This window comes from Canis lupus, chromosome 15, assembly GCF_003254725.2.
Source record: "Canis lupus dingo isolate Sandy chromosome 15, ASM325472v2, whole genome shotgun sequence".
NCBI lineage: Eukaryota > Metazoa > Chordata > Mammalia > Carnivora > Canidae > Canis > Canis lupus.
Window position 1 is genome coordinate 474,252 of NC_064257.1, and position 512,001 is coordinate 986,252.

General features: G+C 45.3%; 14 protein-coding genes and 4 long non-coding RNA genes across 45 annotated transcripts; 9 read left to right on the forward strand and 9 right to left on the reverse strand.

Annotated features, from left to right (window-relative positions):
- The first annotated feature begins 37,575 nt into the window (after nt 1-37,575).
- SLC2A1 (solute carrier family 2 member 1) lies at nt 37,576-66,589 on the forward strand. The gene is given in 11 exon segments (XM_025419672.3): nt 37,576-37,862; nt 50,195-50,290; nt 61,475-61,564; nt 61,566-61,636; nt 61,774-62,014; nt 62,663-62,825; nt 62,916-63,103; nt 63,301-63,405; nt 63,845-63,946; nt 64,911-65,114; nt 65,502-66,589. Coding segments are annotated over 11 exon segments (1,479 nt in total). The 5' UTR covers nt 37,576-37,844; the 3' UTR covers nt 65,703-66,589.
- A 25,911-nt stretch (nt 66,590-92,500) lies between these two features.
- Nucleotides 92,501-98,166, reverse strand: ZNF691 (zinc finger protein 691). The gene is given in 3 exon segments (XM_025419676.3): nt 92,501-93,838; nt 93,840-93,989; nt 98,044-98,166. Coding segments are annotated over 2 exon segments (855 nt in total). The 5' UTR covers nt 93,981-93,989; nt 98,044-98,166; the 3' UTR covers nt 92,501-93,124.
- A 1,285-nt stretch (nt 98,167-99,451) lies between these two features.
- Nucleotides 99,452-116,705, reverse strand: LOC112642248 (erythroblast membrane associated protein (Scianna blood group)). Its single transcript, XM_025419674.3, has 12 exons — nt 116,508-116,705; nt 111,206-111,295; nt 110,645-110,983; nt 110,109-110,387; nt 108,474-108,590; nt 107,899-107,931; nt 106,781-106,813; nt 104,993-105,013; nt 104,143-104,163; nt 104,019-104,045; nt 103,898-103,924; nt 99,452-102,298 (listed from the first exon to the last, which is right to left on the reverse strand). Exons 2-12 carry the CDS (start codon nt 111,288-111,290, stop codon nt 101,574-101,576), a joined length of 1,707 nt encoding a protein of 568 aa, XP_025275459.3. The 5' UTR covers nt 111,291-111,295; nt 116,508-116,705; the 3' UTR covers nt 99,452-101,573.
- An 8,637-nt stretch (nt 116,706-125,342) lies between these two features.
- Nucleotides 125,343-131,926, forward strand: LOC112642252 (small vasohibin binding protein). The gene is made up of 3 exons (XM_049093950.1): nt 125,343-125,668; nt 125,968-126,113; nt 131,498-131,926. Exons 2-3 carry the CDS (start codon nt 126,000-126,002, stop codon nt 131,582-131,584), a joined length of 201 nt encoding a protein of 66 aa, XP_048949907.1. The 5' UTR covers nt 125,343-125,668; nt 125,968-125,999; the 3' UTR covers nt 131,585-131,926.
- Nucleotides 131,927-144,356: 12,430 nt separating this feature from the next.
- On the forward strand, nt 144,357-156,058 carry LOC112642253 (uncharacterized). Its single transcript, XR_003125110.3, has 3 exons — nt 144,357-144,831; nt 146,257-146,362; nt 154,887-156,058. It is a non-coding gene; the product is annotated as an uncharacterized LOC112642253 (long non-coding RNA).
- Nucleotides 146,114-160,773, reverse strand: TMEM269 (transmembrane protein 269). 3 transcript variants are annotated; one of them, XM_025419678.3, is made up of 7 exons: nt 160,627-160,773; nt 159,308-159,413; nt 156,433-156,571; nt 151,870-151,967; nt 151,030-151,173; nt 150,252-150,452; nt 146,114-146,345 (listed from the first exon to the last, which is right to left on the reverse strand). In XM_025419678.3, the coding sequence occupies exons 1-7, from the start codon at nt 160,639-160,641 to the stop codon at nt 146,209-146,211; spliced, it is 840 nt and encodes a 279-aa protein (XP_025275463.1). In that variant the 5' UTR covers nt 160,642-160,773; the 3' UTR covers nt 146,114-146,208. The 3 variants fall into 3 exon arrangements, with proteins under 3 accessions (XP_025275463.1, XP_048949906.1, XP_025275462.1); XM_049093949.1 differs by having other exon boundaries at nt 146,114-146,261; nt 156,433-156,577; XM_025419677.3 differs by having other exon boundaries at nt 156,433-156,577.
- Nucleotides 160,681-167,917, forward strand: LOC112642254 (uncharacterized). The gene is made up of 3 exons (XR_007402213.1): nt 160,681-161,717; nt 166,132-166,233; nt 166,822-167,917. It is a non-coding gene; the product is annotated as an uncharacterized LOC112642254 (long non-coding RNA).
- Nucleotides 167,918-169,774: 1,857 nt separating this feature from the next.
- Nucleotides 169,775-177,872, reverse strand: C15H1orf50 (chromosome 15 C1orf50 homolog). The gene is made up of 5 exons (XM_025419682.3): nt 177,731-177,872; nt 177,498-177,622; nt 171,473-171,559; nt 170,647-170,778; nt 169,775-170,298 (listed from the first exon to the last, which is right to left on the reverse strand). The coding sequence occupies exons 1-5, from the start codon at nt 177,855-177,857 to the stop codon at nt 170,101-170,103; spliced, it is 669 nt and encodes a 222-aa protein (XP_025275467.3). The 5' UTR covers nt 177,858-177,872; the 3' UTR covers nt 169,775-170,100.
- Nucleotides 177,873-178,123: 251 nt separating this feature from the next.
- P3H1 (prolyl 3-hydroxylase 1) lies at nt 178,124-195,873 on the forward strand. 4 transcript variants are annotated; one of them, XM_049093951.1, is made up of 16 exons: nt 178,124-178,627; nt 181,069-181,221; nt 183,161-183,350; nt 183,840-183,971; nt 184,805-184,944; nt 188,868-189,062; nt 189,317-189,406; nt 189,738-189,790; nt 189,948-190,069; nt 191,663-191,790; nt 191,920-192,015; nt 192,396-192,546; nt 194,146-194,263; nt 194,591-194,666; nt 194,856-194,996; nt 195,397-195,873. In XM_049093951.1, exons 1-16 carry the CDS (start codon nt 178,139-178,141, stop codon nt 195,550-195,552), a joined length of 2,430 nt encoding a protein of 809 aa, XP_048949908.1. In that variant the 5' UTR covers nt 178,124-178,138; the 3' UTR covers nt 195,553-195,873. The 4 variants fall into 4 exon arrangements, with proteins under 4 accessions (XP_048949908.1, XP_048949909.1, XP_025275470.3 ...); XM_049093952.1 differs by having other exon boundaries at nt 178,124-178,612; XM_025419685.3 differs by lacking the exon at nt 188,868-189,062.
- A 4,823-nt stretch (nt 195,874-200,696) lies between these two features.
- On the forward strand, nt 200,697-205,440 carry CLDN19 (claudin 19). Of its 4 annotated transcripts, none has more exons than XM_025419687.3 (5): nt 200,697-201,278; nt 202,423-202,587; nt 202,703-202,787; nt 204,431-204,583; nt 205,300-205,440. In XM_025419687.3, the coding sequence occupies exons 1-5, from the start codon at nt 201,056-201,058 to the stop codon at nt 205,346-205,348; spliced, it is 675 nt and encodes a 224-aa protein (XP_025275472.1). In that variant the 5' UTR covers nt 200,697-201,055; the 3' UTR covers nt 205,349-205,440. The 4 variants fall into 4 exon arrangements, with proteins under 4 accessions (XP_025275472.1, XP_048949911.1, XP_025275471.1 ...); XM_035699182.2 differs by lacking the exon at nt 200,697-201,278 and adding an exon at nt 201,318-201,880; XM_049093954.1 differs by lacking the exon at nt 204,431-204,583 and having other exon boundaries at nt 202,317-202,587.
- A 15,828-nt stretch (nt 205,441-221,268) lies between these two features.
- YBX1 (Y-box binding protein 1) lies at nt 221,269-240,147 on the reverse strand. The gene is given in 8 exon segments (XM_049093955.1): nt 221,269-221,534; nt 224,527-224,609; nt 224,807-225,109; nt 225,410-225,499; nt 228,258-228,291; nt 239,071-239,134; nt 239,854-239,982; nt 239,985-240,147. Coding segments are annotated over 8 exon segments (966 nt in total). The 5' UTR covers nt 240,013-240,147; the 3' UTR covers nt 221,269-221,299.
- Nucleotides 240,148-245,353: 5,206 nt separating this feature from the next.
- On the reverse strand, nt 245,354-263,623 carry PPIH (peptidylprolyl isomerase H). Of its 4 annotated transcripts, none has more exons than XR_007402214.1 (10): nt 263,466-263,613; nt 262,897-262,920; nt 262,575-262,705; nt 261,637-261,679; nt 257,945-258,037; nt 254,165-254,252; nt 253,640-253,680; nt 252,779-252,870; nt 246,203-246,400; nt 245,354-245,549 (listed from the first exon to the last, which is right to left on the reverse strand). XR_007402214.1 is itself a non-coding variant. In XM_025419692.3 (10 exons), exons 1-9 carry the CDS (start codon nt 263,529-263,531, stop codon nt 252,802-252,804), a joined length of 534 nt encoding a protein of 177 aa, XP_025275477.1. In that variant the 5' UTR covers nt 263,532-263,623; the 3' UTR covers nt 245,354-245,549; nt 252,779-252,801. The 4 variants fall into 4 exon arrangements, 3 of the variants coding, with proteins under 3 accessions (XP_025275477.1, XP_048949913.1, XP_048949914.1); XM_025419692.3 differs by lacking the exon at nt 246,203-246,400 and adding an exon at nt 263,172-263,236 and having other exon boundaries at nt 262,575-262,619; nt 263,466-263,623; XM_049093956.1 differs by lacking the exon at nt 246,203-246,400 and having other exon boundaries at nt 263,466-263,607.
- Nucleotides 263,624-265,780: 2,157 nt separating this feature from the next.
- Nucleotides 265,781-384,632, reverse strand: CCDC30 (coiled-coil domain containing 30). Of its 2 annotated transcripts, XM_049093958.1 has the most exons (18): nt 384,244-384,632; nt 375,524-375,707; nt 369,191-369,384; nt 365,340-365,429; nt 363,880-364,033; nt 355,411-355,482; nt 350,036-350,151; nt 347,536-347,634; nt 309,297-309,476; nt 301,199-301,402; nt 298,322-298,476; nt 289,676-289,838; nt 289,053-289,165; nt 278,558-278,699; nt 275,116-275,252; nt 273,029-273,143; nt 266,496-266,560; nt 265,781-266,141 (listed from the first exon to the last, which is right to left on the reverse strand). In XM_049093958.1, exons 1-18 carry the CDS (start codon nt 384,394-384,396, stop codon nt 266,018-266,020), a joined length of 2,460 nt encoding a protein of 819 aa, XP_048949915.1. In that variant the 5' UTR covers nt 384,397-384,632; the 3' UTR covers nt 265,781-266,017. The 2 variants fall into 2 exon arrangements, with proteins under 2 accessions (XP_048949915.1, XP_025275478.3); XM_025419693.3 differs by lacking the exons at nt 347,536-347,634; nt 350,036-350,151; nt 355,411-355,482; ... (3 more) ...; nt 375,524-375,707; nt 384,244-384,632 and adding exons at nt 314,689-314,929; nt 327,790-327,944; nt 329,912-330,049; ... (2 more) ...; nt 332,994-333,143; nt 333,622-333,768.
- Nucleotides 333,762-335,670, forward strand: LOC112642263 (uncharacterized). Its single transcript, XR_003125113.3, has 2 exons — nt 333,762-333,943; nt 335,257-335,670. It is a non-coding gene; the product is annotated as an uncharacterized LOC112642263 (long non-coding RNA).
- A 3,092-nt stretch (nt 384,633-387,724) lies between the features above and the next one.
- On the reverse strand, nt 387,725-391,146 carry PPCS (phosphopantothenoylcysteine synthetase). 3 transcript variants are annotated; one of them, XM_025419702.3, is made up of 3 exons: nt 390,587-391,146; nt 390,315-390,418; nt 387,725-388,578 (listed from the first exon to the last, which is right to left on the reverse strand). In XM_025419702.3, the coding sequence occupies exons 1-3, from the start codon at nt 391,092-391,094 to the stop codon at nt 388,255-388,257; spliced, it is 936 nt and encodes a 311-aa protein (XP_025275487.1). In that variant the 5' UTR covers nt 391,095-391,146; the 3' UTR covers nt 387,725-388,254. The 3 variants fall into 3 exon arrangements, with proteins under 3 accessions (XP_025275487.1, XP_025275489.1, XP_025275490.1); XM_025419704.3 differs by lacking the exon at nt 390,315-390,418 and having other exon boundaries at nt 390,587-391,132; XM_025419705.3 differs by lacking the exons at nt 390,315-390,418; nt 390,587-391,146 and adding an exon at nt 390,097-390,289.
- A 52-nt stretch (nt 391,147-391,198) lies between these two features.
- On the forward strand, nt 391,199-416,401 carry ZMYND12 (zinc finger MYND-type containing 12). Of its 12 annotated transcripts, XM_049093961.1 has the most exons (10): nt 391,674-391,801; nt 394,572-394,628; nt 401,396-401,537; nt 402,757-402,928; nt 409,861-410,030; nt 412,354-412,476; nt 412,710-412,821; nt 413,833-414,024; nt 414,129-414,274; nt 416,064-416,401. In XM_049093961.1, the coding sequence occupies exons 2-10, from the start codon at nt 394,597-394,599 to the stop codon at nt 416,187-416,189; spliced, it is 1,215 nt and encodes a 404-aa protein (XP_048949918.1). In that variant the 5' UTR covers nt 391,674-391,801; nt 394,572-394,596; the 3' UTR covers nt 416,190-416,401. The 12 variants fall into 12 exon arrangements, with proteins under 12 accessions (XP_048949923.1, XP_048949916.1, XP_025275485.1 ...); XM_049093959.1 differs by lacking the exon at nt 394,572-394,628 and having other exon boundaries at nt 391,645-391,801; XM_049093960.1 differs by lacking the exon at nt 394,572-394,628 and having other exon boundaries at nt 391,668-391,747.
- Nucleotides 416,402-428,015: 11,614 nt separating this feature from the next.
- Nucleotides 428,016-463,373, reverse strand: RIMKLA (ribosomal modification protein rimK like family member A). Of its 2 annotated transcripts, none has more exons than XM_025419706.3 (5): nt 463,082-463,373; nt 445,536-445,766; nt 441,058-441,144; nt 433,911-434,114; nt 428,016-431,517 (listed from the first exon to the last, which is right to left on the reverse strand). In XM_025419706.3, exons 1-5 carry the CDS (start codon nt 463,242-463,244, stop codon nt 431,027-431,029), a joined length of 1,176 nt encoding a protein of 391 aa, XP_025275491.1. In that variant the 5' UTR covers nt 463,245-463,373; the 3' UTR covers nt 428,016-431,026. The 2 variants fall into 2 exon arrangements, with proteins under 2 accessions (XP_025275491.1, XP_048949927.1); XM_049093970.1 differs by lacking the exon at nt 463,082-463,373 and adding an exon at nt 462,560-462,996.
- A 363-nt stretch (nt 463,374-463,736) lies between these two features.
- LOC112642268 (uncharacterized) lies at nt 463,737-468,271 on the forward strand. Of its 2 annotated transcripts, none has more exons than XR_004804934.2 (3): nt 463,737-463,823; nt 464,471-464,538; nt 467,526-468,271. It is a non-coding gene; the product is annotated as an uncharacterized LOC112642268 (long non-coding RNA). The 2 variants fall into 2 exon arrangements; XR_003125115.3 differs by lacking the exon at nt 463,737-463,823 and adding an exon at nt 463,924-464,197.
- Nucleotides 468,272-512,001: the final 43,730 nt, after the last annotated feature.

A 512,001-nucleotide genomic window follows, 5' to 3' on the forward strand; every position in this document is an offset into this window, starting at 1 on the left:
GTCTTCTCCACCTGAAAAAGGGGGTGTGAGGCTCCCACCTACTCAGAAAATTATTGCGAAATGGGGATGAAACCAGGAAATGTGTGCTAAAGCTCAGCACACCCTGACACGTGACAAGCGCTCAGTGGATGGGAGCTATCATTTCTTTTTTCTTTTCTTTTCTTTTTTTATTTTTTTGAGAGGGGGAGAGAGGAAGAGAGGGGAGGGGCAGGGGGAGAGGGAGAGAGAGAATCTTAAGCAGGCCCCATGTCCAGTGTGGGGCCTGACACAGAGCTCAAGTCTCATGACCCTGAGATCATGACCTGAGCCGAAATCAAGAATTGGATGCTTAACTGACTGAGCCTCCCAGGCTCCCCAAGAGCCGTCACTTCTGATGACTCAAAATAATTATAACAAGTGCCTGCCATGGGGCATCAGCCTAGGTGGGGAACATTCAGGAACACAGCCCAGGTGATGATGGAGTGAAGTCTCTCTACCTCACAGGATGTTTCATTCTCACAGGGATCCCTCCTGGAGTAAGAATTAGGAACGACTTCCTGGGGGAAGGACATTCTGAGCAGAAGCCTGAAGAGGTAGAAAGGTTTGGGGCAAGGCTGTTGTGAACCAAAGGATGAAAGAAAACACAGGCTTTTGGGGCCAATTGGAGAAAGAAAGTAGCTCAGGCAACCCCACAAATATATTCACCCATTCTCCCACTCCATCATTCACCGCCCCCCACAGCCTCACCTTGCACCCTGCCGACAACTGCAATGGCTCCAGCTCTAAAATCACAACTAGAACATCCACCAAGTGACCACAACCTCCATGCATCACCACACGTACCACCTCGGTCCCCTGCAACTCCGTCACACTGACTTCTCCAGCCACTGGCCCTCTATGTTCTTCTAGTCCATCACCTCTCCTTCTTCATGTCCTTCCCCCCACCCTCGGGCCCCAGTAACCCCTCTCTACTCTCTGTTTCTATGAGTTTAACTGTTTTATTTTGTTTTCAGGTTCCACATGTAAGTGATACCGTTAGTATTTGTCTTTCTCTGACTTGTTTCACTCAGCACAATGCCCTCACAGTTCATCTGTGTCATCACGAATGGCAGGACTTCCTTCTTTGTCACTGCTGAAGAGTATCGCATTGTATACACACCAAATCTTCTTTATCCATTCATCGATAGATGGACACTTAGGTTGTTTCCATATCTTTTTTTTTTTTTAAGATTTTATTTATTTACTCATGAGAGACACACAGAGAGAGAGGCGGAGACATAGGCAGAGGGAGAAGCAGGCTCTCTGCAAGGAGCTGGATGTGGGACTCGATCCCAGATCCCGGAATCATGCCCCGGGCCAAAGGCAGATAGATGCTCAACCGCTGAGCCACCCAGGCGTCCCTGTTTCCGTATCTTGGCTATTGTGCATAATGCTTCAGTGAACGTGGGAGTGTACTTATCTTTTCAAGATTCTGGTTTCGTTTCTTTTGGATATATATCCCAGACTGGGATTGCTGAATCAGGTGGTAGTTCTATTTTCAATTTTCTGAGGACCCTCCATACTGTTTTCCATACTGCTTACACCAATTTACATTCCTCCCAACAGCGGACAAGGGTTCCCTGTTCTTCACATCTTCACCAATACTTGTTACGTGTTGTCTTTTGGATCGTGGTCATTCTACCAGGTGTGGGCCATGTCCTCCTTTAATACAGTTCAGAGTAAAGATCCAACATTTCCTTTTTTAAGATTTTATTTATTTATTCATGAGAGACATAGAGAGAAGCAGAGACACAAGTGGAGGGAGAAGCAGGCTCCCTTTGGGGAGACCAATGAGGGACTCGATCCCAGAACCCTGGGATCATGACCTGAGCCAAAGGCAGACACTCAACCACTGAGCCACCCTGGTGCCCAAGGTCCAACATTTCAATGACAGTCTTGCCAATGCCATGAGTTCTCTTGCCCCTGTCTTTCAATTGACTGGTTGAGCAAACCTCTCCCCATCTGCTTCCTGTGACTTCCTGTGCCTGGAAGCCAAACACTGCTGAGAGGTACACACCACAAGGCAGAGGGCTTTACCCAAGAATCTAGAACCCTCACCTCAAACGGGCCTTGCACACACACTGCCCAGTAATCAATCACTCTCCAGTGGCCTTGTTGCACCTTCATCACACTCCTCAAATCAGCTTCCTCAGCTCTCATTCTCAGTGGTGATCCTACCTTCTACTTGAAAAAGACAACTCCAATCCTTATATTCTCTCTCTCTCTCTCTTTCACACACACACACACACACCTCTACACCCAACCTCTTCTCTTTTTCTTCTATTTCAACATGGAAGCTGACTTTCTAATTAAAGATTGATTTTTTCCACCTGGATTTTAGTGTCCTCCCTTCACTCTTTCCTAGAAACTTTGTGTTTCTTATTATCTCTTATTTCTCTTGGATTTCCTATCTTTACTTCAGGGCCTGTGAGATCTGGCCTCCTTGCCCTTCTCTTCTCCATCCCCACTGCACCCTACACTCCCTCCATTCCCAGGCTCTCACCACACCGGCCTCTTTTGAGTCCCTTACTGGGATCCACCCTTCACAGGGCTTTGTACATGTTGTTTCTTATCTGGAATGTTCTTCCCACTCATGCTGCAGACCTTGGCTCAAGTGTCACTTCCTCAGGGAAGCCCTCCTTGACTTCCCCAAGTTGGTCAAATTATCTTGTCGCATCTTCACTCAGCACTCTATTGCCCTCTTTGTAGTATTGCCATGGTTGTGACTGGATTATCTGTATGCTTATCTGTTTCCCTTACAATATCATTTCCCTCACTGAATTCCTAGAGTGGATCTTTGCTCACTATTGTATCCTCAGTGCCTGATCTAGCGGGCCTAGTCTCCAAGATCACTAATAATACTAAGTGTTCAATTAATGAGCATATAGTGAGCATCTACTGTGTGCCATGCTCTTCTGTATATTTGGTTGCATTTAATCCTCACAACAACTTTGCAAGTAGGTATTTTGCTCTTAATAGATGAAATCATCAAGGCTCAGAGACGCTAAGAAACTTACCCATGGTCACATGCTGGAGATGACTGAGCCTGAGCAAGAACTTGTCCATCTGACTGCAAGCCAGAGTTCTTATCTGTTTCTCCAGCTGCCAGAAAAGGAAAGGAAACATTCTCTTATCCACTCCCATACTCTGAGGGCCCGTGCATACTAGGTGCTTTATAGCATTATCTCAGTTCATCCTCAGAATCAGCCTATTAGGTGATCTCCTTTTCCAGATGTGGTCATTGAAATATAGAAAGGTTTTGTGAACAGCCCCCAAGTTACTCAGCAAAATAGCAGAATTGAGCTTCTAACCCAGGGCATCAGGGCTCTTTTCACTGCACCAGGCACGATAGAACAGGTAAGTGAAAGCACAGCCAGGGTGGAGGATCTTTAAACCTCATTAAAACACTAAACTGGCTTCTGGGCCTCTTCTTTGGCCCACACTTGACAACCTGAGTCATCTTGGCTTTGAGGAATACTCGTGCCTGGAACTGCTCTGTTGACCCAAGACCCTGGATCAGAGTTTCCAGCCAAGGCAGGTAAGCAAGGGTAGGAGTCATGCCACATCCCTGGTGCCAACCCAAGGATTCATTGTCAAGATGGGAGGTGGCTGCACGATCCTAGAGCTGACCTTCCACCTCCACTTAAAAATAAACCATCTGGTCTTTGGGTAGCTTTTCAAGGACAGCTCTTGTCAGCCATCACCCTCCCTCACATTGTGGAAGCATGGGACAGGTGGGGCCCCGGTGGAAAGTGCTAGGTGCCCCAGCCACAGGCTCTGGGCAGAATCAGCCAGTTTCTAGCTGGAATAGAACTAAGAGCCCTTGGGCACTGGAGCTGCTTGGGCCTGACTCTCACTGCCTGCCCTTATGGTAGGAGAGACACATCGCCTACAGTGACCTATGCTAAGAGTGAGGTTCCTAGGAAGGCTTCCCTTGGCTGGCAGTGACAAAACCACCATCTGAGTGGTAGGATGGACATTCTGCCCACCTGGGCTTCCCTGCAGAGGACCCACTAGTGCCACCATGGTTTTCTTTGCTCCTGCCTGTATTCAAGAAATAACCGAATAGAGCAATGTTTCTCAAATTATTGACAACACAACTCAGACCCACCTTTTCGTATTTCACACTTAGATGTCAAAGCAATGTCAAATTGCTGCAAAATGTTTCTAGACACTTGCTCAGAATTTTGGTATTTAACTCACTGTGGCCTGGTAACGAAGAGTGGCTGGTTTCTGTCCAAAGGCTTTCTGTAGCAGCAGGATCGGAGGACTGATAGATTGGGTGGACAAACATTCCAGCTTCCTCGTTCCTCTGTGGGACACTTCTGCAGTGTGTTCTACACAGTTTCTCAGAGGTGTCCTGTGGGACAAAGACCCAGTTACTCAAGAGGCAACTTGCTCATCTTTTATTGACTTTCCTCCCTTCTCTCTCTTCCCCACTCCTTGGCTATGCTTCCTGGGGATGCCCTCTTAGATAAAGTACCTGCACCTGAATCTTTGAGTCAGCATCTGCTTTGCAGGGTCCCCAAATTAGGACACTTTCAAAGTTCAAGTCCCATCATTTCCTTTCATGTACCCTTAACTAGAGCCAACTTCAACTATAAACTAGATACTCCACGTGTTGGCCTTCTGTGTCTCCGTGCTCTCTGTGCCTGTTACCTAAAAGTCCTTCTGGTTTTTATGTTCGTAATCTCCTATCTGTTTTTCAAGAACCAGCTCAGGTTCCATTTGTTTCACGATAAGAACAAAGAGTGATGGCTCAACCCTTTGAACTCCCAGAGCAGTCTATCAGTTATGGTATGATCTTTGTCTCCCAAGTTTCTTGACCCCGTGGAGTCAACTGCCCCTGTCAACCCCACCACCACTCCTGCTGCCCCACTTGTGTTCGATCACTTACTCTCATGGCCACAACTAGACCTGACCATTGCTCAGAATGACGCAGGCTCTGGGATCTTAAATGCCAGGGTCCTCAGGGTGGCCACAGACACCTCTCTCCCTCTGTCACTAAGGGCTTATGTTGTCTGAGGTTACCAAGATCTCCATCTCCTCCTCCTTCAGCTGGACCCGCTCTTCCAGTCCCATAGTCTTTCCCCTGCACTCACCAGCCCCTTGACCCATTCCAGCCCTGCAGTTGTACAAAATCCAGCCCTGGGTCAGTCTGCCTATCAGCCTCTTGGGTTTGCTTTTTGCTAGTAGCCTGAAAAGAAATGCAAAGTGGCTATGGGCACCCACAGGAGTTACCAAGGTTGGAATCCTGGCTCTACTACATACTTATTGTGTAACCTTGGACAATTACGTAAGTTTTGGGTCTGCGGGCTCCTCATTTATAAAAGAGAAAAAGAAAACATACCGCTCAGGTAGAGGTTCAATTTTTAAATGCCAAAGACAGGGTAAACTCTCCATAACTGCTTTTGTTGACATTGATTTTATTACTGCATGTCCACTTCATTGCGTTGGTGGTGGAAATTCAATGAAAAAATGCGTGTAAAGCATTTAGAACGGTGCCAGGCACAGGGTAGACACTCCATAAATGTTAGCTGCTAGTATTATTACTGAATTAGTTTCTTTTTTTTTTTTTAAGATTATTTATTTATTTATTTATTTATTCATGAGAGACAGAGAGAGAAAGGCAGAGACAACAGGCAGAGGGAGAAGCAGGCTCCACTCAGGGAGCCCAACGTGGGACTTGATCCTGGGACTCCATGATCATGCCCTGGGCCAGAGGCAGGCTCTAAACAGCTGAGCCATGCAGGTGTCCCACTGAATTTGTTTCTTGGAAACCGTAATAAATCATGGCAAACTGGGTGGCCTAAATCAACAGAAATGTATTGTCTCACAGTTGTGGAGGCCCAGAAGTCTGAAATGAAGGTATCATCAGGTTAGAACCTTCTGAGCCTCTGAGGAAGACTTGATCCATGCCTCTCCTTGCTTTAGGTGGATGTCAGCAATCCTTGGTGTTTCTTGGCTGCAGCTGCATAACTATGACCACTGCCTCAGCCATCCTCTCTGTGCCTGAGTCCCAGATCTCCCTGACTTTCTCTTGCAAACATGCCTGCCACCCCTCTAAACCCAGGCTTATCTCCTTTTGAGATCCTTAACTTAATTACATTTCCAAAGACCCCTTTTCCAAATAAATTCACCCTCAGGGGTTCCAGGGGTTAAGATTTGGATGTACCCTGCAGGGGCTAGCATTTAATTCACTCCAGTGATCCTTACAAAAGGTTTCAGTGGACGTGGGAGGGGAGCCGAAGCCTGACCACAAAGAATTAAGAGACAAAGAGGGAAAACAAAGAGAGAAAGAAAAAAAAAAAGAGAGAGAGGACAAAGGGATGATGAAGATATGTTGATAATTACCAGAGAGTCCTAGTTAGGAAGGAATGTGAATGCAGAGGGAGCTGGAAGAGGGAACAGTTAGAAGTGGAATTTTCTTTCCTCTTTGAAATTATAGGAGAAACTTGGGTTTCTTGGGGGGAAAGATGGTGGAGAAGAAGGAACACCTCCAAGATGCACGAGAGTGAGGGGAGGAGCAGCGGAGTGAGAAGCAGGCCCCAAAGTCGCCCTAGGTAAATCAGGGCTGAATGGCTGACAGCAAATCCCAGGATGGGCCAGCCACTGAACAACAGCAGGCCATGGAGCAAGTCAGAACAGAGATATCATCGGAGGGGAAGAGGGTGAGCCAAGCAGCCACCAAAGACAAGAGAAAACAGAACCAACCAGCCTCAGAAGAGCCTGAGATGTAGGAAGACTGAGTCAGAGATCATACATTGGACAGTTTATAAAGTGCTGTCTCCCGTCTCTCATCTGAAGCTCCAAATACTGCTGGAGGGCAGGCGGAATGATGACAGCCCTCAGGTGGGGGAGGGAGGGTCTTGGGGTTACCCCAGGATACACAGAGCCCCCAGGTGAGGAAGCAGGAAGCCCAGGGAGGGCCTGAGCTCTCCCAGGTAGGACCCTACCCCCCACCCTTGGTGTCCTATTGCTCACATTCCCTTTTGCACTCTCCTCCCTGGTCTTCTTTGAGATGGGTCGTCCTGGTGTCCTGGTTGTCTACCCCCTGGACCTTTCTCTCAAGACCCTTTCCAGAGCACCTCTTCTTCCTCCAGTCCTTGACAGACCCAAGACCAGATTTACCTTATTCTCCCCCCAGACTGGCTCCTCCTCTTCTGTTGGTTGGCACCACCAGCCCCAAACCTGCCTCTGTCTCTCCCAACATCCTGTCAATCACCCCCCCAGGGCTGTGTGTCCTCCACCTCCTGAATACCTGGTGAGGTTGCCCTCCACGCCCATCCCGTTCTCTCCATCCGCAGGCCTCGTTGCCCTGTCTCACCCTGCAATAGGCTTCCACCAGGTCTCCACTACCTCTTGGCTTCTCCAGGTCCATCATCCAAATGGCTACACCATGGTCTTCCAAAACCACGTAGATGATGTTTTTGCTCATCTGTTGTTGCTCACCTGCCTAAAGTTCTCTGCGGCCTTCCCACCTCTGTTGGGGAAAGCAGGGAACAAACTAGCATTCAAAATCCTTCACAATCGGGGTTAATTTCCTCACAGGTTCTCCCCCACCCCACCCCACCCCACCCCACCCCACCCCCATGCAGTTAGCACAATCTCTCTTTGTGAGGCTGCTGAGATGCTTGCAGGAGCGACTGTTAAGTTCCTAGCACATAGTAGAGCACCGGGCCACGCACTATCCATGGCAGCTGTTATGCATATTTATATAGACATTGTATAAAATTGGAGTCATGCTGTTTCATAACTTCCCCTTTTCACTCACTAGCATATCTTGAGCGTTTCCTCATCTCTTTAATATTCTCTGAGAGTGTGAGATTTAATTCCCCTGCAGCCCTCCTTCTACTCATGTGGCATCGCCTCTTTACTCAGGCCTCTTGCCGTTGAGAATTTAGGAAACTTCCTAATTTACCCCAGCTATGAATAAGGCTGGGATAAATAACCTTTGATTTTTTTTAGGGCGCATCGTGGAAGTAGAATTGCTAAATCAAAGTATAACTCTTTCAAAAGCTTTCGTACAGGCTGTCAAACGGTCGTGCAAGAAACGTACAATTTTACCTCCTCGGCGGAGGAAAAGGCTCTGGCTTCCCCCACATCTTACCAACATCTGGTGTTTTCATTATTTTTATCTTGACCAATTCTACAGATAAGAAAAGCCGGAATCTCCTTTTCATTTGTACTTTGAGATTTCTGACATTTTCATAAGGTTTTTGTATTTCCTCGGTGAATTACGTTAATCATCCTTTGCCCCTGGTGTCCACAGGTCAGTTCCTCTCATTGTTATGGGTTTAGCAGGACTTGAAAGGGCCGCTGCAGATGGGAGCCCTTGGGCAGCTTCCTCCCCGCCCTTCTGACCCTCCTCCTCCCACATTCCCACCCTCCAGAGCCTTCCTCTGCTCCCCAGGGAACCTTTGTCATTCAAAGTAGCCCTAGCTTCCCAGGGCCTTTTCCCAGGATAGCCCATTCGAACCGCCCTCTCCACCTTTTGCTAGCCTCCCCTCTGGGAGCCCCACATTCTTGCAGCTCCCACCTCACCTCTCTACACGCCCTGCACACTCACCCCTGAAATTCCTCAAGGAGGCCCAAAGCCACAGAGGACCCAGACTGACCTAGCCCTAGACCAGGAATCTCGGCCCTGCCCTGTCCTGGCCTGAAAGGGGGAGGCCTGAGGAGAGAGGGGGCAGTTCAGAGGAACAGTTGTCCCCAGAGGAAGGCCTGGGGGAGGTAGGCCCCATTATGCGGTGGGGGAGAGAGCTCATCTTTGATGTCTTTTTGATCTTTGAGGTCTTTAGCACAGAGCTCAAACCCCAGGTCGGTCCCTTGAAGGCTGTCCTTTCACTATCTGGTCAGGGTCACGAAGAGGGGGAAATGTAACATTCTGTGTAAAGCACGTGCCGCGGATCAGCGCAAGGCCCCAGGGAGCAGGCATGCTGTGGCTTCTACTGCGGCTGAAGAAGGCGACTCGGGCAGAGGGACAGCTTGAGCCGGGACCGGGGGGCAGAGGTTGGGCTGAGGAGGTCCCGGGCACCCAGGGAGTCCCTGGGGTCTGTGCCAGGGCGGACGGGGAAGCCCCCACATCAGCTCGGGCTGCCAGCCGCCCCCTCTGCCCCCTGCAACCGCACTCGCTCCCCACCTCCCCAGGACACGAGGGTGGCGGTGGCGCCCCGAAGGCAGTGACTAAAACCGCGAGTCCGAGGCGGCTTCCCAGAAGCAGGCTTCGAGCTGGGCCGCGGGGTGCAAGGTGCTCGGGCCGCGGGGGCGGGGCGGGCGGGCGGTGTCGGCGGCGGAGGCTCGGCGGCAGAGGCTCGGCGGCGGAGGCTCGGCGGCGGGGGCGCGAGGGGGCGCGGGGGGAGGGGCAGGACCCAGTGGGGGGAGGGCCCCGCCCCGCCCCGCCCCCGCCGCCGCCCGCCCCGCCGCCGCCCGCGCACGTAGCGCTCGTCCGCTCTGCGCGCCCGGGCAGGTGACACGGGCCCCCCCGCGGGCGGGGCGGCGCCTGCCCGCTACCTGCGCTGCCGCCCGCGCCTCCCGGGCCCCGCCGGCCGAGAGGGGCGGGGCTGCCTGGCGCACCCGGGAAGGCGGCGGGCTCCCAGTGGGCCCCCATCCCCCCTCCCGGCGGGACCCAGGCCGATGGGGCGCTGCCCGCAGGGGCGAGGCCGGCGGCCGGGCGGGGGCGAACGGGTGGTGACGTGCTCAGTCCGGGGTTTTGCACGCGCCCCCCCCCCCCCCCCCCGTCGTCACGCTTGGCCCGGCCGCCCCCCACCCCCGGCGGGAGGACGGGGACTCCGCCCCAGACCTCCAAGAACGTCCAGGTCCACAAGCCTGCGCTGCGGAATGCCTTATCTGGGCGCCGACCTTGATGGACCGGTCTCCGAGCGGCTCTAGAAGCAGGATTGTCCTGTCCTGTCCTCATCAAAGGGAGGGAGGGTGGCGCCACGGATGCGGGCGCTCACCCCCTCCCTCGTGTGGCCCACGGTCCCGCGTGCACGTGCGTGTAGCCCCATAGCCCCGTGCCCAGCCCTGGGCCCCACCAGCCGCTCAGGAGATCCCCACTGTCCAAAAGGTTAGAGAATGAATCCCAGGACGATCCTTTGCATCATCCCCCCCCCCTCGCTGGCCTCCGCTCCCCCTTCACTTTGTCCTCCGTGCCCGGCGATCTCGGGGCAGATGGGGGAGAAGAATGGGGCCTGGCTCTTTGGAGATCAGAAGCACTTGGAGAGGGAATGTTTTCGGGACGGGAGCGGCCGCTCACCCCCGCCGCACCCACCGGCCATCCCCCATCAAAGCGGCTGAAGGCAAAGCCTGAGGACCACCCAGGATAGATTTGCAGGCCACGGGACTACAGGAGAACTGCAGGCCGGAAGGCTGGGCCCCTACCATTTGGGGGGAGGTGTGGTAGTTGCCTCCGCCTTATCAGTAGGGTGGCTCACAGGGCTGAGCCCCGTGATCTGGCCCCTCCACTCTGCCCTTCTGCTCTGGACCTAATCTGCAGGCCCAGGGAGTGGGGCCCTGGTGTTTACAAATATCTCCCGCTTGCAACCTGGCGTAGCATCCCCAGTCCTTGGAGAGGGAGCTCTGGGAGCAGCAGAGAGAAGCTTCAGAGAGGTCAGCTGGCCTGGTCCATCTCCCTTAGATCAACCAGAAAGGCAGGAGACCAGGCCCCTGCCCTGCCGGCTCCAGGCACTGAGCAACAATTACAGACACAAAGGCCCACACAGGAATGCAGGGGCAGAGGCCTGGGGATTGGTGACCCAAGAGGGAGGGAAGACTCCCAAACAGACGCAGGGCTAGATACACAGGTGGCTCTCAATACCATGTGGTGACAGAATGAAAGAACAAAGGAGTGGATGAAAATGGGGATGACTGAATGAATGTCCGAGGCCATGGGTGTATTTGGGTCGAAAACCCTCAGCAGGTGGAGACTTTTCGTGGGTTGTCACTACCCTGACCCTGGTGGGTGTCATCACCCCAGCAGGCTACAGCTCCTGGGAAACACTTGGATTCTCCCTTCCACTCCTGGGGCCATGGCCTGACATCCACAGGTGGCCAAGTTGTGCTCTCTGAATATCTGGAGCTGGATGTGTTGGCTGTCCGTTGCCCCAGTCAGAACTTTTCACAGGCATCTGCAGTGCCTGGGTCAGATTCCTTCCTGTCCTCATCCCAGTGTCCCCAGCAGTGTTAGAGCAAACTGCCAGAAGACAAGGATCTGACGTGAAGGCGGGCCTGGCCACTTCCCAGCTGTGTGGCCTTAGCAGTCATTTCTTTCTCTCTCTCTCTCTGAGCCTTAGTTTCCTTAACTGTAAAATGGAGACAAAAATGCCGTCTTTGCTTTACTGAATGTGGGGTCACAGGCAGCTCTTCTTCTCCCTCTGAGTCCCTCCCCCTCAGCAACCTCCCCTCAGGGGCTTTGTTCACACTACATACCTTCCTACCTGACTTTTTACCTGCACTAGCCATCCTCGGAGGGCAGGAATTGGGTCTCTGCTACCTCCCCATGCCCTCTATTACACATCACTGCCTGACACACAGGCAAGCCCATGGCGGTGGGAGTAAATGTTCACCGAAGGGGAAGTGATGAGTGTAAGCATTTTGTTAACCAGATGGCTTTGATAGTGACAATAGTATTTTAAGTCGCAGAGCTTCAGGACTCAGATCTCATGAATGAACTGAATCCTCCATTGGACAGATGAAGAAATTGAGGCCCAGAATGTGAAAGAAACTGCCAGAGATCCTCAAGGGAGGTTGTGGTGCTTGGACCTCAACAGAAGGCTCCCCTCCCCAGGTCATTCTCATCAGACCCTCCCCCCTCCCACCTCCACATGGGGCTCCAGCAAGTGCAGACCCAGGGAAGCCCAGCACGTGCACCCCCTGACTACCTTCTTCAAGACGCCTGAGAGCTATAAGTGTATCTGGGTTCTTGAGGGCTGAATGGGGGGATGCTGCTCGGAAAGAGACAGTGAACTCTTGAGTTTGTGCTGCAGGTGGAAGCAGAAGCAGCGCTGCAGTGTGTGCATGGCCCAGTGGGGCCTTAAACTGGAGTTGCAGCAGAGCCTGGGGCAGTGGAAGCAGTGTGGGTTCAGAGTCAGGCCAACCTGGCTTTGAATCTCGACTCTGACACTCATTAGCTGGGTGAGTTAATAGGACAAGTTATTTGATCTATGAGCCTCAGTATCCTCACCTGTCATATAATTCATCCCTACTTGAGATGATTTGCTAAAAACATGGGCATAACCGTCTGTTGTGGTCTGACTGTATCACACACACACACACACACACACACACACACACACACACCTCCCTGCAATTTCATATGTTGAAGCCTGAACCCCTAGTATGCTGGAATTTAGGGATGGAGATGGAGCCTTGAAAGAAGTAATTAAGATTAGATAAGGTCATGAGGGTGGGATCCTGATTTGACAGAATTAGTGTCCTTGTAAGAAGAGACACCAGAGAGGTTGAGCTCTGGCTTGCTCCCTCGCTCTCTCCCCCCTCTCTCCTCCCCCTATGTGTACATGGAAGACAGACTATATGGTGACACAGGGAGAAGGCAGCCGTCTACAAGCCGGGGAGAGAGCTCTCACCCAAAACCCAGCTACACTGGCACCCTGGCCTCAGACTCCCAGCCTCCCAAACTGGGAGAAAATAAAGTTCTGTTGTTTAAGCTACCTGGTCTGTGGTATTTTGTTATGGCGGCCCAAGCTAATGTAGTGTCTAATGAGTAGGAGGGCCATAACTGTTCCCCCTCTTGGCTATCTCCAGGTTTTCCTCTATTCCCAGGAGGAATAAGGGAAGAACCCTGGCCTGCCACTCCATCCTCCAGCTCAGAGGCCTTTGGAAGACGATTGTGAGGCCTGTGGTGAGCTGAAAGCAGTGCCGCAAATGATACCCACGTCAAATCCCTGGAACTTATGAATGTTACTTTATATGGCAAAAGATGTGATTAAGCTAAGGATTTTTTTTTTCTTTAAAGAAGTGGAGGACAGAGGGAAAGAGAGAGAGAGAAAATCTTAGGCTCTATACCCAGGGCAGAGCCCTACACAAGGCTCAATCTCACAACCCAGGTCATGACCTGAGCTGAAATCAAGAGTTCCAACTTAACAGACTGAGCCACCCAGGCACCCCGAAGCTAAGGATTTTGAGAAGATGAGCTTCTCCTGAATTACCAGGGGCCTTAAATGTCATCATGAGTGACCTTATAAGAGAGAATCAGAGGGACAGAAAGAGGAGAAGACATACATACAGAGAGGAGAAGGAAGCATGAAGTTGGAGGCAGAGACTGGAGTGATGTGGCCACAAGCCAAGGAATACCCTGCAGCCACCAGAAGCTGGAAGAGACAGGGAATAGTCTCAGAGGGGACTGAAGCCCTGTTGGTGCCTTGCTTTCAGGTTTCTGGCCTCTGGAACTATGAATAAATGCATTCTATTGTTTCAAGCTCTCTAGTTTATGGTAATTTGTTATGGTAGCAGCAGGAAACCAATATAGGTCTCTTGGTTCTAGCTCCAACTCAGCCAGTCCCCTGCCTCTGGACTTGTCATCTCCCGGCCAATATCTGACCTAGAGACCCAGGCATTCACTAAGCCCCAAAGCCTAATCCTGGGTGGGGTGGGACACCTGCCACCCACAAGGTAGACTGAGTCCTAGCTGCCACCTGCTCCCTGGCCCTATCTGCCTCTGTTGCACTGTACTGATAGTTTCTGGCCCCATCAAGACCCCAGTGGGAGTGGGAGGTGGGCATGCCTGCAGGGGTCAAATACTGGTTAGTTGGCGGGGGGGGGGAGGAACTTGGGAAAATCAGGAGGCCCATACTATAATTTTGCCCCTATATGAACTTGGGCAACTTCACTTTAGCTCGCTGGGCCACAGTTTGTTCAGCTGCCAGATTCATAGATTGGAGCACATGCTTTTCCTGAGCCTTTTAGTTCTGACTGTGAATGAACAAGGAAAGGGGTGGGAGGACTTGAGAGGAAGGATGAAGATAATGAATGCTGAGCATAAAAATTCTATAAATGAGGTTTGGATTTCTCTCATGTATTGGATGAGCAGTGTTCAGATCACAGAGTGACTCAAGTTTTATGAGGAGGTAGGGCCTAGGGTTGGAGGTCTATATGAGAGGTGTCCATTGCATCACAGGACCCACCATACCACACTCCTTTTCTTTTTTCTTTTCTTTTCCAGATTTTATTTATTTATTTATTTATTTATTTATTTAACAGAAAGAGAGAGCACACACACGTACAAGCAGGCAGAGGAAGAGGGAGAAGCAGGCTCCCTGTTGAGCAGAGAGCCCACCACAGGGCTCAATCTAGGACCTGAACTGAAGGCAAACATTTAACCAACTGAGCCACCCAGACATCCCACCACACTCCTTTCAAGGCCATCACTCAGTCCCCAATCTTAGAGCCCAAGCGGATACACTTAGACTGTGGAACTTTGACCCTATAAATGGAACCAACCAGAAGGAAGAAGGGGGACCTACCAGAGGGCTGCCTGGCAACCAATGACATGGAGGGAAAAGATGAGATAGGCCAAATCAGATGGTCACACTTGGGAATTTGAAGTAGGAAACACTGGGAAACATCGTAGGAAGATGGAGGCAAAGGAGTCACAGTTGGGAGAAGTCCAGAAATTCCAACCTGTTCAAGCTAGTGGCTGAAAAAAGAAATGAAAGCAAGTGGGTTAGAAGTGAGCAAAATGAAGTGAAACAAAGTTGGATGGTAGTTGAGTTGTTGAGTTAGTGTTGAGATGTGAAAGTTAAAGCCTGTGCACACTCCTGGTGCTGGTGGTCCTAGAGGTTCTTAGTATTGGAAGGAGAGACCACAGAGGCGTCTGAGTGGCTCTGTCGGTTAAACAAACGTCTGCCTTCAGCTCAGGTCATAATCTCAGGGTCCTGGGATGGAGCCCAGCATTGGGCTCTATGCTCAGCGGGGAGCCTGCTTCTCCCTCTCCCTCTGCCGCTCCCCTTGCTTGTGCTTTCTCTCTCTGTTAAATAAATAATAATAATTAAAAAACGGTATCGTTATAGGGGCATCTGGATAGCTTAGTCTGTTATAAGTCCGACTCTGGATCTCAGCTCAGGTCTTTTTTTTTTTTTTTAAAGATTTATTTATTTAATTTATTTATTTATGAGAGAGAGAGAGAGAGAGAGAGGCAGAGACACAGGCAGAGAAAGAATCAGGCTCCATGCCGGGAGCCCGACACGGGACTCCACCCCGGGACTCCAGGATCGCGCCCCGGGCCAAAGGCAGGCACGAAACGGCTGAGCCACCCAGGGATCCCCTCAGCTCAGGTCTTGATCTCAGGGTTGTGAGTTCTAGCTCCATGTTAGGCTCCATGCTGGGAGTGGAGCCTACTTAAAAAAAAAAAAAAAAAAAAAAAAAGACATCATTAAAAAAGCAAAGGGCAAGGTACAGATGGGTGAAAGCATCTCCAAAACATGCATCAGATAATGGACTTTTAGCCAGAATATAGAGAGTTCTGACAACTCAAAGTAGAAAGGCAATCAATTATTTTAATGGACAAAATATTTGATCAGACACCTCAACAAAGAAGATACATAGATGGCCAATAAGCACACAAATGGATACTCAACATCATTAGTCATTAGAGAAACCACAGCGAAATGCCATTACACATCCATATGGATGACCAATAATAAAAAATTTGACCACATGAGGACAGCTAGACGCCCCCACCCCGCCTCCACTGCTGGTGGAAATGTAAATTGGTACAACTTTGAAAAACAGTTTGGAAATTATAAAGATAAGTATACACTTACATTACACCCACACCATCCCATTCTTAAGTCTTTACACAAGGGATATTTCCTAAGAGATATTTCCCGAAAGACTTGTAAGTGAATGTTCATAGTGAACATTTATTCACAATAGCCAAAAGCTGAAAGGAACCCGAATGCCAATTAACTGGTAAATAGGTTAAAAGTCTGTAGTATACCCACATAATAGAATTTACTCACCAATAAAAAAAAAAACCACTACAATTGTAATATGTACATAAGAATATGGATGAATTTTTTTTATTTTTTTTTATTATTTATTCATGATGTCATAGAGAGAGGAGAGAGAGGCAGAGACACAGGCAGAGGGAGAAGCGGGCTCCACAGGAGCCCGACGTGGGACTCGATCCCTGGACTCCGGGATCGTGCCCCGGGCCAAAGGCAGGCGCCAAACCGCTGAGCCACCCAGGGATCCCCAAGAATATGGATGAATTTAAAAGTCATTATGCCAGGTCGAAGAAGTTAGACACAAAATGATGCATATTGTATGATTCCATTTATAAGAAACTCCAGGAAATTCAAAATTATAGTGACAGAAAGTAGATCAGTAGTTGCCAGACACTAGGAATTGGGGGAAAGGACTGACTTCAAAGGGGCACAGGGAACTTTCAGGGTGATAGAAATGCTCTCTACCTCAATATATCAAGGTATAGATATATGAATAATCTAATAATATAATATTAATAATAATATTAAATATTATATATAATATAATAAGTAGGGATATACAGATACATGTATGCAGATGTAGGGATTATAAGATAATAAGATAATAAATCTTTATTTATTATAAATAAATTAATATTTTTATATATTATAATATATGGGTTATATGTGTACATTTGTCAAGATTATGTATTTTTTTAAGATTTATTTATTCATTTGAGAGAGAGCACGAGTGGAAGGGAAAGGCAGAGGGAGAGGGAGGAGCAGACTCATGATGATGTCTTTTTTTTTTAAGTAGGCTCCACTCCCAGCATGGAGCCTAATATGGAGCTAGAACTCACAACCCTGAGATCAAGACCTGAGCTGAGGGGATCCCTGGGTAGCTCAGCCGTTTCGCGCCTGCCTTTGGCCCGGGGCGCGATCCTGGAGTCCCGGGGTGGAGTCCCGTGTCGGGCTCCCGGCATGGAGCCTGTTTCTTCCTCTGCCTGTGTCTCTGCCTCTCTCTCTCTCTCTCTCTCTCTCATAAATAAATAAATTAAATAAATAAATCTTTAAAAAAAAAAAAAAAGACCTGAGCTGAGATCCAGAGTCGGACTTATAACAGACTAAGCTATCCAGATGCCCCTATAACGATACCGTTTTATAATTATTATTATTTATTTAACAGAGAGAGAAAGCACAAGCAAGGGGAGCGGCAGAGGGAGAGGGAGAAGCAGGCTCCCCGCTGAGCATAGAGCCCAATGCTGGGCTCCATCCCAGGACCCTGAGATTATGACCTGAGCTGAAGGCAGACGTTTGTTTAACCGACAGAGCCACTCAGACGCCTCTGTGGTCTCTCCTTCCAATACTAAGAACCTCTAGGACCACCAGCACCAGGAGTGTGCACAGGCTTTAACTTTCACATCTCAACACTAACTCAACAACTCAACTACCATCCAACTTTGTTTCACTTCATTTTGCTCACTTCTAACCCACTTGCTTTCATTTCTTTTTTCAGCCACTGGCTTGAACAGGTTAGGATTTCTCATTAAAAAAGCAAAAGGCAAGGTACAGATGGGTGAGCAGGGAGCTCCAACATGGGGCTTGATCCCAGGACCCTGAGATCACAACCAGGGCCAAAGGCAGATGCTTACCCATTTGAGCCATCCAGGCACCCCAAGATTGATATTTTGCACTTGAAATTGGAGAAATTTATTGTGTGTAAATGATGTTCAAATAAAACCTTTTTTTTTTCTTTTTAAAAGATTTTATGTATCCATTCATGAGAGACACAGAGAGAGAGGCAGAGACACAGGCAGAGGGAGAAGCAGGCTCCATGCAGGGAGCCAGATGCGGAACTCGATCCCGGGTCCCCAGGGTCAGGCCCTGGGCTGAAGGCGGCGCTAAACCACTGAGCCACCAGGCTGCCCATAAAACCTATTTTTTAGAAATACAGGCTTCTTTATATACATAAGGCCACCTCCAAGACTGACCTTGTGGTCAACAGTGGAGCAGGGGCCTCATAGCACTGGGGTCGGAAAATGAGACCTTCGGAAGGTTAGCCAAGAAGGGGCAAGGGACTTAAAACGTTCATTAGCAAAACTTTTAAATTTGAAAGTTCTAATACTATACACTTGAAAGAGTTTACTGTTTTTGTCCAGTATAATATATATGAGTTATCACATTTGTCCAGTGCAGATTGTTATTAAAGATCTATAAAGGAATCACATTTTGTCCAGAGAATAAATCATTTCAGGATCTCTTTGTTGTGATTGTCGACATTTAGCCACTGTCCCCTATCTTTAGGGGCCTGCCTGTATCTGGACCTCCTGAGGCCCAGTGCGGTAGGATCTTCTTAAGAATATTCTTGGGGGGGGGGGGGGGTAGAATATTCCTGGGATTTCACTTAGTGCACCATACATATTCTCACACTAATGCCTCTTCATCCTTTGCTTCTTGCCACTGAAAGCTCCTCATCAGAAAGAGATCAGGGTCGTAGTTTATAACTAAGGATTAGGTTAAGATTAAATTTAGGATTATGGTCACGGAAAACCTAATTGATGCTTCTCCTACATGTGTGTCTGACGCATAGTGAGCGGTGAGTATGTATTGTTCATTTAAATGAATGAATGAAAACTGATTTAAGCAGAAGGAAGCTGTTAGTTGGTTTCAGGTGGTTCAAACAACATCATGAAGGATGGGGAGGGGGTTGCTTGCTCTCTCTCTCTCTGCCCTGACCTCTACAGCATCCTTCAAACCACCAACCACCATTCTGCTAAAAGACTCCCTGTGCTTCCCTCTACTGTCCCATAAAGGAGAGTCTCCCTAGTAGCACCCATGGAGAAGAGAAGCCACTTCTCAGGAATGCCAGAGAAGTCTCCTGATTTTCACTGGCTCTGATTTGGTTTGGGGCCAAGCTGGGACAACAGCTGTCGATATATGGACTGGCTAAAACCAACCAGAACCTATTCAGGGGGGTGCCTGGGTGGCTCAGTTGGTTAAGGGTCTGCCTTCGGCTCAGCTCATGATCCTGGGGTCCTGGGATGGAGCCCCTCATCGGGCTCCCTGTTCAGCAGAGAGCCTGCTTCTCCCTCTCCCTCTGCTGCTCCCCCTGCTTCTGCTCTCTGTCAAGTAAATAAATAAAATCTTAAAAAAAAAAAAAGGAACCTATTCTTAGTGCTGGGGAGGGAGCTATTTCCTGCAGATGTAGGGAGTAACGGGTGTGTGGCGATCAAAAATGACAACTGTCACCAGGATGTCAGGGTCTGGATTCGAGCTCCCAAAAGGCTCCAGCTCAGACTGAGCAGTGAAAAGGTTGAGTCGTGGGTTTTGGGGGCAGGATAAGGAGGAGAAGTGTAACACATAGTGCCTTGCATTCCACTTTTCAGGCCTTTGCCTGAAAACAAAAAATCACCTACCTAAAAGCTATTCTTCGTGGTGTTCTTTACACAGGAGAGAGTATGACCTCGTAAATACATAAGGTTAGGGGAGAGGGAACACATTTTTATACACGTTATTGAATGATGGTAGTAACAATATCGTCTTCCTACGGACAAAATTATGGAAAAATAAATATCACTGGATGTGCTAGAATGTTTATGATATGCAGGGATTGATTGAAAGCAATTTAAAAGTTTCAGTTTAGTTTTCCACCAACATCACAATGTTTGCATAACCATAAGAACACATCAGAACACTTTGGATTAGGTTAGGAATAAATGCTGGTGGGGTGGGGGGCGTCAGAAGGCCTTTCCTGGCAGGGTGGGAGGAGTGATTTAACCTCTGCAGGATTCAGTTTCGCCAGAGACTATAGTGACAGCGCCACCTCGCCACCTCACCACCTCGTGAGGCTACGGTGAGGGTTAAATGAACGCTTCACCTATGTAGTACAAGTACTGAGCACACAGTGTTTGGTGCACACTGACCTTTCGATGTGCCCTGGCTGTTAGGAGGAGGACAAGGGGAGGGATGCCTTGTAAAGGCCAGAGTGGCTGTGACTGTACATAACTGGCATTGGATTTGTAAAACAGTTTATTGAGGTATAATCGACATACAATAAATGGCACATGTTTAAATTATACAATCTGACAAGTTTTGACAAATGTACACACACTTGAAATCATCACCACCACCACCACCAAGATAATGCACATATCTATCACCACCAAAAGGTCCTTATTCCCCTTGGTGATCCTCCTACTCATCCCTCCACCACCCTCCATCACAGATTACCATGTGGCTGCCTCCTTTCTGTCAACATAGATTAGTTTGCTTTCCTAGAATTTCATGTAAATGGAATCATATACATCATGTACTCTCTCTCTCTCTCTTTTTTCTGGCTTCTTTCATTCAACTTGTTTTGAGATTTGTCCATGTTGTTGCATGTATTAAAAGCTAGCTCATGCTTTTTCATACCCATTGTATGGATAGATCACAATTAGTTTCTCCAGTGAACATGTGGATTGTTTCCAGTCTTTGGCTACTACCTAGAGTTGTTACACGAGCTTTTAGATACAAGACTTTGGGTACACATAAATACTTTTGTATGTCTTGGGTAAATACCTACCAGTGGGATTGATGGATTATAATATAAGTGTGTATCTTTACAAGAAACTTCCTGGCAGTAAATGTGACATTCCAAGTGCACTTGGCAGGTGGAGCCATGCCAGAGTTCATCCTTGCAAGAGCTCGGAGCCAGGGGCAGGACAAACCCGGTGTAGACTTTGGGTGTCCAGATTAGGGGCAGATGGTAATTAGTCAATATGAGAAGTCTGAGGGGAGCCTCATCTGAAGGGGTCCCAGCATAAGAAAATAGCCCCAGGTGCCCCTACAGCCCATCTTTATAGGTGGCTATAGAAGGGAGGTGGTTCATGACATAAAGGTACTAGAGCCAGGAGTCTCTGCTCTTTGCCTTGTGGCCTCTCCCTTCAGGATCAGGGAGTGATCCCCAGGTGACACCTTGCCTGGTTCATGGGAACTCTTTCCCAGGGCTGGACCTTGCCCTGATTCCGGCATGTACACCGGAGTCCTGCTGTGGACCTCCCAAGTCTCTAGACGCAGACCCAGTTGCATATGTTGACCTTGAGCCCAAAGCCCAAGAGTTCCTAGAGTTCCTGCATGCCTCAACCTATCTTGGCCCTCAAGCCCTGGACATGCCCAGCTGCCCTGAGTGGGGCCAGCTCTGCAGCCTGTCTGTCCCATGCTCACCTTGGTTCTTATGCCCAGAGGAGCGCACACCTGTTGACCCACCTACCTGTCCCTGCTCTGGTTAGGTCTTGGCTTCTCCCACCTGGACCATATATCTGGTCCTCTTCTGGCTGCTTGTCTGGGCCTCTCCTTCTCCAGCCCATCCCCTCAAACCAGCTTCCACATGTCGTCATTCTGAGATGCAAATCTGACCACGTCCCTCCTCTGCTCACAAACCTACAATGGCTTCCCATTTCCTAGGATAGAAAGTTCTAGTTCTGGGCAGCCCCTGTGGCCCAGCGGTTTAGCGCCGCCTTCAGCCCAGGACGTGATCCTGGAGACCGGGATCGAGTCCCACGTCAGGTTCCCTGCATGGAGCCTGCTTCTCCCTCTGCCTGTGTCTCTGCTCCCCCCCCCCCCCCCCCGTGTGTGTCTGCCATGAATAAATAAATAAAAAATCTTAAAAAAAAAAAAAAAAAAGAAAGTTCTAGTTCCTTAGCCTAGCATTCAAGGCCCTTCGTGGACTGTGCCTCTCACCTCTCCAGCCTCCACTCCCTCTGTCCCTTGAGCCTTCCCTGTGCTCTAGCCATTGCAAACCATCTTTCACTGCCTTCAGACTTGCTGTTCTCACTGCTTGGTAGGCTCTTTTCAAGTTCCTATTTCTTCATTAAGAATCAGCCTTCTCTTGGTTCCTCCCTGGGTTCTTGGCACCCTGTGCAAAACCTCACAGGGGCAGGGTGCCTGGCAGGCTCAGTCTGTAAGAGCATATGACTCTTGATCTTGCGGTTGTGAGTTCAAGCCCCACGTTGAGGGTAGAGATTACTTAAAAATAAAGTCTTACAAAAAAAAAAGAAAGAAAGAAAGAAAGAAAGAAAGAAAGAAAGAAAGAAAGAAAGAAAGAAAGAAAGAATAAAGAAACCCTTCACAGTGGCAACAGTCACATTGTATTAGAGTTCAACCGTTGGTTGTTTACCCACCAGCTGGGAGTTACATGAGGCCATATTTTGCAGATCGCTTCATCCTCAGAGTCCAGTATATGGTATGTACATGTTGAATGAATGAAGGAAGAAATGAATGAATGACCGAGTGAGTGAGCGGGACAGTGACCTGGCAGCAGCCACAGTGGTGACGGCGTGGGTGGGGTTGGAGCGGGCAAGGGATGGTGAGGAACCAAAAGAACAGAATAGAAGCATGAAGATAGAGGAGATGGCTGCACGGGGGAGGGGAGGAAGTTGCTGCAGCAAGGTTTTAACCCCATCTCTCCGCATGGGGCCATCCTGTACCCAGGCTGCGTGCTCTGAAATCCCCAGAATCCCTGTCATTTCCTCGTGTTTGTTATTTCTGCTACCCCTGTGAGGAAATGCTCCTTGACCCAGCCCTTGAGGGGAGTTGCTCAGGCCTTTACCCAAGGCTGTTGGTTTCTTCGTGAGCTGGGGGTGCACAGAGCACCCTTCCCCCGGGCACCACAACCGTCCCAGCAGGGGCACCATGAGGAGGACCCCAATTGCTGGACAGGCAAGGTCTGAGCCATAGTGGGGAGGAGGTTGGGCCTATGGGACAGGGGGAACCAGGAAACCCTGGGGTCTGGAGGCTGGGCCTCTAGGCTCTGCTGCTGTCTCTGTCTGAGCCCCCCAGGTGGTTTTCCTGTCCTAGTTCTCTTGTACTTAGCCACATTCCTGATGACAAAGCGCTCCGCTCTGTGCTCAGCCAGCTTAGGGAGGCTGAACTGATGGAAAGTTTTGTAGGCAGGCGTGGAGTGTCTTCTATATTCACCACCGTGCCCAATACCAGGCCAGGCACATGGTGAAGGAGCTCAAAATCTGTCAGATGGATGGATGGATGGATGGATGGATGGATGGATGGATGGAAAGAAGGTTGTCCTGTCTGGGGCCAGAGGGCTATAGGGGAGTAGTGTCTATGGGGTCCATGCCTGGTGGTAAATGTGGCCATCAGAGTGTGAGACTGTGTTGGAGAGGGTAAGAGGCTGGGGGGTCTGAGTCAGGGATCTCTTGTACTACCTCCCCACCTTCTCAAGCTCTCTGCTCTAATCTTAGAGACCTGAGACTGGTATCTCAATGAGGCCTATCCTTGCTGAGAGGTACCCCTTCTCCATAGCAGGGGTTCCCATACCTGGTCAGGCATCAGAATTTCCTGAATCAGAGAGATTCCTGGGTCCCACCTGAGACCTACTGCTCAGAATATCGCCGGGTGGGACCACAAAATCTGTGTCTTTTCAAGTATCCTGAGTGATTCTGCTGACAGGCATAGAAACTCCCCCACCTACTGGATCAAGTTTAAAACCTCCAGGCAAGGCGTCCTGAGTCCTTTGCCATGTGGATCCAGCGGCCCCGTGCAGCCTCATGTCTTGCCCTTCGTCCCAAACACATCGCCTAACAAAACAGCTCCGTGGTCCCCAGCCAGGCCCAGGCTCTCTCACCACCCAGAGCCTTCACTCAAACTCATCTCTTGACCTGCCCCCGCTCCTCTACCCGGGAACTTCCATACATCCTTTGAAGCCCAGAAAATGCCACTTCCTTCCTCAGGAAGCCTTTCACACCCTTCTTCTTCCCCAGCCGGGCCAAACTTTCATCTCCTTCCTATAAATTTCATAGCACCTCCTAAGACCTGTCACCCTGCTCAGTCACTATCTGATAATGCCTGCACCAGACCGTGTGCACCAGCAGCCCTGGTCCTTTGAGGTAAATGGTGATGATGATGATGATGATGATGATGATGATGATGATGATGGTGGCAAAGACCGATTAGGTGAAAAGCCTGTGTGAAGCTCTCTACATAGGCCGGTAGGCCCTCAAATCCTCACAGGAGCCAGGTGAGGTTAAGTCCTGTTATTATCAAGCCCATCATACAGATGAGGCAACTGACGCCCAGAGAGGCAAACGCCCTTGCCCTGAGTCACACTGGAAATGGTAGAGCCGGGATCTAACCCAGGCAGTGCTCCAGGTACCACAGTCTTACCCACCACACTTCAGCCCTTGTACATCCGAGGCTCAGGGAAATATTTGCCCAAACTCGCCATTGTCCTAAGTAGCACAGACACCTGATTCCTAAACTCCATACTCCCACGTGGCCCCCCTGTCAAGCTTTTGGTCTGTAGTGGCAAGCCAAGCCCCATTCCGGCCTCCCTTCCACATCCCAGGAACCCCAGAGACCGGCCCTCTCCTCTTCCTGGACTGGCCTGGCCTCTAAGCTCACTCCTACTCATCCTGCCCCACCTCAGAGTTCCATGGGAGGAACGTCCAGCCCTTGCTGGGGCCATTTGAAGTCCTACATCGCTGGCAAGCTTTCTCCGTTCCTTCCCCATCCAGCATTCTGGACTGAGCAGTCTGGGGCAGTGGAGGAAGTAAGCCTCAGTTTCCCCATCTGGAAGGCAGACAGCAGCCTTGCTTCAGTTGTCCTCCAGGGCTGAGAAGAGGCTGTGGTGATGGCAGGATGAGAGGCTTCGTAATTGCTGGTGGTCCAGCCCTGAGCACTGCACTCCTGGGCCTGGTTAGGAGGGCAGGATTCCCAGTCAGCCTGAAACCTGCCCCCAGCACCCCATCCAGGGAATGGGATCCCAGGGGGAAGTGACTGCAGAGCGGCCCTAGGAGGTGCATGTAAAGGGCATAGCCCAGGGCCAGACCTCCCTGTGGAAAGGGGAGTGGTCACTAAGTGAAGGGCCCTGCCTCCTCCGGAGGGGAGAGCAGACCAAAGTAGAATCAGAGCTGTGAAGTCAGGTACCTTCTTGGACCAAAAAGCGGTAATGTACCTCCAGTGGTAAACTTGGCTCTCCAAGGCGGGTCCCCAGCCCAGCCAGCCCACCCACTGAGAAGGCTGTTCCAGTCCAGCCGGGCGGCAGCAGGGTTTCTAAATTGCACTGCAATTGCAGATGTTCTTCACCGTGTGGCAGAGCTCTGGCGCCCGGCCTTTTCTCACCCGATCCTTTACGGAACCTGTAAAAACGAGATTGCTTGGGCTTTGGCTCCAGGCTGGCCTGAGCTCACGTTTCCAGATCTGCTACTTATTAGCTGTCTGATCTCAGGCAAGTTATTTCCCTTCCCTGGGCCTCACTTTGCCTCATCTGTAAAATGGGTAGGGTACTTCCAACCTTTGAGGCTTCTGTGAGAGTTACAGGTATTAGGCTTAGAGAAAGTCCCTAATCCTGAAAGCTCTATTACCCCCATGTTCTGGTGAAGAAACTGAGGCTCAGAAAGCCTCCAAAGCTTGCTCCACGACTAGGAAAAAGCAGGCTGGCTCTAGTCTGGGACCTCTGCTACCATCCAGGAAGCTGTCCTCCAGATCACGAGTTATTGAGGCCATGAGGGATGGGTCTGACTGTTTAAGGCCAAGGACACAGGGTCCTGGAGCTTTATGTGCCTCTCCTCATAACTCTCAGTTAGTCATAGCCAACCAGGTCCAGATCAGCAGGCCCTCCAGAGTGGGTCAGAGGGGAAAGGGCCAGACCCAAGATGGGTGTGGCAGGTGTGCCAGGTGTGGCAGATGTGGCAGGTGTACCCTGTCACTACCGGAAGACCTGCAGACACTGGGACTGGAAAGCAGAGGACTTGTCCCAATCAACTGCCCGGTGAGGACGCAGTGACCTCATCTCCACTGCCAGGAGTTCAGCTGTCAGCACTGTGTTCCCTATAACAGCCTGAGTCAGTGGACTCAGAAACACATTGCATCGCACTGGTTTGTGTCTACTGACTTTATTAGGGCCACTTCTGATTTTATTAGGGCCACTTGTAGACAAAGCAAGTTATATTCAGGATGATTTGCACTGATTCGAGCAGGCTTCATAAGTTTTTCCACGTTGGGTTTGTCCTGTTGGAACACACTCTATTATTGGCCCCAGCCCTGGTGTTGTAAGGAAGCCCAGGCTCAGGACACCTGGGTGGCTCAGCGGTTGAGCATCTGCCTTCAGCCCAGGGCTTGATCCTGGGGTTCTGGGATCGAGTCCCACATCAGGCTCCCTGCATGGAGAGCCTGCTTCTCCCTCTGCCTGTGTCTCTGCTTCTCTCTGTGTGTCTCTTATGAATAAATAACTAATATCTTTTTAAAAAAATTATAAAAAGGAAGCCCAGGCTCCAAGGCTTGAGACAGAGGAGGATGTGACACCATGTGCAGAGGATGGCCCCGGCCGGCCATCCCGCTGAATGCCACTACATGAGTAAATTCAGCTTCACTCTGGGGAACAGAATTGCCAAATCTACAAAATCATGAGAAATAATACATCATTGCTGTTGAAAGCCACTAAATTTGGAGTAGTTATTCCATTCCACGGCAATAGATAGTTGAAACACCCCAGTGTTCTCATTTCCCAGATTTTCAGAATGTATGTAGAGCACTAAAGCAGAGGCACCTGTGTCTGAGCACCCAGAGCCCTGTGAGCCACCTGAAGGCAGAGCCTCGCCTGCTCCTGATTATCGAGCCTCTACTGTTGGCCAGTCATTGTGTGGCTTACACAAACACCATCCCGTGCTAGGTGCTTAATACTCATTGAATAAGCTGATACATGTCTTAGCACACCACACTGCAGCCCTGTAAGAGTTGTTTTATCATTACTCAACCGATACTCATTCTTTTTTTTTTTTAAAGATTTATTCACAAGACACACAGAGAGAGAGAGAGAGAGAGAGAGAGGCAGAGACACAGGCAGAGGGAGAAGCAGGCTCCACGCAGGGAGCCCAACATGGGACTTGATCCTGGGTCTCCAGGATCACGTCCTGGGCTGATGGCGGCGCTAAACCGCTGAGCCACCCGGGCTGCCCCGATACTCATTCTTTAGAAAGAAATCAGAAAGATGCAGACATTACAAAAGATGAAAAAAAAAATTACCCCTAACTCTGCTACCCATAATTTCGATTAACATTTAGCATGTATGTACAGAGATTCAATTACATTACATATGCATCTTTACTTTGAAAAATGTGATGGGGCGCCTGAATGGCTCTCTCTCTCTCTCTCTCTCTCTCAAATGAATAAATACAATCTTTAGAAAAAAAGAGGGGCACCTGGGTGGCTCAATGGTTGAGTGTCTGTCTGCCTTTGGCTCAGGTCATGACCCTGGGGTCCTGGGATTGAGTTCTGCCTTGGGCTCCCTGCAGGGAGCCTGCTTCTCCCTCTGCCTGTGTCTCTGCCTCTCTCTCTGTCTCTCATGAATAAATAAATACAATCTTTTTAAAAAATCAAAATTAAAAAATTAAAAAAATTTTTTTTTCAAAAAAAGAAAAATATAAACATGCTGTTCTGTAACCTGTTTTTTCATTCGAAACTATCTGGGCTTTCTATCCATGCCCATGAATGTATATATCTCCATTCAACAACATTTGTAATGCATGCATGCGTCAGCCTTCATGCCTCCATTGGGATCACACACCTTCCTCTGCCCCACCCCCATGCAGAGGTGAGCCCTGCCAACCTGGTATGTGCTCTATGACCCAATCACCTGACCACAGCCAGTTGGTCCCAAGATGAACATCGCACACACACTGGGCTGATCTCTCATCTACAAACTTAGAATCAGGACCCAGAGATAGTCAAGTCAGCCTGAGGGTCACCAAGATGGTCCTATGTATGTCCTGGCATCGTGCGATGGCATAATCTGCCAAGTGGAGACATGCCTGTCTGGGCAGAGAAAGAGGAATAAAGCAAGGATGAGTGACACCGAAGGTCCTGGTGGCAGCCTCCTCGCTGAGTGCAGAGCTTTGTCAGCACCCAGTGGCCTTTCTGTCCCTGGTTTGGGAGGCACCTCTGTAGCCTTTCATAAATTCTCCTTTGCTGGCTGAAGTTGGCTTTAATATATTTATACTTGCACCCCAAAATTCCTAACAATTATTACTCTAAGGGTGTAAGAAAGAAGGGACTCTCCCCCACAAGACTGGGCCTCTGGGAACCAGTAAAAAGAACCACCCAAGATAGAAGAATATTGCTCCAGTCCCTTCTGTATGCAGAGGCTTTATCAGCCAGGCACTTTACAAAACTGGGTACACAGGGGCACCCGGGTGGCTCAGTTGGTTAAGCATCTGCCTTTGGCTCAGGTCATGACCTCAGGGTCCCGGGATTGAGCCCTCCTTCTACCTCTCCCTCTACCCCTCCCCTTGCTTGTGCTCTCTCTCTCTCCCCCCCAAATAAATAAATAAAATCTTTTAAAAAACAAAACAACCCAGGTACACAGGATGGAATGCAAGCTGCCCTAGAGGAGGGCTCCGTAGCCGAGCAGTCAAGGCCCCCTCTCTATGCCATGGTCTCTGCCTTCCAGCCTCAGCAGCAAACATCTGTTAGGCACCTGCCTTATGCAGAGCACTGTGCCCAGGGCATAGATGCACACAGATGCATAGTGTTCCATGTGCGACTTTGGACAAGTCATTTCTACCTCTCTGGCCCTCAGTCTTCCCATCTGTAAATAGGTTGAAATGTACAATCTGAGTATCTTTCCAGCTCTTTCACCTATAAATCTAGGCCAGGGTCCCCGTCCCAGCATTCCAGGAAGAAAGTACACATGACAAGCTCTGGAGTGGTGTTGGACTTGCCAAACGCCTTCATCCATTGTCTCCTGTGATTCTCCCAACAGCCCCACAACGTAGGGCTCATTAGGCCAATTTTAGGGGAGTGGAAATGGGAGTCAGCAGAGAGGTTAAGCAACGTGCCTGGGAGCTCAAGCGGTTGAATGAAAAAACCGGAATTTACATCCAAGTCAGAGCCAACTGCCCTACTGAGAGAAGCATCAAGTAACTCTGGACTCTTATTATCATAGTTTTAAAGATGAGGAAAGTTTCTGTGAGGTACCTAGAGCAGTCAAATTCATTAAAATTAATTAAATGTAATTCATTAAATTAATTAAAGTAAAAAGGTGGTCGCCCTGGGGGGTGGGGATGGGGAGTTCTATTCAATGGGTATGGCATTTTACCTGCAAAAGGTGAAAAAATTCCAAAGATGGAGGGTGGTAATGGTTGCTCAACAGTGTGAATGGACTAAATGCCATTGAACTATACACTTACAAATGGTTAAAATGGCAAATTTTAGGTTATGTATACTTTACCGCATTTTTTTTTAAATGAGAAAAATGAGGTCTAGCGAGATAAATGGAGTAGACGTAGAGCAGTTTATGAGAGTTCTAGGGACAGACTGGGTTCAGTTCTCAGACCTGCCACTTTGCTTACTTGCAGGTCAACTGGGATATGACCCTCTGGAACTATGCCTCAGTTGCCCTCCTTGGAAAAGGGGCTGGCATCTGTACATCTGGGATTGGTTAGAAGAATTAAAGAAGATAATTCCCTGCCAACCACTTAGCCATGTGCCTGGCACACAGCAAGCTGTCCATACGCATGACTTCTGATGACAAAGGTATGTGTTAACAACCCCTTCATTACAAAAGGGAGAGGCCGAGGCTTCGAAAGGGACAGTGACTTTTCTGAAGTCACCCAGCAGACCTGCCTGCAGCAGAGCCACCACCCGCCTCTGAGTGCAGAGATCCCCATCTCCAGCCAGCCCACAGCACTTTTCCCTTCTTTAGAGCTAAACTGCCACGGATTGGGGCATTAATCTCAAGCCTCAAGGCAGAAGGGAGGGCTTCTCTGGGCTCTCGACTGGTTTTCACTCTCCCTCTTCTAAAATGTGAGTCAGCTCTGGTATAAATGGTGTGAGTCAGCCAGCAGCTCCGTGATGAATGTGCGTGTGACTGCCAGGTGGCATCCAGGTGGGGGCTGGGGGAGGGGGGTGAGCACAGCGTGACACCTGCTGGGTCTCAAGGCCCCTCGTTTGGGGCATGAGCTATGTGCTACTTCTGGATCCAGACTGCTGCTTGGTGGCATCCAGCAGTTAAGAGGTCTGGGTTTCCTACCTTCCATTTGCTACCAAACTCCTCCTTCGGTGTGACCTCAAGCAAGTGGCTTTAACTTCTGCATGCTTGGGTCTCGTCAACCGCCCCATGGCCGTGTGAATAAATCTAGTCTTGCCCTCAGCACAAGGTGTGAGGAGCAAAGGAATGAGGAGTGGGAAGGCATTTGGCATACTTAAAAGTTGCATCAGCATAAAGGACATTGTTATTTCACTTCTCAGGAGAAATAAGTTTCTATGAACATAACAGAGACCAGTCAAGCTATTTATTTATTTTTCCCATTAGCCCTTGGGACTTCTCAGGGTCGCTGAGACCCTCCGGGCTCCTTGCTGTTCCTACCTTAGGGTGTCAGATGAATTCCTCAGTTTCAACCTTAATGGAGATTCTACTGGGCCCCAGGCCCAGGGTCAAGCCACTGAACCCTCCCCAGAGCCCCACAGGGTCAAGATTGTTCTGAGCTCTATCTTACAGAGAGAAAATAGAAGCTCCCAGGAAGAGGGCAACTTGGCAAAGACAGCACCACCAGCAGGGTGGAGCTGGGCCATAAAGCCAACTTCTGGACTATTCCAGCACCCTCCCTCTCTGTAGTCTTGAGGAAGAAAGCCCTGGGGGCTGCATCAGGTCCCCTCCTTCCAACTCCAGAGACACCCCCTCAACCCCTAACCCCCAGAAAGCAACACATGAAACTGAAACAGGTTGATTCCACCCACCGTGGAATGAAATAAATCAGGTTTTGCGAATATAAAATGCAGGTTATAATAATCATATTTACCATTTTTGAGTATCTATTTTCTTTTTTTTTTTAAGATTTTATTTATTTATTAGAGAGAGAGAGAGAGAGAGCGCACAAGCAGGGTGAGCGGCAGACAAAGGGAGGAGAAGCAGGTGCCCTGCCAAGCAAGGAGCTCGACTTGGGGCTTGATCCCAGGACCCCAGGATCATGAAAGGCAAACCTTAACTAACTGAGCCACCCAGGCATCCCTCAGGTATTTAAAATATGCCAGTCACCTGACAACCACGTCCTCACTTCCTATTCTCAATAAATTTTTGAGGTAAGTACTGATATTCTTATTTTACAGTTGGGGAAATCGAGACTCAGAAAGCCTTAGTAATATGTCCAGAGCCACACAGCTAGCAGATCTCTCTCCAATGCCTGTGCTCTACACCACATATTACGACAGACCCCTCAGTCGCTCATTCTTTGCTTCATTTGTTTGTTAAACATTTTTTAAAGATTTTTATTTATTTATTTATTCATGAGAGACACACAGAGAGAGAGGCAGAGACACAGGCAGAGGTAGAAGCAGGCTCCATGCAGGGAGCCCGACGTGGGACTCGATCCCAGTACCTGGGATCATGCTCTGAGCCGAAAGCAGACACTCAACCGCTGAGCCACTCAGGTGCCCTGTTTGTTAAAAACATGTAGAACCTTTTCCTTGTGCTAAGTAACCAGCTGGTCAGAGGGAAGACAGGAGTGCCAGAGCCCCTGCCCCAAAGAGGTTATTATCTGGGGAAAGATAAGGCACAAATAATTGTAATCTAAGAGATAAGAGCCAGACCCAGGTCCGATGCTTGAGCTGGTGCTGGGCCAGGTATCTCAACAAGTAGTGCTTGTCAAGGTTTTGGCTCGTTTATTTTTTTCATCGAGGTGCTATAACTGACACTTACTACCTGTTCACTACCTACCACCCACTCTCTGATCCTGGGCAAATTACTTCACTTCCTGAATCTCTGTTGTCCATTTAAGAACATGGGAGAGAAAAACATTCATCTCATCAAGTTCTTATGGGAATTAAATTAACTGGGACGATACTGTATTCATTCATCCAACAAATATGTACGGAGTCCCAGTTTGTGCCAGGTACTCTTCTTGGTGCTGCAGATGCTAGAGGAAGTGGATGGCAGACATTCCCTTGGAACCATGGAAAGAGTTGGATTTTTTAAATTAAAAAAAAGGAATCGTAATTGAGGCACAATGTGCATACAGAAAAAAGTGCAAAAATTGGATGCGTACAGCTCGATGATTTTTCACAAACTGAACATACCATGTAACCAATACCCCGACGACAAAACATCACCAGCAGAGCAAGGAGGAGGCTATGGCAAATGAGGCACTCACCTCCACAGTAAAATTTTAAAGGGGTGTTTCCAATGCTCAGTCATCAAGATAATGAGTCAGTGTGATATTTTTTTAAAAATCAAAATTAATTAAAAAAACCCACAATGACATGAGACGCCTGGGTGGCTCCGCGGTTGTAACCACCTCTGCCTTCGGCCCAGGGCGTGATCCTGGGGTCCTGGGATGCAGTCCCGCACAGGGCTCCCTGCACGGGGCCTACTTCTCCCTCTGCCTGTATCTCTGCCTCTGTGTCGCTCATGAAAAAATAAATAAAATCTTAAAAAAAAAATAACCCACCGTGTCAAAACATCAAAATTTTAAATAAAGGATTAGTCGTAGCGCCACAATGAGTCGAATGAAAGCTCAGGGCAAAAGGAAAACATCAGTAACGTTGATCCTGCCTTTCCCTCATCCCAGCCTTGGTATCAGCCCCGCTCATGGTCACTGCCTTCACTCCAAGGGTAACTATTATCCAGACTTCTAATCCCAGAGGTAAGTTTTACCCGGTTTGACCTTTGTACACATGAAATCACAGTCTTTTGCATACAGCTTTACTCCCCATGACGTCTGTGAGATATAACCACGTTGTGCCCGGAAAGATGGTTAAAGAAAGGATGAGGTGGCTGGGTGTTTTAGAGAGACCGGTGTGGTGGCAGGTAGGAACAGGATACACAGGGGTCCTAGATTGTGCTGGCTCGGGACCAGTGGGGATGAAGAAGAGGGTCAAGCCCAGTGCTATTTTGTAAGAATAGAGTCTGCAGGACTGACTGGATATAGGGGATGAGGGGAGGAGAAGAGCCAAGGAAGATGCTAGGTCTCTGGCTGGGCCAATTTGGTGGATGAAGGAGCCATCTCTGGGGTGGGGACTAGGAGGGAGGGAAAGATGCATTTTTTAAACTTTTTAAATTTATTTTATTTATTTATTCATGAGAGACACAGACTGAGAGAGAGAGGCAGAGACACAGGCAGAGGGAAAAGCAGGCTTCATGCAGGGAGCCAACGTGGGACTTGATCCCGGGACTCCAGGATCACACCCTGGACCGAAGGCAGGCACTAAACTGCTGAGCCACCCAGGGATTCCCAACTTTTTTTTTTTAAGATTTTATTTATTTATTCATGAGAGACTCAGAGAGAGAGGCAGAGACATAAGCAGAGGGAGAAACAGGCTCCCTGCAGGACTCGATCTCAGGACGGGGGGATCAGGACCTGAGCCAAAGGCAGACGCTCAAACCACTGAGCCACCCGGGCGATCAGCGTTTAGATTTAAATAAGGTGAGTGTCAGGTACCTGTGGGCCGTTCAAAGGGCTGACCTGGAGGCAGCTGTACAAGAAGCCTGGTGCTCAGGAGAGAATGGGGCAGGGGCATGTTCCCCGTGTGCCCCCAGTATCAGCGAGCTGGTGGCAGCCCCGACGAGCACGCTTGCAGAGCCCTGGGGAAGGGCACAGAAAGGATGAAGTTCTGAAAAGTTCTTTGAGAGCAGGTGGTTTGAACAGGTGTGCGAATCAGAATGAAAATATTAAAACACACACCACCGTCCAGCTTGGCCCGTCGGGCCCTCCTGGAGTCCAGCATCGCGTTTATCTGCAGCCTGGGAGGATCTGAGTTGCACAACAGCCAGAGGTTTAGGGGCTCCCCAGTCCCATCCCAGGCCAGCCCCCACCTTGCATCAGAGGCAGCAGCGGCGGCTGACTCAGCAAAGCTTTTTTCTCTGGGACGCTTGCCTTTAAAGGCAAAATGAAAAGGAAAAAAAAAAAAAAAGAAAGAAAGAAAGAAAACCCTCTTCCCGGGTGCCTTCCGCCCTCCGCCCCGCGCAGGCCGCCCGAGCCCACGTGCGTGCTCCCAGGCACGCACCCCAGCACCCAGCGCCGCCGGCCACCTGGCACCGCCCCTCAGTCCCAGAGCCCTTCCTCCGGCTGGCTGGCTGGCTGGCGAGGCCTGGAACTGCTTGGAATGGGACCCAGAAAAAGTGCGAGTTCCTTCCAGGGCTAAAGGCAGCCTCCAGGGAACAAAGCTGCCAGTGTGAGCACAGCTTGGGGTGGAGGGGGAGTGGGGGGGCCCTCGGTCCTTGCAAGCTGAGCCCCAGGACTCCCACAAACTCTGCAGCCTTCTTCAGAGCTTCAGAGCAGGGGAGGCTCAAGGGGAGGCTTCGATTTCCTCAGGCCCCTCCCCTGCTCAGAAACCCTCCATGGCTTCCCACTTACCCCTGAAAGAAGTCCTAACTCCTATAAACTGGCAATTGAGGGCCTTTAGGACCTCACCTCTTCAGCTTCTTTTGCCCAGATTCCCCCTAACTTCATCCCCTGTCTCTGCCACCTCCCTGCACAGCCTCCCCTGGGGCTGCTTAGTGGGGCTCTGCGGTTCTGTGGCTCAGCTGCACCTTCCTGCCAGGCTCCAGGCATTACCTCATGCGCTCTGCTCCCCTCAGCTTCCAGCCTTCCAGGCTCAGATGCCATTTAGGCTTTCTCGGGTGTTCCCTCTCTGGTTGGACTTACATTCTGTTTCCCAGGACTCAGCCACCCAAAAAATAAACTAGCCCGCCTGCGAATCTAACCTCGGATCCAGTGTTAATAATAGCTTCTCATGAATTTACCTCAAAACTATAGCCTCTAGCAGGTCATGAAATTTTTATAGAGAGAGAAGAAATGGAATTTCAAGCAGATAATGGGGGTCTGTTTGGGCGGGTAGGGTGAGGTTCGGCAAGAGCAACGCTGTGTTTCTAGCCACTCTGCTTTGTCTTCTAGTGCTACCCTCGCTACCCTCGCCAGGGGAAGGGGATTGGATGGGACATCATGTATTAGTACTGTTGGGGCACCTGGGTGGCTCAGAGATTAAGCTTCTGCCTTTGGCTTGGGCCATGATCTCGGGGGTCCTGGGATGGAGTCCCACATCGGGCTCCCCTCTGGGAGCCTGCCTCTGCCTCTGCCTGTGTCTCTGGCTCTCTCTGTGTGTCTCATGAATAAATAAATACAATTAAAAAAATGAATTAGCACTGTTTATTGGGATAAACTTCTATACACATCCATTTTTCCTCAGGCCTGCCCAAGAGGGAATCATTAAACCCATTTTACAGATATGAGTCTTGAGGCTCAGAGAGAAGGGATTTGCTCAGTGATGTTTGTTGTTGTTGTTGTTGTTTTTTAAAGATTTTATTTATTTCTTCATGAGAGACAGAGAGAGAGAGAGAGAGAGAGGCAGAGACACAAGCAGGCTCCATGCCCTGGGCCAAAGGCAGGGGTTAAGCCGCTGAGCTACCCAGGGATCCCCTGTCTGCTGCTTTTGTGCATGTTCTTCCCTCTGCCGAAAATGGCCTTCCCTATGGTCGGCCTGGTATTCAGCCTTCCACACCCTGCTCTGCATGTCCCCTATCTTCTCTGAAGCTCTCTCTACCCCCTCGCCTTCCTCTATGGCACAAGTTCTTCTCCTGTACACATGCTCATCCCTGCACACTCCACTTGGTATTATTGCTGCCCATTTCCCCTCTGGCATCCTTTCCAGTTCGGGGGCTCCCCAGGCTAGCAACAGACTCACATGCCTCTGACCCTGGGGAAGTGACCCACACAGGGCTGGCCTAGAGAAGGAAAGGGAGCCTGGTGGTGAGTGTGACCCGTGGGCTGAATGAGACATACCCCCAGCTGAGAGGAGGCCTACACAATATGCCTGGAAACAGGGAGCTATGGAGACTCTGAGCAGGAAAGTGGCAAAACCAGAAAGGTACTTAGGGAAAGACTTCAAGTGTTGGCAGAAACAGGCAGGCTAGCTCCTCATAGGATCATTCATTACTGCCTGCGTTCACTCCTTCCACCCATGTGTCTCCCCCACAGAAGCCATCCTTGGGGGGCTCCATCTGGGGGAAGACAGGACCAGGAGCTCACTGAGAAACACCAAAGGGTAAAGAAGATAAAGCTTCTTTCCTGGGGGACTCTGGGACCCTTTCCAGAAGCCCCATTCCAGAGGTCCTCTGTGCCATCAGAAGCACTGTGGCACACTGAGGGTGGCTCAGAAACAATCCGAGCAAAGGTAGAAACAAGAAAATGCTCAACGGGAGAGGTCAGGCAGGAGAGCTCGTGAACTAAGCCAGGGCCTGCTCCCTCTCAAGCAGCATCAGACATATGAGCCTGATAGTGCTGGTTAGGACTAGAGGAGGTGAGAGCAGAGGAGTGGAGGCCCTGCAAACAGCAGGGAGGGAGGGAGGATGGGGGGGAGGGGTACGTGGAGTGAAAGCAGCAGGACTTTGTGGTACTGGGGTACTGGTACTGGTACTGGGGTGGAGGCTTGTGGTGGCAAGAGGAACCCCCACACTTTGCAGGCTGAGCAGCTGGGAGACCAGAGAAATAGAAGCTGTGGGCAGCGGTGTGCCTGGAAGGCTCTTGCTCCCTGTCCTTGGGCTGCTCCATGCCCAGCCCGGGTGCCCCCTTGGCAGCACTGGACACCCAGTCTGGACAGATGAGTCCAGCAGTCATGTGGTCAGCTCAGCCTCCTCCTTTCCAACCAGAAGTAACCCCTCCCTGTCCGTCTCCACAGGGAAAGGGGGACACTCAGCCTGACCTCAGGACTTTGGACAGGGGGGTCTTTCCCTTTGCCCTGTCTCAAGTAAGACTTGGGTTTAGGAGAGGAAATAAGGTGAAATGTTACCACCACCATTAAAAAAAAAAAAAAAAAAAAAAGGACTTCCTGTGTGTCAGCAAGTGCTGAGAACTGCATCAACTTTCTAGAAATTCTCTCATGACAGCACATGAAGCTTGGAGGTGGTATTGATTCCGTTTTACCTTTAATGAAACCGGCTCAAAGGCCAGCAGGTTGCCTAGGATGGTGCTAGGACCCGGTGTACTCTATAGAACTGGCTCAGACCCAAGGACCCATGTGTTCTCAGCACTCACCTGTCGCCACGGGTTCGCATGTACTGTCAGGGCTAGAGAAGATTTCACCAAGGCGGTGGTGACAGGAGAGCCCAGGGAGGAGGTGGGTATGATTTTCCGGCAGAGGGCCCAGCCCGTGCTAAAGCAAGGCTTGGCTTGCAAACAGGAATGTCGGGGGTGGAGAGGGCTTAGGAGAAAGTCGCGGAGCGAGACCTCCTGTCGCTGGTCCGACAGATCCGGACCTACTGCTTACAACGAAACAGATGCCGCCCCACGCACTTCAGAAACGTTAACTCGCTTAAGCTTCCTGAGGAGCCTGGCGGCGGTCCGAGGACGGTCCTGCGCTTCCCCGAGGTCCTCCGGCGGCGGAGGGGGGACTCCAGAGCCCTCCCTACGGCTCCACCATTTTGCAGGAGGTCGCCGAGGCTCAGAGAGGTGCGCTCCCCGGCGCCGCGTCACCCAGCGGGCGCGCCTCCCCGCCCCGGGGCGCCCCAGGGTCCCCGGCGCCCGCCCCGCCGCGCCCCGCCGCGCCGCGCAGCCCCCGCCCCGCCGCGCCCCGCCCCGGACGTGCCCCGGGCCCCGCCCCCGGCCCGGCCCCCACGCCCCCCACTCGCCGCCCGCCAGCCAATGGCCGGGGGCCTATAAACTCCCTCGCGGCGCTGCGGGCGAGGAGCTGGAGGCAGCCCCGGCTGGCGCGCAGGTCGCGGGCCCCGGGTCTCGGGAGCGAGCTCGCCAGGGAGCGGGAGGCCGAGCGACCGCGTCCGGTTCGCGGCGGGAGCCCCGGGGAGCGGAGCCGGAGCCGGAGCCGGAGCGCGCAGCCCGCCCGCCCGCCCGTCGCCGCCCGCGCACCCGGCGCTCGCGGAGCCTCCGGCGCAGCGCGGCCATGGAGCCCGGCAGCAAGGTGAGTGGCGCGCCCGGCCCGCCCCGCCCCGCCCCGCCCGCACACCGGCGCCGACCCGCCGCCCCCGGCCGCCGGCCTCCGAGCGCCCCCGCCCCCCGCCCCCGCCCCCGGCGCCGGCCTGGAGCGCCGCGCTCTGCCGGGCGGGGGGCGCGGGTGCGGGGCGCGGGGCTCCGCGTGCGTCCTCGGCGCCCGCACTGCCTCTCCGGCTTCCTTCCGGGGCGCCGCGCGGTCCACGCGGCCGGGGCAGGCCGGGGGAGGCCGGGGCAGGCCGGGGCACCGGGGGCCCGGGCGCGGCACGTCGCTCACGACCGCCCCGGCCGAGGCCCCGCGCCGGCTCCTCCCGGGGCGGGGGAGGGGGCGCGAGCGCGGCGCCCATTGGCTGAGCCGGCCGAGCCCCCGGCCCGGCCCCGGCCCCGGCCCCGGCCCCGGCGCGCGGAGGCGGCAGGACCCGCCCCCACCCGCTCCGCGCGCGGCCTGCAGCTGGGCGGGGGACCGGCCTCGCGCGCTCCGGGCGCCCGCCCCGCGAGGGCCCGAAGCGCGGGGGGCTCCTGCGGCCGGGATGCCGGGGCCGCCGGGGCCGCCGGGGCCCCCTTTGCGTGGCGCAGGCCCCAGAGCGGGGAGAGGTGCTCGGAGGTGGCCGGGCCGAGAGCGCACCCACCGGCCCCGGGGGCCCGGCCGGGGGCCCAGCAGGAGCCCCAGCGGGAGGTGCGCGCGCCGGGGGTCGGCGGCCCGGGGTTCCGACGCGGTCTCGTCCCCTGGGGGCAAGCAGCTGCCCGGATAGGATCTCTTTCTTCCTCTTAGACACGCGTGTCGCGCTGGCGAGCTTTGTGACTCTCAGAACGGTTCCTTTTCAGCAAATACTTACGGATCCCCTCAAATGCGTGCGGGGCATTGTCTCTTACCCTCTCGAACCCCTTGCATACAATCTTTTAAATGACTTTTTTTTTTTTTTTGAAGCGCCCCCTCCTGAATTTTCTCAGGTCCTTTGGCAGGGGAGGCACAAGGATGTCCCCTCCCCACCCCCACCGCCACCTTTTTTAAACCCGGGGTGCGGGTTAGAACTGCGCTCCCGCGGGCTGCCCAGGGGTCCAGCGGGACTGCGAGGGGTCCCTGGGGTCTCGCCTGGGCCGAGCGCGCCTGCCTGAGGCCCGGCTGCCCTCTCCGCCGGGAAAGGCTCCTTCGTACCTGTTGAATTCACACAACTTGTTTCACCCCACCCTGGCCCTTGGCCTTGAAATGAGACCCCGAGGGATCCCTGGGCGGCGCAGCGGTTTGGCGCCTGCCTTTGGCCCAGGGCGCGATCCTGGAGACCCGGGATCGAATCCCACGTCGGGCTCCCGGTGCATGGAGCCTGCTTCTCCCTCTGCCTGTGTCTCTGCCTCTCTCTCTCTCTCTCTGTGACTATCATAAAATAAATAAAAATAAAAAAAATAAAATAAAAAAAAGAAATGAGACCCCGAGCATCCCCCCTCCCCCGCCCCCAACCCCAACAGTCCTGGGTGAACCTTTATCCTGGCATATGGATATAACGAAATAAAAATCAAACAAGTGACTCCAGCTACTGATAAGGGCTTGAGACCCTGGAGTCCACATATTTACTGTTTTATCTCGGGGCTCTCGCAGGCCACTTAACTTCTCTGGGCCTCAGTTTCTTTATGAAAGAGAAGGACTTTTCTCTTTTACTTCCTCAAGAGTCAGAACTGTCTTGCTCCGCAGGACCTGGTTTGTTTTTTTTTTTTTGTGGAGTGGATAAGAATATTCTGAGCAGAGACAGAAAAGTGTAGGAGAAAAATCAGTAACCACTTAACAGTTTACTAGACTTCTGGCTAAAATGCCACTGTGTCACACTGACCCTCTGTAAGGAGCCCTACTGGCTCACACGCCTGGAGCTCAGAGAAGAGAGGTGACTTTCCTGAAGTCCCACAGCTCTAAGCAGGGCTGGATTTGAACCCAGGCCGATGAAAAAGGGCTCTCAGTCTCCGCTGGCCCGTCTCACCACACCCTTTCTTGAATTTTGGGCTGATCAGAGAATTTGCCTAAATTCTAAGGCTGCTCTTGTATGAGTTGGTTCTAAATGCCTGTAGCCGGTAGGTGTTTTCAAGCAATACTCCAAGCTTGGACCGCCTGCCCATCAGTAAATAACTTTGGAGCACATCCTGCTTTAGTGGTTTATCTGTATTAATAAATTCACATATATACACTGTTATACTAGTAGATTATATGCCTACTTAAGATAGAAATGGGGCAGCCCGGGTAGCTCAGTGGTTTAGCACCGCCTTCAGCCCAGGGCGTGATCCTAGAAACCTGGGACCGACGTCCCTCCCTGCGTGGAGCCTGCTTCTCCCTCTACTTGTGTCTCTGCCTCTCTCTCTGCATCTCCCTATGTCTGTCATGGATAAATAAATAAAATCTTATAAAAAAAAAAGAAACGTAAAAAGACGCAGATAACAGTTATGGTTTTAAAAAAACACTTTTTTTTTTCTTTTTTTTTTAATGGCTAAACCCTCTCTGGGTCACTAGTATATATTCTGGAATAAAGCCTCTCTCTTTGGAGGCTGCCGGTTTGATCAGCAAGTACAGCCCTTTTGTACAGGATGTAGACCCAGGCCTGGAGAGGTTACCTCCCTTACCCGGGTCTTTCAAGCAGGTGTCTGACAATGAAGTTCTTTCCCTCTCTTTTAAAGTGGGTTTTGTTTTTGTTTTTAATTTTTAAGTAGTCTCTATGCCTACCTTGGGGCTCAGACTCGCAACCCTGAGACCAACAGCCGCATGCTTTACCAACTGAGCCAGCAGGGCGCCCTGAAGTTCTTTCTGCTGTGCTCCCCTTCACCTCCTAGCCCTGAGAATAGACTCCACTGACTTCCCTGCGTTCTGTCCTTTTCTCTGCACATCACACTAAGTTTAACTGAATAGGAAATGGGGGACAGGTTGCATGCCTCCTCTCCCAGCCAGAAGTTCACGCATGCCCCCTCCTGGGCAGCAGGCGAGGACATCTCCCCAGCCCTTTGTGTAGAGTTCCTTGCTGGTCCCTTGTGGTGCCCTGGGCCTCTGTGGGGCCTCTGCCTTCCAGATAAAAGAGAAATCAGAAATCTGCAGAGCTCCTCAGCCCCTCAGTGGTATGAAGAGCATACACTTTTAAAAAATATTTTATTTATTTATTTATTTGACATAGGGATGCAGTTGGGGGGGGGGGGGATTGCGCAGAAAGAAGCAGGAAGAAATGGCAGAGTGAGAAGGAGAGGCTCCCAGGGGAGCAGGGAGCTGATGGGGGGCTGGATCCCAGGACCCCAGGATCATGACCTGAGCTGAAGGCAGACGCCTCACCGACTGAGCCTCCTACACGCTCCAAAACATAGACTTTTGAAGTCCTGTGGATGTGGTTTTGAATTCCAGTTTACTTTAGTTGCCTCATCTGCAGAGTGATGTCATTTTCATTATTAGAGTGTAAGGATTCAGACAAAAATGTGTCTGTCCCCACAGACGCTCCATAAATATTCCTTTCTTCTTTGGACTCCCACGACTCACTGCACTTACCTGGGTCCCACCTGGGTTGTGGCCTCTATCCAGAAGTCTGGCATTCTGACAATGTGAGCTTTTGGGGAGCCCCGGGATGCCCAGGCCTTGAGGCGTGGTTGCTAAAGATCCCACTGGCTAACTCCTCTGCAGCAGAAGTTTGTTGGGAGGCTTGTTTGCAGAGGTAGCACCTGGGTGGGAGTCCGGGCCCAGAGATGGGTCAGCTAATGTGGCTGCCCTGCCTCCCCTGTGAGGGAGATACAAGCCGTGGTGACATCACTGTCTGGTGAAAAATGACTTTCCCAAGGTCACACACTGAGCCTCCTACTGCAAAACGTGCTGCCAGCCTTTCTAGGATGACATAAGAGGGTAAAGGAAAGTGGGAGCAGGAAAAGACTTTCTTTTTTTTTTTTTTTTTAATTTTTATTTATTTATGATAGTCACAGAGAGAGAGAGAGAGGCGCAGAGACACAGGCAGAGGGAGAAGCAGGCTCCATGCACCGGGAGCCCGATGTGGGATTCGATCCCAGGTCTCCAGGATCGCGCCCTGGGCCAAAGGCAGGCGCCAAACCGCTTCCGCCACCCAGGGATCCCCAGGAAAAGAGTTTCTAGTGCATGGCCTAGCCTTCCATTGGACAGATGGAGCAACTGAGGCCCACGAAGGAAAGAAACTTGTCCAAGATAAGGCTGTTACAAAGAATTTGAGGTGTTCCAGAGTGTTTTAAAAAGACACTGTTTTCCAAATCCTTGTCCAGTGTGCCACCCTCCACTCACCCCAAATGAGCAGGAATTCCTGCACTCTAGGACTTTCCAAGCTCCTGGGTGCAGTAGGAATTTAAAGGTTGGATTAGACATAACTTGACAACTGAAATCCTTTGTGAATGGAAACAAAACATGACCTTGGGCAAGTGGCTTTCCTCAGAGCTGTAGAGCTGGACGCCTGCTCCCCCGTGGCAAGGTATGGTGAGACCCGCCAAGTTCCCCAACTCAAAGTGGTGGCTATTTATGTGGGAAGACCCTTTCTATGGCTGGTTTGGGTGCACAGGCAGTGTAAACATCTCCATTACGATCCTTGTCCCATGCTGAGCCATTCGGGGACCCAAGCCTACTTGCCCCGCTGCTGGGTCAGTCCCAAATCCCCCGTAATCAGCTTGTGACTTCAGGGAGCTCAGCTATACCCAGCGCCTGCTGGTCACGGGGTGGCAGGGCCTAGAGCTCTCCTCTGGCTCTGAGGGTACAGGCATCCAGTTCCCCCTCCCCCAGAGTTGGCAGAGCCGGGGAAGCCCGGAACAAAGGGGGAAGTGTACAGCATTGGGTTGGGACCTGCAGCCTCACCCTTCTCCTGCCCCGCTCCTGGGCACGCAGGTCACAAAGCCACTCAGTTCGGTAACGGGCAGCCCCAGGATGGTGGAGGCTGAGAGTGCTGCTCCTCATTGGCCTCCTGGGCCCAGAGAGGCTGTGACCAGGCTGGCAGGTCAAGCCTGGCCTCCAAAACAAACCTCTGATTGTTACCTCCCTCCGTGGGAGGGGTGCAGTGAGGCTGAAGCTCTGTCCCCAGCCACCAAGCCAGGGAGGCAGTAGCCAATGCATAAACGTTGGGATTTTGTAGTTAACTGAGCAGGGCTCCTCGTCCTGTACTCAGGGTAGAACAAGGGCAGAGTTTTGTGTGTGTGTGTGTGTGTGTGTGTGTGTGTGTTTTTAAGATTTTATTTATTTATGAGACACACACACACAGGCAGAGACACGGGCAGAGGGAGAAGAAGCAGGCTCCATGCCAGGAGCCTGACGTGGGACTCAATCTCAGGACTCCAGGATCACGCCCTGGGCCAAAGGCAGGGGCCAAACCACTGAGCCACCCAGGGATCCCCGAGGGCAGAGTTCACCCTCTCTAAGACCTCAGCACCAACCCTTTGCTGGCTTTGGCCTCCCAGGGGCCTTGGCATCCCGGAAGGGGAGAGACCTCTTGCCAGAGCCAGCTTATGGAAGCTTTGGCCACCGAGGCCTCTGCTGGACAGGATGTGTCCCCCAGGTTGCCTAGCCCAGAGCCGGCCTCAGGCCTCAGAAACAGCTCTACCATTTGACCTCAGGGAAGCCACACATCCTGTTGAAGCTTGTTTCCACTGCCGTGGGGGTGATAATCTTATCTCTCTGGTCAGGTCGTAGATGTTTGGAAGTGATAGAGTCAACTATAGAGAAGCATACCAAGTAAGAGTAAACGTCTTCTCCCAGTTGTAATGGTTTGGCATTTCTCCTGAACAGACCTCTTTTTGGGCAGGTGAATGTGGGTGCCTATAACTGGATCGCGCTTTCTACATGGTTCTTTGTGCCCCACACACCCTATCCTGTTCACCCACCCCTAGGTGGGTGACAGGTCAGTGTTTACAGTTGTATCTACTCTGCACATACAAGCCAAGTGCCATTATACAAGTTCATTTTCTCCTCCTTCCTTACACAAAATGTACATCCTACACATTGTTTTTCACCTTGCTTTTCCCCTTAGCAATCTACCCTGGCACTCGCTTCATATCGGAGACATACAGATGTGCTGCATTCTTTCCAACAGCTGCATAATATTCCGTTACAGGCATGTCCCACTGTGATTAAGATACAGCACTTTCTTTCTTCATACCACTCGCCACCTGATGTCTTTTAGGTTTTTATTTTCTGTCTTCCCACCCCCAACTAAAATATCAAGTTTCATGAAGGCAGGGTTTGGTTTGGTTTATTGCCGAATGCTCGTTGACTAGAATAGTGTAGGGAACAAGCATTCAGGTATTATCTTTCCTTAGTAATGTTTTTTTTTTTTTTTTTTTTTTTTCCTTAGTAATGTATTATTAGGAAACTTCTCTTGTGGAGAAAAAGAAGTCTGGAGGGATTGGGCTTTTTGAAGGTCACACAAGTGAGGGGAGCTGGGACTTGTCCACCAACAGGGACCTCTGCATATTCCCATGTTCTGACCAAATTAACTCATCAGGTCGATTTGGTGCCCATCTCACCATTGGGATGGGTACCTATCAGGGGTGTCCACCTTTTCAGATGTCGGGACCTGCCCAAGGCCCATGCACACAGTCCCCCAGGGAACCACTTTGTTGCTTTTAACATCCTGTTTTTTTTGTTTTTTGTTTTTTAAGATTTTATTTATTCGTAAGAGACACACACAGAGAGGCAGAGACACAGGTAGAGGGAGGAGCAGGCTCCATGCAGGGAGCCAGGATGTTGATCCTGGGACTTCAGGATCACACCCTGGGCTGAAGGCAGGCGCTAAACCACTGAGCCACCCAGGGATCCCCTAACATCCCGTTTTAGGACAAACACCTTTTTGGTTACTTAGAGAAGATGCTCTGGTATGACGTGGAAGGCTCGGAAAATCCTGTGCGGTTCTTGTGCTAGGTTTGCACATAGCAGTTCCAAGGACCTACGGCTTCAAGTAGAAGCTGACAAACCTTTTCTGCTCCGTGGCCCATGCAGTCCCTGTGCCATTGTAGCACAAAAGCAGCTATAAACAATATATAAATCAGTGAGTGTGACTGTGTTCCAATAATATGTTATTAGTGGTCACTGAAAGAGTTTAATATCCTTTTCACATCACACAAAATATTAGTCTTTTTTTTTCCCCCTTTTTCCAGCCACTTAAACATGTTAACCCATTCTTAGCTGGCAGGCTGGATTTGGCCAACAGGCCATAGTTTGCCAACTGAGGCTTAGAGCAAAATCCACCCAAGTGACCAGAGGTTTCTGAGCTTTGGCCTGGGCTATCCTGGCTCGGACAGGGCAAGGCCCCAAAGGTTGCTAGGATAGAATTTGACCTACATAGAAAGCACAGGGTAGAAGCCTTGTTTCCTTCAGGGGCCAGTGCCCAGAAGCAAGGGGGAGGACGGGCAGGAAGGGCATAGGACTTGGTGTCAGAGACCTCCTACCGGAAGCGTCACAGAAGCCAAGGACCTTCTGGTTATCCACCTTTTCCTCTCCAGCCTCCCGTTTTCTCGTCTGTGAAGTGGGAGCAGTGTCTCCCCCAGCACCTGTTCATGGTGGTTAAACCAAGATGTGGAAGCAGACCCTGGCATGGTGCCTGGTGCCTCACTGGTGCTGCAGGTACTGATAAATGCAGCAGCTCCCTCCTCTCCTCTCTGCTTTTAAGATTGATGAGTACCTTCTGCCCCCAGGGCCACCGTGGGGTGCAGGGGAGGCTCAGCCATGCAGAAGTCCTGACATCATGGGGAGAGCTCTGAGGAGATGGCCTCCAGAGAAGCCAGTGCCTGAGGTCACCTGAAGGTTAGGCTTTGGAGGGGTAACCCATCACTCTTCTTTTTGAAAAGACTTGGCAGGATGGAAGAGGTCGGAGGGTAAACTGTCAGTCAAGCAATCGAAAGGACTCAAGTTCCAGCCCTGGCTTTTGTTTGCTGACTATTCTGGGAGTTTGCCCTCTGACCTGAGGTCCCCATCTGTCACACGAGACTGTTACAGCAATTCTGCAATTCCTTAGGCTTCTTTTCTTTTCTTTTCTTTGTCCAGAATTTTGTTCCAATGAGATCCTAAGAAAAACGTACACAAAAGAAATGAAAAGAGAGCTGTTATGGATTCTACTCCCCTGCCTCACCCCCTCCTGTCCTCCTTAGAACTGGGGACCAGGCAGTTAGGAAGGCCATGTCGTGTGCCTCTGTGCACATCAGGAAACCATGAGGGAAGCTGTGGGAAGCGGATAGGATGGGAGCAACATCTGGATTGTGCCAACACCTGGGCCTTCCTCTAGCAAGGAATGCCCTGCCTCTGAATGGCAGTAGCCACATGCCCTCCTTCTGCCAATATTGACCAAGGGCCTACTGTAGGCCAAGCCCAGGGCTGGAGCACTGTGCTGGGAAGGGCACATGGGCATGGGTCAAAAGGCCACAGTGCTTAGCAAGTTATGTGACACGGCCGGTGCCATCTGGCATCCCGGTGTGTGGGAGGAGAGGTCCTGAGGCTGACACCTCATCAGTGGCTTCCCGGGAAGGGGAGGCCCCTCGCCTTGGGATAGGGCTGATGGGGGTGGGGGTGTGACGTCCTCCTCTGTGCCACACCCTGAGCCTGGGCGTTTGCTGAACTCAGCTCTGTGGCACTCCTAAGAGAGTCAGGATTTGAACTTGGGTCTGCCTCATTTCACCCAGGAGTTGGGAGTTCCTGTTAGCCTGTGTCTGCCTTCAGAGATGATGTTCTAGTACCCACCAGGGGTTCGATAAATGGCCAAGGTAAAATCTCTTAGGATGAGCACGGCTCTGGCAAAATGGATACACATGGAGCCTGTTTTGCCTGAAAGCGAAATCCAGAAGTGGTTTGTTTTACAAATGTTCTGTACTATGCCCCCTACCCTGGGCACTCTGGCCGCAGGGCTGGGTAGGACCCAGGTCCCACTCTTGGCGGGAATTCCCCAACTGGTGGGTGAACAGCAGGTGGGTATTCTCAACTGCTAGAAGCCCGAGCTGGAGACTGCAGAGGACACCACAAGAAAACCCCGGAAGAGGGTAGGATGTTCTAGAAGGTAGCCTCAGCCCTAGGGTGGTCACAGATGGGTGACCGGGGCGGCATCCTGGGAGTCACAGATTCCAGACTCCACAATTGTTCCCCTTCTCTAGGTCGCCACCAAGTAGTCCATCAGCTTGGCCCCGAAGGAAACCTGTGAAATGAATGGATTTCATCAGGGCCCTTCAGTTGCAGGCAGAGAGCTGGTGGGGGCAGATGCGCTGAGGTGGCCCTGGGGAGAGTGGCTTCCCATCCTTCCCTGATTCATCTTGTCAGGGGAACCCTGCCAGGCTCTATCATGTCTTGACAGCAAGTCTTTAGGGAGAAGGAATTCTGATCCCCCATTTCCTACATCAGAAAACTGAGCCCAGAGACCTCCAGGTATCCCAGCTCCCAAGTGAAGGGCATCGGTTCTCTCCGGCTTTCTTCCCACATCAAGCTGGGTGTGGTGGGGGGCGTGCCTGCCCAGGGGCTGCGGTGGGCTCCCCCCCTGCCCTGACACCCAGCCACACTGAACGCTCCCTGTTTGAGCCAGCGGAGTCAGGCCCCTCTTCCTTCCCCTGCACGTACTGTTCTGTCTACCTGGAATGCAGTCTTGCCACTGCTTCCCCACTTGGCCGACTCTCTGCACGTCCTTCACGCCCCAAGTCCAATGTCACCTCCTGGAAACCTATCTTTGATTGTCCTCAGGCAAAATTAGAAGTCTCTCCCTCCAGGGCTCCCACCACACCTTCTCCCACCTTGGTGTTGGAACTCCGACCACGGGGGAGGCCCCCACCCCATCCTGATGAAGGGTCAGGATGCAGGCCTGCTTCATCCAGGGCCTGGAACCCGGGTCACTGAGTCTTCGTGAGTCCTGGTGCAGCAGCCAGCCCAGGTGGCTCTGGATGTAACCAGGGCGTGGGTAGGCGGGTTTTCTAAAGCACAGTGTGACCTTGACCTGCACCAGCCCAAGGGTCTGTCCTTGGCTTCCGGGAGCCCCCACTGCCAGAGGCCGCAGCTGCTCAGCGGAGCCCCGAGAGCAACTTCGGAGGCCCAGACACCCCGGGAACATCAGAGCCACACTGGAAACAGTTCCTGTGCCACCGGCATGGCTCTTAGAGATCCACGCGTCATCTGTATTACTTTTCACTTATATTTTTATCTAAATGCTTTGTTCTAAGTAATATGAAACCAAGGGGCTCATAAAGAAAATGTTTTGAGTACACGACCCACTCACATGGTTCAAAATTCAAAAACATGCGGAAGGGTGTAAAAGTAAAGTCTCTTCATCCAGCTTCTGCCATCCAGATCCCCCAAGGGGCCACGTTACCCTTCTTGGGCGTCATTTTAAGCAGGTAGATAGGTATGGTCGGCCTCACCCCCCACCCTCAGCCTTTTCTTCTTCTTCCTTTTTTTTTTTTTAAGCAGGCAATGCACCCTACTGTGAAGCTAGCTTTTTACTTAATGTATCTTGGGAAGTGTCCCAAATCAATAGGTAAAGAGCTTTCTTTTTTCTGTATCCTATCATAAAGCCATGCCACACTTTATGAAATCCTATTTATATTTATTCTAATGTGAACTAGAGAAATCTGTCTGGCTCTCCACTGATCCCACACTTTGGACAACCCCGTGGGAGCGAAGACGTGTGCCTCACCTTGGGGGCCTTCAATGCCACTCTTCAGCCCTCCTCCCTTGACCCTCTGCGCCTTGTGACAGCCTCTCCCTTCATCTCAGTGGTCACCCTGTGAGTTTGCTGGGCTGGGGCCCACAGAGGACATCTGTCCCGTGCTCCCCACCCACACAGGGCCGACAGCCTGGGTCTGGAGGCTGCCTGGAGAGCTAAGAGAAGGGAGATGGGAAGGATGGGAACCAAAGGGAGTGCAGCCCACCACGAGGAAAGCCCTGGCCTAGGATGAATGTCCACAGTTGGGCCAGGAAGGGGCCAGGTGGCCCGGTGGGGAGAGACCGTCCCAGCACACACCTGGTGAAGAACAGACTCTGCTCGTGCACTCAGGCTAGCCGGAGCCTCTTCCTCTTTCTCAGTCTCTGATGGGAGAACCTTGGCTTTCACAATCATTGGCCTGACAGCTTCTAGAAAATGAAAAGACGGTACTAGGAACCTGTCTGATTCGCCATAAACGCGGTGCTATCTATGAGGATCTTGAAGTCAGGGCTGCTTCTGGGTTCTGTGGGGAAACTGAGGCCAAAGCCTGTGGCTTGGTGCTCCTGACCGTCCCCTCTAGCACCCAGCCCGGTGTGGCGCACACGATCAATGGTGAGCACCAGTCCTGCTTTGGCGCTCACCCCCTCTCTGCCTCCCCAGTTTGATTCTCTCACAATCAGTTAGGGACCTCATGTCACATCTCTTGGCTTCTTCATGTTGAAAGGCAGAAAAGTCCTCTCCCTTTCTCCAGCAAGGCACCCTACTCACCCAGGGCTCTCCTACCTGCCGGCCTCTTCCCTGCCTGCGATCTTCTTGTCCCAGGCTGCCAGGGGCCAGAGCGCCACCACCTTTCTTCTTCCCCAGCCCTTTGCCCATCGTAGCACGTTGGCCCAGCACTCTTACTTGCCCGGTGTCATGTACTTTTCCAAAGCGCATTCCTGCCTGTTATGTCATCTGTGTCCAAATAACCCTGGGAAGCTCATGGTCTGTGGATGGTTGCCACAAGAGGCACGAGTTGGGGACCCAGGAGCCCTGAGCTCCAGCCTGGCTTTTTGCAGAGCCCTGAGTAATCTGGGGCTTGTCTCCTCTCAGGACTCAGTTTCCTGCCCTGTGAATGGAGGGAGGAGAGGGCAAGACCACATCTCCAATGGGGATCCAAGCAGGATTGAGGAAGGGTAGCCTGCTGGAATTCACAGAACTAGTAGCAGGTTGGCTGGAATCAGAAGCCAGCACTTTCCAATCCAAATCCAGGGTGCTCCCCCCTACCTATGCTGCTCCTCCATAATTTATCGTCCCTCCCCACCCCCCCACCCCCAGCATAGGGGAGTTGATTCCTGGGCCTCCCAAACAGAGTCTGGAGCCACCTGGACCCTGGGCATAGCTCCACCAGAGGAATGAGACTCCACAGAGGGTCAAGACCTGGCTGCAGAGAATTCTAGAGAAGACCCTAATTCCCCTCTCTTCCCAGGAATGAGTCCGGCCAGCCCAGTGTCTAGAAGTCACTGGGGCTGGTGTGGGGCATCTGAGGTCAGGAAGTGGCCGAGTTTCCTGGGAAAAGGACTGGTATGGTGCCAGGAGTCAGGCAAGATATCTGACCGAGGGAACCTGCCAGCCCATGCCCTGCCTTGCCACCTGCGCCCAGACATACCTGTAACAGTGTGGTGTTTTTCCTCTGCAGAAGCTGACAGGCCGCCTCATGCTGGCTGTGGGAGGGGCAGTACTCGGCTCCCTGCAGTTTGGCTACAACACTGGAGTCATCAATGCCCCCCAGAAGGTGAGTGCTGTGCCCTCCTTGGCTTGTCAACACCAGCTTACTCTGCTGTGCGCTGCACACCCCACATGCTCACCCTGCCTCTTGGGTGTCCGTCATTTACATCAATTCACCATCTGTTCCCACCAGCCAATTTTCTGGCTCTGAACAGGTCAAAAACTCTTGGTTTTAGCCTCGGAATGTTGGGCCTGCAAAATGGTGGGGTCTTTCGAAGTCCTCTTGACCAACCTCCACCCCAACAGAGACATTTGTAATCATCAAAGCTATGCTTGCTATGGTGATGCTTCATTTATGTGACCCTCAAGGGTTACAGAGGGCTTCGTGGGGCTTACCTCACTTGCTACTCACAATGTTCTCCAAGGTAGGCGGGCGGGCAGGCAACAGTCACTGTTCCCATCCCGCAGGTCGGGAGAGTGGCCAGAGAAAGGAGACCTGCCCGGCATCACCCAGCTAGGCAGGGACGAAGCTGGTATCCAACCCCAGGCTGCATTGGAGCCCTCCCAGCGGGGAGGTCCCCAAGCCTGTGCTCACACCCATCCATAAGCAGCATCCCCCCTTGTACGGCATCCCGTTCCACTTGGAAACAGCCTCCTTTCCCCAGAGACCCTGTGCCAGGCCCAAGTACAAGTGGCGTCTCACCGTGGGGAAACACAGGTAGTAGGGATCTGTACTCACTTCCTTCTCCCCATGGCACCTCCCACTTGTTCCCTCGAGGGTGGGAGGGACCCCCGTGATCACCCCCAGCTCAGCCCACCTGCTTTAGGGAGGAGAGGAGAGGAGAGGAAAGGAGGTCAAAGGGCAGGGAAGGATACCATAAGGAGTCCCTTCCCTATACCTGCCTTTCACATATGTCTATGAGGTTGGGTGGTGAGTTCCATTTTATGGACCCAGAGACTGAGGCCCTGGGCAGATGAAATAACCAACGGGTTCAAGGTCACATAACTAGTGAAGGGTGGATTCAGAAGTCAGACTGTACAACCTCAGGCTGTCTTCCTGACCAGCTGCTTATCAGTTTGAGAATCTGTACCTTCTTGGGGAGGACGAAAGGAGAGTGGACAGTCTGGTCAGGAGGGTTGTCCTCCTGACCAGACTGTCAGGAGGACAGTTGACAGTTCTGTTGTCCAGAGGGTGAGGCCAGAAGGTGAGTGGGGCTGGCCCCCGAGAACCGACAGCCTGTCCAGGGGAACTGGGCAGTGTCAGGATTCAGAGCTGGTCCTCCTCCAAACAGGCGGAGGGTGGCTGTGGGGGGCCACGCCTGATGCCCGGGAGCAGGTCACCAGGAAGGCCTGGCCTGCTGAGTCATGCTCAGCTGCAGCGGAGGTGACGGGACTTTTCCAGACTTGTGTGAGATGGCGCCCGCACTGGGAACAGCCCCAAGCCCTGCTTTAGCTGAGTATTTTGAACAGCTCCTGCCAAGGTGTGTGCCTCGGAGCTGGCTCCTTTTGGGAATCATACAGATGGAAATTCTGCACGGCCTGAGAGGGAAGTTGGGTTCTGCGCTTGAGTGCACCCCCCTGGATGCTCCCGAGTCTGATGTGTTTGATCTGGGATGCTGTTTGGGCATCGGATGTTTAACACGCCCCAGTCAATTCTAGAGTGTGGCCAAAGTCAAGAGCTCCTGGATTAAGTGAGGTCTCAACTGTGATCGCCTAGTGAGTTAATGACAGAATGAGGACTCCAAGATCTGGGTAGAAGTGTTTTCCAGAAACAGAACGGAGTTGGGTAGGCAGAGGAGAGAGACTGGTGTGTCCAGGGTAGGATGGGCGGGAGGAGGAAGAGGTCTGGGGCCGCCAACAAGGTAAACCCAAGGCTGACTTACAAAGGGACTTGTTGGGTAGATTTCATCTACAAAATACCAGCCACTGGCGCGGCAAGGCCCCGTGAGGACAGGCGCGTGGGCACTGGGTGGGCCCAGCTGGGAGGATGGACTTCAGACCGAGGACAATAGGGACTCATTGAAGAGGACAGATATAATCAGATTTGCATTTTAGGGAAAGGACCTGGGCATCTGGGCAGTGGGAGGGATCTGAGGATGGGGAATGAGAGATAGGGAAATAGTGAGAAAGCTGCTTTGGAATCGGGATGGGAAAACAAACACCAAGCAGGAAGAGTGGGCAGGATTTGGTCATGAGTTTAGTGTGAGGCCGAGAGTGGGGTTTAAATGTGGCTTCTAGGTTTCTGGCCTGGGTGGTGCGGGGCCTGGAGGGGGAGCAGGTATAGGAGGAGCTGACAGGCGCAGTTGGGACACTCCAGAACTGATGGGCCACAGTTGGAGATTGCAGGGAACACCTGGACATGGGGCCTTGTTTCTTGGGTGGGTGGTCAGCTGAGTCAGCTGGGGGGAAACCGGGAGTTGGTCACTGGTACCAAATAGCAGGAGAGGGGGGTGTCCTAGAGAGACTGGGATAAAAGGAGAAGAGTCAAGCAGTAGGGTGAGGAGTGCTCTCAAGTTTCCCAGAAGGTGACCTGGACAAGTCAGCCCCGTGTTGCCCAATGCCAGACACCGGATGGTGCCCCGTTGGTGACCAAAGTTTGAGTGGGAGGAGCCACGTGGGTAGAAACCTCCTTGCAGCCCCTGGAGGATGGAGGGGGGGATGGGAAAGAGCCGGGACGACCCTTCCAAGAGCCTTGGTGGAGAAGAAAAGAGGGTGGTGGTGGGAGGGGTGGTACACCCGGGATGCTTTTTCATATGTGATTTTGTGTTTTAAATGTGCTGTAAGGAATCTGCGGGGGAGTGGGGGGGAGATGGAGAGGGGTCCCAGGAGGCAGGGGCTGGGGGAGCAGAGGCACGGGGTGAGGGTGGGGGGCTGCATTTGGCTGGGAGCCACTGAGAAACTTCTTAAGTTGCCGATGTAGACAAATGCACCGGGAGGTTCCTGCATCCTGGGGCCTCTGGCCCTAATCAGAGGCCATTGGAGGCCAGCGGAGGGGGAACAGCTTAGGAGGACAGGGGTGGGGGGGTGTCACTGAGGGCCCCACGTCTACGGGTGCATTTGGGGGCAGCTGTCTCGGGCTCAGGTCGGGAGCCCGCCGGCAGAGCCCGTAGCGCACACTCCCCGTGTTGACACCTGCACCTTGCACTCTCGCACCGCACGCCCGGCCCCAGCCCTGCCCCAGCCCTGCCCCAGCCCTGCCCCAGCCTGCCCCAGCCCTGCCCACTGGAGCAAGCGGAGTGGATTCGAGGACCTGATAAACCTAACCTGTGAGAGGGGATCAGGTGATGCAATAGTAGGAGGCGGCAGCAGGGCCTGCCGGGGCCGCCCTCGGTGACTCAGGCCTGCTGACACTTTCACTCGACAAGGACAAGGGCTGCGCCAGGCTCTGTCCCAGACAGTCAGGAGGGGTAGAGGGTGACACACGGTCTGAGCTGGGCCCCACCCGGCCCGGCCCTAACCTCCAGCCTCCGAAGACTCGAGGGGGCGGGGACCCCCCCCACCACCACCACCGGAAGAGCCAGAGTGCAGTTAATTAATGCAGGGTTTCCGGGTGCCTCCAGAGCCCAGAGGACGGCAGGCTGCCACGGGCCTGGGGGGCGGGACATGGCCCTTCAAGGAGGAGTTGGCAGCCGGGTAGCCCCTGAAGGGGACTCGCCCATCAGGAGAGGAGAGGCAGGTGGCCCAGGCAGTGGGGACCACCGTGCTGCCGTGTGGTGGCAGGGAGCGTTGCCCGACTGCCCCTGGGGGCCTAAGAGGGGCCCTGGGCTGCTCCAGTCGGCCTGCTCCCAGCCTGCTCCCTGAAGGAGCCTGTGCGGCACCAATGGGGAGGATGCCAGAGGCTGGGGCTCCTCCATAAAACAAGCCCCAAAGGGCTTCCTCCTGGAAGTGGTTAATTAATCATAACATTATCTTAAATGTTTACAAAGCACCTTCCCATAAATTCCGTCCTCACGGCAGCCCCACACGGTGGGTGGGGCTGGGTTATCTTGCCTTCTCAAGAGGAAGCTCAGGCTGGTGAGGTTACCTGGAAAGTGAGAGGTTGAGCTCCAGGTGGCCTCCAGGCCTCCCCCTGGAGTGATGACCACATCCCTGTGACGCCCTTGCCAGGCCTCCTGTCTCCTGGGGAGGAGGGAAGCCCAGCCACAGAGCATCCTGACCACCATACTGGGTGGAGAGAACTGCCTCTCCCTTCCTCAAATGGCTGAGTTGCCGACAGAGATGACTAAAGGCCATTTAGAAACCATGAGATCCTGGCCAAGGGACAGTGTCAGGCATGTCTCAGAATAAGGCATCCTCAGAAACCGGGGCTGGGGCTGGAAGGGGCCTGATGGTGCACTGGCTCAGCCCTCCTTGTTTGACAAAGAAGGAACTTGGCCTGGAGAGCAGACGAGATCTGCCCTGGGTGACCCAGCCTGTAAGTCAAAGGACTAGAGGCAAGACCTCCCATCACAGCGCTCTCTGCCCATTAGGGTGGCTCCGTCCTCCAGGTCCTCCAGGCTCTGGGCTCCAGGCAGTCTCTCCCTTTCCTTATCTCTGTCAAGATCCAGAAAGTTCTGGGTCCCTCCCCTCTCCCGTTCCCTCACTTCCACTAATACAAATCCTTAGAGCTTACTGTGTGAGCCAGGCCTTGTTCTCAGTGCTTCAGAAATCAATTCAGTTGTTTCTTTTTTACTAACCTCATTAGGGAGGCACTATAATCCCTGTTTTTTAAGGAAGTGGGGCACAGAGAGGTTAAACAAGTAAAGCAAGGACACACAGCTGGTAAGCAGCAGGTCTGGGATGTGAGTCCAGGGAGTCTGGACCACCATAGCAGGAATGGAGGTTTTATACTAGGGCCGGATGGGTCCCCAAACACCTTTCACACACCTACAACTGCTACCCAGCTGGTCGCTCTTGCTCTGACTTCCAGGCCAAGTCAAGCTCAGTCATGTACAGACCTCTCAACGGTTTCCCACACACAGTTGCACAATCTCTTACACCATCACAGCTTGTCACAGCTATATCATCGCTTCAGCCCCTCAGATTCATGGTTTTCTACCCCCAGCCCTGTGCTGGGACCCAGTGACACAGATGAATCAGACGCCCCCAATGTTGAAATTTAGTCCCGAGGGAGCACATGTTCCTTTGAAATAAGCTGTCCAACATGGATGGAAGCATGGACGGGGTGTGGATAGGCCCTGCAGGAGCAGAAAACAGGGAGGGAGAAGGTACCTGGCCCACAGAGTGGGGGTTTTCTCCACATTGACGTTTGGGGCCAGATAGTTCTTTGGTGTTGTGGGAGGCTGTCCCACGTGGTAGGATGTTCAGCAGCATTCCCGCCAGTGTGACCAGCAAAAACATCCCCCCACACAGCCTGGTGTCCCCTGCAGGGCCAGATGGCCCCGGGTTGAGCACCACTGCAGGAGAGAAGGGGGAGGGTGGGTTCAGAGGGGTATGGGTGTGCTCTCTGCAAGGTGAGGAACAGCCAGCTCGTCGGGGAGAAGGCAGAGAAGCAGCCCAAGCGGAGGTGTGGGGTGCCTGGGTGGTACGGGGGGGGGGGGGGTCGGTGGGAGTGCGAGGAGGGCAGTGGGGAGCCAGGAAAGGCTGTGAGGGGACCACACAGGGACTCGAAGATCCGTCTGCCGGCAGGGGAGGCTCTGGAGGTCAGGGACCAGGGAGGAGGCCAGAGCGAAGGCCTGGCCTGGGTTTAGAGAGAGGCCGTGTCGGGGCCCTTCCAGAGCAGCAGTGTGGGTGGTCAGAACCTCTGCTGTGGGGTCGGGGCCCAGCTCCTGGCTCCAGCCCGCTGCCTGGGCCTCTTCCAGGCCCCAGAGAGGGGCCCCAGGGGACCTAGCAGGTGGGGCTATCTGTCCAGCCCCACCTGTAGCATCTGCTCTCGACTCCCAGCTGACCCTGGGGTGTGACCGAGGGTTGCTGTGGAGACAGAAACTCTGGACTGAGGGAGGCTAGCTGCGGGGGAGGGGAACACAGGGCCTAGGAAGCCAGGGCCAGGCTGAGGCACCCAGCTGGGCATGCTGGCCCTTTCCTCTTCCTAACTGGGGCTCAGAGCTGAGGTGGCTCTAACCCTCTCACCCCCCAGTAACATCCTAGATGAGAGCGCAGGGGCTGGAGAGCGAGCTCTAACTCTCCGGCTCACAGGATGATCTAGAAGACTGTGGGGTGGAGAGGGGAATCTACGGGGAAGGATGTTGCGACCAGCCAGAGGTTCCAAAGCATACCCCTTCTCTTGGCAGTAATCTAGAATTCTAGATCAAGAATTTGGCAGGGAGGCCAAATCCAGCCAGCAGCTGTTTTTGTACAGCCCATGCGCTAAGAATGGTTTTTACATTTTTAAAGGGTTGAGGGGGGATCCCTGGGTGGCACAGCGGTTTAGCGCCTGCCTTTGGCTCAGGGCGCGATCCTGGAGACCCGGGATCAAATCCCACGTCGGGCTCCCGGTGCATGGAGCCTGCTTCTCCCTCTGCCTGTGTCTCTGCCTCTCTCTCTCTCTCTCTCTCTGTGTGACTATCATAAATAAATAAAAATTTTAAAAAATTAAAAAAAAATAAAGGGTTGGGGGGACAGGTGGAGAAAAGTCTGCACCTGTGGCCGTACGTAGTTAGCAGACCCTACCTGATGCTTTCCATCTAGCCCTTTATTTATTTATTTATAAACAATTCAATTTTTTAAAAAAGATTTTATTTATTTATTCATGAGAGACACAGAGAGGCAGAGACACAGGCAGAGGGAGAAGCAGGCTCCATGCAGGGAGCCCGACGCGGGACTCGATCCCGGGTCTCCAGGATCACACCCTGGGCCGAAGGCAGCTCTAAACCGCTGAGCCACCCGGGCTGCCCGTCTGTCTAGCCTTTTACATACAATGCTTGGCAATCTCTGCTCTAAACTTTGGCTTGTATGCTTCCTGCTGACAGGGAACTCACTACCTGTGAGGTGGGCAATCTCATCCTCAAACCTAGAAGGGTTTTCTTCCCTGAGCTGAAGTCTGCGCCCTGGGGCTCTGTAGGCTGCTGGGGTTTCTGTGCCAGGCAGGGTCTGAGGACACACTCCTGGAGGTGGGCCCCTAGTTCTTGAGGTTCTTTCTGGCACTGTGAATCCCTCAGGATAATTTGTCTCTGGGCACTTTAAAAATGGGGACCCTTGGGATCCCTGGGTGGCACAGAGGTTTAGCGCCTGCCTTTGGCCCAGGGCGCAATCCTGGAGACCCAGGATCGAATCCCACGTTGGGCTCCCGGTGCATGGAGCCTGCTTCTCCCTCTGCCTGTGTCTCTGCCTCTCTCTCTCTCTCTTCTGTGACTATCATAAATAAATTAATTAATTAATTTAAAAAAAAACTAAAAAAAAAATGGGGACCCTTGTCTGTGCCTCGTGCTCCCCTGAAGATGGCACTTCTCTGCTGGAGAGAACAGGGGTAGCGTGCGGAACAGCTTATTCCATGTGCGGGCCGCGGACTCTGGCTCATGCCCAGGGCTGACTGCAGACACTGCCCAGACACAGAGGAAGTCCGAACTTCCTCTGCAGACACGCATGCATGTGGTCCTTCTACAGTTACGGGGCAGGAAGTGAGGGGATTCCCAGGGAGTCAGATGTGATGCAAGCTTGCCACCCCCAGGAGAGCCCCAGGCTGAGGAGGAGCTGTTCACTGGGAGCGCCTGTGCAAGGGCCTCAGCTGCCCAGAGCAGCTCACTTCGCCATGCCACCCCCCACGGGGTCTCCAAGTGGGCATCTGGGGTTAACGAGGGGAGACTGGGCAGCTTGCACCCTGGCTGCTGTTTGAGGATTGCCTTTGTGAGCTGGCAGGGGTAGGATGCTTGGGCAGACCTGTCTGGTTTTAAGGCCATAGAAGGATCTACCCCCTAATTTTTCTGAGACTGTCATAGGCAGGGTTGGGATGGCCTCTCCTTATGTGTCCCCAGTAGAAATCTTTGATGTGGCCTAGTGCATTTTTAAACTAATATTTGTTCCCAAAAAAGTCCTTGAGCCCCTGTGTTTTTTGGTTGGTCCAGATATTAGTGAATTAAAAATTGCCATCATTGCTGGGGAGATGGGGGGTAGGGAGCAGAGATGGCAGGTGGATGGCCAAGCCTGGCGCCTGTGCGTGCAGGCCTTTGGTGCCCTGATGGGGAGTAATTGAGTCCTGGGAAGCAGATGGGAGGCGTCAGGGGCAGAATCCAGGTGAGGCCTAGGGCAGGTGTTGCGTGGGTAGAGACTAGGACAGATCCAGAGGGAGAATTGGCGGGACCTGGTGATTGACTGCGTGGGGGTGGCGGCAGGAGCGAGCGTGTCTCCCAGGCTTGTGAGGAGCAGGTGAGGAGCGAGCTTTCGGGAGCACAAGCCAGGCTCATGGAGGCTGCCGGTGACCCTGTGGTGGGACTGGGTCTGTGGGCTCCTTTTGAGGGAATAGGCTCTTTTTCAGGTAAGGGCACTCAGCTGCGGCTGGGATGGATGGGGAGGTCAGCCAGTGGTGGAAGGTGACCCCAGAACTCCTCCCCATGGAGGATTCTTCTGATTGTTCAGGGACTTGCCGCCTTTCCCGGGCCAAGGGCCAGCTCAGCCCCATGTGGGGCATAGACCCCCGGCAGTGAGAGGACACAATGTTCCCACACCAGCAGCAGAAATGGAAAACCAAGCCTAGCTTCTTCCCAGAAATGTCAGGTGTCAGATCAAAAGGCAGGAAGCCCCAGCACAGCCTCAGCCTGGCCAGGAAGGGCTGCTGCGGGGTGGAAAGGACGAGCCTGAGGCCACAGGGAAGGCAAAAGGGGCTGGCTCCCTACCCTCACCCACCCCCATAAAGTGGTCTGAGTAGCAGGGTTGCTCATGAGCCCCTGAGCTAGCTCTGGACAAGGCTTGGTCCTTCTGACTTGTTACCACCAGCGCACCCTTAACCGGGGCTGGAGAGCCCCCGGGAATGTGGTCCTCTTGTTGGCTGCCTCAACATCTCCAGCCAGCCTCAAGAAGAGGGTTAAAGACCTGAAAGCTCAGCCTCACATGTTGTAGCTCACTTAGGTAGTAAGGCCTTACTCAGCACTTGTTGACTCTTTGCACGCAGTTCAGGCAATTCCATTAGCAGACGACTTGGCAAAAATCAGAATGATACGTGGAGAGTTCTCTTGAGATAGCATCTGAACCACGGGGGCGCACAGGGAGACCCTGAGAACTACAGGAGGCAAAAATTAAAGACTATCTGGGACAAATACCTCTCCCTGCCCCTGTAGAGAGCCCCAAGGGCAGCAGAGTGAGATCGGCAGAAGGGAGAGAGATTTCCACCCCGATGATGGGTCCTCAGTGGGGCGAGTGTCATTTATCTGGACCGTCCCCTTGTCCAGGACAGCTTGTTCTCTGCAGATCCTGATAAATGGAGCATTACTTCTCCCAACCAGTCCTTCTCTGAGGTTGGTTCTATCCCTTGAAGAACAGAAGCACTTTGTTTTGTTTTGTTAAAATCTGCCTTTCTGCCCCCAGCGGAAGCAGGGGCTCCCAGGAGGAGAGCCTAAGTAAGGCCCTCTCCTCATTGACCCTTCCATCCACTCATCAGGATAGGCCCCCGTGTGAATCCAGTAGGCTCCCTGCCCTCAGACTTCTGGGACCCTTTGAGCTGGATCTCAAAAGGTTTCAGCATGGTAAGGTGGCCGGTTGGGCGCTCTGGGCCAAGTAACCATGGATAGTGTGGAAACGAGCCCTAGAGCTGGGGTAGAGATGGGGGCAGGTGGGGACATGGGGGCTGATCTCTGGCCCAAGCCTTGATTTTTAATTAGGGGCTGCAGGGTTGGTAGGGCTTGGTCAGTGGTCTGCACTGCCCTTGGGTTGGTTCCAGAACCGTCCCTTGACTCGGTGACGATGCTGGGCACTGTGCAAGCACTCTCTGTCTCATTAATCCCTTACAGCACTATGACATGCATCCTGCTACTGTCGCCGTCCCAGATGACATGATTTGCCCTCAGTCGCAGTGGCAGAGTTGTCTAGGTTCCTCACCCCTGCGCTGTCTGGCTTCTCGGGACCCATAAGTAGATCATTAGGGCCACCTCCCTCCCCTCCCCACACCCATGTCAACCCATCCTAACCCCTGGAGCCTGGCCTCCTGTCGGGTGTCTGCAGACCTGGGATAGACCGTGGCAGCAGGGCAGGAAACAGAGGCCAAGGACCCATCACAACCGTGAGCATTTCTGGGACTGAGGGCCTCGGTTTCCCCCTTGGCAATTGTGGCTACCCACCGCCTTCCGTCAGACCCCTGGAGCTTGGGACGATTGGGGGTTCCAGAAGCAGTGGAGGAGGTCATGTAAGGGGTGCTGGCGGTGGGCTGGGGGCACAAGGAGCCGAGGTGGAGCTGTCAGTGGTTGAAGGGAAGAGGGCCAGTCAGGTTTGTGACCGGCGGGAGCCAGAGCATTCAGACTGAGCACGAGTATGTGTATGACGGTGCGTGTACACAGGAAGCTGTTTCTGGGCATGTTGGGCCCATGCCCAGCGCTGCGGGCAGCTGGGTGGGTCAGTCCAGTCCTGTGGCCCTGGGTGTGTGTCGGTGTCGCCTGAGAGTAGGGTGAGTGTTCTCGGGCAGAACCGGTGGATCAGGCCCAGCCCCCCTTGTGTGGGGCAGGGCTGGTGGGCAGGCGCCTGGGGCAGGTGCTTCCAGTTCCTGGAACTGCTTCCTTGTCCTTAGCCTTCCCCATCCCTCCCAGCTGGGCACCTGGCAGCGGGGAGGAGGCCATGGGTCCTTCAGGGTGAACCCCCACGAGCAGCTGGGCCTGGCGCTCAGGGAGCAGTTAGGAGAGGCTGGGGAGCCCGGCTGGAGCGCAAGGTGGTCACACCGGGCCGAGGGTGAGGGTGAAGTCAGCGAGCCTGCCTTTCCCTTTGTCCCCAAGCATCTGGAGCCAGCTGGCCAGCTGTATTTCCTCCCCAGCAGGGGGGGTTGGGGAGAGTGCCCAGGTGGCAGGAGCCTAGGGCCTCAGGCATCTTGAAGAGAAAGGGGCCAAGTGGGGGGAAGCACTTTCTCCTGAACATCTTCCTGCCCTGGGCCTGACCGTCCACCGTTGGCCATTTGCTGGCCTCCCCAGCAAGTTCTGTGGGACATGTGACACCACAGGGCCCCGGGAGCCACACCTGGGGAAGCATGACAGCCCGCACCACTCCTCGAGATGGAGCCCAGCCCCTGGTTTCTCACCTGGGGAAACTGAGGCCCACAACAGGCAGGGGCTTGGCTCAAGGACATGCAGTGAGTGGGGGGCCCGACACCTCGCTCAGCGGGCTGCTTCTCCCCCTGTAGGTGATTGAGGAGTTCTACAACCAGACATGGATCCACCGCTATCAGGAGAGCATCTCCCCCACCACGCTCACCACGCTGTGGTCCCTCTCCTGTAGCCATCTTCTCTGTAGGAGGCATGATCGGCTCCTTCTCTGTGGGCCTTTTTGTGAACCGCTTTGGCCGGTGAGCAGAAGGGGTCCTGGCCCTGGCCAGGGAGGGGGGAGAGACTTCCCTGCCCGTTCGGGGTGTTGCCTGTGACCTAGCCCCTGGGAATCTGGGGAGATCCAGGCACCCACCTGACCTGTGACCCCCACCCCCAGGCGGAACTCCATGCTGATGATGAACCTGCTGGCCTTCGTGTCCTCTGTGCTCATGGGCTTCTCGAAACTGGCCAAGTCCTTTGAGATGCTGATCCTGGGCCGCTTCATCATTGGTGTGTACTGTGGCTTGACCACAGGCTTCGTGCCCATGTACGTGGGGGAGGTGTCCCCTACGGCCCTTCGCGGGGCCCTGGGCACCCTGCACCAGCTGGGCATCGTTGTTGGCATCCTCATTGCCCAGGTGAGCTGGGGTGGGGTCTCTTTGCTCGGCACTGCCCGCACCCCACCGCTTCAGTGGCTCTCGTGTCTGTGTCCAGATGATGCCCTGACTAGAATTCTCACCCAGCCCTCCACAGCCCAGCGAGGGGCAGCCTCATGGCACACACGCTAGGAGGCCCGGGTCCCGGAGAGCACTGTGCCGCTCAGTGCCCCTGGGGCCTCCCTGGTGGAAGAGCCAAGTCCAGATGACTTGACCCCTCTCGTCCCACCGCCTCATCCCTGTGTCTTGTCCTTTCCCTGGGATCCAGCCCCAGGGGAGCCCACAGGTGCCTCACATGCCAGGCTCTCCTGCCTCCAGCCTCGATGCCTTGACCTGGACACTGCGTTCTCTCCAGGAGGCTGTCCCCCCCCATCCCCAGAGCTCCCATGCCCTGTGACTGCTGCCACATCTGTAGCCGTGCCACTTGTCCTCCCGCTGGTGCTTTCCCCGGGTGGCAGATGAGGGACCCAAGGCACAGAGAAGCGAAGCTTCCCGGCAGCGCCCCAACAGTTGGGTGCCTGCTCTAAAGCAGCAGCCCACGGCACAGCAGGCGGAGGCCAGAGGGGGAGCCAGCGGCGGGGGCCAGGGCAGGGGTGCTCGGGCCACCTCCCACACCCCTGCTTCCCCCAGGTGTTCGGCCTGGACTCCATCATGGGCAACGAGGACCTGTGGCCCTTGCTGCTGAGCGTCATCTTCATCCCAGCCCTGCTGCAGTGCGTCCTGCTGCCCTTGTGCCCCGAGAGCCCCCGCTTCCTGCTCATCAACCGCAATGAGGAGAACCGGGCCAAGAGTGGTACGGGCAGGGCCCTGCCCTCCTCCCCATCCCCGGCCCCGGCCTCCTTCTGGCTCTGAGCCACCCCCACCTTCCCTCCGGTCCCCCCAGTGCTGAAGAAGCTGCGCGGGACGGCGGACGTGACCCGCGACCTGCAGGAGATGAAGGAGGAGAGTCGGCAGATGATGCGGGAGAAGAAGGTCACCATCCTGGAGCTGTTCCGCTCGCCCGCCTACCGCCAGCCCATCCTCATCGCCGTGGTGCTGCAGCTGTCCCAGCAGCTGTCGGGCATCAATGCTGTGAGTGCCCCTCAGCCGCCCCTTCCGGCCCCGCGGCCCAGGTCCTGGCCGAGACAGACCAGCCCTGCCCGAGGACAGCCATCCCTGGCCCGGTGCGGCGGGCCCTGTGTCTGTGACCCACCCCGTGTCCTGTGGGGACAGAGGCAGGACAAGGGCCGCGGCCCTGGCCGAGCCCCAACAGCCTCTCCGTGCCCTAGGTCTTCTATTACTCCACAAGCATCTTCGAGAAGGCGGGGGTGCAGCAGCCCGTGTATGCCACCATCGGCTCCGGCATCGTGAACACGGCCTTCACCGTGGTGTCGGTGAGTCTGCCCGGGCCCCACCTCCGGTCCGCTGCGGCGCAGGGAGCCCAGGGCCTCGCGACCCAGTGGACCCAGTGGCAGCGTGTGCTGTGAGCCAGGCGGGTGTCGGGTTTCTCCTAAGTGCCGGCTCCTCTCATCCTCGGGTCACGCTCCTTACTCAGTGAAACCGCGTGGGGCGCTGACGCTCACGGAAGCGCAGCGGCTCACCCGGAGTGGCAGCCGGGATGCGCCCTGTCCGGCTCTGGGTGGGCCCCGCCGTCACCCCGTCCTGCTGCTTGGAGCCAGCTCTTTGCCCCTCGGGTCCCACGTGGTCCCTCGGCCGAGCCCCGGGGGGAGGCAGTACCGTCTTCCTGGGTGTCTGCAGCGCCGTGTGGCTTTGCCAACACCTGGGGCGAGCCTCTGGGTGCGGCGGGGTCACCAACACGGTCTCTGCCCACAGCTGTTCGTGGTGGAACGCGCCGGCCGGCGGACCCTGCACCTCATAGGCCTGGCTGGCATGGCGGGCTGTGCCGTGCTCATGACCATTGCGCTGGCGCTGCTGGTGGGTTACGGCGCCGGACGGGGGCGGGCAGCGGGGCTGGGGGGCGCCCACGAGAGTTCCCGGTCCCACACTGACTGTGTCTGCCCCAGCGCGGCTGGTGGCATCCAGAGCCCGGGGTGGGGGTGGGGGGGGCTGCCCTCTCCTCCTCCCCTCTCCGGGCTCAGGGCTCACCTTCCAGCCCCCGAGGCCATCCCCTTCCACCCACTCCCCTCTGGTCTCCCACGGGCTCCTCCCCGGTGGGTGCTTTCTCACCACAGCACCTCTGGCCCAGGACCCAAGTCCCTCTCCCCAGGAATTGCTCTGCCGGGAAAGCCTTTCAGGGTCTTCCTCCCGGGCCTTCGTTCATCTTCCGAACAGCCCTAGAAAGTAGGACCCACTTCCCCAAGTCATGGAAGCATGCCATCTCTCGGCACCCACCACTGCCCCGTGTAGTCCAGTTAGTATCCCATTATGCAAGTGAGGAAACGTAGGCCCAGTGAGGTTAGGAACGCAGCAGATAGAGGACAGAGCCAGGAGCCGACCTCAAGCCTGTGGCTCTAACCTCTGTGGGAACCGTGTGCCACCCACTTTCCAGGCACGAACGCTCATTTTTCCATCCTCTGGTCAAGGAAGCCAACAGTATGGTCATTTTTAACACCTGCCCCCAGCAAAGCTCTTCCACATGATTCGGCTTCAGGCAGACAGCTCTGCATCCAGAGCCGGGGACCGCAGGGACCTTAGCACCTTCCACATGCACAGCAGGTTACCATTCCCAGAGGGAATGCTTGAGCTCACACTTAGTCCTACAGGACTTAGAGCTTCGTTCAGGTGAGGAAAGCAGGACCCAGTGGAGGGTACCTGAGTCACGTGGCCGATCAGGATCAGCCCCAGGCCTCCTGCTCCCAGCCCAGAGCTCTCAGCCCTGTTCCTTGGTGCATCTATCACAGCCTAATCTAACTTTCCACCCCTCTCTTGTCCTCAACAGGAACAACTGCCCTGGATGTCGTATCTCAGCATCGTGGCCATCTTTGGCTTTGTGGCCTTCTTTGAAGTGGGCCCTGGCCCCATCCCATGGTTCATTGTGGCTGAACTCTTCAGCCAGGGTCCTCGCCCAGCTGCCATTGCTGTTGCTGGCTTCTCCAACTGGACCTCAAATTTCATTGTGGGCATGTGCTTCCAGTATGTAGAGGTGAGAACCCCCAGTCTCCATGCTTACGGTTCTTCCACGCAGGACCCCGCACTGTTGTGCAAAGTGCTCTCCTAGCTCTTCTCATTAGAGTCCTGTGGAGGAGGAAACTGAGGTTCAGGAGCCCAGACCACAGCTAAAAATGCTGACCACAATTCCAGGGTTCTTTCCTTAGCTTTGAATGGTCTCCCTTCTGTTCTGCAGGGGGACCCTGCTCCCAGGAGCCCATTACAGGCCAGGTGCAGGCAGGCTCATTGAGTCATCCTAGCATTCCTGGGTTGTGGGTAGCTGTTCCCTTTTTCAGATCAAAGGCCCCAAGTCCTACAGGCCAACGTTCTACAGCCAGGCTGTAGGGTCAGTACTCCAACCAAGTGTATGTGTGTCTTTCAGCAACTGTGTGGTCCGTACGTCTTCATCATCTTCACCGTGCTCCTGGTTCTGTTCTTCATCTTCACCTACTTCAAAGTTCCTGAGACCAAAGGCCGGACCTTTGATGAGATTGCTTCCGGTTTCCGGCAGGGGGGAGCCAGTCAAAGTGACAAGACACCCGAGGAGCTCTTCCACCCCCTGGGGGCCGATTCCCAAGTGTGAGGCGCCCCACACCACCAGCCTGGCCTGCTCCCAGCAGCTCCAAGGATCTCTCGGAGCACAGGCAGCTGGATGCGATTTCCAAACTGACAGATTTCAGCAGAGCTGGGCCTGGGGCTCCTTTGTTCAGCCAACAATGATGTCCAGAAGAGTATTCAGGACTTCTATGGCTCCAGGATTTTAACAAAAACAAGACTGTTGCTCAGATCTATGCAGACAAGCAACAAGTTTTATAATTTTTTATTACTGATTTTGTTATTATTTTTTTATCAGCCAGAGTCCCCTGTATCTACACCCCAGACTTCACCCCGAATGGCTCAGTACCTGAAGGTGGGGACCAAGTCCTGCCTAGACACTTGCCTTCTTCACCACGCTAATCTGTAGGGCTGGACCTATGACCAAGGACACACTAATCGAACTATGAACTATGCTGCTTCTACCCCAAGAGGTAGCTGTGGCCACTCTCTTCTGAGGCCTGGATCTTCCTACCCTGAGGGTTAGGCTCCATTAGGGTTCGCCCTTATCCATCTCTTCCTGCCCAACCACTCAAAGTAATTTTGCCTTGCCTGAGACCAGTTGAGAGCACTGGAGTGCAGGGAGGAAAGGGGAAGGGCCAGATTGGGCTACCAGCTTCTAGTCTCCTTTGCACTGAGGGCCAGACGATCACCATGAGAGGAGGGCCATGGGAGGCTGAGAATTCACTGCTCAAGAAGACATGGACACTCCTGCCCTGCTGTGTATAGATGGAAGATATTTATATATATTTTTGGTTGTCAATATTAAATACAGACACTAAGTTATAGTATATCTGGACAAACCAACTTGTAAATACACCACCTTACTCCTTCTGTAACTTACCTAAACAGATATAAATGGCTGGTTTTTAGAAACACGGTTTTGAAATGCTTGTGCTTTAAGGGTAGGGAGATTTGGATGGGAGAGGAGCACCTGCTACAGTGACTCTGGGTTTTGTGACTTGAGCTTCCAAGCACTTCTGATCAGCACCCTCTGCTGCTTAGTCCAGGGCCACACCACCCTGAATGCACCTGACCTCATCTGATCTCCAAAAGCTAAGCAGGGTCCGGCCTGCTTAGTACTTGGATGGGAGACCCTTATTGCTTAAAAATCTGTATGGTCCCCCTTATTCAGAGAAAATCAAAATATCCTGGCACTCGAGGCATTTCTATTTCACATGATAACTGGTATTCAAAAATGAAGTTAAGTGCCAACCTTCGTGCTCAGGCCTTGATATGCATTATCTTGAATGTGTGGTCTGTGCTCTATCTGCATTTGACAGGCGCGGAGAGGCCTGAAATCTCCCAGCAAGCCATGCTAGAACCCCTATTTTAACAACACTACACAACCCGTACCCCATACCTGACCCCTCCTACCAGCACCCCCTCCCCCCAGTGGGCCCAGTGAACAGGGTCAAGCGGCCTTCCCCCATCCATTTCACTTGGCATGCCCCCTCCAGCTGATAGGCCCCTGTGGCCTCTTCTAAGACTTCTGACCCCCTTTCCCACCCGAGAACCTCAAGGGGTTCACCTGTTCCTTTCCTCGGGCACTGTGCCCTTCCACCCTGTACCGACAACTCCTCGGTTCTCCCTCTAACCAACTTCATGGAAAGAAGTCCATTGGGTTCATCTGCGTCTCTGGCATGAAAGGCGGGATTGGCACACAGCAGGCACTCGGCAAACAGTTGATGGAATGATGGGACCAGGGCGATTTGTCCCTAGAGGTTCAGCTGAGAGAATCCGGGCCGGGGGTTTGCCTGGAGAAGCCCTCATACCTGCCCTCAGGCAAAGCTGTAAAATTTCCTTGGCACGAAGCGTGGTCGTGGGAGGGAGACGGCGCAACGGGCACCTGGTAAACGAAGTGCCTCTGCCTCTTGCCATCAGTACAAAGGTCTCAGTCCTCCATCCCCGTCTCACGAACGCGGGCGCGTGGCTCAGAAAGGGGTTCTTCGGCTTTGCCTGAGGGCCGGAGGCGGGCCGGGTTCGGGGAGGCGGAGGAAGCTTCCCCCGGACGCATCCTTTTTGTCAGCTTCGAGGGGCCCTGGAGGGGCAATGCAGAGAGGAGAGCCCGGAGCCGTTCCCGCGGGGCGCACGGAGGCCGGAGCTCCAGGATGCGGCGGCGCCCGCGCCCACGAGCCCCCGCCCCGCGCGGCCCCGGGTCCCTCCCGCCCCGGCCTCGCCCCTCCTCGCCCGGTGCGCGGCGCGCGCGGCCGCCGGGAGCCCGGGTCCGCCCCGGCCGCGGCCCACAATGCTCCGGGAGGCGCAGCTTCCGAGTCCCGCTCCGCCGCGCCGCCCCGCAGGCCCCAGCGGCGGGGCTCCCGGACCGGCTCCCGGACCCGCCCGCCTTGCAGGAAGGGGGCGGGACTCCGCGGCGGCTCCGCCAATCAGCCGCGCTGCTGGCTGGCGAGGGGGCGGGGCCCGGGCCTCCACCAATCAGAGCCTGGCCGCCGGGGCCGCACGCGGGAGGCGCGCGGGCGCTGGGTCGGCGCCGGGGGTCGCGGTCGCCCTGGGGGTGAGCGTACGGCTCCCGACGGAAAGGGGCAAGGAGGCAACGAGGCTGCCCCCGGCCGCCGTCCTCTCCCGGGCTTCGCTAAGCTCGCCGGCGCTCTGAGAGATGCTCCATCTGCTGCCCCTGGGCCCGGGTGGGGCGCCCGCCGCGGCCTCCCTGTGCTCCGCCAACTGCGCAGGCGCAGCCCGCCCTCCCCGCGGGCCCGGTCCCCCCGCAGACTCTGGGCGGGGGCTGCGGAGGGACCCCGTGGAAGTCCACGATCTCGAGTTCCTCCCGTGCAGTTCTGGGCGGAAAATCCAACAATTCGGCATGTGCACGTAATAAGAGGGAACGAACATGCATTCCCTTCTGTTAAAACAGCATTTTTAACGATCTGACCCGTTCCCCCCACGGCGCTTGCTGGCCCTCATCCTCTCCCGGCATCACGGCAGCACGTCCTCGCTGTTCCCTCTCCTCTCTGTCTCCCCTTACTCTCCACACTGCAAATCTTTTTTTTTTTTTTTAAGGTTTATTTTTAAGGAATCTCTATAACCAGTGTGGGGCTTGAACCCACAACCCCACGATCACCGAGTCAGCCACGCACCCCTGCACATCTCTCCAAAATGCACCTCTGGTCATGTCTCTCTCCTACTTAACACCTTGCCTGGGTCCGCATTTCCCCTGGGATAAGGTCTAGCTTCCTTAGGCCAGAAATTCAAGGCCGTTCAGGATCAGTGTCTCGCGCCCAGAAGCAGCCTCGTCGCTGCTCATCACCACTGCCCCCACCTCACCCCAACCATCCTCTAGGCACTGATCACGCTGTCCTCTGACCTCCGCATACTCCTTCCCCTGTGGGCCTTTGGGTCTCGTCCGCTCAGATCACCCCCTGGCATCTATACTCTTGTTTTCCACCAGGTGATCTATGCCATCGTTGCCCTGGGGGAAGCTGCTCCTTGGGACGCTGCTGCCAACTAGTGGCTGTTGTGCTGATAACCTCAGCCTCTCAGGGGTTCAGAGAGAGTAGATTGCTTCGGAGAGAACTCTTCACTGGGGCCATTCCAACACTCCATTTGGTGACCCTGTCCCTGGCATCCCAGAATGACCTTCCACATTTCAACACAGATAGTTTTCTATAATAAAATACAGTTGTAAGGTTACAACAACCCATGAAAGATAATTATGAAAAAAACCTCTGACTGTTCCAAGAATTTCATTGCCTTTCCTAGTCAGGGGTCTTCAGAATTCAATTGCTCTCTATGATAGAAATAAGTATAAAGAATAAGGATAGATTTAACCTAAACTGTATAAAAACTGGCAGGTAAATATTCTCTCACCACTTTCCTTTCTAAGCAGAGGATAGATTGTTTTAGTGTTTTATATTTCAAAAGAGCTTGTGCCAACAGGCTGCACTCAAAGTTTCTCATGAAGTGTCACTGATACTTGAGATACTTCAAGTTATTAGAAGTATCATCAAGAGTAGATTTATTATTTTTTTAAGATTTAATTTATTCATGAGAGACACAGAGAGAGAGGCAGAGACACAGACAGAGGGAGAAGTAGGCTCCATGCAGGGAGCCCAATGCGGGACTAGATCCCGGGTCTCCAGGATCACGTCCTGGGCCAAAGACAGACACTCAAGCACTGAGCCACTCAGGCGTCCCAAGATTAGATTTAAAATCAAATTTTAAACAAGGCATATCAAAGTATTTGGGGCTTATCATTTATTTCCATACACCTTAGGGCAGATTGTGATATAACTTAGTATGTCTCAGTCCCCCCCACGCACCGAGGATAGGGGTTAGAAGTACAGGCTCTGGGGGCATATTGCCCAGACACAAAGTCCCATCACTTTTTATTATCTTTTTACAGAGGTGGGAGTGAGAGCTAAGACAAGGGACACAGGTAAGAATATTTACCCCAGAGATCTTCGAGGATTAGGCAAGGCCAAGTGGTATACTCTTCATGTACTGCTTGACCAGATACATAATAAAAAATAAGAACTTTTATTTCCCAACCCTTTTTTTCTCCACCCGGGTCATCTCTTTGAGTTCTGCTTTCTGTTGGTTAACTAATCCTCCAAACTGAATGCCAGCTGAGAGGAAGCCAAAGTGAGCGTGGGCTTCTCTCCTCTCTCTGCTTGGAGGTTACATATATTTATGGCCACAATGATCCCTGGTGGCCTACTTTCTATCTTTAATACCAATAGCAGCTGGTGTTTAGATAATGAGTACTATTTGTCAACCACTGTTCTAAATCTATGACATCGATTAATACGTTGGATCTTTAGAAACACCCGAGGGGGTAGATACTATTATTATTATGCCCCTTGTCAAGATGAGGCAACTGTCCTTGGGCTGCTAACAGAACTATGCTCTCTACACTCTCTTAACCAGCCTCCCATTCTGTCATGGTTGAGCTGCCTCCTTTGAAATCTAATCAAGAGGAAAAACTGGTCTTATCTCCCATCCCTCTGCTCAACAAAGAGGCAGTTTTTATTTCTATTTATTGCTGAACAAATTGAGACATAAAGGGGTCAAGCAGTTCTTTTCTTGTCAGCCCATCATTGGAGTGGGGAGGGCGGTGCTCTATGGTCTCCACCAAGTGCAACTGCTTGTGTATGTGAAATGTGGGGCTGAGAACAGGCCTTGGAAATAGGAAGCATAGAACTTTAATTGAAGTAATGCTGCATATGACTCTGTGACTCGGTTTTTCTTTTTTTAATCTATGAAAATAGGATAATAACTGAACATGTACCATCACAGTGTTGTGAATGTTGGATGAGAAGAGACTAATGGTACCTGGCTCACAGCAAGTGCTCACTAAATGGTTACATGATGATGATGATGATGATGATGATGATGATGATGATTATATAGCCAACTTATGCTGGCTTTCTTAAAAACCACTTAGATCAAAAGCAACCAGGTCAAAAATCTATAAGGTTGTTCTTTTATTCGTTGGGCAATAGGTGCTGGAGCTTAGGCAAGCTTTAGCCTTTCATTTTATACTTTCAAAAATCACATCTAACTCTTTGAGATATATCTTCAGAGGCACCTCTATAGGGTATATTTCAAGTCAAGTCATTTATGGGAAAAGATTTATTGTTCTCTGAGTAAACTGAAATACCTCTTCAACCAAGTCCACTTCCTCCAGAGTCTTCCCATTTCAGTTCTTGTCACTCAGATCTGAGATTACCAGTCCTCCCTGCTGGATAGCCTTGGAGACTACACATTGCAGAAGGAATACTTAACCTGCCATTTAAGGTTTTGTACTTGCTGGCTTGCTTTTTCTTACACCCTTCCCTCTTGCTAATATCCCCTAGTAATCTGTAAATTTTTTTGCTTTAAAGTCTATTTTGTCTGATACTAGGAGAGTAATATTTACTCACCTTTGGTTACTATTTGTGTGGAATATCTTTTTCTGTCTTTCACTTTCAATCTATTTGTGTCTTTGGATCTAAAGTGAGTCTTTGGTAGAAGCATCTAATTGGATCAAATGTTTTTATTCATTCTGCCAGTCTGTCTTTTAATTGGAGAATTTAACCCATTGACATGTAAAGTAATTATCAAGAAGGAGGGACTTACTTCTATTGTTTTGCTATTTGTTTTCTTTTTTTAACATATTTTATTTTTTTAATTTTTATTTATTTATGACAGTCACAGAGAGAGAGAGAGAGACAGAGACCCAGGCAGAGGGAGAAGCAGGCTCCATGCACCGGGAGCCCGACGTGGGATTCGATCCCGGGTCTCCAGGATCGTGCCCTGGGCCAAAGGCAGGCGCCAAACCGCTGCACCACCCAGGGATCCCTGCTATTTGTTTTCTATATGCCCCATAGCTTTTTTTTTTTTTTTTTTGGTTCTTGTTTCCTGCTTTACTGTCTTCTTTTGTGTTTAGTTGATTTCATTTGTAGTAAAATGTTTAAATTCCTTTCTCTTTTCCTTTTGTTTATATTCTGTAGCTATTTTCTTTGTGGTTACCATGGGGATTGCATTTAACATCCTAAAGTTTAGGATGTTAAATTCTAATTTGAATTTATAACAGTCTAACTTTAATAAGATACAGAAACTCTGTTCCTTTGTAATTCTCTCCCCACCGCTTTTGGTTGTTGATGGCAGAAAATTACATCTTTATACATTGTGTGCCCCAAAACATAAACTATAAACTAATAATTTTTCAAGATTCTTCAGCATCTTAAATTATGTTAAAAACAAAATTTGGAGTAATAAACCAAAGTTATAATAACACCAGCTTTTAAACCAATGATTAGTTTTTTTCTTTAAATTTATTATTATTGGGCAGCCCGGGTGGCTCAGTGGTTTAGCACCACCTTCAGCCCAGGGCCTGATCCTGGAGACCCGGGATCAAGTCCCATGTCAGGCTCCCTGCATGGAGCCTGCTTCTCCCTCTGCCTGTGTCTCTGCCTCTCTCTCTCTCTGTGTGTCTCTCACGAATAAATAAATAAAATCCTTTACAAAATTTATTATTATTTATTTAGCCTTATGAATACACTTCTAGGCACATGCACGTTCTTAAAAAATTTTTTTAATTTAAATTCAGTTAACATATACCGTATTATTAGTTCCAGGGGTAGAATTTAGCGATTTATCAATTGTGTATAACACCCAGTGCTCATTACATCGAGTGCCCTCCTTAATGCAGTCACAAACCACTGTTACAATAACGCTAGCTTTTGTAATTACCATGTATTTACTTTTATTGAGTTTTCTTTTTTAAACCTTTTATTTGTGATTCATGAGAGACACAGAGATAATAGGCAGAGGGAGAAGCAGGCTCCCTGTGGGCAGCCCAATGCGGGACTTGATCCCAGGACCCCAGAATCAGGACCTGAGCCCAAGGTAGACACTTAACCACTGAACCACCCAGGTGCTCCTTTATTGAGTTTTCTATTTCTGCATATGGCTTCAGTTACTGTTTGGTGTCAATTCCACCTCGCAGGACTCCCTTGAGCATTTCTTGCAGATCAGATCTAGTGGTCACAAATTCCTTCAGCTTTTGTTTATCAGAGAATATCTTAATTTCTCCTTCCCCTTTGAAAGACATTTTTGTCACATGTAGATCCTGGTTGGCAGTTTTTTTTTTCTTTGAACACTTTGAATATGTTGGCCTACTGACTCCTGGCCTCCAAAGTTTCAGATGAGAAATCTGGTTATGATCTTATTGAGGATTCCTTGTATTTGATTATTTGTTTCTCTCCTGCTGCTTTTAAGATTCTCTCTTTGTAAAAAAAAAAAAAATTCTCTGTCTTTGCCTTTTGAAAGTTTGATCTTATGTGTCTCAGTGTGGTTCTCTTTGAATTCATCTTACTTGGAGTTCATGGAGCTTCCTAGATGTTCATATTCATTTCTTTCATCAAATGTGGGAAGTTTTCAGCCATTATTTCTTCAGATATTCCATCTGTCCCTTTCAGCCATTATTTCTTCAGATATTCCCTCTGTCCCTTTCTTTTTCTCTTCCCCTTCTGGGACACCCACATGCGTGTGTTGGTCCACTTGATGGTGTCCTACATACACTGCACAATCCTTACCCTAAGCCCAAGTGTATGTGGTGGAGTTGACTCTACCTCAAACTTGGTGTCAATCCCAGGCATGGACAATTAAGGCATCACATATACGCAGACACAATGATTAGTTCCATAATACACCCTTAATTAAGCTAGTCAGAGTTAATGAGATGCAATGACTCTTCAGGGGGAATCATTTGGGAGAGAGGCAGCCACAATTTTTTTAGCAGTGCTTGAGTCCAGAGGAATAGTCCAATCATCTTGCACCAGAAGGGAAAGGAGACCCTGTCTCTAAATGGAGTTACCATAGACAGAGGGCAGAAAGAAGCAGGGTTTTAGTTTGTAGCAACACTGCCTGCAGCCGGAATTTTCAGTTATATAAGCCAATAAATTCTCTTTCCTTGACCTGAAATTGACTGCTTAGCTATAAAGCCAATCTATAATGCATATTAGCAAACATTAATCAAGTCACTTAAAGAAATTGTATTTAATTGTTCCAAAGTCACCTGACTTTTTAGAGGGTTGGTCAGTCAGGAAAGCCACATGGACACTGGTTAAGAGCACAGGCTTTAGAGCCAGACATGCATGGAGTTGACTGCTGTCTGGACTTTTCTGAACTTCAGTTCTTCATTGGTTAAATATAGATAATAATAACATCAGGTTTTTTTTTCATATCTGAGGGCAGATTTTGTGAACAGAAAAGACTATAATATCTTGGGCTTTTAGTTAAAATTACATTTATTCATCCACAAACTCAAAACTTTGGTTTTATTTAAGCCTTAAGAATTTAATTTATAATTATACTATTCTATGTATAAATTTATAATATTTATATAAAAATATTAATTAGGTCGGGGCACCTGGACGGTACACTCAGTTAAACATCTGACTCTTGGTTTCAGGGTCATGGGATCTGCCCTGAGTTGGGCTCCATGCCCAGTAAGGCATCTGCTTGAGCCCCTCCCCACAACCCCACACTGGTGTGCTCTCTCTCTCTCTTAAATCAATCAATCAATCTTTAAAATATATGCATTAATTAGGTTGGGGCATCTAGATGGCTCAGTCAGTTAAGCATCCGACTCTGTTTTGGCTCAGTTCATGATCTCAGGGTCATGGTTGTGGGCCCCTGCCCCTGCCCCTGCCCCTGCCCCTCCTTCTGCTCTCTCTCAAATATATAAATAAAACTTTAAAAAATATGTTAGATTTAAAGGGATTTTTTTAAAGTTTTTATTTATTTATTCATGAGAGACACAGAGAGAGAGACAGACACAGGCAGAAGGAGAAGCAGGCTCCCTGCAGGGAGCCTGATCTAGGATTCGATCCCGTGACTCCAGAATCACACCCTGGGCCGAAGGCAGGAGCTCAACCACTAAGCCACCCAGGCATCCCTCTACCAGATTCTTCAATAGGCCATATTATTTCAAAATTATAACACATACACATCTTTTAAACACAAAAGTATAAATATGATAAGTTTGATATATTTATCATCTGTATGTTTAATTTTAAGCCTTTTCAGGTTTGAAAGTCACTTAATCACTGAGAATAAAGATCTAGCATCTCCGCAAAGTTCAGATTACTGGGTGAACAATTCACAACCATGATAGAGTTACCATTGGAGAGGGTCACCTTGAGGTGACCAGCTCAACAGTTCATGGTTGTGATATAGTTACCTTCTCAGGAAGGCTGAGGCTGACATCTTACACAAGCAGAGGCTATTGGGTTGACAATTTATTAACACAGTAAGGTCATTATCAGTCAGAGTTTCAACACTGGATAGCAGACCCGAGCTTTGCAGGCTACCAAGATGATTCTATTTGAGCCACCCTTATAGTTGCCACAACAGGGACTTCTTGTCCATAGCCTTCTCCTGGATTCAAATCATGTCCTGTAATTCATCTGATTGAAATTTGCAACCTCACCCAGGTTGCAAGAAAGGAAACTTCTAGTACAGTTTGAGTGAATTCTTGAGTGTTCTTAAGAATTTTTAACTCTGGGACACCTGGGTGGCTCAGAGGTTGGTTGAGCATCTGCCTTTGGCTCAGGGTGTGATCCTGGGGTCCTGGGATCAAGTCCCACATTGGGCTTCCTGCACGGAGCCTGCTTTTCCCTCTGTCTCTCTCTGTGTCTCTCGTGAATAGATAAATAAAATCTTTCTTTTTTTTTTTTAAGAATTTTAATTCTGTTTTTCTTTAGAAACTGAGGCCCTTCCAGTCTTCTTCCACGATTCTGTATTACAGAATTGGTCTGCGTACAGCCAGAGCATTCGGGTTTTTCAAAGCTCCTTCAAAGGTTCTAATATGCAACCAAAGTTGAGAACCACTGTTATATCCTCTTCTGTAGCTCCAAAGACATGTTAATTTTATTGCATTGAATCATCTCACCCTTTCTTTGTCTGCCACAAGTTGTATTGATGGCAGTGAAGTTATAATATAGAATGTGGTTAAAACTTAAGCCCCCCTCCCAAAATAAAAAAACAAACAAACTTAAGGCCCCAGGATTAGACTGCTTCGTCTTTAGTGAATTTCTTAACTTCTCTGCCCTAGGTCATCAGCTGTAAGATGGGGACAGTAATTGTACCTATGTCCTAGGGTTTTGTAAGAAGTAGGTGACATTATACATGTAATGTTTACTGAACAGAACCTATACATATTAAATGCTCAGTAAATGTTAGCTCTTCTTAATTTTTTTATGCAAATAGTGATATAATCTGCAAATTAATCTCTTCCTTTCCAATCCTTATACTTCTGCCTTCATTTTCTGGTCTTATTATATTGGTCAGCACCTCCAATGTCATGCTGAGCATTAATGGTGATAGAAGTACCCCCATCTTATTGGCCTGCTTAGTTCCCAATGTTAAAGGAAATGCTTCTAAGATTTAGAAGATTACTCATAAAGTCTGAGGGTATTTATTTATTTATTTATTTATGATAGACATAGAGAGAGAGAGAGGCAGAGACATAGGAGGAGGGAAAAGCAGGCTCCGTGCCAGGAGCACGACGTGGGACTCGATTCCGGGACTCCAGGATCGCGCCCTGGGCCAAAGGCAGGCGCTAAACCGCAGAGCCACCCAGGGATCCCCAAAGTCTGAGTCTTGATAGAGATATTGCTATAGCTACTCTTTTATTTTGAGGAAGTTTTCTTATTTTTTAAGGGGCACTGAATTTTATTGCATGTTTTCCTGGCATCAGGGAAGATGATCCTATGGTTTTCTTCCTTTAATCTATTAAAGTGAATTCCATTTTTGAAAGGACAGCACTGATCAAAGCGGGGGTGGAATTTTGAAGAGAAATAGTTACAAGATGGAGGAGGGTCAGTAAAGGATTCTCCAAACTGAGAAGGCCCTTTGAAACTGAAAAACAATACAAAGCACTCCCAACTGTTTATAGTTTTAGCCAGAGTAACTTGCTGACAAGAGGACCAGGCAAGCAGACAATCAGCACCACACAGCTATTTTTCACCCACTCTGGACCTTAACCTACAGCTTTTATAGAATGAGAGGTGTTGTGGTGAGGTCAAAGGGTAATGCTATCTTAAGTGGTGCCATCTGTGCGCCTGAAGACCTCGACTAGTTATCTCAAGTGGGGCCTTCTGTGCACCAGTCATCACTACGAGTTCTCTAACATGGCGCCTTCTGGTCGACCACTTTAGGACAATCAAGGCATATGTTAACTTCCACGGGCCTGGAACATGTAGGTCCTAGGAGGTAATGGGAGAGAGGGCACATGAACAAGATGGAGGGCCAAAGATAGAGTCAGTGTTGTCAGCACTCCTGCAGAAATTTAATCGTACAGGAGGAGACACCAAGGTTAACTAAGAAAAAAAATAAAACTAAATTCAGGAGAAACTATTCAGATTAATTAGAGAAGAGAAACATGCAAAAATTATGGAATGTTCCCTTTTTTTTGTGACCACAAAAGTGAGGATTTCTTCTTTTTTAATTTTTTAAAAAAGATTTTATTTATTTATTCATGAGAGACACACAGAGAGAGAGGCAGAGACACAGGCAGAGGGAGAAGCAGGCTCCATGCAGGGAGCCTGATGTGGGACTCGATCCTGGGACTCCAGGATCATGCCCTGGGCCAAAGGGGCAGGCACTAAACTGCTGAGCCACCCAGGGATCCCCAAAAGTGAGTATTTCAAGAACACAGCAGGTGATTAGCCAATTAAGATTAAAGCCTTAGTAATGGCTGCACTGGATTCCATCCATCCCTTGCTGTCCTTGCCTCTTTCCAATTGCATTAGGTGCATTTTTCAGTTTTTTGGTTTTGCTTTTCCCCAAAATTTTTGTTTTGAAAAGTAATCCCCAGAAAAGGTAAAATTATAGTATAATGAGTTAATAGTTTACCCAACACCTAGATTCACCAATTATTACCACTTGGTCACATTTTGTTTATCTAAGTATCCATCTATGTACGTTTTATTTATTTTTTCTATGTACGTTTTAAAAAATATTTTATTTATTTATTTATTTGAGAGAAAGAACAAATGGGGGAGGGACAGAGGGAGAAGCAGACTCCCCACTGAGCGGGGAGCCCAATGTGGGGCTTGATCCCAAGACCCTGAGACCATGATCTGAGCCAAAGGCAAATGCTTAAACCACTGAGCCACCCAGGCACCCTTACTTTTTTCTTTTTTGCCAAACCATTTGAAAGTTCCAGACATCATGACATTTTATGTGTGGATATTTCAGCATGAACTTTTTTTTTTTTAAGTAGTTTCCATACCCAGCATGGAGCCCAGTACAGGGCTTAAACTCACAACCCTCAGATCAAGACTTGAGCTGAGGGACTCCTGGGTGGCTCAGTGGTTTAGCACCTGCCTTTGGCCCAGGGTGTGATCCTGGAGACCCAGGATCGAATCCCGCATTGGGCTCCCTACATGGAGCCTGCTTCTTCCTCTGCCTGTCTCTCTGCCTCTCTCTGTTTCTGTGTCTCTCATGAATAAATAAATAAAATCCTTTAAAAAAGAAAAAAAAAGACCAGAGCTGAGATCAAGATTCGGATGCTTAATTGACCGAGCCACCCAGGCACCCCACGATGTAACTCTTTAAGGACATGAACATTCTCCCACATATCTGCAACATCATTATCACATCCAAGAAATGTAACACTGATATAATGATAGCTAATATACAATAACATATTAAAATGTCATCAGTTGCCTTCCCTGTTTTCTTTATAGCTTTTTTCTTATTTGATCTAGGCTTCATTTAAGAATCCCACCCACACTGCATTGGGTTGTGAAGCCTTTCTTAGGATCCTTTAATCATTATCTTTAATCACACACACACACATGCTGTGTACACACACTTATACATATAGATAAGCTTTCATGATTCTAATATTTTTGAGGAGTCCAGGGAAGTTGTCTTTTAGAATGTCCCACAATCTGGATTTGGTCGCTTTCCCTCCCACAATTAGATTCTGGTTAATCATTTTTGGCAAAAATACTATATACATGATGTTTACTTCCCATCACATCGGTCAGGAGGCACATGACGTCAGTTTGTCTCTTCTTGGTGATGGTTTTTTTTTTTTTTTTTGACATTTTATTTATTTGAGAGAGAGAAAGAGAGCACAAGCAGGGGTGAGAGGCATAGGGAAAGGGAGAAGCAGATTCCTCACTGAGCAGAGAGCCCCATGTGGGGTTCGATCCCAGGACCCTAGGGTCATGACCTGAACAGAAGGCAGGTGCTTAACCCCACTGAGCCGCCCAGGCGCCCCCCGTGATGGTAAGTTTGATCCCGTGGTTCAGGGGATGTCCCATCAGCCTCCATCTCAAGGGTACCTTTTCCTCTTTGTGATTATCAAGTAACCTACACAGTGATACTTTGAAACTATGTAAGTATCCTATCCTGCAACAATCTCATCCAGTGGTTTTAACATCCACTGGATGACCCTCACCTGAACCCATCCATTACACTGATGGCTGTAAAAGAGTTATCTTCTAAGGTAATAATACCACATGCAAATGAAATAAATAAATGGAAATTAGAAATTAGCTCTGCCTAGGGAGAAGTTCTGGGGAGGCAGAAGGGATTTGTGCAGAAGGCATGTGATGTCATGAAAGAAAATATTACCTTGAGCCTTTTTACTCAAAGGAGTTTCTGGGTCCTGGATCCATAAAACAGCTATTTCTCCTGGTGACCTCAGTCTGGCCAGTTTAAGTTAATAAATCATGCAGTTGCAACTCTGTTTTCTCTCTGTGTTGAAATCATTAGCGTTTCTGTATGAATAAGCCCAGACATTCACTCCCTGGTGCTCTCTACAATGTGGCCTCAGCAGAGTAATTGTAGGGGCTGACTGGCCAGATGGTGCTCCTTGCCTGTGTTACTGCCTTGGAAGAAGTAGAGGGAGTGGGGTAGGAAGCCAAAAGCGGAGATGGTTTCTGATTTTCAAAAAATCCTTACATTCCTGGAATAAGCCGTATTTTGGTTGTAATACCTTATTTTAAAATTTACTGTTGGGGGACGCCTGAGTGGCTCAGTGGTTGAGCGTCTGCCTTTGGCTCAGGTCGTGGTCCTGGGGTCCTGGATTCGAGTCCCACATCAGGCTCCCCACAGGGAACCTGCTTCTCCCTCTGCCTATGTCTCTGCCTCTCTCTCTGTGTCTCTCATGAATGAATAAATAAATAAAATCTTAAAAACAAATAAATAAACATAATTTACTGTTGGGTTAGAATTTTTGCCTCCAGTGTTCATAAATGAGATTGTCCATTCTACTGCCCTTAAATGGTCTTGGCATCAATATGACATTAACCTCTTAAAAATGAGTTAGATAATTTCTCCCCTTGGGGATAATATGCATAATATAAGAATTAATCTGTACCCTTGAACATTTAGTAAAAGTCTGGCTTTAGTGCTTATAGAGAGGAAATTAGATAGGTAGGTTGTGGCATTTCCCTAATACATTAGTACTTACACGATAGAGCAGAAAAAAAAATACACCTTCATGTAATAACATAGGTAAATCTCAAAACCATAAAACCAGTCACTTTTATTATTTTTGCTTGTTTTGTTATTATGGACAGTGCCACTATAAACACTCTTGCACATGTCTTGGTGTGTACGTGCAAGTGTCTCTAGGATACATACCTAGTAGAATCACTAGCTTGTAGAGTACAGGCCTGTTCAACTTTTTAAGGTAGGGCGATACCATTTTTCTAGAGGACTTTTCCAATTAATACTACTGTCAGCAAGATATGAACACTCCCATTGCTCTGCATAGTCTAGCTAACACTTGGTATTATCCAACTTTTACATTTGGCAGTTGTGAAATTGAATTTATTTTTTTTTTAAGATTTTATTTATTCATGAGAGACACACAGAGAGGCAGAGACACAGGCAGAGGGAGAAGCAGGCTCCCTGCAGGGAGCCTGATACAGGACTCGATCCCAGGACCCCAGGATCACGACCTGAGCCCAAGGCAGGTGCTCAACCTCTGAGCCACCCAGGTGCCCCTTCTTTGTGGTTTCAACTTACATATCCCTGATTTCCAATGAACCTGAGATATTTTCATGTGTTTATGGATTTCTTATGCTTCCTCTTGAGTGAAAGCACTGTTTCTTTCTTTGTCCATTTTGTTAATGGAGTTGTCTTTTCTTGTTGATCTGTAGACAATGTGTACTCTAGGTATTAAATTATACTACTTTTATGTGTTGCAATCATTCTCAGTTTGTAGCTTTCCACTCTTTTTTTTTTTTGTAGCTTTTCACTCTTTATGTGACTAGAAATGTTTAATGTTCATGTAGTCAAGTTTGTTGATTTTCTTCCTTTTCTTCCTTGACCAGATTAAGAAATATTTTCCTATCTTGCAGTCACAAAGACAGTCCTCTCTGTTATTTTCTTTAATAATTTTGTTAGTATCAATGTCTTTAAAACTCTAGGAATTGACTTTATGTATATTGTGAGATAGAGATCCAATTTTATTTTCTCTCTAATAGGTCTGGGGCTTATCCAAACACCATTTATTTTAGAAGTTTCTGTTTGTCTTTTTAGTTTTTTGTTTTGAAATAATTGTAGATTCACAGGTATTTTCAAAATAGTGCAGAGAGGCCATACGTCTCCTTCACCCAGTTTCCCTCGATGGTTACTGAGTTGGAAACCTGTGTTCCCTTGTTAATCTCACACCACTACTATACCCACAATGCTTCTGACACTGGATACGTGAAGGGCTTTCCCCACAACAAGCAATCCTCCATGACACCAGCTATGTGACCTACAATTTACCCCAATTCTGACACTATCTACCTGGGGATAGCACCAGATCCCATAGGTTAGGGACTCATTCCCGCAAGACTGCCCCCTATTTTAGATGCTAATTGCAAGTAATAGGTCCCCAGATTTTCCCACAACTTTTGTCCAACTTGGCTGTAAATCAGAACTTTCCATCACCTCTTCTCTCTCAGATTCAATTATTTACCAGAACAGAACTCAGGGAAACATTTAATGTTTACTGGCTTATTAAAGGATATGATAAAGGATACAGATGAACACCAAGAAAAGATATATAGAGCAAGGGCTGGGAGACTCCTGAGCACAGGATCTTCTATCTTTGTGGAGTTAGAGTACATCACTCCCCTGGTATATGGATATGTTCACCAACCTGCATGCTCCCTGAACCCCATACTATTGGGCTTCCTCACAAAGGCATGCTCAATTATTAAGTCCATTTCTAGCCCCTCTCCCTTCTCTAGAAAATGTAGGGGAAGGCTGAAAATTCCAAGCTTCTTCTAGTCATGGCTTGGTCTTTCTGGTGACCAGCCCCCATCCAAGGGCCGTTAAGAGAACAAAAGAAATCCCCAGAGACCTAGGAACTCTGTTCCTCAGAAACCAGGGTCAAAGAACAAATATTAGAACAAAAGATGTTCCTAGTGCTCTTATCACTTAGGGAATTACACGAGTTTCAGGAGTTAGATGCCAGGAACTGGGGGCAGAGACTAGTACATATATATTCTATTATCTCGGTTATATCTTACATAATTAGTATACACTGTCAAGCCCAGGATATGACATTAGTATGATGTACATGTGCAGACCTGTGTTACGTTATCACATGTGCATATTTGTGTAACCACCACCACAATCAAGACACGGAACTATTCTTTCACCACAAAGGTCTCCTTGTGCTACTCTTTATAATCATATTCCAGCCCATCCTCGGCTCATCTTTTCATTAACAATAAGTTATCTTATTAACAGTATCTTTCAAAGACTATGAGTTCTCAATTGAAAAAAAAAACACTGTAAAAAATTGGGAAATATTTGGGGGCACCTGGGTGGGTTAAGAATCTGCCTTCAGCTCGGGTTGTAATTCTGGGGTCCTGGGATCTCACCCTGGGCTGATGGCAGACACTTAGCTGCTGAGGCACTCAGGCATCTCTTCTGCCTTTCTTTTTATGATTTCCTTCCTTCTGTTAACTTTGGGTTTAGTTTGTTCTTCTTTTTCTAGTTTCTTGAAGCATAAAGTCAAGTCATTGGCTTGAGAGCTTGCTTTTTTTCTTTCTTTCTCAGTGTGGTCATGTTTTGCTATCAATTTCCCTCTTAATACTATTTTTCAGCATCCCACAAATTTTGGTATGTTGTATTTTCCTTTTCATTTGTCTCAAGATAGTTTCTGATTTCCCTTGTCTTCTCTGACCTTTTGGTTGTTCATGACTGTGTTGTTTAATTTCCACATACTTGTAAACTTTCCAGTTTTCCTTCTGTTACTGATTTCTAGTTTCACTCAAGTGTAGTCAGAAAAGATATTTGGTATGATTTCCATCTTCTTAAATTTGGTAAGACTTCTTTTGTGGCCTAACATGTGACCTACTCTGGGGAATATTCCATGTACACTTGAGAATAACGTGTAATCTGCTGATGTTGGGTGGAATGTTCTGTATATACACGTTAGGTCCACTTGCCTTATTGTGTTGTTCAGACCCTTTGTTTCCTTATTGATCTGCTATCTGGTTGTTCTATCCATTATTAAAAGTGGGGTATCGAAATATCCTACTATAATTGTGTTATGGTCTATTTTTCTCTTCAGTTCTGACAATGTTTGTTTCATATATTTGGATGCGGTAATGTTCAGTCAGTGTATATTTGTAATGTTTATATTCTCTCTGGTGAACTGGGCCTTTTATCATTATATAATGTCTGTCTTTTTCTCTTTTGACAGTTTTTAACTTAAAGTCGGTTTTATCTGATATAAATATGGCCATTTCTATGCTCTTTTGGTTACTAGTGGCATGGAATCTTTTTCCTTCTTTTCATTTTCACCCTATGTGTATCTTTATAAGCAAAGTGGATCTCCTGTAGACAGCATATAGTTGGCTCTGGTTGTTGTTACTGTTTTTTAATCCATTCAGCCACTCTGTCTTTTGATTGAGGAACTTATCCACTTACATTTAAATTAATTAACTCAAAGGGAAATACTTAAAACCGGCAGTTTGTTCATTGCTTTGTCTATCTTGCAGATATTTTGTCCCTGGTTTCCTCTTTCTGCCTTCCTTGTATGTTGTAGATTTTTTTTTTTTTTTGTATTCACATGCTTTGATTCCTTTCTCATTTTTTTTGTATCTTCTATAGGTATTTTTTAAAAAGCCTTTTATTTATTCATTTGAGAGAAAGACAGAGACAGCAAGAGCACAAGCAAAGGGAGCAGCTGGCAGAGGGAGAGGGAGAAGCAGACTCCCCTCTGAGTTAGGAGCCCAATTCCAGGAGTAGGACATCATGATCTGAGCTGAAGGCAGATGCTTAACCAACTGACCCACCCAGGATCTCTATCTTCTATAGGTATTTGTGTGTGCGTGTGGTTACCATAGGGCTTACACAAAACATCTTAGAGTTGTAATAATCTATTTTAAGCTGATAACAACTTTAACCATATGCAAAACCCAACTCTTTTGCATCTTTCCACCTCCAACTTTGTTATTGATGTCACAAATTACATCTTTATATAATTTATTGTATCAATTAAAATAGTTTTATAGTCAGTTGTTTTTATGCTTTTTTCTTTTAAAATTCTATACCAGAATTAAAAGTGTTTTTTGCAGGCCGCTGGGTGACTCAGTCAGTTGAGTGTCTACCTTTGGCTCAGGTCATGATCCCAGGGTCCCGGGACTGAGCCCTGTGTCAGGGTCCCTGCTCAGTGGGGAGCCTGTTCTCTCACTACCCCCTGCTTGTGCTGTCTTCTCAAATAAATTATTAAAATATTTTTAAGTGTTTTTTGCAATACCATTACAGTATTAAAGTATTCTCTATTTGTCTTTTTTTACATTTACTAACAATCTGTATATTTTTATATGCTTTCATTTTTCTGTCTAGCATTCTTTTTTTTTTTTTTTTTTTGTCTAGCATTCTTTTGTTTCAACTTGTGAACTCCCTTTAGCATTTTTTGGAGGGCAGGTCTAGTGGATAAATCTTTCAACTTTTGTTTATCTGGAAAGTGTTTATTTTTCCTTCATTTTTGAAGGATGGTTTTTCTAGATATGATATTCTTGGCTGGCAGGTTTTCCTCTCAGCACCTTGAATATATTATCTTGCTCACTTCTGGCCTAAGGATACAGTGATGATCTTATGGGAGTTCCCTTGTCTGTAGTCTTTTCAAGTCTTTTCCCTTCTCTTGCTGCTTTTCAAGACTCTCTGTCTTTGATTTTTGACAGTTTGATTATAATTTGTCCTGCTGTGACCCTCTTTGGATTCATCATACTTAGAGTCTATTGAGTGTCTTGAAATTGTATGTCCTTGATCATTATTTCTTTAATTAAGCACTCTGCCCCTTCTCTCTCTTTTCTCCTTGTGGAACTTTGATAATGCATACATTAGGTGGCTTTATGATATCCTATAAATCCCTTAGGCTTTCTTCACTTTTCTTCATTCTTTTCTGTTTTTGTTCCTTTGACTCAACAATCTCAAATAACCGGTCTTTGAGTTCACTGATTCTTTCTTGTTTGATCAAGTATGTTGTCGAACCACTCTAATGAAGTTTTCAGCTCAGCTATTGTATTCTTCAGCTCTGGAATTTCCACTTGGTTCTTTCTTTATTGTTTATTTTTTTAAAAGATTTTATTTATTTATTCATGAGAGACACGGAGGGGAGGGGCAAAGACACAGACAGAGGGAGAACCAGGCTCCATACAGGGAGCCTGAGGTGGGACTTGATCCCTGGTCTCCAGGATCAGGCCCTGGGCTGAAGGCAGCACTAAACTGCTGAGCTACCCGGGCTGCCCTAGGTTCTTCTTCTTTTTTTTTTTTTTTTAAATCAATTTATTTGTGAGAGAGTGAGCAAGCAGAAGCAGGAGGGTCGGGTGCGAAGAGGAGCAGAGAGAGAGAAAAAATCCCAAGCAGACTCCATGTTCAGCACAAAGCCCAATACAGGGCTAGATCTCACAACCCTGAGATCAAGATCAGAGCCGAAAACGAGAGTCAGACGCTTAACTGACTGAGCCACCTAGGTGTCCCTGTTTGGTTCTTTTTTATAGTATCTCTTTCTTGATATTCTCATTTTGTTCATGTATTATTTTCCTGATTTTTTTACAGACTGGCTTCAGGCAGGGAAAATCCTTTAATAATCAGCCTGGCTAGAGATTCTGGGACTTCTGAAAACCTTTTGGGTGGATGCAATTTCTCTGAACTTATTATGCTCTAATTTCCCAATTAGAGAAGTTGGCTAGTTTTTTTTTGTTTTGTTTTTTTCAGGAGCTCATATATCTCTTCCTCCCTCTGGTGTCTATCTGTGGTACTGCAGGTTCTCTGGTGTTCCAGCACAAAGTCACCCCACATCCAGAAGTTTATGTTGTGCTCAATGATATCCAAAGTACTTTACACTCAATGGCACCCAAAGTATTTTGGTTCCCCATCAGTACCCCAAATCAGGTAAGACAGAAACCAGTTCCTTGGGCAGCCCTCTAAAAATCCAGAACGTTGGGTACTTGTTCCACTCTTCCCCCTGCCTTTCTTACCACCGCCCTTGCTCTCTCTGGAAGAACTATCTGAGCTAAGCTGTGCTAGCTGTCAGTTTCTGGAGTTCTCACAAAAGCATTTTGGTCCATGTTTTGTTGTTGTCACTGTCTCTGTTGGGCAGGGAAGGCTGGGACTTCCTACTCCACCATCTTGGTGACATCACTGCTTTGTCTCTTTCTTATAATGTAATATTTCATTGAATCTAAACTCTCATCAATTATTGAACATATTCCAATTTTGGAAATGTTAAAATGTGGGAGCAGGGAGGATGACCAATGGCATTAGTAAGATACCATCTGTAGTAAGATGTGCCAGTCTTGTTATGGTAGAAACTCACCTCTAAGTATTAGTTAGGGTGAAAGGTTAAGATGCTGTAAAAAAAAGAAAAAGAAAAGAAAAGAGACCCAACAAAGCAATGGTTTGGAATACAAGAAAATCTGTTTCTCTCTCATTAATAGTTGTGAAGCATTCAGGCAGGTGAGTGGGATAGCGCTGCTACATGCTAAGTTCAAGAACCCACTTCCTTTGATCCCATTGCCCTGCCACCCACTAGGATGCAACATCTAGGACACAATTATACTAAAAATTATTTGTCATTTACCTGAAATTCAAGTTTAATTGGGTGCCCTATGTTTTATCTGGCAAATTGTCACTAGGGCACTAGATAGTCTGCAACTATGAAAGCTGGGTTCCCACAGGTTTCAACTAGTGAAAGGGGGGAAGAAAATGAGGTGAAGACATGCCTGCTTTCCTGAGGTCTAGGCCCTGAAATGTCATATACCATTTCTGCTCATTTTCCAATGACAAGAACTTAAGTTATGCGACTATACCTAACTGCAAAGGAGGCTAGGAAATGTTGGCTAGTTCAGTGCTCCAACAAAATGAGCAAACAGATTTTGGAGGATGACCAGCAGTCTTCATCATAAGAAGCTCTTGGGTTGATCTTCTATGTGCTTTATATCTTCTTTCCTTACCTGTATTTTTGCTCTACATTGTAGGGGCTTTTCTTGATATTTCTCTGCCAACTGGTCTCTTGAATTATCTGATTTGAGCTGTCATATGTTTAATTTCCAAAAGCTATTTCCTATTTTCCAATCGTTTCTTTTCGCTAGCAACCTTTCTTGTTTTATGGAGGTAGTATCTTCCCAGATCTTCCAGAGGATATAATTGGAATTTTTAAAGATTCTGCTGCTCCATTACAACTTTCTATTGTCTGGAGTCACTTAATCCATTTACCTTGTCTCTCCCTTTCATGCTTCTAGCTGTCTTAACTTTGGTGCTCCTCATTGCTTGTTTGTGGCATAACAGAGAGCAAGTTGATTAATCCCAGTAATTGAGTTGATTCTCTCTGTTGCTGTGTGTTTCCCCTGTTGCTGTATATTTCCCCGAGAGGCCATCCTCTTGAATAGGAAAGATGGGTAGGGTCTTCTGGAAGGCTTTTCTGTAGTGTGAGTGGATGGGTCATTGCTGAAGGATGAGGTGGGGAGAGGGTTTGTAAAAGTCACAATGACAAAAGTTTTATTCTGGGATATTAGTACTATATTAAACACACCAGATTTCTCCTAGAGATTTATTGGATTTCTATAGAATGAGCCTTCTGGGGTCCAGCTGTGTGTGGTTCATTTTTGTCTGGAGGGAAGTGTCAGTTACTCTCTACTCTGGAGGCAACAGGGAGGTGATGGGTGCAGCTGCACAGACCTTCTACAAACTCTATAGCTTTTAGACCTGCTTTTCATGTCTGTCATCAATGCCTGCCATGATGCCTGTCTGTCACCTGCCAACCATGAACTCGGAGTCTTTCTGTGGTTTTGCCATGAAGACAGGCTCTCACTTCCATGGCCTGAATTCTGGGCTGTGGCTTACTACACTCTGCTGAGTCATCAATGTGTGTCATCTACTTTTAGAAGTAAATGACTTTTTGTTGAAGTCTCTGCACCTGCCACCCTTCTTCCCTGCCATTCTCTTTGCTGTTATGTTTTGATTCCTTTTAATGTTATCTTAGTGGAGTCTCAGAAGGAAGGGGAAACAATCACTTTTTGCTCAGATTAGAGTTCTTGAACCTTTAATATGCTTACAAACTTCGTGAATCTCCAAGGGTATTTATTGGTTTATTTTTGCAACTGCTTTATGGGGTAGGTGTATGTTGTTAAATGGTGAGGCCTTTGTTCTGCTGAGCTCCTTGATGTGTTTGTATATGCAAATTGGCAACAAGGGCTGAGGAAAACTTTTTATTTTTTTTTAATTTTTTTTAAGTTTTTATTTATTTATGATAGTCACACAGAGAGAAAGAGAGGCAGAGACACAGGCAGAGGGAGAAGCAGGCTCCATGCACCAGGAGCCTGATGTGGGATTCGATCCCGGGTCTCCAGGATCGCGCCCTGGGCCAAAGGCAGGCGCCCAACCGCTGCGCCACCCAGGGATCCCTGGGGAAAGCTTTTTATAATAGAGCAAAAGATGGGGCGCCTGGGTGGCTCAGTAGAGTAAGCATCTACCTCTTGGTTTCTGCTCAGGTCATGATCTCAGGGTCCTGAGATCAAGCTCCATGTCAGTTTAAAGCACCAAGGCTGCTTGAGATTTTTCCCCCTCCTCCCCCTCTGTTTCTTCCCCTGCTCAAGCTCTCTCTCTCATAAATAAATAAACAAATAAATAAATAAAATCTTTATAATAGAGTCAAAGAATCTGCAATTTCCAGAGCATCTGGGAGAGGATAAGGGTAGCAATGGGAGGGAAGAGAGAAAGCTAGGGACACGCCATGATGGGAGCCCCTCCCCAAGACTGCCAATCTCTCAAAGGGATTCTAAACTTACAGAAGGCTTGGAGTGGCAAAATTTCTTGGGGAAGCCAATGAAGGTGCTTAGTTCTGTGACAGGGCTGACAGGGACAAAACAGAGGCTTGTACAGTCCGTGGGAACGTCAGACAAGAGGAGACCATGAGAGCATGAATCTCAGGAATCACAGAAATTGTGTGGAGGGTCTGAGCTTTCCCATTCTGTGGAACTGGTAAGGCTCTGAGGCAATCATACAGAACTCTCTGTAGATCAAAAGGGCCCCAACCCTCTTTAGTTCACCCTCCACACTAGCCTGAATGATCATGCCATTTCCCCGCTTGAAAATTCTGTCCCTACAGTCCCAAATTCTTTATCCTGGCATCCAACACCCTTCAGAACCTGGTCCCTGACTGCCTTACTGGCTTCATCTCCTCACACAGGACACTCTGATTTTTTTTTTTTTTTTTTTTTTTTAGGACACTGATTATGTCAAACGTTTCACTATTCCTTAAAACACCAAGCTTTCCTTTCCATCTGAAATGACCTTCCTCTTCTTTGCCTAGTAAACACCTACTCACTCAAGACCAGACTTGATCATCATTTCACCTTCTCTCCCTTCAAAGAGTTACCCATTCCCATCTCATTCTCCCAACACCTTGTTCTGAGGAATTCCCCTTCCTCTGAGTTCCCAGCAGGGAGGGCTGTCTTATTCCATTTTGGACCTCAATGTCCAGTACAGGCCAGTTTAAGGCCCTCCCTGGGCTCCTAGAGCTCCGTAGGTATAACCATAATGATATCCATCACCCTACACTGTAACTCTGGGTTTATGTGCCAATATCCTGCACTCAGGGAATGAAAGAGCAAATAGGGAAGTTAACAAAAAAGGAAGTCAGAGAGTAATAAATAAGTGGACTAGTCAGGACTCAAGTCTGGACCAAAACAAACCCTAGCCTATGAACTTAGTCAAGAAGGGGCAAATAAGATTGGCCAGCAAGTCATGTCCCAAGATCAAAGCAAGTGCTGAGTACATTGGTTCTGGGTCTTACTGGCAACAGAGACTCCCAGAAAGCCACAGCAATTGTCGCTAAGGCTCTAGGTCTGGAAAGATGATATCAAGCTCCCCAGGCAGGGGACCAGTAGACCTAACTTGGTAGTGGATAAAATGAAGAGCTTGGTCTCGGAATCCCACATACCGGATTTGAATCCCAGCTTAGCCATTAGATCAGGTCATTTAACCTCTCAGATTTGTCTTATCTCAAAAATGGGGATACTACTACCTTACAGGACACTTAGGGAGATCAGAGATAAGAGGTCCAGGAGAACTGATGCTTGGTGGTGTTTGAGGGCAACTTTAATTATTAGGGAGGATGCCAATTCACACACACAAGTTTGGGTGGCTGTATGTTTAAGATATCTTGTATGCAGATTTTCAAGGAGCAGGAATGTATATGTAATAAAAGTGCTTTGTAGACTACAAAACATTAATTCAAAGGGGTACACGCACCCCTATGTTTATAGCAGCATTATTTATTTACAACAGCCAAATTATGGAAACAGCCATGTGTCCTTCAATTGATGAATGGATGATATGGTATATATTCTAAGTGGAATATTACTCAGCCATAAAAAGAATGAAATCTTGCCACATGCAACAACATGGATAGAGCTAGAAAGTCTTATGTGTAATAAGTCAGTTGGAGAAAAACAAATACTATATGATTTCACTCATATGTGGAATTTAAGAAACAAAACAAATGAGCAAAAGGGAGAGACAAGAGAGAAAGCAAGAAACAGACTCTTAACTATAGACAACAAACTGATGGTTACCAGAAGGGAGATGGGTGAAACAGGTGATGGGGATCAAGGAGTGGACTTGTGATGAGTGCTGGGTGATTAAAATAAAAACTTTTAAAAATCCTTTGTAAACTATAGTGTCCTACAAATGTCGGGGAGTCGTCTGGGAAGTATTTTATAGTTGGAAAAAATACAGGCTTTGGGTTTAGGCAGAAATAGGTTCAGTCCTTGCCGTTTACTTGCCATGTAATCTCGGGCAAATCACTTTCTGTCAGCCTGTCTCTCCAGCTGTCATGGGCGGGTAACTCTTACTTCCCAGGGTTACATGAGAATTCAACAAGATAATGAGTATAAAGATCCTAGCACAGTCCCTTCCTGGGTGGGTAGCAGGATCCCATGTGACAGGTCAGGTTATGTATGGGTGGTGCCAGAATCAGATTCCAGCTATTAGCTCCAATGAAGAGGACCCCCCACTCTGGAAGAGCAGGACCTGATTGGCAAGAGATGTAGAGAGGGGTCTTCTGTATTTGTTGGGAGGAAATCTGGGGGAACATTAAACTGCCATGGAGAAAACAGTTGATATCTGCCACGTGGAGCCAGGCCTACACCAGAACGGCAGGAAGCTGGCAGGGTCCCTGCCAGGCTTCCCAGGCCTGGGAACTAAACTACTGCCACTAAAGACAAAGACTCCCATTATGAGTTCCCAGCCCTCACCCCCTACTCCCTGACACTGTCATTTTTCCTAAGCATAAGTAAGCATCAATCAAGAATCTAAAGGAGAAACGGTTCTAATACGTGGCAGTGACTTCCCACAGAGCAAACGGTCCAGGGCTGCATCAAGAGGCCACCCTAGCTCCCACTTCCAGGGATTCGCATGGTCCCAGGCCAGCCACACGTGGCCCCTCCTTCTGAAGCCACTAAGTGCAAGCAATGGAAAGAGCATCAGCTCAGAATCAAGGGAGGCCCAAGTGTGAACTCTGGCTGCCCCACACCCCTGCTGCGGGACTCCACTTCTCCTCCCTTGTGTCCTCGTCTTACTCCCGTGACAGCTGCTGTGTCAGCTCATGGACACAAATGTGTGCTGTACAATCTACAGCAGAGGTGGATGCTCAGTTACTGTGACCTCCTCAAAGGCCCCAGAGCCACAGCCTGCTGTCCTCCGCTTTCCAGAGCAGTCACCCTGGGATCCAGCCCCCTTCCAGAGGCTGCAGTGCCACCAGCTCCCCAGCACCCACTTCCCTGATGCCCCAAATAAGTACACAGGTCCTTTTCATTGAAGGGTTTTACTGCTAATCACTCTGGAACAGATGCAGGTTGCAGGGGGTGTAAGTCACAAACATGGCAGACTGTGAAGGTCCCTGGATCATGGCTCCCTGAGGGCTTCCCTTTCATTCCTAAGGCAGGACCAGACCTCTTCTCCAGGCCCAGGAGGCCCCTTGCATTGGGAAGGCTGCTCCTCCCAGCGCAGGTGGGGCCCAGCAGATGGGAGCCAACAGCCACCGCGATACTCCCTAAGCGGTTCATATTCGATCTGGAGGATCTTCAGACTGTGATGCCCACCCCACAGGTGCTTCCTCAAAGGCCAGGGGAGGGTTGCCCTAACGATAGGAACATGTGCTAAGCCTACCCTACTTCTCTTTCATCCCGAGGAGATGAAGCCACGACTGGATCCTCCAAACTTTCCAAGACAAGACACTGGCCTGGAAAGAGGCAAGGATCTTTACTCGAGAGTCCCTTCTCAAGACTTCCTGGAGATCCTGGCTTCAGAGGCAACAGGAATCCATTCTCCAAAGTGAGATGAGGAGCTAGAGGTCAAGGGGGGCAGCAGCAGATCCTACAGATCTTCCGACACTAGGCTGGGCTCTCTCCCTCTCCTCTCCCTCATTGTCCTTCAGCTGGAGTCTTTCCCGGCCTGCTCTCCCAGGTGCGTTTTCTGGTGGCGGATGAGGTTTGAGCTCCGGGAGAAATGTTTCCCACACAGAGTGCACCAGTAGGGCTTCTCCCCTCTGTGGGTCCTCTGGTGCGCTCCAAAGTTGGAGATGTCGCTGAAGGTCCGCCCACACTCGGCGCACTCATAGGGCCTCTCGCCTGTGTGCGTGCGGTGGTGCACGCCGAAGCTGGAGCTGTTGCTGAAGCTCTTCCCGCACTCACAGCAGATGTAGGGCGCTGGCTCCAGGTGGGTCCGATGGTGCACCGCCAGCGTGGCGCTCTGGCTGAAGCTCTTGCCACAGATGTCACAGCGGTACGGCCGCTTGCCCAGGTGGTCTTGCTGGTGGGTGGTGAGGTCCGAGCGTCGCCGAAAGCTCTCCTGACACTTGGGACATTTGTAGTGCTTCTCTTCCAGGTGGATCCGCTCGTGCCGGATGCGGTTGGAGCTTCTCGAGAAGCTCTTGCCACATTCAGAACACTTGTAAGGTTTCTCGCCGGTGTGGATCCGCTGGTGTGTTCTCAGGTTGGAGGTATTATTGAAGGTCTTGCCACACTGGGCACATATAAAGGGCTTCTCGTCGGTCTCGGGCCTCGGGTGAGCCCTGGGGCCCCCAGGCTCTCCAGCGGGGACAGTGACTTTCCGCCAGGGCTTTTTTGGATGGATCTCTTGCAGGACCCTCCGACAGGCTCTCTTGCCCACGCTCTTTCTCCCCATCTGGGATCCGAAAACCCTCAGAGTCATCCACTCTCCAGGGCTTACCCCATTCCCCTTCGTCAGGCAGGTGCTGTTCTGGATCCTGCTCCTTCTCACTGCCCATTTCTGAACCCTGAAAAGGAACACAAATGGCCAACACCTTTATTCCTGGGGTCAGGCTAGGCCACAGGGAATCTGTTCTGGCTGAAGGCGTGTACACCTTCCCCACGGAACCATCCATCAGAAATAGCCTCAATGAACTGGAGCACCTGGAGAGAATGCCTTGCATACAGTCACACCTACACAGGCACACACAGCACACACTCGCACACGCTTATAGCCACAGACAGCCACACTCACCACATATAGAGACACAGCCCTCCCAAACACGGCCACAGCTACACACCCACACAAAATCACACACACACACACGCCACGTACAAAGACACACAGACAAACCACGTTCTCCCACACACACAGCTACACATACACAGTCCCAACCTAGGTAAACATCAACAGATGCCAGCTGAGTTCCTACAGCCCAGGACAGGGAGAGGGGACGAAGTGCTGCCGCTGAGTGTGGTGTTTCCTCTGGGCCCTAGAGCAATGATGGCACCTCGGAAGGCACAGAGGGCCGGTGCAGATCCGCTGGGGTGACAGGACCAAGGGATGAGGGGTGGAGGCACAGACTGTGACAGCTGATGGTAGAAACCAACAGACTTCCTTCAAGTCAGCAAGTATTTCTGGAACACGCAACAGCAGTAATGGAAGGAGCACTGGCTACATTCAGGGCTGGATCCCGATGGTGACACGCACGACAGAACCGTGCAAGCTATTCACAGCCCTCCTGAGCCCCAACTCCTGTTGCTCACACCGTGATACCCGCCTACGCTGCAGGGCTCTGTGTGCGTAGGAAATGCCTACAGTGTGTTGTGGCAGGTACGAGTAATTCAGCAAACGACAGCTGCTGTGACCACTGTGGAGGCCACTCTGTCCTCGCCCTGCAGAGATTACAAGAATGAAGAAGAGCCTTTACGTGATCTTGTTAGGAAAGAAAAAACTTTTAAAATTAAAAAATGGTGTAAGACTCTATATAATCTCAAATGTGAAATACAGACAGAGCCTCAAATCTCTCAGTGGAGGCCAGCAAATTTTTCCAGAAAGGGCCAGATAGTAAATATTTAGTAAATATTTGAGACCCTAGGATCTCTGCTGAAACTAGTCAGCTCTGTTGTCGTCTCAGAAGCAGCCGCAGGTAACATAGGAATAAAGGAATGAGTGTGGCTGTGTTCCAATAAAACTTTGAGACAAAGGGAGGTGAACTGTAGCCTACCCAACCCTGTTATTGAGTGTTTCTTGAAGAACCTAAATAAGGAGAACCTGCCTCCTCCTCCTAAAACATAAGTCCCACGAGGGACAGGATCTTTGTTTTCTAATGTAACCCAAATTCCTCAAGCAATGATGGTCACATATTGTAGATCTTCACTAAATATTTGTTGAACAAGTGAAGGCCAGGCCTGTCTCTAGCACCCACTTCATTCTTCCTTGTGTCTGTCTCACCCACTGTTTCTCAGGAATCATCTACCCACTTCCACCTTTATGACCCCGCAGAATCTTGGACTTGCCCTTAACAGTGATTTGCAATCAACTTTTAACATATCTGTTTCCAGGGGATCCCTGGGTGGCTCAGCGGTTTGGCACCTGCCTTCAGCCCGGAGCCTGATCCTGGAGTCCTGGGATCGAGTCCCACATCGGGCTCCCTGCATGGAGCCGGCTTCTCCCTCTGCCTGTGTCTCTCATGAATAAATAAATAAAATATTTAAAAAATAACATATCTGTTTCCACTAGCAGTTTATAAGCAATTTGAGGGGAGAGACTGGGTCATTTTGGCCACCTCTCCCCAGCATGAGGCCCGGATATGATCTGAATTTGGGCCCCAGCCCCCTCTCTGCAGGGGGCTATAGGGTCCCCACCCACTCCGAATCCTGCTATTCTAAGAACCTACAATCTATACCAAGCTCTGGCTCTACTCAGGTCCGCATGCTGGATCAAAATAAGAGCAAGAAGATTTAGGATTATGGTTACTACCCGCAGTTTATGGCCCAGTGCGGGGAAACAGGACACAAACTCCAGGAACTGGCATACAGTGTAGAAAATGCTGGGGGCGGGGGAGGGAGGGTGTCAGGAACTGTGCCTTAGTCATCTTTGTACCCACTCATCAATGCTTCCCTCATTACCTGGCACGTTATACAGGAACCAATAATAATAACAATAAATATTTTTGAAGCTCATACTAGGTGCTAGGCCTGGGACTGAACACTGTATGCACATCAGATCATTTCATTTTCATGACTTATTTTGGAGATGAGGAGACTGAGGCTCAGAGAAATTGTGACTTGCCCCAGGGCACATAGCACATGAGTGTCAGAACTAGGACCTGCGCCCCTCATGCCAAAGCCAGCGCCTTTAAGCAAGACACCAGTGATGGAGAGAGGAGGGAGGGAGACAGGAAGGGGGGGGGAGGGGGAGAGGGAGTGGGGAGCCCCAGGCGGGGAGAAAAGGGAAGGAGGAAGGAGTAAGAACAGTGCCAAGGGAGTTCAGAGGACAGCTGCCTCCCTCAAGAGATCAGGGATGAGCAGCTACATGGCAAAGGTGGTATCTTTGGTATCTGAGCTGGGACTTGCAGGACGAGTGAGCAAGACTGGGGCTCGCAGGGATGGGGAGCCCCCTATCTACTGAGAGCACAGTGGCAGGTAAAGTACAGATGCACTTTCATGCCACATTTCAAAGCTTTGGGGAGAGAAGGCCCCATGGGGCTTGTCGTCCCCGGAGGCTCTAGGTTCCGGGGTACAGGGAGGATCGAGGGTGGAAGGGATTGGGAAGTGGAGAAGGGGCCAGGGCTAAGAAGTAAGAGCCAAGACCGACCTGATGGTTACAGGTGCGGGGGGCAAGGGCCTGGGTTACCATGTGGGCTGATGCTCACAGGTGTGGGGGGCAAGGGCCTGGGTTACGGAGAAGGGGCCGCGCGGGCTGATGCTCACAGGTGCGGGGGGCAAGGGCCTGGGTTACGGAGAAGGGGCCGCGCGGGCTGATGCTCACAGGTGCGGGGGGCAAGGGCCTGGGTTACGGAGAAGGGGCCGCGCGGGCTGATGCTCACAGGTGCGGGGGGCAAGGGCCTGGGTTACCATGTGGGCTGATGCTCACAGGTGCGGGGGGCAAGGGCCTGGGTTACGGAGAAGGGGCCACGCGGGCTGATGCTCACAGGTGCGGGGGGCAAGGGCCTGGGTTACCATGTGGGCTGATGCTCACAGGTGCGGGGGGCAAGGGCCTGGGTTAAGGAGAAGGGGCCGCGCGGGCTGATGCTCACAGGTGTGGGGGGGCAAGGGCCTGGGTTACCATGTGGGCTGATGCTCACAGGTGCGGGGGGCAAGGGCCTGGGTTACGGAGAAGGGGCCACGCGGGCTGATGCTCACAGGTGCGGGGGGCAAGGGCCTGGGTTACGGAGAAGGGGCCACGCGGGCTGATGCTCACAGGTGCGGGGGGCAAGGGCCTGGGTTACGGAGAAGGGGCCGCGCGGGCTGATGCTCACAGGTGCGGGGGGCAAGGGCCTGGGTTACGGAGAAGGGGCCGCGCGGGCTGATGCTCACAGGTGCGGGGGGCAAGGGCCTGGGTTACGGAGAAGGGGCCGCGCGGGCTGATGCTCACAGGTGCGGGGGGCAAGGGCCTGGGTTACGGAGAAGGGGCCGCGCGGGAAAGTGGGTGAAGCGTGTTTAGGGTCAAGCACGGGGCAGCGGACGGGGCCCTGCGGAGGGCAGCTTGGTGCGGTGTGGGGGAGCCGCGCAGGGGTCAGAGCGCCCGAGGGGCGGGCGGGGCAGGCGCAGGCTGCGGTCAGAGGGTCAGGGCCCCGCCCGAGGGGTGGGCGGCGAAGAGCGGGGCGGGGCCGGCGCCCCAGGCCGGGGCAGGGCGGCGGGGCCTGCGGAAGGGGCTGGGGCAGGCGCCGGGCCGCGCGGCGGGGGCGGGGGTCGGGGCGACCGGACCGCCGAGCCCACCTGCCCCCGCCCGGCCCAGGGAGCAAAGCCACAGCCTCTGACTCCCCGGGAGGAGGGAGGGGACGGTGCTCAGAGTTCCCCGCGAAGCCGTGTCCGCCTCCCCCGCTCCCCGCGACCGCGGCCCCAACCCGGACCCACCTCGCTCCCGCCGCTCGGTCAGGGACAGCGCCGCCTCGGTGGGCCGGGGGAGGAGCCGGAGCCGGAACCCGGCGAAGGCCCGCCCTGCCCCTCCGGGATTGGGTCCCGAGGAGGATCCTTCCCTCCCATTGGCTGTACCGGCTGCCACCGCGCGAGAAACCCAGGCGGGACCGCCAATAAGCTTTGGTCTCGGGCAAGGCCTGCTGGGAGTTGTAGTCCTGAGGCAGAGCGTAGACTCGGGGAAGGAATTTGCGAAGTTTAGAACCGAGCGGCGGAGGCTGAGTTCCCGTCCGGGGATTTGGGTCTCCTTCTACGCGTTGGAAGCCCGACGTGCGGGGCCTGCGGTTCTGGGAAGTAGCAGAATCCGCAGAGCTAAGCTGCGTGACCTCCAAGGGCTCATGAACTGTTTCTTCTCTACTTGGAGCTGGTGACGCTTGACGGTCCGGTAGACAGACGTCCCGGGAAGCCTGGAGTCCCGCGCTTTGCTCGAGGTTTAGAATGCAAAGTCAAAGGATTGCAGACCTAGAAGGGAGATTAAGGATCAGCTAACCCTCCCCCCCCCCCCAAAAAAAATCAGCTAACCCAAGCTGCTTGTCGGAGAAGCCCAACGTCCCCTGTCCGAGGAGCTGCCTCTGGGTCTCCCAAACACTCCTGCACAGGGACTTTTCCTGGTCCTACGTCCATAAACCTCATTGCCACGCATCACACCGGCACTATAAGGCTTCTAAGGTGTAGCCAGAAGTCTAATAGCATATTCTCCTATATGCATGGTATTTCAGTGCAAAGAGCAAAGATTACTGTCTTCAGAGCTAGCTAAACTAGATTTATAATCCCAGTTCTACTGCCCGTTTGGAGCACGATTTTGCTCCCCCATAAAATCCCCCATAAAAAAAGGGTAGAATTGTTGTAAGGATTAAATGAGTTAAAGCTTCTGCTTCCACAAATATCCGTTCTCTTTCCTGCTGGTGCAGCCAGTGTGAACGATGGGAATTGGTTTTTAAGATTCGGCAATTCGAGAAAGTATGTTTGAAACTGTGAATGAGTGAAATATAAATCCCCCACGTATGCTATTGCTTATAAATTGATATAAGTAAAAATACTGAGAAGGCCAGAAATAAAACTGTCGCTTTGTTTCTAACTGTGGTCAAAGCTTGCTTGGGTGGATTCAAGGCTGTTCAAAAACCAATCCCATATTGAGTCCCGCATTGGGACTCAATGGAGCCCATGGAGCCGGCTTCTTCTTCTGCCTCTGTCTCTGCATCTCTCTCTCTCTCTCTCTGTGTCCCTCATGAATAAATAAATAAAATCTTAAAAAAAAAACCAATCCCATAATGTGTTTTTCTATTACCAATGCAAAGCCTTTCCCCACAACTCCTCATTCATGATGAAAATGACATCATGCCAAACAACAAATACCAAACTTTTATTTAAGAGCTGTACAAAAGCACACAAAAAATTTTACCCGCGCATTGTGATAGTTAAAGCTATATATCAGCTTGACCAGGCTACAGGGAGCCCAGACATTTGGTCAGATGTTATTCTGACTTTCTGTAAGGGTGTTTGGGGATGAGACTGACTTTTGAATTGGTAGAATGAGTAAAGCAGATTGCTCTCCCTAATGTGGGTGGGCTCCAACCAACCAGCAGAAGGCCTGAATAGACCCAAAAAGCAACCCTTCCCTCTAGTATGAAAGAATTCTTCTTTCCTGACAGTCTTTAGCCTGGACATCGACTTTTTTTTTCCTACCTTCAGACTCAAATGGAACTATTGATTCTTCCTGGGTCTCAAGCCTGTCAGCCTTCAAACTGGAACTACACTATTGGCTCCTCTGCATCTCCAACTTGCTGACTAACCCTGCAGATCTTGGGACATGCTAGCCTCCATAATTGTGTGAGCCAATTCCTTATAATAAATCTCTTTGTACCTATAAATATAACAAATATATATTGCTCAGGAGGACTCTAACTATTATTACACGCATTAACAGAAACCCCCCCCCAAAAAAATAAAGGGGATCCCTGGGTGGCGCAGAGGTTTAGCGCCTGCCTTTGGCCCAGGGCGTGATCCTGTAGACCCGGGATCGAATCCCACGTCGGGCTCCCGGTGCATGGAGCCTGCTTCTCCCTCTGCCTGTGTCTCTGCCTCTCTCTCTCTCTCTCTGTGACTATCATAAAAAACAAAACAAAACAAAACAAAAAAAAAAACCCTAACTTCTGACAGAAAGATCCAGTTTCCATTGGGTAGAACTGCATACTCATCAGCAAACTGATAGCTAGTACCTCCACAAAGAGGCCAGATTGCATACATGGAGTGACCTGAAAGTGAGCAGGCTTCAGGACGCCTGGGTGGTTCAGTGGTTCAGCGTCTGCCTTCGGCTCAGGTTGTGATTCTGGGGTCCTGGGATTGAGTCCCGCATCGGGTTCCCCGCAGGGAGCCTGCTTCTCCCTCTGCCTGTGTCTCTGCCTCTCTCTCTTTCTGTGTGTCTCTCATGAATAAATAAAATATTTTTTTTTAAAAAAGTGAGTAGGCTTCTTTCTGCAATCCACACCAAAGAATTAAGGTTTCACTTTATCCTCACATGTGGGCTACCAACTTCCTATGTGAAATCAATACTTTCTGACCTAAGAGGCTGTTTGCCCCACAAGTAGTCAAGTCTTCCTGGATAATAAGTCTTATGGAAAAAAAAACCCTCTACATTGCTGGTTAAACTGGACTTCTCTAAATCCCAGGAGGAGAGTCAAAAGGGACAGACAGACAGACAGACTCATCCATGGCTGTCTTTTCAAGGCCACACACAGCTGGGTTGCTATGTTTAAAGCTGTGTGCCCCAGCTCCCTGATGGTGCTCTTGAGGCCTGTCAGGATTGTGGCTATCACATTTAAAATCCGTGAACCTGGTAATTATCCATAGGTAAGTTAACTTTGAAAACATGTACTTTAGCTCTAGATGTCAGGAAACTTCATTGTAAACGAGCATCAGGGAAGTAGACCCAATTGGCATGTTTTACCCCTCCAGCCTCCCCACCCCCATTATTCCAGAAGAAAGAAGGAAGAGCATGTGACCCCAAACATGTTTACTTTATAAAGCTGGATTTAGGAGCTAGAAGCCTGCACTGAGAAGAGGGCAAAAAAGCCATTCTGGAGGGATAGGAGAGAAGTGGGGGACTGGGCACCATAACTTCATGACTAAAAGGTTAAGTGCAGGATGAGGCACTTGAAGGTGAAGTTCTTCTAAACAGCTCCTCGAGTGCAGAACCCCTGTATCTTGGGGACACTCATTCATCATCACCACCTAAACCTAATCTGATTGTTCATTTGGCTTTCAAAAATTCTTCCAGGGCAATGGGAACTTTAGGTCCCTTGAAAGACGGCAGAGCTTAGAACTGAGTCCTGGGTGAAAGGTGGTTTGAATCAAAATCACAAAGTCCAGGTTTGGGGAGAGGACCTGAGATGTTTCAGGTATTGGGCCAGCAGACTGAAATCCAGGGCAGGGCACCGGACCATCAGGGGAGCAGGTAATGAGGTACAACCCTAAAAGGAAGGCACCTTGAGTCCCCGAAGGGCTGAGCCAAGGTCAGAGGGCCAGGGCAGGATCATATCCTCGGGTGGGAAAGGCTCCGGTGCCCGAGGGGGCAGTAAGGAAGGGTCCACCGTCATGGCCACATCTCCATTAGCGTGGACTTTTTCTTCTGGCTTGGGGCCAGTCGGTGGCTCTGACTTCTGGAGTTCTGAGCAGATGATTAGAGGCGCTGTATTTTTCCCTCCATCGTGAAGGCAGGGCTCGAAGAAAGGGCGAAGGGGGCCAGAGAAAGTGTGGGTGAAAGTAAAGATGTGAGATCTGTTGGTCACATCGTAGAAGGAAATGACACCTGCTTCATAGTCCAGGAAGATCCCCACACACCTCGGGGGCTCCTTCAGGCGCAGGGGGGTCTGTGGGGATGTGAGAGCTTCGTACGTGTTCTCACTACTCTGGCGGACTAGCCAGTGTCCATTGGCGGGGGTGGCAGTGACCTTCCCCTTCCTGCTCACGGACTCACTACACACCCCCAGGGCCCATTTGGTCTTGTTTCCCACGTCCACCTCCCAGTAGTGACAGCCCGCCGTGAAGTATTCAGCGCCCAGGACGCTGACGACAAAGTCAAATCTCTGGGGGCCGTCGGGAACAGGTTGCCTTTTATCTCCAAGCTTCACCCCTCTCTGGTCCTCAGATAGGATGAGTTTGGGATGTGCTGTGTCCGGGTCCAGGGTCACTGCCACTGCAGAGAGTCACTGACAGGTGAGGCTGGGGGAGGCAAGGTCTTAGGGGATCTTTGGGTAGCTCTGGAGGGAAAGATAATCTCTAGGTCTGTGACCACTATCATTGGCCTGTTGGAGTTCATGGCTCCCCTCTCCTACATGTACAGAGAAGACTGTCTGCCAGTCTCCCAGATCCACTGGCAGTCTATTAAGTTGAAAGAGGAACAAAGTATTTCATCTGCCTCAATCCTGTCTCTGTCTTCGATGGTCCTAAGGAATCTAACATGATAACAGACATAGGCTTTGACGTGAGACCCAGCAGCCAGCTAGGGTGTGTGAGTCCCAGCTCTGCCAACTTGCTGATTATGTGGACTTGGCCTTGTTATATAGCTCCCACCTTCAGTTCCTTCCCATGTAAAATGGGAGTAGGGCTGTTATTCAGATTTGATGAGCTAATGCATGACATAGTGCCTAGTTCACACAGTGAGTGTGCGATGCTCACTTTGGTTGTGAAAATCACTGCTTATAATTAAATTTTAAATGATAATATAGAGAGAAGGATTCTTCTTTAAAACTGTGGATTATGAGGGTCACAGTGAGTCTTCCCCCTTCCCCCAAGTACAGAACACAGGCTCTTTTTGGAGAGTAAACCCGTGATGTCTGTACTCAGGGCAGTGGGAGGAAGCCAGACCATGAGTGTCGGAAAGGTTTGTGAGCTCCTTGAATGCTAACCAAAGTGACTTGGTGTTCTCTCAACTGCTGGCTCATTGATTCTATTGTACCTGCTTAAAGGAGGCCATGTGAACAGAAGGGGAATGAGCACCGGGGAAATTGATACAAAGCAGTGAAAATAGCAGGTCTCGTAAAAATAGCAGCCAAAATTTGCCGACTATTTAGGAATAAAACAAAAAGAGATGTGCAAATCTTTTAGAGTAAAACTACGAAACCTTTTTGTAGTCTGTGCTGTTGGAGCATCTGCCTCACCCATTCTCTTCTCGGAGAATCTTAATCACCACCAAGTCGCCCCCCTCCCCAAGAAAACTGATCTTCGGAGACAGAAGGACATGGCAGGTGTGTAGAGAGGGATAAGAGCACTGGCTGTGGGTTCAACTGTGGAATAGGAAAGACTTCCCAAACTTGAAAGCATGGGAGACACTACACAAGAAAAGATGAATAAACTTGACTACATAAAAATATAACACCTGTGCATCCAAAAATACCATAAGGAAAGTAAAATGCAAATGCAAACCTTGGAAAAATAATTCATGAAAAACATGACAAAGAACTAGTATACTTTATATAGAAAGAATCCTCACAAGTCAAAAAGTAGCCAGGACAGGACAGGAACAGACAAGTCACAAAGATGAAGTCCATATAAGCAGTAAACTTGAGATAAATCTCAAAGATCATAGAGAACCCATAAGAAGATCAAAAGTGTTCTAAAAGAGGGGAGATTTTCTAAATCTAAATGTGGCCCCCCCACATCAGAAAGATTTTTAAAATTTTTGATAAGAGATAGATATATTTGATTTTAAAAAGCTTTCAAGGATAGTCTGCATTCCACAGGACCAGAGCAATGGGCTCTCAGACATGTGGATGACCTGACTGGTATAACTCACCGAAGTGCAGCCGAGCCCTCCTCCAGCCTGGAAGATGTAAAGGAGATGCTTGAATTAAAGGATAGAAAAATGGAGAACTCCTGGGATGTGGGGGCCCAGGTGTGGGACAAGTGTACCTCACCTGAGTTGGCCGCAGATCTTTTCAACTCTATAAAAGAAGAAACAAGGGGATGAGCTATCACTGGAAATACAGAATCGACAGGAGATAATGTGATAGAGGAGTTAGAAGAGCATGGGACACTTACTCAGTTCACTCCGGAGTTTCTCTAAAGAATAAAAACAGTTGGACCAATCAGAACAAGGGCTTCTACGTGCCCAGAGCATTGCAGTCCCATCCCAACCACATCCCCACATCAGATCCTCAGTACCAGTACCCTGAGCTTCCTTCCCCATGACAGGGTTGGCAAGAGTAGTGGCTCCCAGTGGGGGGCCAGGGCTCCCCAGAGACCCGACAGTCAACAGATTCCTCTGTCCCGCCATAACTTCCCCACAGATGGGGTCAATATCGCATCTTCTGCATATAGGGCATGACAACATAAATATTTGTAGGATATCGTGCAAGAAGAATAAAGTATAAGTTCATTTAAAACTATCACCTAAAAAATATTTTTAAAAAAACTTCACCCAATTTCCACTTGATTTTCTTAAGTAATATTTTCTCAATGTAAAATAAATAGACATGTCACATTTTTGAAGATTTCTGGGTTATAAAGAGGTTCCCATATGTGAAGTGGTGGGGAAACACTGCTCCACATATTCACTTTAATGAGGATTCATATGTTTCAGGTCCCATCTAAGGGAATGTCATGCCTCGGGAACTAATAGGGTCTTCCAGGAGGCTCCACCTAAGGGAGGTAAGCTCTTCCTGGTGGAACGTTTCCCATGTAGGGACCAGATAACAGTTGCATGGGAAAGAGGAACAGGGAATATCTGAGAAGAGAGGACTCTGGGGACCAATACACCCCCAACCTCCATGGCCTCAAGTACACTTGTTCCCTCCCCCCACCCCCACCCCAAGAAGTGAAACCAAGGCACTCATCCTAAAGCAAAGATGTCAGCAGAAGGTTTGTGCCATGGATGAGGAGCAGAACTTACTGAGGGCTTTATGGAGCCTTCCTAAAAAACACAACAGAAAAGGGCACGAGTGAATAGATGGGGCTGCTTTATCCCTGGGATACAGGAAGGCTCATCACTCCATCCCCCCATGGTGGAAGGGGAGCGATGACCATCCTGTGGGCCCCGAAACCAGTCACATCTCTCAAAGCTCACACTGGAGAACCCCATGGCACTTGTGCCACCTTCCCAATGACCCAGGCTGCCCAGAACTTTGGTTTCTCCTTTCTCTTCCACCACCTTTCTGTCTGGCTCCTTTTCTATTGTCCATATAAGTGTTTCTGTATGTTTGTGACTGTGTGCACACGCATGTGTGCCCTGCTGCCCTTTGACAACCTACTGTTTATAGTAGCGATGGTGTAAAACTAGCTGAAGGCGGAGTATTGGCTTGTTGACACAGCTCTGTTATTCTCAACAGTAACTCCCCTGAAGTCCTGCAGAGATATTGATACATTTGGAGGTCTCAGTTTTGGGGACACAAGCAGCAGGCTTCCAGGGAGTGCTGTGCTTGTGGCTTTTCTGGAGGGACCATTGGTCTATATTTTCTCCTAGCGCAGGCCCTGCCAGAAGAATTAAAGTTATGAATGAGTTATGAGTCCACTGGCAGGCCCTGTGCTAAGGGCTGGGCATGTGTTAGGCATTGTGCACTCAGGCAGTGAAACCGAATATGATATGGCCCCTAAGGAGCTTATGGTTTATTTTCACTATTCTCATTACTAGCAGCCTCCAGTTATTATGTCCCGTTCTTATAATGAGGTGGCCACTGAATCCCCTTAACAAAGTGAGGTGCATATAATTAGTATTGCCATTTTGTAGAGTGGTGGGCTGAGGCCCAGAGGGATATGGAAATTTGCCTGGGTCGTCCAGCTAGTAAGTGGCCTGGGAGGCAGGATTTCAACCCACGTCTGTCCGACTCGCAGCCAGATCCCAGCCCCACTACACCACACTGTTCCTTCTGCTCTTGGACAGAATGGCCATAGTGGCCCTGAGTTGTGCATGCCCATGCTCTCACCACTTTGGAGGAGATGTAAGCGAGGAGGAGAGGGAATGTGGAAATCAGGGTGTCCAGAGCCATTTCTGAGTCGGTGACCTGGCTTCCCAGCAAGACCTTCCAAGGGCAGAGCCCCTGTTATTTTTGTATCCTGGGTGTGTCTAACTTTTACCCTCAGTGGCCCAGGGCAAACACTCAATTAATGAAGGTGAAAAATGGGAGGGGGAAAGGGGTACCAGGCTTTGCAATAAGAACTTTGTTTTTTAAGTTGTCTATTTTAATCCTGAAAACAATTAGGTGAGGGGACCATCCTCATTTCTCGGACAAGTAAAGTGCCAGTAAGTGGCAGACCCGTGATCTGAGCCAGGTGTCGCCGAACCAGTCACTTTCTCAAGAGCCTGTGATCCTCCCATCGTATCACACTGCCTCTCTTAAATGCAAAAATTGTGTGGATTTTTGAGATTCTCATATACCCTATATGACCATAATAATATCTTTTTAAATAGTAAATAGACCTTCTATTTAAGTGATTGGTAGAAAGGCTGATGAAGGGAACTCAGGACAATCCAGATCTATGAATGCTGGCCAAGGGCATCTGCTCACCCCAGCAACCACCCTATAGCCCCTTGATGTTGGAAAGTAAATTCTAATATTAATGGAAGGTGTGTGTGTGTGTGTGTGTAAAGTATGTATGAGAAACTGTCAGCATTCATGTAGAAATAGAAAGAATATATTCTTTGTTATTTGTTCCCTACTCTTTATTCTATACATATAATTACCTTTTTCTTTTGCGTGGTCTGAGAGAAGATTTTCTAGAGAAAGAAAAGTAAATGAGATTCTGTGCCATTATTATGGGGGGTCCCCAACTCCTATTGAGTTCATCAGCTCTTGAAGCTCCCTAACTCCACCTCCACCTCTCTGACACAGGCCTTCACATGACCAAAGAAAGACCAAAATCCTTCATATGATCTACAAGGCCTCACCTGGCCTGACCCCTGCTATGTCCACAGACTCATCCTCTGTCACCTTTCCCCTCACTTCTGCATTGTGTTTCTCTTGCATTCTGTTCTTTCTGCCATGGAAGGTTTTCGGGTCCCTCTTTCTCCAAGCCTGCCCATCCTCCAGATCAAACATCACTTCCTCTGGGGACTCCTTTCCTGTCCCTCAAGTTTGGTTGGTTGGTTCCTCTTGGTTCTAGTCTTTTTTTTTTTTAAGATTTTAAAAATTTATTTGACAAAGAGAGAGACAGAGATAGTGAGAGACAGCATGAGTGGGGAGGAGAGGGAGAAGCAGGCTCCCCGCCAAGCAGGGAGCCCCACATGGGGCTCGATCCCAGAACCCTGGGATCATGACCTGAGCTGAAGGCAGATGCTTATCTGACTGAGCCACCCAGGTGGCCCCTCCTGGTTCCAGTCTTTACGACCCTTAGAACTTCCTCTGGTGGCATTTGTGCACATTTATTTATGCACTTTCTTCACCCACGTATACTTCCCTGACTAGACTGAAAGCTCCCAGAAGGCAGTCTGTGTCTACTTTGATTCGTCATTGTGACCCCAGCATCTAATATAGTCTGGGAAGCTTAGGAGACAATTACTCATTGTTTGCCGAATGACTAAAAGCTTCGCCCGCCTCAGGTCTACATGACTCCAACAGAATAAGATCAAGCAATGAGTTCACATACAAAAATCACCAAATGTACTGGAAGGCAAGCTATGACATGCAAGAGTGTGAAAACTGGAAAGAACAAGTATAGATTCCCCTACCCCCACCCCTACCCCCACCCCCACGGACAGCAGGTGTTGGAATTTTTAGGTATACAACTTAGATTAGTGGGTACTGGGAGCACAAAACAGCAAACACAGAAGCATCCCCCCTTCCCCCAGCTCAGGACACTTACCTACCTCCATCACCTGTTCATAGAGAAGTTTCTCTAGAAGACAGACAGAGAAAAGGATGTCAGCTCAGTTTAAGGAAGGGCTTTTCCTAATAGGCAGGACTGTCCAAAGATGGTTCAAGCTGCCTGAGTAGGACTGTGCTCCTTGTTGTTGTGGGAATGTGACTATTTGAAAGGATCAGAGGGTCTTTGAACCATTGGATGGGGGAAGGAGTGTTGGATTCTGTTACTTTCAGGGTCCTTTGCAACCCTGTGAGCCTGTGAAATTCTACCAAATTTATGGGGTTTTATCTAATGTATAAAATTGCATTTCTTAATTAATTATAAGGCTGGCATGATCAGTTATTTTCTAACTTATCAAAAGATAAGGATCCACAGCTCTGCCCAGGAGTTTTCTGCAGTTTCTCTGGTCCTTTCTGCATTGTGAGTCCCCAAGCATGGCTCTTACCAGTTTTCTCTCAGCCATTTTGCAGGGTCTCCAACCTACGGATAATGCATGTCCATGTCTACTTTCTCCTGGCCCATTTCCATCTCAGTCCCACTTCCAGGCAGCTGGGACTTCCTTACCACTTAGTTACCTTTCGATCTTCTTTGCTTCCAGATGAGGTAAATGCCCATCATGATGAGAAGCCCCAGGACAGGCAGGATCACAGCAAGAGCCACTGCTGAGGAGGAGATCCTCCCTGGAGATGGGGCTAAAACAGAAATCACCAATGACCACCCTCAAAGAGACATCTGACAGCTTCTTCCATACCAAGGACCCCACTTCTGATGGTAGATGGCTCAAGCACATCCCAACTGTCTCCATCGAGTCTAGGGAAAAACCTCTAGCCAAGACTGGTGAGGGTCTTTGCTTCTCTCAATAACCCCAACCCTGGATGACCTTAAAGTGAGAAGTTCATTTCTTAGGAGTGTATTTGATGGTCCTGCCTGAAGACAATGGATTAAACTCAGTTTTTTCATCCACAACCTTGTCCTACCCTATATGGAACCCTTATCTGGGGAGTCTGGAGGATAGGCCATGCTTCCTCAGGGGTCATCTCAAGTCTTCTCATGAGCACCCACCAGCCTCTCCATCAAGTCCTCACGCTGCTGTGAAACAATAGTCATGACATCTTGGCCCTGAGCCCTACCAGCAGGGGCAGCACAATTTCTGTGGTGCTACAGCAGCAGACCTAAAGCCTAGGCAGGAAGAAAGGAGAAAGGAAGAAAAAAAAAAGAGCAGAAGAGGCTCTGTGACAAGTGGGGAAGGGTGTCAGCTGGATGCGAGACCTCACTCAACATGGTGTGACCCTGGGTAAGAGACTGAGCCTCCCCACAACTGGTTTATCATCTATAAAATAGAGATGATATAATCTCTGTCCCACTGGATTGTTGGGAGATTTAAAGAGATCAGGCATGTAAAGCACTTAGCACTTAGTGACAGGCAGTGGCAGTAGTAAGAGAAGGAAGGGAGACAGAGAGAGAAAACAGAAGGAATTCGCAGAAGTCATGACTCCTTCTCACCTGGGACCCCAGGCCACAGTCTGTCTTTCTTGGCTCTAAAACCACTCTGCTCTGCCACCTGGCTCCATGTTTCGAGGGTCTTTAAAAGATTCATACCCCTTTGACCCTTAATTCTACCTCCAGAAACACATTCTAAGAGAAAAATTAGAATCACATCCCAAAATAGGTGCAAAGATGTGTACTGCACCGCTCATTATAATAGGAGGAAAAATTGGAAACCATCCAGATGTCCAGAAATAGGGCTTTGATTAATTTTATTATGCTATAACCACACAACGAAGTACTGTGAAGCCCTTAAAAATCATGTTGCAGAGAACTCTCTAAGGACATGGGCAGAAAATGCTCATGACATTGTAATTGAAGGGAGACAGACCCAGCTGAAGAACAAACATGCAAACAAACATGCAAACACATATGCAAATACACGTGCTCTCAGAGATGCACACATCTGAGAAAGTCTTGACAGAAATGTCCCAAAATGTTAGTGGTGGTTCTCTCTAATTTATGACATTATAGGCCAATTTTTGGTTTCTTTAAAATGTTCATTTTTTTCTTTTATTTTTTTTGTTCCTTTTTTTCAAGTTTTCTATCACAAACACGTGTTACTCTTAGAATTTAAAAGAAAATTGAAAATTCTTTATAAAGTTCCCATTAAAGGAGGTCTTTTCACCAGGGGCTTTCAGCCCATTTACTGCTGGGGCTTTTACCTGCTATGACCATGGCTGTGGTCTTCTCTTGGCCAAGGGCCACGTTGCGGAGGGAGCAGGACACATTCCCGACCGTGCTGTCCCTGACTCTGCTGGACACCGCTATCCGGAAGAGCCCGGCTTCCTGGGAATCAGCATCCCACACGAGTTGAAGCGCCTTGCCTTGAGGGTCTCTCCACTGGGCCAAAGGCTTCGGGAACCATCCCTCCGACCTGCACACCAGCTGGATCCAGCCAGCATCGTAGCCCTTCACGTGGATGTAGGGGTCAGAGCCTAGAACTGGAGGGGGACGGGAAGCAGAGATGCCTGGCAGTGGGGAGCTGTCCCTGCCGGAGCCCCATCCCCCTTCCTGCAGCTTGGGGGGGGCTGTTGGTGGCACTTGCACTCCCACCCTCTCCCCACCCCCAAGCTCCTCCCAACCAGGTGGGACAGTCTCTGGCTTCATCCTCAGGCCTTTGCAAATCCGCCATAAGGCTAACTGCACCCCACGATTCAGACCTTGGGGGCACCTCGGTCCCCCTTTGGAAATGACAAACCTGCCACCTGCAGGGTCACGCTGCCATCTCGAGTCACATTTCCGACCTGGACTTGGCATCGGTAGGGCCCTCGGTCCTCCAGCCGGACGTGACGGATCTCCAGGGTGATGCTCCCCTCCTGGGGGTCCCTGAGCAGCGCCGTCCGCCCCTTGAATTCGGGGGTCACGCCTTCCTCCTGGTCTCTCCCGTCCCGGAACACGTGCACGAGCTGGGAGCCGTCAGGGTGTGGGGACCGCAGCCACCTCACCATGGTGGGCACGGTGACCGGCCACAGGGCCAGCGGGCAGAGCAGCTTGGCCGTGCCCCCTAGCGGGGCCAGGTGCAGGTCACCGGTGAGCCCTGTGCAGTGTGGACAAAAGAGGGACAAAGGTGTCTGCAAGGGAGGGACGGGCACAGGAGCTGGGGACAGATGACCGGGCTGTCCCTGCTCAGGGCAGGGCTGGGAAGGGCATTGGAAAGGACTGAGGGGAGAACAGGACTTGGCAAGAAATAAGGCCCCCTTGTTCTTGAGACTCCTTGGGTAGGTGTCCCAGGTCGGGAAAGAGGGCCACCATCTCCCACCTGACACGGTCGCCGGCAGCAGGAGGAACGCGAGGGCCAGGAGGCAGCTGGGCAGCCAGGAGCCAGAGGAACTTGCCATCTCCATCCGAGCTAGGAGGACAGACGCAGGGAGACACCAGAGAGGGCTGGTGAGCTTGATGTGGGAAGGGGGACAATGTAAGGAGGTGGGGTGCCCATGCAGGCTGCACAGCCGGGGCTTGGACATCACGCAGTTTGCAGTGGGAATCCCAGCTCTGCTACTCACCTCCACCTAAACTTAAGACTCAACTTCTCCAGGTAGCCTGGTGACTGAGGCTCTGTTCCCCATATTTATTATTTATTTATTTATTTATTTATTATTTATTTATTTTTAATTATTTATTTATGATAGTCACACACACACACACACAGAGGCAGAGACACAGGCAGAGGGAGAAGTAGGCTCCATGCACCGGGAGCCCGATGTGGGATTCGATCCCGGGTCTCCAGGATCACGCCCTGGGCCAAAGGCAGGTGCCAAACCACTGCGCCACCCAGGGATCCCTGTTCCCCCATATTTAAAATAGGTATAAGAACTGTGCCTCCTAGTAGGGTGACTGTGAGGATTGAAGGAGGTAAGTGCCCAACACAGAGGCTGGTGTCATGGTTGTGTATCTATAAGTGCCAAGAGTGAGGACATGGTGACATGGAGGGGGAGGCGCTGAGTAGTGTGATTTGGAAGGCATAGGGACGAATCTGGAAGAACGAGAACTTTCCCCTTGCACACTGGCTTCCTAGAGCATTCAGTGTCCTAAGCCAGGCTCGAAAAGGGCCTGTTGGGGGCCAATCTTCCACCTACAGTGGATTCAAGTCTTGGCTCCACTCAGGTACCAGCTCTGTGTCCCTGGGAACACTGGTTACTGTCCGTGGGCCTCCAGTGCTTGATCTGTAAAGCTGGAACCTTCTTCCCAGGTTCAAGGAGATAATGCATCGAGAGCACTCACCACAAATGCCCGGTAGAGCAAGCACTCGATAAATGTGCTATAGTCATTATTATGAAGTCACCGAGCGCATAAACCACAAGCACACCCTAGAGGATTCCCTAGTATAAAACTCTCTCCCCACCTACTTGCTACTGCCTGAAATTCCTTTAGCAGGAAACAAATCTTTCATACTACAACTGGGGATGAAGTTTAAATGTAAAACCCCTCGAAGTGGGATAGCTGGGTTGCTCAATCAGTTAAACAGCAGATTCTTGGTTTCAGCTCAGGCCATGATCTCAGGGTTGTGAGATGGAGCCTCTCGCTGAGCCCAGGACATGGAGCCTGCTTGAGATTCTCTCTCTACCTCTTCCTCTGTCCAGCCTGCCAACCCTAGTTGTGCGCACGCTCTCTCTCCAGGAAAAGATAATGTCTCTTGAGTTCTCCCCAAGATTTCAAATCCTTTTCAAGGAGGAGGGTTTTTGTAGAAATCATCAGGCCAGGCCCCTGAAGGTCTTGGAATAGAGCAAAATGGGATTTGGAGGAGGTGGGACTGTCAAAGGAAGGTTGGGAAACTGAAGTTGGACTTAAGCTTTGAGCAAAATTCCAATTCTGTTTCTCTCATGGCAAACAGCACACTGCCTTAGGGTTGTTTTTGTTTTTCCATCATGATGCATGTAACAGCCATCTCTAACCCCCTGGGGTTGCAAATGGCCACAAAGAGCACTGGAACACAGTGTGGTCAGGATTACAGTTAGGACTTTGTTTTTTCCTCTGTCCCACCCACTTTTCCACAGGTTAACAGCTAGCTACTCAGAAATTGAACAAGAGGGGCTTCTGCCTTTGGCTCAGGTCATGATCCCAGAGTCCCAGAGTCTCAGGATCGAGCTTGCATGGAGCCCCGCATGGGGCCCTTGGCTCAGCGGGAGTCTGCTTCTCCTTCTAACCCTCCCCCATTCTCATGCACTCTCTCTTGTCTCTCTCTCAAATAAATAAAATATTAAAAAAAGAAAAGAAATTGAACGAGAGAAGTTTAGGCAAAGGAGAAAAGCTCTCTGCCTTATCAATTATCATCGGAGATGGAAGTAGGCAGGGCCCAGGATCCCAGGGAATTATCCCAATCCCCAAAACCCTCACCTAGAAGGTCTTTTGTAACACAAGAGTGACACAGAACTCCACGATGAATCAGGGCTGCTTGAAATCATGTAGGAGGAAACCCCCCCCACAGCCCCACCTTCCGAGATTCAGAGAGATTATTAAGTGATTAAGAGGATGGGCTCTCATACTGTGGAAGGAGCCTCCGTGTCCATTGAAAGATGAATGGATAAAGAAGATGTGGTCTATGTGTACAATAGAATATTCCTCAGCCATTAGAAACGACAAATACCCACCATTTGCTTCAACGTGGATGGAACTGGAGGGTATTATGCTGAGTGAAGTAAGTCAATCGGAGAAGGACAAACATTAATGGTCTCATTCATTTGGGGAATATAAAAAATAGTGAAAGGGAATAAAGGAGAAAGGAGAAAAAATGAGTGGGAAATATCAGAAAGGGAGACAGAACATGAGAGACTGGTAACTCTGGGAAACGAACAAAGGGTGGTGGAGGGGTAGGAAGGTGGGGTGTGGGGGTGGCTGGGTGACGGGCACTGAGGCGGGCACTTGATGGGATGAGCACTGGATGTTATGCTATATGTTGGCAAATTGAACGCCAATAAAAAAATAAATTAAAATAAATAAATAAAAACTAAAAGAAAAAAAAAGAGGATGGGCTCTAGAATCGGTTTGGGTTCCAGCCCTGGCTCTGCCATTACCTGGCTATGTGACCTTAGACAGGTTAGTTACTTAGTTGGTCAGTTTCTCCAAGTCTCCTCTCCATTCACACATGAAATGAAGCTAATAATAGAAGAGTACCTATCTCATAGCTAGGGCTATAGACAGGATTCATAGAAAATACATGTGAAATAATTTGCACCAGATTCCAAGAATAAAAAGCAAATGAAATCCTTCCATCATACTGTCACTCTGTAATGAGGGCAGCTGAGGTGGCTTGAGGAGGGGAGTCTCCCCAAAGCACATTACAAGTTATTAAAGAACAGATAAAGCCACTGTGGGAGCAGACTAACCCAGGGGAGGATGATACCAGAAGTAGGGCATCCACTCTCTAGTCAAAGAAGAGAACCACAAAGTAAGATCACTGTTAGATGTGTTGCATCTTCCTTTCAAATTATCTAATACCAAAAAAAATAATAACCCCCAAAGTTATCACACACGGGCAAACCAACTCTCTTGTTCAATGCTAAGCAACTGTCACAAGTATAATTTAGCCATAAGTATCAAACGGTTTGTAAAGATGCAGAAGTTTTAACCCAGTAGTTTCACTTCCAGAAAAGAATCCTACAGGCATTAGTAAGGATGTGCATAAGGATTTGCTGGTGAGGTTGCTCATCACAAAGTTATTTTTGAAAAGGAAAAACTGAAACTGAAAAGTCTAAAGTGAGAATAGTGAACTATTTATGATACATTCCTACAACGAAATTCTATGCAGCATTTCATACACGTCATAGGACAATCTTTAACAGTACTGGGAAGTTTTTACTATAATCCAAACAATAACTTTAAATACAATATGTCTTTGGGGGGGCAGAGCAGGGATGAAGGAAAACCATGGTATTCAATGTGCATTTCCAAGTCCGATGGGGAGAAGAAACCTAAGAACAGGGGAGGAAACTAAAAGATGGTAGAGGGGAGACAGGATAGAAGAAAAATACTGAAAATATAAAAGGGTGAACATAGAGGCTGTTGGAGTCCTCCATCACTGGCTGTCTAGATGCTACCTCTGTTATTGTAAGTCCCCCCAGTACAGCACGTCCCCCCAATACACTGCTGTATGTAAACATGCTTTTTTTATTGCTATATCAAAATTCTAATTCTTTTCTTTATACTCATCCAACTTCAAGGAACCAAAAGCCCTCTTTCCTCACTATGTTCCCTGGTTGTAGCCTCAAATTCCCTGATCTGTGAGCCCTTCACATTGCCCTCTGGGACAGGTGTTTCCTGCCCTGACAGGCACCCACCAGTCAGCCAGCTCCAACTAACTTCCAGGATAACCCCATAGAATTTCAGCTATTTTTTAAAAAGTTTTTATTAAATAAAATGTATTGCTTTTTCTATCCTACTTAATGTAGAGAATCTGGAAAGTACCCAAAAGAATGGCTAAAAAAATTTTAAATTATCTGTAATCCTTTCACCCCAGAGATATGTTTCTTCAAGTATTTTTTCTGTGCATGTGTATAACATTTTTTAAAAAAATTGGACCACACTGTGGATACTGTTGATATCTGATATTTTCCCTAAGCACTGCATTATGTCCATTTTCCCATACCATCAAATATTCTTTTAATGACTTAGGTGTTCCATCATGGATATCAGGGATTTTTAAAAATAATTCTATATTATAGGATATTTAGGTTTTCCTATCCATTGCTATTAGAAGCTTGGCTACAGCTGATAATGCACTGAGGGCCAGAGTTAGAAGTCTTAGCCCTAATTTTGGTTTAGTCCCTAACTGTTGACTCTGTAACTTTAATCATTTCCCATCCTTAAAACAGACTTTTAATTCGCACTGCCAAATTGCCTTCTAGAAAGGTCATATCAATTTACCAAAGTTATGAAATTGCTTGTTTCCCACAGCCTTGTCATCACAGGGCTTTATATTTTAATATAAAGATTTAAACAAAATCTTTGTCATTTTAATGAGTGACAAAATGGTATCTTTCTTTAAAAAATTAATGGTGTTTTGTTTTAAATTATGTTTTTTTTATTTGTTATTCGAACTTTGTCAATCACCTGTCTAAATACTTTGTTCACTTTTTTAATGTGGGCATTTGTCTCCTTAATGGTTTGCAAAATTCTTCATATAGCAACTTTTTTTTTTTTCCAACTACACATGCTGGAAACATTTTGTCCTCAGGTGCTCATTTACATTTAAGTTTTAAAGAGTTTAATTTCAAAAGCTTCTAAGTCAGAAAAGACATGCAATAGAAGTTTCCTTGACAACTCCAAGCAGGCTAAGAAGACCCTGAAAATCTACAATTGATCAATCCAAATGCACACATCACAGGACCTGGCTAATAATAAGGGTTAAGCAAATAGCTGGAATAATGATAACAATAATACTTAAACGAGAGATGAGAGTGTCTCATCAAAACCTATCCAGCCCCTTTGTCACTCATGCTCTTGTGCTCATTTCCCCTTCCCCCATTTCATCCTCTAAAATGTGAGTTTCTCCAACAAACCTGAGGATCCTGAGAAAGTCAAGGGACTACGAAGAATGAAGAGAAGAGAGAGGGAGAGGGACTCACCACCTTTGGAATCGGGGGCCCTTTGTCCCTCAACTGCAGAGCTGGCGTCTCCAAGCTGGGAACACTCCCTCCGTCCATTCAGGGAAATCAGGCGTCAGCCAGAAACGTCAGGAAGGGCTAGGGAGGTGAGCATGGGAAGAGTTCACCTTCTTATTCTAAGCCCCAAACCTCAAGCCAGGGGCTCCCCTGTCCCACACACTTCCCTCTAGCTGTCTGCTATACACCAACAAGCCGCACCCTGCCTGCCTGCCCCTGATAAAGGAACAGAGCAGAGAGGAGGCTCCCTAAAAGCGAGGGAACCTCCCAGGGCTACCCAGTGTGAGGGATCTTTGCCCCTCAGCATCTCTTTCCCTCCCAAGCTGTGTAGTGATTTCCTTCAATATGTTTCATCCTATCACACTCTTTCTGACAAGCTTGCACCCCTTTACTTTCCATATGAGAATAAAATCAAAGATCAGGTTCAAAGACACCCACCAATTAGCTACCCTCTATTACCCACTGCTTTTATCTCTAGCTGCACCCTGATGTGTGCCTTCTGACAAACGACTTGCTTACTGTCTCCCAACATGTGATAAACCCTTTCCTGCCTGTCTTGCTTTCATAATATCCCAAACTGGGGCGCCTGGGTGGCTCAGTCGGTTGAGCATCTGCCTTTGGCTCAGGTCAGCATCCCAGGGTCCTGGGATTGATGGGGCTCCCTGCTCAGCGGGGAGCCTGCTTGTCCCTCTCCCTCTGCCCCTTCCCCCCACTCATGGTCTGCCTCTTTATCTCAAATAAAATAAATAAAATCTTAAAAAATACCCAAAACTCTATAATCGTAATATCCATAATTGTACCTTTAATAATGTGTTATGTATTTTTGAACTTTACCCAAAAAAATGGAGCACTATGGACATAATTCCCTGTGATTTTCTTTCACTCAGTCTTAGTTACTGAGTCTAGCAGACACTTTTGGTGGCCCCCAGCCATCCCCTTGACCCCCCCCCCCCCCGCCCCATGCCCAACCTGGTTCTGGGGTAGTTGAAACTTGTAGGCAAGCTGCCAGGAAACCACCTCAAAGTCCATAGTGTCTCTTTGCTTATCTGAATCTGGGCTCTACAAAGGCTGGAAGGCTGTTCAACCTGTACACAGCCCCAGGGGTTCAAGAACCTTAATGCCCTAGGGGATCAACTGGGCAGTGACAGGCCTCAGTGGAAAATGCTCCAGCCTCACACCTTTGGAGGGACAGTTCTGAGCTGTGTTCCACATGATACCTCAGAGAGTTCCCAGAGGGGATGAGCACAGTAGCCCACAGACATCAGTAGCTCAACAAAGCACATGTTCTTGGTTTCTTCCTTTTCTCCTCACTCACCATTTCTGATTCCTGGGATCATCTCCTAAGTAAACTCCTGCCCAGAAGGACTCAGTTCATGTTCTGTTTTTTGGTGGAGTACAGCTTAAGATACTGAAAGTCATCCAGACTGATTCACTGATTCACATTCACTCACAACTGCGTGGTGGAATAGACCTTGCACAAATATACCAACATTTCGTCCATTCCCTCATTGATAAAAATGTGTCTGGGCATTTGTTTTTGTAAACAGTGCTGCTAGGAACATTCTTTCATGGTCCAAGTGTGCAAGAGTTTCTTTAGGACAGCAGTGTGTGGGGTCTGTGGGATCCATGAACTTCAAGAGCCCCTGAGACCCTTTCACGAGGTCCCCCAGTATTCTTATATTCATAATAAAACTAAGTTGTTATTTACTTTTTTTTTTTACCCCGTTTTGGCATTTCATCATCTGCTCCTGTGGGCTTGAGAGCTTCCCAATTAAAAAAATATCATTCTCATGAGATTGGCAGTGACATTAATGATTAGTGATTTTTTTGATGTTGTGTAATGAAATGTGTCAACATTTGAAAGACCTGCACAGCTCAATGGACCAATAGCTTCCAAATGATTAGTGCATGTCTTGACAAAATCATGCACAGGTAAAAGATCTATATAATAAGCAAGATAAACCGGTAGGTTTAACTATAAGAGTATGAAAAGTTCAAGTTGTTAAGAAGTACATCCTGAATGTCCCCACCACAACAAAGAAATGGTAATTATGTGACATGATGGAGAGGTATCAGCTAACTTTATGGGGGTAACTGTTTTTGCAATATATAAATCTATCAAATCTACAAGTTGCATACCTGTCAATTATATCTCGATAAAGCTAAGGGGAAAAAAAAAAAAGACAAGAAGTTTATGGGTATGATTTTAGATCCTACCCTGCAGTAACCTTTCAGAAACTATCACTCACCATGTTTGGCTATAGTATCAAAGAAAATATCCATAATTACTTAAGAAGGCAATTGAAATGCAATTACAATTACATCCACTTCAAGCACACAGCCTACTGCAACAGATCAAAGGCAAGAGCTGAAATGAGAACTCAGCTGTCCTCTATCAAGCCAGACACTTAAGAGATGTATAGATACGTAAAACAGTGCCATCCTGCTCACTAATTTTTTTGTTTCAGAAAATAGTTGGGGTTTTTCTAAAAGATTTTATTTATTTATTCATGAGAGGCAGAGAGAGAGAGGCAGAGAGAGACACAGGCAGAGGGAGAAGCAGGCTCCCCACGGAGAGGTTGATGTGGGACTCGATCCCAGGACCCCAGGATCATGACACAAGCTAAAGGCAGACGCTCAACTCCTGAGCCACCCAGGTGCCCCAGAAAATAGTTTTCATAAAACATATGTTGTTTGTGTTAACATGTAATATGTGTATTATTTTTCTCTTTAAATGAAGTAATAATTATATTTAACAATTATATTTAAAACTTCTTACTTTAATTTCTACTATGGCAAATCACAAAAAAATACAACCCATATAAACTGAAGCTCCTTAGAGTCCTCAATTTTTAAGGTACACACACATACACACTCAACCACATACATCATGCTATCACATATGACAATAATCCCTTGATACTATTTGATATGCAGCCTACATTCACACATATGCAAATGTATCAAACGTGTCTTTTACAGGTGGTTGTCCAAATCTGGTTCCAAGCAAGACACACATATTACAGTTTGTGGTTAAGTTTCTAAAGTGTCTTTATTCTATAAGGATCCTTCTGCCCCTCTTTTAAAATTTTTCTCTATACTCTTGATTATTGGTAAAACTTAGAAATTTGTCTGTACAATGTCTCACATTCTGGAATTGGCTGATTGCTTCCTAGTGGTGTCATTTAATTTTTTTTCTCTATCCCTCATATTTCCTGTGCATTGGAAAGCTAGAGGTTTGATTAGGTTCCACTTCTACGCTCTGTGACCTGGATGAGAGCCTAACCTTTCTGTGTTTCAGTTTCCTTATCGGTAAATGAGGATAAGAATGGTAACCACCTCATTGGTATGGTGTAAGAATTAAATAGTCAAAGCATGTAAAATACCCCGGACAGTGCTTAACACCCAAGATGTGGTAGCTATTATCAATATTTGAGAAAAGCCTCCAACTTCAAAGCCAGAGACCAAAATAAACAACAAAGACAATCTAGGAAGTGAAAGAAAATTACAACTAATGTCCTCAAAAATATGAAATAAGAGAAGATCCTGAATCCACAACACAAAGCAAGAGGTTACCAAAAGGAAAGTCAGGGAACCAAGAAAAACTCGTGGAAATCAAAATTTTATAGCAGAAAATAAACATTGAACAGAAGATGAGAGGATAAAGTTCAGGAAAATCTCTTATAAAGTAGAATAAGCAAAACCAAGAGATGCAAAATGATACAGAAAAGATTTTAAAAATAAGGGAACCTGGCACAGAGAAATTCTCCCCAAATTGGAGCCTACACATTTCCTGAGTGCCTAGCACAATGAATGAAAAAGACAAACCGTGGGGGGTGCCTGGGTGGTTCAGTCAGTTAAGCATCTGCCTTCAGTTCAATTCATGATCCCAGGGTCCTGGGATCCAGTCCTGCATCAGGCTCCCTAATCAGTGGAGCACCCACTTCTCCCTCTCCTACTCCCCCTGCATGTGCTCTTTCTTTCTCTTTCCCTCTCAAATAAATAAATAAAAATCTTAAAAAAAAAAAAAAAGAAAGAAAGAAAAAGAAAAAGACTTACCATAAAGACACATCATTATGAAGGTTGGGAGCACCAAGGGTGAAGGAAAAATATATACCCTAAAAAATTCCAGAAAACAAACTCACAAACAAAAATAACATAGGAAAGGATGGAAATCAGAATAAATCAGACTTCTCCAGAGTCTAGCCACATGAGAGGCTAAGTGACAATGGATCAAGGCCTTTAAAATGCTGCAAGAATATGATTCCCAATTTGGAAATCTGTACCCTTCGAAACTGTCAGGTGTGAGAGTAAAATAAAGCCATCTTTAGACAAGCAAGGTTTCAAAAATTTACCTCCCATGAACACCTTCTTGGGAGGCTAGTGGAGACCGTGCTCTTCTAAAGTGAGAGGATAAATCAGAAATGGAAGACCAGGGGATTTGGCACTGGAGAATAGAGATGGGAATCCCCAGAATGTGGTTAGGGGAAGTCCTAGAACAATAGTTGGACAATGAAGCCAAGACAAAAATTTGGAGAGAGGAGGATGGGCCCAAGGAAGGATGTCTCCAAGAAAGAAAAGAAAAAAAAAAAAAAGACCCAGAAAGATCACCAGATTCATGTGACCAGATCAAGAGATGTTTTCTGGTCCAGATGAAGATTTTGAAGTGAGAATCAATAATAGATGCATAATTAAGTTAATTTTTAAAAAGGCAATTTTTGACTCAGGGAGAGAAAGGTTGTTCAATAAAGTGAAAGTAATCTTAGTCCGATATATAGCTCAACTGTAAAAATATTCCATAGTTATATTAATTTAAACTCTGGCTCAGCCAACTAGGGAATTGTGCATACTGGCCAAATCTGTTGATGGTCGAAAGAAAGAAAGAAAGAAAGAAAGAAAGAAAGAAAGAAAGAAAGAAAGAAAGAAAGAAAGAAAGAAAGAAAGAAAGAAAGAAAGAAAGAAGAAAAGAAAAGAGAGAAAAGAAGAAAGAGATCATAAACTCATAGAAGAGGAAGGAGACTTTCACTCCCTCCAGACTCCAGCCTCATTTTCCTTTTTTTTTAAAGATTTTATTTATTTATTCATGATAGACACAGAGAGAGAGGGAGAGACACAGGCAGAGGGAGAAGCAGGCTCCATGCAGGGAGCCCGATGTGGGACTCGAGCTCAGGTCTCCAGGATCAGGCCCTGGGCAGGAGGCGGCGCTAAACCGCTGAGCCACCCAGGCTGCCCCAGCCTCACTTTCCTGATGAAGAATCCCAAACCGATGTCTCCACGCCTGTACCAGTCTGGAGCTAGACAACTCTTCCTGCCACCTCTAAGTGTAAACTAACTGTCTCTTACATGCACGCATGCACCCACACCCCTCTAACTCCTCCTCAGCCTTTCCCAAACCAACTCAGCATACCTTCACTTTTATCGGTGCGTCCACTGTTTTTCCAGTATCTTGCTTTGGCTTTTCCGCTCCTTCATCCCCTATATCCAGTCTGTTTTAGTCGGCTTTCTAAAGCTTTCCAAAGATCTCTGCCCATTTCCAGCTGTAATATAATCCAGTCTAGTCTGGCCACTTTTATTATTAATAATAATCCAATCAACATTTATAGAGAATTTTAAAATAACATTTGTTAGACTTTCTTCTGATTAAAAGAGAGTATACCCTTGTACCCTGTTGGTAGGAATGCAAGCTGGTGCAGCCACTCTGGAAAACAGTATGGAGGCTCCTCAAAAAGTTGAAAATAGAGCTACCCTAAGACTCAGCAATTGCACTACTAGGTATTTACCCCTAAACATAGAAATGCAGTGATCTGAAGGGGCACCTGCACCCCAATGTTTATGACAGCAATGTCCACAATAGTCAGACTGTGGAAAAGAGCCCAGATGTCCATTGACAGATGAATGGATTTAGAAGATGTGTGTGTGTGTGTGTGTGTGTGTATACACACACGTACAATGGACTACTACTTAGCCATCAAAAAAGTGAAATCTTGCCATTTGCAACGAAGTGGATGGAACTACAAAATATTTTGCTAAGCGAAATAAATCAATCAGAGAAAGACAATTATTATATGATCTCACTCATATGTGGAATTTAAGAAACAAAACAGAGGATCATAGGGGAAGAGAGAAAAAAAGTAAAACAAGATGAAATCAGAGAGGGAGACAAACCACGAGACTCTTAATCATAGGAAACAAACTGAAGGTCACTGGAGGGAAGGGGGTAGAGGGATGGGGTGACTGGATGGATATTAAGGAGGGCAGGTGATGGAATGAGCACTGGGTGTTATATAAGACTGATGAATCACTGACCTCTGCCTCTGAAACCAGTAATACATTATATGTCAATTAACTGAATTTAAATAAAGTATAATTCTTGTTTAAGTGTTGATTGTAGAAATTTGCAAAACACACAAAAGCACAAAGAAGAAAGAAAATCCCCTGTATTCTTGGGACACCTGCATGGCTCAGTCAGTAAGACATCAGACTCTTGAGTTTGGCTCAGGTCATGATCTCAGGGTCGTGAGATCTGAGCCCTGCTTTGGACTCCACCCTGGGTGTGGAGCTGCTTAAGATTCTCTTTCTCCTTTTCCCTCTGTGCCTGCCCCTGCTTGTGTGCGCACTCTCTCTCTCTCTCTTAAAAAAAAAAAAAAAAAATCCCCTCTATTCTTAAAACAATCTGGATTTACATTTTGGTGTGTTTTCATACATTGTCTTCTCCGTCTGTATAGAATAATCTTTTTTTTTTTTTTTTTTTTTTTTTTTTTTTTTTTTAGAATAATCTTTTTGAAACAATGAAACACATACTCTGATTATGTTGTTGTTCCCCCTTGTAACTCTTTCATTTAATAAAAATGTTTTATTATATCAATAAATATCATTCTACCTCATTTTAATGGCTGCATAGAATCCCATGCCAGTTATCCTACCGTTTATTTAATCAACCCCGTTACAATGATTTTTATTGTTTGCATTTTGTTGCTTTTAAGAATAGTTCTATCTCGGGCATCCCTGGGTGGCTCAGTGGTTTAGCTCCTGCCTTCGGCCCAGGGCCTGATCCTGGGGCTCCGAATCGAGTCCCACATCGGGCTCCCTGCATGGAGCCTGCTTCTCCCTCTGCATCTCTGTCTCTCATGAATAAATAAATAAAATCTTAAAAAAAAAAAATAGTGCTATCTCTGATTATTTAGTTAGGATAACAGAACTGGAATTGCTGTGTCAAAGGTTGTGGGTTTTTTTTATTATCGTGGTTAAAAAAATCATAAAATTTCCCACCTTATTTACAGTATAGTAGTATTAAATATATGCACATTCTTATGTAAAAAGACTTTTAGGACTTTTCATCTTACAAAACGGAAACTCTATACCCATTGAACAACTTCCTGCTTAGCATCCTCAATTGTTTCAATTCTTGCCTAATTCTAAGAGGGACAGAAGCAGAAGATCTGGGCAGCCCGGGTGGCTCAGCGGTTTAGCGCCGCCTTCAGCCCAGGGCGTGACCCTGGAGACCGGGATCGAGTCCCACGTCCGGCTCCCGGCATGGAGCCTGCTTCTCCCTCTGCCTGTGCCTCTGCCTCTTTCTTTCTCTGTCTCTCTCTCTCTCCTGAATAAATAAATAAGAATCTTAAAAAAAGAAGCAGCAGCAGCAGCAGCAGCAGCAGCAGCAGATCTGGACATATCTCCCTCTGGATAGGCCCGTGTCCTGTCCTGAATCCTGGCTCAAGCGCTTGCTGGGGTCCCTACTAGGACATGTGACTTAACTTCTCCGTGCCTCTGTTCCCTTACCTGTAAAATGGGGATGGTAATATGTTATTACACGTGTACATTATTGTACATAGTTATCAACAGGAATAAAGGAGTTAATAAATATGAAGCTCTAAGAACTGTGTGTGGAATATCATAAACCCCGATGAGAGGCAGCTGTTATTTGTTATTATTATTATTATGACTGAACGAGATTTCTGTTGTCAAACCGTTTACCTACCATTTTCTTCAATCCTAAATCTAACAAATGAAAAACGACCGCCCGCTATTTTAATGCGTAACATTATTTCGCGTCACTGTGAAATTGTAATCGTAAAACCACCGCGATTGTAAGACCGCGCGTCAGCGGAGAGCTTGAACGTTTCTGCCCTTCGGGGGGTTGTTTCCAACCAGCTCCAGGACCAAGGGGGCGACAAACATCCCGCCCGCTTTTCGGGTTAAGGAGCGGAGAGCCCGCTGTCTGCGCACGCGCGGCCACGCCCAGGAGGGCGGGGCCTCCCCGCCCCGGCCCCGCCCCCGGCCCCGCCCCGGCCCCGGCCCCGCCCCCGGCCCCGGCCCCGGCCCCGGCCCCGGCCCCGCCCAGTCCGAGGCGCGGCGGGCTCGCGACGCCAGGCCGGGAGGTAGGGCAAGGCCGGGCTGTCCCACGTGGACGCGGCGGAGTCCCGGAGTCCCGAGGCGGGGCGGGCCGGCGCCCCCTCCGCCCTCCGCCCGCCGCCCGCCGCCCGCCGCCATCTTGCACCCGGAGCGGGCAGCGGCGGGGGGGAGCGTCCCCGGGGCCGCGCTTGGGCCCGGGGCGGTGGCGGGGGGCGGGGGCGGGGCGGGGCGGGCCCGGGCGGGCGCCGTCGGTGAGGAGGCCGCGGGGGGCGCGAGGCCGGGCCGGGCCTGTCCTCGCAGGGCAGCGCGGCGCTGGGGGGACGCGTCGCAGGCCCTCTCGCCCCGGGTTGCGGACACGGACCGAAGGCTCAGAGCGGAGGCTGGATCGCGGGGGTTGACCTGTCTCCGTATTTACCGTCGGGAGAAAGGGACGCCGGGCGGCGGGCGCGTGACCCCGGGCCCCGGGCCCCGGGCCCCGGGATGGAGCCCCTCGGGGAGCCTGCCGCTCCCCCGCCCGCCTCTGCCCCTCTCGCTGTGTCTCGGGAACAAATAAGTGGCACCTTTAGGAAATAATGATAGGATCAGGAGAAAGTTTGCTGCCCTGTCTTCCCTCTTTCTGTTGGTTTTATTCATTTCTTGCTCTTTTTTTTTTCCTTAGGAATTTAAAAATGCTGAAAAGCAGATACTGTGATATGTTCCCAGGGACCCCCGGCAAGGTGATGGCGGGGGGAGTCCGTCCCGTCAGTCCTGTCCACCGAACCCTTTAACACCGGGTCAGTCGGCCTCAGCTGTCAAAACGGGGCCGACCTGAGGGGCGTCGTCAAGGAAGTGGCCGGAAGTCCTTTTTTTCCCCTTTCTCTCTTTTTTTTTAATTTAAATTTAATTTAATTTATTTATTCATGAGAGACACAGGCAGAGGGAGAAGCAGGCCCCCTGCAGGGAGCCCGGCGTGGGGCTCGATCCCGGGACCCCGGGGTCACGCCCTGGGCAGCGGGCAGACACCCAACCGCAGAGCCGCCCAGGCGTCCCTCTTTTCTTTCTTTGGTTAATCAGCCTCTTCTGCGCCATCCAGGTGAGAGCTAAGAAGTATTCCGAGGCCAAGTCATGGATCCACCAGCGCGTAAAGAAAAATCCAAAGTTAAAGAACCTGCCAGCAGAGTTGAGAAGGCCAAGCAGAAATCAGCCCAGCAGGAGCTGAAGCAGAGGCAAAGAGCAGAGGTGAGATTAAGGAGGAGGCGGGTGTACCTGGTGTACCTGTAGTCGGCTGGAGGTGGTGCTGGAGCAGAGACTAGTAGAGAGGAGAGCTGTGAGGGGAGCACGACCAGCCTCCAGGCGAAACAGCTGTTCTCCTAGGAGGTCACTAAGGTCCGGGATGATGCCAGAACCCATCACCACATGACTCCTGTGCAGAGGGGTTTTTTTTTGTTTTTGTTTTTAAGGATTTTATTTATTCATGAGAGAGAGAGAGGCAGAGACACAGGCAGAGGGAGAAGCAGGCTCCATGCAGGGAGCCCGATGCGGGACTCGATCCCCAGTCTCCAGGATCACACCCTGGGCTGAAGGCAGCGCTAACCGCTTGAGCCACCCGGGCTGCCCCAGTGTGCAGATCTTTTGTGGGAGAAAGAAAGGGAAAAGAGAAGGGACGTGGAAGGGAGGGGTCAGCAGGAGACAAGTGTTGGACACTCCTGAGTACAGATATTTAGGCTTTGGCCTGGAGAGTAGCTGCTCATAAGTAGAAGTAGAGACCCAAGCTCTACACCCACCAAACGTATTTCTTTGTTCATTCGACACTTAGAATCACCTTGAAAATGAAAAACTAAATTGTTCACACTACCACATCCAGACATGTATTTTCTTTCTTTTTTTTAAAGATTGTATTTATTTATTCATGAGACAGAGGCAGAGACCCAGGCAGGGGGAGAAGCAGGCTCCCCATGGAGAGCCGGATGCGGGACCCGATCCCAGGCCCCCGGGATCTGAGCTGAAGGGAGCCGCTCAACCACTGAGCCACCCGGGTGCCATGTGTTTTTATTTTAGTTTGTAATATCAGAAGAAAGCTTGCTGCACAATCTTCCCTCTTTCTAGCCTTTTTTTTTTTTTTTTGAGAAATTTTAAAATATGGAAAAGCAAAATATTATAACAAACACCTGGGTACTCAGCCTGCCAGATTGGTAGTAGCTAATATTTTGTCCTAATTGCCTGTAGCTTTTTAGATAAATAAAAAATATGTGTGAATTTAAAGTCCTCTTTGTTCATTTCCTGTCTTATATACCCTTTTACCCTCTCTGGGCATCCACTATAATTTTTTTATGCTTTTACGCTCACATATATTAATAGATATCCTTGAGCAATATACAATGTTCTTTTGTGTTTTAAAATTTTACATTAATAAAATCTTGTGTTTTATTTTACATTTTGCTTACATTATGTTTTTTAGAACTATTCATGTTAATATAATAATCTAGTTTATTCCTCATCATTGCTTACAGTAGTCTATTTTATTTTTATTTATTTATTTTTAAAGATTTTGTTTATTTGAGAGAGAAAGCATAAGTGGGAGGAGGGGCAGAGAAAGAGAAGAAGCAGGCTCAAGGCAGGGAGCCTGATGTGCGAATTGATCCTGGGATTCCAGGATCAGGCCCTGGGCCAAAGGCAGGCGCTAAACGGCTGAGCCACCCAGGGATCCCTGATTCAGTATTTCCTTATAACACCCAGTGCTCATCACCCATCACACCCCATCCCCCTACCTACCCTCTGGGGTAGGTACCTAACCATCAGTTTTTTCTCTGTAGTTAAGACTCTATTTCTTGGTTTTAGAAACAAAGCAAATGAGCATCGGGGAGAAAGAGGAATACAGTAGTCTATTTTATAAATACACTTTAGTATATATACCCATTCCTCCAGTGATGAAAATCTAAATTATTTGGGGGTTTTTTTTGCTGCTGAAAACATTGCTGTATTGAAAAACTTAGATGTCTCCTTTGGGACCTGTGTTAGAATTTCTGTAGATCATATATAACTAGAAGTAGAATTACCGTGTGTATTTATTTCAATTTTACTAGGCATTGCCAGATTGCTGTCAAAGAGATTGTACACGTGTGCACTCCCATCAGCAGTGTAAGAGAGTTCTCATTTCTCACTTCTTTTCCTACTTGATAGTGGCACACTTTAAATTTGTGTTGATTTGATTCATCTGTTAAATACTGAGCTGCTACTATGTGCCCAACATTGTTGCAGGAGCCTGAGGGGCATGACTGGCCGAGGCAGAGAAGAATCCCTCCCTTGGTGAATGCCTTGGTGAACTCAATCCCTGCTTGGGTTCTGTGGGAGAGGCAGTCAATATACTAAATAAATTGAATAACATGTTTGAAATGAATCCGTAAACTGAAGTCCACCTGTGGATTGAAACAGACCATCTGAGAGCTACGGATGTGCATTCTAACAAATTAGAATGCATGTCCTCCCCTTTCCTTCACCTCTCTGCCCCCACCTGGATGCAGGCCCCCAGATGATTTGACTGCGTTGTACTTTGGGGAACAGTTTGAGGACTGCTGTAAGAAACAGCCTGAGGAAACTGTCCTTTGTGCATGCTGTAGGGATAGATGTTGACATTCTTCACATCCTTACTGACACCCTTTGGGTGAGGTTCCACAGGTTAGATTTCTTAGTCCAGCTCCAAATTCCAGCTCCTTAAGAGCTCCAGTTCTCCCCATAGGGCCTTGGACAAGATGCTTCACCTCTCTGAACCTCAGTTCCTCGGTTCCCCCTTGAAAAATGAGAATGATGAGATCTACCTCACAAGATTGTTACAAGGAACAGAAATGTGTGTAAAGTACTTCACACACAGTGCATGGCACAGAGAAAGCCCTCAGTGGACGGCAGCAGTTGTTAGGGACCACGTGCTTCCAAGCAGTTGGCGGCTTTTACCACGCAGACCCTGGGTGGAAGGAATGATTGCATTGATGGTGACGTGCTGAAATGAAATATCAGAATTCAATAATGGGATATCAGAACATTGAAATGTAATATTGCCAGGTACAGGGCCAGCCTGTACACGCATGACCATGCGTATGCTCACACCAGGGCTTACTATTGCTACTCCCATTCTGACCTTTGTAAGTCCTGCCTGGCATAAGGAAGGGAGATGGAAAATCTGTGACTTTGTGAAGTAGAAGATACTATTCTCACTTGAAAGTACAGAACCCCTAGTTACTGAGGGACTGAGGGGCAGGACTGCAAGCGCACCACATCTGACCTTGGCTCCTTTTCGCTTTGCCCTGCAAGGGCCTTGCTGTTTGCTTTATCTGTGCTGCCTGGAATGTAATCTCCTAAGATAGGAATGTGACAAGACCCTTGGGGGCAGGAAGAGACATAGTTTCCGTTCAATTCAACAAAGATGCCTCATTCCAGAAAGTTAGATGTGAAGGAGCTATGTGACCAGTAAATGGGAACAGAGGGCACGTGTGGCCTGAAGCCGCATTTGAAACCGTTGGTGACCCTTTCCCTCTTGAAAGTCCTTCTTTTCTTGGCTCGGACCTGCTGACCCATTTCAAGTCTCTTCTTTCTCTGCTTATTTTATTTTCCCTTCCACCAGCCTGCCTTTTGGATCTGGAGCTCTCTAAGAAGCTACTTAATATCCCTCTCTGTCCCCAGCTCAGTCATGCAGATTAAAATGCTCATTAAAGCACAAATGGGTGAAGCACAGGTTTGAATAAATGTATGTATATTCATATATATATATTCATATATATATAGCGTGTACAGCTTAAAGAAGATGAATGAAACAGGCACCCTGTGACTACCATCCAACTTAAGAATTAGAACATGAGCAGTAATTTGAAGCTCCTGGGGCCTCACTCTGGTCCCATCCCCAGCCCTTCCCACTAGCAGTGCCCTCGTTCCCTGACTTTATGCCGATCATGCTGTTGCTGTTGTGCACTATTTTAGTATTTCTCTGTGAACTCCCAAATAAAATTTTGTAGCCTAACAATGTACTGTCTAGTTGGCATGTTGCTGAATTTTATAAATGTTACATTCCGTAACTGACTCTCTTGGCTCAGCTTCTTTTCTTTTTTTTAAACTATTTGCATCTATTCATTTCTTTGTTTTCATTGTGGTAAAATATACATAACATAAACGTTAGCCATTTTAGCCATCAATATTACGCTTTTTGAAAATCATTTGTTTGTTGTTTGTACTTGTTTTCATCACTGTGTGGAATTCTCCATTTCCTTAAAGATTATAGGATCTTGGGGCCTCTGGGTGGCTCAGTGGTTGAGCGTCTGCCTTTGGCTCAGGGCATGATCCCGGGGTCCTGGGATCGAGTCCCGCATCAGGCTACCCACAGTGAGTCTGCATCTCCCTCTGCCTGTGTCTCTGCCTCTCTCTCTCTCTCTCTCTCTGTGTCTCTCAAGAATAAATAAATAAAATATTTTTTAAAAAGTGGAGGGAAAGATCATAGGATCATTCAAAGTTTGTATTTAGTCAGCTTTGATCATGTTATGTTCCTAGGGATTTATTTCATTTGGGTTTTCAAACTTACACAAGTTCATAATATTTTGATTTAATTTCCATTACATCAGTAATTATGTTTTCTTTTTGATTCTAATAATGTTTATGACTGCCTATTTTTATCTTGATAATTCATGTCAGAGATTTACAGGATTTTCTCTAGTACTTTCAAAGAACCATCTTGCGGAGTTGATGATCCTCTCTTGCACATTTGGTTGCCTTTTCTGCTCTTTATTTTGTGTTTTCTATTTGTCTCACTTTCCAGTTTCTTTTTTTCCCCTTCTTGTCTTTTCTTAAACGAATCAAATTATATCACCTGCACATAAACACACTCCTTCATTTTTCTCTTCTACACATTGAAAAGTTTTATGTTTCTGTTCTTTAGAGGACAGATTGATACCACAAGGATAAAGAAAGGTGAGGAATGAGGTAGATGCCTCACCTTTCACCTGAGAATGTCTCTTGCTGTTTTCCTGCCATCCCCACTCCCTGCCCTACGTCATATTCTTGCTGCCTCCTCCCTGGACTATTGTAATGATGCCTTATAAGTGGCCTATAATCTCTTCTTCCCCCACTTTCTCCCTCACATGGTCTCCAGTTATCTTTCCCAAAGCAGAGATATAATCAGGTTGTTCCCCTGCACGCTAATCTCGCTGGCTCTTCAGAGTCTGGCCAAAGTCCAGAGGCCTTGGCAAGGCATTGAAGGCTCCAACATACTTGTCACTTTCTCAAGCTCCCCAAACTCTACTTTATAATATCCTTCATATTAGCATAGTTGAAGTTTCCAGAACTAATCCTGTACTTTTCCATTCTGTTTAGTTCATACTACCCCCAGCCATCACCTGTCACGTCCTTTCTCCAGTCTCTGCTTGTTCAAATCCTCCTGATTCTGTAAAAGCCAGATCAAGCACCTGCCTCACTGCATCTTTCCTGATTCTCCAAATGGAATTAGTACCTGCCTTTCTGTTCCCTTCTCACTGTGCCTGCATTACCACTGCAGTCCTGGCATTTTCAAATGCCACAGCCTGTGGCGTCTGAAGACAGGTGGAGCAGCTGCCTTCTCTGCTAACATATCTTTTTCTCCCAATCAGATCTATGCCCTCAACAGAGTCATGACAGAGCTGGAGCAACAGCAGTTCGATGAGTTCTGTAAACAGATGCAGCCTCCTGGAGAGTGAGCCACCCTATGCTCAAACTAGGTGGGACCCTGGAGGCTCTGTTTGTCAGCTTGGTACCAGTTTTACTGAGATGATGATCCACTTGGAACCTTACAGATTTAGACAAGAAGACATTTGCATTATTCCTAAAACTGGATAAATCTGAACTTCCTGTATGTACCTTCTGCTTCATTGGTTCCTTCAGTCTGAATTGGCCCAATGCTTGCTGAAGAGACTTGTTTTGTTCTCCTAAGACAATAGATTCTTTTTTTTAAACCTTTTTTCTATTGTTTGAGAAAAATCAGTGTTTCTTGTGAAACTGTAGATCTTCTCCAAAAATACAAATAAAATACTAATAAAACATTCGTCTGCTCATACTTTAGCTTGGGATGCCTGGCCACAGAAAGTAGAGTCAGAAAAAATGTAAGAGGTAAGACAAGTTGAGGGGAGAAGGAAGGAGTAGAAGGGAGACAAGAAAATGTCTTTCCAGTTATCGTTCTTCCTAGGGCTAAAGCTCAGCAAACCCAACGACTCCTAAGTGTTCAGCCACTTGGGTATAATAAATATGTGACGCTTTATTCCCAGCTGAGCCACTACTCAGAGCAGAGGCCTGCAGCTAGGATTCCTCTCACCTTGTGATGGACAGCTAGCAGCAGGCTTGGACCAGCAGGGAGACGTGTGCAGGTGCTTTTCGCTTTTCATTGTAGGAGCTACTTTATCAGGCCTAGACGTGGGTTTGTGACGGAAATGTCCAGAACTGGTTCCTCAAGAACCATTCACCTATCCATCATCTACCTGCCGTCTTTCCATATCAAAAGTGTAAAGTTTCTGCTTCAGACACTTGTATCAGGAATGGTGGTTCATACTTCAGCTTTTATGATAATAGAGTTATTTTAATGCTGAGCAAAAGGAGAGCTTGTTCTTTCAGGGTATCTCATTTCCAGATATTACTGGGGAATAGGGAGAAGGATGTTAGAAAGCAGAATATGTATGGAAATGAGGTGGGCCACTCAGGACAGAGGATCTGGACACCACTACCTCCTTTTGTCTCCACCCTAGAAATGCCTATATTTTCTCTACTGGTGTTGGGAATCTCAAGCAATCCTCATCTCCTCTTTGTCTCTCTGCTACCTCTGAAGTCACCGAGAATTCCATTCTTGCTGTGGCTGATTTTGGAAGTCTGGGGTTATTAATGGGATGTGAGAAACTTGCTACCACTGTGAAGAATGTGTTCTGGAGAGCCTAAGTTATAACTAAGGATAATCTCTACAAAGATTATCCCCATAAATGGTAATTAGGTTCTATAGTGTCCTACCAAATCTGGATTGAATGAGGATTGTTTGGTTTTGTTTTTTTGAGGGGTTGGGTTTGGAGTGAACTATTATAAACCTATAAAATGCTGTAGTATACTACAAAGAGCAGTTTTTGGTCTCCAATGGCCTTGGGTCAAGTAGCAATTCTACATTAAGTTATTAGCCTCTGAGCCTCACTTTTCCCATCTATGTAGTGGAATATTTTTTTCCTATCAGGATCATTTGTTGGAGTAATAAATGAGATGATGCACATAATAGGTCTTCAGTAAATGTTCCTCCCCTTCCCAACCTTATTTCATGGGAAATGTTTCAAATTTCAAATAACCAAGTCATACATGAGCATCAGTTGGAAAGATTCTGATCCTTAGTTGAGGACTGCCTGTATTAACATGTCTCAGCCCTAAATCTGTTCCATCCTAGAGAAGTCCTCTAGGGTGGCAGTTTTTCAAACTGCTGGTGGTTGTAAAATCAGTTTAATAAATTATGATTGGTTTTTCTTTTTTTTTTTTTAAGATTTTATTTATTTATTCATGAGAGACACACGGGGAGGGGGGGGGGCAGGCTCCATGCAGGAAGCCTGACGTGGGACTCGATCCCGGGTCGCCAGGATCATGCCCGGGGCTGAAAGGCAGCGCTAAACTGCTGAGCCACCGGGGCTGCCCAGTTTTTCTTTTTAATGAAACAACAGATTAAAAAATATCACATGTGGTAAAAAAAATATTATTTCATGAAGCTTTTGTTTATATGTACTTACGAAAGCATGGGTTGTGGAAGAAAAAAAAAAGAAAAGTTCAAGATATGAGGGATGCCTGAACAAGACAGAACTGGGTCATCTTACTCACAGTTTAGGGGGACAGAAGTTTTATCTTCTGCCTCAGGGAAGGGCTCCAGAGGCCTTTATGTACATAAATGAAATAGCATTGAATGCTAAGGCTCTTGCAAGCAAAATCAGTGAAAATGAGGAGCACCTGCTTTCTGCTTCCCTACCTGGAACTCCCTACCCCTGATGTGATCTAGTCCCGGTTTCTCAGAGGTAAGAGATGTTTTTGGAGCTCTGCATCAAAAAATTCATGTTGAGAACAATGACATCAGGAAGTCAGGATGCCTGAGTTTGACTCTTGGGTCCACCACTTAACTAACTGTATGAACGTTGGGCAACTTTAAATCTCCCTAAGTCACCTCCGGCTCGGGTCATGATCCCAGGGTCCTGGGATTGAGTCCTGGGTTGGGCTCCCTGCATGGAGTCTGCTTCTCCCTCTGCTTGTGTCTCTGCCTTTCTGTGTCTTTCATGAATAAATAAATAACATCTTTTTTAAAAAAAATCTCCTTAAGTCAGTGAGTCTCAGACATTTTAGACTTCTTGATACTCTAAAACTGGAGGACCCCAAAGAGCTTTTGTTTTTGTTATTTATGTTAACCTGTAGTAGATTTTTATTATTTTAAATAAATAAATATTTTCAAACATTTTTTGTGAAAAATTAAAAAAATATTTTTAAATTTAAATTCAATTAGTTAACATATAATCTATTATTGATTTCAGAGGTAGAGATCAATGATTCATCATACTTACATAACACCCAGTGGTTATTACATCACATGCCCTCCTTAATGTCTGTCACCCAATTACCCCATCTCCCCACCCCCCTCAGTGACCTTCAGCTTGTTTCCTATGATTAAGAGTCTCTTATGGTTTGTCTCCTTCTCTGATTTTGTCTTGTTTTATTTTTCCCTCCTTTCCCTTATAGTCCTCTGTTTTGTTTCCTAAATTCCACATGAGTGAGATCGTATAATTGTCTTTCTATGATTGACTTATTTCACTTAGCATAATACCCTCTAGTTCCATCTGTGTCATCACAAATGGCAAGATTGCATTTTTAATGGCTGAATAGTATTCCATTGTGTATGTATATCACATCTTCTATCCATTCATCTGTCAATGGACATCTGGGATCCTTCCATAGTTTGGTTACTATGGACATTGCTGCTATAAAACATTGGGGTGCAGATGCCCCTTCAGATCACTGCATTTGTATCTCTGGCGTAAATACCCAGTAGTGCAATTGCTGGGTCATAGGGTGGCTCTATTTTCAACTTTTTGAGGAACCTCCATACTGTTTCCCAGAGTGGCTGCATCAACTTGCACTCCCACCAACAATGTAAGAGTTCCCCTTTCTCTGCATCCTCACCAACATCTGTCATTTCCTGACTTGTTAATTTTAGCCATTCTGACTGGTGTAAGGTGGTATCTCATCATTGTTTCAATTTGTATTTCCCCAATGCCAAGTGATGTTGAACATTTTTTCATGTGTCTGTTGGCCATTTTGATGTCTTCTTTGAAGAAATATCTGTTCATGTCTTCTGCCCATTTCTTGGTTGGGTTGTTTGTTTTTTTAGTGTTGAGTTTGATAAGTTCTTTATGGATTTTGGATACTAGCCCTTTATCTGATGTGTCATTTGTAAATATTTTCTCCCATTCTGTCAGGTGTTTTTTGGTTTTGTCAACTATTTCCTTTGCTGTGCAAAACCTTTTTATCTTGATAAAGTATTTTCTGAATTAATTCAGTTTTGCTTTTGTTTCTTTTGCCTTTGGAGGTGTGTCTAGCAGGAAATTGCTGCTACTGAGATCACAGAGGTTGCTGCCTCTGTCCTCCTCTAGGATTTTGATTGATTCCTGTCTTACATCAGGTCTTTAATCCATTTTGTTTACCTTTGTGTGTGGTGTAAGAAAATGGTCCAGTTTTATTCTTCTGCATGTGACTGACCAGTTTTCCCAACACCATTTGTTGAAGAGACTTTTTACCATCAGATATTCTTTCCTGCTTTGTCAAAGATGAGTTGACCATAGAGTTGAGGGTCCATTTCTGGGTTCTCTATTCTGTTCCATTGATCTGTGTGTCTGTTTTTGTGCCAGTACCATAATGTCGTGATGATTACAGCTTTGTAATACAGCTTGAAGTCCAGAATTGTGATGCCTCCAGCTTTGATTTTCTTTTTCAACATTCCTTTGGCTATGTGGGTTCTTTTCTGGTTCCATACAGATTTTGGGATTATTTATTCCAGCTCTGTGAAAAAAGTTGATGGTATTTTGATAGGGTTTGCATGGAATGTATAGATTGCTCTCAGTAGCATAGACCTTTTTAACAATATTTGTTCTTCCAATCCATGAGCTGGACAGTTTTTCCGTTTCTTTGTGTCTTCCTCAATTTCTTTTATGAGTATTCTGGTTTTCTGAATACAGATCCTTTGCCTCTTTGGTACATTTATTCCTAGTTATCTTAAGGTTTTGGGTGCAATTGTAAATGGGCTTGGCTCCTAATTTCTCTTTCTTCTGTCTCATTGTTAGTTAGAAGTACGACTGATTTCTGTGCATTGATTTTATCTCCTGCCACTTTGCTGAATTCTTGTATGAACTCTGACAATTTTGGGGTGGAGTCTTTTGGGTGTTTCACATAGAGTATCATGTCATCTGCAGAGAGTGAGAGTTTGACTTCTTCCTTGCCAATTCAGATGCCTTTTATTTCTTTTTGTTATCTGATTCCTGAGGCTAGGAATTCCAGTACTGTATTGAACAACAGTGATGATAGTGGACATCCCTGTCATGCTCCTGACCTTAGAGGAAAAGCTCTCAGTTTTTCCCCGCTGAGAATGATATTCGCTGTGAACTTTTCATATATGGCTTTTATGATATTGAGGTATATTCCTTCTATCCCAACACTGTGAAGAGTTTTACTCAAGAAAGGATGCTATACTTGGTCAGATGCTTTTTCTGCATCTATTGAGAGGATCATATGGTTCTTGTCCCTTCCTTTATTAAGGTAATGTATCACATTGATTGATTTGCAGATGTTGAACTACACTTGCAGCCCAGGAATAAATTCCACTTGGTTGTGATGGATAATCCTTTTAATTTACTGTTGGATCCTATTGGCTAGTATTTTGGTGAGAATTTTGGCATTCATATTCATTAGGGATATTGGTCTGTAATTTTCCTTTTTGGTGGGGTCTTTGGTTTTGAAATCAAGGCAATGCTGGTCTCATAAAAAGAGTTTGGGATTTTCCCTTCCAATTCTATTTTTAAAAACAGTTTCAGAAGAATAGGTATTAATTCTTCTTTAAATGTTTCGTAGAATTCCCTTGAGAAGCCATCGGCCCTGGGACTCGTTTTTTAGGAGATTTTCGATTACTGCTTCAATTTCCTTGCTGGTTACTGGTCTCTTCAGGTTTCCTTTCTTCCTGTTTCAGTTTTGGTAGCTTATATGTTTCTAGGAATGAAGAATGCATCCATTTCTTCCAGATTGCCTAGTATGTTGGCATAAAGTTGCTCATAATATGTTCTTATAATTGTTTGTATTTGGTGTTGGTTGTCATCTCTCCTCTTTTATTCATGATTTCATTTATTTGGGTCCTTCCTCTTTTCTTTTTGATAAGTGTGGCCAGGGGTTTATTGATCTTATTAATTCTTTCAAAGAACCAACTCTTAGTTTCATTGATCTGTTCTGTTCTATTGGTTTCTATTTCATTGATTTTGGCTCTAATCTTTATTATTTCTTTTTTCTTGCTGTTTTTAGGCTTTATTTGCTGTTTTTTTCTCCAGTTCCTTTAGGTGTAACATTACGTTGTGTATTTGAGACCTTTCTTGTTTCTTGAGAAAGACTTGTATTGTATACTTCCCTCTTAAGACTGCCCTTGATGCATCCCAAAGATTTTAAACAATTGTTTTCATTTTAATTTGTATCCATGAATTTTTAAAATTCTTTTATTTTTATTTTTTTATTTTTTATTTATGATAGGCACACAGTGAGAGAGAGAGGCAGAGACATAGGCAGAGGGAGAAGCAGGCTCCATGCACTGGGAGCCCGACATGGGATTCGATCCTGGGTCCCCAGGATCGCACCTGGGCCAAAGGCGCCAAACCACTGCGCCACCCAGGGATCCCGAATTTTTAAAATTCTTATTTAATTTCCTGGTTGACCCATTCATTCTTTAGTCGATGGTCTTTAACTTCCATGTGAGTTCTTTTCAAATTTCATCTTGTGATTGAGTTCAAATCTCAAAGCATTGTGGTGTGAAAATATTTAAGGAATGATCTAGTCTTTTGGTATCTGCTGAGACCTGATTTGTGACCCAGTATGTGATCTATTCTGGAGAATGTTCCACGTGCACTTGAGAACAATGTGTATTCTGTTGCTTTAAGATGGAATGCTCTGAATATATCTGTGAAGTCCATCGGGTCCAGTGTGTCATTCAAAGCCCTTGTTTTCTTGTTGATATGCTTAGATCATTGCAATGAGTGGGGTGTTAAAGTCCCCTACTATGATTGTATTATTATCAATGTGTTTCTTTAATGTTGTTATTAATTGGTTTGTATAATTGGCTGCTCCCATGTTAGTGGCATAAATATTTATAATTGTTATATCTTCTTGTTGGATAGATCTTTTAATTATGATATAGTATCCTAGCTCATCTCTTATTACAGTCTTTGGTTTAACATCTAATTTGTGGGATTCCTGGGTGGCTCAGCGGTTTAGCGCCCGCCTTTGACCCAGGGCATGATCCTGGAGTCCCGGTATAGAGTCCTGCATCAGGCTTCCTGCACCGAGCCTGTTTCTCCCTCTCCTGTGTCTCTGCCTCTCTCTGTCTCTCTCTCTCTGTGTCTCTCATGAATAAATACATAAAATCTTTTAAAAAAATAAATAAATAAAATCTAATTTGTCTGTATAAGGATTGCTACTCCAGCTTTCTTTTGATGTTCATTAGCATGATACTTGGTTTTCCATCCCTCACTTTCAATCTGGAGGTGTCTTTGGGTCTAAAATCAGTCTCTTGCAGACAGTATATTAACAGGTCTTGCCTTTTTTATCCAATCTGATACCCTGTATCTTTTGATTGGAGCATTTAGTCCATTTATATTCAGAGTAACTATTGAAAGATATGAATTTAGTGCCATTGTATTACTTGTAAAGTCACTGTTTCTGCATATTGTCTCTGTTCCTTTCTGGTCTGTGTTACTTTTGGGCTCTCTCTTCACTTAAAGGATCTTTTTTAATATTTCTTGCAGGGCTGGTTTAGTGATCACAAATTCTTTTAGTTTCTGTTTGTTCTGGAAGCTTATCACCTCTCTATTTTGTTTTTGGTTTTTGTTTTTTTTAATAAAATAATTTTTATTGGTGTTCAATTTACCAACATACAGAATAACACCCAGTGCTCATCCCATCAAGTGCCCCCCTCAGTGCCCGTCACCCACTCACCCCCACCCCCCGCCCTCCTCCCCTTCCACCACCCCCAGTTCATTTCCCAGAGTTAGGAGTCTTTATGTTCTGTCTCCCTTTCTGATATTTCCCACACATTTCTTCTCCCTTCCCCTATATTCCCTTTCACTATTATTTATATTCCCCAAATGAATGAGAACATACACTGTTTGTCCTTCTCCGATTGATGTACTTCACTCAGCATAATACCCTCCAGTATTACTCTCTTTCTATTTTGAACGACAGCCTTGCTGGATAAAGTATTTTTGGTTGCATATTTTTCTCATTTAGCACCCTGAATATATCATGTCAGTCCTTTCTGACTTGCCAGGTCTCTGTGGATAAGTCTGCTGCCAGTCAAATATTTCTACCCTTATAGGTTACAGACCTCTTGTCCCAAGTTGCTTTCTGGAGTTTCTCTTTGTCTCTGAGATTTGCAAGCTTCACTATACATATGTTGAGGTGTTGACCTATTTTTATTGATTTTGAGGGAGATTCTCTGTGCCTCCTGGACTTGAATTCCTCAGATTATGGAAGTTCTCAGTTATAATTTCTCCAGTATACCTTCTACCTCCCTGCCTTCCTCTTCTTTGATCCCAATTATTCTAATATTGTTTTGCTTTATGGATTAACATATCCCTTGAATTCTCCCTTCATGATGCAGTAGTTGTTTACCTTTCTTTTCTCAGCTTCTTTATTCGCCATCATTTTGTCTTCTCTATTACAAAATCTCTCTTCTGCTTCATTTATCCTAGCAGTTAGAGCCTCCATTTTTTATTGCATCTCACTAATAGCCTTCTTGATTTCGACTTGATCAGATTTTAGTTCTTTTATTTCTCCAGAAAGGGATTCTTTAGCGTCTTCTATGCTTTTTTTCAAGCCCAGTTAGTATATTGATAATCATTATTCTGAACTCTAGTTCTGACATCTTACTTATATCCATACTGATTAGGACTCTGACAGTCAGTACTGCCTCTTGTTCTCTTTTTTGAGGTAAGTTTTTCCATCTTGTCATTCTTGCAATAAATGGTTGCTTTTCTATTTGTAGAATTGCAGCAATTCTTTTTTTAGATCTCTGGTTGAGTTCACAGGTGTTCAGTATGATTTGATAGCTATCTAGCTGAATTCCTGGGACCAGACAAACCTAAGGTCTCTTACTCATTGGCCATTTTGGAAAGTTAAAAAAAATAATTTTTCAAAATAAAGAATCAAAGACGCCTGGTGGCTCAGTCGGATAAGCATTGACTCCTGATTTTGGCTCAGGCCATTATCTCAGGGTCCTGAGATAAAGCCCCACATAGGGCTCTGCACTGGGAGTGGAGTCTGCTTAAGATTCTCTTTTTCCCTCTCCCTTTGCACCCCCCTCTCTAAAAGAAATTTTTTAAGATTTTTTTATTTATTCATTCATGAGAGACACACACACAGAGAGAGAGAGGCAGAGACATAGGCAGAGGGAGAAGCAGGCTCCATGCAGGGAGCCCGATGTGGGACTTGATCCCGGGACTTGATCCTGGGACTCCAGGATCACCCCCTGGGCCAAAGGCAGGCACCAAACCACTGAGCCACCCAGAGACCCCCAAGAAATAATTTTTTTAAATTTCTATATACCAAGAAATAAATTTTTAAAAACACAAAGAATCATTGAGAAGGGTAGCATTAAAAAAAAGAGAGAGAAGGGTACCATTGTTTTACATTTTTGCAAATCTAACATTCAGCTTACAGGAAAGTAGCTGGTTTTTCATACTTCTGCATCCTGTATTCTCTTATTGTTTTAGTTACACTATATAAAGAAAATCTGGCCTCACACTGATATGTGGTTGAAAAAGAGGGGAGTATTTTAATGATCATTTTAAATGTTCTTCTTTAATACTATACTAAAATTTAGTGGGTGGTCATTTCTTAAAGGTTAAGTTAAAGTTGCAGCTTGAAATCTGATACTATATTAATGAACTTTTTATACTCTGTTACATTAAAATCCACTGGTCTTTGACTCTTGCCCTTTGAATGGGTTGTTTATATGTGATCTTGTAACATCATGTGCTGATCATTTAGGAAATACTGCTTCACTGAGTTATGCAGATCTTCCAAGTGTTTATAATTTTATTATTTTATTATTTATTGTTAAAAATAAATTTTCACTAATATCTCTCCTGATCTCATCAGAAAAATCTTTGAGTATTCAGAAGCTTTCAAGCTCACGTTAGTAGAGGTAACAAAAACTTTTTTCATGAGTGACAGTGTCAGCTCCTATTTCAAGAAAACCAAGTCTGAACACCGTAGTTTGCCAGTCATCCTTTGGTATCTCACAAGGAAAGCAGCTAATTCAGCTCAAACTCAAAATAGTGCTTTTCCTTGAGACAACCATCATAACTTCAGTATGCAGAAGCTCTTTATGCATGATTTGCACAGAATGTTAAAAAGATATATACTCAAGGGTCAAGGTCTAATAAAATGAATAATTTTTACTGCTTTATCAAGGACTTCATAAGTGAAAATTTTTAAAAAGATTTTATTATTATTTATTTATTCATGAGAGACACACAGAGAGAGAGAGAGAGAGAGAGGCAGAGACACAGGCAGAGGGAAAAGCAGGCTCCATGCAGGGAGCCCAACGTGGGACTCAATCCTGGGTCTCCAGGGTCATGCCCTGAGCCAAAGACGGTGCTAAACCACTGAGCTACCCAGGCTGCCCATAAGTGAAACATTTTTTGTCTTGTTTACTGTGAGCATATGACAATGACAAGTACATTTGACTGCCAGGATCATTTAGTGCCACTGCCTAAATTCACAGAAGGGCGCTAGGAGCTTTACCTACCATTCTTTGCACCATCAGTAAAATGTCAACAGTGATTTTCAATTCCTGTTTTAGGATTTTTAAAAAGATTTATTTAGTTACTTGAGAGAGAGAGAGAGAGAGAGTATGAGCATGTGTCCATGAGTAGGGGAGAGGCAGAGGGAGAGAGAGAATCCTCAATCAGAGTCCCCACTGAGTGTGGAGCCCCATGTGGCCAGATCCCAGAATCCTTAGATCATGACCTAAGTCAAAATCAAAGCTGGGGCAGTTGACGGGATGAGCTCTGGGTGTTATACTATATGTTGGCAAATCAAACTCCAATAAAAAAATATACCAAAAAAAAAAATCAAAGTTGGGTGCTTAACCACCTGAGCCACCCATGTGCCCTCTTGTTTTAGCATTATTAAGAAAATAATTTTAACTCTGAAAAGGTCTCCGAAATTTCAGGGGTCTGTAGACCACACTTTGAGAACTGCTGACCTTAAGCCTGTAGTCACCTACATCATTGGGTTGTGTGGAGGATTAAGTGAAAGAGTAAAGTGCAAGAAACAATTCCTGACACATAGAAAGGACTAAATAGATGATAACTATTATTATTACTATTGTTTTAAATGAAGAGATATATAATGGGAAAGGAGGAAATTTAGAGGAAGAGGAAAGATCTAACTTTTATTTAATACTTTTTACATGCCATTCCCTATTCTAGTTATTTTATGTGTCATTGTATTTAATTCACAAAGCAACCCAGAGAGGAAGTAAATAATCCATTTTACAGTTAGGGAATGAGTTTAGAGAGATTAAACCTTTCACTCAAGGTCACAGAGTTAAAAAAAAAAAAAGGCATAATCCTCAGTCACTTGACCCTTTTCACTTGGCACAGGTCAGGTAAGAGGGGGCGAGACAGGAAATCTATACCCATTCCCAAATTGAGAAGTAGTAGAACTGCCTTGAATCAAGAACTAACCCCTCTGACTTCGTACATTCATCTGAGAAGTACATTTTTTTTTTTTTTTTTTTTGCCACGTCCTGATTTTTATTAGACTGGCTAAGAGAACTTTTAACATTTCCCCAATTCTCTATTAACAGAATTCTTTTTTTTTTTTTTTATTGGTGTTCAATTTACTAACATACAGAATAACCCCCAGTGCCCGTCACCCATTCACTCCCACCCCCCGCCCTCCTCCCCTTCTACCACCCCTAGTTCGTTTCCCAGAGTTAGCAGTCTTTACGTTCTGTCTCCCTTTCTGATATTTCCCACCCATTTCTTCTCCCTTCCCTTATTTTCCCTTTCACTATTATTTATATTCCCCAAATGAATGAGAACATATAATGTTTGTCCTTCTCCGACTGACTTACTTCACTCAGCATAATACCCTCCAGTTCCATCCACGTTGAAGCAAATGGTGGGTATTTGTCATTTCTAATAGCTGAGTAATATTCCATTGTATACATAAACCACATCTTCTTTATCCATTCATCTTTCGTTGGACACCGAGGCTCCTTCCACAGTTTGGCTATCGTGGCCATTGCTGCTAGAAACATCGGGGTGCAGGTGTCCCGGCGTTTCATTGCATTTGTATCTTTGGGGTAAATCCCCAACAGTGCAATTGCTGGGTCGTAGGGCAGGTATATTTTTAACTGTTTGAGGAACCTCCACACAGTTTTCCAGAGTGGCTGCACCAGTTCACATTCCCACCAACAGTGTAAGAGGGTTCCCTTTTCTCCGCATCCTCTCCAACATTTGTTGTTTCCTGCCTTGTTAATTTTCCCCATTCTCACTGGTGTGAGGTGGTATCTCATTGTAGTTTTGATTTGTATTTCCCTGATGGCAAGTGATGCAGAGCATTTTCTCATATGCATGTTGGCCATGTCTATGTCTTCCTCTGTGAGATTTCTGTTCATGTCTTTTGCCCATTTCATGATTGGATTGTTTGTTTCTTTGGTGTTGAGTTTAATAAGTTCTTTATAGATCTTGGAAACTAGCCCTTTATCTGATATGTCATTTGCAAATATCTTCTCCCATTCTGTAGGTTGTCTTTGAGTTTTGTTGACTGTATCCTTTGCTGTGCAAAAGCTTCTTATCTTGATGAAGTCCCAATAGTTCATTTTTGCTTTTGTTTCTTTTGCCTTCGTGGATGTATCTTGCAAGAAGTTACTATGGCCGAGTTCAAAAAGGGTGTTGCCTGTGTTCTTCTCTAGGATTTTGATGGAATCTTGTCTCACATTTAGATCTTTCATCCATTTTGAGTTTATCTTTGTGGAGAAGTACATTTTTAAAGTCTCAGACTTCCCACCTATTCCTGAGAGCTATTCTACATTAGAACATTTTATTTTTATTTTATTTTATTATTTTATTTCATTTCATTTCATTTTAGAACATGTTCTATTTTAGCTGTTCTATGTTTTAAGTTTTATTTCTAACTGAGGAAGTAAAGGTCTGCATGGTTAGCATTAGAATCCTAAGTCCTTGGAACCAGTGTAGAAGGGCAGTCTTACTTCCATGTAGTTAGAAGGACACATATCCCTCTGTTAAATGTAGAGACTCTCAACTGAACTAGAACTATCCTTGCATCACTAACCTAAATTTCTGTTTGAGGCAATGAAGTATGAATTATTGTTGTTACAAGCAAAGCACTATTTACATATCCAAATGGATATTTTTCTTTTCAAAGCAGTCCCCCTTTGGGGCGGGGGGGTCTACATATTTCTTTTAATTGGGCTGGTATGGCTCAAAAGTGACATAGAAATCCTCTTTCAGAATTGCATCTTCTTCTTTGAACGTAGTTTCAAGTTTTAGAAGCAGCCAGAATCTTTTGAGGCCAAATCTGATAACTATGTGGCTCCAGAAGAGGACAACATCAGCTAATCTTCAGTAGTGGGTTTCTGGGCGATATCTGGTTGATTCAGAATACAGTAAGTATTTTTTGAGCATCTACTATATCTAAGCACTGCTGGGTGCTGGCTTCTAAGAGCTTAGGTGAACACAGTTCTGGAGCCGCACTTCCTAAATATTTTGATGTTGCATTCTGAAATGAGGGTATAGTACCAAAGGACATCACATATCTGTATGTGTATATAGGTGCATATATGTAAGATTTTTGCTACGTCATAGTAATCTTGTACATTACCCGCTAGAATGTACAAGGAAGTCAATTCATCTACATTTTTGAATACCAGGTACTGTGGTAAGCAGCAGAAATTTTAAAAATGTCAATTGAAGGAGCCTAAACTCTGGTGGGACACAGACATATTCATTCACCCATGAAAAAAATATAAATGACATAACAGAGATATGGATAGAGAGCAGGGGGGAGCAGGAGGGTGCTATCTGTTCCTTTAAAGCCAGATTGTAGCCATGTGATTCACTGGATTGTTATTTTTAAAAATCTAACTTTAGGCTTAATGTATATCTACCAAATACATTGTTCTGCAAACTTCAAGAAATTAGATAAAAAGTTCCCTGGCTCCGTAGTTGAGGAAGCGGCCAGACTAGCCAATAATCCTTTGGTATACCGTCTGGAGGTGCAAGGTCCAGAGGCAGTGCTGGGGGGTCACTGCCTTCAGCAGGCCTAAATTCCTTGTGCAGGGCAACTTTGAGACTCCATGCAATACTCCTTATTTGTATTAAATCTGGATTTTAGAATACGAAGTGGCATTTGAATGTCTAGTGCGTAGTAGTTTATAGTTTAGGAAAAAACCAAATGGAAGCCAGGTGGTGCCCTCAAGCTGCCAGTGTGTCTAATCTTCTAACGGAAGGAAAAGGCAGATGCTTTGACTGTTAAAATATGGAACTTTAAATTATGAAATCCTATGCACATTTATAGGGCGCAACGCGATTGTCCTGTGGGTAGCTCTGCTCCACAGAGCCAGTCTGCAAGCTTAAGAAACACTTCAGTCAGCCCCACCCTCCACTGGACTGATAACAACCAGACAGGCCAAGGTGGAGACAGGCCCATTCTAAAGGTTTTTTCTCCTTTTTCCAAGGGACTGACCTTAGCACACAAGGGCACCCAGGGCTGGAACTCAAACTCGGTCCAACTTCAGCTTGGGAAAAAAATTCCTGTTCTGTGTGATATAAACGACTATTGTCCCCAGGGGCCTCTGAACCCCGAGTAAAGAGGAGGAAGCGAAGGCTGATGACCCTGTCGTGGGTTGCTCTGGCTCAAGGTAGCACGTATGTAGCACACAGGCGACATAGGGACAAGGAAAGATTTAGTGAGGATGAAGCCCAGCATGGCCCGCAGTGCTGGCACAGACCCCGCAGAGGCCCATGGCAGCGGGCAAAGCTGCTTAGCTTCTTGGGCACTGTAGCCTGAGACACGCTGCTTTCCCCCACAGAGCATCTGGAAAGAAGATGTAGGACAGTGACCACAGCAAGCAGTAAAAAGCAGTTAGGGAGAACGGGGACAAAAGCAGCATGAAGATACCTAGAAGAAGAAAAAAGGTAAACACTTCATTTTTATGAAGCCCTCTTTTATGAAGCCCATCCTCTTCTCCCCCATCCCCGTCCCCCCATCCTTCCGTTTGTACTCGCGGTGCCTGAGAGACAGAGCCAAGGAGACGGGAGCCCTGCACGTAAGAGGTAGCGTCTGTCCGTAACTAGACAATTGCAGTCTAATGCAAGCCCAGGTTCCGTTTTGTCAAATTCAGATCAGAAATCAGTCCTAGCTGAGAATAAAATTGAGTCGCCCAGACCCCTTGTTAGAAATACATATATTGTTACTGTGTGATAAGTGAGCTGGAATGGAGGGCAGTGTGACTGTTGTCCTGGACAGTCCCAAGGGCTACTTAGATGGACTCCTTTGGCACACTGGGAGGGTCAAAATGGTTCTGCTGGGTCCCTGCTATTGTTATTCCTCCCAGTTGTAGAGATTTGTTTGTAGTATTTCTTGATACTGTCAAAAAAATTATCTGAAAATGGTTTTATTTTGTGAAGTGAATAATACTTTGTAATTTATGATAGTGTAAATGGAAGGAAAAGCATTAAATGTATTAAATTCTTCTATCAAATATATATATATATATATACATATATATATATATATTCCTAATTGTGTCAGTTTAACATGTGACAATGGTCAATACAATGTTACATGTATGCAGAAGAGCACAGCAGTCCTGAGACAGCTCTCCTTTGAGAGGCCTGCTGCTGCTTACCAGCTTGGCCCTTGGTTAGAGTCCTGGGACACAGCTAGTGAACAGTTCCTTATGCCAATACAGAACTTTCCCTCACAGGCAAGAGTGGCTCCCTGTGCTTAGACTGTGCTGAGATTGATTCCCTCCTGTGCAAATCTAGAATTTTGGTACCGCTAGGCTGGAGGGGCTGATGTGGCCAGCCCCCTATAAAAACTTTGGGCACCGAGGATCTACAGAGCTTCCAGGTAGACAAGACTTCATGAGTATTGTCACAGTTTTGTGCTGGGTGGCCCCACAGGGAGGACACTTGGTTTGTTTCTTTTTTTTTTTTTTTTCAGATAAATTGTGAAATTTATTTATATTTCACCATTTAAAAGTCAGAACATAACAAATTTCACTTTCTGGAAATACATGAAATGCACTTAATACAAGGAAATCGGTTTCTTGGTACCACCAGAGAAATGGACACACACTCATCCGTTCCCTCAAATGAAGGCTTTGTCAAATTTCCCTCCAAACTTAGACCTCTCGATTCAGGAAAGACTGAGTTAACTTTTTCCAGAAATTACAGTGAAGACGTAGAATCAGGTGCCTCCACCTGATTCCCACCAGATTTTGCTTTGCTGCTTTGTGTCCTCTTGTTATAGTAAGTCTTAGCCATGAGTATGACTACATGTATCACAAGTTTTCCCCTAGAGAATCACTGAGCTGGGGGTGGTGGTCTTGTGGGACCCCCAACACATCTGAATCTCAGATTCACCACTCAAAGGCCAAGGGGCACCAGTACTTGTGAGATTAACTTCTCTGCACTGGCCATCCAGCTAGGTATGTCACAAAGATTGTTCCATTAACACTTCACGATGATCCCGCGATTCAGAATCAAGTCTGTTTTTCAGATGAGGAGACAGAGGGGATGTAACCTGCACAAGGTCTTGATTCAAACCCATGTCTCCTTGACCTGTAGAAAGCAGATACTTAGCCTCAGGGAGCTCAAAAGGGGGTGGGAGAGTACAGAGAAAGGGCATTTCCGTGGGGATAACCACCAGGCATTCCTAAGAGCAACCAGAACACTTGATCTAGCAGAAGACGACTTCTAAGGGTAAGAAGCAGTTACAGAGGGCAGTCCGGGTGGCCCAGTGGTTTAGCACCGCCTTCAGCCCGGGGCCTGATCTTGGAGACCTGGGATCGAGTCCCCGCGTCAGGCTCCCTGCATGGAGCCTGCTTCTCCCTCTGCCTGTGTCTCTGCCTCTCTCTCTCTCTCTCTCTCTCTCTCTGTGACTATCATAAATAAATAAATAAATAAATAAATAAATAAATAAATAAATAAATAAAATCTGAAGAAAGGAAGAAGAAGAAATAATAATAATAATAATAATAATAATAATAATAATAATAATAATCCTGGCATTCCTTTAAGGAACCCTAAATCAGGGAGAATGTTCCAGAGGCATCTCCCAGCGCCCCCGTGTGGCTGGGACTTCAGGGCTTCCTTAGTACTGGTTCTGCTCCCAACGTGTATCTGAAATCCGGTCATCTGCTCGGTGGCTGCCACCCCAGACTCAACAGCATGTGGGCTTTCCTCCCCCCCCGCCCGTCCCCCCCCTCCCCCCCCCCCCCCGTTCTGCCTCCCGCCACCTAATCTCTATGTTAGGGTCAAAGCACCGCCTCAGGCTGCCCTCAGACACCCTTCCCGCTCGGTCAGGGTCAGTCCCCAGACCTGCCGCCTCAGGCCTCGGGCTTCTATCCCTGGCACCTCTCAGCAAGTTCCTGCCACACGGCTGCACCGAGGCATCCAGCCCTTCCAGCCCAGGGCCTTCACAAAATAGCATTTTCTCTTCAGAACCACCTAGCCAGCCATCTCACAGCCTTCTTCTTCTTCTTTTTTTTTTTTCCTTTTCCCGGCTCTGCTGAGCTATCAGGGCCATATAACCCTGTATTAGTCCAAGGTGCAGTGCGTAAGGATGGGGTGTTTGTGCAGACCGTGACATGATCAGGTCCAGGAGGTCTGGTTAGCCTCTGCCACCACACAGTCACACGTCACACGTTTTCTGAGTGAAGAACAGGCAGGGCCAGGTAGGGAGAGGCAGGTAGGGGGCTACGTGATCAGACTCCCAGAACTCCCAGAAATGCTGAGGAACAACCTGGACCACCCTGCCCCGGGCATCAGAGGTGGGGTCTCCCTAGGGCAGTCACTTGTGGCCAACTAAGCATAACCAGACTCTAGAAGCAGGAGAAAGCCACTACAGATGCTGTCGGCAGCCCTTATTCAAACCAAGTCATTGGGAGAGTGAGAAGGCCACAGCTTCCCGGTCAGTGGGACTGTCCGTGGAGAGAGGCCCATTGGCGGCCTGTCGGGACCCTGTCACCCCCGAGAGCTTCCTTTCCATGGCCTTGCTCAGTAAAACCCTTCCTCTTTACCTGCTCTCCTTTGCCAGATCCATCCTTCGACTCCTGAGACAAGAACCTCGCTGTCCCACTTCATGTTCTTGTGGTGAGAACTTTTAAGCTCTCCTCTCCCAGCTACTTGCACATACACGCCCCAGTGTGGTAATAACTGTGCTCACCATGCTGGCCCTTCTGTCCCCAGAACTTACTTCTACCTGGAACTTTGTACCTTTTGACCCCCTTCACCCAGGTTCCATGCAAACGTCACCTTCTGACGCATACTTTCCACCCTTCAGGCCATTTCTGTCTAACTAGGTCCCCTCCGACACCCTCTCAGAGCACCCCGTGCTTCCACAACAAGTCAGGACTGCACATTTCTAGTTATTTCCACCATTATCTGGCTGGCAGCCGTCCCCGCCGCCCCCCGCCCGCCCCCCCGCCCAGGACCGTAAATCCCAGGGTGGGATGTGTTGTCCAGTCTACCGAGTGGGTTCCCAGCCCCGCAGTATGGTAGGTGTCCCCCACTGAACTCGGTAACACCCCACCTAATACTTACTGAGCATCTACTATGTGCTTGGCCCAATCCTGGGTCTGGGGATCATGGCATGAATAAAAGGGAGCTCTCTCTGGGGGCAGGTTTCATGTGTATGGACAAGACACACGTAAAGAGAGGCCAGATGATGACGACAGACCCCGGGAGGTACTCAGGGCAGGGGAAGGCCACTCGGGATCTCTGGAGCAAGCCTTAGGCAATGAGCAGCAGCAATAATAGGCGACCACTGGTGACATCTGGCAGCAGCATTGTCACTCACCTCCCAGATAAACCAATTTTTTCCAGTTCTCAGACTCCAGGATTTCATCATGCGGGTAGTAGCTCTGGTCCATCATGAAGAGAATCATAAGCGAGGCCATGCAAGAGAGAATGAACGTGTTGCCTTTGGTCAGAAGGGAGGTGGAGGCCAGGACACAGGAAGCATAGCGGCAGGGGAGGCCCTTATAGGTGAGCTGAGCACCTGCCAGGGAGAGAAGAGGTGGGGGTTAGCAGCTCCCCCAGCAAGCCCTTCTGTCGTGGTGTCTTCCCTGCCCCACGTTCCACGTGTCCCCCCTCGCGGGGCCGCGGCGGGCTATGAAGCATTTAGCGATTCACGGAGGTGCTGTGCGGGTTCTGCACTTGCCCCCTGCGGTAAGGAGGCTGCCAGGACCGGGCATGGGTGCTGGCCCCAAGGACTGCTCCTTAGTGGGGTCCCAGGAGGCCAGCTGGCCTGCACTTGCCCTTGCACACATCTGACCTTGGGCCCGACCTTGCCAGAGCTCTGTTTCTCCCCCTCTTGTGGGACGCTAGAGGGTGACCTCTAGTTCGAGGCTCTGGGAGTCTATGGGCAGCACCTAAAGGTCACACAGTGAGAGAAAGTCACGGCCAGTCGGAGAGCCTTGGGGCCCTGGCCGCCCCCTACCTGGGCCCTGCCAATGCGGCCTGTGGTTGGCCTGGGGCACCAGGGAAGGAAGGAGGAGGCACCCCCAAAGGAGCGGAGTTGTTCACGGCCCCCCGCCCTGGTTCCCGACCCTCAGCTACAGTTGGGGTTCACTCACCAGTTGAGTAAAAGCACAGGCGGAAAGTAGCAGCTAACACATAGATGATGGCCAGGAACCCGTTCAGGGGCCCGTCCACACCCAGGAGCAGGGCTGAGGCCAGGCCGAAGGTGGTAAAGACAGTGAAGTCATTCAGCTCGACTCCTGCTCAAGGAGGCCAAGGTTAGAACTTAGCCCATCTGCCTCGTACCTTAGTCCCCTCTGGTGGGGGCGCTGCAGTGGAGCCCAGCGGGCTGAGGTCCCAGAGAGCAGCAGCTGCTCCCCTCCACCCCCGGGGGGGGGTCAAGGACAGGGGCTCCTCGCTCACACTGACCCAGCAGCCTCAGACAAGTCCTCCCTCCTCCCGGGTCTTAGGTTCCCATCCTTGAACATCCAGGATTGGACCACAACTGGATGCAAACCGACAAGCTGTGGAACCCTTTCCTCAAGCAAAATCTTACATGGAAATATTTTCTTGTATTTTAAACCAGCTGCTCTGCTGGGGAATTTTTCATTTCCCCACTGCTCACCACCACCACCACCACCATCACCACCACCACCATCACCCTACCATCACCACCACTCCCAATCCCCGGATCGGCCCTGACAGGGAGGCAGGGCAGATGAGGAAACTGCAGGCCAGGGCAAGGATGGCTCAAGGTAGCAAGTGAGCCAGCAGACGGAGGAGCTAGCCCTAGGCCATGGGGCTCCCAAAGTGCTCCTGGGCTGCTGCTGCTGTCCTTGGCGGGATATGAACAGAAGCCATGACTGATGAAGGCCTGCTGGTGTTAGAGGGTGGAGGGGTGACCTGAGATGAGGGCTCCTGGGGTCAGAGATTAGAAGTCTGAGGCCTGGACTCACCTGACTTGCAGCAGAGGCTGAGGTGTCTGGTTATCGCCCCAACAACCGTGTCTAACAGGAAGCTGATCAGAAGCATCCAGGAGGCACAGTGGCATCTCCTAGAGTGTAGGGCAGCAGGCCCAAGCAGGACAGCTCCTTCATGGGCTCCAGCAGACAACTACTCCACGTACCCCCAGTACACCAACACACTTCCTGTACCTCCACCCTGCATGTTCCTCACACTCCTGTTCTTTCTGGAACACGCTGCTTTATACAACGCACACACCCGCACACACTCCTGCCATACTCTCAACCCACAGTCTTAACAGGGTGCCTGAGGCCTCTGGATAATCAGTAAGGTCCCCTCCAACTCTAAGTCCCAGGCATACTTGAGGGCACAGGGTCCTATGTTCTAGGCCAGCCTCTGCAACCATCTCACTGTGAATTCTTAGATAAGTCACTCCTCACATCTCTAGGCCTCTCTTCCTCCATCTGTAAAATGAGGGGCTTTGTGCCAAATGATTTAATAGATATAGGCCTGTTTAGATTATCTATTTCTCCTAGCATAAGTTTTGGTAACTTATGACTTTTAGGGAACTGGTCCATTTCATTTCGGTTATCTTATAGAGTTGTTCGTAATATTACTTTGTGATACTTTTAATGTCCGTGGGATCAGTAGTGATGGCTCCTCTTTCATTTCTGATATTGGTACTCTGTGTCTTCTCTGCTTTTCTTTATTTTTCTTGGTTAGCCTGCCTAAAGGCTTATCAATTTTATTGATCTTTCCAAAGAATCAGCTTTTGGGGGGCGCCTGGGTGGCTCAGTCAGTTAAGCATCTGTCTTTGGCTCAGGTCATGATCCCGGGGTCCTTGGATTGAGTCCTGCATTGGGGGGTCTCTGCTCAGTGGGGAGTCTGCTTCTCCCTCTCTCCCTGGTCATTCCCTGCCCCCCACCACTCCCACGCAAATAAATAAATAAAATCTTTAAAAAAGAAGAATCAGCTTTTGGTTTCATTGATCTTCTCTACTGATTTTTTATTTTCAATTTTATTGATGGCTGCTCTCATTTTTACCATTTCTTCTCTTCTGCTCACTTTGGATTTAATTTCTTATTTTTCCTCCTAGTTTACTAAGGTGGAAGCCTTACTTATCGATTTTATATCCCCCTTCTTTTCAGTTCTTCTAAGACTTCATTTTTTTATTTTTGGAGAAGTTTTAGGTTTACAACAAAATTGAAAGGAAGTGAGAGAAATTTCCCATATTCCCCCTGCCCCACATATACATAGCCTCCCACATTAGCAATATCACTCACCAGAACAGTACATTCAGGTTCTTGGTAGATACTAAGAATGAACGTGCACTGACACATCACAGTCACCCAAAGTCCACAGATTACCTCGGGGTTCACTCTTGATGTTGTACATTCTGTGGTTTTGGACCGATGTGTGATGACATATATCCATCATTATGGTACCTGCAGAGCATTTCCACTGTCCTAAAAATCCTCTATATCTATTCATTTCCCCCCACCTGACCCTGGCAACCGCTGATCTTTTTATAATCTTCATAGTTCTGCTTTTCCAGAACATCATATTATTGTAATCATATACTATGGAGCATTTTCAGATTGGCTTCTTTCATTTGGTGATATGAGCTAAATTCTCACATTACTCATGGTCTTTTCATGGCTCAATAGCTCATTTCTTTTTAGCACTGAGTAACACACCATTGTTGGGAAATACCACAGTTTATTCATCTGTTTATTTACTAGAAGATGTCTTGGTTGCCTGCAGGTTTTTGGTAATTGTAAACAAAACATCATAAACATCCAACTGCAGGTTTTTGTGTGGACATAGCTTTTAATTAATTTGGATAGATACCAAATAATGTGATTGCTGGATGATATAGTAAGAGTATGTGTAGTTTTGTAATGAACTGTCAGACTGTCTTCCAAAGTGGCTGAATCATGGTGCACTCCCACCAGCAATGATGAGGCCTGTTGCTCCACAAACTTGCCAGCATTTGGTGTTATCAGTGTTCTGGACAACTGGTTTGGCTGATGGGTGTGTAGTGGTATCTCACTGTTATTTTTTTTTTCTCACTGTTATTTTAATTTGCATCTCCCTGGTAGCATGTGATGTGGAGCATCTTTTCACATGCTTATTTGCCATTTGTAGATCTCCGTTAGTTGGTGAGGTGCCTGTTAAAGTCTTTGGCCTATATTCTAATTGAGTTGTTTGTTTTCTTGTGGATGAGTTTTAAGCTTTGTCTATTTTATTTTAGTTTAGTTTTTAGATTTTATTTATTTATTCATGAGAGACACGGAGAGAGAGAGGCAGAGACACAGGCAGAGGGAGAAGCAGGCTCCACACAGGGAGCCCGATGTGGGACTCGATCCCTGGACTCCAGGATCATGCCCTGGGCCAAAGGCAGGCGCTAAACCGCTGAGCCAAGGGGTCCCTACCTTTGTCTATTTTAGATTTTAGCCCTTTTTCAGATGTACTTTTTGCAAATACTTTCTCCCAGCTTGCCGCTTATCTTCTAATTCTCCTGAGTTTGTTTTCTGAGCTTTCACAGAATAGATTTCTCTTCCAATATATGCACTCAATGCTATATTATTCCCCCTCTAACTACTGCTTCACTGCATCTCAGAAATTTTAATGTTATACTTTCATTTTCTTTTAGTTCAAGACACTTTTCTTCTTTTTTAGAAAAATTATTTATTTATTCATGAGAGACACACAGAGAGAGGCAGAGACACAGGCAGAGGGAGGAGCAGGCTCCCTGTGGGGAGCCAGATGCAGGACTCGATCCGAGGACCCCGAGATCACAACCTGAGCCAAAGGCAGATGCTCAACCACTGAGCCACCCAGGTGCCCCTATGTTTTCTTCTTTAATCCATGTATTATTTAAAATTGTGTTGTTTAACCTCCACATATTTGGGGATTTTCTAGTTATCTTTCTGTTATTGATTTTTACTTTAATTTCATGTGGTCCAAGGGCATACTTCATATGATTTCTATTCTTTAAATTGGTTAGGGTAGGTCTTATAGACTGGATGTGTGAAGAGAAGAAAGTGTATTCTGCTGTTCCTGGATAAAAAATTCTATAAACATCAGTTAGATCCAGTTGATTGATGGTGCTATTTGGATCGACTATCTCCTCACTGATTTTCTGCCAACTGGATCTGCCAATTTCTGATAGAGGGGTGATGAAATATCCAACTGTGATAGTGGACTTGTCAAGTTCTCCTTGTGGTTCTATCCATTTTCGTCTTACATATTTTGACACTCTAACTGACGTCCAACAGCACTTTCAGACCCTGTATTTGAGGAGTCCACCTCAAATGCACCTGCTGCAGTCCAGCACATGCTCCTCGACCCCCCTGAAAGCAGCCCCTGCAGTCTCAGGCCTACGCTGCCATTTCTAAGTCTACATCTCAATCGCAGTGCTTGGACGGCCAAGCAGAAGCAGAGAGCCTGACCCCAGACTTCAGGTGTCACCAAACAGCCTCAGCAGTACTTCCTTTGGATCCATACCTATGTGTCTAATAGGAACCAGGCCTACCATTGTGGCCATAAAAACTTCTAATCGTGGAAGATTAGACTCAACTGAGAAGATAGAGATTTTCTCCTGCAGGTATGCTCTACTTTATAAGACCCCACAAATCCAGATGTAGAGAATCATAAACTTTTCAAACTGGAAGGAAACTCAAAACACCAGCAGGTAAAATCATCTTATTTTTATGGGTAAGAAACGGATCCAGAGATATCACGGGCTGATGGTCATAGAGAATCAAACTGTTAGGATATCTGCATTATAAAGGATTTCTCTTTCAAGAACTGATTTGCCAAGGCCTTGAAACATGATTCAATTTATAGAAATATAATTTGCTTACAAAATATAATTTGCTTTGCTTTTTAGGGGCCCATATACATGTCTCAGATTTTCCACAAGATTGCTAATTGTAAATATTCCCCAGCTTACATGTTCTCATTGAAGAATCAAAAATTTGGAATGAAAAAAAAATTGGAACGGTAGGGCACGCCTGGGTGGCTCAGTCTTTGGCTCAGGTCACAATCCCGGGGTCCTGGGATCAAGCCCCACATCAGGCTCCCTGCTCAGCAGGGAATCTGCCTCTCCCTCTCCATTTGCCCCTCCTCCTGCTTGTGTTCTTGTGCTGTCTCTCTCTTTTAAAAAAATAAATCTTTTAAAAAAATTTTGGAGTGGGTAGCCTGCCTATCTGAGGATGATGTAAGGGCCACCAGAACAGAATCTCTTGATTTCTCTCACAAAGACCATTCTAGACCTCCATAGCTAGAAGGAACTAGAGAGATCACAGTGCAAACTCCTTGTTTTAGAGATGGAGAAAGCAAGGCTCAGGGATGTGACCTGCCAAAGTCACACATAGGTTGGTGGTAGGACCGAGGCTAGGATCTTGGCCCCTTGACTCCCAACCTGCGACACTTCCTCCTGCCCCTGGCTGATCCTGTGCCTCAGTGCCTGGCTCTCTAGGCTCCCCACTCCTGCTGCCAGGCCGTTGGCTCCAGCTCTTGGCGAGGAGCTGGCTGGGCCCCAGACCTACTTGCAGAAGCTGCAGAAGATGGAGAAGAGCCCCAGGACCATGTTGGCCAGGGACAAGGCATTGGTAACATCCTTCCAGGAGAATTCGTTCATCTGGGGATGGCTCTGGTTGTTGGTCAGGAAGAAACTGGTGCACGGATCTGGGGCTCAGGGGAGAGGACGAAGGGGTTCCCAAGGTCAAAGAGTCCCAGAAGAGGCTCCCAGGGACCAGGCAGTTCCTGCTCGCTGGACCTCATCCCAGAACCACAGCCTCCCAACACTGTTTCACAGACTGGGGTGAGACCAGGAGGCCAAGACAAAGGTGCTGAGGATGCGTGTCTTGGGGAAGCGCAACAGCAAAGTAAGTGAGCCTGCACAGCCAGTTTCCACTGCCTCTGACCGTACCCCTCGTACCCCCAGCTGATTGCACAGACCTCCCTCCCGCCCAGGTGGTGACTCTCCCGGTACCCCCGTGGCCCAGGGGCAAGACGTATGGGCCCTTACTCCCATCTGAGAGGTGAGCCTTTTGTCATAGGTGAGCCCCTTACAAAAAAATGACAAAGCTATTTTTAATACTTTATAATTTATCCCTATGGGGTAAACCCAAAGAGGAATAAGAAAGAACCCTGAGAAGGGGTAACCCCCTCACTCCCAGGAGTGGCCCAGGGGGTGAGAGGCCCCCTGAGGGGTAGAAAGCACAAAGAGACCAGCTGTGGAGTCAGGCTCCTTTGTCCAGCCCTCAGGACAGGGCTGCCGCGGAGGTGCCCAAGGCCCTGGTGCTGACAGGCCCCGACCTGAACAGCAGGCCCAGCTCCAACAGGGGAAGAGGGGAGAAACAAGACAGGAGCATGGACGGCACAGAAAGTTCACATGGTGCCTTCCACGATGTTCTCTCTCCTGATCCTGACGCCCTCAGGAGCTGGTGTTATCGTTATTTTACGAATGAAAAAACAGGTTCAGGGAAATGAGGTATCGGCTTAAAGTCACGTGCTAGGTGAGTAGAAGGCGATCCTGCCTGCCAGATTCTGATTCTGGTGCTTCCTCTGCCGGGGGCACAGCTCTGGGCAGGGGGAGGTTTGTGGGGTAGGAGGCCAAGGAGGAGCTCAGTGGGCCAGGCCCGTGGGGCAGCTACGGCCTCCCCGGGGGAGCAGCCCTGCCCATTCTCACAGCGCCCCTGGCTCTGTGTGTCCTCTAAGACCCAACACACCCTCCCTACACATAAACTGCTTGTGGCGTGAAGCCTCTTTTGGAGAAAGAGCCCCAGCATCTTCTGGAACAGGGAAGCCCCCTGGTCGCTGTAAACATGCTGCCCGCGAACAGTAATCCTGCCCCTGAGTAAGATACACATGGTCCAAGGTGTTTCCACAGCCTCCTCCTCATTTCATCCTCACTCATTTTAAAGGGGGGTAAACTGAGCCTCTGCCTTGGCTCAGCCCCTGCGTCTAGCCCCAGGCCCCTCTGGTCTGGGCAAGAGTTGAGACAGTTTAGGGTCCTTTCCCATAAACCCTGCCACCAAGCTGTCAGAGGCTGGGAGGCCCTGGGCTTGGAGATTGGAACTGGGGCTTTATGAGAGGCCAGTGTCATTCACCAAGGCCATCCAGCCTCCTGAGACGTCTCACATCAGGGCCCCTCTAAACGTCAGACAGGAAGAGTCCTGGCTGAGCGATCTGGGAGGGGAAGGGAACCAAGGGCTGGCTGCGTACCCCCTCCCCAGGAGCCCCCCGTCCCAGGCCCTCCTGGGCCTCAGGGCTGACCTCAGCAAGACCTAACACCTCTGTGTCCAGCCCAGCCCACCCCTGCCTGGAGAGCAGCAGGTCAGCATCTCTACCCCTCGGGGGTGGGGTGGGGTCTGCAGGTGCCTGGGGCATTTCATTCTGCACTACTTCAGTTATTTATTTTTTTTAATTAACAATCAGTTATCTATTCTATTATCCCTGTCATTCAGGAAGCACTTTCACATCTATGGTTTGCACTGGCCCCATGAGGCCAGCCAGGTGAGGGTTACTGTCCCTACTTGCGGGGTGAGGCAACGAAGACTCCGAGAGGGGAAGAACCTTGCTCGAGGTCACACTTCTACTCTGCACTCTGGGGTGTAGCACCCAGCAGGATGGAGCACTGTATTCCCCGTAGGCCCAGACTGAGCTAGGCGCTGGGGAAAACCTTCATGGAACGTCCAGTCTCCCCAGGAAAATGAGACTCATGCACCCATGTGGGGACTCCCAGACTCTGTTCATCTTACAGATAGGAAACTGAGTTTTCAAGACAGTCAAGTGACTTGTCCCAGTGAATGATGGAGCCAGGCTGTGACTCTGGCCTCCTCTTTCCCAGTTAAATGCCATTTTCAACATATTGCACAGGTCCCTGGTGTGAAAGGATGTGGACCTGAGAATAAGGGCTCTAGAAACCCAGAGGAGAAAGGAGCAGCCCATTCATTCAGCAAACTTTGGTCATGCGTGGGAGAGAAGATCAAGACCTGGAGTCCTGTCTCAAGGAGGTCAGTAGAGCAGAGGAATTCGAGCCTGCACTGAAATGCGGAGGTGGCCAGGCCGCCAGGGGAGCACAGAGGAAGGGTCGAGCCTGCCAGGGGGCTTAGAGGTATCTCGGATGAGGGGGGCAGAGCTGAGGTTTTGCACGGCAGTGGCCTGTGGGGCTAGATCACGCCACTCCCACACTTTGTGCCCCCGTTGGGGCTGCCCGTGGGCCCAGGATGGAGTCCTTTGGTGTCCAAGCCCTTACGATGAGGCTGGCTCAGCTCTCAGCCTCCTCTCTCTTGGGCGCCTTGCTCTGCTCTCCCTCTGCTCTCGGGTTGGCTGGTGGTCCTCCTTGGGAAGCCAGACCCTCCCAACCCCCCAGGCGAGGGGCGCTTCCTCGGCGCAGCCACATGGCCATGTGCTCACCACGTGACACTTGGCACTCTGCACTGGCACCACCCATCTTGTCTTCCTCCTCCTCCAGGGAAGCAACTTGAGTGCAGGCTGAGGTCCCCGGTGCCCAGCATGAGGCCTGACAAGAGAAGTTGTTCAGTGATGGTTGAATTAGCCAAGTAGGTCAGTCTGGTGCTTCCCTGAGATCCTCTCGCTGCTCCAAATCACACCTCTCCTCTGCCAAAGCCTATTCAGTCTGTCCCCCGCAAAGCCTTCTCGAATGAACCCTCAACAATCCACACCCTCAGCACACCCAGCATCTACCTAACGCTTGCGATTTTCCATTTACCCATTTTATTTGTTTATTCATGAGACACAGAGAGAGGCAGAGACACAGGCAGAGGGAGAAGCAGGCTCCATGCAGGGAGCCCGAGGTGGGACTCGATCCTGGGAATCCAGGATCACGCCCTGGGCTGAAGGCGGGTGTTCAGCCCCTGAGCCACCCAGGGGTAGGAGTCCCCATTTACTCGTTTTTGTTTGTTTGTTTGTTTTTCATTTACTCGTTTTAAAATACACCTGTCGATGCCTGCTGGGGGCCAGGACTGCATTGTGGGGCGGAGAGAACAAGAGCGAGGCTGCATCCTCAAGAAGCAAGGGGTCTGGTAGGAGAGACAGGCCCGAGTAGGGACAATGAAGGCGTGTGGCCAGTGTCGCGCCGGAAGAGGGGATGCCCGGTTGCTGTGGGTGCTCCAGGGACACCGGACTAAGTCTGCTGAGGCAGCAGGGGGAAGGTTTCACTGATGCGGTGACATTCAGGGAGGGTCCCAAGGATGAAGGGGGCCCTCCCGGCCAAGCCGAGGATGGTGCTGGAGGCTGGATCCCAGGGAGAAGGGGGGGCGGTCACTGGAGGTGCCCTGGGCAGGGAGGCCACAGTTGGGGATGTGCCCCGGTGACCCCGTGTGATGTTTGGCAAGGAGGCGTCCGGGTCAGATCCGGTTGGGGGTGGAGGGGAGAAAGTGGAGAAGAGGAGGCCAGCGAGCGGGGATGGCAGGAGAGGGCCCCGGGGTGCGGCCCTGAGGCCGGGTGCGGGGGCGACCCGGGTGCGCGAGCTCTGGGCGGGGCGCTGCGGCCACCGGCTGAGAGGTGCCCCCACCCGGGCCCTGCGGCCCCCTCCCGCGGCACACAGCCCGTCCCGGCCCTGCAGGCCCCACCGGCTACACCACCACCCCGGACGCCCCGCCCTGAGAGAAGATGGAAGAGATGGAGCCGCCGGCTCCAGGACGGCTCCACCCCCCACTCCCACCCCGGGGCAGATAGCAGATAGCGGACAGCACTCCGGCCCGCACGCTCACCTGGGGACCAGGCATTCCCGGGTGGTGAGGGCCGCACTCCTTCCCCGCTCCCGGTGCGGTGGAGGCCAGCCCAGGGCCTGGGGGAGCCGCCCCGGTCCCAGGCCTCTTACTCCTGGCTCTTAGCTCACAATCCCCGAGAGGCAGGGGAGGGGCAGGGGGCTCTAGTTGGCAGGAAGAGGGGCTTCAATCTGCCGAGGAGCCCTAGGCCACCCTGCGGGAGCCTTGGGGAATGGAGAGATCTGGGAGGAGGCCACTGGTCTCTCCATTGTGGCCAGCAAGGGAAGGCTTGGGAGGTGAAGAGGCCGGAGTGCAGGGCGTGTGGGAGGTGGGCTGGAAGGGCTTTGGGGAGGATAAGGCTGCAAAGGGTTACTGGGGCCCAGGCTGTCAAGGGCCCCCAGGGCAGGGCTTTTGCTGTTTGGTTCACTGCTGTGTCTTTGCACCTATAAGAACTGCTTAGGCAGTATGGTAAGTCCCCCCATCCACCCTAGTATTTGTCAGATGAATGACCAGCCGAGTAATTTACACTCAGTCCTGAGCATAGTGGGGAAGTGACATGGTCAGGTTGGTTTAGAAAGATCATTCTGGCAGCTGGTGTGGAAGAGGTCTCTGTAATACTGCAGGAGACGAGGCAGGCTGGAGTGAGGACGTATTGCTAGACGGCAACAGAAGGGAATGGAAGGAAGTAGCCAGACTAGGAGCCATTGTGAAAGGTATCTCAGGGGTGCGGGAGAGGAAGGAGCGAGAGAAGTCTCTGAGGTGTCTAAATTTGGAAACTGGATGAATAGTGTGCTACAGAAAGGAGCTTGTTAATATTGGGCAGGTTCCCCAGACAAGTCTTGACACCTGCCCCACATCCTCCTTCCTGCCCTAATGCTGAGCTACTGTAGCAGTGGCTTCCAGGACCCCACAGGAGATTATGCAAGAGAAGGGGTGGACTTGGGTAGTCAAGTGACACTTTGACACTTTGCCTCTCCAAACAACCTAGAGGGGAAAGAGGAGCGTGTCCTGAGTGGTGACCAGCCACCTGCACCGTGCTCAGTGCTTTACAGACATTATCATCATCTTACTGGACTTTCTCACATGTTCTCAACGTGAGTATTAGCATTCCTTTTCTCCCAAAGAGGAAATTTTAACATTTGATGGAGCTGAGACCCGAACACAGTCTAACACTAAAGTCAGAGCTAAGGTGACTGAGAAGCTGAAAGAGAAAATCAGGGCGGAGGCAACAAGTCCAAGCCCAAGAGTTGGGTCAGCTTCCTTCTTATCCTTTGTATTTCCCTTAATTTGTCCGTACCCCATGGACCCTTGGTGGCAAATTAAAAACCACAGCATACTGATTACAGTGCTGGCTAAATGCTTAACCTAGTTTACATTGGTGGTACCTCCCAGTACCAGATGTGTAAATCTGCACAGGTTACTTTGCTTTCCCGAACCTATTTCCCAACCTGTAAAATGGGATTACTGTGTGAATTAAATGAGGTGGTCAGCACGGAGTAGAAACTCCATCATTATCATCGCCATTATTATTCTAAGGACACAATCATGCATCTGTTAGCCTGCCTTCTGAAGAGGCAGAGGAAGCAGGGGCAGCCACAAAAGACACTTGTCCCCAGCTGTCAGAAGTTTCTAGCTTCCTTCTGTCCTGGATCTCACAAGGAAGTAGCTAGAGAGCAAGAAGAATAAAGTTAGTCTGTCTACACTTGTTCTAATGTGGGAGCCACTAGCCACATACGGCTCTTAAGCACCTGAAATGTGGCTAGTCTGAATCGAGATGTACTGTAGGTGTAAAATACACACCAGAGGGCGCCTGGGTGGCTCAGGTGGTGAGCATCAGACTCTTGGTTTTGGCTCAGGCGGTGATCTTGGGGTCCTGAGATCAAGCCCTATGTTGGGCTCTCTGCTTAACACAGAATCTGCTTGTGCCTCTCCTTCTGCTTCCCTCCCTCCTTGCTGTCTTTCTCTCTCTCTGGAATGGATAAATAAAATCTTTTTAAAGATACAATAAAGAAATAAAAAGAGAAAAAAATACAATAAAGAAAATACACACCAGAGTTTTATATATATGTATATATAAAATATATATGCATATATGTGTGTATATATGTGTGTGTATATATATATATACACATATATAAAATAACACACTAATAGTTTTTTAGTATTATTTGTTGAAATTTTAACATTTAGGATATACTGGGGGAGATCAAATATACTTTTAAGTTCACGTGTTTCCATTTTTTAAATTTTTTTTGTTTTTTTGTGTTTTTTATTGGTTTTTTGTGTTTTTTGTTTTTTTGTTTTTTTGTTTTTCTTGTTGGGTTTTTTTGTTTTCTTTATGTTTTTGTTTGTTTCCATTTTTTAATGCAGCTACTAAAAATTTACAATCGTACATGTGGCTCACATAATATTTCTATTAGCGACACCAACTTAGATCCTTTACAGGCTCTAAGTTCATAGATACAGATGCCCATCCGTCCTCCTTATTCGAGTATTTACTATGCGGGAGGCACTATTTCAGGCGCTAGGGATGGACTGTAAACAAGACAGACACGGCTCTGTCCTCGCCCAGCGCACACTCACATGGGGGGAAGGCAACACATGTCTGCTCAGGGAAACATGCGATGGAAAACGAAGCAGGGCCGCAGTTGCTTTGCTGGGAGGCGAGCTGGTATCTCTGCCAGGGAAGCCAGGGAAGTGATACTCGAGCGGGGACCTAAGTGATGAGACGCCGCACACCACGCCGAGATTTTGAGGGAAACGTTCTGGGCACGTGGAACTGCAAATGTAAAGCCACCGAAGCAGAGATGAGCTTGGTTTGTTTTAAGGACAAGGCCAGCGGGAAGGTGGCGAGTGCCGAAAACGGGACATCACATGCAACCTTGGCAAGACGCCCGGGTTCTCTTCTAAGTGCAGTGAGGAATTCTTGGGTCCTGTTTAGAGAGCAGAGTTAGGACCCAAAGTCTGTGTTTTTTTATTTATTTATTTTTAATTGTATTTATTTATTCATGAGAGACACACACAGAGAGAGAGAGGCAGAGACACAGGCAGAGGGAGAAACAGGCCCCATGCAGGAAGCCCGATGTGGGACTGGATCCCGGGTCTCCAGGATCAGGCCCTGGGTTGAAGGCAGATGCTCAACCACTGGGCCACCCAGGTGTCCCCCCAATCCTATGTCTAAAGGACAATGCTACTGGTCTCTGGGGTCTGACGGCCACAGGGTGAGAATGGGGGCAGGGAGGTGAGCGGGGCCTGCCGCCCAGCCCAGGCCAGAGACACGGGTCATCTGGGGAGTCGGGGTGCGGGGGACGAGCAGCCGGCAGATCCGGGGTGTATTCTGAGGACAGCAGGGAAGACGTGCTGACAGCCGTGGAAAGAACGAGCAGAATGGAGGATGACTTCGACTTCTGGCCTCCAAAGCGGACGGGGCGGGCGAGGTGTTGACGGCGGCGAGGCCTGGTGATGAAACACGTCTGGGGCAGAACTCAAGACCTTGGGTTTGGACACGTTAGGGTGGTGATGACGTGGAGGAGGCCGCCGGGTAAACCAGTCTGCCTGAAGCTGGGGCGCGATCGGGGCTGGAGTCAGGCAGGGGAGCCAGCAGCAGAGGGGTGGGATGTGGGCCTTGGGACACAGTAGAGCACCCAGTGCGAAGAAAAGAGGGCAAGGGCCTGGGCCCCAGGGCAGTCCAAAAGCTGGGTGTCGGGGGCAGAAGTGTAGTCTGCAGAGTAGGGGAAAAGGCAGGAGAGGCTAATATCCCAAATCGAAATGAAGAGAAAAGGTTTCCAGTAGAGGGTGGTCCACAGAATCAAAAGCTTCTTTAGAAATAATTACTCAGGCGCTTAGTGGCTCCTTCCTCCCAAGCTCCAGCTCCTTAAGGGGATGAACCCTATCATGCACGTGGGGTTTTGCACAGGCTTCAGTGCCAGAAACATGGGCTTGTGGCTCATTAGGGCCACTCATGAGTTGTATAACCTTTGGTACGTTACTTCGCTTCTCTGGGCCTTGATAGACATCCCCTCCCTGCTCTGCACCTGTGAACTACTCCTCCAGGAGCCCCTCAGCACCTCTTACTCTGTCACTTTTGTGTTTTGACTTCCTTACACCTGTATGTTGGGACCCTCTGGGACTCATTAACAGGACTGTTTGAGTCTGACCTGCACCATGTTCGATCTAAATAACCAGAGGCCTGTTGCTTCATCTTCGGGCAGACGTCTCTGCTTTCCAGAACAGGGACACTATGTGCCTCATAGATGGTTGGTTATGTGAGAATTAAATCAGATAATGGATATGCTTGGTAGAAGGAAAGCTCACGAAGCAGTATTTATCATCTTTGTTTCTACAACACCAATACTCTTGATGCCTATGGACGGACAGATAACTCGAGACGGTCAGGACACAGCAAACCCTCCTTCCATTCAGCTAGGATGGAGAAAGAGCGGGATCATCAGCTGCTACTCACACCCAGGGAACCTGGACATGGCTCATTATTCTGGGAAATATCAGGGATGCTTTCCCCTTCCATGTTTCGTTGGGTAGGTCCCCACCAGCCACATCAGCACTCCAGCCAGAAATTCAAGCATTATCTGAGAGTCTTTCTTCTCACTCATCCCCCACTATCTTATTAGTTACCAAGATGTAATCTACTGTAGCTTCAAAATGCCATTCTTCATCAAATCCAAGATACCAGCCATTGTAAGACACATAAGACACGCCATCATGTTATGTTGTTCTAAGAAAGAAAAAAATGCTGCCACTTAAACTATGGCATGCCATTGATTTTTAGAAGCACCCAAGTTTCACAGATAGTAAAATGTGGGGGAAGAAGAGTCCATCCTACAATTGATGAAGTTGTACCCCTCATTCCATCACTGCCTAGATCAGATCACTTGCCTAGACTAGGGATGCAAGCTCCTAATGCTCTTCCCTCCACTCATCCTCTGACACCCAAAGAGGTTTATAAAAGGCGAGTATTACCAACCCCCTACCCCCAAATCTTTCCATTAGCCCTTCTCCCATAGCCCCTGGCCCGCATCCTTCACTTTAAATTGGCTGCAATTCCCCAGATGTCATATTGTATCTAGTCTGGAATTCCTTTCCCCTCATTCTTCACCTACTTACCTCCTAGCTATTAGAAGTAAGAGTTTTCCAGCCAGGACATACCTCACTCCAGCCCTCCTGCCTGCCAGGACTAGTTTGGTTACTATGGCTTGTTAAAAGGATATCCCTTTCTTCACTCACAAATTAACTCCAACCAAAAATGAACCCTACTCCAAACTCCAAAGACAATCCTCCTATAGAGGACAGTTGGAGTCTCCATACAAGCCCTAACTCTTGTCTGTTTGGCAACACCTAGGTAGTTGTCTGCTCTTCCAAGAAGTCTTCCCAAATTCTCCAAGCTGAGTTAGGCATCCTTCCATGGTACCTAACTTAGTATCCCATGCCTACGACTCTCATAGCCTTTTTTATGCCACAGTGTAATTGTCGACTTGGTTTCTCCCCCACTAGACTGTGAGCTCTTTGGACACAGGTGCCTGTTTTGCTCAGCTGTGTGTTTCTCCAGAACCTGGAACCTAGAAGGCACTTACTGCTTATCCATTGGTTGAGTGAGTAAGTGGATGGGTGAATGGAAAATGGTGACTGTATAGAACCAGTGGGTGCTAGTTCCCTACCCTGAGATGCTACCTCCAAAATCACTTTGCATTGCCACGGACTCTCCCTAAGCTTGGACTCTCCCTAAGCTTGGTACCGGGCTGAGGCAGCAAAGAGCAATGGCACTACCTGGTGGTCGGTGCGGGAAGCACATCTTATTGTGCAGAAGGAATTTTTTTTTGAATCACTGGTTTTTGTTGTTGTTGGGTTGTTTTTTGTTGTTGTTGTTTTGTTTTTTGTTTTTTGGGTTTTATTTATTTATTTATTTATTTATTTATTTATTTATTTATTTATTTATTTATTTATTTGCTCCTGTAGTTAGGAAATGTCCAGAGTGAGGGGGATTTGTATTTTCAAAAGATCAAGCTGATGGTTGTATGCAGAATGGATTGGAGAGGGGACCCAGGAGAAGCGGGGAATGCCAGCTGGGGAGGTTATTTTGTCAGGGCTGAGAGTCGAGTCCAGATGTGTGACTTTAACCCCACCATGCATAACCACTTCGTAATACTGCCTCCTTCACCTGAGGCCGTCTTTTCTCCCTCTCAGCAGAGCGCTGTGGCAGTGATTCCAAGATCTGCTCAATGACTTCTGCCTTCTGGTATCCACGCCCTTGTGTAATTCCCTCCTGAGTGTGGGCTTGCCTATGACTTGCTCCTAAATGACAGGATACAGCCAAAGGAGAGGTCACTCCTGTGATTCAGGCTACACAAGACTGGGGTGCCTGGGTGGCTCAGTCGATTGGGTGTCTGCCTTCAGCTCAGGTCATGGTCCCAGGGTCCTGGGATCAAGCCCCGCATCAGGCCATCAGGGAGCCCGCTTCTCTCTCTTCCTCTAATAAATAAATGAAATCTTAAAAAAAAAAAATTAGACAAGACTGTAACTTCCATCCTGCTGGCAGACTTGCCCGTGTGGGCTTTCATAAAGTTGCTGTGTCGAGGAGACCCATGTGGCAAGGAACTCAAGTCAATGTTTGATTACTAGCCTGTGGGTAAACAGAGTCAGCCCCCTCAATCCAACACCCTTGAGGAACTGAAATTCTGCGGACAACTTAAGTCAGCTTGGACATAGGTCCTCCTCCAGCCTTCAAATGAGAACCCAGACCTGACCAATAATCGGAACCCAGACCTGACCAATAATCGGACCGTGGCCCATGAAGCCGAGGGCCCAGGCAGGTGTGCCTCAGCTCCTGACCCAGAGAAACCATGAAATCATAAATGTGTGTTCATTTAAAACACCATGGGGATCCCTGGGTGGCGCAGCGGTTTGGCGCCTGCCTTTGGCCCAGGGCGCGATCCTGGAGACCCGGGATCGAATCCAATGTCGGGCTCCCGGTGCATGGAGCCTGCTTCTCCCTCTGCCTGTGTCTCTGCCTCTCTCTCTCTCTCTCTCTCTGTGTGTGTGTGTGTGACTATCATAAATAAATAAATAAATTTTTAAAAAGCCTATTAAAAATAAATAAATAAAAATAAAACACCATGTTTCTGTCTTTAAAAAAAAAAAAAAAAAGGATAGCCCCGGTGGCGCAGTGGTTTAGTGCCGCCTGCAGCCCCAGGCGTGATCCTGGAGACCCTGGATTGAGTCCCACATCGGGCTCCCTGCATGGAGCCTGCTTCTCCCTCTCCCTGTGTCTCTGCCTCTCTCTCTCTCTGTCTCTATGAATAAATAAATAAAATCTTAAAAAAAAAAAAAAACACAAGCCATGTTTCTGGTCACGTGCGCAGCAACCGATGACTAATAAGCACTTGCTCACAATATGTCATTACCATGCAGGTCAGAAACTTGGGAAAACCTTGGAAACTTTCTGGGATCAGAATCAACTACTATACCACTCACTAGTGGGAGTGTGTGTGTGTGTGTGTGTGTGTGTGTCCCCTATGCCATCCCCACCAGAGGCTTTTGCAGCTGACTCCATAGAGCCTCCCCCTGTGACCTGAGTGACCAAGTATCACCTGGGCGATCCTGTCAGGTGCTAGCACTGTCCTGTGCGAGGTCCTCTTGGACCATTTACAGCACCCAGTGAGGAAAGGCCGTGAAACCCGGGATGGGGTTGGGTGTTACCAAGCCGATGAGCACAAGAGACATCCACACCCAGGCGGGAACTTGGGCAACTGCCGTTTCCAGTACACCTCTCTCCTCTTCCGGCTTATCATGATACATTACACGGCCTGGAGGAAGTCCAGCCACACTGAATATGCTGTAAATTTAGGTAATTCCACTAAACAAACAAAGTGAGGTAGAGTCCCACAAGAGTCCAGTCTAGAACGAGAGTAACTCAGCTGCTAAATTCTTGAATAATTCAGGTCAAAGAGTTTTAATCTGAGTTAACTGAGTCAACAGGTTGACTGTTGTTCTTGTTTCTCACCCACTATTCTCTCTCCCACGAGATTTTAAAGCTGCGGTTTAGATGGATCTGGCCTGCTGCAGATGGCCAACCTGTGGCTCTCGTCCTCGGTGCAGTGAGAGTAGACTCAGGCAGTGGGCAGTGGCAGCCTCTCACAGCTCTTCCAAGTCTAGAATCCTCTAAGTTCACAGGTCGACCTTCCCCAAACCTGCCTACTGCTGCTGCCTCAGATTCTCCAGTCACTCAAGCGAGGCAGAAGGAGCAAGAGGCAGGCCAAACCTCACCCAAAGTGCAAAATACCCTAATTGCACAATCCTAGTCCAGCCAAACCAAGTGGTTCGTCATCCTCCATTACCCAACATTCCTATTCCCAGATGCCTCTGAAGCTGAAACTATACTAGCCTCAACCCAAACTTTTTTCTTTTCTTTTTTTTTTTTTATGTTTTAGTTTAAATCCTACTTAGTTAAAATATAGTGCAATACTGGTTTCAAAAGTAGAATTTAGGGCAGCCCAGGTGGCTCAGCGGTTCAGCATCTGCCTTCGGCCCAGGGTGTGATCCTGGAGTCCCGGGATTGAGTCCCATGTCAATCCTTATGGAGCCTGCTTCTCCCTCTGTGTCTCTGCTTCTCTCTCTCTCTGCGTTTCTCAGGAGTAAATAAATAAAAATCTTAAAAATATATATATGTTTAAAAACAAAGTAGAATTTAGTGATTTATCACTTACATACAACAGCCAGTGCTCATCGCAACAGGTGCGGTCCTTAATCCCCGTCACCCTTCTGGCCCATCTCCTACCCACCTCTCCTCCAGCGACCCTCAGTTTGTTCTCTACAGTTAAGGGCCCCTCTCACGGTTTGCCTCTTTTTAACCCACTATGTTCAACCTCAACCCAATCTCAAACATTGCCGGGTACAGTAAGATGAAAAACAGTCCTCTCTGGAAAATGCCTCATCAACCTTTACATGGAAAGAAACTCTTCTTTCCCTAATGATCTGACTTGTGGGAGAACAGATGGATATAAAGGAAAAGGAAAGTGGCCAATACTCTGAAAGTGACTGACTGGGTACCTGTGACCCAGAGAGGATCCCGAGACTGATATGATTCACTACCATCCTAACTAAAAGTAAGAACAGCAGCATTATATTCACACAACATCTCTTCTTTGTTTTTAAGACTTTATTTGAGAGAGAAAGATAGAGAGAGAGAGGAGAGAGGGGGAGGGATGGAGGGAGAGAGAGAGGAGGGGGAGGGAGAGAGAGAGGAAGGGAGAAGGGCAGGGAGAGAGAGGCAGAGAGAGAGAGAGAGACAGAGACAGAGAGAGAGAGTACGCACCAAAGGCAGACGCTTAACCCACTGAGACCCAAGGTCTCTTTTCAAGAAGTTCATGATTCACCCACAACACCTCAATTCTCAGGCCACCTCCCATCAAGGCAGAGAAAGAGGCCAACAAAGAGGTGACAGGTCCTTGTCATGTGAGCTGTTTATCAGAGTCCACTCTCCTGAGTCAGTCCCTGGAAAGTGGGTTCAGTGCTTGGAGGCAGGGCCGCTGGCTGGCTTAGCAACTTGTCCACTATGTTGATTTTAGCATCATGCTTCTCAATGTCCTCATATGGAGTCCAAGACAAGTCATGTTGTAGCTTGTAGGCACCAAGGAAGTCATGTGGACAACTTGTACCCCATTCCTGGAGAAGGCAAAGGAGACAGTTCTCATTGGGGGAGAAGGTAAAGAAATTGGGCTTATTTCCTCACTTTACACTACAAATTTCTTTTTTGGTTTTCCACTTCAGACCAGTCAGAATCATCTTCATTGCCTCACACATCAGACACCTCCCTTAACAGAGATAATGACTGTGAAATAATTTACGTGTATTTTTCATGTATATTTTTTTAAGAATCATGCCTGGGCTCACAACACCTCCAATTTTCTAGAGAACATTTACTAAACCCTTAGGCCTACATTTTCACACACATACAGCCAAGAATTTCTCAAAGACTAGAGTAGATTTTTGTGCAAAAATAAATGTTCTTACCTTTGGAGAAATAATAGAAAAATACTGTTGACCACTCTCCCGTTTATAAAGGTAGTAAATGTTGCCAGGTTTTTTTACTATATTACAAGCTACATGGTGCAAGTCAGCATCCCTGTGAGCATCTTCCAATACCTAAGAACCAGGGAGATGTGAAAAATTAAGTATCGGATGTAACAGGCACTCACATCCTGTGATTACCCCTCACTGGAAACTACTTAAAGCTTAGGAACTGCTTTCCCAGGATGCCTGGGTGGCTCCGCGATTGAGCAGGTCGTGATCCCGGGATCCGGGATGGAGTCCCACATCGGGCTCCCTAAAGGGAGCCTGCTTCTCCCTCTGCCTGTGTCTCTGCCTCTCTCTGTGTCTCTCATGAATAAATAAATAAAATCTTAAAAAAAAAAAAAAAAAAAAAAAAGAACTGCTTTCCCATAGACTTAGAAGTAGGTTCCAGATGATTCTGAAGAGACCAAAGTTGGACTATGCTACTAAGCCGTACAAATGCCCTTCAAAGAATTATATTTCAAAATGTTGAACATCACTAGCTTTGAATTGCTTTTAAGTTTCTTTCCTATTTTTCTGTACTAAGTACACTTCTTTCATAACTGAGAAACTATGTTCCCCTCAAAATGCCTTACTTCACTGAAATGGTCTCCCAGTGAAAAAGCTGATTTTACTCCTAACCTCTTGGGCCTCTTCTATTTCACTCAACACTTCTATATTTCTAGGAGGTTCTACTGAAGACAGGTAAGTTAAATGAGAAGCAAGATCAGTCAATCCTGTGAATAAAATGAAGAAAACGAATGCCTGCCTAAAAGCTGTTACTTACCTTCCTAGCTTGTTCTTGTAAATGTTGGATTTGCTCAGCTATGACCATCAGTTTGTTGGTGGCATTCGCTCGGATGAATTCGTCAGCCTAAAGGAGACAAAACCAAAGGGTGGGTGGAAAAAGGACAGACTTCTACGATGTTCTTCTCAGATCCCAGCGTGAGAAGTTATCTCAACCTCTTTGCTGATGCCTAAAATATTCTTGTCCTCACCATTCCCCCATGAGCTCCCACCCATCTCCCTCATTCCCCACCCAGCCCAAATAGCACTGCTTATGAGAAGCCTGACATGCCCCACACCACGGAGCTAAGTCCTCCTCCTTCTTTTCTACGTCCCAAGCCTTCTATCCTTTTCACTCTATATTCTAGTCACACTGAGCCTCTGCAGTCCCCAACATGCCCTGCTCTCACAGGCTACCAAATACACTGAATATGTGCTCTCCTTGATATGATGTGTTCTCCCCCTTACTCTTTGCCTGAGTAAACCCACTCATTCCTCCGGTCTCCATTTGTTTTCTGTTTAAATAGTTCTGAAATCAGGGACGCTGTGGGTGGCTCAGTGGTTGAGCGTCTGCCTTCGGCTCAGGGCATGATCCTGGGATCCGGGATGGAGTCCCACATTGGGCTCCCTGCAGGAAACCTGCTTCTCCCTCTGCCTACGTCTCTGCCTGTCTCTGTGTATCTCTCATGAATAAATAAATAAATCTTTTAAGATAAATAAATAAATATTTTCTGAAATCGGGGAAGGGTCTTACAATAAAAATCCAAAGACATTTGTGATTTGGCTTTTATCACCTGTTATGTAGGAATCTAGCTATACACAGAAACTACCTATTAATCTGACCATTACTTTGTCTGAATTATTAACATCAAAAAGTTACATTTTAACTTATACTTGCATTCCTAATTGTTACCTTCAAATGTATTTTTAAAGACTAGGATGTAGACCTGAAACAAAGTTGTAATGTACACACAAGACTGCTTCTCATGCCCTAGGAAATGCAACTGAAGGCAACGGAAATTGCTTAATAAAATAAATCCAATAATTTTCAAAGCCAGAGACTGGTGTGACCAATATCATGTACTGGGAAGGATTATCACTCAGGCATCAGAAATCTGTCAAAGACTACTTGTTTACTTTCAGGAAAAGCCAATTAATGCCCAGTGATATACAACTAAGGAGAAGAAATGAGGATGTTAAATTTGAACTAAGAAATATTAAGAGAGGGGGATCCCTGGGTGGCTCAGCAGTTTAGCGCCTGCCTTTGGCCCAGGGTGTGGTCCTGGAGTCCCGGGATCAAGTCCCGCATCGGGCTCCCTGCATGGAGCCTGCTTCTCCCTCTGCCTGTGTCTCTGCCTCTGTGTATCTCATGAATAAATAAAATCTTAAAAAAAAAAAAAGAAATATTAAGAGAGTTTTCTGGTTAGTTAAGGAAGCGCAAGGTATAAGGCAGCATCACACAAGAACATCAACAACTGAGTAGACGGGGTCAATGATTTATCTGTTCCACAAACAGAGATTGAACAACCATGGTGTGTCAGACACCATGCCAGACCCCGGATGCACTGGCAAATATGAGAAAGAGGTCCCTACCTCTGCAAGATTACAGCTTAATACACATGCCTTTACAATATGAATCAAGTCAGATGCAATGAAATGCCGGGACACCTGCACCCCGATGTTTCTAGCAGCAATGTCCACAAGAGCCAAACTGTGGAAGGAGCCTCGGTGTCCATCGAAAGATGAATGGATACGGAAGATGTGGTTTATGTATACAATGGAATATTCCTCAGCCATTAGAAACGACAAATACGCACCATCTGCTTCAATGTGGATGGAACTGGAGGGTATTATGCTGAGTGAATTAAGTCAGTCGGAGAAGGACAAACATTATATGTTCTCATTCATTTGGGGAATATAAATAATAGTGAAAGGGAATATAAGGGAAGGGAGAAGAAATGTGTGGGAAATATCAGAAAGGGAGACAGAACATAAAGACTCCTAACTCTGGGAAACGAACTAGGGGTGGTGGAAGGGGAGGAGGGCGGGGGGTGGGGGTTACTGGGTGACGGGCACTGAGGGGGACACTTGACGGGATGAGCACTGGGTGTTATTCTGTATGTTGGTAAATTGAACACCAATAAAAAATAAATTTATTATTAAAAAAAAAAGACTTCTTGAGGTTTAGAGACGCCTGAGTGACTCAGTGGTTGAGTGTCTGCCTTTGGCTCAGGTCTTGATCCTGGGTTCCTGGGATCAGGTTCTACACAAGGCTCCCCAAGGGGAGCCTGCTTCTCCTTCTATGTCTCTGCCTCTCTCTGTCTTTCATGAATAAATAAAATCTTAAAAATAAAAATAAAAATAAAATGTTGGGCTTCCTTGGGGAAAAAAAAAAAGAATATGAATCAAGTAACATATGTAATTCTTAATTTTCTAGCAGTTGAGTTAAAAGTAGAAATAAGTAAAGTTAATTCTAATGATATATTTTATTTAACCCAGTATGTCAAAAAACACCATCATTCGAACATATAATCACTATAAAACAAATTTTAATGAGATATTTTACATTTCATATTAAGTATAATTTTTATACTTACATACTATCAATTGGGATGCCAAATTTTGATTGGAAATACTCAATCTCTATTTGGACTTCATAAATTTACAGTTGAAAGAGCTGTACTTTGCTTGTTCCAAGTATACTTAAAAGTGTTCGATGATTCAATCGATTAGCAGCTTTTAAAATATAAATTAGTTAAAATTAAATAAAATGTAAAATTCAGTTTCTCAGCTGCACTAACCATACATACATACATTCCAGGTGCTCAAGAACCATATGTGGCTAGAGGCTACTGTAATGTACAGCATAGCTCTGGTGAGTAATACAGACACCAACCAGAAAGACAATTAGAGCCAGTATTATATGGACTCAGAATAATGATGTGCTACCATGAAACAAATAACCATAATTAATGAGGTAGAAGCAGATCAAAGGTAAGAAGTGAGTGAAGTAACTGGTTTAATAACAGGGAGTGATGAGGACTGCAGGGATTGGAACACATGCGTAGCCTAGAGGCAAATTCAATGTAATAGTACGTCATTTGGATGGGGTGGGGTATGGCCTTCCACAGGCAAGGCCTTACAGAGGATGACAATTGACTTGGGTCTGAAAAAGGAAAGGGCCAGGGACCAGGTCATGCAAGGCCTTATGGCCCATAGCGAAAGTACTGCACTTTGTTCCAAAGACAATGAGGGACCTTGTGGCCAAGGAATGAGTCGGTGGTTTCTAGAGCTAAGGCAGTTCTAGGTTAGAAAGTGGCCTCATTGTTAGTCTTTTTCTTAACTTGGTAGCAGCAAATCTCTTCCTTGTAAACAAAAGAGACTAATTCAAACAGAAATGAGGAGAAGAGGATTTATAATGACTAAACACAAGCTCCAGCCCCAATCACGCTGAGGCCCTTCACATATATGATCTCATTTGGTTTTTATTACACCTTATGTAGTTGGAGATGGTAACTTCAGGCTCATGTTAGGAATTATACTCGGAGAGGTGAAGCCAACCTCTCCAAGGGTTCACAGCTAATAAACGGCATTTGAAGATCTGAACATAGATCAGTCTGATTCCAAATTTCACGCCTTAACACCAGACCTCTTGAGCTTTCTGTACACACATTAACACGGAAATGGCCGATAGGCACGCTGATAAGCAGTTGGTCCTGCTAGAAAATACATGTCAGGACACAGACAGTAAATACGCTTGATTCGATCTGTTTGTCTCTAGTGTTTTATGGCAGCTGCTCAATAGTGACAGACAATATTGGAGAAAAGGAGGGAGCACAATGATGCACCCTCTATATTTCACTAGATTATACAATGAAGGGCAAAAACGGTGTTCCATCTTTCTTTGTTTCAGGCTACCGTAATAAAGATGACGGACACTCAGTAACCCATGAGAATGTTTGCCTAAGCTTTGGACCTGGTTGCCTCCCTCCCAATAAGTGATCCAGTTAAAGAGACATGATAGTCTCCTAATCCGTGAAAGTTATACTTTGCTCCCCACCTCTCTAGAAAAGAGAAGTCACAAAGTTTGAATCAAAGGCAACTTCCTAGGCATTCGAATACTTCTTAATTAAAAAAAAAAAAAAATTCCCAGCCAGGGAATGCCTGGCTGGCAGTCAGTTAAGCACCCAACTCTTGGTTTCAGCTCATGTTGTGATCTCAGGGTCATGAGGCTGAGACCTGCATCAGGCTCCATGCTCAATGTGGAGTCTGAGATTCTCTGTCTCCTTCTCCCTCTGGCCCTCCCACTTGTGCATGCTCACTCGTTCTCTAAAATAAATCTTAAGAAACAAAAAATCCTGAAATACGGAGATGTATGTGTGAGGGAATTTGAACACATTAATTATTAAATAATTTTGAGCAAAATACAGACCTTTGAATTTAGGCAAGGCCAAATGTGACAGTGCATACAGGGTGAAGGGATATTGGAAGCATTAAAGCAGTAGGGCCCTACAGCTACACAGTGAAGAGGGTTCTACAACTGGAAGTCTTGATAAATATAGATGGAATTCGGTTTTCATAGCTTTAGATCTACGAGCTTTCCTAGTTGAAACTCTGCATTTTACAGATAAAGAAGCTGAAGTCCAGGGGCACCTGGGTGGCTCAACTAAGTTAAGCGTGAGACTCGTAGATTTTGGCTCAGGTCATGACCTTGGGGTCCTGAGACTGAGCCCCAAAACAGCTTATTGCTCAGCAGAGAGTCTGCCTGAAGATTCTCTCCCTCTCCCTCTCCCCCTCCTCAAATACATAAATCTTTAAAAAGGAGCTGAAGTCCAAAGAAAAATAATTTGCTTCAAGTTAAATGTAAGTTAGTATGGAGAGTGGGTGAGGGTGGGAGGACTGGGTTGCTCAGTTGATTAAGTCAAAGATTCTTGATCTCAGTTCAAGTCTTGATCTCACGGTGGGGAGTTCAAGCTCCACCGGGCACCACAGTGGGTGTGGAGCCTACTTTAAAAAAAAAAAAAAAAGTCAGCCCGGGTGGCTCAGTGGTTTAGCGCGGCCTTCGGCCCGGGGCATGATCCTGAAGACCCAGGATCGAGTCCCGCATCGGGCTCCCTGCATGGAGCCTGCTTCTCCCTCTGCCTGTGTCTCTGCCTCTCTCTCTCTCTCTCTGTGTCTCTCTCATGAATAAATAAATAAAATCTTAAAAAAAAAAAAAGTCAAAAGTGGGATTAACATGCATGTGTCCAAACTTCCAGTGTTTTTTCTGTTATTTCGTATCTCCTTTTTTTACTTTTAGCAATGAATATCTAAGCGCTGGCCTTGGGAATGTTGTGTCCAGTGAATAACAACACAGAACAAAATTTAAGAGCCCTTGTCCTTCTAGATGTTTAGTTCTCAAAGTGTTCGGGTCACAGATAAAGATCTCAGAGGAAGCAGTTTAAAGTAAGTGAACTACGCATCCCTGCAAAACCTGCAACGATAGCGCGATCCACAGAACTTCCATAGGAACTTCTCTTCATGCCTCAAATGGGAAGAGTAACTTCTGTCCTGCCTACCTTGTGGGGCTGTCCTGGGGCCCAAATGAAATACTGAATATCCAAAGTGCTGTGCAGAACTTTCCACCAGATTATAGGCACTCATGCTGCAGCTGAAGGAGCCTTCGGTCTCAGAAGATCAGAGTTGGGGTCAGGCCACCAACTCCAAACGACAACCAGCTTCCCCGTGTTGTAAAATAGAGACAAAACCGGCGGTCCGGGCGGCTCGGGTCATGATCCCAGGGTCCTGGGATGGAAACCAGCACTGGGCTCCCTGCTTAGCGCGGGCGGGGGGGGGGGGGGCGGTCTGCTTGTCCCTCTGCATGTGCCTCTGCCTCTCTCTGTGTCTCATGAATAGACAAATAAAATCTTTTAAGAATAAATAAATAAATTAATTAATGAATAAACAAGTGCGACCCCAGGCTGTGAGGTCCCCGTCGTAGGACGCAGGCCAAAGGCGGCCGAGCCGGCTGCGCGGCCGCACCTCACCTTCTGCACCTGCTGTGCGAGCGCCACGAGGTCTAGGGGGTCCCCCGCCCGGCGGGTGTGGTAGGGGCTCAGCAGGGCCAGGCCGCCGGGGCTCGAGCTGCGCTCCACCAGGGCCGCCGCCGCACCTGCGCAGGAACACAGCCCGTGAGCACCGCCCTCGGCGTCCCGCGCAGCCCCGGGGACGAGCGGCTCCGCGAGGGCTTCTCTCCCGGCCTGCCTCCCGCACTGCCTACCTCCCCGCCCCGTGGCCGGCCGGACCCCTCCGTTGGCCGGGGCCTCCTCAGCCGGGCCCAGCTCGGCAGCGCTCGCCATCACACCCGAGACCTCCCCGCACCCTCGCGCCGCCCGGCGGAAGAGCATGCGCACAGAGGCCCGTGGGCGGGGCTTCCGCCTTCCCCGGCCATTGGACAACACCGCGGGAAGCCCCGCCCAGAGGCGGGGCCACGGCTGGGGCACGGCGGTCCAGCCCTGCCGGGAGTCAGAAAGGCGGTGCCAGCTCCCTGGGCATGCGCGGCGGGGCCTGGGGGCGGGGCTTCTCCGGCCGGGGGCGGGGCCGGGGCGGGGCCGGGGGCGGGGCTCCCGGGCTGGGGCTGCGGCCTCGGTGGCTGCAGGCTGGCGGTCCCGTTAGGTCGGAGGAGGCAATGGCTGCGCGCGCCTCCGGGCTGCTGACCGCGCTGCTGGCCGCCGCCGCCGCCGCCGCCGCCGCCGCCGCCGCCGCCGCCTCCCGGGCCGAGGGGGAGTCCGAGGCGGGATGGGACGTGGCGCCGCCCGATCTGCTCTTCGCGGAGGGGACCGCGGCCTACGCGCGCGGGGACTGGGCGGGGGTGGTGCTGAGCATGGAGCGCGCGCTGCGCTCGCGGGCCGCCCTGCGCGCCCTCCGCCTGCGCTGCCGCACCCGCTGCGCCGCCGAGCTGCCCTGGGAGCTGGACCCCGCCCCGCCCCCCAGCCCGTCGCCGGCCTCGGGCGCCGCCGCCCTGCGCGACCTGCGCTTCTTCGGGGCCCTGCTGCACCGCGCCGCCTGCCTGCGCCGCTGCCTCGGGCCGCCGGCCGCCCACGCGCTCAGCGAGGAGCTGGAGCTGGAGTTCCGCAAGCGGAGCCCCTACAACTACCTGCAGGTCGCCTACTTCAAGGTGCAGCCCTGCGCGGGCCCGGGCCGGGGAGCCTCCCGGGCGTGGTGCCGACGACCCGGGCGAGCTGGGCGGGGGGGAGGGGCGGTGCCCTGGGAAGTGCCCTCCGGGAGCGGGAGCGAGGGGAGCCTCCAGGCCGGGGAGAGCAGGGACCCCGCCGGCCGGACCCGCCGGGAGAGCAGGGACCCCGCCGGCACACCCGCTGCGCCGGGTTCGCCTAGGCCGACGGCACCCCCAGAGGTCCGGCCTGGGGTGGAGGCGCGGACCAAGCAAAACTTGGCTTCGTGTTCCCCGGGAGGCCTCCTGGAGACAAGTAAAAGCGGTAGCTCGTGTCTCTCGTCCCGATTTCTTTGTAAGTGTCCGAGGGAAAAGCTAGAACCTTTCTGCAAGACCCGCCTTCCGGTTCGTCGTGGAGCGATGCTTGTCCTGCCGCTCGCTCAGGACGTGAGGTTGCCACGTCGCCAGCAGGGGTGTCTCGCCCCTCCCTGCGGCGGGACCCTCTGGCTGTTGTCAGGTTCTCAAAGAAAATGAGTCCTTTTAGGAATTCCAGAGTGGCTTAAGTCCAAGTATATACATGGATTGGGAGTGCCCCTGGCTTGCGTGATGGTGGTGGTGGCGGCGGCGGCGGCGGCGGTGGCGGTGCGCAGCATATACTTTCAGGCACTATTCTAGGTACTTTGTCTTTATTGATTTATTTCCCCAGATCCTGTCACTGTCTTGGCAGGTAAGTGCTACTATTAGCTCCATTTTATTAGAGGAAAAGGAAGAAGCAGGAGGAGCTGTGTTGCAAATCTTTTACATCCTTGGTTTAACAGACGGTCGGTTCCACCTAAAGAGAGACTTAGAGGCCGTGGGGGCCGTGGACTCCCACCTCTCCACAAGCACTTTGCTCACACAGTTCTGTGCCAGGCCGCCTGGTTTCTCAGAAAAGTCCTGTACTTGAAACAAAATAAGTGGGTCATGTCTTTGGTCATGTCACTTGACAGCACGTTCTCAAATTCTTTGACGTTTCCTGAATACCTGGAATACATTGCAGTTCTTATATGGGTCATTAAAATACTTGACTTTGTATTGTTTTGTTCTGTATCGCTTCCCTATAGAAAGAGCTGTTAAAAGAGTGTGTACATAGGGCTATGAGAGCACCAAGGAGGGAGAATGTAGCTTTGTCTCAGAGAGACCAGGGAGTCTGAAAGAAGAGGTGACAATTGAAGTTGGTCCTAACTATCACTCTAGGAGAAGAAGGATGGCCATTCCAGATAGAGTGAGGGCAGGCTGGAGGGAGAGCTCTGCAGGCTTCCAGAGCCAGTGTCAGAATCCGGTTTTAGTATGCTAATTATGAAATGTGGAATAAGCCTTGGGAGGAGAAAGTGGTGGTAGAGCTAGCCACTGGGAGAGGAGTTGGCTGTCCACGCAAGAAAAGGAAGTTAGGTGCCTGGGTGCTTGGGGAATTAAGAGGGACTGGGGGCAGAGAGAGAAGATGAGAGAATAGGGAAATGCAGGAGCAATGCAGAAAGATAAAGGCGAGAGAATAAATCCATAGAGAGGGACAGACTTGTGAGAATTTCTAATTGTACAGCTTACAAAACAGCTACAGAGATGGGGATTATTGACTTTGGGTCACCTAGCTATTTGAGGGTCAGAGCCAGGGCTGACTCCTCGTTTAGCATGCATTTACTAGTACTGATGAAAAAAGGAAAAACATTAGATCATCAGTGATTTATTTTGGCTTCTACGTAAGAACCTGTGTAGCACCGATATCCTAGAGTCCTCTGCTATGGGCTTTCTTGCGGCCTGTGGCACATTTTTTTCTCCTCAGATTTCAGCATAACCACTTGTTTTAACCTCATGAGCCCTGGGCTTTGGGTCAGAAGATGCCATAACCAGATTTTGTAAAAGACCTTAGGATTTTTTCCATCACCCATCTTTTCGTTGAATGTGTCAAAAACCCTAGATTACACTTTATGCAAGAAACAAGTATCTTCTAGGGAAATCCTCAGGCACAGTGTAATCATTAACTGCTCTTTCTCCCGTACTACTAAATTCTTGAAGCCTTAGAGTTTTTTTCAGCTCAGTTGCTGCTTCTGAATCTTGAGAATATATTATCTGAGCAGTCATTCTTCCATAGCAGTCCTCCTACAGTATGGCCTTTGTTTAAAAATAGAATGTTTACACTGTCGAAGGCTTGCCTCCTAGGATTTGGGGACCGGCTCAGCCTGATTTGGGAAATGGCTGACATTCTGCCCAAAGTGCCATGTGCCTCTAAGTTTTGGTATGTAATTAATTCCTGCAATGGATGTGTTTTCTGGGGCTGGCAAGGTCTGGAGCATACTATTGAGTGGAAGGCTCAGGAAAGCTGGGATTTCCTGTTTACTGTGGACTGAGCATTTGGACACAAACCTTCAGGGTTTGGAGATGAGGATTATGTCTTTGTACCTTATTCTTAGATCAACAAGTTGGAGAAAGCTGTAGCAGCAGCACACACCTTCTTCGTGGGCAATCCTGAACACATGGAGATGCAGCAAAACCTAGACTATTACCAAACCATGTCTGGAGTGAAGGAGGCTGACTTTAAGGATCTGGAGGCCAAGCCTCATATGGTGAAAAAAACTTTGTCGTCCACCCCCCCCCCAACTCTCTCTTTTTATTAAAGTAATATTTACTAGGCTTGTTTTCTGATTACAGAAATAGTAGATGTTCATTGTAAAACACTATAGAAAAATGCAGAGAAGTATAAAAGAGAAAATAATCATCTATAATACTATCACGTTAAGAAAACCGTTAAGTTCGTATTTTGGCCTTTTTTTTAATATATATTTTTAAAATGTATTTGTTAATGAGAGACCCAGAGAGAGGCAGAGACACAGGCAGAGAGAGAAGCAGGCTCCATGCAGGGAGCCCGACGTGGGACTCGATCCCAGAACCGCGGGATCATGCTATGGGCTGAAGGCAGACACTCAACCGCTGAGCCACCCATGCATCCCTATTTTGGCCTGTTTTTAAAAAGTCTTCTGTATCTTAACTTCCCACCCCTAATTTGGTGTCATATATGTACTTTTCATCATCCTTTTTGAACTAACACCATATCATGAGCCTTCTCTCATGGCTTCAGATTTTCTTCAAAAATACCATTTTTAATGGCTGTGTGATAGTCCATTTTATGCATAATTGTATTGATTTACTGTGTAGGTTTTTGCCCTCACTACAGTAAGTGGTACAGTGTGTTCCTCGATGTTTTTATTCTGTTCGTTTATTTTATTATTTTTTAAGATTTTATTTATTTGTTCATGATAGACACAGAGAGAGAGGCAGAGACACAGGCAGGGGGAGAAGCAGGTTCCTCGCAGGGAGCCTGTTACGGGATTCGATGCCCAGACCCTGGGATCACACCCTGGGCCGAAGGCAGATGCTCAACTGCTGAGCCACCCTGGCAGGCCACTTAATTCTGTTCATTTAGCAGAAGTCAGTGTTCCATGAGAGATACTATCTGTGATATAGCATTTTATAAAGAGCTTATATTCTCTTAACTTTTAATAGTTTAGAAATAGAAATATTAGAAACAATATCAGAATTACTTTATTTTTTTTTAAGATTTTGTTTATTTTTTTTGACAGAGAGAGAATGAAGACAGCACAAGCAGAGGGAGAAGCAGAGGCAGGCTCCCCACTGAGCAAGAAACCAAATCCCAGGACCCTGGGATCATGACCTGAGCCGAAGGCAGATGCTTAACTGACTGAGCCACCCAGACACCCCTGAAAATGACTCCCTTAAAAGTAAATTGTGGGGGAGCCTGGGTGGCTTAGTCTGATAAGCATCTGCCTTCATCTCAGGTCGTGATCCTGGGGTCCTGGGATCCAGCTGGTATCCAGCTCCCTGCTCAGCAGAGAACCTGCTTCTCCCTTTCACTCTGCCTGCTGCTCCCACTCCCCCTGCTGGTGCTCCTTCTCTTCGTGTCAAATAAATAAATAAAATATTTTTAAAATAAAAAAATAAAAGCGAATTGTATGAGGGCACCTGGATGGCTCAGTTGGTTAAGTGCCAGACTCCTGATCTCAGCTCAGGTCTTGATCTCAGGGTTGTGAGTTCAGGCTGCTTTGGGGCTCCATGCTGGGTGTGGAGTCTAGGTTAAAAAAAAAAAAAAGTAGATTGTGTATGTCTAGTACATCATACAATCGCACAGTTTCTTTTAGTGATTCTGTGACAAACGGAAGTGGTTACCATTCCTGAGAATGGAGGCTGTGTCCCACAGAGAGCAAAACCCATTCTTTAATTTCGAGCACTACCATCCCTATAGAAAGTGCGAGAGAATTGGGATGAACTGCCATGTATCTTTTATCTAGATTGAGCTAAATGCTTTTGAGTTTCCAGAGAAAACTGTGAAGACCGTTTGCAGAAGGCCTTCACTAGGTAGCAGCCACACTTTTCCATCGCTGACCTGAAGCAGGCCGTGAGGGTGCAGGTGCACATGGCAGGGGTGCCCCCGCCCCAGGGCCCAGGGCTGTGTTCGGCCCCCAGCTGAGTCCCCCTTCCTCCCAGTAGCACGAGTTCCGGCTGGGAGTGCGGCTCTACTCGGAGGAGCAGCCGCACGAAGCCGTGGCCCACCTGGAGGCGGCGCTGCGAGAGTACGTGGTGGCCGACACCGAGTGCCGCGCCCTGTGCGAAGGGCCCTACGACTACGATGGCTACAACTACCTGGAGTACAACGCCGACCTCTTCCAGGCCATCGCAGGTTTGAGGCCCGGCCCGGCCCTGCCCTGCCTGCCATCCCCTGCCCTCCCCTCCCCTGCCCTGCTCTGTCCTGCCCTCCCCTGCCCTCCCTTCCCTCCCCTGCCTTCCCTCCCCTGCCCTTCCCTGCCTCCCCTGCCCTCCCTGCCCTCTCCTGCCCTCCCCTGCCTTCCCTTCCCCTTCCCTCCCCTGCCTCCCCTCCCCTGCGCTGCCCTCCCCTGCTGTCCCCTGCCCTCCCCTGCCCTGCCCTGCTCTGCCCTGCCGCCCTCCCCTGCCCTCTCCTGCCCTGCCCTGCCCTCCCCTACCGGCGTGGTCTCCCAGGACCTTGTGCAGACAAGACCCGCTGGGTGTCTTCAGCCTCAAACCGAAATTTGATTTTGTAGATCTGGGAATTGGACTGAGAATTCCTTCCACTTGAATTTCCTCCTCTTCACCAGAATTCAAATCCTGAAACTCCACCTGATGGTCATTCCCCGTCTTTGGTTCCTTTCAGATCATTACATCCAGGTCCTCAGCTGTAAGCAGAACTGCGTCACGGAGCTTGCATCCCACCCAAGTCGAGAGAAGCCCTTTGAAGACTTCCTCCCATCACATTATAACTACCTGCAGTTTGCCTACTATAACAGTAAGGCCGCCTTTCTTCCTTCTCTGCTGCTTTTCAGGAGGAAGCCATGAGCAGGATAGGCAGGGATGACGGCCACTGAGCACGTCAACATGTGTGGCTTCTCACTGTGACTTGTGACCCTAGTGACAGCCACTGGCCCCAGAAGGCGATGCCAGCAGCCAAAAAGCTGGTGGGGGGAGACCTAGGATCTCTCATCCCTTCTGTAACATTTATGATCTGATTCTGCATCAGAGTTCAGTCAGTGCAAAGGCAAGGGTGTGCTACCGTTGAAACCAGTTCCCGGGACCCTTTCCGGCCCCTCTCCCCGGGTTAGCACTGGTGCTCTGGGCAGGGGGCTGCCCGTATCCAAGAACCAAGAGTCAGCAGGTCCCCGCTGAGTTCCTGCTGTGTGCTAAGCATCACCGCATAGTCAGGAGTGTGGGGTGTTTATTGTTGGAGACCACACGTGTGAGCAAAGAGGCCATCTGCTATTGTACCATCTCCACCTTCTGAAAATCAGTAGGAAGAAGGAGGTAGGAGGATGGGGCTGTCCTGGAACCGGTCTCATAGGAGGCCAGCGTTTCACTGACCGATGAAATCGTAAAGATGTGGGAGTTCAGTAGCAGGCAGGCCTGCGGACGCTGAGCCCCTTATCAGTTCTGCACTCTGTGTTTGTGTAACCTCTGCTCTTCTCATCCTTCGAGAACTTGTCGCTCAGATCGAGCAGCTGTGGTAGGTAGCAGGGCCACCTTGTGCCATCACTGCCTGGGGCTATGCTGAGACACCTGACTGGTGGTTCCCGGGGCCCAGGATTGGACCCTCGCTTCTCAGCCATTGCTTTTTCTGCTTTGCAGTTGGGAATTACACACAGGCTATCGAATGTGCCAAGACCTATCTCCTCTTCTTCCCCAACGACGAGGTGATGAACCAGAATCTGGCCTACTATACGGCCATGGTTGGAGAAGAACCAGCCAGATTCATCAGCCCCCGTGAGGTGAGAGACTTGCATTCATTCAGGCAGCTGCCAGCAGAGCCCAGATCGGAGGGCAGAAGAGCAGGGGGCGGGGGGCAGTCTGGCACTGCTTGGGCCGGGGCAGAGGGCCCTGGGCTGGGTGCAAGTGCACCAATGCACCTATCACTCAAGAACCAGGGAGCAGGGACGCCTGGGTGGCTCACTGGTTAAGCATCTGCCTTTCAGCTCAGGGAGTGATCCCAGGGTCCTGGGATCGAGTCCCCCATCGGGCTCCCTGTGGGGAGCCTGCTTCTCCCTCTGCCTGTGTCTCTGCCTCTCTCTGTGTCTCTCATGGATAAATAAATAAAATCTTGGGGAAAAGATTGGAGAAAAGAGAACTGCAATGCAGGCACCCCTTTCCCCTTTCTTGGCACTTCTGCTTTGAGATTTGATATCATTTGGGCAAGATCTATCACTTTTAACTTCGCGAAATTCTTTTTTTCACTCTCCTGTGCTCTGGCCTCCGTTTCCTCCTTGTCCCTTCTTCTTGCCACTGTCCCTGCTCTTCCTCCCTCGGCATCATTCCCAGCTCACTCCCCCGGAGACACAATGGCCAGACGCACTGGCATGTTAACACTGGTTATTTCTGTGTAGTGGGATATGGGTGGTTTTTCTTATCTTGCCTACTTATATTTTCTGAATTCCCTTCAGTGGAATCACAGATTATTTTTTGTAATTAAAAAACATGTAAAGTTCTCTGTATTTAACTTAGTGAAATGTGATACTACCTGAACCTCGATCTTTGTACATACGCCTTGCACAGACCCTGGACCCTCTCCTTCTTGAGCCCAGAACGGTGAGTCAGATTTGGAGTCACTGGTCTGGGCTCAAGCCCTGGCTCCTGTGTGATCTTGCGCGTGTCGCGTGGGATCTCGGGCACACCACCCTGCCTCTCTGAGTCTCGGCTTCTCCCTCTGTGGAGTGGGATTATGGTTCTGACTCTTTAACACAAGATGAGCATGAGGGGCAAATGGCCTACCGAGGAGAAGTGTACTTTGTATACCAACAGGTGTGGCACAAGTGTGTCCTACGAGTTGTGTGGATAGGCAGCATCGGGGGGGGCCTTGCCGATGGCACACAAGTACCAGGGGCTGGTTTTCTCACTTCTAACCTCAGCCACCTCCTGAAACGGGGTGGCCGGTCACCGCAGCAGTGATCCCTGATTTCAGAGCAGTGAGAGGAAGGTGAGCCTCAGTCACCCATGCCCTGGCTGCTCTCAAACCCCACCTACCTTCTATGTAAGAATGTAACTTTGAACTCGTTTTCCGTTTTGTCGGAGGAAAAAAATAGTGAATAGTTATGATTGCACTAGAGGCAACTCATTTGTTTATGCAGCAAATATGTGAGACAAATGTAGGGGTGCAAAAGCAGCCTACACCCACGCTGCTGATGGGACCGTAAACTGGACCAATCATTTAACCAGCAATTGTACCACCGGAGATTTGCCACACGGCAGTGTTGCACAAGCATGCAAAGGTAAGCGTGCACGGGTACGCATCAGAACACTGCTGCTAAAAGCAACCAACCAAACCAAGCTAAATGCCATCTGCTTGGGAACTGGCTCAGTGATTGGCGGTACATCCATTCAGCTGTATATGAGACAACTGTTCTATTGCGTGAGTAGGTTACTCTGCACCACTGTGAAGCTGTCTCCATGATACTGTTTTATGTAAAGAAAAAAACCACCTAGAACTAGAATTAAATTCTATCCTATGTTTTTTTTTTTAAGATTTTTTTTTTATTTGAGAGAGAGAAAGCATGAGCGGGAGGGAGGGGCCCGCTCCCCGCTGAGCAGGGAACCCGATGCAGGGCTCGATCCCAGGACCCTGGGATCATGACCTGAACTGAAGGCAGATGCTTAACTGACTGAGCCACCCAAGCACCCCTATGTTTTTTAAAATACATATATATTTTTTAAGTTGTAAACTTTTTGGACAGATTGGTAGGAAACTGCTCCTCAGCTTACCCCTGAGGCGTGGTCCTACAGGCCAGGGGTAGGGAGGGAGACCTGTTTCTCTTCGTGTCTGTCAGTACTCTGGACCTCTTTTAGATATACACGTATTACCTTCGTGTCTTTTGGAATGCCGTCTAAAGCACACCTTAGGGCACTGACGACACAGAAAGGTATATAATCTAAAACTTATAGAATACTGTAGTACATCTAAGAGTGGACAGGTGTGCAAGCTGTAGAAGTAAGCGACTGCCTGGCAAGTCGTGGAACGCTTTGCAAGAGGAAGTGCTGTTGGCATTTGGCTTTAAAAGCCTTCGGTAGGTGAATGAGGCAAGGAAGGGCCTTTCAGATGGAGGACAGCATGTGCAAACAATCTGGACAGTTGTCCCATGTACATGGAAGATGACACAGGTGATGAGGCCTGGGAGGGTCAGGTTTTGAAGAGTCCTGAGCGCCCTGCGAGCACCTTGGCCTCTGTCCCAAAAGGCAGACAGAGGGCGGCGCTTGAAGGGTTTTAAGCAGTAAGTAGCCCGACCAGGTGTAATGGTGCAAGGCTCAGAATGGGAAGGAGCTCGAAGCAGGAGACCAGTGCAGAGGGGAGCTGCTGGGTGGAGGAGGAGAACTGGCTGGTAGAGTGGGCGGTGGGGGGGGGGGGGGTGTCACGCTTCCCTCTGTGTTTAATTAGACACAAGTCTCCAGCTGGGGAGACGCGAGCCTCGTGCTGCCCACCTAGCTTGGGAGCACACAGGTGGAGCAGGGTGCTTTCCTCACAGGTCACCCTGCCTGTGCGCCAGCCCCAGGTGGCTATGTCCCCTGGGAGAGGGAAGTGGAGGATGAGTCAGTAGCCGACTTCCCCTTGTGGTTGTTGGGGGCTTACCGCTGAGCACAGCGAGCAACCCTTCAACTGTGTGGGGTCTGCAGAGTCTTCCCATAGCTTTTATTTCATTCGATTCTCCTAACACCCTGCTGAGGTGGGGCTGCAACCTGCCCTGAGGGAGAAAACCCAGGTTCTTCTTCCCAGCCCTGGAACCCTGCGTCTTTAGTAGAAACAATCCTGTGTAGACCAGTCACCTTGTAGTTGTCTCGTTGTCCTCTTTGGCCACTAGATGGTGACAGTCTGCATCTGAGCTGGTACTTCCTCATGTCTCTTTGTCTTTATGATCCTATTAGTGAGTGTGGGGCAGAGAGGGAAAATAAACCACCAGAACTCTCCTTCGGGGAGAAAGCAGCTGGCACCTGTTGAGCCCTGACCCAGGCCACGAGCTGCGCTATGCGGTTCACCCCCTCATCTCTCTTGACCCCCACAGCGGCCGTGGCAGGGGGCGCTGCTCTCCCACTTGAGAGAAGAGAACCTTCGGGCTCCTGGAGGCGGGCTGGCTTGCGCAGCGGCCTGTGGCTCACAGGGGCCACCGGCCGGCGCTGGCGCAGTTCCCAGCCCGAGCTCATCCTCCATGAATCAGTGCGGCCGTAGGCGTTTATTCCTCACAGCCCCAGGGCTGGGGGGGGGGGGGGGGGGGCGGGGGGCGGGGGTTAACGAGAAAAGGCGCCTAGCGTGGTGTCTAGCACTTGGTGAATCACTTAAACACCTCAGGAGGAAATCTCCTTCTCCCTGTTGCGTAAATATGCTAGGTGATGTAGGACTCACTTTCCTTACTGCTTTCACCCTTTATTTCAACTGACGATGTCTTCTTTTTCTTTTCTCTCCTCCTCCTGCTGCTTGGAGACTAGCAGGGCACCTAGGGAGAGATGTGACCCCAGCAGGTACTTAGTGTCCCAGCCCTGGGGACCGAGGGAAGGGCCAGACGGCCCGCCCCAGCTCCCCAGGAGGGACCCATCCAGGCTCTATGGGGTCTCAGGGGAGGTGGGGTGCGGGGGGGGCTAACAAGAAAGCACGTGGGCTTTGGGATTGGGAAGACCTGGGGTGGAGTGTCAGTCCCTGCTCCCTTTCTGATAGTGTCACCTTAAACACGTCGCATATCCCGTCTGCACCTTGGTGTCCTCATCTGTACAACGAGGAGCACGGTGTCAACCTCAGCGGTGGTTGGAAACACCTGGGTCACCCAACACCTGGGTCTCCTGCCTCCCCGTTGAACGCCTGCGGAAGTCAGGAGGGAACTCTCCTCTTTTGAGGAATATTTCCACATCTTCTGTATGGAGATGCTTTCCTGTCTTGGAGATTAATGGGGGAGGCGTGGGGTGTGGGGGTGCGGTACCACCCTCCGGGGTATTGTGTTGGTGTCAGGCCAGAGCCACCCTTGGGCACGGGGGTGAGCCTTCTGTCCCAGACTGGACAGCAGATGCAGTAGTGGCGGGAACAACAGTGTAGAGCGTGGAGTTGTGGTCCCCCCACCCCCCGAGTTCACAGGGCTGAATTCCAGGGCATTCCTTGCGCTGTTTCCCCAGAGCGCCCAGGAGTACCGACAGCGCAGCCTGCTGGAGAAAGAGCTGCTCTTCTTCGCCTACGATGTTTTCGGAATTCCCTTTGTGGATCCGGTGAGCCTGGGTGCAGGAGGGGGGTTCTGGGGTGCAGGAGAGGGGGCCAGTTAGCTGCATGACTCTGGAGGAGAAAAGTTGTTAGGGGTTGAGCCAGACATGGGATCTGTGAAACCCGCAGATAAGAGACAGAGGAAGACAAAGGGGGATTCTGGGCAGCCGGAGGTGACTCCGGGGTTCTGAGCTCTGTCTTTACCTCCTGCAAGGAGGCAGCTGATAAGGCAGTTAAAGAATCCCTCTAGCTGCTCCCCAGGCCCTAGTCTATGCGGGAGACCTGGAAGATGAAGGAGGGCATCCTGCAGCATTCAGTGTTCTCCCCATCTGCTTTTAGGATTCATGGACTCCAGAAGAGGTGATTCCCAAAAGATTGCAAGAGAAACAAAAGTGAGGACCCTGAAGAAACTGCATGGCTGGAGCGGCCTGATGATGCACTTGAGGCTTCCTGAGCCCAGGCAGATGTTCACTCCGGGAAGGGCTGGGAAGCTGGGGTGGGAGCCAGGGTGGCCCCGGAATACAGGCCTCAGAGCGGCTGTGCTCACAGGTCCGAACGGGAAACAGCCGTCCGCATCTCCCAGGAGATTGGAAACCTTATGAAGGAGATTGAGACGCTGGTGGAGGAGAAGACCAAGGAGTCGCTGGATGTGAGCCGGCTGACACGGGAAGGTGAGGGGCCAGAGCCCTGGCATGCGCGGCTGTCATGGAGGCAGCGAGGCTGGCACGCTGCACCCTGGCTGGCCCGTCCCCAGCCCCAGGGCCAGGCTTAGGCTCGCCTGGCGCCCTTCCTCACTCACCAGGACGTGCACCCAGAGGAGGCACAGGCTTGGCCTTTGCTTAAGAAGTAGGACTTCGGTGCCACAGCAGCACTAGTTGAGCCCAGTGCAGTCGGCGTGGCTTGCACAAAACTCATCCTGAAAGAAAAAAAAAAAAAAACAAAAAAAAAACTCATCCTGACTCCACTCCCAGCATGCATCCTGCTGCCGAACCTCCGGATCTGAGGTCTCTTCCCCTTGCCCACCTCCTCCAAGCTGCTCTGAGACTGCTTTTCCTCGCCTCTCTCCCCAAGCCTCCCCTCTCCCCTGTGGCCCCGTGCCCCGCCTATGCCCCCACTGCACCTGCTGTCTACACTCCTGTCCATCCTTGATCTGGGCTTCCTGACCCCTGTGGTGGCTAGACCGGCCTTCCAAACACTGAGACCCTGACCCTTTAACCACGGGGTGTGCTCTTCCCCTGCTTATACCTTCTGTTCACCTGCCCCGGGCTGCTCCTGTTCTTTGGGCCTGTCTGCACTCATGCCTGTCCTGTCCCTCCTCCCGATACCGGCCCATCATCATCTCCCAGTCCTGGGGATCCCCTCCCTCTTTCCTTTGAATTTCCACGGCACCAGCTGTCTTGGTGCTTGCACAAGGTCTACCCGTTTGCATCGTTGTTGGGAGAGCAGGTGTGAGACCCTCGCCTCTCTAGCGAGCGGCCTGGCACCACTGCGGCCTCTGCCAATAGCTGGCATTGACCTGAGTCTCCAGTAGGTCCCCAGCAGCGGGGGACATGGCGAGAGATAGAAGACAAGGCTGGCCTGGGCTCTGCTGTTGCTTAAGTGAACAGTGGCTAATTTCACAAGATTAGGACACGAGAAGAATTTGTCCTGCATTCCTTGGTTTTCAGGCAGCTTTCACTCTGTTGTTTCTCTTGGTTCTTCTGCCTGGGAGGTGGGTGCACAGACTGAGGTCCTCGTTTTAAATAAATGCTGCCGGTGGCTGGTGCAATGGCAGCTGAGATTCTGAGCCTTTCCTCTGTGCCAGGCATCGTGCTAAGCTTTTAACTCGCCTTCCTGTTCTTCACATCAAACAAGCACCAATCTCAGGATGTAGATGCTGTTTTACAGACCAGGAAATGAAAGCTCAGGGAGGTTAAGGAACTTGCTGAGGTCCCATAACTAATATGTGGAGGATTCAGGAGTCAAACCCACCTCTTGGCGGTTCTGGAGCTCATGGCTTAACAGTGTGTCGGTGGTATTTCCTCCAACAATTGGCGAAGGCCCAAGAGCCAACAACTATTGGGGAGGGGGCGAGGACAAGGGCTTGGCTCTCCTGTCTTGTCAGCCCCACATGTTCTCCTCTGGGCCCTGCCACCTTTGGAAGTGACTAAATAGGAGGCTTCTCTGGGGACCCGGAAACAACTGGAATTTCCATTTCCATCCAACAGAGAGGGTCTGGACAGAAGTGCCACCGGCTTCAGCCCAGTCTTATCATTGCTTTGCAGGTGGCCCCCTGCTCTACGAAGGCATCAACCTCACCATGAACTCCAGAGTGCTGAACGGTTCCCAGAGGGTGGTGATGGACGGCGTGATCTCCCCCGAGGAGTGCCGAGAGCTGCAGAGACTGACCAATGTAAGGGAAAGCCGGGCCGGCACCTGCTCACCCAGGGCACCTGCTCACCCAGGGCACCTGCTCGCCCAGGGCCTCCCCGCGGATCCTCCGCTGCCCTGGCTGAGCCCGCCTGTGTTCTGGGCCTTGCAGGCAGCAGCGACCTCGGGGGACGGCTACCGGGGGCAGACCTCCCCACACACCCCCAGTGAGAAGTTCTACGGTGTCACGGTCTTTAAAGCCCTCAAGGTAGAGTCTGGACTCCGCGTCCTCGGGCGTGGGGAACTGGGGAAGCTCAGGCCTGGGGGACGTGAGGACACCTGCCTGTCATGTCCAACTGCCACAGAGGGTGGTTGTGTAGAGGGAGTGGATTTGGGAGGCCTGGCTAGTGACCCAGGCGTGACCCAGGCGTGACCCGCAAGACAGGACCAGTGTCCCGCGTGGGGCCGCGTGGGGCCGCGTGGGGAGGGCGCTTCCTGAAGCGGGGGCTGCGGCACCGTTCGCAGGGACGGGGGGAAGGCAGGCTGGGGGTGACTGGGGGGCCGGGGAGCCGGCGGCGGCCTGGCGCCTCAGTGGGTCCTTGGGCGCACAGCCGGGCGTTCAGGGCTGCTGACTGTGGTCTCCCGCAGCTGGGACAGGAAGGCAGGGTTCCGCTGCAGAGCGCGCACCTGTACTACAACGTCACCGAGAAGGTGCGGCGCGTCATGGAGTCCTACTTCCGCCTGGACACGCCCCTCTACTTCTCCTACTCCCACCTGGTGTGCCGCACCGCCATCGAAGGTGGGCCCCCTGCACCCCTGCCCCGGCCACTGGGCACACGCGGTGTCCGGGGGCGCTGGCGCCGACTGCCTGGAAGGGGATGGGGCAGGGCCCTTTGGGTCGAAACCAGCACAAAAGGTGGCGACCCCATGTGATCAGTGCAGCGGAAGAAGGTGTCGGCGGTCTACCAGGCAGTCCAGGGGACTTCCAGGAGGAGGTGATGGCGGTTGTGCAGGATGAACAGGACGGGTGGTGAGATAGTGTCAGGCCTGAGAGAACAGCCCTTGCAAAAAAGTGCAGGCGTTGGGCAGCCTGGTCATGGAGACTGAGAAAGTGGCCATTTCTGGGCGGTGCGGTTGGCGTGGCGGCCGTGGGACAAGGCTCGGGAAGGCTTCCAGAAGCCCGATTGTGGAGAGCCGCCTTCAGGAGTCTGTTGTCATCCTGCAGGCTGTGGGTCCTCAGTGATGCTCTGGGGCATAGAGGCCTGTAGGTCGGTTAGGAGCTACGTTGCAAGTTCTCTGTCGTTAAACACCAAATCCGTGGGAGATTGAGTTCTACAAGCCAGAGCAGATTCCAGGTCGTTCCTCGTCCACTTTCTTTGTCTTGCATTCCCGTTTGCGGTCCTGAGGAACAATGAGGTATGGCCAGTGCCCCAAGGTCACACGTGGCCCAAGCCAGATGTGTCATGCCATTGCCTGCAGAGGCCCCTGGCACTCTTGTGCCACTGGGTGGTAGGGAGTAGAGGCTTTTCCTCTCCCCCAGGTTTGCAGTCCTATCAGATCTGGACACACCCACAGGACTGTGTCAGATACACAACCGTATGCGTCACGGCGTCTCAAAGCGGAGGACAGGCAAGGGGGGGAGCCAGGAAGGGTCACCAGACACAAGGGACTTGGTGAGACCTTTGTGTTTTACAAGACTTATTTTGCTGCTTTGTGGTGAGAGATTTGGAGAGCACGGATCAGAGCAGAGGGCGGGAAGCTGGTCAGCAGGGACCCGAGTGGGCAAGGACGAGGCCCAGACCTGGCCAGTGGTGGTGGGAGCAGAGAGGAGAGAGCCTATAGGGAGGTATAGGAGGTGGAGGGACGGGGCCTGGCGACTGGGCAGCCGGGGACCTGACGGAGCCACCAGCCTGCTCAGGGGGTGCCTGGGGTTTGTGCTGGGGGCCGTGGTTCCTGTCGTGAATGTGTTTGCCTGGCACTTGCAGTTCGCACTGTCTGTCCCCTCCCATGGCCTTCCTCCTGCGTGGCTTCTCCCCTGCGGGGCCCTGCTGAAGCCAGCTGCTTACCTTTGCTCCTGTCTGCTCCCCTCCGTGCCATCCTCACCTGGTCTCACTGTACCCCACATCTTGCCTCCTCCCGACTCCTCGTTTTCACCTCCCTGGGGATCCCTGTTCTGGAAATTCTAGCCGGAAAACCGGGGTCATGCGCTCAGCCCAGAACCTGCCCTTGCTTAGGGCCTCATGGCCCTGCTCGCTGCACCCGCTTGCCAGAGACCCCCTAGTTCATTGGCCATCCCCATAGACCCAGATGCATTTTAGGAGCCCCCCCCCCATGCCAATAGGACAGCTGCAGGGTTTCCTGGGGTGCCCCACACTAACGTGTGTTACCTCGGCCCCAGAGGCACAGGCTGAGAGGAAGGACAGTAGCCACCCAGTCCACGTGGACAACTGCATCCTGAATGCCGAGGCCCTGGTGTGCATCAAGGAGCCCCCCGCCTACACCTTCCGGGACTACAGGTGCCAGCTGGCCCTCTGAGGCCCCCGGGACCCTGCACCTTGCCCTGTCCCCTATACACATGCACACAGGCGTGGGACCAGCTGTCCCCAGAATCCAGTCCCTTATCCCCACACCCTCTGGCCTCACAGTCGGGCAGAAAGGGAGTCGTTGCCGTGTGGCGTGATGAGGAGGACGTGGCCCCTCTGGAGGGAGGGTGGAGGGGTGGGAGGCCCCCCTGCAGCTGCTGGCTGAGAGCGCCTGGAGGTGCAAGCACAGAGCTGTGGGCTGGCGGGGGCGCGGGACGACGAGGAGGAGGCCCACGGTGACACGCTGTCTGTTGTCCCCAGTGCCATTCTCTATCTAAACGGGGACTTCGATGGAGGAACGTTCTATTTCACTGAACTAGACGCCAAGACCGTGACGGTGAGTGTGCCCTCGTGCCTGTCCCTGGGAGACGGGAACCCTCACAGCGCAGTGGCCCCCCTCCTCGAACCCAGGGGGCTTTGAGACGTGTCGCTCACGCCTCTGACCGGCCACCTTTTCTCCCCAGACCCTAATGACCCCGTGTAACGGTCTGTGTGCTGTGTACCCCCCACGTTGTGTCTCCTCCAGGCAGAAGTGCAGCCCCAGTGTGGCAGGGCCGTGGGGTTCTCTTCAGGCACCGAAAACCCGCACGGAGTGAAGGCTGTCACCAGAGGGCAGCGCTGTGCCATCGCCCTGTGGTTCACTTTGGACGCGCGGCACAGTGAGCGGGTGAGAGCCCTTGGTGGCGCTGTGACCTGCTCCGGGAGGGGCCCCCCTCCGCTGCTGCCTTCCCAGTCTCATTGCCCGGTAGCGGCCTGGACATAAGGAACACCAGGCCCGGATCCACAGGGACTCCTCCCCCAGCATGCTGTCCCCGTGGTCACCTGGCCTTGTCCGCCCTGGCCCTTCCTCGTTAATTGTAAACGGGGCTCCAGGCTGCGGTGCCAAGACGAGGAACGGTCCTGGTGCTCGGTTGCCTGGTTGGGCAGCACGTCAGCTGTCTGCCCAGAGATAAGACCTGCCGGGGAGCAGATGGGCTTGGGGGCCGTGGGGGAAGAACCTCTCGTTCTCCAGGAGGTGGCACCTGGTCCAGAGGCTTCTCTGAATAGGCAGGGGTGTGTCCTTGCAGGACCGGGTGCAGGCCGATGACCTGGTGAGGATGCTCTTCAGCCCCGAAGAGGTGGACCTCTCCCAGGAGCAGCCCCAGGACACCCAGGAGGGGCCCCCCCAGCCTGTTGAGGAGTCGCTCTCTGGCAGTGAGGTGGGGCGCAAGGATGAGCTCTGACAGTGCCCAGCTCAGGATGGGTGAGCAGACCCACCTCGGGAACTGTGTCCCACCCTGGCCAGCGCCCGCGGGGCTGCGGAGCGGGGAAACTGATGTCTGCCGCCCAACCAACGGGAGGGACCCTGGTGGCGGCCATCCGCACGGTGCTGCTGCTCTCGGAGTGGACATGGCAGGACGGCCCTCCCTCCCCGGGCCTGGCTGAGGGCTCGGCACGCAGGCCCAGAGACACCGTGGGGGGCTGCGCGGGCAGCCGTGCCACAGCAACACGGTATTTAAGTGTCGGTGTAGACAACCAAAGAATAAATGATTTGTGGTTTTTTACTTGGGAGTTGGCTCAGAGGGTAGAATCAGCCCCCTGTTGCCCCCCTCAGCTGGTGGAGGGTGCTCCAGGCAGGAGGCCTGGCGAGGTCACAGGCTCAGCCGCTGCCCCTGCAGCCTCAGGCCCGACCCTGAACCCCTCAGACTTGTCATCCATAGAATGGGGATCCCAGATCCTCACCCTGCCCACCTCCTGGGCGGTCGTGTGGCTCGGACTCAGCATCGGATGTGACAGCACTTTGTAAAGGGGATTACGGGATTGCGATGAATCCCTCTCTGGCAGCCCCCGGCCGGTCAGCAGTGCGCTGGCATGTTGGCCCGTGTCAGCCACACACGTCCTGCTCTGCTTGCCTGGCCTCAGAGCCCCTGGTCCCCAGGGTAACGCACACCCCTCGGACACAGAAGGAGCACAAGTGAGGATCCTGCCCCTCGGGCCACAGCGCGTCTCCCCTCCTGCCTCCTGGGCTTGAGGTGCTGTGGGTGCTGAGTTTGGGAACCTGCACTCTGAGTCCCCCTTCACTCAGTCAACCCGCAGTAGTTGAGCAGCAGCTCAGCGCCTGGTGCTGGGAATAACATGCTGGCAGACAAAACAAGTCCCTGCCGCCCCAGAGCTGCTGTGTTAGTAGGAGAGGTAGGCACACACACGTGCTCACGCGTGTGTGTGGCCCTGCGAAGTTGACAAGGAAGCAAGTCGGGCCCTGGGGAGGTGGGAGCGGCGGGGAGGCTGGCCCAGGGTGGGCGGAGGAGGACAGCCAGTGTGCTCGGGGCCCGGTGGCCTCGTCGGTCGCTGTGGGCACGGGGGCTGTGCCTCAGTGGGGCAGGTGCGGAGCAGTGACTGCCTCGGTGAAGGGTGTGTGTGGGGAAGGGGCTTTGGGGCAAGATGAGGTGAAGAGAGAGTCCCAGGAGCCTGAGAGGCTTCCAGGCAGAAGTGTCAACCAGAGCCTTGGGGGTATGGATGGGGTGTGGATATGGGGTGTGGATATGGATCGGGAGTTCAGGGAGGGGAGGAGGCGGAGCCATCACTTTGGGAGTTGTCACCGGCCCCTGGATGGTGTTTGAAGCCTGGAGACTGGGGTCAGCGTGGACAGGAAGAGGCGGAAGACTGAGCCTGCTGGGGGCTGGGGGCCCAACAGAGGATGGGGCGGGGCAGCTGCGAGCAGGGGCCCTAGAGGACGGGCGTCCCAGCGGCCTATGGCGGCGGCTCACGGAGGAGGGGGCTCAGGGTGTCAGTGCTGCTGGGCTGAGCAGAGGGCAGCGGAGGAGCCGCTTGGGACCCGGTGGCATGGAGATCCGTGAGAGCGTCAGCAAGAGATGCTCTGGAGAGGTGGTGTGGACGACAGGTGGGCTGGAGGGCCTCACGCGAGAAGGGGAGGAGAGTGAAGGGGTGCTGGCGGGTGTAGACAGCTGCCCCAGGAGCTCAGCCCTCCATATGGGCAGAAGGGTGAGCTGGAGGGAGACGCAAAGGGTGGGAGGCCTTCTGAGGCTGGGAGACGGCGGCTGTGGGCGCACTCAAGGGCAGGACCCCGTGGGACAGTCCCTCCTCTGTTAGTCACTGGCGATCGTGTCCTGTTGGCGACCCACTCGCCATAGGGAGAGGGGACACATCGATGGGAAGAGCATGAGCTTCGCCCCCAGGCTGAGCTGGGTGACGCTCACGTCTGCCCTTGGGGAGGGTGAGGCTGCAGTGCGTGTCCTCCCCAGTGACACGAGATTGTGGCCCTCGCCACCCAGGATGGCCGACAGTGGTAACGGGATGCTCCCAGGGCACCTGGCACAATGCTTAGCATGTAGCAGACACTCCGCAGACAGGAAACTACATCAGCCTGGTTCTGGTCCTCCAGAAGCTTCCACATCAAGGCAGACAACCTTCACGGGTTCAATGTATGCAAACCACACAGTGTCCCCAGGACTGGGATAAGTGCGTGTACTTAGGGCCCCGGAAGCAGGGAGCGAAGGCAGGTCTGCGCTGAGATGCGGCCGTGATTGCTCCGCCCGGGCTCGGGTGCAGGGGCAGGACAGGCCAGCCAGGGGGAGTCCCCTGGAGATGAAGGGAGAGCATCCGTGGGAGCCTCCGCGGGGATGGGAGACCTGGAAGAGGTTGGTCTCTGGCACCCCCAGCAGCTGGCAGGGCTCCCAGCAGGGGTGCAGAGACAGCCTGTGCTCAGGGGTGTTTGGGGAGCAGGGGGTACCACCATCAGCCACACATGGTGCAGAGACCCCACCCCCCCACCCCTGGGTGAAGCGTGGGGCCCGGAAATGAGGCTGGTAGTAGGGCCTTGGAGGTGCTTGCAGTCCCCGGGAAGGACAACGCACCAAGTGCTATGAGTGGAAGCAGGCACAAAGCGTTGAGGGATGGCGGATTGGGGCGCCTGGCCCTGCGGGGACACTCCATCCTCTCCATCCCCAGCCTCCAGTTCCGAGGGGGAGTCAGAGTCTGAGTTCGGGGTGAGACCAGCACGACCGCCGGAGCCCCCAGCATTGCAGGAGGGCAACCAGGCCGTCAGAGCCCCCTAAGGGGCGGTGGGAGGGGGCCGGGAAACGGCTCCGGGATCTCGCTGGGAGGGAGGCACAAGCACCGGCTCCCCACCAGTCCAGTCCGTCCATGGGGCACATCCATGGGGCACGCGTAGCTGCTAAGCCTGGCTCTGTGCCAGGCACTGCTGGGCAGGAGGGGCCCGTGGGTGTCCAGCCGCGGCAAGGCGCCCACAGCCGGGAGGAGAGGGCCAGGACGGTGGGCCCGGGAGGGAGTCTTTGGGAAGAGCTCTCATTAGGCAGCCCTGTTTCTTCAAGCATAGGATATTTCCCAAAAGCAGCTCCACCCATTGTCTGATCCCCGTAACTCCCTCCCGAACCGGACAGGGCCAGTGCCGTTATCCCTGTTTTAGCTCAGAGGGGCGAAGGGACCTGCCTGGTGTCACACAGCTTTTCAGTGGCACAGGTAAGGCTTCAGAACCCAAAGCTTCCTGTACCCACACGTGAAAGCACTGGGGGGAGGTGGCAGGCACCCCACGGCGGTTTCCAGCCAGCTCCTGATGGGGCGGGGTTGGGACCCTGAGCGGTTCTGCTTTCCCTGCATGCCTGGGAGTCACTGGACTGCAGGGGACCCGCAGGGGGTGTAAGGCACCCCCCCCCCAACCACCCAGGAGCATGATCTGAATTCCAAAAGGCTTTGTTTGGAACGTGGGCGGGGAGGGAAGGCCCTCAGGGTAGGAGAGGATATTCTTGCAGAACCGACTGGAAACCTCAAATTGCAAAGAGGGTTACCCAGAAGGGCTTCAGAGGGGACGGGAGCCTCATTCCCACCACGAAGTGGCCCTGGGGCCCCAGCGGGAGGGAGGGATGCCCTGGACGGAGGGGCGCACAGGCATCCCGGCGTCTCTAAGGCCTCAGCACCCCAGACTTCGCCCCCCGGGGCAGCGGTGTGAGCTTACGTGTGGCTCCTTCCCCCACCCTTTGGCTCTCAGCCCCCTCCTTCATCACAGCCCTCCCCAGAAAGGAGGCTGTGGGATGAACGTGGCGCTGGCACAGATCTGCGTCCTCGGCCGGGGTGGGTCTCCTCGCGGCCTGGCTCCTGATGGGTGAGGGAGCCGCCCAGCGCCAAGGGGGCCCTTGAGGACCCAGAGAGGGTGCTCGCTGCGTCCCCAGGAGTCTGGCACGCTCTGGGCTCCAGCAAGGTCCCCTGCTCCCCTGATCTTGGGACCTCGGAACTGGGTGAAAGCCGGATCCCAACTCAGGGCTGGCCTGTCTACAACTGTCCTAGGCCCCCTTTGAGTTCGGGGACCCCCGGGCCGCCCCAGGAGGCAGGTGTACGTGGACCCACGTGGCTCTGGCCTTCCTGCAGGCCAGCAGCGCCCACCCCGCCCCCAGCGGCTGGAGCTGCAGGCCATACCAGGGGCCCACGCCCTGGGCGGGTGCACAGGGTGGCCATTGTCCGCACAGTGCCTGGCACCCTCTCGTTTGCATAGCCACGTGAAGAATGCCAGGGAGCAGGCTGGGGACGAGTAGGGGGGCCGGGCTGGGGGGAGGACGCCGACGGGGGCGGGGGGTCGGCAGCAGACCCTGCTTTCCCCCAGTGCGGTCCAGGGAAGGCAGGTGGGCGCTGGGCATGGGAGTGGGGTTGTGACGTTCCCCCTGCACCCACAGCGAGGGGAGCCCACGGGGCGCACTGAGCGTGAGGGGATTGCTAATGAGCTGGAGGAGAGTTAAATATTCCCCTGCTCCAGAGGGCGAGCTGGGGGGCGGGGGGGGGGGGCAGGGCAGGAGGAGGGGCAGCCTGAACCCTAGGAATGTGCAGAGGCCGCTCAGGCTCCGCGTCAGGCTACTCCGGAGCCAGGAGCCAGGAGCCAGGAGCCAGGAGGGGGCGGGGGGGGGGGGGGCAGCGAGGGGATTAAGGGGCTGAGCAGTCTGCCTGCCTTCAGGCTGATGCCAGAGGGTCAGTGCAATCTCTCACCTCCCCGGCCAAGCCCCAGGTCTCTCTCCTGCCCCTCTCAGATCTCAGAGACCCCACGGTGCATATTCCCTGGCTGGGCCTCCCCTGCTTTTGATACATATGGCTCCCCAGAACCCGGACCTCCCTCTCCCCAACACCCAGCCCAGTCTCTCCACATCTGGCCTCAGAGCCCTCTCCAAAAAGTTCTCCCTGATGTCTAACTCTAGTCTTACCTGCTGCAAAGGAGAATTCCACTTCCTTTCTGTCCTACAGTCAGAGGACAGGAAACCCCAAGGGTCAGGTCAGCCGTGCAGTAGCAAAGTCCATCATCTCAGGGCGGGCGCTCGGGCAGGAATGAGAACCATGCACCCGCAAGGTTTCTAAAGGGGGTTCCCCGGCAGCAAGGCCCTGAGGGCAAGCAGGGTCACTCCTCCCAGGCCCTCCCCTCTCTATCCCCGGGAGGCGGGGCAAGGGCACCAACCTGGGCCACGGCCCCGCCCCCCGCCCCCAGGGGGCTGGCAGGAGCTTTGCTGGGGACCCTGCCCCGGCTTAGGCGGCTGCTGTGGGCGGGCCCCTGGCCTTTCCAGCCCCTGGCCTCCCCCTGCATTCTAGAGCCCAGAGCCTGCCGCCGCTGAGCTGCTCCTTCTCAGCCTCCGGCCCACCCAGCAGCTCCCCTCACCTGGCCATGACCCCAGCGCCCCCAGGGACCCTGGCCCAGCCCTGAGCCCTGGGACCTCCAGCCCCCTCCCCTGGGCCATGGCCAACTCGGGCCTCCAGCTCCTGGGCTACTTCCTGGCCCTGGGCGGCTGGGTGGGCATCATCGCCAGCACAGCCCTCCCGCAGTGGAAGCAGTCCTCCTACGCGGGCGACGCCATCATCACGGCCGTGGGGCTCTACGAGGGGCTCTGGATGTCCTGCGCCTCCCAGAGCACCGGGCAGGTGCAGTGCAAGCTCTATGACTCCCTGCTCGCCCTGGAAGGTAGGCCTCCCTCGGGCTGCGCTGGGAGGGTGGGCTGGGGGGGGGCAGGCCAGCTTGCCCGCAGCCTGCCACCTGCGCTGGGCTCCACCCTCCGGCCCCCCCCTCATGCATTTTGAACATCCAAGGCCAGATGGGTGGTCCCACCCGTGGAGGGGGGCGCTCGGGGTTCTGGCAGCCACGGGTCCAGATCCCAGCTCTGCCGCGAGAACCTTAAAGGAGTCCAACCCTTTCCTGTTCTAACGTCCCCAGGCCCCCAGCCGGAGGGGGGAGCACTAGGGCTTCACAGGGCTGTGGCAGGGTTAGACCGGGTCGAGGGGTGCCTGGCTCCTCCCGAAGAGCCGCGTGCAGACACGCCGTGCAGTGCACATGCACCTCCGGGCCTGCCACCTAGGCAAGCGGGCCTCCGTTTGGGTGCACACACACGTGTGCCTGTGCACACAGGTGCTTGGGCATGTCGGTCCCTCTCCTTCTCCCGGGGTGTGGACTTGAACGTGACAAGTTGGCTTGTAAGCCGGCACCACTGCAGCTGTGTCCCTGCCCAGGGCCGCGCAGGCCTGACCCCACCAGCTATCACACCAGCCTCCTCTATGACACCCATGCAGGTGGGTCGTCTGGTCTCCTGCAGGCACCCAGATCCCCTGAGCTGCCCACGGCCCAGGACTGACCTGAGCACAGGTGTACGGCTGCCATGGATGACTCAGAGGGCAGAGGGGAAGGTGACCAGGAGCCAGAATGGCTGATGAAGGTGTCCCTGCCCGAGAGCCCCCTTGGGCTGAGCTGGGCCATGGGCACCCTCTCTCCCTCCTGCTGAATCTGAAAGGCCCTGGGAGGAACTGATCCCGCTGCTTGGGAGGGGTGGGTGAGGGGTGGGCCGGCCCCAAAAGAGAGTCCCACCGACAGACAGCGCTGACCAGAGAGATCACTACCCCGCACCGTCACACCGCACCTGGAGGAAGCTGCAGGGGGAGTGAAGGGCGAGGTTAGAGGCCAAGCGCAGCCCCCCACCCTGTCCTCACTGTCCCCTCACACCTGCTGCAGGTGGCTGCCCAGGGGGAGCTGCTGGCTCCTGCCCGAGCCCCTTCATCCCGGGCTCCTATGCGCCCGCCTCTCCCACCGCCCGCTCAGTCCCTCCTGCCCTGCCCAGGTCACATCCAGTCAGCGCGAGCCCTGATGGTGGTGGCCGTGCTCCTGGGCTTTGTGGCCATGGTCCTCAGTGTGGTCGGCATGAAGTGCACTCGGGTTGGAGACAGCAACCCCACCGCCAAGGGCCGCATCGCCATCTCTGGGGGTGTCCTCTTCCTGCTGGCAGGTGAGTGTCCCTGGCTCCCTCTCCACTGTCTTGGCCACGGCAGGTGGCAGGTAGCCAAACCCGCCCGGAGCGGTCAGCTGGGGGCCTGAGCAGACTCGCCCTCCTTTGTCCTTAGGCCTCTGCACTCTGACAGCCGTTTCGTGGTATGCCACCCTGGTGACACAGGAGTTCTTCAACCCCAGCACACCTGTCAACGCCAGGTGAGTGCCGGCGCCCGGCTTGGACCAGGGAGCATGCTGGGCCTCCCGCTCCCCTGCCTTTGCCCAGCTTGGAGGGTGGAACAGGGGGTGAGCTGCAGGTGCTGTCACTGAGAAGCTCCTGGGAGTGGGGGGCCAGGCGGGGTGTGGCTGGACCCTCCGAAGGGGCGAGAGTCCCGTGGAGGACACCGTAACCTGGATCTGGGTTTGATCCCAGCTCTGTGTGTGCTGTGTGAGAGGCACGTTCCTGTCAAACGTAGGTGGGACCCCAGGACCCAGGTTGTGAGGGCTCAGGGAGATGTTGCAAGGAGGACTCGGCACAATGCCAGGGCCCCGGAGAGCTCAGTAAACCCCTCCCTGGGCCTCCTGCCCAAGGCAGCAGGTACTTTGGGCTGGAGATGGAAACCAATGGTAAGGGCAGGTGTGCGGGCCTTACAGCGTAGGAAGACTTGGTGCCCCATCCTGGGCCGGAAGGCAGCCAGCGGTCCTGGCCGTGGTGTGCAGCATGGTGGGGAGGGGATGAGGCAGTGGGGTGCAAAGGTCTGGAGCCAGAGGCCGGCAGTGCAGAGCGGGGTCAGAGATATTTAGCTGCTGGAAGGGCCAGGACTAGTAAGGCTGAGGGTGTGAGGGCCCGCTACGGGCTTGGTGAAGAGCCTGGGCCCACCTGGCTGCCCTCCTCCTTTCAGCTGTGCCAGAGCAGACAAGGGGACGGTCTCAGCCCCAGCCATCCCAGCTGACCTTGGGCCCTGGGGTGGAGCGACAGTGAGGAAAGACCAAGACCACAGGGCCATCGCAGTCAGGAGGGCTTCCTGGAGAAGGTGGAGGTGGGGCGAGGGAAGAGACGGGCCTCAGGCCTCAGGCCAGGTGCTCATTCCCTGGGGCGGCAGCTGTAGAAGATGATCTCCAAGCAGGAGGCGGCTCAGCTCAGGGACAGGCGCCTGGTCCCTTGGACACTCCCGGAGGCACCTGGTGTGCAGGCCCCGTGCTGGGCCCCCCAGGGACAGGGACCAGTCGGGTGCTCTCCGCGCTCCAGGCGCTCCCTAGGAAGCCGGGCAAGCAGGGAGCTTAGCGGCCACCCAGGAAGAGTCGGCAGAAGGCACGGGGTGGGGGTGGGGTGCTCAGGGACAGGCCCTGGGAACGGGTGGGCCCTGAAGGCCGAGGAGTAGGCGGTGCAGAAGGGGGGATGCCCAGCAAAGGCCCGGAGGCGGGGAGCCCCGGGGGTGCTGCAGAGGCGAGGCAGGGAGGGGTGCAGGCTGGCGGTGGCCGAGGTGGGGAGTCGGGAGCGCCAGGGCGACAGAGAAAGCTGGCAGGGATCGCCTCCCCACCCCCCCACCCTCTCCACCCCTCCCCGGTGGGACCTGGCCCCTCCTCTGGCCGGATGAGGAAGGGCCCCCCCTCCCCCCCCATCTGCGCAGGGCGGGCCCTGGGCCTGGGTCCCCCTGGTGGCCGGGTGCAGGGTGGAAGCCAGAGGGGACTTCCGGGGGAGGGGGGGGGCTGTCACCCAACCCGAGGGGGGGGCGCCCAGGGGGAGGGCAGGCCTGCAGGGGGGGGGGTGCACCAGGGGGAGGGCAGGCCTGCAGGGGGAGAGGGGGGCCAGGGGAGGGCAGGCCTGCAGCCACCTCTGACGGCGACTTCCCTACCCGCAGGTACGAGTTCGGCTCGGCCCTGTTCGTGGGCTGGGCATCGGCCGGCCTGGCCATGCTGGGGGGCTCCTTCCTCTGCTGCACGTGCCCCGAGCCTGAGCGCGCCGCCAGCAGCCCGCAGCCTTACCGGCCGGGCCCATCGGCCGCTGCCCGAGAGTACGTCTGAGCCCCAGCCGCCGGCCCCGTGGCACCCCGGGCAGGGCCGGGAGGGCACGGCCAGGAGGGCACGGCGGCCCCGCGAGCTCCGTTAGGGCTCCGAGCGGCTTGTCCCCACGTGGGCACCCACCTGCACCCGGAGCCTCGCACCCAGACGCTCCGAGGGAGGCCGGAGGCGGGCCCCGGCCCGTGGTGCACACACGTGTCCAGCCCGGGCACGTTTCCTGTCCAGGAGCCGGCGCGTCCACGAGGCTGCTTAGTCACCCACTGCTGGGCTGCACAAGTGGCTACTGTGCGCGGGCCCTGGGGACACAGCCACGAAGACGGACCCTGGTGCCCCACGCCCCGGGTGGCCAGAGCCGTTGCCCTCCCCAGGCCGGCAGGCTCCTCACGGCAACCCCACGAGGGGGGCAGTGCCAGGGTGGTGAATGTCCCCACTTACGCACGAGCAAACAGGTGCAGGGAGACCAGGAGCTTGGCCCCACTGGTCCCGAGTCCAGGCCTCAGGCCTGCCCCTGCACCCCGCACCACCTGGACGCCCACGGCTATGCCAGAACGCGACCCGCCCGCCCCCAGGAATGGGCCCCGGTAGGGCTGCTGCGAGGGCCCGGGTCTGACGGCTCTGGCCAGGCCCTGCACCTGGGCCTGCCCCCCACAGCCCCCGCCCCACGGGCTGCTCACCCCACTAACCAGCTCTCCTCTCTTTTGACTTTCAGACCAGTTGTTAAATTGTCCGCCTCCGCCAAGGGCCCCCTGGGTGTGTAATGTCCAGGCCCCCACCCTGACTCTGTCCCCCGCCACATCTAGCCTGCGTGTTTGGTATTTTTTGGAAAGAGAAGCGAACATCCAGCCCCAAGTGTGGTGTCACTTGATCTGTCCCTGGCATGGCTACGGTGGGTCCTGGCTCGGGGAGGTCGGAGCTGGTCCCTGGGCTCTTTGGGGGTAAAGGTGGGGAGACAGGCCTCCGGGGTGGCTTACTTACCCGGCACAGGCAGGCGCCAGGAGCGTCCCTAGCCTGGCTCTTACCCCAGAGCTGGGGCACGGGGACGCTGGGGGCTCATTGCGTGAGAAGGGACCAGGAGAGGGCCCCGAGGCTGCAAGCCCCCTGGTGCTCCCCTTCTTCCCCTTCCTGCTCTCCAGCTGCCGAGGTCCCACGACATCCCTGTCCTGGATCCAGAGTAGGGGGGCGGCCTCAGGGCCCTGTCCACATGCCAAAGTGTGCGGTCCGAGCTGGAGGGGCTTTTGGTCTTGGAGTTCAGGTAGCACCTTAGTAGAGAAGGGGGAGACGTCCTCAGAGAGACGACGGTCAGCTCCGCCCCTCGCCTCGGGCCTCGCCCTCCCGAGCATCCTCCCAGGCCCCTGAGCACCCTCTGGTCTCCCATCCGACCGTCACCTGGCTGCCTCCAACACCTGCCTCTCGCCAAGTCACTGGACCCCGAGGAGGCAGCCCGGCCTCCCCGCCCCGCCCACCCCAAGGGAGGTGAAGTCAGAGATGACGACACACAGTCTCCCTCGGGGGCCCGGGGTTGGGGGGGCAGCCGTGGGACTGTGGGCGCAGGGCCCCGGCCTGGCAGCTGGGGCGCCTCGGGGGTGGCTGTTCCCCGCGGCCTGGCCAGCCTCTGGCCACAAGGGTGGGTGCCGACCCCCACGGGGCCCCCCAGGCCCGCCCGTCGAGTCCCGAGTGTGAGAGCCGCAGGAGGCTGTTCCCGGGGCCGGAGCCGGGGCGCAGCGGGCCTCGCCGCTGGACGAGCTCTCAAGTCACCCGGAACCGGTGGCCAGGAGCTGCCCTGGACATCACGACGGAAGTGGCCGCGGGGGCCCGGCATCGAGGGGGGCACCCCGGAGGCCTGCAGCGTGGGGCTGTGCGGCCACAGTTCTTGCCCCCCTGGGGGTCGCGGAGGGACAGGGGCAGCTCCGGGGAGGGGCGAGCCGGGGAAAGATGAGGGCAAGGTCTGTCTCCCTGAGACCAGGCTTCCCTGTAAGAGCCCCCCCAATTATCCACCTTTTTGCTGAAACGATTTTTTTTAAAGATGTTATTTATTCATGAGAGACACAGAGAGAGAGAGAGACGCAGAGACATAGGCAGAGGGAGAAGCAGGCTCCATGCAGGGAGCCCGATGTGGGACTCGATCCCGGGTCTCCAGGATCACGCCCTGGGCCGAAGGCAGGTGCTATACCGCTGAGCCACCCGGGCTATCCAGCTGAAACGATCTCGAGCGAGACTTGTGTCACCTAGAGCCAAAAGAGCCCCGACCGACACGGCCACATTGGGAGCCTGAAAGGGTGTCGGGAGGCTCCTGTGGGGACCCCGCTGAGCCGGGTGGGACGTGGGGCCCAGAGGCTCGACGTCTGCTGGTGCTCCGGGACGCCTTCCTGTCCCAGGTGGGGGGCTGGGCAGCCCTGGCCGTCGGGGCACGAAGCGGTTGGCCCCGCGTGCATCATCTCGAGGTGCCGGGTCCACCGGGCCTGGGTAGGAAAACACGGGGGGAGATTGCGCTGGGTGCTCCCGAGCCTGGGGGGAGGCTGCAGGAGAGGGGCCCCGCGCCGGACGGGAGGGGGCTGACAGCTGCAGGGACCAGCTTGGGCCTGCGACACCAACGCCCCTCCACCTAAACCAGGGATGGGAGAGGCCGAGGCTCCGCTCGCCGCCCGTAGCCCGGCACGCTCACCCCCCGCAGAGCGGGGTCCTGGCCACGGAACGTGTCCTGGGAAAGTTAGAGGACTTTAAGGCCGGGAGAGTTGGGATCCTTGGGGGGCCCAGGGATTGAGCACCTGCCTTCAGCCCAGGGTGTGATCCTGGGGTCCTGGGATCGAGTCCCACCTCGGGCTCCCTGCATGGAGCCTGCTTCTCCCTCTGCTTGGTCTCTGCCTCTCTCTGTGTTTCTCATGAATAAATAAATAAAATCCTTAAAAAAAAAAAAAAAAAAAAAAAGGCCGGGAGAGTTTGGGAAGCCTGCTCTCGAAGCCACCTGTTCCACTCGTCTACATCAAGGTCACCTGCGCAGCCAGCGGCAGGGCCAACTTTCCAGGCCTCCTGCCCGAGCTGTTTACCTTCCCAGCCTCCGGGCCAGAGGACTGGGCAGGGACACAGGAAGGGGGTCAAAGGGCACGATCCTAAAGCTTTGGCTGATGTTTATTAACAGAGCTCTCCGGAGAATGAAACTGCCAGGCCGTAAAATACAGTTTGGGGAGGAAAATGCCTGTGTTCTCAGCCAGTGACGAAAGCCCGAGTAGAATGACCACAGAAGGTGCTGGGCATAGCGAGGGAGCCTCGGGGCACTCGGGGGACCCGTCCAGTGCCTGCACCTGAGAACACCGATAAGGACGGAGGATTGGATGGTGTCCAGGAATTAGGTTTTTGTGTTGCATGTATTGTGAATTTTGGGCAATGACACTGTGGTTTGTTTGGGGCTTTTCAAATCCTTATCTGTTAGACGTGCACGCTGAAATGGGAGAATAGCTGGATTTGCTTTAAAATACCCTAAGAACAGGGCAGCCCGGGTGGCTCAGCGGTTTAGCGCCGCCTTCAGCCCAGGGCATGACCCTGGAGACCCGGGATCGAGTCCCATGTCGGGCTCCCTGCACGGAGCCTGCTTCTCCCTCTGCCTGTGTCTCTGCCTCTCTCTCTCTCTCTGTGTCTTATGAATAAATAAATAAAATCTTTAAAAATAAATAAATAAAATAAAATACCCTAAGAACAAAAAGGACAGGGACAGGGGAAGTTTGGCAGGTGCCAGGGATACTTAAGGAGTCACTCCATTCTCTTTGTGTGTAGGTTTGCAAATGAAAAAAAAAGTTAAAAGTGCTTGTAAGTTTTGCTGGTCGTGCAATTTAACCACCCCACTGACCACGGGGTCCTGGGTGACGAGCATTCTAGAGTCTCCTGCCACCTGGAAACTTGGTGGAAACCCAGACTCTCAGGCTCCACCCCACACCAGGTGACACGGGCTCGGCATTTTAAGGAGATCTCTGGGTGATTTGTGCACACGCCAGGGTCTGGGAAACGCTGATCTAGGCTCGTGAGGGAAGAGCTGTGTGGTGCCTTGTCCTCCTCCGGCATTTGGATTCCAGATACAGGGATCCCTGGGTGGTGCAGCGGTTTAGCGCCTGCCTTTGGCCCAGGGCGCAATCCTGGAGACCCGGGATCAAGTCCCACGTCGGGCTCCCTGCATGGAGCCTGCTTCTCCCTCTGCCTGTGTCTCTGCCTCTCTCTCTCTCTCTCTCTGTGTGTGTGTGACTATCATAAAAAAAAAAAAAAAAAAAAAAGATGAATTTCAGATACAAAGAAAGCGGTTCAGTGTGTGACTTCGTCTAGAGTTGGCAAGATTATAGGAAGCCATGGCTAAACCTGATCCAGACAAAACTGGAAAAGAACAGACCACCCAAAGTCACGCTTCCCGACCTTTTCTCCTCATAGAGAGGATAAAAATAATATTTGGCTCAATTTATGAGCACGTTACAAGGCAATTTTATTCTTGACAATGCTCCTGTTCAAAACAACTATAAATACTGGGGAAAGGGTAGAGAATTCGTCAAGGGGCAACAAAGGAAAGGGCTGGTATGATGCTGTCGAACCACCAGGTCAACACTCTAAGAAGTACTCCCTTTCGTCCACATGGAGGCCCACGTGGTGATCACGAGACTGAGTCCTCCCTGGCCGCCAGGGTGGAAGATGAGTTACGTATGGAGGATTGAACAAATAAGTAAAATACTGAAGATAACGGGAGCCAGGCTTCCCATCACCAGAGGGAAGATTCACAAAGATGCAACAGGAAGACTCCAATAAATCCTGTGGTGTTGGTTTGGAGTTGGAGCTATCTGCACGGACACCTGGCCTTTAATATATTTAGATGAATGTTGAAATAGCTATAGTTGTGTACGGGTACGTACATGTGTGTGATACACATACGTACATATATCTACAAGCCCTACCCTCTAGAAAAGCCTCGAAGCAATGACAACCCAGGAATGAGAGGGCACCTTGATTTCTGACTACCATTCTCCATGAATAGGTATCAGGGCTCCATGGAGAAATGGCTGATCTGAGGGCTGGGGTAAGGAAATAATAAGCCTGGAGCATCTCAGTGTTCTAGAAAGTAAGAAAGGGCTCAAGGAATAACAGAGACGTGTTCCCAAGGATGTAGAAACCAGATTAAAGAGACTCCCACATGCTTTATCTGGGACAATTTATCAAAATAAGTAAGGATAGGAATGGATTTTAACTCAGCAACTAAAAATAAGAATCTGTTAGTCCAGATTGAAACAATTTTTTTACAAGTTCTTTGGGTTGTTCTTTTTTAAGATTTTATTTATTGATTCATGATAGACAGAGAGAGAGAGGCAGAGATATAGAAGAGGGAGAAGCAGGCTCCATGCAGGGAGCTCAATGCAGGACTTGATCCTGGGACCCTGGGATCATACCCTGAGCCAAAGGCAGAGGCTCAACCACTGAGCCACCCAGGCGTCCCTGAAACAAATAATTTTAAATAGATGGGAGCAGGAAAAAAGCTCTACAGTAAAATGGCCACTGATATAATTTATTAACTAGCAAGTATAAAATATTTAACTTGACGGTGGTGAAACACGGCAGACATGTCTTCAAGTGACAAGCGTTTAACACCACCAGCAACAGGACAGTCAAGATTGTGTGGGATCCCTGGGTGGCTCAGCGGTTTAGCGCCTGCCTTTGGCCCAGGGCATAATCCTGGAGTCCCAGGATCCAGTCCCACATCGGGCTCCCTGCATGCAGCCTGTTTCTCCCTCTGCCTGTGTCTCTGCCTCTCTCTCTCATTCTGTGTCTCTCATGAATAAATAAATAAAAATATTTTTAAAAAAAGATTGTGTGCCCCCAGATATAATGCACTGGCGGAATACGGCATCACTTCTGTGATATTCCTGCTAAAAGTGTACGCACAAACCGAACCTACTTAGGACATGACAATCCAAATGGACGTTATTCTAAAAAATAACCAGCTGCACTCTTCAAAACCGCCCGTGTTACGAAAGACAAGAAAAGACAGACAAGATGGAAGAGATATTACAACTAAATGTGGTGAGTGATCCTGGACCAACAGAAGACCTACTTGGGACAACCGGTGACATTTGAATGGTGACTGTGGTCTAGATGGGTAGTACCATTTCAAAGTGAATTTCCTGAATTTGATAGTTTCCTCTAGTCATGTAAGACAGTGTTCTTGTATTTTAGGAAATACATACTGAAGTTCTAAGAGGGTAGTGAGGTATCAGAAAAAAATATACATGGATTCACACATGAAGAGTTATAAGGCCAATACCTGCGGTACAATAGCAATTGGACAACCTAAGCGAAGGGCATACTGGAGGGGAGCCCTTCTTGCTACCTTTCTCTGAAGTTTGGGATTATTTCAAGATAGAGTGTTGTTTTGTTTTGTTTTGTTTTTTAAGTCTAAGTGAAAGCTGGAATACTGAGATGCTGATTTTCTTAGAAGGCACTTGAAACCCTGGGCAAATGTAGATGCCTCCCAAGACGGCAGCGGAGAGGAAAGCTTTGGACTCCTCTTTATTGCACCATCATGTTTTTTTTTTGTTGTTGTTGTTTTTGTTTTTTAAGATTTTGTTCATGAGACAGAGAGAGAGAGAGAGAGAGAGAGAGAGAGAGAGAAGCAGGCTCCTCAAGGGGAGTGTGATGTGAGATTCGATCCCAGGATCCTGGGATCACAACCCGAGCTGAAGGCAGACACTCAACCACTGAGCCCCCCAGGCATCCCTTCATCATTTTTTTCCCTTTATCATTTTGAAAAGATGTTTTCGCTGGGTATAGAATTCTGAGTTGACTCTCCTCCTTTTGGTACTTTATAGATGTCATCCTAGTGTCTTCTAGCTTACATAATTTTTATTTTATTTATTTATTTTTTTAGCTTACATAATTTTTATTTTTTTTAATTTTTTTTTTTTTATGATAGTCACACACAGAGAGAGAGAGAGAGAGGCAGAGACACAGGCAGAGGGAGAAGCAGGCTCCATGCACCGGGAGCCCGACGTGGGATTCGATCCCGGGTCTCCAGGATCGCGCCCTGGGCCAAAGGCAGGCACTAAACCGCTGCGCCACCCAGGGATCCCAGCTTACATAATTTTTAAATGAAAAGCCTGTGTCACTCATTTTGTTGTTGCTCCTTTGTTTTCTCTCAGCTGTTTCCCAGATTTTCTCCATCTTGGTTTTCAGAAGTTTGACTATGAAGTGCCTGGGTATGTTTTTGGTTTTTGTTTTTCCTTTCTTTGTGTTTATTCTCATTGGGGGTGTTCTGAGCTTCCTTGTTCTGTGGTTTGTTATCTTATATTGATTTGGGGAGAATTTCAGCTGTTATTTTTTCAAATGCTTCTTCTGTCATATTTTTATCATCTTCATCTGCCACTTGCGTTACATGCCTGATATCGTGGTACAGCTTAAATATTCTGCTCTGTTTTATTGTTTCCATGTTTATTGTTTCAGTTGGGTTAACTTCTACTGACCTGTCAGCAAGCTCATGAATCCTTTCCTCTGCTGTGTCATTTTTTAAAAAAAATATTTGTTTATTCATGAGAGACACAAAGAGAGAGGCAGAGACACAAAGAGAGAGGCAGAGACACAGGCAGAGGGAGAAGCAGGCTCCATGCAAGGAGTCCGAGGAGGGACTCGATCCCGGGATCCCACGCCCTGGGCCAAAGGCAGATGTTCAACCGCAAGCCCCCCAGGATCCTGGCTGTGTCATTTGTTAAGTACATCGAAGCATCTCATTTCTGATGGTTGGGGGGTTGTTACCTTGTGCTCAGCCCGAGACCTGGAATTCAGGGGGTTTGCATGTACCTCAACGTTCAACGCTCCATGGATGCCTGCACCACAGAGGGAATCCCTCTCCAAACACTTGCCCCTTCCCCAGCAGCAGCTTGCCATTATTTATGATGCGAGGCTTGTGTTGGTGGCAGGAGAGTTTTCTCCTCTGTCCTCCTCCAGCCTTAGTTGCAGACGGCCCCTGTGCACCTGAGCCTCAGGGGCGGGCTCTGTCCTCCCCACATAGCATCTGACCTTTGCATGTCCTGGTAGTGGGTCTTGGGTGGCAGGGAGTTTCCTGCCCTTTCACCAGGTAGCAAACTTCTGTTTTGTGACAGTGCAAGATCCTGGTCCTGAAAGGGTTTCCTACTTCCCACTAGTGACAGGCAGCACCTGCTTCTACTCACCTCAGCAGTTGCAGCCTTTATGTGGGGCTTATTTCTTGCCTTTCCATTGCTTTTGTGTCTCCTAATATTCCAATAGGATCATTTTCTTTTGCTCATTAGTGCAAGTCTGCTGCTTGCTTGTCAGTGCTCTCCATTTTTGTCTCAATCTGTCTTTTCTTCACATTTGTATCCTACTGTGTGGAGGAGTCCTACGTTGGCAATTATTTTCTTTGAGATCACTGAAGGTATCATTCCACTGGTTTTTTTTTTTTTTTAAGATTTTACTTATTTATTCATGAGACACAGAGGGAGGCAGAGACACAGGCAGAGGGAGAAGCAGGCTCCATGCAGGGAGTCCAAGGAGGGACTCGATCCCAGGACCCCGGGATCACACCCTGGGCCGAAGGCAGGTGCTCAACCCCTGAGCCACCCCGGTGCGCATCATTCCACTGTTTATATGGCGACCATTCTTTCTGTTCCAAAATCAAATGTCAGCTTTAATGTCATTTCTTTCAAAGTCATCATTCCCCTCCCAATTCTTCTTTTGCCTCTCAAAAATTGTGGTAACATTATTGATGTGTTTAGATGTAGATTTTTTTTTTTTTTTAATGTAAGTTTGTGGGCTTCTTGACTCTTTTAGTGTCTCCTCACTAATCAGTTCTGGGTAAGTCTGAGCCATTCTCTCTTCAATCTGCTTTCCTTTCTTCTGTGGCTCCAGTTATAGCCTGTTTGATTTTACCATATTCTCTCTTAGCTTTTCTTCTGTTTTCCATTTTTTAAATTATCTGTACTTCATTATAAGTGGTTTCCTTCAACTGTCTCCCAGTTAACTAATTTGACCTTGTTATATTTAATCAGCTTCCAAATATTACCCATTGATTTCTTTGAGGCATTATATTTTTCTCTTCTCAGATTCCCACCTGGTCAATTAAAAAAAATCTGCTGGGTCAAATACAGTTCCTGGTTCCCCTCTTTATTAGCTTGCTAGGGCTGCCATAACAAAGTACCACACACTGGGTGGCTTGGACAACAGAAATGTACTTCCTCACTTCCTAAAGGGTGCAAGTCCAAGATCTGAGTGTCAGCAGAGCCAGTTTCATTTTGAGGCTTCTCTCCTGGGTTTGTAGACGGCTGTCTTCTTCTGGTGTCCTCAATGGTCCCTCAGCTGTGTGGATGTCTGTGTCCTAATTTCCCCCTCTAAATTCATAAGAATACCAGTCATATTGGATTAAGGCCTACCTCAATGACTTTATGTAACCTTTATTACCTCTTTAAATACCTGAGATACACAAATAGTCACATTTTGAGATATTGGAGGTTAGGACTTCAATATATGAATGTGAGTGGGAGACCGACACAATTCAGTTCATAACACCTAAAAATTTTCAAGTTTCTCCTTTATTTTTTATTTATTTATTTATTTTTTCATAGAGATGCAGAGAGAGAGAGGAGAGAGAGAGAGAGAGAGAGAGAGAGAGAGAGGCAGAGACACAGGCAGAGGGAGAAGCAAGCTCCATGCAGAGAGCCTGACGAGGAACTTGATCCAGGGTCTCCAGGATCACGCCCTGGGCTGCAGGCGGCGCTAAACCGCTGCGCCACCAGGGCTGCCCAAGTTTCTCCTTTAATCTCCATAAACAGCAAATATAATTGCTTCGCAGTCTGTGTCTGTCATCTTTGGCATCTGGGGTTCCTGTGGCTCCTTTTATTATTGTCTGTTTCAATGTTGTCTGTCATGGTAACTCGTCTCCCTGTAAACCTACTTATCTTTGACTATGTGCATGAGGTGGCATCTGCAAAATATGTGTAGAAGGAAGGCCTAGGGTTATTTGCTTTAGCTCATGCGTGGGGGCACTAGCTGTTCTGGATCACCTTTATCCAAGTTCAGGACTTGAGATTTCTGGGCCCCCATGTACCCCCAAACAGGTTGCAGTCCGTGTGAGGGTTGGTTTAGTTAGCTACTGTGGTACAACCGTTCAAGATCCCCAACTTAAAGCATAAGGTAGTTTACAAAGGTCCCCACAGTTGGTGGGGCTGGACTTTAGAAGTTCTTCCCTCCAGCACTGTATAGCTGCCTCTTTCAGATCAGCAAACACACTTTCAGATCAGTGCTCAGCCTCTTAGTTGCCTCTTCCAGATTTACAAGTATATCCAGGGAAAAGGTAGTTCACTTTTCTACATTACCATCCTTTGCCTGGACCCAGTCTGGGAACCCCAGGTGTTTTGTTGCTTTTAGAAAGATTTTAGAAAATATCTAATATTCCTGGCTGTCATCAGCAGAAGAGTTGGACCAACATTACCACAAATGGACGCCAAGAGTCATCTTTTCAAAAGCTATCATATTAATTTTAGAGTACATTTAAACTTCATGACTAATAGTAGAACACTTTTTATTTCTTCTGTGAAAGTGATTATTCGTGACCGATGCAAATTAACAAGACTTATTAGATGTTAAATATTAAAATATTAACCAGAGTTGGTGTAAAATTCTATCACCTCCTTTTTTAAACTTTTTTAGAAATCGCTACACCCAATACGGGGCTCAAACTCATGACCCCAAGATCAAGAGTCACACGCTCCATCGACTAAGCCATGAAGGAGTCCCTAAAGTTTTAAATTTAAATATGCATTCCAAAAATTATCCAATGAGCACATAAAGTTATATGACATTTTTATAGAAATGGAAATGATGATATACAAATGACAAAGTCTCACAAAATGGCCTTTTTTTTTTTTTTTTTTAAGATTTATTTATTCATGAGACAGAGAGAGAGAGAGGCAGAGACACCGGCAGAGGGAGAAGCAGGCTCCTCGCAGGGAGCCCAGTGAGGGACTGGATCCCGGATCCCGGGATCATGCCCTGAGCTGGAGGCAGATGCTCAACTGCTGAGCCACCCAGGTGTCCCCAAAATGGCCTTTAGTATCAGTTGTTTCCTTGGACAGGGCCATCTCACATCTCTTGCTATAAAACTGACAATCAGGGATACCTGGGTGGCTCAGTGGCTGAGCGTCTGCCTTCAGCTCAGGGTGTGATCCTGGGGTGCTGGGATCCAGTCCCACAATGGGTTCCTTGCATGGAGCCTGCTTCTCCCTCTGCCTGTGTCTCTGCCTCTCATGAATAAATAAAATCTTTAAGAAAAATAAAAATATAAAAATGTAAATAAATAAAACTGACAATCACTGCAAGATCCTAAAATCAGTTTTGTTTCCAACGTACTCTTTTTTATATCTTTATTCAACATCTTCCCCATCATTTTACACCTACGGCTGATCCTTGACATACAGACAGGCTAGAACAATTGAGTACAGCAAACCCTGGGGAAGAGAAGCACTCTTACTTTTTTTTTCTTTGTTTTTAAACTTTTTTTTTCTGTTTTTAAAGATTTTATTCATGAGAAATACAGAGAAGCAGAGACATAGGCAGAGGGAGAAGGAGGCTCCATGCAGAGAGCCCGATGTAGGACGCGATCCCGGGACTCCAGGATCACACCCTGGACTGCAGGTGGTGCTAAACCGATGTGCTACGGGGGCTGCCCTGACCACTTCTTTTCTGATCAAACTTTTTTCTTGGGCCCAGGGTATTATTTTGAAAATGAGAAATCATTCTACTTGAAGATAACCTGGGTTCCCTATCACCAGCTCCTCAGCCCAGACAGAAAGCGCAAGAGGGTGGTAGAGCTAGTTGCCCTAGCAAGCTAACAATCTACTTACTTTTATTATTTGTAGCCTTTATGTAGGCCCTCCTCTACCTGTAGCACCAGAGGGAGGCAGCTCCTACTCACTTTCCCCAGCCACAGGTCAGCCTCACCAGTAGTGTCAGAGACTAAGCCTTCCCCACTAGCAGAACCTCGGCACCAAGCCTGTCCCAGCCTGTCCTGTGTGACCCTTCCTGGTTTACTTTCTCCTCGCCTAGTTGGCAGTTGTAGCTCTCCAACCTCCAAATCTGACCCACGTTTGCTCCCTCCCCAAACCGTCCCCAGCCTCTTCTCAGAACTTCTACATTCACTTTCTTACTCGGCCTCTAAGACTGGCTTCCCTGGGGGTCCTTTCAGTGGCTTCTTTCCTTCCCCCTAAACCTGAAGCAGTAGGTCTCCTGGTGGTGGGCTGTTTCCTCTAGATCACACCACTGCCAACTTCTAAACCACTTTCATCCTTTGGAAGAAGCCCTCAAAATCTCAACCTTTGAAGCCTATGCTTCTAGACTAAAGCCATTATCTAGCAATAGTTCTTGAAGATTTTTAACTCCAGAATCCCGAGCACCATCTTCTCATGCACATTACATCTACTACCACTTGCAGCAGTTTCAACACCTAGATATCCTTTGAGCAGCATGGTCTTTTTGACATTTTCACTTCCAGTAATGTTCACTTCTTACTCCTCCTCTTGCTCACAGGTCTATCACCTAGAAACTGTCATTACCAGTAACTGTGCTCCTCCATAAGCACAGCAGCATAGGTACACCACACTTCACCTTCCAGCTCCCTTAAATACTTTTACTCAAAGTCTACACGGAACTCACCAACTCTACACAGATAATTTTTAAAGATTTTATGTATTTATTCGCTAGAGACACACAGAGAGAAAGAGAGAGACAGACACAGGCAGATGGAGAAGCAGGCTCCATGCAGGGAGCCCGACGTGGGACTGGATCACAAGTCTCCAGGGTCATGCCCTGGGCTGAAGGCGGCGCTAAACCGCTGAGCCACCCTGGCTGCCTCCTTTTTTTCTTAGAATGTTCTGCTGTTACTGGCTTTAGCTAATCAGAATCCATTCCTGGGGGGTCTGGGGATGGGGGGTGGGGGGAGAGGATGCTGGGAACACTGTTAATTGTAACCTTGCACCTACTGTTAATACCTTGGCACTTCTGTTGAATTCAGTTGGGAAAGTTCTGGTTAAATTCAGTGCTCTACCTTCTCTAGCAATTCTATTTCCCTGGTGCATTTGTTTTCCCATTCTCCAAGACAACTATTTTACATTTTCTTTTCTAAGTCTTTAAGTAATTTCTTCACCCAAAGTGGGGCTCAAACTCACAATCCGTGATCAAAGAGTCGCACATTCCACCGGCTAAGGCAGCCAGGCGCCCCAACGCTTCTTTCACCAAACCTCTAACATCTCTTTTTCCCTTTTCTAAGATCCATCAAAGTAAGATTTTTTTCAATCTTTTTTATTGAACTTAATTTGAATAGATGAATTGACAAGCCTCTATAGCCATTAACATGAAAACCTCCCAAGAGCTGATTAAGCCACATGTTGGGCTCTGCACTCGGTGGGCTTGTCCCTTTCCCTCCCCGCCTGCCCATGCTCTCAAATATAAAACAGCAAGTTTAAAAAAACCCTTTATTACATAATCTCTACACCTAACCTGGGGCTTGAACTCACAACCCCAAGATCAAGAGCTACATGTCTACCAACTGATTCAACCAAGCACCCTCAAAACAGTATACTCCTAAATACACTTCCTTGATGCTACCATGAAGTAAAAAAGTTTTTACTAGCTATTATACACAAATGGGTGTTAGTCATTTACTAACACATTATCCATCCTTAAGTTGACTGCAGACTTTTGGTTGCCAGTATCATCTATGACATACGTCATGGTTTCCTTTCCGTTCTTTAGATTTTTATCTCTACACACTACCTAGGGACTTCAATGCAATGTTTTTAACATAAACCATGACAGCAAGCACCCTCACCTTGTTTCTCATTTTGAATAGAACAAAATATACCACATGCCAGGTACAGAATACCTAATTCTTTACCACTCTCCTGTGCTTATTACTCTGCTTCAGCCACATATTCTTATAAAGTCACACTAACATGTCAAGTCTCCCCTATCTGAAAGCAATGCATTCCTATGGAACCCTCTGTAAGCTGAGTAAAGTGAAGAAGCAATTACCAATGTCCATCAATGGATGGACGAAAATGTGGTGCATTACACACAATGGAGTATTACTTGGCCATCAAAAAAGAATGATTATCTTGCCATTTGTAAGGTGGATGAAACTAGCGTATTATGCTATGAAAAATAAGCCAGAGAAAGACAAATATAGGATTTCTTATGTGTAACTCAACAAAATAGATGAACACAGGGAAAGACAGTAAAAATAAAAACAGGGAGGCAAACCATTGTTAGAGATTCTTAGAGAATTGCTGGGGCAGGGGCAGGGACGGGCCAGGAGATTGGCTAAAAGGGCGATGGGCATTAATGAAGCACCATGTGATGAATCACTAAATTCTATACCTGAAACCAATACTATACTATACATTAAATTTCAATTTAAAAAGAGCATAGATGGGATCCCTGGGTGGCGCAGTGCTTTGGTGCCTTGCCTTTGGCCTGGGGCGCGATCCTGGAGACCCGGGATCGAATCCCACGTCAGGCTCTCGGTGCATGGAGCCTGCTTCTCCCTCTGCCTCTCTCTCTGCCTATCATGAATAAATAAAATCTTAAAAAAAAAAAAAAAAAGAGCATAGATGCTTACAGTTCCAAACTATGGTGACTTGACTGTTCTTAGGGAAGGAGCCTGGTGGACCCACTCTTGCTGCTCAGTGTGCACTGTCCTCTGCAAGCAGCTCACTGCCGCAAAACAAACACCAAATACTATTTTCATAAAAGCAGAAGTTCTCTTCAGTTTTTTTGGTGGGGGGGAAAAAAAAAACAGTAACATAGGTTTTTATTAAAGTTACCAGTGCAATGCAATCTTGTGAATTCTGAGCACACTCTGGAAAGGAGCACCACCACCTGGACTTACACAGAACTGCAAGACTCCTGGAAGTGCTACTCTAAACCCCTGGCATCTTTTCCCTGAGAGCTGTCCAGGATGATCCCAAATGAACATGTAGCAAGATACCATAAAATAACCAAAACAGGTTTAGGTTAGAAGGGGGTTGAGACCACATAATTATTTTCAACGACCTCCAAGTTCTTTATCAAGTCTTCCTTTGGGTTAATTTGTTGTTACCATCTTGGATCAATCACACTCAGGAACTGAGCCTGTTTACTGACCACACTAGGCCGTGTGGCAGGCTGAAATAATTCTTCCACAAGCACAGAAATAAGTGGCTTGCAGGGAACAGAATTAGTTGATGCTAGAGCATGTCTTCTCCCCTTTACCACTGCCAGCAAAAAGAATTTAGAAAGAGAAAAATGTCCAAATTATCATAGTAAATATTTTCTCTTGTTCAGTAGAAGTTCGTAGGTCACTTAATCACACATTTTAAGGAAATTTCCCTGTGTAATCCAGTGAGTACCATCTATTTGCAACTAGATTTAAGTTAAGTGCCCTATGGCCAAGGCTAAGGACACACAAACTAAAACAAGACAAAAATATACACAAAAACAATTATTTAAGACCTTTATTAACGGGTGCTTGCCGTTTGTTGACTTTTTTGAAAAAATCAAGTTGTAAACTTTTATTACAAATTAAAAATGAGGTTCTTAAAAATCTCAACTTGACCAGATATGAAACAATTTAAAAACCTTTAAAGGTGTATTGAGAAAAACCAGGCTTTTTTTTTTTTTTTTAAAAAACACGTTTATCATTACCAAAAAGAGACGTCTTTAGGTAAAAATAATAAAAACCCCATGCTGCATAGATAATGCAGATAGTTCTATTTATCTGGTCAATGGGCAAAAAGCAAGCACTTAAGGTCTTCAGCTCCAATCTTTTGTTCATTTCTTATTGCTGGAATTTCATCTTCATTTCTTCATGTTGGATGACTAAACTGTAAAAAAAAAAAAAAAAAAAAAAAGAATTAAGCTTATCTTGCACAATGGACTACAATGTTCTTTTAGTATAACCCCAAATTGCTCCAGATCACATCAGTTAAGTAGGGAAGAAGGCATTAACAAACCTATATGTTTATCCCAAGACACAGATTACGAACAGGGGCAGACACAATGCTCTGCAACAAGAATGGCTATTTACAGGTTCTGGATGACCTTCTGTCACCCGGAAAATAGGAGGAAATAAACCAAAAGTATCACTGGCTGGAAATGACAATTTCTGAGCCAAAGACAAAATTATATGCCTCTCAGTATCAGGTAAAAAGCTGGAATTCCTTAACTGTAGAACTGATATAATATCAAAGCTGCCACTTTCCCCAAAGAGATTATAGGGCTCATCACCATGCAGGTTATTAATGCTAGTGAACTATCCCACCTTTGTTTGAAAATACAATGTAATCATCATACTTCTTAGGATGAAGTTATAGTGAGACTCTCAGCCTACTGGTGAAATCACAGAATTCATTCAGAACAGTTGACAAAAGGCCCTAATATTCAAGAAATATTTAGATAAGCCTTCAGCTGTCACAACTGAGGTGTCTGAGAGGCCAAGTATGCCCTGATAATTGCCATTACCCAAAGAGGATATTCAAGTAACCTGAAGAGGACTGTGGGTAAAAGACATCCTCAAGTTTACAATGGCTCATCTTACCTGACGACCTGGGATTTTCTCTTACATGAATGGCCACCACTCTGCTCAGAAGGCAGAAGGCCACCTAAGCCTACTTACCCGGATGATGGTAGAGATGGTAAGCCGGCATTTACTCAGCCCCGCCCTGCTCAGCCTCGGGAGCGGACGAATTCTCAGCTGGTGGATCGGCTGCTTTTGTCTCTTTGCCATCTTGTGGTTTAGGGTTTTCTGGGCGTCTGCGTCGGTAATTGAAGTTGCGGCGGTACCGACGTTGAGGTGGCTGCTGACCTTGGGTCTCATCTCCTTGATTTTCCTTATCTTCCTCATTTCCATCCTCTCTAGGCTGTCTTTGGCGAGGAGGACCCCTGGAATGAACATTGTGCAAAAACTTTTAATGAAAAACCTTCATTCTTTAACCAACCCACCAGTGTTATCACTTGGGTCAGTCAACTAAACTCTGTATCTAGCCTGCTTATCAAAAACAAATGCAAACTTTGTTCCTATTTCACAGACTGAACATGAGTGTGCAAGGATTTGTAGGTGTCAATTGAGAGATGTGCATTTAAAATTAGTTTTAATGGACTAACTTAACCTATTACAAAGTTAATCATGAAACCACTAGCAGTGGCATAACCAGGGTTGGGAAGAAGTGCTACTGATCCTTCATGGATAGAGAAGCACATGCTGAAAAGGCAGGGCATCAAAAATAAAAGAGGCGCTCTCTGTACATAATCAAAATACACAGCAATCATTAATCATTAAGGACATGCAAATCCAAACGAGTCTGCCTCATACCCACACCAGGATGGCCATAATCAAAAGATCAGAAAACCACCAGTGTTGGTGAGGATATGGAGAAGAAACTAGAATCCTCACACACTGCTGGTGTAAATATAACAGTGCAGGAGCTTTAGAAAACACCCCAGCAATTCCTCAAAATGTTAAAGAGTTACTATGTGACCCAGCAATTCCACTCAAAGAGTTCTGTACCTGAGAAAATATCCATTTTATGATAACCAGTAACAAAAATGTGACAACAATCCAAGTGCCTATCAGCTGACTAACGAAACAAAATAAGACATCCGTGCAGTGGACCCAGATTTACCCATGAAAAGGTAGAATGGTGGTAGCCAGGGGGTGGGGTAGAGGGAAATGAGGGACTATTAATTAATGGACACAAGAGCCTTTTTTTTTTTTTTTTTGGCTGAGGGTGGAAGGGAGTAGTGAAAAAGTCTGGAATTAGATAGTGGTCATTACCATTGGCTTCTAAGTCAATTTTCCCCTTTTCTTTCTAAAACTCTGAGCTTTTCAAATCTTATGTTAGGCTAGGTTCCATATACTATCCTTTGCCTGTTGTAGTTATCCTGACAGACTCAAATAACTTGAGCATTTTAAGTTCTTTACCTCCTATCCAGTTGTTTATTCTGAGTTCTCCCAGTTTTAAGCATTCTACTCTCCAAACACTCCTTTTCCTATTCTTGTAGTTTAATTCATTCTTGTTTTCCCATTCTTTTATTTCCACTGGGACTTATAATCCAGTGATTTTATCACTTACTCTAGCTCCCATTCTTTAATATTTTTCTCCCTTCTTACCCAAGAATGTAAAGCCCACCATTAAATTATGACCAATCCCAATCCCAGAATCTTCATCAGAATTGACAAATGCTAGACAAATTCAACTCTGCTCAATCTAAGCCTGCTGCTCAAAAATGGCTGGGAAAGACAATCACATTGGGTGGACCCAACTTTAGATTTGTGATCATTTTTCTATCCTTTGATTCCTAGAGCTCATTCCACATCTTTGTCCCAAATTCCCCCCACTTCTTACCTCTCCCTCTCCTTTTGACTTGACTAGCAGCACACCAGTGCCCACACACTCTGGCTTCTTACACACAAAAGGGTCCAACCCTCACTTTTGCACAAAATCCTATCCTATCTGGAGATAATTCTAACAGTCGCCTTCTGCCAACTGTCTTCTACTGCCATTTTTCAGCCTACAAATACACCCTCTATTTCTTAACACCACTCCTCCTCTCATCGCCATTCATTGGTCTCCTTTTCAGTGAAAACTGCTACACTTAGTGACAGATCTTTCAATATGCTCTGGAACCTAATTAGGATATTACCCCATTCTTTATATCTAGCAGTGTCAACTTGTCTATCCATTCAAATGAGACTCCTACATCTAACTTAAAAGGCAAACAGCAAAACTGAAGCACTCATCAACAAAAACTCACGTGCAATTTTTAAAGACACTAATGAAGCAAGGCAAAAAATTTAAGCATCTTTATAGGATTAGGATAACAAAAAAGTAAACCAAGTTTTCTGCCATTGGTACCCATGAATGTAAAGAACAGACTGCCATGAGAGCCTATTTTAGCTCAATTTTAAATGCACTGGTCACTGTAAAAAATGATACTGTGGTATTATACGCAGTATTTCAACAAGGTAATCTAGGTCTAGATTAAAAGCTAGTTTAAACAATAGTTCAGCTCACGATCAACAAAGTTCATCTGTCAGCATCAATAATCTTCCCCACTCAACAGGGAAAACCCCATTGATCCCCAACATCCAGCAATGGGTGGAGATTTTAATGAATCAGCTAGAACTGCAGGCCATTTTCATGAAATAGAAACTCAGAGGACACAACACACATCTATGGAAACAAGAATTACAGACACTGGCTACTGCAAAACCCTCAACGCATATATACTGGTGTAGATAGTGCAATCTCAACTGAGTTCCAAATTTCTGAAACTTCAGTGCTGTGCTTTCCTTGCAAACATGGGTGTATGGGTATCCAGAAACCTCTCTTAGAGTCACAGTGTATTTTGAAGACTTCTGTATTGTATTTTGGATACTTTTACAGTAAAGAATGGGTTTCTTAAAACTTAAATTGCGAAGTGATTAATGGAAAATTAGGCCTTGGTGTCGGGGGTGACACCATAAATTCTTCATATATGGTAAGGTACAGTTTTCATACTCCCTTAATGCTTTAAAGGCAATGCTTATCTTTACCTTTCTCCCTCCCAATGAAGCAGGTCTTAAACATATAACACAGGTTGAACTATTCTCTCACCTGTTCAAGGACAGAAAAAACTGAAATTCCATACCCTCATTTGGGGGAGGGAGAGAACCCACAACCGTATAAAGTAGACCTCATTTACACAAGCTGTTTTTAACCAGTGCCAGCAAAGAACACATTCTCAAAGATAACTGACTTCAGGTTCACTTCTTAGGTATCTGATGAAAGAAAACGTTAAGCGTTAACAAATAAAATGACTCAAAAAGTCTGCAGGAGAAGCAGGTTGCTGCTGAGTCCTAACATATGCTTGAGAAATTTAATACAAACCATACCTACGGAATCGTGGTCTATAACCTCGATACATATTCTGTCTCACTGGTCTACCTTGTTCTCCTGCACCCTGGTTGTCAGCACCCTGAAAAGACAAGTTGACTCAATCAGTAATAGAGTAAAAAACCCAAACAAATCCAAAGTTTGCATACAGGAGTTAAAAAAAAAAAAATGCTCCCCATGAGACTAATCACTCCAATATAGGGGAAGACATCCATAAAATGCAGTTCTATTTAAAGTTATTGCATGCTGTTGATGCTTTTCTTTTTGGTGAAAACTTACTTCCATCACTTCTCCCTGCACAGGAGGGTTGGAATACTGTGGTCGACGCCCGTAGGGTCTCCGCATGTAGTAAGGTGGGAACCGTCGCCTGCGGTAGGGCCGGCGCTGTTGGGCCTGGCCTTCGGGAGCACTTTCCGATCCCTCGTTCTTTTCCCCACTCTCACTATTCTGGTAATTCTGCTGGTAATTGCGTGGAGGACCCCTGCGACGTGGATAGCGTCTATAATGGTTACGGTCTGCTGCATATTTACTGCCTTGCACTGGAACTCCACCAGGGCCTGTAACATTTGCTGCCTCCGCACCCTACAAAAGCCATCATATATTGACAGTGACAACAGAATTAAGTACACTTTACAAAATTTACACAAAGCAAATAACAAAGGGTCTATGTGGCCAGGGGTGCATAGAAATGATTAAATATCAGTTCCTCACTGTTCCGAAGAGATTGCCCTCTAACTGCAGCCAGCACATTAGGCTTGATGCACCTGTGTTCATGTGATCACCTGACCCATCCATCCACATTAGAGCCACCATCCTAACGGATAGAGATCTCCAAAACATTTCGATACTGAAGTCAAACCTTTACACAAAAAGCATCCTCACCTTTTCTCCTTCAACAACATCAAACTCCACAGTCTCTCCATCTCCTACACTGCGAAGGTACTTCCTGGGGTTATTCTTCTTTATGGCAGTCTAGTAATATCACATTCCAAAAATAGATTAACAGGGGAGAATAATGTGCTTTTTCATTCAAAATGTACCAGAGTCAATATTATTTTAGATTGGATATACACTTAAAATTAACTTTATGTAAGACCAAACCGTCAATAAATTTAGGAAAACAGGGACCAATGCTACCCCCAACCTCAACCAAAATACTCTAATCTTACAAGGCCCCAACATTTTACCACTATTTTCCCGAACTAAAGTATTTAACACTCGACACAACAATTATTTTTTTTAAAATGCCTTTTGCAAAAGCATCATGTGTAGCTTTAAACAAAATGAGGATATCCATCTATCCCCAAAGACTGCACTTAATAGTAGAAGCTAGCCCCACACAGGGCCAGTTTAGATGACAGGCGAGTTTAGTTTTGCATGCTTCAAAGTTGACAAAACCAACTTTGTCCCTGTGTTAACCATATCAAACTCAATTACAAATGTCAACCAAAATCCCTTCCACCTGGTCTGTGATAGTACTTCAATGGAAATGCAAATGCAATTCACATGTATTGACTATGCGCCACTCTTTATCAGACCACATGGGATAATAGGTTATTACCACCTCCAAATACAATAAATCTCACATTGTTACTTGTTCTCTAGATTGCTACAACAAAGTAAAAGGGGAAGAATAACACCTCACTTTTGAGTTGAGTAGAATACAATAAAGTTCTTTCATGTGTTAGTCAACCTCATGACAAATGAGGTGAGGTATTATTACTCCTTTTTTACAAATAAACAGGCTTTTAAAAGTTAGGTGACTTGCCCAAGGTCACACAGCTAAGTGGCACAGTATGGACTTTTCTAAATCCAGATCTTGGGACTCCAAATCCCATGTTCTAATACATCACAGCGGTATCCATTACAGGGTCACTCATGCATTTCCATTCCATAGGAGACAGGACAATCAACAAAGCTGAAGCCAATTAAGCTAAGTTGCCCAGAACTGCAATATCCTTGATACACTAAGACCTGAGCATCCAAAGTCTCAAGAAACCACTAAATGTTGAACCACTTCCAAAATAAAGAGGAAAGCATATTGGTGACACCTGTGGGTCAGTACCATGTGGGTGACATGCATTCAGCCAAATAATTGATCTCATCTGTCATCTAAACTGTCACAGCTTTCATACCTTCCATATATAGCCAACTCTCAATTACCTGCAGTCATAGGGGATAGCAGAAGTACAGAGAATTTTAATCTCAAAACTTCTTTCAGTCAGCATCTTCAAAACACCCTATATGTGCCCCAACCATTTAGTGTTGCTGACAAGGAAGACCGACCAGCCTTGCGGTCTCTTGTTCCTCAATGTGCATATTCCTTGAACATGCCAAAGTAAGGAACACAAAGGAGTTGGCATTCCATTTTATAAAACATTTGTTTTAAAAATAACACTGAGCAGCCCTATACTTATGCTTAAGATTTAATTTTAAAGGTTCACTTTTTTTTTTTTTTTAAAGCAATCTATACACCTGACGTAGGGCTCAAAACCATGATTCTGAGATCAAAAGTCTCATGCTTTTTTGACTGAGCCAGCCAGGTGTCCTTATGTTTAGAATTCTAATGTTTCCATACTTTATATATTTGACCCTATGATTATCTGATAAGGTTTTGGACATTACTAGAGATTGATCTGGCTCCCTTGATTGCTGCTGACACCTCAGGGACAAAAGCACCAACCTCATATAGCCCTTCCTAAGAGAAGTATGCTGCCATCAAGCTCACACCTGCCTGAGTAACAGTGCGAGTGTGAAACCTGTCTTTTGTTGTCTAGATAAAAAGTACAAAAAAGTGGTTAAGAAGCTCTTAGGGTGATTTTCAATGCAAGATAATATTTCAACAGTCTCGGTAAAAAAAAAAAAAAAAAAAATGCAGTGCACACACATACACAACTGTGTACGTACTTCCTACCCACTGCAAACCTGTTGAGGATCATGAAGTCCAATAGAGCCCATGAGATACCTAAGCTTGAGATATTAGTGTTTACTGCAGTAAATGTACTTTAATAAAATTAAGCATTGCTTAATGCTCATTTTTCAAAGTATTTTTCTTAAATGTACTTGTGAAAGCTAAACAAATGGCACCTGATCATCCCATGTTAGTTTTTCCCTCTCTAAACACTGAAGCCAATCCGAAAATTATTTAATGAGTGATTGTCAACTTTGTCACACTGCCTTTTCACTCAACCACAAACTAGTGAGAATTTATAAATTTTCCAAGTCAACTGAAATTCTCAAAGTACTTTAAACAGAAGGACCCAAGCTAACTTTGGTATTCTAGAGTCCACTTCAAATTTATGTTTTTTGTGGCTTAGTTCTATTTCCCCAGGATTATTATGATTTTTTCCTTACCATAGAGGTGAAATCTGACAGTGTTTGAAAAAAACCCTCAAAGTTTGTGTATTATTACTGCAATACTAGTCAATGGAGATTTTTTCTTCCTCTGAAATTGGGTTTCAAAATTTAGTGAGTTGAGCACATTTCCTCATTTAAAAAAGCTACAGCTATTAACAAAATACCTATTTGAAACACCTATTTTAATTAAGTAAACCACCAATACAATGTTTCAATGTATACATTCAAGCAGACTCCCACTCTTAGAGTAGGCACTGGAGCTAAACTGGTGTTTGGATAAAATAACCTTTTTGCAGGGAACAGTTGAGAAAACACCCATCCCTTTGTCACAACCCTTAAAACTAGGACTCTAAACATTCACACAAGCACTCACCTGGTGTACAAATACATCTTCCTTGGTGTCATTCCTGCAAGACAGAACCAAGTTGAAAAAGTCAGAAAATGGAACACATTTCATGTTGCCAAAGGTGAAGAATAAGCTTGGTTCTTGGTGCACTTCCCCCTATTTTTCCTATTGTTAGAGACATTCTGGCTGCCAACCAGCCACCAGGAAACTTAAAGCAGAAACATAGTTTTTGATTTTTTTTAAGACTAAGCACTTGCCAACGGCCGTAATCTCACTAACTATAGAAACATTAAAAAGAAAAAAAAATGTCTTAAGTGTGACAAGCCAAAGGCTATTAAGAGGGTTTAAATGACTAGCAACTATCCTCCTTATTCTACCAAACGTTAACAAAACTTCCTAGCATATACCACTTACTAGAGCCTTGTTACACTAATTTCAGATAATATATCTCCTTCCATTATTACCTTTTCTTATTTCTTCCTCACCATTCCCAATTCTCCTTGATTTCATAAAAACCTCTAAAAAAAAAAAAAAAACCCCTCAAAATGTACAATACCAGGTGAGAGTCCCAATGTTAACTATAGGCTTTGGGCGATGTGGTAAGGATAAAATGTCACTCTGGTGCTGACTGGGGCGGCGGGGGGGGGGTTTGCATGTATGGGCATGGGGTACATGAAAACACTTTCTGCTCAATTTTTTTTGTTAGGAACCTAAAAACCGCTCCTTAAATGGACATGTCAATACCCACATCATTAATGTGGTGACAAGCATTGTACTGGAGAGCTAAGGAGGCACAGATGAATGAGGTAGTTTCCTATTAGTGCATACACCCCTACATTCAGTATCAGACACTATTTTATAGCACAACATTTGGCTTAAACCTTAAAAGAAGTTCACTGGAAAATGAGAACATGTTCCAGAAGTAGACAGAAAGGAAGTCATCAACAGAGGTAAAGCAAATAGCAAATTGAACACAAACAGGGTTCAAACAGACCAGAGCATGAAGCATATGGCAGCAGGGGAGGGTAAAATGAATAGGGGCTAAATGATTATGTAGGTAGAAGAGACACCAAAGGCTTCTGAGTAGACAAGTATGGCATGATAACATCATCGAATGTTAAAAATTTTGTGGATATTAGGGAAATTTCAAATACAAGAGGAGCCTAGTTAGTTCTAAAAACTACTCTAGAAACCCAGACCAGGACTGATGGAAGCCTAGGCTAGGGGGCATTTGTGAGGGAATATTTGAGGATCTCTTTTTTGAGGTAAAAATGGGGAAAACTTTATGGGTACATGGATTTTGGAAGTGAGGGGAAAAATATGATGAGCTTATTTTAGCTAGGACAGTGGGGTTAAGATGATACTATAAGCAAAAACTTACAGGAGAAACATTTCCAGACCTTTAATGACCTCCCCCACCTTCTTCATTTTGTCCAGTAGTCAGAGAATGGGCTCAATAACTAATATTTAATGACAAAAGGACCAAAGTTGCAATGAACTAGACTGGCTTACTGACTGTTGGCTCCTTATTGAACTATGCATCAAAGAATCCATATAGCTTGGATTATTGTAAAATGAGGACATATATGGTAACAGAACTTTAAATCTTTAAAAGAAAAATCTACACACACCCAGAATACTGCAAAAGCTATTCAAAACAAGTGATTAAAAACGGACCTTTACAAGCTAGTTAAGTACTGGAAAACTTGGGGATCCCTGGGTGGCGCAGCGGTTTGGCACCTGCCTTTGGCCCAGGGCACGATCCTGGAGACCCGGGGATCGAATCCCACATCAGGCTCCCGGTGCATGGAGCTTGCTTCTCCCTCTGCCTATGTCTCTGCCTCTCTCTCTCTGTGACTATCATAAATAAATAAATAATTAAATAATAAATAAATAAATAAATAAATAAATAAATAAATAAATAAATAAATAAATAGTACTGGAAAACTTAAGGAATTAATGGTTGCCATAAGGCCCATCTATCAAGCCCACAGGCTTCCCACAAAGTTCCACAGCCATCAATCTTAAGTTCTCACTTCTAACACTGGGATTGAATTTCAAACCCTTAAGGATCCAAGGAGAAATGCAACAAAAATCTGGTAAATAGAGAAGGAAAGCTGGGCAAAGTCTAGAACAGGAACTCTCAACAGAGGCAGTGCTGATCACAATAGGCCATTTAAAACTGTTCCAAAGATGGGCACTATTTGCCATTATCGGGGTGAGGAGGAGGTCAGGCTTGCTGGAGGACTAGGTAAAGAATTATAAGTACATTTATTATAACTTGAGTTTTGAATCTGGTATTTTAGTTTTAATATCCATTAAATTTACTAAAAATGGGACTTCCATATAGAGAAAAGTTCATTTACTGATAATGCCACTTGTGTATCTAGGTAGCCAATACATCATTTTATCAGTTGGTATCTGTGATGCCACTGACTATTCAACATGTCTTCTGATATAGTTGCAGGTAGCTACTGTACATACAATACACTACACACTACACTAAAAAGAAATACAAGTAGCTATCTACAAAAATTTTTACTTCAAGATCAGGGCAGCCCAGGTGGCTCAGCGGTTTAACGCCGCCTTCAGCCCAGGGCGTGATCCTGGAGACCTGGGATCGAGTCTCACGTCTGGCTCTCTGTGTGGAGCCCACTTCTCCTTCTGCCTGTGTCTCCGCCTCTCTCTCTCCTGTGTTTCTCATAAAGAAAAAAATAAACAGCCAAAAAAATTTTTTTTAAACTTCAAGATCATAAAAGGAATTAGAATATTTAGCAACTACTTATCTAGTACTTAGAACTATCTTCTTAAAAGTCCAAGGTAGGAATACACCTAAACATCCCATGAAAGACAGCTTAAGGAGAGGTTTTGTAGGTACAAAGGTATGTGGGAACCAATACAGGCTCATTAATGATGTGCCAGACAACAGCGCTCATGTACTTGGTGAACAAACCAGCCTACTAGGGAATTACCATAGCCAAAGTATACCTGGAATTTAAGAAATGTGACAGCTCAAAAAAACGCAGTTTTAACCAAAATAGAACAACACTACAGTTTAGATTAATTAAATCGATCTAATAGTTACAACTTAAGTGACTATGCAGAAATTCAAGGTACTGCTAAAAGAAAACCCAATTTTTAGTCCTCATCCCACTATTAACAGCTGTGCAACCTTGGAAAGCAGTCTCCTCCTCACTGGATCTCCTCCTTCATCTGCAAAATGGGAAAAATTAGATAGGACAGACAGCTTACCTTACTGAGGATTTCAGTTCCAGATATTGTTCCAATGCTTTAACTATACGTACCATTCAATCCTCAATCCTGAGGTAGACACTATCATTAATCCCTCATTCTACAAATTAGGAAATGAAGTATGGGTTCATCTGCTCAGTGGTAGAATTGGACTCCATAGACTGATCTTAAGCATGTTGACCAATTTGGAAATCATTACATTTTTAGCTCTAGAAGCAGCCTACAGTAATATGGTCTCTCCATTTTCTGGGAGGACAACAAATAAGTATCCCTACATCCTCACCTGCATTACACAGCTATTCCAAGTAATTAGATCAAAGTTCTGCTAGGGATCTCCTCCCCCCTTGTAAAAACTATTTTGGGCTCACAAGCCATACAAATAACAGCTGTTGAGTGGTAGTTTGTTGACCCATTATTATTATTAATGCAGTAAGAAGAACAGAGACATCCCTAGTACTGAACCATACCTTTTGTGGTATAAGCTGAGAACCAAGAGGCATACTTCTAACTTTACCATACTTGACTGAGGGTAGAAAATTATGGACTGGGCAGACCAATATACTAGTAAGCTACCTAGCTAGGGGTGCCTGGGTGACAGTTATGTGTCCAACTCTTCGATTCAGCTCAGGTTGTAATCTCAGTCCTGCATTGGACTCTGCTCAGCAGGGAGTCTGCTTAGGACTCTCCTCACTCCCTGTGTCCCTCCCCCAACCCATAAAATAAAGCTTTAAAAAAGCAGCAAGCTAGCTAGGCGCTGTGCTAATAAGCACCAGTAATAAAAAGAAATGGTCTATCCTCAAGGATTTTTATTACAGTATGTTTTCCACATATTACGAGTCCTACCAATCAGAGAGGAGGAAGAGGAAAAGAGCCTGGAAGTATACATACAGCAGTGGTTTAGCGCTCCTTAGGAGAACCACTGGAGCCAAGGTAAGAATTCTGGCTGCTATCCCCATTACTAACTACATGATCTGAGGCGAGTTGCCTTATTTGGACAGTGGGGATGAAACAATACTTACCTGAAGACCACACTATCATCAAACCAAAGCCCATCTATACATACTGCTGCCAGAGACATTTTACTGGCAGCTCACTGCCTAGTACTGTGGTCCAAAAGAAATAAAATGCAAGCTTGATACATGTTTGTCCAACTAAGTTCACTTTACATCATTTCACTTTCTTGAAAGGTTTCATGGGAATGCGCTACTTTTGGATTGCAAGGGGAAATCTGTATCTACATTTATTTTTTAGTAGCCACAATAAAAAAAGTAAAAGCAGGTTAAATTAGTTTCACCATTTAAACATGTACAATCAGTATAAAACACTAAAGTATTTTACATTTCTTTTTTCATACTAAGCCTTCATAATCTGCTCTATTTTTTTACACTTCTGAAAAGTAGGTTCACAAACGCAAGCTGTTCATGAGAAAGTGGTTCAAAACAAACACTAAATTGGGTATCAGTCTTAAAATTCAAATTAAAAATTACATTTCTCAGATGCAATAACCACAAGTCTAATGACAGCACAGGCCCACAATATTCCAACCGTATCACTCCATACAGCAGTCTTCCTGCTCTGAACCCAAGTGTACGCTTTCTGCTGTATTCTTCTACTCCACCTCTGGCTGGATAAGGGCCTTATTTACACTGAAAAGTTTTCATAAAAATTCCACCTCTCAGGTTCTCACCAAACCAGTAGTACTGTCCTTATTCACCAAATAAGTATGGATTTCAAGGAAAAAAGAATCCGCAAGAGGCTCAAGGAAAAAAGGGGTTACCGTTTTTAAGTTTGGAAAATGCTAAAGAAAAAAAGAAATCCCGCTGGGATTTAAAAAGTCTCTTAGGGATCCCTGGGTGGCGCAGCGGTTTGGCGCCTGCCTTTGGCCCAGGGCGTGATCCTGGAGACCCGGGATCGAATCCCACATCAGGCTCCCGGTGCATGGAGCCTGCTTCTCCCTCTGCCTCTCTCTCTCTGACTATCATAAAAAATAAATAAATAAAATATTTAAAAAAATAAAAATAAAATAAAAAGTCTCTTAAAAGTTCCTAATGTAGCACAATTGAAGGTAAAAAACATGTAGCCAGCACTAAACTCACTCCTACACTACTAAATTTATCCAGAAATCGTCTTAAGATTTTAGTGTCCTGGGGACGCTTGGGTGGCTCAGCAGCTGATGACTCAGGGCATGATCTCGGGGTCGGGGATAGAGTCCCACATCCGGCTCCTGCAGAGAGCCTGCTTCTTCCTCTGCCTGTGTCTCTGCCTCTGTCTCCATCTCATGAATAAATAAATATAATCTTAAAAAAAAAAAAAAAAAAAAGATTTTAGCGTCCTAAAGTTTTAGGAAACTTTTGCCAAATCACAGTTGCCTTAAATGAAACCTCACATAAAAGCTCATGTATCCATAACTAAATGCTCTTATCCTATTATCTTGTTGCAAATTACCATACCACGCTCTTAACAGCTTAAATTGCCCAAACACAAATTATTAATCCTACAATCAAAAAAACCCTCTAGGATTTAGCATCTATATATGCTCCATAACCCAAAGCATCCAAGACACCAATTTCCAAGTTCTGTAGATGGTTATAAGATCATAACCCCCCCCCCAAAAAGATCATAAGCCCTACTTATCTTTTTACTTGTTTTCTATTACACCCAACAGGCACATTATTTTCCATCATTCTGCCTCAAGTGAGCTGGATTGTAGAGGTTTCCAAGGGCTAAGACTGAAGGGTGGAAAACTCAGCAAAAACAGCCCCAATACTTGAAAAACAGAAGGCAAATAGCTAGTTCTGTATTCCAGAAGATTTTAAGATGAAAAGGTTTTACCTATCAGTGAGTTGGTGAACTAGGAGGACTTCTGGCCAACTTAAGATCCATGGCTAACACAATCAGAATGTAAATTAATCCTAAAGTGCCTTGTACAGAAGTCTGTACCAAACTGAAGAGCTTCAGTTCTGAAATCCAAACAAAAACACCCTCTACACAAACCTACAACTAGTAACAGGGCTCTTTCAAGACTGCCAAGGATACAGCATGCCTTGGGGACTATTAAGACATCACTTTTATGCCTCCACCCACCCACCCTTCCTTAATAGCACATCACCAAGTCAGTGCCACAGCATTTAGTCAATCATGGTATAGATTATCCATCCATACCTTCTATATTTAGAGAGATCTTACCGTTTGTGATCAAGTTGTCTGATTTTAATAGCCCAAGAGACTTGGCGGCAATCATTCTCTCACAGGTCTACAAATTTTTAAAACTAAGAACCAGGTAGTTAATATTTTAGGCTGTATCTGTCACATATTATTCAAATAACCCTTAAAAATAAAAAAAACCCCATTCTTAGTTTGCAAGTCCTATAAAGACAGAAAAGATTCAGAAGTGAGCTAAGTGTCAAAGGTTCTCTCCTCTAATTCCTCAACTGCATCCCAGCATTAGCTATATTAAGCCAGTTCTTTTAATTTGGAAAAGCCAACCTGCAAACTGGACTGTGGCTGTTACAGTGCTACTGAACCATACAAAAGAGGCAGTGCAAAGAGAAAGATTTTCAAGTCTGGGGAACTAATAAATCAGAACCCAGGAGTTCCAGCGACTGCTAGGTATCACCTAGGAAAAGTCTTTTGATGGCCAAGAATAGCCACCCTAAGATATTACCTCTAACTGTGGATACCAACCAAATTGAAGGGGACTAGGGCCTATTTTCAGGGACAGCGTAATAGCAGCTAGTTCAAACCGTAGCTTTGACACTTACTACGCTTCCTAGGGCAAGTTACTCAACTTCTGTCTCAGAATAATATTGACATCTTTTGAAGCTTGTTTCCACCACTTCCAACGATTTTGAGGATTAAATGGCTTAAGAGTTCACGTAAAGCACTTACAATAATGCCTGGTTTAAGTGCCTGAGAAACATTAGCTACTTTTTAATGTCACCACTGTATGAAGGGAGTCACTCACATCAGTTACATAATATATATACACAGGGAACCCCGAAAACAGAAGACTAAAAACCTGACAGCTACTACTAAGTATTTTTCCTAAAGAAAAGATAGCTAAACCCTTTCTTGCCTTAGTTTATCTCTTCCTAGACCATGGGTAATAAACTCAAATGCATATGCAGAGACCAGGCAGGGAAGGGAAGTCAACATGAGAAACTTAAGCCTGACCTATTATGGTAAATAAGGAGAATGCCCCAGTTAAAAGCGGTAATAATACGCATACCCAGCTGATCTATTTACATGGGATTTCTGACCCCAAAGCCAAAATTCAGTTTGTAAAATATTTTTTTTATTCATGAGACACAAGCAGAGGGAGAAGCAGGCTCCCCTTATGGGGAGCCTGATGTGGGACCTGATCCTGGGATCCTGCCGTGAACCAAAGGCAGATGCTCTACTGCTGAGCCACCCATGTGTCCCTAAAACTCAGATCTTAAAAAAAAAAAGTTGGTAACCTGAGTATTTTGGAGATTATGTCCCCAATTTTAAGTATCATTAATTAATCCCAATTCTTTTTAAGACACCGTGTAGTCCAAACAAAACATATGGGGGTAGATTCAGCTAATAGGTCACCACTTTATGTCCTCTGCCTTACTGGATTCTCTGTGCTCCAAATTCCTTGCCTACCCCAAAACCCTAGAATGATTGATCAAGCACTTTTAAGTACTATGGAGAACACACAAGTACTCCTATTGCGGTCACTATGAAATACACATGTCCCAATAAAAAAATTGCTACTGATTCACGCCTTTTCATGGATTTGATGAGCATGGATTAATCCTCAACAGCTGGAAGCAAAAGACAAAATTAGGTTTCCAGATTTAAAAAGCAGAGAATCAAACCCTGAAACCACCAACCCCTGTGGCATACTTCTAATGACATCTTCAATAATTTTGAATGAAGCTTTTCATAACAAAATGAAAAGAAATGGGAGGGGGTATTAAATAAACCCCTCCCGTCACGTAACCCAATTACTGTTTAAGGCACAGCACATGAAGGACTAACCATGAATTTCTCAGGATTTCTAGATTCTGCAGCCTAACAAAAAGCAGCAAAAATGCTTGCCGTGTTAAAGCTCTATGCTCTTATTCAGCACCTTTAATACTAGAAAACCATCTGAAGAAAACACTTTAAAAAATAATTGAGGGATCCCTGGGTGGCGCAGCGGTTTAGCGCCGGCCTTTGGCTCAGGGCGCCATCCTGGAGACCCGGGATCGAATCCCACATCGGGCTCCCAGTGCATGGAGCCTGCTTCTCCCTCTGCCTGTGTCTCTGCCTCTCTCTCTCTCTCTGTGTGACTATCATAAATTAAAAAAAAAAAAAAATTGATAAGGCTGTTACATATTGTTAATTTAAATCAAAAAGTTTACACAGAAATTATCTTTTAATTAAAAAAAATCTTAAGAACCAGTATGTAATTCACAGAATGCCACGGTTAAAATTATAGCCACAGCACTCATCTCAAACACTATTCTCTCCTTTATACAGAAGCAGCACAGTGTCTGCCTCTCCCCAACTCCCACCGAAAGCCCAGTGTCTTACATACCCAACCAACTTGCAAACTACCATACTAAGTTTAAGACCTACATTTTTCCTTAATCAAGGCAAACATCTCCAGGACTTAAATGCAGTCAACATTTTTAGTGACTTGAAAGCCTTCGAATCAGTGAAATAACTGGTTTGGAAACACAAAGCATTTAAATCAGTTAACTTGACAAAATAGTTGAAGTTAGGACAGTCCACACAAAGGATCATCGAAAGTCAATTTACATTTAACTTGCCCTGGAGAACTACCAATTGGGTTGACTCCAAGTTAGAAAACAGATATTCAAGGAATGGCAGCTCATAAAAAAACCTGAGTATGCAAATAAAGTATTCTTTTATCTTGGATTATCAATTGTTCACTTCAAAAATCATAACCTATGTCCAATTAACAAGATACAGCAAAACATAAAGCACGTGGTAAAATTTCTAAAGCGCAAACTACAATCTAGCCACAGAAAAGGCTGCAAATATACAGTCCCATTCTAATGTGTACACCAGCGTAACACTGGGAAGAGGATTAAGGGCAGTGTTTTCAAGGTATGGCCCACAAAACATAATCGCCTGGAATTTTTTTTTTTTTTTTCGCCTGGAATTTTTGTTAAAAATGTACACTAGACCCAATGAATCCAGGCTAGGAAGGAACTCAGGAATCTGCATTTTTAAACAACCTCCCAAGACAAGCCTACGTTAATTTAAAAACTATTGGTTTAGGGGTTAGGCCAGTAAGGAGAATCAGACAATTAAGAAGGAAATCCTAAATATTCAGAGATCAACTAAGAAGTGGCCAAATACAAGCACCCCCTCCCTTCCTTCATCGCTAGTAATCTATTGTCAAAAAACTGATTTAAAAAATGTAGCCTTGGCCTGTCACAAAAGCAGTGTATGAACAGATGGAAAATTCCTAAAGATTCTGGAAGAAACAAAATGTTTCTCCACACTACAGACGTGGAAAACAGACCATCAAATAAATGCTTACGATCTATTTTGTCTTGAACACTTCCGCGGTACTTTACGGTTGAGGAATGAAAGGTTTTTCATCAGCCAATTAGGTCTTGAAGCTTGCTCTTGCCCACTTGGTTTCTAGCAGTAGTGCCCATTTCACAAGCATTCAGCATTATTTCTTACTCGCAGGTGTTCTCTCCAACACCTGGCCGCTTAGTGCCTCCTGGAGTAGGAAGGTAAGAGACGGCTGCGCTGACAGGCGCCTACCTGGGAGGCCAACGAGCTAGGAGCACACGGTGCTCTGGCCCATCTGCAGCCGCACCAGTAGCCCGGCTTGGCAGCCATCTTGAAAATGATGCCCGGCTCGCAAGGGAGACCACGGAGAGTACAGTGCGTGCCCGCACGTTAGCAGCGCGGCTGCTACAACCATTCTAGACTCGTCCTAAGGACGGGGCTGAAAGAGTAGGGGAGAGAACAACTGAGAACGGGAGAAGGGCGATTTCTTCCAGATGCGACTGCAGGAACAAATAAAAACTGTTGCAGTCCTCACGTGAAACTGATCCGAAGCCTTCACAACAGCACAGATTGAAACGTTAAACAAAGGCGATATAAACCTTAACAGTCCAGATGACAGCACCTCACCTCCTCGCACTGTCAGTCTTGTTACCTCCAAAGGCTAACGCGTCGGAAATAGCCCCTACGCACTAACGGGGGGGGGAGGGGGGGGTCACAGCACGTTTCCCACCACCAATTTCAATGCCGCATACGAGGGTGGCCAGGGTGAGAAACGCGCCCACGAGGAGGAGACTAAATCTCCGGTTGCTGTTTGCCCCGTTAGGAGTTGCCTCCCTCGCTGCGCTTGCCCTTTAAATGGCCCTGCACCTAACAAGCCTCGCAAACGGACTTCCGAGGAGTATTCAGCTGCAAAACAAAGAGCGTGTCCAGATCCCTAACCCCGCAGCCTTCAAGGAAAAACCACCTCGCGCCACCGCGGAGCAAGCAGGCTACACACGCTTCCACCCTTCCGAGTCCGCAGCGCCTACCCACCGAGCAGAGCATGCAAGAGGCAGGACGGAGGCTACGGCGGCGGTCATCTCACCTGTTGATGAAACCATATCCGTTTCTTACATTGAACCATTTTACTGTTCCCAAAACCTTCGTTGCTGGAGGGGAGGGGGGAAAAACACAGAAACAAAAAACCCACGATTACCAGACGTCCTTTCTTGAAAGCCGCCACGCTCGGGCGCCCCGGCCCCGCACGCGCTGCGCCGCGGCCCGAGGCCACCTGACAGCCTTTCTCCTCCCGGGCCGCGCGCGGGCCCCGCGCACACGTGGGTGGGCGGGCGGGCGGGCGGGCCCGGGGCGGCGGGGGCCGGGGCCGGGGCCGGGGCGGGCGGGCGCGGCTGCGGGGCGGGGAGCACGTGAGGGAAGGGGAAGCGCCCGGCCCACTCGGGCCTGCGTAGGCGGCGCGCCGCGCCCTCCGGGCACACGCGGAAGGGAGCGGGCGGGGGGGGCGGGCGGAACAACGGCGTGCGGGCCCGAGCGCACGCGGCCGCCGGGGAGGGGAGGGACCCCGCCGCACACGCGGTCGGCGGCGCGCGGCCGCCCGGGGGGAGGGGCGCGCGGCCGCGGGGTCCGCAGGGGGCGCGGGAGGCGGCGGGCGCGCGCGCAGGCCGGGCACGCGGACCGGGGCGGGCCGGCGTCCGCGAGGGCGCGAGTGGCGGCGGCGGCGGCGGCGGCGTGGGGGAGGGGGAGGGGCGGCCGCGCGCCGCCGAGTGGGTCCCCGCCGGCCGCGCGCCCCCGCCGGCTCGCCCCGCTCCGCGTAACGGTTCCGCCGCCGGGCTTCCCTCCGGCCCCACCCCCGGCCCCGTCCGGCCCTCACCGATGACCTTCTTGTCCCCGCCGGCAGGCGCCGCCGATGTGAGGCCGCCCGGGCCGCCGCTCCCTGCGCCGCTGCCCGTGGTGCCGGGCTTGGTGTCGGCGGCGCTGAGGGCGGGGGCGGCGGGGGGGGCGGCTGCTGGGTCTCGGCCTCGCTGCTCATGGTTGCGGTGATGGTGACTGGGGCCGGCTGCGGCAGCTGCGGCTCCTCCCGGGGTGTGATGGTAACTAGGCCGGCGGCGGCGGTGGGGCTGCTCAGGGCTCTCTGGGGTCCGCTCTCCGCTCCCGCTACCGATCGAACTAGCGAGAATGGCGGGACGGGCGGGATAAGCCCTGCGCTCGGCCCGCCCCGGGCGCCGCTGAGTGGCCAGCCGCGCTGTCAATCTCACCACCTGACCCCAGCCCCTGGCCCCTATTGGCCGGCACTTTATCACTCCTCCGCTCTCATTGGCTCTCAGGCGGCTAATTCGGCCGACCTACAACCGTTCCTGCCTCCGCCGCCGCCATAGAGACCGGAACTAGAATTAGAGTAGAGTCACCACGAGAACCATAGAGTACCCGAGAGGACGGGCAGAGTGAACGTGACTTTCACGAGGCTGCGGCGCGGGCGGGCCCCACGTCCAGGGTTGGGTCCTGCCCGGGGGAAGGGCAGCGGCCAACGCCGGGGCCGGGATTACCTGGCCTGGCCCGGGGGCTCGGAAGGGGAGGCGGCGACACCTTGGCCCGGGGTGGAGGGGAGGCCGCCTCTCCCCCGCCGGTCCCTGGATGTGGTCCTTGTGACCTCGGGCCATCGCTGCGGATACAGCCGTCTTTTCTGCAATGGCCGTGTGCGGTCTGCACAGCGAGGGCTTCGGGGACCGGCCTAAACGGATGCATTCAAAGAGCGTCCGCTTGGGCGGAGCAGTCACCTTGGAGGGACCGTGCCGTCCGTCGGGCCGCCCCCGCTCAGCATATTTAGGGCGGGGGGCGGTGGGGTGCTCCACGGCGACCTGCCTCCTGCACGATCGTACCTCTAAGAACTGTCTCGTTAAGTATGCACGTCTTTCTGTATTGGCCACAAACCAGATTCCACTGCAGCTCACGTTTATTGAGCAAGCTGGCCATTTTCCTTGCATTCTGTCCGTGCAGCAGCCGTGTGAAATGGGGACTACCGTCCTCCTCGTACAAACCATTTCTGAGGCTGCCACCTGATGTAGCCCAAGTCCCCCCCCCCCCCCCTTCATTCGTTCTTAATGCTAAGGGTTCTCCTGTGGGCCCTGACGCGCCAGCACGAAACTCCCAAGTCTCTGCCCTAAATTCCGTCTAGGGATGCAGGCAGACGTTTAAACACAGGAATTTCAGTCTTGAGGATGAAGGCAGAAATTTAAACTCCCACAAACACTCTTACAGCTTCGCAAAAGCACAAAGCATTTTGGGAGTGGAGGTGGGAAGAAGGTGGGAGTGCCGACTCCAGGCACGAGGAGGTTTATGCAAAAGCCTGGAGGCAAGACGACGGGGAGGGCCTGGGGGAAATGGAAGGCAAGTAGTCGGGGTAAGGCTAGAATGAAGACCTTGGGTTATAGAGGTAGGCTGGTTCCAATTAGGAACATTTTTATTTGAAATTATCCTAAGGGCAATGGTGAAAAGGGTAATTTTAGAATTTTAAGTAGGGAGTGGCAAGATTTTTAAAAAATGGCTACTGGGTGGAAAAGGGATTGTAGAGGGACAAGATGGAAGGAAGGAGGCAGCAGGCTGGGGCAGGATGATGGAGGCTTGTCCATTCCACCTCCTAAAGATCTCTAAATGCCAAACCAGATCTCTCATTCCTCCTGCCCTGACACTAGTGCAGGCAATCATCTCTTGCTTACAGCAGGAATAGGCAAACTTTCTCAGAGAGCAAACAATTTAGGCTTTGCAGGCCAGATGATTGTGTCTCAACTGCTCAACTTTAGAGCCTGAAAGCAGCCAATCAATAAACAAGTGCACCTGTGTTCCAAAAACCGCAGCGTTGTGGACGCTGAAATTTGAATTTCATATATTTTTTTACATATCACAAAATATTCTTTTGTTTCAACTATTTAGACACTAAAAAAACATTCTTATTCTTAGCTTAGGAGCCACTGATAAACAGGGAGTACCGTCTGACCTGCCAACCGGTCTGCTGACCCCTCACTTTAGAGCACTACTGTGCCCCCCCACCCCTGGCCAGTCTCTACCTCTTTCTTACTCTAATATCCTCCACCGCAACATCCAGAGCATTCTGAAAACATCTATCTGATCATGAGAGTCCTACTTGAAATCTTTCAGTGACTACTACCACTCTTAGGTTTGTCCAAATTTCTTATTGTGATTTACAGGACTCTGAAGGACTTCTCCAAACTGACACTTCTTTTCACATTTCCTTGTTCAACCTTCCAGGTGATCTTTTAGCCATTGCCTCCTGTGAGTTATTACATACTATTCCCTCTACATAGAACTCTCTTCCTTTCTCTCTTCTTCTCTTTTGCCTGCTTAACTCTTCATCCTTTGGGTCTTGCCTCAGATGTTATTCATTAGGAGACCCCCCCATCCTAACACACTGTGTCGCACTATTTAAATCTTCCTCTCCTCAGACTGAGTTCCTGAAACATCTGGACTAGTACCTGACACCCAGCATCTTAGTAAGTTTGTTCTATAAATAACGTGGTGTGGAAAATGGACTGGAGAAGGTACTGGCAGCGGAGAGGTCATCTGGGCAGCTGCACCAGTAATCCGGGTGAAAAAGGCTTGCAGCAATTATGTGTATGGACAGAATAGGTGGATTCTGGAGCTGCTATTTATCTGTTCCAACTCCACATAACTTTTGACTGTTAAAAAGAAAATGCTTCCTCAGAGGCAGTTCTTCCAACACTGGGGACATTTAAAAGTGTGCCCTATAGGTTTGCGACCTTTCTTCCAAAGTAGAGTTACAAAGACACTTAGAACAATGGGAGCAGGGGATCCCTGGGTGGCTCAGTGGTTTAGCGCCTGCCTTTGGCCCAGGGCATGATCCTGGGGCCCCGGGATCGAGTCCCACATCGGGCTCCCTGCATGGAGCCTGCTTCTCCCTCTGCCTGTGTCTCTGCCTCTCTCTCTCTGGCTCTCATGAATAAATAAATAAAATCTTAAAAAAAAAAAAAAAAAAAAAGGAACAATGGGAGCAGCACCTCTGTGAATAAATGAGCAATATTCCCTCTGTAACTGCTTTGAAGGGATGGCTTCTCAAACAGCAATATCAATTCTGTAAGATTTGTCTTTAAAATGTTACTTAGGGATCCCTGGGTGGCGCAGCGGTTTGGCGCCTGCCTTTGGCCCAGGGCGCGGTCCTGGATATCCAGGATCGAATCCCACGTCGGGCTCCCGGTGTGTGGAGCCTGCTTCTCCCTCTGCCTGTGTCTCTGCCTCTCTCTCTCTCACTGTGTGCCTATCATAAATAAATAAAAAAGTTAAAAAAAAAAAAAAAAAAAAAAAAAAAAAAAATAAAATGTTACTTAAAAGTATCATTACTTATCCACACTAAGCCCTCTCTTCATGCTCAATGAGTATAAAGATGAGTTACTTAAGAAACTAGTTTCCTTGTAGCCACCTCCATAGCCGCAGAGATGATACTGATGCCCTAGAGGATAAATAGTTCATGTCAAAATTCAACCCCTGCTCCAAGGTGGGAGCTTTCTGCTCCAAGGTTTGCTAGCCCCTTGCTAGTACACTGCCCAGCATGGTGACCAGTTTGGACAACTTCAGTGCCACCCTTAAGTGATAGGAAAGGCAAAGAGATTCATTCCAAGAATCTCCATTGCGAAATAATGTTCACCCGGTCTTCCATCTCTAACAGAGTGTGGCCCAAGAACATAGTTCCTCTCCCTAGAAAGCCCTCAATCTGTCCATAATTAACTCAAATGTTACCTCTTCCTTTCATGCTACTCCTCTACCCCCCACCCCTACAGCATACCATTGTACATACCATCCACACAACAGGTATTCCTTGAGCACGTACTAGATACTAGATACCTTTCTAGGTGCTGGGGACATAGCAACAAAACAAAACAACACAACACACCAATATTTCCTGGTTCACATTCTAATACCACACTGAATTGAAATGTGCCTAACTCCTGCCACAAGCATGGGCCACATCCTACTCATCTTGCAGCTCCTGTGCCCAGGACAGAGACTGGCCTAGAATGCAGATGCCAAAAGTAACTGGATTCAACTGAATGACCCATCACAAGAACATCAACTCAGGATCTCAGCTGCTCATCCTTCTTCCTCTTTCTCTAATTCCACCTTGTCTGGTTAAAGAACTCTCCACCATTAGGTCGTCCTTTCTTCACTTTGTCGCCCGAACCCTGTCTACTTAGCTATAGAGAGTTGCAAATATCTATACTGTAGGGCCTTTGTATAGCTCACCAGCTCCCTGTACCCCAATACACTGAAATGGCACTTTTAAACAGGTTCTCTTCTGTCACAGAATTCAGCTCTGCGCTACCTCTGCCACTGCCAGGAGTTGAGTCATCCCTGCCCATGAGCCAAGAGAGATGGCAAGAAATGGCTTCATGAAAGGAACACCATAGAGCTTTTTTATTTTTATTTTTTAAAGATTTATTTATTCATGAGAGACACAGAGAGAAGGGGTGGGGGCAGAGACACAGGCAGAGGGAGAAGCAGGCTCCACGCAGGGAGCCCGATGTGGGACTCGATCCAGGATTCCAGGATCACGCTCTGAGCCAAAGGCAGACGCTCAACCACTGAGCCACCCTGGTGTCCCACCATGGAACTTCTTTTTTTACCCCTTGAACATTATGCTCAGTGAGGTCTTTCCATGTTGGGCCATGTCCTTTCAGGATAAGCATTTTCCAAGGCAGTTACCTTCATATCCATGTTCTTATTTGACTCTTTCAACAATGCTATGAGGTAGGTAGGTGTTATTATCCCCATTTTACAGATGAGAAGACTGAGATTCTGAAAGGGGAAGAGAACTTCTCAAGACCTCTACTGTTTAAAAAATGACCCCAGGGGCACCTGGGTGGCTCAAGCCAGTAAGCATCTGCCTTCAGCTCAGGTCATGATCCCAGAGTCCTCTCCCTAGCTTGTGCTCTCTCAAATAAATAAAATCTTTAAAAAAGACCTCAGATTAAAACTAAGATTTGAGTAAATTATTCCCATTTCATCATGACTGAGACACATTCTACCAAATGGTCTCGGATCCAAAAATATCCCAAGTTAGTGACCTTTTTCCCACAGGCTCCAGAACCAACCAAACTGAACCTGGGAACATCCTTGGAATAAATTGTACTTATAGCCCTGGAGCTTTGCCTTCTTTGCCCAACCAGCTGGAACCAAAGAAGGGAGTGCTACAGTTGCTTGCAAGTCTGAGGCATCACCTAACCACAGGGACAGTTTGGCTCCGGTCCATGCTAGCCTCTGGCGAGAGCTAGTCCTTCTAGGTGAAGGTAAGGTGTGAGGAGACAGGCTAGGCTATCATTATAATAGGTTAAAAACAACACATATAACAAAACAAAACAAAACTTTATTTACAATCGAAAATGTAAACAGTCTTGGGTTCTGAATCTGTGACACTTCCAAGGTCTCTTGATCAGAAAGGTCAGCAGCAGGCAGGGAAGCAAACACAGGGGCCAATCCAGATGATCTCCCTCAAAGCGCCACCCAGAGCAAGGGAAGGCCTCCGGTGGCAGAGGTGGAGGTCTGTTAGGGATGGAAAAGAAGCAGATCGGATGCAACTGAAGGGGACATTCCATGAGACACAACACTCCCAGCTCTTGTCTACACTCCTAACCTGCTTTTCCCCAAAGAGCAGAACTGGCCTGACTCTTGCCCACGGTCAGACCTTTGGTTCCTCATGATAAAGTTGAGAGTGTATTACACAAGAACCAAAAAGAAAGAAACTAATATTTATGGCCATGCATATAGCCTCATTTATTTGCCCTTCACAAACTGTGCAGGATATGTTATCTGTAATCAAGCAGAAGAGGAAACTAGGGTCTCTCAGGGTTTAATGGTTTGACGGTGATGGGGCTTCTTGGTCTCCTTGGCTCCAAAGTCTGTGCTTTTTGCCAGACCTCGATGGCTCTCTGTGGAGCTCTAGAACAAAGAGCAATCCTTCGTCCTTGCAGGTTTTGGTCCCAGTGTCATAGAGAAAGTAAAGTCCACACCCTCTGTTTATGGCCTTGGTAGTTAGCTTTAAGAACAGAGTGAGTACATTCAGAAACTACCCTGTCTCCCTCCCCCTACATGTGGCCACACCCCTTTCCCTTCAGGGGACAGGGAGTCCTGGTGTCAGGCGGCAGGCTCAGAAGTTTACCCCTAGGCCCCAAAGCAGAATGTATAAAACTGCGTACATGCACTTTGTCCGTCCCATGGTGCTCCAGGACCTAAGCTCTATTGTAGACCAGGTGCTGTGTGAGTCAGCGTGGTCCCTGCCTCAAGGAGTTCTGTCTAGAGAAGACCAGGCCAACAGGGGTAATGTGCCACGTTAGATGCCGTACGGAGATGGACCAAGTACTGTGCCAGCACCCAGGAAGGCACCGCTGCTGTGCCTAGACCGGAGAGATGGGAGGGACCAGGCTGGTTAGCCACATGCTCCTGGGAGCAGCTGCGAGGAACTAGGATCAGTTAAAACTCCGTATATACACAATTTTATTTCTATTATAAGATACACGCTCAATAAAGAAAGTTCAAGCATACACAGGACGATAGAAATGGGGGGAAAAAGACTCTTTGCCGTCTCTACACAAGTAACTATTATTAACAGTTGGCTTAATTTCACTATAGTAATTCCTGAAACACTCAAATGTACTAAATCTTGACTTTGTCCCTTAACATTCCCTAGAAATGGGCAGCCCGGGTGGCTCAGCGCTTTAGCTTACCACCTTCAGCCCAGGGAGTGATCCTGGAGACCCGGGATCCAGTCCCGCATCGGGCTCCCTGCATGGAGCCTGCTTCTCCCTCTGCCTGTGTCTGTCTCTCTCTGTGTCTCTCATGAATAAATAAAATCTTAAAAAAATAAAAAAATAAAAAAATAAAAAATAAATAAATAAATAAATAAAAAGGAAGAGTAAATGATACTCTTTCATAAAAAAAAAAATTCCCTAGAAATCTGCCCCCCCCCCCCCCCCCCCCCATCTACGTTTCTTTTTCAGGCTACGTGGTATTTCACTGATTGGTATAGCTCAGTGTGAGACCTGATCCCTGTGATCACTACCCGGAGCTGTGCCTTTGTACTGGATTGGACTGGAATGAAGCCATTCTCCCTCCCTCTCCTTTTGGCTGGCAAGGTTTCTGTCTTTCAGGGCAGGCGACAACAGTGTCACACACCCAGCAGGCATGCAAATATTTGCTGTCAAATCTCTGGTGCTTCCTAGACCTGTATTTTCATGGGGAACCTTTTCTCTGGCCCGGACTTCTGCAGTGGACACCTCACCGACCTCAGCTTCTCCTGCACGTTGCTGCCAGAATCATCATTGGAACAAGCAAATTCAATCACAATGTCCTGCTCAGAATCTTCCAGTGGCTCCTGTTGGCCTGGTTCTTTTTGGAGGGCCAGGCAAGGCTCCTTTCTGACAATGCCCAGAGTACAATGGACTCTCACCCCAGGAGGGAACAAATGTGCATACTGCCTGAAGCCCTCTCAGGATAACATGAGTATCTCAGCCTGCCCTGATCTCACAACTGGCCCTGGCCTTCTCCAGCCTTACCCCTTACCTCTTGCTTTAAACACCTCCCTGCTTTGGCCATATGAATTAGGTGCAGTTTCCCTTACAATTCCTGCTGTTTCCTGCTTTTGTGCTTTTGCTCATGCTGTTCCCTCTGCTTGGAATGCCCTTCCGTTTTAGCCACCTGAGAAGTTCTCTTCTTTCACCTACTCAGCCAGCCAGAGCAGCATCTCTCCTGTGGTCTCCCCAGACTGGTTCAGGCAGACATAGGCATTCCAGCTTTCCTTACTTTGTTCTGAAGCCTCTAGTCCAGTGCTCTTTGCACTATAATTGTCAGTTTCCCCAAGAGACTGTGAGTTCCTTAGGGACAGGAACTGGGCTTTTCAAATTTGCAGTCTCATATGCAGCATGGGGCCCATCTTAATCCATCAGTGCGTACTGTGGAAAGAATGAAGGACCAGTCCATGTGCCACCAACATGCCTCATCATCTTCCTCTACAGGAACATATCACATCTATGGGTAATCCCAGAATGGGGGACAGTGTTTCCTAAAGCTCCACCATTCCAATAGCACCTTCGCCACTGTTCTAGCCACCACCCACAGGTTAATTAATTTTTAATCTGATCACCATTTGAATTTGAATGATGCCACACTGTTAAAAGGTACTCATCACAGCACCACCTAAAGCAGCGTTACCCATATTCCTCTGATAAGATGCACCTGAAATGCTTGTTACAAACATAGCGTCCTGGATCCTACCTCACACTCACTCACTCAAACTCTCCAGAAAAGGGATCTGGGAATTAGTAGCGTTAACAGATGACCGCAAGTGATTCGATTCTTTAGGGAACTTGGGGATGGAAGAAAGCTATCTACTGCTTGCTACAGGTACCAGGTCTGGGGATAATTGGAAGAACAGCAATCCAGACTAGCTGGACTGCCAGAGCCCTCAGCCACTCCCCTTTCCAAGAGACTCTCAAACCAGAGGCTCCAGACCAGTCCCCAAGTAGTCCTAAGTAGCAAAGAAACTGGCCTAGACTACAGCAGGAGAATCATGAGGGCCAAGGGTCACTTAGGTATACCTAATCAAATTCATCGTAAAAAGCTTTCACAGCACCCACAGAGATAAAACCATGGTTTCTATATCTAGAGTTGTACAGAAAACTTCATGCTCACTAAAACCAAAGTCAGGCCCTAAGGCAAAACACAGAAGTTCCAGGAGTGCTTCCTAGGGAGATACAGCTCATCAAGCCACCGGCACCATCTTCTATTTCCTTCCCATCTTCTTTTATTTCCAGTGCCTAGGCACAAGGCCCCATATGCATGATTTGGTGATATCTTGATTTCAATGCAGTAGATTCCTGCCGGACCAGTGCCACCAAGAAAGGATCTCCTTCTGGGTCTTTCTCATTGGAATATGGAGGCTTCTTAATTAAAAAGCAGGTTCTGTTATTCTACTATAGCCCTGCCACTCAAAGCCAGCATTAGCATCTCCTGAGTGCTGCTTAGAAATGCAAAATCTCTGGCCCTATCCAGACCCACTGAACCAGAACCAGCATTTTAACAAGATCTCCTGGTGATTCATAAGTACATTAAGGTTTGAAAAATACTGCCCAGTAGGGTTTGAAAACAGCATCTATATTAGCTGTCAACCATTATCCTGCCCCACACAACTGGAGGAATCTAAAACATTCCCATAGGAATTAGAGATGCTTGTAACTTTATAGCTGGGAAGAAAAATGATGGGATGACAACTGTTCTCCAGGGAATTAATCTCCACTTTTCCTTTCTTCCAAATCACAGTACTGAGAAACCCAAAGTGGGGTCAGTACTGCCACCTAAATCCCTAACACCTTAAAGCTTATAATAAAGATTTTTGGTAAAGTTAAATGAGATAATTCAAGTTCTTAGCTCAGTATTTAGCACAAAAAGTATGCAATAAACGATAACTGCCATTATGATGTTGCCTCTAAGTATTAGCTATGAAAAGTTCAATTCTGAGCAAGTCAGGGGTAGGAGACTGAATTGGAGGTATCAGACTTCTATTTAATTAAAATTAAATAAAAAATTCAGTCCTTCAGTCACATCAGCCACATATTTCAAGTGCTCAACTGTCACATGTGGCTGGAGCTGCATGATGGACAGCACAGATATAGAACATTTCCACCATCACAGAAAGGAATTTCTATTGGACAGTTCTGGTCTAAGAAGCCTCTGGAACGTCAAATGGACCCTGTGGAATTTATTCTGCTTGGGTTGCAGGCCAAGAAGAGAGGCTTCCATGGGGGCAAAGGTTTACATACCCTTTGCTAATAAGAGATGAGGAGGGGAGGGTTGTGATCACCACCCTCAGAAATCAAGCCCCCAACAAGGATTTCCATGAACTTTCTATAAGAGACTCAGAAAAATAAAGAAAAGAAGCCCCAAGCAAAAATTTCTAAACTCCATATTCTTTTTATCTTTGTCCTCCGGTAGTGATCAGTGGTCAATCCTTAGAAGGAAAAGGACCTAGTAGCTCAATTTAGGTTCAGCAAAGAACTAAGTGGGAGAAGGAGGGAAAAGCCAGACACTACTGAAGTAGAGCATGCTGAGCCCTAGGGACCCCTGGTACTGGCAGAAAAGAAACCTCAGGGTGTCAACTGTGCCTGAGAAGGGATCTTTTGGCTGGACAAGAGAGAGGACCATGTGCAGCTTCTAGGAAACACTTGTGCATGCCTGCCTCAGCATTTGCACACACCAGTTCCCTGCCTAAAATGCCTGACATTCTCCCTATTAACTCATGTAATAAATTTTTAATGAATGCCTGTAAGTGCCAGATGCTATAATACAAAATCACAGAGAGAGGTATGTACAGTTATTAAAATGGTCTGGCATTTGACTAGATCTCCACTGAGGAACAAAAGCAGAGAAAAGAAACATAAATTCTAGGTAATTTTTTAAGTATGTAAATAAAACCATAGAAATATTAGAAATAATACAAAAGACATTATGATCTGAGATATTAAGGACCTTCCTAAACAAAACAAAACCACAAAAGCCGTAAGAGAAAAGACGGATAGTTTTGACCTCATCAAAACTTAGAACTTCTGCTTAACAAAAGTTATCACCAATGTTCAGAAAACCAACACATTGCTAGTTTTTGCTTAAAATACATTCTGGACAAAATAGTTATAACATATAAAATAGAGAACTAAGGTTCAAAATTTATAACTATTCAAATCATAAGAGAAGGGTAAAATATGTTATATGCTACAAACATAGAATATTGTCAGTTTTGTTTTAGTACAAAGTAGTTTTATGTGATGGGAGAGGAAAAGTCTTCAAGACATCTGCCAAATGGAAAACAAGTGATGAACAAAATAGTGTGACGAAATTTGGGAAAAACAAAACCTCCCAAAATAAGATAGGAACAAAAAAGGCCCTGAAGGACATACATCAAACTGATAAAGCAGCTACCTCCTGGGACAGAAGTGGGATTGGATGGGGTGGGGGAGGAGAGATGACAAGGACTTGAACTGTTTTCTCAAGATTGTATTATGTTACATTTATTTATTTATTCATTCATTCATTCATTCATTCATTTATATTTAATTTATTTATTCATGAGAGACAGAGAGAGAGAGAGAGAGGCAGAGGGAGAAGCAGGCTCCATGCAGTGAGCCCGACGCGGGACTCGATCCTGGGTCCCCAGGATCACGCCCTGGACTGAAGGTGGCACTAAACCACTGAGCCACCCGGGCTGCCCAACATTACTTTTATAACTAAAAATAAACAACCAAATGAAATATATGAATCTTCATTGAATCTCTTTTTTTTTTTTTTTAGAGCTATTAAAGTTACTATGTGGACATTGGGGAAGTTGGAGCATGTATGTTAAATAATATTACTGTGAAAAAAAATATTACTGTGGTCATGTAGGATGCTATTTTTAGGAGTTGTTTGCTGAAGTATTTAGGGGTAAAGTATCAAGAAGTCTTCACCTTTCGGGATGCCTGGGTGGCTCAGCAGTTGAGCCATCTGTCTTTGGCTCAGGGCGTGATCCCGGGATCTGGGATCGAGTCCCACATCGGGCTCCCTGCATGGAGCCTGCTTCTCCCTCTGCCTGTGTCTCTGCCTCTTTCTGTGTGTCTCTCATGAATAAGTAAATAAAATCTTAAAAAAAAAAAAAAGTCTTCACCTTTCAAATGGGAAAGAAAGGAAGGAAAACAATGGAAGGAATGAAGGTAGAAAGGACGGGAGGAAGTAGGGAAAGAAGGGGAGCAGGAGAGAGGAGAGGCAAGAAGGTAAAGAAAGAAAACAAGTTAAAGCAAAAATGATAAGTGAGAATCTTAACCACTGGAATATCTGGGTGAAAGGCAGATAGATGGGTGTTCAGTGTATCATTCTTCCAACTTTTCTGCAGGTTTGAAAACGGAAGGAAGGAAGGAAGGAAGGAAGGAAGGAAGGAAGGAAGGAAGGAAGGAAGGAAGGAAGGAAAGAAGCAAAGCAAGGCAAAACACCACTACCCCACACCTAGCTGAAGTGATCAATGTCTCCCTTGAACTCTGATAACACTTAGCAATGTCACTCATATTACCAGTGATCACCTCGGAGAATGTGTCTTACTCCCCCCCATAAGCTCCTGAAAGACAGGCATTTTTCAGTTGTCATCCGGCAAGGAGCAGGCAGTGGCAAATATGGGTAGGAAGTGAGCCCACATGGGCTGAGAAGTATGTTGCGTTCACTTATGAGGCTGGCAGATACAAAGTCAGGGCCTGGAAATGAGCATCAGTTCTGAGGAGAAGCGTGACAGCTGTGCTCCAGGCGGCCCAGGCTGCTTCCAGCAGGGAGTTGCTGGGGGGGAGGGAGGGGGAAGGCGGGGGGGGGGGGGGGGGGAGGAGGGGGGAGGCGGGGGGGGGGGGGGGAGGAGGCAGGTCCTTCCAGCAGGAGCCCTGAATGGAAGGAACTACAGTCGGGCAGTGCTGTCGGAGACTGCCTACTGGTTCTCAGGTTGATACTTTGTAAACCACCAAGTGGTAGAAAAGTAAAAACACCCCAATAACCCTTCCTCTTTTGATCCTTACAATGAGCCCGAGATAGCTATTGTCCCCATTTGACAGATGAGGAAAACAGGCTCAGAAAGGAAGGTGATTTCCCCAAGGTCACAGAGACAGGAGACGGGCTCAATCTCATGCTCTCATGTTTCAAGTGTGAAGTTCCTTCCACTAGATCATGCTGTCTTCACTGGGGACTCCTAACCAGGAGGAGAAAGACACACGTACCTGATGATCAGTCTTGCTCTGGACTACATCTCCCCACACTGTGAGATTACCACAGGTAGCTTGGGCTTATTGTTGGGGCCTGTGGGAACATTCTAGGAGAGAAAGCACAGTGGAGATTCATGTACTCAGACACAAGCTCACCAAACATTTACTGATGTCTGTCAGCCCCTGTGCTCTGGATTGAGGACTCAGGGACTGAAAGGATAACAATCCCCATCCTAGCAGAAGGGTAAAGATAATCCAGATCAAAGAGAAAATGTACTACAGTTTAAAAAAAAAAAATCAAACCTATGATATGTAACAAGGCAATAAGTTATAAGACAGAGTTTATACAACAGGGCAGAGGAAGCAACCACTGCTTCAGCAGGTCAGGAAGGATTCACACCACAGGAGATATCTGAGCTGGGCCTAGAAGGAGGCAGTGGATCCAAAGAGGAGGAAAAGAAAGGAGAAGGGCATTCCAGTAGAGGAAACAGCATGAGCAAACGCTCAGGGGCAGGAAGGAGCCAGAGGCAGGAATGTGTATGGCACATTTAGAGAAGAGCTAGTAGCCTGAGGAGGCTGTAATATGGAGGCAGTAGAGGCAGAAGGGGCTGTGCAGAGGTGGCAGGAACGAGGTCATGAAGGATCTTGGATCCACTGTAGGATCTTATCAAGGAGGTGAAAGGGCTGTCAGAGGCCAAACTTCGGTGTGCACTAGAGATGCAAAGCTGCAAGCTGAAAACACAGGGAGGCAGGGGCCACGTACTCCTCCCTCTTCCTGAGGGAGCCCACGTAACTGGAGGTGGTCAGGCCCGGGCCTCACACACTCGGCTCCTAGACCAGAACGGACGAGATACAGGAAATCAGAACATGACTCACCTCAATCTTTCGCATCACTAGAAGTCCATCAATGATCTTTCCTGTAGGAAGAATAAGAGCTAGACTTTATTATTCTCATTTGCGTAGCACTTTCCAGCTTCTGATGCCCACTGTTAGCCATCATCTCATTTGACCCTCCTCCTACCATCAGAAAATTGGGACCTGATGGAAGTGAAATGATTTGCCCAAGGTCACAGGTAAGAGGTTACAGAGCGCTAGGTCTGAGCGACTGCAGAGCCCTACCATACCATGCTGCCTCCGCATGGCGTTTCTTCAGTGATACCATCTGGGTTTCCCTCCCAGACACACAGATCAGCCAAGTGGTCACACACTCTATCACACAGCCCCTCCGCCCTTCCCTTTAGTGCTCCAAGCACATGTCCTCCCCACCTCCCACCACCTCCACCTTCCCAGACCAGTTATATCAGCTGAGCCCTCTTGGGCTTAGAGCCTGGGGACTGGCTCCTTTGGAAGTCCCACTCCGTGTGAATGGGGCCTGGACTCTGGGACAGGAATAGCACTCACCAAACACTACGTGCTTCCCATCCAGCCAATCACATTTAGAACAGGTGATGAAGAACTGGCAGCCATTTGTACTGGGACCACTGTTTGCCTGACAGAAACCAAGTACATCTCCAGTGAGTTTTCCCGGCCACGCTAGCCGAAGGATAAGATTCCCAAAAGAGCCTGTAGCCTTGATTCCTTTCTTTCAGCAAACCTTACTGAATATCTACTATAAGCCAGGTCTCCAGAGCTAGGATCCAAGGACATAAACAGGATACATAATCACTGCCCTCAAGGAGCTAGATCCTTGAATCAAGGCACAGTTCTCCTGCAGTGTGAATTTGTATGTATGTATTTATTTATTTATTTAGTGTGAATTTTTAAAGTGGGAACAACTGTTCATGGGACCTGATTTGCTGTATTTAATCCAATATTGGTTATACCTGGATTATAGTTACAAATTAGATACCACTGAGAAAAAGCCTGTTGCCTATGCCATAAGCTCTTTTGTCTGAATAGCTTTGTACTGCACCGTGACAACGGTAATAAATGCCTTTAAGAAAATGCAAGAAATTGCTAAGCTGGTGCCATGCTAGAAAAAGACTACATTTAATCAATGATGTTTGCTTTTTACAGCTACACCCAAAATCCTTATTGAATTTTACAGGAGCAAGAATTTTTTAAATTGAGAATCTGAAAGTCTCTACCTGTATCCTCCCTTGAAAAAAATTTTTTTTTTTAATTTTATTTATTTATGATAGAGAGAGAGAGAGGCAGAGACACAGGCAGAGGGAGGAGCAGGCTCCATGCACTGGGAGCCCGACGTGGGATTCGATCTCGGGTCTCCAGGATCGCGCCCTGGGCCAAAGGCAGGCGCTAAACCGCTGTGCCACCCAGGGATCCCCTGAAATTATTTCTATATCATTACATTTCATAATGTGTTATAAAAGAAGAGGCTATTATTACGTACGATGCAGAGGGATAATTTCTAGGGTGATATTTGACTTTCTAATGAAGTGTACTTTTGTACTTTACATGCTAGTATCCCCAAATTGCCTTTAATACACTAAATTCAGGCTTTTGTACATCGACAAGTTACCTTTCAGTAGCACTGCCTTGCAACAAGGTCTATGTGAACATTTTATTGCATACTTCTTTTGTTTTGGAAAAAAGGAGTAGAAAGTGGAAAACAGAGTACTATTAAAAGCACAGGTCTCGTAAGATTAACATGACGGAGACAGGACTGGAAATAATGACATAGGCCACTAGCAGTAATTGGACGCTGCGTGGATTTAAATTGGTTAATTCTGTGCTCAGCTGTGTAGGGATAAAAGTGTGTATGAAATACATTCACAACACTGTCTAGGGGAACGTGCTCACTACCTCACTGAGGATTTTTAGTTATACTTAGAAATGCCCCACGTAAGATGAGGCTACTTTTGGGTTTTGTGCGTGTATTTAGAACAGCTCATTGCACGAAAGCAAGGGAATGCCTAAGCCAGTCACAGAGGGCACACATTGTGCAATGAGGGACAGACTTCTCAGGGCTCCCAAATCTCTGCTTCCTTCTTTCCACCTAACAACCAACCAGTCAATCAATCTACCTTGCTGCTTGGCGTATGAACATTTATTAGCAAACAAACCAGAGAACCATCATATACATTTTTATAGCTCAGGAGACGCTCTCTGTCCTCAGCCACTCATTAATTCATTCTCAGGCAGGTCTGCTTACTGCTTTCGAGAATAAGCTCTGGAGCCAGATGATGACCTAGCTGGAATCCCAGCTCCACCACAGACTGTGTGACCTTAGTTTAGTCACATACCCTCTCTGGGCCTCGGGATCCTCATTTATACCTATCTCAAAGGTATGCTGAGAGGATTAAAATGAATTAATGCAAATACAGTGCTTTTTGAGCAATTGGCCAATAAATGTTAGCCATCATGCTGATGATCTTTTGGTCATTCATCGGTATCTGCTCCACGCCTTTCTGTCTCAAGTAGTAGGGCTTCAAGACCACTGAGGCCCAGTCCCTGCCCTTAAGGAACTTACGATTTAGAGGAGGATGGAAACAAAAACAGTTCTGCACATGATTTGTGATAGCACAACTTCACCAGTGTCAGCTTGAGGGAGCAGACACGGTTTCCTTCCATTTCTCTGACTCCTCCATAGATGCTAACATAGGGGCATGCCCATAGAGGGTTCCAGCCCTCCTAGCAAAGATCCAAGCCCACCTAAGCTCCTCCTGCAGCATTTACCCGTGATTACCCAGCCTGGCTTTCCAAAAATGGGGCTTGCACAGTTTGCTGGTCTGGTCTTGCCCAATTCTCATGGTAGCATCCTGACTAGCTTCCCTGCGCTCACCTCCATATTCCCATCTGCCACTCACCCCGCAGCCAGGAGCTTCATCCTAAATCACAAAGTTTATTGACCCTGTTCAAAAAAGCGTATGGCTCTCCATAAACTATGCAAGAAACTCCAGACACTTCATCTTTACTTTCATTTAAAACCCTTAAGGAGCTAGACCCACCTGCCTCTCCAGGGGTCTCTACTGGCCCTTCCCTCTCCCATTCATAAGAGATGTTCTCATCCTTCCTCACCTTCAGCCCCTTGACTGCCACCCTGCTATTTCACACCACCTTCCTCTGAAGCCTGACCCCTGAAGTACTTACTCTCATGCTACGGGGCCCTCCCAGTACTTTTACATACCCGGGGGAGCCCTTATCTCAACAGGCAGTAGTGTGAATTATACTACACTGGGCTTGTCATTTTGCATGAGTATTGCCCCATTAGATGTTAAGTGTCAGAAGGGCAGGGATCAGGTCTGTACCAGAGCACCGTACACCCGTCTGAAACAGACTGGGTGTCGGAAAACCTTCACTTGATGAATGCCTGCCTAAATAAGTGGAAGGTTATGCAAGTGAGCACAGAGCGGGTGCCTGGAAATACTAGATCAGGGAGAGCAAGACTAGAGACCCTGCCAGGGAAATGGGTGATGAGGGAAAGCAGGGAGGGGATTCAAGAATGAGAGGAATGCAAGGTGGGATGAGTAAGGAAAAATTAGGGCAGGATGAGTAAGAGGAAGACGAGGGAGTGAGCATGCAGCAGAGTGAGCAGGAGTGGGATAGATAAGGCACGGAGCTGAGAAAGGGGAGGGAGAGATGGGAGGGGGTAGAAAGGGTGCTCAGGGAGCAGGAGAGGTCAGTGAGCCCAGAGGAGGACCAGCCAGGAGGTGGCATGAGTGGGAAGGTGTCTTGGGAATCCTGGTGGATGGAGTGCCAAGTGCATGGATGTTGGGCCTAAAAGGAGAACTGGCTGTGTTCTGAGCAACAGGGTTGGATGCCAAGCTGCATATCCTGGCTCAGACAAAGGTAAGAAAACACACATCAGAGTTCAATTTTGGTTTCCCAGATTGCTAGGGGGCCCAGCTGAACAAAACCAAAGCCAACTGGGAAAGGAGGTGAAGCAGAGGTCAGTCCTGGGACAAGCAAGAGAAGAGTTTGCTTTGATCCTAAGAGACATCACTGGGCTCAAAGGGGGCCCAGAAACCTGCTGCATACAAATCTAATCCAAAACCTTGACTGGGTGGGCAGCCTGGGTGGGTCAGGAGTTTAGTGCCGCCTCCAGCCCAGGGCCTGATCCTGGAGACCCAGGATCAAGTCCCACATCAGGCTCCCTGCATGGAGCCAGCTGCTCCCTCTGCCTGTGTCTCTGCCTCTCTCTCTCTGTGGGTCTCTCATGAATAAGTAAATAAAAATCTTAAAAAAACAAAAAACCAAAAATCTTGACTGGACCTCACTTACCATGGAAAGCAGGCCTGGAGCTGAGTGTCTAAGTTTAAAATTTTCATCTGCAAATGGCCCCCGGTAAATACTGGCAACTCCAGTACCATCTCCCTGAGCAGAGAGAAAGGAAGTGTTAGCAAGTTTTGAGTGTTGGGCATCCCCTGAAGCCCAAAGGAGGAATGCTGCTGCACCACAGCAACACTCTTCAGGTATACTCTTCCTCTTGAAGGTCCCTTTGAGAACCACACCTCTTTGACCCCATTGTACAATCAAAGCCACCCCCATACAAGGCACCTGCAGCCCAGAGACTGGCCAGGGCACTGCATAGATTGGGTCCAACAGGTCACAGCTAGACTTCTAAAAGTTCGGTTTAGACAGAGGCAAAGTAGGGAACAATAGTACAACCATCATGTACATAATCCTTGCCACTCCTGAAGACTCTTATGCCTGGAGTCAAATAAAATTACCCACTTAACTGACCACTATCCCTACCTCCCCAACCTATGCAAGTGGGTGGGTTCTTGGAAGTCTAGTCTATACAGATACTACTACCCTCCCGATCAGAGCTGATTGGTCCAGGGGAGGATGCCCAAACAATGCAGGACCAACTAAAGTTCCTTCTCTGGGAATCGGGAAAGAGGACTGATGCTTCCCTTCAAGGTTGACTTTATCATGTAAACCTGGAAGCTAGCAGTGACCATCTTCTGTAAAGCGGACTAGGGAACAGAAAGAGAAGGCAACATACAGGTCCAGAGAGCACTGGAGAAACAGAAATAAAAGGAGTGCCTCGGTTCCATATGGCTTTCCAGTTTTTAGACCTGTTTCTTCCTTTGGGTTTCATGAAACACCTTATCATAAATTCCCAATTTCTGCTTAAACTAGTTTTATCAGCATTATCTCTTTGCTCTTTCAATAATCACACGGAATAAGCACTAACATCTTCCTCATTTTTCAGCGGAGTCGACTTAAATCAGGGTAATAAAGCAACTAGACCACAGTCATATTTGCAGTACCATAAGCAGAATCCCTGGGGTCTAAAGGTAATATTGAGAAGGTGCCAAAAGACAAATCTCTTCCAGCCAGTAAGGAAAAAGAATATTGGGTGCATGGCAGAAAGGGAAAGCACTGACCTAGGGCAGAATCAAGGGGCCCTTATTGAGGCAAAGATTACCAAAGGGGATTAACATAAGCCAGAGATGGAAAAAAACTGTCAAAATCGAACCTTTATTTGGTTAAAAATTACTAAAACCAAGCTCTGTGTAGTGGAAAGATCTGGATGTGAGTTCCAGATCAATCCTTTATGAGCTGGGAAAGTCACTTCATATCACTGAGCATCACTTCTCTCAACTATCAAGTTAAGATGGAATCACCTGCTCTCTACACTGCTGCCATGAAGATCCAATCAGAAGAGACCCTGCAATTGACACAGCACTATATAAATGTGAGCTATTATACCTTTAACTCCTACATATATACAGAAGAGAAACCAGTTCACTTCCAATTTCCCAATAAACCTGGGGGACAGACCACTGCCCACATCCTTCTCTACAATTATGCGATCTATTGCTCTCCAGGAGCCAGAGTAGGGAAAATAACAAAAATTAATTCTTAGGGGATCCCTGGGTGGCTCAGCGGTTTGGCGCCTGCCTTTGGTCCAGGGTGTGATCCTGGAGTCCCGGGATCGAGTCCCACATCGGGCTCCTGGCATGGAGTCTGCCTCTCTCTCTCTCTCTCTCTCATAAATAAATAAATGTTTAAAAAAAAATTTATCAGAGCAAACAATAGGCAGTGGCTTAAAAATTAAATAGATACATATTAAAAAAAAAAGCTAACTTAAATTTTTAACAATTGTAGATTGATCAAATAAATTTGTTATCTATTCATATGGGATATTACATAGCTATTATATCGTGACTTAATGACAAAGAAAATGTAGACAATTATTAAGCATAAAAAAATTAAAATGTATACATGATCTTAAGTCTGCTAAAAATTATATTTGATATACATACATATGTAACAATAAGACTGGCAGCTATAAACTAAAATGCCAAGAATATATTCCTTGAAAAGCAAGACTCCTTGAGAGATGATTTTCTTTTTTGCACTTCTGCAACCAAAAAATAATTATTAAAACAAATACATATTCTTGGTCCAACTCTAGAAGGTCTCAAATCCTACTTCTGCTTCTTGTTCATTCTATTTTTTCTTTCCTAAGAGTGGCACCAAACAACTGTTTCTTGACACTCAGCCTTCTGGCTGACCGACTATATTGTCTGATCCTGGAGCTATCGGCAAGTGACTGGATGTGCCTGGCAATGACCAGTAAGAAGCTGGTCTTGTCCCTGTTAAGACAATACAGCAACACAGGAGCCTATGGGAAGGAAGGAAGGAAGGAAGGAAGGAAGGAAGGAAGGAAGGAAGGAAGGAAGGAAGGAAGGAGAAAGAGAGAGAGAGAGAAAGAAAGAAACAAAGAAAGAAAGAAAGAGAAAAAGGATGAAAAGGAAGAAAAGAGGAAGAAAGGGCAGAGAATAGATTTTTAGCCCTTCTTACCAGGTACCACAAAGTATACAGTTGCCCAGGCCCTACTACCATCAGTGGAAGCCAGGGGTTGCAAACTTGCCCTCCAGGGGCAAGTGACATAAGTAAGGGAAGCAGGTGGTAGTGACTGAGGTGAAATGGCAAGGACAGACCCTGATTAAAGGAACAGTTATTTGATTCTAAACCATTGCTGCTACATGAGAAACACAGGCCAAGTGCACACCTGTTTTCCATTCTTTAAAGAGAAAACAAAACTCTGGAATTTTCTGGTGAAATGTCCCAGTTTTACAACATCACACACATGAAACAACGTGTATCTAAAAGTCTGGTTCAGCCTAAAATCTGCCACTTTGTAACCTTTCCTAGACAGGAAGGAAGTCTTTAAAAATTCCTCAAAGTTTAACTAAATAAATATACATAAGAAGGAGAAAGACATCTCCCAAGACTCAAGAAAATAGCAACATGACTAACCAAATGATATTAATAAGACCACAGACATGCACACAAGTGGTTGGTTAAGAACAAAAGTAGATTTAAGAAGAGATATGGTTTATTCAGCACCTTCCAGAGTCAGAGGAGGGCGAAGAGGCTTGGTATGAGAGACACATACAGTCTAGTCACAAGAAAGTCCATTAATCGCAGCGAAGAGCCATTCTACTGGGCCCCGCTAGTAAATAGAGGAAACATCCTTCCAGAATGATCTACCTCTGTTGCTCTGATTCTTTGCCCACTAAATCGGTTTCTGATGAAAAACTCAGCTTTCCAGGCATGTGCAAATAGGACATAAGCATTTAGCTCACTGAAAGAGAACTTACTGCCATTTAGAAAACAAAACAATTGCATCTGATTTCTACCCAAGTTTCATGTGACTGACTAGTTTGCATCTCTCATGGATCATCTATAGGCATGCTGGGAAAGTTAGCTTCTGGCCCTAAAAGGCTGATTTGGAAGTCAGTGACTCAATCAGGGTGCTGATGTCTGTCACCTAATGGTATAAAGAGTGGAAGCCAGCAACTCTAAAGGACATTCCTGTCACCCCTCTTCCTCATCAAACTTGGTTATTGTTTCAAGCCTCAGGACTGGACTCCGTAGCAAAAAAAATAGCAGCAACAGCAGTAATAAAAACCAATATTCCTACAGGTCTTTATTAGCAAAGAAATAATACTTACATTAACAAAATCCCCACCCTGGATCATGAAATCTTTTATGACCCTGAAACAGAGAATAAAGCATCCTGAGAGAAGGTTCTGTCATTTAGAAAAACATTGACGTACTCATTATACTTTAGATTAACACTGATTTAAAAATAAAACGTTTTTTAAACTTTGGTGTTTTGTTTTTTTTTTAAAGACTTTATTTATTTATTCATGAGACAGAGGGAGAGAGGTGGGGGGGCAGAGACACAGGCAGAGGGAGAAGCAGGCTCCATGCAGGGAGCCTGAGGTGGGACTCGATCCGGGGTCTCCAGGGTCACGCCCTGGGCTGAAGGCGGCGCTAAACCGCTGAGCCACGCGGGCTGCCTCCTTTTTAAAGAATGTTCTGCTCTAAAAAAAAAAAAAAAAATGTTCTGCTCTTACTGGCTTTAGCTAATCAGAATCCATCCCTGGGGGTCTGGGGATGGGGGGAGAGGATGCTGAGAACACTGTTAATTGTAACCTTGCACCTACTGTTAATACCTTGGCATTTCTGCTGAATTCAGTTGGCAAAGTTCTGGTGCTAAACCGCTGAGCCACCCAGGGATCCCTTGGTTTTTAATAAGCCTTCAAATCTATTGTTGAGTTCACAAAAAACATTCCTTCTCAAGATCTAGGAATTATCCTATGGTTTTAGTTCCCTTTAAAGAAATGAATCTTACTTTCTAAAGAAAGTAAGAAATTACAGGGCAGCCCGGGTGGCTCAGTGGTTTCGTGCCTGCCTTCGGCCCAGGGTGTGATCCTGGAGACCCCGGATCAAGTCCCGCGTCCGGCTCTCTGCATGGAGCCTGCTTCTCCCTCTGCCTGTGTCTCTCATGAATAAATAAATAAAATCTTAAAAAAAAAAAAAAGTAAGAAATTACTTTTTTAGAAAGTAATTCTAAAATCCTGCAGGATGGTTTGCCAAGCCTTACCTGTGGAAGGTGCTCCCTTTGTATCCTATCGGAACCCCATCTTTTCTATAACCAAAAAGAAAGAGACTTGGAATGACGACAAGTAATGACAGGTCTTCCCAGCTTCCCACACACTCGAGCCAAGAAACTCTCTAAAGGTGGTGGGGAGGAGAGAGATAAAGGAGGCAAATGAACTGAAGACAGACCCTTGGGGTATTAACCTTCTACTACCGGCACCAGCAATCATTCAAGGCCTACGGGCGTGGTTCCCCAAAACCCCACTGCGGCCCCGGGGCACCCTTCAGGAGCGAGCAGACGAGTCAACCACGTCTGAGAGACTGACCTGAATTCTCCAGTGCAGAACTGCCTGAAAGGGAAAAGAGGGGATGCTTCAGTCTCGGTGACCCCACAGCGGGGGGCGCTCCTGGCGCAGAGGGGCGGGGAGGGGAGCGCGGCCTGAGCCCCCCGCGGGCCCGCCGGCCTCGACACCCAGAATTACGATGAACTGAGATGGGAAGGGTAAAAACGGGGACAATTCGGAGCTCCGATCTCAAGGGCGGGGAGCGGGCCGCCACGCAGGCCCGGTCCGGCTCCCGGTTCCGATGAGCATCCCCTTACCTAAAATTCTCGGCCGTCTTCGGCACAACGTCTGCAAAGAGCTCGATCTTCATGCGGCCGACCTCCTGCAGGCGGCGGGACACGGTCAGAAGGCCTCAGCGAGCAGGGATCCGGGGGGGCGGCCCGGTCCCCCCCGCCCCCCGGCGGGGCGCTGGGATGCGCGAGACGACTCCTCTCCCTCCCGAGCCCCCCGCCCCGCAGGTCGGTAGGTCCCGGTCCAGCTTCGCCTTCTGGCTTCCCGAGTCCGCTATCCCCGGGTGCGGGAGACCCTCCCGGCCGGGCCTGGAACCTCACCTGGCCGCCGATGCTGACATCAAAGAACACCACGGGATTGACGGGGCTTGAATTTGCCACCGCCATGGCTCCGACCCGGAAGCAGTAGCCGCAGGCACCGGTTCCGGCGAACCCGAGCCCCGATTTCCGGGGCTTCTACTCGCCGGCGCAGGCGCAGGCAGAGCCACCCGAGGCCAGGCCCCGCCCCCCGGAAGTCCCGCCCCGCTGCGGAGCGCTCCCGGCCTCCGGCGCCGAAACTGGGCGTCGCGGAAGTGGGCGGGGCCAAGGCCTCCGAGCCGACGTACACGGCGCGTCTTTCCCCCTCCGCTCAGTGTGCGCCGCGGCGGCGCGGGAGGCGGTGGGTCTTAGGTGCTGGACCCTGAGCGCTCGGGTTAAGCCGGAACCGGAGTTCTGGTTCTGCTCGCGAGCTGCCCCTCTTGTCACCTACAGTTCATTCCTGCTGGAGCTTTTTGTTTTTTTCCCCCTTTTAAAGATTTTCTTATTTAATCACGAGAAAGAGAGAGGCAGAGACACAGGCAGAGGGAGAAGCAGGCTCCATGCAGGGAGCCCCACGTGGGACTCGACCCCGGGTCTCCAGGGTCACACCCTGGACCGAAGGCAGGTGCTCAACCGCTGAGCCACCTGCCCCCAGCTAGAGCTTTTAAAATGAACCTGTTTATAGATCATTCCTGGCCTCCCATCCTTAGCTCTAGTGCCTACTATTGAGTAGCCCATAGTGAGGATCCAATAAATAGATTCAATGAATTGAGTGAAAAAAGGTGACCTTGGGCAAGGCTTAGAGTCACAGCCTGTATCTGATATCATAGCTATTGTGTCCTATATCCTTTGATCATCCTTTTTGGCCAGTTGTCTGCGGAAGCAGGGGTTACATGTAAAAACTCAATGTCTCAACTTAATGGTGTCTTTTTTATTTTTAGTTACTTTTCCTTTCCCCTTGGTATCCTTCTCTATCTCCAACTGAAGAGGGAGAAGAAAGAGTCCGAGGAGAGTAGGAGGGAGAGGAGCAGGATGGGAAGAAAGAACAGCAGGAGTCACCCTTCAGTATAGTTTATACCAACTATTCTAAAATAATTTTTTTTTAATTGGTAATATCCAATGTTGATGAGGTTGTGGAAAAACCAGTGCTAGTGAAAATCAGTGATGATGCCTAGCATTTGTTAAGCAGCTACTAAGTTCTAAATACACATTTCATTTACTTTGGTCCTCACAACTCTATGGGACAGGAATGACTACTGTTCCCATTTATGGATCAAGAAATTGAGGCTTAGAGAGGTTGACCATAGGGGCACCAGTGGCTCAGTCGATTAAACATCTGACTGCATCTCAACTCAGGTCTTGATCTTAGGGTGGTGTGTTCAAGCCCCACATTGGGCTCCATGCTGGGTGTGGAGCCTACTTAATAAAAAGAAAAGACAAGAAAAAAAGTCTGACTATAGAAACATTATGTTGACACAAGTTTTTCTTTTTCTTTTTTTTTTAAAGCAACACTACAAGTGATATACCAAAACTGTGTAACATTTGTGTCTTCTGGCCCATAACTGCCAATCTTTTCTGGAGTAACTCGAGAGAAAAGAAGAGTTATATTCGCAAAGACTTTCACCACAGCATAATCTCAAATAGTGAAAAAGCAGAAACAACTTGAATGCAAACAAGATAATTTATAGAACATCAACGTGATAGAATATCATGTGGCTACTGAAAGAATAATTATGAAGACTGCTAAAACACAGGAAAATGTTTTATGGTGTATATATATGTTTTTTTAAAGATCTTATTTATTTATTTATTTATTTATTTATTTATTTATTTATTTATTCATGATAGACATAGAGAGAGAGAGGCAGAGACACAGGAGGAGGGAGAAGCAGACTCCATGCCTGCAGCCTGACTTGGGACCCGATCCCAGGACCGTAGGATGGCGCCCTGGGCCAAAGGCAGGCACTAAACCGCTGAGCCACCCAGGGATCCCCTGTTTTATGGTATATTAAGCTAAAAATCAGACTGTGAAAATGAACCTATAACAACCACTTAAAAAATATATGCATTTGAATAAGAACCAAAAAGGAATATATGAAAATAGTTGTGTTAAGAATACCGGATTAGAGGAGATTTTTCTCTTTAAAGTATTTGCTTTAATATGATTATGTTGTTTTTACTTTTCAAAAATAATTAATACCCATGATAATAGGGGGAAAGTGCTGAATTAGACATATATGTGCTCTGCTGAACAGAACACTAAGTAAACCATTGAACTTAAGTCATTATTATTGATCAATACAAAGTTACTTGAGGATATCAAACACACTTGAGAAATATATTTTTATAACTGGTTTAATGAATTTATCAGCAATTTCAAAGACTCTCAGTTGATGTCCAGTGGGGATCTGTGGTAATTCTTCTCCATGTCATGTTCCACCCTCACACCCAAGCTTTAAGTTAGCAGCTTCGATCAGTCTAGTTTTAGCCACCAGTGATTTTATGGTTCTGACTTTTGGTCTTGTTCTTGGATGCACTGTGTCTCTTTCAGAATAGTCACTTTTATGTATCCAGCTTCAGAATTCTGTGAACCCTAAAGAGACTTGGGGGACTTCAAGGTTTGCGATTGCTTCTTCTGACTTACGTTCCTCAAGCTCTTGAAGGTTTCTGACTGACTGTACCAAACCTCTTCCTGAAAAACTAAGAATGGCCATTTGTGAGGACTTTGTTAAAATGGGATCTCTTGATAGCACTCTGGGATTACAGGGATAAGGTATCAATTGGATTTCAGTTTTTTACAAGAGTCAAATACAAAGAAAGTCAAGTAACATTTACCTTAAATTTATGTTCAGGGATTACCTTCTACCTTAAGTCAAGATTCTGTCAGATATGGGGGTGAAGAGGTGGAAAACAGAGAAGGAAATGGAAAAAGATTCAAGTACTAAGTATAGAAAAATCGCCCCCAAATGCTATGCTTTGTCAAGCTAGCAACTCAGGAGGGGTTAGGCTGCCATGACTCTCAGGCTTGCAGATGATTGTCTTGACTTTACTAACCTGGAGCTTGATAAGGGCAAGATTTTACTCCATACTTCAAGTTCAGGGACGTCATTAATTGTCTCCTAAAAGAAAAGAAAGGATTGCATATTTAAAATTATAAGCCATTGGCAATATGATCCTAAAATGTATGCTTTATATATATGTTTGGCTAAAGATTTAATTCACTTACCTCATACCGATTAGAATGGCCATCATTAAAAAAACAAAACAAAACAAAACAAAAACAAAAACACAAGAGATAAATCCTGGCACAGGTGTGGAGAAAAAGGAACCCTTGTGCACCATTGGTGGGCATCTACATTGGTGCAGCCACTGTGGAAAACAGTAGGGCAGTTCCTCATAAAACTAAAAACAGAAATGCCATATGATCCAACAATTCCACTTCTGGATATCCAGAGAAAATGAAATCACTGTCTGAAGATATCTGCACCCCACGGCCCCATGTTCATAGCAGAATTATTTACAACAGCCAAGACATGGAACCTAAGTGTCCATGGATTGATAAATGAATAAAGAAAATGTGATAAACACACATGGAATGTTATTCAACTATAAAAAAAGAAGGAAATCCTGCCATTTGCAATGACACGGATGTACCTTCAGAGCATTATTCTAAGTGAAATAAATCAGAGAAAGACAAATACTACATGATTTCACATATATGTACAATCTAAAAAAAAACAACTCACAGAAGCAGAGATCAGATTTGTGATTGCCAGAGGTGAGGGTGCGGTGGATGGAGGAATTAGTTGAAGGTGGTCAAAAGGCAAAGACTTCCAATTATAAGATAAATTCTGAGGATGTAATATACACACTGAAGACAACATTTAACAGTGCTGTACTGTATGTTTGAGAGTTGCTAAGACAGTAGATCTTAAAAGTTCTCATCGCCAGGAAAAAAATTGTAACTAAGTGAGGTGATAGAGGTTAACTAATCTTATTGTGATAATCATTTTGCATTGCATGCATATATCAAATCATTATGTTATACAAATCAAAGTTACACTTTTTAACTTATGAAATGAATGTTATAAGTCAATTACACCTCAATAAAACTGAAAAAAATGTATTCCCTAAATACCTATAGAATATCTGGTAATTATAAATCTTACATTTTTACATTAGCACTTCCACTGTAAGCCTGCTTATTATATCTATTTTCCTACATGAATCACCTCATATTAGCTGATAAAAATCATTCTGTTTTATTTACTTAGGTAAGGTTTTCTTAGTACTCTGGTAAATATTTTCTGTCCCTTTAAATTATGAAAAAAGTATTTTTTTCATAAAATCTATGACTTTTTTTTTAAATCTATGACTTTAAAGACCAAATACCCTTTCTCACAGAAACCAATCAACAGAGACCAAATTTTACATATGATTATGAGGGTTTAGTAATTCTCCAAAACTTGGACCTCTGTTTAACCTTTAATATAGGCCAGTTTGTTTCTGTGAGAAATTTTTAGTTATCCTGAAATAAATGAGAAACTTCTATAAGGAGGAAAAAACTAGCATTCAGAAAAATTTATAATGTGTGAAAAATATTACTAGACTAGGAGTTAGGAGAGCAAGGCTTGAATTCTGGCTCTACTAGTTGTTAGACTCTGATACATCCTGTCACCTCTCTGCGTTTTGCTTCCTACATTTAAAATGTAAGAATAACAATTAATACCTAATCTTTCAGGGGTATTGTGAAAATTTATTAACATAAACATATCTAACATATGGGAGGAACCCAATAAGTGTTCAATATAGAAACAAGTGTATGTATATGCAGTGAAAGAAAGAAGCTATATATATTTTAAAGATTTTATTTATTTATTCATGAGAGATACAGAGAGAGAGAGAGACGCAGAAACACAGGCAGAGGGAGAAGCAGGCTCCATGCAGGGAGCCCGATGTGGGACTTGATCCCGGGTCTCCAGGATCACGCCCTGGGCTGAAGGCGGCGCTAAGCTGAGCCACCAGGGCTGCCGTTTTTTGAATGCCATTTATTTGCCAAGCAACACACTAGGTACTTTATATGCATTATTCTAATTATTCTACTTTATCGCCAGCAGCCGTATTTGAAATTCATTCACTGATTCATTGATTCATTCATTCATTCTTGTGGAGATATAATTCACGCAATAAACAACTCAGTCATTTAAAGTGCACAATTTGGGGCGCCTAGGTGGCTCAGCTGGCTAGGCATCTGACTCTTGGTTTCAGCTCAGGTCATGATTTCAGAGTCATGCGATCAAGCCCTGTGTTGGGCTCCACACTCAGTATGGAGTCTGCTTGTCCCTCTCCCTCTGCTCCTTCCCCCTGCTTGCACTTTCTCTCTCGCTCTCTCTCTCTCTCTCTCATATATATATAAATAAATAAAAGTAAAGTGCACAATTCAATGGTTTTTAGTACATTCACAGGGTTGTACAACCATTATTACAATCAATTTAAAAAATCTTCAGCACCCCCAATATAAACCTAATACCTTTAGCTACACCTCCCATCCCTAAATGATTCAGCCCTAAGCAACTACTCATCTACTTCTATGTTTATATAGTTGCCTATTCTGGATATTTTATATAAATGGAATTGTATAATATATGGTGACTGTTTTTCTCATTTCACATATCTTTAAACTTTGTCTGCATTATAACATGGATTAATGCTTCATTCCTTTTTATGGCTGAATGATATCCTGCTGTATGGATGGATATAACACATTTTATTTTATCCATCATCTGATAGACATTTGGATTGTTTACTTCTTGGCTATTATCAATAATGCTGCTCTAAGTCTTTATATACAGATTTTGGTGTGGAACAACCACCTTTGAGTGTTATTACTACATTTTCCCAGATTAGGGAACTAGAAAGTGAATTAGGTTTCCTTTTTTCACACAGCTAGTAAAATGCTGAGCTGGGATTTGAGACATGAGGTGCTTTGAGAAAATATATCAAGGACACAAAGCCATATTTTGAGAGGGGAGGATTCAGAAAAAGCTTTATGGAAGAGAAGATATTTAGTTGAATTCTGAGGGACAGTAGGAACCAGCCAAGAGAAAATCTGGTGGAGGGAAGTCATGGGAGAAGGCAGTGGAGGGAGAGGGGTTTCCTAGAAGAGCCTAAAGCTGATAGAATATAGAATTCAAAGACCTGTACAATGTGGAACCCTAGAGTGGAGAGGGGAACCAATGAGAGATAAGAAGGGTGAGAGTGGCAGAGGCCAGGTTGTGGAGAATATGAAGACTGTGTTGGAAAATTTGGGTTTTATCAACGAGACTGTGTTAAGTCATTGAATAGCGTTGAGTCATAAACTCAGATTATATTTTGTAAAGACCCCTCTGGCTATAGACTAATAGAACAAAAGGACTTCAAAAGACAAAAGCCAGGAAGATGGGATGTGTCTTTCCAAGTAAGGAAAATATATGATCCAGAGGGAGGAAACTTCAGAGCTTTGGGTGAAACAGCAAATAGATCTGTTTCATTTGATCAAGTTTGTTTGATGTCAGAAAGTTATTTGGACCATGGGAAGTTCCTGTGTGGCTTCAGTTCTTCTGGCTTAGACATCAACAACTCTGGAAGCCTTCTCTAACTACCCCAGACAGATCTAGATGCCATTCCACCTGCTTTCACTGCATTCTGGGCCTACCGCTATTGTGCTTATCACAGTATATGGTAGATATGACTTTCACTCTCACTAGGGCTGAGTGCAGGGAGCGCAAACACTGTATCTTGTACATCACCATATCCAAACCACAAGGGGGACAGTGTGAAACCTGGCACACTCTATATGCCTAATAAACATTTGTTGAATGAATGAACTTTATCTGATAGACAAAGCAAGTCTCTGAAACTCTGTGAGATGAAGAACTACGAAGGCAGGCAGTGTTTCGTTAAGATTACTCTGGAGGCATGGGCAGGACAGATTACAAGGGAAGAGTGAAAGGAGATGAGTGAAATTGTTGCTGTAACTCAGGTACTAAGTGCTTGGGATATGGAGGGTAACACGATGAACATAGCTCCTGCTCTCATGGGTTTACAACCCAAAAGAGAGAAAGATGGGATTACAATGCAGGAAGCAACATGGTCTCTTACCAGCCTATGTCTCCAGTTATGCCAATACCCCAAATGGGAAACAGTACACTTGGGGTATTATGAGGTAACGGCTAAGAACAGAGAGAGTTGGTTTCAGTCCTTGCTCTTCTATTTATCAGCGATGTGCCTTGGGCAGTGATGTCACTTCACCTCACTAGAGCTCAATTTCCTGAGCTGTGAAAATGGCAAGGTTATTTTGTAGATTAAAAGAGATAATGTACATAAAATGCTTAGCAAAGTACCAGGCGCATAGCAAGCACTCAATAAATGTCAGACTCTCACCATTTTTGTCTCTGAGGTGTTGCAAGGAAAGAGGAGATCTAGAATATGTCTGATCTCTATATGTGATCTGTTTGTAGTGATACTCAATCATTGAGAATCAAGAGACGTGGGAAATGTCAGCAGTAGCTGTGTGACTCAGGTACATCATTAACCTCTCTCGAGTTTCATCACTTTCCCATATAAAATGAGGGGACTGAAGTGGAAGATTCTTAAGATTCTAAGTTTAAAAGCAATTTTGGAGTTGTTTTAACACATATGAAGATGTTACCAGTTGGTACTTTTGTTCCACATGAAACGTGGAGTTTGATATACTGTAGTCCTGACCCATGTCACATTTCTTATCTTGTTTGAGCATAATATGGTGGCAATCAAAGCTATTGGTCCTAGTATATACTCCACTCAGGCTCTAACTCAGTACCTATAAGACTATAATGCTTATTCATGTATGTCTGTCCTTCTCTACTTAACTAAAGACTTCAAGAAACAGGGTCTAGCTTCATATTCCTAGGATTTAGCATAGTTCCTAAAACTGATAAATATTTGCTGAATGAATAAGTATATTGTGAATGGCTAGACAATTGAGAACAGTTGTAGCTCAAGCAAAAACATAAACTGTTGGAAATCAAGCCCATAATCTGGCAGTTCTACTTTTGACAAAATCTACAAAACAACTCATATGCCTTAGGAATAATTACCTTTCTTTTATTTTTTCTTAAATTTTTTTACCTTTCTTTTAAAAAAGATTTTGTTTATTTATTTAAGAGAGAGAGTGAGCAAGAGCAAGAAGTTGGGGGAGGAATGGAGGGGGAGAGAGAGAGAGAGAGAGAGCGAGAGAGAGAGAAAGAGAATGAGAGAGAGAGAATCCCAAGCAGATTCTGTGCTGAGTGTGGAACCTGATATGGGGCTTGATCCTGCAAACCTGAGACCATGACCTGAACTGAAATCAAGAGTTGGATGCCCAACTGACTGAGCTACGCAGGGACCCCAGAAATAATCACCTTTCTGAGAATAAATCAGATGTGGGTCTTATGCTCATACCAATAGTACCCAACAAACAGAATCTACATGAAATATCTTGGGAAGAAACGTCTAGCAGATGATATAAACCAGGGGAGAAAGCAAGCAGCCTCTGTATCCTGGATTCAGAATGCAACTCTGTTCACTGAAGTCCCTTTTGCTGACACATTGACCAGCCAGACTCTGGACCTTCTCTGAACCTATACTATTTGCCACAGCTGTCTGGACTCTGCTACTTGTCTACTTGGATTTCTGTACATTAATTGCTTTTCTCTGACTCCAATGTTCTCCTCAGGCTTGACTCATTGCCAGACCAGACTATCTCCATTTACCTCTCTGAGCCTCAGACTGCTCATTTCTCAGGGCTAGAATAATCCATGGCAAACAGGTTTGAGAATGAGGCATACATGTGAGAATATTTAAATTCATTCATTCTCAAATATTTATGGAGCACCTGTCTATAGATACAATGACAGATGAGATAAAATACTTGCCCTTCAGGATCTCACTGCTGAGTTAATGAGATAGAGAAGAAAAAAGGCAATGATGATGTAGTGTTAAGGAAGAAGCTATGAGACATGTACAAATCTCTTTGGGATAATGTAGGGGGAGAGTGTTTACTAAAAGCTGACCCAGGGGTGCCTTGGTGGGTCATTCAGTTGGGCATCTGACTCTTGATCTTAGCTTGGGCCTTGATCTCAAGGTCATGAGTTTGGGTCCCAAGCTGACCTAATAAAGAGCAAAGTTGGCCAAGAGGAGTCTCAGAGTCTGTTGCTCTGGTGCAGCCAATGAGCCTCTTTGCCACAGTCCACTATGAGGCCAAGTGCAGCCTACAGCTACATGAAGATGAAGGGAAGGGACACCTGGGTGGCTCAGCAGTTGAGCGCCTGCCTTCAGCCCAGGGCATGATTCCAGAATCCCAGGATCGAGTCCCACATCAGGCTTCCTGCATGAGCCTGCTTCTCCTTCTGCCTGTGTCTCTGCCTCTCTCTCTCTCTTTCTCTCTCTCTGTGTCTCTCACGAATAAATAAATAAGATCTTTTTTTAAAAAAGGAATACGTTTAAAAACAAAGATGAAGGGAAGAGACAACACAATAACCTTGGCAACTAGGCTTCATATGAAGGACACGCAAAAGCACACATCTTACCTTTTCTTCATAAATCTGCATGCTCTTTATGATTCGCTTTAAGAAGCCAACGTGCTGTGTAAGCCGGAGGCTGATTTCCCGCAATTGCTTATTTTCTTGATCCAGAAGAAAGACTCTAAGAATGGGATAGATCAGAGGAATAATTGAAACTTTCTGTATAATTACTAAAACTCAACACTATGTCCCACTTCCCACCAGCTCTGGGTCCTAGCCCACTGCCTAGATTATGTTTGGCAGAATGATTCCCACCATGTTCCAAGACCAAGTAGAAACTAATAAGCTTCTGGACCATACATAGTCATTAAAAACATATTGAGAACAGAGACATACCATATGCAAGAGTGTGGAAGGCACAGTTCTAGCCCTAGAGAAATGTGATGATGGATATGGTCCCATTTAGGGGTGGGACTGAAACAAGAGACTCTGCATCCCTTCAAACATTGTAGCTACACAGCCTGCATCTGGTTCTAATCTCATGCAGTCCTCCCATACTTTTGTAGCAGTAGCATAGCAGCAGTAGTAGCAGCAGAAGCAGTAGTAATAGTAGTAGTAGCAGCACTAGTATTAGTAGTGGCAGCAGTAGCAGTAATAGTAGTAACAGCAGCAGCCATAGTAACAGTAACAGTAATAGCAGCAGCATCAGTAGTAGTGGTAGTAGCAGCAGTAGTAGTGGTACTAAAAGCAGTAGTAGCAGCAGCAGTAGCAGTAATGGTAATAGTAGCAGCAATAACAGCAGCAGCTGTAGTAATAGCATTAGTGGCGGCAGCAGCAGCAGTTGTAATAGCAGCAGTAGTAATAGTAGTAGTAGCAGCAGTGGTATTAATAATAGTAGCAGCATTAGTAGCGGTAATAGTAGCAACAGAGTAATAGCAGCAGCAGCAGCAACAGCAGTAGCAGTAGTGGTAGCAGCAGCAATAGCAGTAGTTAATAGTAGAAGTAGAGCAGCAGTAGTAGCAGCAGCAGCAGCAGCAACCTTTTACCACGTACTTACCATGTGTTATGCACTGTAACCACCCACAGAGTAAACACTTAAAACCGCTCATGTATTGGCTCATTCGATCCTCACAACAACTCCATGAAATCACTATCGTTATGGAGTCCATTTTACAGATGAGGAAACTGAAGCCCAGAAAAAAGCAACTTGTTTAAAGACATAAAAACCAGAAAGTCGTAGAACTGAGATGCCAATCCAGATCTTTCAGACTTCTAAGCCTGAGTTCCTAACCAGTATTCCAGGCTCACTCTCCAGGGCCATGGTTTATTTAGGACACATGAGGGTACAACAGTGTGGGTCGGAGATTTGTGTTTGAGTTCTGGTTCTGCCACTTACTAGCTGTGTGATCCTTGGCAAATTACCAAACCTGAGCCTCAGTTTTCTCATCTGTAAAAGGAAGAAGCACCCTGTAGAAGAAACTTACTCCAGTTTCTGGAGTAAGTAAACTGTAAGTAACTGTAAGTAACTCTTGTAAGTAAAACATACAAGTCCAATCCAGATGGCCAGAGTGTGTCTTTAGGAGGGTAAGAGGAGAACATCATTAATGTTAAGGCACGGGTAATAAGTCAGTTGTGTTGGGAATGTCAGAATCAATGACATAGTTTGAGAAGGGCAGTGGCTTATATAGAGTATATTCAAGGGGAGACACAGATAATAAGAGATAATCAGAGACTCCCCAGGCCTGCCCGGAGAAGTGTGTGTCCACAATAGCAGAAGGAGAGTTCCAGGCTACTGGACAGATCTCCCCACAGACTGTGGGCTGCAGGGCCAAGCTAATGAGGTTTGCACACTACTGTGTCACTGACCAAGCTACCTGAGCTCCCGAACCTTTCTGGACCTTAGCTTTCTCACCTATAAACTAAGGCTAATCCCAGAGCATCCTTCGTGGATTGGTGTGAGGCTTGGTGAGACAGCGAACTTACATCAGTGCCTAGCACATAGTAAATGCCCCCAAAATGTTATCACTATAGCTATTATTGGTGACTCTATGTGTTAAGATCAACCCATTCTCTTTGCCCTAATTCTGTGCTCTTTGGTGAAGGAGAAACCTCTATGGAGAATTCACTGGCTCCTCAGGCAGGATCGCACCTACCTGTTCTCGACTGAAGATATTACGCATTTGTTGCTGTGGGTTAATTGTTCTTGGTCTAGGAATTGTTCCAGAAGTTTCCTTTTCTCTAGGAGCAGTATATCATTTTGAGCAATGACCTGGTCCCGGAATGCCTTATCCTAGAGATCATAAAGCCCCTCGTTACTGCAGGAGGAAGAATTATGAAATGGACAGCAAATTTCCTTTTTTTATTTTTCCTCTCTTGCCCCCTAGGTTGTCTTCACCTATTTGCTGATGTTGCCAGCTATATAGTTCTTTTGTTGATTTTGGTCATTTTAGGTCCTGCCTTTTTTTTTTTTTAAACAATTAGTCATTCTTCTGGCTAACAGTTAAAAATATCTGAGCACTCAACTTCCAGTAAGATCCCAAGGCTTTCATGTATATTTTAATATCACAGGGTATCAAATCACTAACAAATACAACTGAATCTCCTAAAGCTCCAGTTTGACATTTTTCCTTATAACACACCTCCATCTGCAATGTGGTGATAGTCTTAGGCAAAGAGAAGAGATGGGAATTTAGCCCTCAAACTTGGCAACCAGCGTCAGGATCTTAGTTGGCTTGGCAAATCAAGCAGGTAAGCCAGCTACTGAGAATATCTTTGTGGATATCAGCCCAAAGAGACTTCTAGCTTGACACCAGGTTTCATTTCCTACCAACAATTTTCCAAAAAGCAATAGCTAGTGAAGCTATAGCTAAAATGATAAAGGAGGGTAGCTTGTGAAAAAATACTAACGTTTTTATATTGAAAGAGTCAGTGGATATTAATAAATATCACTGTTGGTGAGGAGTTCAGAAGCTCAAAAGTGTAGACTTGCCCTTTTCACATCAGTGATGACCTATCACTGGTAAGTGCCTTCACCCTTCTGTGTTTGTTCCCTACCTGCCAAAGGCAGGAGTGAGTGGGGATGGGAAGAGAATAATGAGCTGCTGGCAGATGGTGAATCATAGAGTTAAGAGGGGCAACTTTCTTACTATCTTTTAAATAAGGCACCGATATAGATCATCCAGAAAAGACTCCATCTATTATTCAAGAATTGTAAGAAAGGATATGACATTATGTTCTGAAACAAACCACTCCAGATTTTAAAGTCCCGCAGCCAGGACCCTTCAATGTCTAACAATAGTCTTGTCTGCTCTTATTTAAGTATGTTTTTGGTAAGGATTGAGAATAGAAGCAGTCATCCCACTGATAATACTCTGCAGTTACAACTGGATTAGAAAGGAATCTGGATGGGGCAGGCTCCTGAAACTCTGCCCTTTGGAAATGCCTTATTCTTTGAACCAGAAAATCAGGACATCTGCTCTAATAAAAGGATAAAATATTTGGAGAAATTTGGTTTGGATGTTTACAACAGGCAAGAGACTCAACAGGCTCACTGTATAAAGAGAAGGCTGAAGGAATGAAGTCCAAAAAAAGCGGCATTACTTTCTGGAGACTTGGTGCTTGGAAGGTGAGCCCAGCTCTGGTCCGTGGGCCCTAAAATAAGTAAAATCAGGACCTCCAGGTTTGTACCACTGTGGCATTAGTATTTCCTATTCTATTAACAATTTCTCTTGTTAACTGACATATACCAATTAACATGTTTCTAAGAGAGCGTATACCAAGAGAGAAGAAAATAACATCTATGTATAGTTGTCTGTGTCAGGTGCCACTCCATGGCATTTCCTATTTTAACTGCACAAAAGCCTTATGAGGTGGGGATTAGTTCTGGCATTTCATGATGGAAAACAATACCCAGAGACTTGTGCCAGGTCACAGAACTATTCAGTGGCAAGTCAAGATTTTGCATCTAAGGCCAAAACCCACTGCACCCTTCAATGGCAGTAGGCAAAGGGACCAACTGCCCTTCCTTAGCTCTGCATATTTGCCATCTCCAGAGTATTTCCTGGAGATCTGTTGTTCTCTGGGTAGATGTGTCAGATTCCCAGGGCTGCTGTAACAAATTACCACAAACTGGATGGCTTAAAACAACAGGACCTGTTTTTCTCACATGTCCGGAGGCCACAAGTCTAAACCTGGAAGTGTTGGCTGGGTTAGTTCCTTCTGCCTCTCTCTCAGCTTCTGGTGCTTACAAGCAGTCCCTGGTGCTCCCTGGTGTAGCTGCATCACCCCAACAGCTGCCTCCACCATCATGCAGCCTTCTTCCCCTGTGTGTGTCTACATGTGCTGGCTCTTCTCATAAGGACACCAGTCATACTGGATTTGGGGCCAACTCTAATCCACTATGACCTCATCTTAACTAATTACACCCGCAAAGACCTTATTTCCAAGTTAGAGCACATTCTGAGGTTCTGGGGAGACACAAGTTTGTGGAGGACACTCTCTAACCCAGCACAGTCAGGAAGAAAGTAAACATGCCTGCTGAAAGTAGGAGGCTGTTTCTGTCATGTAACCCTAGGAGTGGAAGGCAGGCAGTACAAGAACATGGCAATGCAGAAGTAGGCTGATATTTCTGGTGAGCCCATGAACCAGGATTGCTACTTTCATCTGTATACTTTTGTGTACTTTTCCTAGTTGTGAGTCTAATCTAGATCTGAGTCTTTAAAAGTTTGACAATTTCGTGCCCAAATAGAAGGATACAGCAAAATCCAACTTATTTTCCTTTCTTACTATAGCGTGGAGTATCAGGAGGATTTTTTTTTAAACATTGGTGACCCATCTGTTATAATCCAAAAATGTTTTATTGTGTGTAGTCTAGAATTCTTAACCATCCCATAATAGCCCATGGAATGACTGAAACTGCATGAGTTCTTTCGGGATCCTTGGCACACACATAGCAATGAGTATTTTAGGAGCGAGCACAGAGTTTTCAAAATTCTGATGGGCTAAGGATCTCAAGAAGGGAAAACATTACTGGCTCTCCACTTTGAATTCACATAGCTTAATGATCTCCAGACCATTCTGCAGTTGATTCCATGCCATCTGTGTCATTTTCTTCCTGCCTACCACTAAGTCACAGGGGCAATGGGACAAGGATGAAGCAGCCATGAATATTGAGGAAAAAAAAGCCTAGAGACACTACACAAGCATTGATAAAGGAACACGAGTCACCCACTTTCTCTGCCATTTAAAACTGACAGAAGTTCGATGCAAACTGAGTGCAATACGAAGTAGGAATGAATTACTGAGGGTCCTTTGGAAGTCTCTGCTGATGCATTTAAGAGAAGACATTTTCATTTGAAAACAAGACACTGATTGGGGTTGGAAGGGCAGGGTATTTTCAGTGTCTGATCCATTTTAGCAACACCATGAGTCTTACTTTTTTTTTTTTTTTTGGCAGAATTACACCAAAAGAAGGTGCAAGGGAAAGAAATGAGAACCTAGGGTATGAAGAGATTGCAAGATAATTAAAGCAGGAGGGGACTTTCTCGAATGAGCCGAGCCACAGCACATCAGGGAGCTCTTCACATTTCTGCTCACCTTTTCCTTTTCTTGATGCAGAATTCTGATTTCATGTTCTAGTTTTTCAATTTTCTTATCTCGTAGTTCTACTTCGTGAACTAAACGGTCCTTAACTCTGCGAAGTTTGGCTTTGTGGTGCTGATGTTTCTCATTATAGTTCCTATAAATGTAAATTTAAACAGAGTGCAGTTGAGCAGAGTGAAAGTTTATGTTGCTTCCTCAGTACGCACCTTTCTTAGGTTTCCTTCTCTTGCTTTCTTGAGGCCTGCCACCAGATGTGGATACTTGTCCAGCCTCACAGCTGTAGGACTTCTGGCCCCCAAGGTAGGGGAATGGACCAAGGGTAACCTCCTAAATAGCAGCAGCTTTAGTCACCCCCAACTCAGGAAACTCTTTGACATCTATTTCTGATTCCTGCTCCATGGAATCAGTAGTTGAGTTCCTAGTTCTTGGCTATACGCTTGGAGAGTGATAAACCCACTCCAACCTCCGATAACTGAGTCTGCTCTCAGTCCTTGCCTGAGTCTGGACTTCTGAAGGCCAATTCTACGTAGGTCTCTGCTCAAGACTCTAACTCAGATTCCGACATAAATCAAACTTACTGCCAGCAAGCCCATGAGAAGATACTCAACATCATTAGCCATTAAGGAAATGTAAATCAAAGCTACAGTGAGATACCTCTCCACACCCCCTAGACTGGCTAAAATAAAACAAACAACAACAAGTGCTAGGAAAGATGCAGAGAGATTGGAACTCTCAAACACTGCTGGTAGGAATGTCAAATGGTGCAGCCTCTTTGGAAAAAGCCTGAAAGTTCTTCAAATGGTTCAACAAAGAACCCTGGGACCTAGCAGTTCCACCCCCAAGAGAAAGGAAATGAAAACACATCCATGTGAAAACTTGTATATGAATATTCATAGTAGCACTATTCACAATAGTCAAAAGGTGGAAACAACCCAAGACCATCAACTGATGGATGGATTAACAAAATATGGCATATTTGTACAATGGAACATTATTCTGGCACAAAAGGGACAACGTACAGATCCATTCTACGACACAGATGAACCTTGAAGGCATTATGTTAAGTGGAAGAAGTCAGTCACAAAGGACCACATATCACATGATTGCATTTCTATGTCCAGAACAGGCAAATGTAGAGGGTTCCTGGTGGCCTACGGTTGGGGGCAGGGAGGGAAAATGAGGATGGCTAAAAGGTTTCTTTTGGGGGTAACAAAATGTTCTAAAATTGATTGTGATGATGGATGTACAACTAAAGCCACCAAATTGTACACTTTAGTGGGTGAACTGTTTGGTATGTTAATTATATCAATAAATGTTTTTAAAAGAAGGACAAAAATCTACATTACCATTTCAAGCTACTATAAACAGCTAATCTGAGTAAACAAGAAAATAGATTAAAGCCTGGATACCCCAACTAGGCAAGCGTCTTTGAAGATGACTGTGCTTTCCAAATAAGGATATGGTTAGTCAAGAAGCACCTCTTCAAATTAAAAATTGAGGAGATATCTTACTTTGAACCCATTAGGTCTGATAACACAAAATCACTCTAAACTAGTGTTTCTCGACCTCTGTCCTGTTGACAATATGTGCCAGGTGATTTGTTGTTGTGGAAGCCTGTACTGTGGTGTGTAGAATGCTTACACAGAATCCTTGGCCTCGACCCACCATATGCCCGGAGTACCTTCTACCGTGTGACAACCCCAAATATCTCCAGACGTTGCAAAATGTTCCCTTGTCCGGGGAGGCAAACCACTGCCCCATGAGAACCATGGCTGCAGCCCACGTTCCTAAACTGAGTTTTCTCTAAGCCTACGGCAGTGATTCTCAAACTGTGTCCTGACTGAGAGCATCGGCATCACCTGGGAACTTGTTAGAAATGCAAAGTCTCAGGCTGTATCCCAGAACTACAGAATCATAAACTCGGGGTGGATCAGTGTTTTAGCAAGTCCTCCGGGGATTCTAATGCAGACTAAAGCTTGAGGGAAAGCCCTGGACATATTTGGGAGGGAGCCCCTTACCACTTCCATTTCATTATAAACAGACCCCTTGTGGCAGGCTATAAGGTCTGCAGGTATGTAGCCTTTCTTCTTTCCTGCTAACCAAAGCCAGATTTCATTTAGGTGTCCACAGAGAGTCCTTGATCTCAAGAAAGGTGTGTGGGCCCCAGCTGTGTGTGTGTGACAGGGGGGTGGGCTTGTGAGAAGGTGTGCCTGCTGGACACTTCTAGGAACTTGAGAAACCATCCCTCTCCGCCCTAGCTGCCCTTGTGCTGAGGCTGTGCGACCTGCAGCTGCAGTCACTGCCTTGTAACCACGATGGGACAAGCCTAAAGACGAACGTGCCCACCCACCAAGCACAGCAGAGCAGAATGAAGGAAAGAGCCTGGTCCTTAGAGACACTGAGCAGCTGAAGCCATCTCCACAATCATATTCCTTGAGATTTTCTCCTCAAGGAAGAGAAAGGAGAAAAGATTTTTGGTCTAAATATGTGTCAGGTGGTTGCTTTGTTTTGGTTGTGTTTTGTTTTGCAGTCAGTTACATCCTGATATCTTAAAAACAAAGCAAAGAACACTACTCCAAACAAACAAAAACTATTCTAATGGGGGGTGCTTGAGTGGCTCAGTCAGTTAAGGATCTGCCTTCGGCTCAGGTCATGATCCCAGGGTCCTGGGATGGAGCCCCGCCCAGTGGGGAGTCTGCTTCTCCCTCTCCACCCCCCCCCCACTCATTCTCACACTCTCTCTCTTGATCTCTCATGCTCTCTCTCTCTCTCTCTCTCTCAAATAAATAAAATCTTTTTAAAAACTATTCTAACAGTCTCTATAGCCCCTGACTCCCCTGAATGCCTCGACATTTGGGTAATGGCATTTTAACTGAAACAAAATGTGTTTAAGGAATGAGAAAGCTACTCTTGGTCCCTGTAGGCACTAGAGGACACAGCCAGTCAGGCCGGGGGTGGCAGGCAGTCTTCACATTTTGACTATCTGATCTTACCTCTGATACTTAAACTGGGGGGAAGCCCTAACTTAAGGGAAGGTAACTAAAAACCTTGTTTGATTTGATTTGATTTTTTTGAAAAGATTTTTATGTATTTATTCACGAGACACACACACACACACACACAGAGAGAGAGAGAGAGAGAGAGAGAGAGAGAGAGGCAGAGACCCAGGCAGAGGGAGAAGCAGGCTCCATGCAGGGAGCCCGACGTGGGACTCGATCTCAGGTCTCCAGGATCACGCCCTGGGCCGAAGGAGGCGCTAAACCACTGAGCCACCCAGGCTGCACCCTTGTTTGATTTTAAAGCAAATTTGTGCAGCCTATCTCCATACTCTATGAAGTCAGCAGACAGAGGCTGTGCAGGAGTTAACTCCGTGGACCAAGGTAGCCAAACCCTTCACATTCCTTGACTGGCTCCTGGGAGACAACCTTTAAGCCCCTGGAATATCCTGCTTGGTAACGACATCTTTGATTACCTGTGGCCTGGGGCCACACCAATATTTTATGCTAACAGTATGATTGATGGTGAGTGCATTTTTGTTCAGCTAGAGTCCTGTGCTGTGCTGTCAGTTTGACCTTGGGGGTTAGGGGAACTAGAGACTGAGTAGTTAAGGTTAATCATTGGGGCACTCCATGACTATGTGACTGACCCCTGATAAACTCTCTGGATGTCAGGCCCAGGTGAGTTTCTGTGCTTGGGAATACTCCATACATGTTGTCATGCGTCATTGCAGAGAGGATTATGTACTGCCCTATCTACTCTAGTGGGAGAGGACCACGGGAAGGCTGCTTGTGTCTTGTCTCTTCTGGCTTCTATGTGCCTTTTTCCTTTGCTGATTTTAATCTGTATCCTTTCACTGTAATACAAACCATAACCATGAGTATAACAGCTTTTTTGAGTACTATGAGTCTCGATGAAATCACCATACCCGAGGGTGCTCTAGGGACCTCCTCACACGGAAGGAAGTTACTTCTACAGAGAAGAATGCTAAAATATCAGCAAGGCCAAGCAAACCAGACACTGCTGATTTTTCCCAGTAAGAAATCTATTTTTAAATTTTTAATAATTAAATTAAATTTTATTATTCTTAAATTGAGGTATAATTGGGGCATCTGGGTGGCTCAGTTGGTTAAGTGTTGGACTCTTGGTTTTGACTCAGTTCACGATCTCAGGGTCATGAGAGCCCTGTGTTGGACTCTGCTCAGCAGGGAGTCTGCTTGAAATTCTCCCTCTCCCTCTGCCCCTCCTGCTCATGCTCACTCTCTCTCTTTCTCAAATAAATAAATAAAATCTTTAAAAAGAATAAAATGAGGTATAATTGACATACAACTTTATATTAATTTTGGGTGTATAACATGATGATTTGAAATTTGTATATATTGCAAAATGATCACCACAACCTAATTAACATCTATCACCATAAGTAGGATTTTTTTTCTTGTGATGAGAACTTTTAAGATTTACTCTCTTAGCAACTTTCAAAGATGGGATGCTATAATATTAACTATTAACTAGTCACCATGCTATATATTACATCCCCATGAATTATTGAGCTTATAGGAAAAGCTTTCAGTGTTTCACCATTGAATATGATATTAGCTGTAAAAGCTTTCAGTGTTTCACCATTGAATATGATATTAGCTGTAGGTAGGCTTACATTTCAGGTCTTTAATCCATTTTGCATAAATTTTTGTATATGGTATAAGAGAGTGGTCCAGTTTTATTCTCTTGCATGTAGCCATCCAGTTTCCTTAAAACACTTTATTGAAGAGACTGTCACTTCCCCACTGTATATTCTTGGCTTCTTTGTCATAAATTAATTGATCATGTATGTATGGGTTTGATATTTTGTTTTATGTAAGAGCTGGGAGCCAGATGGGAGGGAAGGAGCAAAGCAGACTTATCTAGATGCTAATTCTAGTCAAACTGTGATAGAAGAGCTACTCCAAGACGGTCCTGTGTTCTTCTAAATTATGTCTTACTCCTAAATATGTTTTTGTAAGACTCCTCCATTTTCCAAAATAGTGCCCTCTCTCTCTTACTTGCTGATCGTAAGAGAGAGAGGGCACATACAAGAATCATTTGCATGTTTTCCCTTAGAAGATTAACTTAGCTGTTAGTGGGACGCCTGGGCAGCTCAGCAGTGGAACATCTGCCTTTGGCCCAGGGCATGGTCCCAGAGTCCCAGGATCAAGTCCCACATCAGGCTCCCTGCATGAAGCTTGCTTCTTCTTCTGCCTATGTCTCTGCCTCTCTCTGTGTCTCGAGTGAATAAAGAAATTAAAAAACAAAAAAAAAAACAAAAAAAACCAAACTTAGCTGTTAGTCAGATATCCGGCTGAGAAGTTGGAATTCCTGAAGGCCAGAGACATACATACCAGCCTAGATACAGCTTGTCATTGTGTTTGGCAGTGATTGACTGTTGGAGTTGTCCCCAGTCCATTTTCTCCTTCCTCTGTCAGTATAGACCCTCTGATTTTCAGCTGGGCACCTGGTTACCCATAAGGTGAACTATACTTCCTGACTTTCCTTCCAGCTAGGTGGGACCATATGAGTAAACTCTGGCCAATAGAACATGAGTGGAAGTAGTGTGTCCTTAAGGCAAATGGAACATCCTTGCTGTCCCCTCTTCCTTTTTTGTTGGCTTGAAGGTGGATGAGAGTAACATGTTAAAGATGCTGGAGCAACGAGACAAAGGAGTCTAGACTCCTGTTACACTGAGCCACCATACCCCTTCTAGACTGCTTATGTCTACACTGTTAAGTAGGAGAGAAAACTTTTCCTTTCAAAAGATGTTGCTATTCAGGGTCTCTGCTCTAGCAACTCTACCTACATCCTAATTAATAGAGTTGGTCTAGATACTGGGTTCATAAAACTGCTTCAGGCCTGTTCAGTTTTGTGGCTCTTGCAGTACCCACTGCATAGGATGAAGTATATATTTTTGCAGAATCGTGTTCAAGATTACCACTGCTGTGACTTAGATTCTTTACAGGGAGATATTTACATCTCATAAATGTTCTTATTTCCCTTTTTACTAGAAATAGTTTGGCAAAAGATATCACTGGGTTTTAGCATCCTCTGGTCCATGGCTTCAGAGGTGTAACACCTACCAGTGTACAAAAAACCTACCTGGCATCCTCTGGGTTTCTCAGCTGTTCACAATTACTCTGATTTTTTTTTTTAAGATTTTATTTATTTACTCATGAGAGACACAGAGACACAGGCAGAGGGAGAAGCAGGCTCCATGCAGGGAGCCCGACATGGGACTCGATCCCAGGTCTCCAGGATCAGGCCCTGAGCTGAAAGCGGCGCTAAACCGTTGAGCTACCCAGGCTACCTGCTGAGCCACCCAGGCTACCCTACTCTGATGTTTTGACGTCATTTGGAACACAGCACTTGTTTCTGGGTTTTATTTTACCCATCCTGCCCTAGGATATTAAAACCCAAATCCTAGCTGCTTTCTCTCTTATTTTGCCATTGGGAGTATTAAGAAATTAATTTTTAAAAAAGATTTATTCGTTTATTTGAGAGGGGAGGGGCAAACGGAAGAGAGAGTCTTTTTTTTTTTTTTTTTTTTTTTTTTTAGGAAGAGAGAGTCTTAAGCACACTTCCTGCTGAGCATGGAGCCCCACGTGGAGCTCAAGTCTCACGACCCTGAGATCACAACCACTGAGCCACCCAGCTGCCCCTCCTTTCAGTCTTTTTATAAGCATCTTTTGTTTAAACATTGCCTACATTAAAATTTTAGTCTTACCATCTTTCCATTTATTATATTGTAAGCATTTCCCCATGCCACTGTCTAGTCTTTGGGGCTCCCCATGTTTTACAATTGTGTGAGGTTCCATCAAGTGAGCGTATTATGCTTGACTGAACTGGCTCCTGTTGCTTGATATTCAGGCTTCTTTCTATAGTGTTATGCATGGTTTGAAGAGTATGTTGATGCAGTACAGCTGGTGAGAGCTTGGAGCCTTCCCTCGCCAGTGCTGGCTGGCTAGGTGGCACACCTTTTGGTTTGGTCAGAAGCTCTCCTGGCCAACGTGTGTGAAGAACATGTGAATTTTCTAAGTTTATTTTTCACTTTATTAACTACTAGATCTATGAGGCAGCACAATACTCATGTCTAAAATGTAGGGACAATTTTTTGCTTATGTTTAAGTAAAACCAGATGGACTTTTCTATTTTTTTTTTCTTTCAAAAAGGCAAGGAATTTGTTCCTCTGGAGAGTGGTTGGGACAACTTGGAAAAAATAAGCATTGTCTGTAAAGGTCAGGGCTGGGGTCAGGGGAATGAAGACAAAAATGAACCTAGAGTTTGATCATTCCTTCCATTTTCTTTCCTAAAGCTGTGTTTTTAACACTGGATGACCCATCAGAACCACACAAGGAAGCTTTTATAAAGACATTGGTCCCTAAGCCCTATCCCCACTAACCTGATCTAACTAACCTATATTGGGGTCCAGGCACATGAAGCTAGGGTCAGGACCCACTGTCCTAAAGGCAATGGGCAAATGACACGGAAAAATATTCAGCCACACTAGCCATCAGAGAAATTTAAAATAAAATGACAAATATTTATAAGTGAGCATTAAAAAAATCATAGAATATGTTGCTCAAAAGAAGTCAGGCACAAATATTACATGCAATAATATTCCATTTAGATAAAATTCTAGAAGAGACAGAGATCAGAAGAGTGGATGTCTGGGAGGAAGTGGGGGACACATCTCTGCATCTGCAGGAGATGCAGAGCGACTGTGAAAAGTTCAGATGGAACCTTAAGGGATAATGGAAATGTTCTGGATCTTGAATACAGTAGCAGTTGTGTAGGTGTATACATTTGCCAAGTATAAGGCTGTACATACACAATCTGTGCATTTATTATAGGTCAATTATACCTCCACTAAAACAAAGAATATTGGGTAAAATTTCTTCAGAGCCCTCCCCCCAATAGCAGCACCCAGTGCTAATGAGGATGTGGTGTAATTGCTACTTTTATATAATGATAGCAGAACTTCTGAATGGTGGGATGCTTCTGAATGTTTGCCATGACATTTTAAGAACCAGAGTTCCAGATTTTTGACCAGTAATTCCACTCCTGGAAATTTATTCTATAAAAATAATGTTTTAAACAAAAAGTATGTGTATGTGTGTATATATACATATACCAAAATACCTTTTTTTCTGTGTTATTCTGAGTAAAAATCTCATTTATAAGACCAGTGAGTAATTTGTAACTCAGGACTGTGTTGTGAGGGTTGATTCCAGCAGGCCTAGAACTGACCTGAGCTGTTTTGCTAAAGTTCTTCCTTGGCACTGACTATTGGTCAAGTAATGAAATTTGCTGATTAAAGCAGCATTGCTTTGTAATCCCAGGGCCGAGGAATCTGATGGCAGTTTTCACCAGCTTGTCAGCACTGTTTACTGATAACAGTGAGACCAATGATTTGTACTTGGTCTCTGTACTTGGTCTCAGTCTTCTCAAGAAGACTCTGCTGTTGAGGCTGGTTACGTAGCAGAAATATGCTCACATGACCAGCCGAATATATATATATATACATATACGTATATATACAAAATATATATACATATATATTTATATATATGTGTGTGTATATATGTATAAAGAAAAATCTCAGTTGAGACTCCATCTGGGGGGTCCCTGGTTTTGAGGTATTCAGTGCACACACTGGTAGTTCCTGACCCAAGAGAGGAGGTGCATGCCAGCATGGCCCTTACACATCTGGATCACCTCTGGGGATCCTGGCTGGACCACTCAGGACTGTCTGCTGTGAGACTGCCATGGAAGGCAATTCTGTTGTGCTACTGTATCCTCTCCTGCAACAAGTTGGACATTTGGAAGCACTGTCATTGGATCCTGTTAGTCTTCTTTAGCAATCAGATCCTGTTTAACTGCAACTATTTGTGCAAGGGTACATCAACTTTACAAAATACTATGTTTTACAAAAATAAGCAAATTCAAAGGCAGTCGCAACAAAGCACTATGCTTACGAGACAACACTAAGAGGAGGGGAATATAAAATTTTATCCAAGCTATGGGGCAGCCCGGGTGGCTCAGTGGTTTAGCGCCACCTTCAGCCCAGGGCATGATCCTGGAGACCCAGGATCGAGCCCCACATCCAGCTCCCTGCATGGAGCCTGCTTCTCCCTCTGCCTGTGTCTCTGCCTCTCTGTGCGTGTCTCTCATGAATAAATAAATAACATCTTCAAAAAAATTTTTATCCAAGCTATGATAGTAAAATCATAAAACTGTGTATTGACAGAGACTAGGAATGAATACGTGAAGGATTCTGGGTAAGCAATTTATATACACATTAGATTCAGTGTCAATTCATTTGGCAGGCATCGTGGCATTTTATATGTTCTGGATCTCGCACTTCATTCTTTCAACTCCTTCTAATACCGAGATAAGGTGTGAGAAGAGCACTACATAGGTTATTAGAGGACTGAGTTCTTGTCTTAGATTTCTAAGCAGCATCAACTGAACCACACATAGTCCCCTGACCATGGTTTCTACATTTCTCACTAATATGATGATTGAAGCAAGATAAGGAATACCAATGACTTTGAAAAATACTCTTTGCTATACAGCAATGGACAATGGTTTTAAAATCATTATTATTAATACCATCAACATAGTTGGTGAGTAAGAATACAAAAGAATAAGAAATTTCAGCCTAATAGAAGGAATAGAGCAGGAGACTACAGAGCTGGGAGCGGAGGGGTGGGTCATGGAAAAATAACTAAAAAGAAATAGAATAATAGCTGTGTGCTAGACATTGTTCTAAGTGCTTTATGTCTGTTTATTCATTTAATTTTCACAACAACTTTATGAGATAAGTGCTGTTATTTTGCCCGTTTTAAAGATGAGGGACTTTGGGCATAGAGAGGCAACATAATTCATCCACAGTCACACAGCTAGTTTCTAGTGGATCCAGGATTTGTACCCAGGCAATATGGCTCCAAAGTCCATATTCTGAACTACTATGCTACATTCCAGAAAGGAGAGCAGGAGGCATCTGGTGGAATGATGAGCAGGGAATGGAAGAAAGAGCAAGAAGTTCAGAAACACATTTTTTATTGAACACCTAGTATATACTGTAGACTAAGGAAAATAAGACCATAGTCCATGCCCTTGAAAAGCCTATAGTCTGGTAGGAAGACACGTAGTGAATCACATTATTTCAAAATAATGCGGCAAGTTCTGAAATAAATACAAAGAGGCATATACCAAGCGCTGTTAAGGATACAGAGAACAAGCACTTCACTCAGCCCAGGCTGGTGGCACCAAGAATGGTTTCTTAGAGAAGGTGACTCCTAGCCTAAGAATTATGAGTTGAAATGAGGAATTGAAACAGGGAGAGGGTGATCCGGACTGAGCAAAGTATGTGCAGGGAGAAAACCATGAAGGCAAATGAAAAGGGTGTATGTGGGAAAAGCATGAAATCCCTATCCAGAGGGAACTGGTTTTTGTTTACCTCACATGGACATCAAACTGCTTCAAAAGTTGCCCATATTTTTCACGTAGCACTTCCTTCTCTTGCTGCAACCCAGAAAGCTTTTCTGACAATTCTTGGTTGCTCTTAAGATGCTGAAAAACAATTTTTAAAAAATTAGTCTATTCTGTGCTGCAAGGTTGGAAGTCTGAAAACTACATTTCCCAGACTCTCTTGACAGCAGAGTTCCAGCACTGCGGGGGGAACCCATAGTTCTCCTCTAGCACTAGCAGGTAAATGGACGGAGAGACAGCTGACGAGACATTTGCAGGGGCTTCAGGAAGTGTTCCTGCAAATCTCCCACTCTGGGGCTGCAGGAGTGGGTTTCTCTGGGATTTCTGAACTTCTGGAGTTACTGAAAGTCAGCAGCAGTTCTTTCTGACCTTCTCTCCACCCCTACGTTTCCCTTCCAACAGTTTCCCTTCCAACAGTTTGTAAGCATGTTATTCCCTGTGTTAGATCCTTTCTTGCTTGAGATATCTAGAGTAGATTCTGCTTTCCCAATACACTTAACGGGTAAAATGCTAGGCACTCAATAACTATTAGGTATTACTCAGGTCTATGGAACAGGAAAACTGAGAAGCACATCTATTTGCTTTTCTTACCTCGTCTGATTTTCTTTTTTCATCTTCTAGTTGTTTAAGTTGGGCCTCCTGTTCCTGAATTCTGGATTGTTGCTGAGAAGTGGTTATTTCCAGTTGATTCCCTTTATCTTGTAAGATGCTCACTTGCTTTTGTAGCTCATTTACATTCTGATCTAGGAGTTTCCTGAGAGCAATTAATGTACATTAAATCACACTGAAATTATGGAATTCTTTGACCTAAAATTGTTATATCATCACAAGGGATTTTACTGGTTCATTGAGGTAGGGCACGTGTCCATAAAATAAAGAGACCAGCACAGGGGACCTCTTTTGTGACAAATGCTTCTCTTAGTTCTCTCTCTCACATCAAGACAACCCTACAAAGAGGAAGTAATTTCCCTTATTTCACAGAGGAAGCTGTGGTTCTGAGAGGTTTAATTAACTTGCTAGGACAAGATGAAGGTAGGGCTCTGATCCTGAATCTTTTATTCTTTCTACTTGTTCTTGTGGCTTTACAAGTTGGGTCCCTTGATCTTGGTTCAACATAGGGCTGTTAGTTACAAATGTTATTGATACTAATGCACACAGGTTAACACTGCAAGAGCTGAATCATAAATAAGCCCATGTTTGATGAGGAAATTCACCCTTTTCCAGAAGGGCCATAAGTACTTAACTCCTTCAGAGGGAATCTCATCAGACTACAGTTCGTGGAAGAGTTTCTGAGGATTTCTGACAAGGCTCTTTGGATTTAGGAGATGATCAAGAAGAATATGATGAGGATGATGGAGTAACATCTACATGCTAGGTCACTACTGACACTGGACAACTGAACTCACTTTCTCTAACTTCAGTTTTCAGAAAAGCCAATGGATTACTGGGAAAGATTGATATTTGAGACTTGGAACTCATATCTCTCAGCCTCCAGCACCTCCAGCTCTTGTCATGGCTCTGGATATAAGTGCAGGCTCTATAAGCTTACCTTGTATGATTCATATCTGCCCCAGCACCAGGACTGCCCCCTTCACCTCTGTTTTATCTCATTCATTATAGACCTGAGCAATTCTTGCCAATTACTGTCTACTCTTTTAGTTCCATTCTGAATTTCTGATCAAGGGGCCAGACTAAGAAATAAGCTTTGGAGCTGAAAGGGAAGTTTTAAATTGCTAGAACTAAAGAAAATTGAGTTATATGCAATAGAATCTAGGAGTTGGAAATGGACATTGAAACATAGCAAGTCAAAATTTAAAACACCAATGAAATGTTAGAAATTAATTCCCATATTATATATAGTTTGAAAAAAGACAAATAAACCAGTTATGCCAATGAATGAAATTAAGAAGGCTCTCTGCTCCTCTCCCTTAGATATATGCAGCCATATCTTCTGGTGCAGTGCCAGTCCTGTCCCTGAGACACAACGATGAAAGTTGGAGTAAGTCAATTTGGCCATATTGGGCACCTGGCCACTGGGACTGCTTTTAACTCTGGTAAAGTGGATACTGTAGCCATCAATGGCCCCTTCACTGACCTCAACTACATGATCTACATGTTCCACTATGATTCTACCCATGGCAAATTCCATAGCATAGTCAAAGCTGAGAACAGGAAGCTTATCATCAATGGAAAGCCCATCTCCATCTTCCAAGAGCAAGATCCCACCAACATCAATTGGGATGATGTTGTGCTGAGTATGTTGTGGAGTCCACTGCTGTCTCACCATGGAGAAGTCTGGGGCTCACTTGAAGGGTGGGGCCAAGAGGATCATCATCTGTTCCCACTCTGCTGATGCTCCCATGTTTGTGGTGGGCATGAACCTTGAGGAGTAAGACAACTCCTTCAAGATTGTCAGCAATGCCTCCTGCACCACCAACTACTTGGCCCCTCTGACCAAGGTCATCCATGACAATTTCGGCATCGTGGAGGGACTCAGGACCACAGTCCATGCCATCACTGTCATTCAGAAGACTGTGGACAGCCTCTATGGCAAGCTGTGACATGATGGCTGCCTAGAATATCATCCCTCCTTCTACTGGCACTGCCGAGGCTGTAGGCAAGGTCATCCCTGAGCTGAATGGGAATCTCACTGGCATGGCCTCTGTGTCCCCACCCCCAATGTGTTAGTCATGGATCTGACCTCCTGCCTGGAGAAAGCTGCCAAATATGATGACATCAAGAAAGTGGTGAAACAGGCATTACAGGGCCCCCTCAAGGGCATCCTGGGGTACACTGAAAACCAGGTTGTCTCCTGAGACTTTCATAGTGACACCCACTCTTCCACTTTCAGTGCTGGGGCTGGCATTCCTCTTAATGACCACTTGGTCAAGCTTATTTCCTAGTATGACAATGAATTTGACTACAGCAACTGGGGGCTGGACTTTATGGTCCTCATGGCCTCTAAGGTGTAAGAAACCCCTAGACCACCAGCCTCAGTGAGAGCAAGAGGAAGAGAGAGGCCCTCAGCTGCTGGGGAGTCCTTGCCCCAATTCATCCCCTAACACACTGAGAATCTCCAGACCACCACAGTTTTCATCCCAGACCCCTGAAGAAGGGGAGGGGCTTGGGGAGCTCCTGTGTTGTTATTACCATCAATAAAGTACACTGTATCCAGCTTAAAAAAAAAAAAAGAAATTAAGAGATAAATGGGTTGAAGCCTCCTGGTTTCCCCAATGGCCTTAATCTCTCAATCCATTCCTTACATAGCAACCAGAGTGCTCTTTCTACATCACAATCTCATCATATCATAAGGTTCAAATACCTCAATATAGCTTGCTAGCTAGCTTACCTTTCTAGCCTCGTTTTCTTGCCCCCAAACATTTTGTTCCAGGCAAAATGAACTTTTTTCACTCCTGAAATAAGTCATCCTCTACACTTATTTCTCCCCTGCAACTCCAACCTTGTCCTTATCTTCCTCTTCTAGGACTTCTTTCCCCTAATATTCTCTATTGAGCTATCCATCCCAAGTTCCTCACACTAAGCTTAAACAGATTTCATTGAGGAAGGCTTTCTTGAGCTCCCTAGACCAGACTAGGTGTTTCTGCTATGCACTACCATAGCATCTTCTTTTAGTATAACACTTATTATAAAGTCTATGTACACAGATATTCATTGCATCATTATTTGTAACAGCAAAAATGTCTAAAAAGCATTTTATATAAATTATAGTTATGTAACAGAATGTTATAAAACTGTTTAAAATAATATTATGGAACTAAAATCAATAACAGAAAGATAGCTGGAAAATCCCAAAATATCTGGAGATTAAACAATATGCTTCTAAATAATACATGTCAAATAAGAAGTCATAAAAAGTTAAAAATATTATGAACTACATGTATTTTACATGAAGATGAAAATACAACTTACAAAATTTGTGAGTTGGAACGAAAGCTGTGCTTAGTGGGACATTTATAGCATTAAATGTAAATATTGGGCAGCCTTGGTGGCTCAGTGGTTTAGCACCACCTTCAGCCCAGGGTGTGATCCTGGAGACCTGGGATCGAGTCCCCTGTCCGGCTCCCTGCATGGAGCCTGCTTCTCCCTCTGCCTGTGTCTCTGTTTCTCTCTCTGTGTGTCTTTCATGAGTAATAAATCAAATCTTAAAAAAAAAATAACTGCAAATATTATAAAAGGAAGATCAAAAATCAATAATCTAAGCTTCCACTTTAGGAAATTAGAGAAAGCAGACCAATATAATCCTAAATAAAGCAGAAGAAAAGAAATAACAAAAAACAGAGCAGAAATTAGTGAAACTGAACACAGGAAAACAATAGAGAAAAACAATTTAAATGGTTCTTTGAACAGATCAATAAAATTGATAAACCACTAGGCAGGGTAATCAAGAAGCAGAGAAGACACAAATTCCTAATATCAGAAATGAAAGATGGATCACCACTACTGATCCTATGGACATAAAAAAGGACAATAAAAGAATATTTTTTTAAACAAGTCTATGCCTACACATTTGATAACTTAGATGAAACAGACTGGTTCGTTGAAAGACACAGTCTACCAACACTTATGCAAGGAGAAATAGATACTGTGAATAGACCTCTACCTACTAAAGAAATTGAATCACTATTTAATAACTTTTCAAAAAATAGGGCACTAAGCCCAGATGGTTTCACCAGTGAATTCAACCAAACATATAAAGAAGAAATGATATCAATTCTCTACAATCTCTTCCAGAAAAAGTGAAGAAGAGGGAATACTTATTAATCAATTCTATGATGTCAGCATCTCCCTAATACCAAAACCAGATAGAGATGTTACAGGAAAGGAGAGCTGTAGACCAGTGTCTTCCATGAACATGCCCCAAGTCCTTGATGTGGCTTGTTACGTTCAGCAGGGCTCGAGTCTAGCTTACTTTTCTAGCCTCTTTTCTTGCCATTTGCCTTATTCTCAGACATTTTGTTCTGGGCCAGATGAACATTTATCACTTCACTGAAGAAGATGTTGATGACAACAGTAACAAAAATAACATCAAATATTGCAACAACAATAATAATAATAACACCTTTTTAGTCCTGACTTGTAACGTGTCAACTTGTCCAGGAATTACCTCTGTATATGTTTCTGGTTAGACTGGGCTACAAGAGATACACTTTACTTGTACAGGGTATGGAGGGTGGAAGTAAAGCAGTTTGGGTTTTACACTCAGGAAGTCAGAGTAGGTGCCTTTGAAGCTCATCCCCATTGCCAGGTATCTGCGGCTCACCTCTGTGTGAAGCAACAGCTAGGCTTGCAACTGCTCTATCTTCTCCAGCTCCTGGACCAGGTGTTCAGTTAGCTCCTTGATAAGGGAGACCATTTTCTCCTGCAGGACACCTACTTCATCAAGGTTGGAGGCAGGGACAGGGTCCAGTCCATCCTCACGATTTTGCCCTGTGCTCATGGGTTTAGCTTGTCATTGCACTCTCACTTCATATCCATCTACACTTCCTGACCACTCATCCTGCAGACTTTGAGCTCTAGCATAAGATGAATGATGATAGCCTTACAAACTGTGTAACCTGCCCCACAATGGCATAAGACCAAATCTTGGTACCAAATCTCTTACTAAATATGTATTTCTCTTACTGGTTCTATTCTGATGGATTCCTGACTAATACGAGTGCTTACTATGTGCCCTATGCTGATAATATAACCTAACTCTTAAAGCTCATTTAATCCACGCAACAATCTTATGAATTAGGTGTGGAGAGGCACTGAAAGGATAAGAAACTTGACCAAGATTATGTAGCTCTTACATAGCTAATAAGATGCCCATGTTATATTGTTAGGTAAAAAATGCAAATTCAAAAGCAACATAGCTAATAAGATGCCCATGTTATATTGTTAGGTAAAAAATGCAAACTCAAAAGCAACATATTATTTTAAAGATTTAATTTATTTATGAGAGAGAGAGAGAGAGCATGAGAGGTCACAAGCAGGGGGAGGGGTAAAGGGAGAAGCAGACTCCCCACTGAGCAGGGAGCATGATGCAGGACTCGATCCCAGGACTCTGAGATCATAACCTGAGCCAGAAGGCAGATGCTTAATCGACTGAGCCACCGAGGTACCCCAAAGCAATATATTTTAAAGGGGTCAACTTTTGTCAACAAAATACGAATAATAAAAATATATGCATATGTGTAGAAAAAAGACCTGAGAAATATGTATGAACCACTTGAAGTGGTTATTGCCAAAGGACAGAATTCTAAAGCATTTGTTCTTTTTATTTTATATAGCTCTTTTTTTTTTTACAAAGATTTATTTATTTTATAAAGAGAGAGAGTGCACAGGTCTGTGCGAGCAGGGGAGGGGTAGAGGAAGAGGGAGAGAATCTCAAGTAAGCTCCATGCTCAGCGCAAAGCCCAACACAGGGCTCAATCTCCTGACCTTGAGATCATAACTTAAGCCAAAATCAAGAGTCAGAAGCTTAACCAAATGAGTCACTAATGTGCCCTAATATTTCTCTTTAGTAACTGAAATTTCATAATGAGTATTATAATTAATTATAATTAATTACAATTGTACTTGCTAGAATTATCCCATGGAAGTAGTAAAGGATATACACAAAAATTTGGCTACAAGGAAAGATATTAGGTTATTGCTTATTACAGCAAGAAACTGGAAAAGATGTAAATATACAACAATAAGGGATTAAATTAATTATGGTCTGTTATTAGAATAATGTTCTAGAAGGTTTATGGAAGATAAACCGAACAGTGAAAAAAGTAGGTTACAATCTAAATATCTAAATTGGGGTTGCTTTCCTCCAGGTTACAAAACAATGTATATTATATAGTTCTTTGTGGAAAAGAATTTCCCTACATATTTCATTTTCTTATAGCTAGCTGAAATATTACATATTACTTCTACATAGTTTGTCTTGGGCGATCTTCACAGAAGAAGTATAGAGCTGGTATTACTAGTCCCACTTTAGAGATAAGAAACCAAGTTTCAGGGAAGTTAAATAGCCTTTTCCTTGTTCAATTCTTGGATTACATCTTTTGTTTCTTTTTTAAAAATATTTTTGAGTATAGTTGATGCACCATGTTGCATTAATTTCAGGTGTAGAACGTAGTTATTTGACAAGTTTATACATTATGCTGTGTTCACCGTAAGTATAGCTACCATAATATGTCACACACAATGCTATTACAATACCATTGACTATATTCCTTATGCTGTACCTTTCATTCCCATGATTTATTCACTCCATAACTGCAAGCCTGTATCACCCACTCCCCTTCATCCTTTTTGTTCATTCCCCTACTATCCTTCCCTCTGTCAATCCTCAATTTGTTCTCTGCATTTATAGATCCAATTCTGCTTTTTGTTTGTTCATTTGTTGTTGTTTTTTTTTATTTTTTTTATTTTTATTTTTATTATTTTTTTGTTTTTTTTTTTTAGATTCTACATATGAATCTGGTATTTATGGTATTTACCTTTCTCAGTCTGACTTATTTCACTTAGCATAATACTCTCCAGGTCTATCCAATTTGTTGCAAACGGCACAATCTCATCCTTTTTATGGCTGCATAATATTCCATTACAGAGGGTGTACGCACGTACAGCATCACATCTTTCTTATCCATTTGTCTATTGATGGATGCTTATGTTGCTTCCATATCCTGGCTATTGTAAATAATGCTGCAATAAGCAAAGGGGTGCCTGTATCTTTTTAAATTAATGTATTTTCATTTTCTCTGGGTAAATACCTGGTAGTGGAATTACTGGATCATATGGTGGTTTTACTTTTAATTGTTTGAGGAACTTCCATCCTGTTTTCCACAGTGGCTGTACTAATTTATGTTCCTACTAACAGGGTATGAGGATTTCTTCATATTTTGTTTCTTTAAAAACCTCATACAGTTGTTTTGCAATCTATTATTCTTAATTCCTGTTGCAGAAGTTCTTGGGGGTTATAAATCTGGTGTTTGTTGTATCCAATGACAATCATTTGTGGTAGCCAGTTTCCTTGTGTCATTTGGTAATTTTTTATTGTAGGCTTATATCTGATTAAACTTAATATATAGGAATCCTTCACATCTGAATTGGGCTTGCTTTCCTCCAAAGATAATTTGGGGAAGTCAGGAAGCTGCCTACTAGGGAACACTTCAAGACTCTCAGCTTAGTATCAGAGTCCCTAGTTTACTCTCCCACCTTAAGGCAAACTTCCTCAGCTCCTTTTCCCAAACCCGAGGTGATATTATTATTTGCCCTCTGACTTAGAAGTTTATTCACATTCATCATTTTTGTTTGAGCTTATTGTATTTTTGCTGTTGGTGCTTTCTCTTGCTTTACTGTGGGTAAAGCTTTAAAAGGTATACGGACTATAGTTTATTCAGGATCTAGCTGTGTTATAACAGAAGGATGGCCTGCCATCCTGTTAGAGGCAGCAGTGAGACAAATATTTTTCTACTGTACCTCACTCAGTGAACTCATTATTCATTCACACATTTATTCATTTACTTATTCAAACATTCATTCATTCACTATTTTCTGAGTACCTATTGAGTGCTAGGCCCTATACTAGAGCTTTTAACTAAAGCTGAAAGTATATTTCTCAGCTTCATAATATACATGAATGTCTGCGTATCTTTTCAGCAGCTAAAACCAACTTTTTCTTAAAATATATGTGAATTACTGTGAAAAAAAAGAAAGAAACCAGTTACTGAAGTTTAGGGTATCCAGGGAGATCGCCTAAGTAAGAATTCTAATAGTAATCCTAATAATTTGAGAAAAAATAAAAAAGAAAGCTCTTAATCTGGGAACAGATTATTGATGATTAAGATACCTGGAAAGTACTTGAGACTTCTTTGAGGAAAATCAGCTGATAAATACAAACATCAATTTCATTTGGTTTGCCTTTTCACCAGTCATGTTAGAACTAGAAAAGCAAATCCCAGAGTATCATATTTCAGAGGCAATACAATTATCAAGAACATGGACTGGGGGCACCAAGTGTGTCTCAAAGCAACAAGATACAATCCCTGCCTTTACGAATCTGACACGCTAGTGTGAATGGCAAACAAGACCAACAATGAGAACACAGTGTTGGTAAGTCTGGTGTAACTGAGTTCACTTGAGTGGGAACACTGAGGAAATACGTCCATAAACTGACATTGCTGGCAAACTCGGTGGTTAGGTTAGCCCGGGGGAAGCTGCCGTCTTTGTTCCTCTTACCTGTTTTGTTGCTCTTCCTGATATTGTTGCTTTGTTTTAGCTTCATTTTCCAGGGCTTCTTTTATTCTTTCCTCGAGTTGCTTCTTCCCCAAAGCACACGTGTCTGAGAGACAGACTTTGTGAGCTTGTTCTAATTTCTGCTGTAGATCCAAAATCTTGAAGGAAAAATTTCACCAATAAAATGTTAAGCAAAGTCTGACTTTTTTTCCAATTAGGGATATGCCATATGAGGAACTGGCAAACACAGTGCTAACAAACAAATCTGGTCTAAAGTAAACAGCAAGGCTAGATTTATTTTAATTTTAAAATAAATTACCTAAGTTTTACAATATATGAAACATTCACACAGTTTAACGGATGTTTGTGTAAATGAAGCTTTATAGTGAAAGCTCCTTCCCATCTCTAGCTTGTCTTCCTGCCAGTTTTCCTGCACTACATACATAATCACTGGTATTAGTTTCTTGTGTACCTTTCTGGGATTTATTTATGCCTACATAAATATTATACAGTTCTCCCTTGTATGCATATTTTTTACACAGATGATGACATATCATATATAATTATGTGCTTTGCTTTTTTAAAAAATATTTTTTTTTAGATAGAGAAAGAGTGAATAGAGGAGGAGAGGGGATAGGGGGAGGAGAAAGAATCTCAAGCAGGCTCCATGCCCAGTGTAGAGTGCGATGCAGGGCTTGATCTCTTGACACTGAAACCACGACCTGAGCCAAAATCAAGAGTCAGACAATTAACTGACTGAGCCACCTAGGTGCCTCAGTTGCATTTTACTTTTTAAAAATAACACTATATTTGGGGATTTTTTCCATATTATATGTGTATATGGAACTCTTATAGATGTATACCATCCCATTATAAGGATATATTATAACTTATTTAAATAGATCCCTACTGATGGGATATTTAAATTGATTCCAGTCTTTCGCTATTACAAACAATCGCTCTAGAATAAATTATGAGATATGGATTTGCTAGGGCAAAGGTATTATTATTTGTTTGTTTGATAATGCCAAACTGACTCCATAGGTATTAGGCCAATTTATACTTCCAACAGCAATGTGTGAGCATGTCTGGTTTCCTCACAGTGCGGCTAGATTCATGATAAGATTTTTTTTTTAATTTTATTTATTTATTCATGAGAAACACAGAGAGAGGCAGAGACAGAGGCAGGTACAAGTACTAAATTGTTTTCCAAAGTGTTCATACTGGGATGCCTTCGTTGCTCCATCGGGTGAGCATCTGGCTCTTGATTTTGGCTCGTGATCTTGGGGTCCTGGGGAGCCCTGCATGGGGCTCCATGCCCAGCACGCAATCTGCTTAAGGATTCTCTTTCCTCTCCCTCTGCCCCTCCCCACACTCTCACATGTGCTGCTCTCTGTCTAAATAAATGTCTTTAAAAAAAAACCCAAAGTGTTCATGTTAATTTATTCTTCCAATTGCAGTCAATATTTAAAACTCCTTATTGTACAAAATGCTCACCGATATTTAGTACTGTCTAAATTTAGATTTTTTTACTAATCTGGAATTACCAACTACTTTTCTGTTTTTTTATTTAAAAAAATTTTTAAGAGATTTTATTTATTTATTTTAGAGAGAGAGTGAATGAGAGAGAGAGAGAGAAAGAGAGAGAGAGAGAGATCATGAGCAAGGATTAAACGCAGAAGGAGAAGCATACTCTCCACTGAGCAGGGAGCCCGACTGGGGGCTCCAACCCAGGACCCTGGGATCATGGCCTGAGCCAAAGGTAGACACTTAACTGACTAAGCCAGCCACCCAGATGCCCACCAATTACTTTTTTAATGGAGTAATAATATACACAAAGTGCACATATCTTGAGCATACTGAATGGAGTTTCACTTACAACTGTCTCTCACATCAAGGTATAGGATACTCCCAGCACCACAGAAAATTCCCTCTAGTCCTCTCCCAATTAGTGACCCTAATAAAGACAATCCCATTCTCAGATCATAACTTAGTTTTGTCTATTCTTAAACCTCATATAAATGAAATTAAACGGTATGAATGTTCTTGTTCTGGTTTCTTTAGCTCAAAATTAGGCTTTTGAGCATAATTAAGATTGCTGTAATCTACTTTTATTTATTTATTTATTTTTTTTTTTTTAAATATTTTATTTATTCATGACACACACACGCAGAGAGAGAGAGAGGCAGAGACACATGCAGAGGGAGAAGCAGGCTCCATGCAGGGAGCCGAACATGGGACTCGATCCTGGGTCTCCAGGATCAGGCCCCGGGGCAAAGGAGGCGCTAAGCCGCTGAGCCACCCGGGCTGCTCGCTGTCATCTACTCTTAGATATTTATTTTATACTTATATGGTTTGATGAAATGATTTATTTACTTATTTTATGATTTATTTTTTTATGTGAAATTTGACTCTCCAACCCACAGACCAAAATGTGCAACTGTTACATACTACTGCCACCTGGTGTTAGGCAATCTGAAATGCAGGGGCATTATTTCAAAAACAGTCCATTTCACAACACAAATCTCCCCAAAATTACAAAGTAAATATCATATCAACAGACAAATGAGAGGAGAATAAATCTTTTAAAAGTTGAAAGTATAAAACAAAAGTCATATGGCTTCAATCGGTTACTTTAAGTTCATGTTATAGCTTTAATGAAACTTAACCTTTTAAAGTTCACGCAGTTTAAAGAAACACGAGATTTACTGGAACGGTAGGAGCAGGTGATGTCAAAAGAGAGGAAAGTATGGAAGAGCAAAGAAAAACCCGAGAATTCTATCAAGTTGGCATTGTAACTACTTCTTAATATCCTTAGGGAAATAGGATTTCAGTTGTGATATTCAGTGCATGCTGTTTATTAAGCTCGAGGATAATTACCTTCGCTTCTGCATCAGCAACTTTTGATTTCTCCTGATCCAGCTTTTCCTGCAGGTTGTTCTGTGATTTAATGCTCTGAGCCTGTACCTCCAGCTCCAGTTCCCTGATTTTCTGCTGACAGTGCTTCCATTCTGCTGTGAGTGAAGAGCACATCTTTGTGCTATCTAAGAACTTCTGCTGGGCCTGCTTTAGTTCAACTTTGATCTAGAGGTGGGGATTAAACAGAGTGATAGTAATAAGCATTGAAATAAGACGAATATTGAGCCAGGATAAGCACTTTTCATAGCAGTGCAGTCCCCCAAGAGCTGACAAATAACCAATGTCACATGGATGGTTACCTCTCTGGAGCTGTCATGTGTTAGTAAGATTTGCCAAAGTATATCCAGCCAGATGGCAGATGGCAGCTGGACAGAGGAATTTCCCCAAGAGTTTCTATACACGCATCATCTGAACATTTTCCATCCTTTTTTTCAATCTCCTACAAGCTGGCTTTCATCCTCACTACTCCATGAAACAGTTTATGCCAGGGGCACTACTGATCTCCCCACTGCCAAAATGAATCCAATGGACAAACTGAACTCTTAGGTAGTGTTCACTCCCTCCATCTCAGAAAGTTCTGTTGGAGTCTATATGATAGACTCTGCTGGTTTTCTCCTTTCTCTTTTCTGTGTTCCTTCCTGGTCCTTTCACTCTAATGCTACCCAACTTCTAAATATCATTGGACTACCCTAGGCCTTGAGAGTGGTTTTGAAATACCACCTTTATGCCCATAACTGCCAAAATAAAACTCCTTGAGTCTGTCCATATCAAAAATCATTTTTTCCCTCAATCTCCCTGATTTCAGTAAGTGATGCCACCACCTAAAGTTCTGTTTGAGCCAGTAGTCTGAGAGTCATCCCCGAGCCTTCCTTTCTCATCATGAGCCCATTTGGCACCTGCTGGCATGCTGCCTCCACAACGTGTGTCGCATCAGCCCATCTGTGTCCACCACCCTTGTGTATGACATCATCATCTCTAGCCTGGATCATCATGATAACAACATGGTCCTGCTGCTTCCATTTTTATTCCCTTCTTATCTCTTCTCTTCATTGCAGCCCAAGTGTGTGTTTGTTGTTTGTTTGTTTCTTTCTTTCTTTTTCTTTCTTCCTTTTTTCCTCCTTCTTTCCCTCCATCCCTCCTCTCTTTTCTTTTCTTTCTTTCTTGAGAGCAAGTGCACAGGAGGGAGGGAGGGGAAGAGGGAGAGGGAGAGAAGCTCAAGCAGGCTCCACACCCAGCACAGAACCTGATGCAGGGCTCCATCTCACAACTCTGAGATCATGTCCTGAGCCAAAATCAAGAGTTGGAGGCTTAACTGACTGAGCCAACCAGGTGCCCTCCCCCCGACTCCTTTTCTTCCCCTTGCCAACCTCTTTTATTTTTTTTTTTTTATTTTTTTTTTTTTTTAATTTTTATTTATTTATGATAGTCACAGAGAGAGAGAGAGAGAGAGAGGCAGAGACACAGGCAGAGGGAGAAGCAGGCTCCATGTACCGGGAGCCCGACGTGGGATTCGATCCCGGGTCTCCAGGATCGCGCCCTGGGCCAAAGTCAGGCGCTAAACCGCTGCGCCACCCAGGGATCCCGCCAACCTCTTTTAAATCACAGGTTACTTAGCACCATGAAAGTAAAGGGACTATCTTTATATTTAAAAATTGATGACTAATTTTAGTAAAAATTTTGAAAATTTAAATGAAAAGAAAAAATTTCTATAAAAATAAAATTTACCAAAGTTGATAACAAGAAAAAATGAAAAGTGTGATTTCTTATAACTATTAAGAAACTGAATCAGTAATTGAAAATCTTCCTAGAAGAAAACTCTAGAATCATAAGGATTCAGAAATCAGTTCTTACAGTTATTGAAGAAGAAGGAATTGTAATTTATTGTTAGAAACTCCTCCAGAGAACAGAAAAAGGGTATGTTTCCCATCTCATGTTAAGGGGCTAGGGTAACCTTAATGCCAATATCTGACATGGATGTTATAAGAAAGGAAAATGACAGGCCAGTCTCATTCAGGAACAAAGATGCAAAAATTCCAAAGAAATACTGGCAAGCTAAAATCAGCAATGTAGAAAAAGAATAATAATTTAGGATGAAGTTGGGTTTATCCCAAGAATGCAAAGTTGAGTTAACATTAGAAAATCAGTTAATGTAATTCACCATATTAACAGATTTAAAAATCAAAATATGCAGAAAAGTAATTTGATAAAATTCAACATGTGCTCATCACAAAACATTGAATGAACACTAGGATTTTCTTAATGTGATTTTTAAAAGTCTTAAAAAAATACCTTACAAGACATATTCAATGAAATGAGACTGGGAAGGAGAAAATGTACCCACTATCACCAGCTCTATTTGGCACTATATTAGCCACTGCTTAGAACAAGGATAAAGAATGAAAGGTGGAACATGTATGTAGAAGGGAAGAAGGAAAATCATATTTATTCTTAGATGGTATGATTGCTTATATATAAAATACAGAATAATATAAACATAAATTATAAGGAAGTAATTAAAAGCATGGCAAGGTTTTTATTAGAAAAAACTTAGTACATTTTTGTGTTAGCAATAGTTAGAAGATGAAATTTTTTAAAAGTTACCACTTACAATAGTATGGAAAGTATCAGCACCTAGGAGTATGTCTAACAAAAGATGTATAAGACCTCCACAAATAAAATTATGATACTGGGAGAAATTAAAGAAGACCTAAATATAATATATACACATTTTGTAGAGGATTTGATATTATACAGATTTAAATTCTCCCCAAATTTATCTATAGATTTGGTGTATAAATTCAGTGTAGAAATCCCAAAAGACCATGTGTGTAAATATGTGTATATGTGTGAGTACATGTGGTATGTGCGTGTACTTTGACAGGCTGATGACAAAATTTATACAGAATTTCAAATGGCCAAGCGTAGCCAAGGCATCCTAGAATAAGAACAACAAGAAAAAAAGATGTGCTCTATCAAATATTAAGATTTATGTAAAGCTGAAATAATTAAGATAGCATGTTATTGGCTCAAGAATAGACAAAATAGGACAATGGAACAGAATAGAGAGCTTGGAAACAGACCATATATATATACTAATATTCTTATGGCCCAGGTGACAATATAGTAATGTAGGAGAATATCTTTATGACTTTGAGGTCGTCAGTGATTTCTTCCTTTTTTTTTTTTCTCAAAGATTTTTTATTTGTTTATTTGAGATAGCAAGAGAGAGAGAGAGAGCATGAGCATGAGCCAGGGAGAAGAATAGAGAGAGAGAAGTAAGCTCTCCACTGAGCAGGGAACCAACTTGGGGCTTGATCCCAGAACCCTGGGATCATGATCTGAGCTGAAAGCAGACACTTAACTGACTGAGCCACCCTTGTTATAAATGGCAAACATTGATTAGGTTAAAATTTAAAACTTTGATTCATCAAAACATATATTTAGAGAGTGAAAATATAAGCCATAGAGTAGAAGATGTTCATAATACACACCTGATCAAGGCTTCATAAATTAAGAATTCCTATAAATTAATGGGAAAATAAAAAGGAGAAAGAAAGAAAGAGAAAGAAAGAAAGAAAGAAAGAAAGAAAGAAAGAAAGAAAGAAAGAAAGAAAGAAAGAAAAGGACAGAAGCCCCCCAGAAAGGTAAACAAAATCTTGAACAAGTGTTTCACAAAATAGAAACTCAAATGTCAAATAAATATATAGAAAGCTGTTCAGCTTCATTTTTATTTTTTTATTTTTATTTTTTTAAAGATTTATTTATTTATGATACACATAGAATGAGAGAGAGAGAAGCAGAGACACAGGAGGAGGGAGAAGCAGGCTCCATGCCAGGAGCCCGACGTGGGACTCGATCCCGGGACTCCAGGATCACACCCTGGGCCAAAGGCAGGTGCTAAACTGCTGAGCCACCCAGGGATCCCCCTCAGCTTCATTTTTAAAACAAGGAAATGCACATTAAAACTGCTAAGAGCTACCACTATACACATATAAGATTAGCAAAAATTGTAAAGTCTGACAGCATCAAGAAATGTTGAGAATGTAGAGCAATAGAAAACTTCATACCTGCTGGTAGGAGTATAAACCTTTAGCAGAAGTGCAAGTCATATATACCCTATGATTTCACTCCCACTCTCTTCCTAAAGAAATACGTACTATGGATGGACATCAGAACACATGTATACAAGTGTTCACAACAGCAGTTTTTGAAAAATAGAGGCATTACTCAGATCCTTTTGTGCATTCACTATTCAAGAAAGAGTCTTACATTCAATAAATGAACATATCTGAAATAACATGCTCTTATGCTCTATGTTTAAAAGCAAAGGTCCTTGGATAAAAGCTGCTCAAGCGTCCAGAGAGCTAAGCTCCTGATACCTCCTTTTGCATTAAGTTCTGAACACCAGATATGCCATCTCCAAAAATGTTAACAGATATGTAAAAATGATCAAAATGATTTATTAAACAGAGTAGAAATGCATGTGCGTAGAAATAAAGAAACTCTACGGGACTAATATGCCTTGATATCATTGGTGGTCAATATAGATCAATAGAGAAAAACTACTGTAATAAGCTAGTCTCTTTGGTGTTACCAAAAATAAATTATAGATCAAGTTTTAATAAGCTTCCTATTTTTCCAGTAAAAATCCTTCTTTGTCCCCTTCCCTGCCACTCTAAACTAGTTCAACCTCTCTCTCTCATTTTCTCATTTTATTTTGGAGGATTGATACAGCTTTTTAAACTTCATTGACAGGACCAAACCTATTAAATACAGGTGTCTTCTCAAAAGGCTCTCTAACTTATTAGCTAGGAACTTTCATTTTTCTTTCTTTTTTTTAAGATTTTATTTATTCATAAGAGACACCCAGAGAGAGAGAGAGAGAGAGAGGCAGAGACGCAGGCTGAGGGAGGAGCAGGCTCCATGCAGAGAGCCAGACGTGGGACTCCGTCCTGGGTCTCCAGGATCACACCCGGGCTGAAGGCTGTGCTAAACCGCTGAGCCACCGGTGCTGCCTGGAACTTTCATTTTTCAAGAACCAGGTAGCCATGTATAGAGGAAGACATGTGATTTCACTTATACGTGGAATGTGAAATGCAATACAAACAAAACAAAACAGAAATGAATTCATAAATGCAAAGAACAAACACACTATTACCAGAGGGGACAGAGGTGAGGGGGTGGGCACAATATGTGAATGGAGTTAGGAGGTTAAAAAATAAATAAAAAAGAACAATGTAGCCTTAAAAACTGAGTAAGATGCAGGCAGATCTAATGAATAGGAGAAAAAACAAATAAATGAGAGAAAAGAAGAAATCAAATGTTGGAAAATTTGGTGCATTTGATTAATTCAGGGTTATGAGACCTAAACTTCTTGCTACAAATAGAAAAGTTTTGAGTCCTCTCATAATATATTGTCTACCTCCTCCATAGGCCAAGAAAGCTAAAGGCTTCCGGGACCTGTGATCATCAGTCATAGAGCTAACACACACAGTATTTTGGCCATGCTGGTAATGAAGAAACGAGATAACAGTGGAGCAAACACTATTATGGCCAATGATGTGCATCTAGGAGGGCTTCTTTAGCTTTAGGTTGGGGTATTCAATCACAAATAAGAGGATCCAGCATAGTGTCTCAGTGTTGGTGGGGGCAGAACAGCTCTCTGCCCGAAGCTCTGCAAGCCTATAGCATTCTTCTTAATAGCCCCAAGCTGGAAACATATAAGATGTCCATAAACCATACAGAGAATAAATAATGGCAATTTCTTATGATAGACTGCAAAGGAAATGAACAATAGCTATATACTGCAACATGGATGGACCTTCCAAAGTAGGTCATAAGAAGATAGACACAAGAATAGGCAGAACTAAACTATATTGTGTGAGATTCATATATGGGTGGTGAAACTATAAAGTAAAGCAAGAGGGTTATTGTCAAAATTAGCAGTTATGGCTAAAACGGAAAGGTGATGGAATTACAATGGGAAAGAGGCACGAACTGCTAGTAGGTGGCCAATGTGCTGTTTCTCATCCTGAGTGGTGGTTACATGGGTAATCACTTTACGACAATTTGTTAAACTCTATTTTTAGGTTTTATGTACTTTCTGAGTGTTCTAGGTCATAATAAAATGGTTTAAAGGCAATAAATTAATAATCTAGTTTCTTAATTAATCTTAAATATGTCTAACATTAGCCAGAGACCCAGAGTTTGATATTTCTGAGTGGGTTTTTAAAAGTAAGTTCTTAGTTTGCAAAGCTGAGGTTCCAAGATGATCCCAAGTTGAGGAGAGGTGTAATACAGAAAGTTAACTCTTCACAGGAAAGAGAGAAACAGACCTGGATTTAAATTCTGATTCCATGATGCATTAGCTTTGCAACCTTGGACAGTTTCTCATCTATAAAATGCTGACCCTTGACAGCCGTAGGGAGGTTTATAAGAGATAAAGTAAATTAAAAAAATAAAAAGGTAGTTGGCTATTGTAATGACTCCATTTAGGTGCTTTGTCTAAGGAACCAGCCAAAACACTGATATCTCATTATTGAAATGGCCAATATTTTACCCCACCATTAAGGCGATTTAGAACAGAACTTTTACCAATCTATCATTTACCCATCCCTAAAGGACTCATTCATTAATTTAACAAATATTTCTGGGGTGCCAACCACAGATAAGGCATCATAATGTGTGTTGCTCTGGTTATTACACCTTAAGAAAGATACAGTATTGCTTGAATACGCTCAGAGTTAGACAGCTGAAATGATCTCAGAAATGTGTCTGAAAAGAAAAGTGAAAGCCCCTCTTATAAGGAAATTTCAGATTTAACTTAAAACTACAAAGGCTTGAGAAAATATATTCAAATTCAAAAAATCATGAAGGGTAAGGATAAGGAAGAGGTTTCTTCAAATAATCCTGGAATAGTAGGACTCTTTAGAAGGGCTTCCCTTAAAGTTTGACATAAATGACTATTTATTTTCTTCTGTATCTTCCCTACTAGATTTTGAGTTCCTAAAATGTAGGGACCCTTCTTAATCCATTCTTAGGTCACTTTTTGAAGAAGGTACCTTGTTCCCACTACACTAGGTGTGATGAATTTTCCTGTAATAGTCCAGAGAGTAAATATTTTAGCCTTTGTAGGCCACATGGTCTCTGTTAGAACTACTCAAATCTGCTAATGGCCAATAAAGGGGGCCAATAAAGTGGGCCAATAAAGCTTTATTCACAAAAAAAACAAGAGGCAGGCAGGATTTGACCATGGACTTCTACAGACGAGGGGTAAGAACTGTATCAGTTTTACCTACAGTTAAACCCTCAGCATTAACAAGATTTCCTGCCTAGGCTATGACTTAATACTCAGCACATACTTGTTGAATGTTGAATTCCAGAACTTTAGATAGGGACTTACAGAAACTAGGCTCCTAATATACATTTACAGAATCGAACTTCAATTAAAAGGAAGCACTATTTTACATAATGGTTCAGTCTGAATATTTATGTGATTCATAAAATTTAGATGACTTTCTGGATGGCAGTTCTATATAGATAATTTTAAAACAAGCATGTTTGGGGGCTGTCCTCCTAACTTTTGATAGTCTCATGTCAGGAAGAACAATTTTGCCCTCCTATGAATTAATTGTACCTCGGTGCAGTTGATATATGATTCAACCAATAATAATAGAGCTCTTAGGGATAAATAAGTTTATAGGTAGAACTAGAGCAGGACCTCCAGCATTTGGGGTCAGGTCCTTCAAATTTATTGTTACAAGTTTTAGCTAATGATTTCAAAAGACTGTGTAACTTAAAAAAGTTTTCCACATTTACAGGTTGACAGTACACACACAAGTTCAACAGCAGAGAAACAACTGAACTGTGTACCTACTTGGTAGGGCAAAGTCGGAGTGAGTTATCAGAGAGCTCACATTGTCCACACATCTGTGGGTCCTATCACGAATTATGCAGCTGGGGAATTCAAACTCATTTGTCCCCTTGGCCAATTAGCAACTGAGACCTCCCCCCAAACAACCCCCCCCCCCCCAGTCAAGGCTATGCCCACCAGAATTACCTTAATGTTTTCTTCTTGAAGTAAGCTATTGTGCTGCTTCAAGTCCAAGTTCTTTCCCCGCTCATATTGGAGCTCTTTTTCGGCTGAGCAGCACAAAACCTGGAGCCGGTGCAAATTCTGGCGAAGCTTTTGTACATCCTCTTGCTGCTGGTATTTCAATTTTTCTTCAGATGATGGAGGCTAAACAAACATTTTAAAAGAGGAACATGGGCAATTTGAAAGAATATTGGTAAAACATGGGTTCTAGCTGTCAGAAGCAGCAATGCCAGAACGTGAATATTCTTGGAGTTGGCTTACCGACAGCAAATTACTCTTTTTTATATTTATGGCTAGTTGGTACATGTTCATATAACTTAATTCCTACTATTTTGGAGTGAAAATATCAAAGAAATCATTTGAGCAAACCAGTTAAGTATAGACAACTAACTTTCTCACTTTTCATACCGATGAAGGGAAACAGAAGCATGATCATTTTAGGGTAAAACATGCTTTAAATGAGGAGTTCAAAGAGCCAGTATGTGAAGAAGGAAAGTATACACTGTATGTGTGTGTGTGTTTTTTGGGGGGGGTATCTGTTGGCAAAAGAGAGAAAGAGAGAGAGAGAGAGAGAGAGAGAGAGAGAGAGAGAACATTTAGCAGGAGATCTTAAATTCCCAGTCTTACTCATTGCTTTCCTGTTACTACCAGAAAATTCTTCTTCAGTTACTATTTAACAACCACACACCCTCCTGTCAGGTCTCCAGGGCAATAAAACCACCTTGACCAAAGGAGGAGTCACTGGGTTTTCTAACCGGTAGGCTCACGTGGGGGTGCTATGTAGACAAAGAATCCAACCTTATCCCATTCAATAGATGACATATATTTAGAGTTTCCTGAGTCTGGGTCCAGTGTACTTCCTGCCTGTGACTTTCTGGAAAGCCCAGAAAGTCATTAGTCTAGTTCTCTCTTGCTTACAACAGAATTGCAACACAGAATTCCCCAAGTCCTGTAAAGCCTTTTAATTCCAATCTTGGTTTAGTCAAAAAGGCAGTCTGAATCCAATTTGCCTGTCCTAGAGCTGCAAGTGTCTAAGTTCCCTAGAAAAAATTCTTTAATGGAAAATTATTAAGAACCCTAACTCTGGAATTAGTTTCAGTCCTGAATCTATCTTAAAGAAGTTACTTAGTCTTCCTGCTTTTCATTTTCCTCATGTTAAAATGGGGATAATAATGATAACTGCTGGATGGAGTAAAGGGTAAGAAAAGGAAGAAAAGGCATGCAAGCACTTAGCATGATGCCTAGTGCACAATAAGCACTCAGTAACATTACCCATTACTGTGGATGCTACCAAGCTTAATTTTAAGGGCCTTCTGCTTCCATCTGAAAACAAGAATTCTCCTGAAGCCTGGAAACCCTTGATAACCAGTCTAGCTTCTTATCTAACTATCAGATGGCAGTATTTATTTATTTATTTATTTATTTATTTATTTATTTATTTGATGGCAGCTTTTAATAATCAGTTAGTAATCAGCAGCCCGTATGGCCACTTAACATGCCCAAACAGAAATATACAGAGAAGCAACCCCTTTTATACCAATGTACAAAGTTTTTAGCCTGTTTTGAAGATGAGAAAAACCAGAACAATAGTTCTTCTTGCCTACATTTTCTAGTCAAGTCACTTTGCCAGAGTAGAAATGCAAACTATTTTTCATGATAGGCAACTAGTAAAGAAACTACCGGTCAACCAGTCAAGTGACCAACATAAAGTGTATTTTTTCCCTACCATATAAAATGCTTCTTGGCAGAAAATTATTACAGAAGTGTTTGGACTCACTCAGGCTAGTAGGAACCATGTAGTAATGCAAAGTAAAGAATATTAAGTGTCCTTTCCTGATCCATCAACAGACTTATTAAGCTAATCATCCTCTCTGAGTCTCAGCTGACTCATCTGCAAATTAAAGGCTTAAGACCAGATGATGTGTATGTAATGGCTCTTCAATTCATAATTCCTTAAGAATTAAAATGAAACAAATTGGAACCAGCATTATCTTAATTTTATATGCTTAAAACCTAGCTTTTAATATTTTCAAATATTATCTTCATAAAATAAAAATTTAACATGAACCAAATCCATATACTGGTCCCAATGACAGAATCATTCCTTTTGTGGAAATAATTAAAGCCTATGAGCCTTAAATATTCTCATCCAGGGCAGCCCGGGTGGCTCAGCGGTTTAGCGCCGCCTTCACCCCAGGGCATGATCCTGGAGACCTGGGATCAAGTCCCATGTCAGGCTTCCTGCACGGAGCCTGCTTCTCCCTCTGCCTGTGTCTCTGCCTCTCTCTCTCTCTCTTTCATGAATAAATAAAATTAAAAAAAAAAATTCTCATCCAGTGAATGTGGATGGAACAGGCTATCCAACCTGTAAATATGTCAGTCATTAAATGAAGTCCAATGGTTCTGACTCTCTACTCATCAAACATCCTTCAGATTTTGATTTGTCTTTCTCAGCTCTCTATAGGTAAATGTATTGTTCATTTTAACATGTTCAAGTGCTGTTTATAATTACTACAAAATAATAACTGATATTCTGATTTTACCCAATAGTTTCAAAAGTTTGGTTTAATGTGAGTTTATCCCCAAGACACAGATCTATTCTAAGGGGATTAATGCATCAAGTTTCAGAGCCTGCAAGCCTAACAACAGACGCCCTGGGAGGGCCTCCGGGAGACAGCTTGCCAGTCCTCAGGAAATTAGCTTTACATGAGAAGTGTATGCTTTCTTTGAATTTTTCAGCAGAGGGAAGCAAATGACACAGCAGCTAAGAGGTCAAACTCTAGAGTAGATCAACTCAGGTTCCACCACGATGTGTCATTCTGGGAAAATGGTTTAACCTAAGGCCTCAGTTTTCCTTATCTGTAAAGTGGCAACAATAATATCCTGCCTCGTTGTGTTGCTTAATATACACAAGGTATTTAGTACAGTCCTGGAACAAAGCAAATATTTAAAAATGTTACAGAAAAACATGAAGCTAGATTTTTAAACCTATAAAATTAATTATTGGTGATTCCAGTTTGTTTCACAAACATTGGGGAGGTAATAATCTCGAATTCAGCTATCACAACCTTACCTGGAACACTGTTGAACAGCAGAAATTATGCCACCAAATGCGATCAGCAGCCACAAATGATATCACAAATATGTATGAACAATAGAGCTCACCTACTTACTCATAAAAAAGGCTTTCACAATTCTTTTTCTATGTATTTACTATCTATAAGCATTCTTTAAAGTTTGGTATCTGGTCTCAAGCTACAGTTGCTTAAATGTGTATGTTATAAGATTAAGAAGATGCAGCACACATGGATAAGCAGCTAGGCACTAGACACTAAACCAACAACAGCAGTGAAGACCAAAAATTTACACATACCCAAGAACTAAAAAGTAGAGCAATTTATAGCCACCAGTAGGTCAAAGGACCTTCTGCACAGAAAAAAGGTTCTGAAATTATCATTACACAGCACCCTGAAGGAAAAAAAAAATCTATCTAAAACATCTTTTCTTCTCTGCTTACTTAAAGATGCAAATGAAATAGTGTGTGCGATACTGTTTTGGGAAATGTAAAGTTCAAAATATAAATATGTTCTTTTTTCTCATGAGGCCCACATCTATCTTGTCTCTTGCCATATGTGCCCTGACACCAGGGCCTGGCATGTTATAAATACTCAATTAATAATGGTCAGATAAACGAGTAAGAGCAACTTACCCTTCTCTCAATAATTCAAAGTCATTATTATGGAACAAAATTAGTGAACTCTGCAAGAATTCAGTGAAACCCTTGAGGCTATGTGGTGTAGAGAACCATCTGCCCTTTCACAAAGTGGCTCTTCTCCCAGATGTCCCACATAATTTATATATATTTAATAGTTTTTTACCTCTCTCCTGGGTATAGGGAGATGATTCTTCAAATAATGAGAAAGGACGCATTAAATAAAATTAACAAATGAACTGGGGTGCTACTTCTCATACTCTCCAACTCATTGTTTTGTAAGTGCATTAATCATTTTAAGCTTATAAACAAAGATTTTATAATCTTTGTGACCACAGTGCTCAGCCTCTTCCCAAGCCTCCTACGCTGTTGTTCCCTGCCCAACGAAGGGAACGAACTTCTTGGGGGATTTAAAATTAACCTCTTTTTGAACATTTGGTGTTATGTTCCCCTTTGGTCTTCTGAATGGATGTGATGGCTCCCTTCTCTTCCAAATGTATCTGAATCTCCTTTTAGGTATCTATTTTCCTTCTTTATTGTGACTTGCCTCAGTTTTCAGACTCTATATTTGAATCTCTTCTCAAATATATTTTTGACTTCCTTTGCTATTACTCTGCCTTTTTTCCCCTAAATATATACTTGAAGCCATTTTTAAATGCATATTATCAGTCATTTCAAGTTGCTTTACATATGTGCACAAAGGCCTCCCTCTGTGGATCTCAGAATAATTCCTAGATAGGTACATATGGGGGAATTTATTTATTTATTTATTTATTTATTTATTTATTTACTCATGAGAGACACAGAGAGAGGCAGAGAGAGATACAGAGACAGGAGAAGCAGGCTCCATGCAAGGAGCCTGATACGGACTTGATCCCAGGACTCTGGGATCACACCCTGAGCCAAAGGCAGATGCACTGAGCCACCCAGGCATCCTGGGAAGTCTTAATTTGTACAGGAGTGAACCTGAAAAATTGAGGTATAAAAGCTGAGGTGTGGTTGGCAGGAACTCCCTTGATTTCTCCAGCGGGCAGATCTTGTGTAAATAGCAAAAGCCAAATTTAAAACAATTCCATTTTTTCCTTTTTTTTTTTTAATTATTTATTTATTTATTTATGATAGGCACACAGTGAGAGAGAGAGAGGCAGAGACACAGGCAGAGGGAGAAGCAGGCTCCATGCACCGGGAGCCCGATGTGGGATTCGATCCCGGGTCTCCAGGATCGCGCCCTGGGCCAAAGGCAGGCGCCAAACCGCTGTGCCACCCAGGGATCCCCCTAAAACAATTCCAAATCTATGGTCTTTTCCCCACCCAAACTATTTTGTACATCTAAGCCAGGCACTATGAATAGAAAATATGGCCCAGATCCTGCCCCTCCCTATCTTGCCTCCCCGGGGGGCACACATTGGCAACCAATCAGTATTTCTTTCTGCTGAGCCTAAATGAAGCCTTAAGAACCCTTTATAACAAAGTGGATCAGCTGATGGGCTTAGTTCTGATCCTGATTGCCATTTTATGACCATTCAGGCCATGGTGATGATCTTGCTTAATAACATAGATTAATGTTGATATAAAGATGGTGCTCACATTCAAAGCTGGCCGGAGGAAATGGACCTAGTCAGAGCAAGTGTTTACAGCACCTACCTGGGCATTACTGTCATTTGAACTATCCCCTGAGCTCTGAGACTGCCGGAGGCTCTGATTTATAGGATTCAGCTCTTCACTAAGCCTCATGACTTCCTCATGCTTCAAGGTCAACTGCTGTCCTTCACCCTTCATATCTTGGTTCTGTTGTGAGTCCTCCTTCTGCCTCTCTCTTGGCAAAGTGCCCTCTTTTACTGACTCCTCTGCAATTTCCTTCTGCTTACTTTCTCCTTGTTCAGGACTTGGTACAAATATAACAACAGAAAACTGTCAAAATGCTTGTTATAGTAGCAGAATATGGAGAAAAAAAATATCAACCAGTACTGCAAGCAAATTTTTCAACTTGAAATCTTTAGCAGAACAGTTATCTTACTCTTATAAACTTTAAAAACAAATGAGTCATATTTTTTTTACTCACACTCAGGGAGATGACCCATCAGAGATTTTCATCTATACCAAATCAACCAGTTTACTTTTATTTTTCCAAATCAGCCAGCTTAAGTGAGCTTTTCACTTTTTCAATATTAAGTATGGCACTGGGTAGACACAGCTTATAAAGATTTTTTTAAATCACTCAATAAGCATCAGGCACTTTAGCAGGCATTGGGGCTACAACAGGACATAATCCCTGCCCTAAAGGGTTTACAATTTAGTGAGAAATAAGGATAATAAGTGAGTAGATTACACCAGTACTAAGTAATCTGAGGCCTGATGTAGGGACAAACCAGGCAAACATAAAGGTACAGACATGTGCATACTTGCATATATATATGTTGGGGGAAGGTGCTGGTATAGGTGGGAAAAGAGAAAAATAAGTGTTCCGAGACGACTTAATAAATAAAATAGGTAAAAGCCTAGCAGCAAAAGAGAGAATGTCCTTAGAAAGATCATTTAGATGCCATTGGTGGGAAACCAGAGATTATTAGTGATCTATGTGATAAACAGTGATTGACTCGAACAGGATGGTGGGGATGGAAACAAGCAGTGGATTCTAGAAATATTCAGAAGACAATATTGATAAAGTTTGTCATGAATTGGATGTGGCAGCAGAGGAGGAAAATGAATAATGGATGACACCTAGATATTTCTGACTGGGGCAAGTAATCAAATGGATGGTAGACCAAGACGAAGGAATGTGGATTTAGATTGGAGAGATGCCTTTGGTGAACACAGAGATACAGAAGATTGTGAGCAGAAGCCTCAGGATCAGATAACACAAGCCAAGGAAAAGGGAGAAAGTGAGAGGAGGACCACCATTCTAGATAGACGCCTAAAGACTTGCAAGGAACAAGCAGAGGAATGAGAGCCTGGAGAGGAGGCTGAGAAGCCAGAGAGGGAAGAGGAAAACCAAGAGACTGTGAGCTGAAGAAGCCAAGGGGAGGGAATGTACCTTCAATGGTCAGACAGTGTGGATGACAAGTAGAGTGAAGACAAACATGCTGAGTTTATTTTTATTCCCTTCATTTTAAATTTGTTTCAGCTACCTTGGAGCCTAGCATAGCATGCTTCACAAATTATAGTTGGTGCTCAAATTCTTCAAGAAGGCAATTTGGCAATACAGATCAAGAGCCATAAAAATGTTCAGACCCTTTGACTGAATAATTGAATACCAATGAATTTACTGCAATAGAATAATTCATAAGAAGGAAAGAGCTGAATGTATAATAATGCTCATAAGCATGCTATTTAAAATAGTGATTAAATGGAGACACAGAAATGGCTAAGAGAATTAAAGATAAATCAACTTGAAAGTGGTATAAAGACTGTTCATCAACATGAAAAATACTGATTAAAATAAAATGGTAGAACAATAAACTATATATATGTATATAATGTGTATAAACATACATGCTGCCTTGGGAAATGTATATATAGAAAAAACTGGAAAGGACAGGGGAAAAATTATGTCTAGGGAGGTTTTTTTTCCCTTTTAAAATTCCATTGGCATTATACAAAAAAAAAGAATTAAAATTTGAACTCAGCAGGTTGTGTTTTTGTTTTTATTTTTGTTTTTATTTTTTTATTTTTTTATTTTATTTTATTTTTTTAAATTTTTATTTATTTATGATAGTCACAGAGAGAGAGAGAGAGAGGCAGAGACCCAGGCAGAGGGAGAAGCAGGCTCCATGCACCGGGAGCCCGACGTGGGATTCGATCCCGGGTCTCCAGGATCGCGCCCTGGGCCAAAGGCAGGCACTAAACTGCTGCGCCACCCAGGGATCCCTTATTTTTGTTTTTAGAGAGAACTCAGCAGGTTGTGTTTTTGTTTTTATTTTTGTTTTTAGAGAGAGAGAGAGTGCAAGAAGAAAGGGAGGAGAGGGACAGAGGGAGGGAGAGAGAGAGAGAGAGAGAGAGAGAGAGAGAGAGAATCTTAAGTAGGCTCCACACCTAGCACAGAGACCAATGTGGGGCTTGATCCCATGACCCTGAGATCATGACTTGAGTCAGATGCCTACCTGACTGAGCCACCCAGGCACCCCAACTCAGCAGGTTTTTAAAGATAATATACTCAAATTATCCAAAGCAATATGAAAGACTAAAATGCTTTAAAAATAAATTTCTGATAAAATACAATGATTTTTTTCCCCATCCTTCATAAACTCTGTTCCTTTTCCTACTCCCAGTGGAAGCCAGATTTAATTGAAGACTGGGAAAATGTAAACATATATCTCATAATTTTTAGAATAGAAAAGCCGACTTCTTCTGGGAAGATGGAGTAAACTTACTTTCCTGTTTCTTCCACCAAGTACAACTAAAAGCCCGGCATTATAGATAAAACAAACATAAGAAGACTCTGAAAGGTAGAGAGAAGGCAGACCCAATTAGGGTACTCAGGACCCGAGGAGTGGCATGACTGTGAGCTTCCTGGGTTTTCTTTTCACCTCAGGTATCCTAGACTTGCATCTGAAGAAGCTGGCAACCCAGACAACACCAATAAGAACAGAGGACCAAGAAATGGACAGCAAAACAAGTAAGAAAACTTTCAGGCAATAACTGCTTTACTCCAGCCAAACACCACAGAAAAAACTGGTCCCACCCTCACCCGTGTCAGCCAAGGTCAGGTTAGGAGTCTATACTTCCTCCTCTGCCAGGCTATAATGAAGCATCCCACCTACCCCATTAGGGTGGTGTGACAAGCCAACAGGGAGCAAGGACTTTTATCTCTGCCAGGCTGACATGAGGAGTCTGGACTTTCACCCCCACCTGGCAGTGAGGAGACACCTTTCTTCCTTTCCATTGGGGTGGTGTCAGAGGAGGTCTAGTGGAGAGTAAGGACTTTCACTAACAGGACCACCCTTACCCACTTACATGTGGTATCATAGAGACCCAGTGGATAACAGTAACCAGGCACTCTTCCCCCTCACAGCCAGAGCAGGATAAGCAGAGGCCTCCCACCCTCACCAGCAGTAATGAGGAGCCCTTCTTTCCTTAGGTGTCCATGGAGGTTGAATGGGGAACCTTGACTTGTACCCCACCTGGGGTAGTAATGAAACAGCACCCTCCTACTCCCCCTGCCAGAGTGGTATCAGAATAAGCCAGTTAAACTGAAGGCTTAAGTAAGACCTAGAGTCTCATAAAACCCAAAATATTCAGATTTTAATCTAAAATTACTTATCATACCAAACTCCCGGAAAATGAGAAGAGATAAAAATAGATGATAAAACCAACAAGTCAGAATTATCTGACAAAGATTTTTAATCAGCCATTATAAAAACGCTTTGATGAGCACTTATGAACACAGTTGAAACACATGAAAAAATGCAAAGTCTCAGAAAAGAATTAGAACGTCTTGGCAGGGAAATAGAAGATATAAGGGAAGAGCCAAATGGAAATTTTGGAACTGAAAAGTACAATAATTAAAATAAAAACTCAAATGCAAAATGAACTTAAGTTGTAAAAAACAAAACCAAACAAAACACAGGAGACAGTCTTCAAGATTTAAAGCTAAGCAGAGTTCCGAGACTTAACACCAAAAGTATGATTTATAAACTGAAAGACTGATGCGTCATCAAAATGAAAAACTTCACACTGAGAAAATCCCGAAAAGAGGGTAAATAACAAGCTACAGACTGGGAAAAATATTTGCAAATCACATAGCTGATGAAGGACTAATATTAGAATTCATAAAGAACTCTCAAAACAGTGAAAAAATAAACCCATTAGAAAATAGGCAAAGACACAAAAGGAGACTTCACTAAAGAGGATAGACTGCTACAAATAAGCACATAAAAACATACTCAATATTATTAGACTTCAGGAAAATGCAGATTAAAACTATAATGAGATACTACTATACATCCATGAAAATGGCTAAAATTTACAAGTGACAAAACCAAATGCTAGTGAAGATGCAGAGAAACTGGATCACTCCTATATTGCTAGTGGGAATGTTATAGTAACTGGGGGAAAACAGCATAGCAGTGTCTTAAAAAACAGCAAAAACCCCTAAGCATATGGTTACTACGTGACCCAGAAACTGCACTCCTGGGGATTTATCCCAGAGAAATGAACAATTACGTTCATATAAAAACTTGAATATTTATAGCAGCTTTATTCAAAACAGCCCAAACTAGAAATAAACTGGATGTCTTTCAATGGATGAACAGTTAAACTGTGGAACAGCCATACTGTGGAATACTACATAAGTCAAAGGGTCCAATTATTTTTTAAAGATTATATTTATTTATTCATGAGAGACACAGAGAGAAGGAAGAGACATAGGCAGAGGGAGAAGTAGGCTTGGACGGTGGGGAGGGAGCCTGATTCAAGACTTGATCCCTGGACCCTGGGATCACGACCTGAGACGAAGGCAGACGCTCAACCACTGAGCCACCCAGATGCCCCAAAGATCCAATTATTGATACAGAAATTAGGTGAATCTCCAGAGAATTGAGTGAAAAAAGGCCAGCCCCAAAAGGCTATACATTGTATGGTTATATTAATATAACATTCTTGAAATGAAAAACTTAGAGAAATGGAGAATAGACTGGTTAGAATTAGATGAGGGCCTAGAGTTAAGAAGTAGGCGAAGTAGGAGAAATGTTGGGAGGGGGCTCTCTTATAGAGAGCAATACAAGGGATCCCTGTGGTGATAGAAATGTTCTGTACCTTGACTGTATCAAAGTCAATACCAAGGTTATCATATTATACTATAATTTTACAAGATGCTACCAATGGGGGAAACTGATAAAGGGTACATGGGACCTCTCTGTTATTTCTTACAACTGTATGCATATGAGTCTACAAGTACCTAAAACTAAAAATCTTTCTTTAAAGAAAGGGCAAATATGAATTGGTCATTTAGGTGTAATATCTATGAAGGTGATTGATTTGTTACATTTAGAAGGGTAAATGACTTTATAAAGAGTAAACTTAGCCAGACCTAAATGTAATTTCCTTCTATAATTGCATGGGGGCCATGCTGACATGGCAAAGGGAAGTAGCCTTCATTATGCTTCCATAGTTTAAGGATAAAGTTTAAATGGTCTTCCTCTCAGGTGGGTCTATGAGATGTGCTTGTAAAGCCATATTTAGAGCAAGGCAGTCAGTAAGTCTTCTTTGACTTGGAGGGAATGATGAGTAAGTGCTCTCTAGGGTAAAATCCTGGGGCTGATGCCATTTTACATCTTCATTAATGGTCTGGATAAATGAACAGCATTCACATGAATTCATTAATTAAGAAGAATTAGCAATATCTCGGAATATGGGAATTTAAAGTGTTCTTGATACATGAGGACAATTATCCATTAAATAAATGCCCTCCAAAAGGAAGTCTTTGTCCTTTCAAAAGATATAAAATGTGTGATGCAGAAACAAAAGGCAAACTGAACAGATTTTAAAAAGTAGTACATACTACTAGGTATTACTTTATTTTCTTTCATGTAGTAGTAGTTAGTAGTAATAATGATAATGATAATAATAATGTAAAAGTTGTGTAAGCAAAAGTAAACCACCAGCCAGAAAAGACATATTGCTGAGAACATGTCCTGCATTGTGCACACCTGTACTTTAGGGCTGGGAAAACTCACGGTGACTCTCAAATTTCTCCTTTAACACAGTCCTTTTTTTTTTTTCCTCCAGTAACTTTTCTTTTGTGTATTTTTTTAAAGTTTTTACTTTAATTCCAGTTAGTTAACATACAGTATAATGTTAGTTTCAAGTGTACAATATAGTAATTTAACACTTCCATACAACACCTGGTGCTCATCATAATGAGTGCACTCCTTCACCCCCATCAGCTATTTCCTTCATCCCCCTCCCATCCCTCTGGTTCTTAATCTTTATTTGAAAGGATCTGTTACTGACTGAAACTCACCCCTTCTGTTATTTATTTCATTTTATAAGTTTGCAGTTGTCACTAGGCTTCAACAGGTAGGTGCCTAAGAATAATCCCTACCCTGTTCCTTTTCTAGTAGCTTAGATACATAGTCTTGAACACATACAGAGATTTAAGAAAGACTATAACACAGTAGAAGCTGTGAGTTCTAGTCCTGGATATTCTACCTACCACTTAGGTAACCTTCGGCAAGGCACAATCTCTCAGAGTCTTAGTGTCGTCATTTATAAAATGGGATTTGTTGGATCTTATGAAGTAAAATGTGAAGGCATTTTGAAAACATACAAGTATAAGATATGATCAAAATGAATCCAAGCCTAGTAGAACAGAATAGGGATGGGTAGTACTAGAACTCTGCTTCCAGAGAGGAAGGAAAAGATTAGTTCACTCATTCATCAAATATTTATTGAATATCAATTATAGGTCAAGCACTGTTCTTTTTTATTTTTCTTCTCGTCAAGATTTATTTATTTATTTGGGAGAGAGAGAGAGAAAGAAAGGGAGAGCGAGCCTGTGAGCCAGGTGGAGGGACAGAGGGAGAGAATCTCAAATAGACTCCCCACTGAGCACGGAGCCCCATGTGGGGCTCAATCTTAGGACCCCAAGATCATGCCCTGAGCTGAAATCAAGATTCAGATACCCAACTGACTGAGTCACGCAGGTGCCCCACCAAACACTGTTCTATGTGCTAAAAAGTTAGTGGTGACTGAGACAGCCAGGACTGTGCTCTCATAGAGCATGCGCCCAGAGGAGGAATACAAGGACACACAACAAACAAGTAAACCTGATACTTAGATTATGATAAGTCTACATGGCAGAGCAGGAGCTAGGATTTTTCCCTAACATGATGCTTACTGATTACTACTCTGAGAAGGTGCAAAGGAGTTAGCCACACGAAAATCTGGCAGACGAGCATTCTGGGCAGGAACAGCTTTTCAGTGCAAAATTACTGAAGTAGGAAAGTGCTTTAAGGGCTAGAGGCTCTGAAAGGCTGCATGATAAACAAGGCAGAGAGTGGTACAGTGAGGAAATTGGAGAGATGGACAAAGGCCAAGTCACGGAAGGCCTTATAGGTCATGGTAAGGGTTTAGACTTTATTTTGAGTGCAGTGGGAAACCATTGAGAGGTTTTTAACAGAGGAGTAATCTCATTCAACTTGCATCATTAAAAGACCACTTTGGCTGCTCTATGGAGAATGGGTTGGTAAAGAGGTATAAATGCAGGGAGGTCAGTTAAGAAGATATTGTGATTAAAAAAAGAAGAAGAAGACGATATTGTGATAGTCCAAGTGAGTGATACCAGTGTCATAGAGTAGGGTGGTAGCAGTGGAGATATAATAGAAACAAACAGATGAAATATTCTATATTTTCATGGTGGAACTGACAGGATTTGTTGATGGTTTAGATGTGGGGAGGAAGCAACAGTGACTTCTTAGGTTTTGGTTTGATCAACTGTGAATGGAGGGGCTATTCACCGAATGGATTGGACTGGAGAAGAAATCGCGTAGAGGAAGATGGAAAATGTGTCAGTAGTTTATGAAATGGATATAAATTCACTGTCAAGTTGAAGTGGAAACAAAAATCAACTTGAACATTTAACAAATAATTCTTGATAAAGGTAGTAAGAATGCAAGGAGATGGTGAATGAGAGTGTGTTAGAAGGACAGTTCATTAAGGCTTTAAAGTCAAAGGAAGCTACCAGCTGCTCTGGCCCAAGCATCCTAACAAAGCAAATCCAGGCTGAGATCAGCTTAGGGTTACCATCGGAAATCCAACTTTGGGTTGTAATGTAAGTACACAGGGGGAGTAGGAGGAGAACTCCATTCATTCCAATATTTTAAAGTACCTACTATGTGTCAGGCATTGTTCTAGACACTGAAGATAGTCCAGAAGAAAGCAGATGGAACTTCATTCTTACCCCGTCCCTCTCCCATGTTATATATATACAAAGACTGAGTCCTGAGCCATTTTTAATACCATAAAGCTCACTTTCATAGCAACTACTTACAACCCAAGTGTGCCAGCACCTTCTTGCCCCTAGGATATTTATGACTCTCCAAAGTAGGTAAAGTGGTAATCTAATTCAGAGTTAAGAGACTCGGAACCTCCTTCAGTCCTGCTGACCACTTGCTAAGTATGTGACTGTGACCAAAATAGGCATTTCAGTTCTTCTGGTCTCAGAGACCTGTTCTGTGAAAGGAGAAGGCTTAGCTACATAGCTGTGGTTTTCAAATATTTTAGCTGTGGCCCCTTTCTTGAAGTAAAATTTTATACAGAAGACCACATATAAAACAGGTAAGGTGAGTCTTCTCTGGCTGAAATGTGAGTGGAGGGCTCCTAGTCCCACTCACCAGTCTTTCCTCATCTCCAAAGGTAGTTTCTGAGCCCCCGCTTAGAGTTCCTAAAGTCTTGGAAGGCTGCAGTGTGAAAACCACTAGAAGATCTGCAGGTCCCTCCTGTTCTAAAGATTTGTTACTCTTTAAGGAAAGCATTATAAACAAGAGAAAAACAAGACACAGTCCATTACCTTAAAGGAGCTAAAATCTAGTAGAAGACATGTACTACAAGAATCAATCAATTTGGCTCATGGAGCACCTTCTATGTGCATGGAACCATGTTAGGTGTGCTGTAACACCTTCTACTTTTTTTCAGTGGAAGATTTTAGCTCCTGGCTTTCTGGCATCCTCTTCACCCCAAATCCTGCCATCATCCTGGAAGATTCCAAGGACCATACAGATCACCTACCAATGCCTTGGCATCTCACTTCCTCAGTCTCCTTATCTCCAATTACCTCCTCATCTCTCCCTCTTTGCCAACTACTTGCATAATCACACTGTGGGTTGTATCATAAGCAAACACTTTACTTCCAAAATAACTAAAATTAGATATCCAGATTTCAGCTTTTCCTTTTTACGTAATTTTTACGTAAATACCTTCAATTCCTTATCTCTTTTTCTATCAGCTCCCTTTACTTGCTTCTTTAGCCAATGTAGAGCTTAGTGTTGATTATTATATTATTATTATTATTATTATTATTATTATTATTATTATTATTTAAGTAGTCTCCACACCCAGCCTGGAGGGTGGGTGCAGAGCTTAATCTCATGACCCTGAGATCAAGATCGGAGCTGAGATCAAGAGCTGGATGCTTAACCAACTAAGCCACCCAGATGCCCCAAGCTTAGTGTTCATGATTTTAATCACTGCCTAAATGAAATGTTCGACTTTCCCCCCGCATTGTCCTTCCAGTGCACTCATGTGGCAAAACCTTAGCCCTGGAGGAATCCAATCGTCTTCTTCTGCCTATACTAAATGTTGTCCCACACATCACATATTCTCAAAGACAAATGCCATATACAGTCATGGTATCTAGCCTTAACCGGGCCCTCAACACTGCCTGACCTCCCTAGTAAGCTTTCCTTTCCAATTACCACAGTTATTTCAAACTTCTTTCACTCTGACATTTCCATTACTCTCTCTCTTTCAGCATATGACTTTCCTTCCCATTTCACAGAGGACACAAACTATCAAACAAGTCCTTTGATTTCCTCTCCAGTTAAAAACCCACTTGGATCTCTTTCCATTCTCCCTTTCTTCCTTCCCCTACACCAGGCCAGGTAGCCCATCTCCTAAGGCTAGGCTCCCTCTGGTAGTCAGAATCCTAAACCTGCCCATTTGTCTTTTTCAGCATTTGAACATACATTTCCTTTTACCTCAGCTCCATATTCCCTTCTCTCCTTCACAACTAAACTCTTTGGAAAGCATCCACACTCGCCATTTTCACTTCCTCAAATTCCACTCACTCCCAGTTCACTCCCGTTTATCATCCCATGAGATGTGATCTAGGAAGCCATTTGTTTTTTGCCCTTCGTTGGAACAACTCTTACTAAAGTCTTCAACCACATTCTTAATCCTAAATACAGTAGTTACCTTTTGTTCTTTATTTTCTTGGCAGTCCATGACATTATTTGCTATTTCTTTCTTCTTGAAATACTCTCTAACCTGACTTCTGGCACATTCTCCTGACTTTGTTCTACTTCTCTGACTGTTTTGTCTCAGTTACCTTTGGGGTAATTCTTTTTTGTCTCTTATGGGGAGGCTTTCCTTACATTTCTGCCTTTGGGTACCTTCATCAAGCAACTTACGGGACTATCTTATCCATCACAGGACTTCTGTTACTGTCTACTTATTGATGATTTTCAAATTTACCTCCAGTCCAGGCTTCACTCTTGGCATGGCTGTTGCAAAGACACTTCAAAGTCAATGTATCAAAAGCTGTACTCTTTTCCCTCCTCCCTCAAAACTGTGTTAACAGATGACACCATCAAACCAGAAACTTGGAGGTCTTCCTTAACCACCACCCACACCCACGTCCCTGATGACCATACTTTCTTCCTCACTTCCTATACTCATTAGTCCCTAAGTCCTGTTGATTTTACCTCTTCTCAATTCCATCCACTTTTCTCTATCCTCACATCACTATCTTCTCTCACCCAGATTATAGCAATAGCCTCCAAACTTCATTCCTGTGCTAACATCTCTTTTCCACATAGCAGGCAGAGTGAACAGGCCAAATCTGCTTTGGTCCCTTCCATGTTAACAAACCCTGCAGTCGTTTCCTACTGTCCAAACTTCCCCATGCAATTACTCACTTTCCTTCATAATTAGGTCCCTGCCTACTTCCTCACTCTTATCGTCTCCTTCCCCATTTCCTCTCTCCATGCTCTGTGCTGTAGCAGTGCCGAGGTTACTGAGTTACTCAGACAAATCAGGCCTTCTCTCACACATGTCATAATCCCCCTAAAAATTATTCCCTCACCATTTGCTTGGTCCTGGGTTACCTATGCTTCAGGACTCAGTCTGTTACTTCCTTTAAGAATGAGCCAGGTCACTTCTTTTGTGCTCCCATAGTTTCTAGTACTGCTTTAATTTTCTATCTCCCCTCTGCAGGCTATATGGAGCATGAGGGTAAGAGCTATGTCTTATTTTGTATACTCAGTTTCTCCCTACAGTACCTGGCACATGGTAGATATGGAATTTTATTGTCTAATGTGATGGTGTACTGGAGCTGAGATAAATGGGGACTGTGAAGGGGGGCACAGGAGATAAATGAGAAAACAATCTGAGAAGAGGAGATAGGGCAGATATGTAGCTTCTCACAATCCCAGTGATAGGAAGTAATTTGGACCAAGTAATGGAAACAGGTGGTAGCAAGGGCTCTTGATAAAGAAGTCCAGTATCTTTTTTTTTTTTTAAGATTTTATTTATTCACTCATGAGAGACACAGAAAGAGAGAGACTGAAACACAGGCAGAGGGAGAAGCAGGCTCCATGCAGGGAGCCCGATGTGGGACTCAATCCCGGGTCTCCAGGATCACGCCCTGGACTGAAGGCAGCACTAAACCGCTGAGCTACTGGACTTCTGGGCTGCCCCAGAAGTCCAGTACATTTATCATGGCAAGGTTCCCCACCTCCAAATGAATTAAGGCCACAGCCTTGCTCCCTGTGGCAAGTATCCCATTTCAGCTAGGTGGATTTTTGTCAGCTTTGATAATGTCTATATCTTCTCTGAAGAGTGTTCAGATTGGCCACTTCAACTCCCACCTACTCAATCTAGGCCACTATCTCTTCATCTATGGCTCATATCTGAATTAATTGGTCTTCATCGATTTACCTCTTATAGAGGTACTGGAACAATCTCCCTCAAAAACCTGGTAATACACCATTACAGTGCTCAAGAACTAGACTTCCTTTTTTTTCCTATAGCAAACTTAAATGCTGTGACCAAGCTTCTTGGCTTTTTTGTTCTTGTGACCACTATCATGCCTGTCCCCCACCATGCCTCCAATATGCTTTTTCCCCTTCTGCAATTAGGTTTCATGATTGTGAATCTTGGACTCAGAGTACACTCTAAAGTTAAAAGCAACTTTCAGGAAGGCATGAAATTCAGTGGTCCAAAACTAGCAAAAAAACCCCAAAAAACAAAACCCCTCCTTCTATGTTAAAACATTACAAAGATATAAATTTGGCTATACCTAGACCATATTTTCCTAGTTTACTGATGATGTATCCTTTAGTATATAGTATATGTCAAAATTGCCATCTATAACAGTAGATGACCTAGTTCTAGGCTTTTGCCCAGAAAAAGTTTGATTGCATCTATTAGTTTTTGCGCCGAAGCAGAGTAATGCATTTGCCCAAAGTCTCAAAAGCTTCAGTGAAAGATATTTTTGGTGAAAAAGTAGAAATATAAGAGTTAGAGGACAAGATTAATGAGAAAGATGGAAGGAAGGAAGGAAGGAAGGAAGGAAGGAAGGAAGGAAGGAAGGAAGGAAGGGAGGGAGGGAGGGAGGAAGGAAGGAGAAAGAAAGAAAGAAAAGAAAAGAAAAGAAAAGACAGAAAGGTAATCAAAAGAATTATCGGATACAGTGTTAAATAAAAACAGCAAAAAAATCTCTTAGCAGAGTATAGTCTAAGTTAGGACATTAACGTATTTCCCTGGTGAAACTATGGGTTATAATCATTCCTTTTATTTTTCCATGCCTTCCAAATTTCCCACCAAAAGCATAAATTTATTTTTAAAAGCAAGAAAAGGTTTAAAAATGTAATAATATATCAAAAGACAAACTCCTTGGGGGAATGCTCACTTGTAATTAATTTTTCTGCTCACATCATTTGGAAATGAATGTCAAATTCTTACAATGATCAAGTCAAATAAAGTATACCCCCCAAATAATTAATGTGATATGGGACTTTCTCAATTTACCAGAGTTCCTCTCTCTCCTCCTTTGGGCTTTGAGTCTCTAATTCCAAAATTGGTAGTTTAGACACAGGATCTTTACAGATACTTTCACTTGCAATTAAATTAGCAGCTAAAGTAAAATGATTAACTTGTTCAAATTCTTGTGAAAGCTTCATGACCTGTAAAAGTTAAGTGAGAAAATACTCTATTTTGTATGTTTTAATATAGAATTATGAGAAAGTACATTGAGTCCATTGAATGCTTAAATGATTATTGACATATAATATAAATTGATATCCTATTTGAAGTCTTCTTCTAATTTAACTTAACATTTTGCAGTTGTTATGCAAATCCATTTTTACCTTAGGCATAAGGATATGTAAATCCATGGTGTTAAAGAAGGGTATTCTTGGAAAAAGGGAGACAGCGCTAGGATGACAAAGCACCTGTGGTACCATGTTAACATTGGAGGGGTGAAGGTACATGAGAATTCTTTGTATTATTTTTGCAACTTTTCTAGGAGTCTGAAATTATTTCAAAATAAAAAGTTTTTTAAGAGAGAGAGAAAGGGAGAGCCAGATTACCAGGATAGTGATCTGGATCTCTCATTTTTATATTATATCCTTGTTGCCTCAGTTCATCTTCTGTGTTACACTGTCCAGAGATATTTCATAAGACAGGATCCTTTAATTGTACAGTGTGATGATAACTCACTTTGATGACAAGGTCTCACAAAGCTCATCTATAGGCTATGCCCCATGTATCCACTTTCCAGGTAGACTAAACCATGTTCTGCATCTTTCCTTCTCTAGGTCACATACTATTAGATCCATGTCCCAATCCCTCAGCAACTTGCACCCTACTTTCAAGACAACAAATTCATATAGGATAAATGAGGCCTAAACTGAATCTTCCATTTCACATGTGGTATGAAAATATGTTTTAATTGTGTGGTCAAGCCTTCACTCCTTCCTTCCATTTTAATTAAGACCAAGAGAGTAACTGAGGAAGAGAATTTTCATGTAGGAGTTGTTAATAATAAGTGGGACTCCAGAAATCACCCTACAGGCAACCCTTCCTTCTAACCCTGGTCTGGCAGCCATTTTTTTTTTTTTTTTTTTTGGCAGCCATTTTTATACTTGGGGAACACATTGGGGTCAGAACATTTAAACATTTTCCTAATTCTAAGTATAAGCCTAATTTTCAGTGTAGCTGGAAAAAAAAAGCTTTGATTTGAAGGTTTAAAGTTGAAGACACTTAAGTAAACTTTTGTTTGTTTTAAATTTGGGGGATGGTAGTAAAATACACATAACATAAAATCACCATCTTAACCTTACACACTTCAGTATGTTGTTGAGTGGTTCTAAATACATTCACATTGTTGTGCAACCATCACCATCATCCATTCCCAGAACTCTTTTCATCTTGTAAAACAAACTCTACCTATTAAACAATAACTCCCCCTTTCTCCTCCCCCAGCCCCTGCAACCACCATTATACTTTTTGTCTTTATGATTTTGACTACTCTAAGAACCTCACATGATTGGAATCATACAGTATTTGTGTTTTTGTGATTGGCTTATTTCACTCAGCATAATGTCTTCAAGATTTATCCATGTTGTAGCATATTGTACAATTTCCCTCCTTTTGTAAGAGTGAATGAGTTCCCATTGTGTACATACCACAATTTGCTTATCTATTTATCCGTCAATAAGCAACTTGGATTACTTCCACATCTTAGCTATTGTGAATAATGCTGTTATGAAAATGGGTGTGTAAAGTATCTCTTCAAGATCCTGCTTTCAATTCTTTTGTGTATATACCTAGATAGTGGAATTGCTGGGTCATTTGGTAGTTCTATTTTTAGGTAAACCTTTTACATTATAATACGTGCTCCAAAAATTAAGCTGTTGGGAAACTGATTTAAAGTAAAAAATTCACTGATTAATCCTAAGAGCGACATACTGGTTGAAGTCTATTCTGAGACACAGGTTGGCTTATAACCAAAACTATATGGAAATATATTCTATAATAATAAAAGAAACCCTAATTTCCAAGTAATATTTCCCTGAGAATTGATTTCCTTTTTTCTTATCTTAATAAAAGATAAAGTCAAACACTGAACATTTAAATAATTCAGTCTCACCTTTGTTTCTAATTCAGAATTCTCTCTTTGTAGCAGGTCATATGCTGTTAAAAAATGGTCTCTGTCTTTTGTTGTCCCTGGAAGACTTTGAATTTCATTATAAAGGCATATAAGTTCTGACTTTGATTTTTGTAATTCCTGATTAAGAAATAAAGATATTTAGTAAAATAAAACAAGACTTTTCTCCATAAGAGATATAATACTTCTAAAAAGGAATCTTTAAAATGACTCTGAAAATTTTTTTTGTTTTAAATATTCCAACTTATTTTTCTGGCAGAACTACTTTCTTAGTAGTTAAAGTTTACTTAAATCAATTAATTAAACTGAGCACTCTTAATTTCTATCATTCACAGGTTGAAGGACTGGTTTGTAGAGTCATTCCTACTTTTAGCAAGGCTTGTAGAAAGGTAAATTCTTCAGCAACTCCTGCATTAGTTATATTGCCTATTTTTAAATGAATCTTTTTAAAAAATTACCTTTTATAGAACAACTGTACTTTTAATTTTGCGACAATCCCATGTGCTAGGGTTACTAAAACAGGCTCAGAGAGTATAAGTGGCCTGCCTAAGTTCGCATAGCTAGGAAGTGGTAAAGCTGACATTCAATTGTCTGACCAACTTCAAACTCTGTTCTTAGCTACAAATTATGCTGCCTTACTTAATGTTGTATATATTCAGTGACATAATCAACTAAGCTTTCCTCTAGTCCTCTGATTTTTTTTTTAGATCCGTGAGAGAAAACACTTCAGTTATATGTAGATTCTTATCCAATTTTTACATTGATGACATGGAATATATAGTTCAGTTGGTGGATGATTGGGGCCTGAGAATCTGTGGTGTCCCATAAAGGGAACAGGTGATATAAAATTTGTTTTAGGAGAGGAGTTACTTGCTATTTTCCCAAAGCCTTGAGATCAGAAGAGGAAGAGAGTGTTGATGAGGAAGGCGTTGGGAAAATAGAGGGAAAATAGAGAGTGGCCACCCAAAACCACAGGAAGAGGGCAAGTGGCATCAGTTTCCTACCTCATTGCATTGAAAATCCCTGTAGGTCATCAAGGTGGGATTTGGGGCATTGCACTGCCTGTCACCCCCCGCCCACCCCCACCCCCTGCAAACCGGTTAAGTGTCACCATCCTTCAAATTGGTGATCTAGACTTCCATGAACTCACTTCCAGGTGTCTCTTCCAAATATAGGCTGGTTGTCTCCTGATAGACCTTTCCAAGATGGTAGGACAAGCAGTTAAAAGGAAAGACCAGTCCATGACTCCATGACCACCATAAAAACCAAACACCTGCTACTTAAAGGCTGCTGGAACTCAGCTTGTGGAAATGATACTCACCTCATTATTACTAACAGAAACGCATATTCTACAGCTACGATTTATTTTAGAATCAAAATGAATGGTAACACGAAATCCCTAAAGTAGGAATGCAAAAAGAGGGAAATAACATCCTGAGTGATAAAATACCTCACTTTTAACTTTCAAAGCCATCTGCACAGTATTAAGATCAGATGTCAATTGCTTTTTCCCTTCTCTCTCTTCTGACAACTCACTTTCAAATATTTCAATTTTTTCTTGGCTCATTTTCAAAATCTGTAAAAAGCATTTTACATCATTAATTCTATGTACAATAATGTTTCTTATAAATATTGATAATAATAATTTCCTGCCTAACTCAATTATAAAGTCATTTAGAGGAGATATAAAGCTGGGAAAAGGAATTCATGGTCCCATAGCTTGTAAGAGACATTTTTCTCTCTCAACCTGTTTTCTCAGTTGTCAAATGGAGCTAATAATTGTTTTACATACATTATAATCATCAGAGTAGGTATTAAGTGAGATTTTGAAAGAATTTTATTAAGCACCTACCAAATATAAAGTGTTGGTAAAATCTTTTCAGATTGATAATAATAATTAAAATAATGAGAGCAGCTACTAGTTAGTGCTTACCATGTGTGAGACATTATGGTACATGCTTTACTTGCATTACCTCATTTTGTTTTCCCATGACTCCTGTGAAATTGGAACTACTACTTTTTTTTTTTTTTACAGAGAACAGGGGTGAGGCTCAGATATATTAGACATTTTTCCCAAGATCACATAGTCAGCGCTGGGATTCAAATCAAATCTAACTTACAAGTACTTACTTTTAATATCTTCTCTATTTGGACTTGCCTAAGTATATTTTCTCCTGTTACAAAAACCTATGAGGAAATTAAATGGAGGCCAAAATGCAATTTAGTGATTTAGTAATAGAGTCCGCCTCACCTGTATTAGCAACTGTCACTGAAAACAACCTTTTTATTTCTTGCCTCATTCATATCTTGTACTTGCACTGTCTCTTGACCTTTCGTACTGGTTTCTCTTCTATTTTCCTATATTACTGATAACTCAGGCTCTAAGAGGGAAATCTTAATCCAAATAAATCATCAGTTTAAATTCATTCATGTGTTACTCTAAAAAACACCGAAAACATAAGCTATAGTTCTTAAGTGTCCTTCCCTGAAGCTACACCTTGAAAAATTTCCCTATCAACAAGTTTCACCCCTTGTCTGGTCTTAGGTCCTTTGGAGAGTTGCTTTATTAAGTATTTAAGCCCTCACTGCTGTTTGGCAGCTAAATCAAAGGGACCAAGTATTAGAAAAATATACTACAGGATCCTCATTGTCCTAACTTAAGCTGCTAATGTATTTTTTTTCACTTTTGAAAAGTACCCTTTTATTGTTGATTGGCCCAGTAACAATACTATATGCAAAAGAAGCTTTTGAGTATTTAGATGTAATTTAGAAATAGAAGACACTAATACTGATATTACTTTTATTCAGAATTAGGTTTCAACAGAAACTTCAGTTAAGTTTTTCGTTTATTTCAGAGACAAAAACATTCATTTATTTAAGCTGAAGAAAAGAAAGGGTTGATATATCAGAGTTTCACCTAATTAAATTTTGGAGAAAAGTATTTTGGGGCTTTGCTTATACTTGCAGATTCATAATTTACTTCCAGATACATATTAACTTAACCTACAGGTTTTTTCAAAAATTAATTTATTAGTTTGGTAAAGTTGATTATCAGTAGACTTACCGTTCTTGTGTTTAATATCAATAAAATAGGAAGAGAGGACAGGCAACTGGAAAAATGGATGATGAACCCCAGTGTAACTTCTACAAATTCTTCTGTCCAGGAGTATAGAAAAAAGACCTGGTTAAGAATGAAGTCGGCTTCCTAGGAGCGCTGAACAAGGATATAGGAAAGGGTAAATTTTTTCCTCAGAGCAGCTTTTCCCCTTCATCAGCCCCCTTTTGCCCTGCTGAATGTTTCTGCACATCCACACATGACATGCTGATGCATGGGGCACTCAAGGCAAGAATCTCCTTGGCTCCACCTGAGATGCCTCAGTGCAAAATGCAAGAAACATTTCAACTCTTAAAAATGAAAACTCCCCTCATTTCCTCTGTGTTTTTTAGTATAAGAATGCCATGTATTTTAATGCTATAGCTTTTAAAAGATAGCTTTTCAAGAGAATGCTTATTTGAAATTTAACATAATTTGCGGCATACTAAAAATGCTTATGCATTTAGGCTATCTATGTCCTGCATGTACTTCGTGGTGATCAAAGTTTCAAGCAGAAAAACACAGCAAAGGGGCAGCAAATAATCTAAGAAATGAGCAGTGGGATAGAGAGAGCTCTGGGTAGCTGAAGGGAGCCTACCTCGCCTGTCAGGCAGCAGTCAGAAAAAAGCAAGCACTACCAGACTTATTAGGGAATTGCCTCACTGGCATGGGGTAGCCACCAACGACTCTGGAGTGCAGTGTAACAGCTCAGAATTCTCCACTTTCAGTGTTCTACTGGCCCAAAGGTAGGGATCGTCTACTACTGCTCTGAAGCAAACTGTGCCTCCTAGGCACAGTATGACAAGTGCTACTGCCATCTCAACTATGTGCCTGCACTAGGCTGTGCTCTCTCATAGACACAGTCAATGGGATGGCAGGTGCGGGCACCAGGCAGGATGGGACATAGTCATCACCTCCAGGTGGGCACGGTTTATATGCTCAGTGTTGAGCATGCTGTAGCCCCCATGAGTTGTTATAAATCCCCTACGTAAACCCTTCCATAAATCCTCATCCAAGAGTTGATGTGATATACAAAATCAGCTCCAAGGCCTGACGACCCTGGAACAACTCCTAGCTCTGCCGCTCACTTTGTTCAAGACCTTTCAAGTTCTCTCAAATATGAAATGGGGACTATACTTACTTACCTTGGGGAGGGCTGTTACAGGGATTACATGAGATTATGTTTATAAAATATCTACAACAGATCACGGCATTTGAGAGATGCTTAATATATTGTGGCTATTATCATTCCTACCAGATACCTAGCATTTCTTCTTTTTAAGCATCTTCTCTGAGAATAGCAGCATTAAGATGGTCTATCAATGGTAAATCTGTCTGCAGATAGAAATGGATAAGGGGGGCAGCCTGGGTGGCTCCAGCGGTTTAGCACCGCCTTCAGCCCAGGGCCTGATCCTGGAGATCTGGGATTGAGTCCCACACTGGGCTCCCTGCGTGGAGCCTGCCTCTCCCTCTCCTTGTGTCTCTGCCCGCCCCCCCACCCCTGTGTCCCTCATGAATAAAAAAAAAAGAGAGAGAGAGAGAGAGAGAGAAGAGAAGAAAGAAAGAAAGAAAGAAAGAAAGAAAGAAAGAAAGAAAGAAAGAAAGAAAGAAAGAAAGAAAGAAAGAAATGGGTAAGGGTTACAGGTCATTATCTTGAATAGCCTGCCCGATTTAAGGGATTGGTTTTCTAAATTATTTGTCCTTTTAAAGTCATCTCTTCCCATTTATTTTCTTTTTTTACATATTTTTTAATTGGAGTTCAATTTGCCAACATATAGCATAACACCCAGTGCTCATCCCATCAAGTGCCCCCCTCAGTGCCTGTCACCCATTCACCCCCACCCCCCACCCACCTCCCTTTTCTTCCCATTTATTTTCAAAAGAATTCTTATGGGGAAACTGTCTACAGGGTACCCAGAAATGGAGGCTTCTCTGGTTGATATAGAGGAAGAAGACCTAGAGCTCTGCATCTGTGGAACATCAAGGATCCTCAAAACACAGTTTGAAAATTGCAGTAGCAAAAACATGAGTCTTGTAGTCAGTTGAAATTTGAAATCTTCACACTTATGAATTTGTGATCTAGGTTTCCTCACCTACACAGCAGGGTGAGAGATACCTACCTCCCAGAATTTTCTGTTAACATTAAATGAGTTATATCAAACCCACAGCAGAGACCTTATAACATTGTAGGCACTGAAATTTTCATTCCCATACTCTTACTTCTTTTTTGTAGGAAACAGAAAGTAAAGCAGTAAGAAACCAGGAATGATGGCATGAGACACCCATGCACCCACCTAAAAGCTGAAGATTCATCCCAAGGGGAGCATGGCCCTGCATCAAGATCTGAAAATCCTAACCTACTGATTACAGTACTCGGTTCACTCAATTCCACAGATGAGAAGGATCCTTTAGTTAATAGTGATAGCATCATTGCTTGGCTGCCAAACTCAATCAAGAAAGCTTGAATCTTTGTCTTCATGGAAGATCAAGAGAAAACATTGATGGCAAAAATCTATTTAGTATTATCTTAGAAATCCACACATATTTCAAGTCTTTATGAACAAGTAAAAAAAAAAAAAGTGGTTTATACCACAGCCTACAGGATGGAGATTAGACAAAGAAAAAACTTCTGGCATTTAAAATTAAACACGAGAGGACAATGTATAATCTTCTTTACTAAACATATTTTAAAATATGATGTATGTTCATTTATGTCATAGATAACATCTATCATAGAGGGAGTGGATTAACCAGTTACTCTACAAGGATCTGTTCTACTATCAGGAATCCTGTGATAAAGAGGGCCACATGAAAGTGCACCACTGGTAGGTATCTCTCTCTTCAGGAAAGAACTTGGCATTCTCTTCCCAGGCAGCCTCCAGTGAATAACTGAGCATGGTGAGGATATTAAGGCTCGGACATTTCTAGTTAATGTGGAATTCCTTCACAGGTTACCATTACGCTAAAGCCCTGTTGGTCTGAACAAGACTTCTCAGAGCTACACCACAATCTGAGGCTCTTCCTATTCAATCTTTTTTCCTTCTCCCTCTTCTTTAACAGATATCAGACCTACATCATGAGCTAAAGGCTTTTTTGCTAGGCTACGTCTGCCCTTCCCTTGATCCTTCTCAGGGACCACCCCCAATAACTCCCCTGCAACTCTAGTCTTGTCTTGGTGCTTGCTTCCCAGATCAGTCTCCTTCTAGTGGATATATGGATGATAAGACAAGGAATGGGCAACAGGTCATGGTTACCATCAAAGTCAAAAGAAAATGATCATTTATTTAAAGACATGAATATAAACATCAAAGAAGCTCACTGAACTGCAAGAGACTCACACTGAGACATATCAGGCCACCGAAAGCCAAAGACAAAGAGATCATCTTTAATGTAGCAAAAAGAAGTGACTTGTCACCTACAGGAGATCCTTAGTAAGATTAATAGCAGATTTCTCATCAGAAACTTTGGAGGCCAGAGGAGCAGGCTGATATATTCAAAATCTAAAAGAACAAAACAGCCAAGAATTCCATATCCAGCAAAACTGTTCTTTCAAGAGTGAGGATAAAATTAAGACATTCACAGATAACAAAAGCTGAGGGAGTTTGTTACTACTAGACCTGCCCTGTGAGAAATTCTAAAAGGAGTCCTGTAGGTTGAAATGAAAAGATAACAGACAGTAACTCAAAGCCATATGAAGAGATAAACATCTCAGTAAAGGTAAATACATGGGCGATGATAAAAATTAGCAATGGTTTAAAACTCCACTTTTTGTTTTCTACATGATTTAAGAGATTAATATATTGTTTTAAAAATTAGGGATGCAAAAAAAAAATTAGGGATGCCTGGGTAGTTCTGTGGTTGATTGTCTACCTTTGGCTCAGGGCATGATCCCAGGGTCCTGGGATTAAGTCCTGGATTGGGCTCCCTGCAGGAAGCCTGCTTCTGCCTCTGCTTATGTCTCTGCCTCTCTCTCTCTCTCTCTCTCTCTCTCTCTCTGTGCCTCTCATGAACAAATAAATAAAATCTTTAAAAAATAAATAAATAAAAATTATTATTAGCCTAAAAGCTAGTATTATTGTAACTTTCATTCTAATTCCATGATTTGGTTTCTATGTTAAGAGACTAATACATTTTTTAAAGATTTTATTATATAAGAGAGAGTGTGTGTGTGTGAGAGAGAGAAAGAGCACAAGTAGGGGGAGGTACAAAGGAAGAAGCAGACTCCCCACTGAGCAGTAAGCCTGATACAGGCTCCATCGCAGGACCCTGGGATCATGACCAGAGCCAAATGCAGCCACTTAACCAATGGAGCCATCCAGGTGCCCCAAGGGGCTAATACATTTTAAAAAGCAATTTGGATACATGCTATATAAAGACGTAATTCTGTGATGTCAATTACTGAGAACAGAGCTGTAAATGAGTAGTTTTTGCATATTATTGAAGTTAAGCTGGGATAAATCCAAATTAAAGTGTTATAACTTTAGTATGTTAAATGTAATCCCAATGGTAACCACAAAGAAAATACTTATAGAATATACACAAAAGGGAATGAAAAGGAATTAAAATGTTTTATTACCCAAAAAGTTAACTACACACAAGAGAGATACTAATGCAGGAAATGAGGGGGATCAAAAGCTATAAGGCACATAGAAACAAATGGCAAAATGACAGAGTCCTACTTTAATAATTACTTTAAATGTAAGGCACTTAATCTCTCCAATCAAAAGACAGACATTGGTATCATGGAAAAAACAAAGCATAATCTAACTATATACTGTCCACAGAAGATTCACTTTAGATCCAAAGATATGAAGAGATTGTAAGCAAAAGGGTGCAAGTAGTACCAAAAGATAGCAAGGCTAGTTAAACTAATATCAGACAAAATAGATTTTTTCAAAGATTTATTTATTTATCTATTTATTTATTCATGAGAGACACAGAGAGGCAGAGACATAGGCAGAGGGAGAAGAAGGCTCTCTACAGGGAGTCTGATGTGGGACTTCATCCCAGGATTCCAGGATCGTGCTCTGAGCCAAAGGCAGATGCTCAACTGCTGAGCCACTCAGATGTCCCAGATTTTATTTTATTTTTAAAATTTTATTTATTTGAGAGAGATAGAGCATGAGCATGAGAAGTGGGGGAGACAGAGGGAGAGGGAGAAGCAGATTCCCTGCTGAGCAGGGAGCCCAATGAGGAGTTCAATTCCAGGACCCTGAGATCATGACCTGAGCTGAAGGCAGATGCTTAACCAATTGAGCCATGCAGGCATCCCACAAAATAGACTTTAAATCAAAAAGATTACAAGAGACAAATAAGGGCATTATATATTAAGAAAAGTTTCAATACAGCGATAAGATATAGTAGTACCTAATCACCAACCAAAATATATAAGGCAAAAATTGGCAAAATTGAAAGAAGGCATAAACATTTCTATAATAAGAGTTGGGGGGGCAGCCCAAGTGGCTCAGTGGTTTAGCACCACCTTTGGTCCAGGGTATGATCCTGGAGACCCGCAATTGAGTCCCACATCAGGCTCCCTGGATGGAGCCTGCTTCTCCCTCTGGCTGTGTCTCTGCCTCTCTCTCTCTCTCTCTCTGTGTCTTTCATGAATAAATAAAATCTTAAAAAAAAAAGAGTTGGGGACTTCAATATCTTACTTTCAATAATGGATAGGACAGCCAGGTATGAGATAAATAGGGAAACAGGACTTGAACAATACAATACAATACAATACAATACAATACAATAAAGCAACAATATCTAACAGACATATATAGGACACTCTACTCAATGACCGCTCTTCCCAAATGCACACAGACATTCTCCAAGACAGACAATATTTTAGGCCATAGACTAAGTCTTAGTAGATTTTGAAAGACAGATCTTATGCAAAGTATCTTCTCCAACCACAGCAGGATAGAAACAGATATTAATAACAGAAGGAAAACTGGAAATTTCAACTATTTGTAGAAATTAAACAACATACTCTTAAACAACCAATGGCTCAAAGAAGAAATCACAAGAGATTAGTAAATACCTAAGATGAATGAAAATGAAACATGAAACTACAACATATCAAAACTAATGGGATGTAATGAAAGATGTACTAAGGGAGAAATTTATAGCTATAGCTTACATCAAAGAATAAGAAAGATCTGAAATCAACAACCTAACTCTATAATTTAGAGAGGTATAAAAGGACAAGCAAAAAAACCTAAACTTAGCAGAAAGAAAGAATAAGAGAGCACAGATCAAATAAAAAAAGAAAAAAAGAAAATCAGGTATACCAAAAATTGGTTCTTTGAAAAGATCAACAAATTTGATAAATCTATTAGCTAGAAAGACTAAGAAAAAAAGAGAAGAATTAAATTACTAACATAGAAATTGAAAGTGAGTACATTACTGATTTTACAGATTAAAAAGCATTAGAAGAGAGTACTTTGAACAATTGTACACCAATAAATTAGATAACCTACATGAAATCGACAAATTCCTAGAAACATAAAAGCAACAAAGACTGAATCATGAAGAAACAGAAAATTTGACTAGACCTATAACTCACAGAATACTGAATCAGTAATCAAAAATCTCAGGTACAAAAAAAAGCCCAGGCCTCATTGCTTCACTGGTGAATTCCACCAAACATCTAAAAAGAACTAAGACCAACACTTCTTGAACCTTTTCCAAAACTTAAAAGGGAAGAAACACTTTCTAACTCATCCTGTGAGGCCAGCTTACCCTGACATGAAAGTCATACAAATATACAAAAAGGAAGAAAAAAAACCACAGACCAATATCCTTTACGAGCATTGATGCAAAATTCTTAACAAAATATTATTAAAATGAATTTCACATTATATTTGAATGAATATGAGCAAGTGAGATTTATTCCTGAAATGTAAATATGGTTTAACATACAGAAATCGATCAATGTAATACACCACATTAAAAGTATGAGGGAACATTGACATGATCATCTCAATTGATGCAGAAAAGGTATTTGACAGAATCCAACACCCTTTCATGATTGAAAAAAAAAAACATGAAATAAACTAGGAATAAAAGTAAACTACCTCAGGATCCCTGGGTGGCTCAGTGGTTGAGCGTCTGCCTTCAGCTCAGGTCGTGATCCCTGGGGTCCTGAGATCGAGTCCTGCATTGGGCTCCCTGAAGGGAGCCTGCTTCTCCCTCTACCTATGTTTCTGCCTCTCTCTGTGTGTCTCTCATGAATAAATAAATAAAATCTTAAAAACAATCTACCTCAACATAATAAGAGATTTATAAAAAACCCACAGTGAACATCATATTCAATAGTCAAAGACTGAAAGCTTTTCTATAAGATCAGAAACAAAGCTTTCACCACTTCTATTCAATACAGTATTGGAAATTCTAGCCAGAGCAATTAACAAGAAAAAAAAGATATCCAAATAGGAATGGAAGAAGTAAAATTATCTGTTTGCAAATGATATTGCCTTATATGTAGAAAGCTGTAAAGATTCTATAAGCAATTAGACATAATAAGTTAATTTAGCCAAGTAACAAGATACCAAATCAACACACAAAACTCAGTCACACTTCTACACACTAACAACAAGCAATCTGAAAAGGAAATTACAAAAACATTTCCATTTATAGTAGCATCAAAAATAATAAAATAGTTAGGAATTAACTTAACCAAGGAGGTGAAAGATTTGTACAATGAAAACTACAAAACATTGCTGAAAAAATTAAAGAAGACAAACAGAAACACATTCCATGTTCATGAACTGGAAGACTTAACATGGTTAACATGTCAATACTACCCAAAATGATCTACAGATTCAGGGTAATCTTTATCAAAATCCCAATGACATTTTTTTGCAGAAATAGAAAAACCCATCCTAAAATTCATACGGAATCTCAAGGGATGCTGAATAGCTAAAACTATCTTGGAAAAGAAGAACAAAGCTTCAGAACTCATACTTCCTGATTTTAAAATTTACTGTGAAGTCACAGTAGTCAAAACAGTGTGGTACAGGCATAAACACAGACATACAGATCAATGGAATAGAATACGGAGCCCAAAAATAAGCCTTCATGTATATGGTCAAATAATTTTTGACAAGTGTGTCAAGAACATTCAATGGGAAAAGGCTAGTCTTTTCAACAAATGATGCTTGAATAACTGGAAATCTATATGCAAAGGAATAAGTTGTATCTTAACAGCGTATATAAAGATTAATTCAAAATGGATCAAAGATTTAAATGTAAGACCTAAAACTATAAAACTCATAGGAGAAAAGATGGGAAAAGCTTTACAACATTGAATTTGGCAATGATTTCTTGGATATGACATCAAAGGTACAGACAATAAGAGAAAAAATAGACAAACTGGACTTCATGAAACTTAGAACTTTTTTTGTTCATTAACACAGTGAAAAGTAAACCTATGGAATAGAAAAATATTTGCAAGTTATAAAACCAATAAGGGATTGATGTAATCAGAATATGTAAAGAGCTCCAAAAACTCAACAACATAAAAACAACCTGATTTAAAAATAGGCAAAGGACTTGAATAGATATTTCTCCAGTGATGACATATGAAAGGTCAATAAGCACATCAAATGATGTTTAACATCTTTCATTATTAGGTAAATGCATCTCAAACCACAGTGAGAAACCACCCTGCATTCATTTGGAAAGCTAGCACCAGAAACAGAAAATAGCAAGTGCTGCTGCTGATGATATAGAGAAAGGGGAATCCTTGTGCACTGTCAGTGAGAATGTAAAATAGTGCAGTCACTGTGGAAAATGGTATGGTGGTTCCTCAACAAAATGAAAGAGAACTACCATATGATCCAGCAGTTCCACATCTATATATATACCCAAAAGAATTGAAAGCAGGGACTTGAACAGATACTTACACACTCACGTTCATAGCAGTGCTATCCACAATAGCCAAATGGTTGAAGCAACCCAAGTATCCCTTGATGGATAAATGGATAAACAGGATGTGGAATATACAATGGAATATTATTCAGCCTAAATAGGAGGGAAATTCTGATCTATGCTGCAACATGAATGATACTTGAAGACATTATGCTAATTGAAATGTGAGTCCCAAAAGGATAAATAGTGTATGATTCCCTTTATGTGAGGTACCTATAGTAGTCAAAACCATAGAGACAGAAGTAGGATGGTGGTTGCCAGGGGTTGGGGGAAGGACAGAAAGGGGACTTACTGTTTAATGAATATACAATTTCAGTTTTACAAGATGAAGGGAGTTTTGGAGGTGGATGTTAGTAATGGCTGCACAACAATGTGAACATGCTTACTATCACTGAACTGTACACTTAGAAACACGAGGGGCACCTGGGCACCTCAGTGGGCTGAGCCTCTGACTCTTGATTTCCGCTCAGATCATGATCTTGGGATTGTGAGATTGAGCCCTGCAGCGGGCTCCCTGCTCAGCGCAGATTCTGTTGCTCTCTCCCTCCTTCTCCCCCCTTTCCCCCACCTGCCACTCATGCTCTCTCCCTCATATAAATAAATAAATCTTAAAAAAATAGTTGACATGATAAATTTTCTGTTATGTGTATTTTGCCAAGGTAAAAAGAATTTTTTTTAAAGTAAAGACTTTTATGGACAAACAAAACCAGAAAGTTTATCACTAGTAGACTTACTCTAGAAGAAATGTTGAAACATGTTCTTTAGGCTAAAGAAGTATGATTGGTACCAGACAGAAAGTTGGATTTATGCAAAGTAATGATGAGCTCTAGAAACGGTCAATATGTGGTTAAATATGAAGACTTTTGCTTTTCCTTTTTTTTTTAAAGACCTATTTTTATTTATTTATTTATAATAGACATAGAGAGAGAGAGAGAGAGGCAGAGACACAGGCAGAGGGAGAAACAGGCTCCATGCCGGGAGCCTGACGCGGGACTCAATCCCGGGACTCCAGGATTGTGCCCTGGGCCAAAGGCAGGCGCGAAACCGCTGAGCCACCCAGGGATCCCCTGCTTTTCCTTTAAAAGGTAATAGGCTAAAACAAGAATAATAACAGTGTACTACAGGGCTTAGAACAGCAAGTGTTGTTCCTTTTTATTAACAGTTCATCCAATTTATTTCCTTCCTCTTGCATTTTACCATAATCATCGAGGTTAAACCACACCTTACACATTTTGTTTGTAAATCACCATAGTTAGGCATCCAAGTCTGTCACTTATAGGTTCTACTTTCCACCCAATGGTAAAACATAATTCAACCACATTCTCCTACCTTATAACAAGTATCACCTCTTCTCCAAACAGCATGTTGCTCATTGCTCTCTGAGGCCTCAGCAGAAGCACCTTTGATGTGCATATTTATAGCAACATTCTGGACATGGCAATCTATGTGTTGTCTGAGATGACAAAGCCTTCCCTGAAGCTCTCACTTCCTGAGCTCCCATCAGAATAACCTTTAAATCCATATTATACCAACATTCCCTTCAAGGCAGTTTTGCTTTTTCTATCTAGCACCTCAAAATTATTCTAGCCTCTATATATAATACAATTATGAAGCCCATTCTACAGTTTTAGGTATTTGTTATAGAAGTGCCTCACTTTCTGGTACCAAAATGTCAACGAGTTTCCTAGGGCTGCTATAACAAAGCACCACACATAAGGTGGCTTAAAACAACAGAAATGTATTCCTCATAGCTCTGGAGGCTAGAACTCTGAAACCAAGCTGTCAGCAGAGTCATGTTCCCTTTGAGACGCTGGGAAGAATCTTTCCCTGCCTCTCCTAGCTTCTGGCGGTGGCCGTTGATCCTTGGCATTTCTTGGCTTGCAGCTGCATCACTCCAACCTCTGCCTCTGTCATCATATGGCACTCCCTGAGCATCTCTGTCTTGAAACAGCATTTCCTCTTCTTATAGGTACACCAGTCATATTGGAGTAGGACCCATTCTAATGACCTCATCTTAACTCGATTGCATCTCCAAAGACCCTGTTTCCAAATGAGGTCATATTCACAGGTACTAGGGGTTAGGATTTCAACACACTTTGGGGGAGGCACAATCCAGTGTATGAAAGAGACTCATTAATAGAATACATAAAGAATTCTTGAAATAAAAAGACAAATTAGTCCATTAAAAGTTGGCAAAAGATATGAATAGACATTTTCTATAGAAGATGCACAAATGCTCAATAAGCATAAGAAAAGATGCTCAATATCACTCAGGAAATGAAATTAAAATTACATTAAGATACTAATTCACACCCACTAGGATGGCTATGATAAAAAAGACAGAAACTGGAATTCTCATATACTGCTGATGGGAATGTTATATGGGGCAGCTGCCTTGGAAAACAGCCTGGCAATTTCAAAAGGTTAAACATAGAATTAACATAGGACCTAGCGGGATCCCTGGGTGGCGCAGCGGTTTGGCGCCTGCCTTTGGCCCAGGGCGTGATCCTGGAGACCCGGGATCGAGTCCCACATCGGGCTCCCGGTGCATGAAGCCTGCTTCTCCCTCTGCCTCTCTCTCTCTGTGACTATCATAAATAAATAAAAATTTAAAAAATTATTAAAAAAAACATAGGACCTAGCAATGTGGGACATGTGGGACCACTCCTACATACATACTCAAGAGAAATGAAAACATGTCCACACAAAAAATTTGTATGTGTGTATTCATAGCAGCATTATTCATAATGGCCACAAAATGGAAACTACCAAATGTCCATCAACTGGTGAATGGACAAACAAAATGTGGTATATCCATGCAATACTATTCAGCCATAAAAAGAAAGTACTGATTCATGCTAAAATTTGCTTGAATCTCGACAAGATTATGCTAAGTGAAAGAAGCCAGATGCAGAAGACCACATACTGTATGATTCCATTTGTATGAAATGTACTGGATAGGCGAATTCTTAGAGACAAAAAGTAAATTAGTAGTTGGCAAGAGGCTGGCTGGAGGCTAAGGGAATGGAGAATGTAATGGGTTTGGGGTTTCTTTAGGGGAGTTGAAAATGTTCTGAAATTAGATAATGGTGATAATTGTGTGACTTTGTGAACATGCTAAAAACCACTGAACCATATACTTTTATGGTATGTAAATTATACTTCAATTCTTTCTAAAGAATAAATGTAATTACATACAGGTAAGACCTGTGTGCTGAAAACTACAAAACATTGCTGAGACAAATTAAAGACCCAAATAAACAGAAAGATGTAGACCATGTTAACACATCAGCAGATCCAATATTGTTAAAATAAAAATTCTCCCTCACTTGATCTGAAGATTCAGTGAAATCCCAATCAAAATCCTAGCAGGCATTTTTGTCAAAATTGACAGGCTGATTCTCAGTTGGTTAAGCATCTGCCTTCAGCTTAGGTCATGATCCCAGGGTCCTCAGATTGAGCCCCATGTCAGGCTCCCTGCAGAGCAGGGAGTTTGCTTCTCCTTCTCCCTCTGCCCCTCCTCTCTTTTCTCTCCTTTCTCTCTCTCTCTCTCTCTTTCTCTCTTTCTCTCAATAAGTCAATAATATCTTTTTAAAAAATGTATATGAAAATGCAGTGGACCTAGAACAGTCCAGACATCTTTGAAAAAGAAAAATAAAGTTGGAAAGGTTTCCTTTCTGATTTCAAGACTGCATGGTATTATCCTATGAACAAATATGTAGATTAGTGGAACAGAATAGAGTCTAGAAATTGAGCTGCATAACTAATTTTGGATAAAGGTGCCAAAAACTTTAAATAAGGAAATAATTCTCTTTCCAATAAATTGTCCCAGAATAACTGGATATACATTTGGAAATGAATGAACCTCAAACCTTACATCACACTATTACAAAAATTCTCTCTGATGGATCATAAACCTAAATGTAGGAGCTCAAACTATAAAACCTTTAGAAGAAGAGAGAGGACAAATATTTGTGTCCTTGATGTAGCCAAAGATTTCTCAGATGGCTTTTCTGTCCTATAATAAAACTTTGATAAATTTCTATCAAAATTTTAAAACAACTATTCTTCATAAAACACTTTTAAAAATGAAAAGCAAAACTCTGGGAAACGAACTAGGGGTGGTAGAAGGGGAGGAGGGCGGGGGGTGGGAGTGAATGGGTGACGGGCACTGGGGGTTATTCGGTATGTTAGTAAATTGAACACCAATAAAAAATAAATTAAAAAAAAAATTAAAAAATATATATATAAAAAAATGAAAAGCAAGTCATTTTCACTGAGAAAAATATTTAAAATACATATATCTAATGAAGGCCTGATTCCAATCTATATAAAGAATTCCTGCAACTTAATATTCATATAATTCAATTAATGAACAAAATATTTGAACAGAAGTCTCATAAAACAAAATATACTAACAGCCAATGGGCACATCAAAACCTACTCATTGTCATTAGACACTCTCAAAAGTCAAATTAAAACCACAGTGAGGGGCTCCTGTGTGGCTGAGTTGGTTAAGTGCCCAACTCTTGACTTCAGCTTAGGCTATGATCTCAGGGTCATGAGATCAAGCCCCATATTGGGCTCTGCTGAATGTGGAGCTGACTTAAGATTCTCTCTCTCTTTGAGCATCCGACTCTTGATTTCAGCTCAGGTCATGATCTTAGGGTCAGGAGATGGATCCCCTTGTCCAGCTCCATGTTCAGTGCAGAATCTGCTTCAGATTCTCCCTCTGGCTCCCTGCCCCTTTGCCCCTCTCCCCATTTGCGCTCTTTCTCTCTCTCTCTACTCTCTCCACTATTCTCTCCCACCTTCTCTGCTTTTCTTCCCTTCCTTCCTACAAAACTGCACTGCTTCTATGCAAGAGGGTTTTGGAAGACACGGAATAATACTAGTTCCTTGAGTCAGAGCCAAAAAATCCTGTAGCTGCAGTTTCCATGATACCTAAGAGGTCTGGGCTATATGGCTCAAGGAGCTACAATAAAAACAGGCTCAGCAACAAGGGATGTCACTCATCTTGGGTATGGAAGAGGAAAGCCCCCCCAAAGCAGTCTAGCCCCTTGCCCTGAATGTTTGACACAACCCTATCTAAACCACACTGGGTCCCACTTCATTCCAGCTTGCGTTTGATCACTTTGCCCACCACTTCAGAGGCTGATCATGCTGAAAAGATGAGACATGGTGCACAGCATCTAAGCCCTTCTGGTTCTTCACCATAGTTTATTTCTTTCAGTGTGACTCCAACTACCTACTACCCCACCATTGTTGATTCTATAAATCAATTTCATTTTGATTATTAAAAATGCTGAAATTGGTTGTATCTTTGTAAGATTCCTTTTTTTTTCCTTTAAAAAAGAAAATAGTCCATTACATTCTTCATATAAATTTTCCCTGTGAGGAAGATTTTAACAGAAACACATCCTCTGCTCCCCAATTTCTTCCTCCATTCTAATTGGCCAAGCAATAAAGAAAGACAGACAGCAAGAGGAGAGTAGCAAATGATCAGTACAATCACACTGGTGTATTTTAGAAAAATGCGACTTGCTTCAAAATTCAAAATCAGAATGAATAGACTTTACAATACCTGTTCTCTCTGTTTGGTGTCCACAGTTTTCCCAGGGGAGTGGTTTCCAAGTTGCTTATTCTCTTGAGATTCATGAATCTCTCCTTTAAGTTTTTCAACCTCAAATACAAAAGCATTTTGAATATGAGAATATGGGGTTTGGGGAGGTGGTCTGCTTTGTTTTTAAAAGATACAAGGAATACTGAATACATCCCTTATGAAAACATTTCAAACTATACACATAGGTATAGAGAATAAAAATTGAAAATTTCTTTCACATAATCTTACCCCACAATCCCATTTCCCTTTCCAGAAGTAACACTGTTCAGAATTTACTCTTCTTGAGTTTTATCATGTATGTATATATATGTATGTGCATGTATTAAGTATATTTTAAGTATTATTATAATAACTTATTATATAGCTTATATTACTTATAATATACTTAATATGTACATATATGTATTAAATATGTAAATGCACAAAGACTAAGACAACTTGAACAGTTGTTCATTCTTTTTATGATGGTGTTTTAAAAATGAAAAAAAAAACAAATAATACAAAATCTACCATGCTGACCATTTTTAAGTGCACAGTTCAGTACTATTAAGTACCTTCTAATTATTATGCAACCATCACCACCATAAATCTCCAAAATTCTTTTCATCTTGCAAGACTGAAATTCTATGCCCATTGAAGAACTCCCTATCCTGTCCTCTCCCCGCAGTCCCAAACAACCAATCTACTTTCTGTCTGTATGATTTTGACTACTCTAAGTACCTCACATAAGGGGAATCATACACTATTTTTCCTTTTGTGACTTACATTTCAATTAACATAATGTCTTCAAATCTTATCCATGTTGTAGCATAGAATAGAATTTCCTTCCTATTGGGTTGCCTGGGTGGCTCCACAGTTGAGCATCTGCCTTTGGCTTAGGGCGTGCGTGATCCTGGAGTCCTGGGGTCAAGTTCCACATCAGGTTCCCTGAATGGAGCCTGCTTCTCCCTCTGCCTATGTCTCTGCCTCTCTCTCTGTGTCTCTCATGAATAAATAAATACAATATTTTTTAAAAAAGAATTTCCTTCCTATTTAAGGCTGAATAATATTCTATTGTATATTCCACATTCTATTTATCTATTTATCCAACAAGGGATACTTGAATTGCTTCAAACTTTTGGCTGTCATGGATAACACTGCTATGAACATGAGTGTGCAAGTATCTGTTCAAGTCCCTGCTTTCAATTCTTTGGGTATATACTCAAAAGCAGAATTGCTCAATTAAATGGTAATTCTATATTTACTTTTTAAAGAAAATGCCATGCTGGTTCCTATAGTGACTGCAGCATAATTTTTCATTCTCAACAACAATGCACATGGGTTCCAATTTCTCCATATTACCATCAACTTGTCAATTGCCATATTACTTGTCATTTTCTATTGTTTTGATAAGAGCCATCCTAATGGGTACTTTTTTTTTTATAAATTTATTTTTTTATTGGTGTTCAATTTGCCAACATATAGAATAACACCCAGTGCTCATCCCATCAAGTGCCCCCCTCAGTACCCGTCACCCAGTCACCCCCATCCCCTACCACCTCCCCTTCCACCACCCCTAGTTCATTTCCTAATGAGTACTTTTATCCATTCTTGCAACAAGTATATTGTGAGCACTTAGTATATGCCAGGTGTTGTGTGAGACACTAGAGATATAACTGTAAAATGAAAATAAACTAAAATCGGGGGCAACTGGGTGGCTCAGTTGGTTAAGCATTTGCCTTTGGGTCAGGTCATGATCCCAAGGTCCTGGGATCGAGCCCCACATGGGGCTCCCTACTGAATAGGGAGTCTGTTTCACCCTCTCCTCCCTGCTTGTGCTTTTTGTTGCTATCTCTGTCTCTCTCTCAAATAAAATCTTTTTAAAAACCCATTAAAAATGTTTTTAAGATTTTTTTATTTATTCAGAGAGAGAAGCAGAGACACAGGCAGAGGGAGAAGCAGGTTCCATACAGGAATCCCAATGCAGGACTCGATCCTGGGACTCCAGGATCACGCCCTGGGCCAAAGGCAGGCACTAAACCGCTGAGCCACCCAGGCACCCCAAAACCCACTAAAATTGAAGAGACATATATCCAGAACTTGGAAGTACACATTAAAAATCAATAGAGGATGAAAAAGAAATAATTAAAAAATGTGACACAACTCAAACTTATCCAATAAAATAGAGAAATAATTTCTATTTGGTAAATTAAGTATAAACTATTACCTAAATCCTTATTAAAAAGAAAAGATCCTAAACTGACATAATAGCATTAACATTACTGTTTAGCATGGGTAGTTAAAATGTATAAAACATAAATACTGATAGACTGCATCTAGGTCAGAGTATGGCATCTATCTGGGATATGATAGGCACCAGGATTGGTCCTCAGTAATCATATGTATACAGTGCTCTAGCTGCTGATTGTTATTATAAACACATTTAAATAAATTCTAAGAAAAATTACATTGAACAACTTACCACTTCTCCAAGCATTTTCTTTTCTGAGTCAAGTGATCGAACCCGATTCCTTAAAGCCAGAATTTCCTCATCTAGTCTCTGATTATGTTCCTTTGCTTTCTGTAGGTCAACTGAATCTAAAATAGAACAGAACACAGTTGGTTCGACTGGATCAAAGTTTTGATTTGAGGTACTAACTTTAAAACTAAGGAAGTACTATTTCCTGGCTTCTTGTCAGTCCTACCATGTTTCTGCATATGTGGATCTCTGCACAGGAGAGCTGCTATGCTCTCAAGTCCAGCCCTAGAATATTCTAACAACCTATTGAAACAGAAAAGAACTTTTTTATTTCTCACACTAGACTAATGAGCTGGATTTTTTTGAGAATAGGATTTCCAGCAACAGAGGTTCTTTAGGGAATTGTACTTTTAAAGCCGTGGAGCCTACCTCCTAAAAGTTAAACAATCGAGAAAATCAACTTCCTATCTTGCTTGTGGTCCTCTCTTACATATCACATATTACTCCTAGACTCTTCTCTTCTACTTAGCAACAGTAAGGCCCCACAGATGACAAGTGATGAGCCACGAGCCGTGGACAGCCAGATTTTCCTAGCTAAATCAAGTTCATGCATCAAAATCATCTTTCTGCCTCCACCACAGCCCATAAAATGGTAGTTCCCTCTGAGTTTAGCACCTCATGTTAAGACCTGCTCTTTCCAGCTTTCATCAGTTTCAATATTGCAAACTTGCTGCCTGAGACTTTCCTAAATTTGTAGCTGTTTCTTTGAGCCACTTCCACTCATATTTCTTATTTTTCTTCTGTTGCCTTAAATTCTCTTTTGTTTTCCTTCTTCATCACTTGTTTTGTATTAATTATTCTTCATGTTCTTTCTTTATTTTTAGTTTTCCTCTTCCCATCTACTTTTCTCCCTTAGTATTTTTTTAATTTGAAAAATTCTGAAAACGTACCAAAAAGGGGGAAAAATTATTCACAATCCCACCCTATCTATGTGTGAGTGGGTGTGGATTTAGAGTGAGAGAGACAGGCAGAGGCAAAGACAGAGACATTTGGTTTTTGGCCTGTGCAATATTTAAAGATTTAAACAATGCTACATAATCTGTCTGCAAATTCACCACTTGTGAACATGTCATGGATGTCTTTACAGCACAATCCTTATAAAGCCATCCATTTCTCATTTGCAACTATTTTTAGATTAGTTTTACTGGATTTTGCTTTTCCTACAAATGGAATCTTAATATATGTATTTTTCATGTCAGGCTTCTTTTGCTCAATATATATTTTGGCGATGCCATCTGTCATATCGATAATTTGTTTCTCTCTACTCTTTAGTCCATCTTATTCATATACCACTTATTAACTATAAATCTTCATCCAGTCTCTCATTTTGTTCTGTACAATGCACCATTGTCCAAATGTGTCATCATGTGTGTCACTTTTCCCCTACTGAAGAAGATTCAGGTGCATTGCTGACGCTTTACTCTTATAAATAATTCTAAAATCATTATCCTTGTTCATCAATCTTTAGGCACTTATGAAATTATTTCCAAAAAACAAATTCCCAGAAATGGGAAAGCTGGATCAGAGGATATGTGCATTTAGAAAATTTAATAGATATTGCCAAATCACTCCTTAAAAAGATTGCACAAAGTTACATTCTGCCCATTTCTCCACACTGAATGTTACCAGAATTTTAATTTTCATAAATCTTAAAAATGCAGTTGAATAATGGCTTGTTTTAAAGGTTTATTTATTTATTTGAGAGAGAGAGAGAGAGAGAGAGAGAGAATGGACCAGAGGGGGAAGGAAGAGAAACCCAAGCAGACTCCACACTAAGTACGGGAGCCTGACTCAGGGCTCAGTCTTTTTTTTTTTTTTTTTTTAGGGCTCAGTCTTATGACACTGAGATCAGGCCTGAGCCGAACCCAAGAGTTGGACACTTAACCAACTCCACCACCCAGGCATCCCAAATAATGGCTTGTTTTTAAATGCAATATGTTTTGCTGATCACAAATGAATATAGGCTTTTTGTTTAAAAGTAAAACTGTACAGTTATCTTCAAGTGAATATTCTCATCTAACCCTTACTCAAAGGGTTAGATGACCCAAAATAATATTAATACTTAGTAAATATTCATCAAAATATTTTATATGCATATACAGACAAGGGTTGTATTAAAAGTATTTATCAACTGCTAAAGTATGGGTCCTCACCTATAAGAACGTAGCTCTGGAGTAGAGTTCTAGAGAACTGCCAAGTATTATCCCTTTAATGCCTGGGAAGACAAGGGGTTGGAAGGACTCAGATAGTTGAGGTAGATGGTAGACAGCTGAAAGACTCAGGGTAGCAGCTATTTACAACTTATACAAAATTATTCCAGTGTCTTCACTGTCATACATTAATGTGTACCACTTCATAGCCATCCTATGGGCATACACACAGACACACACATCCAAAAAATAAAAACTAAAATAACATTATACTACATATATTACTCTACAGCTTGCTTTTTTTAACTTGATAATATATCATAGACATCTATTCATGTCTGTGCACATAGATCTACATCCTTCTTATTCATAGACGCACAGTCATTTAGTTAGCCAATCCACTGTGGATAAACACAACTTAATTTTGCTACCCCAAAAGTTTTCCTTTCTCTCTGTACTTTTACAAGTTCTTCTATAGTCATTAGTGATAGTGTAGTATTTTTGTCTGGTTTTGATATCAGGGTAATGCTGACCACTTAAAAGCTGGAAAGTATTCTGGAAGACTTTATGTAAAATCGATATCATTTATCCTTAAAAATTTTCTCAGAAAAAAAATTTTTCTTAGACATCTGAGCCTAGAGTTTTCTTCATGGGAAGATTTTTATCTACAAATTTATTTCCTTTGGCAGATTTCTTCTTCTTTTTTTTTTTTCTTTTAAGATTTAATTATTTATTTGAGAGAGAGAAGGAGGGCAAGAACAAGCAGGAGAAGAGGGAGAAGCAGATTCCTCACCAAGCAGAGAGCCCACATGGGGCTCAATCCCAGGACTCTGGGATCATGACCCTAGCCAAAGATAGATGCTTAAGGACTGAGCTACCCAGGCAGCCCGGCAGATTTCTTCTTGAGTGAGGATTGGCAGTTTGTCTTTGAAGAAATGTGCACAAGTCATATGGATCCTCAAATTTATTGGCATAAAGTTGTTCAAAATATTCTCTTATTATCTTTTTGGTCTGTAGAAATGTTCTTCCTGTCATTTCTTATATTGGTGATTTGTTGTCTTCTCTTTTTTTTTTTTTTTCATGATCAATCAAGTTAGAAATTTATCAGTGTTATTGATCCCTCCAAATAACCACATTTGGTTCCATAATTTACTCTCTTGTGGTTCTGTCTTTAATTGTATTGACTTCAAGTCTTATTTTTAATACTTCTTTCATTGCACTTGATGTGGATTTAATTTGGTCTTCTTATTCTGGGTTTTTAAGGTGAAAGTGTAGATCACTTTGAGTCCTTTCTTGATTTCTGGTATAAGCATTAAATGATATAAATTCCCATCTAAGTACTGTTTTAGTTACTTTTACCAAATATTGATATGCTTTTTTTTTTCATTTTCATTCAAGTTAATTCATGGAAAATATTTTCTAATATCCCTTGTAATTTTTTCTTTGATCACATGGCAATTTAGAAATATCTTGTTTGGTTTCCAAATATTTGGAGATTGTCTAAACATACTTCTGTTATTGATTCTTAGTTCAATTCCATTATGGTCAGAGAACACAATTTGTGTGATTGTAGTTCTTCCACAGAAAGTTGTTTGATGGCTCAGTATGGCCTTTCCTTGAGAATGTTCCATGTGTACTTGAAAAGTATGTGTAATCTGATGGACTTTTCTATAATTATTAATTTGGTCATGTTGGTTGGTACTATCCTTAAGTCTTTATCTTTACTGATTTTGTTTTCTTATTTTTTTTCAGTTCCTAAGAAAGTAGTGTTCATTTTATAATTGCATTGATATATTTTTGAAAAGGAGGGTTAGCAACTCTAATCACCAATTATAATGTGTGGATTTTTTCCCCTCACACATCCAGGCAATTCTTGGACAGTAGCCAGGTATCCTATAATTCAACTCAATTCTGGCATTATCTAGTTGGAGACAGCATCAGATTCTACAGGTTAAGAGCTCAGTTCCACAAGAATGCCCACCACTTCAGATACCAAAGACAAATCCATGTTGTTACCTGTGCTTCTGACTGACCGGTTATAAATCAGAGGTTGCAAATCATCTTAGTTCAAATGATTTGGTAGAGGGGCTCACAGAATTTAGGGAAACATTTTATCCACTAGATTTCTGGTTTGTTATAAAGGGATATAACTCAAGAATAATCTAATGGAAGAGATGCATAGGGAAAGACGTGAGGAGCTTCCATATCCTCTCTGGGCACACCACTCTCCCCAAATCTCCATGTGGTCACCAACTCAGAAGCTCTCCAGACCCTGTCCTTTGGGATTTTTACAAAGGCTTCATTCATAGGCATGATTGATGAAGTCATTGGCCATTAGTACTGAACTCAATCTCTACCGGCTGTCCCCTTCCAGCCTTGGTAACCTAGGGGCTTTCCAAAAGCCCTCCTTAAGATAATAAAAGACATTTTTTATCACTCCCATTGCAGGAAATTTCAAGGGTTTTTGAAGCTTGGTGCCAGAAACAGGGCCAAAGACCAAATATATATTTCTTATTATAAATCACAATATCACTGGGGAAACCTAGTTTTAGAATTATTTAAAACAAGTAAAGGATTTTAATTATTTTTGTAGTTGCTACCATTATAACACTCAAAGTTCATTGTATTATTTATATCTGGTAGCATTTTTACATAGTTCAGCTAGGGTCAGATTAATTCACCAGGGATTCCAAGCCTATTGGCTTCCCAGTGAGCAAGTATGTATGAAGTATTGCTAAATTCATCATAATGTGTCTTGATCTCAGTAGTAAAATATGTGCTATTTCTGTTGACCACAGGTTTTAGAGTTAGATATATTTGGGTTCAAATACCAGCCCTATATTACTTAATTCATTAATACTCAGTGTAGCTATTGGATAACTCACTAAACCTTGCCATAACTCAGCTTCTTTGTCTAAGAAATGGGAATGATAATACTCACTATTTGGAATTGTGAGGATTAGAGTCAATGCATATAAAGTGCCTGATAGATAGAATGCCTGCTATTTAGTAAGAAATAAGTGGTAGTAGCAGTAATAGTAGTAGAAATAATAACAGTGACAATAGTGCTTTATCACTATTATTAAAGACATTATGTTAAATTGTGTATAATACACTTGTTATTATTTAGTGTATTATTAATCATATCTGCTAACATGCATCACTCACCATTTTCTTGCAGCTTCGTCAAATTTTCTTTCAATTTCTTAATTTCTAGCTGAGCCTTCTCAAGTGCAGAATCTAAAGAAAAAAGAAAATCTTTCTGTAAGGAGCAAATGATTAGCATTCCCTTTCTTTGGAAAACTCACTTTCTGCTGATTGTCCTTTGAGTTTCCACAAAATGTCACCTCCAGGAAACTCTTCCAGACTCCCCTTAGTGTTCTCACTGCACCCTATCATTATTCCTGATTGTGCAGTCTCGCAAGAGTTCTGTTTCCCTAACTGAGTCCATGTTGAAGAGTTTGGATCACAATAAACAATAGGAACAACTAAACTTTTTAAGCATGATACTCTCAGCTTCAATTACACTCAGAAATATTTAAAATTAATTCCTTCAATTAGTAATATTTAGAATTCTACCAGTAGTGGGGTGCCTGGGTGGCTCAGTCAGTTGAGCATCCAAGTCTTGATTCTGGCGTGGGTCATGATCTCAGGTTGTGAGACTGAGCCCCACGTCAGGCTCCAAGCACAGCAGGGGGTCTGCTTGAGGTTCTCTCTCTCCTCCTCCCTCTCTCTTTGCCCCTCCCCTGCCCCATGCATGCACGCTCTAAATAAATAAGACAAAACTTTTTTAAAAAATAATTTTACCAGTAGTTGCTAGAAACATCAAGACAACAAAATTTCAGGAAATACCTTTTGATACTATTGAAGAATTATATGAAGATGGCCAAATGGTACAGGGCAAGGACATGGGGCACTGGAGTCTATTGGATTTGGGTTCTCTAATCCAGGTTTTATCACTTTGCTTCCTTGGGTCTAGTCATTACCAGTGATATGTTTGGTGGGCTTCTATGTCAGGATGAAGAACCTCTCAGAAGTAAGAGGCTAACATGACCCTTATAAGAGATCATTCCTAATCACAAAGTAAATACATCAGCAAAATTGTGCATGTTTTATTATTACTCCCCAAACGCTCAATTCTTTGGAGTAAATCCCAGTCTGATCTACTAGATTCACCTAAAATTATATTCCTGACCATAACAATAGTTACTACCACTGCTACCAACAGCAGCAGCTACTAGTGTCAGATATATTAACATTATAACAAATCTTCAAAGCAAATACTAGCATTCCTATTTTATGGATAAGATAAAGGAGGCTCAGAAAAATTAAGCAATTTGCTCAGAGTCACATAATTGGTAAATGATAAAGCTGGGATCTGAACTCAGGTCTGTTTGAGTATGCTATGCCAGAGATGTGAGAATAGCTTCTGTTTTATTAAGACAATGGTTTTCTGGGACGCCTGGGTGGCTCAGTAGTTTAGTGTCTGCCTTTGGCTCAGGGTGTAATCCCGGGTGTCTGGGATTGAGTCCTGTATCGGGTTCCTTACAGAGGGCCTGCTTCTCCCTCTGCCCATATCTCTGCCTCTCTCTCTCTGTGTTTCTCATGAATTAAAAAAAAAAAAATCTTAAAAAAAAAAAAGACCATGGTTTTCTAATATGTTTGTCTCTGGAAGGAGAGTGAGTAAGAGAACACTGAATGTTCTGGGAACTACATGTAGTTTAATACTCCTTGGGTCTACAGTGCAAAGGATTACGGGAAATATAGGGTATGAAGCCATATAGATAGGCAAGAGCCAAACCAGAAAGGCCTTTGGGAAGCTCAGTATTTATCCTTCAGAATAAAATTTTTATGGAAGATTAAAGTCCTGAGGAGGTAATCGAGAGGTTCTGCAAACATTTGATTTGATTTCCACTTAAAAAGCAACAGCAACCCATTTTTACATTAACACATACAGCCAAATATATCATATACAAAACTCAAATATATCAGAGACCACCAAATGCATTAACTCACGTTGCCAGGTTAGCTTCTCCTGCCATGCTCATGCAGACATGTGAAAATCATAGCTCTCCATTATTTCTCTTAAACTAGTAATATTTCTAACACTGTGTTGGTTGTAGGTTTCGGAGACCTCTCTATTATTTGACAGTTTAATTTTCTAAGTCTATTCCTTTAATGGTTACCCTAGATAATTTTTTAGAACTTCTTTTACTATGGAATATTTCAGACATATACAAAAGTAGATACAATAGTTAAGGAAATACCTATATCTATCATCCAGCTTTTAACAATTATTAAGCCATAGCCAATCTTGTTTCATTTGCATCCTTAAATATTACATATATATACAGAGTTCTATCAACTTTTAGAAGCAACCAACATTCTTTGCCACATGGTCTCCTCCATCTTCAAAGTCAGCAAAGGAGAATTTCCCTCATGTTGAATCCTTCTCCTACTTTGAGTATTTTTCACCCAGAAAAGACTAAGCCCTTTTAAGGGCTCATCTGATCAGGTCAAGATAATCTCTTTTTCTTAAAGGCAACTGATTTGGGACCTTAACTACATCTGTAAAGGCTCTTCACAGGAGCATCTATATTGTATTTGATTGAATTAACTGGTAAAAAGAATATTTACACCAAGTGGGGCTCTTGGAGACCATCTTAGCTTTCTATCTAATATATCTATTTCCTCCAGTTCTTATATTTTTAACAGCTTTATTGAGGTATAATTTTTGAGGTACAATTTACATAAAATTCACCTATTTTAAGTGTACAATTAAGTGACTTTTAGTATATTTACATATGTGCAACCACCACCATAATCTGATTTTAGAACATTTTATCACCCCCTAAAGAAACTTCATGACCATTTAGTTGGCCCTGATCTCAGCCCCAGGCAACCACTAATCTACTTTCTCTCTATATAGATTTGCCTTTTCTGGACACTTCACATAAATGGAATCATATAATATATAACCTTTTGCATCTGACTTTTTTCCTTAGTATTATGTTTTTCAGATTCATCCATGTTGTAGCAAGTATAAGTATTTTGGTTTTTTTATAGGCAAATTGTATTCATTGCATGAATATTAGGAGTCCCCTAAATCACTCCCAGGTTTGGTGACTCTTAGGACTTGCCTTACAGGACAAAAGATATACTAATATTCACAGCTAAGATTTACTACAACAAAAGGATACAAAACAAAATCAACAAAGTTAAAAGGTAAATGGGGCAAAGTCCAGAGGAAATCAGGCTCACGTGCCCAAGAGTCTTCTCTTGGATGTGCTTAATTTCTCCAGCATGTGTGAAATGTTGTTTATCAGAGGAGTTCACTAGAGACTCAGTGCCCAAGATTTTTGTTTGGGGCTGGTCACATATATACCACCTTCTACCCATCAAGTACCAAAATTCCAGTTTCTTGGAAGGAAAGGAGGTGCCCAGCACTGTGGCACTGTGATTTGTAATAAGAAATATGTATTTGGTCTTGTTTTCAATCCATTTCTGGCACAGAGATCCTAAAACCCTTGGAATTTCTTAGGTGATGAAAGTGATAAAGGCATCTTATGTTAATGAGGTGACTCCTGGACCACGCTTAACAACAGAGGCTGGTTTCCAGAAGAACCAACCATGCGATTAAAGGGTTGAACTTGGTGGCTCAATCAGTTAAGCATCTGCCTTTGGTTCAAGTCATGATCCCAGGGTCCTGGGATTAAGTCCCACGTTGGGCTTCTGCTCGGTGGGGAGCCTGCTTCTCCCTCTCCCTCTGCCTTTCCCCCTGCTTGTGCTTGCGCTTTCTCTCTCTCTCTCTCTCTCTCTCCTCTGTGTGTGTGTGTTTGTGTGTGTGTGTGTGTAAAATAAATGGATGGAATCTTTAAACAAATAAAATAAAAATCAAACAAAGGGTTGGAACTTCCAATTATCCTCTGACCTCCAGGGACAGGAGAGGAGCTGGAGGTTGAATCAATTACCTATAGCCAATAATTTAATCAACCATGTCTATGTAATGAAGCCCCCATAAAAACCCAGGAGAGGGTTTGGAGAGCTTCTGGATTGGTGAACACATGGAGATTTGGGGAGGATGGTGCACTCAGAGGGGCATCCCCTTCTATCTGGCTATTCCTGATTTGTATTCTTTTATAACAAACCAGTAACCTTGTGACAAAATGTTAGAATTTCTGAGTTCTGTTAGTCACTAGCAAATTAATTGAACCCAAGGAGGGGTAATTAGAACTTCTGATCTAAAAATAAATAAATAAATAAATAAATAAATAAATAAATAAATAAAGAACTTCCAATCTACACCCAGTTGGCAGAAGCACACAGGTGATACCCTAGGCTTGCAACTGGCATCTGAGGAGGTGGGGAGCAGTCTTATAAGACTGAGCCTTAATCTGCGCAATCTTTTCAAAAAAAAAAAAAAAAAGAGGAGGGCACCTGGGTGGCTCAGTTGGTTAAGCGTCCAACTCTTGATTTTGGCTCAGCTCATGATCTTGGGGTGAGATCAAGCCCTGGGTGGGGCTCCATGCTCAGCTTAGGATTCTCTCTCTCCTTTTCTCTCCTCCCCTGCCCCTTGCAGGCACATGCTTTCTCTCTCTCTTCAAAACAAAACAAAACAAAACTGAGCCTTAATCTGTAGAATCCAACACTATATCCAGGTGAACAGTGTTAGAATTAATGGAAAATAGTGTTAGAATTAAGTTGAATTGTAGGACACCCAACTGATGTCCAAGAACTGCTTGGTCGTAATGAGAGACACCTCCCTCTTCCACATTAAAATTGGGATCCAGGAACCCTAAATAAGTAAGTGTAAGCCACATAGTTTGTACAAACATTAAGGCACAGTGAGCCACTATTACCAGTTAGGGAATGGTGAGAACCTTCCCAAAATTCAAGTTCCCAGATGTTATCCAAGGACTGACCTTCAAGCATGCCTTTCTAAGGATAGCAGCGTCAAGTTTTTTCTGTTAACTATTTCCTACACAAAGTGAATATATCACATTTTGTTTATCCATTCATCAATTGATAAACATTTGGGTCATTTCTTCCTTTTGGCTATTGTAAATAATAGTGCTTGGAACATTCACATATAAGTCTTTGTGTGGACACATGTTTTCAGTTCTCTTGGGTAGATACGTAAGAGTTAAATTGATGGGCTTCATGATAAGTCTACATTTAAAATCCTGAGAAATTTCAAAATTATTTTCCAGTATCTGTATCATTTTACATTGCCATCAGCACTATATGAAGGTTTTAATTTCTCCACATTCTTACTAACACTTGTCATTGTCTTTTTTTATTAGCTATTTATTCTAGTGATTGTGTGTGGTATCTTATTGTGGTTTTAATTTGCACTTTCCTAATGACTAATGATGTTGAGCATCTTCTATGTGCCTACTGGCCATTCATATATCTTCTCCAGAGAAATGTCTACTCATTTTAAAATCATACTTTCTTTTTATTATTGGAGTATAGGAATTCTTTACATATTCTAAATATAAGTTCTGTATCAAACATATGATTTGCAAATATTTGCTTCCAGTCTAGGAAGTTGTCTTTTCATTTTCTTGATGTTGTCTTTTGAAATACAGAAATTTCAAATTTTTATTAAGTCCAGTTTATTAGTTTTTCTCTTACCACCTTTGCTTTTGGTGCTGAACTAATATATTATTGCCTAATCCAAGATCATGAAGATTTATTTACTCTGTTTTCTTCTAAGAGGTTTATAGTTTTAACTCTTATTTAGCTTTGCAGTCAATTTTTGTGTAGGTTGATGTAGGACACTTTATAAAGCAAATCCCAGAAACCATATCACTCATCATAAATATTTCACTATATATCTCTAAAAGATAAGAAATCTTTTTTTTTTTAGTGTTGCTCATTATTTTACTTTATAGTTAAATTACAAGATAAGAACTCTTTTTAAACATAAACTTCACATGTGGTTAGGGAAATTTAACAATTCCTTACATATCCAGTACATACTCACATTTCCAATTTTTTCACCAATGTTACAAATGTGTTTGAATCAGGATCCAATAAAGGCCACATGTTATATTTGGTTATTAATTCCCTTAAATTTTAAAAAATTCATCTTTTTATTTCAATTTGTTTATTGAAGAATACTCTAAATATCTCACATGAATTCTGTTTTATTCTGAATAAATATCTTTGTTACTATCCAGAGTTTTTCATTCTCATCCAAATTTTTGGATGTGATATAGAGAGAGATAGAAAATAAACTAAAATAGAGTACTTCATTTAAAAGAGTCAGTTTGGCGGTACCTGGGTGGCTCAGTCGGTTGTGCAGCTGCCTTTGGCTCAGGTCATGATCTTGGGGTCCTAGGATTGAGCCCCATGTCAGATTCCCTGCTCAGTGGGGAGTTTGCTTCTCCCTTTCCCTTGGCCTCTCCTCTCCCTCACGCTCTCTCTCTTTCAAATAAATAAATAAAATCTTTATAAATAAATAAATAAATAAATAAATAAATAAATAAATAAATAAATTTGTTGTAAGTAGACTAATACTTGGTAAACATTGTCATGTAACACAGTTACCTAGAAATACATTGACTTATAAACTGAGAAGTCAAGAATTTTATACATAGGGCACACACTGGTACTAATATTTTATTTTGTTTTATTTTTATTCTTTTTGATAGTACATATATTTTTAAAGGACTTGATAATTTAACTTCCCAACAGTCCCCCAGTATACTGACTGTAGAGAGACAGCGTTCAGTTAATAGTTTAGGATCTATGAGACCAGCCAACTGGTTATAGAACAGGGTGCCATGTGATGGTATTCTGTTGTGTCCAAATGTAACTAAGAGGAATGAGTGTCCTGCTTTTCCTTTCTCCTTCCATATTACAAGTAGCAAAGACTGCTTTTCATCATATTCACAAAGCCAAATTTCTTTCACTTTTTAAAAAGTTGGGTGTAGAGCTTGCATACAGTAAAAATTCATCCTTTCAGGTGGACAGTGAATTTTGACAAATATATATAGTGGTATAATCACAAACCCTATTATAGAACAATTCCATATTCCAAAAATTCCTTTGTGTACACTGTTTAAAACACATTCCTAACAAAATCCCAACCTCTCTGATATTCTTCGTTTTTAAACCATAATCAAGTCAGCAGAATCATTATTGTTTTAACATTTAACACTTTAAAGATACAATCCTAAAGTAACTTATATACTGCATTTGAAAATTGACCTAATTTCTTAGTCATTGTAAATTATAAATATAAAAGGGGGATAAAAGTTTAAACTTTATGCTAAAATAAATTATTGATAAAGTGAAGACTGAAATATAACAATGAAACCATGAAAGCGCAATAAAACACTAAAGGGATGAATACTTTCAAAAACCTTGTAATGATATAGAAAAGGCTTTTACACATGAAAACCCAGAAGCCATACAGAATAATAACTCTGCTAAACCCAACTTGAAAAATATTAACATTTCTATATGGAAAAAACCCCAATGTAACATTTATAACCAACAAAAGGCTCATATCCAGAATATATAAAAGAATTTTTTTAAATTTCTTTTGTTCTTTTGCTACTAAGTAGTCTCTACGCCCATTGTGGAGCTTGAACTCACGATCCCAAGATCAAAAGTCACATGCTCTATGGATTGAACCAGCCAGCTGCCCCAGGAATATATAAAGAATTTTTACAAATTAATAAAAAATACAACCCAATGGAAAAATATATATAAGACTTAAGCAGGTACTTCACAAAAGAATATATCTAGATGAGCAACAACAACAGTAACAACAAATTATGACAGGGTTTTCAACTTCATCAGCCATCAGGGAAATGCAAATTAAAGCCATAATTACATACCACTACACATTTATCGGAAAAGTCAAAGTTAGTAAGACTGACAATACCAAATACTGACAAGAAATGTAGAGTAACCAGTCTCCTATACAGCTGAGCAGAGTTTAAATTAATACAACTCTTTGGAAGACAGTATAACAGTTATCTACCAAAGTAGGTTATACACATAACCATTCAATCCAATAATTAGTATATCACAATCAGAAATGTGTTGGTAAGTCCAAGAACATCCATAGCACTATTCATAACAGAGCACAGCTGGAAGCAACATAAATGCTCACCAACAGTAGAATGGCTAGATAAAGTAAACTATATGTTTATTCAGTGGAATATTATACAACCAGCATAAGTGAACAAAGTGCTGCTACATGCAACAACAGAGTGAATCTCATGGACATAAGACTGAACATGAGAAACAAACTAAATTTAAAAATGCATATTACCTGCAGTCAAAACTCAGAAACAGTATTAAAAGTCAGGATAGTGGTTACTTTTGGATGGGAGAGAGGGTGTAGACCTAGAAAGAAGAAACTAAGGGGGCTCTGGAATGCTGGGAGCTTCTTGGACCACATGGTGCACACTTAGGAGTTGTGCATATTTTGGTAGGTATGTTATGCTTACGCTTCAGTAAAAATTTGTAGACAGTGTACAAAAAGAAGCCATTTATCAAACTTCTATGTGTTTGTCTTAGAAGATTTTTTTTCCAATGCACTCATGTTCCACCCTGAGAAAATATCAATTACATTGAAAACATCATCAGAAATGTTCATCTGCAACCACAGCTTACCTAATTTACTCTGTTCTTTCTCCTTCCTTTTTAGTTCATCAGTGAGCCTTTGGATCTCTTCCTGGGCCATCCCTAACCTCTCTGCTACTTGTTTTGCATTCCTCTCCAGGCAGGTTTGTGAAATTTTAGCTTTTTCCAGGTCTTCACTATGGGACTGAAATAAAACTATTATTAGTTTTAAACTAACAAAAACTAAAATAATTTTTTAAAACAAAAATTAAATGTATTTTTATAACACTGTACTATTTCCTACAAGCATTTGAAAGCTAATAAAGAAAAGTAGCAAACAATATTTCATTTATATGTATTTCTTTTAAGTTGAAATATAAAATTGATACTTGATTTTTTACCTATGAACATACAACTTCATATAGTTCAACTTAATATCTAAGAGTTTATGATTAAAAAAATAAGAGTTTATGATTATATGATTATAAAAAATAGAAATTTTATCATAAAAATGAGTATCATCTGGCAAAAAAGAGAGAAAAAAATCCTTATGTATATGGTCCATTAAATACAGTTTATAAAATGTTTTCACATTTAATTTCAAGATATGAACACACTCAAATGTTTATAGCTCCTTTTCTGCAATTATTTTCAAAGTATTTTAAAAGCTAAGAAATTCAGTCTCAATTATACCTTACTTTTGATCCCTAAAATATGTATTATTTATATAAACATCATACAACTATTTCTGAAAGACAACCAAAATACCATCTACATAACAAAATCACTTCTAGGATATTGGTATATATCCCTGCAGTATTTTTTATTTATATACATTTTTTATGTAGTCATAATCCCAATCTATATACATGTTTCTGTCTTTTTCATTTAACATTATATGAGAAACATTTACCCAAATAACTGTACAGATTTTGTAATGATAATTTTTAAAAGCTATATAATGTTCCAAAGTAGGTGTAATATGATTTATATAATTATTTAAATATTTGGTAGTTTCCAATTTTTGCTATTTAAAATAATACTATGATATACTTTTATCCATATACATTTATCTTGGGTTATTTCCTGCAGTTAAATTTCTAGCACATAGTTTATTTACTGGATTTAGCACTTAATAACATTTCCCCAGATTAGAAAATTTAATTCTATGAGGAGAATTGATTATACTTAAAATAATGTGCTGTATATATTAAAAGACTACCCCCAAAAAAGGGCTCCAAACATATTTGGGAAGAAGTATGTATTATCCCAAAGTGATTTTTCAAAGGATATAACACATATTGATTGTTTAAATTTTGATACATTCAATAAAAATTAGCTATTATTTTTTTCTTTCCAAATCTTTGTGATATGTTTACAATACTTTTACGTATAATTTTATAATTTTCACAGCATATATTTTAATATATTCAAACAAAATACTTGGTAAAAACTAATGTGTAATTAGCTGTGATTATTAAGTGAAGGATTCTTTTTTTTTTTTTTTTTACCTCACTCAAAATTTTTTCAGATTGCTGCACAGGTTCCTGATATTTCTCGTGTTCTCTTTGCAGAGGCTGGTAGACTTGTTCAAATGTCTCCTAAATAAATAATAAGAGATAAATGAAACTTGCATCAGTCTTTGTAAAAAAAATGTCATTTAAAAATTTTTTTAAAAAGAAAAAAAAGGGACACAGTCCAATCCATTTTATGAGGCTAGGCTATCCATTCTCAATGAGACAATATCATCCCCAAAGGAGTGAAAATTGGTTTCTACAGGGGCAAAAAAAATCGTACTCTTCTTATGTACAAAGCATGATACGCCTACAGTATATAGAACTCTACAGTAGTAGTAAATCTAAAAAATCTCATTACAGAGGCAATAATGAAAAATGGCTGGTTAACACTGGCTAGCCAAACCTTGAGATTAAAACCCAACAAAGATAACAGGAGAAAGAAAAATCACAGGGCAATCTTCTTATTCATAAACATAGATTAAAATTTTATCAAATCTAACCTGATAATATCTAGGAAGGATAAAATATCATTAACAAGTTAGATTTATCCTAGGAATGCAAAATAGGTTTAACATTAGAAAAATAAATCAACAAAATTTTCCCATTAACAGATTCAAGTTTTAAATAATTTCATCATCAATGACTATAAAAAACTCTTAGCAAACTAGAAACAAGAGTATAAATGATAAATAAACAGTACCATTTGAAACAAAACCTTTAGCAAACATCATACTTAATGAATCACTGAATGCTTTCTCTGATATTAATAACAAGATGAAAATACTATTTAATACTAATTATATTAATTTCAAGGTAATACTAGAGGGCCTACCCAGTAAAAGGCAAGAAAAAGAAATGAGAGGTGCCTGGGTGGCTCAATCGCCTTCAGCTTGGGTCATGATCCCAGGATCCTGGGTCAAGCCCTGCATGGGGCTCCCCGCACAGTGGAGAGCCTGCTTCTCCATCTCCCTCTGCCCACTACTCTCCTGCTTGTGCTCTCTTTCTCTCTCTCTCTCTGTCAAATAAATAAAGTTTTAAAAGAGAGAGAGAGAAAGAATGGAAAGAATAAGGGCTGAAACGGAAGAAATGAAAGTATCATTATTCTCAGATAATATGATTGTACAGGTAGAAAATATTTTAAATCTTCTAATAAATTATTAAAATGAATAAGAGGGGCACCTAGCTGGCTCAGTTGGTAGAGTACATGACTCTTGATCTGGGGTTGTAAGTTGAAGCCCCACACTGGGTGTGAAGCCTACTTAAATAAATAAATAAAAATAAAGAGGAAAAGTAGTTTATAAATAAGTAAATAAGTAAAATGAATAAAAAACTTTAGCAACAATGTTAGATATAAGTCAGTATAAAATAATTGCATTTTTAAATACCAGCCACAGATAGTTAGAATATTAAATTCTTTTTAAGAAGATAACATTTGCTATTAATAGCATCCAAAAATGTGAATATGAAGTACCTAAGAAAAAATGTAACAAGAGTACAAGAGTTTGTGGGGAAAATCATAAAACTTTACTTATTTCACTCAGCAAAAAATAAATGGATATTCTATGATCACAGATCACATCAATATTGTAAGATAGTAAATTCCTCTTAAACTGATTCAATACAATCAAAAATCAAAATCCTAGATTTTGTAATAACATGAATCAGATTGTTACTCTTTCCTCTTAAAAGTGTTTAGTGCCTCTCCAGACCTTCTATAACAAAGTCCATTAAATGTTTTTATGCCTTGGGGCACCTGGCTGCCTCAATATGCATAGCCTGCAACTCTTGATCTTGGGGTTGTGGGTTCAAGCAACCTGTTGGGTTTAGAGATTACTGAAAAATAAAATCTTTTTTTAAAAATAATTATTTTTTTATTTTTATTTATGATAGACACAGAGAGAGAGAGGCAGAGACACAGGAGGAGGGAGAAGCAGGCTCCATGCCGGGAGCCGGACATGGGACTCAATCCTGGGACTCCAGGATCGCGCCCTGGGCCAAAGGCAGGCGCCAAACCGCTAAGCCACCCAGGAATCCCTGAAAAATAAAATCTTTTTAAAAAAATATTTATGCCTCTAGTATGGTTCAGGAACACTGCTGGGTGCTGAGTCCAAATTTGAGATTAGTGTATGAATCTCACCATGATGTAGTTCCTGAAAACATCTCCAGCCACATTACTTAGCATTCACTTCCGTGAACCACCATGTAATAACACATTGTTTCCTCTGCTAGGAATGTCTTTCCCAGCATCTTTATGTAGCTAATACATATTCAGCTTTCAAAATACTACTCAACATCTTCCTCTGGAAGACGAGAGATGGAAGATGTTCTTCGGTCACCTATCACATCTGACTCAGCCACTCCTCTCAGTTTCCCGAGCCTTCTGTGCCTTCCTTTATCATGGGACTTTATACACTGAACTATAATCACTGGCTTTTTTCTTCCATCCATTACCTTGTAAGTTCCTTGCAAGCCCAAATCATGTCTAACTTGACTTTGTTTCTACATCCACTGGGACAGAGCCTGGCAGATGGAAAGTTCTCGATAAACAATTAACAATAATGCTAATTAATATTCTGATTTCTCTTCAGATGGCATAAATCTTTCACTTTTTATTATATATTTCTGTGGAGGAAAAAACCCCCACAATAATGCTAATTAATATGTGAGGTACTATTCTACAGTCTTATACATGTTATTTCATTTTCATGATAACCTCATGGAGTAGTTAAGTTGATCTCAGATTTTATAAATGAGAAAATCAAGACTCACAAAAGTTCACTAACTTGCTCAAGGTCATACCATGAACAAGTGGCAGAGATGTTCCTCCAAACATAAAAGCTATATATTTGGAGTGCCTGAGTGGCAAAGTTGGTTGAGTGGTCAGCTCTTGGTTTTGGTCAGGTCAGGATCTTAGAGTCCTTGGATGGAGCCCCACATCTTGCTCCCCACTGAGTAGGGAAGTTTGCTTCAGATTGTCTTCCTCACCCAGTCACCATCCCCCCCCCCACCTCCCCTTCCACCACCCCTAGTTTGGTTTCCCAGAGTTAGGAGTCTCTCATGTTCTGTCTCCCTTTCTGATATTTCCCACTCATTTTTTCTCCTTTCCCCTTTATTCCCTTTCACTATTTTTTATATTCCCCAAATGAATGAGACCATAAAATGTTTGTCCTTCTCCAATTGACTTACTTCACTCAGCATAATACCCTCCAGTTCCATCCACGTCGAAGCAAATGATGGGTATTTGTCATTTCTAATGGCTGAGGAATATTCTATTGTATACATAGGCCACATCTTCTTTATCCATTCATCTTTCGATGGACACCGAGGCTCCTTCCACAGTTTGGCTATTGTGGACATTGCTGCTGTAAACATCGGGGTGCAGGGGTCCTGGCGTTTCAGTGCGTCTGTATCTTTGGGGTAAATCCCCAGCAGTGCAATTGCTGGGTCTAGGGCAAATCTATTTTTAACTCTTTGAGGAACCTCCACACTTGATGGGATGAGCTCTGGGTGTTATTGTATATGTTGGCAAATTGAACACCAATAAAAAATAAATTTATATAAAAAAATAATAAAAAAATAAAATTACAACACAAACCTTGGGGAAAAAAAGATGATCTTCCTCCCTCTCCCTCTGCAGCTCCCCCAACTGGCTTACGCGCGCACTGTCTCTCTCAAACAAATAAGTCAATCGTTAAAAAAAAAAAACACCACACACAAAAAACCCACCCTATATATGTAAGCATTATTAAAACTGACTTCCTGATCATTTAATCAATGAATTATTAAAGAAACAAACAAAAAACTGGCCTGCCTCTTATTCAACTACCTAGTTAATTTCAGAATACCTGGGCAAGTCTTTCCTGTAGGTGACTGGCCATATGTCTTTGGGACTCTTGCTTGGGGCCCCCAGTTTCCAGTTTTCTCGAGAATGTGCTTCTTTCTACCAGTAAGTACTCAATCTGCTCCCTGGGGCTGCCCAGAGCTATTTCAGACAAACCCTCTTGAGACAACATTTCTTCAATCTCTTTTATTTGCACTTCTGTTAAGAAGAAATAACAGAAAAAAAAACTGTTAAAAGGAATGCAGGCAAAAAAACTGCTGTTATAAGGTGTTAAGTGTGCTCTTAGTTAAATAGCAAGTTAATTTAAATTAGCTATATTGCTACTACCACTCTTCTCCCCATCTCTTCAGAGTGTTTGCAAACTTTCAGAAATAATAACAACAACAAAAAAAGTAGTGGGAAAAGGTTCTCAAAAGTGGTAGATATTCTTACTGTTGTGTAACTTTAAAATTTGTTGTTTTATTGAGTGCTTACTATGTGGCAGCATAAATTTAAGGTAAATTTATGTAATCTAATCCCTGCAACAATCCATTTAGGTAGGGAACTTGATTATTCCATTTATGAGACAAGGATGCAGGCACCAACAAGCCAACTAGTTTGTATATGGTTACTTAACTAGTCCCTGCCAAAATTCTTGGTGATTTCAATATTCAGGTAGATTATTCTAGTGCTTTGGCTTCTCAGTCTCTTCACCAACTAACTTCAGATTGAGTCTGCTACCTCATCTCAGCTTCTACTCCACAGATATTCTCTAGACCTTGTTGTTAGCAGCAACTCCCTAGTCTCAATTTCAAGCATCCCATTCTCCAATCATCCTTTCCTATGTACTTTTGGTAGCTAGATGTCAACAAGTTTTGACCATAATGGCAACTATAATCCACTAGCTTTAAACACTTTTTAACGTTCCTCATCCCACTCCTGTCCTCATTTACTTTCTTACCAACCTAGGTTCATCTAATCAGTTCATCATTATAATCACTCCCTTGATTTTTTGTTTAGATTTACTTATTTATTCATGAGAGACACACAGAGAGAGGCAGAGACACAGGCAGAGGGAGAAGCAGGCTCCATGCAGGAAGCCTGATGCGGGACTCAATCCTGGGACTCCGGATCACAATCTGAGCCAAAGGCAGTCATTTAACCACTGAGCCACCCAGGTGTCCCTAATCACCCCCTTGAAAACATTCACAACTTCTTGCCCCTCTTTCTCCATTACACTTAGTTGACAGAACTCCAGCCTATTAAATCTAACCCTTTACCTCTCCTGCACCTCACTCTAGAAGCTGAGTGTAGCTGGAGAAAAACCACACAGCCAGTGGCAATTGGTTTCACTCTAAATTCATGTCTACTCACTACTCACCCCAAGTGGATCCTTGTTGTCCACCAATCCTCCCATAGTTCCCTGGAATTCTCTCTCTCATTATCTAGAGATGTAGACCATTATTTCATTACTCTTTCTTCTCAAGTCTCCAACACCTCCTTACCATCTTCACTCTCAGCTGAATACCCTGCTTCCTATTTCACTGAGAAAAAAGCAGCACTCCAATTTCCACAAACTCTTCTTATCGTATCTGCCAATTCCCACATACTCTTCCATCTTGTGAGATTTAACAAACTATCCTTGCTCCTAAGGCCAGACTCTCCCCTTGTGCACTGGATCCCATTCCCACTTATCTCAAAGATAACAGGCTTTCATCATTTCTCCCTGGGACATCATACTCTGTTGGTTTTCTTACTACCATGCGTGCCACTCCTTCTCAGACTCCTTGACTAATTTCTCCCCTTTCCAACCTCTAAACATAGAAATGCCCAGGGCCCAGCCCTTAATCTTCTTTTCATTCCCCAGATAACCGTCTATAGTCCCAAGGCTTTAGGTGTTGGCTATTTGCTGATGACTCCCAAATTCACAGCTCTAGCTTGTGGTGCCTTCCAAACATACACAATTGTCTACTTGACATTTCCACTTGGATATCTAATACATGCATTGAAATGTACACGTCCAAAGGCAAACTCTTTACTGTCTTCCCCAAATGGGACCTCCCATAGGCTCCCCAACCTAAGTAGCTGGACCTCTAATATCCAACCACTCAGCCATAAGGCTTTGGGTCACCAGTGATTTCTCCCCTTTTCTCCCACCTAACATTACATCCATTATCAAATCATATTACCCCTACCTTCAAAAAATACCCTAACTATAGAAGCATTTCTGAAGTGATTTTTATGTTTCTAAAACAAACTTGTATTTTGCCAACTGCTTGCTAAAAATAATAAAGTTTATTGAAGCAACAGATTGGTACAGGCAATTCCAAACTTCTGTCATTGTGTAACTGGAGTGCTATAAAAAACACTGACAATCCTAATAATTATACTGGTACATTTAAAGAGATACATCAAATTCCTAAAAAATAAAGAAATACTATAGTAAATATAGGACTTTTATCTTCTTTTAAAAAATCAGGCTTGCTGTAAAGGTGAGCTAAAAGAGTCTGTGGAGTTATGAAAACAAAGGCAAAATGCTCAAAGATTAGGGATATCTTGGCATAAGCACTTCCAAGGAGAAACATGTGGCCCAACTGAATTCCAAAGAAGACTCTGGGACAAATTAGCTTCATGTATAAACTCCAATGCTTGCTGGTAAGCCCAAATCATTAACATGCTGGGGTACACTGTATATGAATTTCTGCATTAAAATAACATCATTCCCTTATTTACCAATATTTCATGAGCTAATTTATGTTGGCAGCAGGACATAACAGTATCTTCCATTTCTCACAAAACAGCAGATTAGAGCCCTGAACCAACCTCTTGCTGAGAATAACTAAAAATGCCAGAAGAAATTGAAAAACTCTTAAAAATGCAACTACTGGGGCAGCTGGGTGGCTCAGGGGTGAGCATCTGCCTTGGGCTCAGATTGTGATCCTGGGGTCCTAGGATGGAGTCCTGCTTGTGCTCCCCATGGGGAGCCTGCTTTTCCCTCTGCCTATGTCTCTGCCTTTCTATGTCTCCCATTAGTAAATAAAATCTTTTTTAAAAATGCAACTACCATACAAACAAAAATAGAATGCAAACTTTTAAAGCAGTAGAAGAAAATTCAGTATACTCAATGGAAAACAAGAAAGGAAAATAAATGAAGCAAGAGTGCCGAACAGATGAAATATGTCCTATACTTCACTCAACCCCTCCATCTGAGATTCAAAATAAAGAGAAAACTTCCATCAGCAGACCCTCATGACAGTTTTAAAATGATTCCAAATGGAATATATGGAATATCTGAGATGCAAGGGAAAATGCTGAGCAAAGAAAATAATAAATGTGTGGTAAATATAAATAATCACCAACACTAGTAATAATCATATATAATTTGTGAGGTTAAAAAAAACCCAAAATATTCTAAAGGGGTTCTATCCAGGTCTTCTCTTGTAGCTCTGTAGTACTTAAATAAATATTTCCTATTATTTATTATTATTTATTTATTTTATTATTATTTATTATATTTATTACTTTATTATTACTTTATTTTTATTATTATTAAGGGATGAACATTCCTTAATGTGCTAGTTCTTTACAAGGCAGGTGCTGTGGGAACACAGAAACCACTACGATCAGGGCATGATCTCTGGCCCAGAGGAGCTGACACAGGTCACTATGACATAGTGTAGTAAGTACCAGAATAGACACTGAAGGAAATAACCATCCTGTACTCTCTCACACACATTCCTGACTATTTCAGAATAGATAATTTAAAACACCAAGCAGAAAATACACTCAAAACATTATAAGTACTTTTCTTGGAGTGGAGGATTATATACTAATTTTCCCCCGTCCTTCTACTTTTATGCATTTCCCAAATTTGTCACATATTATTTTTAGAAGTAGAAAAAAAATAAACTTCACATTTTTACAAAAGGAAAGATTACCCTGTTTGGGTTGGAGTTCTTTAACCACATGTCTAAGCTGTTTGTTTTCCTTTTCACAACTGTGAGCAAATGCTTCTCTTTCCTCTATTAAGTTACGGACATGACTTGCATACTTTTTAACCTAAAAAGAAAGTAACACATTTTCTTACTCTTAGTCCATTGTTCATATAGTAACCTACATCGAATCTATAAAGTGAAAGAGTCATTAAGAGATCACCATACTATCATGTCCCTAATCTAAGAAATAAAAAGAAAACTTGGCTTTCCTTACATGTGAGTTTCCCTCCCTAAACTTCCTTCCAGCTGTTTTATGTTAACAGACCGTTTCCCATAGACATGATGACACACCATCACAAATTTTGCAGACACTCACAATCTCTAATTTTTTCCCCATTAACATATCAGGTTTGAAATCAAGTCTCCTTATCTATAGTTTAGGAAATATAAAATGATACCCACGAACAGAGAAAAATCCCCACAATAACTGTTTATATTCCTATGTTAATAACGATGATGATGCCTGAAATCTTAACATTAAGATTGAATTAAAATCAATTATTGAGGGCAGCCCAGGTGGCTCAGTGGTCTAGCGCCGCCTGCAGCCCAGAGCGTGATCCTGGAGACCTGGGATTGAGTCCCACCGTCGGGTTCCCGGCATGGAGCTTGCTTCTCCCTCTGCCGGTGTCTCTGCCTCTCTGTGTGTCTTTCATGAAAAAATAAAATCTTCAAAAAAAATTTTTTTTGAAAAAAAAAATCAATTGTTGAGTATTTTTTAAAAATAGCTTCTGGTTAATATGGCAGCTTCCTAAAAGGTACTTTTATGAGTTCATAATAACAGATTAAAAGCTAACTCGATGCTCCAGACACTAGAGTAAGGAGATCAAAGCCTTCATTTTCACTACAATCTTATGAGACTATTACCCTCCCACTTTCTAGGGGAGGAAGCAGGCTGCTGGAGGCCTAGGGGATTTGCCTTGTCATGCAGGAAGTAAGGGGAGGGGCTAGACTTCACACTGCCCGACCAGACCCAGAGGCTGAGCTCTAGCCTACGTGCCAAAGTGCTTAGAAGTAGACTGCCAAAGTAACTGAATTGCATTTTGCTGAACTGTGTTGAAATCAACTGGACAACATCTTGCAATATGAACAAAAAGCTGAATGGTATAGCAGAGGTAACACAGCACTGCCACTTAACTTTATAACTTCCTGCTAGTCTTCAATTTCTTTCTCTTCAAAATGGCAGGAACAAGAATACCTGTTTCTTAATAATAACAGCTATAATTGACTGAGTACTTGCTAGGTGTCAAATACATGTGTGTGAAATGTTTTATGTACTTTAACCTGTGTAAACATCACACATCTCTTTGAAGAAGCTATTATCAATCCTCAACGTATAGATGAGGAATTTCAAGTTCAAAGAAGTTATCTAACTTACACAGAAAGACAGTAGTAAAGGCAATTTTTCACCCCCATCTGACTAATGTTAAAGTTTATGGTCTATTATGCTGTCCTGCTTTTGTTCTAAAGGAGCTGCATTCTTCTTTAAGAGTTTGAAAATCAAATTGTCCTCTAAGAGTTAAATTTAAAAATCAGTAAGTTGCCTATCTGAGCTGAGATGTTGAAACACAGCAGAGTGATTTCCAAACAACCTGAGAGAGTATTTTTTTAACTCATTTAAAGAAAGAATATGTCAAAAAGTAGGTTGATCAGTATTGGAAACATCAAAAGAGTGATAAGAAGGTCAAAAGATGCCATTACCTACTCATCTAAGGGCTAGTTACCCTGGTTCTAACCTATAACAGGTCGAGAAATAAGGACAGCTATAGAGAGCCCTATTGTGGTTATCTTAGCCAGTGCTAGAAAAATTATAATCATTTGTTCAACAAGTAAACATCTGTAATATAATGTACCTATAGACAAAGAATCCATCAGCCACAGGACATGTGTGCCTGGTCCTGTGGCAATTACATTTCTTTTTGTCAATTAGTAAGCTGCTATCTATTTTTCTACAAAATTCTCTGCGAGTGTAGTTAATATAAGGTCACCTTTGAGAAACAGATCCACTCACAGTACATGACTAATCAGGTTTCTAAGCCTCCAAGCTATAAAAGCACAAGAATCAGCTAACGAGTCAGTTATTGAAACAAGGATGAATTTACAAAGATAATGCAAGCCACCCTAAGCAGGCCTATTTGGATATCTAACCAGTCATCCCTAGGTGATAACCTGTAGGTGTACTCTACTGGAAATGAAAAGACAGACAGACTGTTGGCACGTTTCAAGGAAAGAAAACAAAAACATATGTGCCAAGTGCTTTGCACACTACACAGGAATATTCAAATGTTGGTTTTAATGTGTCAATTTAATGAAGGACAATGAACAAAATCATAGATATTTTAAAACTTTATATTATTAGTTCTCACTTCTTTCATTTCTTCCATGTGCTTCACCATAAGCTCTTCTAAATTTCTGGTTAGCAGTGCTCAGCCCGTCTTCACTGTTCTGGAATAAGCACCAAACAAAATAGAGTGGTTCTTCTGTAGCAACAAGAGGTTCAGTTCCTTCTTTCTTGAGATGATGCAGTACATATTCTAACTGAACTTGTCCCTTTGTAAAAGAGATAAGTGTATGTGTAGGCACATGCATGCATACACACGCATACAGCTGAGCATGCAAGTAAGCTGGTGCATATATACACCTAGAGTTAGACTCTGTACAAAGTATCGTTCAGTTCTCCTGTTAATGGATATGTTGTCCAGTTATGATGAACATTTACATGAAAAGCCAACACAAAAAAAGACATGATGACATGATGTAGATAGATACATGATAGATAATGCAAATGTCTTTTTCTTTTTAAGATTTTATTTATTTATTCATGAGAGACACACACACACAGAGATAGGCAGAGACACAGGCAGAGGGAGAAGCAGGCTCCATGCAGGGAGCCCGATGTGGGACTTGATCCCAGGACTCCAGGATCAGGCCCTGTGCCAAAGGCAGGCGCCAAACCGCTGAGCCACCCAGGGATCCCCCAAATGTCTGTTTTAAAAAAAAATACAAGCTTTTCTGTATGCCCAGTTCTGAAGTTTACAATTTAGTAATCTGAAAATCACCCAAAGGCCCCTTGCAAAGTTATAAATTCCAAAGAAGCCTTTTTCCCTCAGTTGAATTTGAGAGATAAAAAGACTCCTCTCTAGAAGCTAGAGAACTCATTGATTCCATAGTACCAAGGAATGACTGTGCTCTCAGAATATGGCTTGAATTTTTGCTGACTTCTAACTCACTCAGTTCTCTTCCAAAACTTCTTGATACAAGCCTGCCATCAATATTATCTTTAGTTTTTTTTTTTTTTTAAAGATTTTATTTATTTATTCATGAGAATACACAGAGAGGAGAGAGAGAAGCAGAGACACAGGCAGAGGGAGAAGCAGGCTCCATGCAGGGAGCCTGATGTGGGACTCGATCCCGGGTCTCCAGGATCACACCCTGGGCTGAAGGCGGCGCTAAACCGCTGAGCCACCGGGGCTGCCCCCATCTTTAGTTTTTTAAGTTAAAAGTAGTCATGCTACAAAACAGCTTACACTATAATAGTGGGTGAAAGATAAATTTCTGATTGATGAAGTTGTATCTGTGTTTCTCTGTTACTAGAACCTTTAGCTGTGAATATGACAAACTTTTTAAAAAAGATTTTATTTATTTATTTGAGAGAGAGAGAGAGAGAGAGTACAGGGCGGAGTGGGGGAGAGGGAGAAACAGACTCTGCTGAGCAGGGAGTCCTATGAGGGGCTCAATCCCAAAACCCCAGGATCATGACCTCAGCCGAAGGCAGACACTTAACCGACTGAGCTACCCAGGTGCCCCAAACATCACTTTTTTCTTTTATTTATTTATTTATTTATTTATTTATTTATTTATTTATTTATTCATTCATTCATTCATTCATTCATTCATTCATTCATTCATTCGAGACACACAGAGAGGCAGAGACATAGGCAGAGGAAGAAGCAGGCTCCATGCAGGGAGCCTGATGTGGGACTCGATCCCAGGACCCAGGGATCACGACCTGAGCTGAAGGCAGACGCTCAACCACTGAGCCATCCAGGCATCTCCCCAAACATCACTTTCAACCAAGTTAATCTAATTGTAGTGATCTGCATAATGATTATTGTACTCCAGATAGTCTACACAAACTATACTCAGTTTTGCTTTGATAGCAAAATCATATTTTACTATTTTTCTCCTTTCTTGCTAAGTTCTTCAGTCTCATCATTTTCACATCAACAGTTAGAATGGACATATATAGAATTCTAATTATCATCTGAACCTCACACTGAAAGAACAAAGATCCAGGTCTGAATCTTTATACCCCATGTGTCCTCCTCATGAGTTGCAGTTAAAAATCTTCTTGTGCTCCTCCCCATCCCACTCCCATCATCTGGTCCCCACTCGTGTTTTCCTTCTCCCTTTTAAGGCTGAATAATAGCATGAGTGTGTGTGCACGTGAGTGTGTGTCTGCATGTGTATATGTGTCACATTTTGTTTATTCATTCATCTGTTAATGGACATTTGGGCTGTTTCCACCTTTCAACTGGTATGAATCAACATGTTGTGAACAGGAATGTACAAGTATCTGGTTAAGTCCTTGCTTTCAATTGTTTTCGGTATATATCTAGAAGTAGAATTGTTGTAATTCTTTTTAACTTTTTGCAGAGCTGCCGCACTGTTTTCCAAAGCAGCTACACCATTCTATGTTCCCACCATATGATGCAGATGGGTTGGTTCCAATTTCTTCAAATCTTTGCCGACACTTGTTATTATTTGTTATACACACACACACACACACACACACACACATATATATACACTGATGAGTATAAAATGATTGCTGTCTTAAGCAGTACTTATTCTGCAATGGCAGCAAGACCTGTCCCTAGGCCATAACATCTCTCAAACCACCAGATACTTTTGGCTTCTCCCTCAAGCCTAGACCCAATAGTTGATCATTTCAATCTCTCATCAATGTCCCCAGTTATCCTGCTCCATGTCCCTACCTTCCCTGAAAATCCCAGTCCTGCAAAAGCTTGACCATTTGACTATTCTCTATCTATTTTCATTTGCTGAGTGGTAGTAGAGAAAAATAAAACAAGCAAAACTAAAACAAACTGGAGCCATTACAAATCATGGCCTGCAGTCTGAGCCAAGCTTCTCTATTGTCAGATCCATCTATGCATTCTTTACCAGATTCTGCTACCATTTCACTCAGCAACTATTCAGAACTTCCATCTCTCCCATTAAACTCCAAACCCCACCTCTCCCTTCTTTTGGCAGATGACCTTATCTCCCACAGCACTAGTAAAACTAAAGTCATCATAAAACTCGGTCAGCTTCTTCCCTAACACCAAGATACTAGCCTTCGTCTTTAGAGACCTTGCTTTTTCTCCACTCAATGGAGATTTCCATCCTCCTGATCAAAGCAAGTCTCTTCAACTGTGTTCTAGATCCCATCCCATCTAGAATTTCTTCAGGGAAGCTATTTCTTTTCTGTATACTCATGATCTCCCTTTCTACTGATCTCTTGCTCTTCACTCAAGATGTTTCTCATCCCAGAGTGCCTGGATGGCTAGTTGGTTGAGTGTTTGACTCTTGATTTTTGGCTCAGGTCATGATCTCAGGGTCATGAGACCTAGCTCCACATCAGGCTTCATCCTGGATGTGGAGCCTGCTTAAGATTCTCTCTTTCTATATGTAAACAATGGAATATTCCTCAGCCATCAGAAAATATGAATACCCACCTTTTGCTTCATTGTGGATGGAACTGGAGGGTATGATGCTGAGTGAAGTAAGTCAATCGGAGAAAGACAATCATCATATGGTTTCACTCATACGTGGAATATAAGAAATAGTCAAAGGAGGGGAACTGAGTTGGAAAAATCAGAAAGGGAGACAAACCATGAGAGAAAACTGACTCTGTGAAACAAACAAAGGGTTACAGAAGGGGAGGTGGGTGGGGGAAATAGGGTAACTAGGTGATGGGCACTGAGGAGAGCAATTCATGGGATGATCACTGGGTGTTATACTATATGTTGGCAAATTTAATTTAAAATTTTAAAATGAAAATAAATAAATAAATAAATAAATAAAATTTTAAATGTAAAAAAAAGATTCTCTCTTCTTCACTCTCTGCTCCTCCCCACATGGACTCTCTCTTTCTCTCTCTCTAAAAAAGAAAAAGATGCTTCTGGTCTTAAAAATAAAGATAAAAAATAACCCTCCTTTGACCCCACCACATTCCTCTGAAGCTACTGTCCTCCTTTTAATTTGTCTACCCCTCCTCAAACAACCGCATTTTGGCTTCTGTTCTTAGCATGAGACTCAAGATATCAGTTACCAATAACCTTCAAAATGCCAAACAAACTGGACATGTTTCTGTAATTTTTCTGTGATCTCTCTGCAGTATGTCCACCTCTTCCTTGAAAGTGTTTCCATCCCTGTTCTGTGACATCACTTTCTCCTGTTTTTACTTTTACCTCTCCAGCCTTTCCTTCTCTGTGTTCTTCCTGGGCTCCTCTTCTTCCATAGCCCCTTGAGAGGATGCCATTCCTAAGAATCATGTCTTTGGCTCTCTGCCTTTCTTGCTATCATAGTGGTTAACAGCATGGATATAGGAGTCTGACATTTGGGTTCAAACCTCGGCTCCACCACTCTCTAGCTTTGTGACTAAGCAAGTCACCTAACTTCTTTCAACTGTTATTTACTCTCAAATAAAATGGTTTATTAATAATGCCTACTTTATGGGGTTGTTAGGGTTAAATAATAATCAATTTTTACTAAACTCCAGATCTATCTAGAAAAAAACGGGAAGAAACAAACACACTGAAGTTAGAACAAACACAAGTGGGTGTGGCAAAGACTGCCAGTTGTCTCCCAATATTTATTCTTCCCTTTTCCCACAGCGTAACTGATTTCTTGAATGATCACATGGCTGCCTGCCTCACTGCTAGATATAGCCATGTGATTTAAGTTCTGACCAATGGGATGTAAATGGCATCGTGAGCCACCTCTAGGAAATGCCCAGAAAGGAATGAGACCACCCTTCCCCACTGCTTCCTCCATTCTACTGGCTGGAATACACACAAGATAGTTGAAGCTTGAGCAGCCATCCTGGACACCATGGGGTAGAAGCCACCTGCCACAGATAATATACTATCATGAGAGGAGAAATCTGATTCTCCGACAATTTTAAGACACTGCCCTATCAGTTCTGGACTGCTTTCTTCTTTACTCTTACTTGGGAGAAATAAATTTCTATCTTTTCAAGTCATTTAATTATGAGTTTTCTGACCCTCACAGCCAACCAATCCCAACTATCGTAGGAGGGTTAATTAAAGAATAAGATAAAAGGGCATATACTGGAAAATATATATGACTACATAGGAACTGGATATGGAACTGGACAGCCCACCCTGGACTAGATTGGACTAGTCTGTCCTGACTCCTGAGGTCTTTCAGCTCTGAGTTTCCATGTGAATCTGCCCCAATTTACTTGCTTCTCCACATGGATAGATTTTTCTCTGCTTGCTCATCAGCCAGGCTAAAAATAGCCATTCATGTTAAGCCTTAGTAACTTTTCAGATTAAGTCATTTCTGTCCTTTGTCTTTTAATTCAAATTCATGAGAGTTGATTATTTTTTGCTCATCCAATGAACGGTGTCCCCCTCTCCAAAGTTAGTTTCTACAATCCTCATTCAGTCCATTGTCACTGGAATGGGTTGGAAGTAGGGGTACAAATATGGCCACCAAAGCCTATTCTTTAAATAAGGATTGGTGGAGAGGTACATATTCCAGAGTAGATGATGTCGGCTAGGAAGACAACATAAAATGAGTCTACTATTTAAGACCTATGCATATCCAATTGTCTAATGAACAACTCAGCTTGAATCCATTCATCTTTCCCTTCCACCTGCTTCTCCTTCTGTAGTCAACAGTTAACAAAATCACCATCGATACAGTTTCCCAAGTCAGAAACCTGGGAGTCATCCATGGCCCTGCCTTCTGATTCATCCCACTCTCATTAATGACCAGTCCCTGAATGTGTAGATTCCACCTCTTATCTAAGGGTGGAAGTGTAGGAAGCCTTAGTGTAGATCTCCTCACTTCCTGTCCAGTTTGGTGTAATTGCATCCTTAACTGATGTGCTGCTGCCAGGCTGGCCTCCATCCAAAGCCCTCAGACTGACTGTCCTGAATGCAAAATCACTTGCTGCTTATCATTCCCATTGCTTCCAGGAAGAGTTCGCACCCCTTGGCTGGGCAGCAGAGATTCTTCACAACCTGCTTCCTGCCTATCTCCATAGCCTTATCTTCTACCACACTTTGACATTAGTCCTCCACGCTGGTATACTTACAGATCCCCACCAAGCTGCTTATATCTCCATGACTTTGAACATTTGGGTCGCTCTGCCTGTTTTCCTGCAACATCCCAGAACACACATTTTTTTCCAGGAGGTTGGTTCACTGAGACTCAATGGTTAAGTAATTTGAAAATTCTAAAAAAGCAGATCTTGAGGTGATATAAATCCATTATTTGGCATCTGCCTTCAGTGCAGGTCATGATCTCAGGGATCATGCTGAGCAGAGAGTCTGCTTCTCCCTCTTCCTCTGCCCCTCACCCAGCTCATGCACACGCTCTCTCTCTCATAAATAAAATCGTTTTTTAAAAAAATCCATTATTTGAATTATAAATGCTCTAACATATGAACTGCACCTAAAATCCCACAACAAGGCACCTGGGTGGCTCAGGTTGTGATCCCAGAGTTCTGGGATTGAGTCCTGCATTAGGCTCCCTGTGAGGAGGCTGCTTCTCCCTCAGCCTCTCTCTGTCTCTCATGAATAAAGAAATCTTTAAATAAAAAATAAAATTACCCACATAACAAAGCATACATGCAAATGATTCTCTACAAAGCAGATATTGAATAAATGCTCATTAACTATCTTAAAAAGTTTTTGAGTCCCCTCACCCCAAACTTCTAGAGGTAAAGAATGAGTTGGTAAAACTGTCAAAGCAAACTGAGACAAAGAATTTTAAATGGAAATATGGCAAGGAGAATGGGTGCAGAGTCTTTGCTACTTGTTCTTAACTCCCCTACAAGTGCCCTCAAAACATAATGACAGGGCCAGGACCATACCTCATGCTATAGCACATCTTCTGGCTCTGAGCAAAGGATGAGTTTTAAATCTAACGGTCTTAGAGTGACATTAGGGAAAAGACGTCAATAGCATGCCTGCAAAAACGCATATACCCAGATAGGCCATTCACCCTAACTCTTCTTTCTTTTCTACACAAATATAATTGAAAAATTATAGACATCTGGGCAGCCCAGGTGGCTCAGCTGTTTAGTGCCACCTTCAACCCAGGGTGTGATCCTGGAGACCCGGGATTGAGTCCCACATCGGGCTCCCTGCATGGAGCCTGCTTCATGCAGGGAAATAGTTTTCATTTAAACCTGAGTATTGAAAAAGAAATAGTAAGACTCAACAAGGAACACATACTTTAAGGCAAAGTTTTCCAACTTAAAAAAAAAAATTGCACTGGCTCTAAATGAATCTCATTCTATTTTTAAGGTCCTATGTTCCAGTCTTTTTAGGACTCTTAAGCCTACTCCCTTGCTAGAAATACTTTTTTTTTTTTTTCCAATCACTCCTCATTGTTTCCGTTTCTTGGCTCACATCACAAAGAACTTTCTGGTTAAGAAACTGACACGAGGGCACTTGGATGGCTCAGTGGTTGAGCATCTGCCTTTGGCTCAGGTCATGATCCCGGTCTGGGGATCGAGTCCCACATCAGGCTCCTATCAGGGAGCCTGCTTCTCCCTCTGCCTGTGTCTCTGCCTCTCTGTCTCTCATGAATAAATAAATAAAATCTTAACAAAAAAGAAACTGACATGAAAGGGCACCTGGGTGGCTCAGTTGGTTGGGCAGGGAACTCTTGATTTGCCTCAGGTCTTGATCTCAGAGACCTGAGATAGCCCACCCACCCCCTCTGGCTCTGCTCAGCGGGGAGTCTGCTGGAGCATTGTCTCTCTTCCACTCTCTGTCCCTCCCCCCATGTGCTCGTGTTCTCTCTCTAAAGTAAATAAATAAATCTTTAAAAAGAAAGAAAGAGGGACGCCTGGATGGCTCAGTGGCTGAGTGTCTGCCTTCAGTTCAGGGCATGATCCTGGGTCTGGGGATGGAGTCCTGCATCAGGCTCCCTGCATGGAGCCTGCTTCTCTGTCTCTGCCTCTCTCTTTCTCTCCGTGTCTCTCATGAATAAATAAAATCTTAAAAAAAAAAAAAAAAAAAGAAAAGAAAAAAAGAAAAGAGAGAGAGAAACTCATATGAAAAGAAGGCACAAGAACTGTTTCAAGCAACTCCTCTCCAGAAAGTTCCATCCTATCAAGGCATTGTGTTTGTATGGGCTTAAAGTTGATCATTTCCAATGATCTCTTCCCACGCATGAATACATCACGTATACATAACACAATATTCACGTGAGCAAGGAACCATTTTCTTTCTTTCTGTAAGCCTGGGACGGGCCTAAAAAAATGCATTTTGACTTTCCCCATCCGATTTTCAAAACACACCAGGCCTGCAGAAATTTACTGTATTTACCAATGTGCGCTTCTCCACGCTACCGTCTAGTTTACCCAAGCCAGGAAAGCTTGCCATAGCGCAGAGAAATAGAGAAGAAGAAGAAAAAAATCTTCACAATGATTCCAGAGCTGGAGAATGTGGGATACTTAGCTACCCGAAGCATCATCGTAGCAGAAAGGCGGAGGGAGGCGGTCTGCAGATGGCAGGGGTGGTGGAGACCAATGGACAGTCAGTGATGCACAGCGTGGACGAGAGAGGGTGGAGATGGCTGTGGGATGAGCAGGGTGGGAGGACAGGTGCTGGGGGGATGAGAGAAGAGGAGGCTGTAGCTCGAAGGGCGCAAGGTAACTGACTTGGTGACGTCTGCAGCTGACGACACAGAAGGCCTCTCCAGAGCTTCATCGGGAATCTGGGTTCTGCAGGATGAACATACCCCCCCCCCCCCAAAAAAAAAAAAAAAAAAAAGAAGGCAGAAAAAGAAAAAGGCAGTTCTTTGTTCCCGAGCCTACCAGCGGGGGAGGCCAGGCCGGGAGGCGCAGGGCTGAGTCTTCGCCTGGGCGGTGAGAAGGGGCCCCGAGGTCTGAGTACGGCCGGCGGCCCAGCCCTGAAGGCCCGCGGCGGCCGCGTCCCCGGAGGCCGGCGAGTCCCCCTTCAGGCGGCATCAGCCCGGGCCGCGACGACAAAGGCAGAGCCGGGAGAGCCTCTCCTCCCGTTCCGGGCCATACAGGCGAGAGCGGGAAAGACCTGGAGCGCTGAAAAGGAACGCAGAAGGGGCTGAGGCGGGAACGCGGGAACCTCAGGAACTGGGCCGCCAGGGGCCTCTCGGGGAGTCGGAGGCCCCGGGTCACTCAGCTCCGCCGCCAGCGGCAGGTGCCTGCGGCGGCCCCGGCGTCATAGCAACCGCGCGGGCCGCGGAGACGCCGAGGCGCCTTTCCGGCGGGCACCATAGAAACGACGCGCGCTATTGGCTCAGGGGCTGCCCTTCCTGTGCAGATCGCGCACCCCATTGGTCTCCGGGTCGCGGGGCGGGGTCTTTCGGCAGGAACGAAAGTACGGCTCATTCCATTGGCTGGGCCGTCACCATGGTAACAGCACAGCTCCGCGAGTCCCTACTTCGAGGCTAAGTTTTGTCAGCGGGCATTATAACCCTCAAGCAGTTTCCCGCCAGGGCCTTAAGTTGGAGACCCGGCCTGATAACCTTGGTTTTATTTTTCTAGAAGGCACTTCATTTTTTTTTTAAAGATTTTATTTATTAATTTTAATTTTTATTTTTTTACCTTTAAATTTTTTTTGAGATGCAACAAAAATTTTTAATTTTATTTCACTTAATTCAGCTTGCTTTCATTAATAAGTTCTCATCAATTTGTTGTTGTTTTTATCTTGCAAGGCCATTTTTTTTTTAAACATTTTGCAGGATCATGGACTTTAGAATGCTTTAATGCCTCAGTGTCCCTCAATCTTACACATGACTATTGTCTAATATTTTAGTTTCTTTTTTTTGGATTTCAATTTGCCAACATCGCATATCACCCAGTGCTCATCCCGTCAAGTGCCCCCCTCAGTTCCCATCACTCAGTTACCCCAACCCCCCACCCACCTTCCTTTCCACCACCCCTTATTCATTTCCCAGAGTTAGGTGTCTCTCATGTTTTGTCATCCTCGCTGATATTTTCACTCATTTTCTCTCCTTTCCCTTTATTCCCTTTAACTAATTTTTATATTCCCCAAATGAATGAGACAATATAATGTTTGTCCTTCTCCGATTGACTTCCTTCACTCAGCATAATACCTTCCAGTTCCATCCACGTTGAAGCAAATGGTGGGTATTTGTCGTTTCTAATGGCTGGGTAATATTCCATTGTATACATAAACCACATCTTCTTGCCCATTCATAAGATTTTATTTATTTATTCATGAGAGATACACAGAGAGAGGCAGAGACACAGGCAGAGGGAGAAGCAGGCTCCATGCAGGGAGCCTGACGCGGGACTCGATCCCAGGTCTGTAGGGTCACGCCCTGGACTGAAGGCAGCAGAAACCACTGAGCCACCCGAGGGATCCCCAGAACTTCATTCTTAAAAGAGAGAGTCAGGAGTTCTGAATTTTAAGCCTAGGTCTGTCACTACCTGGGGCGCCTATGACAAACCGCATTTTTTTTTTTTTTGGACCTGGCTTTATTATTGTAAAAATGAAGAAACCGGACTCGACTAGAATTGTCCCTAAGACAGAAGCCCTTTTTAGAGGTCCTAAGCAGTGAAAATGCAGTTTAAGTGAACCGTTCTTCCACCGATGTCATGCAAAATAAAAATTTCTAAATGACAATTTAAGAGAGGCTTGGTTTATATCATGTTCATTTAAATGCTCTTATTGCAAGATTCTAGTTAGTTCATCAAAGCTTGATTTGACCCATGTTTTGGGTCAAATCATTGCTTTGCTGATACCTCAAATAGGTACCTACATCTCAGTCTTATAGGATCCTTTCCAAACCTTGGTCAGCTATCTGGACAGATGGTGCATTATTTGGACAGATCTTATCCTTTATGGAAGTGCTTCAATCATTTCTACCTTACAATTGTTTTTTCTCCATCTAAAATGCCCATCACCATCACTTCCACTCCACTTAACTGCTACATACTAGTTCAAGTGTCACTTCCTCAGGGAAACAATTCTTGGTCCTCCAATCTAGATCAAGTGCCTTCTCGTTTGCTCTCATTGACTCGTGTTCCTTTTCAGTATTTCTTTCTTTGCACACTATTTGCTGTTAAAAAAAAAAACAAAAAACACCTCTTGGAATTTCAACGTGTGTAAACACTGTTTAAGTGCTCCAAATGAAAATTGAACTGAACTGGAAAACACTTTATATAAATCCATGTAGGAAAGTGGTGTTTGTGTAAGCCTAATACAACAGGATAGGAAATGGTTCCCAAGGGAAGTAATAATTATGGTAGAAACATTGAGATCACTTCTAGTTTTCACTCCATTTACCCTCATTGGACGTTCAAACATCATAATGATAGTCATCATCCACATGAAACTACAGATGTAGGGAAGGAAATCAATCTTTTACCTCCTAGCCCTTTAGTACTGCAGCCACTGGTGACCAAGCCTGTCGTCTTTGAGGTTTTTGCTAAATGGACCTTAAGTTCTCTTAAAATGTTTGTTCAATGGGACTGCTGCTTCCAGAATAGTCCTAATTGCTGCAGTTATTTTTCCTCTGCTCAAATCTTTTCAACTAAAATTTATTGTTCCATTGTCATCAGACACATTGGGGGGCTATCCTTCCCAAATCCATGATATATCACTAAATGCATTTCAAATCAAATATGTGAAGTACAGTCCCTGCTTCTACCTACTTATTAATGGTACTTTCTCAACATACACTCTAGACAATCCAACCATTTAGGGCATTTTTCTGAACCACACTTCTTGTACTCCCAACCCAAAGCCCAGGACAATGAGAGGAACTCTGAAAAACCAAGAATTCAGAATACATCCTTGCTGAAAAAAATTTATAGGCAGGTTAAAAATCTGCATGCCAGACACCAGGCTAACGTCTTCTCGTTTTATTTAATCCTCACAACAAAGGGCATTACTTAGCAGATTTATTATCTCTGTTTTATAAATGAGGATGTTGATATTAAGTCAAGGGTCTAAGCTTACACAGGTAATGGTTGACACAGCTGGAAGGGCCAAACTTGGCTGAGAGGTTTCCAAAGTCCCTACTCCTCACATTGTAAAGCTTCCCTCAGGGCAGAAGTCACGTATGGGCCCCTTCCTGGCCCCAAGTAGGAGTCAGATTAAGTTTCCCTTAAGAAGAGTTCCAAAATATTTGAAAGATAGACTGTTAACTCAAATGGAGTCAATCTAGGAAAAGGAGCAAAAAGTGAATGTAGTGGGAAGCTCGTCATTCTACAGGTAATCTGTCTTAAGGGAAGTGTCCTCCCTCTCGTACTCCCACCTTTGATAAATTTCCAAAAAACATCATTTCCATTGTGTTGGCTTTTGGGCACACTTTATTGCACTTTATTTTTCATACATCTGTTTCCCAGAGACATATATATTCATCTTTTTAATCCTCATAATCCTCTGGGCCTACCACATAGTAGGCCATCAAGAAATATTTGATCGTTAAGGCATGGCCATTCATGCATCCATAATCCTCATAATATGAAGAAGGTTGATATTCAGGCCTCACATGTAGATTCTGAGAAATATAATTCCCAATAAGCTCTTTTTTTAAAAGGTGAGCAACAGTTCGTGTTCATTTTCACAATCCAGGTGATAATCAGGTGAGTGTGTCAGGTGGTTTGATCATAACTGCTTTGCTTTTTTCATTTTACTGAGTATGAAATGATCTTTAAAAGATAAATACCAAACTATATTCATCTGCATACCACTCACAGTTTTTTCCCTTCATTTTTTTGTCTTTATGATAGCAAAGGATTTGTTTTTACCACTTATAAGAGCCCTGATCCACTGAACAATTTTTGATCCTACAAACAAAGGCTTTTCTTTTTACTTCAGTTTTTGTCATGTATAAAAACTGTGTGTCGAGACTGAAGGTCATCTACTATCTTCTTTTCTATATCTATGCCTTTTCCTGCTTCTTCCTCTGACAGCAGTATCTTGGTTTCTGAGTCTTTCGTTAAAATAATCACAAAGGACCCGTGTGACTCAAGGCTATTAGCCACCACCACTTGATGTCGATAAACTTCCAAAGCATTCCGTGCACGATCGATCATGATGGAAGGGTCAGTCTCCAACTTAAAGGAAATTGTAAATGCTTTGGGAGCCCAGTCTTTAACCAAAGGAGAAAGCATTTTTGGCACCATCTTCATTGTTATCTGTATCGGAAAAAGAAAAGTTTAATAAGCAAACACAGGTCACTATCTATCTACCAGGTCAGTCTCATGGGAAACTAAGGAAGCAGGGACTCAGATTTTTTGGCTATGTCAATTTAAGTGGGATTTCTCATTGTCAAACTTATCAGAGCATTTTAAATGCTTAGCTTAAGAACCTTGGCTCTGTGGGGTTCGTAAGGATACCTAATTCCAAGGCTTCATACAAATTCTGACACAAACCACGTCTTGTGAATTAACCTTGCCCTACCACCCTGATCACCATCAACAGAGCTCTGAAAACAGCATTGTATTTTCTTAAAACATTCCCCTTATTTTAAACCACTCTCAAATAAAATGCAAATAATCTATTCGCGCAAATTGGTAAGGCAAATGTGACCTTGGCAGAAGTTTAATTCAAGTTGGGTTTTTAAACCTCTCAGCTTAAAATATTTCTTGGGCCAGTAGAATGGCTATTGGATTCCATTTAAAAACTGTCACTCATAACACATCTTAGCACTGAAGAAACAGAACTGATTTTATTTTCATTTGATCGAAAGTCCTACTACTACGGTAGTTCTTGATCCCTCCTAAGAATGTTGAGTCGGTTTGTGTCCTTTAAGAACTAAGAAATACAGGATAAGCTAAAGCTCCCAGAATTTTAAAAGTATGAAATTACTACGGTAACTATCAGGATTTCAGAAAGTTAGCAAGTGTGACAGGGATTATATATGCATTCCCCACTTAATTTTTCTGCTTAGCATTTTTCACTAACATAGGATGCATCTGACTTACGTATAGTCTCTGAAGACTATAAGCCACACAAGGGCGCAGTACGTTTCTTTACACTGCATTATCTCCAGGACCTACTACAGTGCTTGGCATATAGCAGGTAGTCAATAAATATTTGTGGAAGAAACGAACAAATGAAGTATCCTACAAAGTCACCAAGTGTCCCACAGATAGAGTGTCTCCTATTTAACTTCTGCTTGGATCATAACGAAGAATTCTTTCAGGTTCCAAGACGCCAGATCTCCTCCACATCTCAACCACACCACTAGCCACCCACCCCACGCCCTTTATCCTTAAACTACAGCAACCACCGTCACGTTGCCAACGTACACCCGCCACTCACTCTCTAATGCACTTTTCACAGTGATGCCAGAATGTTTTCAAACGGAAACTTTACCTCGTTCTCTTTAGTTTTCCTTAGTGCCACAGGAAAACTTAAGCTCCAAGCTCCTTAAGAAGCAGTACAAAATCTACGAGAGCATCTCTCTGCAGTCTGCCCGCCCCCCTTGCGCCCCCACTCTCCCTCCTCTCCAGCCTCACCAAACCACTCCAGCTGGCAGCACGCTGCTCGTTCCCAAACTCCAACTTGCTCTCTTTCTGGAAGGACCTTCCCTGCTTTGCTACAGTCTGTTCATCTTTCAAAACCCAGTTTGTGTCATCTACTCCAGGAAGCCTTCCTTGACTTCCCCGAGAATGCACTCACCCCATGCTCTGGCTTCACTTTGTACGTACCTCTACTAGAGCATTTATCCCTCTGTACTGTAATTATGTCTGTGTCCAGCTCCCTCACTAGATTGTGAGGTTCTTGAGGGAGGGCGGTGTCTTAGTCATCTCTGTATCCCTAGCGCCTAGCACATACGGAATGCAGAAAGGCCATCTCCAGATCAAGAGGGAATTAACCCAAGATTGATTATGGGGGATCAGATCTCTGGAAGAGAAGCGCCCATCACCTGCAGTGGGCCCCTAGATGACTGGATCTTGTGTTCAGGCATTTCTGAGACAGGAACATAGAAATCTGACACGGCCGCAGCCAGGTAAATCATCGCAGAAGAGCCTGCGGAGAGAAGCACAGGGTGTAATAAATCGGAGTGGGGTATGGGGTCGGCTCCTTTCCAGCTGAGGCTCCCCGGAGGTCAGACTGCGGATAACGAGGAGGTGAGGGGGGCAGCGCCTGGGGAGGCCGCTCCGCCTGCAGGAAACCCTGAACTCCTAGGGCACGCACCCAACGGATTGAGCGCCTGGGCCGCAGCCTGCAGCAGGTGCAAGTAGTCCGCCAAGGTGGTGAACTCCACGGCCAGGAAGGTGCCGGCAGCCGCAGCCTCCTGGTAGCTGCGCAGAGCCGCCGCGAAGCCCGGAAGAGCATCCTCCTCGGCCTGCAGGCTCAGCAAGCCCGGAGGGGCCGCGCCGCAGGGCCGCAGCGCCGACAGCCAGGTCTGGGGCGGGAAGCGGTGGGCAAAGGGGAAGGCGGAGCGAGCGCGGTACAGGAACAGGACCCCGTAGCCCGCAGCCAGGAAGGCCTCGGCCGAGGAGGCCCCGCGCCGCCCGCTGCTGAAGTTGTCCAGGAAGCGCACTGGCCGGGCCTCCAGCGGGACCTTGGTGCCGCCGGACGTGATCAGCACCACGCGCCGGCCCTGCGCGCCCAGCCTGGCGGCGAAGCGAGCCATGACCTCGCCGCGGCGCGCCGCGTCCGCCGGCTTGGGGAACTCGGCGACCAGGTCCACTTCCGCCATGAGCCCCCGGCGCGCTCCGCACTCGCGCACGCTCCGGGCCGCCCGCGCCGCGCCCCCGCCCCCGCCCCGCCCGCCCCCGCCCGCAGCCCGCCCGGCCCCGCGCAGCCGCAGTCGCGAGGGGCGGGCCTCGTCCTGCGCGGCTGCCCGCGGTGTCCGCAGCCGGAGCGCCGCAGAGGTGACCCAGGGCTGGCGGGGGCTGGCGGGGGCTGGCGGCTGGGCAGGGCAGGGCAGGGCAGGGCAGGGCAGGGCAGGGCAGGGCAGGGCTGCAAGGGCCCGGGGAGCCGCCCCTTCGCGTCCTCCTCCGGCTGCTCTTGCCGCTCGCCGGCCACCGTACGCGCCTCCCTGCGCTTCGATTGCACTGAAGTCACACTGCCCGAACCTTTTAACCCTCGGGACGTACGGGGAGGAGTTGTGTCTCTTGCGTTTGATTTTTTTTTTTTTTGGTTTCTTTTTTTAATTGCACAAATACACTCTTAGATGTCAGTGCAGCCACGCCCCCTCCCCCTCCCTGTGCGCCCGACGGCGGTCACGTGACGCCGGCGCGCGGCGCGTCGTTGCCAGGCAACCGTCCTGGAGACAGACGCTGCGGGCTGCAGCATGGACCGCATCTACCCGCTGGCGGTGCCCAAAGGGCGGCGGCTGTGCTGCGAGGTGTGCGAAGCCCCGGCCGAGCGGGTGTGCACGGCCTGCACGGTCACTTATTACTGGTAGGCCCTTGAAATGCGGCACCTGGGTGCCTTGCGCAGGGCGTAGCAGCGGCCCTGCCCGGGAACACTCCCGGCGGCTCCCGGACAGCTCCCCGGACTTCTGCGTCCGCACCCCCGGCTCCCGCTCCCTCATTCGTCACCTGAGGTTTCGTTGACCGCCTCCTGCACGCTGTGCATCGTCCTGGCCGCACAAGTTCCTGGGGGATATTTGGCGGACTGTGCCCCTCACTTACTAATGTGGGACAGGTAGACGAGTAAACAAAGAAAATAAGATAATTTCCAGAGAGCCTTGAATGCCATTAAAACAAAGGAAATGTGCTGAGAGGACAACCCTGGTGGCTCAGCGGCTTAGCGCCGCCTGCAGCCCAGGGTGTGACCCTGCAGACCCGAGATAGAGTCCCGCCTCGGGCTCCCTGCATGGAGCCTGCTTCTCCCTCTGCCTGTGTCTCTGCTCCTCTCTCTCTGCATCTCTGTGTCTGTCATGGATAAATAAGTAAAATCTTTAAAAAAAAGAAATGTGCTGAGAGGTTGGGCAGATGGCGGCCTCTCTAAGGGTAGATATTGATTTGATGGTAAAGTAGCAGCAAGCAGGCTGCCAGGGAAATGTTGGGGGAAGAGTAAGGCTCTGAGGGAGGAAAGACCTTGTGTGCTTGAGGACTAGAAAGAAGGCCAGTTTGTCTGGTGCACAGCCAAGATGGTGAGAGTGTGGGGGAGGGTAGCAGAAAATGAGGTGAGTTTTCATCTATTCAAGGGGACATCCCCTGACCTTTGCTTCCGATTAGGCCCTATTTTGGACCGGAGATAAAACAGCCAGGTTGCTCATGTCCAGAAACCTCGTCCAGAGCAGACTGACCTGTTTCTGAAAAGTCATTGTAATAGACCCTGCATGGCACGTACTGTCGCTCAGGGTGTGTTATTTCCTGGGACCTCCAAGGATGGAAGTACGGTGACTGGGGCAATATCTGGAAAGGTTTCTCTGAATAAATAATGTTTGGGATGACTCTTGGGAGGTCAGTAGGAAATTGCTAGGTGAATAAACAATGAAGACAGAAGGGCAGGGTTCTCCTGGCATCCAGGCTACTCTTTGGATCCAGGCATCCAATCACAGAGCTTGTTCAAAGCCGAGTGGAGAAATTCGTAGTGGAGGAAGCAGTCACTGATTTCAAACTGCAGAATAGACCCATTAGCAAGTCATGAATAAATCAACCAGCATTTTAAGGAAAGAAGTCAGAAAGTATCAGAGTAATCCTACTTGAATTGTTTCTTGAAACTTTCTGGCGTTTGATGTGGATAATGTGTGTTTGTAATGATAAAATGTGTTTCCTACTAAAAAGAAAGTTTAAAAACCATTGTGATAGGTAGTGGTAGGAGCTTAAACCGAGAAGATAGAGGTTAGGGCCAAATGGTGACAGGAGATCAAGAAGTTTTGGAACTTACCCTCTGGGAGGTCATAGATAGTTTTGACCGGCTCTCATTTGTGTCAAGGAAAGATGATAGGTAGCAGTGTGGAAGATAAGTTGGAAGGTGACTCTGGAGGCTGCATAACTGATTGAGAAGTTGTTGCAATGGTCCCTGTGGAGAGTGACTGAATTAGGTGTCCCCTCCTCCGTGCTCTCTTACAGCACTCTGTATATTCCCTATCTTAAAACTTATGACACAGATTGAAATCAGTTGTTTAATAATCTGTATTCTTCACTAGATCTGTATATACCATGAAGGGAGGGATGGCATCTGTGTTTTCATTGCTGTGTCTTTCGTTGCATTTAGAATACAATTCAGAATTTGTAGCAGAAACTAAACTGCAAAGCCCCGGTGAGCTCTCTAACTTCATTTCCCACCATACTCCCCACCCTCTAATCCTTGATGTAATTACAGAGGTTTTCTTTCAGTTCTGACTTGCTAAGTCCTTTCCTCCCTCAGTGTCTTTGCCTAAGCTGTTCCCTCCACTGCTGGGAACCTCCACTTCAATCACAGATCTTCCTAGGGCCTTCTCATCCTTCAGTTCTCAAAAATGTTATGTCTTTAGAGAGGTCTTTCTGAAAATGCTCCTCTCTTATTTTTCTGTCTCACCTCTTCTTTTTTCCTGTACGGCTGTATTTTATATTTCCTTGTTTAATATCTCTGTCTTTTACTAAGCCTACTGGTGGTACATACCAGACACTCTGATCATTTGTTGAGTAAGCAGACTTCTAAGTGGATAGGGAGGTGGTGGTGAGATGGGGATAGGGACACAGAGTTTGAGAGCCTTCAGGTCACTTGGGAAATATGGCTAATGAACGACTTCAAGTACAGGCCTGGCACTCAGGAGAGAGATTAGAGTCCTATGGCTGATACGAGCATGTATCTCTTTCCCTCTCGCCATCATCCCTGCACCAGAAGCAATTCCTGCTTCCTCTCAACTCACTTTGTAGTCACTCTACTCTCAGTTGACTCTTATTTCCCTTCTTCATTTGAGTTGTTGGCAAGTGTGTTATGTCATTTTCTCATGTTTCATTAATGCAGGATATTATGTTGAATATGTATAGAAGGACTGTGATACATATGCTATCTTTTGATCTGTGTCAGACCCATCTGTGTATACCCTACAGTCTCCTGCAAAGTGTCTTGAAATAGTTGAAACTAAATATTTGATGAATGCGTGAATAAATCATTATTTCCTATGCCCTTATCCAGCATTATTTGCCTTCTCCTCTTTCACTGCCTTTCATTCTCTTTAAGGTCTTCTCTTTGCCCCCACCCCCTACCTCACTCAGCCTTTTTTTCCCTCCAGATTTCTATATCCTTGTATCCTGGAGATGTCAAGATTTTTCCATAAAATAAAACTGAGGTAATTGTTCTATATGTCAGAAATGGGTACTTTAATATTCCTTCCTCAGAGGGTTTTTGTGTTTTAGTGTCATGCCTGAGACTAAGTTGGCACTCAATATTCCTTTCCTTCTCTTTCCTTCTCCAACTTAAGGAGCAGGAAGGAGAGTCAACTTGAATTTGTGAAAGTGTTTTTTTCTTTTTTTGCCAAAGAGTTTTTCCCCGATTGTAAATGTAAGTCATGCTCACTGTAGAAAACTTGAAAATATAAAAAATAAAGAGAAATAATCCATAATCTCACAGCCCAGAAATTAATAACCTGACATTTTGATCAATTTCATTATATTCTTTCCCTATACATACATCCATTTTATATGTATGCTCTCTGTAATCTTTCACATATTGTTCTGTATTGGTTTGTGAGAATGTTCCCAGGGAATTGAACATTTGTAAGAAAGGGCAATTTCATTAAAAGTACTCACTGAAACATTATAGACAAGTAAAAGAGGCTTCAGTACTATAGATGAGCAAATCGTAGCATATAGATAAGAGTAATTTGAAATAAGTTTTCCTTTTATTGAACAAATGGGGCACAAATTAAAATGCTCTCACTGTCCAGGAAGAGAGAACAGCAGTGAAGTAGTATTCAATAGACAGTAGGATCTGTGGTAAACTGCGGAATGAGTGTCCTGCCAAAAGACATGCATTTCAGTTTTAAAAACAAGATAATGGCCAAACAAAACACGTCTGGCTCACAAGCTACTTGATTGTGAGCCCTGATTGAAAATATAATTTGCAACTTCTTCTCTATGCATGACCCTGTGTTGGGTGTTAGGGGTGAGACAGACAAATAAGGAAAGAGCTCATGAACGTATAAATAATGCTTATTTTATTTGGAAAAGCAAGATATGTCAAATGCTCTCAGTGGAACAAAAGTCTAGGCAGTTAAGTAAATTAATACTTCCATTACTCACACAATTACTCAAGAAGCCCCGATTTAATAAATACCCTATTGAACTCAACTATTTCTGTGTCCTGGCTGTTAAGTGCTTTTATTGATTTGTTTACAATAATTACCTATAAAAAATTTTAAATACTTTTATCATTTCTGTGATAGTGGTTACAGTTTATAAAGAAAATAATTTATTGCATCTCTGTTGTCCCACAAGGAAGGAAGGAGAGAGAGTGATTGAACAAAGCTATATGTTGTCTATGACTGCTTTTCTGCTACAACAGAAGAGTTGAATTTTGCAGCAGAGACCATGTAGCTCTCAAAGCCTAAAATATTTACTATTAGGCCCTTTTCAGAAAAACTTTGCTGACCCTGTGCTAGGTTACTGTTACCAGTTTTGGAATATGTATAATTGGAAGCAAACAGTTAACTTAGTCACATTTGAGTAAAAATATACAGTAGGCAATAGAAATGTAAAAATTCATGATTTATGTATCCAACAACAGTTTCAAAATGCATGAAGTATTAAATGTCAAATTGAAGGGAGAACTAAATAATAGTTGGACACTTCAGTTCCACTGTCAATAATGAACAGAAGATTAGCAAGGCAATACAAGGCTTGAACAACACTATAAACCAACGGAACCTAACAGACATCTATAGAACATTACCACCAATAGCAGAATATACATTCATCTTGAGCACATATGGAATGTTCTCCAGGATAGACCATGTATTAGACCATAAAGCAAGTCTCAAAAAATTTAGAAGGATTGAAATTATACAAAGCATGTTCTATAACCACAGTGGAATGACATTAGTTAGTAATCAATGACAGAAGAAAATTTGAGGAATTTATGAATGTATGGAAATAAGTCGTAAACCAGTGGATCGAAGAAATCACAAGGGAAATTAGAAAATGCTTTGAGATGAAATGAGAACAAAAACACAAATATTAAAACTCATGGGATGCAGTGAAAGCAGTACTCAGAGGGAACTTTCTAGCTTAAACACAGAGATTATAAAAGAAGGAAGATCTCAAATCAATAATCTAGCCTTCCACTTTAAGAAACTAGAGAAAGAAAAGCAAACCCCACCCAAAGCTAGTGGGAGGAGGAAAATATTAAATACTAGAGCAGAAATAAGTGAAGTGGAGAATAGAAAAGCAATAGAGAATCAACAAAACCAAAAGTTGGCTTTTAAAAAAGATTAACAAAATTGAAAAACCTTTAGCTAAATTGAACAAGAGCAGAACACCCAAATTACTAGTAGGAAATCAAAGTGGGGACATTGCTAGCAACTTTGCAGAGATAAAAGAGGTCATAAGAGAATACTATGTAGCATAGCATACCAACAAGTTAGAAAACCTAGATGAAATATATTCCTGATAAAATACAAACAACCAAAACTGATTCAAGAGAAAAATATCTGAGTAGGTCTATACGTAAAGAGATTTAGCTAGCAATCAAAAACGTCCCACAGAGAAAACCCCAGGACCAAATGACTTCACTGGTGAATTCTATCAAATACTTCAAGAAGAATTAATACCAACTCTTCAAATACTCTTCCCAAAAAATACAAGAGGAAGAAAACATTCCCAACTCGTTTTATAAGGCCAGTGTTATCCTAATGCCAAAACCAGACAAAAACATCACAAGAAAACTACAGATCAATATCCCTCATGAATATGGATGCAAAAAATCCTCCATAAAATACTAACAAACCAAATCAGCAACATATAAAAAGGATTTTTTTTAATATATATCATAACCAAGTGACATTTCTTCCAGGAATTCAAGGTTGGCTCAACATACGAATATCTATTTAAGACATTATCCTAACAGAAGAGAAGACAAAAACTGCATGATAACCTCAATAGATAGAGAAAAAGCATTTGATAAAATCCAATAACTTTTGTGATAAAAACACAACAAATTAGGAATAGAAAGGAACTTTTAACTTGGTAATGAGTATGAATAATCTATAGAGAAACACAAAGCTAACATCATATTTAGTGATCAAAGACCGAAAACTTTCCACCCTAAAACCAGGAATGAGACAACAATGATGTTTTCATCACTTCTATTAAACATTGTTCTAAAAATACTAGTTGGAGCAATTAGGTAAGACAATGAAATAAAAGTCATCATCTATCCTGGAAAAGGAGTAAAAGTACTTCTATTTGGTGATGACATGATCTTATATAGAGAAATCCCTAAAGAATCTACAAAAAACCCACAACAAACTATTAGAACTAATAAGTGAATTCAAATTCAGCAAGGTTACAGAAGACAAGATCAATGTGAGAAAATCAGTTGTATTTCTGCATGTTAGCAATGAACAATCTAAAAATGAAATTAAGAAAGCCATTCCATTTACAATAGCATCAAAAAAGAGATTTAATCAAAGAAGAGCAAGACTTATACACTAAAAACTGAAAAACATTTTTAAAAGAAAGACCTACATAAATGGAAAGCTGTTCCATATTCATAGTTTAGAAGACTTATTAAGGTAGTAACAACACTTCAGGGCACCTGGGTGGCTCAGTGGTTGAGCATCTGCCTTGTGCTCAGGTCGTGATCCTGGGGTCCTGGGATCCAGTCCCACAACAGGCTCCCCGCAGGGAGCCTGCTTCTCCCTCTGCCTTCTGTGTGTGTCTCTCATGAATAAATAAATAAAATCTTTTTTTTTTTTAAAGACAGTTAACATTTCAAATGGATCTATTAATTCAGTGCAATCCCTATCAAAACTCCCACCTGTCATTTTTGTACAAATGGACACACTGATCCTAAAACTTAAATGAAAATGCAAAGTATTGAGAATAGCTAAAGAGTCTTTTAAAAGAACAAAGCTAAAAAATAAAAATAAATAAAATAACAAAGCTGGAGGACACATACTTTTCAATTTCAAATTTTAATGTACAGTACAGTAATAAAGTACTGGTCATTTTTTTACCGGTATTAAATTACTGGTCATTTTCTGACCAAAAAAAAAAAAAAAAAAAAAAGATCAGACCCACTTAAAAAAATGGTCAGTACTACTACAGTAATAAAGACAGTGTGGTAGTGGCGTAAGGATAGACATATAGATGAGTGGACTAGGTTTAAGAGTCCAGAAATAAGCATGTACATTTATGGTCAATTGATTTTCAACAAGGGTGCCAAGACCATTCAACTGGTGAAAGAGTGATTGATCCCTTCCAGATGATGCTGGAATAACTGCATAGCCACATACAAAAGAATGAATTTGGACCCCTGCCTTACACCATAGACAAAAAGGGCTTAATGTAAGACCTAAAAACATAAAACTTTCAGAAGGAAATATAGTTGGAAATATGTGTGAGTTGGGATTAGGATACAGTTTTTTAATTTTTGTTTTTTATTTATTCATGAGAGACACAGCGGCAGAGACACATGCAGAGGTAGAAGAGGCTCCCCTCAAGGAGCCGGATATGGGACTTGACCCTGGACACGCTCCACCCAGGTATCCCAACAATTTAGCTTTTATACCAAAAGCACAAGGATCTAGGGATGCCTGGGTGGCTCAGTGGTTGAGCATCAGTGCATGCTGGGGATCAAGTCCTGCATCGGGCTCCCTGCGAGAAGCCTGCTTCTCCCTCTGCCTGTGTCTCTGCCTCTCTCTCTCTGCGTCTCTCATGAATAAATAAATAAAATCTAAAAAAAAAAAAAATCAGAAAAATCCAAAGAAAAAATAGATTAGTTGGACTCCACCAAAATTTAGTTGATCAAAGATCAATTTCTGTGTATCAGAGAACACTATTAAGAAAGCAAAAAGACAACCCACAGAATGGGAGAAAATATTTACAAATCATGTCCAATAAGGATTTTATATCTAGAATATGTAAAGGACTTTTAAAACTCAACAATAGGAAGATAAAAAACCCACTTAAAAAAATGGTCAGAAGATTCGAGTTAACACTTCTCCAAAGATATGCAAATGGCCAATAAGCACATGAGATGATGCTGAGCATTATTGGTTGTTAAGGAAATGCAAGATAAAACCACAATGACATACCACTTCACACACACTAAAATGGCTGTAGTAAAAAAAAAAAAAAAAAAAAAAGTAACAGGTGTTGGCAAAGATACAGAAAATGTGAACCCCTCATCTGTTGCTGCGGGGCTGTAAAATGGTACAACCTCTACGGAAAACAGTTTGGCAGTCCTCAAAAAGTTAAACATAGAGTTACCATAGAGTATGACCCAGCAATTCTTAGGTATATATTCAAGAGGCTCTGAAAGCACGTGTTCATACAAAAATTTATAAACAAATGTTCATAGCGGCATTATTCACAATAGCCCAAATGTAGAAACAACCCAAATGTCCACCGACTGATGAGTGGAGAAACATTAAAAGTGATACAGCCAGACAGTGGAATATTTATTCAGATGTACAAAGGAATATAATATTGATGAATGCTATGAAGTGGATGAACTTTGAAAGCATTATGCTAAGTGTAAGGGACCAGACACAAAAGGTCACATATCATCTGTTTCCATTTATATGTAATGTCCTGAACAGGCAACTACATAAAGAAAGTAGATTCGAGGTTTCTGGGCACCAGTGGGTGGAAAGAAGAATGAGAGGACCAGTTAGAGCAAATGGAGTGTCTTTTTTGAGTGATGAAATTGTCCTGGAGTTAGATAAGGTGATGGCTTTACAACCTTGTGAATATACTAAAAACCACTGAATTTGAATTATAGTGTTTTTTTTTTTTTAAGATTTTATTTATTTATTTGAGAGAGAGCGAGATAGAGCACAAGCAGGGGGAAGGGCAACAGGAGAGGGAGAAGCAGGCTCCCCTGCTCAGCGGGGAGCCTGATGTGTGGCTCCATCCCAGGACCCTGGGGTCATGACTTGAAGCAAAGGCAGATGCTTAACTGACTGAACCACCCAGGCGTCCCTAATTATACTTAAAAATGGTGAATTTTCTGTGGTATGTGAGTTATATATCATTTTAAAAATGTAAAAAAAAAAAATTGGAGGAAGGGTCAGAATCTGGGAAGAGATTTGAGAATCAGTGACAGAGGTATTTCTTTGAGGAATGGGAGTAGATTCTTGGCAGGACTTCTGTCCTGTCCAATGAATTAGTTGAAAAAAATACCAAATCTGTATGTAAAACTCAGAAAAGCTTTGTACCAAACTGTCAAGGTGCTTCCCTCTGGAGAGCTGGCTCTGGAGTATAGGCTGAGAGTAACGACTTAAGCTCTTCCTGCCTATGCTTCTTTATCTTTGAAGTCATAGCTTTTGCTCTCAAAAAGTTAAACAGTCACTTGCAGAGACACCTGCTGCAATGCTGGGAATGGGGACCCGTTCCTAGCCTGTTCCTGTGACTGTGCCCCTGGAGCACAGAAGACAATGCCCGTTGCTCCCCCAGAGCCATGCGACATCATAGCCAAGTGGCTCCTAGAGCCTCAGCAAATGTAAATTCCTTTCCCTTCCCCAAGAAAAAGATCCTCACAGCCATCAGCATTGATCAGATATTCCGAAAGTGGCCTTAGATTAAAAGTTGTCTTTGTTGGTTATTAACAAAGCAGGAAAGCAGAACAACAGCCATAGTGTCACCAGTCACCATGACTTTGGAGTGTGAACCTGTGCCCAAAGAAGCCACAGCTTCTCACCCCAAACTAGTTTCTACACTATCAAATAAGCACATGAGAGAAAAGCAATTTGTGTCAGAAATGGCTTTGGGGTCCCTGCCTGAGGTGTGTTGGGCTTACTTTTCTGGTGTTTAGGGCTCGGCCAAGTAGTGGGGCCACTAGAATCTTAGGCCAGGCTGCAGGGAAAGATACTGAAGTCCACGTTTTTATTGTCAGCGGTTTGGTTCATCAAAGAGCTGACTGGAGCAGCATCCATGAGAAGATATGTCAGCTGCTGATCCCGCTGCGCACTTCCATGCCCTTCTACAATTCGGAAGAGGAGCGGCGGCATGGCCTACAGCAGCTCCAGCAGCGGCAGGTGGGTCCTGTAGGCCTGGTACAGGCTTAGCTCATGGGCGCAGGGAGACCGCCCAGGACACGGGGTGTACTGCAGCCACATCACCAAACTGGAACCTCTTTGAGGACAGAGGTGACTTTATGCTTTGCTTCATGACTTTAAGTCCTCAGTCTGTCATTCTTCACATAGTTGCTGAACACCTACTGTAGTAGGTTCCAAGGGCTGGCATAACAAAATACCACACACTGGGTGGCTTAAACAACAGAAATGGTTTTTTCTCACAATTCTGGAACCAATTCTCACAATTCTGACGTCCATGATCAACATCAGGCATCAGCAGGTTTGGTTTCCTGTGTGCACAGGCATCCTTGGTGTTCCCCAAATTTCTTCCTATTATAAGAACACCAGTACGGTTGGGTTAGGGGCCACCCTAATGGCCTCATTTTAACTTAATCACCTCTGTTAAGGCCTCGTCTCCATATGCAGCCACATTCTTAGGTACTAGGGGTTAGGGCTTTAACATAGGAGTTTGGGTGGGGTGCAGCTGGGGTGGGGACAGAATTCAGTCATAACGTCCATATATGCCAAGTATGTTGGCAAGAGCAAGGTGGTCAAAAAAATGATGTATGAATAGACTGGTGAATTCATAAAAGAACTTTTAAAACTTCTATGATAGCATTGGCAGCATCTCAATTATTCTAAAAAAAAAAAACAAAAAACAAAAAACTAAGGCTTTATAAGCCATAAATCTCAAAACACCAGATTCATCAGTTTTAGCATTGCGACACTTTGAGAATGGCTTTGGAACAATGCAGTTTCAGTTATTTCTGATATTTGCTAAGCAGGCTAACTCCAGAATGAAAGATAAGCTATTTCTCTCAAAATTAACTCAAATAACAGGGGGAAAGTTTTGGAATATCCTGAGACATAACGATTTTGCTAAACTGCAATTTTACTATAAATACAAGAGTAATATTTGTTTAATTAACACTGAGCACTCATCTCTGCCAATCAATGAACTCAGGTGAAAAGACACTGCTCCCTGGACCTCGAGGAACTCACAATCCAGGTCCACCTTTTTACATCACCCGTTTTGGGTCTCACGTCCACCTGTACAAGCAGGTTAACCAAGTGCCCTCAACCAGCTCATTGGATATTAGCTTTCCTCCAGGTGTACCTGTGGCCACCATTGCCTTTTACCTTTCAGCTGTCTGAGATGCTCTAGTTTTTTCTTCTGCAGAAGCATTTGATTGAATTCTGCTACACTGTAGCCCAGAAATACCTCTTTGAAGGAAAACACGAAGCTGCCGTTCCAGCAGCTTTGCACTCGCTTCGCTTCCGCATGAGTGTGCATGGCCTGAGCTCAGTAGAGCTTGTACCTGCTTACCTGCTCTTGGCCGAGGCGAGCCTTGGTAAGTGAAATGACTTGAGACCCGCCACCCGCCACCCCCCAGGCCCCTTAAGGAGCTCTATATTGGGTTATACTGGCAGTGGCACCAAAATACCTTTTGTAAAAGAGCAATGTCACTATAAGGTTTGGCCCAAGTGGGGAAGCAGATGTCATCAACTTTGGGCTACTACAGAAATCCACCCTAGCTGGCCCAAGCAAAAGGAGGGCATTTATTAGGACCCTGGAGTGTCCCAGGGGAACTGAGTCTTCACGAGGTACTAGAATCAGAATGTTGTAACAAACTAAGGCCGGGGCTCTCTTTCTTTCTTGGGCCTTTGTCTTGTCTCTGCTTCTCTCTTGGCAGCTGCTTTATTCACCATCTCTGCAGACCAGGTGTTTCTGTCCCATGCCTGCTACGGAAAACAGCTACCCCAAAATATCAGATGTACCTGAATTTATGTGGAATTTACACGTCCTCCAAGTTCAAGGAGGGTAGTAGAAGCAATCAGCATCCGATTGCCAGTGTTAAATTCCTAGAAGAGAGAGTTGGGTTGACTCAGCTTGAGGGTGATATTTACCTTTACCAGCCTTTGTGTCAGGGTCACCTGGTTCAAAGAGGAGTGTAGGAACCTGCTCCTGTGGAGGGGAGAGGGAAGAGGAACTACATATCTCATCCCTTGGGTGAGAGTGGGAAGCGCAGACTTGGCTCCATCCCACATGGCGGTTGCTCCCAGAAGAGAATTAGCATCTTGGAGGGGAATTAACATTTTTGAGCATCCGCAGGGCTTTAGTTACTGTACAGCCCACTTTATACATCGTAATAGCCACTACTTTCTTTTTAAAAAGTGGACTTTTGAAAGGCAAAACTGTTGGAAATACAGTACAAACCAGGTCTTTCCCCCTGAGCTACATGAGAGTAAGCTGCGTGCCTGATGCATTTCCCACAGAGACCAAATCCCTCAAATCCACCACTACAACCATCATCTGCTCTCATCTACTAAGCACTCCCCATTCGAGTTTCTCTAGTCGTCCCAGTTACATCTTTAGAGCAGAAGGATACAAGCCAAAATCACGCTTTTCACTTTTGTTGCCATGTGTTCTTAGTCTCCTTCATTCTGGAATAGTTTCTTAGTCTTTCCTTGACCGTATGACTCTGACACTTTGAAGATTGAAGGCCAAGTGTTCTACAAAATGTCCCTCGACCTGGGTTTCTCTGATGTTTCCTCTCGACTGGACTCAGGTGATGTATGTTCGGTGGGAGTATCACAAGTGGTGCTGTGTTGTTTGCACCTCATCCTACAAGTTGGCACGTGTTTTCAGTTTATTTCATGCCTGATGATACCCATTTAAGTCACGCTATTAAGGTGGTATCACCAGGCTTCCCTTTGTATACTCTTCCTCCTTTTTGCGATTAATAAGTATTTTGTGGACAAGTATTCTGAAACTATATAAATATCCCATTCCATCAAACTTTCAGTAAATTCATTTACTTATTTATATCAGTATGAAATCTTGGTTCCCTTTTCTAGTCAATGTATTAATAATCTTATCATTAATTTGGTGCTTAGACTGTTTGGGATCTGGCAAGTGGCAGCCCATTCAGACTGGATTCCGTGTCTCCTTGACACATTCCCGAGTTCTTCGATCACTTTCCTGCTTTCTGGAACGTCCCTCCAAGGAGCTTTGTTTTTTTGTTTGTTTGTTTGTTTGGTTGGTTGGTTGGTTTTTTTTTTTTTTAGTGGAAAATGGGATTCAGGGTCAAATCACTCCACTAAATAAAGACCGGGTTCCGCAAGAGCCTATGAGGTACAGTTTGGGCCAGGCTTTATAAATTTTTCCACCTCATCTGATATCTTCTCTCTCCCTTTTAGTTACACTGGCCTCCTTCCTTTTTGTACTGGAAGGTTCTTCTCCAGCCACTCTTTCCACCTCTCCTGCCTTCTTCTCCCCTCCACCTAAGTCCTATTCAAGAGTTACCACCTCCTTGTCTAGAAGCCTTGCCAAGCCCCCAGACTGGGCCAGGTTTCTTTTTATATACCCCCTTAAAAATCTCATCCTCTTTTCTGGGCACTTATTTCAGTAATAATTATACATACAGGGGCGCCTGGGTGGCTCAGTCAGTTAAGCATCCAACTCTTAGTTTCGGCTCAGGTCACCATCTCAGGGTCTTGAGATTGGGCCCCAGGTAGGCTCTGCGGTCATCAGGAAGTGTGCTGGAGATTCTTCACCCTTCCATCTCCCTCTGCCCTTCCCCTCAGCTTGCGTGTGATCTCTCTCTAATATTAAAGTATTTTTTAAAACCAAAATAATAATAGTTATTATTATATCTCCATTGATGAGATTACTTAATTAAAATTCCTCTTCCCCCCCTCTGACTACAGGCTCAGAGAGAACTGGGCCTGTCCCTATTCTTACTCACAAGAATCTCTTCACACCCAGAACAGCACTTAGCATGGAGGAGGTGCTCAAAAACTCCTCTCATAGAACCTGACATCTGGTGGGCACTGTGAAAGCATTTGGTGAATCTGAGTCCCCTTCACAGGATCGTTTTGAGGATTAAATGAGTTTGTGTGTAAAGAACATGAGAGTGCTTTGCAAGCCGGAAGGTTCCATCTAAATGGAAGTTCTCATTATACCTCCCCCGGTCATTGAAAACCTTGCCAACCTTTTTGAAAGTCTAAATAAATCACATTCCTTGTGCACATGTCTCTTTGTCATCTTAGAGATTCCTCCAGACTGGAGTGGAAAAAAATAACAGGTATTTAGTTTCTTCTTTTCTTTTTGGTAAAACTTTGGAATTTTAATCAACAAGAGATGATATTGTCAGTCAGACAATATCTTCAACGAGCCACCTTACTCATCTTCGCTCACTCTGGTTAGCACTTTGGAACCAGGAGAGCTTGGGTTCAAATTCCAATTTTTTTTTTTTTTTTTAAGATTTATTTACTTACTTTAGAGAGAGTGCACATTGCAAGTGGGGGGAGGGGCAGAGGGAGTGAATCCTGACTCCCTGCTGAGTGCAGAGCCCATCACAGGGCTCTATTTCATGACCCTGAGATCACCACCTGAGCTGAAATCAAGAGTTGGATGCTTAAACCAACTGAGCCACGCAGGGACCCCTCCAACTCTTTCTTTACTGGTTGAGTGATCCTACGTATCAAGGTATTTGCCTAAATATCATCTTCTCAGAGAGGTGTTCCCATCCAATCAAGGTATGTTTCTTCCCCCCTTTTTTTGATGATTGTGTTCTGTTCATTTCCTTCATGGCACTTTATTTTTGTTTGTTTATCGTGTATCTAGCTCCCTTGATTATAAGCTCTTGAGGGCAGAGATCATGTCTGTTTTATTCACTAGTATGTGCTGAGCATCTAGCAAAGGGATAGAGACTCTAGATTAAGTGAATGTATGGTTGAATGAATGAATGAAGTTTCCTCCTCGGCACATTCCTCCTCTGCTATTTATTTCATGGAGTTGGTGGCCAACTTAGATCACAGGTGCAAATGGTGGAGCATAGCATACGGACAGCAAATAGCAGGCCCTCAGTGACTGCGAATTCCCTTTCCTTCCCCTGGATGCCTCCCAGCCTCGCAGATCTGTGACTGCCTTATTCTCGTCTCCTCTACTTTCGTCATCAAGCCTTGCAAAATCTTCCCCCACAACATCTCTCAGATCGGCTGCTAGCCCAGGGTGAGCCGGCTGTCTCACCTTGCAGACAGGTGCCATCACTCTTTAACTGGCCGTCCTTTCTTTTTCTCTTCTGTACGCTAATGACATGGCCCTGTAAGAGTCTCACTTCCTCTGGGATCTTTGTGTGTCTGAAACCTCCGCTCCATCCCTACACCTCCCTAGGCAAGCACTGTGTAGAAGGGGGCATGCCTAGACTTACCCCCCAAGGGCCACAGTCTTAGTTTAGACCTGCTTGGAGCAGTACATTCCTCCTATCTCACTCTACCTGTTGTCTGGATTTTGGGACCTCAAGGTTTTTCTCCCAAGTATGCCTTTTCCTCTGGGATGCTAGTTTAGTTGCCGGTTCAGCTTGGCCTTGGGGCCTTCCTCCCCTGGCATAGTCTCCTCAAAGGGAAACTGCATGAAGAAAAGTTTCCAGTGTCTGGCGGTGCCCTCTACCAATCTCTTCCCCATCTAGATAATCTTTGCTAAGAGTCGTTTGATTCTTTAAATCTGAGAAGACCTCAGTCTACAGCTCTTATTTTAAAGAAAAATCCAGATGGAAGTTGTGGTTTGCAATGTTCGCATGAGCCAGGAACCTGGGCCTCGGCCTTCTGCTTCTAATCTAGTATCTTCCCATTTTAGTTTGAACTTTAGTCAAGCAAAGTTACTTGCTTCCTCCCTCAGACTGCTTCTTCTTCAGCTCTCCCCCTTCAATTCAGTGACCTGTGATTATGGCTAGACTGGGTGATGCCTGCCTGTGAACCAGGCCTGGGAGGAGGGGCAAGCAGAATAGAAGATTGACTTTTTTTTTTTTTTTTTTTTTTTTATGACAGTTACACACAGAGAGAGAGAGAGAGAGAGAGGCAGAGACACAGGCAGAGGGAGAAGCAGGCTCCATGCACCGGGAGCCTGACGTGGGATTCGATCCTGGGTCTCCAGGATTGCGCCCTGGGCCAAAGGCTGGCGCCAAACCGCTGCGCCACCCAGGGATCCCCGAAGATTGACTTATGAGGGGTTTCTGTCCTCATCTCCTGACCTTTCCTGGTGCCATTTCTGCTGCAGCATCCATCACAGGAAATACCCCACACCCAGAGCACACCTCCAGCTCTGCAGAAGGCTGGCAAGGTAGTTTTCTATCCGGTTCTGACAGCCTCCCTAGGAGGCAATCAGGGAGGCAGGAAACTGTGATGCATCTTTACAACCAAACAAAAAGTTTTAGGTGTCAGCAGTCTCTGAATAGTAGAAGTAAAGGTGCCTTTTACTTAGTAACCATGTGGGGTCCATTCTAGCTCCTAAATGTCTCTTATATATCGGCTCCATCTTCGCTCACTGCCTTAGTTCAGGCTCTCATCAGTCTTTGCCTGAACTATTTCAAAAGTCCTCTAGTGAGTCTTCCGCTTTTCTTCCTCCCCTCTGGTCCTTCCTCCTCCACCCTGGCTCCTGGGGATCCTTCTAAATCTTTTTTTTTTTTTTGGATCCTTCTAAATCTAAATCCAATTCTCTCTTTCTCCATTTCTGAAAATCCTCTAATTTTTATCCACGTGCATCCACCTCCTTGGAGCAACTGACTAAGCCCTCCATGACCTGTCCCCTGACTATGTCTTTAGCCTCGTTTCCTGCAACTTGATTCCTCCTCACACTTTGTGCTCCAGCATCACAGATGCACAGAGAGTTCTCCATTCACAGCCTACTGTTTCACATCCCGATGGTTCTGCATATGTATTACCTCTGCTCCAGATGCCCGCCCTCCATTATTTGTCAGGAAAACTTCTATCGGGATCCCTGGGTGGCGCAGTGGTTTGGCGCCTGCCTTTGGCCCAGGGCGCGATCCTGGGGACCCGGGATCGAATCCCACATCGGGCTCCCGGTGCATGGAGCCTGCTTCTCCCTCTGCCTCTCTCTCTCTCTCTCTCTGTGACTATCATAAATAAATAAAAGTTGAAAAAAATATTAAAAAAAAAAAAAAAAGGAAAACTTCTATCTATCTTCAAAATTCAGCTCAGATTTTCCTGTCTTAGCTCAGCTGCTATAATAAATACCACAGACTGGGTGGCTTAAACAAAAAGTTATTTCTCACCGTTCTGGAGACTGAAAGTCTAAGATCAAGGTGTCTGCAGATTCAGTGTCTGGTGAGGTCCCACTTTCAGGCTTATAGACAGCCACTTTCTCACTTATTATCCTCATATGGCAGAGAGAGGGATCACCTTTCTTGTATCTCTTCTTTTATGGCACTAATTCCATTCACAGGGCTCTACTCTTAGGACCAAATTACCTCCCAAAGGCCCCACCTCCAAATACCATCACTTTGGGGATTAGGGCTTCAATTATGTGTTTTGGGGTGACTCAACATTCAGTCCATAGCACTGACCATGCCGTTCCCCATACCATTGGCCTCTACATCCCATCTATAGAATTTTTTTTTCCATCTATAGAATTAAACACCTCCTATTCTCTACCACTTCCAAATCTTATGATGTAACTATTGTTGCACTTATACTATGTTATAAATATATTTGTTTTCATGTCACACATGCATTCCCTGACCGCAGCTGTAAATCTTTCAAGGGCAATGGCTTGGATTCATCTTGGAATCCTCATCACTCAACACAAGGCCTGGTACATAAAAGATATTAAATTAAATATTTAATAATATATAGTTAATATCTTTTATGCACATAATATATATATAAACTGAAATACGTTTCACGTACATAAAATTCACTCTTTTAAGGTATGATTCAGTGGTTTTAGTATATTCGCAAGATTGTACAACCTTTACTACATCTAATTACAGAATATTTTAGTCACCCCAAATGGACCCCCATGCCCATATTAGTAGTCATACTCCATTCTCCCTCCCTCCAGTCCCTGGCCACCATTTTCTGTCTTACGGATTTGCCTATTCTGGACATTTCATATCAATGGAATCAGACAATATGTGACCTTCTATGTCTGGCTTCTTTCACTTAGTGTAACATCTTCAAGGCTTATCTGTGTTGTAGCATGTGTCAATACTTCTTTCCCTTCTGTGATTGAATAATATTCTACTCATGGTTATGGATAGACCACATTTTGTATATCTATTCATCAGTTGATGAACATTTAAGTTATTTCTATTTTTTGGCTATTGTGGCTCGGCTGCTATGAATGTTCATGTGCCAGTTCTTGTGTGTCAATAAATGATGGGGTCAGTGAATCAATGAGTGAATGGGTGCTGACTCACAGTGCATCATGTGTCCTCTAGCCAGGATATGAATTATAACCTTCTTTACTTCTTTTGGGCAGGTCTGGGCCAGATTGTTCAAGCTGAAGAATATCTATCCCAAGCCCAGTGGACAGTCCTCAAATCAACTGAATGTTGTTATGCCACCCAATCTTTACTGCATCGGAACCTGGGACTTCTCTCTATAGCCAAGGAGAACTATGAGGAAGCCCGTTATCATCTGGCCAATGATGTAAACAAGCTAAATTTTAACACCTGAATGTTTCTGGGAACCGCTATACTTAGTTTTGTTTGTTCTTTATTAACTGAGCATTTCTCTAGAACTTTCTGTTGACAACTGACTGGTGAGGTATTAGCAAGAACACAGTTCTAATGACCTAATGATCTGAGTTCGAGCCTTTCCATTTCTTGGCTCTGGATCCTTGGCCAGGTCATATCACTTCTCCAAGCCCGATTGCTCTGAGGATAATAAAGGCAGAACAGCACACTGGTTAAGAGAAGGGCTTTACTTCTACTCTTAGACATAGTGTTGGACAAACTATTTCACCTCTTTCATCAAGTATAAGACAAATCATCAAATAGCTCATGCCTCATTGGGTCATTGAGGTTAATAATAGGACACTGTATATGCAGCATTTTGCTATCATTTTTACATATAACATCAATGTTTCTACTTCAGAGTGTGGTTATTAAATTTAAATGAGCTGTTCATATATGAACGTTCTTTATAAACTATCAAACTGTAAAACTGTTAGATAATATGATGATGAGGGTGATGATGGAGCTGTTCTTCCAAAATTTAATGAGGTTTCTATAAGGATTTCAGTAGTGGACAGTTTTACCAGAGAGAAGGTTCCTGAACCTGAAATCTGGTTGAGGTTAGGGTCAGGATGCTGTCTCAACACGAGTTGGTTCTCTCTTCAGCCCCTCCACTGGGCAACCTTCCCTCCAGTTGTCTCCACTGCACAATGTCCATAAATCCACTGGAAGCATTCTTGTGCTGGTTAGTCTCCATATCCCCCTCCCCCAAATCCATTCTCTGCTCTACTATGTCCTGGGAGGCTGACCTCTATCCAGAATCCATTGCTTCCTGGTTTCTGAAGGATTTAGAGAGTGAGAGGCATAGCAGGGGAGTGGATGTTAGGAGGGGAAAGAGGTTGGGTATCTATTTTCTCTGCTGCCTTTCTGCTCCATCCCGGTTCTGGCAGGGGTATTGTTCCTCCATGGCCCCAGCTACTGGCAGATGGCCTTCTCCCATAGCTCTAACTCTTGTAGGGCCCTGGTGACTTGCTTTCTCTCTTTCTTTTTCAGGAGTCAGGAGAGTAATAATTTCTTGCTGTTGACACTCGCTGGTGCTTCACTAGCTCTTCTTGGTTCCTTAACCTCTGTATGTCTCTTTAAACAATCTTTTCATTAAACTATCTTCAGGAAACACTTTGAGGGTGCCATCTATTTCCACCTAAGAGACTAATACACTTCCTTATTTGTGTTTTCTCTCTATGCTCTCACAACAAATTAAGCAGAGTTACAGATTCTATCTTTTGAGCTGGGCCACACAGTTAAGAAGTAGATCAACCTCAGATTCTTCAGCCTACCTTTCAAAAAAATAAAACCAAAAACAAAACAACCGTAGCTTTATAGATACATATCATAAAACTTACCACTTTAAGAGTACAACTCAATGATTTTTAGTAAACTTACAGAGTTGTGCAGCCATCAGCACAATCCCGTTTTAGAACATTCTCATCACCCCAGAAATCCCTCACACCCATTTACAATTCATTTCTCATTCTGACCCCCAACCCCAGGCAGCCACATTCTGTTTCTGTAGATTGGCCTTTTCTGGACATTCAATATAAACAGAATGATATGTGGTCTTTTCATCTGACTTCTCTCACTTAGCATAATTACTTTGAGTTTCATCCGTGTTGTCCTATCAATACTTCATTCCTTTTATTGCTGAGTAGTATTCATCGTCTGGATATACACAATTTATTTAGCCATTTATCACTTGATGAACACTGGGGTTGTCTTCGCTGTTTGGCTGTTATGAATAATGCTGCCCTGAACATTTGTGTACAAGTCTGAGTGGACACATGCCTTCATTTCTCTTGGGTATACGCCTAAGAATGGAACTGCTGGGTCATATAGTCACTCACCATTTAAGTCTTTGAGAACTGCCAATCTGCTTTTCACAGAGGCTGCATCATTTTCTATTCCCACCAACAACATGCGAGGGTTCCATTTTCCCCACTTCCTCGCCAACACTTGTTTTCTGCCTCTTTGATTAGAGCCATTGCAGTGTGTGTGAAGTAGTATCTCATTGTGATCTTATCTTGCATTTCTTTAGTGACTAATAATGCCAAGCATCACTTCATGTATTATTAGCCATTGGCATATCTTTTTGGAGACATGTCTATTCAGATCTTCTGCCCATTTTTAAATTTTAAATATGCTGCCGTGAAAGTTCATTACAATTTCTATGTACACAAGTTCTTTATCAGATATGTGATTTACAAGGAGAACTAAAGCACCTCTTCTTCCTCCTGCTATAGATTTATTTTGCCAGTTGTGCATTTGGAACAGAGGACATCAGGACCTCGGGGGGCTATTTCCACCTGGCTAATATCTTCTACGGCCTTAAAAAGTTGGACCTAGCAGACACATTGTACACCAAGGTGAGCTGGGGAATGTGGGAGTTGAGCCTTGGTACTTTGGCCTTCTAAGTTACAACTGGTGTCAGGCCATTCAAGAGAAATATGAAGCACAGAGAGATGAAATGACTTGCCCAAGATCACGTGGTCTGATACATGATATATTCCACTATTCCTTTCTTCCTGTTTCTTTACTAGCAAAATGGACTAGGCTCGGGTCTGGCTTGCTGCTCTGATTGCATCTGCTTTCCCAACAGATCGCTGAGATCTGGAGTAAATACCTGAATAATCGCTACCAAGTGCTCTCACAGAATCGCATCCAGCAGATAGACTTACTGGGCAAACGATTTGAGACCGACACTGGCTTGGGTGAGTGGCACTCTCCCTGGGAAGTAGAGCCGTGGCTTCACCCCTCTTAATTCACAGGCCTTGTCCCCATGACGGAGAGCCACTGTCCCTGTCATGGAGCACATCAGTGCCACCTTCTGTATTTTACTGATGAGGACCCTGAGATGGGGGAATCCAAAAGATTCAGAGCCCTGGCACCACACATAGCCTCTCTGGGGGCTCATAAGGGACATATATATAGAGAGAAAGACCTTCCAGAGCCCTCTGTGATTTCCACCAAGCCATGTCATGTGTGTTATCTCTCCAGGGCACATAAGCCAGGGTTTTCTCTGAAGAAGCCACATTGCTCATTTGTTCTGGTGCTTTCTCCTCCTCCTTTACTGAACAGTGAGGTTCTCAGCGGCGGAGCTGAGTGTCATTCATGTCTCTGTTCCCAGGCTCAGCAAAGTGTGAGTGCTGAGTGGGGCTGCACAGCATCATTCCCTCTGAGATAATAAAAAGGGACAGAGGATCTAGTTCCTCTAATTCAAAAGGCACATACAGTGTGGTTGATGAGATAGAAGCTATATGAAATAAAAGGAAGTTCTTGCAAGTACGCATTGTATTACAGGGTGGGCCCCAGAAGGAAGAGCATAGGGAAGTTGGATAGTGCTGAAGACTTCTTGGAGGAGAGGTTTGGAGCTAAGATTTTTTTTTAAATTTTAACTTTATTGAGTTTTCTCTCACTATAAAAGTGGTTTAGGTTAAAGGAAGAAACTTGGAAATCATAGAAATCCAAAGGCAGCCAACCTTAGCGTTATGGTGTATGTCCTTTCTGCCTTCTTCTCTAAGCATAGTACATGAAGGTACTTATAAGCATCTGGCCCCAAATAACTCAAAATGGTCCAAAGTAGGACCCAAAGTTGCTGGGAGGAAGAATAAACAGACTCACACTGGGGGAGCAGAGAGGCCATTGCTCAAGCACCCTTGGATTTGGGGGAGGATCAAGCTGCTGGCTGCCAGAAGTCCTGGCTCCCCACTCTTGCTCTCCAGCCGAAGCTGAGGGGGACCCCAAGGAATCCCACTGTGACAGCTTCCTGCATTTGGGGCCTAAGAAATCAAGAGCTCAGGACTCCGAAAGAGAGAAACCAGAAACCGTAGCTACCTTGAGCAACTTGTGGGGAGGAGCAGGTTTGGTGGAGCTGCCTGTTACCACCTGGCTTCCTACTTGCACGTGGCCACCAGGTGAGGAACCTGCTGTGCTTCGTGCAGGAGGCCGGTGCCCTGACCGCTCCTTGCTCACCTCCAGGCCGGCTTCTTCATTCCAGCTTCCTTCCTTTCCATTGCAGATGAAGCCCAGGAAGCAGAAGCCATACAGATACTGACCTCAATCTGGAATATTCGAGAATCTACATCCAACACAGACCCCCAAAAGACAATCTTTGTTCTGAAAATCCTGGTCATGCTTTACTACCTGATGATGAATTCTTCAAAGGCAAGTTTCCCCAGAAAGCACCGTGTCTGAAAGGGAGGTAGAAATTCCTCGAGGTGAATTTGGCGGGGTTCGCCCAGTTGCACTGGCTTTTGCCCTCTGAGTAAGCCCTCACTTCATTCAAAGCAGTCTGGATGCTCCCGATGTTTCTCATTTGTTGGGTCCAACATGCATAATGGAAACTGCATTGTCTTCCTCCCTAGGGACATGCCCATCACTAGCCTAAGTACTTCTCATGAACTATCCTATTTAATTCTTGGGCCAAACTCATGAAGTAGGTACTGTATTATACCCACTTTACAGATAAGGAAACTGAGGAACAGAGAGGGTCCATTGTTTGCCCAATTTCTTTTGGAGGAGGGGAAGTCACAATAAACAAGGAAACACTTAATGCGTAATGTAATGTCAGATAGTGAAGAGCGCTGCAAGGAAAAAGAAAAGCAGGCAAGGAGAGAGATGGGGAGGGAGGGTTGGCTGGAGGAGGCTTTTCTGTGTGGGGGTCATGGAAAATATAGGATCCCCTTCCCCACCCCCTTCCTCCCTACCTATCTTCAGCAAACTTTACTAAGCACCTACTGTATACCAGGACCTAGTAGAGCTCCGTGAGTGAGTTATAATCATGTGATAGTGAAGACCAGGGCACTCTCTGGGGTTAGGTAAGAGTGCTGAGAGAACAGGGGAACATTTCCATTGAATTTCCAAGCTTACACTGGACAAAACCTCTTTCCTACAGTTCAGGGATCAATTTTGACTGTGTACTCCAAAAAGTCCTGACCCCAAGGCAGGGTGAAGGGTGTTAGATCTACAGGAGGTCCTTAGGGCATAGGGACATATCTATATACTCGAGATTGACACCTCTCTCCCTCCCTTCCTTTTTTTTTTTTTAATGATTTTTATTTACTTGTTCACAAGAGACACACACAGAGAGAGGCAGAGACACAGGCAGAGGGAGAAGCAGGCTCCCTGTGGGGAACCTGATATGAGACTCCATCCCAGGACCCCTAGATCACACCCTGAGCCAAAGGCAAACACTCAACCACTGAGCCACCCAGGCGGCCCCTGACACCTCCCTTCCTTTAGGTCTTTACTCAACTGTCTTATTTTCAATGATGATTTCCCTGGCCCCACATCTAAAGCTGCAAAACCCTCCTCCTGGTGCTTCCCAGCCCCCTTTTCCTACCTTTTTTTTTCCTTAACATGTATCACTATTGAAGGTGGATGATGTTTTGCTTATTTGTCTTGTTTATTGCCTCTCTCCCTGCCCTGTATTGTAAATTCCAAGAGGGCAGGCGTTTCGACCTGTGATCATAGTACTTGGAACATCATAGCCATGCAATAAATATTTATTGGAAGGAAGGGAGGAGGTGAGAGGGATAGCCCACAGGTAGCCCAGAGGGTGTCCCAGGATGTTCCGGGAGGCCTCGGTCCAAGTCAAAACTCTGGATTACATGGCCCCCAGGATGGCACCTGTCACCTCTGCATCTTGCACAGTTGGTTCAGAGGGTCCTGATTAAGACCCTATAGAGAGCTCACTCTGCTAGACAGCTGTACTTACTTTGTGCTTAGTTTGTCAAGCCAGGTGGGTTTCTCTGGTCCCCCACGCCCCACCCAGCACATGTGTGGCTAGCTGTAAGGACCCGGTGGGTGTTCACAAATTTCCAACAAGGGCTCCGTGGCAGGTGTGAGAAGCGGAGGGGTCCTTTCCTGTGTTTCTGGGTTGAGCACAGATGGGGCTTCCCAACATAAAGCTTTCCTATGACAACTTCCTTTTGTAACTGCAATTCTATTCCAGGCACAAGAATATGCCATGAGAGCCTTCAGTCTAGCCAAAGAACAGCATCTCAGTGTCAACGAACAAAGCACCATTGAAGACTTACTAAATATGATCTCAGCTGAAGAAGCTCATCCCATTACTTAGTGACCCATGAACTCTGCATCAGGGAACCGTTCAAGGGGCTACTCAACATCAAATATATTCCAGTTTGCACAACTGCTTTGAGGAGCTTGCTGAAGCTCCTACTCATTTCCCCTGGGCCTGCTTATGGAGTCATGTTTTTATTCTTACACAGCGTATGGGAGGGAATATAGAGTTTTAGGCATAGAAATCAGTAAAACTGATCTTTATCATGACCTTTGCACTTGGCTTCATGATTTTGTATGACTTTGAGTGATGTGCTTGAAATTAAACCACAAATAGTTTATCGCATTTGCCAGAAGTCTCCCCGGGACACATGTTTCATAAGTCTTTGCCAAAGAAGGGTGTGGGGGATACAGTTCCAGTGGAGCAAAGTTTTCCTCTTCTACCAGAATTAAGTTAGCATTAATCTGGAGGTAGATTGTGATTTCAATGTCCGTTGTAGTTCTTGGAGCAATCATTAAGAAAATTGCTCTGAAAAATAGTTACAAACCGATAAAGAAATTAAAATGTTATGCTAGAAAATATCCATTTAACACAAAAGAAGACAGTGAAAAGAAAGTAGTGGAACAAAAAGGACATGAGATATATCAAAAACATATAGGAAAATGCGGACATAAATCACAGGTCTTTGCCAGAGAAGGCCCCTGGGCCTGGCGGGGCACCCCAGAGTCTGGATAGGCTGAGATACTGTTCCGGGCCAGGGTCTTTCTTTTCTTAGACAAGGATTTGATGGAAGGGACAGAGTATAGGCCTTGGAGGCAGACACACCTGGGTTCAAATCCCCACTCTCTCACTTTAATAGCTTTCAAGTGATCTTGATCCCCCCAGAATCTCATTCATTATTATTGTAAAACAGCCCAGATATGACCGTGGCTATTTCGGCCTGTCCCATCGATGCCTCTGGTCATCTAGCACATCTTTCTTTTCTCCAGACTCTCCAAGCAGCCTGCCCAGTAGCACTTTGCTTCCTGGATAAGATCTTCATCCAAGGGAGAGGATATGGAAGTTGAGGACTTGGGAGACAGTTTTGTGTTCCTCACTGTAAGTTAATAAAAATATGTCAGGTGGGGTCAGGTGGCCATGTTGCCCCTTCAGGTCTAGGTAAAATCTGCTGGAACCCCCATTCCATACCAGTGCGTGTTCTGAGCTTCTCCACGGTAGCTATGAAGTCACAGGGCCTTACTGTCACTCCAGGCGCATTCTCCTCTGCACAACCTTCATGCAGCTGTTTTTCCTCTCTTCTGGAACATACCCTGTGCTTCTGGATTCTCACCCCCTAGCCTGGGGTATGGGTCCACTCTTTCAAAGAGATGTGTGATGAAGTTTGGAGGGGTGAGGAGGAGCATCAACCACTCTTCAGCAGATAATTTACAAGAAAATACTGGAAATTCCCTGTTCCTAGGAAGTCTCCCAAGGCCATTTCACTAAACTCTAGCTCCCTCCTCACCATATTCATCAGCCCCTTTCTTCCTTCTTCGTTGCTCCATTCTCTGTCCTCCTACCACCTCTGAGGTTTTGTTCATGCGTCCTTCCTCACTGAATCTATTTATAAACTCATTGTGTAAATTAGAGTGTTTATACTTATTGTTCTTTTTAAAAACGATTTTATTTATTTATTTGAGAGAGAGCGAGAGAGAGCATGTGAGCAAGCATAAGCAGGCGGAGGGGCAGAGGGAGAGGGAGAAGCAGACTCCCCACTAAACAGGGAGTAAGACATAGGACTCGATCCCAGGACTCTGAGATCATGACCTGAGCCGAAGTCAGACACCTAACTAACTGAGCTAACCAGGCACCCCAATTTATTGTTCCTTTTGACTGATTTTCCTCTTGATTATAGGCCATAACCTTCTACTTTTCCATATGTTTAGTAATTTAATCATCAGGTCTTTGCCATAGAAGGGTGTGGGGGATACAGTCTTTCTGCTTTTTGAAAATTTGCATTTAAAGCTATAAATGTTCCTCTAAATACTGCCTTAGTTTATCCTACACAATATGAAAGGCAGCATTTCAATTGTCACTTTGCGTTAAATATTTAATTTTCTATGATCTATGAGTCCATTAGAAATAGGATTCTTAATTTTTAAAAGAAGGTGGTAACCTTAATTCCTTCTTTGTTGCTGACTTTTAGCTTAATTTTATTGAAGTCATAAAATATGCTGTGTACAATTCTGACTTTTAGAACTTTGTTGTGGTTTGCTGTATGGCTCAGGATATGCTCAATATTTGAAAACATTCTGTCTGTGCTAGAGAAGAATAGAATTATTGGGCACATTGCCCTGTGTATGTCTGTTAAGTCGAGCCTGTTCATATTTTCAAATCGTGCATAACCTTGTTGAATTACTTGTTTATTTCTGGGAGAGGCATTTAAAATCTATCCATTATGATTGCGGATGTATCTGTTTCTCTTTGTAGTTCCATCCATTTTTGCTTTATATATTTTGAGGCTTTATTATTATTAGGCAAGTACAAATTCAAACATTAGGCTTTCCTGGTGAATTGAATCTTTATTTTCTGTACTATGAAGTGATTCTTTTATCTCTAGTTAACACTTTTGACCATAGAGTCTGTTTTGGTCTGGTAGTAATGTAGCTACCTCCGTTTCCTTTGGGGCTGGATTGCTTGATACCAGCAAGGCATCCTCATGGTTTCCTTCAGCATTATCTCTGTATCCAATGGGGAGCTTAGAACTACAGTTCCCTCTTTTTTCTTCCATGATTCTGGATTGAATTCAGCCAATCAGGGGCAACTACACAGGAGTTGGAGGCTGGATGAAAAGAAGCAGCCATTAATCTTCTTGAAAATCATCCGGTTGCTTTACCGAAAGCAGATTTTCTGTGAAAGCAGCTTGCTGACCTTTGCTCATTGGTCTTTATCACCCAGCGATTTCAAAGATCATGTAAGCCTCTAATTCCCTGTATTAAATAAAGCTCCTTACTTAAAAATGTCTAGAGGCTTCTGTTCTCCCAACTGAACCCTTACCGAAACACTTGATATTTCTTCTTGCAATCTTTTACTTTCTAATAATCTATATCCTTATTTTTAGATATATCTCTTGTAAAAATAGAACTAGATATTTTTATATCTGCAATTGTTAAATCATCATTTAGCCATTTACATTTTATTTACATACTAAATTATTTGAGTTTAAATCTATGTTCTTATTTTGTGTCTTCTCTTTGATCTGCATGTTCTATTTTCTTCTTTCTTTTGGATTGATTATACATTTTTCCCATTCTATTTTCTCCTCCTCTCTACTAGCTTGTAGGTTATATACCATGCTTCTAGTCTTTCAGTGGTTACCCCAGAAATTCAAATATTCGTTCCTAACTAATGAGGTCTTGAGCTCTTCAGGATGTATAACCCTCATCCCCAATAATATAAGACCTTTAAAACCTTTTAATTCCATTTACTGCCCTAACTTGTATATTATCACTATTATTTATTTCAAATATGTCTTACATCCACAAATCACAATTATTTTTATTTTATAAAGTCATCATATTCTTTCTTGTTTTTCATACTTTCATCTGGCTCACCTGGGATTTCCATGTGAAGGTGTACTGATGGTGCTTCATTTGAGATTTCCTGTAGTGAGGGTGTGCTGATGGCAAATTCTCAGATTTTCTCTTTCATTAATCTTAAAATGTTTTATTTTGCCCTCATTTTTTTTGACTCTTCAATGAAGATGTATTTCATTTTCATACATGACACAGTGATGCGGGACATAATCTCAGTTCCAATGATCTCTGTGAAATGTGGTTTACTTGACCCAAAAAGGTATAAGAAGGCTAAAGAGAACCAGGAGTTCTGGTGATGCGGTGGGTCCTTCACAGAGTGTCTCTTCTCTTCCCACCAGGTCATCACATCTTCCCTATGCATCTTCAGCAGAACTTGCAGGCTTGGAGCTGAGAAATCATCCTTGAAAGGTCTAGCTAAATTTTTTCTACCAGCAAGTACATGTTCATTGTCACAAATTATATCATTTGTCTATGAACATTAACAAAAATTCACTTTTGAGTACTTGCTCTGTATTCCTGATATATAACATTTTATCACTGCACAGGTATGGAGTGGTGCTGTGTCACTGATCCTCAGATGACCAAGATCAGTAACAAACTGCTCTGCCACCAGAAGCTCCCACTACAGGTGTACAACACGCAAGTGAGGTGTCTCTGTATTCACAATGACACTATAAAGTGTGACATCTCCCAGCAGATCCATAGGAGCATCTGGGTGGCTCAGTTGGTTAAGTGTCTGCCTTTCGCTCAGGTCATGATCCTAGAATCCTGGGATCAGCCTCCCTGCTCAGTGGAAAGTCTGCTTTGCCTCTCGTCCTCCCTCTTCCTTTCCTTCTTTCTCTCCCTCTCTCCCTCCTCCCCTCCTCCTCTCCTTGCTTGTGCTCTCTTCTCTCTTTCAAATGAATAAATCAAATCTTAAAAAAAAAAGAATAACAGGTCATGAAAAACAAATATCTGACAAAGTAAGTACTTCAAAAAAGGATAATGAACATTACTTGAATGACAGACCATGTCATCATTTTGTTTGATAGAAAAGGTATGTCTTTCCTGATATTCATCAATATTGATGGCAACGCAACAGAGATAAATATTTTAATATATTTTAATATGTGCCCACATGAACATACAGTTTCAGTAGTTAACAAATAGTTAAATAAATGCTAGCAGGCTTTAAAAGCATATGGATGTTGCAACCAGGTGATAAACCTAGAATTATATATTATAAAATCATTGTCCATTGCTTGCAAACCTTTGCAAAGATCACAGATCTTCTAGAACATCTTGATGAACAAGGCAGTGACGAAAGACCTCTCCTAGTTTGAAAGTCAAGTCTCACCACAAGAAACAAAAATGTCCATGAAGGATGAGGAAGAGAGCAGCCCAAAGGGAGCACTGGAGTTGCAGTTTATTTTCTTCTGGTTTGAGCAAGCAGTTGGCACCATGCAGGCAGGTGAGGGGGCCGTGGAAGAGGAGAGGGCTTGTGAGGGGAGGAGAGGGAAGGGGAGGGGAACATGTACTCAGACTGGGGCAAGGTGAGTTGGAGGAACTGGTGAGACATTCAGGGACCAGACAAAAAGGTAGGCGACAGGACATACCATCTGACATTATGAGAAGAAGCCTAGGTTCCAGAGAGAAATTTGATTTGATGGGATGAGCACTGGGTGTTATACTACACGTTGGCAAATTGAATTTAAATAAAATACTTTTTTAAAAGAGAGAGAGAGAACTTTGAGAACATCAGGTAGATGGTAACTAATACCAGGGAGAGAGGAGATCGCCCATGGAAGAGAAGAGAGACAAGGAAATGCCCCCAGACTGAAGGATTAATGGAGAAAACCCAGCAGAGGAGGTAGACATAATTTCAGGTTTCTTCAGACTGTTCATGCAAAGAATCCCCTTGTCCCTTTCATCCAGATTCCCCAAATGTTAACATTTTACCACATTTGCTTTATCATTTTTCCTCCCTAGCTATTCACTGTTTTCTGAACCATTGGAAGGTAAGTTGCAGACATGATGCCCCTTCACCCCCCAACACTGAATGTGTATTTTCTAAAAACAAGGACATGCTCTTACATATGCTTGGCAGCACAATCATCAAAATCAGGAATTAACCCTGTTATGATACTATCAGATGATAAAATATGGACCTTATTCATAGTTCACCAACCAATGGTCTTAATGTTCTCTGTAGCAAAAGAAAATCCTGAAGCAGGCAGGGCATCAGTCGCCCTGTGTCTCCAGTGAGAGATGTGTGTTCAGATGTGACACATGTGCTGCTGCTCAGAAGCTCCACCACACATCCCATGAGGAATCCAGCCAAAATTTCCTGACAAATGAGGAGGCCACAGCGCTTTGGGAGAGCTGAAGAGCTGTGATTCCCTGAGGGTACGGTAGATCTGAGGCTGGTGAAAGAGGCAACCCTTGGGAGAGGCCTCTTCCCTGATTTAGGAAATACCTGCAGTGAAAGACACAGGTGCAGGAGAAGCAGTAGAGTGGGTGCCACGGTGACAACCAGGGGTGTCCGCAGCACACAGGCTGGGTGAGTCTCAGGGGGAGACCGTGGGACCCTGGAAAATAGAAGGGGAGCTTCGTAGGCCTATTCCTTGAGGAGAGGAAGTCCCAAGACCCAACCACTTGGAAAGATGTCTGTAGCCAGCTGGTGCCCCTCCAGTGGTGTCTCCACAGGTGGCACAGTTTCTGCCAGAGCCAAAATCAGTCACCACCCTTTCCCATGTACCTCCTGCCCCATCAAATACCCTGAACTACAGTGCAGCTAAAGGGAGTTCTTTTTGAGACAACTAGGGGAATTTGACGTAGAATGGGAAGTAGGTGGTACCAAGGAATTATTGTTATTTTTTTTAGATGTGGTAAATGCATAAGGAAGGGTCTTCTCTTAAAAAAAGAGATACATGCTAGGGCTCAGTCAGTGAAGTGTCTGACTCTTGATCTCAGTTCAGGTCTTGACCTCAGGGTTGTGAGTTGAAGCCCCACATTGGGCTCCATGCTGGGTGTTTTCTGTGCTTTTGTGTCCTTTGAAGATTCTCACATCAAATAAAAAGAATAAAAAGAAACATAGGTCACATTCCCCGATGTTTAGGTCAAAGGACACATGAGGGGTAGGACAGTGGCATCCCCCAAATCATCCCTGGCAGCAACAATCAGGGATTACCCTGCCAATCTCTTGACTCAGGCTGGGTTCCCTGACCGTCACAAATTGGGGAACAGCCCTAGTTCAAGGGTCTCCGGCCTGGTGCCGACCATAATAAGGTGCTAAAGGTCTTATCCCTGTTTCTCCCAGCACAGCCTGTGAAGTATCAGGCAAATACAGGTCCCTGTGGCTCAGCCGGACCTGGGAGCATTCTTTTTTTTTTTTTTTTTTTTTTTTAATATTTTATTTATTCATGAGACAGAGAGAGAGGCAGTGACACAGGCAGAGGGAGAAGCAGGGTCCCTGTAGGGAGCCCGATGCGGGACTTGATCCCAGGACCCCAGCATCATACCTGGAGTCGAAAGCAGGTGCTCAACCCTGAGCCACCCCCAGGTGTCCCCGGGGTGCCTTCTTCAGGTGGTCGCACAGATTCCTTCAGTCCCCTGGGGCCCTGACTGCACCACGTGACCCTTGTTAAAGGCTTTCAGCTCTCACTTGCTCCTTGAATCTTAATTCAAATGTCAGTGCAAGAGAGCTCACGGAGCAGGCCCGTGACATGCTCAAACCATCTGCATTAGTATTTTCCTCCATCATCTTGACAGTTGAGAGTTGGCAATATTACAATTCAGACGGCACTCCGCGTTTGAAAGGAAAATTATGGTTTTTCAGGATGCAGCTGGTGTGCAAGTGAATAGGATGAAGTTTTTGTGAAGCTTTTCCCTCGTTTTGTGATATGAAGATAATAAAATGTAGCTTCAGCGCGTGGCTCTTACTTAAAAAGAACCACCAAAAGGCACGGAGTGTGGGGAACAGAGGCAAACCAAGCATTTTGTCCCACAGTCCTCATTTTAATAAAAAAGCGAAGACAGCAAAAACAATCAGTTATAAACGATTTCTTCCCTGTTGGGGGACTTAACATTGTTATTGCTGAAGACACCACGTGGCAAGGAGCTCTCTCCGGGCCCAGGTAAGATAAATTCCTTGCAGCACATTTGCACTTTGCCAGTGGGGCAGGAGAAACCACCCTTCACTCTGCTGGAGGGAACTGGGCTAAGGTACAGCCTGCAGGGAGCCAGAACTCTCCGATGTCTCCAGAAGTTTCGGAGCGAAGTAAACAAGATTTCTCACGCGTGGCAAACAGAGGCAAGACAAAACAAGCAGAGGAGCAGCGTTCTCAAGCATCTTTCTTGGTCAGCTCGGCGCACTACACCAGGGCACCTGCTGCAAGGAGGACCTCACACAGGCCAAGCCCCTGGGAACCAGCTCCTTCAGTGCTCGTGTGGCTCAATTTCTTCCTCGGTCACCAAGTAGCAGGTGTGTGCTGATGCCTGTTTCACCACCAGCCCTCCAGGGGTAACAGCCTGCCATGTGGCATCTGCCCATTGCTGGCAGGTAGCTACCCCACCGTGGCCGATTTCAAGTGGCCAGGGTCACGGCACGGTGGCGCTTGCAGAGCCGCACAGCAGCCCGCCGCTCATCGTAGGGGTCTCCACCGTGAGGAAATGACAGCACAAGCTCAACAGCATCGAGCAGAGGAAAACGTAGTCAAAAAATCAGGAAGTGATGACATTTGAGTATTTATTACCCATGTTTTTAATACACTTGATTTCTGTGTGATACACTTTAGTCGTAGGCTTATATCTTTTAATTTTTGATGATGGCTGTGTTTAAAAAAAAAAAAAAAAAAAACACCAGCTCACTGAATTCCTGAAAATGCTAACAATCCAGTCTCATGGGCCAGGACGAGCTGGCTCCAGGACACCACTGGCACTCCGGAGACTTCCCCGGTGGGATGAAAACACTCCAGCCACCTGCCTAATCCTGTCTTCAGAGACCTCTGTTAGTTCCGCAGAGGGATGGAGAGCCCCGGCTCCCCCTTAGAGGAGATGAGCATTCTTTCTAGATGGGAGATTCTGGGCGCCCCACTCCACAGGCACAGGACGGCAGGATAGTAGCCACTTTCCGGGCTCCTTGCATCTGATCTCAGGGCTGTCATCGCTGCCAAGCCCAGATGGTGCTGTTGGGCTATTGGAGTTCCCCGCGCAGCCCTGGCCTTCTGCACCCCCTCACCCTCTGTGTGACAGATTTAATTCAAGTCCCTGGCATCTCCTCCTTCCATTTGATGCAAAGCCAGCAGACCTAATACAGGAAAAGTCGAAGAAACCAGGTGCTAAATCATCCAAGGGCAGGCCGCTTGCCAGCTTTCCAGACTCCCCGTTGTCCAAGGCAGGCTTTCCTTCAAACACAAGTACATGAAGCCAAATGCACCACCTAGATCCTACACTCTAGCATCATAGAATCTCCAGGACGGATGGAACCTGCCCATCGTTAAATAGCTGCCAGGCCTCCTCGCCCTCCTCCCTCCCCAGCTGTAGAGCTGCTGTGTGCTCGCTCTCATCCCTTGGCCCTGAGCCCTGATCGCAGGCAGGAGCCGCCCGTGACTGCTGACAGTGGGAACGAAGCTGCTGAAAGCTAGGCATGTGGTTAAGTGCTTCACATTCGCGATCGTGTTTATCACATTTATGGGTAGAGAAACGAAGGTTTGGCCAGATTAAGTGACTCTCCCAAGGTCACACAAGCCATAGGTTATGTGGTCAGGATTTGCACCCGGGATCTCAAGCTCAAACTGGCATTATTGACCTTAGCCCATGTTGCCTTCCACTGAGAGTGAAGCCCCTGACAGTGGGGCCTCTGGTTGCTGTGATGCCTGGTTAGCGTAGAGCGAGTGGAAAATGTACCACCCTAAGCGGTGACACTGCAGTTCCTCTTGAGGAAGGAGCCGTTTTTGCTTTTTTTGCTTAAGAAAATGCCTTCAATAAGCCACCCATTGGAGAAGGGGAACTCTCCAAGGTAAGGGTATTGGCAGAAATCAAATTAAGAAAAGGACTGGCCTCACTGCTGTCCAAGAGCACTTAAGTGGATTTGGTTTGCCCCAAGCAGAGAGACAGGTACTTGTGGGGTAGAAGGTGATGGGCTCCTTGGTGATGTATCCAAAGAACCCTTTATGGAGGGGCGGGTATCGTGTCTGCATTGCTGTAACCTCTTGCTTCCTCTCAGGTCACTGGAACACACATGCACATACATATGCTGGCACGTTTGAATTTTGTTGTGTGCAGAAATAGGAGAGGGAACTGAGCTTCATGTCATTGATGTACGGCAGGGAGGAGACCCCATCATTGCCTAAAACGAGGTAGCAGAAGTCTGGAGTCAGCTGGGACTGCCAAAATGTCAGCACCTTAGAGAGCAGACATCCAAAGGCCCAGTTATATCAGATGTGCCTGGATCCCAGGGGGTACGTGGGCCTCAGCTGACCTATGGGCTACAAGAGGGAAGAATCTGGCCTCGTGGCTGGGCTGCAGGTGAATGCACCGTGGGTTTGAAGGGGAAGGAGACTTTTGACTTTGTGGCCGATTGCAACTGGAACGTGTGCATCCATCAGGATCCCCGGCAGGAGTGCCCGATGGGAGAATTTTGGGACCTCCAAGCGGTTGACCTCCACAGAGGCCCACAAAGGCCTCCACACATCCAAGACATTCCGCAGCGGGGAAACGTCAGCTAAGTTGGGGCCCAGGGAGCCTTCGGCCAGCTCAGCAGGGCCTTTCCCTCTCTCATCCATCACTGACAGCGTGAGGTGGGGCTGAATGGGTCTTGGTGGGTCTGAAGGCACAGGCCACACGCCAGCTTGCACCCTAGAAAACCTCATATATGCCTCTAGGACTTATTCAAAGCCATCCAAGAGATAAACCCTTCAGAGCTGGCCCATCAACACCATGTTGATTGAGAGCAGAGGCCCAGCAGGACAAAGGGCAGAGGGGGAGTCCAGGGTGACAGCAAGTGCTAAGCCCCAGGGGAGAACAGAGCCACCTCTGGCAGTGTGCTGAGCCAGAATGGGGAATGGGCCTGCCCGCGTCCCCACCCTGGCGCTGACTAGCTACGTGCTCTTGGCTCCTGGGATTCAGATCCTCCATCTATAAAATGGGGGGGCTGAACTGGTGTCGGGAGCGTGGTTATTCCTGGGTCCACTTGACGGGTGACATCCTCAGTCTTGCCTCGGAGGCACGGTGAGCATGAAATGGCACAGCGAGACTACCAAATGGGGTTGGGATGCCAGCACGGCCCAGGAGACGGCCACACGCTGGCATGGGAACCACACCTGGAGAAGGGAACTGAGAAGCTTGAAGGAACAAAGTGGTCGGACTCGAGGGAGTGTTCTAGAAGGGAGGGCTGCAGGGTCTGGCCATACACTGGGAATGGCAGCATAATATAGTTTTAAGGAAGGATTCCGACAACATTTTCCCGAGATGGGGAGGTCTTCCAGATGGAAGCATTTTGAAGTCACAATCTGACCTTGAGTCTCAGAGAAAGTCAAAAACAGCACGCGGCTTGGCCTAATGGCTGTAGCAGCAGATGGGAGGATGCTAAGTCCAGAGACAAGATGACTGTCGTCAGGGCTCGTCCCCAAACATCTGCAGTCTGACAGCAAACAGAAGTCTCACCTGCAGATGCAAAGGAAAGTACGGAAGCTGAGGTGTCCCGTTCTAATGGCTTCGGATTCACTCGGACACGGCCCCTCAGACCCACCTCGGAGAAGGTGGGTGCCCAAGGCTCACCTGCAGGTGCTATTCTGCAGCAGTGCCTGCTGTTACTTGGGGGATCCTGGACCCACCTCCCCCAAACCGCTTCCGTCTCCCTGGGACTTGCATCAAGACCAGCGTTCCTCAGGACTTGAGCAAGTGCCGAGGCAATGTCTCTCCCACTTCCCCAAGGTCAATGAGAATCCGTGTAATTCATTTTCTTTATACAAAACAGTTTCCGAAACCCCTACCTCTAATGAATGCATGTGCATGATTCTTTCACTGAAACAACCCACGGAAGAGCCATTTCTTCTTCCTTCCGCCTGGAATCCCAAATGATCCCAATTTCTTATTTCTCCCCCCGCAATGTCACAAAACCATCCAAGACCTTTCTCCTTCCCTTTCCTCCTCGCCCCATCCCCAGGCGTCACGGAATCCCCTCGTAGCTGGGAGCAATGAGTCTGGAACGGTGATAGTAAGAGCTTATGATCCACTCACACCATTTTATCAGATGTTACAGCCCCGAAGCCCCAAGCCCACATTCTTGCAAGCCCCCACCCCCCAGCAATCAGATACCATGAAGACGTTTTTCCCAAGTGCAGAATCGTATATATTCTGAGTGACGGAGCTATTGGCATTCAAGTTTTGACCAGTTTCAAGATGCTACTATCAGATAATGGGAAGACCTTATACAGACACTGCAATTTATGTTACAGAAGGAAGACTGTTGATATAGGAGAGTCAAGAGTTCCAGGTTAGATACGATCCATCCAGAACGCTGTGCGAATACACGAGAGCCTTAATCCTTTCAGGTGGTAAGGCCTCTGAGAAGCTGCATCCTTTCTCATGGTCTAGTGTGCTAATGCCAAGAATCCATGGCCTTTTTCTTGACTCCCTCAGAGGAGGGACAATGAGAAACTTCTAAAGCCAGATGCGGGAGGTATTCTTTTACCACCTCCCACATGATGCACAGTCTCATTAATTAACTCACTTCAACCTCAAAGCAGCCTCAAGAGGTAAAGGGGCGTCTCCCCTATTGGAAGAATGGAAAAATGGGAGGCAGAGTCCACCTGCCTGTACAAGGTGAGTCAGCTCTTTAAGGGGAGAGCCAGGACCAGGATGTGGCTCTGTGGCCACATCTGTGGCTCCTTCCAGCAGCCTGGCGGGCGGCCGTAACAAGTGTGGCCCAGACCCACGACCAAGGCTCCCAGGGCCCATGGCCAGTGTGGGAAATCCGGGGAGGAAGCTGTGATCCAGGTGCGATCTAGCTTTCTCTGCTTCCAGGCAGGGGCTAGATCTCAAGCAATGGTGCCAAGGACTACAGATGTCACTAGCAGCTGGAAGCACCCTCCAGCTGCTCTGCTCAGGGTGGGGCCTGCTAGCGTCCTTTTAGATAAAGTGGGAGAGACTGGGCTTACAGCGAACAGTGGGAATGAGCGAATGCAGCTTCCAGAGGGTCACCACTTGGTTCAGATGTTTACGTAGAAAGCATCTGGACAATTCCAACAAGAACAGACCTTGAACTATCCTTCTGAACCCACCCTGAGTGGTAAAGATAAGGTAAATGTCTTAACCTGTCTAAAGGTGAAGTATTTATCATTTGTCAACTGTACAAGACACGTTACTAGAGTTACAATTGAGTGGCATGCAACCTAGGCTGGACTGCATTTAAACTACAACTGTGTAGTGCGGTATCTCCATTACATGGAGCCAAACGCTTTTCAACTGCGCGTTACTTGGTGAGATGTGCTTTTAGCCACAATATTTTAAAAGCCAATTTCTATTTAAATGTGTTGTGAAAAAAAATGTACTAGTTTTGACTTTGTACACATTTTACATGTACAGCAGAGTAAGTACAGGGATTTATACACCCAGATGGGTGTTGCTGCCTTCACACTAGTCACCTTGGGAAGATGTATGTGTAGTCCAGTTAAGCTAACCTTAACTCAGACTATTTCTAGAGCCTTCCTTGGAAACTGTCCACTTGAAAGCTTGCTTCCTCATTGTTGTCCTTTATGGGTAGACTGGTGTTTTGAGGGATGATTTTTTTTTTTCTTTTTTGGAACAGTCAAAGAGCATTAGAAGGTAAGTCTGATTAAGAAAATGGGTGATGGAGCTTGGAACTACCTCTGGGAAGGGTAGTGTGAAAAAATGAAGTCTGACTATAAGGCTGTGAGGCATCTTTCCTTGCAGGGCTTCAGAGATAATCCCAAAGACGACTTCCACCCATTCTTGGCACGTGCAACATCACAGCTCAAGAGTATGGTCTCCCAAGGAAACAACACAGATTATGGTAACTCTTGAGTGCTTATGTTTTAGTGTATTTGGTTAAAAAGGGAGCCTTGCTCACTCTCATCATACTTCATTAAGTAGAAATGGAAAACCCACCTCCGCGATTTCTCCCAAGGGAAAGATCATCATGTGCTGCTTCAAGAGTTAAAGTGAAAAGCACTTGGTGTCCTGTCCACACTATCCAACCCCCCTCCTCCCCTAAAATGTGCAATGAATAATTCCTGAGTCTCCCCAGTTTGGAAAAGTGGGTAAGGACCGGTCTCTGGGACCTGGCTAGGACTAGAATGTCAAGGGGATTAGAGTGTGTTTCCAATGGCTCTATCTACCCAACAGGCCCACAACACCAATGCATACAAGAGAACCTCCTACAGCTAAGCAGTACACAAAGTTTTAGGAGAGAAAGGGGGAAATGATTATCTTCCAGTAAGCTTTCTATGATAAAAACCCACCGGCTGCTGGATGACAAATGAACAGAGTCCATTGACAAGAAAGTTCATGGCGTTCAATTCTAGTGCACGCAGAAGAAAGAAAGTGTGTGGCCACTAGCTCGTTGAAGTGCATTTCCAGCTGAGGCCAAAGGCAGCAAAGGTGCAAGAGGCTGCTGGGGCTGGCATTAGTTGAAGCAGGGTCTATAAATTCGGAGTGGCAAAGCAATTTGTAGAAAGCCCCAGTTACACAGCAGGTACCTGCCAACCAGTGAAGTCAAGTAACGCTCAATCTCAAACTTTCTACAAAGTGCTTCGTCGAAAATGCTAATGAGGAAGCTCCCTAAAACACCATATCCTGAGTGTCAGAGAAATATGGCCAAGATGGTGATCGACGGGGAGCAGAGACTGAACTGTGTATTCTTCAAGCATCACACACACACACACACACTTAACGAAGGGCACGTAACTGCAGTCACATTCCATCTCTTCTGCACCGGCCTCCATCCGGTGGTGGCCTCCGAGGACAGTACTTCCGGGAGCCCTTCCGAGTCCACGGGCTCTGCTGATAGCAGCCAGAAGCAGCGACAGAGTCAGCGCCTTAAAAGTCAGCCGTGGTATCCAAGTGCTTGCGGCAGACACCGATCGGTCTCAAGTTGATCAGTCGGGATGTTGCTCGTGGTGAGTGTTTTTATTTCAGTCTTTGTAAAAACCACAAAGCTAAGCCGTTTGCTTAAATCACTGTTAGAAAGAATGCGGAGTGCCCAGATGGGATTTCTTAGTTCCTGTGCAAATGAAATCACGTTAGTCCAGATTTTATTCACTCAAAACTATAGGGAAGCAGTAGGATTTGGTTTAAATGCTGCCAAAAAGCAGGAATTCACTTAAGTTTTAATTCTGAAGCAATCCTGTTGTTAATGTTGTAGCCGGGGTCGGGCAGCATGGGGGGCGAGGCCCCCGTGGTGCTCACTGAGGAATCCCGGATCTCTCCCAGTTCAGGCTCACTCTCACTAGAGGTAGACCCATTGTTGATGGCATAGACGCTCTCTGCGACTCCCTGAGCTGAAGCGCAGCCATCTGGCTCTTTCTTCTCCCTGGGACTGGACAGTCCTGGGAGCACAGCCATCTTGCCAGTCTGCCTATTGGGCAGCAAGGACATGGTGTAGTCCGCGATGATGCCACCCACGTCTAAATTACACGCCTGGTCGAAGGCTAGGAAGCCGACGTTGGCGTTTGCCTCGCACACCACAAAGGAGCCGTCGTCCATAATGAGCAGATCGATGCCGCAGAAGTCCATGCCCAGGATGTTAGATACCTGAATAGCCAACTGCTTGCCTTGTTCTGTCAGTGGGCACATGACGCCCACACCACCTGCGGGGAAAGCACAGCGACATAATGGTGACATCAGACACTAGGGCCACGCTGACCCTTCAGAGAAGAGATGGGGGCGGGGAGTGCTGAGGAGAGGCAGGGAGATGGGCATTCTTAGTACCCACAGAAGATCCGCTTGGAAATCAGGATGCCCTTTGGGAAAACAATAGGGTCACTGCTTATCTAGTTTTAAAAATGTTTATTTCCTCTGACCTACTACTAAGGAAATAGTCTTACGTAATGGAAAAAAAAGCTGTATGCACAAAGATGGTGATGGCAGAGGTACTTAAAATCCTGGAGGGGAGCCTGGGTGTCTCAGTCGGCAAGCGGCTGCCTTCAGCTTGGGTTCACGATCCTGGAGACCCCGGATCTGCTCAGCGGGGAGTCTGCTTCTCCCTCTCCCTCTGCTCCTCCCCCTGCTTATGCTCACACTGTCTCTCTGGGCCTCTCTCTCAGATGAATGAATAAAATCTTAAAAAAATAACATAAAATACTGGAAAATAAAAATCCTGGGATATAGCAGGCACTCACTAAATATTTGTTGGTGAGTAAATGAGAAACTAGAAACCTCTCACAATAGAGGGAAGCAGCATATTTTATAATCATGAATAATAATGCCCATTGAGAGTTTGTTATCCCACGGAAAAATACTTGGAAGGATTAAAGACTGCAGCATGACCACAACCGTGCCAAAAGACATTGCCAGAAAGAACAATACAGAAATGTTAACAATGCCTGTCTTTAACGGATGGGATTAATGATAAATATCTTTTTTATTGCACTTTGCCGTATTTTCCAAATTTTCTACATGAGAATGCATTCCTCTTGTACAGAAAAAGGCAAAATTAACATTATGTTGGGGCGCCTGAGTGAACCAGTCAGTTAAGCATCTGACTCTTGATTTTGGCTCAGGTCATGACCTCAGGGCCGTGGGACCCAGACCCACATCAGGCTCCACACTCAGCATGGAGTCTGCTAGGGATTCTCTGTCTCCCTGTGCCCCTCCCTCCACCTCCAAAATAAATTTTAAAATCCTTTTTTAAAAAATTAATATTATATTTTAGGAAGAGGGAGATGGATAGGCTTGTGAGACAAAATCCCATACCAAAGATAGTCTGACTGTCCTTACCTACTACGAAGCTAAGACCTCAGGTTTAACAGTCTCCATGGAAAGACTTAGGACCTGTATTCTCAGGTCCAAGGATTCATGCCTTTTCCTTAACGCCATCCCTTCTCCACCTGCTAGAATGTATAAGGAAAAGGCTATAAAAGAGTTTTAGACTAGCTCACCAAGGAAAGCAACATGGGCAAATGGCAGAACCATCTGGTTCCTACCTACTTAAAGAATGCATCTTGTAAGGTGACTACAAAAGACAACATAATACACAAGGTTCAACATGGTGGCACCACACACACGCTAATGAGATGAGACCGTGTCTTGAGTACTTAGCACTGTGTCAACCTGAGCCTGGCATCTGCCCCCATCACAACACTCCATCAAGTGTCCTGCAACGATCTGCTTTCAGGTCTTCTCCTTTGTAGGGCCGTGAGCCTCTCTCATTAATTACACACGCTCTTGTAGAGTCTGCTCCTGCCAACTGCTTAACCAGTATTAATAAAGGAAGAGCTGAATTGGTCTCTCAGTCTCTTTATTAGTCACTAGCCTTGGTATACTCACGGGGTCATTTAGGATATAACCGTGGGCACTTTTTTTTTTTTTTTCAGATTAGCAACATACACATTCATTCGATGAGGGTGACAATAGCTTTTTGTGATGGGGACAATAATTTATCTCTCTCCTGAAACATCTCCATCCACCATAACAGAAAACAAGATTAACAATAGGTTCGTGGGATGGTGTTATGCATTTGATCCAAACATGAACTGCAGCTTTCTAATAATATCATACATATAGGAAAAACCCAATCTTCAATTACAACGTAAACACGAAATACACTCTGCCTTCTGCATTGCCTTAGTGTCGACTCTCATTATTTCTTGCCTCGACAGTTGTAAAAATCTTCTAAGCTCCTCTCCTTGCCTCCTGCCTTCAATCCCTCCTTTACCCACGTGTCAGTTTTTCTCAAGCCCGGGTCTACATGTCACTGCCTAGTTTAAACCTGACTGCTGAGTCCCAACGCCTACCAGACAAGGCTCCCTCTCAGCGTCCCGATGCCCAGGCCTGACCTGTGTCACAGCACCGTCTGTGACACTGACCCATCTGTCCTTTTCCCGGGCTGCTTGCTGTGACAGGACAGGGCTTGTTTCTAATCCTTATCTGTGATCCTGGTGTGCAGCGGAGGACCTGACAAGATAGGAGGGATCGATCCACATTTACTGAATGGGTGCAAACAACCTAATGAAAAAATTGACCGTGAGCTTGTCTACCTTACCGAGAGAGCAGTTGCTCTGCATCCGTCCATCTGTGGAGCAGCGAAGCATTGAGCCTATCACCCGGCCCCCTACCACCACCACCCGGATATCTTTGCCATGTGACTCCTTCACATATTTCTGGAACAGGTAGGGCACATCATGGCGGATCAGATGGCAGATGTCTGAGAGGTGATGTTTATCTCTTGCGAGAAAAACAGCTTTTCCTGAAGAAGAAAGACAGAGCAAGAGGAGTGGTTAGAGAAGCCTCTGCCCTCCCATCTCCCTGTCCCTACCGCTGTCGTTTCTTTCTGAACTTGCCTTACCTGAGCCCCTTCCCTTTCTCTGACCAGACTCTCGCTTCTTCTCAAATGGCCGCCAAACTTTCTCTTGGCTTTCCTCAGCTCCCTCTCCCTCTACCACAACTCTTCTTTCAGGATGGAATAATAATGTGTTCCAGAAACACACAGAAGAGGCCAAGATAAAATCTTAAGGCTCTAGTCAATTCAGTTCCAAAAGCAGTTAGCATCTCCTCTCACCCCAGGATTAGGCTGAGTCTAATCTCCAGCCCACTTTGTGAAGGCCCCAAAGCTCACAGTGGGTCGAGGTACAAAGCTGAACCTCAATCCATAATTAATGGAACACACTGTAGAGGAATTCCAAGTCTAGGCAGAGAGAGACCCCCAAAAGGTAAGCACAACACAGCAGGATATGGCATTAAGAGAGGTCTATGGACAAGGTCTGGGAGTCCAAAGAGGGAGCCTCTGACAGACTCCCTCCTCCTTCTAAACATGAGAAACTTATTATCTGGCTGTACCTGTTTAACTCTAAAAAAGGAATGACCTATACACTTCTATCTAGGGAAAGCATTTCTTCTTGACTCCAAATCCTTTATTTTCTGCCTGAATCATCAGTGCTTTTATAATCACTTGGCATCTCCCTTTCCATTTACATATTAGCTGACAGATCTGAGTGGGAGTTCCTGATAGGTTTGCTCTACAAATCTGACATGAGCACACTCAGCCTGAGCCTTCCTGTTCACAAATATGGAACAAAGAGATGGTTTTCCTAAAATTTGTGTCACCACATTAAAAGGAGTGGGAAAAAAATAATAATAAAAAAAAGGAGTGGGATCTTTCTGAAGTCTTAACAAAAAGAGTGATGGGTATCAGCCCCCTGGGGCATAGAAGACTGAGAAGTATCCTCCAACACATGTCTCTGCCACTGGACATTTGGCACCAGGAGACCTGGCGTCTGACCACAGATGGCTGGGATTCAATTATAGGCACTAGGGGTTCTCTGGGCATTAGGTAGGATTTTCAGTAGAGATGGGGGCTAGATATAGGGGCTTGGTTCCTGGGTTCCTGGCAGGTTCTAATATAGGACTTAGTCTAAAATTACTAAAGGAGCTACAGTTTTCAGGAACAGAGGAAAAGGGGGGAGGGGTGGGAAAGAGGACTTAGATTAATCATCTCTCATGTGCCAAATAGATTGATTTCTTATCATTTCATTTACACCTCATATTAGCCCTATGAAGCCATTAGGACAGGATGGTTATTTTTATTTTACAGTACAGGGAAATAAAGGTCTACAAGATTAGTAACTTTCTCAAGGGCACAGCCCGTACCCTTGCACTGTCTTCTTTAGATTTATTTCTATAGGCCAGAGTATAACTGCCGCTATAATTTGTTTACTCCCAATCCATTTTCCCTAAGATACTATGTGTGACACCAGCAACGAACAACCTGAAAACGAAATTAAGAACACAATTCCATTTACCAGAGCATCAAAAGGAACAAAAAAGTTAAGGAATAAATTTAACCAAAGAAGTATAAGACTTATCACTGAAAGCTACAAGACATTTTTGAGCGAAATTAAAGATCTCAGTAAATGGAAAGATACCCCATGTTCAGGGACCGGAGGACTTCATATTGTTAAGATAGCAACACTCCTCCAGCTGACCTACAGATTCAATACAGATCCCACCAAAAGTCTAACTTCCTTTTTTTTCTTTTTTTCTTTCTTTTTTTTTTTTTTTTTTTTTTTGCATAAGTTGACAAGCTGATCCTAAAATTCGTATGGAAAGGCAAGGATGGGCAGCCCGGTGGCTCAGCGGTTTAGTGCCACCTTCAGCCAAGGGTGTGATCCTGGAGACCTAGGATCAAGTCCCACGTCGGGCTCCCAGCATGGAGCCTGCTTCTCCCTCTGCCTGTGTCTCTGCCTCTCTCTCTCCCTCTCTGTGTGTCTCACATTAAAAAAAAAAAAAAAAAAAAAAAGAAAGAAAAGGCAAGGATGCCAAATATCCAACACAATCTTCAAAGAAAGAAAAAAAGGACAAAGTTGGAGCACAACTTCCCAACTTCAAAACTTATTACAACGTTACAGTAATGAAGAGAGTGTGTCCTGGCATAAGATGAGAGACGTACAGACCAATGCAATAGAACCGAGAGCCCAGAATAAACCCTCATATAGACAGGTGATTTTTGACAAGAGTTACAAAAACATCCAATGAAGGAAAGAATAGTCTTCAACAGATAATACTGGGAAAACAAGATAGCCACATGCAAAAGAAGGAAGCTGGACTCCTTCATCACACCATATACAAAAATCAGCTCAAAATGGATCAAAGACTCAAAGGTAGGAGCTAAAACTATAAAACTCTTAGAAGGAAACACAGGTGTCAATCTGTGTGACCTTGGATGAGGCAGCCACAAAATGACATCTAAAAGCACAAGCCACCAAAGGAAAGAAAAATAGATGAATTGAACTCCATCAAAATCAAAACCTTCTGTACATCCAAGGATACTATCAAGAAAGTGAAAAGACAAACTTTTCCCCACAGGGTGGGGAAAAAAACATGTTCACATTATGTTTGTATGTTGTGAACTCTTAAAAACTCAGCAATAAAAAGGGGCACTTGGGTGGTGCAGTTGGTTGAGCATCCAACGCTTCTTGGTTTTGGCTCATATCGTGATCTCAGGGTTGTGAGATCAAGCTCTTCAGCAGGCTCTGCCCTCAGCATGGAGTCTGCTTAGGATTCTCTCTCCCCCTCCTCCCGCAAAACAAATAAATAAATCTTTAAAAAGAAAAAAAAAAACCCTCAGCAATAAAAAAGACCAATAATCCAACTGAAAAGTGGGCAAAGGATTTGAATAGACAGTTGTCCAAAGATCTACAAATGTCCAATAAGCACAGGAAAAGATGCTCAACGTCACTAGTCGTTATGAAAATACAAAGCGAAACCACATTAAGATGCCTTACACCCACTGGGATGGTGGTAATAAAAACAAATCACATGTCTGAAAGTTGCTAAAAGTTCTCATCATAAGAAAAAAAAATTCTGTACGGTGATGGATGTTAACTAGACTTTGTCTGACCATAATGTATATAAATATTGAATTATTATACTGTACAACTAAAACTGACATTAATTATGCTGTATGTCAATTAGACCTCAAAGAATATTTTAAAAATTCAGAAAGAAAAAAAAATAAATAAATAAAAATTCAGAAAGAGAGGGAAAATTAAAGCGAGACGAAATCAGAGAGAAAGACAAACCATGAGAGACTCTTAATCACAGGAAACAAACTGAGGGTCACTGGAGGGGAAGGGGTTGGGGGGGATGGGGTAACTGGGTGATGAGCATGTGATGTGATGAGCACTGGGTGTTATATAAGCCTGATGAATCACTGACCTCTACCTCTGAAACCAATAATACGTTGTATGTTAATTAATTGAATTTATTTATTTATTTTTTAAGATTTTATTTATTTATTCACGAGAGATGCACACAGAGAGAGGCAGAGACACAGGCAGAGGGAGAAGCAGGCTCCATGCAGGGAGCCTGACGTGGGACTCGATCCCCGGTCTCCAGGATTGCGCCCTGAGCTGAAGGCAGGCGCTAAACCGCTGAGCCACCCAGGGATCCCCAATTAATTGAATTTAAATAAAAATACATACATCCATACATCCAATGGGCCCCTAGATTACTAGTGCTTGGAAAACATGTAATTTGGCCTGTGGCTTGTTTTTATGATGTAAGTATGGTGACTATTAGCTTAATTTGTCAAGACAAAGAAGACATTCATATATGTATATTCTAAGAGTTAGGCCTGCCCAGTTTTCAGGCTACAAACTCTCAGATTAATATATACAGTCAGGGGCACCTGGATGGCTCAGTCGGTTCAGCTCAGGTCATGATCCCAGGGTCCTGGGATCAAGTCCCATGTCAGGCTCCTTGCTTGGTGGGGAACCTGCTTCTCCCTCTCTTTCCTGCCCATGCTTTCCCTCACTCTCTCTCTCTCTCTCTCTCTCTCAAATAAATAAAGTATATATACACACACACACACACACACACACACACACACACAATCAAAAAGTTTTATTTAGTATTCTAAAAAAATAATAAATAAATAAATGAGTGAATGAATAAAATAAGGATTAGGGAGGATGTGGAGAAATCTGATCCCTTGTGCCCTACTGGTAGGCCTGTAAAATGACACAACCGTTGTGGAAAATAGTTTGGCAGTTCCTCTGAAGCTACACAGAGAGTCACCACATGACCCCACAGCTCACACTTAGGTAGATACATACCCAAGAGAAATGAAAGCATATGTTCACCTCGACGCTCATACACACGCCCACAGCAGCATTATGCATAACAGCCACAAAGTAGAGACAACTAGATGTCCATCAGCTGATGAACAGATAAACAGAATGTGGTCTATCCGCACAACAGCCTATTACTGAGGGATTATTAAGAAGGAATGAGGGGCTGATCTATGTTACAACATGGATGACCCCTGAAGACAACATGCTAAGTCCAAGAAGCCAGACACAAAAGGCTACGGTGTAGGATTCCATTGATAGGACACGTTCAGTATAGGCAAATCCATAGAGCAGATTTGTGGCTGCCAAAGACTAGGGGAGGCAACTGCGACTGACCCCTAGTAGGCACAGGGTTTCTTTTTTGGGATGGAAAGGTTCTGAAGTTAGACGGTGGCTATGGTTGCACACAATAGTGAATATACCAAAATCCACTAAATTGTACACTTAAAAATGGTGAACTGTTATGTGAATTACATCTCAATGTTTTATTGTAATTTTATTTTTTAAAAATGTTTTATGTATTTATTCAAGAGAGAGGCAGAGACAAAGGCAGAGGGAGAAGCAGGCTCCCCACGGGGAGCCCGATGGAGGACTCGATCCCAGAACCCCGGGATCACAACCTGAGCCGAAGGCAGACAGACGCTCAATCACTGAGCCACGCTGTGCCCCTATTTTTTTTTTTTTTTAAAGAGAGAGCACAGAAGTGAGGGTTGGAGGAGGAAGGGAGAGGGAATGTGAGAATCTCCAGCAGACTCCCTGTGGAGTGTGGAGCCCGACACACGGCTCCATCCCACGACCCTGAGATCATGACCGGAGTTGAAACCAAGAGTCGGATGCTTAAGTGACTGAGCCACCCAGGCGCCCCTACATCTCAATTTTTAAAACGTTTGAAAATATGATGTATTTTATCTAATTTCTGTTTATTGTCTGTCTTACCTCTCTACGACATGAGCTCCTTGAGGACAGGGGTTTTTGCTTTGTTCCCTTCTGTATCCCCAGAGCCTACAACAGTGCCTGGCACTCTCTAGGCACTCAATAAATATGAGTTGAATTCTAAATTACTGTATATTTTAGCACAACAACAACAACAAAACGAGACATTGAACTTCAGGCCTGTAGCATATCCATCTGAATAGTATTAAGGGCCCCACATTGCCCCCCAACTCATTCCTTTCTCCTCAGTAGGATCCCTGGGCTCCTACAGGTTGCTTTGCTCACACCTGCTCCTGTGTGTTTGCTTCCTCGCTTCCTCCAGTTGGAATTCCAGACCCCAACTTCAGTCTCCTTCTCCTCCGGGGAGGCCCTCCCTGCCTCATGGCAGAGTCAGCCCCGCTGTCGGGCACAAGCAGGTGCTGGGTGAGCTTGCCTCGGAGGTTGTCACCTTGCGATGCAACCGTCTCCACCCTGTGCACGCTGCAGCTCCTTGGGAGCAGCAGTGCCTGTGTCCAGTCCATGTCGCCACCCAGTCCCCAAAGCAGGACCCCCTCGGCACTTGTCTGTCCCAGGTGCCTCCCCTCACTGCAGTCGCCCTGGGGTCACATCGGCAGGTACCTGCCCTCACGTTGCGGGGAAACCTCCCTGCTGCATGACTGCCCCTCTCAGTTCCCGGTCCCTGCTATGCCCCAAGCACTGGAGCAGGTGTCGGGGACAGAGGCAAGGGGCCGGGTTCCTGCCGCCGAGCAGCCTGCAGCCAGCGAGGGAAAAGGGCACAAACACCTGTGACTGTGTTAGAGGCGTGGACAAAGTGCCATGGAAACACAAGGGGAGAGCAAATCACTCTGCTGCCAGAGAGGGAGGGGGACCTGGGCTGGGCAGGGGGGAGGAAACAACAGTGGAGGGGGCAAGTCAGCTGGGGCGGCCCTTCACGGGTGAGCGGAAGTCACCAGAGGCCGGAGGAAGATGGCCTTGCCAGCAAAGGGAAGAGAGCAGAGGTTTAAAGAAAAGAAAATCCAGGGGGATTCCTGGGTGGCTCAGCGGTTGAGCACCTGCCTTCAGCCCAGGGTGTGACCCCGGGGTCCTGGGATCGAGTCCCGCATCGGGCCCCCTGAATGGAGCCTGCTTCTCCCTCTGCCTGTGTCTCTGCCTCTCTCTGTGTGTCTCTCATGAATAAATAAATAAAATATTAAAAAAAATAATAAAGAAAAAAGAAAAGAAAACCCATGGTCTAGGTTGTGAAGGAGAAGGGGTCTGCAGCGGGTTAGGGAGGGCTGACGCGGCCAGAGGGGCTGCCGAGGAAGGCTGAAGCTTCGGGGCCTTCGGAGCTATGGTGAGGAACATGGACTTCGTGGAACAGGCCACGAGGCCCGTGGGAGGGCGTGTTTTTAGCGAGGGAAGGACAGGAACAGGTGGGTCAGAGGATGAGTCCCTAAGAAGAGAGGATGCCCTGGCGGCGAGGTGGGGGAGGCCAGTCAGTCCAGTCAGGAGCCTGCTGCCCAGGCCAGGGCGGGAATGACAAGGGTCTGAGGAAGCAAGGACAGGGGGACAGAGGAGGGGACAGAGGGAAGGACCCCGAGCCCCTCCGGGGGGCCCCACTTCTCCCGGCAGACGAGGAGCAGCACTGACCCCGGTGTCCTCGCGTGCTCTTCACCACGACCGGGTAGCCCAGGGGCTCGGCTTCGTCAATCATTTTTGAAAAGTCTTCATGGCCACCTGCCGAGAAAGGGTGAAAGTCAGTGCAGGTGAGGCCGGAGCGGTCGGCCCAGCGCGGCCCCTCGTGCGAATCCTCCCCAGGCCTCCAGGTCCTCCCATGAAAGCAGCTCAACCCCCGTGACACCCGTGGGAGCAGGCAGGGGAGGCAACCGACGCGGATCGAGGACGTGGGTGTGCCGGGGGCTCCCGCAGTCCGCAGTCCGCAGTCCTGACAAGGCCCGGGCAGGGCGCGCACCCCAGCTCCGCGGCTGTGGCCCCCCCACGCCGTAACGGTTGGAATAAAACCACGGCGGGGCTGTGCACACACACACACACACACACACACACACACACACACGATCAGGGGCGGGAAGAAGGTACCAACAGTCGGTTTTACTAGAAGGGAACTCCGGGGACGCCGTGGGGCTCCGCTAAGCGTCTCGGTCGCGGTCTCATGGGAGGTGACATGGGTCTCATGGGAGGTGACATCTGACACTGCTGGAGGCCCCCTCTGCCCCTCCCCCGACTCGCATTCCCTCTCACCCTCACTCTCTCTCAAATAAATAAATAAATCTTTAAAAAAAAAGAAGAAAGCAGGAACTCCTGCAGTCCGTGCCTCCTTTGCTGCCCTGCCCGCGGCTCCCCTGCGGTGTGTGAACTTCTGTCTCCTCTGTGTCCCCAGCCCGTGCCACCAGCCCCCACCTGGCTGGGATGCCCCACATTTGGTGGCCCGTATGGGGAAGGTCGGATGCCCAGGGCCCTCCCTGGCAGGGCCTCAGCCTGGTGCACCCTGGGGAACTGATGACTTCCCAGGGGGAGGTTACCCCTTGGTGAGGACCCTTAGCCCCAGGGGGACCCACCAGATTGCCCCACCCCGAAAGGGTGAGGGATGTCCCCCCTCGCCCTCCCTCCCTCCTTCCCTTTTTGGCCTGTGGGTGGTCTGACCCCTGTACTGCTCCTCGGACAGCAGAAGGTCTCTGGCCAGGGCAGCTCCCCGGGGGGCCTGGAGGTCTGAGGGCAAACAGGTCGGCCTACCTGGGCCCGTGAAAGCCAGGGGCCCTGTCTTCTCCTCTCCCACTCCGTCCCCCGAGGTCTCCAACCTGAGGAGTAATTGGCAGTGGAAGCTCTTCCCCAGTGAATCCACACATTAGGGACTCGGTGGGGACCCTTTCCTGATGCGCCTGCCTCTCAGCTGCCTGGCTTCTTTCAGGCCCCCTGGTATTCCTTTTGTTCCCTCCGATCCAGCTGCCATTCTAATCGACAGGCAAACAATGTTCCCAAGTGTCTGAGTAAATCCCACAATTGCACGTACAAATGACGATTCAATAAGGACCCCAGCCCATCAGAGGCTCCCCGCCCCCAAAATCCCATGGACCTGGCCGCCAAGGAATTTCATTCCCACCTCCAATCAGCACAGTGATATAATACATGCTCTGCTCTGTAACTGCACAGAACCCCTGAGGGACCGACAAGTTGCGTTGTTTTTTTTTTAAAGATTTTATTTATTCATTCATGAGAGACACAGAGACGCAGGCAGAGGGAGAAGCAGGCTCCATGCAGGGAGCCCGACGTGGGACTCGATCCCAGGTCTCCAGGATCACGAGCTGAGCCCAAGGCAGACACTCAACCACTGGGCCACCCAGGCATCCCTGACTGACGAGTTTGGATAGGGACAGCATAGCCCCCTGCCAGCATGAAGAAGCTACTGAAGACGGGACCTCTGCCCAAATGCCAAAGATCTGCCCTGGTTGATCTGTCAGGGGGATGTAGAGACTGCTTTTAGGCAATGGGCTTGAGCGATGAGGGCCTGAGTCAGGTAGAAGGGCCCACAGTGACCCTCTAGTTGGACCCTCTTACTGGAACAGGCTCATTAGGTGACCCACCTCAAAATATCCACAAGCCCTAGCTGACCAACGGGACAACCAGGCACAGGAACCAAAGGAAAAGACAATTCCATACGTTCCCATATCCCCCTCACCCCCCTTAACTACAGTCCCCGCCAACCCCCCCACCACTGCCTCCAGGCCGATGACCGTGTCTCCTTTGCTGTCCTGCCTGCTGCTCCCTTGCAGTGCACTCAACAAACTTCTATCTCCTTAAAAACGCAAAAAAAGGGAACCCCTACTTCCTGACATCGCTGACCTATTTACCTCCTCTCTAGCTATCCTTTTTCCCTTCCCTATAAAACAGTGAGAGAGGGGTCCTGCTTACTCAAGGCCATCCCTGCACCTGTGCTTCATACCCCTTTCCCTCCCGCCTCCTCGGGGGTCGGGCACCACTAAGCTCCCTCTAGAGGGTCTCCAACCTCCTAGTTCCATTGCCATTTTAAACACGCTCGACTCTCCCCCATCTTTGACAAATAAGATTCCTTGCCCCTGCCCCGCCCCTTAATGACAACCTTGAACCCCCACCATCAAGCTACTCAAACCGGTTTGCATTGTCTCACTTCTCATTCATTCCCTCGGCCTCCCTCGACAGTGGCTTTTCTCCCCATCACTAAACTGAAGTCTCTGCTGCTAAATCCAACACACGTCTCGTCTCGGTGCTTATGTTACTTGTCCTTTCAGAACCAGACCACAGGGGTGCTGTGCGGCGGGGGGGGGGGGGGGGAGGGCGGGCGGCGGGGGGTTGCTCAGCGGTTGAGCATCTGCCTTCAGCTCTGGTCATGATCCGGGGTCCTGGGATCGAGTCCTGCATCGGGCTCCATGCTCCCCAGGTGGGAGCCTGCTTCTCCCTCACCCTCTACTCCTCTACCTCGCTTGTGCTCACTCGTTCTCGCTTACTCTCTCTCAAATAAATAAAATCTTTAAAAACAAAACCAAACCAGACAATACCTTTAATTATACCATCCTTCCTGGAATGTTCTTTCATTGGCATCTGTCCTCTCTCCTCTCCCTCTTCACCACTCCTGCTTGGTCTCCTGGACACGTTCCTCTTCCTTGACCCACTCTCGAAAGGGTTCCCTCTTGAATCCTCTCACTAAATTTTATTTATTGTGGTAAAATATGCAGAAAATTTACCACTTTAGGTGTTCAGTTCAGCCCTCTCTTCATTCTATACGTTCCCCTGAGCAATCTCACTCATTCTTGTGACTTTGCTTAACGGAGCAAAGGTTTCCAAATCCCCTCCTAGACGACAGCTCTCTCAGGAGCTCCAGATCCATTTATCTGCTGCCTACAGAATACACTTGCTTATACTATGGACATCTCAAAACAACAAGCCTCAAACAGAAATCATCTCTGCCCGATAACCTCTCACTCCCTACCCACCAACCTGTTTCTCCCCTCATGCTTCTCATCTCTGTGAATGTTTGCTTTCACATCTGGTTGCCCAAATCGGAAACCAGAGTCACTCGATTGCTCTGTAGACTCCTCATATCCAGCCAGTCGTTACGTCCTGTTACTGCGATCTCCTTCGTAATTCCCAATGTGTTCACTTACCTTCATTCTTATTATGGCCCCCTTATTTTATTATTTTTTAAAAATATTTTATTTATTTCCTTGAGAGAGGGAGAAAGAGAAAGAGATAGAGGGAGCACAAGTAGGGAGAGCAGCAGAGGGAGAGGGAGAAGCAGACTCCCCTCTGAGCAAGGAGCCAGATGTGGGGCTCGATCCCAGGACCTCAGGATCATGGCCTGAGCTGAAGGCAGACGCTTGACCTACTGAGCCACCCAGGTGCTCCCGGTCCCCTTAGTTTAGATCATCACCGCTCACTTGGATAGTTTAAAAAGCCCATCACCACATATCCTGTCGCCCTGGTCTGAGTCTTTCCTCACAGAACAGCCAAAGTGATATTCCGAACTCCCATCAGGCCACCTCCTTGCTTACCACCCTGTTATCCTCAGGAGTCATCCTGATCCACTTCACAGACTCTACACCTACAAACTACTCAAAATACCACCCATCTGTCATCTAGGCCGATCCAGATTCTGCTCTGGGCTCAGGTTACTCCCCATCCCTGCTGCTTCAGCTGGATAACTTCAGCTGAGTTTAGATATTCTCTCTTTCAGGAAACCCTCCTCCATGTCTCCCGAGCTGCATGTGGAGCCCTCCGGGGTATCCTGTCCCACATCACGCTCACTCATCAGGGCACTCACCACTGCCCTGACACTTGCTGTCCTCCACCACTGACAGCGGTGATGAACTGGGAGTGCCTTCAGGGCAGGACTCTCTCAGTCCCTGCTATAGCCCAGGACCTAGGATGGTGGCCGCCACAAAGCGCGTACCACAAACATACGGAACGAGTGAATTACAGACACAGGGGGCGACCGTGGTAAAGACCCAAGATGTTGAGTCACCTAAGATGAACAAATGCACACTGAAAACCAACAAGACCTAGAGTGCTTTGGGGGAGGGAAAACCTAGCGATGCAGGTGCTTTGGAAAGGTAAGTTCCAATCCCAGGGACACTCACCATAGGAGAAGGTGTCTGGCATGGGAACCCCATGTCCAGCCAGCTCTTGGAAAGTCCAGAACTTGTTGACGCAGTTTAAGATGCTCTGTGGGCGGTTGACCAGGCGGCAGCCCAGCTTCTCCAGGTGGCGCAGGACCGTGATGTCGCTGTCTGACTGCACGGAGGGCGTGGGCACCCGCACGAGCACCACATCTGGGAAAGTGGTGAGCGCCTTCTGGTTCAGCTGAAGGCCTGCAATTGAAGGACAAGAGTGAGCTCTGTGCTGGCCGTGGTCTAGTCCCTCCAGAAGAACTGGCTCCAACCGACTCCTCAAGATTGAACCCAGCAGGAAGACAGCCTTGAAAACGGCACTGGGAATCCTGTAGTAGCCAGAGGGCTACAGTCAGTGCCACACTCCACACAAATGGGCAGAACATGATTATGAGGAAATGCAAAAGAACGAACAGGAAAAAAAAGAGAGAGAGAGAGAGAGAGAGAGAGAGAAGCAGCAGATCAAGAATAATCCAAGTTAGAAGATTCCACAGAGGAGAGATAAGATAGCACAGCACCTTCCTTCCATGTAGCCCTAGTGTCACTCCAAGTGTAAGGGGTTGGGAGGCTGGAGACGTAATGAAAGGGAAGCAGTGCAGCTCACTTAAGGGATCCTTATTAGTCTTTTATGACTTAACCTTTTAAAGTCTGTCTAGGGGCGCCTGGGTGGCTCAGTCGGTTAAGCATCCGCCTTTGGCTCTGGTCATGATCCCAGGGATCAAGTCCTGGGATCAAGTCCCTTACTTCCTGCTCAGCAGGGAATCTGCTTCTCCTTCTACCCCTGCCCCCTACTCATGTTCTCTCTCTCTCAAATAAATAAATAAAATCTTTACAGAAAAAAAAAAGTCTGTCTGAAGGGGTACCCTGCTGGCTCAGTCAGTAGAGGATGCAACTCTTGATCTTGGGGTCATGAGTTTGGGCCCCACATTGGGCACAGAGACTACTTAAAAAAAAAAAAGTAAAAGTCTGTCTGGAAAATTATATAACTGCTTAAATGATTTTTATGACTATAATGAATGCAAACATGCCAATGTTAAGTAGAAAAAAAACAGGACACAAAATCATAAATACAGTTAGAAAAGACTAGAAGGAAATATATCGACATTTTAACAATGGGTAATGGGATGATGGGTGATTTCCTACTTTACACTTATCTGTATTTTGCAAAGTGTCTCCAAGTGCATATTACCTTTAGAACAACAACAAAAATCTTTTTTTAAAAAATCAATCTATAAAAAAAAATTTTAAATAAATAAATAAATAATCAATCTAGGGCAGCCCTGGTGGGCTCAGCGGTTTAGTGCCGCCTTCAGCCCAAGCCGTGATCCTGGAGCCCCGGGATCGAGTCCCACGTTGGGCTCCCTGTGAGGAGCCTGCTTCTCCCTCTGCCTGTGTCTCTGCCTCTCTCTGTCTCTGTGTCTCTCATGCATAAATAAATAAAATATTTTAAAAAATCAATCTACAAAAATCAATTTAGTATCAAACAAAACTAGAATGTACCCAAAGACAAGCAGTCCATATAATGAAAGGACCTGCGCTTGTATTACACTTGGAAACTGGGAGTATTGGCTTGAAGTAAAGACTCAGAGGATCACGAGTTCAGTCTTGACGTATCTGTAGGGCTTCCATGCAGAAGACTGGTTTGGTTGGTCTTCTCTGACCCCAAGGACACAGCTATCCATAAGCATTATTTTGTCTGTCAGTGCCTGGTGCATGACAGGCACCTGATGTTTGCTAAATTGTTCAGAAGCCACAGGGAGGTAGATTTGGAACCACAGAGACAGGAAATGGGATGGACAGGGCGATGAGATGTGAGTTCAGGGAATTACTAGGTCGGTTTGGTGAGCCTTAAAGGAGTCTCTAAAAGGCTCTAAAGAGGACCTTTTAAACAGTTTCAGAACCATCTTATAAACAGGCTTTAACTTAAGTGCTTTCTGTTCTGCAAGCGCTGTGCCACACCACCAGATAATTCCGAGAACACAAAAAATGCTAATGAAACGTTAGTATTTCTCCACTGGGGGATGAATAATATTAATATAAAAACACAAAGCAAAACAAAACAAAAGGAAGCAAACAGAAACCAAAACCACAAAGGTACTATATCATCTAGCTTGCCCAGTTTCCCCCCCCTCTTCTAAGAGTTGTTCCATCAATTTAACAAAAGGGGGCAGGTGTGATCATTAAGATAAACTGTTCTCGGGACTTCTGCAAACAGTGTGAACCCCAGGAACTGGAACATAATTCTCAGGTGATGACTTATAAAAGAGCATTTGGGTTATCTTCACTCTGCCGTCAGAAAACAGAATCATTTATATGTTTTTTTTTCCTTTGCCACCTACAGCCCCCGGAGAAAAGAATATAAAAGGAGAAAAAAGTAAACTCTGTATTAGTGTCCTCAAAAGTGACAGGAGAAGAAAGAAAGACAGGTATCCAGTGGGTGAGAATGGTGAGTAAACACTCAGGGCAGAAGCGACAGCCCGGGACGACATCACGCGACGAGGGAATATGTGCAACTGTGCTCTGGAAAGTACACAGAGCCACCCACACGTGGGGTGCTGGCATCGCCACTGCACACACACACTCTACCGAGCAGGGTAGGACAATTTATGGAGCTTTGCACCTCCTGATGAGAGAAAAATGGCTTTGCAACAGAAAAGTGACCTAGAGAAATGAGAAGCAGCAGAAATGTCTGGCTTTCCAATCCCAACATGAGGCCACAGACGAACAGTTAAACTTCTAAATGGGAAGAAAAGAATTCAGTCGTTTCTGGAAATACCAACCACAGGTGGACGGAGACAGCTCAGCCTCAAGCAGATTCACAGACACCTAGGAAGTCTTACCAGAACTTCATCTCTCTTCTCCAAAGGTAAATCTTTGGGCCTGGCTCATTCCAACTGAAGCCTTCAATAAATGAAGAATGGAATGGGTTAAAGCGGAGTTGGAAAGGCTCTACACCAAGCAGTTAGACAGGTGTGGGCTCTGAGCCTCCAGCTCCGTGTCGAGGGACCCGACAGGTTTAGGAACACCTCTGCACCACTGGCTCCTCTGCCGCCCACGTTCACGGCTCCAGCATTCCTGCTCTGGGCATCTTCGCCTGCCCTGCACATTTCTGTTCTCTTTGCCATCTAAACCCAGGGAAGTCACCAATTCCACAAGGAGCAGACAAGAGGCTGCCACTCTCCCCCGTGGCTCCAGTGCAAACAGCGCTTCCACTCGGCCATGGCCAAGAACAGCTTGGGTGCGTAAGGCTGGCTCCTGGCAAACCTGCTGAGACCTTGAGCCACTTAGTAATGGCTCTCCCCCCATCCCCACCCCATCCATATCTGCTCTCAGGGAAAGACCTGATAAACTTAATACAGGATGCAGCTTAAATGGGTCACCTTTCCCAGAGTCCTTAGCACTTCCACTGCAATCTATAGGCCTCAAGCCAAGGGAATGAAGAGCTGATGCAGGATACCAGGGCGGGCAGGGCTCTGCTTGGCTGCCAGTGGATGGAGGGAAGAGGCTCGTGCCCCCAAATAACAAAAGATTTCATGTGACTAAGTGGCCCCGTGCTCTTGGGCATCACCTTGACTTGGGGAACAGGGCAGGAGGGAGGGAGTAGAGTTGTTTCTGGAATATTTTTCGGGGTCTCCCAGACTCCTACAATGGGCTTGAAATGTACTGTTTAGCCTCAAACTACCTTTTTTTTTTTTTTAAATTAAACCACTCTGTCCCCAAATGGGTCACTAAGATAGTAAAAAAGGTCAAACCTCAAACTAATTAGTACAGTGACCAACAGCCAACCCAGCCACAACAATATTTTCTCCATTACTTCTACAAACAATAATCTACTTTCGTGGATCGTTATGGGCTAATGTCCTTTTGATACCTGTTATTTATGTTTGGAAATATTTTACTGCATTAAAAACAAGTAGGGGGGGGATGCCTGGGTGGCTCAGTGGTTTAGCGCCTGCCTTCGCCCCAGGGCATGATCCTGGAGCCCCGAGATCAAGTCCTGCGTCAGCCTCCCTGCATGGAGCCTGCTTCTCCCTCTGCCTGTGTCTCTGCCTCTCTCTCTCTCTCTCTCTCTCCGTGTCTCTCTCATGAATAAATAAATAAAATCTTAAAAAAAAAAAAAAAAACAAGTAGGAAAGGGGGACAACTTTCCCCAAACACCTGGGCCTGTTCTTTTCTAACTCGTGTATCAGGTTGGATTGAGTCTATTAAACTTGACTTTTGGGATTCCCTGGGTGGTGCAGCGGTTTGGCGCCTGCCTTTGGCCCAGGGCACGATCCTGGAGACCCAGAATCGAATCCCACGTCAGGCTCCCAGTGCATGGAGCCTGCTTCTCCCTCTGCCTGTGTCTCTGCCTCTCTCTCTCTCTCTCTCTGTGACTATCATAAATAAATAAATTTTTTAAAAAACTTGACTTTCACATTGTGCAATAGCAAAGAAATGTACTCTATGATACAGAGAAATAGTCTTAGAAAGAAGCAAATCATTCTTGGAAAGTAGAGCTCTAGAAATTAAAACCCATCCTCAAAAAAAATAAAAAATAAAAAATAAAAAAATTAAAACCCATTCTCAATCATTCCCTCCCATAGAGAGAAGTAGAAGCATGGCTAGTCAGAGGTGCGGACGTTCAGATCTGAATCAGGTTAGCGTTTCTATTGAGCGTCTGTTGTATTTTAGGTACTGTGCTAAGTAAGACCCTTCACATATATTATCTCATTTAAATGAAAAATTTCTTGGGGCACCTGGCTGGTTCAGTCCATAGAGCACGCAGCTCTTGATTTCAAGGTTGTGAATTTGAGACCCATATTGGGTGTAGAGATTACTTTGAAAAAAAAAAATTAGGGGTGCCTGGGTGGCACAGTCAGTTAAGCACCCAACTCTTGGTTTCGACTCTGTGATCTCAGGGTCCGGAGACCAAACCCCGCGTCGGGATCCTCGCTCAGCAGAGTCTACTTAGTGTTTTTCTCTCCTTCTGCTCTGCTCTGTCCCCTCCACTCTCTCTCTCTAAAATAAATAAATAAATCTTTTTAAAAAATGAAATAAATAAACAAAAGATTTCTTGCCATAGGGATCCCTGTAATAGATCTGACTTTAAAAGTCTCCATGTTGGGATCCCTGGGTGGCACAGTGGATCGAATCCCACGTCAGGCTCCCAGTGCATGGAGCCTGCTTCTCCCTCTGCCTGGGTCTCTGCCTCTCTCTCTCTCTGTGTAACTATCATAAATAAATAAATAAATAAATAATTAAAAAAAAAAAAGTCTCCGTGTTGACAGAAAACAAATGCATCATGGGTCACGATCCTTCCAACCCGTGTGTACCTGTGCACACACCCTGGGCTTCACAGGAGAAAGCTTCAAAAGTAAACTGGCTTTTGGTGTACTAGAAAAAAAACCTTCATGTACAAAGCAAGCAGCAGAAATAAGAAAATCTGAGGACACAATAGCATGACAGCAAGCAAGGACCTCACGGCAGCTTTAAGAACCCCTATATTTTAACAGGATCATGTAACCGTGGCTGGCACTGAAGCTCTGGAAGTTGTCAGGAAGGAATCGACAATATAAATAAAGTAAGTGGATAATTCACGGAGAGCTTTACATGATCTCCTTGCATTACGAGGGAGAGGTGCCATGTGAAACACGATCTGGCTCGTGTCAAATCATGCTCCAGGTTTCCCTGGTTTCTTTCTACCTTTCACCCACCACTTTCTCATAAGGAAGTTATTTTTATTTTATTTTATTTTATTTATTTTTATTTTTAAGGACATGCTATCCCCACTCCACCTTCCTCTTTTTTTTTTCCACCTTCCTCTTAAAGTCCTTTGTTACAACGCCCCAAGAAATCTTACCTCCACCTCATTAAAACCCACAGTCATCATGTGGCCACTTTTGTTCTCTACCAACTGCTGTTTTCAGGTCACTTAATTCACTTCAACCTTTATTGAACTGTTGGGATGAGTCACACTGTTAAGCAGGAATACCAAGCTGAACCGGGGGATCTCTGTCTACGAGGAGACTCTAAGCTCCTCGTATTGGAGGACACATAAACACAACTTGAATATTCATTCAGTCCAGCACTCGACACGTCCGTTTAGCAGTATTTATTTAGCACCTACTCTGGGCCAAGTCGTGTTAGTTTGGGCACCCCCAGAAGCACGCCCCGAGACAAGTGCAAGAAGTTTATTAATAGGGGGGTAATTTCAGGAAACGCGGGTGGGGGAGTAGAGGAGGGAATGTGGCAAATACAGGGTGTGCTATCAAGTGAGGGCGACTGGGGCTTAATCCTGCTGCATAAAAATAAGAAATGGTTAGTGCATGAGGCTCTGTTAGTTATCCCACCCTAGTGGGGAGGGGACTGATCATTAGCCTACACCGTGTCTGTCTTTGGTTGAAAGCTGCACTAGTAGTTTCCTGGCCCTCCTGGCTTTGCATGCATCTGGGGGCCCACATCAGAGAAAGCCTTCAGACAGAGCTTCAGGTGCCCAGGTTAGACTTGGGGCCCCAGTGCCATCAAATGGTAAGGGCAGCAGAGACATGGGAGGGCCACTGACAGCTAAGGAACAGCCACCAGCTTAAAGGCTGGGCCTGGGGGTGGAGGGGTGATTCCTGGAACTTAAGAAAGACAACACACAATCGTGATGAATGCTGCTGCTGCTGTGTGCAGAGCATCTTGGCGTCAGGAAGTTATCAGTCTGGTTTGGGCAGCGGGTGGGGAGAGGAGGCGACCGACTGTAATTCAACAGAAGTGGCCTAACAGGCCCCTGTATCAGGGCAGAGTGACAGCAGGGGCACAGGGAGCAGGGAGTGATCGTCTCTGGGAATCAAGAATAGTTTCAGAAAGGAGATGTTGACTCATGGTGCCTCTGGGCTCAGAAGAAATGTATAAAACCAACAAATGCATAATGACTACCTCTCAGGAAGAAATCCGCCGTCAGGCCTGGCACCTTCGAGGCCCCGAGCTGAGGGATATCTCAGGGCGAGTGTATTTACCAAGGCCCCGCAAGAGGTAGAGTGCACTTGCGCTGAAAGCTGATCACGGTCAAGCGGACAAAGCACTGGCCTCCAAGTCAGAGACTTGATTTAATTCCTTGTTGTCATTCGACAGCTTGGCAACACGCACGTCTCTCGGGTGTCAGTTTGCTCTTCTGCAAAATGGAAGGGTCCCAGGACCTGGAAGCCACCCCCAGGCTCCCCCGCTCCACTCACCAATGCGAGCTTCCCTGCAACCACGAAGATGAATTTCGTCAAGCCCTTTATCCCTTTTGTGTATCGGTCACCCTACACTCCAGTCTCCAAAGCCCCCTTGTTTCTGGAGATGCCAACCTCCCACCCCCCAGCTCTGACACTGTCTTTTCTACTCCCCCTTCCATCCTTCCCACCGTTGAGGTGTCCTCCAGGACTCAAGGGCAGCAGATCCTCTATCCTGGACCTCCCTGGTGAGTGTCCCTTCGCCTCCTTTCCCGAGGGCAGCGGATCCCCGGCTCTCCCCAGCTTCCCCAACGTCCCTTCCCAGCTGTGGCATTCTCATTCCCTGGCACCTGGGATTCCTACCCAAGGGAGGGATGCCCCTGGCTCCTCACAGAGGCTTCCAGACCATCCTCCTCTCTCTCCCCTCAAACTCCCAGCTTGGCCCTCATCACTCCACCTGTGTGGGTCATCCAGGGACCCAGCCACCCCCCTCGGTCCCTCCCTGAAGCTTTAGCTCCTGACTTACGACTCCCCACGGGGTCAGAGCTAGTGGTGATGTGATCTCAATATTCCTGTGCAAGTCTTCCAGTACCCAGGCCCCTATTTCCTGAATTCATTTCCTCCAAAGATGCTGTCTACCACCCCACCCTGGCCACCACTCCGGGTTAGTCTAGACATGATGCACTTACCCTAATTCAGTTTTCAATCACTGTCTCCCATCTTTCCAGCATGCTCTCTCTAGTACCCCAGCTCCAGCCCAACGTTGACCCCCCCAGGAACTACCATGGATGGATGCCCACCTTTTCACTGTCTCTCACTTCCCCTTTTAACCTATTTAAATTCCATGGTCAAACACCATAGCATGCATCTTCAAATCTACGGTACATCCTCAAATCTTGCACCTGCTTCTTGCTTGGCTAAACCATATCCCTGGTTAGACTGATCCAAATCTGCCTATTTTGTGTGCGCTCCTGTGCAACGGAATATGGAGAAAAAATACATAACCCTGCTGACTGGTCTCAAGGGCATCCTTACTGCTGCCTGGCAAGCACCCTATTTCCCTGGTCCATTCACTCTCCCTGACCCAGACAACAATTTCACTTTCTCTTCTTGCTACTTCCTCCCTCCTTCATCCTTCTCACTCTTCCTATCGCAATGAGAAACTGAAACAATCAGAAAGGAACCTGTCTACGAGCCCCTACAAGCACATCTACCCGCCTGCCGACACCTGGGTCGTACAGGTTATCTTCTCTTTTATTATAACGGCTGAAGTGTCCTTGCTCCTAGCTTAGGCCAATTCCTTAAAATATGCAATAGATCCCAACCCCTTCCACTCAAAGCACTGCTCCAGCAATTCCCCCCCTCTCCCCTGCATCACCGATCTCTCTGCTGGATCACTCACTCGAGCATACAACATGCTGTTATGTCTTCTTTAAGAAAAGCTTCTCGGGATCCCTGGGTGGCGCAGCGGTTTGGCGCCTGCCTTTGGCCCAGGGCGCGATCCTGGAGACCCGGGATCGAATCCCACGTCAGGCTCCCAGTGCATGGAGCCTGCTTCTGCCTCTGCCTGTGTCTCTGCCTCTCTCTCTCTGTGTGTGTGACTATCATAAATAAATCAAAAAAAAAAAAAAAGAAAAAAAAAAAAAGAAAAGCTTCTCAAAGCCATCCCCCCTTTGGGTGAGGTCTTAGTCAGCTCAGGTTGCTATAACAAAATACCACAGACTGGGGGTGGGGGGGCTTAAACAAGAGAAATTTATTTCTCACAGTTTGGAGACTGGAAATCTGATATCAGGGTGCCAGCATGACTGAGCTCTGGTGAGGGCTCTGTTCCTGACTTGCAGACAGCTACCTTCTTGCTGTCTTGTCTAACCTTTTTTTTTTTTAAAGATTTTATTTATTCATAAGAGATACAGAGAGAGAGAGAGAGAGAGGGAGAGAGAGGGAGGCAGAAACACAGGCAGAGGGAGAGGCATGCCCCATGCAGGGAGCCTGATGTGGGACTCGATCCTAGGACTCGATCCTGGGACTCCAGGATCATGCCCTGGGCCGAAGCAGGCAACAAAACGCTGAGCCACCCAGGCGTCCCTGTCTTGTTTAACCTTAGAAGGCAGAGAGGGAGAGAAAATTTGGGGGAGAAACACAATTCAGTTCACAGCAGGCTATCAACCCACTTTTCACCTTCCTTTTATAACAAAACTCCTAAGACAGTGTAGCATATCTGCTGGTTTCCGTTACTTCATGAAACTTCTCTTATCAGGGACACTAATGCTAAGGCCACATTGCTAAATCCAATGGTCCATTCTCACTCCTCACCTGACTTGATCTACCAGCAAAATCTGACACCATTTGATCACATCTTCCTTCTTAAAATACTCCCACCATTTGGCTTCCAGGACACCATTCACTCCTGGATTTCTTCATCCCTTATTCTTAGGATTCTTTGTTGGCTGCTCCCCCTCTCCCCAACCACTCTCAGGGAGCGCCCCAGAGCTCAGTCCTTGGACTTCTTCTCTCTTCTATCTGTAGTCACTCCCTTGATAGGTAAATGGAGATGCTTCTAATTTTGATCTCTTCAGGCCAGGGCTTTCCTTGGTATCCCAAATAATATGAAACTGTCTACTTGACATTTCCACTTGGATGTCTAATGGGCATCTCACACTCAGTCCTGATCCTCACCATCTGCCCAAACTTACTCCTACATCCTTTCGATACCAGTAAATGGCAAACTTGATTCTTCTAGCTGCTCAGGCCAGACACACTGGAGTCCTCCTTGACTAGTCTTCCCTGAACATCCAACATCTGATCCAGTAGGCAAATCCTGACAACTCTGTCTTCAAAATCTATCCCAAATCCAGTCACCTTGCACATCCTCCCCTGAAATCATTCTCTTCCAACAATCATCATCTCTCACCTGAACCTCAGCAATCTTCCTGCCTCTGCCTTTGCTATACCATCAGTCTGTTCTCAACACAGTGACCAAAATGACCCTGTGACCATAGGGCAGATCACGTCACTCCTCCACTCAAAATCCTTCAACGGAGTCCCAGTTCATCCAAAGTAAAATACAAAGTCCTTCCATGACCAGGACACCTGGATGGCACAGTCAGTTAACTGTCTAACTCCTGACCTCAGCTCTTGGGACTGTAAAGTCAAGCCCAGCGTTGGGTTCCACACTAGGCATGGAGCCTACTAAAAACAAAAGTCCTTCCAAGGCACTATATATTGGCTTTTCTCCCCTCATCCTCTTCTCTGGCCCTCCTTCCTAATGCTTATCCCTTGGTTCATGCTGCTCTGGCCACAGAATGCTTTGTTGTTCCCTCTTGCTGACACTACTCTAATCCCAGATACCTATTTTTTTTTTTAAAGAGTTCATTTATTTCTTTGAGACAGAGAGATGGGAGACAGCACAAGCAGCAGGGTATAAGGGGCAGAGCGAGAGGAAGAAATAGACTCCCCAAGGACGCCTGGGTGGCTCAGCAGTTAAGCTTCTGCCTTCAGCTCAGGGTGTGACCCTGGAGTCCCAGGATCGAGTCCCACATTGGGCTCCCTGCATGGAGCCTGCTTTTCCCTCTGCCCATGTCTCTGCTTCTCTCTATGTCTCTCATGAATAAATAAATAAAATCTTTAAAAAAAATGATAAAAAAGAAAGATTCCCCACTGAGCAAGCCCAACTTGGAGTCCAATCCCAGGACCCCAGGATCATGACTTGAGCCAAAGGCAGATGCTTAACTGAGCCACCCAGGATCCCCTAATCCCAGATTGCTAAATGGCTTGCTTCCTCACCAACTTCAGGTCTTTGCTTAAACAACATCTCCTATATGAGGACCGCCCCAGCCACCCTATCTAAACTTGCATCCCCTCCCCTACCTCTAGAAAGTCTATCCCCCGATCCCCCTTCCCTGCTTTTTCCTCCTTAGCCCTTTTCACTAACCTCCCACATATTTTACATTTTTGTTTGTATCTTCTCTCTGCCATCTAGGCTGTAATTTCCTGGAGAGGAAGAGATTCCTGCCTTTTTGTTCTGGCACCTAGAATGATACCTTATACATAATAGGTAATCAACAGGTATTTGTTGACAAAATGAGTGAATGAAATCTTAACAATGAGGATGGAGACTCTGTTCTTACTCTTCATTATATCTCTAGTACCTAGCACAGGCTTGGCACAGACTGGGCAGGCAACAGCTGTTGAATGGGCAGGACGGTTGTGAAGATTAAGGCACATAAAAGATATGGAAACATTAATAATAACAAAGTCACAGAAATAAAGAACCACTATTCCTGTCAGTTCCTAAATGCACAGTAGCTTAAATTTCTTACTTTCTCATGGGGCAGGCAGTCTTCTTGAGTTTCTTTTTTCTTTTTTTTTTTTTTTTAATTTTCTTTATTTATTTTGACAGAGCACACACACAGCAGGGAGCAGCAGGCAGAGGGAGAGGGAGAAGCAGACTCCCCACTGTGCAGGGAGCGTGACATGGGGCTCGAGCCCAGGACCCTGAGATCATGACCTGAGCTGAAGGCAGATGCTTAACCCACTGAGCCACCCCGGGTCCCCTGAGTTTCTTTTTAACAGCAAAGGATCAAACAGAAATACAGTGAAAGCTTCAGTGGCATGCTGTCGGTTTGTGTTAAAATAATATAAACCTTAATAAGGTGAAGTCTCTTAGCAAAGTGGGCAAGGTGGTGCAGGAGAAGCCACTGGAGAAGGGGGTAGAATGAGGTGAGGCTAGCTCTGACATACAAGCCGTCCCTGGACTCCCTGTTAGTAAGGGGGATGCCAAGGAGGAGGTGTGGATGGATGGGAATGACACGGACTTCCCTGATGGCTCTACGCCTTCCACCAGGCAAGCCTAACAAATTTGGTCGAAGTGTTATGGTAGCAGCAAGAGGCAGTCCAGAAATCTGTAAGTAAGGCTTTGAGATCTACTAAGGATTCCAACCTACTGGTTCTAGAACTCTCTCTGACACAGTTGATGAAGTAGCCCTAAAAACTACTGCTAGAATCATAAACTACACATCCAGTCCATCCTCAGTCCTTGAGATTAGCCCACGGATGTAAACGTGGACCCACAGCGCAGAGCATATCCATTCAGTGTTCACAGCAGCTTAGAAACAGTACATGGTAGATGCTTCCATCCGCTCTCTGACTTTTCCACGAGTCCCGTATGATTGTTCATTCAGATGACACAGTGTCAGGCCCGGGCCCGTGGCAGAGAGCGAGGCCAAAGACCAACCTCTGTGCCCTCGGGTAGCACGGGACCCTTCCTTGTCTGCTCGTACCTCCTGGCACAGCAACGGGACTCCTTCCTTCTTCTGTGAGGCCTCTGTTGTCTTCTGGAAGGCTGCAAGACCACCATTTCTTCCAATTAAGTTCAGACCCCACCCACCCAAACATTTAAATCTTACTCAACTGATCGCAGAGAACCAAGGAAAAGTAGCCCAGACACCTTTAGAACCTGACCCGGGGGCGCCTGGGTGGCTCAGTCTGTTGAGCACCTGACTCTCGGTTTCGGCTCAGGTCATGATCTCATGGGTCCTGGGATCGTGGGGCTCTGTGCTCAGTGGGGAGCCTGCCTGAGAGACTCTCTTCCTCTGCCTCTCCCCCAACTCATAGGCATGCATCTACACACGTGCTCTCTCCAAATAAGTAAATCTTAAATAAATTAATTAAATTTTAAAAAAGAAAAAAAAAGAATCTGACCTAGAAATCACCATATGGCCACCAAGGTTTCAGCTCTGAAAGGAAGGCAAGGAATGCTGAATCATTCTGCTCCTAAGAGACTAACTATTACACACCCTCATTTCCAGGTCAGACGCATTGTTTTGGTCTTGATGCCTATCCCTGAGTTTGTGACTATACTTATTTCTTGAGACAAGAAATTGTCATTGTCAAGGCTCATGGGTGGCCAAAGAACTTAATTTGCACTAATGACTCTGCCCTCGCAGACAAAAAACATTTACACATCCAACCATGATCTCCCAAACAGAACCTAATTATGGTAAAAGTCTCATATGCTTCAAATTAGCCTCTCAGGCCCTTCACTCAATCATCCAAACATAAACTGGAGGCCTACTGTGTGCCAGTTGCGGAGCACACATCTGAGGGATTCCCAGTCATTTAGGGAGAGACAACAAACTTTGTAAACAGATAAATTACAATAAAATTTGATGGATGCTATTTTAAAAGGATATACAGTGTTAACTTGGCAGCAGATGGAGAAGAGATGGCCTGAAGGGAGGGGAAGGAGTTCCAGAAAGACCTCAGAGGGATGAGTGATGTGAGCTGAGGATGAAGGAGGAATACAAGTTTGCCACGTGAGGGAGAGAGAGTACCAGATGAGCACCCTGGGGTGCTCCTGGGTGGCTCAGTCAGTTGAGTGTCTGCCTTCAGCTTGGGTCATGATCTCAGAGTCCTGGGATCGATTCCCTCTCCCTCTGCATGTCACTCCCCCTGCTTGTGCTCTCCCTTTCTCTCAAATATATAAATAAAATATCTTTTTTTTTTAGATTTTTAAAAATTTATTTATTCATGATAGACATAGAGAGAGAGAGAGAGAGAGAGAGAGAGAGGCAGAGACACAGGAGGAGGGAGGAGCCTGACGCGGGACTCGATCCCAGAACTCCAGGGTCACGCCCTGGGCCAAAGGCAGGTGCTAAACCGCTGAGCCACCCAGGGATCCCCAAATAAATAAAATCTTTAAAAAAACAAAACAAAACAAAACAAAAGATGATGAGCACCCCGGGGCCGAGGCAATCAGTGCACAGGGCACGGTGAAGCCAGGGCAGGCGATGCGTGGATGGGGTGGCATGGAAGAAAGGAAACAAGTTTGCTGAGCCTGGAATTCCTGAGTATTGGTCCTAACCACCAGCCAGTACTAGGTGCCAGATACCCTACCGATGTTTACAAGAGTTCATTTGCAGAAAGAACCTCGACATCTGCCTGGCACACAATAAACACTATGCATATTTTGCTTTGACCATTATGATGTGTGTTCGGGTGACACATTCACCACCACCTTACCCTACAGTTGAGAATAATTAAGAAATATTTGCTGAGTGAATGAAGAACTTGTGGTTTCTAGGAAGGAATGAAGTGAGACATGGCTCTCATTATGCTATGTCCTGCAGGAAGGTGAAGGGAAAGTGTTCTCTACGGGATTGCTTCAGTCCCAGGAAGGTCATTCTGTTCTTCCCAGTAGCCATTCCCATTCATCCCATCCAAACCTACGCTGGGGCAGCTGGACCACTCATCACAAAATCTTGCATTTGCATGGCATCTTCAGCTTCCTTGTATTATCTTAAATAACTGCAATCTTGGGGCAGCCCGCGTGGCTCAGCGGTTTAGCGCCACCTTTAGCCCAGGGCCTAATCCTGGAACCCTGGGATCGAATCCCACATCGGGCTCCCTGCATGGAGCCTGCTTCTCCCTCTGCCTGTGTCTCTGCCTCCCTGTCTGTGTCTCTCATGAATAAATAAATAAAATATTTTTTAAAAAATAAATAACTGCAATCTTTAAATCCCAAACCTTTCATCCCTTGTATAAATCCTATTTCCAGACATAACCTGAAATTTTGGTCTCTGGATTTGGGGTCCCACCAGCCTCCACAGAAGGAAGCTCAGGAAAGAATATCATTGGCTGAGGTCCTCCCCATACTGTCCCAAAGTGACTCCTGCACTGACCCCCATACTAATGTCAAGAAGGAACAGAGGGAGCAGTAGAATGAATGCAGACTTTGTAAAGATGGTGCCTTAACTTTGTAAACTTTAAAATCACTCTGCAAAGTCACCATGGAGCCTCAATGTAATTCAATTCAGTTCAATTCCATATCCACAGAAAAAAGCACTATAGGCTACAGATGCCCTTGCACCCGCTTATTTCATACCCGTAGCTGGGAATTAGATCGGGTCTTAAACTGTCGTTAGCTGCTAACTAGCTGCTAACTGAGTATCTTTGAGCGCCGGGTCCTTCATTTACAAAAACGGAAGGGTCAGGATGGATATCTCAAAGGCTTTCCCAGCTCTCACACTCAGTAATTTTCAAATGGGAAATGGCATTAATATCAGTAACTATTTCTGTATTTCAAAGCCACTAAGTTCTAGAGTTTATTTCAGAGGATTACTTGGCTCAGCAAACTGCCAGTGCTTTTCTACAGTCTGTAAAAGAAATTGGGAAATAGAGTGCATATCTTTATTCACTCAAAAGTATTTAGAGTGCCTATTATTGCAAGACACTGTTCATGTCATCATCACAGCACTGAACAAGCAAAGGAGCTCACTCTTTGCATGGAGCTTACTTCCTTGTGCTTCAATTAATCCATTCCCATGACAAATAAATCTTTTGATTGCTTGGGACGGCAGAAATAGTGATCGGGTTGGTTTGTTTTGTATAACGAATTGTGTGCGGCTATCTCTGATTTAGCAGAAGATTAAAACTGCTTCAAAAAATGCCTGTCTTCAGTTTTCTGCATCAACTAGGCAAATAACTACATATATTTTCTTCTACTTTAAAAAGAAGGAACTTCTGCTCTGTGAAAAGACTGAGATACATTCACACATGAATTCCTGTAAAATTTTAAGACACTAAACAAAAGGCTTTAAACTCTTCCTGCAGCACGAGAATATAATTTTCTTTCGCTAGGGCCAATTCTTTAAAACAGGTTTGTTTTTTTTTTTAATTTTTTAAGAGTAATCTGTATGTTCAACGTGGGGTTCAAACTCATGACCCGCAAGATCAAGAGCCAAACGCTCTACCAACTAAGCCAGCCAGGTGCTCCTAAAATGGGGTTTTAGAAACAAAACAACATTTCCCTCCTCTTTCACAGAATGCAGGATGGGAACAGGAATATGATCTGGAACTTCAATGACTATACCTCAATAAAAGGCATCTTTACAAGCTGTAAAATAAATAAAACGAAGAGCAAACAAACTGACCCTGGGGGTAGAAAGACGCATATACTAGACCTTAGATCGGTAAAATATAAGATTATTCCATTTAAGATTATTCCATTTAACAATTTCAGAGCTGGACGGATCTTAACCCTTAGTTTTATATACACAAGAAACCTGAGATTCAAAGACATAAAGCGACCCGGCCAGTGCAAAGCCAAGATACTTGTTAGCAGCAAAGCTGTGCTAAGGATCCAGCTTTGCAGATCCCTCGTTCAGGAATCTAGGTCTATGTGAACTAACTGTAAGAGTTTTAGCAAATCCAGATTAGAGAGACAGTAGCCCTTACAGATGACACACTGTTTTAGGCTAAATGTATGACATCAAATAACGCTTGCAGTGCATTTCTCCGGGAGGCTACACAGTCTGATATTACTTATGAAGGGTTTAGATAAATCTATGGATGAAGCTTCTAGAACAGATACATTAGACACAGGTCATATTCAAGATCTCTAGGAGTAACCTGTTCAGAATTTGGAATCCCTTTTCTCTGCTAAAGAAGAGCAAATTATGAGCTTATTTAGCCAGGGTATGGTTGAAATAATAAGGACGATGTCCCACAAAGCACCCTGAACCGGGCCCCAATACCGCCCCCCCACCCCCAGTCCCACATCTTATCCCAGAGAAGTAGCTGGCTTCCTTCCAGAGTGGAGGCTGGAGGCACCCGAACTGCAGGCTGTGTGTGGGGGGGGTTGTTCCTAAAACAGGGATTCCCATCAGAGGCTGCTCGCCTTAGAGATACCTCAGAGTATCTAAAAACATGCTTAACCTTTTGAGGTCAGGGTCACAGGTGAATAACCGTGTCTTACCCCAAAATGTCTCTTGGACACATCAGTGGAGAAATAGAGGAGGCCAGAACGGTGTGTACCTGAAATCTTGGCTTTTCTGGAATCAGCATTGGACACTTTCGGGGGGCGGGGGGATGAGTTTAAAGGAAGACCCATCAACGGGCTCCTCTCCCACTTACACACTCAAGAGGTGGCTCCAACGGTCAATTTCTCCCCCCGTGCAGGCTCCCGGTTTGGGACTGATGCTCAGGTAGTGCATCACCGAGGCTCACACACTCCCGAAAAACTTTGGAAGGCGGTCGTCCCAACGGCAAGGTCGTCGGCGCGGCGGGGGTCTCCACAGCCGTCCTGGCAGGGGGCGGGCGCGCACCGGGGCTGCCAGGCTGGGGCTGCGGCTGGACTGTCCGCGCCCCTCCGGGCGGCTTCGGGCGCCTTCGCGTTCCTCCCCAGACTCGCCCGGGCAGCGGGGATGCTCGGATGCTGGCCTCGGGGCAGCCGGCGGGGGCCCGAGCGGGCGCCCGAGGTTAGGGCTCCTGCGGCCCGAGGAGGGCTGGGGGGACCCCGGCGCGCCTCCCCGCCCCCCCGGGGCCCGCCTCGCTCACCGAGGTGGCCGCCGACGACCGTGACGGCGATCTGGTCCATGAGCACCGCCCGGAAGCGCACGTCCTGCTCGGAGCAGCGCTGGCGGAGCGCGCGCAGGATCTGCACCTGCGGGTAGTCCTCGCGGATGCGCCGGTCCGTCAGGAACCAGAGCTGCGAGCACATGGCGGCCAGGGCGCCGGCGCCCCGCGGGCCCCCTCCGCGCCCCGGGCCGCTCGCTCGGGCTGGCGGGCGGCCGGCCGGCCGGCGTCTGCGCTCCGGCTCCGGCCCCCGCGCTCCGGCCCCCGCGCTCCGGCTCCGGCCCCGGCCCCGGCTCCCGCTCCGGCCCCCGCCCCGCCCCGCCCCGCCCCCGCTCCCGCCGGTGCGCCAGGCGCCTCTGCAGCCCTGACCCCGCGGAGCCGCCCGGCCACTCAGCGCCGCCGCCGGCCCGGGCAGCCAATCAGCGCGCGGCGGCGGGCGCGGGCCGGCGGCAGGGGGGCCTCGGCGGGCGGGCGGCCGGGGGAGGGGCGGGGCGGCGGGGCGGCGGGGCGGCGGGCCGGGGGCCTGCGGCGGCGGCCGGGGGAGGGGCGGCCCGGGCGGCGGCCGCAGCGTCCAGGGCCGGGGGCACCGGTGCGCGTGGCGTCGCCGGCCCGGGACGGGGAGGGCGCGCGGGGCGGGGGGCGGCGAGGTGGCCCGGCTCCGTGGCCGGCGATGCGCAGCGGGCGCGTCCCACGGCGGCCGCAGCGTCCAGGCCCGAGGGCACCGGTGCGCGTGGCGTCGCCCGCCGGGAGGGGGAGGGCGCGCGGGGCGGGGGGCGGCGAGGTGGGCCTGGCTCGGGGGCGAGGCGCAGCGGGCGCGTCCCACGGCGGTCGCGAGCACCCGAGGGCCCCGCCGCAGTCGGGAGCAGGGAGGGGGATCCCGGGGCCTGGCGAAGGTCACCCCCCCCACCCCAGTTTGGTCCCTGGCCTGGGAATTCTCTGCGGAAATCCTGGCCTGGAGCTGCGGGTGGGGTGAGGGGAGTTGGGTTTTAGCCGCCTCCCATCCGGATAATTTGAAGGTGCATTTCTCAGGGTCTCGGATTTTCTTACACTGGGCAGCGGCTCCCAGGGTCCGGCGGTTCTGGGCCTCGGACCCCCAAGGTGATGAATCCACTGGCTTAGGAGGACCCCTGGCTGGTGCCCCCCCGCCCCCCCCCCCCCCCCCCCCCACCGTACAACTGAGTCATCTTTAAATACCGTCCTCGGTCCTAGCCAATTGCAAATTCTGCCCAAAAACAATGTTTGGAGCCAGATCCTTTCTAGATAACTGCAAGACTGAAGTGAGCCATCTTTGAAGATTGCATTTGCTCTTCCAGCTCATTAAAATATGTCTTTTCTGTTTCTTGTTTTTGTTTTTGTTTTTTTCCTGCTTAGGGAAGCAAGAGTAATTTCAGGGCCGGCCCAGCAGTGACAACTTAGGAACCCATTTTAAGATGTCTCAGGTAAAGTATAGACTTCACTGCAAATAGTACGCAGATGTGTGCATTTTACCCACTGGGTATGTGTTTGGCAAAGTAACGTCTAAACAGAATTTCAAAAATTAATGCTTTTTCAAGCCATAGTAGGTAAATCCTATTGTGTTGCAATAGAACCCTCCCCCATGTATTAAAGTATCACTAAACTAGTAACCTCCAAATCCGTTTTTTTTTTTTTTTTTTTTAAGATTTTTAAAATGTATTTTAGGGGCAGTGTGTGGCTCAGTGCGTTAAGCATATGACTTCAGCTGGGGTTATGATCCCATGATCAAGCCCCATGTGTGCTTCTTGCTCAGTGGGGAATTGGCTTCTCCTTCTTCCTCTGCAGCTCCCCCTGCCTCCCTCTCTCTCTCTCTCTCTCTCTCTCTCTCTCTCTCTGTTAAATAAATAAATAAATAAAGTTTAAAAATTTTTTAAATTAATTTATTTTTTGAAGTAAATTTATAGAGAAAAAGAGCACGAGCAAAGGGAGGGGCAGAGGGAGAGGGAAAGTATCTCAAGCAGGCTTCACGCTGAATGCAGAGCCCATGGTGGGGGTGACGCTGGTGACCCAGACATTGTGACCTGAGGGAAATCAAGAGTCAGGCACTCGACTGACTGAGCCTCCCAGGCACCCCCAAAACTATCTTCTAACCACAGATCAGCTTGGGCATCAGAGACTCTATCTTCTATATTGACCATTTCCTTGATACTTCATGACATTTATTTTGTTGACCTTGGTGATCCCTCTGGGGCTTTTGCAGTATGACACATAGAAAGTCTATGAGATGATGAACCATAGTTTGCTTTAACGATTGTTTCCTAAAAGGTATATAAGGGGCCGCCCGGGTGGCTCAGCGATCTAGCGCCGCCTTCGGCCCAGGGCATGATCCTAGAGACCTGGGATCGAGTCCCACATCAGGCTCCCTGCATGGAGCCTGCTTCTCCCTCTGCCTGTGTCTCTGCCTCTCTCTCTCTCTCTCATTAATAAATAAAAATCTTTGTTTTAAAAAAAAAGGTATATAAGAGTAAATTTACAAGGCGCTTATAACCCACGTTTATAGTCATCTATGCAAGATTAGAGCGCATAAGTCATATGCAGATCATGTGCATATCCAGGCTTGAGGAGAGCAGGGTCTGAGGACCCAGATGGTGTCATCAATGCCTCACTGTCTTTGCTCTCCCTTGCTAGCAGGTTCCTACCACCCCTGTGATCTCCCTTTCCTAGGATGGGTGACAGGTGAGGACCTGGGATAGTGGTATAACCAGTTAGGAGATAGCTACATTTGTTTAGGTTAATGTTTTATTATATTACTGAATTCCTTCAAGTACAGAGATACTGTCTCTGGCATAGGATTATTTTCCCAGATGTATTGTTATATAATATTTCTCCACAGATGACTCCCAAATTCAAATTTAATTCTGACATCTCTTGAGCTCCGGCAATGTAAAAGGATGTTTTGCCATCACCTTAATGCCCCTAAAACGAAACTCATTCTTTTCCCCTCAATTCCAGATTCTACTGTCTTATTAAACTATAAGGAAAATATATTATCTCACGTAGCAAGAAATTTAGAGATAGGTTCATTTAACAGCTAAGTAACACTATCAGGGGATCTCAATTATTTCCATCTTTTCATTCCAACATTCTTAGGTCAGTACCCCCCGTAGTTACAAAACGGTTGTCAAGTCCACCTAACTCATGTGTACACATAATGTCTGGCAGAAGTAGAGAGACTGTTTCTTCTCATGTGTCCCTTTTAATTAGCATGGAAATACCTGTCTTGGAAGCCCTCAAGCCAACTTCCCGTAGTCTCATATGCCCATATCTGAACCAGTTGCCATCAAGGAGGAAGAAACTATCATAAAATTAATTATGGTTCGCCCCTATGACTGGGAATTAGAATCTCTTACCCCCAAGCACACATAGAGTTTGGAGAATCACCTGAGCAAAATGAGGGTTTCCTTAGGAGAAATGAAGGGAGAAAAGATATTAGGACAAATCACAATGTTCGACTATATAAGGTAAACATGTCAGCTAGGTTAGGCTGCAGTAACAAATGATCTCAAAGTAGCTTATAACAACAAAGTTTGTTTGTTTGTTTGTTTGTTTTTCTTGAAATACCCTACATGTTCATGGCAGGTCAGCTTGGCTATATCCTAATTTGTCTTCATGCTGGGGTTGGGCTTATAAGTGACCCTTATCCAGAACAATGTTGATCTCATGAAAGAAGAAAAGCGATTATGGTGATTATGGTGAATGACACACTGGCTCTTAATGCTTCTGCCTGGAACCGATACATTTTCTTGGTCAGAACCAGTTCACCTGGCCAACTCTGACATCCACAGGGAAGGACAGCAAAAATGTATGACAGCCGGTGACCAACAATATAATATGCCACACTCAAGGACCAGAAATAGTCAACTGCTCTGCTAATCATCTCTCCTCTCCTTAGGGTTCCCAAGGGGACTATACATACACAAGAAAGAAATTGGAATTGAAACCAAAGGATCATTTTATTCATAGCTGAGCTCACACCCAATAACCTCTAGAATAGAACTCTGCCAGAAGACTTAGTTGAATGACGTGGCGTAGGTTTAAGGCTGCTGCAGTGAAGCTTCCTAATTCCCTGTTCCCCTTCCACCCTCTACATTTTGGGGCCAGGATGCGTAGGCATGCCTGCAGAAAGAGGGGAGAAGATGATCAGATCTGTGAAGCAGACCAGCTTTCCTCTTCTAAGTGTGCGCTGGAGGCTGAGCTGGGCCTACTTAGCAGGAAATGGAGAGCAAAGCAGCACACACAGCCATGTGACCTTTCAACACAAAGTGACCCCAACCAAGTTGAATGTGGAATCCGCTGGTGTCCTGGGTTCTGACCAATCCGATTAACAAATCCTTCCTTCTGAAGGAAGCCATTAGGGCAGAAGAGAAGGGAATACCCCCATTCTCACTTCTGTTCCCTCTTACCCCATTAGGGAGAGGAACTGGATAGTCTCCTATGCATCGTCTATTTGCCTCCTCATCTGGACTGGAAGCCTCTTAAGAACCAGGGGCCAATGCATCATGTATCATGGTTTCCACCTGTCATAGGTACTCAGGTATCTGTTGATAATAGTTATAACTGTCATTAAGAGACATCATGCAATTTCGGTTGACAAAATTGTGGTCAATTACAGAAATATAGTTGGCCTTTGAATAACACGGGCGTTAGAGACGCCAACCCCCTGCAGGGTCAAAAATCCATGTATAGGGCAGCCCGGGTGGCTCAGTGGTTTAGCGCTGCCTTCAGCCCAGGGCCTGATCCTGGAGACCTGGGATCGAGTCCCACGTCAGGCTCCCTTCATAGAGCCTGCTTCCCCCTCTGCCTGTGTCTCTGCCTCTCTCTGTCTCTCATGAATAAATAAATTAAATCTTTAAAACAAATCCACGTATAATTTTTTAACTCCCTACTTAACAGTAGTTAGAAACGTAAAACTTAACAGTAAAGTTTTTCTATCGACCAAAAACCTTACTAATAACATAACAACATAAACAACACATATTTTGTATATGTATTTTATACGGTATTCTTACAATAAAGTAAGCTAGAGAAAAGAAAGCATTATTAAGAAAATCAAAAGGAAGGGTGCCTGGGTGGCTCAGTTGGTTAAGCATCTGACTCTTTTTTTGTTGTTTTTTTAAGATCTTTATTTATTCATTCATGAGAGACACACGGAGGCAGAGACACAGGCAGAGGGAAAAGCAGGCTCCCCGCAGGGACCCCAATGCTGAACTTGATCCCAAGATCCAGGTATCACGACCTGAGCCGAAGGCAGATGCTCAACCACTGAGCCACCCAGGCATCCCCCAAGCATCTGACTCTTGATCTCAGCTCAGGTCTTGATCTCAGGGTTCTGAGTTCAAGCCTCTTGTTCAAACCAACTTTAAAAACAAAAATCAAAAGGGAGGGAAAATACACTTTATAGTACTATACTATATTTATTGAAACAAATCCATGCATAAGTAGATCCACACAGTTCAAGTCTATGTCGTTCAAAGGTCAAGTGTACTAGGTTTTGTAACCTGGGATTCTAGGGCTATATTTCTCGTTTTACTTTTAACCTTCAGTACATATTGGCACAAAAGGGTATTGAGATGTGGGTCTGGACAGTGGAAAGAAAGTGATAGTCTTCATCAATATTACATATGACCCCAAGCAGATGGATGTGCCAAGTATATAGAAGATCAAAATTCAATTGACCTCAATAAATTAGAGAAATGGTGATCAATGTCAGGTTAACATGCATTAGGGAGCAAAAGAAGCATCTCACACACACATGAATTCAAGCAAGAAAAACTGGCCAGGCAGAAACGTGGCCAAAAAGACCTGATAGGTGTGGAAAACCAATAACAATGAATAGAAAATAGCAGGATGTATTAACAGAAGCCGCTGAAGCCAAATTCATCTTCACATCCCTGGGACCTTGCATTGCACCTGGCACACAGTGGACATTGCTAAGTATAAATTGAAAAAAAAAATGTGGGGACTTTGGCTTTTGTCAGATTGTCCATGCTGTTCCCTTCCCCCGAAAAGCCTTTGCATGACCGATTCCTGTCCATTCTTCAAGGCCCAGCTCAAATGTAACTCCTGTCATGTTGCCTTCCTTAAATTCATCCCACCCTCAGCTAGAAGAAAGCTCCTTGTTTCTGAATTTTCTTAAGCGATTAATATGTGCCAGTGGTGATTATTCCAGTAATGGGCATTGAGTAGTTATTGGGTGAACAGTGACTCAGAATAAGACAATCCAGGACACATCATTTCAAATTATAGAATTAATGACTAACAGAGGGATCCCTGGGTGGCTCAGCAGTTTAGCACCTGCCTTTGGCCCAGGGCGCGATCCTGGAGTCCTGGGATCGAGTCCCACATTGGGCTCCCGGCATGGAGGCTGCTTCTCCCTCCTCCTGTGTCTCTGCCCCTCTCTCTCTCTCTCTCTCTCTCTCTCTATGTCTACAATAAATAAATAAATAAATAAATAAATAAATAAGTATTTTTTAAAAAAATGACTAACAGAAAGTATCCGAAATTCTAGAACTGTCAATCACTGGCATTGACTCTCGCTTTCTGTGCTCTGGTTTCTTCTCTCTATGCTGTGTGTAATCCAGATGTCAGCTTTTCCCTCATCCTCTAATTCAAACTCCTGCCCCTTATGCCCTCATACCAACGTCTTAGTGAACAAGTCAGAATCTGCTGAAGGGAAGACCTGATTTACGTCATGTAGGCTGCAGCAACTGAAGACCCCCGATAACACACCCACACCTCTTTCTCCAGAGGAGATGCCACATGGATCTTTTCCCATCCCCTTTATGACCATACCCCCTAGCCTCCAGCCTTGCTGCTCTTAACCACCACCACCTCCCAGCCCCATGCAGATTCCTCAACCCTTCCTTCATTCCTCAGAGGAATGCATTCTATCCTAGTTTCTTTTTTTTTTTTTTTAAGATTTTATTTATTCCTGAGAGACACAGAGAGAGAAGCAGAGACACAGGCAGAGGGAGAAGCAGGCTCCCCATGGGGAGCCCGACGTGGGACTCGATCCCAGGACCCCGGGGTCATGACCTGGGCCGAAGGCAGCCTCTCGACTGCTGAGCCACCCGGGCATCCCTCTATCCTAGTTTCTACTTCTAAACCTGTGCCTGACAAATTACCGTGCTTAGCAAAACAGAAGCTCTTCCAATTACAGGACCCATCCTCTTCAGGAAATAGAAGACGATTATAAATAACATTTTTCTTATGCAAACATAATTAACCCAAAATGACTAAGTTGGGCCTGTCAATGAAGTCTTCAGGCAAAGCCTGTTGGAGTTGGCTTTTGAAGATGACAGTGGACACACAGCTTTGAGAGGCAGAGTACAAAGAAGACGTTCAGGAGGATGCTGGCTGCCATCCTGGATTAACTCGGCTCATTAGAGCCAGGTAGAAGTTTCTGGTTCTCAAGGGGCTTCCCTCTCTCTCTTGCGACAAGGCTGCGTAATTGCTTAATTGCTGCCACTCTCCGCCAGCCCCAGCCTCGTTCAGCTCTCATCATTTTTTTTTTTAATTTTTTATTTATTTATGATAGTCATACAGAGAGAAAGAGAGAGAGCCAGAGACACAGGCAGAGGGAGAAGCAGGCTCCATGCACCAGGAGCCCGACGTGGGATTCGATCCCGGTCTCCAGGATCACGCCCTGGGCCAAAGGCAGGCGCCAAACCGCTGCGCCACCCAGGGATCCCCAGCTCTCATCATTAAAGACAGGTTGGCTTTCCCCACCTTTCCTAGCTCCTCCGTCATTTGTGACCGAGTTGGGAATTCTATTGGAAATCCTCACATCTAAATAAATCTTTTAAAAAAAGAGGAGGAGGAGGAGGAAGAAGGAGAAGAAGGAGAAGGAGAAGAAGGAGAGAAGGAGAAGGAGAAGGAGGAGAAGAAGAAGGAGAAGAAAGAAGAAAGAAGAAAAGGATCCCTGGGTGGCTCAGCGGTTTGACACCTGCCTTTGGCCCAGGGCCTGATCCTGAAGTCCCGGGATCGAGCCCCATGTCGGGTTCCCAGCATGGAGCCTGCTTCTCCCTCCTCCTGTGTCTCTGCCTCTCTCTCCATCTGTCTCTGTCTCTATCATCAATCAATCAATCAATCTATCTATCTTAAAAAAACAACAAAAAAAGGAAATCCTCCCTCACATCATCTCTCCTACTCTCTCATGTTAGGGTACATGCTATGTTGCAATAAGAGACCCCAAAGACAAAATTCCCCCAAAGAGGGAAATTTATTTCCCTCTCATTCAGTGGTCCAGGAAAGACCGGTCTGGGATGAGGAAGTGGCTCTGCTTCACAGGTTCATCCCAGGACCCAGGTTCCTTTTATCTGTAGTGTGCTACCTACCCCGGGGGCATGGTCATTGTTGCCATGTCTGAGGCTGGCTCTCTTGGCCACATCTGTGTTCCAGGCCTCTGGAAGGAAAAAAGAGAGGAAAGAGGAAGTGGGGAACAAGTGGCTTCCTTTGAATGCGGTGACATGAACTTAATAGTCCTAGCTTCCATTCACAGCCCAAGAACTTGGTCCAATAGTCATGTCCACTGCAAGGAAGGCTGGAGACTATATTCCCTAATTGGGGAGGTATATGCCCAGCTACAGGGCTTCTATTACTAAAAGGAAGAGGAAAGATGGACATGAGGGTGATGAATTGCTCCCACCATACTTCCCTACCCCTGTGTGGGATAAACACCTCAGCATGGCATAAGAGACTCTCTGGACTTCCCACTGCAGGGATACCCAGCTTCTTGAAATGCCCTGAATGTGCTTTTTCTGTGTCCCACCCCCATGACTGTTCATGGTAGATCTTTCTCACTTTCCCTTGCCTGCTGGAATCAGCTCAAGCAGCATCTTCTCCAGGAAGTCTTCTTAAACCTTGGTTTGGGTTCAGTGACCCTTCTTTGTGTTCTCATAGCACACTATGCATTCCCCTCCTTTGGCATTTATCAAAGTCCTCCAGTATCTGCATGCATTTGAAATCATCTCTTTATGCTCAGTCTCTGTCTAGATTATAAGCAATTTGAGAGCAATTATGCTGTGTCTTCGTCCTATTTGTATCCTTACTACCTACCTGAGCTGGATTCCTTTAGCCTGCCAGGAGGTGAAATAAGTTGCCCCATCGCCTGATGGCCAGGCATGTCCACTGAGTTACAGCTTTCCAAGTGGGCATTCTTCTTCCGGTTTGGACAAAAGGACTAGCCTGATGCCCCTGCTGGTCTAAGATCCTGATCCTCTTCTTAACTCTTTGAATTCCTGCCTCTGGGGAGCCCAAGACCTATTCTTCTTACCTTGTAGAGGCTGACTGCCCACTTAGAACCAGGGTATGATTGCCATTTGCTGCCTTTGATCTCAGATCCCCCAGTAGCTAGGCTTCACCTGCTAAGCATCTCTTGATACTGAAACCAGCTGGGACTCAGTCCTGGCATATTCTTTATCTTGGGACATTGACAATTGACCCTTTAGTTAGGTCGGTTTTCCCTACTTCTGCTCCTAGTGGGCTCTGGCCATCATCCCCCTCATCACTGGTCATCCTGCTAAAACTCTATCATGCCTAACCTGTGAATGAATTTGCACATATTAGGGACGCCCAGGTGGCTCAGCGGTTGAGCGCCTCCCTTCGGCCCAGGGCGTGATCCTGGGGTCCTGGGATCAAGTCCCGCATCGGGCTCCCTGCATGGAGCCTGCTTCTCCCTCTGCCTGTGTCTCTGTCTCTCTCTCTGTGTCTCTCATGAATAAATAAATAAAATCTTAAAAAAAAAATAAAAGCTCATTTAAGAGTTAGGAGATAGGTCTCACCTGCATAGCTCAGGTGCTCAGAACCCTTCCAAGTTTCCCTGCCTACATTTGTTAGAGGCCATTCATTGACAAATGACAAATTCAATTTAAACTAACATAAGCACAAAGGGAATGTGCTGGCGGCTTATAACCCTTGGAAGTCTAGGAGTGGAGTTCAGTCACAACTACATCTAGGGGACTAAAAATACATTTTCTGAATTGGTCTTTCTCACTCTTTCAATCTCTTCTCTCCCTTTCTCTGCCACTCCCTCTGCTTCTTTCTTACGTTGACCCCACCCTCTCCTACAAGAGATACCTTCCTCTACACTGCCCAGAAGACAGCCCCCATTCACCTTAACACTCTTTATCTGGAATGCCAGGTGACTTTTCTTCTACCTCTAAATGAAAAAACAATCCTCCAGAAGAACTTGATTGGCTGACCCCGGGGCTAATCATAGCCAAAGCTATGGGTTCCTTGGTTGGCTGGATCCTGTGGCTGTGAAGTGGGGTGCGGCCGTTGGCAGCCTCCACAGACTCACACCGTTTGTGTGGGTGTGGGCAGACAAAACAAGAAATATCACCACACTCTGCCTTTCTAACGCCCTGAACGTCCCCAGCAAATATTTCAGGGGTTCCCACCATACAGCCCAAGCTTCACTTCATACTTCTGACATTTCTACTCTTAATGTTCCACGCTGATCACTGCTTGCCTGCCGTGTGGACCCCTGCTCCTTGGTTCCCCTGGACTGCCTGCCACTTAGGCTGTTACCACTGAGCTGGACCAGGGTTGGCCACCCTGCCGTTCAGGCCTGTGTATCTTTCTTGGACCTCCTCTCGCTTCTCTATTTGGAGATGTGCGCGTGAGCTTCCCTGACAGTCTGACAGGGGCCAGTGCATAGAGCTGTGCAGTTAGGCACAGTTGTGTGAGTTGTTCAGTGCACAAGCGCTGAGGCATAGGCACCAAAGTCTAACACGAAATGTGGTTCACTGTGGTTAAGCTACCCACCCACCCACATGTGTTCTCCAGGAGGAAGAAGCCCTTTTTCTGTTTCTGCAAGAATCCTGAGCCATGCCCCCCAGGAGCTGTGACTGCCCCTACGCAGCTGTTGGCTGGCACACACATAGCTCCTACTTCCTCTGAAAAGCAGAGGAACAGCTCCCTCTCTTGTTTGCCAGTGTATCAGAGGGATGCCACTACCTTCCACATAACACAGCAGGAGCAGCAGGGATCACAGGCCCACCCCACCCCGTCATCCAACTGTAACGTCCTCATACGCCCTCCCAATATGCCAGAGCAAAAAATAATGAAAACCGTCACAAGTGTGACAGAGCCGTCAAAAGCACACCGACAGCAGCTGTGAAAATTATAAAGCATTTTGGGTTCTGTGTTTTCTGAAACTAGCACGTTTCTTATCAAGATAGAAAATGATAAAAAAAAAAAAAGATAGAAAATGATAAAATCTAAGGGTGCCTGGGTGGATCAGTCGGTTGAGCATCTGCCTTCAGTTCAGGTCCAGGTCTCAGGGTCCTGGGACTCCCTGCTCAACGGGGAGTCTGCTTCTCCCTCTGCCCTCTGCCCTCCCTGCCACTCATGCTCTCTCTCTCTCTCTCTCTCTCTCAAATAAATAAATAAATAAAATCTTAAAAAAAAAAAAAAGGAAAAGAAAAGAAAATCTAAGAAGCACTGTGAGAACCACGTCATGGAGATACCAGCCACCACCGTGTGCACATCGAGTCACGCAGTCAGGTTGTGATGGGTCTCTGATGTACCAAGACAGGCCTTTAATGTCACACACAGCCTAAACGTGCCCCTCTCCCGCTCCCCAGAACCATGCAAGACACCAATGGTGAGTGGCTGGGTTTGACAAGTTTTGGTAAGAGCCACCCTGTAGTCCCCAGGACTACCATACTCACCAAACCTGAAGCCCTGATGCCACAGGTGGCTGCTGACACCACACCCTTTCTTTGGTGCTCCCCTGGGAATCTGGAGTCCTGCCTGCAATTAGCCTCTGTCAGCCCTGCCCCGGCCCACTGTCCCCCAGCCCCTCAGATAGAGCTACATAGAAAACATGGATACGGCTTGAGTTCTCTTCCTGGAAGCTTCCTCAGCAGTCAGCACAGGAGGCAAGAGATGCCATCTCACTGGACCCCAGCAACACCCAAATCTCACTTGCGTCCCAGTGGGCCCTCACTCCAGTAGGAATAGAGGAGCCTGTGGCTACTGTTGCCCCCTGGTGTGTCCTCTGGAGCCGTGACTCAGTGAGGCCAAAAGTGGTCACACACACATGTGCATCTCTCAACCTGTGTCCCTCATGCGGCTGCCCTAGGGCTTTATTTTTCAGTAGAAGGGCACACAATTGAAGACCCAGGAGTGCTTCATAATCTGGCCCTCAGACATTCTCTTGTTCTCCTCCTGTGTTGTTCTCAATAAAACTAAATTGGATGGGGTTCTGGCCGATGATAGGATGAGGGCAGGAGGGAGGTGTGGAAGGGAGGTCTCCTGAGGTGGTTCCTGAATACATCAAACAGAGTTAGAAGAAAGTAATTTAGAGGCAGTGTAGACAGTGCGAGAGCTGCCCGGAACCACAGGAGCGTCCATGGGATTGCTCAGATTCGAGAAAATAACAAATTGCAGGGAAAGATCATATCAGTATTGCGAGGGACACAGCTGTGAATAAATCATTTTCAAACGGATTTGCCAACAAAGAGCAGTCCTGTACCTTCTGAACTAAACCCTCTGTGGAAAGCAAAGGTGACATGAGTCACCCCCATTACTTGGAAAAACTCAAAGTAATCGACTCTGTCCCTTCTTGCCTGGGAAGCTGACAACACACTGTGTGGTATTTACTTTGTCAGGTCGTGCTGAGGCCTCTTGATTGCATTATTTTTTAAATCTTGATGCCAGTGAACGCATTAGATATCTTAGTCACGTGCAGTAGAACACAGTGTACTATGCATAGTGGAGAGGAAGTGGGATATAGGGGAGGCAGCACACGTTGGAGGGAAAAACCCCACTGAATTAGGAGACCCAATTCTTGTCCTACCTCGCTAGCACTGTTGACTAGCCAGCAATGGGATGTCAGAAAAGTCACGTAACCCTCACTAGCCTTATCTACGAGATGGAGAATCTTATATCGGATAACCCATTATTTAAATTAAACAGCCTCTGGGGCACCTGGGTGGCTCAGTCAGTTAAGAGTCCGACTCTTGATTTTGGCTCAGGTTGTGATCTCAGGGTGGGTGAGATGGAGCACCGTGTGGAGCTCCACGCTCAGCAGGAGTCTGCTGGAGATTCTTTACCCCTCTCCTTCTCAAATAAATAAATAAATCTTTTTAAAAATTAATTAAATATCCTCTAAAGCCAGCTCTAAAATACTATAATTCTGGGATGCCTGGCTGGTTCAGTCGATAGAGCGGGGGGCTCCTGATTTTGGAGTTGTGAGTTTGAGCCTCCTGGTGGGTGTAGAGATGACTTAACATCTTTTTTTTTTTTAAGATTTTATTTATTTATTCATGAGACACAGAGAGAGAGGCAGAGACACAGGCAGAGGGAGAAGCAGGCTCCCCGTGGGGAGCCCCATGCGGAACTTGATCCCAGGACCCTGGGATCACGCCCTGAGCCAAAGGCAGATGCTCAACCACTGAGCCACCCAGGCGCCCCACAACTTAACATCTTTTAAAAATAAAATAAAATGCTGTAATCCCATAGTCTCATCGGAAGCATCACCAGGTGCTCAAGAAACTCATCGATAAACACCAGGAGCCAAGAGTAAGTGAACTGAACTGGGCCAACGACCAGAAGGAAACAAGCCCAAGCTGGTGAAGACCAGAGAGACAGCTGCAAGGTCCCCCCTTGTTTTCCAGGGAGGAGTGGAATGGTGGGCACAGCAGCCACGGACAGTACTGGGAAAAGACTTAGTCCTGGCTCCACCAAATGTTCCTTTCCATCAGGGGTGAGATTAAGAGACATCAAAATGTTCTCTGTGATTTGCTTTCTTTGTCTTTTGTCTGTTGTATCTCTAGGGGAATGTGAGATTACTCACACAGCAAAGCTCATCATGTACCTATAGAGGCGGAGCTTGTACATAGCGGACCATGGTTAACACTTCCCGTTACCATACTCATTTCTATGACGCTGGAGAACGTGGCTTAGATGTGAGAGTCAAACTGTCTTCTTTTTTTTTTTTTCAAACTGTCTCCTTAATGCTAAAGCTCAGGGTTAGATGGGTTTACCACTCGGTCAGAGGAATCACTGAATTTCTGCAGGGCTCCTCTATAAGGGAAGGGCATTTATAAAACACACGACATGTGGAAGCAGAACAGAGGGCCTCTACTGTGGCCAGGCCCATTCCCCAAAGGAAGGAGTGGGAAGGGGGTTCTGCTGTTTTGTTGCTGAACTCAAACCTGTGGCTGCACCTGAGTCTGAGACACGGGTTGTTTTTTTGTTTGTTTGTTTGTTTTTAAGATTTTATTTATTTATTCATGATAGAGAGAGAGAGAGAGAGAGAGAGGCAGAGGGAGAAGCAGGCTCCATGCAGGGAGCCCGACGCGGGACTCGATCCCAGGACTCCAGGATAACACCCCGGGCCAAAGGCAGGTGCTAAACCACTGAGCCACCCAGGGATCCCCATGAGACACGGGTTTTGAAGCAAAGAAAGCTTTGTTATCATAAGGGCAGCCCAATGAGAAGGCAAGGGATCATTCCCAAAGCTACTTTGCCCTGTTGGGCCTTGGGGCAGTTTATATATGTTTGGGGAAGGAGGTATATACATGAGGGGAAGGGGAGAGGTTTCTGGAAATCTTGGGGTGGGGGAGGGCCCGGAACAATCTGGAAGTGTGCATTCCTCCAGACAACCTGGTGCCCTGGCTGTGGGATCTGGTACGTCAGATAGTTTGAAGACCAAGGTCATTATCTGTTTCCCGTCAGATTCTTATAATCAGTGTGCAAACGAGGGGTAGAATCAAAAGAGCAAAGTTGTCTTTTTTTTAATTTTTTTTTTATTGGAGTTCAATTTGCCAACATTTAGCATAACACCCAGTGCTCATCCCGCCAAGTGCCCCCCTCAGTGCCCATCACCCAGTCACCCCAACCCCCCCACCCAGCTCCCCTTCCATTACCCTCAAAAGAGCAATGTTAATGGTTAGTTGTGCACAAGGCTTAAGAGGTGTATAAAACGTAATTAGGGAATTAAATGACATGGAGCTAAATTAATAATATAACTAACACAGGTATGGTGTTTATGTTTTCAAATGGGTCCAAGGAACCAAGTTCTGCTTCCAAATTTACCAATCAGATCGCTTGCTGTGCTCTCCAGGATCATGCTGAGAGCACTGCTCTGGCCAAATGAAAGCGAAGCTTGAAATTGAGAGGAAGCACTTCATCCAGCCACTAGTCCCTATTAACAAAGTCCTAGACCTTTTCCTGGTCTCATAGGGAGGCCTAAAGTTACAGCAGTGCAACCACACATGCCCCCTCATTCTAACCTACCCCTGGAACAAAACCAAGTAGGCGTTCCTGATAGGGTGCAGGGGACAAGGAGGGAGATAGCAGGTTCATCCTGCCTCCTTCTAGCTCTGTGTCCCAGGGTGCCTTCCTCCTTTAGAATAACCATGCTTGCCACAGGGTGTGGTGATGGCTGAATTGACTAATTGCTGATTGAATAATTCTAGAATTACTTGGCAGATGCTGAATTCCTGTTGAGAGACGGTGGGGGAGTATTTGTTCTAGGAAAAATGGAAGACTATAGTGGAATCTTAGGACATCCTCCAAGGATATCCGATTCAACTTGCCAACTGACACAAAATTAAGGGCTGGCTTATTGTGGGTCTGTTTACCCCACCGATGCTACATCAGAAACCAGGATTCATTCATTCTTCTCCTCCTCCTCCTCCTCCTCCTCCTCCTCCTCCTCCTCCTCCTCCTCCTTCTTCTTCTTCTTCTTCTTCTTTTTCTTCTTCAAGATTTTATTTATTTGACAGAGACAGAGAGAGAGAGACAGAGAGATCACAAGCAGGGGGAGCTCCAGAGGGAAAGAGAGAAGCAGACTTCCCGCCGAGCAGGGAGCCCAATTGCAGGGCTTGATCTCAGGACCCTGAGATCATGACCTGAGCTGAAGGCAGATGCTTAACCCACTAAGCCCCACTTATTTCTTTTTAAATCAGCTTATAGGGGATCCCCGGGTGGCTCAGTGGTTTGGTGCCTGCCTTTGGCCCAGGGCACGATCCTGGAGTCCCGGGATCGAGTCCAGTGTCAGGCTCCCGGCATGGAGGCTGCTTCTCCTTCTGCCTGTGTCCCTGCCTCTCCCTCTCTCTCTCTCTCTCTCTCTATGTGTGTGTGTATCATAAATAAATAAAAATAAGTCTTTAAAAAATAAATAAATCAGCTTATAATTTAAAACTTTAAGATTTACATAAAAATGTGGATTTTGCAAAGATAGCAAACACACTTCCCATATATCCTGTGCTCTGTTGGCCCTATTTAGTACCATCTTAGATTACTATGGCGTATTTGTTATAATGAATGAACTAATATTGATATACATTATTATTAACCAAAATCGGTGACTTATTTAGATTTCTTTAGCTTTCACCAAATGCCCTTTTTCTGCTGCAGGATCCCATCCAGGATACCACAATACATATACTTGCCATGTTTTCCCTTGGTTAAGACACTTTTTCAGGGGTGCTTGGGTGGCTCAGTCGGTTGAACATCTGCCTTTGGCTCAGCTCATGATCCTGGAGTGCTGGCATTGAGTCCCATGTCTGGCTCCCTGCCCAGTGGGGAGTCTCCTTCTTCCTGGGTCCCTCTTTCTCTCTCTCAAATAAATAAATAAATAAATAAATAAATAAATAAATAAAATCTCTTTTTTTTTTAATACACTTTTTCAGACTGACCTTTTGGTGACCTTGATAGTTTTCAAGACAATTGGTCTGGTATTTTTTTTAAGATTGTTTTTAAGTCATCTCTACACCCAACATGGGGCTCCGACTTAAAACCACCAGGTCAAGAGTTCCATGCTCTACTGACTGAGCCAGTCAGGTTATTGCCTTTTGGGAGCAAGACCACAAGAGGTAAGGTTTGTTAAAAAACAAAATTCAAGGAGAAGATTTGATGATCTAATTCACTTTATTAAGTGATTCATGAGTTGGGCAGCATCCCACCTAGCAAGTAGGAGCTGGAAGGAGTAGAAAGAGTTGTATAAAATAGAAGATTTTTGTAGGAAGGAGGGTGGGGCAAAGAAGTTATTAGCAAAAGAAAGAAAAGATTGTTTCAGGTTGGGTCACTTTCCTTGGGGTGGGTGGGGGGTAAGAGCAGGTAGTCTCATGGGGTAGATTACCTCCTCTTCCTTTTGGCGTGGCAGCCAGGAGGACAGAGGCCCTTGTGACATATTATCTCATTGGGGTTTATCAGGAGAAAAAATTTAAGTCAGCTCTGTGCTCAGCGTGGGGCTTGAACCCTCGACCTCAAGATCAGAGTCACATGCTGCGCTGGAGCCAGCCAGGCACCCCAGAAAATTCTTGACTAACCTGTTAAGACCACATTTCTAGGGAGAGGTTGAAACTGCATTCAGGTTAGGTATTAAGCCTAGGCTTGGTGAGTTGGCCTAAGTGACATCATTTTGGGCCTGTGGTTTTCTTTTTAACAGATGCCACTTTTCATCACATTATATCAGGGATACATACTATCAATATGATTTGTTACTACTGATGTTGACTCTGATCTCCAATAAATAAAGGCTGAAGTAGTGTTTGTCAGGCTTTCCTACTGTAAAATTACTCTCTCTCTTTTTTAAAGATTTTATTTATTTATTCATGAGAGACACACAGAGAAAGAATGAGAGAGAGAGGCAGAGACACAGGCAGAGGGAGAAACAGGCTCCATGCAGGGAGCCCGACACGGGACTCAATCCCGTGTCTCCAGGATCACGACCTGGGCCAAATGTGGCGCCAAACCATTGAGCCACCCGGCCTGGCCCATACATCATTTTCTATTGCTGCTATAATAAATGACCATAAACTTACCATAAACTTCGTGGGTTGAAACAACACAAATTTATTATTATTATTATTATTTTTTTATTATTATTTATTATTATTATTTGCCCAACATGGGGCTCAAACTCACAACCCTGAGATCAAGAATCACATACTCCCCTGACTGGGCAAGGTCGGTGCCTCACAAGTTTATTGTCTAAGTCATAAGATCAGAAGTCTAAAAATGGGCTTTCTTGAGTTAAAATCAAGTGTTGACAGGGCTGTACTCCCTCTGGAGAGTCAAAGGAGAATCAGTCCCTGGCTTTTTTCAGCTTCTAGTGGCAATCCATGTTCCTTGCCTCATGACCCTCCTAAATGGCATCACAACAACCTCTGCACCTTTAAAATACTCTTGTTTTAAGGAGTGGTGGGAAGGGAGGTGGGCGGGGGGTTGGGGTGACTGGGTGATGGGCCCTGATGGGGGCACTTGACGGGATGAGCATTGGGTGTTATACTATATGTTGGCAAATGGAACTCCAATAAAAAGAAATTTTTAAAAATACTCTTGTTTTAAAACCTTTGATTTAATTGCACTTGCAAAACCCCCTCTATCCTGTAAGGTGACATACTCACGGGTTCTGGGGATGAGAACATGAACATCTTTGGAGGGTCATTCATTATTCTATCTACCACAAACCCGTACAATGAAAAAGTGACATTTGTTGATAAATCAGTCTTACTTATTTCCTGTATACTACACAGGACATTCTAAATCTAAACATTTTGATAGGGGAATCCCTGGATGGCTCAGCGGTTTAGCGCCTGCCTTTGGCCCATGGTGCAATCCTGGAGTCCCGGGACCGAGTCCCACATCAGGCTCCCGGCATGGAGCCTGCTTCTCCCTCCTCCTGTGTCTCTGCCTCTCTCTCTCTCTCTATCAGGAATAAATAAACCTTTTTAAAAAAACATTTTGATAGCCTCAGACAATCATTTCTTCTTTTCTCAAAAGGAGATGATAAGAACATTATCTAATAAACCCTTCTAAGCAACTTATGTCAACTCTCTGATATTTTGCCCAAAAAAGTGGCACAGTTTTCCTCACTAATTCTAGTGATATTATTCCTAATGACAATTTAGAACACGTAGGTTAAATAGTCCATGTAGGGGGCACCCAGTTGGGCTCAGAGGGTTAAGTGTCTGCCTCCACTCAGGTCATGGTCCTGGAGTCCTGGGATGGAGCCCCACATTGGGGAAGTGGGGATCTGCTTCCCCCTCTCCCTCTGCCCCTCCCCAACCCCACTGTGATCTCTCTCTCTCTCTCTCTCTCAAATAAATAAAATAAAATAAAAATAGTCCATGTAATTGATTTCCTACTTTAACCAAATGCTCTCTAGACAAGAAAGAGTAAAGCCTTTATCGGATTCATAAGGTCATAATGGATCTCATAACCTGTTCCTTGTTTTCCATCCTGATGACATAAGGCCCATCAGTCAATCACGTAGCTCAGAGAATCTCCAACTCTGTGTCCTCTGTATTAGACTTAAAGTTAAATAATTACAGATTTTTTTTTTTGCAAATGGGAAAAAAGTTACAGTGATGAGTAGATTGTTAAACATTTCAAAAATGCTCCCCATTAATCTTCCTTAACACTGGTGCCTCCAACTGCTTGCCTGTCAGCACATGCTAGCTGACAACAAAAGGAATTAACGGGAAGCCAATTAAAATTAATAGAAAAAGAGATAAAAATAACAAATCTTGCCTGGTTCAATAGCTCATGGTGCTCTTCTGTAATTTTATGTTGCAGACATCTAACAGAGAAACATTTTGCTAGTCAAAATGCCTTATCACATAAAGGACTCTAGATGTAAAGGGTATCTTTCCCTAAATATGATGGAACCTGCCACTATTTCTTCATTGCATTGCAGAATCTTGACAAAATGATACCATTTTTGACTCAGAAAAGACTAATTTAATCTGGAAAGGGCAAGAATATGGGCTTTGGGTAAATCTGAGTATAAACGTTTTCCTAGCTGTATGACTGTGAATACATTGCTCAACTGAATAACTTGAGTTAGTTAAGAATTACATTTGGTTGCTTGTAGGTCATAAAGCAACTGAAATGTGAAAGGGGCTGATTTCTCTCCCAAAGAAGTGCAGAGTTAGGTGGTTCAAGATTGGTATGGTGGCTCCTTGGTCATTAAGTCTCTACGTTCTTCCTTTCTGCATGCCCCCATCATCTTTAGTACATTCTAGGTCACTCATGGTCTAATATAGCTTTTGAAGCTCCAGTCACCTCATCTGCTTTCCAGACAGCAGGAAGGATGAAGGACAATAAACGTTTTCCTGGGAGCCCCACACAGTGACTTCTGTTTATATCTAATTGGTGGCTCCTATCTGCAAGTTAAGTTTAAAAATGTAATTTTTCATCTGCACATACTGCTCAGAATTTGGAAGGAAAGAATCATATCAGATTCTGTGCAGAGATGCCTAAACAATCCCTAATGTCCATGATTCCCTCCTTTTAGTAATAGAATCACCACCATACCTATCTACGGCTAGTTTTACCTTGGCATGTGACCTCTGAGTAGAAACCATATTCTTCAGCCCCTCCTGCAGTTAGTTGTGGCCATGGGACTATGATCTTTCTGGACAACGGGACACGAACTGAAGTGTTTATGTGCAGTTTCCTTAAAGAAACTGCCTGTCCTTTATCCTCTCTTCGTCCTTCCCACAGGCTGGGACATGCAGGTGTAGTGGTGAGCCAGCTTTTACCAAATAGGTGAGGACAGCACCCTGAATGATTCAACGGTGGAGTAACGAGACAGAAGGTACTGGGTCCCTGAATAACTGAGTAAAGTAGAAACACCTGTCACCTTGAAATTTCTGCCTCTGTTGTGTTCTCTGAAAGAGAAATAAACCTTCAGCTGTTCAAACCATTGTATTGTTATCTCTTTGTTACAGCACATTAGCCAGTATCCTAAGGAATACAGGCCACCTTTCTATGCCTCCATTTATTTTTCTGTAAAATGGCAATGGCATTCTGTACCCCAGTCGGTTATAGTAAGAATTAAAAATACTATGAGGAAGGCACCTGTCAGAGCTATTATAAGTGATAGTTATTAGTGCAGGCTTCATGAGAGGATGCTGAGGAGCTGAATAAAGCACTTGGAGGAAATCAGCAGCTCGCTTCCCCATCACTATAATTGGAGACTATTCTGTGTGATTGGGTTCTTGATTTAGCAACAAAAGCATAAGAACAATCAATGTCTCAGGTTTAAATATAAGTAAACTAGTTAAAATGTTTAGAGAGTATCTCCTGATGCATTTTCCCCTTCTGAATAATTGGGATTATTTCCCTGCCTGATGTTGGCATGGGGAAACACCGAATGTAGAGATGATGAATCTCAGTAGGAGACATTGGAACAGCGTTGCAGAAGATAAAATAGAACCAGCTTTTCCTCAGCAGGTTTGAACAGTAGGATGAGGGCAGGTCACAGGATAGTGTGGGGCTCCTCCCCTGCTGTCATCAGGGGGAAAAACAGCCAGCAGTGTGATTCCAAATTGACTAAATTCAATTTGAACTCATAGACACATAAACATAATTAGAAGTTTTCTCCTATGCTATTAGGAAGAGTAGAGGCTTGAGTCTGAGATAGAATTAGTTGTAGAAAATAATGAACATGATATTCTTTTGCACATCTGAGTCATAGTATGCAAATTTCTATCCTGCTGCATGATCCTCACAAGGTCGGTACAAAAAAAGCACAAGTACAGTCAATTTAATTTATGGAACATAGATTCCATAATATTAAATAAAACATTGACATATTTAATCCATTAGGATAGTAAGAAGAAGAATATATCACATCCAAGTAGCATTTAGCTCACAAATGCAAGTGTAATGGGATTTTAAATTGGAAGTTTCAGCCAGAAACCCTAAGGCTGTAGATATTAGATAACAAAGTTGTCAGCAGACCATCTTGTAGGAGTTCCAAAGTCAGTGGTCAAAACGAATTGCACATTCTCAACCACCTCACCCTCAGGGATATAAAGGTTGCCATAAAATTTTGTGAAGAGGACTTTTTGGAGGAGAGCTATAATGAGTCTCTCAGCAGGGGTAGGGGATATTTTCCCCTTGTCAAATCGAGAGAACCATTTCTTTTTTTTTTTTTTTTTTAAGATTTTATTTATTTATTCATGAGAGACACAGAAAGAGAGGCAGAAACACAGGCAGAGGGAGAAGCAGGCTCCATGCAGGGAGCCCAATGCAGGACTTGATCCCAGAGTCCCAGGATCACAACCTGAGCCGAAGGCAGACACTCAATCACTGAGCCACCCGGGTGCCCCAAGAGGGAACCATTTCAATGGGACCACCTGGAGACATTGATCTGTAACTCCTCCAGGTCAGTGTCTGCCTTATGCCTGGAACATGTGAAGAGCAGAGATGGGCTGGCTAGCTGCTTAAACCACAGGAGAGAAGGGGGAAATGATTATGTCAAGTGGCCTGCACTCCAAGAGTTAGTCAGAGTGGAAGATTTCTTTGGAAAGAGAGTTGGCTTAAACCCTATTAAATCTTGCCCAAGAAAATTGCTTGGAAGAGCCATGGGACTCCAACAGAAAGAGCCATGATACAGTGGGCCACCAAAAAACAAGAGCTGAGATGGGAAGGAAAATGGTACCATCTGCACTGTTGCAGGTATAATAGAATGTATCTAGAGGGGGCCTCTGCAGAAGGAACACAGCCAAGAAGGAAATAGTCAGCTTTGAAAATTTGCCAATCCCAGAGAACTTGAAACTACTTAACAGAAATATTTCTTTCCCCAACCTGAGAGAAAGTTCTTACTTGACTCTTCCAAACCTGAGAGAGACACCTGGAAGAGGAGGCCATAACCTAGACTGGGAAAGAGAGAATTACCAGGCCCTATCTCCCTCCATTCCTGTTCTAAATGTCCATGCAGAAGGTCCAAGATAGAGGAGAGTTTTCATTTTAATGAAGTTTGGCATTTTGATTATTATATAGATTGGACATTCTTTTTTTTTTTTTTTAATTTTTATTTATTTATGATAGTCACAGAGAGAGAAAGAGAGAGAGGCAGAGACATAGGCAGAGGGAGAAGCAGGCTCCATGCACCGGAAGCCCGATGTGGGATTCGATCCCGGGTCTCCAGGATCGCGCCCTGGGCCAAAGGCAGGCGCCAAACCACTGCGCCACCCAGGGATCCCGATTGGACATTCTAATGCCTGAACTAAAACTCATTTATCGTGACCATGAGATCTTTTTATTATCTAAGAGTCCTGTGAATGCCTGAGAGTCATCAGGACCAGAGAGGAAAGCTTCTCCAACGAATAAATTTTAAAGGCACCATTGTGAGTGAGATCCAAAAAGCATGACATTTTAAAAAATTGGTAAATTGAGTCCCATCAAAATTTTAAAATTTGGAGACGTATCCACAAATGGGATGCTAATCAGCCATAAAAAGGTGTGCACTATGGGCACCTGCGTGGCTCAGTCAGTTAAACATCTGCCTTTGGCTCAGGTCATGATCCCAAGGTCCTGGGATCGAGTCTCATATCAGGCTTCCTACTCCTTGGGGATCCTGCTTTTCCTTCTCCCTCTGCCTGCCACTTCCCCTGCTCTCTCTCTCTCTCTCTCTCTCGTGCTCTCCATCAAATAAATAAAAAGAAATAGATAAAATGTAAAAAGGTGTGCACTAGTGATATGTGCAAATAACATGGATGAATCTTACAAACATTATTCTCAGTAAAAAAAAAAAAAGCCAGAGACAAAAATATATGATTCTATTTATATGAAATTCTAAAAAAGGGAATACTAACCAATAGTGATAGGAGCCAGATTAGTGATTCCCTGGGGCCATGATGCTTATTGCAGCATTATTCATAATAACCAAAAAATGGAAACAACCCAAATGTCCATCAACTGATGCATAGAGAAATAGAACATGCTATTTTTTGGTTATTAAAAGGAATGAAACATTCCTTGAAACATTAGGCTAAGTGAAAGCAGCCAGGCACAAAGGACCACATGTTGTATGATCCCATTTATATGAACTGTCCAGAATAGGCAAATCTATAGAGACAGAAGGTAGATTAATGGTTGTGTAGGATTGGGAGGAGGGTTAGAGTAATAAAGGGGATAAGGTTTTTTCTGGGGATGATGAAAATGTTCTAAAATTTATTGTAGGGATGATTGTACTACTCTTTGAGTATACTAAAAACCATTGACTTGTACATTGTATTTCTATTTTTTTTTGTATCTCTATTTTTTTAAGATTTTATTTTTAAGTAGTCTTTACACCCACCATGGAGCTTGAACTCACAACCCTGAGATTAAGAGTTGCACGCTCTACTGATTGTGCCAGCCCACACTGACTTGTACATTTCAAATGGGTGGATTGTATGGCATGAGAATTATCTCTTAATAAAGCAGATGTCCAAAAAATGCAATCGAAGACAATTGGAAATCCTGGGGAAATGAGTAAAATTGGATTCTTAACAATACAATTAAAAATAAACATTTTTAAGAAGTAAACTCTACACGCAATGTGGGCTTAAATTTACTACCTCAAGATCAAGAGTTGCATGCTCTGCCGACTGAGCCAGCCAGGGACCCCAAAACTATGCATTTCTGATTAATTAAAAACTTAAATATAAAAAAATGCTATGAAATTATTAGAAAAAAAACTATAGAAAAATGTTTCTGGCTTTAGGAGTAAGGAAAATCTTGCTGATGAAGATTCAAATAGAAAAAAAAAAGTCTTTTAGTGGTGCATTTGCCTATGTCACTATTAAAAACTTCTGTAGAACAGTAGATACCATAAGGAAAGTTAAAGGCAGCACCCTGAGAAAAAAATATTTGTAGTACATGTATCAAGAAATTAAGACTCATAATGGATAAAGAACTCATATAGTTAATAAAAAAAAAAAGAATATAGAATAGCAACAATTTACAAATGGGAAAACACAAGTGGCCAATATACATATTAAAACAGATATTTAGGGATCCCTGGGTGGCGCAGCGGTTTGGCGCCTGCCTTTGGCCCAGGGCGCGATCCTGGAGTCCTGGGATCGAGTCCCACGTCGGGCTCCCGGCATGGAGCCTGCTTCTCCCTCTGCCTGTGTCTCTGCCTCTCTCTCTCTCTCTCTGTGACTATCATAAATAAATTAAAAAAAAAAAAAAAACAGACATTTAGGGATGCCTGTTGGCTCAGTGGTTGAGCGTCTGCCTTTGGCTCAGGGTGTGATCCCGGGGTCCTGGGATTGAGTCTCACATCGAGCTCCCCGCATGGAGCCTGCTTCTCCCTCTGCCTGTGTCTCTGCCTCTCTCTGAGTCTCTTGTGAATAAATAAATAAAAATATTTTTTAAAACCCAGACATTTGACCAATTCTCCCAGGAATCAGGGAAATTTAATTTAAAATAAAAAATTTCAGGGATGCCTGGGTGGCTCAGTGGGTTACACATCTGACTTCTGCCCAGGTCATCATCTCGGGGTCAGTGGGGAGTCAGCTTGTCCATCTACTCTTCCCCGTCCCTCCTCTTCCCCCACTGCAGTTCGTGCTTTATCTCTCTCTCAAATAAATAAATAAAATCTTAAAAAAAAAAGTGTGCAAACTGCTTGTATAAAGATGTTGACTGCAGCATTGTTCATCATAAGACAGATTGGGAAAAAAATGTGTAGAAGTGGACTGGCTATGCACAATCTAAAAGAAAAGGTTGATTTTTATGTGCAGAGAATGACCTCCAGGATTTATTCTCAGGTGACAAAGTGGCAGACCAGTATGTCTGGTATGATATTTTTTAGTAAAAACAATCTCACACCACACAATGTTATCTGCAGGTATGTGTATATTTAAAACATAAGAGTAAGGGCGGCCCAAACTGAAAATAATAGCCAATAATAGAATATTATTAGTGCTTTCTATTAAAATAAAATTCTTTGAGCCCTTTGAAAGATTTATCTCATTTAATCCTTACAACAACCCTATAAAATGTGTACCACTATCATCTTCATGATGATGAACTGAGGCTGCAACATTAAATGACTTGTTCAAGTCATGAGGAAGTTGCAGAATCAAGATTTGAATTTGTAAATAATCTCTCTTATATGTGAAATCTAAAATAGTCAAACTTATAGAAGAAAAGAGTAGAATGGTGGTTAGAGGGGTTGAGGGAAGAAAGAAACCCAGAGGTCATGGTCACAGAGCACAACATTTCAGTTTTGCAAGTTAAGTAAATCCTGCAAATCTGTTCTGCAGCATAATGCCCATAAGTAGTAATATTTTATTTTATGTTTTGAAAGATTTGAGAGAGAGAGCAAGCAGAGGGGCAGAGAGAGAAGGAGGAAGAGAGAAGCAGACTTCCTGCTGAGCATGGAGCCCTACATGGGGCTCAGTCCTGGGGACCCTGAGATCATGACCTGAGCCAAATCAAGAATCAGTCACTTAACCAACTGAGCCACCCAGGCACCCTGCAATATTGTATTTTACACCTACATTTTGCTAAGAGGGTAGATGTTATGTTAAATGTTTTTACCACCACAAAAAATAGTGATAAAGGGCGAGGAAGAAAACTTTGGGTGAGGATGGAGACATCTGTGGCCTTGATGGTGGTGATGATTTCACAGGCAGATACTTAATCCCAAACTCATTGAATTGTGTACATTAAATATATATCCCTTTTTTTAAATTTATTTTTTATTGGTGTTCAATTTACTAACATACAGAATAACCCCCAGTGCCCGTCACCCGTTCACTCCCACCCCCCACCCTCCTCCCCTTCTACCACCCCTAGTTCGTTTCCCAGAGTTAGCAGTCTTTACGTTCTGTCTCCCTTTCTCATATTTCCCACACATTTCTTCTCCCTTCCCTTATATTCCCTTTCACTATTATTTATATTCCCCAAATGAATGAGAACATATAATGTTTGTCCTTCACCGACTGACTTACTTCACTCAGCTATATATCCCTTTTTACGTGTTAATCATACATCAATAAAGTTTTTTTTTAATAAAGTTTTTTTAAGAGAAAAAATCAAGACCTAAACCCAAACTAACCAACCAAACAAAATATTTGAACTTGGATAATCTCCTTTCAAGCTACAGGTCTTACCTTTGGTTATATGCAGGTAGGGAGAGGGGTACCTATATTACTTTGATATATGTGGGTGGCTCAGTCTATTAGGCAACTTGTCTTAAATTTGGCTGATTACGATCTCAGGGTTGTGAGATTGGGCCCTGCATCACAGTCTGCTTGAGGTTCTTTCTCCCTCTCCCTCTGCCCCCCCACCCCACTTTTGCTGTTTCTCGAATAAGTAAATAATCTTTAAAATAAAAAAAAATATGTGGGGAGGGGGAACTGGCATTGGCTGGTGGTCAAAGGAACCATGGGCTAATTTGTAATGTATTTATTTTGTTTAAAGTTGCATTAATTTTTTAAAGTTTTTTTTTTTTTTAAAGATTTTATTTATTCATGAGAGACACAGAGAAAGGCAGAGATATAGGCAGAGGAAAAAGCAGGTTCCATGCAGGAACTCCGATGTGGGACTCGATCCCTGGACCCCAGGATCATGCACTGAGCCAAAGGCAGATGCTTAACCGCTAAGCCACCCAGGGATCCCCATTTTATTCTTTTATTTGAAGAGAGAGAGAGAGAGCAGGGAGCCCTACACGGAGCTTGATCCCAAGACCCCAGGATCATGATCTGAGCTGAAGGCAGATGCTTAGCCAACTGAGCCACCCAGGGTCCCTGTAAGGGTGTATTAATTAAAAAAAAAAAAAAAAAGATACATTAGTTTTTTGTGTCAAAATTTATTTAAAAAAGAAATACGACAATTTACTAATTATTATAGAAGGTGAAAGAGAAAGAGATAACTCTGATCCCACTGTGTTAATCTTAGAAATGACATCAGCCTAGGTTTTCCTGAAGCACTTTAGAAACTGCAGATGACGACTCTTTGACACGCCAACTTAATATACGATGAATGAAAAGAAATGTGATGAATAAAATGCATTCAATTTTTGAAACTACAGTATGCTAAAATTGAGATTAAGACAAAACTCAAGTATCTCTTTCTTTGGTCTTACTATAACCTATTTTCTCAACTTCTCTCCTGCTCCTACACCTTCCAGAAAGAAAGAAATCCGTGCTCTATTTCCTGTCCATGTTTTGCTGAATATGCTCCCATTTTATCCTCTGCCCAGGATGCTTGCAACCCTCACACCTCTTTGGTTCACTCAGTCCTTCAGGGAGCCATCCGTGCCTTACGCATAGCACGGAGGCCTTTAATATGTGCTAAGAGACCTTGGAATGATTACTGAAGAGGTCTTCTTATCCAACAGATCAGGATAAGAACTTGAATAATTCTGTTAAAGAAATCACAAAATGGGATCAATACTTACTTTAAATATTTCATTTTATTTTTTTAAGATTTTATTTATTTATTCATGAGACACAGAGAGAAAGAGAGAGAGAGAGAGAGGCAGAGACATAGGAGAAGCAGGCTCCATGCAGGAAGCCTGATGTGGGACTGGATCCGGGGACTCCAGCATCACCCTCTGACCGAAGGCAGATGCTCAACTGCTGAGCCACCCAGGCGTCCCTAAATATTTCATTTTATTTATTTTATTTTTATTTATTTTTAAATATTTCATTTTAACTTCAAGCATATTTATATCCATTCAGTCACCAATGTTTGATGGAAGGCGAGGTTGAGAATGAGTCCTCTATTTGAAGCTCTGCATTATCTTTCTTGAGCAACCTATACCTGCAATATGCATTTTAATAGTTTCCACTTTGAGTTTATTTTCTTCTTTTCTTCTCCTTCTTTTTCTCCTTCTTCTTCTTTTTCTAAGTAGGCTCCATACCCAATGTGGGCCTTCAACTCAGCATCCTGAGGTCAAGAGTCATATGCCGTACCAACTGAGCCAGCCAGGCAGCCCACTTTGGGTTTCTTTAAAACAGAACTTCAACATATCTCAGAAGGAAATCTGTGTGCAGGACTTGAAATTACTGTGCTTAGAATTATTTACCCTACTTTTTACAATTGTTTTGCCCACACTTATTTCAATAGTAGTTTTTGTTTTTGTTTTGTTTTTCAGTGTCTCAGCTTTTATTGAATCTTTTCAAAGTGTTCCACCTTGCTTAGAAAAGAAAATGTAATGAAATGTTGCAGACATACAAGGAGAACAACAGAAGGAACACCTGTCCCTACACTCTGCTGTATGAATCCTAATATTTTGGTAAAGTTGCTTCAGAGTTTTCAAGAGGAATAAATAGTACAGATAGAGTTGAAACCTGCACACACTCCACACAGATTTCATTTCTATTTCACCCTCCCCATGCAGGACAAGAATCTCTAATTTAGCATTTATCTTACCCATATAGGTTTTTTTTTTTTACCCATATATGTTTTGTTGCTAATTGATTTGTTGGGGGCGGGGGGTGGGGGCGGCAGAAGGAGAGGGAAAGAGAGAGAGAATTCATAGCAGACTCCCCACTGAGCGTAGAGCCAGAGGCAGGGCTGAGTCCACCCTGAGATCAGGACCTGAGCTGAAATCAAGAGTTGGACACTCAACCGACTGCGCCATCCAGGCCACATCCCATATGTGTTTTTATACTTATTACACATGTGTGCCAATAAGTAGATGGCTTTGTTTTACCTATTTGAAATCTATACATAAATGGCATCTATATGACATGGCATGCATGATTCTGCAACTTGATTTTTTTTCTCTCATCATTATGTGTTTGCCGTTCATATTTTGCAAATATTTCAAAACTTGTTATTTTCTCGTTATTTCCATTTTTTCCCATGATAAACAACACTACAGTGATCATTCTTTCATAAATCCCCTTGTAGATATATGTGGGAGTTTATCTAGCCTAGAAAATATAACAAGAAATGGAATTTGGGTGTCAAAGGGCATGCATATATTTTTTTAAAGATTTTATTTATGTATTTGAGAGAGAGAGAGAGAGAGAGAGGTCACAAGCAGGGGGAAGAGGGAGAAACATACTCCCCGTGATGAGCAGAGAGCCTGATAACGGGACTTGATTCCAGGACTCTGGGATCATGACCTGAGTCACTTAACTGACTGAGCCACCTAGGCACCCTAGGGCATGCATACCTTTACAAGTGTATCATCAATTTTTTTTTAACATAGTTATAGCAGTTGACACTCTTGCTAGCACTGTGTAAGAGTTCATTGCTCATACCCAATGCTCACCTATCATTCTTTCAAGTTTTTCCCCACTTAGATAGGTGTGGAATGGTATCTCAAGTGATTTTATTTTGATTTGCCCAATCAGTAGTGAGTTCATTATCTTTTCATATATTTATTGGCCATCCAGAAGTCTTCTAGGAATTGCTTCTTTCTGTACTTTGTCATTTCTCTACTGTTTATCTTTTATTCTTGACCTGTAGGAAATTTTGTTAAATTCCAGATACCTAGCCTAGTCAATTAAATGTATTGCAAATATCTTTCTCGGATTGCAGCCTGGGATTTACCTTTGTTCATGTCATCTTTTCTTTATTAAAAAGATTTTTGAATTAATCTCTGTACCCAAGATGGGGCATGAGTTCCAGTCCTCACAACCCTGAGATCAAGAGTTGCACAGTCCTCTGACTGAGCCAGCCAGGTGCCCCTGTTCATGTCATCTGTTGCTGAATAAATGTTTCTAAATTACAGGTAATCACATGTATTAGTCTTTTCGGTCATGGTTTGTGCTTTTGGGTTTTAAGAAATACTTGCTTATTCTGAGAGAAAGTTTTTCTTAACATTCTCTTCAGAATGTTTTAAAGCTTTAGAGGTACTTGAGTAGCTCAGTGATTGAGCATCTGCCTAAGGCTTAGGTTGTGATCCCAGGGTCCTGGGATCAAGTCCTGCGTCAGGCTCCTCGTGGGAAGTCTGCTTTTCCCTCTGCCTGTGTCTCTGCCCCACTCTCTGTGTCTCTCATGAATAAATAAAAATCTTTTAAAAATGCTTTAAAGCTTTATTTGTAATGTTTAGATCTTTATTCCACTTTGATATGATTTTCAGCATGGTGTGTGTGTGGGGGGAGGTAGGGATCTAACTTCCTTTTTTGTTATATACACAACTGTCTTACCCTAAGTTCCCTGAAAAATAGAACCCGAGGCATCACTTCTTGCTAAAGTATTAAGATGAGCAATCCCAAGGCAGCAAGAGTTAATGAGAAGGGAAATGAGGAGTAGAAGGAAAGAAAACAAATCGCAGTTGATATGTTACCAAGCTGGCCATAGCATCCTAAGGAGATCCAGCCCTGGTCACCCAGGACATCCTCCTGACATGCTCTGTGTATGCACCACAACTCAGAATAGTCCATCAGAGAGAGGAAAAAGGGCAAACATTTTATCTGCTGATCCTTTTTTCTCCTCCCTGTTCTCAGGTGAAGCTTATTCCAGTGGCATTTAATTCACTTCTGGGTTGAGTTCCACATTTTCTCTGCCTAGCCAGGGGGCAAGCTAGTCTCTTCAGTGGTGTTGTATGGAGCTTGATTGCTTTATCTGCATCTGACAGTGATGGAAGAGGCTTATCCTCCCTGAGTTTGGTAGGGTGGGACCTGGGCCCCAGAACCACTGTGTCTTCTGCTGTGTTGGGAGCAGAGAGGCCACACCAAAGCCAGGCTCTCACTCCATGGTGAGCCTGAGATAACTAGAAGTATTACAGGAATAAACATCAATGGCTTCTGGGGCCTCCAGGGGCAGGTGGATCCAGGATTCAAATATGTTATTTGAATTCTTTAAAATCAATTTTCTCATAATTGAATAGTTCATTTTCCTCCCACCTCCACCCCCTGCCATCATACTGCCACCATTGAATATATCAAGTCTGCATATATTCATCAACCTCTTTCCAGAGTCCCTTTTCTATTCTACTTACCACTGTGTCAGTCTATCCTCAAGCCAGGACCATGCCCGCTGTTATGGTAAAATAAGTTGATACCTGGTGCAACAGTCTCTTTTGTTCTCATCTTCAAAACTGTCTTACGTTTTCTCTCCTATATGAATTTTAAGGCCAGTCTGTTTAGTTTCACAAATAGTCATATTTGTATTTTATTTAAAATTATATTGAGGGATCCCTGGGTGGCGCAGCGGTTTGGCGCCTGCCTTTGGCCCAGGGCACGATCCTGGAGACCCGGGATCGAATCCCACATCGGGCTCCTGGTGCATGGAGCCTGCTTCTCCCTCTGCCTGTGTCTCTGCGCCTCTCTCTCTCTCTCTGTGACTATCATAAGTAAATAAAAATTAAAAAAAAAAAAACAAATAAAATTATATTGAATTTATGAACTAATTTGGGAAGAATTTACATCTTTATGACATTAAATCTCCCAATTCATGAACCAGGTGGATCTCTCCATTTATTCAGATCTCCCTGTTGTGTGTATATACACATGTTCTTCAATTTTGTAATTTTCTTCACAGTTACATTTTTGTCAGATTGATTCCTAGTAATCTTATTTTTGTCCTTATTGTGAATGGGATCTTTGTTCTTACTGCAAGTTCTGATTATTTACTGATGTTGAAAGACTTTTGATTTCTCCATAATGGTCCTAAACACAGCAAGTTTGCTGAACTCCCTTATTAGTTTTAATAGATTCTATTCTGTGGATTATCTTAGGACTTTATATGCAATCAATATATTATTTGTAAATAAGGACAATGGCCTTCTAATCTAAGTTTTACAGATTTTCAGAGAGGTGCCTGGGTGGCTCAGTTGGTTAAACATCTACCTTCTGCTCAGGTCATGATCCCAGAGTCCTGGGATCGAGCCCCATGTCAAGCTCCCTGCTTAGCAGGAAGCCTGCTTCTCCCTCTCCCTCTGCTTGTGCCTTCTCTCTCTCCAATAAATAAATAAACAAACAAATAAATAAATAAATAAATAAATAAATAAATAATTTTAGAAATCATGAATGAGTGTTAAATTTTGTTGATTTTCTTTTTTTGTATTTATTGGAATGGTCAGGTTTTCTCCTTTAATCTGTTCACATGGTGTACGACATCAGTAGATTTTAGGGTGTTGCACTTCCTTCTGTTTTTGGGATACCTAATTCAGTCTTCATAGAAACAATTCTCATTCTTTTGACATTCATATTACACTGCTATATGTAACTTGAAATTAAATTATATTTTATAATTTAAGTACATCTGACATCAATAGGTTATAAAATCAAATACGGCTGACCCTGGATGAGCATAAAACTTAAGTCCACAGCAGCCCAATACTTACAAGGATAACACTGATGGTTTTTTTTTTTTTAAGATTTAATTTTTAAGTAATTTCTTTTCTCTTTCTTTCTTTTTTTTTTTTTTTTTTTAGATTTTATTTATTCACGAGAGACACAGAGAGAGGCAGAGACACAGGCAGAAGGAGAAGCAGGCTCCATGCAGGGAGCCTGATGTGGGACTTGATCCTGGGACTCCAGGACCACACCCTGGGTGTAAGGCAGGCACCAAACCGCTGAGCCACCCAGTGATCCCTAATTTTTAAGTAATTTCTACACCCAACATGAGGCTTGAACTCACAACCTCGGAGATCAAGAGTCACATGCTCCACTGACTGAGCCAACCAGGTGCCTCACATTAATGGTTCTTTTATTATTTTTTTAAAATATTTTATTTATTTATTCATGAGAGACACACGCACAGAGAGCGAGGCAGAGACACAGGCAGAGGGAGCAGGCTCCATGCAGGGAGCCTGATGTGGGACTGGATCCCGGGCCTCCAGGGTCAGGCCCTGGACTGAAGGTGGCACTAAACTGCTGAGCCACCTGGGCTGCTCTTAACAGCTCTTCTAAAACAGAACAGAGAGGGGTGCTTGGGGGGCTCAGTCAGTTAAATGTCTGCCTTTGGCTCAGGTCATGATCCAGGAGTCATGGGATCAAGCCCTGCATCGGGTTCCCTGCTCCATGAGGATCCTGCTTCTTCTTCTCCCTCTGCCTGCTGCTCCCCCTGCTTGTGTTGTGTCCCTAATTAATAAATAAAATCTTTTAAAATAAATAAATAAAATAAAACAGAATGGAGAGTATCAGTAAAGAAGAAGTCAATTTATTTTATTTTATTTTTAAATATTTTATTTATTTGAGAAAGAGAGATAGAGAGAGTATGGGGGGTGCGGGGCGGGGTGTGGGGAGAGGGAGAAGCATACTACCCGCTGAAGCACCCCAGTGGAAGTCAATTTAAAAGGTGTTCACTGTTTCAGGAAATCAGTGGTTGTGGTGGCAAAGCACATCCTTTATAAGCCAACATGAGTTGTCTCTATTTAACTAAATTCGAGAAATGATTATTGGGAAACTCCATTAGGTACCATGTTAGGCATCACAGTTAAACACAAAGGTGAAACAAATAGTTCCTTGGGGGCCTGGCTGGCTCAGTCAGAAGAGCATGTGGCCCTTAATCTAGGGGTCATGAGCTTAAGCCCCATGTTGGGTATAGAATCTACTTCATAAAACAACAACAACAATGACCACGATGACAACAACCCTAAACCAAATAGTTCCTGCTTACAAATTATTTCCCAACCTAGCAGAGAGGTTAAGACCAAGTACATACATACATAATCATGATACAAAAAGAGTAAGACAGATGTCTAGGATGTATAAAAACTGTCACGGAGGGGAGGTGTAACTGGGGAAAAGGAGTGATCGAGAAAGGAGTCTTAGAGGTAGTTTCTGCAGTAAACTAAGTAAGGTGTTAGCATTGATGTCCATACCAGTCAGCCCCTTTAATTGCTCCATATCTGACAGTGATTGCCTTGAAAGCCAGAGAGCTATCTGCCCTGATTACCATTTCTTTCCTTGCTGGATCACACACAGATTCTCCCTCTCTGCCCAGCCCATTCAGATGAAAAGTCCACACCCTATTCCATGTAACATGTGATGTTACATGGCAAGGGAGAACAAGAATATGGAAATAGATTTGCTAATCAGCTGACCTTTAAATGGGGGAGATGATCCTGGATTCTCCTGATGGGCCCATGGGAATCACAACAGAGCTCAGAAGCAAAAGAGGGAAGCGGGAGAGTTAGTGCCAGAGGAATATGGCCTGAGAAAGACTTGACCAGTCATTGTTGGGTTTGAAGATGGAAGGTGGTCAGGAGCCAAAGAATGATGGCAGCCTCTACAGCTTCTAGGTTCTCCTAGAGCCTCCAGCAGAAAATGCAGCCTGCAGACAACTTGATTTTTGCCTAGTGGGTCCCACTTCAGACTTCATACCTGCAGGACTGTGAGAGAGTAAATAAATCTGTGTGATTTTAAGCCACCGGGTTTGTGGTCATTTGTTACAGCAGCAATGAGAAAATAACACACACAAAAAAAATTAAAATAAATAAATAAAAAAGAAAATAACACAAAAGTTTAATAAAGTAAAACAGGAGAAAGAACAGATTTTGAAGAAAAGCTCATGGCTTTGTTATTGCCCAGCTAAGGAGCTGGTGGTTATTTGTGAAAGGGCCAGAAGGCCATTAGAAATATGGGTTTGGATCTCAGAAAAAAGGGCTGGGATTTGGGATCCTAGAATCATCTCATGGAGGAGACACTTGACACCTAAGGCATGGGTGAGATAGCTTAAAAGAGAAAATTTAGAGCAGTGTTGTGCAGTAGAAATAGAACACATTTGAGAAAACTCAAAAAAAAAAAAAAAAGAACACAAACCATAAATATGAGCCATATTTGCAATTTAAATTTTTCAGTAACCACATTAAATATATTAAGAAGGAACAGATAAAATTGAATTTTAATGTCACATTTAGCTGTACTCAACATATCCAAATCATATCATTTCAACCTATAATGACTATAAACATTATTAATGAGATATTTTATATACTTTTTTGTTGTTATGAAGTCTTTAACATCTGGAATGGATTTTATACTCAGAGCACACTTCCGTTCAGCTTATCAATAATTAATTTCAAGGGCTCTATAACCATCACGTGGTTGGTGGCTTCTCTATCAGACAGTGCTGTCAGAGAAAGTACAGACACAAAGGATGGAGCCTTGAAAGATATCTGCATTTAGGAGACAGGAGGAGGAAAAGGACCCAGTGAATGAATAGTCAGAAGTAGGAGGAGAATCCGGATAGTGCAATGTTTCAAAATCCAAAGGAATTTTACTTAGGGAAATGTAGGGGGTGAGGAGTGGGAAGCATCACATGCTCTTTTGCTTCAGTGCTGTGGCTCATTCAACAATTACATTTTAGAGGGTTTCCTCCCGTCTGTAGTGAAGCTCTTTACTTCCTTTGCTCTGGCTTTAATAGTCTCATATATACATCTAGCCATAAATTTAGGTGCTCAGACATAGGTGGCTGGGGGCAACAGGGTGACTAGGGAAAAAAGAAAGGAGCACTGAGGTGGCATGAGGTTGTTGGAGGATGTGATGATTTGGAACAGGTGCCTGGTGGGAGTAAGATGGAGATCATGTTACCATGACAACTGATTATTTCATTGGTCCAATGACCAGTTGCCATGGTGACAAAATCTTTGTGTCAGTGTGACATGGATCCCAAGGGAGAAGATGCTTGTGCAAAGGACCCTTTGCTCATTGGTAAAGCTTTTATATTTGCAATAATTCCTGCATCGCTTGATGAAACCTCCCTCAGGAACTTCAATCAACATTGATGGCCCCCTCCTCCTTCCTGTTCATTTATAGCAATCAGTGCTTGCAAACTGCACACATTTTCATTGTTCATGTTCTATATAGTTTTTCTTATCTGATGGTCTTTAATTGCTTTAGCGATTTCTCTCTTGCTCCTACATAGATATAATCCTGCTGAAGGCAGGGATCGTTCTTATAATTCTGTTGTGTTTTCAAAGGATTGGGGGTTAGTGGGAAAAAGGAGACCTTTGGGCCTGACAGATCTGCATTTACATGCCACCTCTGCTTCTGCCATTTGCTGTGTGGCCTTAAGAAAGTCATTTTATCTCCTTGAAATTTAGTTTTCTTCTCTAAAATGAGGATAATAAAACTTAACATTGCATAGTGGCTGTGATGACTACATACCCTAAATAAAGTTTGGCTGGCCTGCAGTAGGGACTCAATAAATAGTTTGAATTATTATACTATGATTAGTGATTAGCATACCTGATGAATAATAGGACAATGATGACAGATAATAGGATAACAGTAGGATTAGATTTCATCTTCAGCAGACCTTACAGATCAGTTGTCCTGTGATGGCCCAGCTATACTTCAGCTGTAATTCTTTTTTTTTTAATTTTTTAAAGATTTTATTTATTTATTTGAGAGAGAGAGCGAGTACAAGCAGGGGGAAGGGCAGAGGGAAAGGGAGAAGCAGACTCCCAGCTAAGCAGGGAACCTGATGCAGGGCTTGATCCCAAGATCTGGGATCAGGACCTGAGCCAAAGGCAGATGCTTAACCAACTGAGCCACCCAGATGCCCCTCAGCTGCAATTCTTAACTTACAATCCAAGTTATGCTGATTGTAACTTCTTGGGAGAAAAATTTTGTTAAGTATTTCATTGGAAAAAGGAAAGGAGAGATAACCAGATAGTTTGTGCCTCGTTAATAGAAGAACATACTAGGGATCCCTGGGTGGCGCAGCGGTTTGGCGCCTGCCTTTGGCCCAGGGCGCGATCCTGGAGACCCAGGATCGAATCCCACATCAGGCTCCCGATGCATGGAGCCTGCTTCTCCCTCTGCCTGTGTCTCTGCCTCTCTCTCTCTCTCTGTGACTATCATAAATAAATAAAAATTAAAAAAAAAAAAAATAGAAGAACATACTACCAAAGAAGTAGTTGTGCTAAAAAAAAAAAAAAAAAAAGTCACACATGAATATCTGATTCAGCCTAGAGACACAATTACTGATTTATAGGAAACACAGAGGGCAGGGCACATTAAAAAACCACAGAGAAGCAATCAGCAAGATCCAGATTGTGAGAAATACTACAGGAAAAACAGTGTAGTTTCTTCAGCAAACAAATTGGAAGAAAAAAGAGGGAGAAGGAACGTATAAATTAAAAAAGATCTAAGGGACAGATTATCCAATTTCCATTTGTGGATATTACTTGAGTCTTGATTCAAACAAACAAAACCTTAAGAAATTCATAAGGCGTTTGGAAATGTAAATACTGACCAGATGTATCAAAAATATATCTTAATAGGTCTGTATACATTTATTTTCCGACTTCAGAAATTCCCATTAATTTTTAGATGATGTGTTAAAATAGCAGTTTTTGTCTTTTGGAGATTCAGTTTTAAGCTATGCATGTATTGAAGTATGGTATCTGGAATTTGCTTTAAAATAACACAGAAGGGGCAATGCGAGGGTGAGGGTGAGATCTAGATTGAAACAAGGGGGTACTACTTGATTACTGTTGAAGCCGGATGATGGGGAGGGTTCAGTGTATTCTTTGTTTGCATATGTTTTGAAGTTTTCCACTGAAAATAGTTTGAGGAGATTAAGGAATCATATTTAAAACATTAAGTGCAGGGGGGCCTGGGTGATGCAGTTGGCTGGGCATCTGACTTTTGGTTTTGGCTCAGGTCGTGATCTCAGGGTGGTGAGACTGAACCCTGTGTCGGGCTCCATGCTCAGTGCAGAGTCTGCTTGAGATTCCCTCTCCTTCTCCCCCTGCCCCTCCCACTCTTGCTCTCTCTCTCTAAAATAAATAAATCTTTAAAAAATAAAACAGTCCCTTTCTCCAAGACTGTATGCACATTAAAATGCTTAGATGTAAAGAAGTACAGAATATTCCTTACTACAGTGTTGGAAAAATGCATTGTGTTGGCTTAACAGATAAATTAATGTGTGCCTCTCCCAGCTGGCTCTCCGTAGTGAGGTTCCTACACTGTGCACATAAATAATATTTTTCTGTTTCAAATTATAATTAGTATCATTCATGATGTGGTAAGTTAAGCTCCTTGAAAAAACAGACTCTGATAGGGAGTTTGTGGGCAAGAAGTTTTTTGGGGGGTGAAGTGTGCTTGGGGAGTGAAGTGTGCTTTTGTGATCAGTTCTAGTGGGGGAGTGAAGTCAAGAGGAATGGGCAGAGGGACACCTGGGTGGCTTAGCGGTTAAAGCGTCTGCCTTCAGCCCAGGGCGTGATCCTGGGGACCCGGGATCAAGTCCCATGTCAGGCTCCTTGCATGGATGTGCTTTTCCCTCTGCCTGTGTCTCTGCCTCTCTCTTTGTCTGTGTCTCTCATGAACAAATAAATAAAATCTTTAAAAAAAAAAAAAAAGAGGAATGGGCAGAGAAAGGAGTTGACCTGTGATACAGTTGCTGAGCAGATGTCATCTGACCCAGCACCCATGCCCCGAGCTCCTAGGGAGCTCAGATGGAAGGCCCTTCAAATATGTACAGCCTGGAGCACTGGGGCCAGGCCTTTATACCTGGAATCACTCCCCTGCCTCCCTCACCCCAACAAGCTTGAACTAATCCTTCAAGGCCGATCTCAAATGTTTCTGTGTCTGCACACTTTTCTTAAAGCATCCACCACCAGGTTGCTGTCCAGTTTTCCTAGCACCATTTGTTGAAGAGATATTCTTTTTCTCATTGGATATTCTTTCCTGCTCTGTTGGAGCTTAACTGACCATACAATTATGGATTCGTTTCCAGGTTTTCTATTCTGTTCCATTGATCTGTCTATTTTTGTGCCAGCTCCTTACTGTTTTGACCACTATAGCTTTGTAATATAACTTGGAAGTTCAGAATTGTGATGCCACCAGCTTTTTCTTTCTCAAGGTTGCTTTGGCTATTTGGGGTCTTTTGTGGTTCCATACAAATTTTAGGATTATTTGTTCTAGATCTGTAAAAATGCTATTGCTATTTTGGTAGGGTTTGCATTAAATGGGTAGACTGCTTTGGGTAGTATAGACATTTAAATCAGTTTCTTACACCATACACAAAAATAAATTCAAGATGGATTAAAGAGCTAACTGTGAGATCTAAAACCATGAAAATCCTAGAAGAGAACTCAGGCAGTAATCTCTTGACATCAGCTATAGCAATTATTTCTAGATGGGTCTCCTTTTTTGTTGTTGTTTTAAGATTTTATTTTTAAGTAATCTCTACACTCAACGTGGGGCTCAAACTCACAACTCTGAGATCAAGGGTTGCACACTTACCAACCAAGCTGGCCAGGCACCCCTTTAGAATGTCTCCTGAGTCATGGGAAACAAAATAAAAAATAAACTATTGGGACTTCATCAAAATAAAAAGCTTCTGCACAGTAAAGGAAACAGTCAACAGCCTACAGAATGGGAGAAAATAATTTGCAAATGACATACCTGATAGAGTCAGTATCCAAAATTTATAAAGAAATTATAAAATTCAAAACTCCAAAAATGAATGATCCAACTTTAAAAATGGGCAGAAGAGGGCAGCCTGGATGGCTCAGCAGTTTGGCGCCTGCCTTCGGCCCAGGGCATGATGCTGGAGACCCAGAATCGAGTCCCACGTCGGGCTCCCTGTATGGAGCCTGCTTCTCCCTCTGCCTGTGTCTCTGCCTCTCTCTCTCTCTCTCTGTGTGTGGCTTTCATGAATGGATGAATGGAGTCTTTGGGGAAAAAAAATAAAAATGGGCAGAAGAAATGGATAGATATTTGTCTAAAGAAGACACAGAAAGGGTCAATAGACACATGAAAAGATGCTCAACATTACTCATCATCAGCGAAATACAAACCAAAACTACAATGAGAATCACCTCACACCTGTCAGAATGGCTAAAATTAACAACACAAGAAACAGCAGGTGTTGTCAAGAATGTGGAGAAAGGGGAACCCTCTTACACTGTTGGTGGGAATGCAAACTGGTGCAGCCACTCTGGAAAACAGTATGGAGGTTCCTCAAAGAGTTAAAGATAGAGCCACCCTACAACCCAGCAATTGCACTACTTGGTATTTACCCAAAGAATACAAAAATATCAAAGGGATACATGCATCCCATGTTTTGTTTTGAGATTTTATTTATTGAATTGGGAGAGAGAGAACAATTGGTGGGGAGGGACAGAGGGGAGAGAGAGGGAGAGAGAAGCAGATTCCCTGTTGAGCAGGAAGCCCGACATAGGCGGGGCCCCATCCCAGGACCTGGAGAGCACAACCTAAGCTGAAGGCAGACGCTCAACCAGCTGAGCCACCCAGGGGCCCCCATGCATCCCATCTTTATAGCAGCATTATTTACAACAGCCAAATTATGGAAACAATCCAAGTGTGCATTGATTGGTGAACGGATGAAGAAGATGTGCTATGTATGTACAATGGAATATTACTCAACCATAAAAAGGAATGAAATCTTGCCATTTTCAACAACATAGATGGAGAATATTATGCTAGAGAATATTACATAGAATACATAGCTAGAGAATACATAGCTAGAGAATATTATGCTAAATGGAATAAGCCAATCAGAGGAGATAAATACCATATGATTTCACTCATATGTAGAATTTAAGAAATGAAACAAACAGGTAAACGGGAAGAAAAAGTGAGAGAGAGGCAAACCAAGAAATAGACTGAACGATAGAGAACAAACTGGTTACCAGATTGTGTGTGTGGGGGGGAAATGGGGGAAACAGGTGATGGGGATTAAGGAGTGCACTTGCTGCGATGAGCACCAGGTGATGTATGGAAGTGTGGAATCACTAAATTGTACACCTGAAACTAATAGAACACTGTATGCCAACTAATTGGAATTTATATAAAAAGTTAAAAATAAAATCCACCCCTAGTCCGATCAACTTTCTTCCTCCACTCTCCTTCTTCTATGAACCATGCAGGGAACTATGAAGAGCTCACATTTATAACACTTCTTAGGATCTAAGCACCATGCTAACCTCTCTACAAGTGCATTGTTTCAGTTAACTTACAACATAGTTATGCAGTAGGTACTATTATTATACCCATTTACAGATGAAGAAATTGAGGCTCAGAGAGGTTAAGCAATTTGCCCAGTTAAAGTCATTGAGATACTGAGTGGCTGGGCTGGGACTTCCCCCCAGGCAAGGGAGCCCCTACTCACTTATCACTAGCTGCTCACTTATCACTACCGCATAGTCACTTAATCACTATTATGCTGTACTGCCCCCTAGCTATTGCTTTTATCTTTGTACTTCAATCCCTGAGCTCAGGACACAGCCCAGAAGTCAGCATTTAACAAATGTTTACTGAAGGAGTGGATAGCCATCACATCGGCATTTGAAATTTCATTTGGAAACAGATCAAATCCAGTTATAATTTACAGCACAAGATTGACAAATGTATTTCATAGTAGCAAGGAACAACAAACCCCCCTAGAAGGGATAAGGTTGGCTCTATGTAACATAGCCGAAAAAGCAGTTGGATAGACGTGGGCATAGCAGGTCACTCAGCAACTAAGTAGTTGAAAAGGAAAAACTGTCCTTAAGTACTTAACCATAAACTTTGTGTTTATGGGTGTATATGCATGTGCATGCAGGCATTGTGGCATCTCTTGCTTTGAGAATTATGGCCAAAAAAAAAAAAAAAAAAAACCCAACTAAACAAACAAGAAAACAAAACATCAAACATTCCAGGGTGCATGGGTGGCTCAGTTGGTTGAGTGGCTGCCTTTGACTTAGGTCATGATCCCAAGGTCCTGAAATCTAGCCCTGCACCACATCTGGCTCCCTGCATGGCGAGGAGTCTGCTTCTCCCTCTCTCTGAGCACCACCCCCAACTCCTGTTCTTCCTCTCTCTCTCAAACAAAATCCTAAAAATAAATAAATAAATAAATAAATAAATAAATAAATAAATAAATAAATAAATAAATAAAAATTCATGGGTGGTTGGGTGGCTCAGAGGTTAAGCGTTTGCCTTCAGTTCAGGTCATGATCCCAGAGTCCTGGGATCAGGCCTCACAACTGGCTCCCTGCTCAGCGGGGAGCCTGCTTCTCCCTGTGCTTCTGCCTGCTGCTCCCCCTGCTTGTGTTCTCTCTCTTGCTCACTCTCTCTCAAATAAATAAATAAAATCTTTTTTTTTAAGATTTTATTTATTTATTCATAGAGATGCAGAGAGAGAGAGAGAGGCAGTGACACAGGCAGAGGGAGAAGCAGGCTCCATGCAGAGAGCCGGACGCGGGACTCGATCCCGGGTCTCCAGGATCACGCCCTGGGCTGCAGGCGGCGCTAAACCGCTGTGCCACCGGGGCTGCCCAATAAATAGAATCTTAAAAAAATAAAATAAAAGTTCCATATTCATTCTGTGCTGAATAGTGGGAGTCAACCATAGATAGATCATGAATCCAGATTAAATGAGATTAAAACAACTTCATGAGTCAGGAGGTATTTGAAAAAGCTGCTCAAAAGTGGAGTTGAGGGAAGTGCCTGGCTGGCTCAGTTGGTAAAGCACCTGACTTTTGATCGTGGAGTCATGGGTTTGAGCCCCACCTTGGGTATAGATACTATTTCAAAAAAAGTGGAGATGAGAACCTATAATGAAAGGTGAAAGATACAGGAATTACAAATAACTTTCCATTATACAGAAAAATAACTCTTCTCCATTTCCAGTAAAATGTCAGAATCTGAGAAAACATATTTAGACAATCAATGTGGGATATTAGCAAAGGAAAGATTTCAAAGTCACAAGACTGAGGATCAAGTTCCTACATTGTCCAATTCAGTAGCAATGTGATCTCAATTTTCTTTGCCTGTAAAGTGGGGACAATGATCTCCAACTTAGCATCATTATAGTGATTTACTAACGCAAAATATTACTTCCTTTTTTCCACTCCTTATTCTTGACAGGGAGCCATCCCTCCTCTGAATTTCTATACGCATTAATATTTTGCCAGTCTTGTTTTATAGATCTCCCACACACATTTTTTTCCTGGAGTATTTAAAAGCAAATCCCAGACATTATTTAAATATTTCAGTTGCAAGAATTTCTGTTATTTTATTTTATTTTTTACCAAAAAAAACTCCAATGTAGTCTCCTGGTTGAAAAAAAACAAAAAAAACAGAATCTTGGGGCATCTGGGTGTTTCAGTAGGTTAAGGGTCCAACTCTTGATTTTAGCCCAGGTCATAGTCTCAGGCTCCATGTGGAGCCTGCTTAGGATTTCTCTCTCTCTGCCCCTCGCCCCTGCACTCTCTCTCCCTCAGAAAGAAAGAAGGAAGGAAGAAAGGAAGGAAGGATAAAAAGCTTCTGCACAGCAAAAGAAACAGTCAACAAAACTCAAAGACAACCTACAGAATGGGAGAAGATATTTGCAAATGACATATCAGATAAAGGGCTAGTTTCCAAGATCTATAAAGAACTTATTAAACTCAACACCAAAGAAACAAACAATCCAATCATGAAATGGGCAAAAGACATGAAGAGAAATCTCACAGAGGAAGACATAGACATGGCCAACATGCACATGAGAAAATGCTCTGCATCACTTGCCATCAGGGAAATACAAATCAAAACCACAATGAGATCCCACCTCACACCAGTGAGAATGGGGAAAATTAACAAGGCAGGAAACCACAAATGTTGGAGAGGATGCGGAGAAAAGGGAACCCTCTTGTACTTTTGGTGGGAATGTGAACTGGTGCAGCCACCCTGGAAAACTGTGTGGAGGTTCCTTAAAGAGTTAAAAATAGACCTACCCTATGACCCAGCAATTGCACTGTTGGGGATTTACCCCAAAGATTCAGATGCAGTGAAACGCCGGGACACCTGCACCCCGATGTTTCTAGCAGCAATGTCCACAACAGCCAAACTGTGGAAGGAGCCTCGGTGTCCATCGAGACATGAATGGATAAAGAAGATGTGGTCTATGTATACAATGGAATATTCCTCAGCCATTAGAAACGACAAATACCCACCATTTGCTTCAACGTGGATGGAACTGGAGGGTATTATGCTGAGTGAAGTAAGTCAATCGGAGAAGGACAAACATTATATGTTCTCATTCATTTGGGGAATATAAAAAATAGTGAAAGGGAATAAGGGGAAAGGAGAGAAAATGAGTGGGAAATATCAGAGAGGGAGACAGAACATGAGAGACTCCTAACTCTGGGAAACGAACAAGGGGTGGTGGAAGGGGAGGAGGGTAGGGGGTGGGGGTGACTGGGTGACGGGCACTGAGGGGGACACTTGACGGGATGAGCACTGGGTGATATGCGATATGTTGGCAAATTGAACTCCAATAAAAAATAAATTAAAGAAAAGGAAGAAAGGAAAAAGAAGAAAGAAAGAAAGAAAGAAAGAAAGAAAGAAAGAAAGAAAGAAAGAAAGAAAGAAAGAAAGAAAGAAAGAAAGAAAGAAAGAAAGGAAAGGCACCTGGCTGGCTCAGTGATTGAGTGTCTGCCTTTGGCTCAAGTCCTGATCCTGGGGTCCTGGAATCGAGTTCCGCAACAGGCTCCCCATGGGGAGCCTGCTTCTCCCTGCCTGTGTCTCTGCCTCTTTCTCTGTGCCTCTCACGAATAAATAAATAAAAGAAAGAAAGAATCTTTTTGTACATGTTATTCAATCTGGTTAATTTGCTAAGGTTAACCCAAATAGGTTCACTGGATAACTCTTCATTTCTCTGCTTTAAATTAGTCCTTTGAATATTCTAATTATGCCCAGGCACTGTTATACCTGAGAATTAGATGTATATCATCTTTGCAGTATTTTAACTTTTTAAGTGAATAGTATTAATAACAGATTGAATCTCTTCCTGGTTTTGAAGGACTGATCCACAGATTTGGGCAGTCCTAATTCATTTTCAGGACTTTTTTCAATGCTTTCTTTGAGGATGCTCCATGGAAAGCTTTTCAGTTACCACTCTGTACTCTTTGGAGATGCCTCAGGGCCCTGCACCTTTGTCTGAATTTGACTTTCACCTGCATATTCTCTTAGTCTGGTCCCATTAAAAGATTGATCCACAGTGCACTTCAAGCTAGATTTCTCATTGCCAAGTCCCCAAGTCCCCCGGGCTCTTCAAGGTTTTCTGGTCTTCGTAATTTACTCAGGCAGGTTTGTGTGCCTTTACTGAGGGCCTATGATGCTTCAGCCCTGCAGATGCTAATGTTCTAGACATTTTTTTTTAATTTCTGCAGCATTTCAAATAAAGGCAATGCATATAAATTGTAAGGTATTATACAAAAATTTGCTAATAATATTACCATACATATGACACCTAAAGCACAATCAATAAATAGACCAGTGAGATTACATCAAACTAAAATGCTTCTGCATAGCAAAAGAAACCATATAGGTAGAGGAATTGGAGGAAGGTGGCCCAAAGGTACAAATTTCTAATTACATTTTAAATAAGTACCAGGGATATAATGTACAACATGGTAACTACAGTTAACACTGCTATATGATATATAGGATAGATCTTAAAAGAGTAAATCCTGACTGTTCCTATCATAAGGAACTTTTTTCCTTTTTCCTTTCATTGTGGCTATACGAGAAGATGAATGTTAGCTGAACCTATTGTAATAATTTCACAATATATGTAAATCGAACCACCATGCTACATACCTTAAACTTATACAGTGATGTAACTGAAAAAAAAAATATTACTATAGCCTTCTTTTCCAAGATCCCTTAACCCAGTGGGCAATACACAACATAGGAAGAGCCTTTGTGGAGAGTTAAGAGACATGAGTTATAATTCCAGATCATTCTACAGCATTAGTTCAACAAAAATTTGTAAAAATATATTGAGTGCCTTGTAAGTGCCAGGTTTTTGTTTTTTTTTTTTTTTTAAGTGCCAGGTTTAAAAATGAATGTGAGGATGGCCTTTGTCTCAAGTACAAAGACCATATTTTAATCTTTGTAACTTCCTCTGACACATGACATGGTCTATGGAACCTCTTATGAAGGCTTGTCTGGGCCCATAGGTCAAGACCAAGTTTCAAATCCTTTCTTTTATGGGGCACCTGGCTGGCTCAGTTGGTGGAGCAGTCTACTCTTGATCTCGGGGTTGTGAGTTCGAGCCCTGAGTTGGGTGTAGAAATTACCTAAAAAAATTAAAATCTTAAAAAAACCCTTCTATTTTAAAGATTTTATTTATTTGAGGGGGGCAGGGGGTGGAGAAGCAGAGGGGGAGGGCGAGAGAATATGAAGCAGACCCTGCCCTGAGTGCAGAACCTAATGAGGGCCTCAATCACACCACTGGGAGATCACAGCCTGAGCCAAAAACAAGAGATCGACACTTAACTGACAGAGCCACCCAGGCCCTCCAAAAATCTTTTATTTTAAACCCTTTCACTACATTACAACAATCATTCCATTTCCTATATTTTCTCACACTTCCCAAGCAACTTTTTATACCTGGGGATGACACCAGAAATTTGGGTCACCAAAGGGAAAAAATTTAGCAGGAGTTTGCATTAGTCAGGATAGGCTCTGTTATACTATGGTAGTAAGTTCCAAAGTTCAGTGACTTAATGAGAAAAAAGTTGTTTTTCTCGCTTATGCTCTGTGTCCTTCCCAGGTCAGCTGTAGATTTGCTGCATGTTACCTTCACTCTGGGATCAGGCCGGTCCACTAGCCTCTGTCCCTGAATGCTGCTGGTCATCGGGGCAGCAGGAAAGGAAAACACAGTGAAGCACACTGACTCTTAAAGCTTCCATCTGAAAGTGGCTCATACAGCCACTCACACTTTTCTTTGGCTAATGCAAGTCACGTAATCAAGCCTGCTGTCAAAGGAGTGAGGGAAGTACAACCCATCCCAAAGCTACCCCTGAGAAGCACAGTAAATGTTTTGGGACAATAAAATGGTCTACAACGAGTCTCCTGATCCTTTTGTTGTTATTGTTGTTGTTGTTGTTACAAAACAGATTTTCAGCTACCTGCCCCCTCAGGCAGCAGAAACTATTTGGGTTGTGTGTCTATAGAAAAAATGAAGAGGATTCTTTGGGACTTTGTGTGTTGGTCCCAACCCCAATTGTGTCTCTAACAAGGTTTGAAAGGTTTCCTGAAGTAGTACTTGGATGTAAATACACTGTCTTGCAGTGGCTAGCACCCAGAAGGTTACAATTCTCCTATCACTGTGCGTGGATGGTTTAGAGGGTCTTTGAAGATGAGCCTAGAGCCAGGCAGTTCTGGGTTCAAATTCTAACTACCACTCTCACTACAGAGCCTCTATTTCTCCTTCTGTAAAATGGGCATGACCGGGGTATCTGGCTGGCTCAGTAGGTAGAGTATGTGACTCTTGATCTTGGGATTGTGAGTTCGAGCCCCACGTTGGGTGTAGAGATTACTCAAAAAAAAAAAAAAAATCTTTAGAAAAATAAATACATAGAATGGGGATGACCATAGTCTTGCTACATGGATTAAATGAAAAAGTATGAAAGGGGCTGTCATGTTCCCAATCATACAAGGAACACTCAATAAATATTAGCCACTCTCTCATCATGCTAGAGTTTCTTGATTGTTCTTATTCAGCTCATTAGGCATGAAATAGGTCAATACTTCACAACTTGAAATCAAACAGTTGTTTCCTAACTGCCATGTTTGTACCTGGAGTTTCAGGCTCCTTTGAGCTGCAAACCTTGGCTTTCTTTTCCTGCTAACCAGGTTTTTCATTCAATCATTCCAAAAGATAGAGCTAACTAACTGGAGAGAGGAGATTTCCTCTAATCCTACTCTATTTGAACATCTCCTGACTCACTCATTCTCGTGCCACCCAAATTTCTTCTACACCATTGCTTACACACAATGTAAATACTTCAGTTAATCTATGTATTTGTTCATATTTGTTCAGCTGTCTCAATGCCCTTGTGTCTTTCGTTATGCTTTTAATTAGCTTGGTCAATCCTGAGTGAAGGCAAGCCAAGGTTTGAGCCAGGTGGTTACAAGGAAGACGGATGGGGGTTACAGAGCAGGGAAGGTAGATGGTGTGAGTGCACTTGTGCAAGTGCATTGCTAGAACTTGGAAAAAGTTTAGGCTGCTGCCTTCTACTAGGAAGAAATATTCTAAGCTATTCCTTTCTTCTGCCGTCCGGATCTAATCTGAAGTTAATACCAAGCTCCTAGAGAGCAGGAACTTAATTTACGGATGGTTAAGGCCATAGAGTGCTATGGCCTAGCTTTATGAGTTTGTTACTCCCATCAGTCACTAGTGTTTAAGGACCACCTACATGACTGTAATTTCCATGGCCTCTATTTTCTCATATTTACCCAACCTCTGACTTTATACAAGCTGTCCTCTGCTACCCC

What these genes read in the sequence shown, in the direction of transcription:
- LOC112642252 (XM_049093950.1), top strand. Translation starts at nt 126,000, where the DNA reads ATGGATCCACCAGCGCGTAAAGAAAAATCCAAAGTTAAAGAACCTGCC. An exon ending in AGCAGAGGCAAAGAGCAGAG is followed by an intron (nt 126,114 to 131,497) that starts GTGAGATTAAGG and finishes TCTCCCAATCAG; the next exon opens with ATCTATGCCCTCAACAGAGT.
- TMEM269 (XM_025419677.3), bottom strand. An exon ending in AGAGTGCCAAGTGTCACGTG is followed by an intron (nt 156,578 to 159,307) that starts GTGAGCACATGG and finishes CTCTCCCCTGAG; the next exon opens with CCCCAGATCCGTGCACCAGT. An exon ending in CCTGTGCTTTTACTCAACTG is followed by an intron (nt 150,453 to 151,029) that starts GTGAGTGAACCC and finishes TCTCCCTGGCAG; the next exon opens with GTGCTCAGCTCACCTATAAG.
- PPCS (XM_025419702.3), bottom strand. Translation starts at nt 391,094, where the DNA reads ATGGCGGAAGTGGACCTGGTCGCCGAGTTCCCCAAGCCGGCGGACGCG. An exon ending in CCAGGCGCTCAATCCGTTGG is followed by an intron (nt 390,419 to 390,586) that starts GTGCGTGCCCTA and finishes TTCTCTCCGCAG; the next exon opens with GCTCTTCTGCGATGATTTAC. An exon ending in CATCTAGGGGCCCACTGCAG is followed by an intron (nt 388,579 to 390,314) that starts GTGATGGGCGCT and finishes TTTCCGATACAG; the next exon opens with ATAACAATGAAGATGGTGCC.
- PPIH (XM_049093956.1), bottom strand. Translation starts at nt 263,531, where the DNA reads ATGGCGGTGGCAAATTCAAGCCCCGTCAATCCCGTGGTGTTCTTTGAT. An exon ending in CTCCAGGCCTGCTTTCCATG is followed by an intron (nt 254,253 to 257,944) that starts GTAAGTGAGGTC and finishes GGTTTCTGTCAG; the next exon opens with GCAAACAGTGGTCCCAGTAC. An exon ending in TAGTGATGCGAAAGATTGAG is followed by an intron (nt 252,871 to 253,639) that starts GTGAGTCATGTT and finishes TTTCTCTCCTAG; the next exon opens with AATGTTCCCACAGGCCCCAA.
- CLDN19 (XM_025419687.3), top strand. Translation starts at nt 201,056, where the DNA reads ATGGCCAACTCGGGCCTCCAGCTCCTGGGCTACTTCCTGGCCCTGGGC. An exon ending in CTCCCTGCTCGCCCTGGAAG is followed by an intron (nt 201,279 to 202,422) that starts GTAGGCCTCCCT and finishes TGCCCTGCCCAG; the next exon opens with GTCACATCCAGTCAGCGCGA. An exon ending in TGTCCTCTTCCTGCTGGCAG is followed by an intron (nt 202,588 to 202,702) that starts GTGAGTGTCCCT and finishes CTTTGTCCTTAG; the next exon opens with GCCTCTGCACTCTGACAGCC.
- P3H1 (XM_049093951.1), top strand. Translation starts at nt 178,139, where the DNA reads ATGGCTGCGCGCGCCTCCGGGCTGCTGACCGCGCTGCTGGCCGCCGCC. An exon ending in CCTCTTCCAGGCCATCGCAG is followed by an intron (nt 183,351 to 183,839) that starts GTTTGAGGCCCG and finishes GGTTCCTTTCAG; the next exon opens with ATCATTACATCCAGGTCCTC. An exon ending in GAATTCCCTTTGTGGATCCG is followed by an intron (nt 189,407 to 189,737) that starts GTGAGCCTGGGT and finishes ATCTGCTTTTAG; the next exon opens with GATTCATGGACTCCAGAAGA.
- C15H1orf50 (XM_025419682.3), bottom strand. Translation starts at nt 177,857, where the DNA reads ATGCTCTTCCGCCGGGCGGCGCGAGGGTGCGGGGAGGTCTCGGGTGTG. An exon ending in GCCGGCCACGGGGCGGGGAG is followed by an intron (nt 177,623 to 177,730) that starts GTAGGCAGTGCG and finishes GTTCCTGCGCAG; the next exon opens with GTGCGGCGGCGGCCCTGGTG. An exon ending in TCGCACAGCAGGTGCAGAAG is followed by an intron (nt 171,560 to 177,497) that starts GTGAGGTGCGGC and finishes TGTCTCCTTTAG; the next exon opens with GCTGACGAATTCATCCGAGC.
- ZMYND12 (XM_049093959.1), top strand. Translation starts at nt 391,692, where the DNA reads ATGGACCGCATCTACCCGCTGGCGGTGCCCAAAGGGCGGCGGCTGTGC. An exon ending in AGCAGCTCCAGCAGCGGCAG is followed by an intron (nt 401,538 to 402,756) that starts GTGGGTCCTGTA and finishes TTTCTTCTGCAG; the next exon opens with AAGCATTTGATTGAATTCTG. An exon ending in GTTATCATCTGGCCAATGAT is followed by an intron (nt 410,031 to 412,353) that starts GTAAACAAGCTA and finishes CTCCTGCTATAG; the next exon opens with ATTTATTTTGCCAGTTGTGC.
- LOC112642248 (XM_025419674.3), bottom strand. Translation starts at nt 111,290, where the DNA reads ATGGAGATGGCAAGTTCCTCTGGCTCCTGGCTGCCCAGCTGCCTCCTG. An exon ending in GAAGCAAAGAAGATCGAAAG is followed by an intron (nt 107,932 to 108,473) that starts GTAACTAAGTGG and finishes TCTGTCTTCTAG; the next exon opens with AGAAACTTCTCTATGAACAG. An exon ending in AAGATCTGCGGCCAACTCAG is followed by an intron (nt 103,925 to 104,018) that starts GTGAGGTACACT and finishes TACATCTTCCAG; the next exon opens with GCTGGAGGAGGGCTCGGCTG.
- CCDC30 (XM_049093958.1), bottom strand. Translation starts at nt 384,396, where the DNA reads ATGCCGCCTGAAGGGGGACTCGCCGGCCTCCGGGGACGCGGCCGCCGC. An exon ending in GACGAAGCTGCAAGAAAATG is followed by an intron (nt 350,152 to 355,410) that starts GTGAGTGATGCA and finishes GTTCTATTTTAG; the next exon opens with ATTCAGTTGACCTACAGAAA. An exon ending in TTCAAGAAGAAAACATTAAG is followed by an intron (nt 301,403 to 309,296) that starts GTAATTCTGGTG and finishes CCCCACCTCTAG; the next exon opens with ATCAAAGTTGAACTAAAGCA.
- RIMKLA (XM_025419706.3), bottom strand. Translation starts at nt 463,244, where the DNA reads ATGTGCTCGCAGCTCTGGTTCCTGACGGACCGGCGCATCCGCGAGGAC. An exon ending in GCCAGACACCTTCTCCTATG is followed by an intron (nt 441,145 to 445,535) that starts GTGAGTGTCCCT and finishes CTTTCTCGGCAG; the next exon opens with GTGGCCATGAAGACTTTTCA. An exon ending in GAGCACGCGAGGACACCGGG is followed by an intron (nt 434,115 to 441,057) that starts GTCAGTGCTGCT and finishes TTTCTTCTTCAG; the next exon opens with GAAAAGCTGTTTTTCTCGCA.